Source organism: Columba livia, chromosome 1 (genome assembly GCF_036013475.1).
Source record: "Columba livia isolate bColLiv1 breed racing homer chromosome 1, bColLiv1.pat.W.v2, whole genome shotgun sequence".
Classification (NCBI taxonomy): domain Eukaryota; kingdom Metazoa; phylum Chordata; class Aves; order Columbiformes; family Columbidae; genus Columba; species Columba livia.
The window spans coordinates 749,629-1,218,939 of NC_088602.1; the positions used below are offsets into that span (position 1 = coordinate 749,629).

At 53.3% G+C, this 469,311-nt stretch overlaps 22 protein-coding genes, 5 long non-coding RNA genes and 1 pseudogene across 117 annotated transcripts; 15 read left to right on the forward strand and 13 right to left on the reverse strand.

Annotated features, from left to right (window-relative positions):
* Positions 1–646: 646 nt before the first annotated feature.
* Positions 647–27,066, reverse strand: PGAP2 (post-GPI attachment to proteins 2). Of its 8 annotated transcripts, XM_065063446.1 has the most exons (7): positions 26,665–26,727; positions 25,918–26,057; positions 24,307–24,481; positions 20,995–21,247; positions 16,651–16,757; positions 3,290–3,398; positions 647–2,304 (listed from the first exon to the last, which is right to left on the reverse strand). In XM_065063446.1, exons 3-7 carry the CDS (start codon positions 24,469–24,471, stop codon positions 2,174–2,176), a joined length of 765 nt encoding a protein of 254 aa, XP_064919518.1. In that variant the 5' UTR covers positions 24,472–24,481; positions 25,918–26,057; positions 26,665–26,727; the 3' UTR covers positions 647–2,173. The 8 variants fall into 8 exon arrangements, with proteins under 8 accessions (XP_064919518.1, XP_064919587.1, XP_064919939.1 ...); XM_065063515.1 differs by lacking the exons at positions 25,918–26,057; positions 26,665–26,727 and adding an exon at positions 26,913–27,066; XM_065063867.1 differs by lacking the exon at positions 25,918–26,057 and having other exon boundaries at positions 26,665–26,770.
* Positions 27,067–27,214: 148 nt separating this feature from the next.
* Positions 27,215–73,611, forward strand: NUP98 (nucleoporin 98 and 96 precursor). Of its 3 annotated transcripts, none has more exons than XM_065062095.1 (33): positions 27,215–27,233; positions 30,290–30,393; positions 31,124–31,225; positions 31,389–31,568; positions 32,263–32,402; positions 33,475–33,582; positions 34,197–34,380; positions 35,686–35,849; positions 36,569–36,706; positions 37,269–37,356; positions 38,672–38,764; positions 39,133–39,273; positions 41,189–41,322; positions 44,040–44,227; positions 45,074–45,190; positions 46,305–46,609; positions 49,487–49,600; positions 51,087–51,225; positions 51,487–51,664; positions 53,073–53,237; positions 57,464–57,640; positions 59,216–59,369; positions 60,788–61,208; positions 61,987–62,216; positions 62,945–63,214; positions 63,911–64,068; positions 64,879–65,022; positions 66,655–66,797; positions 67,677–67,898; positions 69,380–69,621; positions 71,102–71,256; positions 71,674–71,785; positions 72,622–73,611. In XM_065062095.1, the coding sequence occupies exons 2-33, from the start codon at positions 30,321–30,323 to the stop codon at positions 72,834–72,836; spliced, it is 5,394 nt and encodes a 1,797-aa protein (XP_064918167.1). In that variant the 5' UTR covers positions 27,215–27,233; positions 30,290–30,320; the 3' UTR covers positions 72,837–73,611. The 3 variants fall into 3 exon arrangements, with proteins under 3 accessions (XP_064918167.1, XP_064918100.1, XP_064918226.1); XM_065062028.1 differs by lacking the exon at positions 27,215–27,233 and adding an exon at positions 27,240–27,390; XM_065062154.1 differs by lacking the exon at positions 27,215–27,233 and adding an exon at positions 27,585–27,703.
* Positions 73,612–75,143: 1,532 nt separating this feature from the next.
* On the forward strand, positions 75,144–78,387 carry CHRNA10 (cholinergic receptor nicotinic alpha 10 subunit). 2 transcript variants are annotated; one of them, XM_065063263.1, is made up of 5 exons: positions 75,144–75,316; positions 75,541–75,686; positions 76,143–76,297; positions 76,925–77,457; positions 77,594–78,387. In XM_065063263.1, the coding sequence occupies exons 1-5, from the start codon at positions 75,256–75,258 to the stop codon at positions 78,076–78,078; spliced, it is 1,380 nt and encodes a 459-aa protein (XP_064919335.1). In that variant the 5' UTR covers positions 75,144–75,255; the 3' UTR covers positions 78,079–78,387. The 2 variants fall into 2 exon arrangements, with proteins under 2 accessions (XP_064919335.1, XP_064919269.1); XM_065063197.1 differs by having other exon boundaries at positions 75,253–75,686.
* A 2,696-nt stretch (positions 78,388–81,083) lies between these two features.
* LOC110362535 (uncharacterized) lies at positions 81,084–84,499 on the reverse strand. Its single transcript, XM_021294385.2, has 4 exons — positions 84,326–84,499; positions 83,344–83,407; positions 83,190–83,247; positions 81,084–83,051 (listed from the first exon to the last, which is right to left on the reverse strand). Exons 1-4 carry the CDS (start codon positions 84,347–84,349, stop codon positions 81,155–81,157), a joined length of 2,043 nt encoding a protein of 680 aa, XP_021150060.2. The 5' UTR covers positions 84,350–84,499; the 3' UTR covers positions 81,084–81,154.
* A 2,387-nt stretch (positions 84,500–86,886) lies between these two features.
* On the forward strand, positions 86,887–129,793 carry LOC102083843 (oocyte zinc finger protein XlCOF6). Of its 9 annotated transcripts, XM_065049657.1 has the most exons (7): positions 86,887–87,344; positions 87,471–87,632; positions 88,162–88,435; positions 89,066–89,173; positions 96,198–96,756; positions 109,929–109,943; positions 120,667–129,793. In XM_065049657.1, exons 3-7 carry the CDS (start codon positions 88,192–88,194, stop codon positions 122,651–122,653), a joined length of 2,913 nt encoding a protein of 970 aa, XP_064905729.1. In that variant the 5' UTR covers positions 86,887–87,344; positions 87,471–87,632; positions 88,162–88,191; the 3' UTR covers positions 122,654–129,793. The 9 variants fall into 9 exon arrangements, with proteins under 9 accessions (XP_064905729.1, XP_064905722.1, XP_064905724.1 ...); XM_065049650.1 differs by lacking the exons at positions 89,066–89,173; positions 96,198–96,756; positions 109,929–109,943 and adding an exon at positions 120,317–120,424 and having other exon boundaries at positions 87,154–87,259; positions 120,594–129,793; XM_065049652.1 differs by lacking the exons at positions 89,066–89,173; positions 96,198–96,756; positions 109,929–109,943 and adding an exon at positions 120,317–120,424 and having other exon boundaries at positions 87,154–87,259; positions 88,309–88,435; positions 120,594–129,793.
* On the forward strand, positions 89,226–90,919 carry LOC102091567 (gastrula zinc finger protein XlCGF8.2DB-like). The gene has a single exon (XM_065049722.1). It carries the CDS (start codon positions 89,425–89,427, stop codon positions 90,469–90,471), a length of 1,047 nt encoding a protein of 348 aa, XP_064905794.1. The 5' UTR covers positions 89,226–89,424; the 3' UTR covers positions 90,472–90,919.
* LOC106145647 (zinc finger protein 436-like) lies at positions 117,917–140,908 on the forward strand (annotated as a pseudogene).
* On the forward strand, positions 135,760–299,395 carry LOC110355742 (gastrula zinc finger protein XlCGF52.1-like). 10 transcript variants are annotated; one of them, XM_065049692.1, is made up of 5 exons: positions 135,760–136,077; positions 136,659–136,820; positions 296,873–296,999; positions 297,631–297,738; positions 297,912–299,395. In XM_065049692.1, exons 1-5 carry the CDS (start codon positions 135,775–135,777, stop codon positions 298,754–298,756), a joined length of 1,545 nt encoding a protein of 514 aa, XP_064905764.1. In that variant the 5' UTR covers positions 135,760–135,774; the 3' UTR covers positions 298,757–299,395. The 10 variants fall into 10 exon arrangements, with proteins under 10 accessions (XP_064905764.1, XP_064905766.1, XP_064905772.1 ...); XM_065049694.1 differs by having other exon boundaries at positions 297,915–299,395; XM_065049700.1 differs by lacking the exons at positions 135,760–136,077; positions 136,659–136,820 and adding exons at positions 295,359–295,459; positions 296,041–296,202.
* LOC102091384 (zinc finger protein 773-like) lies at positions 148,552–184,431 on the reverse strand. 4 transcript variants are annotated; one of them, XM_065049687.1, is made up of 6 exons: positions 184,214–184,431; positions 152,483–152,644; positions 151,686–151,812; positions 150,907–151,014; positions 149,934–150,727; positions 148,552–149,575 (listed from the first exon to the last, which is right to left on the reverse strand). In XM_065049687.1, the coding sequence occupies exons 3-6, from the start codon at positions 151,810–151,812 to the stop codon at positions 149,291–149,293; spliced, it is 1,314 nt and encodes a 437-aa protein (XP_064905759.1). In that variant the 5' UTR covers positions 152,483–152,644; positions 184,214–184,431; the 3' UTR covers positions 148,552–149,290. The 4 variants fall into 4 exon arrangements, with proteins under 4 accessions (XP_064905759.1, XP_064905757.1, XP_064905756.1 ...); XM_065049685.1 differs by lacking the exon at positions 184,214–184,431 and adding an exon at positions 153,224–155,351 and having other exon boundaries at positions 149,934–150,724; XM_065049684.1 differs by lacking the exon at positions 184,214–184,431 and adding an exon at positions 153,224–155,351.
* LOC135575281 (zinc finger protein 850-like) lies at positions 156,726–213,953 on the reverse strand. The gene is given in 7 exon segments (XM_065049741.1): positions 156,726–157,781; positions 157,784–158,603; positions 178,744–182,003; positions 182,174–182,281; positions 212,044–212,170; positions 212,832–212,993; positions 213,561–213,953. Coding segments are annotated over 7 exon segments (5,193 nt in total). The 5' UTR covers positions 213,939–213,953; the 3' UTR covers positions 156,726–157,443.
* On the reverse strand, positions 159,027–161,493 carry LOC110355705 (zinc finger protein 28 homolog). Its single transcript, XM_065049734.1, has 4 exons — positions 161,102–161,493; positions 160,360–160,521; positions 159,571–159,697; positions 159,027–159,457 (listed from the first exon to the last, which is right to left on the reverse strand). Exons 1-4 carry the CDS (start codon positions 161,459–161,461, stop codon positions 159,396–159,398), a joined length of 711 nt encoding a protein of 236 aa, XP_064905806.1. The 5' UTR covers positions 161,462–161,493; the 3' UTR covers positions 159,027–159,395.
* On the forward strand, positions 160,976–176,224 carry LOC135578294 (uncharacterized). Of its 3 annotated transcripts, XR_010469774.1 has the most exons (3): positions 161,668–170,094; positions 170,644–170,897; positions 170,960–176,224. It is a non-coding gene; the product is annotated as an uncharacterized LOC135578294 (long non-coding RNA). The 3 variants fall into 3 exon arrangements; XR_010469772.1 differs by having other exon boundaries at positions 160,976–170,094; positions 170,644–176,224; XR_010469773.1 differs by having other exon boundaries at positions 160,976–170,094; positions 170,659–176,224.
* Positions 224,974–410,833, reverse strand: LOC106145902 (gastrula zinc finger protein XlCGF57.1-like). Of its 50 annotated transcripts, XM_065049608.1 has the most exons (7): positions 246,989–247,118; positions 246,245–246,406; positions 245,438–245,563; positions 244,971–245,021; positions 244,685–244,792; positions 243,823–244,516; positions 224,974–227,295 (listed from the first exon to the last, which is right to left on the reverse strand). In XM_065049608.1, exons 3-7 carry the CDS (start codon positions 245,469–245,471, stop codon positions 225,438–225,440), a joined length of 2,745 nt encoding a protein of 914 aa, XP_064905680.1. In that variant the 5' UTR covers positions 245,472–245,563; positions 246,245–246,406; positions 246,989–247,118; the 3' UTR covers positions 224,974–225,437. The 50 variants fall into 50 exon arrangements, with proteins under 50 accessions (XP_064905680.1, XP_064905677.1, XP_064905715.1 ...); XM_065049605.1 differs by lacking the exons at positions 244,971–245,021; positions 245,438–245,563; positions 246,245–246,406; positions 246,989–247,118 and adding exons at positions 290,304–290,430; positions 304,887–305,048; positions 305,250–305,393; XM_065049643.1 differs by lacking the exons at positions 244,971–245,021; positions 245,438–245,563; positions 246,245–246,406; positions 246,989–247,118 and adding exons at positions 272,869–272,995; positions 273,656–273,817; positions 274,395–274,741 and having other exon boundaries at positions 224,974–228,303; positions 243,235–244,516.
* Positions 273,173–280,039, forward strand: LOC135578300 (uncharacterized). The gene is made up of 2 exons (XR_010469782.1): positions 273,173–273,720; positions 279,046–280,039. It is a non-coding gene; the product is annotated as an uncharacterized LOC135578300 (long non-coding RNA).
* LOC102091523 (histone-lysine N-methyltransferase 2D) lies at positions 281,721–286,337 on the forward strand. Its single transcript, XM_065049550.1, has 10 exons — positions 281,721–281,862; positions 282,403–282,494; positions 282,586–282,687; positions 282,846–282,913; positions 282,994–283,587; positions 283,670–283,829; positions 283,915–284,021; positions 284,239–284,352; positions 284,505–284,623; positions 284,794–286,337. The coding sequence occupies exons 1-10, from the start codon at positions 281,721–281,723 to the stop codon at positions 286,335–286,337; spliced, it is 3,042 nt and encodes a 1,013-aa protein (XP_064905622.1).
* Positions 319,864–378,747, forward strand: LOC110355741 (uncharacterized). Its single transcript, XM_065049551.1, has 11 exons — positions 319,864–319,986; positions 320,136–321,002; positions 337,222–337,383; positions 355,185–355,311; positions 355,570–355,651; positions 355,799–355,906; positions 356,065–357,637; positions 363,814–363,975; positions 364,631–364,757; positions 365,568–365,675; positions 377,213–378,747. Exons 1-11 carry the CDS (start codon positions 319,879–319,881, stop codon positions 378,397–378,399), a joined length of 4,611 nt encoding a protein of 1,536 aa, XP_064905623.1. The 5' UTR covers positions 319,864–319,878; the 3' UTR covers positions 378,400–378,747.
* LOC135578273 (serine/arginine repetitive matrix protein 1-like) lies at positions 338,789–345,008 on the reverse strand. Its single transcript, XM_065049552.1, has 5 exons — positions 344,781–345,008; positions 344,510–344,628; positions 342,537–344,339; positions 340,734–340,867; positions 338,789–338,866 (listed from the first exon to the last, which is right to left on the reverse strand). Exons 1-5 carry the CDS (start codon positions 344,891–344,893, stop codon positions 338,789–338,791), a joined length of 2,247 nt encoding a protein of 748 aa, XP_064905624.1. The 5' UTR covers positions 344,894–345,008.
* LOC135578299 (uncharacterized) lies at positions 349,090–354,782 on the reverse strand. Its single transcript, XR_010469781.1, has 2 exons — positions 354,242–354,782; positions 349,090–350,192 (listed from the first exon to the last, which is right to left on the reverse strand). It is a non-coding gene; the product is annotated as an uncharacterized LOC135578299 (long non-coding RNA).
* On the forward strand, positions 374,803–385,454 carry LOC135578274 (zinc finger protein 28 homolog). The gene is made up of 5 exons (XM_065049553.1): positions 374,803–375,057; positions 375,270–375,431; positions 376,103–376,229; positions 376,931–377,038; positions 383,107–385,454. The coding sequence occupies exons 1-4, from the start codon at positions 374,803–374,805 to the stop codon at positions 376,972–376,974; spliced, it is 588 nt and encodes a 195-aa protein (XP_064905625.1). The 3' UTR covers positions 376,975–377,038; positions 383,107–385,454.
* On the reverse strand, positions 393,294–397,827 carry LOC102092147 (gastrula zinc finger protein XlCGF57.1-like). Of its 2 annotated transcripts, none has more exons than XM_065049667.1 (5): positions 397,731–397,827; positions 397,203–397,303; positions 396,438–396,564; positions 395,662–395,769; positions 393,294–395,479 (listed from the first exon to the last, which is right to left on the reverse strand). In XM_065049667.1, exons 3-5 carry the CDS (start codon positions 396,562–396,564, stop codon positions 393,831–393,833), a joined length of 1,884 nt encoding a protein of 627 aa, XP_064905739.1. In that variant the 5' UTR covers positions 397,203–397,303; positions 397,731–397,827; the 3' UTR covers positions 393,294–393,830. The 2 variants fall into 2 exon arrangements, with proteins under 2 accessions (XP_064905739.1, XP_064905738.1); XM_065049666.1 differs by lacking the exon at positions 397,203–397,303 and adding an exon at positions 397,013–397,152 and having other exon boundaries at positions 397,731–397,759.
* A 1,972-nt stretch (positions 410,834–412,805) lies between the features above and the next one.
* On the reverse strand, positions 412,806–414,809 carry LOC110356690 (gastrula zinc finger protein XlCGF8.2DB-like). The gene is given in 2 exon segments (XM_065049736.1): positions 412,806–414,581; positions 414,765–414,809. A coding segment is annotated over 1 exon segment (642 nt). The 5' UTR covers positions 414,247–414,581; positions 414,765–414,809; the 3' UTR covers positions 412,806–413,604.
* Positions 414,810–417,611: 2,802 nt separating this feature from the next.
* LOC135578298 (uncharacterized) lies at positions 417,612–421,566 on the forward strand. 2 transcript variants are annotated; one of them, XR_010469779.1, is made up of 3 exons: positions 417,612–418,256; positions 420,535–420,702; positions 421,274–421,566. It is a non-coding gene; the product is annotated as an uncharacterized LOC135578298 (long non-coding RNA). The 2 variants fall into 2 exon arrangements; XR_010469780.1 differs by having other exon boundaries at positions 417,615–418,256; positions 420,645–420,702.
* A 971-nt stretch (positions 421,567–422,537) lies between these two features.
* On the forward strand, positions 422,538–424,372 carry ART1 (ADP-ribosyltransferase 1). The gene is made up of 4 exons (XM_065049726.1): positions 422,538–422,648; positions 422,916–423,771; positions 424,093–424,131; positions 424,236–424,372. The coding sequence occupies exons 2-4, from the start codon at positions 422,985–422,987 to the stop codon at positions 424,316–424,318; spliced, it is 909 nt and encodes a 302-aa protein (XP_064905798.1). The 5' UTR covers positions 422,538–422,648; positions 422,916–422,984; the 3' UTR covers positions 424,319–424,372.
* Positions 424,373–425,614: 1,242 nt separating this feature from the next.
* Positions 425,615–427,662, reverse strand: IL18BP (interleukin 18 binding protein). Its single transcript, XM_065049725.1, is given in 6 exon segments — positions 425,615–426,057; positions 426,195–426,214; positions 426,216–426,325; positions 426,671–426,736; positions 426,903–426,971; positions 427,577–427,662. Coding segments are annotated over 6 exon segments (474 nt in total). The 5' UTR covers positions 427,599–427,662; the 3' UTR covers positions 425,615–425,870.
* A 1,582-nt stretch (positions 427,663–429,244) lies between these two features.
* On the reverse strand, positions 429,245–448,566 carry RNF121 (ring finger protein 121). Of its 2 annotated transcripts, none has more exons than XM_065049723.1 (9): positions 448,450–448,566; positions 442,598–442,635; positions 440,022–440,163; positions 439,005–439,159; positions 437,789–437,896; positions 436,875–436,995; positions 435,259–435,392; positions 431,638–431,739; positions 429,245–430,519 (listed from the first exon to the last, which is right to left on the reverse strand). In XM_065049723.1, the coding sequence occupies exons 1-9, from the start codon at positions 448,504–448,506 to the stop codon at positions 430,399–430,401; spliced, it is 978 nt and encodes a 325-aa protein (XP_064905795.1). In that variant the 5' UTR covers positions 448,507–448,566; the 3' UTR covers positions 429,245–430,398. The 2 variants fall into 2 exon arrangements, with proteins under 2 accessions (XP_064905795.1, XP_064905796.1); XM_065049724.1 differs by having other exon boundaries at positions 429,245–430,530.
* LOC110360103 (uncharacterized) lies at positions 436,991–437,924 on the forward strand. The gene is made up of 2 exons (XR_002415752.2): positions 436,991–437,487; positions 437,712–437,924. It is a non-coding gene; the product is annotated as an uncharacterized LOC110360103 (long non-coding RNA).
* A 91-nt stretch (positions 448,567–448,657) lies between the features above and the next one.
* XNDC1N (XRCC1 N-terminal domain containing 1, N-terminal like) lies at positions 448,658–454,815 on the forward strand. Of its 7 annotated transcripts, none has more exons than XM_065049708.1 (10): positions 448,660–448,805; positions 450,590–450,691; positions 450,892–451,030; positions 451,124–451,279; positions 451,961–452,124; positions 452,301–452,377; positions 452,477–452,679; positions 453,078–453,162; positions 453,851–453,981; positions 454,347–454,815. In XM_065049708.1, exons 1-10 carry the CDS (start codon positions 448,755–448,757, stop codon positions 454,544–454,546), a joined length of 1,308 nt encoding a protein of 435 aa, XP_064905780.1. In that variant the 5' UTR covers positions 448,660–448,754; the 3' UTR covers positions 454,547–454,815. The 7 variants fall into 7 exon arrangements, 6 of the variants coding, with proteins under 6 accessions (XP_064905780.1, XP_064905782.1, XP_064905781.1 ...); XM_065049710.1 differs by having other exon boundaries at positions 448,662–449,128; XM_065049709.1 differs by having other exon boundaries at positions 448,662–449,111.
* A 168-nt stretch (positions 454,816–454,983) lies between these two features.
* NUMA1 (nuclear mitotic apparatus protein 1) lies at positions 454,984–468,515 on the reverse strand. Its single transcript, XM_065049568.1, is given in 18 exon segments — positions 454,984–455,366; positions 456,134–456,301; positions 456,376–456,477; positions 456,691–456,861; positions 457,424–457,560; positions 457,640–457,922; positions 458,731–458,947; positions 459,039–459,196; positions 460,179–460,397; positions 460,499–460,597; positions 460,691–460,759; positions 461,514–461,555; positions 462,154–465,339; positions 466,107–466,229; positions 466,401–466,465; positions 466,468–466,540; positions 467,442–467,559; positions 468,346–468,515. Coding segments are annotated over 18 exon segments (5,421 nt in total). The 5' UTR covers positions 468,501–468,515; the 3' UTR covers positions 454,984–455,330.
* Positions 468,516–469,311: the final 796 nt, after the last annotated feature.

Below are 469,311 nucleotides of genomic sequence, written 5' to 3' on the forward strand. Positions count from 1 at the left end.
CCACACTGGGGCGTCCTGCACCGTCGGGGGGACCCTCGGTAGCCCTGGGGTGCCACAGCCGGGATGTCCCCATGCCAGGGGCCGATGTGGACCCTGTCCCCAGGGCTGGCAGGCTGTGCATGGGGCAGCAGCCCCCACATTGGGGTACGGCAGAGCAGTTGGGATGGGGCAGAGACCCCGTGCTGGGTGTGGGGAGAACCGTGGGACGCGGCCCTGCCCTGGCCCTGGAGCCCCGGGATGAGCTCATGGCCAGTTCCTCCCAGCTGCTCCAGTCCCATCCCAGCTGCGATGAGGTCAAGGCCACGCCGCAGTCCCACCGCCCCGGCAGGACCCCCAGCACCGCACAGGGGGACACTGAGGCAGCTCCATTCACCCCAGCACCCTGCCCCGCACCACGGCCAAGCCAAGCCGGCCCCTCCGGCCCCAGCCCCACGGCATCCCCCATCTGCAGCCCCAGGACCGTGCAGGAGCCCCCAGCTGTGGGGTGAGCTCAGCCCAGCTCCCTGCCCCGGCCTCACCCGGCACCCGCGGTCCCGTCCTGCCCCCCCGCCCGGACCCCACCCTGGCCCAGGGGATGGGACCCACTGGCCATGCCGGTGCCGCGCTGGCCGGGCTGGGTGGAAGCGGGACGGAGTTTGCCGGGAGCTCACAAAAATACTCAGTGCTTTATTTCAACCTCAAAGCCGAGGCGCCGCGGCCGCAGCGGGCAGCACGCACACGCAGGCAGGCGGGGCTGGATGGAGCCCGGCACGGCGCGGGGGGGACGCTCACGGATGGACACGGCACGGCAGGACACTCGCAATGGCCGGCGCGGCCCCGGCTCAGCCAGGACACAGCTCACGGTGCGGGAGGCTCTGCCCGAGCCCTGGGAATGCAGGGACAAGCACGGGGACATCCTGGGGACCGTTGTGGCAGCTGCATTCGCACGAAGGGCAGTCGCAGGGACCCGTGTTGGTCCTTGCAGTGAGTACGGTGAGCCCGGGCAAGCACAGAGCCCCCCAAAGTCAAGACGGGCCCCGGTGCTGCCAGGCTCGGCTCCCTCCGCCCGCAGCCCCTGCCCGTTGCTCTGGCAGCGAGCGGGCAGGAGCGAGCCCCGCGCCGCCTCTCCGGCACCGCACCGGCTCCGCCGTCCCTCCCGGCGCAGGACGTGGCTGGTCCCTCCTGGGCCGTGGCCAAGCCCGAGCAGCCCCAGCTCTCTCAGAGCCCGGCCTGGGGACGCTGCCAGCACCCCGCACTGCTGCCACGCCAGCCCCCGCGCCCCGGCAGATGGGGGTCACCCCCCACACCCTTGTTCCAGGTCAGCAGTAGCATCGCTGGGCCCCCAAAGACAAAGGGGCGGCTGCGCCGCTTTGGGGTTCAGCCAGAGAGGCGCAGGGGCCGCGAGCGCTGCTGCTCCCCAGGCTGCCTTCAGCGTCCAGGCCCGAAAGGCCACCAGCCCTTTGGGGGAGCTTGCCCAAGGGCTCCCAGCCTGGCGGGGGAACCGTGAGAGCAGCCAGGGGGAGCAGGGGCAGGGCTGTACAGCTGCTGGGGATCCGCCACACCTTGGAGGAATTACCCCGTGTGTGCCCAGCGCTGAATAAACACACCTTCTCTACAACCTCACAGCTTGTAAAGTCATTTCTGCACCTCGGGGCGAGGCTGGTCCCCGCGCCACGGGAGCAGCACCCAGCTCCGCCAGGACCAGCACCCCGCTCTGCCAGGAGCAGCACCCTGTTCTGCCAGGACCAGCACCCCGCTCTGCCAGGAGCAGCACCCTGTTCTGCCAGGAGCAGCACCCCACTCTGCTGGGAGCAGCGCCCCGCTCCGCCGGGAGCAGCACCCTGTTCTGCCAGGAGCAGTGCCCCGCTCTGCCGGGAGCAGCACCCCGCTCTGCCGGGAGCATCCTCCGCACAACCGGGCAGCAGGAACCTGCCCCCTCCTCTGCGCTCCTGCCCATCCCGCAGTCATCAGGGAGCCAGGGCGGGGGCACCGGCCCTGAGGGTCCCCAGTGAGAGCCCCCAGCCCCTCTGTAAGAGCTCCAGGCACAGCCAGGGACCACGCAGACACCTGTGGGCCCAGGGCCCCGGGGATCCTTGCAGCAGCTCCATGGCAAACACCCCGGCCCTGGGGGCAGTGGGACAGGGAGGGGGTCTCTGCTCCCCCCAGAGGAGCAGCCCCCCGGCAGTGTGGCCGCCTAGAAGTGCTTGTCCTCCAGCAGCGAGCTCACCACCAGCTCCTTGTTGCCGAAGTCCCAGAAGGCAGTCATGTGGAAGGCCATGTTGGAGAGGACCACCAGGTACTCCAGGAAGGCGAAGACGGTGTACACTGGTGGGACACAGTGGGTGAGGGGAACGACCTCCACGTGTGCCCCTGGAGACCAGGATCCCCTGGGGACCTCCCTGGGGGGACGGGGATGGGGCGGGGATGGGATGGGGATGGGGCGGGGATGGGGTGGAATGGGACGGGGATGGGGTGGAATGGGATGGGGCGGGGATGGGATGGCGATGGGGTGGAATGGGATGGGGATGGGGTGGGGATGGGACGGGGATGGGGTGGGGATGGGGTGGAATGGGACGGGGATGGGGTGGAATGGGATGGGGATGGGGCGGGGATGGGATGGGGATGGGGTGGAATGGGATGGGGATGGGATGGGGATAGGACGGGGATGGGGCGGGGATGGGGTGGAATGGGACGGGGATGGGGTGGGGATGGGACGGGGATGGGGTGGAATGGGACGGGGATGGGGTGGAATGGGACGGGGATGGGGCGGGGATGGGGTGGGGATGGGGTGGGGATGGGACGGGGATGGGGTGGAATGGGACGGGGACGGGGCGGGGATGGGGTGGGGATGGGACAGGGATGGGGTGGAATGGGATGGGGATGGGACGGGGATGGGGTGGAATGGGACGGGGATGGGGTGGAATGGGATGGGGATGGGACGGGGATGGGGTGGAATGGGACGGGGATGGGGTGGAATGGGATGGGGATGGGGATGGGATGGGGATGGGGTGGAATGGGACGGGGATGGGGCAGGGATGGGATGGGGATGGGGTGGGGATGGGGCGGGGATGGGACGGGGATGGGGTGGAATGGGACGGGGACGGGGTGGGGATGGGATGGGGATGGGACGGGGGTGGGGAGGGGAGGGTTGTGGAGAAGGGCGGTGGGCACCGTCCCTTTTGGGGGAGCTCCCCTGGCCTCTGCCTGGGATTTGGCAGCCAAGGCATCGCCCCGGTCACTTCCCCGCGTGTGTCCCCCCCAGCACAGCCATGCTGCGGGGGGAACGCAACCCTGCCCCAGCCCTTCTTACCTCCGGGGCCGCAGTACCAGTTGTGGTGGAAGTAAACACACACGGCAAAAGCGAAGGTGATGAAGGTGAAGAAGAAGAGCAGCTGCTTCCACTTGTACGACTTGCGCTCCTGGAAGAGCCCAAGAGTTGGGTCAGAGCCCTGGCTGGACCCTGGTGCCTGCCCTGGCACGGCAGGGACCCCTCGAGGCCACCAGCTCCTCAGCCTTGGTCACTGCGGCCACTGGACCCGCTGGAGCTGCCACCCCCAAGCCCAGGGATGCTCTGCCCTGGGACCCCTGTGCACCCCAGCTCCTTGGGCACAGTCACGCGGGTAAGGACCATGGGCCACACTGGTGGCTTTGGCAGGGCTGTGACTTGGGGACACACGGAGGGATCACACCCACATGGAGATAACCCAAGTGGCCGTGGGGCTCCCCACAGCGGGACAGCAGCTCCCACCCGAGGGGACTCGCTGCCGTAGCCAGTGAGCAGTCGCAGGGCTGTGGGGCCTCCAGCATCGCCTGACACCGACAAAACACACAACCCCAGAGACACCACGAGCCACCAATGTGACCTTGTGGCCGAGAGGCCAATGGGACCTGGGGTGTGTGAGGAAGAGTGTGGGCAGCAGGTCAGGGAGGTTGTTCCTCCCCCTCTGCTCTGCCCTGTGAGGCCCCATCTGCAGAACTGGGGCCAGTGCTGGGCTCCCAGTGTAAGGACAAGGAGTCACTGGAGAGTCCAGGGAGGGACACGAAGATGCTGAGGGGTCTGGAGCATCTTTGTGTGAGGAGACACTGAGAGAGCTGGGGCTGCTGAGCTGGAGAAGAGAAGCTGAGAGGGATGTGATCAATGATCAATATGTCAGGGTGGGTGTCAGGATGGACCAGACTCTGTTCAGTGGTGCCCAACACCAGGGTGAGGGGCAACGGGCACAGACTGAAACACAGGAGGCTCCATGTGAACATGAGCAGAACCTTGTGTGCTGGGAGGTGCCAGAGCCTGGCCCAGGCTGCCCAGAGCGGGTGTGGAGTCTCCTGCTCTGAGACATTCAAACCCCCTGGGATCCTGTGTGATCTGCTCTGTGACCCTGTGTGATCTGCCCTGTGACCCTGTGTGATCTGCTCTGTGACCCTGTGTGATCTGCCCTGTGACCCTGCGTGATCTGCTCTGTGATCCTGTGTGATCTGCTCTGTGACCCTGCGTGATCTGCTCTGTGATCCTGTGTGATCTGCTCTGTGCCCCTGCATGACCAGGGGGGGCTGGGGATGTACAGAGGGCACAACCAGCCCGGGATGCTGTGTGAATGCAGGTGACCGCGGAGGCGGGAGCTGCAGTGCTGCTGGGGTGCACACGGGGCTCTCGCAGCCCCCAAAACGGGGCCAACGGCTCTACCAGACGGTAGATCCTCCGGCTGCAGATGGGGTGGCTGCAGGTGGCCCCGGCTCCCCCGGGCGCTGCCCAACCGCCCCAGCGCGGGGAATTCACCAGTGGGTGCTGCACGCCCTCGCTCGCAACTGTGCTGGGGAGGAGGAAACCACATGAAGGGACGGGTGCCGCGCTGGAGACGTTGCACGAGCCACCGTGGCACTGGGGGGGCCCATCCTGCCCCCAGCACCACCTCCAGCAGCACAATGGGCGGAAGGGCAGCACGGGGCTGCTGCCAGCGCCTCCCCGCACCCCGAGTGTGAGTGGGGACTCCATGGCACAGGAACCCAGAACCGTGCACAGGGGCTGAGGGGCGTGTGGGGCAGACCCTGGTGTCTCCAGTCCAGCGCAGGACGGAGCCCCTGGCCCTGCCCCCAGCACACGAAGCCCCAGGACAGGGGAGGTGGAAAGTGGGATGGGCCCTCATGCAACGGGGCCAAGGGTAGAATCTTAGGATAGATTGTGTTGGAGGGACCTTCCCAGCTCCCCCTGCCATGACAGGGACATCTTCACCAGCTCAGGGTGCTCAGAGCCCCGTCCAGCCTGGCCTGGGATGTCTCCAGGGATGGTTCATCCACCACCTCTCTGGCCAACCTGGGCCAGGCTCTCACCACCCTCAGGGCAACAATTCCTTCCTGATGTATAACCTGAATCTCCCTCCTTTAGTTTAACCCATCACCCCTTGTCCTGCCAAATACCAACCCAGCCACTGGCTGTTATTCCCGTTTCTGGGTGGGAGGGGAATTTCCCCCTCATCTGACGTTTCACGCGTGACAAAAAACTCCCATTTTCAGGGACTGCTGAGAATAAGGAAAATTTAAATTGCCCCATCACACTTTCCATTACCCCCAGAAAGCTGCCGGCAGCACAAACAGGTCACGCAGGGAGGAAAACCCAGAGAGGAAGGACGGCCCGGCCGCCGCCTTCACCATCGGGGACGTGAGGCCAGCGCCGCCCCGTCCCCCAGGCCGGTCCCTTCCTGCTGCGGCTGCCGAGGGCCTCTGTCCTTGTCCCTGGCCTTGTCCCTGTCCTCCCGGACCCCCTGGTTCAGGGCTGGCGCAGGCAGGAGCAGGGAGGCGCGGGGCGCTGGGGCGGGTGGGGCGAGCGGCGGTGCCAACCACGAGCGAAACAACAACGCGCCGGGGCCGAGGCGGCCTGTGGGGTTTCACAGCGGAAACGCGGGTCACAAACAGCCTTGTTTTCATCCCACGGCAACGGCGGAAACGGCGGCGCTGAGAAGCGGCAGCACGGCCCCGCTGCTCGCAGCGAGGAGAGCGGCAGCGGCCCTGCGCCGCACCGTGTGATACAGCACTGCACCACACTGCCCTGCACTGCACCACACTGCCCTGCACTGCACCGTGTGATACAGCACTGCACCGTGTGATACAGCACTGCACCGTGTCATACAGCACTGCACTGTGTCATACAGCACTGCACTGTGTCACACAGCACTGCACCATGTGATACAGCACTGCACTGTGTCACACAGCACTGCACCGTGTCATACAGCACTGCACTGTGTGATACAGCACTGCACCGTGTCATACAGCACTGCACTGTGTGATACAGCACTGCACCGTGTCACACAGCACTGCACTGTGTGATACAGCACTGCACCGTGTCATACAGCACTGCACCGTGTCATACAGCATTGCACCGTGTCATACAGCACTGCACCGTGTCATACAGCACTGCACTGTGTGATACAGCACTGCACCGTGTGATACAGCACTGCACTGTGTCACACAGCACTGCACCGTGTCATACAGCACTGCACCGTGTCATACAGCACTGCACCGTGTCATACAGCACTGCACCGTGTGATACAGCACTGCACCGTGTCATACAGCACTGCACCGTGTCATACAGCACTGCACCGTGTCATACAGCACTGCACCGTGTGATACAGCACTGCACCGTGTGATACAGCACTGCACCGTGTCATACAGCACTGCACCGTGTCATACAGCACTGCACCGTGTCATACAGCACTGCACCGTGTCATACAGCACTGCACCGTGTGATACAGCACTGCACCGTGTGATACAGCACTGCACCGTGTCATACAGCACTGCACTGTGTCATACAGCACTGCACCGTGTGATACAGCACTGCACCGTGTGATACAGCACTGCACCGTGTCATACAGCACTGCACCGTGTGATACAGCACTGCACCGTGTGATACAGCACTGCACCGTGTCATACAGCACTGCACTGTGTGATACAGCACTGCACCGTGTGATACAGCACTGCACCGTGTGATACAGCACTGCACCGTGTCATACAGCACTGCACTATGTGATACAGCACTGCACCGTGTGATACAGCACTGCACCGTGTGATACAGCACTGCACTGTGTCATACAGCACTGCACTGTGTGATACAGCACTGCACCGTGTCACACAGCACTGCACTGTGTGATACAGCACTGCACCGTGTCACACAGCACTGCACCGTGTCACACAGCACTGCACCGTGTCATACAGCATTGCACCGTGTCATACAGCACTGCACCGTGTCATACAGCACTGCACCGTGTGATACAGCACTGCACCGTGTCATACAGCACTGCACCGTGTCATACAGCACTGCACTGTGTCATACAGCACTGCACTGTGTCATACAGCACTGCACTGTGTGATACAGCACTGCACCGTGTCATACAGCACTGCACCATGTGATACAGCACTGCACTGTGTCATACAGCACTGCACCGTGTCATACAGCACTGCACCGTGTCACACAGCACTGCACTGTGTGATACAGCACTGCACCGTGTCATACAGCACTGCACTGTGTGATACAGCACTGCACCGTGTCACACAGCACTGCACCGTGTCACACAGCACTGCACCGTGTCATACAGCATTGCACCGTGTCATACAGCACTGCACCGTGTCATACAGCACTGCACCGTGTGATACAGCACTGCACCGTGTGATACAGCACTGCACCGTGTCATACAGCACTGCACCGTGTCATACAGCACTGCACCGCGTGATACAGCACTGCACCGTGTGATACAGCACTGCACCGTGTCATACAGCACTGCACCGTGTCATACAGCACTGCACCGTGTGATACAGCACTGCACCGTGTGATACAGCACTGCACCGTGTCATACAGCATTGCACCGTGTCATACAGCACTGCACCGTGTCATACAGCACTGCACCGTGTGATACAGCACTGCACCGTGTGATACAGCACTGCACCGTGTCATACAGCACTGCACTGTGTCATACAGCACTGCACCGTGTGATACAGCACTGCACTGTGTGATACAGCACTGCACTGTGTCATACAGCACTGCACCGTGTCATACAGCACTGCACCGTGTGATACAGCACTGCACCGTGTCATACAGCACTGCACCGTGTCATACAGCACTGCACTGTGTCATACAGCACTGCACCGTGTGATACAGCACTGCACCGTGTCACACAGCACTGCACCGTGTCATACAGCACTGCACCGTGTGATACAGCACTGCACCGTGTCATACAGCACTGCACCGTGTCATACAGCACTGCACCACACTGCCCTGCACTGCACTGTGTCATACAGCACTGCACCGTGTCATACAGCACTGCACTGTGTCATACAGCACTGCACCGTGTGATACAGCACTGCACTGTGTGATACAGCACTGCACTGTGTCATACAGCACTGCACCGTGTCATACAGCACTGCACCGTGTCATACAGCACTGCACTGTGTCATACAGCACTGCACCGTGTGATACAGCACTGCACCGTGTCACACAGCACTGCACCGTGTCATACAGCACTGCACCGTGTGATACAGCACTGCACCGTGTGATACAGCACTGCACCGTGTCATACAGCACTGCACCGTGTCATACAGCACTGCACCGTGTCATACAGCACTGCACCGTGTGATACAGCACTGCACCGTGTCATACAGCACTGCACCGTGTGATACAGCACTGCACCGTGTGATACAGCACTGCACCGTGTCATACAGCACTGCACCGTGTCATACAGCACTGCACCGTGTCATACAGCATTGCACCGTGTCATACAGCACTGCACCGTGTCATACAGCACTGCACCGTGTCATACAGCATTGCACCGTGTGATACAGCACTGCACCGTGTGATACAGCACTGCACCGTGTGATACAGCACTGCACCGTGTCATACAGCACTGCACCGTGTCATACAGCACTGCACCGTGTCATACAGCACTGCACCGTGTCATACAGCACTGCACCGTGTGATACAGCACTGCACCGTGTGATACAGCACTGCACCGTGTGATACAGCACTGCACAGTGTGATACAGCACTGCACCGTGTGATACAGCACTGCACAGTGTGATACAGCACTGCACCGTGTCATACAGCACTGCACCGTGTCATACAGCACTGCACCGTGCCATACAGCACTGCACCGTGTGATACAGCACTGCACCGTGTCATACAGCACTGCACCGTGTCATACAGCACTGCACCACACTGTGCTGCACTGCACAGCACTGCACGGTGTCCTACGGCACTGCACCGTGCTTCACTGTGAGGTACTTAAAAGGAGACAATGAGAAAGATGGGGACAGACTTTTGAGCAGGGCCTGTTGTGACAGGACAAGGGGTGATGGGTTAAACTAAAGGAGGGAGATTCAGGCTGGACATGAGGAAGGAATTGTTGCCCTGAGGGTGGTGAGAGCCTGGCCCAGGTTGGGCAGAGAGGTGGTGGATGAACCATCCCTGGAGACATCCCAGGCCAGGCTGGACGGGGCTCTGAGCAACCTGAGCTGGTGAAGATGTCCCTGTCATGGCAGGGGGACTGGGGGGCCGGGAAGGTCCCTCCAACACAAACCTTGGTGACGCTGTGCTCAGCACTGGCAGTGACCAGGGCTCCCATCAGGCTGCCTGAAGCACAGACAGGCCCGTTCCTGTCGCCTCTTCCCACACCAGGGCAAGGAAAACGCTCCAGCTCCATTGTCCCCCCATGGTCCCCCTCCTTGTCGCCGCTGTGGCTGTGTGTCCTGCCCGCGCTGCTGCAGGGACGTTCCCTGAGGAGCAGCCAAAGGCAGCGGATTTCAGAACAGCCGCTGCTGAGAAACCTCCATTCAGCAACACTGGCTTCTGTCACCACACAGGGACCCCGCAGCCCTGGGGACCGGCTGCTGTCAGCAGCCACCCTGCAGGCGTCATCCCCCCGGGCTCTGGGCTGAGCTGGCTGTGCCCTGGCATTAAGGATTAACAGCTAATTATCCACTCCTCTAATTATCCGCTGGGCTCTATAACCCTGGGTCAGGCTGGGCCCAGGGGTCAGGGTGACACGGTGGGAACCCATAGAACCACTGAGTGTCCTGAGCTGGAGGGACCCACAGATCATGGAGCCCAACGTCTGTCCCTGCACAGGACACCCCACAGGTCACCCGTGTGTCTGAGGACAGTGTCCAGTCTCTTGTTGAACACTGTCAGGTTGGGCCGTGACACCTCCCTGGGAGCCTGTTCAGTGTCCAGCACCTCTGGGGAAGAACCTTTGCCTCATGTCCCACTGACCCCCTGGCACATCTCCTGCCGTTCCCTGGGTCTGTCACTGTCACCGAGCAGAGCTCAGCCTGCCCCTCCTGCTCCTGCTGAGGAACCTGCAGCCCATGAGCTCTGCGCTCAGTCTGCTCTGCTCCAGCTGAGCAAACCAGGGACTGCAGCCGCTGCTCACACGGCTTCACTCCAAACCTTCACCAGCTCCATGGCCTCTGCACCCTCTCCAGCAGCTTTATCTCCTTTACCCGTGTCCCCAGCCCTGCACACAGGGAATGCTGCAGGTGAGGCCGCCCAGGCAGAGCAGAGCGGGACAATCCCCTCCTGCCTGGCTGGAAATGCTGTGCTGGATGTACCAGGACATGGGAGTCTCGAGGTGGCCACTCCATGGGGACACCCGCAGGGGTCCCGCAGCAGGACAAGGGGCAGGAGACCCCCCAGTGGGTGTCCTGGGGGTGAGCTGGCAGCTCTAAGCAGGAGGCTCAAGCCTCCATGCTCCCTGCAAGGAAAAAGAGGGATAAGAAAACCCCAAGGAAATGGGACGAGTGACTGTGAAATGCTGAGGACACACTGAAGCGGGGAGGATGGTTTTATATCCTGGCAAACACAGAGGGAGAGCGGAGCAACTCTCCCTCCCCAGGAACCCGGAGCCTGAGCCTAACAAGGCTCTAACAGGGCCAAGTGCAAGGTCCTGCACCTGGGTCGGGGCAATTCCTGGTGTCAGTCCAGGCTGCATGGAGGGGTGGGGGGCAGCACTGAGGAGAAGGACTTCGGGTGCTGGGAGGTCAAAGATGGGACACGAGCTGGCAACGTGCACTGGCAGCCCAGAAACCACCCGTGTCCTGGGCTGCGTCCCCAGCAGCGTGGGCAGCAGGTTTGGGGGATCCTGCCCCTCTGCCCCACTCTGGTGAGACCCCCCTGCAGTGCTGGTCCAGCTCTGGGTCCTCAGCACAGGACACACGTGAAGCTGCTGGAGAGGGGCCAGAGGAGCCCCAGGAGTGACCCGAGGCTGGAACAGCTCTGCTGGGGACAGGTGAGAGAGTTGGGGTGTTCAGCTGGAGAAGAGAAGCTCTGGGAGACCTTAGTGCAGCCTTTCCGGACTGAAAAGGGGCCCATGAGACAGATGGGGACAGACTTTTGAGCAGGGCCTGTTGTGACAGGACAAGGGGTGATGGGTTAAACTAAAGGAGGGAGATTCAGGCTGGACATGAGGAAGGAATTGTTGCCCTGAGGGTGGTGAGAGCCTGGCCCAGGTTGGCCAGAGAGGTGGTGGATGAACCATCCCTGGAGACATCCCAGGCCAGGCTGGACGGGGCTCTGAGCACCCTGAGCTGGTGACGATGTCCCTGCTCATGGCAGGGGAACTGGGGAGCTGGGAAGCTCCTTCAACCTGGACTATTCCATGATTGTTTGATGGGACAGAAGGGACCAGCTGCCCCAGCCCACCCCGGCAGGGACATCCCTGCAGCCCCAGCCCAGGACTCTGCCCACGCAGCTCCCAGCCTGTGGAACACACCCGGTATCACTGCCACCTGTCCCAGGGGAGCCCCCAGCCCCACAAACCCAGCGCCAAGGGCAGGAGGACGCTGCTGAGCGGCACAGAGCTCCTGCTGCCTCCCACCCAGAGAGGAAGAAGAGGGACCCTGTGAGGCTCACCCACCAGTTCCTGATGGGGACACAGACTAGAGTAGCAAAGTGACATTAATTGAAAATGCAAGAGCTACGGTCCCCTGGGACCTCCCCAGCACCAGCGCTGCTCAGGGAGCCGTCCCTTCCTTGGGGACAGTGCACCCTCCGTGCTTCGTGCTGCACATCGCTCCCAGCTCCCCCTCTCGTGCTTCCGGCTGCTCTGTGCTGAACCCCAAGACAAACTCTCCCAGCACCAACGGCTTAGGCTGGGATATTTATAGAGGGTTGTGTGAGCGGCTGCCACCACCCCACAGGCTGCCGGTTTGGCGACGGTGCTGCCGAGGAGTTGGGCTGAAACTTGTTCCCGGTGAGGGTGGCAGAGCCTGGCCCAGGCTGCCCAGGGAGGTTGTGGAGTCTCCTTCTGTGCAGACATTCCAACCCGCCTGGACACCTTCCTGTGTAACCTCATCTGGGTGTTCCTGCTCCATGGGGGGATTGCACTGCATGAGCTTTGAGGTCCCTTCCAATCCCTGACATTCTGGGGTTCTGTGATTCTGTGAAAACACGTGCGTTCACAGCCCGCGTTGGTGGCTCTTCCAGCAGCGGTTGAAGCCCAGCTCGGCTGTGCCGCTGCGGCAGCGCGGGCAGGACGGGCAGGATGGCAGCGGTGGCACAGCCAGACCCGGCCCCACCGATGGGTCTGAAGCAGCTGGGCTGGCAGCTGAAATGGAGCCACGGTGACGCCAGGGGCTGGGACAGGGGGAAATGTGTTTGCAAACAAGAAGTGAAACCGCTCCGCTCGGCTGCACCACGCGGCATCCTCGCCGTGGCCGGGCCAGCTGCGGCAGGACGGTCTGGCAGGGCGAGCAGCGGCCCGGGGCAGGGGTGACGGTGGGGACGGCCACGCAGCCGCGACCGGCCACCAGCACGGAGCTGGACGCTCGTTGGCCCCCATTCCCTTTTCCCCCGAGCTCTCCCTGCTTCGCCCCTTCCCCTCCTCCTCTCGGCCTGCTTGCTGTTTTCTTCCCTCCTGCAGAGCTTTATTTTCCTTTTTCTCACTATTTGCTGCCTTGCAACTGGAAACCGCCCGTACTTCCCCATTACGAAGAAGTTCCCCAGCACCTTCCTGCCCTTGCACAGAGGCCCTTGCAACACCAGCCCCGACCAGCGAGGCTTCTTTTGCAAGACCAATTCCCGTCACTCGGGCGCTGAAACCCCAGTAAACCCAGGGAGCTTTGCCCCCTCGGGCGCTGCTACAAAGCAGCTCCAGACACGGGGCCAGGGGAGGGCTCTGCTGGCCCCGTCCCCCAGTCCAAACTCAGCTGCACGGACCCCCAGGTCCAACCTTCCAGCCCCTCGCATCACATCTGTCCTGGAAATGGTCCCAGCTTTGGAGTGAAAGGACCTGACCCCTCCTGGGAACACTTGGTGGCTTCCTCAGACGAAGACAAGGGAAGGACAAGGCACTGTGGGACCTGATTTATCCCCCTTGCCTGTCCCCTCCTGCCACTGTTGGCTCCAGGGCTGGGGGTAACAAAACCCCCCAAAACTGATAAGAACGGAGCCAGAACGCGGCCCCAAGATGCCATGACCCACAAGAGGAGATAATTTGCGCCCTCCCCTAAAATAGCCCTGCAGCCCCTCCGGGCAGCAGCCGCGGGGTCGCAGGAGCGGGGCCGAGCCCGGCACCCCCGGGAAGCGCGAGCGCAGCCCCAGGAGCCTCAACAGCACCACGAGCCCCCGGAGGAGCCGTGTCCCCGTGGGAGCGATTCACGGCCACATCGCGCATCACGGGACGGAGCGACAAGGCAGATCTGCAGAGTGGTGATAAGGGGGATGCAGAGCTTATCGAAGGATGCGGCTGGTGCCACGCGCCCCGTGGCGTGTCCAGCCCCCGGCCGCTTCGCCCAGACCCCCCCAGCGTGACAGTCACCCCGCAGCTGCTTTGGGAGCAGCTCGCCCGTCGCCCTCACTCCCTGGGCCACAGCTCCATCTGCCGACATGGCCCCGCAGCAGCTGGTGTGAGGACACACGACCCGGGTTGCAGGGCTGGCCCAGAGGGTCCCGACACCAGCTCTGGGGGGCAGGCAGAGCCCTCCGTCTGCAGGGAATGCCCAGGAGGGCAGGGGAGCGGTGCTGGGTGGTGGCACTGTGACAAATGGTGGCACAATGAGCCAGGACATCAGGGCAGTGACCGTCCCTGTGCTGGGACCTGGGGAGGCCAAACTGCCAATCCTGGGGGCAGTTTTGGGCCCCTCATGCCAAGCAAGGCCTTGAGGTGCTGGAGCGAGTGGAGAGAAGGGAACGGAGCTGGTGAGGGGCTGGAGCACAAGTGTGATGGAGCGGCTGAGGGACCTGGGGGTTCAGCTGGAGAACAGGAGCTGAGGGGAGACCTTCTGATCTCTGAACTGCCTGAAAGGAGCTTGGAGCCAGGGGGGTCGGGCTCTGCTCCCCAGGAACAAGCGCCAGGAGCAGAGGAAACGGCCTCAAGTTGCGCCAGGGGAGGTTGAGGTTGGATGTGGGAACAATTTCTTCCCCAAAGGGCTGTGGGGCGTTGGAACAGGCTGCCCAGGGCAGTGCTGGAGTCACCAGCCCTGGAGGGCTGGACAGACGGACAGGAGGTTCTCAGGACATGGGGCAGTGCCGGGGGTGGGTTATGGTTGGACTCCATGATCTTGAGGGGCTTTTCCAACCAAAGCAATTCTGTGCTTCTATCCCTGTCCCTCCCTGCCCATCCAGGGATGTGCCAAGGTTGACACACGCTCAGAGAGGACAGAGGTTCCTTTGCTGGGGGTTTGGGCACGTGCACCAGGACATGTGTGCCCGGCGCGAGCCCTGCAGCACCGGGCAGAGGGTGACGAGGACAAGCTGCCACCTTGCCCACTGTGGCACATGGCCAGAGACACTGCGGCTTAACCACTGCGCCCAGCCCAGGCAAGTCCTGCCCAGCCCTGAGGGTGGTGAGAGCCTGGCCCAGGTTGGCCAGAGAGGTGGTGGATGAACCATCCCTGGAGACATCCCAGGCCAGGCTGGACGGGGCTCTGAGCACCCTGAGCTGCTGAAGATGTCCCTGCTCATGGCAGGGGGGCACTGGGGAGCTGGGAAGGTCCCTCCAACCCAAACCTCGGTGACTCTGTGACAGGCTCTGGCCAGCCCTGCCGGCACCTCCCGTTCGCATCCCGCAGCTCCTTGGCAGCAGGTGACGCCCCAGCCCCAGCGGGTGATGTGGCAGAGGACGGTGACCTGCGGGTCCAAGTGCTGCCAGGTGGCAGCAGGGCACACCGGGGCACACCCTCGCCCATGGGACTTTGCTCATGGTGTTTCCTAATGTGATCTTGGGTGAAAGCCCCTCAGGGGCAATGATTTCTTCCTCGTTTCCAGCCTGAATCTCCCTCCTTTAGTTTAACCCATCACCCCTTGTCCTGTCACAACAGGCCCTGCTCAAAAGTCTGTCCCCATCTTTCTCATGGGCCCCTTTTCAGTCCGGAAAGGCTGCACTAAGGTCTCCCAGAGCTTCTGTTCTCCAGCTGAACACCCCAACTCTCTCACCTGTCCCCAGCAGAGCTGTTCCAGCCTCGGGTCATTCCTGGGGCTCCTCTGGCCCCTCTCCAGCAGCTCCACACCCTCACTGAGGGACAAAGGGCAGCGAGGTCCCGGGAGCCCCGACACCTGGGCACAGCCGAGCGCTCAGGGACTCACACACCCCACCAGCAGATTTCACGTATGGAATTTCAAAGCCAAGCGTCTTGCCCTGCCCGCAGCTGTGCCGGTGCCACGGCCCAGCACTCACCACAAACCAGGACGGCACCAAAGCTGCACCCAGGTGACGGAGCCAGAACCCCGTCCTGATCCTCTGCCTGAGCCACACACGACCAGTGACCCCTGAGCCCAGCAGCCCCTCACGCAACCAGGACCCACAGCCCCAGCGCAGCATTCACAGAGTCCCGGAATGTCAGGGGCTGAAGGGCCCTGGAAAGCTCATGCAGTGCAATCCCCCCATGGAGCAGGAACACCCAGATGAGGTTACACAGGAAGGTGTCCAGGCGGGTTGGAATGTCTGCACAGAAGGAGACTCCACAACCCCCTGGGCAGCCTGGGCCAGGCTCTGCCACCCTCACCCCAAACAAGTTGCTTCTCCTCTTTCAGTGGAACCTCCTGTGTTCCAGTTTGCACCCATTGCCCCTTGTCCTGTCCCTGGTTGTCACCAGAAGAGCCTGGCTCCATCCTCCTGACACTCCCCCTTTCCACATTGATCCCCAGGAATGAGTCCCCCCTCAGTCTCCTCTTGTCCAGCTCCAGAGCCCCAGCTCCCTCAGCCTTTCCTCACACGGGAGATGCTCCACTCCCTCCAGCATCTTGGTGGCTGCGCTGGACTCTCTCCAGCAGTTCCCTGTCCTGCTGGAACTACTTCTTGCTCAAAGGGGTAACAGCATGTTACCCATGCCGTGCCGGCAGCCACCCCAGCCCGTGGGACCAGCAGCTCCCCCATTCCCAGCACAGAAAACCTCATTTCAGCTCAGACACAGGCACCCCGGGGCACGGAGAAGGGGTCAGGAACCCGCCCGCTCCTGTGGGGTTTGTCAAATGTCAGCTCTAAGCGAAAACCAGAAAACAGGAATCTAAAAGATTCCTCCCCACTTTGTTTCGGTAAATCGCGGATTTTGGTAACGATGCTTCCCAGTTTCCCTGGTGGTATTAACTCCCTTACCCCCCGGTGATGGTTATTTCGTGAGCCAGCGACAGCCGAAGCCCCCCAGCACCCCCGAGCCCCCTCCCCAGCCCAGCGCAGAGAAGAAAGGAAAGTGTCTGTACCTCGGGACTTACTGTGTGTTTCTTAGTCATTCTCCAGAGGACGCACGTCAGGAGCATGTGGCCCAGCGCCGACGTGATAAACACGATGAAGGCATTCTCGTGGATTGCTGAATCAACGAGACAACAGGTTTCCTGTTAACCCCGAGCACAGGGGCAGGGAGGGCGCGAGCCTGAGGGTCCCGGCACCCGCGAGATTTTAGGTTTAATTCGATGCTGCGCCCCTCGCGTGGGCAGCAGCGTGGGGACCGGGCTGTTCGCAGGGGACAGCTGCAGGGAAGGGGGTTTAATGACAAAGCCAGTTGCTGGGGGATTTACCCCGGGGTGCCAGGGGGTGTGCGTGTGTTTTGGCACCCGCTGCACAGTCCCCATCGCCCCCCACAGCCATGAACCTCAGGCACCGCCAGAGCAGCTCGGCGTCACCACTGTGGCTCTAGGGACGGGGAAACTGAGGCACAGAGTGGGGTTTGCAGAGAGAGCCAGTCCAGGACCCAGGAAGGACCATCTTCTGGCCTCCTGCACTATCCACCTGCCAATTAGCCATTGTCACCAGGCTCGCCGGCAGCACCGCGGAGCCAGAGCAGCACAGAGCCCAACCAACCGAGCCCGTGCAGCTCCAGCTGAGTTATTCATATCTTCAATCAAACGCTCTGTTTAGAAGAGTTTCACAGCCTCTTCTCCAGGAACTGAACCCCAGCTGAATTCCCAACCACCTGAACAGCAGAAACTGTCTTTTCCCCGCCTGCCCCCTCGATTCCAGGGGACGGGAAACCGCCACAATTCGAGCGAATTATTGAGGCTTTTTTGTATTTTTCTTCTGCGTTTGGGATAAACTTCATTCAGATCCCTTTGCAGCCTGTACATATGAAGAACGTGTCTGTATAGAGAGATGTTAAGGGCTACTGGATTATTGAATGTAAATAACTCCTGGTTGTGGGTTTTGTCTCGCGACCCTCCCAAGCTGCATTTGCTCAGCCTGCCGAACGGGCGGGTTGTGTGCAGGAGCAGCGGGTCGGTTTCGCAGGACAGCGTGTGTTTGCGCGGAGCCGCGGGGAGGAGAAGCCGCGAGCAGCGCCCTGCGAGACGATCAACCCCGGCCCGTCGCAGCCGCCGCTGGGCTGGAACTTCCCCCACGGAGCCGGGATGAGCCTGGCACAGGCGCTGAGGAAGGCGGGTCAGGCTCAGCTCCCAGCGGCTCTCGCCCAGCCGCACCTCGCTCTGCCCACGCAGAGCCCCACGCCATTCGTGTGACCGTGACCTTCGGGGTGTCCGAACCCCAAACGAGCAGCGGGGTGTCTAAGGGGACGCTCCCACTCTGATGTCCCATGGGCAGGCTGCTCTGCGGTCTCCTGCCGTGGTGGGGACAGCTGGGGACACCGGCAGAGGCAGGAGGGGTGTGATGGGGTGGAAGGACAAGTGCCAGGAGGAGATGAGGAAGCTGAGCTGGACAGGAGTGATGCCTGGAGCACACAGCTCTGCCAGGGGCAGGTTCATGTGCGGCCAGCAGGCCCAGGGCAGCGACCGTGCCTGTGCTGGGACCTGAGGCCAATGGTCTGAGGGGCAACAAGGCCGAGTGCCGGGTCCTGCGCTGGGGTCACACCAACCCCATGGACGCTGCAGCTGGGGAACAGCGGCTGGAAAAGGCCCTGGGGGTGTTGGTGGCAGCGGCTGAACATGAGCCAGCGTGTGCCCAGGTGGCCAAGAGGCCACAGGATCATGGCTGGTACCAGCACTGGTGTGGCCAGCAGGCCCAGGGCAGTGACCGTCCCTGTGCTGGGACCTGGGGGGACAAACCGCCAATTCTGAGGCAGTTCTGGGCCCCTCAGCTCATGGCCCAAAATGGTGGCACCAAAATCACCTCAGTGCACAAAATGGCGGCACCGGGGTGGCGGGATCACCTCAGTGAACAAAATGGCAGTGCCACTGGCACCAAAATCACCTGAGGGCTGAAGAAAGGCCTTGAGGTGCTGGAGCGAGTGGAGAGAAGGGAACGGAGCTGGTGAGGGGCTGGAGCACAAGTGTGATGGAGCGGCTGAGGGACCTGGGGGTTCAGCTGGAGAACAGGAGCTGAGGGGAGACCTTCTGATCTCTGAACTGCCTGAAAGGAGCTTGGAGCCAGGGGGGTCGGGCTCTGCTCCCCAGGAACAAGCGCCAGGAGCAGAGGAAACGGCCTCAAGTTGCGCCAGGGGAGGTTGAGGTTGGATGTGGGAACAATTTCTTCCCCAAAGGGCTGTGGGGCATTGAACAGGCTGCCCAGGGCAGTGCTGGAGTCACCAGCCCTGGAGGGCTGGACAGACGGACATGAGGTTCTCAGGACGTGGGGCAGGGACAGGGCTGGGTTATGGTTGGACTTGATCTTGAGGGGCTTTTCCAACCAAAATGATTCTGTGATCCTATGTCCAGCCATCCCAGCTCACTGGGCTCCCCTATGGACCAGGACAGCTCCCTGGATGCTGCTCATGACACCGCAGCCCTGTGTGCACAGAGCCACCAGCTGCCTGAGCACCCCAAGGGCACTGCGCTCACACACTTTTCGGCTGGTTTTCCCGGATATGAGCTGTTTTGGTGTGCGAGATGCAACGTCTCCAAACACCCGCTGCAGCAGCAGGCAGGACAGCACCTGCTCTGCTCTGTGAATAGGAAACCCTGCCCTGATGGCAGCGGGGGCTGGAGGAGCCTCAGAGACCACCCCCCCATCATCTGCACTGGGGCTGGACCCCCAGCCCCACAGGCAGATTGGGGGGTCCCTGTGACCATAACCCGCTTCCAGGCTGCTGCTCCAAGCGGCTACAGCGCTTCCCGACCCCCATGCATCTGCCTTCCCAAAGCTTGTTCTCCTCGCCCATTGCAAGCAGGAAGATACTTGCAGTATAAATTCATAGAATAAGGGAATTCAGTTTGGAAAAGCCCCTCAAGCTCATCGAGTCCAACCATAACCCACCCCGTCCCTGCCCCATGTCCTGAGAACCTCCTGTCCGTCTGTCCAGCCCTCCAGGGCTGGTGACTCCAGCACTGCCCTGGGCAGCCTGTTCAATGCCCCACAGCCCTTTGGGGAAGAAATTGTTCCCACATCCAACCTCAACCTCCCCTGGCGCAACTTGAGGCCGTTTCCTCTGCTCCTGGCGCTTGTTCCTGGGGAGCAGAGCCCGACCCCCCTGGCTCCAAGCTCCTTTCAGGCAGTTCAGAGATCAGAAGGTCTCCCCTCAGCTCCTGTTCTCCAGCTGGTCCCAGCTGCATCCCCACCCCCCACCTCACCTCCCTTGCTGCAAAGAGACAAACCCTCTCGTGCCACTGGGCCGCTCTTTGCAAGACCGTACAACGACATCCTCGAGCGTGGTCCCACAGCCAGACACGATGTGCCTCATCTCCCTCCAGCTGAGGGCAGGGACAGGTGACACAGAATTTCCTCTTGACAAGTCCCAGAACGGCGTTTGTTCTCCATGCCGCAGCACCTCCTTGCTGGCTCCTGGATCCGAGTCCTCCCAAGTCAATCCCCGGAGCCTCCTCCAGATCTCAGGATTAAGCCACGGCTGGATATCACTATCAGCACTTAAATTCATGTCCAATGAGACCAAGAGGGCAAAGGGCATTTCCCAGCCTACTGTGTGTTTGTGTTTTGCACATGTTGATTTAACCTGAAAATTTCTCATTTTGTTTTCATGCCAACACAGGAAACTTTACCCAGACAGTTCTGTAGAGGGTATGAGAGCACTGCTGGAACAGAGCGCGGGCTGGGGGCCAGTGCGGAACTAAAACCAGAGCTCAGCAGCGCAGACAGAGCGGATGGTGGGGACGAGCACAGCTGCCTTTGCTGAGCTGTGGCGGGACACGTTAAACGTGGCCCTCGCATGCACGTGGGAACCGAGCGCTAAAGCCTGATCCGAGGCTGGACATAAAAATTCAGCCTATGGCTTCAAGCAGTTATCAGCAGCCAAGAGTTTGGTGAAAAACATGGGTATTTTCAAAACTTAGTCCCCAAAGGGCTGTGGGGCATTGAACAGGCTGCCCAGGGCAGTGCTGGAGTCACCAGCCCTGGAGGGCTGGACAGACGGACATGAGGTTCTCAGGACATGGGGCAGGGACGGGGTGGGTTATGGTTGGACTTAATCTTGAGGGGCTTTTCCAACCAGAATGATTCTGTGATTCCAAGATTCTATGATTACAGACATAACTTTGCTACCTAAATGCTAACTTTAACAGAACTTCTTTAGCTTTGCTGGCTTTTTTCTCTTCCAAACTGACTAATTCCAAAACGCCGTGGCAAAGCAGAGCTCTGCAAAGCCCCACCAGCCGCCAGCAAGACCACCGGCCCCACAGCAAGCGCAGAGCACGGGAGGAGACACCTACCATAGTTTTCGGAAGAGGAGACGTAGGTGAGGACGAGGAGGGCGAAGTTCTCGAGCAGGCTGAGCAGCAGGTTGCAGTGGCAGAGGCGCAGGTAGCGCGGGTGGGAGCAGTGGCAGCTCTGGTAGTGGTTCCAGTAGGCGATGGCCACCAGGAAGCGGGGGGCGGAGTGGAGGCCGATGCAGAGACGCCAGACGTAGCGCTGGGGGGTCTCGCCCCCGATGGCCGCGCTGATGGAGGGGAGGTAGTTCGGGACCTGGAGGAGAGACAGCGGCTGGTGGGACAGGAGCAGGGAGCATGTTGAGCATCACAGCATCCCAGGCTGGTTGGGATCTCTGTAGATCCCCAGCCCCACCTGGTCACACAGGATCACAGGGCAGATCACACAGGGTCACAGAGCAGATCACACAGGTCACAGAGCAGATCACACAGGGTCACAGAGCAGATCACACAGGGTCACAGGGCAGATCACACAGGGTCACAGAGCAGATCACACAGGTCACAGGGCAGATCACACAGGTCACAGGGCAGATCACACAGGGTCACAGAGCAGATCACACAGGTCACAGAGCAGATCACACAGGTCACAGGGCAGATCACACAGGTCACAGGGCAGATCACACAGGGTCACAGAGCAGATCACGCAGGTCACAGAGCAGATCACACAGGGTCACAGAGCAGATCACACAGGTCACAGGGCAGATCACACAGGGTCACAGGGCAGATCACACAGGTCACAGAGCAGATCACAGAGGATCCCAGGGGGTTTGAATGTCTCAGAGCAGGAGACTCCACACCCGCTCTGGGCAGCCTGGGCCAGGCTCTGGCACCTCCCAGCACACAAGGTTCTGCTCATGTTCACATGGAGCCTCCTGTGTTTCAGTCTGTGCCCGTTGCCCCTCACCCTGGCGTTGGGCACCACTGAACAGAGTCTGGTCCATCCTCTGACACCCACCCTGACATATTGATCATTGATCACATCCCTCTCAGCTTCTCTTCTCCAGCTCAGCAGCCCCAGCTCTCTCAGTGTCTCCTCACACAAAGATGCTCCAGACCCCTCAGCATCTTCGTGTCCCTCCCTGGACTCTCCAGTGACTCCTTGTCCTTACACTGGGAGCCCAGCACTGGCCCCAGTTCTGCAGATGGGGCCTCACGGGGCAGAGTATTCATAGCCCTCCAAGATGCTAAAACTGTTTTTTTATCTGAATAAGTTTATTCCCATTTCAAAAGCCAGGACACACCACAGGGCAGCAACCCTGGTTCACCCCCCAGGACCAGCCGGCCCCCCACGCTGTCCCCAGCCCTGGGACGACAGTCCCCTTGTGCTGGACTGCCCTGCTCAGGGTCCCCTCGGGTTTCTTAGCTGTACATTTATGGCCTTTATTCCTTCCCTTTGCTCAGCTGTGGTCCCTCGTGTCTGCTGTGCCACTTTGGGGACAGAGGAGGGAAGGGCGCAGGGTCTGTTAGCCCCGCTCTAGCGGAGGGAACTGCCAGCAACAGCGGGAAAACACCGCGCAGTGGGGAACAAGGACAACCATCAGTACAGCCCGGAACAAACTCCCAACGTCCAGAGCGTCACAGCCTGGGGACATCCCGAGGCACCACAGTCACTGTAGAGCAGGTGATCCGCTCTGCCCTGGTCCCACTCGTTCTCCCCTGGGCCCCACACAAAACCGTCCACCCCCAGCTCGGCCGCTCTCTGCCAGAGGAACCAGCTCCTTTGTGGGCCTTGAACCTGACACCTCCACACAGTGTCCCCACGTCACGGGTCACACCAACCCCATGGACGCTGCAGCTGGGGAACAGCGGCTGGAAAAGGCCCTGGGGGTGTTGGTGGCAGCGGCTGAACATGAGCCAGCGTGTGCCCAGGTGGCCAAGAGGCCACAGGATCCTGGCTGGTACCAGCACTGGTGTGGCCAGCAGGCCCAGGGCAGTGACCGTCCCTGTGCTGGGACCTGGGGGGACAAACCGCCAATCCTGGGGCAGTTCTGGGACCCTCACGCCAAGAAAGGCCTTGAGGTGCTGGAGCGAGTGGAGAGAAGGGAACGGAGCTGGTGAGGGGCTGGAGCACAAGTGTGATGGAGCGGCTGAGGGACCTGGGGGGTTCAGCTGGAGAACAGGAGCTGAGGGGAGACCTTCTGATCTCTGAACTGCCTGAAAGGAGCTTGGAGCCAGGGGGGTCGGGCTCTGCTCCCCAGGAACAAGCACCAGGAGCAGAGGAAACGGCCTCAAGTTGCGCCAGGGGAGGTTGAGGTTGGATGTGGGAACAATTTCTTCCCCAAAGGGCTGTGGGGCATTGAACAGGCTGCCCAGGGCAGTGCTGGAGTCACCAGCCCTGGAGGGCTGGACAGACGGACAGGAGGTTCTCAGGACATGGGGCAGGGACAGGGTGGGTTATGGTTGGACTCAATGGCCTTAAAGGTCTTTTGCCACCAAAACAATTCTGTGTGCTACTCCTCGCACGGGCAGAGGGTGCAGCGGGTCCCTCCCCAGCCTGAACACAATCCCAGAGGTCCCTGTCTCACCCCTCCCCGTTCCCAGCCCGTTGTCTCTTCCCGTGTGCAGCTGAACACCCCCCAGTTCTGCACCCCAGCAACGGGAGCTGTGTGACTCCCCCAAGCACCCTTTCCATGGCCCATACACCCGTGTCGCAACGAGGGGTCAGAACCGTATGCTGGGTGTACACATCACTTGTATCTCCAAAACAATCTGCCCCGGCACATTATTGCTTCGTCACCCTGGCTCGTCCTCCCCGCTGCGGGACCCTGCCGCCCGCCCATGTCACCCCACGGCGACGGGCACAAGGAATGACGCGGACCCCCCAGGTGCCCGTGGTCACCTCCCGCTGCGGGAGGACGCCCGCCCGCTCCCGCCCCCTCTTCCCACATGTCCCCAGCGGCTCCTCCACACTCGTGCCTGGGCAAAGAACCCAACGCCAGCCCTTGTGGAAATCCAGGGGGTCCCTCTTAACCCGCACTCCCCACGCACGTGTTTGTGCTTCCTCTGACACAAGGGGCAAAAATTCCTCTTCTAGAAGCTGGTTAACTCTTCCACAAGGCAGTATATTCATCCGCAGCTTCACCAGTTTTATTCCTTATCGTAATTACAGACACCAGCCTGACCCATCTGTACCTCCTTAGGTCCCTTCTAAAGAGCCGAAACCTCCGTCCCCCGTCCCAGGACATCACAAATACAATAAAATGAAGCAGCTTGTTCAAGACCCTGTAACAGCTCTGGTGGGAAAGCCCAAAAGAAGAGAGGAGCCCTGCCACCCCGCCGGCCCCGCAGCCACAGCTCTGGGGACACTTGGCTCACCCCGCAGTGAGTCGCCGTCGTCTCCTGGAAATGGAACAGCAGAGACCAGATCACGCAGAAGAGGAAACCAAAGAGCGGGCAGAACACAGTCCCGAGGGCCAGCGTGGTGAAACGGAGCCGGAACAGGATCCCGTCTCGGTCCAGGGGCAGCGGCACCTGTAACATCTTGCTGGACCTGCGAACAAACACAGAGTTTGGTGGGGATTCTCTGTTGTCCTGCGAGGTGCAGCCCTGGGCAGGGACGCACGTTCCCGCAGGCAGAGCAGCGGCCCGCGGGCAGCGCGGCCGATCTGGAACGGCACGTGAGCTCTTCTGGGTGGGACTTGTCCGTCCAGAGCTTTCCTGGGCTCAGAGCCGCACAGGACAAGCTGACAAACCCCGCGGGTGCTGGGGACGGTTCTGGGCCCCTCACGCCAATAAAACCATTGAGGTGCTGGAGCGAGTGGAGAGAAGGGAACGGAGCTGGTGAGGGGCTGGAGCACAAGTGTGATGGAGCGGCTGAGGGACCTGGGGGTTCAGCTGGAGAACAGGAGCTGAGGGGAGACCTTCTGATCTCTGAACTGCCTGAAAGGAGCTTGGAGCCAGGGGGGTCGGGCTCTGCTCCCCAGGAACAAGTGCCAGGAGCAGAGGAAACGGCCTCAAGTTGCCCAGGGGAGGTTGAGGTTGGATGTGGGAACAATTTCTTCCCCAAAGGGCTGTGGGGCATTGGAACAGGCTGCCCAGGGCAGTGCTGGAGTCACCAGCCCTGGAGGGCTGGACAGACGGACATGAGGTTCTCAGGACATGGGGCAGGACAGGGCTGGGGAATGGTTGGACTCCATCTGGAGCGGCTTTTCCAACTGAAGTGACTCCATGCTGCCCGCCGGTGCTGTGACCTGTCCACGCATCCCCCGCCACCCAGGGCACCGTCCCCTCTCCGCTGGCCCCAGCACCATCACGCCGCAGCCGCACCCAGAACCGCCCCTCTGCGCACTCAGCACCTTTACAAACAGGTTTGTTTTACAGCGCCTGGCTGCAGGATCAGGACCCCTGACCTTGCACCGCGATACCACCGTGACTCACCGCGTCGGGCAAGTCAGGACAGGTGGTTTATCGAGCTGCCGCCGGGCTGCGCGCCAGCTCAGCCCCAGCTCTCAGCTCAGCCCCGCTGCTCGTCCTTCACTCCCCTCTCCCTTGGTCCCTTATCCTCTGGCCCCAGGGGTCCCCCAGCGCCCAAACGAGGGGCTGTGCCGTTCTGCTCACAGAACGTCCTCCGCTGGATTGACCCACAGGATCACCGGTCCAGCTCCTGTCCCTGATCTCACCCCACGCCCGCTCGGACAAATCCGATTTACAGACAATCCCCGGGACGCCACAGAGCTGTCTGGGCAGGCGCGTCCCCCCAGCCACGGGAGCCCCCCGGGGCAGGGACCGTCCCCTCCCCAGCACCCAGGGGCTACAGAAAACACCGCTCAGCCCCCCGGGCTGTGCTGCTGCTTTTTGGGGATTTATCGGCAGGATGCGCACAAAGCCAAAGGGCAGATCCACGGGGGAGCGGGGGCTTGGGGACCCCCGCGCTGCCCTCCCCGGGGTCCCCAGGCCCCAGGGGAGCTGAAGGGCCCTGGCACCTGCCTGCGGGCTCAGCTGGGGACACCGGCGGTGTCACGGGACATCCGGGGCACGGCCATCCCCGGGGGCGGCCTCACGGCTGGGGGGACACGGTGTCCCCGCTGTCCCCAAAGAGGAGCCCCCGACTGGCCCCTCATGGGGGTCTTGCCCAAAGCAGGCAAATACAAACCGAAATCTCTTGTGTCACGGGCTGAGTCTGCCCTGCCCCACGGACACCCCAGGGACCCCGCACAGCCCCGAGAGCCCCCGGGCACCCCGGATCCCCCTGAGACCCCCGGGGACCCCAAACCCTCCTGAGAGCCCCCGGGCACCCCGGATCCCCCTGAGACCCCCCCGGGAACCCCAAATCCCCCAGAGACCCCCCCGGGAACCCCAAATCCCCCTGAGAGCCCCTCCCGGGGACCCCAAATCCGCCAGAGATCCCCCGGGGACCCCAAACCCTCCTGAGAGCCTCCCGGGGACCCCGAATCCCCCCTGAGACCCCCCGGGAACCCCAAATCCCCCTGAGACCCCCCCGGGAACCCCAAATCCCCCTGAGAGCGTCCCGGGGACCCCGAATCCTCCTGAGACTCTCCCCACCCCGGGGACCCCGAATCCCCCAGAGACCCCCGGGGGACCCCAAATCCCCCTGAGAGCCCCCGGGGACCACGAATCCCCCTGAGACCCCCTCCCGGGGACCCCAAATCCCCCTGAGACTCCCCCGGGGACCTCACAGCGCCGTGACCCCCCACGCCCGCCCCCGGCCCGCACCGCTCAGCCCCCGCCGCGCTGCTCCATGTCCCGGCCCGGCAGCGCCGCCGCGGCCCCGCCCCCGGCTCCTCCCCCCGCCCGCCCCCTCCTGCCGCCGCGACACCGCGACGCGACGGGGACGCGACGGGGACGCGAAGGGGACGCGAAGGGGACGCGAAGGGGACGCGAAGGGGACGCGAAGGGGACGCGACAGGGACGCGACAGGGACGCGACGGGGCTTTGCCCGCCCCGCCGGGGGCGCCCCCTACCGGCCAAGCCCCCGCAGCGCCCGCGTCTCCTGGCGGTCCCTTTAAGACGCCCCGCCCCGCCCTCTGCGCCTCTCCACGGATTGGGCCGCTCGGGACAAGTCCCGCCCCCCAACGCCCCGGATGTTAGGCGGTGCTAAGGCACGGCTTTCTGGACCCTTCCGCAGCATTAGCTCCGCCCCCGCGCTCGTCGAAGCAATCGTCGCTCAAGGCGCGGCTGACGTCAGGAAACACTTCACCCAATCAGTGAGAAGCGCTCTCAATCCCCCCGAGGAGACGAGGGGGGGAGCTGCCTCGCTTTCAAAGCGCGGCAGCCAATGAGCGGTGGGTGCTGGGGCGGGGCCGGCCAATGGGGCGGGCGGCGGCGCGGCGCGGGGGCGGCTGGGAGGCGCGCGGAGCGGGCTGTGACGCAGCTTCCCGGCCCGTGAGGCGGCGGCACCGCGGGAGCGGCCTGGAGCGGCGCGGCCGCGCTGCCCGCCCGGTGAGCGCCGCGGAACGGCCGCGGGCCGCCCCCGCGCCTCCCGCAGCGCCGCCTTTGTTCCGTAGCGCGGCTCCGGGTGACCGGGCCGGCCTGAGGCGGCGGGCGCGGAGCGGGGGGGCGGGCGGGGGCGGGAGCTCTCGGAGCGGGAGGGAGGGGGGCAGGTTCGGGAGGGGGTGCGCCGGGTCCGCCGGGTCCGCCTGCCCCTTGTGGGGTCCCCGCGGCTGCGGGAGGTGGCGGCGGCTCCGGGGCCTCCGGCCTCTTTCGGTTTCTCTCTGGGGCGGCGGTGCCGTCGAAAAGAGGCCGCGGAGAGCCGGTAACGCGGGGACTCCGGGCGGCGCGGGTGTTTCCCTGGGACTGCGGCTTGTGGGGCCCTGGGGGGGGCTCCCCGGGGCCGGGCCCTGGGGGGGGCTCCCCGGGGCCGGGCCCGGTGCGGGGCTCCCCGGGGCCGGGCCCGGTGCGGGGCTCCCCGGGGCCGGGCCCGGTGCGGGGCTCCCCGGGGCCGGGCTCTGCCCCATGGCGGGTGGTCGCAGGGTCCACCTGTTGTGGGGGTTGCGATTTAAAGCTCTGTTAGCGGGTTGCCCATGTTCAGCTGTGGCTGGAGGTTTATGCGCTGTTGCTGTAAAAGCGGAATTAAAACCCTTCCCTTCAGCAGCGAGGGGATGGGTCCCCATGCGCTGGTGGCCACAAGTGGCGGGGGATCGCTGTATAAGAACCCCAACTTTTATTAACGTTGCTCCGGCTCTCCCGAAGTTCTCGGAGCCTCTGCAGCCGGGGGCTCTGAGCCTGTTTCCCGGGGCAGCTCGGAGCGTGTGTGATTAGGACAGCCCAGCGCGAGCCCCCGTCTGCCCGCGCCCCCTCCCCGGGTCACGGTGCTCAGTGCGCCCGTGGCAGCAGTGACCACACAAAGTGGCGGTTCTTCCGGCAGGGTTCACCACCTGCTCTGCTGAGGGGCGCTGGGTGTCCCAGGAAAACAAGGGGGCTCCAACCCACACGGCGGGGGGTGAAGCCTTTTAATAATTGGTTTGTGTTTTCTACAACTACGCTCCAGGGTTCTTCTGAAATAGAATTTGGCATTTAACAATCCTTGGTGTACCGGCTGTGGAGAAACAGCAGGGGGACAGTGGAAGGAGAGGGGCTTTGTGAACTGTACATAGGAACAAATAAGATTGAACAACCGAAAACTGTGTAGACGCTATACCTGGTCTTCAGTGAGACTTGATTAGGGACTGAGTGATGATTGAAAATAACCTGTAGAAATTGGGAAATAACGAATGTGGCTGAGGTGGGTGTGCGCAGGCCAAGGAGCGCGCTCGCATCGGGGTGGAATTGATCTTAAAAGCATAAAACAAAGAGGTAGGATTTATTTTAAGGCATCCTGGCAGGCGGTGAAGGGTAAGGGGAGCGAATGGTGACGTTTGGTGCGTTGGGTGGTGGATGTTCTGGGGAGCCATGGCCGGTGGTGCTGGGGCACAGCCGGGATTTTGGGGAAGGGGTGAGCTGGATTTTGGGGAGCTGGCTCTGCAAAGCCGGCCCTGCTGGGGCACAGCTGGGGTTTTGGGGAAGGGGGCGGCTCTGCAGCTCTTAATGTGCACAAGCATTGCAGGTGTGAACAAGCGGCTCTTACCACCACCAGACTGGGACTTGCTGCTGGTCGGAGCTGTTGAAGATTCCCCAGAACCTCTTGTTGGTTACTCTTAGATGTGAAGGCATCAGGTGCTGGTTTGCCTTGGCTCTTGTGGTCTGGGGCGTCACCGTGGCCGCTCAGAACCCAGATGAGCTTTGGGGAGGTGGATGTAAATGGAAATGCTTCAAATGTAGCATACTGGGTAGGAGTTTGTTGTTATCCTGGGTGTTGAGCCTCCTGGAAAACCTGAACAGGGTTTAAAAAAAATGCCAGAACGCTGGCAGTGTGTAATTACACAGACCAGAGCTATCCGGACGCAATAGTGAGTAGTGCTTTGTAAATATTCTTGGGATTGGGCATGTCTTGCAGTTTTCTAGATGCAGGAGTTCTGTGCTGCTGTGGATTAACCAACAATGATTCTCATTTTGTTTTCCCCAGTGCTATTGGCGTTTTCACTGGTGGAGCCGACACGTGTTGGGGCCGGGACAGAAAACACTCCAGGTTTCTTGGGCTGGAGTGCGGCTGGGGCTCCGTTCTGGTTTTGGGATAGCTGGGGCGGTGCTGTTGAAAATGAAGCTGTTACGTTGTGTTGGTACTTGGAGGAGGGACTGGGGTGAGGTTGTGTTGCTGAATGTGTCCGTGGATAAAACGAGGGCTGTTGTGAAGGTGACCTGCGCCCCTGCCTCCGTGGGGTAAATGTCCCCTGAATAAGGATTTCAAACCAACAGCTTTGAGGCAGTCGGGAGAACCCCGGCGCAGCACGTGAGCGATAAATGGGAAGCAGATGGGCAGCGTGTCCCGGTAGTTCTTGTGAGCGCGTTTCCACTTCGCGTCTTGTTTGAAGCGGTTGGCAAATAGCGTTTAACACAGAATCACAGAAAACGCCGTGGGTCCCGCGTGTCTTCTCGGGGCTGCCCCTTCTGGCCCTGGGGCGGCCGGGCAGAAATGGGTTTGTGGTGTTTGGTGTGGGTCCCAGGGAGCGGGGACGTGCGGGAAGTGCCGTCAGGTGCTCTCAGGATTCCGTTGGGAACAGGCGGCGGTTTGGTCTATTTGTTCTTTTCAGCCCGGGTGTGATTGGGGTGGAAGGAGCTCACTCGTGGTGGCACCAAAGCGTTAGTGTTGTGGCAGTTCTCAGTTGTTCGGTGTCACCCAAACACGTTGTCATGCGCTTTGTGCCGTGAGTGCTCACATTAGATCACTTACATCAGCAACGAGGAAGATGAACTTCTCCTTTTCAAGATAAAATTGTATTTAAAACTGATTTTTCCCCCCCAGGTTTAAGGGAGAAACCTACTAGAGCTTGAAGATGTTTAACAAATCCTTTGGCACTCCGTTTGGAGGCAGCACCGGCTTTGGGACAACCTCGACTTTCGGACAAAGTGAGTGAATCAACCTTTCAGTCCTTCTGGATGTTTTATCCCAGCGTTGGACCGGAGGGTCGGGTGGAATTGGGGTGGAACCGGGGTGGAATTGGGGTGGAACCGGGATGGAATTGGGGTGGAATTGGGGTGGAACCGGGCGGTGCGAGGCTGTGGGTTGAGTTTGGGAGCCCTGAGCTTCTCCCCTAACCCAGGCTTTAATTTGAGGAGACACCAGGAGTCCGTGTAGAGTTGTTGAAGTGTCCTTTTGAAAAGGCCGCTTAGTGCTCAGGTGAAGCTCACCCTGCCAGGGTGGGGGAGGTTCTTTTACTCGGGACTGGATTTGTTGGGAAGACTTGGGAGGAAAAAGTGAAGCGTGGAATCTGAAGAGTTTCTTCTGGAGATGCACATCATAAACACCACCTTGGGGGGGGGCGTTTAGCCAGTAAATCAGACTATAAGCTGATGTATGTTCCGTTCATATTGCTCCTAAACCAAAGTACCAGAAGAGCGGCTTCCAGGTGCCACAGGGCCCTTGCAGAGCAGTGTCTTTACACCCTGTGGAAATATGACTCGGTTATCATAGCTTGTTCAAGAGCTCCGTGCAACCATTAATTACACCTCTTTGCTTAGCCCGGGCACCTACAGGTAGTCGTGCACTTCTGGTCAGTTAGAAGGTGGTGATGGTGTTTAGTTTCTAGTGTGCGTGTTTAGAACGCGGCTTTGTCTGAGCGGCGGTGCTGGTTTTCAGATGCTGGCTTTGGCACGACGAGCGGAGGAGCGTTCGGGACCTCGGCCTTCGGGTCGAACAACAACACTGGAGGCCTCTTCGGGAGCACGCAGACGAAACCGGGTACGCGCTGGGCTTGTGGTGCAGGACGCGATCCCGAAGGGAGGATGTTGTTAAAAAAGAGGGGGGACGGGGTGAGGAAAAAGAAACAAGAAAACACCAACCGAACAACCAAAAACCCCCATGGGTTGATTGCAAATAATGAGTAGTGTCTCTCTGTCTCCAGGAGGATTGTTTGGTTCGACCACGTTCAACCAGCCAGCCACCTCCTCCACCAGCACCAGCTTTGGGTTTGGCACGTCCACCGGCACGTCCAGCAGCCTGTTTGGCACCACCAGCACGGGCGGCGGGCTCTTCTCGTCCCAGAGCAACGCCTTCGCGCAGAACAAGCCGGCCGGCTTTGGGAGTGAGTCCCGCCGCCCCAGCTCTGCTCGTTTGCTTTGCTCGGGGGGCACGGAGCGCTGGGCAGGCCTGTGGGGTCTGTACAAGTGTCCGGGTGGGCCTTCGGTGGCTTTTGCGTGTGTTTTCCTCTCCTGGAGGATATCAAGACGCTGGTGTGGTTTGCAATAGCCAGAAGTGAGCCTGATACCCTACCCACTCTGTAGCTGTGATCTACTCATAAGTTTTAAAAGGCAGTCAGTTGGCTTTTTCTATTCTGAAATATCCTTTGGTGCTGCTTGATTTTAGCTTTTCCTTCTGCTCTGGCAGGGCAGTTGCGGTTGGTTTTGCTTCTGGCACCAGAGTGCTTGAAATGCCTGTTAAACTCTGCTGTAGGTCCCCGCAGCAGCAGCGGCTGCTCGCAGACCTTTCCTAGAAATGAACCTCCCTGGTTCCCTTTCTGCGCATCGTTTCTCAGCGCTGGCAGCGGCAGAACGGACCTGGTTATTCTGGTGCTTCCAGGGCGGGGAGTTGGCGGCTCCTGCAGCGCGATGTTGCGTTAACAGACTGTTGGTTTCCGTCTCTATTGGAAGTGGCTTTTTTCTAGTCTTTATTTTTTTCTATTTCCAAGCCAGTTTATAATTTGAACAGCGTATTAGTGTTGAAGCGTTAACATTCAGGTTTGGTTCGGTGCTGACCTGTTCATTTTTCACCTGTTTCAGACTTTGGCACCAGTACCAGCAGCGGAGGTCTCTTTGGAACCACCAACACGACTTCCAATCCTTTCGGGAGCACGTCGGGCTCGCTCTTCGGCCCAACCAGTTTTACCGCTGCTCCAACTGGCACCACTATCAAGTTTAACGTGAGTTCTGAGTTTCCTTCTTGAGCCTGGTTTTTGTTGGAAGCTTTATGTTTGGCTGTTGTTTGTCTTGATCACTGAGGTGAAAACAAAATGGATAGTTCGCCTGTGAGCGCACAGTGTTCTGAAGTGACCTGAAAACATCAGTTGTGGGACTGTTGTAGTGGAAAAAGGGTGTTTGACTCTGAAGAACTAGACTTTTATTGTGAATTTGAGGCGCTTCTCAAACCCTGGGGAGCTGCGTGCTCTCTAGACTCGGTTTGCAGCAGTGTTAAAGCCAGACAGGTAAACCAGCTCTTAAAACCGAGCCTTGTCGGGAAGGGGGCAGCGCCGCACAACTGGGGTGCTCAGCGCTAAACGCTGAGGGCAGTGAGGGCTGAAGGGCCGGGGAGCGGGTCAGAAGGAATGGGATTCTCTGGGAAGCCGGCGTGGCCGTGGCAACGCGAGCCGAGCGTGGAGGCCGGTCCCGCACGTTTCCTGGCCGCGTTCCCTTTAAGAACGGGGTCAGTAACGACCGGGTTCCGCGGCCGTTGAGGATGGAGGGCGGCCCGGCCAGGAGGCCACCGCGGCCCTGGGGCAGCCGCTGCCTCCCCAAATCCTCGCTGCCTCCCCAAACCCTTGCGCCGGCGACTCTCGGCCCTCCGCGTTTCTAGACTGAGCCGGTTTGACCGACTGACGCTCTGCGTTGGTGGTTGCGGGGCGCGGGCAGAGCTGCCATGAGCAGCTCGGGCAGCCCGGGCGCCGTTGGTGTTTGCTGTCGCAGTACAATTAAGAAAAAGGGGGATAATGAAATCTGTGCGTAGCTAGAGGACTTGTAACTCAAATTCAGGTAAACCGCCTTTAAAGCCAAGCTGGGAAATGGATTGTGCTGCGTTGTGTTGAGCGTTCGTGGGGTAAATTGCCCCGAGGGCTGCTGAGCGTGCCTGGTCTCGGGGTGAGGCCACAGCTGTGCAGACTACAGCACTCCGCCTTGGCTCCTGGGCTCGATTTGGGTTTGACAGCGTTGCCGCGGGAGCACCGTCAACAGCGGCCTGGCTGGATCCTCGATTTGATGCCGTCACCTCTTCTCTTGCAGCCGCCAACCGGTACCGATACGATGGTGAAATCTGGAGTCAGCACCAGCATCAACACCAAGCACCAGTGTATCACTGCCATGAAGGAATACGAAAGCAAATCTCTTGAGGTCAGTCGCGAGCGTTCAAACACGCTGCTCTTGTCAGGCTGCTCGTTAGTGCGTTCAGCAGAGCTTTTGGCGACGGGAATAAGTATCTTCTGTGCTCATTAAGATGTGTGCAGCCTCTAGCATCTGCATTGCTCACAGAAAAGAGAGTTATCATGTAGTAAAACACTTAGTGCATCGCGGTATTGATTGCGGTTGTTTTTAAACGTGTAACGCTGCAGTTTTTGTGCTGGAATGCCATCTCGCCGTATACCAGAAGGGCGAGAGGTGTTGTTGGGAGCAGCCCAGCGCTGCGGAGATAACAGCGGAGCCCTAGACACAACTCAGCTCTTTGGTAGGAACTGCTGTTCCCAAACAATCTGAAACCTTTCACTGGTGTTGACTTGTCTGGTACTTGAAGCAAATCTTTCAAAAGGTCTGAAAAAGCCCCGAGAGGTAAAACTGAAGCCCAAACATAGCGTAGGTCCTGCTTTTGTTGGCCTCCTGTTTACAGACATAGGAGTTAGAGCTTTTCTTGCTCTCCGCATCCCGGAGCGGGCTGGAACGCCGTGTAAACGTGCTGGTGGCACTGTTGGGACCTGATTGTGTGTGAAGCAAACTGGATTTTGCCTTTCCAGGAGCTCCGTTTAGAAGATTACCAGGCAAACAGGAAAGGGCCCTCGAATCCCGTGGGAGCGGGAGCGGCCGCCGGCCTGTTTGGCTCCTCGACTGCCACGTCCAGCACGGCCACGGGGCTCTTCGGCTCCTCCACCACCAACACGGGCTTTTCCTACGGACAGAATAAAACTGCTTTTGGAACCAGTGAGTACTGCCGTGACCAGATAGGTGATGTTCCCTTAGGCTGTTCAAATTCTGTGATTAAAAAAGATGAAGCGCTGGGGCGAGCTCAGAGTTTTACTGGTTGTATTATCAACGTTCCACAGCGGGGTTCTTTGCCATAGGAATGTCTGTTGAGTGACTCGACAGGGCAAGTAACAGAATTGGGAGTAAAAGCAGCGGGATGTGTCTGATGGTTGGTGGGTGGTGGTCAGTTGGTTCATGGTCAGGTCGAGGTTCTGCTTCTGCTAAGGAGCGAACGTAAACCCCCGGGAAATGGGGAGTTAATTCAGAGCAGCCCAAGGAGGCTTTGCCAGGGGCTTTTCCCCGCAGTAGATCAAGGGTAGGATGTGGATCCACTCTGTGTTGTGCCGTCCTGGTTTTATTCTGTCCGTTTTGGTCAAAAGCTAAAAGGTGGGTATGGAATAACTCATTTACTGCCTGGATGTTGCGGGTTGGTTGTGCTGAGGACTCCGTGTACCTTCCCGAACTCTGTAAAACAAACAGTGCTGGAGAGTTCAAGCACAAATTCTATTTTTGAGTTTCTGCTGCAAAGCTCAAAGCAGGTGTTAGCGTTTGTGGAATTAGATTGTGAACAGGGTGCAGATCCCAGGGTCTGTGGGAAGGGGAGCGATTCTGTGCTGTGCCCCCAGGAACGTGCGGGTCACCGAACCCACGGCTGCCCGGCTTGGGAGCTGCGGGGGCTGCTCATGCCGTGAGTTGTGCAGGAAGCCCCTCGCTCCGCTGAGATAGCGGCAGCGCTTGGGGGAAGGGACACAAGCTCCTGTAGACGTGCTACAATTTTACCGTATGTAAACAGCTCTTCTCCTTGAAGGAGGAGGAGGGAGAAGGTGTTTGGGCTCTGAGGGCCGTGGGTTAGCGGTGGACTTGGCGGGGCTGGGTTAGCCATTGGACTCTGTGATCTCACGGGTCTTTTCCAACCCAAACCATTCGATGGTTCTGTGTTTCTGTGGCTGTGTGGGTTGTAGTGCGAACTGGTGTGTAGGGCCCTGGCTCCCTCTTGTCCGGGGAGCTCTTCTCAGGTACTTGTGGTCAGAGGGTTGGAGAACAAATGGGCCATGGCAAAGCTGGTAAAACAGGGGCCAGATGTGAGGAGAAATTGTTGCCCTGAGGGTGGCGGGAGCCTGGCCCAGGTACCATCCCCGGAGACGCCTCAGGCTGCTCCATTGGATTCAGACATCTTTATTCCTGTTTGAATGTGCTGAGTGTGGACACGCGGTGGGGTTTACACACGCTTGAGGGGGTTTTAAGTGACGTGTTCTGTTGTAGGTACCACTGGCTTCGGGACAGGAACGACAGGGGGTCTCTTCGGTCAGCAGTCTCAGACTACGAGCCTGTTCAACAAGCCGTTTGGTCAGGCCACGACGACGCAGAACACGGGCTTCTCCTTCGTCAATACCAGCACGCTGGGGCAGCCCAACACCAACACCATGGTGAGATGCCGTGTTTGAACCCTGCCGCGTTGGTGCTGCGGTACAGCGCTCCAGGCAGAGCGAGGAGGCGTGACGTAGGGCCTGAGATCTTCCAAAAATCATAGCGCAGCTTTGGAAAGCCGGGCCGCGATGCTCTGATCGCCGCTGTTTGTGCTTGCGACTTCACGCCAAAGCCTTTCATTCCTGATGACCGGACAGCAAAACAGCTTTGAACAAATGATGTGTCTCCTTCCCGTTTTTAGCAGGCTGCTCTATCAGTTCAAGCATTTCTGGCCGTGATCACACGGATCATTCCGCTGTTGATGTTCTCTGTGAATGTGTTAACCGTTCTGTGCTTTCTGGTGGCCCCGAGCAGCGCTCCTGGGCTCGCTCTGGACAGAGATGCTGCATCATTAGTGGCTTTGGTTCCACATAATCCATATTCTGTCTGAATATGCTGTGACTTCTCCCAGAAAACACTGAAAGGTTTCCTTTCCATCTCCCAGCTCAAAGTGATGAGGAAATTTTAAGCCTGGAGCATCAATTCTTTGCTGGTTGTTGTTTTGTTTGGTTCTCTATTTCCCTTTTGTAACTGATTTCTCAGAGAACGGCTAAAGCTTCCGAAGCGCTTTTCACCCATCGTCTTCCCCAGCGAAGGGTGACGTTGTAGCGTCGTTTTATGACCTGTGTGCGTCAGTTGTGCTCACGGCAGCGCTTTCTGACCGCGGTTCCCGTTGCAGGGTCTGTTCGGGGTCACCCAGCCCTCGCAGCCCGGAGGCCTGTTCGGAACAGCCGCCAATACCAACGCCGGCACTGGATTCGGCACCGGAACCGGGCTGTTTGGCCAGGCCAACACAGGCTTTGGCGTTGGCGGATCGGTACGTCTCTATCTTCATAGAAGAAAATAAAGCGAGTTTTTTAAAAAGGAAAACAAAGCGCAAATGGCGTAGTCTGGTTCTTGGGTGCTGACCCCTATGGAAATAGCGTTGTCTTGAGAGTGAAGGTGCCGAAGGTGCAGAACAGCGTGGGTTTGTGTGTGCTGAAGGATGCAACGTAAGCCTGTGGAATAGAACTAGCACTGCAGAAATACATTTATTAGCAAATAGTGTCTTGACTGCTCAAAAGCGACCGAACACCTCGCTGTTTATAGTGCTAGGGATGCCTGGGCGTAGCGGTGCAAACGCTGACATTGAAATTGTGATGACGATATAAAACCAAAAATGAGTTGTATTCTTGGTATTCAGTCCTTTTGCTTCTAAAGGGGCGCAGACAGCGGTTTCCAGAAGGTGTTTGTCACGGGCGAGTGTGTGTGTCTCACAAACAACCCCCGATCGCGGGCCCTGGGCCCCGGCTCCGCGGCCGTGCCCGCGGCCGGATACTAACGTGACTCTTCTAATATCGGTCCCGTCAGTTTCCACAGTTGTGTTTTCTCCCTTTCAGACGCTGTTTGGGAACAAACCGGCTGGATTTGGAACCACCACGACCAGCGCTCCCTCGTTTGGCACCACCACGGGCGGCGGGCTCTTCGGTAACCAACCCACCCTCATTTGGGGACCCGTACAAACTGAGAAAGGGGGATTTCAGTCACTTAAAGCTACAGTGTGTATACCACGCACCAGAGTGTCCCGTCCCAGCTGTGCCGAGTGTTAAAATTGCCGGGCGCACAGCGTGTCCGGTGCGTGTTGCCGCAGGGAGACGCGCCGGCTGCTGTTTCGTGCTTTTGTTCCCTGGCTCGAGCAGGTAGATGCTTTAGTGCTTTAGAGACGGTGGAACCTGTGCTGGAAAATAGTTGCAATCAAAGAATTCGTTCAACGTAGAGGTTTGTTGAGGCGGTAAATGTGCTGTGGTTGTGAGGAGCGCTGAGGGAAATGGGTTAAAACCAGCGGTACCTGTAGCTTGGTGGGATAAGGATGGCGTGCGGGTAACATGAGACGGTCCCGGTTTAACCAGGGTTTTCTTGACTGGGAGAGCAGCAAAACTGCCCTGAAAAGTGAGCAGGAGCAGGTTTAGCTACTGATTTTTTAAAAAACTGTATTGGCAGTGAAGTGTAAAATGTGATTATCCTGCCGGAACGAGACGGGAGGACCTTGGGCCCGGCTTTGCTGGGCCCGGCTTTGCTGGGCCCGGCCTTGCACAAACCGATGGCGGCGCTTGTGAAGCTGCTCCCAAAGCCTCGTTGCGCTGTTCCTCCAGATCCCCACAGCTGCTTTGTTTAGGCTGGTGAACAAGAGTGATTTCAGGGCTTGTTTTTGGTTTGCCCACATTGCTTGCAGTGGCACAACTTAGAGGCTCTGAGGTGTCGCTGACGTTGGTCTGTGACTGCAGCTCTCTAGTTCAATTCCATCTTCACGTATTAACCAACCAGAGGATGCTTTCACAGCCTTCAGTTGAAGAGCCAATTTAATGTTAGGTATGGATTATGCTTAGTTACAGTGAGAGATGCATCTTCGAGCTGTGTGCTCGCACAGATCTGGGTTGTTAGCTGCTGAGAATGGGAAGCGCGTGTGTGGTATGAACAGTATGAAATGGGGTTTGTTGCTTCCAGGCAGCTGAAGGAACTCCATACGTTTTGCTGTTGCCAGATGCAGCAGCATCGTGTCAGTTCTGGCTTTCCGTAAGACGCTGCAGTTCGTAACAAACTGGAAGGCAGGATGCTGTTTTGCTGCGCCGATCGTGTCCACAACTCAAATATGGTTTTACCATTGCAATCCCTTCTTGCCCCTTGTCGGTTTAACTCGCGTTGTTGGAAAGTGGAAATCTGGCCTGAACTGTCTTTGAGCTGACGTTTTTAATGTCATCCCTAACGGTGTTAGATTAACGAGCTCCTGCTTCTGTTCCTGAAGGTTTCGGCGCCAACACTGCTGGAAATAGTTTGTTTGGAAACAAGCCTGCGACGGGGACGCTGGGAAGCGGCCTGGGGACGGGCTTTGGAACGGGTAAGAGCCCAGCGGCGATTGTCAGCCCAGGCACAGCCGCAGCGGAGCCTTGGGCCTGGTGCTGCCTCTGCAGTGAAGGCTGCAAGTGGTTTAGCCTGAAGCCATGAATCTCAGCCCCAGAACCAAGCAGAGCTCGGTAACCAATGCTAAATAACATTTTAGAAGCTGTAGGCACTGCTTACAGTGGCGGTTAACGGCTCAAAAAACCAGAGGCATCCTCTGCATTTGAAGGTTCTGATCACACGAATGTCTGTAGCATTTGTGGGCACGTCAAATGTTTTCTGCCGTTTAATAATAAGTGTTTTAGTTGTTGATGTGGGATAAATTGGCTTGAAGAGCTGTAGTGAACGGGGCATCTCGTGCCGCAGCTCTGGGCGCAGGACAGACCTCGCTGTTCGGGAACACGCAGACCAAGCTCGGCGGGACGCTGGGAACGGGGGCGTTCGGGGCGCCGGGCTTCAACACCTCGACGGCCACGCTGGGCTTCGGAGCCCCCCAGCCTGCTGTGGGTGAGTGTGCGCTAAACCCGGCCTAACCGCCGCTGCCCCCTGCCTGTCGGATGGGCCTGAGCGTGGGAGCAGCTCCCACCCAACTGCTTTGGAGGGGTGAAAGTCTTTGTGTCAATTTGAGGCCAATTCTGTTTGCAGTAGCAGTGCAGACCAGGGTATTGACTTTTAGTGCAAATTATATGTGTGTTTTTAAAGTAACTTGAAGTTGCTTAACGTTACTACTAAATGCAGCTACATTAGAACTTTGTCTTCAAGATGACTAATGTGTTTCCCATTATTGAATTTGGGGCAGCAACAGTAGGTGCTTATGGAAAAAACATCGGGGAATGTGGTGTTAGCTGTGCAGTAACTCCAGGCAGAGCTGGAGGGGCTTAATTAGCGGGTGTGCTGTGCCACCGCTGAAATAAATGGTCTTTAGATTCGGGCACGTTAGAATGTGCATCATTCCCAGCAGCGTTCACTGTGTTTGGAGGATCTAAGCACCTGAAATGCAGCACAATAAGTGATGCTCGGGCTCCTGAGGCGGTGATTTCAGGAGAATGCTGACACACGCAGCTCGTGACGCTGCGGGACGATGGGCTGGCGGAGCTGGTGGGTGTTCAGGGACCGGCTCGCGTGAGCCCGCCGCGGTTCCAGAGGCGCCCGCCGCGGTTCCAGAGGCGCCCGCCGCGGTTCCAGAGGCGCCCGCCGCGGTTCCAGAGGCGCCCGCCGCGGTTCCAGAGGCGCCCGCCGCGGTTCCAGAGGCGCCCGCCGCGGTTCCAGAGGCGCCCGCCGCGGTTCCAGAGGCGCCCGCCGCGGTTCCAGAGGCGCCCGCCGCGGTTCCAGAGGCGCCCGCCGCGGTTCCAGAGGCGCCCGCCGCGGTTCCAGAGGCGCCCGCCGCGCTGGGCGAGCAAAGCTGCCCGCAAAAACACCGCGAGGAGGTGGGACTGACACGGGGAGCCTGGGAAGGAAACAGGGACATCCCCCGGGCTTGCAGGGCTGGGCTTAAGAAAGCCCAACTGGAACTCAGTCGGGGGGGCTCCTATAAGTGTCCGGGTGGCAAAGGGAAGAGTAGGGGGTTTGATTCGGGTGAGGGTTGTGCTGCCATCCAGGTGCACCTGGGTGGGCTGGACAAATGGGGTGACCTTGGTGTAGCTGAACTCGGCAGGTAGCCCGAACAGCAAGCTCAGTGGGCAGCGCAGGAAGGGTCTCGCTGGTTAACGTCTGCGCGGGTAAAGCAGCAGCAGCGGGTGGTGTGGGGAGGAGCTGTGGGCTGTGCTCTCCGGGGCTCCCTCCTCGGGCAGCGGCTGTTGTGTCTCAGAGCAGTGTTCTGCTTGTGTCTCAGAGCAGTGTTCTGCTTGTGTCTCAGAGCAGTGTTCTGCTTGTGTCTCAGAGCAGTGTTCTGCTTCGGGAACGCAGGGTTCAGCCCGGCCTCCTGGGATTAGAACGCTTCGTTATGTCAACATGTAGTATTTTATTGGGAATTAAAATTAGGTGATAAAAGACAGAGAGGTTTGTTGTAGGGAGGACTCGACCTGTTTGATTGCAGTAGCAAGAATATAACAACTTCACATCATGGATTTTGATGTCTTGGGTTGGTTTTTTGTTTGCTTATTCTCCTTGAAAGATGTTTCAGAAGCCAAAAGTATTAGTTAAATACAGGTTTTGTCAGGCCAGGCTTATTCTACCAGCGTGTGGCTCTCTGTGCCCTCAGCTTCCACAGATAAACGTACTGAACGTGGTTGCAAATTCTAATGAAGGAAGAGGGTGTGGATTTTTCCTTGGGGGTGCTGCAGGAACGGTGGCTGCGAGCAGGGAAAGGACGCTGGAGCTGGCGTAGCAATGCGAATTCCCGTCTTGGGAAGGGTGTCTTTTCTGCCCGCCTCGGTTCTGTTAGTGAAACTGTTACAACTACAAAGCGATGTTGTTGTTGTAGCGCTGACGGACCCCAACGCGTCGGCTGCCCAGCAGGCCGTGCTGCAGCAGCACCTCAACAGCCTCACGTACTCGCCCTTCGGAGACTCCCCGCTCTTCAGAAACCCCATGTCAGACCCAAAGAAGAAAGAGGAGGTAAGTGCACCCACAACTAGACCCATTTTGTGGGTAGGGTTTGAGATGACTTCATATTTTGTGCTGGCTCCCTTCACTTAATCATGCAGTGGGCAGCCAGACAAGCAGCTGTGTACCCGTCCTTGTGCAGCGGCTTCTCCTGCTCTCCAGGACACAGACTGCTTGTCCTGGGGCTTCATTCACTGCTCTTGCTGCTCCAGAGCCTTGGCTGCGGAGTTCTTGTGCACACGGCTGCTAACTGAGAATAAGGACGGGTAATTGCCTGCTCTTGAACTATTTTTAGTGCTTAGCGTGAGCTTTGCTTGTGACGTCTCTTACGACAGTCTCCGACAAACCAGCCGCTGGTGGTTTGTTTTAAAAGACAACAAAACAAACACTTTTCAGACTGTGTGTGAAGGTTCCGAACAGCTGCTGCCTCTGGGCAGGTTGCAGGGCTGAGGTGGCTCGTGCCCAGCGCTGGCTCCCAGCACGTTGCTGCAGACACAGGCTCTGTGCCGGCTCCTGCACCTGCCCGGTGCTTCCCGCTCCAGTCCCGCAGCCGAGCGTGTGTCCCCGACACGGACAGCGAGGGCGCTGGCACAGCTGCCTGCACAGCCACAGCCCCCGCGCGGCCTTCCGCAGCTCCTGCGTGACTGCCAGCACTGCCCTAGGACGTGAGCGTGTGCAGCCGCGTCCCCTTCCGCCCCTTAGAATCACAGAGTCATTCTGCTTGGACTCACAGAACCACAGGCTGGTTGGGTTGTGCCCTCTGTAGATCCCCAGTCCAACCCGCTACCGCGGGCTCACCAGAGCAGATCACAGAGGATCCCAGGGGGTTTGAATGTCTCAGAGCAGGAGACTCCACACCCGCTCTGGGCAGCCTGGGCCAGGCTCTGGCACCTCCCAGCACACAAGGTTCTGCTCATGTTCACATGGAGCCTCCTGTGTTTCAGTCTGTGCCCGTTGCCCCTCACCCTGGCGTTGGGCACCACTGAACAGAGTCTGGTCCATCTGACACCACACTGACATATTGATCATTGATCACATCCCTCTCAGCTTCTCTTCTCCAGCTCAGCAGCCCCAGCTCTCTCTCTATTCATAAGAAGGGTGCTCTAGGCCTCTCCAGACCATCGAGTCCAGCCGTTCCCCAGCCCTGTCCCTGCCCCATGTCCTGAGAACCTCCTGTCCGTCTGTCCAGCCCTCCAGGGCTGGTGACTCCAGCACTGCCCTGGGCAGCCTGTTCCAATGCCCCACAGCCCTTTGGGGAAGAAATTGTTCCCACATCCAACCTCAACCTCCCCTGGCGCAACTTGAGGCCGTTTCCTCTGCTCCTGGCGCTTGTTCCTGGGGAGCAGAGCCCGACCCCCCTGGCTCCAAGCTCCTTTCAGGCAGTTCAGAGATCAGAAGGTCTCCCCTCAGCTCCTGTTCTCCAGCTGAACCCCCAGTCCCTCAGCTGCTCCCATCACGCTGTGCTCTGTGCTGATGGGGGTTGCAGTTCCTGCTGAAAGCACGTGTGCTCACACTCTCTAGACTCACCTGCACGTTTGTGGATCCCCAGAGCATTAACGTGGCCCCTCTGCCCATCCCATAGCCCTGCCCATGCATTGAGCATCTTGCTGCCCCACAGAGCAGGCGAGTCCAGCATGCAGCTTGCAGCACATAGACGCAGCGCTCAGACACGCGTTTAGTGGGTACCCTGTGCTCATGGATCCCTCAGCACCAGCTCTCTGACAGCACCCAGGACCTTCTGCACGTAGGCCAGACCATCTTGCAGCTTGCTGGCCTACCTTACACATGAGCTTTGGGGACTCTGCGTGTCCCTCACCGCCAGCTGCTGTCACCCGGGCGCACGGGCTGGAGAGCTGTGCTGCAGTGCCAGAGGATGTTGTGGGGACCTTGCGCTGGTTGAGCCAACGGTGTCCCTGGCACCAAGAGGGACCCGTGTCCTGGTGCAGCCAGCACAGCATTTCCAGCCAGGCAGGGGGGGATTGTCCCGCTCTGCTCTGCCTGGGCGGCCTCACCTGCAGCATTCCCTGTGTGCAGGGCTGGGGACACGGGTAAAGGAGATAAAGCTGCTGGAGAGGGTGCAGAGGCCATGGAGCTGGGGAAGGTTTGGAGTGAAGCCGTGTGAGCAGCGGCTGCAGTCCCTGGTTTGCTCAGCTGGAGCAGAGCAGACTGAGCGCAGAGCTCATGGGCTGCAGGTTCCTCAGCAGGAGCAGGAGGGGCAGGCTGAGCTCTGCTCTGTGACAGTGACAGACCCAGGGAGCGGCAGGAGATGTGCCAGGGGGTCAGTGGGACATGAGGCAAAGGTTCTTCCCCAGAGGTGCTGGACACTGAACAGGCTCCCAGGGAGGTGTCACGGCCCAACCTGACAGTGTTCAACAAGAGACTGGACACCGTCCTCAGACACACGGGTGACCTGTGGGGTGTCCTGTGCAGGGACAGACGTTTGACCCGATGATCCTGTGGGTCCCTCCAGCTCAGGACACTCTGTGGTTCTGGTGTCCTCAGTACCCCTGGGGCACACGCGGCTCCCGTCCCAGCCTGGAGCACAGACCCTTGTTTCCGTTACCTGTTGTCAACCAGCTTTTTGTCTCTCTTTTTGTTTATTACTTCCCCTGTTACTTATTTGCTCACAGTCCTCGAGCGGATGCCTGACCAGCAGCATGTCCTCTCCCTGGCCACAAACCTCACTGTAAATGGTATGAAAACACCAATTCTCCACCTTTTTGTTTCAGAGGCTGAAGCCAACGAACCCAGCGGCTCAGAAGGCCCTGACGACACCCACCCACTACAAACTGACTCCGCGTCCAGCGACCAGAGTGCGGCCGAAAGCTCTGCAGTCGGCCGGATCCGCTAAGTCTCAGCTCTTCGATGGCCTCGACGATGACGAACCGTCCCTGGCCAACGGCGCCTTCATGCCAAAGTTCGTTCTTTTTCCTCTTGGAGGGTTCAGTGAAGTCCTGAATTCTGTGACTGTTTTGTGCCTCAAATATTAGTCGCAATAACAGGTTTTACATGACATTCGAATGGAAATGTTTTCCGTAGAGGAGATTAAAATGTTCAGGTTAAACCATGAAGGCCAAACAAGGTGTAAAATGAGGTCATCCCGAGTCTGAGGCAAAGCTGCTCTGCAGTCAATTAGGAATCATTACAAGGAGCGCTTGCGGTACGTCCTGCCTCTGGAGCGGAAGCATCAGCAGGTTTGCCAACTCACCCAGTCCCAAGGCAGATTTTGGACGTTTTCACAGCGTGGAACTGGTTCTGTTTCGGATACGGTTCCGCTTCTGTGAGAGATGAACAGTGATGCTGTGGATCCGCCCTCAGGAACACTTTGGTTTGAGCCTGCAGGAGCATCGGGGCAGTCAGACTGAGGAGGGGCCTGGGAGGCCTTGGCATCAGTCATCGAAAGCCCATCTGAACACGGGCTTTTTAAAAGCATTTGTGACTTGGGTGACCTTGGTGTCTTTCCTGTGGCCTGAACCAGCCGTGCACTCTCCACAGAGAGAGCAGGGCGTGGAGTTACCTGCTGTTTCAGTGAAAAGCACCAAATGACCAGTTAAAACCAAGCAGATAATACCATGGGTGCTGAACTTGGTGTTGGAAGCTTTCAAAGCAGCTCGGCTGCTGCAGGGGTGTTACTGGAGGTTTCACATCTGGAGTGTGGGAACTGGTCTTATCCAGCTGGTTCCTGAACGCAGGAATTAACCGTAAAATACAGACCTATGCAGTGAATATATCCACGTTTCTCTGTGTTTGTTTTTCTTGCTAGGAAGAGCATCAAGAAACTGGTTCTGAAGAATCTCAACAGCAGCAACCTCTTCTCGCCCGTCAGCCGTGACAACGAGGACCTGGCTTCTCCCTCCGAGTACCCGGAGAACGGCGACCGGTGCGTTGCTTCATCGGGATGGTGTTTGACCTTAGGGAAACGCAAACTGGTTCTGCCTGTCTCTACATTGTTGTTATTATTCAGCGGCGTCTTTTTAGCTGTTTGTTGGAAGCGAGTTGGCCCATTGGGAGGTTAATTTCCTCTTACATGAGCCCTGTGTGCTTCCTGTGTGGTCACACACCAACTCATTCCATCCGGAATCGGGAGTTGGGGGAATGACGTACCCTGGGGGGTGTCTCTCCTCATTCCTGGGGTGAGGAACTAGGGCAGCGATGGACCCAACCCGAGGGGAGAACCTTTCCTTCCCTTGGTCCTCAGGAGCGGGGAACCGCAGGGAGCTCTGCTGACCCAAATGTCTCATCATCATCATCATCATCATCATGTGTTTTCTACGTGGCAAAATGAGTGTTTTCCAAGGCTCTCTGTTCCCCACAAAAACCTGAACATCTACTTCCTCTCAAAATCTGCGACCGTACTGCAGATAAACTTCTGGGTTTTCTTTTTCTTTAGAGGCTGGAAACGTTCCTGACCAGCTCAGCGTTTTCTTTTTATTTGAAGCTATTTGCCCTAGAGCCGCTGGTGGGAGCGAGACCGTGCTTGTCCGAACCTCCGGCTCGCAGCTGCCGTGGGCTCTGGCCTGGTGACTCTCAGAGCCCCGTGGACAGGGGTCCCCAGCCCCTCTGCGTCACTGCTCCAGCGCTGATGTCCTCAGCTGTTCCCCTGGCTTAATGTGACTGTTTCTCCTCCTGCTGCCGTGTCTGTCCATGCAGAGCCTGAGTTTTGTGTTCAGTGCTGTGGCTGCAGCCCCCGCCATCCTTTACTCCAGACTGAGTGACCCATTTCTCTCAGCTCTGCCCGCAGGGCACGTGCTCTAGTCCTCTGACCATTGTGTTGCCCTCTGCTGGGCTGGCCACCAGCGTTTTGGCAGTGGGAGCCCCAGGTTAGATGGAGAACAGCAGAGCTGGTTTGACAAAGGCAGAGTGAAGGGAATAACTGCTGATTTGGCAGTTTGTTCTGGTCCGGTTTGCTCTTTATGTGAAAAAACATCAGAATTCTCATGTTGATGAAAGTCCCTTAGGACTCAATAATTCCATGTTATTCTTCACTTCTTCAGGTTCTTTCTGTCGGTGCCTCCTGACGAAAACCACAGAGCAGACGGCGAGCGAGAGGAGGAGGAGGATCACCACGAAGTGACCAGGTTCTACACCAACCCCATCGCCAAGCCCATCCCGCAGACCCCCGAGAACGCCGCGCACAAGCACCAGAGCAGCGTGGACGACACCATCGTGGCTCTGAACATGCGGGCGGCCCTGCGCAACGGGCTGGAGGGCAGCAGCGAGGACGCCTCGTTCCACGACGATTCCCTCCAGGACGAGCGCGAGGAGGAGCCCGAGCCCCCGCACCACCCGCATCCCGCAGGTCAGGCCGGGCAGCGCACACGGCTCCCAACAGCGCCTCCTGTGCCCTCGAGTTCTCCTGGGCTGCTTTACACCCTCGGCTTTTTCTCTTTTCCTCCTCTTTTCCCTTCAGAATCCAAATCTTGCTTTTCAGCCTCTTACCTAGTGCAAATATTTCTTTTGCTGAGCCAATGAGCTGTTAAATTTCCTCACTCAGTTTTGGATTAGACTGAGGTAGTGGGATGTGCGAGAGGGAGGAAGACCCGGTCTGCAATGGTTCTGCAGCAGCAGGCTGAGTTATCTCCTTCAGGAACGGGGCTGCATCCAGCTGGCGGCCAGGCACTAGTGGTGTCCCCAGGGGTCAGTGTTGGGTCCAGTCCTGTTTAACATCTTTATTGACGATTTAGATGAGGGGATTGAGACCATCATCAGTGAATTTGCTGATGACACCAAGTTGGGAGGGAGTGTGGAGCTGCTGGAAGGCAGGAGGGCTCTGCAGAGGGATCTGGATAGACTGGAAAAATGGGCTGATTCCAATGGGCTGAAGTTCAACAAGGCCAAGTGCAGGGTCCTGCCCTTTGGCCACAACAACCCCCTGCAGCGCTCCAGGCTGGGCACAGAGTGGCTGGAGAGCAGTGAGACAGAAAGGGACCTGGGGGACTAATGGACAGGAAGCTCAACAGGAGCCAACAGTGTGCCCAGGTGGCCAAGAAGGCCAATGGTGTCCTGTCCTGTATCCAAACCAGCGTGGTCAGCAGGACAAGGGCAGTGATCCTTCCCCTGTGCTCTGCATTGGGGAGGCCACACCTGGAGTGTTGTGTTCAGTTCTGGGCCCCTCAGCTCAGGAAAGAGATTGAAGTGCTGGAGCGGGTCCAGAGAAGAGCAACACGACTGGGGAAGGGACTGGAACACAAGACCTATGGGGAGAGGCTGAGGGAGCTGGGCTTGTTTAGTCTGGAGAAGAGGAGGCTTAGAGCTGAGCTCAGCACTCTCTAGAACTACTTGAAGGGCAGTTCTAGCCAGGTGGGGATTGGGCTCTTCTCCCAGGCATCAGCAATAGGACAAGGGGCCATGGGCTTCAACTCTGCCAGGGGAAATTGAGGCTGGATATTAGAAAGCAATTCTGTGCAGAGAGAGTGGTCAGGATTGGAATGGCTGCCCAGGGAGGTGCTGGACTCACCGGCCCTGGAGGTTTTTCAACTGAGATTGGACATGGCACTTAGTGCCATGATCTAGTAAACGGACTGGAGTTGGACCAAGGGTTGGACTGGATGATCTCTGAGGGCTTTTCCAACCCAGTCCATTCTGTGTTATCTGAGAGGTGGAAGTGGAACACTGGGTAGTTATCAACCCCCAAACTGTGTTGTAGTTTGCTGGGAAGGGGATGGAGCACAGGACATGGTTGTGTCTCTCCAGACCCATCGTGCTCCTGTTTTCAGTGCTCTCCATTCCAGTCCTGAGGGTCAGTGAAACAGAACAAGATCTAGAAGCATGAAAAGATCGTAAGAGTTCTTGAGTAACGTTCCCTGAAGTGAGACTCTGTAGCTGGTGGAGAGATGGGCTGTGATAGGTTGGTTGGTTTTTAACTCAAGTCATCTGGAGAAGGTGAGGAGGGAAAGATCAGTTTGGCCTTTCAGGGAATACCCGGCATCTAAGGAAACGAGCGGGTGACGTGGGCAGAGAAAAATTTAATGAAATACAACAATGGAAAGTGTAGGGTCTTGAATCTGGGCAGGAACAACCCCAGGTTCCAGTGTAAGTTGGGGAATGAGCTGTTGGAGAGCAGTGTAGGGGAAAGGGACCTGGGGGTCCTGGGGACATCAGGGTGACCATGAGCCAGCACTGGGCCCTTGTGGCCAGGAAGCCAATGGTACCTGGGGTGGGTTAGAAGGGGGTGGTCAGTAGGTCAGAGAGGTTCTCCTGCCCCTCTGCTCTGCCCTGGGGAGACCACACCTGGAATATTGTGTCCAGTTGTGGCCCCTCAGCTCCAGCAGGACAGGGAACTGCTGGAGAGAGTCCAGCGCAGCCACCAAGATGCTGGAGGGAGTGGAGCATCTCCCGTGTGAGGAAAGGCTGAGGGAGCTGGGGCTCTGGAGCTGGACAAGAGGAGACTGAGGGGGGACTCATTCCTGGGGATCAATATGGAAAGGGGCAGTGTCAGGAGGATGGAGCCAGGCTCTTCTGGTGACAACCAGGGACAGGACAAGGGGCAATGGGTGCAAACTGGAACACAGGAGGTTCCACTGAAAGAGGAGAAGCAACTTGTTCCTGGTGAGGGTGGCAGAGCCTGGCCCAGGCTGCCCAGGGGGTTGTGGAGTCTCCTTCTGTGCAGACATTCCAACCCGCCTGGACACCTTCCTGTGTAACCTCATCTGGGTGTTCCTGCTCCATGGGGGGATTGCACTGGATGAGCTTTCCAGGGCCCTCCAACCCCTGACATCCTGGGATCCTGTGAGTCTGTGTTCAAAAGAAACGTGTTCAGGAGCCCCAGCAGTGGGAAGTTGTAGATGTAAAAAGCTTTTGTGGATTTTAAATATCACTGCACAAATTAAGAGGTGGAAAAGCACTGGAGGCTGTTAAATGTGAAAGGTGCTGTGTCTTGGTGAGCAGGTGCCCGAGCCCCAGGCTGTCAGAGCAGGAGTGTCTCTGGCAGGTGTTGCTGGACGTGTTTGTTTTTCCCTTTCACCCCTGGGACAGGTCTCTGGAGAGCCTGGTGTAGCTGTTGTCCTGAGCGGGTGACGATAGACGTGGAAATCGGGTGTTTCAGTTTCTCTGCATGCGCTGTGGCGCTGATTCCCTGTTTGGGCCCTGTGGTTGTAGAGAACTGGAATGAAACATGTGAAACGCTGAAGCTGGGAACTTGCTGTCCGCTCTGTTCTCAACAACGTTTGTGTTGCAGGGATCGTTCTGACGAGAGCTGGTTATTACACCATCCCATCCATGGAGGAGCTGGCTCGATTCACCAACGACAGAAACGAATGTATTGTGACAGACTTCACCATCGGCCGCAAAGGTGAGCGCAGGCGGCTTTTCTGCTTGTGTACGGTTAACCAGCCACTTTAAATCACAGAGTCACAGGGGGGTTGGGTTGAAGGGACCTCCCCAGTCCCCCTGCCGTGAGCAGGGACATCGTCACCAGCTCAGGGTGCTCAGAGCCCCGTCCAGCCTGGCCTGGGATGTCTCCAGGGATGGGGCATCTCCTTTAAGCTGGAGCCTTGTCTGCGTCCTGTGCCCTCAGCAGGGTTATAAACAGAGCCCTGCTGTTGGGAACAACTCGCATCGAAGGCTCGGGGTCGTCACGCTGGCAGCGCCACCCAGCTGTGTTGTGGGGTGACTTGAGAAGCTCGAATGCGAAAAGAACAAAAGCACCTGTACTTGCAGCTGTCGCAGTGGATAGCAGGGTGACCGTGAGCCAGCACTGGGCCCTTGTGGCCAGGAAGCCAATGGTACCTGGGGTGGGTTAGAAGGGGGTGGTCAGTAGGTCAGAGAGGTTCTCCTGCCCCTCTGCTCTGCCCTGGGGAGACCACACCTGGAATATTGTGTCCAGCTGTGGCCCCTCAGTTCCAGCAGGACAGGGAACTGCTGCAGAGAGTCCAGCGCAGCCACCAAGATGCTGAAGGGAGTGGAGCATCTCCCGTGTGAGGAAAGGCTGAGGGAGCTGGGGCTCTGGAGCTGGACAAGAGGAGACTGAGGGGGGACTCATTTGTGGGGATCAATATGGAAAGGGGCAGTGTCAGGAGGATGGAGCCAGGCTCTTCTGGTGACAACCAGGGACAGGACAAGGGGCAATGGGTACAAACTGGAACACAGGAGGTTCCACTTAAATATGAGAAGCAACTTGTTGGGGTGAGGGTGGCAGAGCCTGGCCCAGGCTGCCCAGGGGGTTGTGGAGTCTCCTTCTGTGCAGACATTCCAACCCGCCTGGACACCTTCCTGTGTAACCTCATCTGGGTGTTCCTGCTCCATGGGGGATTGCACTGGATGAGCTTGCCAGGGCCCTTCAACCCCTGACACTCTGGGATTCTGGGATTCTTTTAAGACACTTGCTGTCCGTAGGTGTTGGAGCATTGGTGTAAAACGTATTGTCACTTCTATCCCTGTTGCTACCTGCACTGGAGCTGACTGAGCTATAGGGAAAGTCTTCAGCCCAAACTCTATTCTTCTTTTATTTTTTTATAAAATCAATCTTACGGTGTATACCATTTTCTAAAATGCTGTTCCTAACTATGCTGTAGTGCTGAGGGTACACTGAGTATTTGTGTTGGCAATATGAACAGCCCAGCCATAACAAAAAGCTTTGTGCGCAAGAGAACGGGCTGTTAAAGAGATTGCCGGCACATTGTCGGTGTTCTCACAGGGAGGAGTTGTCACTTGTCCCCTGCTCTGGAGCCAGGACGGAGCCCGTGGGAAGGTGGGAAAGCAGCAGTGCAGCAGGAACGTGGGTTGTCTGGCATGTGATTTCTCATGGACAAATCATGATGTTTTGGTTTGTGTTGCAGGTTACGGCTCAATTTACTTTGAAGGAGAAGTAAATCTGACTAACTTAAATCTGGACGAGATCGTTCATATCCGTAGAAAAGAAGTTATTGTTTACCCTGACGATGAAAGAAAACCGCCTGTTGGTGAAGGTCTGAACAGGTAATCCTGCCGTCTGTGGGGACGGTGGCTGGTAAGGACGGGTTTTGTGGAGGGGGCAGCGAGCGGGGTTTGCAGGCGGCTAACACGACATGTCCATGTGAGGTGTGCGCTCAGGTCGCAGCGTTGTGCAGGTACTAGAGATGTGCAAGTTCCTGAGCAGGAAATGCTGGTCTGAGGCCGCTGTTCAACTCTCAGCTCCGTGTGCGCCCTTAGCCGCTCGGCCTCGAACCCCGTGCTCGCTCACGCTCCTCTGTTTGCCAGGCGGGCCGAAGTGACCTTAGACGGAGTGTGGCCTACGGACAAAACCTCTCGCTGCCTGATCAAGAGCCCCGAGCGGCTGGCAGAGATGAACTACGAGGGCAGGCTGGAGTCCGTCTCCCGCAAGCAGGGCGCTCGCTTCAAGGAGTATCGCCCCGAGACCGGATCCTGGGTGTTTAAGGTAAAGGCTTGGTTCTGGTCCTCACAGCTCAGTTGAGGAGGTGTGGTCTAGACAATAGAGCAGTGAGGTGGGTTGCAAACTGGCTTAAGGAGAGAAGCCAGAGAGCGGTAGTCAATGGGCAGAGTCCAGTTGGAGGCCAGTATCCAGTGCAGTGCCTCAGGGGCAGTGCTGGAGCCAATATTATTCAATATATTCATTAACGATTTAGATGAGGGAATAGAGTGACTGTCAGCAAGTTTGCTGATGAGACTAAGCTGGGAGGAGTGGCTGACACACCAGAAGGCTGTGCAGCCATCAGAGACCTGGACAGGCTGAAGAGTTGGGCGGGGAATAACCTAATGAAATTTAACAAGGGAAAGTGTAGAGTCCTGCATCTGGGCAGGAACAACCCCAGGTTCCAGTATAGGTTGGGAAATTACATATTAGAGAGCAGTGTAGGGGAAAGGGACCTGGGGGTCCTGGTGGACAACAGGATGACCATGAGCCAGCACTGTGCCCTTGTGGCCAGGAAGGCCAATGGCATCCTGGGGTGGGTTAGAAGGGGAGTGGCTAGTAGATCGAGAGAGGTCCTCCTTCCCCTCTACTCCGCCCTGGTGAGACCACATCTGGAATATTGTGTCCAGTTCTGGTCCCCTCAGTTCCAGCAGGACAGGTAACTGCTGGAGAGGGTCCAGCGTAGGGCAACAAAGATGCTGAAGGGAGTGGAGCACCTCCCTTATGAAGAAAGGCTGAGGGAGCTGGGGCTCTTTAGTCTGGAGAAGAGGAGACTAAGGGGGGACCTCATTAATGTTTATAAATACATAAAGGGTGAGTGCCATGAGGATGGAGCCAGGCTCTTCTCGGTGGCAAACAATGATAGGACAAGGGGTAATGGGATCAAGCTGGAACACAAGAGGTTCCGCTTAAATTTGAGAAAAAACTTCTCAGTGAGGGTGACAGACACTGGAACAGGCTGCCCAGGGGGGTTGTGGAGTCTCCTTCTCTGGAGACATTCAAAACCCGCCTGGACATGTTCCTGTGCGACCTCACCTGGGTGTTCCTGCTCCAGCAGGGGGATTGGACTGGATGATCTTTGGAGGTCCCTTCCAATCCCAAACATACTGTGATACTGTGGTCGTGAACTGACTTACAAGAGTATTGGGAGTAATGTCAAGTTAGAATCTCCTGAGAGCTTATAATTCACAAACTTTGCTAAACTTCTGTCTCAAGCTAAACTGTCCTCACCAAGTTGGTGAAAGCTTCTTTGAAAGGTTAAAGACGTGCATGGAGCGGGTGGTTTTGCTCTGGAAAACGCTGCGTTTATTCCGGGTGTCACTGCTGCTGGTGGACAGCGCTGGCAGCTCCTGCTCCAGAACGGACGCCTGCGACCTCTTCCCGGTCTGACGGGTTTCCCCTTCCTGTTGCGCAGGTGGCGCACTTCTCCAAGTACGGCTTGCAGGATTCGGACGAGGAGGAGGAAGAGCATCCTTTAAAAGTGGACGCCAAGAAGTTAAAAACAGCGCCCGCGGCTCCCCCGGGGCTCGCGCCGCCCCAGCAGATGGCCCTGGACGGCAAACCGACGCCCCCGGCTCAGGTAGAAGGAGGCCCGTGGCTAAGAGGGGCTTTAAACCCAGATGTGACGAGTGGCTGGTGCCTGGGGAGGGGCTGGTGAAGTAACCGGTGGCCTGGAAAGGAGCAGAAGCCACGGCGAGCTCGCGGGACTGCCTGGCTCCTGTGCCTGAGGAGAGCCTGCGTGTGCTCCGAGACCCTTCACGCCGAGGGGTGTGGGCTGGGAAGGCTTCAAACCCTTGTTTCTTGTGCAAATTTGCTTGAGTTTGGTGTGTTTGCACCACTTAAGAAAACTTGGTTTTGTGAATATTGAACATATATAACTATAATTACAAGGCCGTGTGCTGCCTGCCTTGACAACATTGTGCATTAATTTGGCGTGACCACCGTTTAGTGTGTGAGACTGTAAGCTTTATATTTGAAGAATGTGCTCTACTTGATTAAAAATGCCTTTGTGAGGCTTGTTCCCTGCCGGGTCTGTAAGTGTGTTTGCGCAGGATGTGATTGATCCCAAAGCATCGGTAGAGCATCCTCAGCAGTACCCGCCTCGCTCGGGGGGGAGCAGCTTATCCAGCTTACTGGTAACGCCTTCAGATCTAATGGCAATTGCCTTTTAAACCCCCAAACCAGGATTGTTAAAGCTTAGTCCACTTGTATTTTCGGGATGTAATTAGTGTGGATGTTGTCCCCCTGGATGAGGAGCTGCTGCAGGCTGTTTGGAAGGCGGCGGCCTCTGCCGGGCTGGAATATCCTCAGTGGCGGCTGCTCACGGTGAATGTTTGCCAAGCACCGACAGCTTTTCCAAGTCACTTATCATAAGGCAGAAAGCAAGTGCAGAACAGCCTTATTTTTTCCCAGTTTTATTTCTGCATCTCCGAAGGCAAAGCAGGAGAAGCAGCGTAAGGTGCGGGACTGTCACATAGGTCCCGTGCTTGTTTCTTTTGGTGTATTTTAGTTTGGGGTTTGTTTGCTTCACTTTTTGTACTAGATGTAGTCCTTCAGAATCCAGGAGACGTTCCAGCCCCATGTCGTTGTTGGCTTTGGGTGACAGCCCTTCGGACAGGGCTCTGTCCGTAGTGTCAGGAGACGTGACAAATCGCGTTTGGCGCTTGTGCAAAACAACAATTTGTGTGGCAGGAAAACATGAAGCCAACTGGGAATTGCTTTTAATAGCCTGTGATGTAGTTATAACCTCTAGCAACACAAGTCGCCGTCCCTGGAGGGCTTGAACAGATGTGGAGATGAGGTTCTCGGGGCGCGGGGCTGGACTTGGCGGCGTTGGGGTGATGGTTCGACTCCATCATGTTAAAGGTCTTTTCCACCCAGAGCGATGCTCCGGTTCTGGGAGCGGTGTCCTGGGTCTCGACGCAGGGTGGAGCAGCCCCGGCCACAGCTCCGGTGCATCCGTCCCCCTCGGTGCCTTTCAGTTTTCCTTCATTTTCCTTCTTGTTCCCATGAATGGGACCAGGGCTGATGTTTCGGGCAGCCGCCAGTCTTGGGAATACGTGTGGTTCATTCAGGCCTCTCCTACAGATCCTAATGTATTTAGCAAAACCATGTCCAGGTTAATTAACCTCCTTGGCTTGCCTACCATTACCAACGGCTTCGGTTTCTGAAAGCAGGGAGAATACTTAATTTCCCAGCCTTGGAGGAACAACGTAGCACGGCTTAAACTTGCTGAGCTCTTGGGGTGTAAAGCGTCTGAAAATCCTGTTCTTTGGACTGTAGGAAGCATTTAGGATCTAGACTTGAGTTTTGTGGGTTTTTTCCCTTCCCTAGCTTGAATATTAATGAATTTATTAATGTTTCACGGTCCATGGGAGATAGTTACGCAGGGACCTGGCCGCATTAAAGCGCAATGAAGGGAGTAGCGAGACTTTTGCACTTGTGACTATATTTTACTTGTAAATGCGTTGTGGTGCTGCGGGCGCACGCAGAACCCGCTGGCCCAGGCTCCTCCCGGGTCTGCCCTCGCGTTCTGTCTCTACACACCCTGGTCCGGTTTCCTTTGCCCCCTCTGACAACCTTCATCGTGTTTCTTGGCTGATTCTAATGAGCTAAGAAACAGCCGTTGGAACACGATTCACGCGATTCACTGCGGCTCCCGCACACCGAGGACTGCACAGAATCACAGAATCACAGAATCACAGCATGGACTGGGTTGGAAAAGCCCTCAGAGATCATCCAGTCCAAGCCTTGGTCCAACTCCAGTCCATTGACTAGATCATGGCACTAAGTGCCATGTCCAATCCCAGTTTAAAAACCTCCAGGGCCGGTGAGTCCAGCACCTCCCTGGGCAGCCATTCCAATCCTGACCACTCTCTCTGCACAGAATTGCTTTCTCATCTCCAGCCTCAATTTCCCCTGGCAGAGTTGAAGCCCATGGCCCCTTGTCCTATTGCTGATGCCTGGGAGAAGAGCCCAATCCCCACCTGGCTAGAACTGCCCTTCAGGTAGTTCTAGAGAGTGCTGAGCTCAGCTCTAAGCCTCCTCTTCTCCAGACTAAACAAGCCCAGCTCCCTCAGCCTCTCCCCATAGGGCTTGTGTTCCAGTCCCTTCCCCAGTCTTGTTGCTCTTCTCTGCACCCGCTCCAGCACTTCAATCTCTTTCCTGAGCTGAGGGGCCCAGAACTGAACACAACACTCCAGGTGTGGCCTCCCCAATGCAGAGCACAGGGGAAGGATCACTGCCCTTGGCCTGCTGACCACGCTGGTTTGGATACAGGACAGGACACCATTGGCCTTCTTGGCCACCTGGGCACACTGTTGGCTCATGTTGAGCTTCCTGTCCATTAGTCCCCCAGGTCCCTTTCTGCCTGACTGCTCTCCAGCCACTCTGTGCCCAGCCTGGAGCGCTGCAGGGGGTTGTTGTGACCAAAGTGCAGCACCCGGCACTTGGCCTTGTTGAACTTCATCCCATTGGAATCAGCCCATTTTTCCAGTCTATCCAGATCCCTCTGCAGAGCCCTCCTGCCTTCCAGCAGCTCCACACTCCCTCCCAGCTTGGTGTCATCAGCAAATTTGCTGAGGATGGTCTCAATCCCCTCATCTAAATCATCAATAAAGATGTTAAACAGGACTGGACCCAACACTGACCCCTGGGGACACCACTAGTGCCTGGCCGCCAGCTGGATGCAGCCCCATTCACCAGCACTCTCTGGGCCCGGCCCTCCAGCCAGTTCTTAACCCAGCGTAGAGTACACTTGTCCAAGCCATGGGCTACCAGCTTTTGCAGGAGTATATTATGGGAGACTCTGCCCCGGGATGCTCGTACCGGAGCCACGGGGTGGTTAAACCGAGCTAAAGCAGCGCCCTGAGCCCAGGGCTGGGCTTGGAGCCCACGGAGCCTCCGCAGGGCCGTCCAGCTGCCGCGGCGCAGGCTGGTTGATTACTCCTGGATCGTCCCCGTGCCCAGCAGACCAGGCAGGAGAGGTGGGGACGGCGTCAGAGCCCCCACGGCTGCTCCATGTAGGTGCTGCCCAACGTTTTTCTGGCCTCGCTTGAGCTAGAACGTTGTCTTAAGCACTTGGAGACACGTAGAGGTCAGCACAGAGATGGAGCCGTGTCGTTAGCATCAGGAAATTCGTTACATTCATTCTTCCTCCTGCCCGGGACTAGAGGTGGAGATATGTGGCCACAAATGAATTATTGCACGCACACACAGGCTGTGACCCAGCCTTGTGAAGGGGTTCATGTCCACTTCCAGCTTCTACTGAGTTCTTTGTGGAACATGAGCTCGATGTTTTTAGCTTGTACGATGTCCCGGCTGGGGAAGCACAGCGGGTATTAGTGCCGCTGCTCCCGGGGCGGCGGTGACAGCACACGCTGACCGGCGATCGCTGCTGTTAGACTGGCTGCTCAGGCTCCTGCCCTGTCCCCGCTTGGACTCAGACGCAGCAAGTTCACCTTTGGTGGCTTTTGGAGGGAGAAGGTGGGATGCATGTTGGTCACCTGAGAAATGGAGAGCAGAAGAATAGTCTCTCAAACCGAATGGCAGGACGTGGTAACCTTCAGGAGGACACCACGAAACCATGACCGCTCTTTCGCTGGGCCTTGCGCTCCTGCCTTACGCTTCTGAAGAGACCGGGAATAGGTTGTGTATATCCATCCCTAAGCTTAATGTGGAGTCTTGACACAAGCGAGGGAGCGCTCCGCCTCGTTTGCAGGTGATTGCTGAAACCATTGGACACTGTTTGCGCGGTCCGGCTGACGCGCGGTCCGACTGACGCGCGGTGTGTGTGTGTGTCCGCAGAGCCCGGAGGTGGAGCAGCTGGGCCGCGTGGTGGAACTGGACAGCGACATGGCAGACGTGACCCAGGAGCCGCCCCGCGAGGCGCCAGCGGAGGACGGCGCGGCCGAGGAGCCCGACGCCGTGCCCGCGTCCACCCACATCGCCTCCAGCCTCGGCGTCAACCCCCACGTCCTGCAGGTGAGCGCCGGGTCCCCTCCGGACGCCAGGCCTGCCTGGTATCTCTCACCAAGTCCTCCCTCTGCCTCCCCAGGAGTGTTTGTATAGCAGCTTGTAATAAACAACACCTCACACCCCTAGTGAAACGGTGAAATAACAGCAGAGTCAGTTCTGCTGTTCAGCCCATTCTTTGTTCCACCAGCGCTGGAGCTCTGGGATCATCCTCCGTCGGTGCTTCAGCGACTGGACACTCTCACGTTGCTTATATTCACATAATTATTACATATGCGTTACAATTTTTGAAAATTTTGACATGAAATACATCTGTACTAAGAAATAATTGATGATGTTAGTTATAATTGTTTAGTTTCTTACTTAGAATACACCTGTTAATTGCTAGTTGAACACAAGCTGAGCACTCTGCTTCCCAACAGTGTTATTACTTCATCTTCTCCCTCTTGTCACGCAGAAGGATCTAAAACTTGAAAGATACCCCCTGATTTTGCAGATGGTCAGATCATGGCAGTGGGTTAATGATGGGTACGTCCTTTGTAACCTAATCACAGTATACATTAATTTACCAGCTTCTCATCGATAACATGATTAAAACTTGCACGTTAGGCTTCTAATTGTCTGTGGCAAACCTTTATAGACATGAAAAGCTTAATGCAGAGGTGTAAATCATCTTGTCCCAAGCCAGGGTGTGCACACCAACGAGCACACACAGACAAGATGCTGCTCATTAGAGTTGCACCAGCCTGGGTGCTGGAGTCAACCAGCACCCTGCAAGGAGAGTAAAGGGCCTTGTATACAAAATCTTATCCCTGTGTTCACACCCTAAAGAGCCAGTTGGTTACACATCTGTGTATTGCATTACATAGTCATTTTAGCCTGTAACGAGCAACGTTCAGCTGCAGGCCACTTTACCCACAGTCTCCATGTGTTAAAGCCAGACCCAGCAGTCGTGCGGCTTCCCAACGTCTGAAGCTGCAGGGGCAGGTGTGTCTGCAGTTCGTGACCAGGTGTTTCACAAGTCACTCTGATCTTCGTTACACGAGCAGACCGACCTAAAACTGGCAGGATTTATGTATCTTTAGGTTCTTCTCAGTGGTGACAGCGATCCAAAGGCTAGAACTCAGATTTCTAAGTTCTGCAGCATGGGCAATGTGATCAGATAAACTAATCCTGAGCCAGGGCGGCCTCAGGAGCAGCTCAGGGGAACAAGGTAAAGGGATTGCTGGTCCGGGCTTGGAGCTTGGTGTCTGCCTTTATTTTGTGAAAGGGACAGACCTGCAACACTCGTGGTTGAACAAGTAGAGTTAATCTAAGAAAACATCATTATTTTAGGACTCTGCACCCCTCCGAACAAGAGCCATGGTCCTGATTTCAGTAGTGGTTTGTGAAAGTTCATCATGAACTGACCACCTTGCTTTTGGTTCTCCTGAAGGGTGAACTTCACCGGGGTCTGAAATACTTGTAGCACGAGCGTGTTCGGGCACGAGCAGCAGCCTTGCCTTGGCGGGACGGGGCCCGTGGGCTCAGCTCGCTGCTGTGCCAGCGGTCCTAACTCACAGGCTCCGCTTATCCCATTTTTAGATTATGAAGGCCTCTCTGCTTGCTGACGACGATGACCTGGACCTGATCCTGGATCCTTACCCTGTGAAGCCACCTGTGAAAACGGACACGTCGCAGGAGATCTGCTCGCCGAGGCTCCCCATCTCAAAACCGCAGGGGCAGAAGAGATACTCAGGTACTGTGAGGAAGCACATACTGCCCGAAACGAGCTGAATTCTGAGGTGAACGGGGAAAACGGGGCCCCTGGCTGAACGTACGGCGCAGTGGGGGCGGGACAGCTCTGGCCAGCAGCCGGACGCCCACCCGCGCTCCTTCACTGCCCCTCTCAACAGGACAGGGGGAGAAAACTGGGTGAAAAATGGGTTGAGATAAAAGCAGGGAGATTGTTTTGCTTGAGACAGTAATTAGTAAACAGACTTGAGGAAAATTAATGCATCGCCTGTTAAAATAGGTCTGAGTAGGGAGAAAGACAAGCGAAAACAGCAGTTTCCTACGCTGCCCCCCCTTTCCCATGCTCAGCTTCTCTGCGCTCCCGGCGGCGCTGGGCAGCGGGGTTGTGCTCGGTGCAGAGCGGTTCCTGTCCACTCCACCCTTTCTCCTGCTCCAACACGCGTCCTGTCCCCAGCAGCGGAGGGGACGCCTCCTTCCACCTCCTGCCCTCACCTTGCTGCTCCCCTCCTGGCTTCACTCTGTCTCCTTCCTGCCCCTGTGACATTTTCTGCCCATTTTAAGCTCTCACAGAGGTGCCATGAGCTTTGCAGGTTGGTTTGAGGTGCCACCGCTCCCCCAGTGTGCTCAGCTGTCACCTGCAGTGGCGCTGGGGACAGCAGCTGTGTGCAGCGCGGGTGCTGGCCTCTTGTCACAGGGGGCACCCTGCAGCCCCGCTACCCAAACCTGGGCATTGGCATCCAGTACAGCCACCAGCTGCTCTCTGGGAACAAGTGTGGAGCTGCTTCCTGAACTCAGTGGGTAGACCCGAGATAGTAGAATCATTTTGGTTGGAATTAAGCCTCAAGATCAAGTCCAACCATTCCCCAGCCCTGTCCCTGCCCCATGTCCTGAGAACCTCCTGTCCGTCTGTCCAGCCCTCCAGGGCTGGTGACTCCAGCACTGCCCTGGGCAGCCTGTTCAATGCCCCACAGCCCTTTGGGGAAGAAATTGTTCCCACATCCAACCTCAACCTCCCCTGGCGCAACTTGAGGCCGTTTCCTCTGCTCCTGGCGCTTGTTCCTGGGGAGCAGAGCCCGACCCCCCTGGCTCCAAGCTCCTTTCAGGCAGTTCAGAGATCAGAAGGTCTCCCCTCAGCTCCTGTTCTCCAGCTGAACCCCCAGGTCCCTCAGCCTCTCCCCACATTTTGGGGGTGAGACCGTGTCCTGTTCTTGGTGCAACACCACATGCTTTAGCTTGGACGCTGGAGATCAGGCAGCGCACGGTGGGTTCTGCGGTTCTCAGTACCGCGGGTAATCTTGCTTAGCTACACGTTATCATCACAATCCACAAATGTGGCAAATGTTTCCACTGGCTGATCAAGAGCTACTGAAACACCTTTAAATACCAGAAACGCGCTGCTCACTCGCCTGTTTTTCCTCCTAGCCGGCGGGCTGCTGCAATCCAAATTCGCCAACTTAATCCTCCAGCCGCCGAGCGCCGCTGCGCAGGACCCCAAGGGAGCCAGGACAACCAGCAGCCCCGCGTCCGTCCCCCTTTGGCCGGCGACGTCTCCGCTGGCGCCCGCGTTCCCGGTGCGCCCGGCGCTCCCCGAGGTGCCCATGAGGACGGTGGGGGTCCGCAGGCGGCAGGCGCTGGTGCCTCGGGACAGGTCCATCGCCCACGGCAAAGGGAAGCTGCTGATGGACATGGCGCTCTTCATGGGCCGCTCCTTCCGCGTTGGCTGGGGACCCAACTGGACGCTTGTCAACTCTGGAGATCAGTTGAGCAGCTCAAGTGAAAGGGAAGATCCGCAGTGCGAGCCTGTGGAATACGAGTTCCTGCCGACTCCGGTCGCTCCGAAATCGTGAGTAGCCACTTCCTTCAGGGTGATCCTCACATACACTCTCTTCGTGTTTGAAAGAATCCTTGGTGTAGGTTGATATCTCTTTCAAATTCAGCTGAATGTTCCTTTTGATATGTAGAAGTGGCGCGAGATCGTGTTAGCAATGGAGATTTCCTGCAGGTTGCTACTTTACAGCAATCTGTATCTCAAAGGACGGGACTATGGTAGTAAGAGTAGTTATTTAGTTAACAAGTAAATAGTCATCCAGGTAAAGGTTAAAGAGGGTAAGTTCAACATTGTTGTCCAGGGAACTTCCAGTGGGCTCATTGTCCCTGGGGATAACTGCAGCTCCGCAGAGGTTTCTTGGTTAGTCTCAGAATTCCCAGCTGCCTTTGGTTCTGCCTGTATGGAGAGCAGCGTACGGGCCTTTCCTGCGCTGTTAACTCCGTCCCTACGCTGGACTGGAATGCGGCTGGATGTTCTACCACTCAAATCTTCACAAAGCTCATTGGGTGGTTGTTCTGCAGCGTATCTGATCCGTGGGCAGTGAGGCGCTCACGGAACGCGCTGGGGTACGGCTGCCTGTGCTAACGGCCTTCGGAGGCCTGGAAGGACGCAGTTCAATGAGGTTTACTTGCCAAAGTCTGGTTCTGGGCCCCAGACTGTGTCATTAGGTTCTTTGTACCGAGCTGTTGGCCTCGGATCACCCGTCTCATTCTCTTCCTGTTAAAACGAAGCTGCAGCAAACCACGTCAACTCACAGCATCTCTGCCCGGTTTTGTCTCCCTTTTCCCTCCAGGCTCTCAGAATCGTGTTTCAAGGTTCACGTGGAGAAGCTGAGCGTGGAGCAGCGGCCGGCGGACAGAGAGCAGCAGCTGTACCTCATCCCGCTGGAGATCAAGCTGCAGCACAGCACGGTGCACATGGACCAGCGCTGTCCCCTCCTGGCGCCCAACCCGGGGGTGGCCGCCATCCACGACTACGCCCACTGGGTGCGCAAGGCGGTCCAGGACCCTGCGCTGGCCGAAAGTGAGTGCGGGGTGGTGCTTTTCACCGTGCCAACGATGCATCTGGAAAACTGTCCGGCTCGGGTTAATTTCAGGTCTCATCAGGGCAGTGAAATGTGAATAAAACAGAAAAATGGGCTGCAGCTCAGTGTTCTTTGACTCATACACGTGGTGGATTCTATTTGTGGAGCTAGCTGACCTGTTGTAACAGGAAGTAACATATCCTTCAAGATATTATGCTTATAATCCACGAGTCCTCTCTAAGCGTTCTTTGGTGTGTTTTTATACCTGATGACAACACACAAGAAGCGTGGGATGAAATATCCTCCGTCATCCTAAGGACTCGGTACTGCTGCCACCCCTGGGCTCTTTCCTCATGTGGCAATGACCACTTGACCTCAACAGTGGTGGATTTACAGACATACTCCCAAGTAGCAAGTGATGGGACAAGAGAAAACGGCCTCAAGTTGTAACGAGAAGGTTTAGATCGGATATTAGGAAAAAATTCTTCATGGAAAGGGCTGTCGGGCATTGGAACAGGCTGCCCAGGGAACTGGTGGAGTCACCAGCCCTGCAGGGGTTTGAAAGGCGTTTAGATGAGGTTCTCAGGGACACGGGGTAGTGCTGGAGTTGGGTTACGGATGGACTCGATGGTCCTGAGTGTCTCTTCCAACAGAAACAATTCTGTGCTTTCTTTGAAATGTTCTTTGTGTTTTTACTCCCGCTGAGTAAATAACTGTGTCCCGACAGCGGTTGTGAAGCACTGGCTGCTGACGTGGACCCTCTGCGAAGCCATCTGGGGGAACCTGAAGGAGCTGGAGGCCAGTTTGGAGGAGCCCAGCGAGTACGTCCTGGCGCTGGAGCGCAGGAGAGCCTTCTCGCGCTGGCTGGCGGACACGGCCGCCCGCCGCGTGGACGAGGAGGTGTCCCTGGCGCGCCACGGCAGCCCCATCGAGGCCGTGTTCAGCTGCCTGACGGGGAGGAGGATCGGAGAAGCCTGCAGGCTGGCGCAGCTGGCGGGTGAGGCCCCAATCTCGCAGCTTTTTGCAGGGAGGAGGAAGGGAGGCGCAAAAAGAGAATTTCAGCCTCGAGAGGTGGTGGTGACTGGGTGCTCAGAATTTTCCCGTGTCCGCTTGTCCATGTGCTGCTTGCTACCAGGTTACATTAATCCTCTGTCCTTCCCATTCCTTTGTCTTTTCCCCGTGTCCCGGTTTGCTGGTGAGGGGCTGGAGCACAAGTGTGATGGAGCGGCTGAGGGACCTGGGGGGTTCAGCTGGAGAACAGGAGCTGAGGGGAGACCTTCTGATCTCTGAACTGCCTGAAAGGAGCTTGGAGCCAGGGGGGTCGGGCTCTGCTCCCCAGGAACAAGCGCCAGGAGCAGAGGAAACGGCCTCAAGTTGCGCCAGGGGAGGTTGAGGTTGGATGTGGGAACAATTTCTTCCCCAAAGGGCTGTGGGGCATTGGAACAGGCTGCCCAGGGCAGTGCTGGAGTCACCAGCCCTGGAGGGCTGGACAGACGGACAGGAGGTTCTCAGGACATGGGACAGTGCCGGGGTGGGTTATGGTTGGACGCGATGATCTTAGCGGGGTTTCCATCCAAAATGACTCTCTGATCCTATGAAATTGTGCACAAGACCCAGTAGTGCAGCTCCTGGCTGCTCAGCAGGTGGCTGTACCCGGGCAGGCTGTCCCTGAGCTGCTCTTGTCCCCGTCCAGGTGACCACCGGCTGGCGCTGCTCCTGTCGCAGCTGGCGGGCAGCCAGCCCCTGCGCGACCTGCTCACCATGCAGCTGGTGGACTGGCACCGGCTGCAGGCCGACTGCTTCATCCAGGAGGACAGGCTGCGTGTCTTCGCCCTGCTGGCCGGGAAACCCGTGAGTTCTGCTACTCAGCTCTGTTCTCATTGCCTCAGCAGCGGTTTGTTTAGGCTGTGACGCTCAGCCACAGCAGGAGAGGGGAACAAGCTGTTGGGTGTGAGCTGGCAACGTGCACTGGCAGCCCAGAAACCACCCGTGTCCTGGGCTGCGTCCCCAGCAGTGTGAGCAGCAGGTTTGGGGGGATCCTGCCCCTCTGCCCCGCTCTGGTGAGACCCCCCCTGCAGTGCTGGTCCAGCTCTGGGTCCTCAGCACAGGACACACATGGAGCTGCTGGAGAGGGGCCAGAGGAGCCCCAGGAATGACCCGAGGCTGGAACAGCTCTGCTGGGGACAGGTGAGAGAGTTGGGGTGTTCAGCTGGAGAACAGAAGCTCTGGGAGACCTTAGTGCGGCCTTTCTGGACTGAAAAGGGGCTGATGAGAAAGATGGGGACAGACTTTTGAGCAGGGCCTGTTGTGACAGGACAAGGGGTGATGGGTTAAACTAAAGGAGGGAGATTCAGGCTGGACTTGAGGAAGAAATTGTTGCCCTGAGGGTGGTGAGAGCCTGGCCCAGGTTGTCCAGAGAGGTGGTGGATGAACCATACCTGGAGACATCCCAGGCCAGGCTGGACGGGGCTCTGAGCACCCTGAGCTGCTGAAGATGTCCCTGCTCATGGCAGGGGGACTGGGGAGCTGGGGAGGTCCCTCCAACACAAACCAGCTGTGATTCTATGAACTACTTTATTTCCCGGTTTAACCTCGTGCTGCTATGCACCTGCTGTGCACCTGCTGTTGTGCGATGTTTGACCCAGTGATCTCCTCCTTTAGGTGTGGCAATTGTCAGAGAGAACGAGCATCAACGTGTGCTCGCTGCTGGACTGGAAGCGCTGCGTTGCCGTGCACCTCTGGTACCTGCTGCCTCCCACGGCTTCCATTTCCAAGGCTCTGGCCATGTACGAGTCGGCGTTTCAGGTGGGTCTGTGTCCAGTAAAAGGAGATTTTAGGCAGTACCATTGACTGTCCGGTGCTGTTCTCAGACTGTGAGCAGACGAGTATTGTGGAATATTGTGTCCAGCTGTGGCCCCTCGGTTCCAGCAGGACAGGGAACTGCTGGAGAGAGTCCAGCGCAGCCACCAAGATGCTGGAGGGAGTGGAGCATCTCCCGTGTGAGGAAAGGCTGAGGGAGCTGGGGCTCTGGAGCTGGAGAAGAGGAGACTGAGGGGGGACTCATTCCTGGGGATCAATATGGAAAGGGGGAGTGTCAGGAGGATGGAGCCAGGCTCTTCTGGTGACAACCAGGGACAGGACAAGGGGCAATGGGTGCAAACTGCAACACAGGAGGTTCCACTGAAAGAGGAGAAGCAACTTGTTCCTGGTGAGGGTGTCAGAGCCTGGCCCAGGCTGCCCAGGGGGTTGTGGAGTCTCCTTCTGTGCAGACATTCCAACCCGCCTGGACACCTTCCTGTGTAACCTCATCTGGGTGTTCCTGCTCCATGGGGGGATTGCACTGCATGAGCTTTCCAGGGCCCTTCAACCCCTGACATCCTGGGACTCTGTATCTCTGCGGAGCAGCTGAGGATGGACTCACGCCTGGGTTTGCTGTTTCATTTGCCCTTTCCACAGCTTTTGCGATGAGTTTTTGCAGCCGATCTCTTTGGGAATGTTCCTTCCCCCACTGCGGTGGGAGCAAAGTGGCAGGGTTGAACCCCTTGGGAGCTGCAGAAGCTGAGGAGCTGCTCCAGCAGTGATTTATTTGGAGCGTGTCTCGCAGCGATTGTTTCCAGGTGCTCAGAACACATAAGGTGGAAGCCGTGCTGCAGACAGCTGTCCTGCCCACGGCACAGCCACATGCGTTACGCAAAGCCTGCTGGCTGTAGAGCTCTCAGCCACTGCGTGCTGAGGGCAAAATAAGTATTTAATCATTTAACTGAAGGTAGTTGAGCCCTTGATCTTCGTGCCTAAAGAGAGCCCAAGCGCAGCATCAAGTCTCATAGCGAATGGGTGTGTGCTTAATGCTGCAGGAGTGTCCGCTGTTCAATTTGGATGTACTTAAGTGTGTTCATGGTGTCAAACACCAAGCTTTAGTTTGAGCGTGGCTTGAACTTCAGGTAATGCTGCTGGGTTAGGACGTGGGGCTGGTCTTGCTGCAGCCCGATGATGGAGGAGGAGTGGTCACAGCTCATTTCCAGAACTTTGTATGGGAATAACTGGGAACGGGCAGAACGTGGAACGTGCTTCAGACCCCGTGCTGGTGCTCCTGCCAGCACAATGTCGCGGGTTTCGGGTACCCGGGCTGTGAGACAGACCCACTGCGTCTTGTTCCATCAAGTCATACGAGGTTTTCCAGCCATACAAGCGTTCAGGATTGTTATTTTCTGGTGTGAGAGCTGCCTGTACCTCCCCACAGTGGCTTTTGAGAGCTCAGTGTGATATGGAATTGAACTTGCCAAAGCAGTTTGGGTTTAGGTTTTGCTTTTTAGCCTTGTGTAGCTGCGGGGTGGGTTTTACCGGCAGGTGCAGCTCCTGCTCCACAGCAGCTGTTCTGAGTGCGGTTTGGTTCCAGAGCGCGACCTCTAAACTTACTGTTACAACTACTGTTTTTAGAACACGCTGGAGTGTGAAAAGTACGCCTGCTGTCCCCTGCCTCCCTACCTGGAGGATTCCGGCTGTGTCTTTGAAGACGATGATAATGGAGGAAGGCCCCTGCGAGACGTCTGCTTCCATTTGTTAAAGCTCTACAGCGACAGGTGAACGGGCACATAGTTAAAAAGCATTTGGAAGAGTCTTGATGAGTGGGTGACTTGTTGAGTTCCCACCCCAGGGCTGTGAAATCAGCCTCAGTGGTTACTGAACCACTCAGAGGAGTGAAAATCTGCCTTGTGTGTGCGCCCTGGGACGGCGTGACACTGTCATGCCGCAGCTGACGAAATTAAGCTTTGGAGATGATTGTATTGGGGTTTGTAAGTGTTTTCTGGATCTGAAGAGCACAGTAATCTTGCTTCACCATAGTTGCTTGTGAGACTGAGCCACTGAGAAACCTATGGGGGAACATAGAGAGGTGGGGACAGGCCAATGCAGGCTCAAAACAGGAGCAAAAGGATTTTAACAGTTGCTCCTATTTTGTTTTAAGGCAGCCCCAAAACCCACATAAATCACACGTGTAATGCGGGAGAAGAATGAACTCGACAACTCTGAGAGTTATAAACTGAAGCCGTTTAAAGCAAAATTTGATCAGGTTATATAGTTTTAAACCGCTGATTATGTAGTTACATTATTTATACTGGATAACTATAGCCAGATTACACACCGCTTACACTTCTCTAGCTAATACACGATTGGCTTCTGTCCTGGACACTCGTCACCTCACGTGTCTCGCCACAAAGCACTTTAATTCCCCATTCTCCTCTTGCTTCATCAACTCTCTTTCCCATTCTGTGTGGTTGAGGACGTTTCTGTGACCCTTCACGTGTGGCCTAGATCGGCTCGACGCCGTCTTGCTCGCTGCACAGACGTCCGTTTGTCCACATGTAGTGAGTGGAGGTGGCAGAAAGGAAGGAACCAAGCAGGGGTTTGTGTTTCTATGAGGCCACAGCCAGCTGTGTGTTCCAAGCCCTGTTTCCCCGCAGGCACTACGACCTGGAGCAGCTGCTGGACCCGCGCAGCGTGACGTGCGACCCCCTGGACTATCGCCTGAGCTGGCACCTCTGGGAGGTGCTCCGGGCGCTCAACTACACCCACCTGGGCAGGCAGGGCCAGGGCGTGCTCAACGCCAGCTACGCCGCGCAGCTCGAGAGCCGCGGCCTGTGGGAGTGGGCTGTGTTCGTCCTGCTGCACGAGCCCGACGCGCAGTGAGTCCAACTGTCGGTTATTGTGGTTTTCCTCAAAAATACTGTGTTCTGTTTCTAGACTTCCTCTGTATGCTGTCATTACATAGAATCATTGCAGTCGGAAGAGACCCTCAGGGTCACAGAGTCCAACCATAACCCAACTCCAGCACTAACCCGTGTCCCTCAGAACCTTGTCTAGAGTCACAGAGTGTCCTGAGCTGGAGGGACCCGCAGATCACGGAGTCCAGCTCCTGTCCCTGCACAGGACACCCCACAGGTCACCCGTGTGTCTGAGGACGGTGTCCAGTCTCTTGTTGAACACTGTCAGGTTGGGCCGTGACACCTCCCTGGGAGCCTGTTCAGTGTCCAGCACCTCTGGGGAAGAACCTTTGCCTCATGTCCACTGACCCCCTGGCACATCTCCTGCCGTTCCCTGGGTCTGTCCCTGGGTGGGCGCTTTCGAACCGCTCTAGTGACGGTGACTCCAGCACGTCCCTGGGCAGCCTGTTCCATGGCACGTCACCAGGGCTTCTCTCACATTAAACTGGAACAGCACACCTGGAGAACTTTATCCTGCTTCTAAAAACTGTGTCTGCCAGAATAAGAAAGCGGCATCAATAATTCTGTGGAGTTAAATGTCTTGGTAGACGTTAAATCGTGTTGTGTTGCGCTGTCTCCTGAACGCCGCTGTAGGGAATTGTTGCCCTGAGGGTGGTGAGAGCCTGGCCCAGGTTGGCCAGAGAGGTGGTGGATGAACCATCCCTGGAGACATCCCAGGCCAGGCTGGACGGGGCTCTGAGCACCCTGAGCTGGTGACGATGTCCCTGCTCATGGCAGGGGGGACAGATGAGCTTTGACGGTCCCTTCAGCCCAAACCATCTGTGATTCTGTGATCTCGTGGTCATTTTGACGCCCTGTGGCTGCACCTTGTCTCTGGCTCAGCACATTTACTGCGTTCCAGAAGTCGTCCTGAAGACACCATTAATGCAAAATATCATCAGTGTTCCCCTGTGGTGGAACAGAAGTCGATGTTAGGAGGCGTGAGGATCACCGAAATGCAGTTTTGCTTTTGTTGGGAAATAAACCCTGAACAAAAGATTGTCTTAGACTCGTAGAGCAGTAGAACACGCGTCTGTAGTGGGAGGTGTCTCCTGCTGTTCCTGTCCAGCGACCATTCCCACGTTGCTGTAGAATCTTTTTCAAGCCCATCCCCCCAAATCGAGCCTGTGCGTTACTTTTAGGGCCTCGATCACACTTAAACCTTTCTGAGCAAAACACTAGCAATGACTGTCCTCAGCGCCTGGCCTGTGCTGAAGGAATCCAGCTGATTGTAGAACTTTGCACGCCATCCGGTGGTCAGAGCGTTCGGGGCCGGCGGGGTTGGCGTTTGGCTACAGTGACGCCTGTGTCTCCGCTCTCAGCTGCTCGTGTTGAATCGTGTCTTCTGGTGGAGGGAGCGGGAGGGTTCCAGTGGTCAATAACGCCCCGTCCTCTTTCCGCAGCACGCGGGAGAAGTCGGTGCGCGAGCTCCTGCACCGGCACTGCCAGCTCGCCGAGACCCCCGAGTCCTGGGCCAAGGAGACGTTCCTGACGCAGCGGCTCTGCGTCCCGCCCGAGTGGATCCACCAGGCCAAGGCCGTCCGGGCGCGCGTGGAGGGCGACCGGCACAAGGAAGCGCTGTTCCTGTTCAAGGCCGGGCACTGGAACCAGTGCCACAAGCTGGTGGTCCGGCACTTGGCCTCGGGTGAGTCCGCACTCCTCATTTTTCTCCGCTTTTGAACAGCTAACGGAGCAGGAACGGAGGCCGTGGGGTGGTCAGTAATGCGAAGCGGTCGTGTTGCTCCAAAACGGGGCTCTTCACCCAGCGTGTGTACAAGAGAACCAGATTTAGCACCCGGAGATCTTGTGTTCAGTACAGAGTTGCACAAGCCTGGATGCTGGAATCAACCAGCACCCCAGCAAGAACAGTAACAACCGTTATATACAAAATCGTATCGCTGTGTTCACACCATAAAGAGCCAGTCGGGTACGCGTTTGCATATTGCATTGCATAATCATTTTAGCCTGTAACGAGCAACGTTCAGCTGCAGGCCACTTTACCCACAGTCTCCATGTGTTAAAGCCAGACCCAGCAGTCGTGCGGCCTCCAAACGTCTGAAGCTGCAGGGGCAGGTGTGTCTGCAGTTCGTGACCAGGTGTTTCACAAGTCACTCTGATCTTCGTTACACGAGCAGACCGACCTAAAACTGGCAGGATGTCTGCGTTGTTGGGTCGGCAGCTGCCGACAGGGTTGGTTCTCTCTGGTGACACTGCAGCGGGGCTGTTCGTAGCCCCGGGGTCCATGTGGAGCTGCCTGGTTCAGAGCAGCTCCGGCTCACAGCTGCTGTGATGACCCTGCACTGCAAACATGAGAAGGGCAGTGAGGAACCTCCTCCCCGTGCCCGAGGGGAACAGAAGGAACGTTCTGGAGCGCCGATCCTGCGGCTTCGCTGTAGTTGTACGCAAAAAGCTCCACACAAGGGCTGTTCAGCACGGTCTGGTGGAACCAGCTCTGGAAAATCCACCTTGATGTGCTCTGGTCCCCATCTCTGCTGTCCCACCTGTATTCAGTGTTCTCATCCATCCACCTGCATGTGCTGAAACCCAGAAACCTCTGCCCTGGGCTCCCTTCCACAGTAACGGTGTTATTGAGCTGACAGCGCATCACCGAGACCGTGTTTGTTCATAAGTATCTCATCAGCCATGACATCCTTCCTGTACGAGGAAGGCACCATGCTCTACATTCTTCACCCTATTCCTGCATCAGGGCTCTGTAAAAGAGCAGAAAATCAGTTTTATCAACACTTTGATTTTCCAGAGGGTTGTTGCCCTTCCTGTGGTTTTTGTTTGAGGAGGCGGCACGTTCCCATTGGATCGTTTCATTACCTTAATAAGCGGCATGTTTGGTTTCCTGCATTTCTGCTGGGAGCTTGAGCTGGTGCTGATGAGTCTCTATAGACTGACCACGGGCATCTGAATCGGGTGATTTTAAGACCTGTAGCGGCAGAGCAGGTGACAGTGGGAATACTGGACAAATATGAAAATGAATGTTGTTTTGAAGGAGAATTGACCACAGCTGCTTCCCCCAGTGTCAGTCGCCGAGTCAGTCATTGGGGGCGTCAGTCGCCGAGTCAGTCATTGGGGGCGTCAGTCGCCGGGTCCACTAACACGCTTGTTCTCTCCAGACGCGATTATTAATGAGAACTACAAGTACCTGAAGGGGTTTCTGGAGGACCTGGCCCCCCCGGAGCGCAGCGCCCTCATCCAGGACTGGGACACAGCGGGGCTGGTCTACCTGGATTACATCCGCGTCATCGAGATGCTCGACAGGATCCAGCAGGTAACGGATTCAGACTTAAATGTCTTCTTTTTATACAGTTTGGAAGCTCCTCCGGAGTCTCGCTTTTAGAATAGCCTTTTCCTCGCTGTTGGGCGGTAACGTCAGCGTTCCCTTCCGCACACACAGGCTGTGTGTGCTGCATCTCCGAAAATACAGAGGGGTTTGGGAGATGGTGACAAAGATGTGGGCTCTGCCCTGTGGGCACAGAGCATGATAGCGAGGGGAGTGAGGAGAAGGAAAGAAAACAAGTTAGTGGGGGGTCTGCACACCAGCCCCACGTCAGTCCCCACGGGTTCGGTCCCAGAGCTTCCGGTTCCCCCACTGGGCTGTTCACGCAGGTTTTGGTGTCGGTTGTCTGGGACAGAGCAGCTGGGGGTGCAGGCGCCGCTGACACCGACTCTGCTCTTCTGCTTCCAGCTGGATTGTTCCCCCTACGAGCTGGAGCGGTTACACACCAAAGTGATGTCGCTGTGCAACCGGATAGAGCAGATCCAGTGCCACAGCGCCAAGGACCGCCTGGCGCAGTCAGGTACGGGGACGTCGGTGTCCGTCACCCGCGGGGACAGCGGGTTCTGCAGCACCGGCTGTCAGCAGCTGTGACCGTACGGCAGCTTTGGGTTGTCACTTCAGGTGGTTTTCGCTGCCTGGTTGATGTGACATCCAGTGTCTGGTCTGACAGCTGCCCCTTGATCAGCTGTAGTGTCACAGCGCCACGGGGAGCGGGAGGACACTGGGGGAACACAGTCTGGTGTGAGGAGTGAAGGCAAAGGGAGGAGAGCTGGAGCACAAGTGTGATGGAGCGGCTGAGGGACCTGGGGGTTCAGCTGGAGAACAGGAGCTGAGGGGAGACCTTCTGATCTCTGAACTGCCTGAAAGGAGCTTGGAGCCAGGGGGGTCGGGCTCTGCTCCCCAGGAACAAGCGCCAGGAGCAGAGGAAACGGCCTCAAGTTGCGCCAGGGGAGGCTGAGGTTGGATGTGGGAACAATTTCTTCCCCAAAGGGCTGTGGGGCATTGGAACAGGCTGCCCAGGGCAGTGCTGGAGTCACCAGCCCTGGAGGGCTGGACAGACGGACAGGAGGTTCTCAGGACATGGGGCAGGGACAGGGCTGGGGAACAGTTGACTTGATTTTGAGGGTCTTTACCAACCGAACAGGTTCTGTGATCCTGTCGGTGTCGGTCACACCCATGGAGGGCTCTGTGTGGAGAGAGGAGTCTCTGCTGGAGCCGGTCACACCAGGGCCTGGTTCTACCAGCCCAGCCTGAGGCTGTTCCCCCAACCCCCCTCGGCTCGCGGTTCCCCCGTTGCAGCGTGACCTCGGTGCCGCGCTGCCCGCACTGACCCTGCTCTTCCTCCTGTCTCCGCAGACATGGCCAAGCGCGTGGCCAACCTGCTGCGGGCGGTGCTGAGCCTGCAGCCGCCCCCGGAGCCCGGCCCCCCGGCCTCGCCCGACCCCCAGCGCGTCCCCCTGCGCCTGCTGGCCCCCCACGTGGGCCGCCTGCCCATGCCCGAGGACTACGCGCTGGAGGAGCTGCGCGGGCTCACCCAGTCCTACCTGCGCGAGCTGGCGGTCACCCACTGAACAGACGGACGTTCGCTGCCCCCTCCCCTCGCTCTGGCGCCAACCGCCGCTCCGCCGGGCGCGTTTCACCACCCGGGCGTGAAGCGGCTTTGGTGCGTGGGGCTGACATGGGATGGGTGTCACCTGAGCCCGGTGGGACCCGCCCGGCGCCCTCGGCCTCCCCACGTTTTCCTCGAGCCAATAAAGCGCCTGTTGCGAACGTTTGTGCGGGTGCCGTGGTCCCTGGGGTGTTGGGGCTGGAGCTCCCGCCGGTCCCTCGGTCCAGCGAGTTCCAGGCCGTTGCAGTGATCCCTCTCCCCTGCGCCGCGCTCGGTCCGCCGCTGGCACCGCGTGGATGAGCTTCAACCGGGGTCGCGTGGTGCGTTTGTTTTGCGGGGGGCGGGTGGGACAGGAATCCCAGTTCAGAAGTGTCTTTTCCCACGTTCTCCTGCCACGTTGGAGACCTGCGGGCATGTTGATTCTCCCGTTTCTCCATCTCCAAAAGCGAAGCGAGCTCGTTCCCCGCTCGGGAGGAGGGCAGGGGACACCTCTGCGTGTGCCTTACGGCCAGCGCTGCCCGGGGACCGACACTGCGGATGCTCCAGAGCGCGGCAGCACCGGGGAGGCTGGACCGCGGCTCCCGGCCCTCCCGCTGCTGCTCTGCATCGGCTCCTTGAAGGTCTTTATGCATGAGGATTATGTAAAGGTTTTTATTAAAACAACAAAAAAAATATAAATAAATGATCTAGATTATTTTCCTGTCTTTTTGAAAACAATAAATAAAGTGTTTATAGTATTCCCAGGGTTGTGTTTGCTTTTTAAGGTTCTGGTTGCCTGTCTCTGTCCCTTGGCTTGTCCCAACCCGGTGGGCTGGGCTGGGGGAGCCAGGTCTACCAAGGATGGGCGGGAAAGTGACTCCAGTTCTGTCTGTGGTGAGAAACAGGAACGGGGACATGGGCACAAAGACATGGGAAAGGGACTGGGGGTCCAGCTGGAGAACAGGAGCTGAGGGGAGACCTTCTGATCTCTGAACTGCCTGAAAGGAGCTTGGAGCCAGGGGGGTCGGGCTCTGCTCCCCAGGAACAAGCGCCAGGAGCAGAGGAAACGGCCTCAAGTTGCGCCAGGGAAGGTTGAGGTTGGATGTGGGAACAATTTCTTGCCCAAAGGGCTGTGGGGCATTGGAACAGGCTGCCCAGGGCAGTGCTGGAGTCACCAGCCCTGGAGGGCTGGACAGACGGACAGGAGGTTCTCAGGACATGGTGGGTGGGGAACGATTGGACTGGATGATCTTGAGGGGTGTTCCAACCACCATCCTGCCCAGCCCGGGTGTCACTTGTGCAGCGGGGGCTGGGGAGCCCGCTGCCCGGTGCCGGCTCTCAGGTACAAACCCCGTGACGAGCTGTGGCGGTTCGTGTCCCTCGCCCGGGCAGTTCAGCTCTCCTGCTGTCCGGTGAACATGACACCGGCCGCTCGGCGCAGGGAGCCGGGTCGCTCCGGCTTCGCCTCCTTCCATTACCGTAATTGCGTCTCTGCCGCCCCGGCTGCGGCCCGGGGCAGGGGAGCAGAGCAGCCGGGACGTCGGGCTGGGGATGAATAATTCACCGCCTGGAAACCAAACCTCCAGCCTTAAAACCTGCTCGGCATCTGCTGCCGCGGAGCGGTGCCAGGGGGCGGCGGGGGGAGCTGGTGCCCGCCCCACGGGAGATGGGGAGATGCTCCCGCACCCCCAGGGCAGCCACCTCCCTGCCACTTGCTGCTGCAACCCCTGGGTCACGTCCCTTAACCTCCTGGGGTTTTGTTCTCCCCAAATGGGAATGATCTGCCCCTACTCACCCTCTCACCGAGCCCGGAGCCGCGGGAGCTCACGCTGGGCCGGGCAGGGCGGCCCCTTCCCCCGGGGGTCCCTGTCCCCCGCGGCTCCTCCCGCTGCCCCGGCCCACGCTTGGCTGGGACCCGCTGCGCTCGGGGACCCGTCACCCCTTCAGCCCCGGGGTTTCCTTCTCCAGCTCGCTCTGGGCCAGGAATGTGGGGAGCAACCCCCCCGTCCTCCCCGCAGCCCCCAGGGCAGAGGTGATGTGGGGAGAAGCAACTTTGTCCCTGCCGGCTCCAGCCCACCTCACTGTCCTTATCACCGCGGGCCCGGCCCCGAGCGATGGGATCCATGGTTCGGGGTGCTGGGGGGCACAGCCGCCCCCGAGCACGGGCAGCGCGGCACTGCCGGGGGGTTCAGCACCCGGGCCGGCCCGGAGGGGCTCAGCTGCACCCGAACGTGCTTCGGGTCCCCGCCAGGTCCCCTCGGGGGTCCCTCCGGCCCCAGGGCTCCCAGCAGCGGGACTGTCGCTCCCTGGGGGGGCCGTGCCCCCCCGCGTTGTCCCGGCCCTGACGTCACCCGGCGCTCGCAGGCAGCGCGTCCCCCCGTGTCCCCCGGGACTGCGCGGGGATGGAGCCCGGAGCTCGCCCGCTGCTCGCCCTCTGCCTCGCCAGCTGCCTCCTGGCCCCGGGTAAGCGGCCGGGGGGGCGGCGAGGGGCGCTGACCCCCCCCGGTGCAGGGAGATGGTCCCCCGGATTCCCGGGGGGGACAGGGCTGGGGGACTGGGGCTGGTGGGGCGGAGGGACGGGGGTCCCGGGGTGCTCCCCCACCCCGCTCAGCTGCCAGCGGCACCAGGGGGTCCCGGGGGGGTCGGGCCGCCCCCGGCGCTCGCAGCCGCAGCTCCGGGTCCCGCAGGCTGCCGGGCGGCGCAGGGCAGGTTCGCGTACAAGCTGCTCCACGACCTCTTCGCCAACTACTCCAGCGCCCTGCGCCCCGTGGAGGACACGGACCGGGCGCTCAACGTCACCCTGCAGGTCACCCTCTCCCAGATCATCGACATGGTGAGCGGCTTCAGCCCGGGTGACACGGGGTTGTCGCTGTCACACTCCTGGTCACACCTGCTGGACCCAGAGCTGATGCTCAACCCTCAACACCAGCCCAGACCCCTCAAAACCAGCCCAGCTGCCCCGAGTCAGCTCAGACCACTGGAAGACAGCTCAGACCCCCCCAAAACCAGGACACACCCCCCCCAAGTGAGCTTGGTCCATTTGAAGACATCTCAGACCCCTCTAAATGAGTTCAGATGACCTGAAGACAGCTCAGACCCCCCCAAAACCAGCACACACCCCCCTCAAGTGAGCTCAGATCACCCGAAACCAGCTCAGACCTCACCAACCCCCCAAAACCAACAGAACCCTGTCCAAGGCAGCTCAGCCCCTCGGGACACGCGAGAGGCTGCTGGGCTGGGGGGTCTGTCCGGGGTCTGGCCCCCCGCGCCCACCGTCCCCGCTCGGCAGGACGAGAGGAACCAGGTCCTCACCTCGTACCTGTGGGTGCGCCAGGCCTGGCTGGACGCCCACCTCACCTGGGACAAGGACGCCTATGGCGGCATCGACAGCATCCGCATCCCCAGCAGCTACGTCTGGCGGCCGGACATCATCCTCTACAACAAGTGGGTTGTGCTTGCACCCCCCACCCCTAAAACGCTGCTCCCAGAGCAGGAGGGGGCTCAAATTGGGGCTGGGAAGGGGATGGGGGGGGTTGCCAACGTTGGGGCTACACGGCTGCATGTGGGGTGGGAGCAGGGGGTCTGGTGTGGGGTGCAGAGAGGTTGTGACCCGCACTGGGTGACAAGGGGAGGGCAGGGGCGGTGGCAGCAGCCAAGCGTGCCCGGCACCCACCTGCCAGCTGGGACGTTGTCACTCCTCCTGGGGGAGTGACATGGGGAAGGGACACGGACACTCTGCTGGGGGCAGGCACTTGGCACTGGCCCTGCAGACCCTGCCCCATGTGATGGGACAGGAGGAAACAGCCTCAGGTCACACCAGGGGAGGTTGAGGTTGGATGTGGGAACAATTTCTTCCCCAAAGGGCTGTGGGGCATTGGAACAGGCTGCCCAGGGCAGTGCTGGAGTCACCATCCCTGGAGGGCTGGACAGACGGACAGGAGGTTTTCAGGACATGGGGCAGGGAGGGGGTGGATTATGGTTGGACTGGACAATCTTGAGGGGCTTTTCCAACCAAAATGATTCCGTGTGGGACTCGGGGCCACCCCGACCCCGTGGCCATCCCTCTCCCAGCGCCGATGACCGATTCGGCGGCTCAATGGAGACCAACGTGGTGCTGCGCTCCGACGGGCACATCATGTGGGACTCGCCTGCCATCACCAAGAGCTCCTGCAAGGTGGACGTCTCCTACTTCCCCTTCGACGGGCAGCAGTGCCGCCTCACCTTCGGCTCCTGGACTTACAACGGGAACCAGATCGACCTCCGCAACCGGCTGGACACCGGGGACCTGACGGACTTCGTGGAGAACGTGGAGTGGGAGGTGCTGGGCATGCCGGCCACCAGGAACGTCATCACCTACGGCTGCTGCTCCGAGCCCTACCCCGACGTCACCTACACCTTGCTCCTCCGCCGCCGCGCGTCCTTCTACATCTTCAACCTCCTCCTGCCCTGCATCATGGTCTCCTTCCTGGCACCCCTCGGCTTCTACCTGCCGGCCGACTCCGGGGAGAAGGTGTCGCTGGGGGTGACGGTGCTGCTGGCCCTCACCGTCTTCCAGCTGCTGGTGGCAGAGAGCATGCCGCCCTCGGAGAGCGTCCCGCTCATCGGTGAGCCCCGACGGCACCCTGGGCGCTCCCCGGGGACCGGCGTGTGGGCAGCACCCGCAGCGGGGGCTACGGCGCGGGGATGGGGCGCAGGGTCTCTACCGCTCCACCACGGCGTCAATGCCTGTTGCCCACGCAGGGAAGTACTACATCGCCACCATGACCATGATCACGGCTTCCACCGCGCTGACCATCTTCATCATGAACGTCCACCACTGCGGCCCTGGGGCCCGGCCCGTGCCCCCCTGGGCCAGGCGGCTCATCCTCCACCACATGGCCCGGCTCTGCTGCGTCTACGAGGTGGGCGAGAGCTGCAAGAGCCCCCGGCGGGCGCCGGGCAGGCGGGCGGGCAGGGGGGACGCCGGCATGTCAGGGGAGAGCCCTGGGGAGGGGGAGGCGGGCGCTGAGCCGGGGGGCTGCCCCCGCCACCGCTGCCTGTGCCATCACGACGGGCTGCTGAGGAACGTCGGCTACATCGCCGGCTGCTTCCGGCGTCACCGGGCCTCCCAGCGCCGGAACGGCGAGTGGAAGAAGGTGGCCAAGGTGATGGACCGATTCTTCATGTGGGTCTTCTTCCTCATGGTCTTCCTCATGAGCGTGCTGGTCCTGGGCAAAGCTGCCTGATGGCCCCGCAGACCCACCACCCCCTGCACCCCCTGCCCACGAACCCCGGGGGCAGCAGTGGCGGTGGGTGCCCTGTGAGGGTGGCGGGTCCCAGACACCCCCTGGTCCCCCATGGAGCTGCAGGGTGAGGGCTCCACCAGCAATGGGGAAGAAGAACCCGACAGCGGGACCGCCACCCTGGCTGGGGCCGAGGGGTCCCGACCCCACCCCGGGTGGCTGCGCCAAGATGTGCGCCCACATCCCCCCATTGCAGCCTGTGCCCGAGAAATCCAACAAACTGGAAATAAACCCTGGGGAGTGTGTCCTCCCTCTCCGGCCTGGGGGTGTCCTGGGATCTTGCTGCCCCAGGGAGGGGCTGCGGCACCAGAACCGGTGTCATGGGCTGGGGGTGTGCACGGGGTGGGCAGGAAAGCCATGTGGGACCCACGGGGACCCTTCTCTCCACGGGGCCACGATCAGTCCTCACAGCCCCATCTGGAGCTCTGCAGTGGGGTAAGAGAGGCAGAGCCTTTCCCTGGGAGGATGTGGATGTATATATAGATTATATATATATATAGAAAGAGACCTATATTGACTCACATATACATGTGGAAGCTGTTGGCTGGCAGGGCCCTGCTGTCGAGGGTTAAGATTGCGGGGTGACAATAAAACCCTGGCAGATGTATTGTTAACCCCCTCTCCCCCCCACACACTTCCCCCTCCCTCTCCCCCCTTTCCACTAAGGAGAGGCGATTGGGAGGAAAAGAAGCACAGAGTGAAGAGAGTTGGAAAAAATTAAAGATGTTTTACTAATGCTACTAATAAGAATAGAGAAAATAATACAAAATATACAAAACCAATCTTGAAAGTCTCAGCAACTGCAGAGCCGGCAACCAAAGTCCTGGACTGGACTCTGCAGCCAACCGGAGCTGGATTCAGTCTGTCACTAGGCCTCAGTTCGCAGGGACGACTAGCAAGGTCCTCTCCTAATGTCGGACATAAGCAGAAGGGAAAAAGGAAAAGCACACAAGATCCTCGTGATCTCCCACTTTTATATGCAGTATTCACGTGAATGGAATGTTATACACAGTTGGTCAGTTTCTTGCTCACTTGCTTCTCGTCGCCCCTCTCGCGAGATGTCCATCCGTGCTTATCAATAAGTTTGCATTCCATTGCTAGGTTTACCAAAACATGTGTCTGGTTCTCCAGGAAAATGCAGTTAATATGAAGGCTTTAGCTGACAGGCAAATTCACTAAAAGAGAAACTTGTTTTTAGCAAAACCAGGACACCTGCTCACCAAGCCATCCCAGTACTCCGGTTATCATAGAATCATCGAATCATTTTGGTTGGAAAAGCCCCTCAATATCGAGTCCAACCGTTCCCCAGCCCTGTCCCGGCCCCATGTCCTGAGAACCTCCTGTCCGTCTGTCCAGCCCTCCAGGGCTGGTGACTCCAGCACTGCCCTGGGCAGCCTGTTCCAATGCCCCACAGCCCTTTGGGGAAGAAATTGTTCCCACATCCAACCTCAACCTCCCCTGGCGCAACTTGAGGCCGTTTCCTCTGCTCCTGGCGCTTGTTCCTGGGGAGCAGAGCCCGACCCCCCTGGCTCCAAGCTCCTTTCAGGCAGTTCAGAGATCAGAAGGTCTCCCCTCAGCTCCTGTTCTCCAGCTGAACCCCCAGGTCCCTCAGCCGCTCCATCACACTTGTGCTCCAGCCCCTCACCAGCTCCGTTCCCTTCTCTCCACTCGCTCCAGCACCTCAAGGCCTTTCTTGGTATGAGGGTCCCAGAACTGACCCCAGGATTGGCGGTTTGGCCTCCCCAGGTCCCACCACAGGGACGGTCACTGCTCTGGGCCTGCTGGCCACCCCAGTGCTGATACAAACCAGGTGTATCAAGATATTGGTGTAGCTCAAGGGTCTCTTCCATCACCCCAAAACCACACATGAAACGCTGCAGCACCCTGAGCTGCAGCCACTACTCCAGGTGTCGCCGGGGACCTCCTGTCCCCTCCTGTGTCCCCATCTGTGTCTGCCAACCCTCACACACAGGGGCTGGGTCCACTGCAGCCCCCGATATGCTGCTCCAGGGCCTGGCAGTCCCAGGGAGGGTCCTGAGGGAGAGGGAACACCCCGACCCATCCCCTCTGGGCACTGGCTGGGGAGAAGACATGTCTGGGCAGGGGTGGAGGGATCTGTCCCTCGACACCTCCATGACAAACACATGGAGCTCCCTGGGGCAGGGGTTGTGGGGCCCGATGGGAGCCTTGGAGCTGCTGCCCCTCGGGCAGGGCAGGTCAGTCCCAGGGTCCATTGGTGGCTGCACAGCCCAGCCCGTGACAGCTACAGTCCCAGGGGATCCCAGCCCGTTGGGGACCCCTGCCCAGCCCCAGGGGAGCGGAGCCCTGCTCTGTCCTCGCGGTGTGGTGGGACCCCCCGAGACAAGCCCCCCCAGCCCCTCTGGCTGCTGCAGCTCTGCTCCCGATCCTCACGCCACAGTGACTTCAGGTGGTGGCAGGTCCCTCGTGGGGGTCACCACTGGGACAAGACCCAGCACATGAGCGCAGCACAAGCCTGGGGTGGGTGTATCCAGCGTTTTGGGGCTGGGCACCCCCAGCACTGCTTGTGGCCAGGAAGCCAATGGTACCTGGGGTGGGTTAGAAGGGGGTGGTCAGTAGGTCAGAGAGGTTCTCCTGCCCCTCTGCTCTGCCCTGGGGAGACCACACCTGGAATATTGTGTCCAGCTGTGGCCCCTCAGTTCCAGCAGGACAGGGAACTGCTGGAGAGAGTCCAGCGCAGCCACCAAGATGCTGGAGGGAGTGGAGCATCTCCCGTGTGAGGAAAGGCTGAGGGAGCTGGGGCTCTGGCTTTTTGGTCGCCTTAATTTTGCGCTCTGATATCAAGGTAAAAGAACCATCACGAGCCCATCGCCGAACGTACCATGACAGTGCCAGCCCGTCCTGTTGGGTTTGGGCACTGAGGGGGTCAGACCCCGAGCTGTGGGACGGCTAGATGCAGCACAGAAAACATTTAATATTTTAACAAATCAGATGGGAGGGGGGTGTCCTAGGAGTGTTCCCAGCCCCGCACCCCAGTCCCTCAGTAGTAATGGAACCCGTTGCTCTTCTGGGACCAGTGCTGCCACCACAGGGGCTTGCAGAAGCAGACGCGGGGGCGGCAGCGGCGTCTCCACCAGCCCCTCAGCCAGCCCCACAGCCGGGCGCAGCCCTCCCGCAGGAACCGTCCTGCCCTGCGCAGCCCCGGGGCCACCCGGCCGCGTGTCCCGGCCGTGGGCACCCACCAGCGCGGCCTGGGCTCCGCCGGGGTGCTCCTGCCCCGCACCGCGGGGCTGCTCCATTTGAGCCCCACCGAGATGTGACTGTTCACCTCCATGGAGCTGCTCCTGCCTGGGCTTGTGTTGTGGCTTCTTTGCGGTTCCACAGGGCTGCTCCTCTTCCCTTCCATGAGGCTTCTCCTGCTCAGCACCACAGGATTGCTCCTGCCTGACTCCATGCGGCTTCTCCTTTCCAGCTCCATGGAGCTGCTTCTGTCTGGACCTGTGCCCTTATCTTTGTCCTCGTCACCATCCACAGCATCATCCATGTCCACGTCCACCCACGGCAGCTCCTCTCCGAGGTGCTGGGGACACTCTCTGGCCTCCGGCAGCCCCAGCTGGACTTGCTCATCCACCCTGGCAGTGGGGATGGAGGGGTCCCTGGGGGGGGTCCTGCTGCGGGAACACACCACTCCCTGCCACCGGGCCAGCTCTGCCCGCAGCTGCTCGCGGCGCCGCTCGGTCACCGCCTGGAAGGCCCGGACAGTGTGGACGAGCTCCAGGACGAGCTTCCCCTTGTCTGTGGCCATGCCTGGGGGGGTGCGGGGGGGTGGCTCCACATTCACAGGGCTTTGTGCTCTGCTCCTGCTGTCCCTGGGGCTCTGTGCCCTGTCCCTGCTGTCCCCAGGGCTCCATGCCCTGTTGCTGCTGTCCCTGGGGCTCTGTGCCCTGTCCCTGCTGTCCTCAGGGCTCCATGCCCTGTCTCTGCCATCCCTGGGGCTCTGTGCCCTGTCCCTGCTGTCCCCAGGGCTCCATGCCCTGCTGCTGCTGTCCTCAGGGCTCCATGCCCTGTCCTTGCTGTCCCTGGGGCTCTGTGCCCTGTCCCTGTTGTCCCTAGGGCTCCATGCCCTGTTCCTGCTGTCCTCAGGGCTCCATGCCCTGTCCTTGCTGTTCCCAGGGCTCTGTGTCCTGTCCCTGTTGTCCTCAGGGCTCCATGCCCTGTCCCTGCTGTCTCTGGGGCTCTGTGTCCTGTCCCTGCTGTCCCCAGGGCTCCATGCCCTGTTCCTGCCATCCTTGGGGCTCTGTACCCTGTCCCTGCCATCCCTGGGGCTCTGTGTTCTGTCCCTGTTGTCCCCAGGGCTCCATGCCCTGTTCCTGCCATCCTTGGGGCTCTGTACCCTGTCCCTGCCATCCCTGGGGCTCTGTGTCCTGTCCCTGCTGTCTCCAGGGCTCCATGTCCCGTTCTTGCTGTCCCCAGGGCTCCATGCCCTGTCCCTGCTGTCTCTGGGGCTCTGTGTCCTGTCCCTGCCATCCCTGGGGCTCTGTACCCTGTCCCTGCCATCCCTGGGGCTCTGTGTCCTGTCCTTGCTGTCTCCAGGGCTCCATGCCCCGTTCTTGCTGTCCCCAGGGCTCCATGCCCTGTCCCTGCCATCCCTGGGGATCTGATCTTGCTTTGTCCCCACTGTCAGCCCCAGTGCGGTGTCTTGGCCAAGGGCTGGTCCTGGCTCCCCCAATGGTTCCTCCACAGCCTTGGGGGTCCAGGAGGGTCCCAGTTGTTCAAGCACCGCCGGCTCTGCCATTGCACCAGGATAGGGCTCCAGGAAGGAGCAGAGGGAGCCCAGGGAAGAGAAGCTGCTCCTCGACAGGGAGCCCAGGGAGTCCATGGAGGCCAGTGGGGCTCGCGGGGACAGGCGTCCCCTGCACGACACCTCCACTCTCGCCCTGCAGAGGAAGAGAAGAAAGAGACCCCGCTGCACCCTGGCCCCTCCAGCGGGACCCACAGGCAGCACCCCCTCCTTAGGGTGCTGGACAGGGGCTGAGGGTCTGCGGCAGGACCTGGGTGTCTCCCCCAACACTCACCACATCTCCAGGGTTGAAGTGGGCTCCTCCACTCCTCTGTCTGATGGCAAAGCAGGTGCTGAGGGAGCAGACAGAGTGAGTGGCTGCAGCCCCGGGTCAGGGCTGCTGTGGGGTGTTGCTCATTTGTGGGGTGCCCAGTGCCAGGGCCACTCACCGCTCTGCTCCTCAGCATGGGGTCTTGCCAGGCTCGTCTGAGGCTTCGACTTCTTCCACCACCTCTGCAGGAAACCCAGGAGCTGGGTGAGATGGGAGCAGTTCCCAGCCCCACACACCACGTCACCCCATGGTGCAGTGCAGCTCACAGATTCATGGAATCACAGCTGGTTTGTGTTGGAGGGACCTTCCCAGCTCCCAGTCCCCCTGCCATGAGCAGGGACATCTTCAGCAGCTCAGGGTGCTCAGAGCCCCGTCCAGCCTGGCCTGGGATGTCTCCAGGGATGGTTCATCCACCACCTCTCTGCCCAACCTGGGCCAGGCTCTCACCACCCTCAGGGCAACAATTTCTTCCTCATGTCCAGCCTGAATCTCCCTCCTTTAGTTTAACCCATCACCCCTTGTCCTGTCACAACAGGCCCTGCTCAAAAGTCTGTCCCCATCTTTCTCATCAGCCCCTTTTCAGTCCAGAAAGGCCGCACTAAGGTCTCCCTGGAGCTTCTCTTCTCCAGCTGAACACCCCAACTCTCTCACCTGTCCCCAGCAGAGCTGTTCCAGCCTCGGGTCATTCCTGGGGCTCCTCTGGCCCCTCTCCAGCAGGTCCATGTGTGTCCTGTGCTGAGGACCCAGAGCTGGACCAGCACTGCATGGGGGTCTCACCAGAGCCGGGCAGAGGGGCAGGATCCCCCAAACCTGCTGCTCACGCTGCTGGGGACGCAGCCCAGGACACGGGTGGTTTCTGGGCTGCCAGCACACATGGCAGCTCATGGCCAATCTTTCACTCCCTAGTACCCCAAGTCCTTCTCCTGGGGGCTGCTCCCCATCCCTCCATCCAGCCTGGATTGATACCGGGCGTTGCCCTGACCCAGGTGCAGGGTGTTGCACTTGGCCTTGTTGGACCTCATGAGGTTCTCTTGGCCCCACTTCTCCAGCGTGTCCAGGTCCCTCTGTTCAGCGTTGGGTGCGATGCAGCGATCACCCACCTGGAGCGGCTTGGCCCGCAGCATCTTGGAGACCAGCTAGAGCTGCAGAACGAGCACCAGGAGCGGGAGCAGCTCTGCTGGGCTGCGGAGCTCAGAGTGCCCCATGGCACAGACTGCGATGTGGATCCCCAGCGACCTCCTCGGTTCCCCAGTGACAGGACTGCTGTGCCCCTTTGTGACACAGTGGGGCAGGCAGAGCCCCACTTTGTGACACCCAGTGTCCTCCTGTGCCCTTCTCTGGCCATTACAGTGTCATGGATGGCGGGGAAGCCTGAGGCGAGACCCCTCCTCAGGATCCCTCACCCCCGCCGTGATGGACGTGCAGGGGCACCCTTCACCTGCAATTTTAAAAAATTCAGTGTTCTCTGTGCTGCCAGCGCTCTGCACTCACAGAATCCCAGGATGTCAGGGGTTGAAGGGCCCTGGAAAGCTCACCCAGTGCAATCCCCCCATGGAGCAGGAACACCCAGATGAGGTTACACAGGAAGGTGTCCAGGCGGGTTGGAATGTCTGCACAGAAGGAGACTCCACAACCCCCTGGGCAGCCTGGGCCAGGCTCTGCCACCCTCACCGGGAACAGGTTGCTTCTCATCTTTCAGTGGAACCTCCTGTGTTCCAGTTTGCACCCATTGCCCCTTGTCCTGTCCCTGGTTGTCACCAGAAGAGCCTGGCTCCATCCTCCTGACACTCACCCTTTCCATACTGATCCCCAGGAATGAGTCCCCCCTCAGTCTCCTCTTGTCCAGCTCCAGAGCCCCAGCTCCCTCAGCCTTTCCTCACACGGGAGATGCTCCACTCCCTCCAGCATCTTGGTGGCTGCGCTGGACTCTCTCCAGCAGTTCCCTGTCCTGCTGGAACTGAGGGGCCACAGCTGGACACAATATTCCAGGTGTGGTCTCCCCAGGGCAGAGCAGAGGGGCAGGAGAACCTCTCTGACCTACTGACCACCCCCTTCTAACCCACCCCAGGTCTCATTGGCTTCCTGGCCACAAGGGCCCAGTGCTGGCTCATGGTCACCCTGCTGTCCCCAGGACCCCCAGGTCCCTTTCCCCTACACTGCTCTCTAATAGCTCATTCCCCAACTTATACTGGAACCTGGGGTTGTTCCTGCCCACATTCAAGACCCTATGCTTTCCCTTGCTGTATTTCATTAAATTTTTCCCTGCCCAGCTCTCCAGCCTGTCCAGGTCTCGCTGGATGGCAGCACTCTCCAATCTGGACAATTTGAAATTATACGAGGTAATCATAAAGCTGATGAAACTGCAAAGATAGCGTGGAGTGATAATGGGTGCCCTGATTCCACAAAACCCAGATGGGACCAGATGTTGAAAGATATGCAACTGGACCTAAAATGCAAAATTATGCTAATCAAATAATGAAACAAAGTGTGACATCTTATAAAAATGATCCTAAAATAGAGTTAAAGGCTCCACCTGGAGAGGTAAAACCAGGGAATACTCAAGGAGAATATTGGCAAATTGATTTTTCTGGATTACTGAAGTGTGATAGTTGTATCTTGGTATTAGTAGATACCTTTGCTGGATGGCCTAAAGCTTTCCCATGCCGGACTAACAAAGCTAGGGAAGTAGCAAAGAAAACAGGGAATGCAATCACACTGTGGTTTGGGGTTCCAGGCAGGATCTCATCACATTTTATAGCAGAAGTAAAAGCAGGAAAACCTGGTCAAATGCACATTTTGGGGAGCCAGATGCTCACTGAATATATGTTGTTCTTGGAAAAAAGTTTCTCATCACTACATAGGTGTATTCAGGAGAAAGCAGCTGTGCCATGGGAGGTAGTTGTACGTCTTTGGACCTGGAAGGACGAACCTTTGAACGAGTGGTGGAAAGGACCCTGTGTAATATCATTGATAATCAACACAGCTGTGAAACGTAAGCGAGTCGATTCCAGGATCCACTACACTAGAATAAAGGAAACTACAGAGACCGGCACGGAAATCAGAAGGGATCACTCTTTTAATGCTAAAACATAAGACAATGTAAAGAACTGCACTGTTTCAATTATTCCCCCCTCTCCCCCATGATTACTCCCCAGTAATGTATATAACAAGTGTGCTCCTGATCCTCAGCATGATGTCAGAAGGAGGGATCGCTGTCCACCCCACGCTGCAATAAACCCGTGTTGGCTTTCTGAACTCTCCATGCATTTGGAGAGTTTTCTTGGTTACAGTTTTGGTAACAGGATCATGAGTTATTGTTAAAATGTTTAACAAAATGGTCGCTGTGAACCTCTCGTCAATGCCAGGGGAGGGGGTGGGTTCCAGGAGAATCATGGGAAGGGGCAGGAGGAGGAAATGGGTCCTGGGTCCGGGACCCTCCAGGCTGCCCGTACTGGTCCCAGCACAGTGTACCCCAATCCCTGTCCCCTCCCCGAGGACAGGGCCGTGCCAGGGGCACTTCTGCCCAGTTGGTAAGACCCATCCCTGACCCACCACCCGGTCCGCACCTGTCCCTGGTGCACAACACCCCCCATCCCCGACACCCCCTGGGGAGCCACCCCAGCACCCCTGTGACACCTCAGCACCCCACCTGCCCCCCTGCATGTCCCGCCGTGTCTCGGTGCCCCCCGTACCCCGGACTCCATTTCCAGGCATGCCTTGCACCCCCCGGCCCCCAGTCCCGATGGGACCCGGCACCGGCTTCGCGCCCCCCGCAGCTTCGGGCAGCGGCGGCTGCAGCACCGGCGGGGCTGGGGACGAGGGACCCGAGTGGCCAGGGGTGGCGGGCAGGGCCAGGGGCCGCAAGGACGCAGCGGTGCTCCCGGTGCCCGCCCCCCCGAGCCGAGCGGGGCGGAGCGGCAGGACTACACCTCCCGTGCTGCACCGGCGGCGGGCGGCCCTCCCGGGCTGACGCTGCCGGCGGCTCCCGGCGCCGCCTTTGTCCGTGCGGGGCTGGCGGCGCGGCCCCGGCGCAGGTGGGGAAGGTTTGCGTACTCGGGAGCTTCCAAAACTCCTCTTTTTGAGGCTCTTTCTCGCCTTTACCCCGAGGCGGCCGGGTCGGTGGGTGACGCTCTTTGGTGGCTCCTTTTCCCAGTAGCTGTGGAGGCTCGGGGTGCAGGGAAGGCAGTTGTGGGCAGGTGAGTGAACTTGTGCCACTGATTTTTCATGAAAATGTTGTGCTTGCAGGGACCATCTGTCCTGGCTGTGCTGGTGCGGCTGGTGACGGGACAGGCATCTCGAGTGGAATCCGGAGCATCCCGCCTCCCTCTTCCCGGATCAATACCTGCACGGGCCTCCATCTCCGCGCCGAGAGCAGCGACGCGCCGGGCTCCAGGCTGCTGCGGCAAGGTGGGGGTCAGGCACGGCCCCGGCTCTGGGGACACCACGGCCTGGGATTGCTGTGGTTGGTTCCATGGTGCAGCAGTGGCAAAACACCTGTGGGACCCGCTGTGTTGGGAGTCTGGTTGGTACAGGAGGTGTGGGAGAGAAGTGTTTTGAGAGCCGGTGCGGTGCAGGGTGCTCCCGTTCCTGCCCGCTGAGCCGCACCACGGGCAGGGGCAGGCAGGAGCGTGCCTGCTGCCAGGCCTCGGGCCAGCCCTTGTGTCACGGTGCTGTGCCCGGTCCTGGTGGGTGATCTGGCTAGTGGGATGGGTGGGGGACAGGGCACAGTCCCCACTGCTCTGGCGTGGTCCCTAATCTGGCACGAGGATGGGAAACCTGCCTCTAAGCCTGCCAGCCCTGCCCCTCTGCTGGCACAGCTGGTGGGGTGTCCCCAACCCAGGGACCTGCTGAACAAGTCCCCCATGCTGCAGTAACCATGCTGTGTCGCCTGGCTGTGCCAACACCGCCCCTCTGCCTTCGCTCTTCCCTTGCACAGGTTACTCCCAGCTCTCCCAGCGCTGCTCTCATGATGCCAGAGCCGCCGCTGTCAGTGGGGCCCTGCTTGGCAGCGTCTGGATTTCAGCAGAGGTGTTTAGCAACCATGCGGTGGGGTGTGCTGAGCCGGGTGTGCTTCTTACTGCAGATGTCGCTGACGTTTGAGGACGTGGCGCTCTACTTCTCCCCCGAGGAGTGGGCAAAGCTGTCGGGCTGTCAGCGGCAGCTCTACCGGGAGGTGATGCTGGAGAACTACCAGATGGTCGCCTCGCTGGGTGAGGACTCTCTCTGGTGATGCTGGGCTGGGGTCAAGTAAGAATTCATCTCTTTAAGTGAGCTGGAGCCATTGAAAGGGCTGTCCAAGAGTTGACGTGGTGGTTGCAATTGCAAGTTTGACCCTGCCAGGCAGCCTCCTGTGGGGAGTGATCCTGAGAGAAAATGGGATGGGGTGGAATAGCCCATTTGAGATGGAAGTGACTTACAGTGCTCATCTAGTCCAACTGTGTGACCACTTCAGGGCTGATCACAAGCTGCAGCATCTTAAGGGCATTGTCCAAATGCCTCTCAAACAGGGACAGGCTTGGGGCATCGACTGCCTCTCCAGGCAGACTGTTCCAGGGTTTGACCACCCCCTCAGTACAGAAATGCTTCCTCACATCCAGTCTAAACCTCCCAGGCACAGCTTTGAGCTGTTCCCAGGTGCCCTGTGTGCAGGAGAGTGGCCGAGGTGACGGGGGCGAGGCGAGAGGAGGCTGTAGGTGCAGGGATGTGGGGGCTGAAGCCGCAGCCTGGCAGGGACAGGAGAGAGGAGCGGGGTGGGGGGGATGCTGGGGCTGTGGGTGCGGGGGCTGGTGCTGCTGTCCCAGCAGTGCGGGAGAGGGGGCTTCTCTCTGTGCCCCGGACAGGCTGGGCCAATGTCAAACCAGAGATCATCTGCAAGATGGAGCGAGAAGAGACACCGTGTGTGCCAGAGCCCCCCGGGGAGGAGCAGAGGGACCAGAGCCCTGTGCCAGGTGGGTACCGTGGTGTGGGGAGCAGGGGAGTCCAGAGGCATCGTCTCCTTGCCCAAGTGCTCTGTGCCGGGCTGGCAGGGTGCCCTTGCTGCTCCCTGTGTCCTTGTCCCACGTGCCCGTCCCGTCCCTCGCAGTGACCCCAGCTTCTCCCAGTAGCTGTTGGCCCTGGGGTGCAGAGAGATGCCGAGGGGGTTCCTGAGGGGCTGCCAGCATCCACTGCTCTGCTCTTGAAGACGTCCAACCCAGGTGGGATGTGGCAGGGGGTCTCGGCCCCTGACCGCCCCGACAGGAGCCATGTGGGCCAGTTTGGGGCACCCCACTACCCCCTGCTCCCAGACCCTGGGCCACTGGAGACAAGTTCCCCTACGTGCCCTAAGGACGACAAGAGCTTCAAGAGCGAGAAGGCACTGGATGTCTATGTGTGGAGCCGCACAGGTGAGTGTCCCTTCCACTGCACCCAGTGTGGGAAGAGCTTCGACCACAAGGATGAACTACCGAGGCACCAGTGTGTGCACACCAGGGAGAAGCCCTTCGCCTGCAGCCACTGCAGAAAGAGCTTCAGGCAGAAGAGCCACCTGGTCAGCCAGCAGTGCCTCCGCATCAAGGAGAAGCCCTTCACCTGCACTGACTGTGACAAGAGCTATGACCACAGGAGGAACCTGCAGAGGCACCAGCGTATGCACACCAGGGACAAGTCCTTCGCCTGCAGCCACTGTGGCAAGAGCTTCTGTGAGAAGAACATACTCATAAACCATGAGCGCATCCACACCGGGGAGCGTCCCTTCCACTGCACTGACTGCGGCAAGAGCTTCAAGACCAACGTCCTGCTGAGGCACCGGCGTGTGCACACCGGGGAGAAGCCCTTTGCCTGCAGCCACTGTGGCCAGTGCTTCACGCAGAAGAGCCACCTGGTGAGGCACCAGCGCATCCACACAGGGGAACGTCCCTTCACCTGCACCCGCTGCCCCAAGGCCTTCAGGCAGAAAAAGACCCTCTCCATCCATGAGCGCATCCACACCAGGGAGGAGCCCTACAAGTGCAGCGAGTGCGACAAGACCTGCAGGTGGAAGCATCACCTGAAGAGACACCAGCAGGTGCACCGTGGCCCAGCAGCAGTGCCAGAGGGTGTCCAGCAGAAGAGGGAGGGTCCTTCCCCAGCAGGGGGGCAGGCAGAGGCCAAGCCCTTCCAGTGCGGTGTCTGCGAGAAGCGGTTTTGCAAGGAGAGGCTCATGCTGGCTCACCAGCGCACCCACGGCACCCCCAGCCTGCAGCCGCCTCCGCAGCCCGGCACCCCCTGAATCTGCTGCTGAGGGGCCTGTGGGGTGCTGCGGGGGTGGCTGTTGGAGCATGTCCTAGTTTTGATTGAATACAGTTAATTTTCCTCTTAGTAGCTGGTTTATTGCTGTGTTTTGGACTGTGGATGAGAAGAATGTTTCTAATACATGGATGTTTTGAGTTGTTGCTGAGCAGCCAAGGACTTTTCATCTTCTGGTGCCCTGCCAGCTGGGAGGGGACACAGCTGGGACAAGTGCCCCAAAGTGGCCAAAGGGCTGTTCCTTACCATCTGATGTCATGGTCAGTACAGAAACTGGGGGCAGTGGGCCTGGGGCACCACAGCTCAGGGACGCGCTGGGCATCAGTCCACGTGCGGTGAGCAATTGGGTTGTTTGTCCCTTGTTTTGTATATTCTTATAATTGCCATTGTCTTTATTCCTTTCCTCTTCTATTAAACTGTCTTCATCTCAACCCACGAGTTTTACTCAGATCACTGAATGAGCCCAATTGAATTTTTGTATCGGTCATTTAGCTTCAAGAAATACGTTTTAAATAGAATTAATAGCTTAGAAGTATAAGATTGTGATTTTTAGTATGCTGTCCGCTTTGAGTTGGTTAGTAGCTAAATTTGCTCAAATCTTAAACTGTGTGTTGTGAAGTTCTGCTCACATTCACTGAACTTGTGTGTACTTGAGGAAAACAAAGCAGCTACAAACCATCAACATGCACTAAAGGCAGAAAGGTCTCTCACCTGTGGGCAGAGAGCTCAGAGACCTTGGCTCGCAGGAAACAGCAATTAAGAACATTAATTGTGTCCTGGAGTGCTATCTTCTTGTTCTGAAACAGAATTCAAACAATGACCACGCTATGTACGAAAAAGAATGGCTTCGAACTGCAAGAAGAACATTAACTCAATTTCAGTCAAACCAGCACACCAAGCAATATAAAGAATTGGATGTGCAGAGATAATCTTTGGCCGTAAACTCACATAATCCTGTTACAGGCCAGTCTGGGAAGCCTTGAGCCAGACGGATTCGTTAATTCTGCCCAGAGTGAGATTAAGATGCCAGCGAGGTCAAATGTCGCTTAATTAAGGAACTTTATTAAATACTTCTGTAAATGGATGTCTGTATGTGTCACAGAGGCACCCCGAGGTTAGTTTAAGGGACAACAGGGTCCAAAACAACTTTTATTAAACCAGTGAGAAAGAGGGTTTTAGCACTCCCAAAGTGACTTAAATACAGGTTCAGGTATTAGTTGAAGAAAATTATTAAGGGGCAGCAACTAATAATTCAGGAGATCCACAGAGTGCATGCATGTGGCTTCACCAAAAGCAATGCCGGAGCCACCCCTGAATCCGGGAAGAGTCCACACTTGACTGAACACGGCGTGGGGTTATTTTAAAGGGATACATGTACTCGTATTGAGTACAGGATGTGTACACTCGTGATTCTGCGAGGGTAAATTTATAGTACACTTGCAATTCTGTGAGGAGAAATACACGTGCAAATGTGCGCAGAATATTACACGTGCTTATGTGGAAGCACGGAGGAATATACACCTGCAATTCTGCGAGGATTAGTTTATACATGTGCTCGTATTGAGCACGGAAAGTACATGTGCAAATGTGCACGGAAAGTAGATACACTCGCAATCCTGCGAGAGTTCATTTTACTCACACCCGTGGCAGCAAGGCAAGTGGAGGCTCCGTCCCGGGGGGGTCTCAGTGGCAGCATCCGGCTCGTGCTCCAAGAGATCCATGACAAGGGGCGGAGTCTCGACGAGAGTCCTGTGTTTTATAGGCTGATCAGATGTGACTGTGGGCATTCCAGAAGCTTCTCTGCACCCCCACACTGGCTGTGGGTGCCCCTGAAGCCTCCAAACATCCCCCACACTTTCCGCAGGTGCCCAGCGGCTCCCTGGTGCCGCGGCACTCCCTTCTCCTAATGGCCCTGGCCAGGGGCTCTGGGGCCAAACAAAAGCAGCTGTTGGCCTCAAACAGCAGAGAGAGAGGGAGATGTGCCTACTCCTTCCATATCGAAGGAGGGAGGGAGAGTGGGGGGTTTGCATCCTGCCACAGTGTGTTATGGTAAGAAAATAGCAATAGGACAGGGAGAAGCAGACAGGAAAGGAGGAAACCTAACGAGCAGTGAGGATAGATTTGCAAGAGACACTCACCACCATGGATGGATCCAGTGATGTTTTCTCTCTAGTAGCCAGGCGGTGCGTCTAGGAAGGCAGCTCGTCCATCACTCACAAAATGACCACCCAGAGAGGAACACATGTAATACTTGTCAGTGGTGGGGGTCTCTGGATCATGCCAGCCCTATGGCAAGGTCATACAGTCTTTTATGAGGTATTTTGGGGATATTCTGGGATATTGTTTCCCAGACAACGGCACCTACTGTCCGGTCCGCATTTCTACATGTGCTCTCAGTCCCAGCACACATGTCCCGTGTAGTCCTGCGTCTGCCTCAGCAGGGGAAGGCGATTGCTTGTAGCCAGGCAAAGCCCCTATTGCCTGGAGCTGGGCAGGTTCCCTGCAGGCAAGTCTCCGGAAAATGACGTAGTTGGTCACGGCAGAGACGGAAGCAAACACACTTTGACATGTTTTACCTACAATATGGTCCCTGACAAATCCCTTACCTGTTTTCCATTGACCCTCAATGTCTGCTGGACACGAACCATTGACCAAATGTGGGACCAAGTTTGGATCCATCAGGACCTGGACTCCTCTCTCAGAGGGAGTTTAGCGAGCAAGGGATTCCATTCTGAAGCTGGTGAGTCTCTGTATACAGTCCTGTCCCTGTATAAATCACTCTAAAACATCTCTCACCCAGTTCTCCTCGACATATTTCCCCCATGCAGGAACTCCAAGAGTGAACCTTGCCATGAACCACGTTAAGTTGTACTTTTCTTTAAGTGATCTCAGCACCACGCTGTGGCAAACAGTACCTGGAATCAATCATTGGCGACACAGCCCCCGCGGACCCCAAGCCTGCACTTCAGTGACAGCTCAGCACCCTCAGTGCCCCCTCCCGCCCCTTTAACCCCCTGTCCCGCCGTGTCTCGGTGCCCCCGAGGCCAGGACTCCATTTGCAGGGGACCCGAGTGGCCAGGGGTGGCGGGCAGGGCCAGGGGCCGCAAGGACACAGCGGTGCTCCCGGTGCCCGCCCCCCCGAGCCGAGCGGGGCGGAGCGGCAGGACTACACCTCCCGTGCTGCACCGGCGGCGGGCGGCCCTCCCGGGCTGACGCTGCCGGCGGCTCCCGGCGCCGCCTTTGTCCGTGCGGGGCTGGCGGCGCGGCCCCGGCGCAGGTAGGGGCGGCGGGCGGCGGGCCCGCGGCACGGGGATGGGCGCTGCTGGCCCGCGGGGTCCCGGCGGAGGGGACTCGGCCCCGACGGCCTCTCCCGTGCTCTCCCCTCCGCCGGCCGCCCCCCAGCCCTGCCGGACCCCCCCGCACTCCCCTTAGGGCCCGGCTCCCCCCGGCGCTCCGGCCTTTCCCCGGCTCGCCCCGTGGCCGCCGTGCAACGCGGACACGCTGCTCCGTGTCCCAGCCGCCCGGCCCCCCTGCATCCGGCCCTGGCGGCCCCGGCGCTGGGAAGGGCTGGGCTGGGGCCGGGCCGGGTGCTCAGACCCCCGGGACACCCCCGCACATCTTCGTGCTGCCCCTGTGGGGCACCGGAGCAAGATTTGGGCACTCGCGAAATTCCAAAACTCCTCTTTTTGTGGCTCTTTCTCAACATTACCCCGAGCCGGACGGGTCAGTAGGAGACGCTCTATGCGTTGATATTTTCCCGGTAGCTGTGGAGGCTCGGGGTGCAGGGAGGGAAGCTGTGGGCAGGTGAGTGAACTTGTGCCCCTGATTTCTTCATGAAAATGTTGTGCCTGCAGGGACCATCTGTCCTGGCTGTGCTGGTGCGGCTGGTGACGGGACAGGCACCTCGAGTGGAATCCGGAGCATCCTGCCTCCCTCTTCCCGGATCAATACCTGCACGGGCCTCCATCTCCGTGCCGAGAGCAGCAACGCGCCGGGCTCCAGGCTGCTGCGGCAAGGTGGGGGTCAGGCACGGCCCCGGCTCTGGGGACACCACGGGCTGGGATTGCCGTGGTTGTTTCCATGGTGCAGCTGCGGCAAAACACCCGTGGGACCCGCTGCATTGGGAGTCCGGTTGATACAGAAGTGTTTTGAGACCCGGTGTGGTGCAGGGTGCTCCCGTTCCTGCCCGCTGAGCCGCACCACAGGCAGGGGCAGGCAGGAGCGTGCCTGCTGCTAGGCCTCGGGCCAGCCCTTGTGTCACGGTGCTGTGCCTGGTCCTGGTTGTTAATCTGGTTTGTGGGACAGGTGTGGTACAGAGCACAGTCCGAAGTGCTCTGGCGTGGTCCTTAATCTGGTACGGGCAGGGGAAACCTGCCTCTAAGCCTGCCAGCCCTGCCCCTCTGCTGGCACAGCTGGTGGGGTGTTCCCAACCCAGGGACCTGCTGAACAAATCCCCTGTACTGTGGTGACCCTGCTGTGCCTCCTGACTGTGCCAACACTGCTCCTGTGCCCTCACCCTTCCCTTGCACAGGATGCTCCCGGTGTTCCCCGGGGGATGTTGGAGCCCCCAGTGTCAGTGGGGCCCTGCTTGACAGCAGTAGGCTTTTGGCAGAGGTGTTTAGCAACCATGCGGTGGGGTGTGCTGAGCCGGGTGTGCTTCTTGCTGCAGATGTCGGTGACGTTTGAGGACGTGGCGCTCTCCTTCTCCCCCGAGGAGTGGGCAAATCTGTCGGGCTGTCAGCGGCAGCTCTACCGGGAGGTGATGCTGGAGAACTACCAGATGGTCGCCTCGCTGGGTGAGGACTCTCTCTGGTGATGTTGGGCTGGGGTCAAGTAAGAATTCATCTCTTTAAGTGAGCTGGAGCCATTTAAAGGGCTGTCCAAGAGTTGACGTGGTGGTTGCAATTGCAAGTTTGACCCTGCCAGGCAGCCTCCTGTGGGGAGTGCTCCTGAGAGAAAATGGGATGGGGTGGAGTAGCCCATTTGAGATGGAAGTGGCTTACAGTGCTCATCTAGTCCAACTGTGTGACCACTTCAGGGCTGACCACAAGCTGCAGCATCTTCTTAAGGGCTTTGTCCAAATGCCTCTCAAACAGGGACAGGCTTGGGGCATTGTCTACTTTTCCAGGCAGGCTGTTCCAGGGATTGACCACCCCCTCAGTACAGAAATGCTTCCTCACATCCAGTCAAAACCTCCCAGGCACAGCTTTGAGCTGTTCCCAGGTGTCCTGTCTGTAGGAGAGTGGCCGAGGTGACGGGGGCGAGGCGAGAGGAGGCTGTAGGTGCAGGGATGTGGGGGCTGAAGCCGCAGCCTGGCAGGGACAGGAGAGAGGAGCGGGGTGGGGGGGATGCTGGGGCTGTGGGTGCGGGGGCCGGTGCTGCTGTCCTGGCAGTGCGGGAGAGGGGGCTTCTCTCTGTGCCCCGGACAGGCTGGGCCAATGTCAAACCAGAGATCATCTGCAAGATGAAGCGCAAAGAGACACCGGGCTTGCCAGAGCCCCCTCGGGAACGGCAGAGGCACCAGAGCCCTGTGCCAGGTAGGTACCCAGGGTGGGGTGGGGTCAAGGTTGCACTGTCTCCTTGCCCTGTTTGATCCATGCAATGGCAAGGGTGGGGGGCTGGCAGGGTGCCCTTGCTGCTCCCCATGGGGAGGTGTCCAACATGCCCATGATGTCGATGGCAGTGACCCCATTTTCTCCTCCCCAGCAGCTGTTGGCCCCGGGACCCAGAGGGAGGTCAAGGGAGTCAGGAGCTTTGTCCAGAGGCAGCACCTGCTGAGTCACCAGCATGTTCACAGTGGGGAGAAGCCTTTCAGCTGCACTGACTGTGGCAAGAGCTTCAGTGCCAAGAGGTATCTCATCATCCACCAGCGTATCCACATCGGGGAGAAGCCCTTCAGCTGCACGCAGTGTGGTAAGAGCTTCAGGGAGAAGAAGACCCTCATCAACCACCAGCGCATCCACACCGGTGAGAAGCCCTTCACCTGCACTGACTGTGGTAAGAGCTTTAGCTGGAAGAGTAGCCTGTTTGGGCATCAGAGCATCCACACCGGGGTGAAGCCCTTCACCTGCACAGAATGCGGTAAGAGCTTTGGCCATAAAAGAAGCCTGCTTGGGCACCAGCGCATCCACACTGGGGAGAAGCCCTTCACCTGCACCGACTGCGGCAAGAGCTTCAGAGTTAAGTGGAGCCTCATCATCCACCAGCGCATCCACACCGGGGAGGAGCCCTACAAGTGCTGCAAGTGTGGCAAGACCTTCAAGCAGAAGTGTCACCCCATGAGACACCAGTGTGTGCTGAAGGACCCAGATATTGTGCTGGAGGGTGTCCAGCAGAAGAGGGAGGGTCCTTCCCCAGCAGGGGGGCAGGCAGAGGCCAAGCCCTTCCAGTGCGGTGTCTGCGAGAAGCGGTTTTGGAAGGAGAGGCTCATGCTGGCTCACCAGCGCACCCACGGCACCCCCAGCCTGCAGCCGCCTCCGCAGCCCGGCATCCCCTGAATCTGCTGCTGAGGGGCCAATGGGGTCTGGGGGATGCTGTGGGGATGGCTGTGGGGGGATGTCCTGGTTTTGTTTAGCACAGAGTCAATGTTTTTCTGAGTAGCAAGCAGGTTTAGTGCCTTGTTTTGGAATGAAAATGAGAACAATGTTTCTAATACACGAATGTTTTGTTTGATGCTGAGCAGCCAAGGACTTTTCCTCTTCTGGTGCCCTGCCAGCTGGGAGGGGGCACAGCTGGGACAACTGCCCCAAAGTGGGCAAAGGGCTGTTCCTTACCATCTGATGTCATGGTCAGTACAGAAACTGGGGGCAGTGGGCCTGGGGCACCACAGCTCAGGGACGCGCTGGGCATCAGTCCACGTGTGGTGAGCAATTGTGTTGTGTATCACTTGTTTTGTATATTCTTACATCATTTGCATTCTCATTATTCTTTTCCTCTTCTGTACTATTAAACTGTCTTTATTTCAACCCACGGATGTTACTCAGATCACTGGATGAGCCCAATTGAATTTTTGTATCAGTCATTTAGCTTCAAGAAATATGTTCCAAATGGAATGAATCACTTAGAAGTCTAAGACTGTGTGATTTTTAGTATACTGTCTACTTTGCATTAGTTAGTAGCTAAAGTTGCTGAAATCCCTAACTGTGTGTTGTCAAGTTCTGCTCATATTCAACAACCTTGTGCCTACTTGAGGAAAGCAAAGCAGCTACAGAACATCAACGTTCACAAGAGGCTGAAAGGCTCAGAGGCCCCTGCAACACGGCAGGATGGCAAAAGGCTGAACGGCTGACATTCCCAAACAGAACTCCCCGAAACGGAGCAGAACCAGAATGGGTCTCTGTCCCTGTCTGTCCCAACTCTGCCCCAGCTCCATCCTGACTCTGTCACCAGCCGTCAGATCGCGAGTCTCCAAATACGAAGCATGATGCTGATGGCGTGGAAGATCCTTGTTGGTCGGTCTGGATGTCCATTCTATGGGAATATAGCAGAAGAATGGTGAGGAGTTTGGTTAAATATAGATACGCTTAAGTCACTTGCAGCTGGCTGTAGAAAAAGCACATGCATCACAGCAATTGTTTTGCTGAGCTTGTGTGCTTTATGAGCAGAATCTCCACAGTAGAACCTCACATAGGCCTGTGGGAAACTCTAGACAACTTATCACTGTGCCTGAGATTCCTGCGTTGTTGTGAGAAAGAGCGGGAGGCTGCGCCCGCCTGGAACCTTGAAATACAGGCGAGCTCGGCAGGCCCAGTGATCTTCTCCCAGGGCTGAACTGACCAGCGCCTGCGTCCCCGCTTGTGTTACCTCTGCGAGGGAGCTTAGGTGCTACTTCGGAGATCCCCCGGTCGAGAGGGAACTAAGAGAAAACTTGCTCTTTGCAAATGCATTCGTGGCCTTTGGCTCTTCCTGCAACGTGCCTGCACGTGTGCACACACCACACAGAGCTTCTTGATGGATAACGCAACGATACGTTATCAGAGGTGTGTCACAGTTACTTTTTTGCATTTTCTCCTTCGTTAGTCCAACCAAGGCTGTTATTTCTCCACACACTGCAGGTCCGGCATCAGTCGTTAGCCCCAGCAGCTGTTCTCAGGGTCATTTATGATTACTTGTGGACTTCTCCACCACATCAAGTATGTCCTTCCCTGTTGTCTTCCGTGAATGGCAATGACATCCAAGAGCTCCCCGTTACAGACAAGTCTGCCTTGACACCTCTTATACAAACGGATAGATGCGCTGTGTCTGCGTTGTCTGTGCTTTCATCAACGGGTAATGAAAAAGCCAGATCACCGCACGCCTCTTCGTCCAGCTGTGTCGTCAGACTTCCTGCCTGTTCCTTAACACGGTTTGCCATGGTGTTTCTTGACAGACATCTGCAAAAGTGTGTATTTGATGGGGGCACTCCTGCTCACACACCTTTAGCGTGCACTGCTTCAAAAATGCACCCTCTGGAAAGCACTTGGAAGCTCCTGCGATTTCTTCGGCCACAATCAAGCTAGCTATCACTGCTATATCATTTTTGCCTACAGCTCTGCTCATCATATTCTGCCGCAATTGCAGTCTGCCTTGCAATTCTTGCACCAATTGTTGTTGTTGAAAGCTAAATTTAGCATCTTTAGTTCCGTGTTAGGTCTCAAAATGCTGATGTGCATTGCACTCCTTTATCACCAACACTGTCTCATAACACTAAAGACATACTGTTTATTCCCCTTGAAACACAAACACACATTTGCTTTCCCATCTATCATAAAACTGCCTTCCTTCTGCATCGATCTTTCTGTTACTGGATGTTTTGGGATTCAGATTGTTCTACCAAAGATGGTATGGTGCACCACCGAAGTACAAGACCAAGATACGCTTTAGGACCAGGTTAAATAATACTCAGGCCCTCTCCCACGGGCTCAGCTTTCCTTCAAACCTCCTTCCCCATACAGCAGAGATGGCCGTATCCATGGAAGACAATGTAGAATTCAGGAGTGGGACCCTGGTTCTGGTTAATAGAAAAAAGTATCTTTTTACAGGTGCTTTTAAAAAATAGGATGTAATTGCTGAAGTTCATCGATCTGGCTGATTTATTTTAAAATTAAATGTTTGCCCAGTTGAGAGAACGGCTTTCCTGCTACTGCGCCCTCACTCCCCCTGCAGAATTCTTGTCTGTCTTTTCTTTCAATGCCCAAAGGCAGTTACTCGTGTCCCCCATCAGTCTCACCTCTTACTCTTCGTACACTCTCCTGTAGCTGTGGACACAGCTCCCGCCGTTCTGCTCCTGCAGCACAAAGCGTGTCACACGCTGCCCAGGATATGCTACTCACATTGGCAGGAGCCTGGGGGCGAGGAGCTCGGCACTGCTGCCGGGTGGAAAAATGTGCCAGGCCGGATTGTCCTGGTTTGATTTAAAAAAAGACCAGTTTCTCTTTCAGTGAAATTTCCTTTCAGCTCAGCTCTTCTAAGTAACTGCAGTTTTATTAAGTTGACTGCATGTTTTTCCAGACACGGTTTGCTCCGGAGCCAATAACGGTTGCAATGGTATGCAGAAGAGACCCAGGTTTAGACTTATTGCTCTGGCAGCCAAGGTTACTGGTGAACTTTGCATGTCGCATAAGTAAGAAGGGCGTATTTGCAAGAAGGGGCAGACAGAACAGGTGACCAAAACTGACCAACTAAGTATTCCATCCCATACACATCATACATCCAATAGAACTGGGAGATCACGAGGGTCTCGCTCTCTTCCAACCATGGCCGGAATCTGAAGAGGACCCTGCCTGTCGTACCTGCGATCCAAGGCCCGGTTCCAGACGCTGCATCTCTGAATCCAGTTCCGGTTTGCTGCGGAGTCCAGCCCAGGACATCCGGGTGCTGCCCTGCAGCTGCTGGAGCAACGCCAGCTCCGCCGGGCAACGCTGCCCTACCCGGGAAATCAAAGACTGGGTTTGTAGATTTTGTATGGTCTGTTGTGTGTCCATTCATCTTTTCCCCACTTTTGGCCAGTGTCAATTCTTAGAGCAGTATCAAACTTACTAATGGATCTCTTATTTCATGTTAGATCATCACAGAGCTTGACACTCAGATCGTTATCATGGTCTTGGACTTCTCAGTAAAGATCTTTAGCCCCAGTGTGTTCCCTTTTGAGGTGTAATCGTTATAATAACCTTTCCCAATCTTCTGACTCAGGGTCGTTCCATAGGGGAGCAAGTCTGGCCGACTCATCTGCTTTGCTCTTTCATCACCTGGCAGGAGTCTCATTCTTCTGATGGGAAGCAACCCAAGCCACCGCAAAATTTCCCTCTTTCCCGAAGGTTAATATTTCTTGCCATTTTTCTCTCTGCCATACAGGTACCCGATTGACCTCCCTCCCATTTTGCTCCCAGAACGGGAGCCATTCAGTGCACCCCTTAAAGACAGGAACAGAATCAGCAGAGATGTAGACAGGAGAAAGAGATTGCGCCTCATGTTTCATAACATTCCAAGCTGCTACTAACTCTTCCACCTGGGTGCTACCGTCCCCCTCGGATTATTTTTCATTGGTTTCTATTTGTATTTGTATTTCCACGTTTTCCCTCTCATTTGACAGAGGCATCAGTGAACCAAACATTTTGTAGCTCCTCTGAAAACGGGGAGGTGACCTGCACCACAGGGGAGATAGTGTCCCCTGGCATTTTCAGGAATCATTGGAAACCGTACTGCTTGTCTCTCACGACAGGGCAGGAATGATACCAAGTTCCTAGGAACATGAGGAGGTGTGTAGAGTCACGGGAAGTTGGTCTCATACGTCCTCAAATGTTTCTTGAGTGGATCTTTGGTGGTACTGCGGGAAGATGACACTTCATTTTACTCCCCACTGGGAAGACACCTGTGACATTGTTTCATTGGCAATTCCTTCTGCCCTGGCATTTGAACACAGTAATTAAACAGGGCAACAGAAAAAGCTTGGGGTTTTCCTTTGACGACAGAGTTTATCTCGATTCAGTTGGGGTCCCCAGAGGAGTCCCCAGCAAACACAAAGCAAGAAATCAAGGAGCTGCGGGTTTTGAGTCCTTTGTCTTTTGGTTGGTAACTATAAACACAAATGTTGACTGGATAAATTATATTTATTATAACCAACAAGAATCTATAAATTATACTAGACAAGCAGTTGATGGAATTGCTGAACAATTAGATGCTACTAGTAGAATGGCATGGGAAAATAGGACGGTCCGAGATATGATGCTGGCAGACAAAGGTGATGCATGTGTAATGTTAGGAGAGAGGTGTTGTACCTTTATGCCAACCAATACTGCCCCCGACGGCACTGTAACCAGACTCAGGGACTCTACGACTTTAGCAGCAGAATTGGCTGAGAATTGAGGAATAGATAGTTCACTCACGGGATGGTTAGAATCTTGGTTTGGAAAATGGAAAGAAATGATAGTATCTATCTTTACTTCTTTAATCGTAGTAGCAGGAGCACTAATTTCTACAGCATGCTGCGTCATTCCGTGTGTCCAAGGACTTGTTCAACGCCTTATTGAGACAGCTCTATCAAAGCAAATGCCTTTAGGGCCACTGCCGTGCTCTGATAAAATGATGCTGCTAAAAGAACAAGAAGAAAGAAGCAATGCTGAATGTATATCTCCTGGAGAAAAATGTGAAATTACGTTTTCCCAGCTTTAAGCCACCTACTAGACTGTATCATAAGATAATGCAAAACCAACAAAAGTAAAAAGAAGAGCAGGAAAATTGTAGGGAATGTTTAATGCAGAACTGTTGTTTTTACAGAACTGAGTTCCTGGCGCCTGAGCCCAGCAGGGGGGAAGGACCCAGAGATATCGGATCAGGAATCCATAATGTAAAACACAGTCTCTTCCCGGAATATATCCTGATACCTGTATACATACTAATGCCTGTATTTACAAGTTAATTTAGGTGGGAGGACCGAGAGACAAAGGACTATGAAACCTTAATGTAAAATACAGTCTCTTCCCGGAATATATACAGATAGCTGTATTTACAAGTTAATTTAGGGGGAAGGGTATGGTATGTAAATTGAGGCAAGCGTCCAGATAGTCAGTAAACCCTGAAGTTCCCAACTAATGGGGAACAGGGAAGGGAAATTGCGTCTGGGATTTTGGAGGAATATAAGCAGGAGCTTTTTGCCCTATTAGCTGTGTCTGTCTTTATGTAGAACACCCAGCCTTGCAAAATCGTTATTAAAAATGCTGCCTGGGCCTATCATATTTGCAAAAGCGTTGTTTCCTACAGATCTGGGGGCTTGACCGGGAGAGACATCGTCATCTCGGGGGTCCCTATCGCCGAAGGACGGGAAGGGGCGCCCCGTTGATTTCAGCGGTCCTGTGGATCATCAGTGGGGACTCCAGGAGAGACCAACAGAAATCCTGAGGCTGTATTGGAAAAGGCGGATCCCTGCAATCCATAGGAGAAAGGGGAAAGGAAAAAGTGGTAGGCATAATACAAGCAACCATGGAACTCTGTGCACAGACCAAGGTAAGAAAGTAGACTTGGTGTTCAGGGCAATCTGAGAGGGGAGATGAGGTGGAAGGAGAAGCCTCAGGACTCAGAACGGGAAATGTAAAGGAAAAATGATAACATTCCCCCGTACAGTACTTTAGGGAGGGTGTTAAGCTATTGGGGAAACGTATGATGTACAAAAACATAAGGATGAATAAAAAATGATAAAGCATGGTGTTTTCTCTGGACAAAAGAGCCCATAATAGAGCGGAAGGTATTCTGGCCAAAATACAGATCCAAAGATGACTGTCTGTGCCAGGATCTAAATTGGTACATATAAAAACTGTAGGGAGTTTAAATCTTCCTCCATACCAGGGTGGGTTCGTGTTCCTCCCTTGCTGCAGCATGTTTATGAGTGCAAAGTGTGTGGCCTGATCAGTGTAAAGTGCACACAAGAGGGGGTTCAAGTCTCTCTTGAGAATGGGAAAATATCCTTTAGACATAAACCATTGACCAAGTCTGAGACTAGGACTGGATCCAGCCGCACCTAAACTCCTCTCTGAAAGAGTCAAGGTTGTCAAGAAAAGCGTGCAATGACCTTATATTGAGAAGACTGGCAAATTGTAACTAAATATCACCTAGAAAAGAGATGTCCTGGACAAATGAATTACTGGTATATATAGGATAATTGGGAATATGACCACCATAAAGAGGAAGTTCAGAAACAAGATAGAAACCTCGAGAAAGAATTTTAGCTACAGCTGTGAGGAATTTAACTGAGGCGCTTGCAGAGCTGGTCTATGCAACACCCCGCGCTCTGCTCTCTGTATCATTGATAGAGGGAACTAACATTTTAAGGGTTAACTAAACATATAATGGGTGCCTGCTAACGAACTAACACTTTAAGGCTTAGACACACAATAAGTGCTTAGTTTAGAGCTTTGTGTAAACTTATGTTAAGAAAAACAGAACCCCATCGAATGCCGAGGTAAGAACGTTTACTGCACGTAACTGTAAACTTGAGGAGACAAGACAACCAAGATTTACAACAAAAGGGGGCACCAGTCTGGTTTCAATCGACTTGGCAGTTTGGGTTCCAGTCAATTCAACATAATGAGCCAAAGGTACAAAGTTCACTGTGACGAAGCTGAAGGAGCCTTCATCCACAGACCCTCAAAGACCCCTCCTAAAAAGCACCAAGTGACACTGCGCAGGCGCAGCAGGGGAGGGTCAGGGAGGAGACTATGGAAATGGGTATCTGAGACTCATTTTAATAAGAAGCGGGGAAAGGTTATGAATATGTAGAGGCGTTCCTGGGGTCATTATGAATATGTAACACCTTACTGTACTTAAACACACCACATATTGTTAGAAGTTGCACATGAATGGTGGAACGATCCCCCTTGCGCCCGACGTCAAAATAAACATACCTGCTTTATAACTTTGAGTTGTAAACTCTTATGACTTTATAGGTTGTAAAGTTGGGCTTTACCCTGGGATTGCTAAAGTGATTTTGCAGTGCAGCCAGCAGCAGATGTGTGTGTGTATGTGTGTGTAGGGGAAGAAGTGTGGGTGGGGGGCTGTACCTGTGAATGCCCTCCAGTGTTACATGGATGCACCATCACCCCTGGCACCTGGGGATTCGATTATGTGAGGAAATCGAACTCTTAAGTTAAGGGAAGACGGGGATCGATGTGCATCGTTATTTTCTAATTTTCTAATTTTGATTGGGAGGGGTTATAATCCATCCTGAGCCGACGTTATCCTGTAATTGAGAGAGCTGGTCTGTCCAGAAAGATCAATTAAATGAATGTGGAATTCACCCTACGGACAGGGGAAAACGGGACTGCCGGGCCCCAAGGTGATTCTAATTGAGATTATGATAATCAACCAAATGGAGATAATTGCCAAACAGTGGTTAAAAATGTGCTAAGAGCTTTCGATCTTTGAGGAGATAAGAGTAAATGGAACTGAAGTACAGGAACAGAAGCCAGAGGAGCACCCTAGCGCCGACCGGGGAAGATTTTGGGAAGGCTTTGTAATGAACTGGTAGCAAGTGTGTTTGTGGATCTAGGGAAGTATTTCAGAGCGTGTGCCAGGCTGGCAGGAAGAAATTGCAAAAATTCTGCGTGTGGTCGTGTTTGTGTATGATGGTCGGGAAGAGAAGCGAAACGATGAAGGAGATTGATTTGTTAGCAGCAGCTTTAGCTAGGAATTTGCAAGTGAAAGATAAAGATTGGAAGGGAAAAAAACAGGGAGGATTTAGACGGAAGTCTAAGGGTGATGAAAGTGAGAGAATGAGAGACAATGGAATGGTATTGTTGTGGAAATCTGAGATATTTACCCCTAAAACAGCAACTGTTAAAAGTGACTAAAGCAAGAAAACTCAATACACTTTGGAGAATCAGAGGGACTGAAAATGTTTGTGGTGGTGTTTTTTTTTAAGTGGGGAAACTCGTTTAAATCATAGAAGGGTATATAAGTGGTAAAGTAGGAGGTCGTGACATCGAGTTTTTACTAAAAATGGATGTTACCCTATCCCTTTTAAATTTCTCCCTAAAAAGATCTTAGACCGAAGACACACTTGTAACAAATGGAGTAGCAGGGGAAAGGAGAGAGAATTATGAATAAACTCCTGTTTGTGGCAGGAAATTAAACCCTCCTGCTTTCCTGTGGAGAGTTGACAATGGGCTGCACCTTCATAGATGGGTCTTCAAGGGTAGTTCAGGGAAAAGACACAGTGGGTGTGCCACCACTGAAGGTGCCAGTGCTGAGAGAAGGGAAATGGGAATGTTGCCTAATAACGGGTCAGCTTAGACATGCGAGCTGTATGCTTTCCATCAGGCACTGTGAATGTTAAAAGGAAAAGAAGGTACCATCTGTAATGATTCTAGATATGCACTTGGAGTAGTGCACACCTTTGGGAAAATCTGGGAAGGACGGGGTCTAATTAATAGCACAGGGAAAGAATTGGTTCATGAAGAACCAGCGTTTGATCATCTTACCGGGGCGGGAGAAGCTTTACCTCCGAGCGCTGCCACAGCGGCAGTGGTAGCAACAGTGATTCTAGAACAAATTAAATAATGGATGGATGCTAGAAATCAGCAAAGGAAATGACGATGGCTTGTCATAGAGAACTCTCTGCTGAGGGCCACCGAGGCACCTGTTTATTCAGCCCAACAGGGGATTGTGTGACTTTGCTGCCTTCCAGGTGCTGAGGTCTGGGATGTGACTGAGGAGATGCCACAACTTTTTTAAAAACGTGGCCCGTTATTCCTTATTGCTCTTTCACGTGGGCACAAATGTCAGGGCAAGGTGGAACCTGGGCAGAATCAAGCAAGGCTGTGAAACTCTAGGGGTGCAATTGAAAGGGATAGGTGCTCAAAGGATCTATATCTCTGTTTTCCTCAGTCAGAGGAAAGGGTGCAGGCAGGAGCAGTGTTGCCTCTAACAGGGGGGGCAACGGCGACCTGGTTCAGGAACAGCACGGCGACCAACCCCAGGTCGCTCGGTCCATCAGCTCGCAGACACCAATGTGGTGGACGGCAAATGGCATTTATTGGCAGGTAACACAGCATTATATACCTTGAGTTTACAACGTCACTTCCGTCTGCTTACCTCACGGTTCTACCTACCTATGGAGTGGCTACTGCCTTTCCGTACAGTGCAAGATCTTCCAGCCGTCAGACCCTAACTACCTACATTTCGCCCCTCCCTGTGCACAACTAAATTAGCTAAAAAATATAACAGTCTTAGAAAATTTGTGCTTCTACCTTAGTGCAATACTTTGTGAATAAAGTGAATACAGTGAACAATAAGGCACTATAAATTGGTTAAAACTAGGAGGTAATAGTGTGCAATACTGTGTAAGTAATCTCTAGAGGTAGACTTCATAACATTAGCAGCAAGGCACCATAAACTGGTGAAAACTAGAGAGCGACGGTTAGTAATGGAATGTAATTAGGGATAACTAGGGATAACAACGCTGTTGTCTGGAGTCTATCAGTTTGGGACTCTTAGGCTCAGACAGGATGCTTGCCGGCTTGTTGACTTCTCTTGTCACCGGGGTACATGGATTGCGAGGGTGTCCGATGATCCGGTCCTGAAAACAGAAACTCACAGTTTTCATTAGTTTTAGTCTGAAGATGTGGTTTAACGGACTTAAGCAGACATCATCTGACTCTGCCATCTTTTTTGTCTGCAGCATACCCTCGCCCTGTCAGAACTAATTTCCACCCCGGTTCCCATTCTCCTAGCTCATTTCTGACAACAACTGACGGGCCTTCTTCTAGCGCTCGAGTGGCCCAATGTTTTTGGGCAGGGCTATTCACCTCCTCCCCCCTGGGGAATTGATTTAGTGCCAGCAAAGCAGTCACTAGCAAGCGTGCCTGGTCTCCTGAGGGAACGGTGGTGGTAAAACCTTCTGTGTTTGCTAATACTTCTAACTTAGATTTCAGAGTTTGATTTGCTTGTTCAACTATCGCCTGTCCTGTACTATTATACGGGATACCGTGTATTAGAGTAATACCCCATTTCTGAACGAATGCCTGGACTGATTTGGACACAAAATGTGAACCATTGTCTGCTTTGATCTGATTAGGGACGCCAAGCCACGCCATGGCTGTCAACCACTGTTGGATGGTTGCTTTGGAGTTGGCTTTAAGGTGCTGTGTAGTTACAATCACCCCGCTATATGTGTCCACGGTTACTGCTAGCCACACTCGAGGTCCCAGCAACTGACAGAGCGTAAAGTCCGACTGCCACACCTCGGAGGCTTTGAGACCTCTGGGGTTGACTCTACTGGACCACAGTGGTGCTTTTTGACAGTGGGGACACGTAGCTACTATGTGTTTTTGTGGGACATTTGAGTGATTTTCTTGAAGTTAATGGACATTGTATGGAATTGAACTGAACAGGCCTCTGAGGCCTATGTATTCAGCAAGAGAGCAAGAGAGCAAGAGTCGAGCAGCCTACGTGTCTTACGTGACTTTATACAACCTTGGGTAAAACAAAAGAAAGACTGTTCAGTGAAGAAAAGAATCAGCAAGTCAGCTATAATATAGATACATTTTGTTTAATATTAGAGCTTATGTAAGAATTGTATAATCCAATCACCTATTAGTTTGCGGTGCGTGAACAGCAGCTATTGACCAATTACAAGCAGCCTTCTGATGCATGGACAGCACGTGGACAGGCCAAAAAGATATTTAAGGAGAGTTATAACAAGTAATAAACGGCTTTGTTTGAATTCATATTGGATTGTGTGGAGTCCATGATTCGTCGCCATTGCAAGTGGTGACCCCGACGTGATCCCAAAGGAGAATTTACGGCGAGTGGACGACTGCTGTGAGGAGCGAGCCCTGGCTGGAGTCGGCGCGGCTGGACCGTGACCGGGACGCAGTCTGCGGGCTGCGTACCTCCTGAATGATCGCTGCAGAAGCGACGGAGGAGGAATAGAGGATCCGATATCGTTGCGCAACGGACACCCAAAGAGGCGAGCAGCCGGGGGCGAGAGGAGATGGGGCAGAGTATATCAAAAGAAGAAGCAGCAATACTGCGTCTTTTCTCGCATATCCTCTCTAGGAGAGGGGTGAAGTATGAGGAGAGTAACCTCAAAAGACTCTTAATTTGGTGTAGGGACAATGGATTTCCTGCTGATCCGCCAGGAGCTTTTCACAGAATCACAGAATCGACTGGATTGGAAAAGCCCTCAGAGATCATCGAGTCCAACCCTTGGTCCAACTCTAGTCCGTTTACTAGATCATGGCACTAAGTGCCATGTCCAATCTCAGTTTAAAAACCTCTAGGGACGGCGAGTCCACTACCTCCCTGGGCAGGCCATTCCAATGCCTGATCACTCTCTCTGTAAAGAATTTCTTTCTAATATCCAGCCTAAATTTCCCCTGGTAGAGTTTAAGCCCATGCCCCCTTGTCCTATTGCTGACTGCCTGGGAGAAGAGACCAATCCCACCTGGCTATAACTTCCCTTCAGGTAGTTATAGAGAGTGCTGAGCTCAGCTCTAAGCCTCCTCTTCTCCAGACTAAACAAGCCCAGCTCCCTCAGCCTCTCCCCATAGGGCTTGTGCTCAAGTCCCTTCACCAGTCATGTTGCTCTTCTCTGGACCCGCTCCAGCACTTCAATGTCTTCAATGTCTTTTTCAGATAGAGACTTGGGAAAAAGCGGGAACTGCTTTGTGGGAGGCGGTTAGTCGTGGAGAAAAAGATATTCTTGGCGTTGTAACCGCCTGGCAACTGATAATTACTACACTGAAACAGTTAAAAGCTGAAAAGACTGTTACACAAGGTACATTTGCTGCATTCAGTCCTATAAAAGAAGAAAAGACTGTTATGAGCCTTAATGACTCAAAACAGGCATTTCCAGCTCAAATGCCGATTAAGTTGCAAGTTTTTGCTCATGATCCAACACAGTTTTCACTCCCAGAGGAAGTGCTGGCAGAGGAACCATCTGCACCTCCCCTGGAAGAAGAATCATCGAAAAAACAGAGTCAACATATTGAGGACATGGAAATTGATAAAAATACACCGATCGACTCGACGAAGAATAAACTGTTTTATCCTCCTTTGCCGCCGTGTACACCGCCTACTCCTGAACCTCCATTTCATTCTGGGTTTCCTGATAAGCCTAAATGGGCCAAAGAGCTTATTTGGAAACTGGAAAGTTTGGAGAAACAACAACAGATTCAACAAGCCTATTTAGACGACCAACTGAACAGAGAAGACATGATAATACGTAGACTAGAACAGAACATTTCTGATAAGCATTCTGGGGGGGCGGTGGGAGGTACGGGAATTGCGGGAGCTGCGAAGGGTGCTGTGGGTGGTAATCCTACCATGAGGTGGCAGAGTGTTATAAAAAATGCATTGCTTTAAGGGGAAGTTTTACCGTCCGCGTATCCAGTGATATTGGGGGGTACAGGGAATGATGGAAAACAGAAACCTAACTATTGGGCTTCTTTTCCTTGGGAAATAATTAAGGAGGCTACGAAATCGGTAAAAGAACATGGGTTACAGTCACCTTATACTCAAGCATTTATTGACAATATTTTTACTACTAATCTTATGACTCCTTCAGATTCGCGTACGTTGATGCAAATGATACTAACACCAATTCAGCAGTTACTGTGGCGAACGCACTGGTGTGATTTGGTACAGCAAACAGTACTACAAAATCTAGAAAGGGGGATGGAGATCCATTACGAGTGGCGACAGTAGATATGCTCTTAGGTCAGGGAGAATTTGCTGATGTACAAAGACAAGCTAGATTGCTTGCACCGATATTACATCAGTCAATGAACTTAGCCAGAGAAGCATTAAAAACACTGCCTGAAGATGGAAAAGTTATACCTCCCTATACTACTGTTAAACAGGGTCAAAATGAGTCCTACATGGCATTTTTAGAGCGTTTACGTGAAGTACTGGAAAGGTCGCAGTTAACTGATCCGGTTTGTGAATCATTGCTTATGACTTTAGCAGTGGACAATGCTAATCCTTCTTGTAAGCGTATTTTACAGGCGATGCCAAAGAATTCGACTTTAGTTGATATGCTAGAGGCATGTTCAAGGGTGGGTACACCAGAAGAGCACGCTGGTTATTTGGCTAGTGCTTTTGCAGCAGCCATAAAGCCATTAATTCAAAAAGGTAGACAGGAATCAGGACTTTTGTGTTATAATTGTGGAAAATCAGGTCACATAAAAGTGCAGTGTAAAGCAAAGCTGAGACAACTGATAAAGGAATCAAACACTGGTGTCTGTACTCGCTGTCAAAAGTTTGGACACAGGGCTGTGGATTGCAGATCAAGATTTACTAAGGATGGTAGACCTTTAAACGGGTCACTGAGCGCGGGGAGGGGCAGCGCGATGGCACAAAACAGCAACCCTCACAGGCAGGCTATTTGGACAGCATCACCGCCGCCACCGCAGGGAGTGCAGGAGTGGATATCTCAACGGCAGTAGAGGCAACTCTGGTGGATTCAAAGGTTTGCTGCATTCCTACTGAAATGCATGGACCTTTGGGTCGAGGGTTAAGTGCGCTACTGCTGGGGAGATCTTCTACATCCAGAAAAGGAGTTTTTGTTTTACCAGGAATAATAGATGCTGATTTTACTGAAGTGATTTCTATTATGGTATGGACACTTTTTCCTCCAGTTCATATTCCAAAAGGGTCAAAAATAGTCAGTTATATGTTGCTTGGGCATTGGCACCTCTACGTGACAAACACAGAGAATTGATCATATATCATTACATGGATGATATTTTGATTACTGGAAAATCACTTCAAATTGAATTAATAGTCACAGAACTAGAAAAAGAGTTAGGGACCAGAGGTTTAAAAATTGCACCAGAAAAAATTCAACAAACACAGCCTTGGAAATATTTAGGCTGGGAAATTACTAAGGCTACAGTTCATCCGCAAAAATTGACTATCAGGACTAACATTCAGACTTTAAATGACGTTCAAAAAATTATGGGTGATTTGAATTGGATTCGTACCTGTTGTGGTATTACAAATGATGATTTACTGCCAATTGCTAAATTACTACAGGGAGGAGGTGGGGTTGATGCTCCACGTTCAGCAAATGCTGAAGTACAACAAGCATACAACAAGCATTAGTTAACATTATGCAAAAAATTTCCAATCATTATACATACAGATGGGATCCAGAACAAGAATTAGGATTAATGATTATTAATAACTCTGCACATCCTTTTGCTTTGATTATGCAGTGGGCAAAAGAATCTGATCCACTCAGAATTTTGGAGTGGTTGTTTCTTTCAATTCAACCCAAACGATCAGTAGTTACCAGAATAGAAGCATTTGCACAATTGAAAATAAAAGGTCGATCTCGTATAGTAGAAATAAGCGGGAAAGAACCAGATTATGTAGTCATACCTTTGTCAGCTGAATATTTACAATGGGCATTACAGAATTCTATAGCTCTACAGTCTGCAATGTTAGATTACTTAGGACCAATTAGAGTGCATTACCCTCCACATAAGCTTATGGGGTGGTTGCCAACATTTCAAATAGAACGAATGCCTCTTCTATCTCTGAATCCAGTAAGAGGTGTCACTGTTTTTACAGATACAGGAGGTCGTTCACAAAAAGCTGCAATAACGTGGCAGGAAGAGGGAGAATGGAAGGATTTTGAGCTAACTGATTTAGAGGGTTCAGTTCAACTCTTAGAACTACAAGCAGTAATTCAAGTCTTTAAGATGTGGGACAAACAACCTGTGAATGTAGTATGTGATTCACTTTATGTTGTAGGAGTTGTACTGTGATTAGAAAGAGCAGTTTTGAAGAATGTTGACACTTTACTACAGTACAGATTATTTAAAATTTTATGGGATTTACTGAATCAGCGAACACATCGTTACTTTATCACTCATATCAGAAGTCATACAAGCATTGCTAGTAGCTTAGCTGAAGGTAATCAGCGCGCAGATAGATTAGTTGCACCTGCTTGGACGGGTCCTTCTATAGACAGATTTGCTCAAGCTCGTCGCTCACATGATTTTTGCATCAGTCAGCTAACATTTTACAGAAACAGTTTCATATTCCTGAAATTGATGCACGAAACATTGTTTTGTCCTGTGCTGATTGTCAAAATTGCTCTGGTGGGATTTCAGGAGGTGTTAATCCACGAGGTCTTGGACCTTTAGAGGTTTGGCAAATGGATGTCACACACTTTGCAGAATTTGGATGTCTCAAGTATGTTCACGTTTTGGTTGATGCTTTTTCTCATGTTATATGGGCTACTGCTCAGGCAGGAGAGTCTAGCAAATATGTTCAAAAACATTTAAGGGCAGCTTTTGTGGCTCTTGGTATTCCAAAAGAAATTAAACCAGATAATGGTCCTGGCTATATTGCTCGGGCTACCACTCAATTTTTATACTTATGGGGCGTTATCCATACGACAGGGACACCGCATCAACCAACAGGGCAAGCTATTGTGGAACGTACACATCATACCTTAAAACAGCTGTTGCAAAAACAAAAAAAGGGGGAGGTTAACCTAGCACCTCAAGAGCGCTTACAAAAAGCTATATATGTTATGAACTACCTTAGGTTACCCAAGGGAGAAAAGGTTCCTCCTATGGTAACTCATGGTGCAGGTTTAACAGGAGGTTTAGAGCAAGTCAAAAGGGGACAAGCAAAAGTTTGGTTAAAAAATGGAGTTACAGGACAAATGGATGGAAGGTCCATGGAACTTGATAACATGGGGACGGGGATATGCCTGTGTCGTTACAGGATCAGGATCGCGCTGGGTTCCGGCAAAGTGGATCAAACCCTGGCTAGAAAACACTGCTCAGAGCACAGAAGTTAGAAACAGCAACAAGACGCAAGAAGCAGAAGCAGCGCCATCTAGTGGTGAAACTGATTAGATACATAGCATACAATTAATAACACGGGAAAAATTAAGACTGATTAGTTTTAACCTGTTGGGATAATATAATTGCTTCATTTATTCATACAGAGTTCAATGATGTTATGGATTTTGCAATGCATAGTAGGCATTACTCTAATAGTGCTAAACATAAGTGCTGCTTTTTGGCTTCCTTCTCAGCCAAAGACTAACATTTGGATAACTTTAGCCAACATGACAGGTCAAGATTCAATCTGTTTAGCTACTGCATCTCAGAGCAATCCTTTTTCAACATGTTTAGTTGGAGTTCCACTAGATTATTGGCCTATTCCTGGAAATAAGAAACAATTGGTTGATGGTAAAAATGTGACAGATAATTGGGACATCTGGGTTGTAGACCTACCACAAGGAGGTTTGGAACCTCAAGAAATTGAGTTACTAGGATCAATAAAAATGGATTTTTGTCTGTATTTCAATTATTCAGGGAAAAACATCTCTCTTGTTCAAGTGGTAAATGCTTCATCATCTGTATATCACAATCAGACTTTTTGGTGTAATTACACCAGTCCAAATGTATCTAGGGCTACCAATATTCCTTTGAAATTACCCCCAGGAATTTTTCTAATTTGTGGAGATAGAGCTTGGCAAGGAATTCCTTCCTACATAAAAGGAGGACCATGTTCTTTAGGGAGATTGACTCTATTGACTCCAAATACATCAAGCATTTTAATGCATAAGAGAGGAAAAAGAAGCATTCATGCCTATAATAAAGATTGTAAAGATAACATAAAATTTTGGGGAAAAGGTGAAACTATAGCATCTTCTATTTTTGCACCTGGAGTTGCAGCAGCACAGGCTTTGACTACACTTAACAAATTAGGATGCTGGTTAGCAAAACAGACTAACGCTACTTCTTTAGCATTATCTGGACTTTTAGCAGACACAGATTCAATTAGGCATGCTACGCTTCAAAATCGTGCTGCCATAGATTTTTTGTTGTTAGCGCAGGGACATGGTTGTGAAGACTTTGATGGGATGTGTTGCATGAATTTCTCTGATCATTCTGAATCAATTCACAAAGCAATTAGAAGGTTAGATGACATGACCAAGAAGTTAACCTATGAGGACTGGGGTTTAGCCAAGTGGTTGAATGGTTGGGGTATTACAGGATGGATTAAGGATCTGTTGAAAAACGGTCTAATAATATTGATTGTTGTTTTAGTAATGTTAATGTTTATTCCTTGTATCTTAGAATGTGTACAACGTACAGTAGAAAAATCCATGAAAGGTCTATGGTTGGCTCAGAAACAAAAAGGGGGAATTGTGGGACATTTGAGTGATTTTCTTGAAGTTAATGGACATTGTATGGAATTGAACTGAACAGGCCTCTGAGGCCTATGTATTCAGCAAGAGAGCAAGAGTCGAGCAGCCTACGTGTCTTATGTGACTTTATACAACCTTGGGTAAAACAAAAGAAAGACTGTTTAGTGAAGAAAAGAATCAGCAAGTCAGCTATAATATAGATACATTTTGTTTAATATTAGAGCTTATGTAAGAATTGTATAATCCAATCACCTATTAGTTTGCGGCGCGTGAACAGCAGCTATTGACCAATTACAAGCAGCCTTCTGATGCACGGACAGCACGTGGACAGGCCAAAAAGATATTTAAGGAGAGTTATAACAAGTAATAAATGGCCTCACTTGAATTCATATTGGATTGTGTGGAGTCCACGATTTGTTGCCCTCGCATGTTTTGCGTCGGCGGTCGAAATCCCACGTCTCTTTGCTAGAGCCTTAGTTCCAATGTGGAGGGACTCGTGTAGCTGACAGGCATCTCTTAGTGTCCATAACCCTTTTGCAGCGGCGTCTGCTTTATCGTTACCGATATGGTAAAACCCTTTGATTGGGTCATGGCTGTTGACATGGATGACCGATATGGTTCCTTTTCGGGAGGAAAGATCTTCTTCTAGCATTAGAGCAGCTGTGGATGTTGACACGCCAGGCCCTGACACGGCCAAGCAAAGGTTGGCTACAAACATCGAATCGGTCACTATGTTGAGATGCTCCATTGGGAACAGTCCACACGCCAGTACCACGGCCGTCGCTTCTAATAGCTGGACTGAAAGCGTACTGTCGGTCATTTTAATGCGGTGCCATTCTTCTCCCGATTGCCATACCACTGCTGCGGTTGAGGTCACTGAAGATACATCTGTGAAGACCGTTGGTCCCTGCTGGGGTCAGTCCATGATCTTCTGTGGAAGGTCGATGTTGGCAATTTTCAGCATTTGAGCCCAAGGGGGCTTGATAGCGTGATGGACTTCTCCGCGAAATCTGGCAAGGGCCATGGCCAGAGATGCCGACATCGCCACTGATTGCATTAACAGCTGTTTGCGCAAGGGTAAATATATCCTGGCAGGTTCGATACCTAGGTGCCTTAGGGTGAGTTTTCGGCCTTTCATGATGAGGTTGCCAAGGCACTCGACTCCTGGAGAGAATGAGTGTGACCGTTTTCCCAGGACTACCCACTGTATTGGTCGAGCTTTTTCATGGGGGCCCTGGGCTAGTGCCCCTACTCCCCCTCCTTCTGTGAAGTATACATAGAGATCTAGTGGTTCCACCTGGGTCAAACCACCTTGATCTAGGGTTCCACCTGGCAAGCGTGCTTGATGATATTTGATGCTCGATAAAATCGAGAGAGTCCATTGCTTCTGTTGTCAGCGTCTTCTGCTCCCACAGGTTTTTTCCTTTTAAAAGATCATGCAGGGGAACCATGGTCTCGGGAGGAATCAGGACGATGTTACGGAGCCATTGTAAGGATCCCACTAATTGTTGCACATCATGAAGCGTCTTGACACCCCGACGGATTTTTATCTGGGGAGGGGTTATGTAAGAACTTGTGATCCCCACTCCCAAAAAGCTTACACATGGTCCCTTTTTAATTTTTGCACTCGCGATTTCAAACCTGTTAGTTTTTAGGGTTTCCGAGACTGTTGATACCAGCTGGTCCACCTGACTCCCTGACGGCGCGGCGATCAGGATGCCGTCCATGTATTGAATGATTGTCGCGGTCGGGTCACTGCGCCAAACTGGTGCCAGCGCCAGATCCACCGTGATCTGGCAGTTGGTAGGCGAGTTGATCATTCCTTGAGGCAGCACTTTCCACTAGAAGCGTAGGTCAGGACGCTGGCTGTTTGGAAACACGATAGAGAAAGCAAACCGCTCCTGTCTTCTTCATGCAAAGGTATTGAGAAAAAACAGTCTTTAATATCAAGGATGGTGCAAGGTTGTGCCTTTGGTATCATAGAGTTCATGGGCAACAGCTTTGAACAGGACCCGTTGGTTGAATTGTTTTGTTTACTTCACGTAGATCATGGAGGAGACGAAACCCTTCACCAGTTTGCTTGGGTCTTACAAAGACAGGAGTGTTCCAGGGGCTGGTAGAAGGCTCTATGTGACCCCGCTGCAGTTCGTGGTCGACTAACTCGAGAAGAGCATCCATTCGAGGCTTTGACAGGGGCCACTGCTCGACCCACGCTGGGCTGGACGATTTCCACCGCCCCCAAAGCTCAGTCCTCTAGTGTTCACTTCCACACGCTCACTCGCACCTACACGGTCATTCTCCACATTCTCTACCAGCACTGGCTCCCCGTGCCCCCCAAGGACACCCTCGTCCCGTTCCTCCCCTGCGCACTGGGCGCCATCTTCGGGCGCATACGGCAGGGGTCTCGTCCCGACTCCCTCAGACTCTGATTTCTCAGCAGCACGCCTGGCTTCCTCGACTAAACCACCCCAAAAAGATTTCGCTCGCTCGTGTGCCTCATTTTCGCCTTCTCGCTGATCTCTGGGCTCAGCAGGATCGTCCTTCTCTGGAGAGTGCAGGGTCTGTGTGGCTGCCCCGGGGGGGTCGCCCTCTCGCAGACCTTTAGGCTCTGCGGGACCGTCACTTTCTGGGGGGTGCATAGTCTGCGTAGCCGCCCCAACCCCCAGTTGTGGGGAGGCCAACAAACAAGCCTGTGCAGCCTTCCAGGTTTCCTGCGCTCGTCTAGCCTTCTGCAGAGCCTCTACAACCTTCCCCCACGACTTCAGGTTTTTCCCACTACCCGAGGACATCGTTTCCTCAGCAAGCGCTTTAGTGCCTCTAACAGGGGGCAACGGCCACCTGGTTCAGGAACAGCACGGCGACCAACCCCAGGTCGCTCGGTCCATCAGCTCGCAGACACCAATGTGGTGGACGGCAAATGGCATTTATTGGCAGGTAACACAGCACTATATACCTTGAGTTTACAACGTCACTTCCGTCTGCTTACCTCACGGTTCTACCTACCTAGGGAGGGGCTACTACCTTTCCGTACAGCGCGAGATCTTCCAGCCGCCAGACTCTAACTACCTACAGAGCAGACACATGATGTGAGTTAACACTTGGCTTTTTGGCTGGTGCTGCCACCAGGGTTGTGGCTTTCACGATGATGGGACACAGTGATGACTCTGGGAGGGGGAGATGGGACCCGTCTGAGTAGACAAGGCAAAGGAATGTTTGCCAACAGCCACCCGGCCTGTCCCTACCAGCCGGCGTGTCCCGCCGTGTCTCGGTGCCCCCGAGCCCAGGACTCCATTTGCAGGGGACCCGAGTGGCCAGGGGTGGCGGGCAGGGCCAGGGGCCGCAAGGACACAGCGGTGCTCCCGGTGCCCGCCCCCCCGAGCCGAGCGGGGCGGAGCGGCAGGACTACACCTCCCGTGCTGCACCGGCGGCGGGCGGCCCTCCCGGGCTGACGCTGCCGGCGGCTCCCGGCGCCGCCTTTGTCCGTGCGGGGCTGGCGGCGCGGCCCCGGCGCAGGTAGGGGCGGCGGGCGGCGGGCCCGCGGCACGGGGATGGGCGCTGCTGGCCCGCGGGGTCCCGGCGGAGGGGACTCGGCCCTGACGGCCCCTCCCGTGCTCTCCCCTCCGCCGGCCGCCCCCCAGCCCTGCCAGACCCCCCCTCACTCCCCTTAGGGCCCGGCTCCTCCCGGCGCTCCGGCCTTTCCCCGGCTCGCCCCGTGGCCGCCGTGCAACGCGGACACGCTGCTCCGTGTCCCAGCCGCCCGGGCCCCCCTGGATCCGGCCCTGGCGGCCCCGGCGCTGGGAAGGGCTGGGCTGGGGCCGGGCCGGGTGCTCAGACGCCCGGGACACCCCGGACATCTTCGTGCTGCCCTTGTGGGGCACCGGAGCAAGATTTGGGTACTCGGCAGCTTCCAAAACCCCCTTTTTCTCGTGGCTCTTTCTCTGCTTTGCCCCGAGCTGGCCGGGCTAGTGAGCGATGCTCTTTGGGTCGGTCCTTTTCCCAGTAGCTGTGAAGGCTCGGGGTGCAGGGAAGGCAGCTCTGGGCAGGTGAGTGAACTTGTGCCCCTGATTTCTTCATGAAAATGTTGTGCTTGCAGGGACCGTCTGTCCTGGCTGTACTGGTGCGGCTGGTGACGGGACAGGCACCTCGAGTGGAATCCGGAGCATCCTGCCTCCCTCTTCCCGGATCAATACCTGCACGGGCCTCCATCTCCACGCCGAGAGCAGCGACGCGCCGGGCTCCAGGCTGCTGCGGCAAGGTGGGGGTCAGGCACGGCCCCGGCTCTGGGGACAGCACGGGCTGGGATTGCCGTGGGTGGTGCTGTGGTGCAGGAGTGGCAAAACGCCCCTGGGACCTGCTGCTGTGGGGCTGTGTGAGTGCGAAGTGGTTTGAGACCCGGTGCGGTGCAGGGTGCTCCCGTTCCTGCCCGCTGAGCCGCACCACGGGCAGGGGCAGGCAGGAGCGTGCCTGCTGCCAGGCCTCGGGCCAGCCCTTGAGTCACGGTGCTGTGTCCGGTCCTGGAGGGTGATCGCGTTTGTGGCATGGGTGTGGGACAGGGCACAGTCCCTGCTGCTCTGGTGTGGATCCTCGATCTGGCATGAACAGGGGAAACCTGCCTGTAAGCCTGCCAGCCCTGCCCCTCTCCTGGCACAGCTGGTGGAGTGTCCCCCAACCCAGCAACGTGCTGAGAGAGCTCCCCATGCCCCAGTGACCCTACTGTGCCACCTGGCAGTGCCAACACTGCCCCTCTGCCCCCAGCCTTCCCTTGCACAGGATTCTCTGAGCTCTCCTGGTGTTCCCCTTGGAATGCCCAAGCCCCTGGTGCCAGTGAGGCTCTGCCTGACAGTAGTGAGGTTTTGGCAGAGGTGTTTACCAACCATGCGGTGGGGTGTGCTGAGCCGGGTGTGCTTCTTGCTGCAGATGTCGGTGACGTTTGAGGATGTGGCGCTCTCCTTCTCCCCAGATGAGTGGGCAAAGCTGTCGGGCTGTCAGCGGCAGCTCTACCGGGAGGTGATGCTGGAGAACTATGAGATGGTCGCCTCGCTGGGTGAGGACTCTCTCTGGTGATGTTGGGCTGGGGTTAAGTAAGAATTCATCTCTTTAAGTGAGCTGGAGCCATTGAAAGGGCCGTCCAAGAGTTGATGTGGTGGTTGCAATTGCAGATTTGACCCTGCCAGGCAGCCTCCTCTGGAGAGCATTCCTGAGAGAAAATGGGATGGGATGGAATAGCCCATTTGAGATGGAAGAGACTTACAGTGCTCATCTAGTCCAACTGTGTGACCACTTCAGGGCTGACCACAAGCTGCAGCATCTTGTTAAGGGCATTGTCCAAATGCCTCTCAAACAGGGCGAGGCTTGGGGCACCGACTGCCTCTCCAGGCAGCCTGTTCCAGGATTTGACCACCCCGTCAGTACAGAAATGCTTCCTCACATCCAGTCTAAACCTCCCAGGCGCAGCTTTGAGCTGTTCCCAGGTGTCCTGTCTGCAGGAGAGTGGCCGAGGTGACGGGGGCGAGGCGAGAGGAGGCTGTAGGTGCAGGGATGTGGGGGCTGAAGCCGCAGCCTGGCAGGGACAGGAGAGAGGAGCGGGGTGGGGGGGATGCTGGGGCTGTGGGTGCGGGGGCTGGTACTGCTGTCCCGGCAGTGCGGGAGAGGGGGCTTCTCTCTGTGCTCCGGACAGGCTGGGCCAACTTTAAGCCTGAGATCATCTGCAAGATGGAGCGAGAAGAGACACCGTGCGTGCCAGAGCCCCCTCGGGATCGACAGAGGCACGAGACACCTGTGCCAGGTAGGTACCCAGGGTGGGGGGGGGTCAAGTTTGCACTGTCTCCTTGCCCTGTTTGATCCATGCAACTGCAAGGGTGGAGGGCTGGCAGGGTGCCCTTGCTGCTCCCCATGGGGAGGTGTCCAACATGACCATGATGTCAGTGCCAGTGACCCCATTTTCTCCTCCCCAGCAGCTGTTGGCCCCGGGACCCAGAGGGAGGTCAAGGGAGTCAGGAGCTTTGTCCAGAGGCAGCAGCTGATGAGTCACCAGCGCATCCACACCGGGGAGAAGCCCTTCACCTGCACTGACTGTGGCAAGAGCTTCAGAGCCAAGAGGTATCTCATCATCCACCAGCGCGTCCACACCGGGGAGAAGCCCATTGCCTGCACCGACTGTGGCAAGAGGTTCAGCCAGAAGAGCAGCCTGCTGACTCACCAGCGCATCCATACTGGGGAGAAGCCATTCACCTGCACTGAGTGCGGTAAGAGCTTTACCCGCAAGAACAGGCTCCTGATTCACCAGCACATCCACACCAGGGAGAAGCCCTTCACCTGCACTGAGTGCGGTAAGAGCTTTAGCCACAAGAACAGGCTCCTGATTCACCAGCACATCCACACTGGGGAGAAGCCCTTCACCTGCAACAACTGTGGCCAGAGTTTCAGGGCAAAGAAGACCCTCGTCCTCCACCAGCGCATCCACACTGGGGAGAAGCCCTTCACCTGCAGCGAGTGTGGTAAGAGCTTCAGGGAGAAGAAGACCCTCATCAACCACCAGCGCATCCACACCAGGGAGAAGCCCTTCACCTGCACTGACTGTGGCAAGAGCTTCAGTGAGAAGAAGACCCTCATCATCCACCAGCGCATCCACACCGGGGAGAAGCCCTTCGCCTGCAACAACTGTGGCCACAGTTTCAGGGCAAAGAAGACCCTCGTCCTCCACCAGCGCATCCACACTGGGGAGAAGCCCTTCAAATGCACCGAGTGTGGTAAATGCTTCCGGGAGAAGAAGAACCTCATCAACCACCAGCGCATCCACACTGGGGAGAAGCCCTTCACCTGCACCGACTGTGGCAAGAGCTTCAGCGCCAAGAGGCGTCTCATCATCCACCAGCGCATCCACACCGGGGAGAAGCCCTTCAGCTGCAACAACTGTGGGAAGAGCTTCAGGGCAAAGGATACCCTTGTCTTCCACCAGCGTATCCACACCGGGGAGAAGCCCTTTTCCTGCAATGACTGTGGCCAGAGCTTCAGGGAGAAGACGACCCTCATCATCCACCAGCGCATCCACACTGGGGAGAAGCCCTTTGCCTGCAATGACTGTGGCCAGAGCTTCAGGGAGAAGAAGAAACTCATCGTCCACCAGCGCATTCACACCGGGGAGAAGCCCTTTACCTGCACCGAGTGCAGTAAAAGCTTCAGCCGGAAGAGAAGCCTGCTTGTGCACCAGCGCATCCACACCGGGGAGAAGCCCTTCACCTGCACCGACTGTGGCAAGAGCTTCAGGGCAAAGACGACCCTCATCGTCCACCAGCGCATCCACACCGGGGAGAAGCCCTTCACCTGCACCGACTGTGGTAAGAGCTTTAGACAGAAGAGAAGCCTTCTTGGGCACCAGAGCATCCACACCGGGGTGAAGCCCTTCACCTGCACGCACTGCGGTAAGAGTTTCATCCAGAAGAGAAGCCTGCTTGGGCACCAGCGCATCCACACCGGGGAGAAGCCCTTCACCTGCACCGACTGCGGCAAGAGCTTTAACCGGAAGAGTAGCCTGCTTGGGCACCAGCGCATCCACACCGGGGTGAAGCCCTTCACCTGCACGGAATGCGGTAAGAGCTTTGTCCATAAAAGAAGCCTGCTTGGGCACCAGCGCATCCACACTGGTGAGAAGCCCTTCACCTGCACCGACTGCGGCAAGAGCTTCAGAGTTAAGTGGAGCCTCATCATCCACCAGCGCATCCACACCGGGGAGGAGCCCTACAAGTGTTGCAAGTGCGGTAAGACCTTCAAGCAGAAGTGGCACCCGATGAGACACCAGTGTGTGCCGAAGGACCCAGATATTGTGCTGGAGGGTGTCCAGCAGAAGAGGGAGGGTCCTTCCCCAGCAGGGGGGCAGGCAGAGGCCAAGCCCTTCCAGTGCGGTGTCTGCGAGAAGCGGTTTTGGAAGGAGAGGCTCATGCTGGCTCACCAGCGCACCCACGGCACCCCCAGCCTGCAGCCGCCTCCGCAGCCTGGCACTGTGGACAGGTTTTGATAGATAAAGATTTGTTGCTGAATTAGTCAGGCTCAAAGGAATCTCAAGGCCACTTCGAGAAGCTGAGATCAGAGTCTGATGTCAGAAAGAGGGGCGTTCCACAATCAGCGGGGTCCTGGCGTGGCGTGAATCATCGGACGTATCATCAGTGAGACTCCAGTGCATGGACAGCCCACGATCCTCATTTAGCGAATCCATGCTTGGAACGTGGACGCGTGATTAGAATATAGTTACGTATATAAGGAGGCTGGTTTCTGTGATGAATGGCTTAGCGTGATTCACATTGAATCGGCTTGTTTTGCTGAGTCCTTATCTCGTTCCTACAAATGGTGACCCCGACGTGATACTCTGAGCGGCGTACCACCGAGGTCGGGGAAAATCCTGGAGCGGCCCAGCCGGAGGCGGATCATGATCGCTGGACTGAGAACTGGGCGGAGGCGTACGGACGTTCCGCATTTTTTTGAAGAAGTCGCCGTAAAGGGTGAGCGGCTGGGAGCGGGAGGAGGGAAGAGTGAAGTTGTAGGGCAAAATATATCCTCTGAGGAAGGAGCCATAGCTAAACTCCTCCTGCATATTCTCTCTATGAGAGGACTTAAATATGAAGAAAGTAACATCCGTAGACTGTTGGTTTAGTGTAGAACTAACGGCTACCCGATAGAAGCTGAAAAAGCTTTAAAAATTGAACTTTGGGACGATATAGGGCAGAAGTTATGGGATAAGGTTAGCAACGGAGATAAAAAAGCTAAATCACTAGCGACTACTTGGAAGCTTATATTGTCCGCTTTAAAAGAACTTAAGGCCGAACGGGCTGCGGTTACTGGAATTTTTACAGCGTTACAGCCTGATAAGAACTCTAAAAATAACTGTGAAGCTTACCCAGTTCGTGTCTTTGATCCCCTTCCTGACCCAACCCCTGTTGCACCCCCGATGATACAGCAGTCTGGGGCCGGGGGAGGAAAATCACTCCGCAGATGGGCCCCCATACCATCACACGACCCTGAAGAGACTAAGCAGTTCAAGGAACTGGAGTCAGATAATTTGTCAAAAGAACTGGTGAAAGCTGAGAATGCTAAAGTCGTAAGTAAGTCTAAAATCAGTCCTTTTACTGATTCGTGTCCGCCTTTACCGCCTTCTACCCCTCTAACTCCTACGCCGGAGGAGAAGCAGTCGCCGAAAAAAAACTGGACTAAAGAACTGTGTGAAAAATCAGATCAGCTATTAGCGAGTGAATCCAACAGTCAGCAACGCGGTCATGCTGATCGTGACGGGAAAGGGGATTCATTGAAAGGGGCAGGTATCCCACAACTCCTGGAAGAGACACTAATTGACACACCACAACTACAGACACGACAAGTTTCTGAAATCCTGAGCTATGAGAGAGGTGTCTGAAACCAACAAAGCAGCCAAATCATTTGCAACTATTAATCAGGGTCCCAATAAGAATTACACGCAATTTATTGACCATCTTCAAGAGGCCATCAGTAAGCAGGTCGAAAACTTAGAAGCTAAGGAAGCATTGGTGTTGAGATTAGCAGAAGAGAATGCTAATGTTTGCTATCAACATGTTATTTGCAAGTTTTACAGTACATATTATGTGCTCCTGTGTATTGCCTCTCTGATGTTCAAGCAGCTTGTCCGGAATGTGAGTTACTTGTTTCACTAGTTGCGAGCAGCCCTGTGCCTCCTTCCTCCCCGCCCACCCCCCTGCCTCCTCCTCCGTCCCTCCCTCCCTCTTCTCAAGGTTTTTACTTGCAAGATGGGGTCAGGAATAATTGTTTTCAGTTGTGTTCCTAAAAAATCAGTATTGGGAGGTGTTTTAAAACTTAGGAAAGCACTCAGAATTATAAGGAAGGAAGATCTTGTTAAATATTGAAATCGGTGTTGGCTGCTGTATAAGTTAAATGATTGGGAAAAGTGTCCGGAGAATAGAATCTTGTTGCGATTAATGTTGTTTTTGAGGCCAGAAGAGCAGGATGAAACAAATCTCTACAAGAAATCATTAAATCATTTCAGACAGTTTTACAGGTGGGGCGATTTGAACTTCAACAAGCTGAGAGAGTTAACTGATAACACGCAGGTCACAGTAAACTTGCTAAAGTCTGCAGGATGCTTTCCTTATTAACCTGTTTTCTTTGTGGGTATCTGTTTAAGTGTGTTGCAATTTTGGTAGGTCTGTGCTATATGGTACCATAAGTTCCCAGTCTGTTAAATCATGAGAATCCGTTGACTCAAAATGTGCATTTTGTGATAGTACAAAAGATCATGAGTAATTTAGCTCCTTACTGCGTGAACGTGATATTAAGATTTTCTGTGTAGTAGCTGTTATATTTTTTTCTAGCATACTGGCTTTATTCCAGCATTCAGACTTGCGCAACTCTGTTACAGGCTGTGTCTCATCTCGATGTGCTGGATTTGAAAGAATCCTGGTTTTGGAATAACAGTTGTAGTGCACCCAGTAGTGCCTTGCCCAGTCCAGCTCGCTGCGGCGGCGGGGGGGGCGGGTGCTGATGGGGCTCCAGCGCGCACTGACTTTTTTTGTCAGGGAGACCAAGAGGTACCTCCACCTGCTGAGCAGTGAGCGGCCCAAAGGTGCAATGCAAAAATTGAGATATTGTCTTAAATTAGTGTAACTGTGATCCATCTGCACATTTGAACTTGGTATATGGTTTTCATATCTGAGCTACGTATTTTAGTTTGCATATTCATATTTGGTACCAAAAGAATCTTGTTTGGGGAGATAATTACAAAATGGGAACTGGTTCCACTGCTGAAATTCTACCTTGTCTCACCTTAGGATGCATCCTTACACATTAGAATGATTGCTTATATTGTTAGAAAATCATTTAAATTGTTAAAATGCTATGATAGATATGAATTTAGAAGAGGTTGTATTTAAAAGTTGCTAGAATATTAACTGATTTAGATTTAGGAAAATAGAATGATGGATTTATGTTTGTTATACTGGTTTATACTGTTTTTTTGACATCTCTAAATTGTAAAAGGTAAATGGAGCTAAGGAAAGTAACTATTGCTGAGCTACTTGAAATTGCATTATTATTATTGCATTGTATTATGGTTGGAATGAAATGGGAAAACAAAAGAAACAAAAGAGTAAAATATCCCAGGCCTGTGTGCAGCTCATTGTAACTGAGAAGTTTCCCAGAGCCTCCCACTTCGTACCAGCCACTATGCCAGCTGCGTGACCTTGGTTATATCTAAACTGCAGCAGGAAGAGAAAGAAAAAACAACTGGAAAAACCTGGCTGCCCGCTTTTAAAGCAGTGAAAAGGGGGTTCTCTCTCCCCCCACTGCAGCGATGTAATACTGAATGGAGCAGTCCAAGGGTGAAGTTTAAAGGCATCCTTAGCAGACCCATAGTTCTAATGAAACTGGAAAATTAAACCAAAAATTTGTTAATAGACTTATTCTGTGGTAACTAGTTGTAAGAGACTTCTTAGTAAATTCACCATGCTAGTTTTTGAGATCATGGGAGAGAATGAAAGAAAGACCATTTTTTGAGACCAATAGAATGCCAAATTTGGAACAAAATTTTAATACGTGAATTCTTATAGTTGCCAGTAAGTCCTATACCTCTCTTAGGTTAAGATTTGTTAAGTAAATTGTAAGCTCAAATAACGTTTTCTGAGAATTCTGTTTAGTTGGATGTCCTACAAGAAGCTGCTGGGATGGTTCAGATCTGCTTGTGCAAGTGAGAAATCTCCAAGGAAATTTCAAATGCTGAATTTCCACTAGTATTAACAGCCAATGTTTTGATAAAGCAAATACTACACTGATAGATCTGAAACAGGACTTTGATCTGGTAAGGAAAAACAATATACGATAAATATGACAGCCAAAATGGAGTTGGACACTTTGAGGAATCAATTTATGACACCTTTACAGGCTGTCTGCATTCGATTGGACTTGCAGATTTGTCTATGAAACAACCTGTGGCTATTGTGGGACAGTATGATGAGAATGCTAACAGACTGATATACCACTTGTCACTCTGATCAAGAAAATGCAGGGAAGGAATTTAAGTCTTAATAGGCCATGATCCTTTTGTCATATATGTACTATTTGTGAAACTGAATTCTGCTTTTTTTTATTTGTAATCTATGTCTTTATAAATTGCACTAGCTGGTTTTCTTAACAGCACAGCTTTTAGCATGCATAAATGTAAATTGCTGCAGAACCTGCAAGTCTTTAACATCAGGCCATAGGCCATACTTGTATTTGGTCTGATCCTACATACTTGCACAGTTTTGTTGATGGTTCTGGGCAGTCTCATAAAGCTGTAGTGGTTTGGCGTGAAGATAACGATTGGCATCATTCTGTAAAAATTATTGAAGGTTCAACCCAATGAGCAGAACTTGGCTCAGCTTTACATTACTTAGAGCTGTTTAAGGACGAACCTCTAAATTTGATTTGTGATTTTGAGTACATAGTCAAGATCCAACGTATGTATCTGGTTCTGAACTTTTTTTGTTTGTTTGTTTGTTTTTATAAAAAAAGGGGGGAAGTAGGGGAAACACCACAAAACCGATTATCAAAAGCATTGTATGTGATGAAATACTTTGCAAGTATGACCCAAAACCATGCTAAATCAGAAAGAACCTACATTAGTTATGGTCAAATCACTAGTCAATGGAAAAGGCCTCATCAATTGATAACCTGGGGAAAAGGTTATGTTTGTGTCATTACAGGCCGAGGATTGAAGTGGATTCAACAAAGATTCAACGGATGCAGATGGACAGGAGGGAGATAAGTTGTGAGGGCTGTTTCAGATGTAAACCATGGATCCTAATTCAGTGTTACAGATGCTCACAGTCCTGGTGGTCTAGAAGCCTATTAGCAAGCAGGTGGTGTACCTTCTGTGGAGAATGGCAATTTGAACAATCAGCAGGAGATCCAAAAGGGTGATATTATGATCAGATAGTCAATGCATAGATAAGGTAAAACTATGAGATATCTCTTCCATAGTAATCTAAGATTAGCAACTGATAAAGTTTTAGAAGGGATATTAAGGTTAAGCTATTGATCTTTTAAATAGGTTAAGATAACTTTTAAGATATTAATTCAATTATTAGTATATGCTGATGGTATTAAGTATGTTACTCTATAAACTGCGCAGTTATAGATACTTAGGAGGTTAAGAGAAAATATTGTATTCACTTGTCTGGTTATGTTGAATCTATTAAAATAGTGTGTTGATAAGGTTGTTATAACGGAATTAAGGTTTTAAGAATAGGCAGGTAGTTGTTTGATCTTATTAAGTAAGGTTTATTGGCCAATGTTACCCCAGTCCACAAAAAGGGCTGCAGAGCTGACCCTGGCAACTCCAGGCCCGTCAGCCTGACCTCGGTGCCTGGCAGGGTTATGGAGCAGATCATCCTGAATGGAATCACACAGCACCTTCAGGATGGACAAGGGATCAGACCCAGCCAGCATGGGTTTAGGAGGGGCAGGTCCTGTCTGACCAACCTGATCTCCTTTTATGATCAGGTGACTCACCTGGTGGATGAGGGGAAAGCTGTAGATGTGGTCTATCTGGACTTCAGCAAGGCCTTTGACACTGTCTCCCATAATATACTCTTGCAAAAGCTGGTAGCCCATGGCTTGGACAAGTGTACTCTACGCTGGGTTAAGAACTGGCTGGAGGGCCGGGCCCAGAGAGTGCTGGTGAATGGGGCTGCATCCAGCTGGTGGCCAGTCACTAGTGGTGTCCCCAGGGGTCAGTGTTGGGTCCAGTCCTGTTTAACATCTTTATTGATGATTTAGATGAGGGGATTGAGACCATCATCAGCAAATTTGCTGATGACACCAAGCTGGGAGGGAGTGTCAACCTGCTGGAAGGCAGGAGGGCTCTGCAGAGGGATCTGGATAGACTGGAAAAATGGGCTGATTCCAATGGGATGAAGTTCAATAAGGCCAAATGCCGGGTGCTGCACTGTGGTCACAACAAACCCCTGCAGCGCTCCAGGCTGGGCACAGAGTGGCTGGAGAGCAGTCAGACAGAAAGGGACCTGGGGGGACTAATGGACAGGAAGCTCAACATGAGCCAACAGTGTGCCCAAGTGGCCAAGAAGGCCAACGGTATCCTGTCCTGTATCCAAACCAGCGTGGTCAGCAGGAAAAGGGCAGTGATCCTTCCCCTGTGCTCTGCATTGGTGAGGCCACACCTGGAGTGTTGTGTTCAGTTCTGGGCCCCTCAGTTCAGGAAAGACATTGAAGACATTGAAGTGCTGGAGCGGGTCCAGAGAAGAGCAACACGACTGGTGAAGGGACTTGAACATAAGACCTATGAGGAGAGGCTGAGGGAGCTGGGCTTGTTTAGTCTGGAGAAGAGGAGGCTTAGAGGTGAGCTCAGCACTCTCTAGAACTACCTGAAGGGAAGTTATAGCCAGGTGGGGATTGGTCTCTTCTCCCAGGCAGTTAGCAATAAGACAAGGGGGCATGGGCTTAAACTCTACCAGGGGAAATTTAGGCTGGATATTAGAAAGAAATTCTTTACAGAGAGAGTGATCAGGCATTGGAATGGCCTGCCCAGGGAGGTGCTGGACTCACCAGCCCTGGAGGTTTTTAAGCTGAGATTGGACATGGCACTTAGTGCCATGATCTAGTAAACGGACTAGAGTTGGACCAAGGGTTGGACTCGATGATCTCTGAGGTCTTTTCCAACCCAGTCGATTCTGTGATTCTGTGATTCTGTGAACTGCATTATATGTAATTGTAATTATGTTGTTAATCACGTGTTCTGTGTTGCAGTATATTTCAAAAATGATGCACCGTGCGGTTTAAGGGGCCTGACTAATTCAGGAAAAGAAAGGGGGAAGTGTGGAGGGGTTTTGATAGATAAAGATTTGTTGCTGAATTAGTCAGGCTCAAAGGAATCTCAAGGCTGCTTCGAGAAGCTGAGATCAGAGTCTGATGTCAGAAAGAGGGGCGTTCCACAATCAGCGGGGTCCTGGCGTGGCGTGAATCATCGGACGTATCATCAGTGAGACTCCAGTGCATGGACAGCCCACGATCCTCATTTAGCGAATCCATGCTTGGAGCGTGGACGCGTGATTAGAATATAGTTACATATATAAGGAGACTTGTTTCTGTAATAAATGGCTTTAGCGTGATTCACATTGAATCGACTTGTTTTGCTGAGTCCTTATCTCGTTCCTACACATCCATGGAAGACAATGTAGAATTCGCGGAGCTCGGCACTGCTGCCGGGTGGAAAAATGTGCCAGGCCGGATTGTCCTGGTTTGATTAAAAAAAATACCAGTTTCTCTTTCAGTGAAATTTCAGCTCAGCTCTTCTAAGTAACTGCAGTTTTATTAAGTTGACTGCATGTTTTTTCAGACACGGTTTACTCCGGAGCCAATAACGGTTGCAATGGTATGCAGAAGAGACCCAGGTTTAGACTTATTGCTTTGGCAGCCAAGGTTACTGGTGAATTTTGCATGTCCCAGAAGTGAGAGGGGCGTATTTGCAAGGAGGGGCAGACAGAACAGGTAACCAAAACTGACCAACTAAGTATTCCATCCCATACACATCATACACCCACTAGAAGTGGGAGATCACGAGGGTCTCGCTCTCTTCGACCATGGCCGGAATCTGAAGAGGACCCTGCCTGTCGTACCTGCGATCCAAGGCCCGGTTCCAGACGCTGCATCCCTGAATCCAGTTCTGGTTTGCTGCGGAGTCCAGCCCAGGACATCCAGGTGCTGCCCTGCAGCTGCTGGAGCAACGCCAGCTCCGCCGGGCAACGCTGCCCTACCCGGGAAATCAAAGATTGGGTTTGTATATTTTGTATGGTGTGTTGTGTGTCCATTCATCTTTTCCCCACTTTTGGCCAGTGTCAATTCTTAGAGCAGTATCAAACTTATTAAGGGATCTCTTATTTCATGTTAGATCATCACAGAGCTTGACACTCAGATCGTTATCATGGTCTTGGACTTCTCAGTAAAGATCTTTAGCCCCAGTGTGTTCCCTTTTGAGGTGTAATCATTATAATAACCTTTCCCAATCTTCTGACTCAGGGTCGTTCCATAGGGGAGCAAGTCTGGCCGACTCATCTGCTTTGCTCTTTCATCACCTGGCAGGAGTCTCATTCTTCTGATGGGAAGCAACCCAAGCCACCGCAAAATTTCCCTCTTTCCCAATGGTTAATATTTCTTGCCTTTTTTCTCTCTGCCATACAGGTACCCGATTGACCTCCCTCCCATTTTGCTCCCAGAATGGGAGCCATTCAGTGCACCCCTTAAAGACAGGAACAGAATCTCAGGACAGGAACAGGCAATCTCATCATACTGTCCCACAATAGCCACAGGTTGTTTCTATGTTGTAGCTATAAAGAGACAAATCTGCAAGTCCAGTCGAATGCAGTCAGTCTGTAAGGTTGTCATAAATTCATTCCTCAAAGTGTCTAACTCCATTTTTACTGTCATGTTTATCGGATATTGTTTTCCCTTGCCGGATCGAAGTCCTGTTTCAGATCTATCAGTGTAGTATTTCCTTTATCCAAACATTGACTGTTAATACTAGTGGAAATACAGCATTTGAAATTTCCCTGGAGATTTCTCACTTGCACAAGCAGATCTGCACCATCCCAGCAGCTTCTTGTGGGACATGCAACTAAACAGAATTCTCAGAAAACGTTATTTGAGCTTACAATTTACTTAAGAAATCTTAACCTAAGAGAGGTATGGGACTTTCTGGCAACCATAAAAATTCATGTATTAAAACTTTGTTCCAAATTTGGCATTCCATTGGTCTCAAAAAATGGCCTTTCTTTCGTTCTCTCCCATGATCTCAAAAACTAGCATGGTGAATTTACTAAGAAGTCTCTTACAACTAGTTACCACAGAATAAGTCTATTAACAAATTTTTGGTTTAATTTTCCAGTTTCATTAGAACTATGGGTCTGCTAAGGATGCCTTTAAACTTCACCCTTGGACTGCTCCATGCAGTATTACATCGCTGCAGTGGGGGGGAGGGAAAACCCCCCTTTCACTGCTTTAAAAGCGGGCAGCCAGGTTTTTCCAGTTGTTTTTTCTTTCTCTTCCTGCTGCAGTTTAGATATAACCAAGGTCACGCAGCTGGCATAGTGGCTGGTACGAAGTGGGAGGCTCTGGGAAACTTCTCAGTTACAATGAGCTGCACACAGGCCTGGGATATTTTGCTCTTTTGTTTCTTTTGTTTTCCCATTTCATTCCAACCATAATACACTTTATATGCAATTTCAAGTAGCTCAGCAATAGTTACATTCCTTAGCTCCATTTACCTTTTACAATTTAGAGATGTTAAAAAACAGTACAAACCAGTATAACAAACATAAATCCATTGGTCTATTTTCCTAGATCTAAATCAGTTAATATTCTAGCAACTTTTAAATACAACCTCTTCTAAATTCACATCTATCATAGCATTTTAACAATTTAAATGATTTTCTAACAATATAAGCAATTACTCTAATGTATAAGGATCCGTCCTAAGGGGGAGCAAGGTGGAATTTTAGCAGTGGAACCGGTTGCCATTTTGTAATTATCTCCCCAAACAAGATTATTTTGGTACCAAATATGAATATGCAAACTAAAATACTGAGCTCAGATTTGAAAACCAAATACCCAGTTCAAATATGCAGATGGATCACAGTCACACTAATTTAAGACAACATTTCAGTTTTTGCATTGCACATTTGGGCCGCTCACTGCTCAGCCAGGTGGAGGTACCTCTGGGTCTCCTGCCAAAACAGGTCAGTGCGCGCTGGAGCCCCATCAGCACCCGCCCCCCCGCCGCCGCAGTGAGCTGGACTGGGCAAGGCCTTTTTTTTCTGTTTTGTTTTGTTTAGTGTCTCATCTGGTGCATTACCACTGTTATTCCAAAACCAGGATTCTTTACATGGTGTGCATACAGAAAAACCAAATCCAGCACACCGAGATGAGACACAGCCTGTCACAGAGTTGCGCAAGTCTGAATGCCGGAATAAAGGTAGCATGCTAGAAAGAAAAATAACAGCTACTACACACAAAATTTTACCATCACACTCACACAGTAAAGAACTAAATTACTCATGATCTTCTGTATTATCAAAAATGCACATTTTGAGTCAACGGATTCTCATGATTTAACAGACTGGGAACTTATGGTACCATATAGCACAGACCTACCAAAATTGCAACACACTTAAACAGATACCCACAAAGAAAACAGGTTAATAAGGAAAGCATCCTGCAGACTTCAGCAAGTTTACTGTGACCTGCGTGTTATCAGTTAACTCTCTCAGCTTGTTGAAGTTCAAATCGCCCCACCTGTAAAACTGTCTGAAATGATTTAATGATTTCTTGTAAAGATTTATTTTGTCCTGCTCTTCTGGCCTCAAAAACAACATTAATCGCAACAAGATTCTATTCTCCGGACACTTTTCCCAATCATTTAACTTATACAGCAGCCAACACTGATTTCAGTATTTAACAAGATCTTCCTTCCTTATAGTTCCGAGTGCTTTCCTAAGTTTTAAAACACCTCCCAATACTGATTTTTTAGGAACACAACTGAAAACAATTATTCCTGACCCCATCTTGCAAGTAAAAACCTTGAGAAGAGGGAGGGGTGGGAGGGGGAGGAAGGCACAGGGCTGCTTGAAAACAATTAACTCACATTCCTGACAAGGTGCTTGATTTTCAGAGAGGCAATAAACAGGAGCACATAATATGTACTGTAAAACTTGCAAATAACATGTTGATAGCAAACATTAGCATTCTCTTCTGCTAATCTCAACACTAGTGCTTCCTTAGCTTCTAAGTTTTCAACCTGCTTACTGATGGCCTCTTGAAGGTGGTCAATAAATTGCGTGTAATTCTCATTGGGACCCTGATTAATAGTTGCAAATGATTTGGCTGCTTTGTTGGTTTCAGACACCTCTCTCATAGCTTGATATGCAAGATCTGTTGACTGCCTCAGGATTTCAGAAACTTGTCGTGTCTGTAGTTGTGGTGTGTCAATTAGTGTCTCTTCCAGGAGTTGTGGGATACCTGCCCCTTTCAACGAATCCCCATTGTTCCGTCCTAAATGATCTATAGCTGTTACATTGGATAGGTCTAATTTTGCTTGAGTTTTTCATGGTTCTTATCTGATCTCAGGGCAACTCGTACACATGCTTAACTTTTCAAGAAAAATGCTTCAAACCCTCATCCTCTTCCGAGTCATCAGCTAACACGGACTTGAACGGTGCTGGAGAATCATTAATAACAGGGGTGTTTGGAACAGTGCACATTCTTGCCAATACTTTCTAGCATCATAATTATTCGTATAACCTGAGTCCCCAAGCGCATCCCCTTTCCCGTCACGATCAGCGTGACCGCATTGCTGACTGTTGGATCCACTCGCTAATAGCTGATCTGATCTTTCACACAATTCTTTTGCCCAGTTCTTGTCCGGCGACTCCTTCTGCTCTCTTGTAGGAGTTAGAGGGGTAGAAGGCAGTACAAGCAGACACAAATCAGTAAAAGGACTGATATTACACTTATTTACAACTTTAGCATTCTCAGCTTTCACCAGTTCTTTTGACAAATTGTCTGATTCCAGTCCTTTGGACTTCTTGATCTCTCTAGAGTTGGGTAATGGTATAGGAGTCCATCCACTCGGTAATTTTCTTCCCTCCGTCCCAGACTGCTGTATCGTCGGGGGTGCCGACGGCACAACAGGGGATGGAGTGGGAAGGGGGTCAAAAGACACGATCCGGTAAACTTCACAGTTATTTTTAGGTTCATTATCAGGTTGCAACGCTGGAAAAATTCTGGCAACGGCAGCCCGCTCAGCCTTAAAGTCTTTTAAGTGGGAAATTATAAGCTTCCATGTAGTCGCTAATGATTTAGTTTCTTTATCATCTCCATTGCTGACCTTATTCCATAATTTCTGCCCTTTATCGTCCCAAAGTTAACGTTTAAAAGCCTTCTCGTTTTCTCCCGGGTAGCCATTAATTCTATATCGAATTAATAGTCTACATATGTTACTTTCTTCCTATTTAAGTCCTCTCATAGAGAGAATATGCAGGAGGAGTTTAACTATAGCTTCGTCCTCGAGGACATATTTTGCCCCATAACTTCACTTTTCCCTCCTCCTGCTCCCAGCCACTCAACTTTTCCGGTGATTTCTTCAACAAAATTAATGCGGAACGTCCATACGCCTCCTCCCGGTTCTCAGTCCAGCTGATCCGCCTCCGGCTGGGTCGCTCCAGGCTTTTTCCCGATCTTAGTGGTACGCCGTTCAGAGTATCATGTCGGGGTCACCATTTGTTGGAGCAATAAAGGACTCAGCAAAGAATTCGATTCAATGTGAATCACGCTAAAGCCATTTATTACAGAAACCAGCCTCCTTATATATGCAACTATATTCTAATCACGCGTCCACACTCCGAGCATGGATTCCCTAAATCAGTATCGTGGGCTGTCCGTGCGCTGGAGTCTCACTGATGATACGTCCGATGATTCACGCCACGCCAGGACCCCGCTGATTGAGGAACGCCCCTCTTTCTCACAGCAGATTCTGTTCTCAGCGTCTCGAAGCAGCCTTGAGATTCCTTTGAGCCTGACTAATTCAGCAACAGATCTTTATCTATCAAAACCCCTCCACAGATGGACGCTAGAAATCACCAAAGGAAATGATGATGACTTTTTATAGAGAACTCTCTGCTGAGGGCCACCGAGGCACCTGTTTATTCAGCCCAACAGGGGATTGTGTGACTTTGCTGCCTTCCAGGTGCTGACGTCCGGGATGTGACCGAGGAGATGCCACAACTTCTTTAAAATGTGGCCCGTTATTCCTTATTGCTCTTTCACGTGGGCACAAATGTCAGGGCAAGGTGGAACCTGGGCAGAATCAAGCAAGGATGTGAAACTCTAAGGATGCAGTTGAAAGGGATAGGTGTTCAAATATCTGTATCTCTGTTTTCCCCAGTCAGAGGAAAGGGTGCAGGCAGGAGCAGACACATTATGTGAGTCAACACTTCGCTTCTTGGCTGGTGCTGCCACCAGGGTTGTGGCTTTCACGATGATGAGACACACAGTGATGACTCTGACCTGCGAGGGGGAGATGGGACCCGTCCGAGTAGATAAGGCAAAGGAATGTTTGCCAACAGCCACCGGGCCTGTCCCCACCAGCCGGCGTATCCCGCCGTGTCTCGGTGCCCCGAGCCCAGGACTCCATTTGCAGAGGACCCGAGTGGCCAGGGGTGGCGGGCAGGGCCAGGGGCCGCAAGGACACAGCGGTGCTCCCGGTGCCCGCCCCCCCGAGCCGAGCGGGGCGGAGCGGCAGGACTACACCTCCCGTGCTGCACCGGCGGCGGGCGGCCCTCCCGGGCTGACGCTGCCGGCGGCTCCCGGCGCCGCCTTTGTCCGTGCGGGGCTGGCGGCGCGGCCCCGGCGCAGGTAGGGGCGGCGGGCGGCGGGCCCGCGGCACGGGGATGGGCGCTGCTGGCCCCGCGGGGTCCCGGCGGAGGGGACTCGGCCCCGACGGCCTCTCCCGTGCTCTCCCCTCCGCCGGCCGCCCCCCAGCCCTGCCGGACCCCCCCGCACTCCCCTTAGGGCCCGGCTCCCCCCGGCGCTCCGGCCTTTCCCCGGCTCGCCCCGTGGCCCCCGTGCAACGCGGACACGCTGCTCCGTGTCCCAGCCGCCCGGGCCCCCCTGGATCCGGCCCTGGCGGCCCCGGCGCTGGGAAGTGCTGGGCTGGGGCCGGACCGGGTGCTCAGACCCCCGGGACACCCCCGCACATCTTCGTGCTGCCCTTGTGGGGCACTGGAGAAAGATGTGGGTGCTTGGGAGCTTTCAAAACATCTTTATTTTCGTGGCTCTTTCTTACCTTTACTGCAAGATGGCCAGGTCAGTGAGTGACGCTCTTTGGTGGCTCCTTTTCCCAGTACCTGTGAAGGCTCGGGGTGCAGGGAAGGCAGCTGTGGGCAGGTGAGTGAACTTGTGCCCCTGATTTCTTCATGAAAATGTTGTGCCTGCAGGGACCATCTGTCCTGGCTGTGCTGGTGCGGCTGGTGACGGGACAGGCACCTCGAGTGGAATCCGGAGCATCCCGCCTCCCTCTTCCCGGATCAATACCTGCACGGGACTCCATCTCCGCGCCGAGAGCAGCGACGCGCCGGGCTCCAGGCTGCTGCGGCAAGGTTGGGGTCAGGCACGGCCCCGGCTCTGGGGACAGCACGGGCTGGGATTGCCGTGGTTGTTTCCATGGTGCAGCTGCGGCAAAACACCCCTGGGACCCGCTGCATTGGGAGTCCGGTTGGTACAGAAGAGTTTTGAGATCCGGTGCGGTGCAGGGTGCTCCCGTTCCTGCCCGCTGAGCCGCACCACGGGCAGGGGCAGGCAGGAGCGTGCCTGCTGCCAGGCCTCGGGCCAGCCCTTGTGTCACGGTGCTGTGCCCGGTCCTGGTGGGTGATCTGGTTTGTGGGAAGGGTGGGGTACAGGGTACAGTCCAAATTGCTCTGGCGTGGTCCTTAATCTGGCACAAGCAGGGGAAACCTGCCTCTAAGCCTGCCACCCCTGCCCCTCTCCTGGCACAGCTAGTGGGGTGTCCCCAACCTGCTGAACAAATCCCCTGTGCTGTGGTGACCCTGCTGTGCCTCCTGACTGTGCCAACACTGCTCCTGTGCCCTCACCCTTCCCTTGCACAGGATGCTCCCGGTGTTCCCCGGGGGATGTTGGAGCCCCCAGTGTCAGTGGGGCCCTGCTTGACAGCAGTAGGCTTTCGGCAGAGGTGTTTAGCAACCATGTGGTGGGGTGTGCTGAGCCGGGTGTGCTTCTTGCTGCAGATGTCGGTGACGTTTGAGGACGTGGCGCTTTACTTCTCCCCTGAGGAGTGGGCAAAGCTGTCGGGCTGTCAGCGGCAGCTCTACCGGGAGGTGATGCTGGAGAACTACCAGATGGTCGCCTCACTGGGTGAGGACTCTCTCTGGTGATGTTGGGCTGGGGTTGAGCCGGAATTTAGCTCTTTTAGTGAGCTGGTGTTACCGAAAGGGACAATCCAGCTGTTTGCTCTCTGAGTGCTGACATATCAGTTGTGATTGCAAGTTTTACCCTCCAGGCCCACTGTGGAGACTGGTCCTGAGAGAGAAAATAGGATGGGATGGAACAGCCTATTTCGGTTGGAAGGGACTTTACAATGCTCATCTAGTTTAGCTGCGTGACCACTTATGGGCTCACCACAAGCTGCAGCGTGTTGTAACGGGTGTTGTCCAAGTGTCTCTCAAACAGGGACAGGCTAGGGGCATCGACTGCCTCTCCAGGCAGCCTGTTCCAGGATTTGACCAACCCCTCAGTATAGAAATGCTTCCTCACATCCAGTCTAAACCTCCCAGGCGCAGCTTTGAGCTGTTCCCAGGTGTCCTGTGTGCAGGAGAGTGGCCGAGGTGACGAGGCCGGGGCGAGAGGAGGCTGTAGGTGCAGGGATGTGGGGGCTGAAGCCGCAGCCTGGCAGGGACAGGAGAGAGGAGCGGGGTGGGGGGGATGCTGGGGCTGTGGGTGCAGGGGCCGGTGCTGCTGTCCCGGCAGTGCGGGAGAGGGGGCTTCTCTCTGTGTCCCGGACAGGCTGGGCCAACATCAAACCAGAGATCATCTGCAAGATGGAGCGAGAAGAGACACTGTGTGTGCCAGCGCCCCCTCGGGAGTGGCAGAGGGACCAGAGCCCTGTGCCAGGTGAGTACTAGGGGACTGTGTAGGGGGTGGTGTTTGAGTGTCTCTGTCCTCTTGCCCCTGGTGTCTGTGTATCTGGAAGAGTCAGGGCTGGGTGCCATGCCCGTGCTGCTACCCAGGGGAGCCATCCCACATGCCCATTCTGTCCCCAGCACTGACCCCGGTCTCTCCTCCCCTATAGCTGTCGGCCCTTCGGTGCAGAGGGAGGCTGAGGTGGTGCCGGTGGAGCTGCCAGCACCCACCACGCCTCTCCCAGGGATGCTGCATGGCGACTCTGTGTGTGACCAGCCAGGTGGGAGCCGGGGGATCCGGTTGGGGTGCCCCCTCATCCACCATCTCACAGACCCTCAGCCTCTGGAGCTGATCCCCCCCACATGCCCCAGGTGCAACAAGAGCTTCCAGAGCCAGCCTGCGCTGGATGTCCATGTGCGGAGCCACATGTGTGAGCGGCCCTTCCACTGCACTGACTGTGGCAAGAGCTACATCTACAAGCAAAACCTGCTGAAGCACCGGTGTGTGCACAGTGGAGAGAAGCGCTTTGCCTGTGGCCACTGCAGCAAGAGCTTCACACGGAAGACAACCCTCATCATCCACCAGCGTGTCCACACTGGGGAGAAGCCGTTTGCCTGCACTGAGTGTGGAAAGAGCTTCAGGCACAGGGCAACCCTCATCATGCACGAGACCATCCACACCGGGGAGCGTCCCTTCGTCTGCACTGACTGTGGCAAGAGCTTCAGTCACAAGAGTCACCTTGTGAGGCATCGACGTGTGCACACCATGGAGAAGCCCTTCATATGCACCGACTGCGGCAAGAGCCTCAGCTGCAAGAAACGGCTGCTGAGCCATCAGCGTGTGCACAGTGGGGAGAAGCCTTTTGCCTGCACCGACTGCAGGAAGACCTTCACAGAGAAGAAGACTCTTATTGGCCACCAACGCATTCACACTGGGGAGAAGCCCTTCACCTGCACTGTCTGTGGCAAGAGCTTCAGGGAGAAGACGAACCTCATTATCCACCAGCGCATCCACACAGGGGAGAAGCCATTCACCTGCACAGATTGCGGCAGGAGCTTTGCCCACAGTCCAAACCTGCTGAGCCACCAGCGCGTGCACAGTGGTGAGAAGCCCTTTGCCTGTAGCCACTGTGGGAAGAGCTTCAGGCAGAAGAACCAGCTGGTGAGCCATGAGCGTATCCACAGTGGGGAGAGGCCCTTTGGCTGCACCGACTGCGGCAAGGGCTTTGTCCATAGGCAGCACCTGCTGAACCACCAGCGTATCCACACAGGGGAGAAGCCCTTCTCATGCACCGAGTGCAACAAGAGCTTCAGTCACAATCATCACCTTGTGAGCCACCGATGTGTGCATGCCAGGGAGAAGCCCTTCACCTGCACTGACTGAAGCAAGACCTTCAGTGACAAGGAGACCCTCATCATCCATGAGTGCATCCACACTGGAGAGTCACCCTACTTATATGGCAAGTGTAGCAAGACCCGCAGCTATGAGAGGCATCTGCAGAGCCAGCAGTGGTGGTGCTGGTGGGTGGATGGCAGGAGAGAGAGGTGTCCATCCCCATTGAGGGCGGGCAGGCAGAGGCCAAGCCCTTCCAGTGCGGTGTCTGCGAGAAGCGGTTTTGGAAGGAGAGGCTCATGCTGGCTCACCAGCGCACCCACGGCACCCCCAGCCTGCAGCCGCCTCCGCAGCCCGGCACCCCCTGAATCTGCTGCTGAGGGGCCTGTGGGGTCTGGGGTCTGTTGTGGGGGGATGTCCTGGTTTTGTTTGGGACAGAGTTAATTTTCTTCCTAGTAGCTGTTTTAGTGCTGTGATTTGGATTGAAGATGAGAATAATGTTTTTAATACATGGATGTTTTGTTTGTTCCTGAACAGTCAAGGACTTTTCAGCTCTGGTGCCCTGCCAGCTGGGAGGGGACACAGCCGGGACAGCTGAAACAAAGTGACCAAAGGCCTATTCCATATGATGTCACACTCAGTATAGAAACTGAGGGGGTTTGCTGGGGGCACCACAGCTTGGAAACAGTCTGGGCATCGGTCAGCGGGTGGTGAGCAATTGTGTTGTGCTTTGCTTGTTTTGTATATTCTTATATCATTGTCACTGTCATTATTCCTTTCCTCTTCTATCCTATTATCGGTCTTTATCTCAACTTAGGAGCCTTACACATATCACTGGAGGAACCCAATTTAAATTTTATGTTAATAATTTAGCTTAAATAAGTACATTTTTGATAGCATGGATCACTTAGAATTATTTTCTATTTAAGTGATCTGAACACCACTCTGCAACAAGCAGGACCCTAAATCACTGCTCTGTGACAAATTGGCGTAGTTGGCAGGATGGCGGGTGACATCGCTGATTGTGGAGGCATGGGGTGAATCCGAGACCCAGATTATCAGAAAAATGGGCTTGTGATAATTGGCTTGATTGGAAAGCTGGGACCTCTCCAGCATATTTGTGGTGGGTCTGCCTAAGTCACAGTGACCAAATAATGCTGAATGGAAATGAAACAATTGGCTTTTGAAGTCCAGGGGCTCGATTAAATTTAGCAGCTGACCCAGCTGACCCAGCGTTTTCAATTCCGCTACCCGGGAGTCCCCGGCAGCCCTTGCGGAACCGGCTGACGTGGCGCAGCCGTTACCACAGTGACGCGGGAAATTTAAAAGCGGCTGTAACTCGAGACAAGCACTCCGTTCCTCGGATCAGCTGACTGAAGCCAGCTCGGCCGGAGCCGGGAGGGAAATCTCGAAGCTACAGAGTTAAGAGAGGGTAAAGAGAGGGGTTTCTGGTCGCGTTTTCGATTCCGCTACCCGGGAGTCCCCGGCAGCCCTTGCGGAACCGGCTGACGTGGCGCGGCACACCCCTCCCCCTTGCTTTGAAAAAGCCTCCGGGAGCCCACCAGGCACTGGCAGGTGAACGTGCTTGTGAGGCAGGTGAGCACTACCCACATGGTGCTGCAGCAGCGACTGGGGCTGCTTGTGCAGTGGGGCTCAGAGGTTCTGTCACTCCTCGCTGTTAGACCTCTCACTTGTTGCTGGTGACACAGACTGGGGTGTGGCAGGGCAAGTAGACTGGACACAACTAGCTCTTGTAGGTGATTTTGTCCAGGGTTTCATTTTGTTTTCTTGTCCCCAATTTAACTAAGGGTAGTAATGGTTTCTAGGAAAAGGAAAGCTGTTGCTGCCATTAATACAAAGAGTGTGTCTACACAGACACTACCTGCCAAGAAGGATGCAGCCACCCAGGCTTCTGGCTGCGCAGAGTGTCTGTGCCTGGCATTAGTATCAGAGGATGGTATGGGAGGCACCTGTGTACGATGTGACCAGGTCAATGACTTACTGTGCCTAGTGGCAGAGCTTAAGGAGGAGGTGGAGAAGGGAGAATGCAAGAAGCATTAGGGAGAGTGAAGAAGAAATAGACTGGTGGGGTCAGGCTCTTTTGACTCCTAAGGGTGTGCAACAGGAGATGGCAAAGCCTTGTCCCTCCTGCCATAAGGCGGATACAGCAGATCTAATTGATGGGGGGGAATGAGGCTGAGGGAGCTGGGGTTGTTTAGTCTAGAGAAGAGGAGGCTTAGAGGTGACCTCATCACTCTCTAGAACTACCTGAAGGGCAGTTCTAGCCAGGTGGGGATTGGTCTCTTCTCCCAGGCAGTCAGCAATAGGACAAGGGGGCATGGGCTTAAACTCTACCAGGGGAAATTTAGGCTGGATATTAGAAAGCAATTCTTTACAGAGAGAGTGATCAGGCATTGGAATGGCCTGCCCAGGGAGGTAGTGGACTCGCCGTCCCTAGAGGTTTTTAAACTGAGATTGGACATGGCACTTAGTGCCATGATCTAGTAAACGGACTAGAGTTGGACCAAGGGTTGGACTCGATGATCTCTGAGGTCTTTTCCAACCCAGTCGATTTGTGATTCTGTGTGTGATTCTGTGATTCTGTGAATGGAAACAGGTCCCTGATCGGAGAGGTAAAAGAACCCTCTCTCAAACCCCATCACCACCCTTGGTGCCCTTAACAAATAGATATGAGGCCCTGGACCCTGAAAATCAGGCAGAGGACAGCCAAGAAGATCCACCTGGAGAACCCTCTGGATGGACCTCATCAACAAAAAGAATTACAACTGCAGCTGTAAGAAGAAAAAAAAAAAAGAAGAGTGGTAGTAGTCGGCGACTCCCTTCTGAGGGGAACAGAGGGCCCTATATGTCGCCCAGACCCATCCCACAGGGAGGTCTGCTGCCTTCCTGGGGCCAGGGTGAGGGACATTAATAGAAGACTTCCAGAGCTAATTCAGCCCTCAGACTACTATCCCCTGTTAGTAGTCCAAGCTGGCAGCGAGGACATCAACAGAAGAAGTACCAAGATAATTAAAAAAGACTTTAAAGCACTGGGTTGGTCAGTTCATGGGACGGGAGCACAAGTGATATTTGCCTCAGTTCCTGTGCTAGCTGGGATGGATGAGGAGCTAAATAAAGAGAGGAGCAGAAAAGCCCATCTCATCAACAGGTGGCTTAAGGATTGGTGTCACCGTCAAAATTTTGGGTTTTTTGACCATGGGGCAAACTCCGTGGTACCTAGTCTCCTCAAATCAGATGGGCTTCATCCTTCTAGGGAGAGCAAGAGGACTATAGCACATAAATTGGCAGGGCTGATCAGGAGGGCTTTAAACTAGGTTTGAAGGGGGAAGGGCTTGAAACTGGGCTCTCCAAAGATCAGCCTAAGGATGGAAAGCCCGAATTAAGAGTGAAATCAGGAGCCCACTTGAAGTGCATGTACACTGATGCACGCAGTATGGGCAACAAACAAGAGGAGCTGGAAGCCATCGTGCAGCAGGAAAGCTATGACATAGTTGCCATCACAGAAACATGGTGGGATGACTCGTATGACTGGAGTGCTGCTATGTGTGGTTACAAGCTCTTCAGAAAAGATAGGCAGGGTAGGAGAGGTGGAGGGGTGGCTTTATATGTTAGAGAGTCACTCGACTCTGTTAAACTTGAGGTCAGCAGTGACAAGGTTGAGTGTCTGTGGACCAGAATCAGAGGGAAGTTCAACAAGGCTCACATCCTCGTGGGTGTCTGTTATAGGCCGCCCAACCAGGACGATGAAGGAGACTAATTATTCTACAAGCAGCTGGCAGATGTCTCAAAATCGACGGCCCTTGTTCTTGTGGGTGTCTTTAACCTGCCGGATATCTGCTGGGAGCTCAGTACTGCACAGAAGAGGCAGTCTAGGAAGTTCCTAGAGTGTATAGAGGACAATTTCCTTCATCAGCTGGTAAATGAGCCAACCAGGGGCAAGACCCCGCTAGACCTACTGTTTACAAACAGAGAAGGGCAGGTGGGAGATGTAGTGGTTGGAGGCCGCCTGGGGCATAGCGACCATGAAATAATAGAATTTTCAATACTCAGAGATGCAGGGAGAACCATTAACAAAACATCTACGCTGGACTTCCAGAGGGCAGATTTTTGCCTATTCAGAAGTCTAGTTCAGAGCATACCCTGGGAAACAATGCTTAAAAACAAGGGGGCCCAGGAGGGTTAGACATGCTTCAAGCAGGTGGTTTAGAGTGCACAGGAACAGGCTATACCAGTGTGCCGAAAGGCTAGCCGGCGGGGAAGACAACCGGCTTGGCTAAACAGGGAGATTTTGAATGAAATCAGAAATAAAAAGAGACTTTACCGACTGTGGAAAAAAGGGCTGGCTACTTATGAAGAATTTATGGAAATAGCTAGATCATGCAGGAAAAAAATCAGGGAAACAAAAGTGCAATTTGAAGTTAATTTGGCCAATTCTGTCAGGGATAATAAAAAGTCCTTCTTCAAATATGTTAATAACAAAAGGAGGGGCAAGGAAAACCTCCATTCTCTGTTGTACTTTGAGGGAAATGTAGTTAACAAAGATGAGGAGAAAGCTGAGGTACTTAATACCTACTTTGCCTCAGTTTTTACCAGTAAGACAGGTGGCCCTCAGGACAATTCATCTCTGGAGGTGATTGACAGAGATAGGAAGCCAAATAGGCCCCTTGTGTTCCAGGATGAAATAGTTGGTGATTTACTGAGCCATCTGGATCCTTCACAAGTCTACGGGACCAGATGGGATCCATCCTAGGGTGATGAGGGAGCTAGCAGAAGAACTTGCCAAGCCGCTCTCCATCATCTTCCAACAGTCCTGGCTCACTGGGGAGGTCCCATATGATTGGAAATTGGCCAATGTTACCCCAGTCCACAAAAAGGGCTGCAGAGCTGACCCTGGCAACTCCAGGCCTGTCAGCCTGACCTCGGTGCCTGGCAGGGTTATGGAGCAGATCATCCTGAATGGAATCACACAGCACCTTCAGGATGGACAAGGGATCAGACCCAGCCAGCATGGGTTTAGGAGGGGCAGGTCCTGTCTGACCAACCTGATCTCCTTTTATGATCAGGTGACCCAGCTGGTGGATGAGGGGAAAGCCGTGGATGTGGTCTATCTAGACTTCAGCAAGGCCTTTGACACTGTCTCCCATAATATACTCCTGCAAAAGCTGGTAGCCCATGGCTTGGACAAGTGTACTCTACGCTGGGTTAAGAACTGGCTGGAGGGCCGGGCCCAGAGAGTGCTGGTGAATGGGGCTGCATCCAGCTGGCGGCCAGTCACTAGTGGTGTTCTCCAGGGGTCAGTGTTGGGTCCAGTCCTGTTTAACATCTTTATTGACGATTTAGATGAAGGGATTGAGACCATCATCAGCAAATCTGCTGATGACACCAAGTTGGGAGGGAGTGTGGAGCTGCTGGAAGGCAGGAGGGCTCTGCAGAAGGATCTGGATAGACTGGAAAAATGGGCTGATTCCAATGGGATGAAGTTCAACAAGGCCAGGTGCCAGGTGCTGCACTGTGGTCACAACAACCCCCTGCAGCGCTCCAAGCTGGGCACAGAGTGGCTGGAGAGCAGTCAGACAGAAAGGGACCTGGGGGACTAATGGACAGGAAGCTCAACATGAGCCAACAGTGTGCCCAGGTGGCTAAGAAGGCCAATGGTGTCCTGTCCTGTATCCAAAACAGCGTGGTCAGCAGGACAAGGGCAGTGATCCTTCCCCTGTACTCTGCATTGGTGAGGCCACACCTGGAGTATTGTGTTCAGTTCTGGGCCCCTCAGCTCAGGAAAGAGATTGAAGTGCTGGAGCGGGTCCAGAGAAGAGCAACACGACTGGGGAAGGGACTTGAACATAAGACCTATGGGGAGAGGCTGAGGGAGCTGGGCTTGTTTAGTCTGGAGAAGAGGAGGCTTAGAGGTGAGCTCAGCACTCTCTAGAACTACCTGAAGGGCAGTTCTAGCCAGGTGGGGATTGGTCTCTTCTCCCAGGCATCAGCAATAGGACAAGGGGGCATGGGCTTAAACTCTACCAGGGGAAATTTAGGCTGGCTATTAGAAAGCAATTCTTTGCAGAGAGAGTGGTCAGGCATTGGAATGGCTGCCCAGGGAGGTGCTGGACTCACCGTCCCTAGAGGTTTTTAAGCTGAGATTGGACATGGCACTTAGTGCCATGATCTAGTAAACGGACTAGAGTTGGACCAAGGGTTGGACTCGATGATCTCTGAGGTCTTTTCCAACCCAGTCCATTCTGTGATTCTGTGATTTCACTCCAAATTCCTGAAACTTCTTACGCCAACACCAGCAAGTGAGCTGGGGGACACCCGTGGGTATATTTTAGACAGCTCACGGAAAACTAGCAGGGGGATCTGCCGGTAACTTTCCCTCTTGACCTTTTCAAAACCCCGGTCACTTTCCTGGTAGACACAGGAGCCCAAATATCTGCTTTACATTTCAAAACAGCAGACTGGAGTGGGATTGTCCCCCACAAAAAACAGACGTTGGTTACTGATGTGTTTGAATGGTCCAAGCCCCAGCCCAGAGCTCGAGTAAAGTGTTGGCTGCCTGGAGACATCACCCCCACTGAGACCACTGTGATATTGGGAACTGCAAATATTCTGGGCTTGGATTAATTGCCAGGAAAAGCCTGGATGGATTCTGCAGGCAGGGAATTGAAGTTCGGGCCTCTGGCAGTCACTCCATGTTGCTTTTGTGAACTGCTCCTGCCCTTCCCCATCCAAAACCATGGACGTGAAACCCTGTCCCCTGGGGCTGCAAGCAAGAGAAGGGATTACTCCGGCAGGAACAGGGAGTAATAATTCAAACTCACTCTACTTGTAATTCCCCAGTGTGGCCAGTTCACAAGTCAAATGGAAAATGCAGTCGAGTATCGGCATTTAAATGCAGGCACTAGTCCCTTGTCAGCAGCCGTGCCTAACATAGATGAACTGATCTCCACGACACAGGAACAGCCCCATCAAATTCTAGCCACCATTGATGTAAAGGGTATGCTTTTTATGGCACCTATACAGGGAAGGGATCGAAAAATAATTGCATGCATGTGGCATAGTATTTAATACACCTTCACGTGTCTTCCCCAAGGGTATAGGTGTACACCTCCCTTGGCGCATCTCAGTCTAGCCCAGGCTTTAGGAGAAATCACCTCCAAGAGGGGAGTTAAACTGCACCAATACACCAATGATACATTGGTGGGTGGATCTGATGCCAAAGCAGAACCCAAGCCCAAACGAAAATAATCACCCACCTGGAAGATATGGGATTTCAGATTCCTGCAGAAAAGGTACAACTCCTCTATCCTGAGGTAAAGTTTTCAGGTGTATGGTGGAGAGGAGAGGCAGTGTGCATTTCCCCCGAAGCCATGACCGCTTTAGAATGGATAAAGATACCAGACAACAAAAAGGAGCTGCAACATGCCCCAGGCCTACTGGTGTTCTGGAGGAAGGGCATTCCAGATTTCTGTATCATAGCTCATCCTCTGCATGATTTCACACATAAAAGAGCTGCCGGGGACCGGACACCTAAGAAATAATTGATGATGTTAGTTACAATTGTTCAGTTTCTTACTTACAATACACCTATGAATTTCTAGTCAAACATTACCTAAGCACTCTGCTTCTAAACAATATATTACTTAATCTTTTGTCTCTAGCTTGTAATGCAGGAGGATCTACAAGTAGAAAATTGTCTCCTCCTTTGGCAGGTAGTTAGAAAGCATTTATATTTAACTAATAATTATGTAAGTGAGCACTGATTGCGCTTGTGCGAAGAGCTGCCAACATGGAGAGGTCGATCAGCGCACACATGAAAGGACCCCCAGAAGACCCCCCCAAAAGAGACTGTGGTACTTGTAGAGGGAGACTAGATGGCAGCAAAGACCATGAAATAACTAACTCTATGCCAATGATTATGCAATTATTTATTAGTATGGATGTATTGCATGTTAAAAATTCCCCCATATTCCAAAGAATATGCAGTAATTGTATGAATATAAGCAATACAAGAGCACCCACTCGTTGGAACACTTACGGTGGATGATCCCCAGTGTTCCCCAGCACTCTCAATTGAAGAGAAGCTGCCAAATTAATGTGGGTCATGTCAGATGGATTTTAGACTGCCCAGCTGTGACTTAGTACAGTAACTAAGCAGGTGGCTTTTGGATTACAGACCCTGTGTCCTACCTGGAAAAAGAGCCAAATCAAAGCTCAGTATTGGGGGCAAGTTAAAAGAAGAGACCCGGATACATGGTCGTGGCCATCAACCACAGTACAGCTGAGTTGGGAATGTCAAAGTTTGCTTTTACCGCAAATAATGGCTTTGGAAAATCCAGTGTTAATAAAAAATCTAACTTGGCAAGTAGAGGCCTTGTCCAGAGCCACTCAAAAAGGATTTCAGATTATTAATAAAAAGGTCCAAGCTAATGCTAAATTGACTTTACAAAATAGGCGGGCATTAGACTTTCTATGAGTCAAGGAACAAGAGGCATGTGGGTATCTTAAATTAGAAGAAGACTACAGCTGTATCCACATCCCAAACATCACTGCTGATCTCCAAGAACAATGAGACAAGATGAGAAACGTGCCAGAAGGTAGCAAAGGAATTAGAGATACAGCAGAAAGGAATTGGCTCAAGAAGATCCTTCAAGGTTTGGGTGGATGGTCTCTAAAAGAATGATTAGCCACATCGCTAGAAAGAATTATCCTTGTAGTCATGATGATAATTATGATGGGACTCTACATAGGTTGTGTAAAGAAAACTCTTCAGACAGATATACAGCAGCAGAAAGAAAAGATCTGAGTACTTCCAACGGGGGGAATTGATACCAAAGGCTTGAATAATGTTGTTAGAGCAGGCCTGTATTTCTCGGTACCAGCAGCATATATACATCCTGTGCACGACTATAATTTTGCAATAGCTTAGCATATGCGTTAGATTTTTTGGGGTCAGGCAGGTCTTCTCAGAAATAGTATGAATATTCGCTGTTGTAAAGTATAGAAAAGGTGTTTTTCTGATCCTTGGTGAGATGTTAAGGAGAAAAATCCCCAATGCACCCAGCGCTGTCGGCTTTCTGACTAGTCACTGCGTTCGGAGAGTCTTCTGGGTTCCTGGTTGGGTCCCAGCCTGTTCCTCACACAATGATCCAGTCCAATAACAACATTCCTCTCTAGGGTTTTCTTCACATTGGATCCTTTCCCTGTCTTCAGACAGGCCTTTGCAGACATCGTTGACAGTCCGTAGCCAGTTGGTACCGGCCTTGAAGCCGTTATTTGCCTCAACTGGATCCTGTTTCATTCTGTAATGTGCAAAACAGGCCATATCATGCAGGTTGTGTTGATGGTTTGTAGCTGCTTCGTTTTGCTCAAGTACACACAAGTTTGGTTAATATGAGTGGAACTTCACAACACACAGTTTAAGATGTCAGCAAATTTAGCTACTAGGTAACGCGAAGCGGACAGTAGACTAAAAATCACACATTACACATCTAATTGCTTCATTCTACTTAAAATGTATAACTTGAAGCTAAATGACTGATACAAAATTTAAATTGGACTCATCCAGTGATCTGTGTAAAACTCATGGGTTGAGATTAAGACAGTTTAATAGAAGAGGAAAGGAGTAATGACAAAGATGGCAATGTAAGAATATACAAAACAAGTGATACACAACACAGTCGCTCACCACACGTGGACTGATGCCCAGCGCGTCCCTGAGCTGTGGTGCCCCAGGCCCACTGCCCCCAGTTTCTGTACTGACCATGACATCAGATGGTAAGGAACAGCCCTTTGGCCACTTTGGGGCAGCTGTCCCGGCTGTGTCCCCTCCCAGCTGGCAGGGCACCAGAAGATGAAAAGTCCTTGGCTGCTCAGCATCAAACAAAACAGTGGTGTATTAGAAACATTGTTCTCATTTTCATTCCAAAACACAGCACTAAACCAGCTACTCAGAAAAACACTGACTCTGTCCCAAACAAAACCAGGACATCCCCCCACAGCCACCCCTGCAGCAGCCCCCAGACCCCACGGGCCCCTCAGCAGCAGATTCAGGGGGTGCCGGGCTGTGGAGGTGGCTGCAGGCTGGGGGTGCCGTGGGTGCGCTGGTGAGCCAGCATGAGACTCTCCTTCCAAAACCGCTTCTCGCAGACACCGCAATGGAAGGGCTTGGCCTCTGCCGGCCCCACAACCAGGGACAGATCCGCTCTTTCCCACAGATCACCCACCTGCACCTCCCATGGACCCCGGTGCACCCGCTGGTGGGTCTTCAGGTGATGCTTCTGCCTGCAGGTTTTGCCGCACTTGCCGCACTTGTAGGGCTTCTCGCCAGTGTGGATGCGCTCATGGATGGTGAGGGTCCTCTTGTCCCTGAAGGCCTTGGGGCAGCGGGTGCAGGTGTATGGACGCTCCCCAGTGTGGAGGCGCTGGTGGGTTACCAGGTGGCTCTTCTCCCTGAAGCTCTTGCCGCAGTGGCTGCAGCCAAAGGGCTTCTCCCCGGTGTGCACACGCCGGTGGCACACCAGGTGGTTCTTACGGCTGAAGCTCTTGCCGCAGTCGGTGCAGGTGAAGGGCTTCTCCCCGGTGTGGACACGCTGGTGGCTCAGCAGGTTGTTTTTCTCCCTGAAGCACAGACCGCATTGGCTGCAGGCGTAGGGCTTCTCACCACTGTGTGCACGCCGGTGCTTCAGCAAGGCATTCTTGCGTTTGAAGCTCTTGCCGCAGTCGGTGCAGCTGAAGGGCTGCTTGCCCATATGTCTCGACCCATGACCATCAACCACCTTCTGGCTCCTGAAGCTCTTGTCACACGTGGGGGGGCTCTTCTCCAGCAGCTGATGGTCTGGGAAGGAGTGGAGGCGGGGGTGCCCCAACCGGCCCCTCTGGCTCCTGCCCAACCAACCATGGACTGAGTCCCCCTGCCGCCTCCCACCCAGGTTGGGCACTGCTGGGAGAAGGGTGGTAGGTGCCACCGGCTCCTCATGGACCTCCTCGGCCTCCCTCTGTGTCCCGGCGCTGACAGCTACTGGGGAGGAGAGACGGGGGTCACTGCCAGGGCAGGAAGGGCGTGTGGGACCCCTCCCATGGGGAGCAGCATGGGCACCACACAAGCTCCCCACCCATACTGGCACAGGGAGCACATGAGGCAAGGGACGTTGCTTCTGGAAGTCCCATCCGGTCCCCTGCAGACTCCCCAATACCCACCTGGCACAACGGTCTGGTGCATCTGCTGCTCCCAAGGGGGCTCTGGCACGCATGGTGTCTCTTCTCGCTCTATCTTGCAGATGATCTCTGGCTTGTCAGTGGCCCAGCCTGTCTGGGGCACAGAGAGAAGCCCCCTCTCCCGCACTGCCGGGACAGCAGCACCGGCCCCCGCACCCACAGCCCCACAGCCCCAGCATCCCCCCCACCCCGCTCCTCTCTCCTGTCCCTGCCAGGCTGCGGCTTCAGCCCCCACATCCCCTACAGCCTCCTCTCGCCTTGCCCCCGTCACCTCGGCCACTCTCCTGCAGACAGGACACCTGGGAACAGCTCAAAGCTGCGCCTGGGAGGTTTAGACTGGATGTGAGGAAGCATTTCTATACTGATCGGGTGGTCAAATCCTGGAACAGGCTGCCTGGAGAGGCAGTCGATGCCCCAAGCCTGTCCCTGTTTGAAAGGCATTTGGACAAAACCCGTTACAACACGCTGCAGCTTGTGGTGAGCCTTGAAATGACTGCACAATTGGACTAGATGTTCATTGTAGGTCCCTTTCAATTGAAATAGGCCATCCCATCCATTCCCATCCCATCCATCATCTTCTCTCCCAGGACCACGCTCCACTAGAGGCTGCCTGACAGGTTAAAACCTGTGATCACAACTGGTATGTCATCGCTCAGGCAGCACAGGGAACAGCTGGATTGTCACTTTCAGTGGCTCCAGCTCACTAAAAGAGCTAAATTCCGGCTCAACCCCAGCCTGGCAGTGCCAAAGAGAGTCCTCACCCAGCGAGGCAACCATCTGGTAGTTCTCCAGCATCACCTCCCGGTAGAGCTGCCGCTGACAGCCCGACAGCTTTGCCCACTCCTCAGGGGAGAAGTAGAGCGCCACGTCCTCAAACGTCACCGACATCTGCAGCAAGAAGCACACCCGGCTCAGCACACCCCACCATACAGTTGCTAAACACCTCTGCCACAATCCTGCCAATACCGGGTAGGGCCCCGCTGGCACTGGGAGCAACATGAGAGCAGCGCTGGGAGAGCTCGGAGCATCCTGTGCAAGGGAAAGGTGAGGGCAGAGGGGCAGTGTTGGCACAGCCATGTGACACAACAGGGTCACCGCAGCACAAGGGGCTCTCTCAGCAGGTCCCTGGGTTGGGGACGCCCCACCAGCTGTGCCAGCACAGGGGCAGGGCTGGCAGGTTTAGAGGCAGGTTTTCCCTGCTTGTGCAAATTAGGGACACATGCCAGAGCACTGGGGACTGTGCCCTGTCCCCAACCCATCTCACAAGCCAGATCACCCACCAGGACCGGGCACAGCACTGTGACACAAGGGCTGGCCCGAGGCCTGGCAGCAGGCACGCTCCTGCCTGCGCCTGCCCGTGGTGTGGCTCAGCGGGCAGGAACGGGAGCACCCTGCACCGCACCAGGTCTCAAAACACTTCTCTCCCACACCTCCTGTACCAACCGGAGTCCCAACCCAGCAGGTCGCACGGGTGTTTTGCCGCAGCTGCACCACAGCACCACCCATGGCAATCCCAGCCCGTGGTGTCCCCAGAGCCGGGGCTGTGCCTGACCCCCACCTTGCCGCAGCAGCCTGGAGCCCGGCGCGTCGCTGCTCTCGGCGGGGAGATGGAGGCTCGTGCAGGTATTGATCCGGGAAGAGGGAGGCGGGATGCTCCGGATTCCACACGAGGTGCCTGTCCCGTCACCAGCCGCACCAGCACAGCCAGGACAGATGGTCCCTGCAAGCACAGCATTTTCATGAAGAAATCAGGGGCACAAGTTCACTCACCTGCCCACAGCTGCCTTCCCTGCACCCCAAGCCTTCACAGCTATGGGGAAAAGGAACGACCCAAAGACCGTTGCCCAGCGACCTGGCTGGCTCAGGTAATGGTGAGAAAGAGCCACGAGAAAAAGGGGTTTTGGAAGCTCCCGAGTACCCAAATCTTGCTCCGGTGCCCCACAGGGGCAGCACGAAGATGTGTGGGGGTGTCCCGGGGGTCTGAGCACCCGGCCCGGCCCCAGCCCAGCCCTTCCCAGCGCCGGGGCCGCCAGGGCCGGATCCAGGGGGGCCCGAGCGGCTGGGACACGGAGCAGCGTGTCCGCGTTGCACGGGGGCCACGGGGCGAGCCGGGGAAAGGCCGGAGCGCCGGGGGGAGCCGGGCCCTAAGGGGAGTGCGGGGGGGTCCGGCAGGGCTGGGGGGCGGCCGGCGGAGGGGAGAGCACGGGAGAGGCCGTCGGGGCCGAGTCCCCTCCGCCGGGACCCCGCGGGCCAGCAGCGCCCATCCCCGTGCCGCGGGCCCGCCGCCCGCCGCCCCTACCTGCGCCGGGGCCGCGCCGCCAGCGCCGCACGGACAAAGGCGGCGCCGGGAGCCGCCGGCAGCGTCAGCCCGGGAGGGCCGCCCGCCGCCGGTGCAGCACGGGAGGTGTAGTCCTGCCGCTCCGCCCCGCTCGGCTCGGGGGGGCGGGCACCGGGAGCACCACTGTGTCCTTGCGGCCCCTGGCCCTGCCCGCCACCCGTGGCCACACGGGTCCCCTATAAGGGGGATGGGAAGGGGTGCTAGCTGGGCTTGCATCAGTGGGGCATCACTCTAGAGTTCATGAGGGCCAGGATGCCTCCCACACCGCTGAGGTGGAATCGGAGTGCTCAGCTCACTCTCTGACATGCCTGTACACCAATGCGTGCAGCACGGGGAATAAGCAGGAGGAGTTTGAAACCTGTGTTAGGGCAGGAGGTTATGACCTAGTGGCAATTACAGCGACGTGGTGGGACAGCACACATGGCTGGAATGTGGTCAAGGATGGCTATGTCCTTTTCAGGAAAGACATGCCATCCAGGCGTGGTGGTGTTGTTGCTCTTTATGTGAGAGAGCAATTACAATGTATAGAGTATTGTCCAGGCATGGATGAGGAGCGAGTTGAGAGTCTGTGGGTGAAAGTTAAGGGGCAGGCTGGCAAGCATGATACTATTGTGGGTGTCTATTACAGGCCACCAGATCAGGGTGAGGAAGTCAATGAGGCCTCTACAGACAGCTGAGAGCAGCCTCACAATCACAGGCCTGGTTGTGGTAGGGGATTTTAACTTCCCTGATGTCTGTTGGAAGGACGACTCGGCCGGCCAGCCACAGTCCAGAAGGTTCCTCCAGTGCCTTGACCAGAACTTTGTGATGCAAAGGGTGGAGGAGCCGACTAGAAGAGGAGCACTGCTGGACCTCATCCTCACTAACAAGGAGGGTCTGGTTGAAGCGGTAAAGGTTGAGGGCTGCCTGGGCTGCAGCGACCATGAGATGGTGGAGTTCAGGATCTCCTGTGGCAGGAGCAGGATAGCAAGCAGAATTGCAACCCTGGATTTCAGCAGGGCAAACTTTGGCCTTTTCAGGCAATTGGTGGGGGAAATCCCATGGGCAAGGCTGCTTGAAGGTAAAGGGGCCCAAGAGAGTTGGTTAGTGTTCAGGGACTGTTTCTACCGGGCACCAGATCAGAGCATCCCGACACGTAGGAAGTCAAGGAAGGGAGCCAGGAGACCTGCGTGGTTAAACAGGGAACTGCTGGGTGTGCTCAAGTGGAAGAGGAGAGTTTATAGATCATGGAAGGAGGCGCTGGCCACTTGGGGAGAATATAAGGCTGTTGTCAGAGGGTGTAGGGAGGCAACTAGGAAAGCTAAGGCCTCCTTAGAATTAAACCTGGCGAGAGGGGTCAAGGACAACAGGAAGAGCTTTTTCCAATATACGGCAGATAAAACTAACACCAGGGCGATGTAGGCCCACTGATGAACGAGGTGGGTGCCCTGGTGACAGAAGATACAGAGAAGGCAGAGTTACTGAATGCCTTCTTTGTCTCTGTCTACTCTGCCGGGGGCTGTCCTGAGGAGCCCCGTACGGCTGAGGCCCCAGAGGAAGGCAGGACAATGGAGGAGTTTGCTTCAGTTGATGAGGACCGGGTTAGGGAGCAGTTAGGCAATGTGGACATCCATAAATCCATGGGTCCAGATGGGATGCACCCACGGGTGCTGAGGGAACTGGCTGAGGTCATTGCTGGACCACTCTCCATCATCTTTGCCAAGTCTTGGGAGATGGGAGAGGTGCCTGAGTGTGGGTTGTCTGAATGTAGAGTTGATGAGTTAGTTTTCTGTATTTGGAGTTAATAGGCTAGTTTGCTGTATGAATAAAGTTAAGTGTTGCGGTAGTTGTGTGGCGCGACTTGGAGGCGGGGAGCTTGTGGTCGGTGGGGGTGCCTGCGCCCTGGAGCGGGGGACAGCTTGTGACTACGAGATAACGATCTTGTTACCATGGAACACTGCCTGACCAACATTCCCGCCTTAGCTAGCTTAATGTCTGTTAAAGTGATTAGCCAATCAGCATGAAACATGTGTGCCTTAGGCTATATAAATGTATGTTTGCCAAACAATAAAGCGGACACCTTGCTTGCATCAAGCTGCGTCCCTGTCTCTCAATCGCGGCACCTGAGGACTGGAGGAAAGCAAATGTCACTGCAGTCTTCAAAAAGGGCAAGAAGGAAGACCTGGGTAACTCAGCCTCAACTCCATCCCTGGGAAACCGATGGAACAACTAATCCTTGGTGCCAACTCAAGGCATATCAGGGATAAGAGGATCATTAGGGGCAGTGAACATGGCTTCACCAAGGGGAAGTTGTGCTTGACCAACCTCACTGACTTTTATGAGGACATAACAAGATGGATGGATGATGGCAGAGCGGTGGACGTGATCTTCCTTGACTTGAGGAAGGCATTTGACACAGTCTCCCACAGCATCCTCACAACTAAAGTGAGGGAGTGCAGTCTGGATGAGGCCACGAATGCATTTGCAAAGAGCAAGTTTTCTCTTAGTCCCCTCTCGACCGGGGGATCTCCGAAGTAGCACCTAAGCTCCCTCGCAGAGGTAACACAAGCGGGGACGCGGGCGCTGGTCAGTTCAGCCCTGGGAGAAGATCACTGGGCCTGCCGAGCTCGCCTGTATTTCAAGGTTCCAGGCGGGCGCAGCCTCCCGCTCTTTCTCACAACAACGCAGGAATCTCAGGCACAGTGATAAGTTGTCTAGAGTTTCTCACAGGCCTATGTGAGGTTCTACTGTGGAGGTTCTGCTCGTCAAGCATACAAGCTCAGCAAAACAATTGCTGTGATGCATGTGCTTTTTCTACAGACAGCTGCAAGTGACTTGAGCGTATTTATATTTAACCAAACTCCTCGCCATTCTTCTGCTATATTCCCATAGAATGGACATCCAGACCGACCAACAAGGATCTTCCATGCCATCAGCATCATGCTTCGTATTTGGAGACTCACGATCTGACAGCTGGTGACAGAGTCAGGATGAGTTGGGGCAGAGTTGGGACAGACAGGGACAGAGACCCATTCTGGTTCTGCTCCGTTTCGGGGAGTTCTGTTTGGGACTGTCATCCGCTCAGCCTTTTGCCATCCTGCCGTGTTGCAGGGGCCTCTGAGCCTTTCAGCCTTTTGTGAACGTTGATGTTCTGTAGCTGCTTTGCTTTCCTCAAGTAGGAACAAGGTTGTTGAATATGAGCAGAACTTGACAACACACAGTTAGGGATTTCAGCAAATTTAGCTACTAACTAATGCAAAGTAGACAGTATACTAAAAATCACACAGTCTTAGACTTCTAAGTGATGCATTCCATTTGGAACATATTTCTTGAAGCTAAATGACTGATACAAAACACAAACTGGGCTCATCCAGTGATCTGAGTAACACCTGTGAGTTGAAATAAAGACAGTTTAATAGTACAGAAGAGGAAAAGAATAATGAGATGTCGTGGTTGAGACGGACAAACGACATGGACCAAGTTCTTTCAAGATGAAAGTAATAGATGCCATTTATTGCTACAAGTGCATTTTTATACAATTCTACCAGTTCATGTGTCTTTTCACTATTGGTTACAAGTTACAGCACTAACATCTCATTGGCTAATTTTTCTACCATCCATGTTATTCTTCTATTCCCTTCTCTCTCACGGGTACATCTCTCCTCTCTCCGGATACTCTTTTACTCCCATCCTTCTCAAGGGTAAATCTTAATATCTCAAGGCTGATCTCTACTCTCATATTTTCTGCAAGGATTCCACAGACCCGCTGCAGTTTCCCACAATGAGAATGCAAATGATGTAAGAATATACAAAACAAGTGATACACAACACAATTGCTCACCACACGTGGACTGATGCCCAGCGCGTCCCTGAGCTGTGGTGCCCCAGGCCCACTGCCCCCAGTTTCTGTACTGACCATGACATCAGATGGTAAGGAACAGCCCTTTGGCCACTTTGGGGCAGTTGTCCCGGCTGTGCCCCCTCCCAGCTGGCAGGGCACCAGAAGATGAAAAGTCATTGGCTGCTCAGCATCAAACAAAACATTCGTGTATTAGAAACATTGTTCTCATTTTCATTCCAAAACAAGGCACTAAACCAGCTACTCAGAAAAACATTGACTCTGTCCCAAACAAAACCAGGACATCTCCCCACAGCCACCCCCACAGCAGCCCCCAGACCCCACAGGCCCCTCAGCAGCAGATTCAGGGGGTGCCGGGCTGCGGAGGCGGCTGCAGGCTGGGGGTGCCGTGGGTGCGCTGGTGAGCCAGCATGAGCCTCTCCTTCCAAAACCGCTTCTCGCAGACACCGCACTGGAAGGGCTTGGCCTCTGCCTGCCCCCCTGCTGGGGAAGGACCCTCCCTCTTCTGCTGGACACCCTCCAGCACAATATCTGGGTCCTTCGGCACACACTGGTGTCTCATGGGGTGCCACTTCTGCTTGAAGGTCTTACCGCACTTGCAACACTTGTAGGGTTCCTCCCTGGTGTGATTACGCTGGTGGATGATGAGGGTCTTCTTCTCCTGGAAGCTCTTGCCGCACTGCCGCACTTGCAGGTGAAGGGCTTCTCCCCAGTGTGAATGTGCTGGTGAATCAGAAGGCTGTTCTTGTGGCTAAAGCTCTTACCGCACTCAGTGCAGGTGAAGGGCTTCTCCCCAGTGTGGATGCTCTGGTGCCCAAGCAGGCTTCTTTTATGGACAAAGCTCTTACCGCATTCCGTGCAGGTGAAGGGCTTCACCCCAGTGTGGATGTTCTGGTGCCCAAGCAGGCTTATCTTCTGCCTGAAGCTCTTACCGCACTGCGTGCAGGTGAAGGGCTTCTCCCCAGTGTGGATGCGCTGGTGGGTGATGAGGGAACGCTTTCCTGTTAAGCTCTTGCCGCACTCAGTGCAGGTGAAGGGCTTCTCCCCAGTGTGAATGTGCTGGTGAATCAGGAGGTTGTTCTTCTGGCTGAAGCTCTTACCGCACTCGGTGCAGGTGAAGGGCTTCTCCCCAGTGTGGATGCGCTGGTGACTAAGAAGGGAGTCCCTCCGTGTGAAGCTCTTACCACACTCGGTGCAGGTGAAGGGCTTCTCCCCGGTGTGGATGCTATGATGTATAAGCAGGCTTCTCTTCCGGCTGAAGCTTTTACCGCACTCGGTGCAGGTGAAGGGTTTCTCCCCGGTGTGGATGCGCTGGTGGTTGATGAGGGTCTTCTTCTCCCTGAAGCTCTGGCCACAGTCAGTGCAGCTGAAGGGCTTCTCCCCGGTGTGGATGCGCTGGTGTATGGTGAGATACCTCTTGGCGTTGAAGCTCTTGCCACAGTCGGTGCAGGTGAAGGGCTTCTCCCCAGTGTGAACGTGCTGGTGACTCAGCAGGTGCTGCCTCTGGACAAAGCTCCTGACTCGCTTGACCTCCCTCTGGGTCCCGGGGCCAACAGCTGCTGGGGAGGAGAAAACGGGGTCACTGGCACCAACATCATGGGCATGTTGGACACCTCCCCATGGGGAGCAGCAAGGGCACCCTGACAGCCCCCCACCCTTGCAGTTGCATGGATCAAACAGGGCAAGGGGACAGTGCAACCTTGACCCCCCCCCCCCACCCTGGGTACCAACCTGGCATAGGTGTCTCGTGCCTCTGCCGTTCCCAAGGGGACTCTGGCATGCACAGTGTCTCTTCTTGCTCTATCTTGCAGATGATCTCTGGCTTAACGTTGGCCCAGCCTGTCCGGGGCACAGAGAGAAGCCCCCTCTCCCGCACTGCCAGGACAGCAGCACCGGCCCCCGCACCCACAGCCCCAGCATCCCCCCCACCCCGCTCCTCTCTCCTGTCCCTGCCAGGCTGCGGCTTCAGCCCCCACATCCCTGCACCTACAGCCTCCTCTCGCCTCGCCCCCGTCACCTCGGCCACTCTCCTGCACACAGGACACCTGGGAACAGCTCAAAGCTGCGCCTGGGAGGTTTAGACTGGATGTGAGGAAGCATTTCTGTACTGAGGGGGTGGTCAAATCCTGGAACAGGCTGCCTGGAGAGGCAGTCGATGCCCCAAGCCTGTCCCTGTTTGAGAGGCATTTGGACAATGCCCTTAACAAGATGCTGCAGCTTGTGGTCAGCCCTGAAGTGGTCACACAGTTGGACTAGATGAGCACTGTAAGTCTCTTCCATCTCAAATGGGCTATTTCATCCCATCCCATTTTCTCTCAGGAACACTCTCCACAGGACGCTGCCTGGCAGAGTAAAACCTGCAATTGCAACCACCACGTCAACTCTTGGACAGCCCTTTCAATGGCTCCAGCTCACTTGAAGAGATTAATTCTTACTTAACCCCAGCCCAACATCACCAGAGAGTCCTCACCCAGCGAGGCGACCATCTGGTAGTTCTCCAGCATCACCTCCCGGTAGAGCTGCCGCTGACAGCCCGACAGCTTTGCCCACTCCTCAGGGGAGAAGTAGAGCGCCACGTCCTCAAACGTCACCGACATCTGCAGCAAGAAGCACACGCGGCTCAGCACACCCCACCGCATGGTTGCTATACACCTCTGCCAAAACCTCACTACTGTCAGGCAGAGCCCCACTGGGACCAGGGGCTTGGGCATTCCAAGGGGAACACCAGGAGAGCTCAGAGAATCCTGTGAAAGGGAAGGCTGGGGGCAGAGGGGCAGTGTTGGCACAGCCAGGTGGCACAGTAGGGTCACTGGGGCATGGGGGGCTCTCTCAGCACGTTGCTGGGTTGGGGGACACTCCAGTAGCTGTGACAGGAGAGGGGCAGGTCTGGCAGGCTTACAGGCAGGTTTCCCCTGTTCATGCCAGATCGAGGATCCACACCAGAGCAGCAGGGACTGTGCCCTGTCCCACACCCACGCCACAAACGCGATCACCCACCAGGACCGGACACAGCACCGTGACTCAAGGGCTGGCCCGAGGCCTGGCAGCAGGCACGCTCCTGCCTGCCCCTGCCCGTGGTGCGGCTCAGCGGGCAGGAACGGGAGCACCCTGCACCGCACCGGGTCTCAAAACACTTCGCAGGCACACAGACCCACAGCAGCAGGTCCCAGGGGCGTTTTGCCACTGCTGCACCACAGCACCACCCATGGCAATCCCAGCCCGTGGTGTCCCCAGAGCCGGGGCCGTGCCTGACCCCCACCTTGCCGCAGCAGCCTGGAGCCCGGCGCGTCGCTGCTCTCGGCGGGGAGATGGAGGCCCGTGCAAGTATTGACCCGGGAACAGGGAGGCAGGATGCTCCGGATTCCACTCGAAGTGCCTGTCCCGTCACCAGCCGCACCAGCACAGCCAGGACAGATGGTCCCTGCAAGCACAACATTTTCATGAAGAAATCAGGGGCACAAGTTCACTCACCTGCCCACAGCTGCCTTCCCTGCACCCCGAGCCTCCACAGCTACTGGGAAAAGGACCGACCCAAAGAACGTTGTCCACCGACCTGGCCATCTTGCAGTAAAGGGAAGAAAGAGCCACAAGAAAAAGGGGGTTTTGGAAGCTGCCGAGTACCCAAATCTTGCTCCGGTGCCCGACAAGGGCAGCACGAAGATGTGCGGGGTGTCTCGGGGGTCTGAGCACCCGGCCCGGCCCCAGCCCAGCACTTCCCAGCGCCGGGGCCGCCAGGGCCGGATCCAGGGGGCCCCGGGCGGCTGGGACACGGAGCAGCGTGTCCGCGTTGCACGGGGGCCACGGGGCGAGCCGGGGAAAGGCCGGAGCGCCGGGGGGAGCCGGGCCCTAAGGGGAGTGCGGGGGGGTCCGGCAGGGCTGGGGGGCGGCCGGTGGAGGGGAGAGCACGGGAGAGGCCGTCGGGGCCGAGTCCCCTCCGCCGGGACCCCGCGGGCCAGCAGCGCCCATCCCCGTGCCGCGGGCCCGCCGCCCGCCGCCCCTACCTGCGCCGGGGCCGCGCCGCCAGCGCCGCACGGACAAAGGCGGCGCCGGGAGCCGCCGGCAGCGTCAGCCCGGGAGGGCCGCCCGCCGCCGGTGCAGCACGGGAGGTGTAGTCCTGCCGCTCCGCCCCGCTCGGCTCGGGGGGGCGGGCACCGGGAGCACCGCTGTGTCCTTGCGGCCCCTGGCCCTGCCCGCCACCCCTGGCCACTCGGGTCCTCTGCAAATGGAGTCCTGGGCTCGGGGGCACCGAGACACGGCGGGACATGCCGCCTGGTGGCGACAGGCCGGGTGGCTGTTGGCAAACATTCCTTTGCCTTGTCTACTCGGAGGGGTCCCATCTCCCCTTCCCAGGTCAGAGTCATCACTGTGTCCCATCATCGTGAAAGCCACAACCCTGGTGGCAGCACCAGCCAAAAAGCCAAGTGTTGACTCACATCATGTGTCTGCTCTGTAGGTAATTAGAGTCTGGCGGCTGGAAGATCTCGCACTGTAGAAAGTTTCTACTTTCTGTAGAAAGGTAGTAGCCCCTCCCTAGGTAGGTAGAACCGTGAGGTAAGCAGACGGAAGTGACGTTGTAAACTCAAGGTATATAATGCTGTGTTACCTAGCAATAAATGCCATTTGCCGTCCGCCACATTGGTGTCTGCGAGCTGATGGACCGAGCGACCTGGGGTTGGTCGCCGTGCTGTTCCTGAACCAGGTCGCCATTGCCCCCCCTTAGAGGCAACACGTGGTGCCGAAACCCGGGAAGAATCGCCTGGACTCAGGTGAACAGCGGCCGCAGCGGCAGGACCGGCCCGGCGGGGGGGACGCCCCCAGAGCCGCGAGGAGGATGGAAGCCCTCGTGAAGGTCGTATCTCAGTTACATAAACAATGGGGTATTGATTGTAAGGCTAAAGATTTTACTCTCGCAGTTGCGAGGCTTTTACAGATTGGGGTTATTGAACAACCGGTGGAAATTCTTCACCCGGAGGTGTGGGACAAGTGCACTAAAGCGCTTGCTGAGGAAACGATGTCCTCGGGTAGTGGGAAAAACCTGAAGTCGTGGGGGAAAGTTGTAGAGGCTCTGCAGAAGGCTAGACGAGCGCAGGAAACCTGGAAGGCTGCACAGGCTTGTTTGTTGGCCTCCCCACAACTGGGGGTCGGGGCGGCTACGCAGACTATGCACCCCCCAGAAAGTGACGGTCCCGCAGAGCCTAAAGGTCTGCGAGAGGGCGACCCCCCCGGGGCAGCCACGCAGACCCTGCACTCTCCACAGAAGGACGATCCTGCTGAGCCCAGAGATCAGCGAGAGGGCGAAAACGAGGCACAGGAGCGAGCTAAATCTTTTTGGGGTGGTTTAGTCGAGGAAGCCAGGCGTGCTGCTGAGAAATCAGAGTCTGAGGGAGTCGGGACGAGACCCCTGCCGTATGCGCCCCAAGATGGCGTCCAGCGCGCAGGGGAGGAACGGGACGAGGGTGTCCTTGGGGGGCACGGGGAGCCAGTGCTGGTAGCGAATGTGGAGAATGACCGTGCAGGTGCGATCGAACGCGTGGAAGTGAACACTAGAGGACTGAACTTTGGGGGCGGCGGAGGCGCGGACAAGGGGCAGAGAGCCAATCGGGGCGTCTATGTGGAGCGGTGCCACTGGGGGGTGGACGCCTCCCCGAGCAGAAGGCGGGGCGAGCCAAGAGGGAGGGAACAGCCCGCCCACAAGGGTGGTGGGTGGAACTGAAGCAGAGAGCAGCCCACCCACAAGGGTTCCGACTCCGATTCAGATACCGATTCATATTCGGAAGAGGAAATGGGGACAAAGAGAATTAAAAGCAAAAATATCCCCTTCCGAAATAAAGCGGAACCGCGAGGGGGAAAAATTCCTCTTACGGATTGGAGGAAGATTAAGGGGTCCAGCATCGCAGACATAATCAAACATGTCGTGAGAGAAGAGCACCTAGCCCTGATCCAGGCAGCTGTTTGCACCGCAATAGCTAACATGATGGTATGTTTTAAATGTGGCCAGGCAGGCCACATCACAGCAAATTGCCCTCAGCTGGGGGATCCATCAACAGCGCTCCCCCAACACCAGAACTGACCCAAAGGACCGTGCTGGGCCTGTGGAAAGAGAGGGCACTTTGCCAGGGAATGCAGATCTAAGACCCAGGGAAAAGGGAGGGGGAGAGGGCAACCGGGCTGTGCACAGCCCTCTCCCACCTGGGATATGAGGCGGCCCAATTATGCCAACCCCACATGGAGCGCGGCACTCCCGAACTCGGTGCTTCCAAACCCGGTGCCTCAAAAACCAGTTCCCTCAAACCCACTGCCTCCTCAACAGGTGACCAACTTTGCAGCACAACCAGTTGTCCAGCCAAACCTGCCTTCATCTCAGGGACAGCAAGCACCACCCCCTGGGGGCGAGACCCCAGGGTGGCTCTGGCTGTAAAGTGTGATAGCTCGCCAGTGGTGTGGGGGTTCTGCTCCCTTTATAATACCCCAAATAGCACCACCATTAGCGTCCCCTTCTTGATCGATACCGGAGCAGACGTTACAGTTATCCCTGAGATGAACTGGCCTCCGTGTTGGGAACTGGAAGATGCTCCTATGGTGGGCGGAGTTGGGGGACTAACCCAAGCTCGGAAGAGTGTTCAATTGGTTGCAATCACACTTCACACAGAAAAGGGATAGGAAAAAAACATTACTCTCTTCCCGTATGTCGTGCCAGGAGTCCCACCCCTGTTGGGAAGGGACGCTTTAGCCTTGTTGAAAGCCAGGGTGACAAATTTACCGTGAGGGCCACTGCCGCATACCCGCTTCCACCGATCAAACTGACGTGAAAATCATCCAACCCAGCGTGGGTCGAGCAGTGGCCCCTGTCAAAGCCTCGAATGGATGCTCTTCTCGAGTTAGTCGACCGCGAACTGCAGCGGGGTCACATAGAGCCTTCTACCAGCCCCTGGAACACTCCTGTCTTTGTAATACCCAAGCAAACCGGTGAAGGGTTTCGTCTCCTCCATGATCTACGTGAAGTAAACAAAACAATTCAACCAACGGGTCCTGTTCAAACGCTGTTGCCCATGAACTCTATGATACCAAAGGGACAACCTTGCACCATCCTTGATATTAAAGACTATTTTTTTCTCAATACCTTTGCATGAAGAAGACAGGAGCGGTTTGCTTTCTCTATCGTGTTTCCAAACAGCCAACGTCCTAACCTACGCTTCCAGTGGAAAGTGCTGCCTCAAGGAACGATCAACTCGCCTACCATCTGCCAGATCACGGTGGATCTGGCGCTGGCACCGGTTCGGCGCAGTGACCCGACCGTGACAATCATTCAATACATGGACGGCATCCTGATCGCCGCGCCGTCAGGGAGTCAGGTGGACCAGCTGGTATCAACAGTCTCAGAAACCCTAAAAACTAGCAGGTTCGAAATCGCGAGTGCAAAAATTAAAAAGGGACCATGTGTAAGCTTTTTGGGAGTGGGGATCACAAGTTCTTACATAACCCCTCCCCAGATAAAAATCCGTCGGGGTGCCAACACGCTTCATGATGTGCAACAATTAGTGGGATCCTTACAATGGCTCCGTAACATTGTCCTGATTCCTCCCGAGACCATGGTTCCCCTGCATGATCTTTTAAAAGGAAAAAACCTGTGGGAGCAGAAGACCCTGACAACAGAAGCAATGGACTCTCTCGATTTTATCGAGCATCAAATATCATCAAGCACGCTTGCCAGGTGGAACCCACACGAACCACTAGATCTGTATGTATACTTCACAGAAGGAGGGGGAGTAGGGGCACTAGCCCAGGGCCCCCATGAAAAAGCTCGACCAATACAGTGGATAGTCCTGGGAAAACCGTCACACTCATTCTCTCCAGGAGTCGAGTGCCTTGGCAACCTCATCATGAAAGGCCGAAAACTTGCCCTAAGGCACCTAGGTATCGAACCTGCCAGGATATATTTACCCTTGCGCAAACAGTTGTTAACGCAATCAGTGGCGATGTCGGCATCTCTGGCCGTGGCCCTTGCCAGATTTCGCGGAGAAGTCCATCACGCTATCAAGCCCCCTTGGGCTCAAATGCTGAAAATTGCCAACATCGACCTTCCACAGAAGATCATGGACTGACCCCAGCAGGGACCAACGGTCTTCACAGATGCATCTTCAGTGACCTCAACCGCAGCAGTGGTATGGCAATCGGGAGAAGAATGGCACCGCATTAAAATGACCGACAGTACGCTTTCAGTCCAGCTATTAGAAGCGACGGCCGTGGTACTGGCGTGTGGACTGTTCCCAATGGAGCATCTCAACATAGTGACCGATTCGATGTTTGTAGCCAAACTTTGCTTGGCCATGTCAGGGCCTGGCGTGTCAACATCCACAGCTGCTCTAATGCTAGAAGAAGATCTTTCCTCCCGAAAAGGAACCATATCGGTCATCCATGTCAACAGCCATGACCCAATCAAAGGGTTTTACCAAATCAGTAATGATAAAGCAAACGCCGCTGCAAAAGGGTTATGGACACTAAGAGATGCCTGTCAGCTACACGAGTCCCTCCACATTGGAACTAAGGCTCTAGCAAAGAGATGTGGGATTTCGACCGCTGACGCAAAACACATAGTAGCTACGTGTCCCCACTGTCAAAAAGCACCACTGTGGTCCAGTGGAGTCAACCCCAGAGGTCTCAAAGCCTCCGAGGTGTGGCAGTCGGACTTTACGCTCTGTCAGTTGCTGAGACCTCGAGTGTGGCTAGCAGTAACCGTGGACACATATAGCGGGATGATTGTAACTACACAGCACCTTAAGGCCAACTCCAAAGCAACCATCCAACAGTGTTTGACAGCCATGGCGTGGCTTGGTGTCCCTAATCAGATCGAAACAGACAATGGTTTACATTTTGTGTCCAAATCAGTCCAGGCATTCGTTCAGAAATGGGGTATTACTCTAATACACGGTATCCCGTGTAATAGTACAGGACATGCGATGGTCGAATGACCGCGTTCTTCCCAGATTTTCCCAAAGGTGTGCACTACTCCAACTGCATATCTAGAATCGTTACAGATGGTACCATTTCCTTTTAACATTCACAGTGCCTGATGGAGAGCATACAGCTCGCATGTCTAAGCTGACCCGTTATTAGGCAACCTTCCCATTTCCCTTCTCACCACCTTCAGTGGTGGCACACCCATTGTGTCTTTTCCCTGAAGTACCCTTGAAGACCCATCTATGAAGAGGTGCAGCCCATTGTCAGCTCTCCTTAGGAAAGCAGCAGGGTTTAATTTCCTCCCACAAATAGGAGTTTATTCATAATTCTCTCTCCTTTCCCCTGCTACCCCATTTGTTACAAGTGTGTCTTCGGTCTAAGATCTTTTTAGGGAGAAATTTAAAACGGATAGGGTAGCTTCCATTTTTAGTAAAAACTCGACGTCACGACCTCCTACTTTACCACTTACATACCCTTTTACAATTTAAATACATTTCCCACTTAAAAAAAAACACCACCACCACCAAAAATATTTTCAGCCCCTCTAATTCTCCAAAGTGTATTGAGTTTTCTTCCTTTAGTCACTTTTAACAGTTGCTGTTCTAGGGGTAAATATCTCAGATTTCCACAACAATACCATTCCATTGTCTCTCATTCTCTCACTTTTATCACTTTTAGACTTCGGTTTAAATCCTCCCTGTTTTTTTCCCTTTCAATCTTTATCTTTCACTTGCAAATTCCTAGCTAAAGCTGCTGCTAACAAATCAATCTCCTTCATCGTTCCGCTTCTCTTCCCGACCATCATACACAAACACGACCACACGCAGAATTTTTGCAATTTCTTCCTGCCAGCCTGGCACACGCTCTCTGAAACACTTCCCTAGATCCACAAACACACTTGCTACCAGTTCATTACAAAGCCTTCCCAAAATCTTCCCCTGTCGGCACTAGGGTGCTCCTCTGGCTTCTGTTCCTGTACTTCAGTTCTATTTACTCTTATCTCCTCAAACATGGAAAGCTCTTAGCAGATTTTTAACCACTGTTTGGCAATTTTCTCCATTTGGTTGATTATCATAATCTCAACTACAATCACCTTTTGACCCGGCAGTCCAGTTTCCCACTGTCCATAGGGTTAATTCCACATTCATTTAATTGATCTTTCTGGACAGACCAGCTCTCTCAATAACAGGATAACGTCAGCTCAGGATGGATTATAACCCCTCCCAATCAAAATTAGAAAATTAAAAAATAACGATGCACATCGATCCCCGTCTTCCCTTAACTTAAGAGTTCGATTTCCTCACATAATCGAATCCCCAGGTGCCAGGGGTGATGGTGCATCCATGTAACACTGGAGGGCATTCACAGGTACATCCCCCCACCCACACTTCTTCCCCTACACACACATACACACACACATCTGCTGCTGGCTGCGCTGCAAAATCACTTTAGCAATCCCAGAGTAAAGCCCAACTTTACAACCTATAAAGTCATAAAAGTTTACAACTCAAAGTTACAAAGCAGGTATGTTTATTTCGACGTTGGGCGCAAGAGGGATTGTTCCACCATTCATGCGCAACTTCTAACAATATGTGGTGTGTTTAAGTACAGTAAGGTGTTACATATTTATAATGACCCCAGGAACACCTCTACATATTCATAACCTTTCCCGCTTCTTATTAAAATGAGTCTCAGATACCCATTTCCATAGTCTCCTCCCTGACCCTCCCCTGTTGCGCCTGCGCACTGTCACTTGGTGATTTTTAGGAGGGGTCTTTGAGGGTCTGTGGATGAAGGCTCCTTCAGCTTCGTCACAGTGAACTTTGTACCTTTGGCTCATTATGTTGAATTGACTGGAACCCAAGCTGCCAAGTCGACCAAAACAAGACTGGCGCCCCCTTTTGCTGTAAATCTTGGTTGTCTTGTCTCCTCAAGTTTACAGTTAGGTGCAGTAAAACTTATTTTGGCATTCGATTGGGTTCTGTTTTTCTTAACATAAGTTTACATAAAGCTCTAAACTAAGCACTTATTGTGTGGCTAAGCCTTAAAGTGTTAGTTCATTAGTAGGCACCCATTATATGTTTAGTTAACCCTTAAAATGTTAGTTCCCTCTATCAGTGATACAGAGAGCAGAGCGCGGGGTGTTGCAGAGACCAGCTCTGCAAGCACCTCAGTTAAATTCCTCACAGCTGTAGCTAAAATTCTCTCTCGAGGTTTCTATACCTGTTTTTGAACTTCCTCTTTATGGTGGTCATATTCCCAATCATCCTATACATACCAGTAATTCATTTGTCCAGGACATCTCTTTTCTAGGTGATTTTTAGTTACAATTTGCCAGTCTTCTCAATATAAGGTCACTGCAGGCTTTTCTTGACAATCATCTTGCTGTTCCATTAATATTTTCCCAATTTTGCAATGCCTCGGCCAAGGGCGTCCCCTTCTCTATGCCGAGTTTTATTTCCCATCCCGTTGAGTCACGAGGTTCAGAAAGGACCGCCTTGCTTTCCAGACTCTTTCAGAGAGGAGTTTAGGTGCGGCTGGATCCAGTCCTAGTCTCAGACTTGGTCAATGGTTTATGTCTAAAGGATATTTTCCCATTCTCAAGAGAGACTTGAACCCCCTCTTGTGTGCACTTTACACTGATCAGGCCACACACTTTGCACTCATAAACATGCTGCAGCAAGGGAGGAACACGAACCCACCCTGGTATGGAGGAAGATTTAAACTCCCTACAGTTTTTATATGTACCAATTTAGATCCTGGCACAGACAGTCGTCTTCGGATCTGTATTTTGGCCAGAATACCTTCCGCTCTATTATGGGCTCTTTTGTCCAGAGAAAACACCATGCTTTATCATTTTTTATTCATCCTTCCGTTTTTGTATGTCACACGTTTCCCCAATAGCTTAACACCCTCCCTAAAGTACTGTATGGAGGAACGTAATCATTTTTCCTTCACATTTCCCATTCTGAGTCCCGAGGCTTCTCCTTCCGCCTCATCTCCCCTCTCAGATTGCCCCGACCACCAAGTCTACTTTCTTACCTTGCTCTGTGCACAGAGTTCCCTGGTCGCTTGTATTGTGCCTACCACTTTTTCCTTTCCCCTTTCTCCTATGGATTGCAGGGATCCGCCTTTTCCAATACAGCCTCAGGATTTCTGTTGGTCTCTCCTGGAGTCCCCACTGATGATCCACAGGACCGTTGAAATCAATGGGGCACCCCTTCCTGTCCTTCGGCGATAGGGACCCCCGAGATGACGATGTCTCTCCCGGTCGAGCCCCCAGATCTGTAGGAAATAACGCTTTTGCAAATATGATAGGCCCAGGCAGCATTTTTAATAACGATTTTGCAAGGCTGGGTGTTCTACATAAAGACAGACAGAGCTAATAGGGCAAAAAGCTCCTGCTTAAATTCCTCCAAAATCCCAGCCGCAATTTCCCTTCCCTGTTCCCCATTGGTTGGTACTGCAGGGTTTACTGACTATCCGGACGCTTGCCTCAATTTGCATACCATACCCTTCCCCCTAAATTAACTTGTAAATACAGGCATTAGTATGTATACAGGTATCAGTATATATTCCGGGAAGAGACTGTGTTTTACATTATGGATTCCTGCTCCGATGTCTCTCGGTCCTTCCCCCCTGCTGGGCTCAGGCGCCAGGAACTCAGTTCTGTAAAAACAACAGTTCTGCGTTAAACGTTCCCTACAATTTTATTCCTCTTCTTTTTACTTTTGTTGGTTTTGCATTATCTTATGATACAGTGTGGTAGGTGGCTTAAAGCTGGGACAACATAATTTCACATTTTTCTCCAGGAGTTATACATTCAGCATTGCTTCTTTCTTCTTGTTCTTTTAGCAGCATCATTTTATCAGAGCACGGCAGTGGCCCTAAAGGCATACCTTCCCAGTGGGGAGTAAAATGGAATGAAGTGTCATCTTCCCACAGTTCCACCAAAGATCCACTCAAGAAGCATTTGAGAACGTATGAGGACCAACTTCCCGTGACTCTACACACCTCCTCATGTTCCTCGGAACTGGTATCATTCCTGTCCTGTCGTGAGAGACAGGCAGTACGGTTTCCAATGAAAATTTCCTGAAAATGCCAGGGGACACTATCTCCCCTGTGGTGCAGGTCACCTGTCAGGGATTTGCTCAAGGAGCGTGGATATGAGTCCACCGAGCAACTGTACAAGCAGAGCCCATTTTAGTTGACATAAGTAGGCCTTAGTTAGCTTGAATATTATGCCGTGGGGAAGGGGGAAATGGAAAAGTACTGACTAAGGCAGGGTCTGCATATCCTTGAAGAGATAAGGGTCAGAGGAATAGGGACTGTTCTTGAAGAGATAAGGGTCAGGGGAATGGGGTCTGTTCTTGAAGAGATAAGGGTCAGAGGAATGCGGAATGTGCATAGTTAACTAAACCCAAGTAGGTGGAGTAAGTAAATGTAACCTTTTTAGTGCTAAGCCTATTAGATAGAGACAAGTATGCATAATTATTGTATTTGGTATAAATGCGTGCTATTTCGGGCAATAAAGTTGAATCATGCTTTATCACTCACATTGAGTCGGCCTGCATGTTTTCCTCAGCCGCGAACTCGCAAGTGGCGCCCGAACAGGGGCTCTCGAAGGAGCGGCTGAAGCAGAGGGGCACCGGGAAGCAGCGACCGGGGGGTCAAGAGCGACTGAACACTGCGTGCGTCGGTGTGTCGTCTCCGAGGACCTGAACTGAATTTAGGAGTTCGCCGTCTGTGTGGGCTACAAGGCAAGGGCTGCAGGTGGTGCCAGGTTTACAAGGTACCAAGGATTATAGGGTAAGGTGCTTTTTTTTTGCCTAAGGGCAGGTATCAGGACTTTTTTTTTTTGCCTAAGGGCAGGTATCAGGATTTCTTTTGCCTAAGGGCAGGTATCAGTATATGGATAAAGGAACTATGGATTTAGAAGTAGCCCAAGATTTATTACAGCGCTTTGTAGAAAAGCGGGGGTGGGGGGGGGCGGTGAGTGTATCAAGCATCTAGCTGGTCTAGTTGCAGTAGGTCGAGTGAAAGGTTGTTTTTCGAATACTGATTCGCTCTTTGATGTGTCGGAATGGAGAAAATTAGGAGACATACTATGGGATATGGTTATAGATGATGATAAATCAGCGAAGAGCGTCAAAAGACTATTAACTTGGTGCAGAGGCAATGGGTATCCTGCTGACCTGTCAGGAGTTTTTCAAATAGAGACTTGGAAAAAGATGGGAACTGTGTTGTGGAAGGCAATTAGTCACGGTGAAAAATATATTCTCGGCCTTGTAACCATCTGCAAACTGATAAATACTACAGTGAAGTAATTAAAACCTGAAAAGACTGTTAGGAGCATTAGTGACTCAAAACTTAAACTTGAACTTTGGGACAGTATAGAGCAGAAATTATGGGATAAAGTCAGCAATGGAGATAAAGAAGCTAAATCATTAGTAACTACATGGAAGCTTGAACGGTCTGCTGCTGCCGGAATATTTGCAGCGTTGCAGCCTGATAAGTATCCTGAAAGTTGCTGTGAAGTTCACCCAGTTTGTGTCTGCGATACCCTCCCTATTCCATCCCCTGCTGTGCTTTCAGCACCCCCGATGGTTCAGCAGTCTGGGGCGGGGGGAGGAACAATGCCGAACAGGTAGCCTCCTGTACCATCATCTAACCCTGGTGAGAACAGCAAGTCCAGAGGATTGGTGTCAGACAACTTACTCAAAGAACCTGTGAAAGCTGAGAATGCTAAAGTCGTAAACAAGTGTGTTATCAGTCCTTTTACCAGTTTTACCAATCTGCTTTTACTGCCTTTTAACCCTCTAACTTCCACGAGAGAACAGAAGAAGTCACTGGATAAGAACTGGACAACAGAACTGTGTGACAGATTAGATCAGCCAACAGCAAGTCAATCCGACATTCGGCAATGTGGTCATGATAATCGTGATGAGAAAGGGGGTGCTCCTGGGGACTCAGGGTATAAAACTTGGAAGTTAAGGAAGCACAGGTGTTGAAATTAGCAGTAGAGAATGCTAATGTTTGCTATCAACATGTTATTTGCGAGTTTTACAGTACATATAATGTGCTCCTGTTTATTGCCTCTGAAAATCAAGCAGCTTGTCAGGAATGTGAGTTAATTGTTTTACTGGTTGTTGATAGAATTGTTTCTTTGTGGTATAAGTACATCATAAAACTTTCTCTCCACTTTTCCCGCTGACGCTGCAAGCAGCCCTGTGCTTTTCCATGGGGTCAGAAATGACTGTTTTCAGTCGTGTTCATAAAAAATCGGTATTGGGAGGTGTTTCAAAACATAGGGAAGAACTTGGAAATATGAGGAAAGAAGATCTTGTAAAATATTGTAATTAATGGTGGCTGCTGTATAAGTTAAATGATTGGGAAAAGTGTCCGGTGAATAGAATCTTGAAGTATAACACCTTGTTGCAATTAATGTTGTTTTTAGGGCGAGAAGAGTAGGACAAAATAAATCCTTACCAGAGATCATTAAATCATTTCAGACAGCTGAGAGAGAGTTAACTGATAACATGCAGGTCACAGTAAACTTGCCGAAGTCTGCACAATGTTTTCCTTATTAGCCTGTTTTCTTTGTGGGTATCTGTTTAAGCACTTGCAATTTTGGTAGGTCTTTGCTATATGGTATGATAAGTTCACAGACTGTTAAAGCATGAGAATCAGTTGACTCAAAAGGTGCGTTTTGTGATAGTACAAAAGATCATGAGTAATTTAGTTCCTTACTGCGTGAACCTGATGTTAAGATTTTATGTGTAGTAGCTGTTATAGTTTTTTCTAGCGTACCAGCTTTATTCCAATATCCAGACTTGCGCAGATCTGTGACAGACTGTCTCTCATCTCGGTGCACTAAATTTGGCCTTTTTGTATGCACATCAAGTAAAGAACCCTGGTTTTAGAATAACAGTTGTTGCGCACCAGATGAGACACTAAAAAAAGCCTTGCCCAGTCCAGCTCGCTGCAGCGGTGGGGGGGCAGGTGTCGGTTGGGCTCCAGCGCACACTGGCCTATTTTGTCAGGGAGACCCAGCGGCACCGCTACCTGGCTGAGCAGTAAGAGGTTCAAAGGTGCAATGCAAAAATTGAGATATTGTCTTGAATAAGTGTGTGATCCATCTGCATATTGGAACTTGGTATATGGTTTTCACATCTGAGCTCAGTATTTTAGTTTGCATATTCATATTTGGTACCAAAAGAATCTTGTTTGGGGAGATAGTTACAAAATGGGAACCGGTTCCACTGCCAAAATTCCACCTTGCTCCCCCTTAGGATGAATCCTTACACATTAGAGTAATCGCTTATACTGTTAGAAAAGCATTTGAATTCTTAAAATACTATGATAGATGTGAACTGGGGGTATTGTATGAAGTTATGAAGTTGTATTTAAAGGTTGCTGGAATGTGAACTGATTTGGATCTAGGACAATAGAATAATGGATTTATGTTTATCATACTGGTTTTTGACATCTGTAAATTGTAAAAGGTAAATGGAGCTAAGGAATGTAACTATTGATGAGCTACTGAGTGTATTATGGTTGGAATGAAATGGGAAAACAAAAGAGCAAAATATCCCAGGCCTCTGTGTAGGTTGTAACTGAGAAGTTTCCCAGAGCCTCCCACTTCGTACCAGCCACTATGCCAGCTGCGTGACCTTGGTTATATCTAAACTGCAGCAAGAAAGGAAAAGCCTAGCTGCCCGTTTTTAAAGCAGTGACAGGGGGGTTCTCTCCCCCCCCCACTGCAGCGATGTAATACTGAATAGAACAGTCTGAGGGTGAAGTTTAAAGGCATCCTGAGCAGACCTGTAGTTCTAATGAAACTGGAAAAATAAACCAAAAATTTGTTAATAGACTTATTCTATGGTAATTAGTTGTAAGAGACTTCTTAGTAAATTCACCATGCTAGTTTTTGAGGTCATGGGACACAACGAAAGAAAGGCCGTTTTTTGAGACCAATGGAATGCCAGATTTGGAACAAAGTTCCAAACATAAATTCTTGTATTTGCCCAAAAGTCCTATACCTCTCTTGAGTCAGGATTTGTTAAGTAAATTATAAGCTCAAATAACGTTTTCTGAGAATTCTGTTTAGTTGCATGTCTTACAAGAAGCTGCTTGGATGGTTCAGATCTGCTTGTGCAAGTGAGAAATCTCCAAGGAAATTTTGAATGCTGTGTTTCCACTAGTATTAACAGTAAATGTTTCGATAAAGCAAATACTACACTGAGAAATCTGAGACAGGACTCCGATCCGGTAAGGGAAAACAATATCCAATAAATATGACAGCCAAAATGGAGTTGGAAACATTGAGGAATAAATTTATGACAACTTTACAGGCTGTCTGCATTCGATTGGACTTGCAGATTTGTCTATGAAACAATCTGTGGCCATTGTGGGACAGTATGGTGAGAATGCTAACAGACTGATATACCAATTGTTACTCTAATCAAGAAAATGCAGGGAATGAATTTAAGTCTTAATAGGCCATGATCCTTTTGTCATATATGTACCATTTGTGAAATTGAATTCTGATTTTTTTTATTTGTAATCTATGTCTTTGTAAATAGCACTAGCTGGTTTTTTTAACAGCACAGCTTTTGGCATGCCTAAATGTAAATTGCTGCAGAACCTGCAAGTCTTTAACATCAGGCCATAGGCCATACTTGTATCTGGTCTGATCCTACATACTTGCACAGTTTTGGTGGTGGTTCTGGGCAGTCTCATAAAGCTGTAGTGGTTTGGTGTGGAGATAACGATTGGCATCATTCTGTAAAAATTATTGAAGGTTCAACCTAATGAGCAGAACTTGGCTCAGCTTTAAATTACTTAGAGCTTTTTAAGGAGGAACCTCTAAAGTTGATTTGTGACTTCGAGTACGTAGTCAAGATCTGACACACGTATCTGGTTCCGAAACTTTGTTTGTTTGTTTGTTTTAAAAAAGAAGGGGGGAAGTAGGGGAAACACCACAAAACCAATTGTCAAAAGCATTGTATGTGATGAAATACTTTGCAAATATGATCCAAAACCATGCTAAATCAGAAAGAACCTACATTAGTTATGGTCAAATCACTAGTCAATGGAAAAGGCCTCATCAATTGATAACCTGGGGAAAAGGTTATGTTTGTGTCATTACAGGCCAGGCTGAGGATTGAAGTGGATTCAACAAAGATTCAACGGATGTAGATGGACAGGAGGGAGATAAGTTGTGAGGGCTGTTTCAGATGTAAACCATGGATCCTAATTCAGTGTTATCGATGCTCACAGACCTGGTGGTCTAGAAGCCTATTAGCAAGCAGGTGGTGTACCTTCTGTGGAGAATGGCAATTTGAACAATCAGCAGGAGATCCAAAAGGGTGATATTATGATCAGATAGTCAATGCATAGATAAGGTAAAATGATGAGATGTCTCCACCATAGTAATCTAAGTTTAGCAACTGATAAAGTTTTAGAAGGGATATTAAGGTTAAGCTATTGATCTTTTAAATAGGTTAAGATAACTTTTAAGATATTAATTCAGTTATTGGTATATACTGATGGTATTAAGTATGTTACCCTATAAACTGCGCAGTTATAAATGTTTTAGGAATTTAAGAGAATATATTGTATTCACTTGTCTGGTTATGTTGAATCTATTAAAATAGTGTGTTAATAAGGTTGTCATAGTAGAATTAAGGTTTTAAGAATAGGCAGGTAGTAGTTTGATCTTATTAAGTAAGGTTTAACTGCAGTAGATGTAATTGTAATTATGTTGTTAATCACATGTTCTATGTTGCAGTATATTTCAAAAATGATGCACCGTGCGGTTTAAGGGGCCTGACTAATTCAGGAAAAGAAAGGGGGAAGTGTGGAGGGGTTTTGATAGATAAAGATTTGTTGCTGAATTAGTCAGGCTCAAAGGAATCTCAAGGCCGCTTCGAGGAGTTGAGAACAGAATCTGCTGTGAGAAAGAGGGGCGTTCCACAATCACCGGGGTCCTGGCGTGGCGTGAATCATCAGATATATCATCAGTGAGACTACAGCGCATGGACAGCCCATGATCCTCATTTAGCGAATCCATGCTTGGAGCGTGGTCGCGTGATTAGAATATAGTTACGTATATAAGGAGACTTGTTACTGTAATAAATGGCTTTAGCGTGATTCACATTGAATCAACTTGTTTTGCTGAGTCCTTATTTCGCTCCAACATAGGGCCATCTCTGCCATATGGGGAAGGAGGTTTGATGGAAAGCTGAGCCTGTGTGAGAGGGCCTGAGTATTATTTAACCTGGTCCTAAAGCGTATCTTGGTCTTTTACTTCGGTGGTGCACCATACCATCTTTGGTAGAACAATCTGAATCCCAAAACATCCAGTAACAGAAAGATCAATGCAGAAGAAAGGCAACTTTATGATAGATGGGAAAGCAAATGTGTGTTTGTGTTTCAAGGGGAATAAACAGTATGTCTTTTATGTTATGAGACAGTGTTGGTGATAAAGGAGTGCAATGCACGTCAGCATTTTGAGACCTAACACGGAACTAAATATGCTAAATTTAGCCTTCAAAAACAACAACTGGTGCAAGAATTGCAAGGCAGACTGCAGTCACAGCAGAACATGATGAGCAGAGCTGTAGGCAAAAATGATGTAGCAGTGATAGCTAGCTTGATTGTGGCCGAAGAAATTGCAGGAGCTCCCAAGTGCTTTCCAAAGGATGCATTTTTGAAGCAGTGCACGCTAAAGGTGTGTGAGCAGGAGTGCCCCCATCAAATACACACTTTTGCAGATGTCAGTTTGTCAAGAAACACCATGGCTAAACCGTGTTAAGGAACAGGCAGGAAGTCTGACGACACAGCTGGACGAAGAGGCGTGCGGTGATCTGGCTTTTTCATTACCCGTTGATGAAAGCACAGACAACGCAGACACGGTGCATCTATCCGTTTGTATAAGAGGTGTCAAGGCAGACTTGTCTGTCACGGGGAGCTCTTGGATGTCATTGCCATTCACGGAAGACAACAGGGAAGGACATACTTGATGTGGTGGAGAAGTCCACAAGTAATCATAAATTACCCTGAGAAGAGCTGCTTGGGCTAACGACTGATGCTGGACCTGCAATGTCTGGAGAAATAACAGCCTTGGTTGGACTAATGAAAAAGAAAATGCAAAAAAGTAACTGTGACACACCTCTGATAACGTATCGTTGCATTATCCGTCAAGAAGCTCTGTGTGGTGTGTGCACACGTGCAGGCACGTTGCAGGAAGAGCCAGAGGCCACGAATGCATTTGCAAAGAGCAAGTTTTCTCTTAGTCCCCTCTCGACCGGGGGATCTCCGAAGTAGCACCTAAGCTCCCTCGCAGAGGTAACACAAGCGGGGACGCAGGCGCTGGTCAGTTCAGCCCTGGGAGAAGATCACTGGGCCTGCCGAGCTCGCCTGTATTTCAAGGTTCCAGGCGGGCGCAGCCTCCCGCTCTTTCTCACAACAACGCAGGAATCTCAGGCACAGTGATAAGTTGTCTAGAGTTTCCCACAGGCCTATGTGAGGTTCTACTGTGGAGGTTCTGCTCGTCAAGCATACAAGCTCAGCAAAACAATTGCTGTGATGCATGTGCTTTTTCTACAGACAGCTGCAAGTGACTTGAGCGTATTTACATTTAACCAAACTCCTCACCATTCTTCTGCTATATTCCCATAGAATGGACATCCAGACCGATCAACAAGGATCTTCCATGCCATCAGCATCATGCTTCGTATTTGGAGACTCGCGATCTGACGGCTGGTGACAGAGTCAGGATGAGTTGGGGCAGAGTTGGGACAGACAGGGACAGAGACCCATTCTGGTTCTGCTCCGTTTTGGGGAGTTCTGTTTGGGAATGTCATCCGTTCAGCGTTTTGCCGTCCTGCCGTGTTGCAGGGGCCTCTGAGCCCTTCAGCCTTTTGTGAACGTTGATGTCCTGTAGCTGCTTTGCTTTCCTCAAGTAGGAACAAGGTTGTTGAATATGAGACAGTATACTAAAAATCACACAGTCTTAGACTTCTAAGTGATTCATTCCATTTGAAACATATTTCTTGAAGCTAAATGACTGATACAAAACACAAATTGGGCTCATCCAGTGATCTGAGTAACACCCGTGGGTTGAAATAAAGACAGTTTAATAGTACAGAAGAGGAAAAGAATGAGAATGCAAATGATGTAAGAATATACAAAACAAGTGATACACAACACAACTGCTCACCACACGTGGACTGATGCCCAGGGCGTCCCTGAGCTGTGGTGCCCCAGGCCCACTGCCCCCAGTTTCTGTACTGACCATGACATCAGATGGTAAGGAACAGCCCTTTGGCCACTTTGGGGCAGCTGTCCCGGCTGTGTCCCCTCCGAGCTGGCAGGGCACCAGAAGATGAAAAGTCCTTGGCTGCTCAGCATCAAACAAAACATTCGTGTATTAGAAACATTGTTCTCATTTTCATTCCAAAACACAGCACTAAACCAGCTACTCAGAAAAGCATTGACTCTGTCCCAAACAAAACCAGGACATCCCCCCACAGCCACCCCAAAGCAGCCCCCAGACCCCACGGGCCCCTCAGCAGCAGATTCAGGGGGTGCCGGTCTGCGGAGGCGGCTGCAGGCTGGGGGTGCTGTGGGTGCGCTGGTGAGCCAGCATGAGACTCTCCTTCCAAAGCTGGTGGACGACGAGAGTCTTCTTCTCCCTGAAGCTCTGGCCACAGTCATTGCAGGTGAAGAGCTTCTCCCTAGTGTGGAAGCGCTGGTGGATGATGAGGGTCTTCTTCTCCTGGAAGCTCTTGCCACAGTCGTTGCAGGTGAAGGGCTTCTCCCCGGTGTGGATGTGCTGGTGGACGATGAGTTTCCTCTTCTCCCTGAAGCTCTTGCCACAGTCAGTGCAGGTGAAGGGCTTCTCCCAAGTGTGGATGCGCTGGTGGAATATGAGTTTCTTCTTCTCCCTGAAGCTCTGGTCACAGTTGTTTCAGGTGAAGGCCTTCTCCCCAGTGTGGATGCGCTGGTGGATGATGAGGGTCTTCTTCTCAGTGTAGCTCTTGCCACAGTCAGTGCACGTGAAGGGCTTCTCCCCGGTATGGATACGCTGGTGGGTGATGAGAGACTGCTTTCCTGTGAAGCTCTTGCCGCACTCGGTGCAAGTGAAGGGCTTCTCCCTAGTGTGAATGCGCTGGTGGATGATGAGGGCCTTCTTCTCCCTGAAGCTCTTGCCACAGTCAGTGCAGGTGAAGGGCTTCTCCCCGGTGTGGATGCGCTGGTGGGTGATGAGGGCCTGCTTTACTGTGAAGCTCTTGCCGCACTCGGTGCAGGTGAAGGGCTTCTCCCCAGTGTGAATGTGCTGGTGAATCAGGAGGCTGTTCTTGTGGCTAAAGCTCTTACTGCACTCATTGCAGGTGAAGGGCTTCTCCCCAGTGTGGATGCGCTGGTGGATGATGAGTTTGTTCTTCTCCCTGAAGCTCTTGCCACAGTCGGTGCAGGTGAAGGGCTTCTCCCCGGTGTGGATGCGCTGGTGGGTGATGAGGGCATGCTTTAGTGTGAAGCTCTTGCCGCACTCGGTGCAGGTGAAGGGCTTCTCCCCAGTGTGAATGTGCTGGTGAATCAGGAGGCTGTTCTTGTAGCTAAAGCTCTTACCGCACTCAGTGCAGGTGAAGGGCTTCTCCCCGGTGTGGATGTGCTGGTGGGCGATGAGTTTCCTCTTCTCCCTGAAGCTCTGGCCACAGTCAGTGCAAGTGAAGGGCTTCTCCCCAGTGTGGATCCGCTGGTGGATTATGAGTTTCTTCTTCTCCCTGAAGCTCTGGTCACAGTTGTTGCAGGTGAAGGGCTTCTCCCCAGTGTGGATGCGCTGGTGGATGATGAGGGTCTTCTTCTCAGTGTAGCTCTTGCCACAGTCAGTGCAGGTGAAGGGCTTCTCCCCGGTATGGATGCGCTGGTGGATGATGAGGGTCTTCTTCTCAGTGTAGCTCTTGCCACAGTCAGTGCACGTGAAGGGCTTCTCCCCAGTGTGGATGCTCTGGTGCCCAAGCAGGCTTCTTTTATGGCCAAAGCTCTTACCGCATTCCGTGCAGGTGAAGGGCTTCACCCCGGTGTGGATGTTCTGGTGCCCAAGCAGGCTGCTCTTCTGCCTGAAGCTCTTACCGCACTGCGTGCAGGTGAAGGGCTTCTCCCCAGTGTGGATGCGCTGGTGGGTGATGAGGGCCTGCTTTCCTGTTAAACTCTTGCCGCACTCAGTGCAGGTGAAGGGCTTCTCCCCAGTGTGAATGTGCTGGTGAATCAGGAGGTTGTTCTTGTGGCTAAAGCTCTTACCGCACTCAGTGCAGGTGAAGGGCTTCTCCCCAGTGTGGATGCGCTGGTGGGTGATGAGGGCCTGCTTTCCTGTTAAACTCTTGCCGCACTCAGTGCAGGTGAAGGGCTTCTCCCCAGTGTGAATGTGCTGGTGAATCAGGAGGCTGTTCTTGTGGCTAAAGCTCTTACCGCACTCAGTGCAAGTGAACGGCTTCTCCCCAGTGTGGATGCGCTGGTGGATGATGAGTTTGTTCTTCTCCCTGAAGCTCTTGCCACAGTCATTGCAGGTGAAGGGCTTCTCCCCAGTGTGGATGCGCTGGTGGGTGATGAGATACCTCTTGATGCTGAAGCTCTTGCCACAGTTGTTGCAGGTGAAGGGCTTCTCCCCAGTGTGAATATGCTGGTGGGTGATGAGGGCCTTCTTCTCCCTGAAGCTCTTGCCACAGTCAGTGCAGGTGAAGGGCTTCTCCCCGGTGTGGATGCGCTGGTGGGTGATGAGGGTCTTCTTCTCCCTGAAGCTCTTGCCACAGTCAGTGCAGGTGAAGGGCTTCTCCCCGGTGTGGATGCGCTGGTGGGTGATGAGGGCCTGCTTTACTGTGAAGCTCTTGCCGCACTCGGTGCAGGTGAAGGGCTTCTCTCCAGTGTGAATGTGCTGGTGAATCAGGAGGCTGTTCTTGTGGCTAAAGCTCTTACTGCACTCAGTGCAGGTTAAGGGCTTCTCCCCAGTGTGGATGCGCTGGTGGATGATGAATTTGTTCTTCTCCCTGAAGCTCTTGCCACAGTCAGTGCAGGTGAAGGGCTTCTCCCCGGTGTGGACGCGCTGGTGGGTGATGAGGGCCTGCTTTAGTGTGAAGCTCTTGCCGCACTCAGTGCAGGTGAAGGGCTTCTCCCCAGTGTGGATGTGCTGGTGAATCAGGAGGCTGTTCTTGTGGCTAAAGCTCTTACCGCACTCAGTGCAGGGGAAGGGCTTCTCCCCAGTATGGATGCGCTGGTGGATGATGAGTTTGCTCTTCTCCCTGAAGCTCTTGCCACAGTCAGTGCAGGTGAAGGGCTTCTCCCCGGTGTGGATGCGCTGGTGGGTGATGAGGGCCTGCTTTACTGTGAAGCTCTTGCCGCACTCAGTGCAGGTAAAGGGCTTCTCCCCAGTGTGAATCTGCTGGTGAATCGAGAGGCTGTTCTTGTGGCTAAAGGTCTTACCGCACTCAGTGCAGGTGAAGGGCTTCTCCACAGTGTGGATGTGCTGGTGAATCAGGAGGCTGTTCTTGTGGCTAAAGCTCTTACCGCACTCAGTGCAGGTGAAGGGCTTCTCCCCAGTGTGGATGCGCTGGTGGATGACGAGTTTGTTCTTCTCCCTGAAGCTCTTGCCACAGTCGGTGCAGGTGAAGGGCTTCTCCCCAGTGTGGATGCGCTGGTGAATCAGGAGGCTGTTCTTGTGGCTAAAGCTCTTACCGCACTCAGTGCAGGTAAAGGGCTTCTCCCCACTGTGGATGCGCTGGTGTATGGTGAGATAGCTCTTGGCGTTGAAGCTCTTGCCACAGTCGGTGCAGGTGAAGGGCTTCACCCCAGTGTCAATGTGCTGGTGACTCAGCAGGTGCTGCCTCTGGACAAAACTCCTGACTCCCTTGACCTCCCTCTGTCTCCCGGGGCCAACAGCTGCTGGGGAGGAGAAAATGGGGTCACTGGCACCAACATCATGGGCATGTTGGACACTCCCCCATGGGGAGCAGCAAGGGCACCCTGCCAGCCCCCCACCCTTGCAGTTGCATGGACCAAACAGGGCAAGGGGACAGTGCAACCTTGCCCCCCCCCTGACCCCGGGTACCAACCTGGCACAGGTGTCTCGTGCCTCTGCCGATCCCGAGGGGGTTCTGGCACGCACGGTGTCTCTCCTCGCTCTATCTTGCAGATGATCTCTGGCTTAACGTTGGCCCAGCCTGTCCGGAGCACAGAGAGAAGCCCCCTCTCCCGCACTGCCGGAACAGCAGCACTGGCCCCTGCAACCACAGCCCCAGCATCCCCCCCACCCCGCTCCTCTCTCCTGTCCCTGCCGGGCTGCGGCTTCAGCCCCCACATCCCTGCACCTACAGCCTCCTCTCGCCTCGCCCCTGTCACCTCGGCCACTCTCCTGCACACAGGGCACCTGGGAACAGCTCAAAGCTGTGCCTGGGAGGTTTAGACTGGATGTGAGGAAGCATTTCTGTACTGAGGGGGTGGTCAAATCCCGGAACAGGCTGCCTGGAGAGGCAGTCGGTGCCCCAAGCCTGTCCCTGTATGAGAGGCATTTGGACAATGCCCTTAACAAGATGCTGCAGCTTGTGGTCAGGCCTGAAGTGGTCACACAGTTGGACTAGATGAGCACTGTATGTCACTTCCATCTCAAATGGGCTATTCCATCCCATCCCATTTTCTCTCAGGAATGCTCTCCAGAGGAGGCTGCCCGGCAGGGTCAAACTTGCAATTGCAACCACCACATCAGCTCTTGGACAGCCCTTTCAATGGCTCCAGCTCACTTAAAGAGATGAATTCTTACTTGACCCCAGCCCAACATCACCAGAGAGAGTCCTCACCCAGCGAGGCGACCATCTGGTAGTTCTCCAGCATCACCTCCCGGTAGAGCTGCTGCTGACAGCCCGACAGCTTTGCCCACTCCTCGGGGGAGAAGTAGAGCGCCACGTCCTCAAACGTCACCGACATCTGCAGCAAGAAGCACACCCGGCTCAGCACACCCCACCGCATGGTTGCTAAACACCTCTGCCGAAACCTCACTACTGCCAGGCAGAGCCCCACTGGGACCAGGGGCTTGGGCATTCCAAGGGGAACACCGGGAGAGCTCAGAGAATCCTGTGAAAGGGAAGGCTGGGGGCAGAGGGGCAGTGTTGGCACAGCCAGGTGGCACAGTAGGGTCACTGGGGCATGGGGGGCTCTCTCAGCACGTTGCTGGGTTGGGGGACACTCCAGTAGCTGTGACAGGAGAGGGGCAGGTCTGGCAGGCTTACAGGCAGGTTTCCCCTGTTCATGCCAGATCGGGGATCCACGCCATAACAGGAGGGACTGTGCGCTATCCCACACCCATGCCACAAACGCGATCACCCACCAGGACCGGACACAGCACCGTGACTCATGGGCTGGCCCGAGGCCTGGCAGCAGGCACGCTCCTGCCTGCCCCTGCCCGTGGTGCGGCTCAGCGGGCAGGAACGGGAGCACCCTGCACCGCACCGGCTCTCAAAAGACTTTGCAGGCACACAGACACACAGCAGCAGGTCCCAGGGGCGTTTTGCCACTGATGCACCACAGCACCACCCACGGCAATCCCAGCCCGTGGTGTCCCCAGAGCCGGGGCCGTGCCTGACCCCCACCTTGCCGCAGCAGCCTGGAGCCCGGCGCGTCGCTGCTCTCGGCGGGGAGATGGAGGCCCGTGCAGGAACCCGGGAACAGGGAGGCGGGATGCTCCGGATTCCACTCGAGGTGCCTGTCCCGTCACGAGCCGCACCAGCACAGCCAGGACAGATGGTCCCTGCAAGCGCAACATTTTCATGAAGATATCAGGGGCACAAGTTCACTCACCTGCCCACAGCTGCCTTCCCTGCATCCCGAGCCTTCACAGCTACGGGGAGAATGACCCACCAAAGCATCCAAAAAGCTTGGGATAAAAGCGAGAAAGAGCCACGAAAAGAAGGGTGTTTCATAAGCCTCCGAGTACCCAAATCTTCCTCCGGAGCCCCACAAGGGCAGCACGAAGATGTGCGGGCGTGTCCCGGGGGTCTGAGCACCCGGCCCGGCCCCAGCCCAGTCCTTCCCAGCGTCGGGACCCCGCGGGCCAGCAGCGCCCATCCCCGTGCCGCGGGCCCGCCGCCCGCCGCCCCTACCTGCGCCGGGGCCGCGCCGCCAGCCCCGCACGGACAAAGGCGGCGCCGGGAGCCGCCGGCAGCGTCAGCCCGGGAGGGCCGCCCGCCGCCGGTGCAGCACGGGAGGTGTAGTCCTGCCGCTCCGCCCCGCTCGGCTCGGGGGGGCGGGCACCGGGAGCACCGCTGTGTCCTTGCGGCCCCTGGCCCTGCCCGCCACCCCTGGCCACTCGGGTCCCCTGCAAATGGAGTCCTGGGCTCGGGGCACCGAGACACGGCGGGACACGCCGGCTGGTGGGGACAGGCCCGGTGGCTGCCACAAATAGGAGTTTATTCATAATTTTCTCTCCTTTCCCCTGCTACCCCATTTGTTACAACTGTGTCTTCGGTCTAAGATCTTTTTAGGGAGAAATTTAAAACGGATAGGGTAGCATCCATTTTTAGTAAAAAGTCGACGTCACGACCTCCTTCTTTACCACTTACATACCCTTTTAGGATTTAAATGAATTTCCCCACTTAAAAAAAAAAAAAAAAGAAACAAACCACCACCACCACCACAAACATTTCCAGCCCCTCTGATTCTCCAAAGTGTATTGAGTTTTCTTGCTTTAGTCACTTTTAACAGTTGCCGTTCTAGGGGTAAATATCTCAGATTTCCACAACAATAGCATTCCATTGCCTCTCATTCTTTCTCTTTTATCACCTTTAGACTTCGGTTTAAATCCTCCCTGTTTTTTTCCCTTTCAATCTTTATCTTTCACTTGCAAATTCCTAGCTAAAGCTGCTGCTAACAAATCAATCTCCTTCATCGTTTCGCTTCTCTTCCCGACCATCATACACAAACACGACCACATGCAGAATTTTTGCAATTTCTTCCTGCCAGCCTGGCACACGCTCTCTGAAACACTTCCCTAGATCCACAAACACACTTGCTACCAGTTCATTACAAAACCTTCTCAATATAATGTCATTGCATGCTTTTCTTGACAATCATCTTGCTGTTCCATTAATATTTTCCCAATTTTGCAATACCTCGGCCAAGGGCGTCCCCTTCTCTATGCCGAGTTTTATTTCCCATCCCGTTGAGTCACGAGGTTCAGAAAGGACCGCCTTGCTTTCCAGACTCTTTCAGAGAGGAGTTTAGGTGCGGCTGGATCCAGTCCTAGTCTCAGACTTGGTCAATGGTTTATGTCTAAAGGATATTTTCCTTTTCTCAAGAGAGACTTGAACCCCCTCTTGTGTGCACTTTACACTGATCAGGCCACACACTTTGCACTCGTAAACATGCTGCAGCAAGGGAGGAATGCAAAACCACCCCGGTATGGAAGAAGATTTAAACTCCCTACAGTTTTTATATGTACAAATTTAGATCCTGGCACAGACAGTCGTCTTCGAATCTTTAATTTGGCCAGAATACCTTCCGCTCTATTATGGGCTCTTTTGTCCAGACAAAACACCATGCTTTATCTTTTTTTATTCATCTTTCCGTTTTCGTATGTCACACGTTTCCCCAATAGCTTAACACCCTCCTTAAAGTACTGTATGGAGGAATGTTATCATTTTTCCTTTACATTTCCTGTTCTGAGTCCCGAGGCTTCTCCTTCTGCCTCATCTCCCCTCTCAGATTGCCCCGACCACCAAGTCCTTCCCCCCTGCTGGGCTCAGGCGCCAGGTCCTCAGTTCTGTAAAAACAACAGTTCTGCCTTAAACGTTCCCTACAATTTTCCTCCTCTTCTTTTTACTTTTGTTGGTTTTGCATTATCTTATGATACAGTCTAGTAGGTGGCTTAAAGCTGGGACAACGTAATTTCACATTATTCTCCAGGAGTTATACATTCAGCATTGCTTCTTCTTGTTCTTTTATCAGCATCATTTTATCAGGGCATGGCAGTGGCCACAAAGGCATTTGCTTTGATAGAGCTGTCTCAATAAGGCGTTGAACAAGTCCTTGGACACACGGAATGATGCAGCATGCTGTAGAAATTAGTGCTCCTGTTAGCATTCAAGACACATAACCACAGGTGCAGTTATATGCGGTGCTTTATTTCAGCGCTGGGAAACCAGGGGTTCGTACCCAAAGCTGGCTTCAGCCACTGATTCAGTCTACACCATATTTATACAATTTGATCACATACATATGCATTACAATTCTTGACAACCATTAGCATATTCCACACCTATTCTAACACAAATTATCTATCTAAGCAATGCTAAGTAACATTCGCATGTTTATCAGTTATTTCTAAGTTACCTGTTTTTACCTGTTTTAAAGAATATCATAAATCTATATCAATCTTAAGAATAGGGTATGGTTTAAGTTACCTGTTCTAAAGAATATGTCATAAATCTATGTCAATTTCAAGAATAGGGTATGGTTATATAAAATCATGTTTGAATGCACATTCTGAACCTGGATACAGTATCAAAGCTAAGAATCTTGGATACGGTCTACAGAATCAAAACACAGCCCACAAAATTCAATTCAACTATAACATTTCCCCCCTTTGAAAATGCTTTTCTATTCCTAGACAATGCATTTTCACTACATTATATTTTCCTTATAAGCTGGAGGGTTGTCAAAAGTGGATCTGCTAAGGACAGTAAAGATGCGGTCGTTCCTTGCCTTTGATTGACTTATTTGATGCTTAATATAAGCATAAAGCAAAAAGAAAAGAGCAACTATAATGGCAAGCAAAAATAAACTCTCCAATAAGGAATGTACCCATCCCCCCAGGTTCAGGTTCAATTTACCTAGCAAGGCCCCAACCCAGCTCTGCTCTACATCTTGTTTTTCTGCTTGCAGTTCTTCTTCTGTTTGGGTTAATTGGGAAATATCTTTTTCCACTTCAGAGGTTACGTTTGGGATATGAATGCAGCAATGGTCAACCCTATCTTTTAAATATCCACAAACCCCATTTTCTTTTAGCAACATTATATCAAGTGCCATTCTGTTCTGCAAAGTCATTTTGGTCGTAGCTTGTAATTGTATATTGAATTCTCGAAAACCCTTTTTGGTTACCCTTGCCAATAGATCCATCTGTCCAATTAATCTGTCAATCATTTCTCTGTTTCTATAGGCTGCGATTGGTGCAAAGAAAGATTCTAATGCCCAGCCGAATTTAACACTACCCGATGGCTCGTGCCACACATCATCTTCATCTATCTCTCGCTTGTGCCTAACTTGTAGGAGTTCTTGCCTATTCTTCAAGGGTGACCTTTTCCAAATGGGACATAGGGTTGGTAACCCCAAAGTAACCTCCCTTACAGGTCCTGCTATCGGTAAATGTGTTGTCCAGGTTCCATCACTTAAGGCCCAAACCAAATGTCCCACATTACCTATAGTTCCTCTACAATCTATCTTATCTCCATCAATGCCTATTTTGATTGCTTCCTTTGGATCCAATTGTTTCTGACAAATGCAACCTGCGATTACTGCAACTTTAATGATGGACAGAGGTATTTCTTTCACATCTGTCTGGCAGGTCATTACTTGAGAGCAATTCCACCACGGTACTGTTACTCCTCTTATAACATTGGTCCATCGTATACACTATGGAAATGCTTCGCTATATTGATATTGCTGTACTATACTCAACGTCCACATGTTATTCCACGATTCAGTTATGTTCTGATTATCCTGATCTTTACATTCCCAATAGGCTCGCTCAACCTTTTCATATACTGTTTTGGTGGTCCACTTTTCATACGTGCAATACCCAATATTATGAAATCGTCATATCTTTACAAATTCTGCTCCTGGCAACTTTAAGCAGTCACCTCTTTTTATCATGGCATTCTTAACAAGCTCTTTTGTCCGTTGTTCAATTGGTACTTGCTCTATTTTAGTATGGGACTCACACACTATCTTACCAGTCTTATTTACTTCTGGTAAGGTCGTAGATATTATTCCCCACTGTACTGGATCTTCAGCTGATTTCGGGATGGGAAGACAAGCAGTGATGCTACTGACATTTTGGGTTCGTGCAAAATCTCGAATTAGTCCTATCATCAGATTCTCTGCCTGATTCTGTACACTCTGCACTACTTGTGGCATTTGAGTATCGTCACTATCTCCTATAGCCCTTCGTGTTTTACATAATTGTTCTCCAGTGACTTTGCAAATCAGTGTGGCATACAGTCTGGGTACATAAACTACTATAAAAACAAAACGGTAACAAAAGTTAGACATCCTGCGTTGTGATTTTAAGTGTGGTTGGACCCACTAATTGTGATTGCCACAGTTTTGGGACTTTCTTCACTTGGGTGTAATGTATCCAGGAGTCTATTTCAGCAACCTTGATTGCGGTAAATGTAGTTAAAAGTACTTGATAAGGTCCGTCCCAACGTTCTTTTAAAGGATCTTCTCTCCAAGTCTTTATATACACCGTGTCTCCAGGTTCTATATCATGTACCGGATTCTCAAGTGCTAGTGGGCGATTCCACACTAATACGGATCTGAGTCGATTCAATGTCCTGCCGAGAGACAATACGTAATTGTACACATCCTGATTACCTTTTACATGTACACTTGGATTTGGATCAGGTGCTTCGTATGGTTTGCCATACAGAATTTCTTATGGGCTTACGGACATTCCACTCCTGGGTTTAATCCTAATTCGCAATAACGCTATTGGTAAGGCCTGGGGCCACTGAATTTTTGCTTCCTGGCAAATTTTGCTAAGTTGTCGTTTTAACGTCTGATTCATTTTCTCCACCTGGCCACTAGACTGGGGTCTCCATGGGGTATGTAATTCCCATTTAATTCCCAAACATCTACTGACTTCCGTTACCACTTGAGCAACAAAATGCGGTCCCCTATCAGATGATATTCCCAATGGTACTCCAAATCTGGGAATTATTTCCTTCAGTAACCATTTTACAGTTTCTTGTGCCTGGTTGGTGCGACAAGGGAAGGCTTCTGGCCATCCTGAAAAGGTGCATACCCCAACTAGCAGATATCTGAATCCTCGAATTTTGGGGAGTTCCACATAATCTATTTGCCAACAATCCCGTGGTTGTACACCTGTCCTAATTTTTCCCATATCTACTTTTCTTTTAACTAAAGGATTATTTCTCAAGCAAATTTCACACTTAGCTGTGATAGATTTTGCCATTGTTAACATCTGGACCGAGATAATTTGTTTTCTTAGATAAGTTACCAATGCTTCTGCACCCCAATGACACTTCTGGTGCTCCGCTTGAAGTATCCCTCTCATAATTGTGATTGGGACCACAATTTGTCCGTTGGTGGTTACATACCATCCAGAATTATCCTTGACGGCTTTTACTAGTCTTGCCAATTTCTCATCTTCTGTAGAATATTCAGGTGCCTCTGAAGATGTAGGTAATAAATCAATTGCTCTTACCTTTTGGGAGACAAGACCCACCATCATCCAGACTCGTCATGCCACTGATCGGGCTGTCTGATCAGCAAGTCGGTTTCCTTCAATAATTTTCGATGTCCCACTCTGATGAGCTTTACAGTGCATGATGGCAACTAGTGATGGCTTTTGAACAGCATTAATCAAGTTCAATATTTCTTTTTGGTACTTGATGTTTGTTCCTTGGGAGGAGAGTAGTCCACGCTCTTTCCAAAGAGCTCCATGTACATGAACAACCCCGAATGCATATTTTGAGTCGGTCCAAATATTGACCCTTTTGTCCTCACTGAGCTCTAATGCCCTAGTTAGGGCTATCAACTCAGCTTTCTGTGCTGATGTGTTTGGTGGTAGGGATTTAGCTTCAATTACTGTTTTGGCAGTAGTAATCGCGTATCCTGCATACCGCACTCCGCTTTCCACAAAACTACTGCCGTCAGTAAAAAGCTCCCAATCCGTCTTCTCCAATGGGGTATCTTTCAGGTCAGGTCGACTTGCGTGGGTATATTCAATGACCTCCACACAATCATGTTCCAGATTTTCTTCTTCAGTCTCTGTGCTTAAAAACACAGCTGGATTCATTAGGTTAGTTGTTTTTAGGATAACATCATCCTGCTCTGTCAAAATTGCCTGATATTTCATCATTCTACTTGGGGAAAGCCAATGGCCCCCGTTTTGTTCCAATACAGTAGTCACCATATGGGATACAAACACTTCGATCCTTTTCCCCATGGTCAGTTTCCGGACTTCCTGAATTAATGTCACGGTAGCAGCCACCGCCCGCAAGCACGCCGGCCATCCAGCACTTACCGGGTCAAGTTGTTTAGAGAAATAACTGACGGGCCTTTTCCAAGATCCCAGCCGTTGGGTTAATACCCCTAGAGCAAGTCTCTGTCATTCATGTACAAATAACTGAAAGTCTTTACTCAGATCAGGTAGGCCCAAAGCAGGCGCTTGCATTAAGGCCTGTTTCAATTTTTGAAAAGCTTCTTGTTGTGGTCTTTCCCACACCAAGGTCTTATTCTTCTGTGCCTCGTATAAAGGTTTGGCAATAAGTCCATAGTCCATGATCCAGAGCCTGCACCATCCTGCCATTCCTAGAAAAGATCTTAATTCATGTAAGTTACGCGGTTCTGAGATCGCACAGATAGCATGTACACGGTTTATACCTAGTCTTCGCTGTCCTTGAGAAAGCTCGCATCCTAGATAGATCACAGTTGTCGATGCAATCTGAGCTTTATTTTTTTGACACTTTATATCCATTCATTCCTAATTGATTCAATATTTCAATTGTTACCTGAATGCAAAGTTCTTGGGTCTCAGCAGCAATCAGAATATCATCCACATATTGCAGCAACAAATACCATTGTCGAGGAATTCTGATACAGCCTCTTGTAGTCCATTCCTCAAGCTCTTTGGCTAGTTGATTTCCGAAGATAGTTGGACTATTCTTAAATCCTTGTGGAAGGTGTGTCCAGGTTAATTGGGCCTTTCTCCCGTTGTGTGGATTCTCCCATTCAAAAGCGAATAGCTTTTGCTTTCCTGGTCAAGGGGTATGCAGAAGAAGGCATCTTTTAAATCAAGTACTGTAAACCGTTTATATTTCTCTTTCACAGATGTTAACAAGGTATACGGATTTGCAACTACCGGATGTATGTCCTTAGTGATCTGGTTTATTACTCATAAGTCTTGGACTAGACGATAGCTACCATCAGGTTTCTTTACTGGAAAAATTGGAGTATTGTATTCTGATTCACATTCTTCTAGAATTCCAATTTCAAAAATTTCTCTATTATAGATACTATTCCTAATCTGGCTTCCAACTTCAATGGGTACTGTCTTAATCGTACCGGTTCAGCACCTTCCTTCAGCGCTACTTTCACAGGTTTAGCTGCCTTTGACTTCCCAGGTATGTCAGTTTCCCATACCATGGGAATCACTGCATCTTCTATTGCCTGTGGTATTTTTACAATTGGATTTTCCTTTAACAGTAAAATTTGTCCTACCTTTGACTCCGGAACTTTCATTACCAAATTTCCATCCTCAAATGTTATTGTGGCATCTAATTTGGTCAGCAAATCTCGTCCTAAAAGAGAATCTGGACAATCTGGAACATATAAGAACTCGTGGGTTAGCTCCTTTTCTCCAAAACACAAATCCAAAGGTTGCAGGAATGGCCGTACTTCCTCCTTCCCCGTGGCACCAACAATTGTTGTAGCTCTGTGACCTACCGCCCCCTGTAAGGAATTCAGTAGAGACTATAAATAGCCCCTGTGTCTACTAAAAATTTTACATCCCGGTTTTGGCAGCTTCTTTTAATCTTTCTAAAAAGGCCGAGGGAGACTCATTGTTTTCCTGCATCACATCATACAATTTTGACCAATTCATTTGCTTCGGCATAGCAGTTTAAACGCCAATCAATAACCAATCCTGATACCTCCGGAGACGGCTTAACCCGCCTCCTGTATTGTCTGTATCTCCTGTATTATCGGGGATCTTCTTTTGGAAAGTTCTCGTCAACGTTAGCGCCTACTTTCCCATTCCGAATATCTTCTCTCACCTTATCCCTCGCAACCTGTATAACCACATATTTTTCTGTAGAGTCCATTAATGTATCTAAAATGACTTGTAAATCATCCCAATCAGGATTCTGCGTCTTAATTATCATCTTAATCACTTTTGCAACCTTATCTGGGTTTTCCCGATAAGGACCAGCCGACTGCTTCCAGATCACTAAATCCCCCGGCGAAAACGGGACTTTTACATAGACTGGTTCCCCCCCCAACACCTACTGCCTGCCGCAGGGGTGCTATTACGTTTGATGATCCCCCGCGGGCGGCGAGCTTGAAGGAGAGGAGCTGCAGCTTCAGCCTTAGCAGTCGCCGCTCCCCCCCCCCTTTCCCACCGCTTTAGCAGACAGTCAGCTTTTCACCTTTTTTTTTCTCTGCAGCTTATCAAGGAGAAGCTGCTGGGCACGGGTTTGGGCTCCTTTTGCCCTTTTTCTCTCTTCATTTAATTCCTGTGATTATAAACTTTATACGTAATTCCAATTAGCTGAACAATAGTTACATCCCTCAGCTCCTACCCTTTTGTAACTTCTTACAGATGTCAATAAACAGCATATTAAGCATCAATCCCTGACATTAATTTAAGATCCAAATCCAAATCAGTCTATCCACAAAACAACACTAACTGCAATACAGCTAACTCAATTTACTTTCATGTGTACAGATGCATCTGAAGGGGGAGCAAGGTGGCACTTTAGTAACGGAAACGGTTCTTATTTTGTAATTATTTCCCCAAACAAATTCTTTCGGTACCAAATATAAACATACAAACTAAAATACTGAGCTCAGACATGCAAACCGAATACCGAGTTCAAATATGCAAACAGATCACAATCACACTTCTTTTATGCATAAACTGTCCAAACCCAGCCTTCTTCTAATGTTTCAGAAAGCAATTTGACGGCGATACGTTTGAATTGGACATATCAACAGAGAAGGATACAGATAACTAACACAGAAAGATAACACAGTAACTTTACCAGAACAACAGTAAACAGGATCAAATCACCGGTTTCAACAGTAAATACAGATTAAATCACCAGAACTACAGACCAGGTGCTGAGTAGCACAAATAACCAGACCAGGTGCGCACAAATAACCAGACCAGGTGCCGAGCCTGCGGCACAAATAACCAGACCAGATGCCGAACCTGCAGAGGTTTCCCTCTGTCTGACGGACGGCTGCCTAGGCAATACTACGGGAGCTCCCTGCCCAACCGAGCGTGGCTTTCGCCGCGTCTGACCGGCAGGCTACCAGATGCCTGACCAGCAGGCTACCAGACCAGAACCAGACCAAGTGGGTACCCAACAATCCAGATAAAGCACCTTCTTACCAGTCAGAGGTCCGTCGTGAGCAGCAGAGGGTCAGTCGCGTCCGATGCGCTCCCCAAGAATACCTCGGTGCTAGCTGGAGCAGGATCAAGACGCGATCCACCTCAGCAATGCTCGCGAGGTCCCATCTGGGTCGCCAAAAATGTTAGCATTCAAGACACATAACCACAGGTGCAGTTATATGCGGTGCTTTATTTCAGCACTGGGAAACCAGGGGTTCGCACCCAAAGCTGGCTTCAGCCACTGATTCAGTCTACACCATATTTATACAATTTGATCACATACATATGCATTACAATTCCTAAAGGCATTTGCTTTGATAGAGCTGTCTCAATAAGGCGTTGAACAAGTCCTTGGACACACGGAATGACGCAGCATGCTGTAGAAATTAGTGCTCCTGCTACTACGATTAAAGAAGTAAAGATAGATACTATCATTTCTTTCCATTTTCCAAACCAAGATTCTAACCATCCCATGAATGAACTATCTATTCCTCAATTCTCAGCCAATTCTGCTGCTAAATTCGTAGAGTCCTTGAGTCTGGTTACAGTGCCGTCGGGGGCAGTATTGGTTGGCATAAAGGTACAACACCTCTCTCCTAACATTACACATGCATCACCTTTGTCTGCCAGCATCATATCTCGGACCGTCCTATTTTCCCATGCCATTCTACTAGTAGCATCTAATTGTTCAGCAATTCCATCAACTGCTTGTCTAGTATAATTTATAGGTTCTTGTTGGTTATAATAAATATAATTTATCCAGTCAATATTTGTGTTTATAGTTACCAACCAAAAGACAAAGGACTCAAAACCCGCAGCTCCTTGATTTCTTGCTTTGTGTTTGCTGGGGACTCCTCTGGGGACCCCAACTGAATCGAGATAAACTCTGTCATCAAAGGAAAACCCCAAGATTTTTCTGTTGCCCTGGTTAATTACTGTGTTCAAATGCCAGGGCAGAAGGAATTGCCAAGGAAACAATGTCACAGGTACCTTCCCAGTGGGGAGTAAAATGGAATGAAGTGTCATTTTCCTGCAGTAGCACCAAAGATCCACTCAAGAAGCATTTGAGGACGTATGAGGACCAACTTCCCGTGACTCTACCCACCTCCTCATGTTCCTAGGAACTTGGTATCATTCCTGCCCTGTCGTGAGAGACAAGCAGTACGGTTTCCAATGAAAATTTCCTGAAAATGCCAGGGGACACTATCTCCCCTGTGGTGAGGGTCACCTCCCCATTTTCAGAGGAGTTACAAAATGTTTGGTTCACTGGTGCCTTTGTCAAATGAGAGGGAAAATGTGGAAATACAAATACAAATAGAAACCAATGAAAAATAATCAGAGAGGGAGGGTAGCACCCAGGTGGAAGAGTTAGTAGCAGCTTGGAATGTTATGAAACATGAGGCGCAATCTCTTTCTCCTGTCTACATCTCTGCTGATTCTGTTCCTGTCTTTAAGGGGTGCACTGAATGGCTCCCGTTCTGGGAGCAAAATGGGAGGGAGGTCAATCGGGTACCTGTATGGCAGAGAGAAAAAAGGCAAGAAATATTAACCTTCGGGAAAGAGGGAAATTTTGTGGTAGCTTGGGTCGCCTCCCATCAGAGGAATGAGACTCCTGCCAGGTGATGAAAGAGCAAAGCAGATGAGTCGGCCAGACTTGCTCCCCTATGGAACGACCCTGAGTCAGAAGATTGGGAAAGCTTATTATAACGATTATGTTATAGTTGAATTGAATTTTGTGGGCTGTGTTTTGATTCTGTAGACCATATCCAAGATTCCTACCTTATCGTAAAAGCTATGCAGGTTATATACGAGCTCATATTTTAGAGAACTGAAAGCTAGGACTTATCTTATCTTGAAAGTGCTGAGAAGGTACATTTGCTATCATCCAAGAATTTATATAATTTTATGCGAAGTGGGCATGTGCTGTGATGAAAGGTGAAAAGTACACTAGTGATGAAGACTACTTACTTTATCCTGAAGACCCCCTGAACGACCACCAGAGGACACTGCGCATGCTTAGAGTAGTTCCAAGGTGTTGCAACTGATATTGTGAAACAATTGTGTAACCTAATGAATATGCAATATATACATTGTAACTTTAATGAATATGTATGTAACCAAATCATATAAATATAGTGGAGTTTGAATCAGTGGTTGAAGCCAGCTTTGGGTGCGAACCCCTGGTTTCCCAGCGCTGAAATAAAGCACCGCATATAACTACGCCCGTGGTTATGTGTCCTTAATGCTAACATTTTTGGCGACCCAGGTGGGACCTCACGAGCATTGCTGAGGCGGATTGTGTCTTCATCCTGCTCCAGCTAGCACCGAGGTATTCTTGGGGAGCGCATCGGACGCAACCGACCCTCTGCTGCTCACGACGGACCTCTGACTGGTAAGAAGGTGCTTTATCTGGATTGTTGGGTACCCACTTGGTCTGGTTCTGGTCTGGTAGCCTGCCGGTCAGACGCAGCGAAAGCCACGCTAGGTTGGGCATGGAGCTCCCGGGGTATCGCCTAGGCAGCCGTCCGTCAGACAGAGGGAATCCTCTGCATGTTCAGCATCTGGTCTGGTTATTTGTGCTGCTTAGCACCTGGTCTGTAGTTCTGGTGATTTAGTCTGTATTCACTGTTGAAATCGGTGATCTGATCCGTGTTTACTGTTCTGGTAAAGTTACCTGTGTTATCTTTCTGTGTTGATATGTCTGATTCAAAGGTATCGCCGTTGAGTTGCTTACTGAAATATTGGAAAGAGGCTGGGTTTGGACAGTCTATGCATAAAAAGAAGTTAATTGAGTATTGCACTCATTGGTGGCCTGAGTATAAACTACCAAATGAAGTACAGTGGCCGCCGGAGGGCACTTTGAACCGTGAAATTATTGCTGAATTAATGAGGTTTTGTCAGAGAGAGGGCAAATGGGATGAAGTTCCATATGTCGATCTCTTCTTCTATCTCGAGCGAAAGCATGATTGGAGAGAGGGCTGTGGGTTAATGTTAGTGCAAAGTAACAGCAATAATAAGTGTACGGGATGCACAACAGAAAAGAAATGCATGACGTGTTTGGCTGTAGAAAATAGCAGTGGTAATGATTCAAAGACAGATTTACTGTGTCTTGATGTTGCGCCTTCTGAGGAAGGGGTACCAATTAGACCCTCCGCGCCAGTGGTACCAATTAGACCCTCCGCACCTGTCCTTCCCGTTGATAGTGATGATGAATCAAGTGATGAAAAGGAGGCAATAGCCGGTGTAAAAGGAATAACCGTAACCCCGATATCTCACCGAACTAGAAACAGAGAAAAAGAAAAGGAAGCTCAAAAGAGGGGAGGATTATCAAATGTGATAGCACCCCTGTGGCAGGCGGTAGGTGTTGGGGGGGAACCAGTCTATGTAAAAGTCCCGTTTTCGCCGGGGGATTTAGTGATCTGGAAGCAGTCGGCTGGTCCTTATCGGGAAAACCCAGATAAGGTTGCAAAAGTGATTAAGATGATAATTAAGACGCAGAATCCTGATTGGGTTGATTTAGAAGTCATTCTAGATACATTCTAGATAGATTCTACTTCCTCATGCAGATGGTGGAGGAGCCGACCAGGAGAGGTGCACTGCTGGATCTCATCCTCACTAACAAGGAGGGTCTGGTAGAAGCAGTAAAGGTTGAGGGCTGCCTGGGTTGCAGTGACCACGAGATGGTGGAGTTCAGCATCTTGGGTGGCAGGAACAGAACAGCAAGTAGAATTGCAACCCTGGACTTTAGCAGAGCTAACTTTGGCCTTTTCAAGCAATTGCTGGGGGAAATCCCATGGGCAAGACTGCTTGAAGGAAAAGGGGCCCAAGATAGCTGGATTGCATTCAGAGATTGCTTCTTCCACGCTCAGGATCAGAGCATCCCCACACGTAGGAAGTCAAGGAAGGGAGCCAGGAGGCCTGCGTGGTTGAATAGGGACCTGTTTGGTATGCTCAAGCAGAAGAGGAGAGTTTACAGGTCATGGAAGCAGGGGCTGGCCACTTGGGAAGAATATAAGGCTGCTGTTAGAGGATGTAGGAAGGCAGCTGGGATAGCCAAGGCCTCCCTAGAATTACAGCTGGCGAGAGGGGTCAAGGACAGCAAAAAGAACTTTTTCAAATACATAGCAGATAAAACTAATACCAGAGGCAATGTAGGCCCACTGATGAACGTGATGGGTGCCCCGGTGGCAGAAGATACAGAGAAGGCAGAATTACTGAATGCCTTCTTTGTCTCTGTCTACTCTGCCGGAGGCTGTCCTGGGGAGCCCTGTACCCCTGAGACCCCGGATGAAGCCAGGTCAATGGAGGAGTTTGCTTTAGTTGATGAGGACTGGGTTAGGGAGCAATTAAATAGTCTGGACATCCATAGATCCATGGGTCCAGATGGGATGCATCCGCGGGTGCTGAGAGAGCTGGCTGAAGTCATTGCTGGACCACTCTCCATCATCTTTGCCAAGTCTTGGGAAACAGGGGAGGTGCCCGAGGATTGGAGGAAAGCAAATGTCACTCCAGTCTTCAAAAAGGGCAAGAAGGAGGACCTGGGTAATTATAGACCAGTCAGCCTCACCTCTGCCCCTGGGAAAGTAATGGAACAGCTTGTCCTTGGTGCCATCTCAAGGCATATCAAGGATAAGAGGGTTATTAGGGGCAGTCAGCATGGCTTTACCAAGGGTAAGTCATGCTTGACCAACCTCATAGCCTTTTATGAGAATGGAACAAGGTGGATGGATGATGGCAGAGCGGTGGATGTGGTCTACCTTGACTTCAGTAAAGCCTTTGACACAGTTTCCCACAGCATCCTCACAGCTAAGCTGAGGAGGTGTGGTCTGGACAATAGAGTAGTGAGGTGGGTTGCAAACCGGCTTAAGGAGAGAAGCCAGAGAGTGGTAGTCAATGGTGCGGAGTCTAGTTGGAGGCCAGTATCTAGTGCAGTGCCTCAGGGGTCAGTACTGAGGCCAATATTATTCAATATATTCATTAACGATTTAGAAGAGGGAATAGAGTGTACTATCAGCAAGTTTGCTGATGACACTAAGCTGGGAGGAGTGGCTGACACACCAGAAGGCTGTGCTGCCATCCAGCAGGGCCTGGACAGGCTGGAGAGTTGGGTGGGGAATAACCTAATGAAATTTAACAAGGGAAAGTGTAGAGTCCTGCATCTGGGCAGGAACAACCCCAGGTTCCAGTATAGGTTGGGAAATTACATATTAGAGAGCAGTGTAGAGGAAAGGGACCTGGGGGTCCTGGTGGACAACAGGATGACCATGAGCCAGCACTGTGCCCTTGTGGCCAGGAAGGCCAGTGGCATCCTGGGGTGTATTAGAAATGGGGTGGTTAGTAGATCGAGAGAAGTCCGCCTTCCCCTCTACTCCGCCCTGGGGAGACCACATCTGGAATATTGTGTCCAGTTTTGGGCCCCTCAGTTCAAGAAGGACAGGTAACTGCTGGAGAGGGTCCAGCGTAGGGCAACCAAGATGATTAAGGGAGTGGAGCACCTCCCTTATGAAGAAAGGCTGAGAGAGCTGGGTCTCTTTAGTTTGGAGAAGAGGAGACTAAGGGGGGACCTCATTAATGTTTATAAATATATAAAGGGTGAGTGCCATGAGGACGGAGCCAGGCTCTTCTCGGTGGCAAACAATGATAGGACAAGGGGTAATGGGATCAAGCTTGAACACAAGAGGTTCCGCTTAAATTTGAGAAAAAACTTCTTCTCAGTGAGGGTGACAGAGCACTGGAACAGGCTGCCCAGGGAGGTTGTGGAGTCTCCTTCTCTGGAGACATTCAAAACCCGCCTGGACATGTTCCTGTGCGACCTCACGTAGGTGTTCCTGCTCCAGCAGGGGGATTGGACTAGATGATCTTTTGAGGTCCCTTCCAATCCCAAACATACTGTGATACTGTGATACATTAATGGATTCTACAGAAAAGGATATGGTTATACGGGCTGCAAGGGGTAAGGTGAGAGAAGATATCCGGAATGGGAGAGTAGAGGGGAATGTTGATGAGAATTTTCCAAAGGAAGATCCCCGATGGAATTATAATACAGGAGGCGGGTTATGCCGTCTCCGGAGATATCAGGAATGGTTATTGATTGGCGTTCAAACTGCTATGCCGAAGCAAATGAATTGGTCAAAATTGTATAATGTAAGGCAGGAAAAGAATGAGTCTCCCTCAGCCTTTTTAGAAAGATTGAAAGAAGCTGCCAAAAGATATACGGATTTAGACATAGAAACGGAACAAGCGAAAACTCAGTTGGCTCTAATTTTCTTAGGGCAATCTCAAGATGACATTCGAAAGAAGCTGCAGAAATTAGAGGGTGCACAATTAAGGGATCTGGACGTAATGTTAGAAATAGCTTGGAAAGTTTATAATAATAGAGAAAAAGAACAATCGAGACGCCACCAGCAAAATTTGTTGGCTTTGATCCAGGGACAAGGCAGGGGAGTAGGGGTCCGGGGTAGGGGAGCTGGAAATAGTCAAGGAGGAGGTCAGGGACGTGGTTCGTGGAGTGCCCAAGGAACTCCCCTGAGACCCCTCATGAGGCTTGCATAATCAATGTGCTTATTGTAGGCAAGAAGGACACTGGAAAAATGAATGCCCGGCTAGGAGCCCTGTGGGTCAGATGTCCAATGCGACGGGAAATGCGGTACAGACTATGGTGTTAGGGGAATACAGTAACAACAGCTGACTATATGAAGGCACGGAAGCGAAAACCCAGAATAAGGAGCCCTTAGTGACAATACAAGTGGGAGACCGGGATGTAAGATTTTTAGTAGACACGGGGGCTACTTACTCTGTATTAAATTCCTTACAGGGGGCGGTAGGTCACAAAGCTACAATTGTTGGTGCCACAGGGAAGGAGGAAGTACGGCCATTCCTGCAACCTTTGGATTTATGTTTTGTAGAAAAGAAGCTAACCCACGAGTTCTTATATGTTCCAGATTGTCCAGTTTCTCTTTTAGGATGAGATTTGCTGACTAAATTAGATGCCACAATAACGTTTGAGGATGGAAATTTGGTAATGAAAGTTCCAGAGTCAAAGGTAGGACAAATTTTACTATTAAAGGAAAATCCAATTGTAAAAATACCACAGGCAATAGAAGATGCAGTGATTCCCACGGTATGGGAAACTGACATACCTGGGAAGTCAAAAGCAGCTAAACCTGTGAAAGTAGAGCTGAAGGAAGGTGCTGAACCGGTACGATTAAGTCAGTACCCATTGAAATTGGAAGCCAGATTAGGAATAGTATCTTTAATTGAGAAATTTTTGAAATATGGAATTCTAGAAGAATGTGAATCAGAATACAATACTCCAATCTTTCCAGTAAAGAAACCTGATGGTAGCTATCGTCTAGTCCAAGACTTATGAGTAATAAACCAGATCACTAAGGACATACATCCGGTAGTTGCAAATCCGTATACCTTGTTAACATCTGTGAAAGAGAAATATAAATGGTTTATAGTACTTGATTTAAAAGATGCCTTCTTCTGCATACCCCTTGACTAGGAAAGCAAAAAGCTATTCGCTTTCGAATGGGAGAATCCACACAACGGGAGAAAGGCCAAATTAACTTGGACACGCCTTCCACAAGGATTTAAGAATAGTCCGACTGTCTTCGGAAATCAACTAGCCAAAGAACTTGAGGAGTGGACTACGAGAGGCTATATCGGAATTCCTCGACAATGGTATTTGTTGCTGCAATATGTGGATGATATTCTGATTGCTGCTGAGACCCAAGAACTTTGCATTCAGGTAACAATTGAAATATTGAATCAATTAGGAATGAATGGATATAAAGTGTCAAAAAAATAAAGCTCAGATTGCATCCACAACTGTGATCTATCTAGGATGCGAGCTTTCTCAAGGACAGCAAAGACTGGGTATAAACCGTGTACATGCTATCTGTGCGATTTCAGAACAGCGTAACTTACATGAGTTAAGATCTTTTCTAGGAATGGCAGGATGGTGCAGGCTCTGGATCATGGACTATGGACTTATTGCCAAACCTTTATACGAGGCACAGAAGAATAAGACCTTGGTGTGGGAAAGACCACAACAAGAAGCTTTTAAAAAATTGAAACAGGCTTTAATGCAAGCGCCTGCTTTGGGCCTACCTGATCTGAGTAAAGACTTTCAGTTATTTGTACATGAACGACAGAGACTTGCTCTAGGGGTATTAACCCAACGGCTGGGATCTTGGAAAAGGCCCGTCAGTTATTTCTCTAAACAACTTGACCCGGTAAGTGCTGGATGGCCGGCGTGCTTGCGGGCGGTGGCTGCTACCGTGATATTAATTCAGGAAGTCTGGAAACTGACCATGGGGAAAAAGATCGAAGTGTTTGTATCCCACATGGTGACCACTGTATTGGAACAAAAGGGGGGCCATTGGCTTTCCCCAAGTAGAATGATGAAATATCAGGCAATTTTGACAGAGCAGGATGATGTTATCCTAAAAACAACTAACCTAATGAATCCAGCTGTGTTTTTAAGCACAGAGACTGAAGAAGAAAATCTGGAACATGATTGTGTGGAGGTCATTGAATATACCCACGCAAGTCGACCTGACCTGAAAGATACCCCATTGGAGAAGACGGATTGGGAGCTTTTTACTGACGGCAGTAGTTTTGTGGAAAGCGGAGTGCGGTATGCAGGATACGCGATTACTACTGCCAAAACAGTAATTGAAGCTAAATCCCTACCACCAAACACATCAGCACAGAAAGCTGAGTTGATAGCCCTAACTAGGGCATTAGAGCTCAGTGAGGACAAAAGGGTCAATATTTGGACCGACTCAAAATATGCATTCGGGGTTGTTCATGTACATGGAGCTCTTTGGAAAGAGCGTGGACTACTCTCCTCCCAAGGAACAAACATCAAGTACCAAAAAGAAATATTGAACTTGATTAATGCCGTTCAAAAGCCATCACTAGTTGCCATCATGCACTGTAAAGCTCATCAGAGTGGGACATCGAAAATTATTGAAGGAAACCGACTTGCTGATCAGACAGCCCGATCAGTGGCATGACGAGTCTGGATGATGGTGGGTCTTGTCTCCCAAAAGGTAAGAGCAATTGATTTATTACCTACATCTTCAGAGGCACCTGAATATTCTACAGAAGATGAGAAATTGGCAAGACTAGTAAAAGCCGTCAAGGGTAATTCTGGATGGTATGTAACCACCAACGGACAAATTGTGGTCCCAATCACAATTATAAGAGGGATACTTCAGGCGGAGCACCAGAAGTGTCATTGGGGTGCAGAAGCATTGGTAACATACATGAGAAAGTGGATTATCTCAGTCCAGATGTTAACAATGGCAAAATCTATCACAGCCAAGTGTGAAATCTGCTTGAGAAATAATCCTTTAGTAAAAAGAAAAGTAGATATGGGAAAAATTAGGACAGGTGTACAACCAGGAGATTGTTGGCAAATAGATTATGTGGAACTCCCCAAAACTCGAGGATTCAGATATCTATTAGTTGGGGTATGCACTTTTTCAGGATGGCCAGAAGCCTTCCCTTGTCGCACCAACCAGGCACAAGAAACTGGTTACTGAAGGAAATAATTCCTAGATTTGGAGTACCATTGGGAATATAATCTGATAGGGGACCACACTTTGTTGCTCAAGTGGTAAAGGAAGTCAGTAGATGTTTGGGAATTAAATGGGAATTACATACCCCGTGGAGACCCCAGTCTAGTGGCCAGGTGGAGAAAATGAATCAGACGTTAAAACGACAGCTTAGCAAAATTTGCCAGGAAGCAAAAATTCAGTGGCCCCAGGCCTTACCAATAGCGTTATTGCGAATTAGGATTAAACCCAGGAGTGGAATGTCCGTAAGCCCATACGAAATTCTGTATGGCAAACCATACGAAGCACCTGATCCGAATCCAAGTGTACATGTAAAAGGTAATCAGGATGTGTCCAATTATGTGTTGTCTCTCGGCAGGACATTGAATCGACTCAGATCCGTATTAGTGTGGAATCGCCCACTAGCACTTGAGAATCTGGTACATGATATAGAGCCTGGAGACACGGTGTATATAAGGACTTGGAGGGAAGATCCTTTAAAAGAACATTGGGACGGACCTTATCAAGTACTTTTAACTACATTTACCGCAATCAAGGTTGCTGAAATAGATTCCTGGATACATTACACCTGAGTGAAGAAAGTCCCAAAACGGTGGCAATCACAATTAGTGGGTCCAACCACACTTAAAATCACAACGCAGGATGTCTAACTTTTGTTACCGTTTTGTGTTTATAGTAGTTTATGTACCCGGACTGTATGCCACACTGATTTGCAAAGTCACTGGAGAACAATTATGTAAAACACGAAGGGCTATAGGAGATAGTGACGATACTCAAATGCCACAAGTAGTGCAGAGTGTACAGAATCAGGCAGAGAATCTGATGATAGGACTAATTCGAGATTTTGCACGAACCCAAAATGCCAGTAGCATCACTGCTTGCCTTCCCATTCCGAAATCGGCCGAAGACCCAATACAATGGGGAATAATATCTACAACCTTACCGAGAATGAATAAAGCTGGTAAGACAGTGTGTGAATCTCGCACTAGGCTGGAGCAAGTGCCAACCAAACAATGGGTAAAAAGTGGACTTAAAACAAGTATAATGTCAAGGGAAAACTGTATAAGCCGAAAAGGAAAAATAGGGCGTATCATATACGACCTCGGAGGTCCAATAGAATTACAAAAGGAAATGGGAGTAGAGTGCACGTATGAAAAATGGACTACCAAGAGGGCATATGAAAAGGTTAATCGGACCTATTGGGAATGAAAAGATCAGGATAATCAGAACATAACTGAATCGTGGAATAACATGTGGACGTTGAGTATAGTACAGCAATATCAATATAGTGAAGCATTTCCATGGTGTATACGATGGACCAATGTTATAAGAGGAGTAACAGTACCGTGGTGGAATTGCTCTCGAGTAATGACCTGCCAGAGAGATGTGAGAGAAATACCTCTGTCCATCATTAAAGTTGCAGTAATTGCAGGTTGCATTTGTCAGAAACAATTGGATCCAAAGGAAGCAATCAAAATAGGCATTGATGGAGATAAGATAGATTGTAGAGGAACTATAGGTAATGTGGGACATTTGGTTTGGGCCTTAAGTGATGGAACCTGGACAACACATTTACCGATAGCAGGACCTGTAAGGGAGGTTACTTTGGGGTTACCAACCCTATGTCCCACTTGGAAAAGGTCACCCTTGAAGAATAGGCAAGAACTCCTACAAGTTAGGCACAAATGAGAGATAGATGATGTGTGGCACGAACCATCGGGTAGTGTTAAATTCGGCTGGGCATTAGAATCTTTCTTTGCACCAATCGCAGCCTATAGAAACAGAGAAATGATTGACAGATTAATTGGACAGATGGATCGATTGGCAAGGGTAACCAAAAAGGGTTTTCGACATTTCAATATACAATTGCAAGCTACGACCAAAATGACTTTGCAGAACAGAATGGCACTTGACATAATGTTGCTAAAAGAAAATGGGGTTTGTGGGTATTTAAAAGATAGGGTTGATCATTGCTGCATTCATATCCCAAACGTAACCTCTGAAGTGGAGAAAGATATTTCCCAATTAACCCAAACAGAAAAATAACTGCAAGCGGAAAAACAAGATGTAGAGCAGAGCTGGATTGGGGCCCTGCTAGGCAAATTGAACCTGAACCTGGGGGATGGGTACATTCGTTGTTGGAAAGTTTATTTTGGCTTGCTATTATAGTTGCTCTTTTCTTTTTGCTGTATGCTTGTATTAAGCATCAAATAAGTCAATCAAACGCCAGGAACGACCGCACCTTTACTGTTCTTAGCAGACCCACTTTTGACAACCCTCCGGCTTATAAGGAAAACATAATGTAGTGAAAATGCATTGTCTAGGAATAGAAAAGCATTTTCAAAGGGGGGAAATGTTATACTTGAATTGAATTTTGTGGGCTGTGTTTTGATTCTGTAGACCATATCCAAGATTCCTACCTTATCGTAAAAGCTATGCAGGTTATATACGAGCTCATATTTTAGAGAACTGAAAGCTAGGACTTATCTTATCTTGAAAGTGCTGAGAAGGTACATTTGCTATCATCCAAGAATTTATATAATTTTATGCGAAGTGGGCATGTGCTGTGATGAAAGGTGAAAAGTACACTAGTGATGAAGACTACTTACTTCATCCTGAAGACCCCCTGAACGACCACCAGAGGACACTGCGCATGCTTAGAGTAGTTCCAAGGTGTTGCAACTGATATTGTGAAATAATCGTGTAACCTAATGAATATGCAATATACACATTGTAACTTTTATGAATATGTATGTAACCAAATTGTATAAAATACTGGAGTTTGAATCAGTGGTTGAAGCCAGCTTTGGGTGCGAACCCCTGGTTTCCCAGCGCTGAAATAAAGCACCACATATAACTACGCCCGTGGTTATGTGTCCTGAATGCTAACAATTACACCTCAAAAGGGAACACACTGGGGCTAAAGATCTTTACTGAGAAGACCAAGACCATGATAACGGTCTGAGTGTCCAGCTCTGTGATGATCTAACGTGAAATAAGAGATCCATTAGTAAGTTTGATACTGCTCTAAGAATTGACACTGGCCAAAAGTGGGGAAAAGATGAATGGACCCACAACAGACCATACAAAATCTACAAACCCAATCTTTGATTTCCCGGGTAGGGCAGCGTTGTCCGGCGGAGCTGGTGTTGCTCCAGCAGCTGCAGGGCAGCACCCGGATGTCCTGGGCTGGACTCCGCAGCAAACCAGAACTGGATTCAGGGATGCAGCGTCTGGAACTGGGCCTTGGATCGCAGGTACGACAGGCAGGATCCTCTTCAGATTCCGGCCATGGTTGAAGAGAGCGAGACCCTCGTGATCTCCCACTTCTAGTGGATGTATGATGTGTATGGGATGGAATACTTAGTTGGTCAGTTTTGGTCACCCCTTCTGTCTGCCCCTTCTTGCAAATACGCCCTTCTTACTTATGGGACATGCAAAGTTCACCAGTAACCTTGGCTGCCAAAGCAGTAAGTCTAAACCTGGGTCTCTTCTGCATACCATTGCAACCGTTGTTGTCTCCGGAGCAAACCGTGTCTGAAAAAACATGCAGTCAACTTAATAAAACTGCAGTTACTTAGAAGAGCTGAGCTGAAAGGAAATTTCACTGAAAGAGAAACTGGTCTTTTTTTTAATCAAACCAGGACAATCCATCCTGGCACATTTTTCCACCCAGCAGCAGTGCCGAGCTCCTCGCCCCCAGGCTCCTGCCAACATGAGCAGCGTGTCCTGTGCAGCGTGTGACACGCTTTGTGCTGCAGGAGCAGAACAGCGGGAGCTGTGTCCGCAGCTACAGAAGAGTGTACGAAGAGTAAGAGGTGAGACTGATGGGGGACACGAGTAACTGCCTTGGGGCATTGAAAGAAAAGACAGACAAGAATTCTGCAGGGGGAGTGAGGGGGCAGTAGCAGGAAAGCCATTCTCTCAACTGGGCAAACATTTAATTTTAAAATAAATCAGACAGATCGATGAATTTACGCAATTTTTTAAAAGCACCTGTAAAAAGCTACTTTTTTCTATTAACCAGAACCAGGGTCCACTCCTGAATTCTAAATTGTCTTCAATGGATACAGCCTTGGTTGGACAAATGAAGGAGAAAATGCAAAAAAGTAACTGTGACACACCTCTGATAACGTATCGTCGCGTTATCCATCAAGAAGCTCTGTGTGGTGTGTGCACAAGTGCAGGCACGTCGCAGTAAGAGCCAGAGGCCACGAATGCATTTGCAAAGAGCAAGTTTTCTCTTAGTCCCCTCTCGACCGGGGGATCTCCGAAGTAGCACCTAAGCTCCCTCGCAGAGGTAACACAAGCGGGGACGCGGGCGCTGGTCAGTTCAGCCCTGGGAGAAGATCACTGGGCCTGCCGAGCTCGCCCGTATTTCAAGGTTCCAGGTGGGAGCAGCCTCCCGCTCTTTCTCACAACAACGCAGGAATCTCAGGCACAGTGATAAGTTGTCTAGAGTTTCTCACAGGCCTATGTGAGGTTCTACTGTGGAGGTTCTGCTCGTCAAGCATACAAGCTCAGCAAAACAATTGCTGTGATGCATGTGCTTTTTCTACAGACAGCTGCAAGTGACTTGAGCGTATTTACATTTAACCAAACTCCTCGCCATTCTTCTGCTATATTCCCATAGAATGGACATCCAGACCGTCCAACAAGGATCTTCCATGCCATGAGCACCATGCTTCGTATTTGGAGGCTCGCGATCTGACGGCTGGTGACAGAGTCAGGATGGAGCTGGGGCAGAGTTGGGACAGACAGGGACAGAGACCCATTCTGGTTCTGCTCCGTTTCGGGGAGTTCTGTTTGGGACTGTCATTCGTTCAGCCTTTTGCCATCCTGCCGTGTTGCAGGGGCCTCTGAGCCTTTCAGCCTTTTGTGAACGTTGATGTCCTGTAGCTGCTTTGCTTTCCTCAAGTAGGCACAAGGTTGTTGAATATGAGCAGAACTTGACAACACACAGTTAGGGATTTCAGCAAATTTAGCTACTAACTAATGCAAAGTAGACAGTATACTAAAAATCACACAGTCTTAGACTTCTAAGTGATTCATTCAATTTGGAACAAATTTCTTGAAGCTAAATGACTGATACAAAAGACAAACTGGGCTCATCCAGTGATCTGAGTAACATCCGTGGGTTGAAATAAAGACAGTTTATTAGTACAGAAGAGGAAAAGAATAATGAGAATGCAAATGATGTAAGAATATACAAAACAAGTGATACACAACACAGTCGCTCACCACACGTGGACTGATGCCCAGCGCGTCACTGAGCTGTGGTGCCCCAGGCCCACTGCCCCCAGTTTCTGTACTGACCATGACATCAGATGGTAAGGAACAGCCCTTTGGCCACTTTGGGGCAGTTGTCCCAGCTGTGCCCCCTCCCAGCTGGCAGGGCACCAGAAGATGAAAAGTCCTTGGCTGCTCAGCATCAAACAAAACATTCGTGTATTAGAAACATTGTTCTCATTTTCATTCCAAAACACAGCACTAAACCAGCTACTCAGAAAAGCACTGACTCTGTCCCAAACAAAACCAGGACATCCCCCCACAGCCAGCCCCGCAGCATCCCCCAGACCCCACGGGCCCCTGAGCAGCAGATTCAGGGGGTGCCGGGCTGCGGAGGTGGCTGCAGGTTGGGGGTGCCGTGGGTGCGCTGGTGAGCCAGCATGAGCCTCTCCTTCCAAAACCGCTTCTCACAGACACCGCACTGGAAGGGCTTGGCCTCTGCCTGCCCCCCTGCTGGGGAAGGACCCTCCCTCTTCTGCTGGACACCCTCCAGCACAATATCTGGGTCCTTCGGCACACACTGGTGTCTCATCGGGTGCCACTTCTGCTTGAAGGTCTTACCGCACTTGCAACACTTGTAGGGTTCCTCCCCGGTGTGGATGCACTGGTGGATGATGAGGCTCCACTTAACTCTGAAACTCTTGCCGCAGTCGGTGCAGGTGAAGGGCTTCTCACCAGTGTGGATGCTCTGGTGTCCAAGTAGGCTTCTTTTATGGCCAAAGCTCTTACCGCACTCGGTGCAGGTGAAGGGCTTCTCCCCGGTGTGAATGCGCTAGTGGATGATGAGGGTCATCTTTGCCCTCAAGCTCTTGCCGGAGTCGTTGCAGGTGAAGGGTTTCTCCCGCTTGTGGATGTGCTGATGCTGAAGCAGGAGTTTTCTCTGACTGAAGCTCTTACCGCATGTAGCGCAGGTGAAGGGCTTCTCCCCGGTGTGGATGCTCTGGTGCCCAAGCAGGCTTCTCTTCTGGCTGAAGCTCTTACCGCAATGCGATCAGGTGAAGCACTTCTCCCTAGTGTGGATGCGCTGGTGGATGATGAGTTTCTTCTTCTCCCTGAAGCTCTGGCCACAGTCATTGCAGGTAAAGGGCTTCTCCCCAGTGTGGACGCGCTGGTGGAGGACGAGGGTCTTCTTTGCCCTGAAACCCTGGCCACAGTCGTTGCAGGTGAAGGGCTTCTCCCCGGTGTGGATGCGCTGGTGGATGATGAGGGTCTTCTTCTCCCGGAAGCTCTTACCACACTCGGTGCAGGAGAAGGGCTTCTCCCCGGTGTGGATGCGCTGGTGAAGGATGAGGGTCTTCTTCTCCCTGAAACTCTGGCCACAGTCAGTGCAGCTGAAGGGCTTTTCCCCCGTGTGGATGCGCTGGTGGGTGATGAGGGCCTGTTTTAATGTGAAGCTCTTGCCGCACTCATTGCAGGCGAAGGGCTTCTCCCCAGTGTGGATGTGCTGGTGAATCAGGAGGCTGTTCTTGTGGCTAAAGCTCTTACCGCACTCAGTGCAGGTGAAGGGCTTCTCTCCAGTATGGATGCGCTGGTGAGTCAGCAGGCTGCTCTTCTGGCTGAAGCTCTTACCGCACTCGGTGCAGGCAAAGGGCTTCTCCCCAGTGTGGATGCGCTGGTGAGTGTTGAGGGTCCCCTTCTCCGTAAAGCTCTTGCCACAGTCGGTGCAGGCAATGGGCTTCTCCCCAGTGTGGATGCGATGGTGGATGATGAGTTTGTTCTTCTCACTGAAGCTCTCGCCACAGTCAGTGCAGCTGAAGGGCTTCTCCCCGGTGTGGATGCGCTGGTGGGTGATGAGGGCATGCTTTCCTGTGAAGCTCTTGCCGCACTGCGTGCAGGTGAAGGGCTTCTCCCCAGTGTGGATGTGCTGGTGAATAAGGAGGCTGTTCTTGTGGCTAAAGCTCTTACCGCACTCAGTGCAGGTGAAGGGCTTCTCCCCAGTGTGGATGCGCTGATGAGTCAGCAGGCTGCTCTTCTTCCTGAAGCTCTTACCGCACTCCGTGCAGGCAAAGGGCTTCTCCCCCGTGTGGATGCGCTGGTGAGTGATGAGGGTCCACTTCTCCGTAAAGCTCTTACCACAGTCAGTGCAGGTAAAGGGCTTCTCCCCGGTGTGGATGCGCTGGTGGATGATGAGTTTGTTCTTCTCACTGAAGCTTTTGCCACAGTCAGTGCAGCTGAAGGGCTTCTCCCCAGTGTGGATGCGCTGGTGGATGATGAGATACCTCTTGGCTCTGAAGCTCTTGCCACAGTCAGTGCAGGTGAAGGGCTTCTCTCCTGTGTGAATGTGCTGGTGAATCAGGAGGCTGCTCTTGTGGCTAAAGCTCTTACCGCACTCAGTGCAGGTGAAGGGCTTCTCTCCAGTGTGGATGCGCTGGTGGATGATGAGTTTCTTCTTCTCCCTGAAGTTCTTGCCACAGACAGTGCAGCTGAAGGGCTTCTCCCCAGTGTGAATGTGCTGGTGAATCAGGAGGCTGTTCTTGTGGCTAAAGCTCTTACCGCACTCAGTGCAGGTGAAGGGCTTCTCTCCAGTGTGGATGCGCTGGTGGATGATGAGTTTGTTCTTCTCCCTGAAGCTTTTGCCACAGTCAGTGCATGTGAAGGGCTTCTCCCCGGTGTGGATGCGCTGGTGGATGATGAGATACCTCTTGGTGCTGAAGCTCTTCCCACAGTCGGTGCAGCTGAAAGGCTTCTCCCCACTGTGAACGTGCTGGTGACTCAGCAGGTGCTGCCTCTGGACAAAGCTCCTGACTCCATTGACCCCCCTCTGGGTCCCGGGGCCAACAGCTGCTGGGGAGGAGAAAACGGGGTCACTGGCACCAACATCATGGGCATGTTGGACACTCCCCCACGGGGAGCAGCAAGGGCACCCTGCCAGCCCCCCACCCTTGCAGTTGCATGGATCACCCAAGGCAAGGAGACAGTGCAACCTTGACCCACCTGACCCTGGGTACCAACCTGGCACAGGTCTCTCGTGCCTCTGCCACTCCCGAGGGGGCTCTGGCATGCACGGTGTCTCTTCTCGCTCCATCTTGCAGATGATCTCTGGTTTGACGTTGGCCCAGCCTATCCGGAGTATAGAGAGAAGCCCCCTCTCCCGCACTGCCGGGACAGCAGCACCGGCCCCCGCACCCACAGCCCCAGCATCCCCCCCACCCTGCTCCTCTCTCATGTCCCTGCCAGGCTGCGGCTTCAGCCCCCACATCCCTGCACCTACAGCCTCCTCTCGCCTCGCCCCCGTCACCTCGGCCACTCTCCTGCAGACAGGACACCTGGGAACAGCTCAAAGCTGCACCTGGGAGGTTTAGACTAGACACGAGGAAGCATTTATGTACTGAGGGGGTGATCAAACCCTGGAACAGGCTGCCTGGAGAGGCAGTCGATGACCCAAGCCTCGCCCTGTTTGAGAGACATTTGGACAATGCCCTTAACAAGATGCTGCAGTTTGTGGTCAGCCCTAAAGTGGTCACACAGTTGGACTAGATGAGCACTGTAAGTCTCCTTCATCTCAAATGGGCTATTCCATCCCATCCCATCCCAATTCTCTCAGGAACACTCTCCACAGGACGCTGCCTGGCAGGGTAAAACCTGCAATTGCAACCACCATGTCAACTCTTGGACAGCCCTTTCAATGGCTCCAGCTCACTTAAAGAGATGAATTCTTACTTGACCCCAGCCCAACATCACCAGAGAGAGTCCTCACCCAGCGAGGCGACCATCTCATAGTTCTCCAGCATCACCTCCCGGTAGAGCTGCCGCTGACAGCCCGACAGCTTTGCCCACTCCTCGGGGGAGAAGAAGAGCGCCACGTCCTCAAACGTCACCGACATCTGCAGCAAGAAGCACACTCGGCTCAGCACACCCCACCGCAAGGTTGCTAAACACCTCTGCCGAAACCTCACTACTGCCAGGCAGAGCCTCACTGGCACCAGGGGCTTGGGCATTCCAAGGGGAACACCGGGAGACCTCAGAGAATCCTGTGCAAGGGAAGGCTGGGGGCAGAGGGGCAATGTTGGCACAGCCAGGTGGCACAGTATGGTCACTGGGGCATGGGGGGCTCTCTCAGCACGTTGCTGGGTTCAGGGACACTCCACCAGCTGTGCCACGAGAGGGGCAGGTCTGGCAGGCTTACAGGCAAGTTTCCCCTGTTCATTCCAGATCGAGGATCCATACCAGAGCAGCAGGGACTGTGCCCTGTCCCACACTCACGCCACAAACGCGATCACCCACCAGGACCGGACACAGCACCGTGACACAAGGGCTGGCCCGAGGCCTGGCAGCAGGCACGCTCCTGCCTGCCCCTGCCCGTGGTGCGGCTCAGCGGGCAGGAACGGGAGCACCCTGCACCGCACCGGCTCTCAAAACACTTCGCACGCACACAGACCCACAGCAGCAGGTCCCAGGGGCGTTTTGCCACCGCTGCACCACAGCACCAGCCATGGCAATCCCAGCCCGTGGTGTCCCCAGAGCCGGGGCATGCCTGACACCCACCTTGCCGCAGCAGCCTGGAGCCCAGCGCGTCCCTGCTCTCGGCGCGGAGATGGAGGCCCGTGCAGGTATTGATCCGGGAAGAGGGAGGCGGGATGCTCCGGATTCCACTCGAGATGCCTGTCCCGTCACCAGCCGCACCAGCACAGCCAGGACAGATGGTCTCTGCAAGCACAACATTTTCATGAAGAAATCAGGCGCAGAATTTCATTCACCTGCCCACAGCTGCCTTCCCTGCACCCCGAGCCTCCACAGCTACGGGGAGAATGACCCACCAAAGGATCCAAACAGCTTGGGATAAAAGCGAGAAAGAGTCACGAAAAGAAAGGTGTTTCATAAGCCTCCGAGTACCCAAATCTTGCTCCGGTGCCCCACAAGGGCAGCACGAAGATGTGTGGGGGTGTCCCGGGGGTCTGAGCACCCGGTCCGGCCCCAGCCCAGCCCTTCCCAGCGCCGGGGCCGCCAGGGCCGGATCCAGGGGGGCCCGGGCGGCTGGGACACGGAGCAGCGTGTCCGCGTTGCACGGGGGCCACGGGGCGAGCCGGGGAAAGGCCGGAGCGCCGGGGGGAGCCGGGCCCTAAGGGGAGTGCGGGGGGGTCCGGCAGGGCTGGGGGGCGGCCGGCGGAGGGGAGAGCACGGGAGAGGCCGTCGGGGCCGAGTCCCCTCCGCCGGGACCCCGCGGGCCAGCAGCGACCATCCCCGTGCCGCGGGCCCGCCGCCCGCCGCCCCTACCTGCGCCGGGGCCGCGCCGCCAGCCCCGCGCGGACAAAGGCGGCGCCGGGAGCCGCCGGCAGCGTCAGCCCGGGAGGGCCGCCCGCCGCCGGTGCAGCACGGGAGGTGTAGTCCTGCCGCTCCGCCCCGCTCGGCTCGGGGGGGCGGGCACCGGGAGCACCGCTGTGTCCTTGCGGCCCCTGGCCCTGCCCGCCACCCCTGGCCACTCGGGTCCCCTGCAAATGGAGTCCTGGGCTCGGGGGCACCGAGACACGGCGGGACACGCCGGCTGGTGGGGACAGGCCCGGTGGCTGTTGGCAAACATTCCTTTGCCTTGTCTACTCGGACGGGTCCCATCTCCCCCTCGCAGGTCAGAGTCATCACTGTGTGTCTCATCATCGTGAGAGCCACAACCCTGGTGGCAGCACCAGCCAAAAAGCCAAGTGTTGACTCACATCATGTGTCTGCTTCTGCCTGCACCCTTTCCTCTGACTGGGGAAAACAGAGATACAGATATTTGAGCACCTATCCCTTTCAATTGCACCCCTAGAGATTCACAGCCTTGCTTGATTCTGCCCAGGTTCCACCTTGCCCTGACATTTGTGCCCACGTGAAAGAGCAATAAGGAATAACGGGCCACATTTTAAAAAAGTTGTGGCATCTCCTCAGTCACATCCCGGACGTCAGCACCTGGAAGGCAGCAAAGTCACACAATCCCCTGTTGGGCTGAATAAACAGGTGCCTCGGTGGCCCTCAGCAGAGAGTTCTCTATGACAAGCCATCATCATTTCCTTTGCTGATTTCTAGCGTCCATCTGTGGAGGAGTTTTGATAGATAAAGATCTGTTGCTGAATTAGTCAGGCTCAAAGGAATCTCAAGGCTGCTTCGAGAGGCTGAGAACAGAATCTGCTATGAGAAAGAGGGGCGTTCCTCAATCAGCGGGGTCCTGGCGTGGCGTGAATCATCGGACGTATCATCAGTGAGACTCCAGCGCACGGACAGCCCACGATCCTCATTTAGCGAATCCATGCTTGGAGTGTGGACGCGTGATTAGAATATAGTTGCATATATAAGGAGGCTGGTTTCTGTAATAAATGGCTTTAGCGTGATTCACATTGAATCGAATTCTTTGCTGAGTCCTTTATCGCTCCAACAAATGGTGACCCCGACATGATACTCTGAACGGCGTACCACTAAGATCGGGAAAAAGCCTGGAGCGGCCCAGCCGGAGGCGGATCAGCTGGACTGAGAACCGGGAGGAGGCGTATGGACGTTCCGCATTAATTTTGTTGAAGAAATCACTGGAAAAGGTGAGCGGCTGGGAGCAGGAGGAGGGAAAAGTGAAGTTATGGGGCAAAATATGTCCTTGAGGAAGAAGCTATAGTTAAACTTCTCCTGCATATTCTCTCTATGAGAGGACTTAAATAGGAAGAAAGTAACATATGTAGACTATTAATTCGGTATAGAATTAATGGCTACCCGGGAGAAAACAAGGCTTTTAAACGTTAACTTTGGGACGATAAAGGGCAGAAATTATGGAATAAGGTCAGCAATGGAGATGATAAAGAAAGTAAATCACTAGCGACTACATGGAAGCTTATAATTTCCCACTTAAAAGACTTTAAGGCTGAGCGGGCTGCTGTTGCCAGAATTTTTCCAGCGTTGCAGCCTGATAATGATCCTAAAAATAACTGTGAAGTTTACCGGATCGTGTCTTTTGACCCCCTCCCCACTCCATCCCCTGTTGTGCCGTCGGCACCCCCTACGATACAGCAGTCTGGGACGGAGGGAAGAAAATTACCGAGTGGATGGACTCCTATACCATTACCCGACTCTAGAGAGATCAAGAAGTCCAAAGGACTGGAATCAGACAACTTGTCAAAAGAACTGGTGAAAGCTGAGAATGCTAAAGTCGTAAATAAGTGTAATATCAGTCCTTTTACTGATTTGTGTCTGCTTGTACTGCCTTCTACCCCTCTAACTCCTACAAGAGAGCAGAAGGAGTCGCCGGACAAGAACTGGGCAAAAGAATTGTGTGAAAGATCAGATCAGCTATTAGCGAGTGGATCCAACAGTCAGCAATGCGGTCACGCTGATCGTGACGGGAAAGGGGATGCGCTTGGGGACTCAGGTTATACGAATAATTATGATGCTAGAAAGTATTGGCGAGAATGTGCACTGTTCCAAACACCCCTGTTATTAATGATTCTCCAGCACCGTTCAAGTCCGTGTTAGCTGATGACTCGGAAGAGGATGAGGGTTTGAAGCATTTTTCTTGAAAAGTTAAGTATGTGTACGAGTTGCCCTGAGATCAGATAAGAACCATGAAAAACTCAAGCAAAATTAGACCTATCCAATGTAACAGCTATAGATCATTTAGAACGGAACGATGGGGATTCGTTGAAAGGGGCAGGTATCCCACAACTCCTGGAAGAGACACTAATTGACACACCACAACTACAGACACGATAAGTTTCTGAAATCCTGAGGCAGTCAAGAGATCTTGCATATCAAGCTATGAGAGAGGTGTCTGAAACCAACAAAGCAGCCAAATCATTTGCAACTATTAATCAGGGTCCCAATGAGAATTACAGGCAATTTATTGACCATCTTCAAGAGGCCATCAGTAAGCAGGTCGAAAACTTAGAAGCTAAGGAAGCACTAGTTTTGAGATTAGCAGTAGAGAATGCTAATGTTTGCTATCAACATGTTATTTGCGAGTTTTACAGTACATATTATGTGCTCCTGTTTATTGCCTCTCTGAAAATCAAGCAGCTTGTCAGGAATGTGAGTTAATTGTTTTCAAGCAGCCCTGTGCCTTCCTCCCCCTCCCACCCCTCCCTCTTCTCAAGGTTTTTACTTGCAAGATGGGGTCAGGAATAATTGTTTTCAGTTGTGTTCCTAAAAAATCAGTATTGGGAGGTGTTTTAAAACTTAGGAAAGCACTCGGAATTATAAGGAAGGAAGATCTTGTTAAATACTGAAATCAGTGTTGGCTGCTGTATAAGTTAAATGATTGGTAAAAGTGTCCGGAGAATAGAATCTTGTTGCGATTAATGTTGGTTTTGAGGCCAGAAGAGCAGGACAAAATAAATCTTTACAAGAAATCATTAAATCATTTCAGACAGTTTTACAGGTGGGGCGATTTGAACTTCAACAAGATGAGAGAGAATTAGCTGATAACACACAGGTCAGAAAACTTGTTAAAGTCTGCAAGATGCTTCCCTTAGTAACCTGTTTTCTTTGTGGGTATCTGTTTAAGTATGTTGCAATTTTGGTAGGTCTGTGCTATATGGTACCATAAGTTCCCAGTCTGTTAAATCATGAGAATCCGTTGACTCAAAATGTGCATTTTGTGATAATACAGAAGATCATGAGTAATTTAGTTCTTTACTGCGTGAATGTAACGGTAAAATTTTGTGTGTAGTAGCTGTTATTTTTCTTTCTAGCATGCTACCTTTATTCCGGCATTCAGACTTGCGCAACTCTGTGACAGGCTGTGTCTCATCTCGTTGTGCTGGATTTGGTTTTTCCGTATGCACATCATGTAAAGAATCCTGGTTTTGGAATAACAGTTGTAGTGCACCAGATGAGACACTAAACAAAACAAAACAGAAAAAAAAGGCCTTGCCCAGTCCAGCTCGCTGCGGCGGCGGGGGGGCGGGTGCTGATGGGGCTCCAGCGCGCACTGACCTGTTTTGGCAGGAGACCCAGAGGTACCTCCACCTGGCTGAGCAGTGAGCGGCCCAAAGGTGCAATGCAAAAACTGAAATGTTGTCTTAAATTAGTGTGACTGTGATCCATCTGCATATTTGAACTGGGTATTTGGTTTTCAAATCTGAGCTCAGTATTTTAGTTTGCATATTCATATTTGGTACCAAAAGAATCTTGTTTGGGGAGATAATTACAAAATGGCAACCGGTTCCACTGCTAAAATTCCACCTTGCTCCCCCTTAGGATGGATCCTTATACATTAGAGTAATTGCTTATATTGTTAGAAAAGCATTTAAATTGTTAAAATGCTATGATAGATGTGAATTTAGAAGAGGTTGTATTTAAAAATTGCTAGAATATTAACTGATTTGGATCTAGGAAAATAGACTAATGGATTTATGTTTGTTATACTGGTTTATACTGTTTTTTGACATCTCTAAATTGTAAAAGGCAAATGGAGCTAAGGAATGTAACTATTGCTGAGCTACTTGAAATTGCATATAAAGTGTATTATGGCTGGAATGAAATGGGAAAACAAAAGACCAAAACATCCCAGGCCTGTGTGCAGCTCATTGTAACTGAGAAGTTTCCCAGAGCCTCCCACTTCGTACCAGCCATTATGCCAGCTGCGTGGCCTTGGTTATATCTAAAACTGCAAAGAAAAAAACAACTGGAAAAACCTGGCTGCCTGCTTTTAAAGCAGTGAAAGGGGGGTTCTCTCTCCCCCCACACTGCAGCAATGTAATACTCAATGGAGCAGTCTGAGGGTGAAGTTTAAAGGCATCCTTAGCAGACCCATAGTTCTAATGAAACTGGAAAATTAAACCAAAAATTTGTTAATAGACTTATTCTGTGGTAACTAGTTGTAAGAGACTTCTTAGTAAATTCACCATGCTAGTTTTTGAGGTCATGGGACACAACGAAAGAAAGGCCGTTTTTTGAGACAAATGGAATGCCAGATTTGGAACAAAGTTCCAAACATGAATTCTTGTATTTGCCCAAAAGTCCTATACCTCTCTTGAGTCAGGATTTGTTAAGTAAATTGTAAGCTCAAATAACGTTTTCTGAGAATTCTGTTTAGTTGCATGTCCTACAAGAAGCTGCTGGGATGGTGGAGTTCTGCTTGCTGCAAATGAGAAATCTCCAAGGAAATTTCAAATGCTGTATTTCCACTAGTATTAACAGCCAATGTTTTGATAAAGCAAATACTACACTAATAGATCTGAAATAGGACTTTGATTTGGTAAGGGAAAACAATATCCAATAAATATGACAGCCAAAATGGAGTTGGAAACATTGAGGAATAAATTTATGACAACTTTACAGGCTGTCTGCATTCGATTGGACTTGCAGATTTGTCTATGAAACAACCTGTGGCTATTGTGGGGCAGTATGATGAGAATGCTAACAGACTGATATACCACTTGTCACTCTGATCAAGAAAATGCAGGGAATGAATTTAAGTCTTAATAGGCCATGATCCTTTTGTCTTATATGTACCATTTGTGAAATTGAATTCTGATTTTTTTTTTTTTTTTTGTAATCTATGTCTTTATAAATTGCACTAGCTGGTTTTCTTAACAGCACAGCTTTTGGCATGCGTAAACGTAAAATGTAAATTGCTGCAGAACCTGCAAGTCTTTCACATCAGGTCACAGACCATACGTGTATCTGGTCTGATCCTACATACTTGCACGGTTTTTGTTGATGGTTCTGGGCAGTCTCATAAAGCTGTAGTGGTTTGGCGTGAAGACAACAATTGGCATAATTCTGTAAAAATTATTGAAGGTTCAACCCAATGAGCAGAACTTGGCTCAGCTTTACATTACTTGGAGTTTTTAAGGAGGAACCTCTAAATTTGATTTGTGATTCTGAGTACATAGTCAAGATCTAACACACGTATCTGATTCTGAACAGTGTTTTTTGTTTTGGTTTGGTTTTTTCAAAAACAAAAAGGGGGGAGAAGTAGGGAAACCACCACAAAACCAATTGTCAAAAGCATTGTACGTGATGAATCCCTTATATCTAAGTGGTGCAGCCCAAATTTGCCCTGTGATGAAACACTTTGCAAGTGTGACCCAAAAGTATGCTAAATCAGAAAGAACCTACATTAGTTATGGCCAAATCACTAGTTTATGGTCAATGGCCACATCAACTGATAAACTGGGGGAGAGGTTATGCTTGTGTCTTTACAGATCAAGGGCTGCAATGTTTGCTGGCACGAAACGTGAAACCTGTGTTATCTTCCTGACAATGATTGCTGCAGCTGCTGTGTTTTGGATGCCTGCACAGACAAAGACTAACATGTGGATTACTTTAGCCAACATGACTGACCAGGACTCCATATGCCTAATTACGATGCCTCCGGAAAACCCGTTCCACACATGCTTGGTTGGTGTCTTCCTTGATGACTACAGCAGCATCACACGACTGTTTCAAAAGAGTGGTCAGTGCAGGGGCATTGCAACGGACTGTAGTGATACCAACATGGCACTTTGGATTAATTGCCTCCTGGAAGCAGATATTGAACCACAGGAACTGGAATTGCTGGCATCTATGCCCATGGACGCTTGTATCAACCTGGTTTGTGAAAAGTGTCAGAACAATATACGAGAACATGAATGGATAAACTGCAAAATATTAATGCTACCCTTGGTGACTCTGGAAATGAAACTCAATGGTGTAATGCCTCGCAGAAGAATCCAAGGGGTGTAACTGATAATGTGGGAGAGCGACCCCAAACCCTCCTGTATGGTGTATTCTTGATCTGTGGAGACAGAGCCTGGCCAGGAATTCCTTCTAATTCTGTTGGAGGACTGTGTATTTAGGGACTATTAACTCTCTTAACGCCCAATGTATCTGATAATAGATCACAGAAGAGCAAGACAAGAAAAACACTTTTTGCGTGTATATGAATCAAAATGTGATGATAATGTAGATTTTTGGGGATCAAGGTTAAGAGTTTTAGGATCTCTTGTATCTGGTGTTGGCACAGCTAAAGCTTTAAATATTTTAGAAAAATTATGATGCTGGCTGGTTAAGCAAACTAACAGAACTTCTAAGGCTTTAAGTGGACTTTTGTTAGATGTAGATTCTGTAAGACATGCCACACGGCAGAGTAGAGCTGCGATAGAATTTTTGTTATTAGCTCAAGGACATGGGTGTGAAGATTTTGATGGGATTTGTTAAATAAATTGCTTAGTGGTTGGGGGTTTTTAGGATGGTTGTTATCAGTAGCGAAAACAGGACTGATTGTTTTGATGATTGTTGTGGTTGTGTTACTAATGTTGTCATGCATGATTTCTCTGCTGCAAAGGGCCCTGCAGCGGACAACGAGGGCAGCATTTTTAGCACAAATACAAAGAGGGGGAATTGTGAGGGACTACGGTGGGTCCGTGGACTCCCTGATGGAGGGCATGGGAACAGAAATTAGCCTTGAAGGTATGAAGGCCTACCTGTGAAAAAGATGGGAGTAAAGGAGTATCCGGAGATGTTAAGGATATATCTGTGAGAGAGAAGCGAGTAGAAGAGTAACATTGATGATAGCAAAATTAGCCAATGAGATGTTACTGCTGTAACTTGTAACCAATAGTGAACAGACACATGAATAGGTAGAACTGTATAAAAATGCACTTGTGGCAATAAATGGCATCTACTACTTTCATCCTGGAAGAACTTGGTCTATGTCATTTGTCCGTCTCAACCACGACACGTGAGTGAACTATCTATTCCTGAATTCTCAGCCAATTCTGTTGCTAAAGTCGTTGAGTCCTTGAGTCTGGTTACAGTGCTGTCGAGGGCAGTATTGGTTGGCATAAAGGTACAACACCTCTCTCCTAACATTACACAATGCATCACCTTTGTCTGCCAGCATCATATCTAGGACCATCCTATTTTCCCATGCCATTCTACTAGTAGCATCTAATTGTTCAGCAATTCCATCAACTGCTTGTCTAGTATAATTTACAAATTCTTTTTGGTTATAATAAATATAATTTATCCAGTCAACATTTGTGTTTACAGTTACCAACCAAAAGAAAAAGGACTCAAAACCCGCAGCTCCTTGATTTCTTGCTTTGTGTTTGCTGGGGACCCCTCTGGGGACCCCAATTGAATCGAGATAAAATCTGTCATCAAAGGAAAACCGCAAGAGTTTTCTGTTGCCCTGGTTAATTACTGTGTTCAAATGCCAGGGCAGAAGGAATTGCCAAGGAAACAATGTCACAGGTACCTTCCCAGTGGGAAGTAAAATGGAATGAAGTGTCATTTTCCTGCAGTACCACCAAAGATCCACTCAAGAAGCATTTGAGGACGTATGAGGACCAACTTCCCGTGACTCTACACACCTCCTCATGTTCCTAGGAACTTGGTATCATTCCTGTCCTGTCGTGAGAGACAGGCAGTACGGTTTCCAATGAAAATTTCCTGAAAATGCCAGGGGACACTATCTCCCCTGTGGTGCAGGTCACCTCCCCGTTTTCAGAGGAGTTACAAAATGTTTGGTTCACTGGTGCCTCTGTCAAATGAGAGGGAAAAAGTGGAAATACAAATAGAAACCTATGAAAAATAATCAGAGGGGGAGGGTAGCACCCAGGTGGAAGAGTTAGTAGCAGCTTGGAATGTTATGAAACATGAGGCGCAACCTCTTTCTCCTGTCTACATCTCTGCCGATTCTGTTCCTGTCTTTAAGGGGTGCACTGAATGGCTCCCATTCTGGGAGCAAAATGGGAGGGAGGTCAATCGGGTACCTGTATGGCAGAGAGAAAAATGGCAAGAAATATTAACCTTCGGGAAAGAAGGAAATTTTGCGGTGGCTTGGGTTGCCTCCCATCAGAAGAATGAGACTCCTGCCAGGTGATGAAAGAGCCAAGCAGATGAGTCGGCCAGACTTGCTCCCCTATGGAACGACCCTGAGTCAGAAGATTGGGGAAGGTTATTATAACGATTACACCTCAAAAGGGAACACACTGGGGCTAAAGATCTTTACTGAGAAGTCCAAGACCATGATAACGGTCTGAGTGTCCAGCTCTGTGATGATCTAACGTGAAATAAGAGATCCATTAATAAGTTTGATACTGCTCTAAGAATTGACACTGGCCAAAAGTGGGGAAAAGATGAATGGACCCACAACAGACCATACAAAATATAGAAACCCAATCTTTGATTTCCCGGGTAGGGCAGCGTTGACCGGCGGAGCTGGCATTGCTCCAGCAGCTGCAGGGCAACACCAGATTGTCCTGGGCTGGACTCCGCAGCAAACCAGAACTGGATTCAGGGATGCAGCGTCTGGAACCGGGCCTTGGATCGCAGGTACGACAGGCAGGGTCCTCTTCAGATTCCGGCCATGGTCGAAGAGAGCGAGCCCTCGTGATCTCCCACTTCTAGTAGATGTATGATGTGTATGGGATGGAATACTTAGTTGGTCAGTTTTGGTCATCTGTTCGGTCTGCCCCTCCTTGCAAATACACCCCTCTCACTTCTGGGACATGCAAAATTCACCAGTAACCTTGGATGCCATAGCAATAAGTCTAAACCTGGGTCTCTTCTGCATACCATTGCAACCGTTATTGGCTCCGGAGTAAACCGTGTCTGAAAAAACATGCAGTCAACTTAATAAAACTGCAGTTACTTAGAACAACTGAGCTGAAAGGAAATTTCACTGAAAGAGAAACTGGTCTTTTTTTTAATCGAACCAGGACAATCCAGCCTGGCACTTTTATCCACCCGGCAGCAGTGCCGAGCTCCGCGAATTCTACATTGTCTTCCATAGATATGGCCATCTCTGTTGTATGGGGAAGGAGGTTTAAAGGAAAGCTGAGCCTGTGTGAGAGGGCCTGAGTATTATATATCCTGGTCCTTAAGGGCATCTTGGTCTTTTACTTCAGTGGTGACCATACCATCTTTGGTAGAACAATCTGAATCCCAAAACATCCAGTAAAGGAAAGATCGATGCAGAAGGAAGGCAGTTTTATGATAGATGGGAAAGCAAATGTGTGTTTGTGTTTCAAGGGGAATAAAGGAGTGCAATGCACGTCACCATTTGGAGACCTAACACGGAACTAAATATGCTAAATTTAGCCTTCAAAAACAACAACAACTGGTGCAAGAATTGCAAGGCAGACTGCAATCGCAGCAGAATATGATGAGCAGAGCTGTAGGCAAAAATGATGTAGCCGTGACAGCTAGCTTGATTGTGGCTGAAGAAATTGCTGGAGCTCCCAAGTGCTTTCCAGAGGGTGCATTTTTGAAGCAGTGCACACTAAAGGTGTGTGAGCAGGAGTGCCCCCATCAAATACACACTTTTGCAGATGTCTGTTTGTCAAGAAACACCATGGCAAACCGTGTTTAGGAACAGGCAGGAAGTCTGACGACACAGCTGGACGAAGAGGCGTGCGGTGATCTGGCTTTTTCATTACCCGTTGATGAAAGCACAGACAACGCAGACACAGCGCATCTATCCGTTTGTATAAGAGGTGTCAAGGCAGACTTGTCTGTCACCGGGGAGCTCTTGGATGTCATTGCCATTCACGGAAGACAACAGGGAAGGACATAATTGATGTGGTGGAGAAGTCCTCAAGTAATCATAAATGACCCTGAGAACAGCTGCTGGGGCTAACGACTGATGCCGGACCTGCAATGTGTGGAGAAATAACAGCCTTGGTTGGACTAATGAAGGAGAAAATGCAAAAAAGTAACTGTGACACACCTCTGATAACGTATCGTTGCATTATCCATCAAGAAGCTCTGTGTGGTGTGTGCACACGTGCAGGCACGTCGCAGGAAGAGCCAGAGGCCACGAATGCATTTGCAAAGAGCAAGTTTTCTCTTAGTCCCCTCTCGACCGGGGGATCTCCGAAGTAGCACCTAAGCTCCCTCGCAGAGGTAACACAAGCGGGGACGCGGGCGCTGGTCAGTTCAGCCCTGGGAAAAGATCACTGGGCCTGCCGAGCTCGCCCGTATTTCAAGGTTCCAGGCGGGCGCAGCCTCCCGCTCTTTCTCACAACAATGCAGGAATCTCAGGCACAGTGATAAGTTGTCTAGAGTTTCTCACAGGCCTATGTGAGGTTCTACTGTGGAGGTTCTGCTCGTCAAGCATACAAGTTCAGCAAAACTATTGCTGTGATGCATGTGCTTTTTCTACAGACAGCTGCAAGTGACTTGAGCATATTTACATTTAACCAAACTCCTCGCCATTCTTCTGCTATATTCCCATAGAATGGACATCCAGACCGATCAACAAGGATCTTCCATGCCATGAGTATCATGCTTCGTATTTGGAGGCTCGCGATCTGACGGCTGGTGACAGAGTCAGGATGGAGCTGGGGCAGAGTTGGGACAGACAGGGACAGAGACCCATCCTGGTTCTGCTCCGTTTCAGGGAGTTCTGTTTGGGAATGTCATCCGTTCAGCCTTTTGCCATCCTGCCGTGTTGCAGGGGCCTCTGAGCCTTTCAGCCTTGTGTGAACGTTGATGTTCTGTAGCTGCTTTGCTTTCCTCAAGTAGGCACAAGGTTGTTGAATATGAGCAGAACTTGACAATACAGAGTTAGGGATTTCAGCAAATTTAGCTACTAACTAATGCAAAGTAGACAGTATACTAAAAATCACACAGTCTTAGACTTCTAAGTGATTCATTCCATTTGGAACATATTTCTTGAAGCTAAATGACTGATACAAAACACAAACTGGGCTCATCCAGTGATCTGAGTAACATCCGTGGGTTGAAATAAAGACAGTTTAATAGTACAGAAGAGGAAAAGAATAATGAGAATGCAAATGATGTAAGAATATACAAAACAAGTGATACACAACACAGTCGCTCACCACACGTGGACTGATGCCCAGCGCGTCCCTGAGCTGTGGTGCCCCAGGCCCACTGCCCCCAGTTTCTGTACTGACCATGACATCAGATGGTAAGGAACAGCCCTTTGGCCACTTTGGGGCAGCTGTCCCGGCTGTGCCCCCTCCCAGCTGGCAGGGCACCAGAAGATCCAATGTCCTTGACTGCTCAGCATCAAACAAAACATTCGTGTATTAGAAACATTGTTCTCATTTTCATTCCAAAACATAGCACTAAACCAGCTACTCAGAAAAACATTGACTCTGTGCTAAACAAAACCAGGACATCACTCCACAGCCACCCCCGCAGCAGCCACCAGACCTCACGTGCCCCTCAGCAGCAGATTCAGGGTGTGCCGGGCTGCGGAGGCGGCTGCAGGCTGGAGGTGCCGTGGGTGCGCTGGTGAGCCAGCAAGAGATTCTCCTTCCAAAACTGCTTCTCGCAGACACCGCACTGGAAGGGTTTGGCCTCTGCCTGCCCCCCTGCTGGGGAAGGACCCTCCCTCTTCTGCTGGACACCCTCCAGCACAATATCTGGGTCCTTCGGCACACACTGGTGTCTCATTGGGTAACACTTCTGCTTGAAGGTCTTGCCGCACTTGCAGCACTTGTAGGGCTCCTCCCCGGTGTGGATGCGCTGGTGGATGATGAGGCTCCACTTAACTCTGAAGCTCTTGCCGCAGTCGGTGCAGGTGAAGGGCTTCTCACCAGTGTGGATCCGCTGGTGCCCAAGCAGGCTTTTTTTATGGACAAAGCTCTTACCGCATTCCGTGCAGGTGAAGCGCTTCTCCCCAGTGTGGATGCTCTGGTGCCCAAACAGGCTACTCTTCTGGCTAAAGCTCTTGCCGCAGTCGATGCAGGTGAAGGGCTTCTCCCCGGTGTGGATGCTCTGGTGCCCAAGCAGGCTACGCTTCTGGCTAAAGCTCTTGCCGCAGTCGGTGCAGGTGAAGGGCTTCACCCCGGTGTGGATGCTCTGGTGCCCAAACAGGCTACTCTTCTGGCTAAAGCTCTTGCCGCATTCCGTGCAGGTGAAGGGCTTCTCCCCGGTGTGAATGCGCTGGTGAATGATGAGGGTCGTCTTTGCCCTGAACCTCTTGCCACAGTTGGTGCAGGTGAAGGGCTTCTCCCCAGTGTGGATGCGCTGGTGCCCAAGCAGGCTTCTCTTCCGGCTGAAGCTCTTACCGCACTCGGTGCAGGTGAAGGGCTTCTCCCCAGTGTGGATGCGCTGGTGGACGATGAGTTTCTTCTTCTCCCTGAAGCTCTGGCCACAGTCATTGCAGGTAAATGGCTTCTCCCCAGTGTGGATGCGCTGGTGGATTATGAGTTTCTTCTTCTCCCTGAACCTCTGGCCACAGTCATTGCAGATAAAGGGCTTCTCCCCGGTGTGGATACGCTGGTGGAAGACGAGGGTATCCTTTGCCCTGAAGCTCTGGCCGCATTCAGTGCAGGTGAAGGGCTTCTCCCTGGTGTGGATGCGCTGGTGGATGATGAGGGTCTTCTTCTCCCGGAAGCTCTTGCCACAGTCGTTGCAGGTGAAGGGCTTCTCCCCTGTGTGCATGCGCTGGTGCCTAATCAGTCTGTCACTGAAGTCGAAGCTCTTACCACACTCAGTGCATTTGAAGGGCTTCTCCCCAGTGTGGATGCGCTGGTGGAGGACGAGGGTCTTCTTTGCCCTGAAGCTCTGGCCACAGTTGGTACAGGCGAATGGCTTCTCCCCGGTGTGGATGCGCTGGTGGATAATGAGGGTCTTCTTCTCACTGAAGCTCCTGCCACACTCAGTGCAGGTGAAGGGCTTTTCCCCCGTGTGGATGCGCTGGTGAGTGATGAGGGACTGCTTTAATGTGAAGCTCTTGCCACAGTCAGTGCAGGAGAAGGGCTTCTCCCCGGTGTGGATGCGCTGGTGGTTGATGAAGGACTGCTTTCCTGTGAAGCTCTTGCCGCACTCAGTGCAGGTGAAGGGCTTCTCCCCGGTGTGAATGCGCTGGTGAATGATGAGGGTCGTCTTTGCCCTGAACCTCTTGCCACAGTTGGTGCAGGTGAAGGGCTTCTCCCCAGTGTGGATGCGCTGGTGCCCAAGCAGGCTTCTCTTCCGGCTGAAGCTCTTACCGCACTCGGTGCAGGTGAAGGGCTTCTCCCCAGTGTGGATGCGCTGGTGGACGATGAGTTTCTTCTTCTCCCTGAAGCTCTGGCCACAGTCATTGCAGGTAAATGGCTTCTCCCCAGTGTGGATGCGCTGGTGGATTATGAGTTTCTTCTTCTCCCTGAACCTCTGGCCACAGTCATTGCAGATAAAGGGCTTCTCCCCGGTGTGGATACGCTGGTGGAAGACGAGGGTATCCTTTGCCCTGAAGCTCTGGCCGCATTCAGTGCAGGTGAAGGGCTTCTCCCTGGTGTGGATGCGCTGGTGGATGATGAGGGTCTTCTTCTCCCGGAAGCTCTTGCCACAGTCGTTGCAGGTGAAGGGCTTCTCCCCTGTGTGCATGCGCTGGTGCCTAATCAGTCTGTCACTGAAGTCGAAGCTCTTACCACACTCAGTGCATTTGAAGGGCTTCTCCCCAGTGTGGATGCGCTGGTGGAGGACGAGGGTCTTCTTTGCCCTGAAGCTCTGGCCACAGTTGGTACAGGCGAATGGCTTCTCCCCGGTGTGGATGCGCTGGTGGATAATGAGGGTCTTCTTCTCACTGAAGCTCCTGCCACACTCAGTGCAGGTGAAGGGCTTTTCCCCCGTGTGGATGCGCTGGTGAGTGATGAGGGACTGCTTTAATGTGAAGCTCTTGCCACAGTCAGTGCAGGAGAAGGGCTTCTCCCCGGTGTGGATGCGCTGGTGGTTGATGAAGGACTGCTTTCCTGTGAAGCTCTTGCCGCACTCAGTGCAGGTGAAGGGCTTCTCCCCAGTATGGATGTGCTGGTGAATCAGGAGGCTGTTCTTGTGGCTAAAGCTCTTACCGCACTCAGTGCAGGTGAAGGGCTTCTCTCCAGTATGGATACGCTGGTGAGTCAGCAGGCTGCTCTTCTGTCTGAAGCTCCTACCGCACTCAGTGCAGGCAAAGGGCTTCTCTGCAGTGTGGATGCGCTGGTGAGTGATGAGGGTCCCCTTCTCCATAAAGCTCTTGCCACAGTCAGTGCAGGCAAACGGCTTCTCCCCAGTGTGATTGCGCTGGTGGATGATGAGATACCTCTTGGCTCTGAAGCTCTTGCCACAGTCGGTGCAGCTGAAGGGCTTCTCCCCACTGTCAATCTGCTGGTGACTCAGCAGGTGCTGCCTCTGGACAAAGCTCCTGACTCCCTTGGCCTCCCTCTGGGTCCTGAGGTCAACAGCTGCTGAGGAGGAGAAAATGGACGGGGTCACTGGCACCGCTATCATGGGCATGTTGGACACCTCCCCATAGGGAGCAGCAAGGGCATCCTGCCAGCCCCCCACCCTTGCAGTTGCATGGATCAAACAGGACAAGGAGACAGTGCAACCTTGACCCCTCCTGACCCTGGGTACCAACCTGGCACAGGTGTCTGGTACCTCTGCTGTTCCCGAAGGGGCTCTGGCACGCACGGTGTCTCTTCTCGCTCTATCTTGCAGATAATCTCTGGTTTGATGGTGGCCCAGCCTGTCCGGGGCACAGAGAGAAGCCCCCTCTCCCGCACTGCCGGGACAGCAGCACCGGCCCCCGCACCCACAGCCCCAGCATCCCCCCCACCCTGCTCCTCTCTCCTGTCCCTGCCAGGCTGCGGCTTCAGCCCCCACATCCCTGCACCTACAGCCTCCTCTCGCCTCGCCCCCGTCACCTCGGCCACTCTCCTGCACACAGGACACCTGGGAACAGCTCAAAGCTGCGCCTGGGAGGTTTAGACTGGATGTGAGGAAGCATTTATGTACTGAGGGGGTGGTCAAACCCTGGAACAGGCTGCCTAGAGAGGCAGTCGATGCCCCAAGCCTGTCCCTGTTTGAGATGCATTTGGATAATGTCCTTAATAAGATGCTGCAGTTTGTGTTCAGCCCTAAAGTGGTCACACATGTGGACTGGCTGAGCACTTTAAGTCACTTCCATCTCAAATGGGCTACTCCACCCCATCCCATTTTCTCTCAGGAGCACTCCCCACAGGAGGCTGCCTGGCAGAGTCAAACCTGCAATTGCAACCACCACGTCAACTCTTGGACAGCCCTTTCAATGGCTCCAGCTCACTTAAAGAGATGAATTCTTACTTGACCCCAGCCCAACATCACCAGAGAGAATCCTCACCCAGCGAGGCGACCATCTCATAGTTCTCCAGCATCACCTCCCGGTAGAGCTGCCGCTGACAGCCCGACAGCTTTGCCCACTCCTCGGGGGAGAAGCAGAGCGCCACGTCCTCAAACGTCACCGACATCTGCAGCAAAAAGCACACCCGGCTCAGCACACCCCACCGCATGGTTGCTAAACACCTCTGCCGAAACCTCACTACTGCCAGGCAGAGCCCCACTGGGATCAGGGGCTTGGGCATTCCAAGGGGAACACCGGGAGAGCTCAGAAAATCCTGTGCAAGGGAAGGCTGGGGGCAGAGGGGCAGTGTTGGCACAGCCAGGTGGCACAGTATGGTCACTGAGGCATGGGGAGCTCTCTCAGCACGTTGCTGGGTTGGGGGATACTCCACCAGCTGTGCCAGGAGAGGGGCAGGGCTGGCAGGCTTACAGGCAGGTTTCCCCTGTTCATGCCAGATCAAGGATCCACGCCAGAGCAGCAGGGACTGTGCCCTGTCCCACACCCACGCCACAAACGCGATCACCCACCAGGACCGGACACAGCACCGTGACTCAAGGGCTGGCCCGAGGCCTGGCAGCAGGCACGCTCCTGCCTGCCCCTGCCCGTGGTGCGGCTCAGCGGGCAGGAACGGGAGCACCCTGCACCGCACTGGGTCTCAAAACACTTTGCAGGCACACAGCCCCACAGCAGCAGGTCCCAGGGGCGTTTTGCCACTGATGCACCACAGCACCACCCATGGCAATCCCAGCCCGTGCTGTCCCCAGAGCCGGGGCCGTGCCTGACCCCCACCTTGCCGCAGCAGCCTGGAGCCCGGCGCGTCGCTGCTCTCGGCGCGGAGATGGAGGCTCGTGCAGGTATTGATCTGGGAAGAGGGAGGCGGGATGCTCGGGATTCCACTCGAGGTGCCTGTCCCGTCACCAGCCGCACCAGCACAGCCAGGACAGATGGTCCCTACAAGCACAACATTTGCATGAAGAAATCATGGGCACAAGTTCACTCACCTGCCCACAGCTCCCTTCCCTGCACCCCGAGCCTCCACAGCTACTGGGAGAATGACCCACCAAAGGATCCAAACAGCTTGCGATAAAAGCGAGAAAGAGTCACGAAAAGAAAGGTGTTTCATAAGCCTCCGAGTACCCAAACCTTGCTCCGGTGCCCCACAAGGGCAGCACGAAGATGTGCGGGGTGTCCCGGGGGTCTGAGCACCCGGTCCGGCCCCAGCCCAGCCCTTCCCAGCGCTGGGGCCGCCAGGGCCGGATCCAGGAGGACCCGGGCGGCTGGGACACGGAGCAGCGTGTCCGCGTTGCACGGGGGCCACGGGGCGAGCCGGGGAAAGGCCGGAGCGCCGGGGGGAGCCGGGCCCTAAGGGGAGTGCGGGGGGGTCCGGCAGGGCTGGGGGGCGGCCGGCGGAGGGGAGAGCACGGGAGAGGCCGTCGGGGCCGAGTCCCCTCCGCCGGGACCCCGCGGGCCAGCAGCGCCCATCCCCGTGCCGCGGGCCCGCCGCCCGCCGCCCCCACTTGCGCCGGGGCCGCGCCGCCAGCCCCGCACGGACAAAGGCGGCGCCGGGAGCCGCCGGCAGCGTCAGCCCGGGAGGGCCGCCCGCCGCCGGTGCAGCACGGGAGGTGTAGTCCTGCCGCTCCGCCCCGCTCGGCTCGGGGGGGCGGGCACCGGGAGCACCGCTGTGTCCTTGCGGCCCCTGGCCCTGCCCGCCACCCCTGGCCACACGGGTCCCCTGCAATTGGAGTTCTGGGCTCGGGGGCACCGAGACACGGCGGGACACGCCGGCTGGTGGGGACGGGCCGGGTGACTGTTGGCAAACATTCCTTTGCCTTTTCTACTCGGACGGGTCCCATCTCCCCCTTCGCAGGTCAGAGTCATCACTGTGTGTCCCATCATCGTGAAAGCCACAACCCTGGTGGCAGCACCAGCCAAAAAGCCAAGTGTTGACTCACATCATGTGTCTGCTCCTGCCTGCACCCTTTCCTCTGACTGGGAAAAACAGAGATACAGATCCTTTGAGCACCTATCCCTCTCAGTTGCACCCCTAGAGTTTCACAGCCTTACTTGATTCTGCCCAGGTTCCTCCTTGCCCTGACATTTGTGCCCACGTGAAAGAGCAATAAGGAATAACGGTCCACATTTTAAAGAAGTTGTGGCATCTCCTCAGTCACATCCCGGACGTCAGCACCTGGAAGGCAGCAAAGTCACACAATCCCCTGTTGGGCTGAATAAACAGGTGCCTCGGTGGCCCTCAGCAGAGAGTTCTCTATGACAAGACGTCATCATTTCCTTTGCTGATTTCTAGCTTCCAACCATTATTTAATTTGTTCTAGAATCACTGTTGCTACCGCTGCCGCCGTGGCTGCGCTCGAAGGGAAAGCTTCTCCCGCCCCGGTAAGATGATCAAAGGAGGAGATCAAGTACTCGTAAAAACATGGAAGGAATCATCGTTAACCCCTCGCTGGGAGGGACCTTTCCTTGTTTTACTCACCACAGATACTGCAGTCCGCACAGCGGAAAGAGGATGGACACACGCTAGTCGAGTAAAAGGTCCAATCCTACATACAGACTGGGAAGTCACCGGGGAACCGGATGAGTTGAAGCTGACCTTCAAGAGGAAACAGACACGTGACGCATAGCCCTGGATATTAGGCTTTTTATGGACAATTGTAAGGAATTACATAAGTCGCACATTGCATGTCCTGTATGTAAGCAATGCAATCTGTGGGTACGTTGCGTGTGTAACGGGTGCGAGATACAGCAGTGAAAAAAAGTTTCCGTATGTTGAACGATGGTGTAATGAGTGTTGGGGAAAAACCTTAGATACCACTGGGATATTAATAATCACCGATAAGTCCAGACATTTGGGAAATAACCAAGAGGAAGTGTTCCAAACCCTGTGAGGATTCGGGACAGTGGCAAAACCCTTGTATTTGAAAATAGCCCTATTGGGTTGAGTATTGGAAAGTGGGTTGTGACAGAACAAGGAGAGAATTCAGGAGGCAGTCCCTGAAGACTACAACTGCTGCCGAGAAGATAACTTACCCGGCTATTCTGAAGCAACAGAGTAGGCCCAGGGCAAGGCAGAGGGGTATCCTTGTGGGGATTGGCAAGTGCCTCCGAAGACTTCTAAAATAAAGCAGCTCCGTTAAGCAGAACAACCCTCAACAAAATGAACCTCCACTGGCTGATTTTCAGCCAACCAGGGGCCGGGTCGCTCTCCCTAATCCTCCTTACCTTACCGGTAATAATAGCAATAAACCAGGGGAGTTCCCACCAACCTTTTAAATGGACTCTCTATCGATGGGAGGACCAAATGATAATACAACAACAGACCACATCAGGGTCACCTTCTTTTACTACAACCTTATGCCAATTAGTTCAGATTGAGCCATGCCTTAACAAAATAGGGTTTTATATGTGCCCCAGCACAGGGCCCTCGTATTGTAATACCCCAGGACACTATTACTGCGCTTACTGGGGGTGTGAAACGATTGCTTCAAACTGGCCAGTTCCTCGGGCAAATACTGATAAGTTCTTAAGGGTTGGATGGGGACCTGCAGGGTGCACTGCTCCCTCGGGAGAAATGAGTTCCCTACAATTAGCTCCCCACGGGTACACCCCACCCGACAGCAACTGTGAATATATATTCCTTAACGTAACAGATCCTGAACATAGTGGATGGTTTGTTGGAAAAACCTGGGGAATGCGATATTATCAACCGGGTGCTGATAGAGGAGGCATGTTTCTCATAAAGAAAGAAGAAGTTAAACCGACCCCTCGAGCAATAGGTCCCAATCCAGTAGTAAAATCCCCTCCCCCTCTAGGTAGGGAGACAAAGACAGTAGAGAAGGAGAATATAATAGTAATAGAGGAAACTGTCACTGAAGCCTTGAAATCTCTGAATATTGAAGCCCCGGAATCTTTGAATCCTCTATGGGGGATTATCCTGGCTGCTTATCAAACCCTAAACTATACTCAACCCAACTTAACCATGGGTTGCTGGTTGTGTTATAATGTTAATCCACCCTTTTATGAAGCTATAGGGGATAATCGTCGGTATACCATAAACAAGGAGTCTGTGCCTATTCAATGTCCTTGGGAAAAACAGAGAAAAAGGGAAAGAGAAGCTGCAAAAGGGTGGTACGAGTCTTGGTTTATTCAGTCCCCGTGGCTAACTACATTGCTATCCACAATAGCTGGACCCTTGATGATATTATTACTCACCCTAACCTTTGGACCCTGTGTCCTAAATCGACTTATTGGACTAGTTAAAAAACCGTGTAGAGCGGGTACACCTTATGCTGCTACAGAAACATGGAACTGATGAAGAAACTGAAATGACCTTACTAGCCCGAAAAGCGGTAACTCGATTTGATCAACAAATAAATGAGTAAAAAAAAAAAAAAAAGGGGGGGGAATTGTAATAAGTGATGGTCAAAATTGTTAATGTTGAACAAATCGAGTAGGATTCAATTGTATTATGCATATTGTTGTAAGCAGTAACTGCGCTTGTGCAAGTTTGATTATGTTTTGTAGAACCTTGTAGTAGTAGTTAAGCCAATGCCTGGATTGCCCGGATGGTGCCACAGATAACAGGACTCCCGGATGGTGCCACAGATAACAAAGAGCCCGGATGGTGCAACAGATAACAAAGTTCCAGAGACGGAAATTCCCAGCGTGTGAACGAGCGTATAACATATATAAGCACACACGAAAAGTTGAGTGGTGTGCCTGTTGGCGGAACTGAGCTTCCCCCGGTCACTCAGCGCTGTTTTGCCTAATTACCGCTTGCTAAATAAAATCGATTGATTGGCTCAAAATCGATTTATTGGCTCTTATTTATAACAGATGGAGAGCATACAGCTCGCATGTCTAAGCTGACCCGTTATTAGGCCACCTTCCCACTTCCCTTCTCTCAGTACTGGCACCTTCAGTGGTGGCACACCCATTGTGTCTTTTCCCTGAACTACCCTTGAGGACCCATCTATGAAGAGGTGCAGCCCATTGTCAGCTCTCCACAGGAAAGCAGCAGGGTTTAATTTCCTGCCACAAATAGGAGTTTATTCATAATTCTCTCTCCTTTCCCCTGCTACTCCGTTTGTTACAAGTGTGTCTTCGGTCTAAGATCTTTTTAGGGAGAAATTTAAAAGGGATAGGGTAACATCCATTTTTAGTGAAAACTCGACGTCACGACCTCCTACTTTACCACTTATATACCCTTTTACGATTTAAATTAATTTCCCTACTTAAAAAAAAACCACCACCACCACCAAAAACATTTTCAGCCCCTCTGATTCTCCAAAGTGTATTGAGTTTTCTTGCTTTAGTCACTTTTAACAGTTGCCATTCTCGGCGTAAATATCTCAGATTTCCACAACAATACCATTCCATTGTCTCTCATTCTCTCACTTTTATCACCCTTAGACTTCGGTCTAAAACCTCCCTGTTTTTTTCCCTTTCAATCTTTATCTTTCACTTGCAAATTCCTAGCTAAAGCTGCTGCTAACAAATCAATCTCCTTCATCGTTTCGCTTCTCTTCCTGACCATCATACACAAACACGACCACACGCAGAATTTTTGCAATTTCTTCCTGCCAGCCTGTCACACGCTCTCTGAAACACTTCCCTAGATCCACAAACACACTTGCTACCAGTTCATTACAAAGCCTTCCCAAAATCTTCCCCGGTCGGCGCTAGGGTGCTCCTCTGGCTTCTGTTCCTGTACTTCAGTTCTATTTACTCTTATCTCCTCAAAGATCGAAAGCTCTTAGCACATTTTTAACCACTGTTTGGCAATTTTCTCCATTTGGTTGATTATCATAATCTCAATTAGAATCACCTTGGGGCCCGGCACTCCAGTTTCCCCCTGTCCATCGGGTTAATTCCACATTCATTTAATTGATCTTTCTGGACAGACCAGCTCTCTCAATAACAGGATAATATCGGCTCAGGATGGATTATAACCCCTCCCAATCAAAATTAGAAAATTAGAAAATAACGATGCACATCGATCCCCGTCTTCCTTTAACTTAAGAGTTCGATTTCCTCACAGAATCGAATCCCCAGGTGCCAGGGGTGATGGTGCATCCATGTAACACTGGAGGGCATTCACAGGTACATCCCCCCACCCACACTTCTTCCCCTACACACACATACACACACACATCTGCTGCTGGCTGCGCTGCAAAATCACTTTAGCAATCCCAGGGTAAAGCCCAACTTTACAACCTATAAAGTCATAAAAGTTTACAACTCAAAGTTATAAAGCAGGTATGTTTATTTCGACGTTGGGCGCAAGAGGGATCGTTCCACCATTCATGCGCAACTTCTAACAATTGGTCGTGTGTTTAAATACAGTAAGGTGTTACACATCCATAATGACCCCAGGAACGCCTCTACATATTCATAACCTTTCCCCGCTTCTTATTAAAATGAGTCTCAGATACCCATTTCCATAGTCTCCTCCCTGACCCTCCCCTGCTGCGCCTGCGCAGTGTCACTTGGTGAATTTGAGGAGGGGTCTTTGAGGGTCTGTGGATGAAGGCTCCTTCAGCTTCATCACAGTGAACTTTGTACTTTGGCTCATTATGTTGAATTGACTGGAACCCAAACTGCCAAGTCGATTGAAACCAGACTGGTGCCCCCTTTTGTTGTAAATCTTGGTTGTCTTGTCTCCTCAAGTTTACAGTTAGGTGCAGTAAACGTTCTTACCTCGGCATTCGATGGGGTTCTGTTTTTCTTAACATAAGTTTACACAAAGCTCTAAGCTAAGCACTTATTGTGTGTCTAAGCCTTAAAGTGTTAGTTCGTTAGCAGGCACCCATTATGTGTTTAGTTAACCCTTAAAATGTTAGTTCCCTCTATCAGTGATACAGAGAGCAGAGCACTGGGTGTTGCAGAGACCAGCTCTGCAAGCGCCTCAGTTAAATTCCTCACAGCTGTAGCTAAAATTCTTTCTCGAGGTTTCTATCTTGTTTTTGAACTTCCTCTTTATGGTGGTCATATTCCCAATTATCCTATATATACCAGTAATTCATTTGTCCAGGACATCTCTTTTCTAGGTGATTTTTAGTTACAATTTGCCAGTCTTCTCAATATAAGGTCATTGCACGCTTTTCTTGACAACCTTGACTCTTTCAGAGAGGAGTTTAGGTGCGGCTGGATCCAGTCCTAGTCTCAGACTTGGTCAATGGTTTATGTCTAAAGGATATTTTCCCATTCTCAAGAGAGACTTGAACCCCCTCTTGTGTGCACTTTACACTGATCAGGCCACACACTTTGCACTCATAAACATGCTGCAGCAAGGGAGGAACACGAACCCACCCTGGTATGGAGGAAGATTTAAACTCCCTACAGTTTTTATATGTACCAATTTAGATCCTGGCACAGACAGTCGTCTTCAGATCTGTATTTTGGCCAGAATACCTTCCGCTTTATTATGGGCTCTTTTGTCCAGAGAAAACACCATGCTTTATAATTTTTTATTCATCCTTATGTTTTTGTACATCACACGTTTCCCCAATAGCTTAACACTCTCCCTAAAGTACTGTACGGAGGAATGTTATCATTTTTCCTTTACATTTCCCGTTCTGAGTCCTGAGGCTTCACCTTCCACCTCATCTCCCCTCTCAGATTGCCCCGAACACCAAGTCTACTTTCTTACCTTGCTCTGTGCACAGAGTTCCCTGGTCGCTTGTATTGTGCCTACCACTTTTTCCTTTCCCCTTTCTCCTATGGATTGCAGGGATCTGCCTTTTCCAATACAGCCTCAGGATTTCTGTTGGTGTCTCCTGGAGTCCCCACTGATGATCCACAGGACTGTTGAAATCAATGGGGCACCCCTTCCTGTCCTTCGGCGATAGGGACCCCTGAGATGACGATGTCTCTCCCGGTCAAGCCCCCAGATCTGTAGGAAACAACGCTTTTGCAAATATGATAGGCCCAGGCAGCATTTTTAATAACGATTTTGCAAGGCTGGGTGTTCTACATAAAGACAGACACAGCTAATGGGGCAAAAAGCTCCTGCTTATATTCCTCCAAAATCCCAGCCGCAATTTCCCTTCCCTGTTCCCCATTAGTTGGGAACTTCAGGGTTTACTGACTATCTGGACGCTTGCCTCAATTTACATACCATACCCTTCCCCCTAAATTAACTTGTAAATACAGCTATCTGTATATATTCCGGGAAGAGACTGTATTTTACATTAAGGTTTCATAGTCCTATGTTTCTCGGTCCTCCCACCTAAATTAACTTGTAAATACAGGCATTAGTATGTATACAGGTATCAGGATATATTCCGGGAAGAGACTGTGTTTTACATTATGGATTCCTGGTCCGATATCTCTGGGTCCTTCCCCCCTGCTGGGCTCAGGCGCCAGGAACTCAGTTCTGTAAAAACAACAGTTCTGCATTAAACATTCTCTACAATTTTCCTGCTCTTCTTTTTACTTTTGTTGGTTTTGCATTATCTTATGATACAGTCTAGTAGGTGGCTTAAAGCTGGGACAACGTAATTTCACATTTTTCTCCAGGAGATATACATTCAGCATTGCTTCTTTCTTCTTGTTCTTTTAGCAGCATCATTTTATCAGAGCACGGCAGTGGCCACAAAGGCATTTGCTTTGGAGAGCTGCCTCAATAAGGCGTTGAACAAGTCCTTGGACATACGGAATGACGCAGCATGCTGTAGAAACTAGTGCTCCTGCTACAACGATTAAAAAAGTAAAGATAGATACTATCATTTCTTTCCATTTTCCAAACCAAGATTCTAACCATCCCGTGAGTGAACTATCTATTCCTGAATTCTCAGCCAATTCTGCTGCTTAAGTCGTTGAGTCATTGATTCTGGTTACAGTGCTGTTGGGGGCAGTATTGGTTGGCATAAAGGTACAACACCTCTCTCCTAACATTACACATGCATCACCTTTATCTGCCAGCATCACATCTTGGACCATCCTATTTTCCCATGCCATTCTACTAGTAGCATCTAATTGTTCAGCATTTCCATCAACTGCTTGTCTAGTATAATTTATAAATTCTTGTTGGTTATACTAAATATAATTTATCCAGTCAACATTTGTGTTTACAGTTACCAACCAAAAGAAAAATGATTCAAAGCGCGAAGCTCCTTGATTTCTTGCTTTGTGTTTGCTGGGGACCCCTCTGGAGACCCCAACTGAATCGAGATAAACTCTGTCATCAAAGGAAAACCGCAAGAGTTTTCTGTTGCCCTGGTTAATTACTGTGTTCAAATGCCAGGGCAGAAGGAATTGCCAATGAAACAATGTCACAGGTACCTTCCCAGTGGGGAGTAAAATGGAATGAAGTGTCATTTTCCTGCAGTACCACCAAAGATCCACTCAAGAAGCATTTGAGGACGTATGAGGACCAACTTCCCGTGACTCTACACACCTCCTCATGTTCCTAGGAACTTGGTATCATTCCTGCCCTGTCGTGAGAGACAAGCAGTACGGTTTCCAATGAAAATTTCCTGAAAATGCCAGGGGACACTATATCCCCTGTGGTGCATGTCACCTCCCCGTTTTCAGAGGAGCTACAAAATGTTTGGTTCACTGGTGCCTCTGTCAAATGAGAGGGATAACATGGAAATACAAATACAAATAGAAACCAATGAAAAATAATCAGAGGGGGAGGGTAGCACCCAGGTGGAAGACTTAGTAGCAGCTTGGAATGTTATGAAACATGAGGCGCAATCTCTTTCTCCTGTCTACATCTCTGCTGATTCTGTTCCTGTCTTTAAGGGGTGCACTGAATGGCTCCCGTTCTGGGAGCAAAATGGGAGGGAGGTCAATCGGGTACCTGTATGGCAGAGAGAAAAAAGGCAAGAAATATTAACCTTCGGGAAAGAAGGAAATTTTGCGGTGGCTTGAGTCGCCTGCCATCAGAAGAATGAGACTCCTGCCAGGTGATGAAAGAGCAAAGCAGATGAGTCGGCCAGACTTGCTCCCCTACGGAACGACCCTGAGTCAGAAGATTGGGAAAGGTTATTATAACGATTACACCTCAAAAGGGAACACACTGGGGCTAAAGATCTTTACTGAGAAGTCCAAGACCATGATAACGGTCTGAGTGTCCAGCTCTGTGATGATCTAACGTGAAATAAGAGATCCATTAATAAGTTTGATACTGCTCTAAGAATTGACAATGGCCAAAAGTGGGGAAAAGATGAATGGACCCACAACAGACCATACAAAATCTACAAACCCAATCTTTGATTTCCTGGGTAGGGCAGCGTTGACCGGCAGAGCTGGTGTTGCTCCAGCAGCTGCAGGGCAGCACCCGGATGTCCTGGGCTGGACTCTGCAGCAAACCGGAACTGGATTCAGGGATGCAGCGTCTGGAACCGGGCCTTAGATCGCAGGTACGACAGGCAGGGTCCTCTTCAGATTCCGGCCATGGTTGAAGAGAGCGAGACCCTCGTGATCTCCCACTTCTAGTGGATGTATGATGTGTATGGGATGGAATACTTAGTTGGTCAGTTTTGGTCACCCCTTCTGTCTGCCCCTTCTTGCAAATACACCCCTCTCACTTCTGGGACATGCAAAATTCACCAGTAACCTTGGCTGCCAAAGCAATAAGTCTAAACCTGGGTCTCTTCTGCATACCATTGCAACCTTTATTGGCTGTGAAGCAAACCGTGTCTGAAAAAACATGCAGTCAACTTAATAAAACTGCAGTTACTTAGAAAAGTTGAGCTGAAAGGAAATTTCACTGAAAGAAAAACTGGTCTTTTTTTTAATCAAACCAGGACAATCCAGCCTGGCACATTTTTCCACCCGGCAGCAGTGCAGAGCTCCTCGCCCCCAGGCTCCTGCCAACGTGAGTAGCATGTCCTGGGCAGCGTGTGACACGCTTTGTGCTGCAGGAGCAGAACGGCGGGAGCTGTGTCCGCAGCTACAGGAGAGTGTACGAAGAGTAAGAGGTGAGACTGATGGGGGACACGAGTAACTGCCTTTGGGCATTGAAAGAAAAGGCAGACAAGAATTCTGCAGGGGGATTGAGGGGGCAGTAGCAGGAAAGCCATTCTCTCAACTGGGCAAACATTTAATTTTAAAATAAATCAGCCAGATCGATGAACTTCAGCACTTCTTTAAAAGCACCTGTAAAAAGATACTTCATTCTATTAACCAGCAGCCAGGGTCCCACTCCTGAACTCTACACTGTCTTCCATGGATATGGCCACCTCTGCCGTATGGGGAAGGAGGTTTCAAGGAAAGCTGAGCCCGTGGGAGAGGCCAGAGTATTATATAACCTGGTCCTTAAGGGCATCTTGGTCTTTTACTTCAGTGGTGCACCATACCATCTTTGGTAGAACATTCTCAATCCCAAAACATCCAGTAAAAGAAATATTCATGCAGAAGGAAGGCAGCTTAATGATAGATGGGAAAGCAAATGTGTGTTTGTGTTTCAAGGGGAATAAAGAGTATGTCTTTATTGTTATGAGACTGCGTTGGTGATAAAGGAGGGCAATGCACATCAGCATTTTGAGACCTAACACGGAACTAAATATGCTAAATTTAGCCTTCAAAAACAACAACTGGTGCAAGATTTGCAAGGCAGACTGCAATCGCAGCAGAATATGATGACCAGAGCTGTAGGCAAAAATGATGTAGCCGTGACAGCTAGCTTGATTGTGGCCGAATAAATTGCAGGAGCTTCCAAGTGCTTTCCAGAGGGTGCATTTATGAAGCAGTGCACGCTAAAGGTGTGTGAGCAGGAGTGCCCCCATCAAATACACACTTTTGCAAATGTCAGTTTGTCAAGAAACACCATGGCAAACCGTGTTAAGGAACAGGCAGGAAGTCTGACGACACAGCTGGACGAAGAGGCGTGCAGTGATCTGGCTTTTTCATTACCCGTTGATGAAAGCACAGACAACGCAGACACAGTGCATCTATCCGTTTGTATAAGAGGTGTCAAGTCAGACTTGTCTGTCACGGGGAGCTCTTGGATATCATTGCCGTTCATGGAAGACAACAGGGAATGACATACTTGATGTGGTGGAGAAGTCCACAAGGAATCATAAATTACCCTGGGAAAAGCTGCTGGGGCTAACGACTGATGCCGGACCTGCAATGTGTGGAGAAATAACAGCCTTGGTTGGACTAATGAAGGAGAAAATGCAAAAAAGTAACTGTGACACACCTCTGATAATGTATCGTTGCGTTATCCGTCAAGAAGCTCTGTGTGGTGTGTGCACACGTGCAGGCACGTCGCAGGAAGAGCCAGAGGCCACGAATGCATTTGCAAAGAGCAAGTTTTCTCTTAGTCCCCTCTCGACTGGGGGATCTCCGAAGTAGCACCTAAGCTCCCTCGCAGAGGTAACACAAGCGGGGACGCGGGCACTGGTCAGTTCAGCCCTGGGAGAAGATCACTGGGCCTGCCGAGTTCGCCTGTATTTCAAGGTTCCAGGCGGGCGCAGCCTCCCGCTCTTTCTCACAACAACGCAGGAATCTCGGGCACAGTGATAAGTTGTCTTGAGTTTCCCACAGGCCTATGTGAGGTTCTACTGTGGAGGTTCTGCTCGTCAAGCATACAAGCTCAGCAAAACAATTGCTGTGATGCATGTGCTTTTTCTACAGACAGCTGCAAGTGACTTGAGCATAATTACATTTAACCAAACTCCTCAGCAGTCTTCTGCTATATTCCCATAGAATGGACATCCAGACCGACCAACAAGGATCTTCCACGCCATCAGCATCATGCTTCGTATTTGGAGACTCGCGATCTGACGGCTGGTGACAGAGTCAGGATGAGTTGGGGCAGAGTTGGGACAGACAGGGACAGAGACCCATTCTGGTTCTGCTCCGTTTCGGGGAGTTCTGTTTGGGAATGTCATCCGTTCAGCCTTTTGCCATCCTGCCGTGTTGCAGGGGCCTCTGAGCCTTTCAGCCTTTTGTGAACGTTGATGTTCTGTAGCTGCTTTGCTTTCCTCAAGTAGGCACAAGGTTGTTGAATATGAGCAGAACTTGACAACACAAAGTTAGAGATTTCAGCAAATTTAGCTACTAACTAATGCAAAGTAGACAGTATACTAAAAATCACACAGTCTTAGACTTCTAAGTGATTCATTCCATTTGGAACATATTTCTTGAAGCTAAATGACTGATACAAAACACAAATTGGGCTCATCCAGTGATCTGAGTAACATCCATGGGTTGAAATAAAGACAGTTTAATAGTACAGAAGAGGAAAAGAATAATGAGAATGCAAATGATGTAAGAATATACAAAACAAGTGATACACAACACAGTCGCTCACCACACGTGGACTGATGCCCAGCACGTCCCTGAGCTGTGGTGCCCCAGGCCCACTGCCCCCAGTTTCTGTACTGATCATGACATCAGATGGTAAGGAACAGCCCTTTGGCCACTTTGGGGCAGTTGTCCCGGCTGTGTCCCCTCCCAGCTGGCAGGGCACCAGAAGATGAAAAGTCCTTGACTGCTCAGCATCAAACAAAACATTCGTGTATTAGAAACATTGTTCTCATTTTCATTCCAAAACACAGCACTAAACCAGCTACTCAGAAAAACATTGACTCTGTGCTAAACAAAACCAGGACATCCCCCCACAGCCACCCCTGCAGCAGCCCCCAGACCCCACGTGCCCCTCAGCAGCAGATTCAGGGGGTGCCGGGCTGCGGAGGCGGCTGCAGGCTGGGGGTGCCGTGGGTGCGCTGGTGAGCCAGCATGAGACTCTCCTTCCAAAACCGCTTCTCGCAGACACCACACTGGAAGGGCTTGGCCTCTGCCTGCCCCCCTGCTGGGGAAGGACCCTCCCTCTTCTGCTGGACACGCACCAGCACAATATCTGGGTCCTTCAGCACACACTGGTGTCTCATCGGGTGCCACTTCTGCATGAAGGTCTTACCGCACTATCAACACTTGTAGGGCTCCTCCCCGGTGTGGATGCGCTGGTGGCTGATGAGGCTCCACTTAACTCTGAAGCTCTTGCCGCAGTCGGTGCAGGTGAAGGGCTTCTCCCCGGTGTGGATGCTCTGGTGCCCAAGCAGGCTGCTCTTGTGTCTGAAGCTCCTACCGCACTCGGTGCAGGTGAAGGGCTTCTCCCCAGTGTGGATGCTCTGGTGCCCAATCAGGCTTCTCTTCTGTCCGAAACTTTTACCGCACTGCGTGCAGGTGAAGGGCTTGCCCCCGGTGTGGATGCTCTGGTGCCCAATCAGGCTTCTCTTCTGTCTGAAGCTCTTACCGCACTGCATGCAGGTGAAGGGCTTGTCCCCGGTGTGAATGCGCTGGTGGGTGATGAGGGTCGTCTTTGCTCTGAAGCTCTTGCCACAGTTGTTGCAGGTGAAGGGCTTCTCCCCCTTGTGGATGTGCTGGTGCCGAAGCAGGTGTCTTCTCTGACTGAAGCTCTTACCGCACTCACTGCAGGTGAAGGGCTTCTCCCCGGTGTGGATGTTCTGGTGCTGAAGCAGGTGTTTCTTCAGGCTGAAGCTCTTGCCACAGTCATTGCAGGTGAAGGGCTTCTCCCCGGTGTGGATGCGCTGGTGGATTATGAGTTTCTTCTCCCTGAAGCTCTGGCCACAGTCACTGCAGGTAAAGGGCTTCTCCCCGGTGTGGATGTGCTGATGCCTAATCAGTTTGTCACTGAAGTTGAAGCTCTTACCACAATCGGTGCATTTGAAGGGCTTCTCCCCAGTGTGGACACGCTGGTGGAGGACGAGGGTCTTCTTTGCCCTGAAGCTCTGGCCACAGTTGTTGCAGGTGAAGGGCTTCTCCCCGGTGTGGATGCGCTGGTGGATGATGAGGGTCTTCTTCTCACTGAAGCTCCTGCCACACTCGGTGCAGGTGAAGGGCTTTTCCCCCGTGTGGATGCGCTGGTGGGTGATGAAGGACTGCTTTCCTGTGAAGCTCTTGCCGCACTCAGTGCAGGCGAAGGGCTTCTCCCCAGTGTGGATGTGCTGGTGAGTCAGCAGGCTGCTCTTCTGGCTGAAGCTCCTACCGCACTCGGTGCAGGCAAAGGGCTTCTCCCCAGTGTGGATGCGCTGGTGAGTGATGAGTTTGTTCTTGATGCTGAAGCTCTTGCCACAGTCAGTGCAGGTGAAGGGCTTCTCCCCACTGTGAATGTGCTGGTGACTCAGCAGGTGCTGCCTCTGGACAAAGCTCCTGACTCCCTTGACCTCCCTCTGGGTCCCGGGGCCAACAGCTGCTGGGGAGGAGAAAACGGGGACAATGGCACCGACATCATGGTCATGTTGGACACCTCCCCATGGGGAGCAGCAAGGGCACCCTGACAGCCCCCCACCCTTGCAGTTGCATGGATCAAACAGGGCAAGGAGACAGTGCAAACTTGACCCCCCTGACCCTGGGTACCAACCTGGCACAGGTCTCTGGTGCCTCTGCCACTTCTGAAGGGGCTCTGGCACACACGGTGTCTCTTCTTGCTCTATCTTGCAGATGATCTCTGGTTTGACGTTGGCCCAGCCTGTCCGGGGCACAGAGAGAAGCCCCCTCTCCCGCACTGCCGGGACAGCAGTACCAGCCCCCGCACCCACAGCCCCAGCATCCCCCCCACCCCGCTCCTCTCTCCTGTCCCTGCCAGGCTGCGGCTTCAGCCCCCACATCCCTGCACCTACAGCCTCCTCTCGCCTCGCCCCCGTCACCTCGGCCACTCTCCTGCAGACAGGACACCTGGGAACAGTTCAAAGCTGCGCCTGCGAGGTTTAGACTGGATGTGAGGAAGCATTTCTGTACTGAGGGGGTGGTCAATTCCTGGAACAGACTGCCTGGAGAGGCAGTCGATGCCCCAAGCCTCGCCCCGTTTGAGAGGCATTTGGACAATGCCCTTAACAAGATGCTGCAGTTTGTGGTCAGCCCTGAAGTGGTCAAACAGTTGGACTAGATGAGCACTCTAAGTCCCTTCCAACCCAAATGGGCTATTCCATCCCATTTTCTCTCCCAGGAACACTACATTAGAGGCTGCCCGACAGGTTAAACCTGCAATTACAACTGCTATGTCAGCAATCAGGCAGCAAAGTCAACAGCTGGATTTTCCTTTTCAAGGGCTCCAGCTCAGCTGAAGGGCGAATTCCCTCTTGATCCTAGCTCAGAGGTTCCAGAAAGTCCTCACCTAGCGAGGCGACCATCTCATAGTTCTCCAGCATCACCTCCCGGTAGAGTTGCCGCTGACAGCCCGACAGCTTTGCCCACTCCTCTGGGGAGAAGTAGAGCGCCACGTCCTCAAAGATACCGACATCTGCAGCAAGAAGCACACCCGGCTCAGCACACCCCACCGCATGGTTGCTAAACACCTCTGCTGAAACCCTGCCAATACCGGGTAGGGTCCTGCTGGCACCTGGGTCTCTGGCTTCCCAAGGGCAGCGCTAGAAGAGCTCATAGCATCCTGTCCAAAGAAAGGGCAAGGACAGCAGGGCAGTGTTGGCACAGCCAGGTGTCATGGCATGATTAGTGCAGCACTGGGGGTTCTCTCAGCAGGTCCGTGGGTTGGGAACACCCCACCAGCTGTGTCAGGAGAGGGGCAGTGCTGGCAGGCTTACAGGCAGGATTCCCATCCTCGTGCCAGATTAGGGACTCACGCCAGAGCACTGGGGACTGTGCCCTGTCTCCCACCTGTCTCATACGCCAGATCACCCACCAGGACGGGGCACAGCACCGTGACACAAGGGCTGGCCCGAGGCCTGGCAGCAGGCACGCTCCTGCCTGCCCCTGCCCGTGGTGCGGCTCAGCGGGCAGGAACGGGAGCACCCTGCACCGCACCGGGTCTCAAAACACTTCTATCCCACGACATAACACACCAAGTTGACCCCCACCCCACCTGGTCCCATGGGTGTTTTGCAGCCACTGCTGCACCACAGCACCACCCATGGTAATCCCAGCCCGTGGTGTCCCCAGAGCCGGGGCTGTGCCTGACCCCCACCTTGCCGCAGCAGCCTGGAGCCCGGCGCGTCGCTGCTCTTGGCGCGGAGATGGAGGCCCGTGCAGGTATTGATCCGGGAAGAGGGAGGCGGGATGCTCCGGATTCCACACGAGGTGCCTGTCCCGTCACCAGCCGCACCAGCACAGCCAGGACAGATGGTCCCTGCAAGCACAACATTTTCATGAAGAAATCAGGGGCACAAGTTCACTCACCTGCCCACAGCTGCCTTCCCTGCACCCCGAGCCTTCACAGCTACGGGGAAAAGGACCGAAACAAAGAACGTTGCCCACCGACCCGGCCATCTTGCAGTAAAGGCAAGAAAGAGCCACGAGACAAAGGGGGTTTTGGAAGCTCCCGAGTACCCAAATCTTCCTCCGGTGCCCCACAAGGGCAGCACGAAGATTTGCGGGGGTGTCCCGGGGGTCTGAGCAACCGGCCCGGCCCGGCCCCAGCCCTTCCCAGCGCCGGGGCCGCCAGGGCCGGATCCAGGGGGGCCCGGGCGGCTGGGACACGGAGCAGCGTGTCCGCGTTGCACGGGGGCCACGGGGCGAGCCGGGGAATGGCCGGAGCGCCGGGAGGAGCCCGGGCCCTAAGGGGAGTGCGGGGGGGTCCGGCAGGGCTGGGGGGCGGCCGGCGGAGGGGAGAGCACGGGAGAGGCCGTCGGGGCCGAGTCCCCTCCACCGGGACGCCGCGGGCCAGCAGCGCCCATCCCCGTGCCGCGGGCCCGCCGCCCGCCGCCCCTACCTGCGCCGGGGCCGCGCCGCCAGCCCCTCACGGACAAAGGCGGCGCCGGGAGCCGCCGGCAGCGTCAGCCCGGGAGGGCCGCCCGCCGCCGGTGCAGCACGGGAGGTGTAGTCCTGCCGCTCCGCCCCGCTCGGCTCGGGGGGGCGGGCACCGGGAGCACCGCTGTGTCCTTGCGGCCCCTGGCCGTGGAAATGGAGTCCCTGTGGCCCTGGTCCCTGTGGCCCTGTCCCCTGGAAATGGAGTCCTGCACTCGGGGGGCACCGAGACACACGGGACATAGGGGCGGAGGGGGCAGACCGGGTTGCTGATGGCATCTGTGCGGAAATTCGCTTCGCTAGAGGGAAATGTTCAAAGAGGAGACAGGGGAGTAAAACAAAAAAGAAACGTTATTCCAATAAAGGGAGAGTCCATAGGTGTCCCTATGGGTTCTCTCTCCACGTCCAGGTCCTCATCGTTGTGGTCTACAGCTTCCTCACAAGGGGATTAGGAAGGGTAGGTGCTGAACTTTTCTCCTTAGTGACCAATGACACAACACAAGGGAATGGCAGGAAGATGTGCCAGGGGAGGGTCAGGTGGGACATTAGAAAAAGGTTCTTTAACCACAGGGTGCTGGAGCAGTGGAACAAGCTCCTCAGGGAGGAGTCACAGCCCCAAGCTTGACAGTATTCACGGAGAGACTGGACAACATCTTCAGACACACGGTGTGAACTGTGGGGTGTCCTGTGGAGTTGGACTCCATGATCCTTGTGTGTCCCTTCAAGCTCAGGACATTCTGTGATCCTATCATTGGGCACCACTGAAAGGAGTCTGCTCCCATCCTCTTGACATCCACCCTTGAGATATTTGTATACATTGATGAGATCCTCTCTCAGCCTTCTCTTCTCCAGGCTGAACAGCCCCAGCTCTCTCAGTCTCTCCTCATAAGAAAGATGTTCTGGACCCCTAATCAGTTTCATAGCCCTCCACTGAACTCCCTCCAAGTAATTGCTTGTCCATCTTAAACTGGGGAGCCCAGAACTGCACACAGCTACCTACCACTGACGGGCTGAACAACTCACTTCTGGTCACTACTGTGAAATTTCCCCTCGTTTGAAGACCCCAGACTCATTTCCAGAAAAAGTCTTCCTAATTAGCATGAAGAGCAAACAGAGGGAGGAGATGAACTGCCTTCTCCTATTTCACATGTAAATGAACGACCTCACGAGTGACATGAGGTGGTGGCATGTACTGAAATCTTCAATACGTCCACCCCCTCCAGAGGACATTGCGGGACCAATCAACCCATGGAAAGGTGATATCTTTCTCTCTCTCTCTGTTATCTTAGTTTTACTTGTCTCTTTTTCTTTTCCTTCTTCTGAAACATATAAAGGTAATTTCATTGTAAGTTCTGCTGCTAAAGTCTTGTTAAATTTTGTAATAATATGCTTTTGCGAAGTCACTAATCACCGTAATTTGTATTCCACCAAGTGCTTTTAGTAAATTCATAATTGAATTGGACCTCTGGAGAGATTGTCTGTCATTCACTTTGCATTACCGCACAGAAATACCGAGTGAACTCACACCTGATCTCACCTGGTGAGACAGGTCGCACATCACGTTCAGAGTTAACTCATCCCTCATCCCACCTGGTGGGACAGTACATCCCCCTAGGTACCATTTGCCTTCTTGGCCACCAGGGCACATTGTTGACTCATGGTCAACCTATTGTCAACCATAACTCCCAAGCCCTTCTCTGCAGAGCTGCTTTGCAGCAGGTCCAGCCCTAACCTGTACTGGTGTTTTGGTGGGAGTCAGTAAATGTGATTGGATTTTACACGCGAAGATCATTGCATTATTGATGGCAGTATACCTATTGATTGTTCTGAAGTTAACATAAGATCATAAAAAATGCCCAAAGGAAATTCAGGGTATTGTAAAATGTTTGAAACCAACACTAATTCCCTAGTTCTCCGCATGGAGAAATGGGCTTAAGTAAATGCAACTGGACACCCGAGACAATTACCCTGTTATTGGTGCTCAGTCGAGCAGACAGCAAGTGAAAATACAAGATTTAGCATTAAAGGTAAATGGAAATCTGAGATGGGTGCCTGGCTTTGCAAAGCCACAGATTTTGCCCAAACTCAGACCATACCACAATCCACCCCATTAGGAGGGTCCAACTCAACTCACCTGCAGAACCCATTAATCCCCACAGGTCTGTTTGAGAATGGTACCTGAGCCTTAAAAGGTCAGTAGTACATTTGTGGCCAATATGCATACAACTCACTAACAGCAACGTGGACTGGGGAATGTTATGTCAGAGTAATCTGTCCCTTGATTTTCTTGCTCCCTGGAGCTAATTATAACAGTCGGAGTGTCCAGCTCTGTGATGATCTAACATGAAATAAGAGATCCATTAATAAGTTTGATACCACTCTAATGAGTGGCACTGGCCAAAAGTGGGGAAAAGATGAATGGACCCCCCAATGGACCATTGAACATTATGGGCTTGCCACTTGGAAACCAAATTAATTGGTTAGCAGTGCTCAAGAACCTATTTACAATTAAAATCTCATCACCCAACTAGAAGTTGTCTTAGAAAACATTACCAACGATACTGCCTGTGCTCTTGACCTGTTAGCAGATCAAGCCATGCAGATGCGGACAGCAATCTTCCAACACTGCATGGTTCTATATTACCTGTTAGCTGAAGAACGGGAGGGCATTCTAATTCTAATCTAAAAATTGAAGATAATGGTCAAGTTGTTAAGCAAATTACAGCCGGAATGCAGAAGCTAGCCCATGTTCCCATCCAAACCTGGAAGGACTCAGTATTCAATCCCTTTTCCTGGTTTCCAGGTGCTCCATGGCTTACATGTATTCTTTTCTATACGTTATCTGTTGCTGTACTATTGTTATTTCTCCCCTGTTTAATCCCATGTTTTATACACTTAATTCAACACACTGTTTCAAATTTGCAATTAATAGCCACTTCACTTTGCTCAGGGTGATGTTAAACATGTCCCTGCATTCTAACAGGCTGAACCTGAAACCACAGTTATACAGACCGTATAAAATTCCACTCTTTTCCATACTTACCTTTTTTTCACTATTTTCCTGCCACAACGGACAAAGCAGCAACAGTCTTTGAGCCATAGGGTGGTGTCAGGGACCATATCTTAATTTAAATGTCTCAAAGTTCGTTTGCTCCTGTCTACACAGGACCAGCGAGCCAGGACTGAGAGCACACACAGAAATGCGGATCGGGCAGTACATGCCCAGGAAACAACATCCCAGAATATCCTCAAAATGCCTTGTTAAAGACTGTATGACCATGCCATAGGGCGGGCATGATCCAGAGGCACCCACCACTGACAGGTATTACGTGTGTACCTCTCAGGGACATAAGGGGTGGTCATTTTCTGAGTGACGAACAAGCTGCCTTCCTGAGACACACTGTCCCCCTCCTAGAGAGAAAACGCTGCCAGATCGATCCACGGTGGTAAGTTCTTGCAAATCTATCCCCACTGCTCCCCAGGCTTTCTCATTTCCCATCTCCTTCTCCCTGTCCTATTGCTATTTTCTCACCGTAACATACAGACGATCCGTTTACAGAAGTGTTTAATGAAATTCCTTAATTAAGGGGCATTTAACCTCATTTGTGTCTTAACCACACTCTGGGTTTAATTAACGAATCTCTCCAGCTCAAGGCTTCCTGGACCGGGCCATAATAGGATTATATTAGTTTATGGCCAAAGATTATATGTGCAAACCCAGGTCTTTATATTGCTTGCGGTGCTTGTTTGAATGAAAGCGAGTTAATTTTCTTCATGCAGTTAGAAACGTTTCTTTTCCGTAGCTGGCACGGTCATTGTTTGAATTCTGTTTCAGAACAAGAAGATAGCACTCCAGGACACAGTTGATGTTCTTGATTGGTGTTTTCTGCGAGCCAAGGTCTCTGAGCTCTGTGCCCACAGGTGAGAGACCTTTCTGCCTTTAGTGCATGTTGATGGTTTGTGGCTGCTTTGTTTTCCTCAAGTACACAGAAGTTCGTTCATTATGAGCAGAACTCTACAACACACAGTTTAAGATTTCAGCAAATTTAGCTACTAACTAATGCAAAGTGCACAGTATACTAAAAATCACATCATTTTATACTTCTAAGTGATTAATTCTATTTAAAATGTATTTCTTTAAGCTAAATGACTGACACAAAACTTAAATTGGGCGCATCCAGTGATGTGCGTAAAACTCATGGGTTGAGATAAAGAAAGTAGAAGGGGAAAGAAATAATTACAATAATGATGATGTAAGAATACACAAAACAAGAAATGCACAACACAATTGCTCACCACCCACTGACTGATCCCCAGCCTGTTCCTGAGCTGTGATGCCCCAGGCCCACTGCCCCCAGTTTCTATACTGAGCCCTCTGGCCACTTTGGGGCAGCTGTCCCAGCTGTGTCCCCTCCCAGCTGGCAGGGCACCAGAAGATGAAAACTCCTTGACTGCTCAGCAACAACCAAAACAACCATGTATTAGCAACTTTATTCTCATTCTCAATCCAAAACACAGCACTATACCAGCTACCAGGAAGAAAATTAACTCTATCCAAACCAAAACCAGGACATCCACCCGCAGGCACCCTGCAGCAGCCCCCAGTGCCCCACAGGCCCCTCAGCAGCAGATTCAGGGGGTGCCGGGCTGCGGAGGCGGCTGCAGGCTGGGGGTGCCGTGCGTGCGCTGGTGAGCCAGCATGTTCTTCTCCTTTAAAAACCGCTTCTCGCAGACACCGCACTGGAAGGGCTTGGCCTCTGCCTGCCCCCCTGCTGGGGAAGGACCCTCCCTCTTCTGGACACCATCCAGCTCCACTGCCCGGCCCTCGTGCACCCACTGGTGTTTCTTCAGGTGCTGCTTATACCTGAAGGTCTTGTCACACTCCTTGCACTTGTAGGGCTCCTCCCCGGTGTGGATGCGCTGGTGACTCAGCAGGTGCTGTATTTGGACAAAGCTCTTGCCACAGTCATTGCAGGTGAAGGGCTTCTCCCCAGTGTGGATGCGCTGGTGTATGATGAGTTTCTTCTTCTCCACAAAGCTCTTGTGGCAGGTGGTGCATGCAAAGGGCTTCTCCCCGGTGTGGATGCGCTGGTGGATGATGAGGGCCCCCCTGTCCCTGAAGTTCTTGCCACAGTCAGTGCAGGGAAAGGGCTTCTCCCCCGTGTGGATGCGCTTGTGAACGGTAAGGTTCTTCTTCTCCCTGAAGCTCTTGCCACAGTCAGTGCAGGTGAAGGGCTTCTCGCCAGTGTGGATGCGCTGGTGCCTCAGCAGGCTGTGCCTGTAGTTGAAGCTCTTGCCGCACTCCGTGCATGTGAAGGGGATCTTCCCAGTGTGGATGTGCTGGTGCCTCAGCAGGCTGTGCCTGTAGTTGAAGCTCTTGCCACAGTCGGTGCAGGTGAAGGGCTTCTTCCCAGTGTGAGTCCGCTGGTGACTCAGCAGGCTGTGCCTGTAGTTGAAGCTCTTGCTGCATTCGGTGCATGAGAAGGGCTTCTTCCCAGTGTGGATGCGCTGGTGACTCATCAGGTGCTGCCTCTGGACAAAGCTCTTGCCGCAGTCGGGGCAGGTGAAGGGTTTCTCCCCAGTGTGGATGCGCTGGTGGATGGTGAGTTTCTTTTTCTCCCTGAAGCTCTTGCCACAGTCAGTGCAGGTGAAGGGCTTCTCACCAGTGTGGATGCGCTCATGGATAATGAGGGTCTTCTTCTCCCTGAAGCTCTTGCCACACTCAGTGCAGGTGAAGGGCTTCTCCCTGATTTGGATGCGCTGGTCACTCAGCAGGTGCGGCCTCTGGACAAAGCTCTGGCTGCAGTCAGTGAAGAAGGGCTTCTCCTCGGTGTGGATGCGCTGGTGGATAATGAGTGTCCTCTTCGCCCTGAAGCTCTTGCCACAGTCAGTGCAGGCAAAAGGCTTCTCCCCGGTGTGGGTGCGCTGGTGCCTCAGCAGGCTGTGCCTGTGGCTGAAGCTCTTGCCACACTCAGTGCACATGAACGGCTGCTCCCCAGTGTGGATGCGCTGGTGACTCATCAGGTGCTGCCTCTGGACAAAGCTCTTTCCGCAGTCAGTGCAGGTGAAGGGACGCTCCCCAGTGTGGATACGCTGGTGGATGATGAGTGTCTTCTTCTCCCTGAAGCTCTTCCCGCATTCACTGCATGCGAAGGGCTTCTCCCCGGTTTCGATGCGCTGGTGACTTAGCAGGTTCTCCCTTTGGACAAAGCTCTTGCCACAGTTGGTGAAGGAGAAGGGCTTCTCCCCGGTGGGCACACACTGGTGCTTCAGCAGGTTTTGCTTGTAGATGTAGCTCTTGCCACAGTCAGTGCAGTGGAAGGAACGCTCACAAATGTGGCTCCGCATGTAGACATCCAGTGCTGTCTGGCTCTTGCGGCTCTTGTCGGAGCTCGGGGGTGTGGGGGGATTCTTCTCCAATGGGTCTGGGAGGTGAGGTTTACCCAACTGGCTTCCGCCTGGATGGTCGCAGGCCAAACCCCCCTGCAGCCTCCCACCTGGGTTTGGCATCCCTGGGAGCAGGGTGGTGGGTGCCGGCAGTTCCTCGGGGACCCCCTTGGCCTCCCTCTGCATGCCGGGGCTGATGGCTGCTGGGGAGCAATGGCTGGAGTCACTGTCCGTGACAGGATGGACACGTGGGACCCCTTGCCAGGGAGAGCAGCTAGGGCACCCAATCAGCCCCCCACCCTTCTTGGTGCACAGAGTACTTGGGGCAATTGGACAGTGCACGTTAACCCCCTACACCCCTGCCAGACCCCCAGTACTCACCTGGCATAGGGGTCTGGTGCCTCTGCCTTTCCTCAGGGGGGTCCGGCTCGCACAGTGTCCCTTCTCGCTCCATCTCGCAGATGATCTCTGTTTTGATGTTGGCCCAGCCTATCCGGGGCACAGAGAGAAGCCCCCTCTCCCGCACTGCCAGGATAGCAGCACCGGCCCCCGCACCCACAGCCCCAGCATCCCCCCCAACCCGGTCCTCTCTCCTGTCCCTGCCAGGCTGCAGCTTCAGCCCCCACATCCCTGCACCTACAGCCTCCTCTCGCCTCGCCCCCGTCACCTCGGCCACTCTCCTGCAGACAGGACACCTGGGAACAGCTCAAAGCTGCACCTGGGAGGTTTGGACTGGATGTGAGGAAGCATTTCTATACTGAGGGGGTGGTCAATCCCTGGACAGGCTGCCTGGAGAGGCAGTCGATGCCCCAAGCCTGTCCCTGTTTGAGAGACATTTGGACAAAACCCTGAAAAACACATTGCAACTTGTGGTAAGCCCTGAAAGGGTTGAGCAGATGGACTAGACAGGCATTGTAGGTCCCTTCCAACTGAAATGGGCTACTTTCTCTCCCAGGAAAACTCTCCACAAGAGGCTGTCTGGCAAGGCTCTGGCCTCCTGAGGGCAGTGCCAGGAGAGCTCAGAGTATCTTGTGCAAGGGAAGGGTGAAGGCAGAGGGGCAGTGTTGGCACAGCCAGGCAGCACAGCAGGGTCACCACAGCACAGTGGGACTCATTCAGCAGGTCCCAGGGCCGGGGGGTCACCCCACTGGCTGTGCCAGGAGAGGGGCAGGGCTGGGTGGCTCAGAGGCAGGTCTCCCCTGCTCGTGCCAATTAGGGACCCACGCCAGAGGAGCAGGGACTCCACCTGTCCCCCACCCACGCCAAAAGCCAGATCACCCACCAGGACCGGGCACAGCACCGTGACACAAGGCCTGGCCTGAGGCCTGGCAGCAGGCACGCTCCTGCCTGCCCCTGCCCATGGTGCCTGACCCCCACCTTGCCGCAGCAGCCTGGAGCCCGGCGCGTCGCTGCTCTCGGCGTGGAGATGGAGGCCCGTGCAGGTATTGATCCGGGAAGAGGGAGGCGGGATGCTCCAGATTCCACACGAGGTGCCTGTCCCGTCACCAGCCGCACCAGCACAGCCAGGACAGATGGTCCCTGCAAGCACAACATTTTCGTGAAAAATCATGGGCACAAGTTCAGTCACCTGCCCACAGCTGCCTTCCCTGCACCCCGAGCCACCACAGCTACTGGGTAAAGGATCGAAACAAAGAGCATCGCCCACCGACCTGCCTGGCTCAGGTAATGGTGAGAAAGAGCCACGAGAAAAATGGGTTTTGGAAGCTCCCGAGTACCCAAATCTTCCTCCGGTGCCCCACAAGGGCAGCACGAAGATGTGCGGGGGTGTCCTGGGGGTCTGAGCACCCGGCCCGGCCCCAGCCCAGCCCTTCCCAGCGCCGGGGCCGCCAGGGCCGGATGCAGGGGGGCCCGGGCGGCTGGGACACGGAGCAGCGTGTCCGCGTTGCACGGGGGCCACGGGGCGAGCCGGGGAAAGGCCGGAGCGCCGGGGGGAGCCGGGCCCTAAGGGGAGGGCCGGGGGGTCCGGCAGGGCTGGGGGGCGGCCGGCGGAGGGGAGAGCACGGGAGAGGCTGTCGGGGCCGAGTCCCCTCCGCCGGGACCCCGCGGGCCAGCAGCGCCCATCCCCGTGCCGCGGGCCCGCCGCCCCTACCTGCGCCGGGGCCGCGCCGCCAGCCCCGCACGGACAAAGGCGGCGCCGGGAGCCGCCGGCAGCGTCAGCCCGGGAGGGCCGCCCGCCGCCGGTGCAGCACGGGAGGTGTAGTCCTGCCGCTCCGCCCCGCTCGGCTCGGGGGGGCGGGCACCGGGAGCACCACTGTGTCCTTGCGGCCCCTGGCCCTGCCCGCCACCCCATGCCACACGGATCCCCCGTCCTCCTCCCCGCCGGTGCTGCAGCCGCCGTTGTCCGAAGCTGCGGGGGCAAGAGGCCGGTACCGGGTCCCGGCCGTCCTGGTGGGGCTTGGGGCGGGCGGCAGCCGGAACGAGGGGACCCTGTGGGGGACCCCGGCAGAGACCCCAGCGGTGGACGGGAAGGGGGCGCTAGATCTGCCGGGAAATGGATTCCTGGGTACATGGTCGGGCACTGAGGCACATGTGGGAAATGCCCGAGGGGGCGGGCCGGTTGCTGAGGTGTCAGTGGGACTCTGGGTCAATGTCAACAGGGGGTTTCATAGATGAAGGTGGTGTCTGTACAGCAGGGGCAGCTGGTGACTGAGGCTTGAAAGTCCTTAACTACTCAGCAACAACTGAAACATCCCTGCATTAACATGGTGGAGCACGGGGGGTGTAGTCGTGCCACTCCGCCCTGTTAAATTTATCAGCAAAGGCAATTATCCTGTTAAGGGGACATTATTCATTAGTAGCAGTGGGCTTTCACTTGGCATTCTCCACCGTAAGTGCTTCCAACGGCTGGATGGTCTTCCGTTGTTTATATTCATACTATTATTGCATAGTAATTACAGTCTTGGAAATTTTTTATGTACAATGCATCTTTACTTCATGAACACAGTGTTGCTGTGCACGTAGTTATTTCACCGTTTTTGCTGCTATCCAGCGTCCCGAACAGGTACTGTAGTCTCTTGGGTGGGGAGTATTCAAGGTTATTTTCTTGTGTCCCCTGACTGACTTTTCCACGTCTGCAGCTCTTCACGTAGGCACAATTGTACACATTTACCTAAGTAATTTACTTGTAGCTTACTTACAATACATCTATTAATTTCTAGTTAAATATAAGTTAAGCACCCTGTTCCTATACAATGTGTTATTGAATCTTCTGTCTCCATTTTGGTACATCTAAAACTTGAAAAATATCCCCTCATTTTGCAGGTGGTCAATAAACATTTATCTTAAATATTTTCTAATTTTGCAGATGGTTAAGATGCGTTTATCATGTCAATTGTTTTTCAGGCACTGTTTGCTCCAGAGTGGGTAACAGTATCAATGGTGTATAGAAGAGGCCTAGGTTTAGACCTATTGCTATGGTAGCAAAGGCTACTCATAATTTGCACATCCCATAACTGAGAGAGGCATATTTGCAAGGAGGGGCAAACAAAACAGATGACTAAAATTGACCAACTAAGTATTCCATCCCAAACACCCTTTATAGGTGACCCACAAGGGTCTCGCTCTTTTCAACCATGGCTGGCATCTGAAGAAGACCCTGCTTGTCGTACCTGTGATCCGAGGCATAGCTCCACCCTCTGCATCCCTGAATCCAGTTCTGATTTACTGTGGAATCCAGCCCAGGACTTCCGGGTGCTGCCCTGCAGCTGCTGCAGCGATGACAGCTCCACTGAGGCTGTGCTAACCCTGGAAATTCAAGTTTGGTTTTGTATATTCTGTATTATTTTCTCTATTTATTAGTAGCATTGCTAAAGTATTTTTAACTTTTCCAACTTGTAAGTCTTTCTCCCTTTTCCTCCTATTTCGTTTCCTTAGTGGGGAGGGTGGGGGGTTAACAGAGAGCACCTCTTGTCTATTTTTGCCCTACAGTAAACGGTGACACCTGTGCAATAATGTCCATTGTTAAAAAAACAGGACACCACCACACAGTTTAAGATTTCAGCAAATTTAGCTACTAAGTAACACAAAGCAGAGAGTATACTAAAAATAACACAATTTATTTTCTAAGTGATTAGTTTATTTGAAATGTACTTATTTACGCTAAATGATTAATACAAAACTTAAATTTGGCTCATCCAGTGATCTGTGTAATACTCATGGGTTGAGATAAAGGCAGTTTAATAGGATAGAAGAAGAAAGGAATAATGATAATGATGGTGGTGTAAGAATATACAAAACAAGTCACACACAACACAATTGCTCACCACTCACTGACCGATGACCAGCCAGACCCGGAGCTGCAGTGCCCCCAGCCAGTTCCCCCAGTTTCTGTACTGATCATGACGTCAGATGGTAAGGAATAAGCCTTTGGCCACTTTGGGGCAGCTGTCCTGGCTGTGTCACGTCCCAGCTGGCAGGGCACCAGAAGCTGAAAATGTTGTCGAGGTTTTGATTGCAGGGTCACAATAAAACAGTGACAGATGTATTGTTAACCCCCTCTCTCCCCTTCCCCCCTTCAGCCTCTCCCTCTCCCCACTTCCCACTATGGACAGGTGATCTGGAGGGAAAGAAGGACCAAGAGAAGAGAGTTGGAAATGTTAAAAATGTTTAACTAATGCTACTGATAAAAATAGAGAAAATAAAACGAAATATACAAAACCAACCTTGAAAGTCCCGGCAACTGCTTTGGCAGATGTAGGGCTGGCACCCGAAGTCCTGGACTGGATTCTGCAGCCAACCGGAACGGGATTCAGTCTGTCACTAGGCCTCAGTTTGCAGGGATGACTCACTAGGTCCCCTCCTGATGTCAGCCATAAGGAAAAGGGACAAAATCCTCGTGACCTCCCACTTTTATATGGAGTATCACGTGAATGGGATGGAATACTTCAGTTGGTCGGTTTTAGGTCACCTGTTTCTTGTTGCCCCTCTCACGAGATGTGCATCCATCCTCATCAGTGACTTCGCATTCCATTGCTATGTCTACCAAAACATGTATCTGGCTTTTCAGGAAAATGCAGCTAATAAGAAGGCTTTATTCACTAAAATTCACTAAGAAGGCAAATTCACTAAAAGAGAAACTTGTTTTTAACAAAACCAGGACATTCCACCCCTTATAACATGCTATTCACAGTATACTTAAACCTTATCAATACAATCTAATTAATCACTACTAATATATATAAATATATATATATATATATATATATGTATATATATATACAGGAGTAATTAATAATTTTCTTAATCCATGGACCATCCTTTGAAAAGTTTAACTAAGTTCATTTATCACAACAGTCTCCCAGGGCAGGAAAAATGGTACATCTAGTGCATCTCATGACCATTGTTTATGGGTTAAAGACATCAACTTTGAAGAAGTTGTCAGGCACCACTCAAAGAAGCTAGCTCTGGTTTCATCACCACTGTCTTGATCTGAAAGACACTTATTAAACACTCTTAGTACGGCAATTAACATCATGCAGTTCAGTATTGAATATTTTCACCTAAAATCCAATACCCTTGAGGTACACACCGAATTTCTCCATCCTTAAGCATCACCCACCAGGTGCTGCCAGGTCCCTGGGCAAAAACAATCCCATGAATGGGTTTGCCTTTACCTGAGGCAGGAGTAACCCAGTCTGCCTTTCCTAACATATTTTTCATGTGTACTACAGGGACTTTATCTCCTCCTCCAGTACGTAGAATTTCTGATTGGGCAGGCCTAGTGTTGACCAACCAAGTGGCTTTTGCTAAATGTGAATCCCAGTTTTTAAAGGTTCCACCATCCAGTGCCTTTAATGTAGTTTTTAACAAACCATTGTACCTTTCAGTTTTTCCAGAGGTTGGTGCATGATATGGAATATGATGCACCCACTCACTACCATGTTCTTTGGCCCAATTGTCTATAATACCGTTTTTGAAATGAGTACCGTTGTCTGATTCAATTCTTTCTGGCATGCCGTGTCACCAAAGGACTTGCTTTTCAAGGCCCAAGATAGTATTTTGAGCTGTAGCATGGGGTACGGCACGTGTTTCCAACCATCCGCTAGTTGCTTCCACCACTGTAAGTACATAACGCTTACCTTGATGTGGTTGTGGAAGTGTAATGTAATCAATCTGCCAAGCCTCTCCATACTTATACTTTAACCATCGCCCCCCCATACCATACAGGTTTTAATTGTTTAGCTTGTTTGATTTTGGCACAAGTTTCACACTCATGAATAACCTGTGAAATAGTGTCCATAGTTAAGTCCACCCCTTGATCGCAAGCCCATTTATATGTTGCATCTCTACCTTGATGCCCTGAAGCATCATGGGCCCACCGAGCTAGGAAAAGTTCACCTTTATGTTGCCAGTCCAAGTCCACTTCAGCTACTTTAATCTTAGCAGCTTGATCCACTTGTTGGTTGTTTAGATGTTCCTCAGTGGCAGGCAGGCTCTCTAGCCGAGCAGCAATGTCTTGCCACAGTGTGGCAGCCCAAATGGGTTTACCTCTGCGCTGCCAGTTGCTTTTCTTCCATTGCTGTAGGCACCCCCACAAGGCATTTGCTACCATCTGCAGGAAGAAATCCCATCAGAGTTCCAGACCCGAGCGGACGGAGGAAGAAATGCAGCCGACTCAATATGAGTGAAAAAGCATACTTCAACTTTATTGCCCGAGATAGCGTGCATTTATACCAAATACCATAATTATGCATACTTGTCTCTATCTAATAGGCTAAGCACTAAAAGGTTACATTTACTTACTCCACCTACTTGGGTTTAGCTAGCTATGCGCATCCCGCATTCTTCTGACTCTTATCTCTTCAAGGATATCCTGACCCTGCCTTAGTTAGTACTTTTCCGTTCCCCCCTTTCCCACGGCCTAATAGACAAGCTAACTAAGGCCTACTTATGTCAACTAAAATGGGCTCTGCTCGTACAGTTGCTTGGTGGACTCATGTCCGTGCTCCTTGAGCCAATCCCCGACAACCATCCATGAGTCAGTATAGGGATAAAGTACTGGCCACTTTTCTCGTTCAGCAATGTCCAAAGCCAGCTGGATGGCTTTCACTTCTGCAAATTCACTAGATTCACCTTGTCCTTCAGTGGCTTCTGTAACTTGTTGTGTGGGACTCCACACAGCAGCTTTCCACCTTCAATGTTTTCCTACAAGACCAAAGGATCTGTCTGTGAACAGTGTATACTGCTTTTCAGTCTCTGAAAGTATATTATATGGTGGTGCTTCTTCAGCACGCGTTACTTCCTCCTCATCTGGAGACATCCCAAAGTCTTTACTTTCTGGCCAGTCTGTAATCACTTCTAAGATCCATGGGTGATTGGGATATCCAGTTCAAGCTCGTTGCGTGATCAATGCAATCCATTTACTCCACTTAACATCAGTTGCATTATATGTAGAGGGAACCGTCCCTTTGAACATCCAGCTCAGCACTGGCAGTCGAGGTGCTAGGAGGAGCTGTGCTTCAGCACCGATCACTTCTGAAGCAGCTTGGACTCCTTCATATGCTGCCAGTATCTCTTTTTCAGTTGGAGTATAGTTGGCCTCAGATCCTTTGTATCCTCGACTCCAAAAACCTAAGGGTCGACCTCAGGTTTCTCCTGGTGCTTTCTGCCAGAGGCTCCAGGTAAGTCCATTATCTCCAGCTGTGGTGTAGAGCACATTTTTAACATCTGGTCCAGTCCGAACTGATCCAAGGGCCACCGCATGAGTTACTTCACGCTTAATTTGTTCAAAGGCTTGTCGTTGTTCCAGGTCCCACTCAAATTGGTTCTTTTTACGAGTCACTCGACAGAGAGGGCTCATAATCTGGCTGTAGTCAGGAATATGCATTCTCCAAAAACCTACAACACCCAAGAAAGTCTGTGTCTCCTTTTTATTAGCAGGTAGAGACATTGCTGCAGTTTTGTTGATCACATCCACTGGGATCTGACGACGACCATCTTGCCAATTTATTCCTAAAAACTGGATCTCTCGTGCCAGGTCCCTTGACCTTGCTTCGTTTTATGGCAAAACCAGCATCCAAAATAATTTGAATTATTCTCTCACCTTTCTCGAAGACTTCTTTCACTGTGTTGCCCCCATACGATGATCAATATGTTGCAAGTGTTCTGGAGCTTTACCTTGTTCCAGCATGTTCTGGATCAGTCCATGGCAGATGGCAGGACTGTGTTTCCACCCCTGGGGCAAGCAATTCCACGTGTACTGGATGCCACTTCCCCAGTCACAAACACCATGGCTACTCAGGCTCAAGCTTCTTCCTCAAATATGGGGCATTGTTCCTGTTGCAGCAAAAACAAGCCCAGTGATAATGTTAAGCCCATATCGGCATCAGTAGCAGGTTGTAAGAAAGTGACTAGGAAGACTAATCGGGCTGCAGATTATGGCAAGGGGCCACATTCATCCCCAGGGGCATCATCAGGGGAGGAAGTGACCGTTACCCGGTCTTTTTCTCCAAGTGAGCTGAGAGAGTTGCGAAAAGACTGTACTCGTAAAGATGGTGAGAATACGTTAACCTGGATGCTCTGATGCTGGGATAATGGGGCTGACACAAGAGAACTGGAGGGCGGAGAAGCCAAACAGTTGGGATCTCTATCAAGGGATTCCACCCTTGATAGGGCAATTGCCAGTGAGCCCAACTCCATGGCCCTCTGGACCTCTTGACAGCCATGAAAACAAGATTTCGTAACAAGGATAACCATCAATGCACATCAAGGAAATGGAATACTATGGAGCAAGGTATCCAGTTCCTGAGAGAGTTAGCTGTGCGAGAGATTATCTATTTTGGGCCAGATAACCAGGAGGGGGTGAATTCAGATAGAGTTGAGTGTATACGGTCTATGTGGCACAGATTCTCACAAAGTGCACCACCTACGTATGCTAAGATATTAGCAGGAATGTTCGTGTCAACTGGTGGTAGGCAAAGCGTTAAGGACATGACTGAGCATCTCCGGGAATTTGAGGAAAACCTTTCTGATCCCCTAGGGGCTTATGTCTCTAGGGTGGAGAAACTGAGTGAAACAACTGTTGACTGTTTTGAAAAGCTGTTGAGAGAAATGAAAGCACTCAGGGAAGACACACATGACTCACGATTTGTAAGAACCAATGTTTCAGCTATTAGGAGAAAGTGTTTCCAATCCCCAGAGAGAGAACACAGGCAGGCCACCATCAGAGGTTTACTGTGGTCCTTCCTACGTGAGCAGGGAGAAGATATGAGTAAGTGACACAATAAACTTACTGGGGAACTTCAAGAACGAGTGCATGAGTTAACAGGGAAGGCTTCTAGGAAAAGGGCTGCCCCTCTTTACAAAAGAGATTCTGATGCTCGTGAAGGAACCTCTAATTCACACCGAGAGAGCGTGGAAGACCGAGATTAGAGGTGCCCTGCCTCCAGCCAGGCGGAGGAAAGGGATAACAGAGTTTACTGGACTGTACAGATAAGATGGCCTGGTACAACACACCCCCAGGAGTACAAGCCTTTGGTGGACACTGGTGCTCAGTGCACAATAATTCCTTCAGACTGTAAGGGGACACAACCCATCAGTATTTTTGGAGTGACTGGGGAATCCGAAGAGCTGACTGTTGTAGAGGCTGAAATGAGCCTAACTGGAAAAAATTGGCAAAAGCATCCCATTGTGACTGGCCCAGATGCTCTGTGCATCCTTGGCATAGTCTTGGCATAAGAGAGGGTATTTTGAGGACCCAAAAGGTTATAGGTGGGCATTTGGTATAGCAGCTGTGGACACTGAGAGAATTGAACAGCTGTCTGATTTGCCTGGTCTTTCAGATGACCCTTCTGTTGTAGGACTGCTAATGGTTGGTGATCAGCAGGTGCCAGTTGCTACCACGACAGTGCATCGTCATCAGTATCGCACCAATCGGGACTCTTTGATTCCTATTCAGAAATTGATTCGTCGACTGGAAAGCCAGGGTGTGATCAGTAAGACTCGCTCACCTTTCAATAGCCCAATTTGGCCAGTGCATAAGTCTAGCGATGAGTGGAGACTAACTGTAGACTACCGTGGCCTGAATGAAGTTACACCACCGTTGAGTGCTGCTGTGCTAGATATGCTGGAGCTGCAATTTGAACTGGAGTTGAAGGCAGCTAAGTGGTACGCTACCATTGATATTGCTAATGCGTTCTTCTCTATATCTTTAGCAGCAGAATGTAGGCCGCAGTTTGCTTTCACCTGGAGGGGCATCCAATACACCTGGAATCGCTTGCCCCAGGAGTGGAAACACAGTCCTACCATCTGCCATGGACTGATCCAAGCCACGCTAGAAGAACGTAAAGCTCCAGAACATTTGCAGTATATCGACGACATTATTGTATGGGGCGACACCGAGAGAGAAGTCTTTGAAAAGGGTGAGAGAATAATTCATATTCTGTTGGATGCTGGTTTTGCCATAAAATGTAGTAAGGTCAAGGGCCCTGCTCAGGAGATCCAGTTTTTAGGCATAAAATGGCAAGATGGTCGGCGGCAGATCCCAGTGGAGGTGATTAATAAGATTTCAGCCATGTCTCCACCTGCTAATAAGAAGGAGACACAGACTTTCTTGGGGGTTGTAGGTTTCTGGAGGATGCATATCCCTGACTACAGCCAGATATTGAGCCCTCTCTATCAGGTGACTCGTAAGAAAAACCAATTTGAGTGGGGCCCTGAACAACGCCAAGCTTTCGAGCAGATTAAGCGTGAGATAACTCATGCAGTGGCCCTTGGACCAGTTCGGACTGGACCAGATGTTAAGAATGTGCTTTACACCGCAGCCAGAGATAATGGCCCTACCTGGAGCCTTTGGCAAAAGGCACCAGGAGAAACCCGAGGTCGACCCTTAGGTTTTTGGAGTTGAGGATACAAAGGGTCTGAGGCCAATTATACTCCAACTGAAAAGGAAATACTTGCAGCTTATGATGGAGTCCGCGCTGCTTCAGAAGTGATCGGTACTGAAGCACAGCTCCTCCTGGCACCTCGACTGCCGGTGCTGAGCTGGATGTTTAAAGGAAAGGTCTCCTCCACACATCACGCAACTGGTGCTATGTGGAGTAAATGGCTTGTGTTGACCACGCAACATGCTCGAATTGGGAGTCCCAATCGCCCAGGGATTTTGGAAGTAATCACTGACTGGCCAGAAGGTAAAGACTTTGGGATGTCCCCTGAGGAAGAAGAAGTAACGTGTGCTGAAGATGTACCCCCATACAATACCCTTTCAGAGACCGAAAAGCGATACGCCCTGTTCACAGATGGATCCTGCCGCCTTATAGGTAAACATCAAAGGTGGAAAGCTGCTGTGTGCAGTCCCACACAACAAGTCACTGAAGCCACCAAAGGGCAAGGTGAATCCAGTCAGTTTGCCGAAGTGAAAGCCATCCAGCTGGCACTGGACATGGCTGAAAGAGAAAGATGGCCAGTACTGTACCTCTATACTGATTCATGGATGGTGGCAAATGCCTTGTGGGGGTGGCTGCAGCAATGGAAGAAAAACAGCTGGCAACACAGGGGCAAACCCATTTGGGCTGCCACACTGTGGCGAGACATTGCTGCTCGTCTAGAAAAGTTGCCTGTGAGAGTTCGCCATGTAGATGCTCCTGTCCCTAAAAGTCGAGCCACTGAGGAACATCGTAACAACCAGCAAGCAGACCGAGCTGCTAAGATTCATGTTGCTGAAGTAGATTTGGACTGGCAACATAAAGGTGAACTTTTCTTAGCAAAGTGAGCCCATGATGCCTCAGGGCATCAAGGTAGGGATGCAACCTATAAATGGGCTCACGATCAGGGGGTGGATTTGACTATGGACACCATTTCACAGGTTATTAATGAGTGTGGGACTTTCGTGGAAATCAAACAAGCCAAAAGGTTAAAGCCTGTATGGTATGGGGGGTGGTGTTTAAAGTATAAGTATGGAGAGGCTTGGCAAATTGATTACATAACGCTTCCACAAACTCATCAGGGGAAGCGGTATGTACTCACAATGGTGGAAGGAACCACTGACTGGTTAGAGACTTATGCTGTATCCCATGCTACTGCCTGCAATACGATCATGGGCCTTGAAGAGTGAGTTCTCTGGCGACATGGTACACCAGAAAGAATTGAATCAGATGATGGCACTCATTTTAAAAACGGTCTCATAGATAGCTGGGTTAAGAACATGGCATTGACTGGATATATCATATTCCATATCATGCACAAGCATCTGGGAAAATTGAAAGGTACAATGGCTTGCTTAAAACTACACTAAGGGCACTGGGTGGTGGAACCTTTAAAAACTGGGATTCATACCTAGTGAGAGCCACTTGGTTGGTCAACACTAGGGGATCAACCAATCGAGCCGGGCCTGCCCAATCAGTAAATCTGCATACAGTAGAAGGAGATAAAGTCCCGGTGGTACACATGAAAAATATGTTAGGAAAATCAGTTTGGGTCACTCCTGCCTCAGGCAAAGGCCTATTTGTGGGATTGTCTTTGCCCAGGGACCGGGCAGCACCTGGTGGATGATGCTTAGAGATGGAGAGGTCCAGTGTGTACCACAAGGAGATATGATTTTGGGTGAAAATAGTCAAGACTGAATTGCATGATGTTAATTTCCATGTTAAGTCTAATCAGTCTTTCAGATGGAACCAGAGACAGTTTTTCGACTGGCACCTGACAGCTTCTTCAAAGTTGATGTATTTACATCTGTTGTGATCAGTGAACTTAGATGGATTTTTTTTTCCAAGGGATGGTCCAAGGACTAAGAGAATAATAAGCTACACCTGGGGGTATATATGTATATAGTTGTAAGTAATTAGATAGTATTAATAGATTGTATTAGTTAGATTGTATTAGTTAGATTGTATTGGCCGTGAATGGTATGTAATAAGGGGTGGAATATCCTGGTGTTGTGAAACCCCCCCGCCCCATTTTGGGCTGAAGTGGGGGAGAAGCAATGGAACGAACTGGCCCTAGTCATGTGGCCACGAACTGACCAATAGGGGTATTCCATCCCATTCACGATTTCCTGCATATAAAAGCAGAGCACGTGGACTGGCTTGCTCTCTTTTCTGCATCGGCTGCTCAGCGCATCGGTTCTTTTTCATCGGACTGCTTTCCTTCGTTCTGCTGTTCCTGCAAGCTGAGGTCTTGTGCTGTTTCCAGTTCAACTGTGGGATCCTACTGGACTTCAGGACTGTTTTTACAATATTTGTTTCTGTGTTATTTTTCTCTGTGTTGGTTTTCGCAGTCTTAGTAAATGTTTTCAAGTTTCCCAATTCTCTTTTCCTTTACTTTTCTCTTTTCCTGTACTTTTCTCTTTTCCTGTCCTCCCCAAATCCCAGTGAGAAGGAGGGGGAAGGAGGCGGGGGGTTGGCGCTGAAGGGGGAAGGGGGAAAAAGGGTGAAGGGAAAACATCTGCCACGGTTTTGATTGTCTCCCCACGATCAAACCACGACAGCCCCGCATTGGGTGCCAATTATCTGTTGAAGTTTTGATTGCAGGGTGACAATAAAGCCATGGCACTAGTGTATGCTGCCGCTGCAGTTCCTCCCCACAGAGCTCACTCAGAGGTGCCTCTGGCTGTTAAGACATCATGTCTGTTCCTGTTTGATCTGCAGGAGGGTGGAGAACAAGGCAGAGTTCTGCTTGTGTGTGTCCAGGATGAGCACACACCGCTATCTCAAGATGGCCCTGACCAGCCGGGGCTGTGCTGGGGGCTGCTGGCCCTCACTCCGTCTGCTCCCTTGGTACCTTCCCCAGGCAGTGGGAGGAGTGGAGAAACCCACTTTGACCCTGGAGACGTGGTGAGTGCTGGGAGAGACCCCCAGAGCCTGCCGCAGCCCCTCAGCCCCTGCCCTGTCCGCGCTGGGCAGCCCTGCCCGCCGGCTGAGGAGGGGGTGCTGCCCGTGGGTCCCGCCGGAGGGGCCGGGGTGCAGCAACGTGTTTTCCTCCTCCTGCGTAGAGAGAGACTGGAGGTGTCGTACACGTAGCTCCTGTCCCTGTGGGCCCTGCTGGCCCCTCTGGACTCCCTAGGCTCTCTGTCGGGGGGCACCCCCTTTTCCCTGGATTCACTCTGCTCCTTCCCGAAGCCCCGTCTCCGTGTGAGGGTAGAGCTGGTGGCACTTGAACAACTGAGACCTCCCTGTTTTTCCAAGAGTGTTGGGCAGCCAACTGGGCAGCCAGGACCTGCCCATGGCCAGGACCCCCACTGGAGCTCATGGCCAATTCATCCATACTTTGCCCCTCACTTTCTCTCTCCAGGATATCACTGCCAATGGGTTGGTATACGACAACAGTGCACTCTGTAGAAACTTCCGCCATGTGAGATCCAGATCCAGATGATGTTGGTAAATCCTCATTATTTGGATCATTATAAATCACCTCCAGCACAGCTAATTCCATCAAACATTGGATGCTTCTCCATGGTGGTCCACTTGCCTGGGTGACAGGTCACATCTCCCTTGAAGGGCTGTGTTTGCCTCACACCTGACAGAAGTCACCTCCAGAGCCTGAGGGTTTGTGTCTTTCTCAGTCGCCTTGTCAATGCCCCGTCCCTAGACAGGGATCCCAGCTGTTTTGCTTCCCTGCCATCTAATTCCAGGGTACTGGCCCCATCGTCATAGACTCATAGAATGTCCTGAGTTGGAAAGGACCCACAAGGATCATCGAGTCCAACTCCTGTCCCTGCAAAGGACAACACTCAAATTCACACCATGTGCCTGAGAGCATCATCCAAATGCTTCTTGAATACTGCCAGGCTTGGGTCCTGCTTGCCACGGAGCACACTGAGATAACTTAAAACAAGGTGCAACTTAACAGAGTTCAATGTCAAGGTTTACTCCAGTACTTCCTGCATGGGGGAAATATGCCAAGGAGAATTGGGTGAGAGTTGTTTTAGAGTGATTTAGAGAGGGACAGGAGATGTGCAAGGATAGAGGGAGGCCCTCCCGTTGAGTCACCAGGTACAGAATGGAACCCCTTTCTCTCTAAACTCCTTTTCAGAGCGGAGTCCAGGTGTTGATGGATCCAAATTTAGTCACAGACTTCAAAGTTTCACCATCTGGCACCTCAAACTGCTTACCTCCCCAACAGGAGCCTTGTATGAGGTGGCTCCAAAGTTTGGATCCCAGGTCTCTTGAAACAACCTCTCAGGCATCAAAGCTCATAAACAATTGAATGGAGTGGTCCAGCAGCAGGGTCGGCTTGAGCTGGGTGCCTTCGCAGAGCTGCTGAGGCCAGCATAAAAGTCCCTGGGTAATTATACCCTCACAGTATATATAATGATACCTGCCTCGCTTGTGATGATGCAGTCCAATAGTAACATTTGAGTCTGGGGTCTTCTTGCTTCTCATTGGATTAGTTCACTGTCTTCAGGCAGACCCTTATCTTCTTTTGCTGCAGGCTTTTTTATAGTCCGTAGCCACTTCATGCTGGCCTCAAAGACATTATTTGCCTCAAGTGGATCCTGTTTTACTCAATAAGATAAAAAACAGGCCTTATTGTGCAGGTTGATGCTTTGTAGTTGCTTCATTTTACTCAAGTAGACACAAGTTCGGTGAACGTGAGTGGAACTTCACAACACACAGTTTAAGATGTCAGCAAATTTAGCTACCAAGTATCGTGAAGTGGACAGTAGACTACAAATTACACAACCTTATTTTCTAAGTGAATCATTCTGTTTAAAATGTATTTATTTAAGCTAAAAAATAAACATAAAACTTAAACTAGACTCATCCAGTGATGTGTGTAAAACTCCTGGATGTGATAAAGATGCTTTAATAGGATAAGAGATGAAGGGAATAACAAGAAAGGTGATGAGGTAAGAATATACAAAACAAGTGATGCACAACACAATTGCTCACCACCAGCTGACTGATGTCCAGCCCGTCCCTGAGCTGTGGTGCCCCTGGCCAACTTCCCCCAGTTTCTGTACTGACCATGACATCAGATGGTAAGGAACAGCCCTTTGGCCACTTTGTTTCAGCTGTCCCGGCTGTGCCCCCTCCCAGCTGGCAGGGCACCAGAAGAGGAAAAGTCCTTGACCACTCAGCAACAACAAATATCCACATATTAGCAACATTCTTCTCATTCTCAATCCAAAACACAGCACTATATCAGCTACTAAGAGGAAAATTAACTCTATCCAAAGAAAACGCAGGACATCCCCACACAGCCACCCCACAGCAGCTCCCAGCGCCCCACGGGCCCCTCAGCAGCAGATTCAGGGGGTGCCGGGCTGCGGAGGCGGCTGCAGGCTGGGGGTGCCGTGGGTGCGTTGGTGAGCCAGCATGAGACTCTCCTTCCAAAACCACTTCTTGCAGACACCGCACTGGAAGGGCTTGGCCTCTGCCTGCCCCCCTGCTGGGGAAGGCCCCTCCCTCTTCTGCTGGACACCCTCCAGCACAATCCCTGGGTCTTGGTGCACCTGCTGGTGTCTCATCAGGCGTCGCTTCTGCCTGAAGGTCTTGCCGCATTCATTGCACTTGTAGGGCTCCTCCCTGGTGTGGATGCGCTGGTGGATGGTGAGGTACCTCTTTTCCCTGAAGGCCTTGGGGCAGTGGGTGCAGGTGAAGGGCTTCTCCCTGGTGTGGATGCTCTGGTGCCCCAGCAGGTTCTCCCTGTAGCTGAAGCTCTTGCTGCACTTGAGGCACACAAATGGCCTCTCTCCGGTGTGGATGCGCTGGTGGATGATGAGGCTCTTCTTCTGCCAGAAGCTTTTGCTGCAGTTGGTACATACAAAAGGGTTCTCTCCAGCGTGGATGCGCTGGTGGACGATGAGGGCCTTCTTCTCCCTGAAGCTCTTGCTGCAGTTGGTGCACGTGAAGGGTTTCTCTATGCTATGGATGCGCTGGTGCCTCACCAGGTTCTCCCTGTAGCAGAAGCTCTTGCCACACTCAATGCAGACAAAGGGCTTCTCCCCAGTGTGGATGCGCTGGTGACTCAGCAGCTGCTGCTTCTGGACAAAGCTCTTGCCACAGTTGGTGCAGGCAAAGGGTTTCTTCCCAGTGTGGATGTGATGGTGTCTGAGCAGGTTCTCCCTATACCTGAAGCTCTTGCCACACTTGCTGCAGGTGAAGGGTTTCTCTCCAGTGTGGATGCGCTGATGACTCATCAGGTGCTGCCTCTGGACAAAACTCTTGCCACAATCAGTGCAGGCAAAGGGCTTCTCCCCAGTGTGGATGCGCTGGTGCCTCAGCAGGCTCTGGCTGTAGCTGAACCTCTTGCCACATTCGGTACAGGTGAAGGGTTTCTCCCCAGTGTGGATGCGCTGGTGACCCAGCAGCTGTGACCTCTGGACAAAACTCTTGCTGCAGTCGGGGCAGGTGAAGGGCTTCTCCCCAGTGTGGATGCGCTGGTGGACAGTGAGGGTCCTCTTCGACCGGAAGCTCTTGCTGCAGTTGGTGCAGGTGAAGGGTGTCTCTCCACTATGGATGCGCTGGTGACACAGCAGCTGCTGCTTCTGGACAAAGCTCTTGCCACAGTTGGTACAGGCAAAGGGTTTCTCCCCAGTGTGGATGTGATGGTGTCTGAGCAGGTTCTCCTTATACCTGAAGCTCTTGCCACACTCGCTGCAGGCGAAGGGTTTCTCTCCAGTGTGGATGCGCTGATGACTCATTAGGTGCTGCCTCTGGACAAAACTCTTGCCGCAGTCGATGCAGGTGAAGGGCTTCTCCCCGGTGTGGATGCGCTGGTGACCCATCAGCTGTGACCTCTGGACAAAACTCTTGCCGCAGTCGATGCAGGTGAAGGGCTTCTCCCCAGTGTGGATGCGCTGGTGGATGATGAGTGTCTTCTTCGACTGGAAGCTCTTGCTGCAGTTGGTGCAGGTAAAGGGCGTCTCTCCGCTATGGATGCGCTGGTGATTCAGCAGCTGCTGCTTCTGAACAAAGCTCTTGCCACAGTTGGTGCAGGCAAAGGGTTTCTCCCCAGTGTGGGTGCGATGGTGTCTGAGCAGGTTCTCCCTATACCTGAAGCTCTTGCCACACTCGCTGCAGGCAAAGGGTTTCTCTCCAGTGTGGATGCGCTGATGACTCGTCAGGTGCTGCCTTTGGACAAAACTCTTGCCACAGTCGGTGCAGGTGAAGGGCTTCTCCCCAGTGTGGATGCGCTGGTGGATTGTGAGGGTCCTCTTTGACCGGAAGCTCTTGCCACAGTCAGTGCAGGTGAAGGGCTTCTCCCCAGTATGGATGAGCTGGTGTGTCAGCATTCTTGACCTGTAAATGAAGCTCTTGCCACAGTCGGTGCAGTGGAAGGGACGCTCACACATGTTGCTCCACACATGGACATCCAGCACTGACTGGCTCTTGAAGATCTTGTCACATTTGGGGCACGTGGGGGGGCTCTTCTCCAACGACCAGTGGTCTGTGAGGCCGGGGAAGTGGGGATACGGCAACCGGCTCCCCTGGCTCCCACCTTGCTGGTCACAGGCAGAGCTCTCCTGCCACCTCCTGCCCACGTTTGGCACTCCCGGGAGCAGGGTGGTGGGTCTCAGCAGCTCCTTGGGGACCCCCTCGGCCTCCCTCTGAGTCCTGGGGACGATGGCTGCAGGGGAAGAGAGACCAGGTTCACTGCTGGGGACAGGATGGACACATGGGAAACAGCACAGGCACCCCGTCAGTCTCACCTTTTTCCTGGTGCACTGAGCGCCTGGGGCAAGACGACAGTGAAACTTGAACACTCCAGCAGCCCCGCAAATCCCCAATACCCACCTGGCACAGGGCTCTGGTGCATCTGCTGTTCCCTGGGGCGCTCTGGCATGCACGGTGTCTCTTCTCGCTCCATCTTGCAGATGATCTCTGGTTTGATGTTGGCCCAGCCTGTCCGGGGCACAGAGAGAAGCCCCCTCTCCCGCACTGCCGGGACAGCAGCACCGGCCCCCGCACCCACAGCCCCAGCATCCCCCCACCCCGCTCCTCTCTCCTGTCCCTGCCAGACTGCTGCTTCGTCCTCACTGTCCCTGCACCTACAGCCTCCTCTTGCCTTGCCCCCGTCACCTCAGCCACTCTCCTGCAGACAGGACACTTGGGAACAGCTCAAAGCTGCACCTGGGAGGTTTAGACTGGACACGAGGAAGCATTTCTGTACTGCGGGGGTGGTCAAACCCTGGAACAGGCTGCCTGGAGAGGCAGTCGATGCCCCAAGCCTGTCCCTGTTTGAGAGGCATTTGGACAACACACTGCAGCTTGTGGTCAGCCCTGAAGTGGTCACACAGTTGGACTAGATGAGCATTTTAAGTCACTTCCATCTCAAATGGGCTATTTCATCCCATCCCATCCCATCCCATCCCATCCCATCCCATCCCATCCCATCCCATCCCATCCCATCCCATCTTCTCTCAGGAACACTCTCCACAGGAAAAACAGCAATTGCAACCACCACGTCAACTCTTGGACAGCCCTTTCAATGGCTCCAGCTCACTTAAAGAGATGAATTCTGGCTTGACCCCAGCCCAACATCACCAGAGAGAGTCCTCACCCAGCGAGGCGACCATCTGGTAGTTCTCCAGCATCACCTCCCGGTAGAGCTGCCGCTGACAGCCCGACAGCTTTGCCCACTCCTCTGGAGAGAAGTAGAGCGCCACGTCCTCAAACGTCACCGACATCTGCAGCAAGAAGCACACCCGGCTCAGCACACCCCACCGCATGGTTGCTAAACACCTCTGCTGATATCCTGCAGCTGCTGGAGATGGTCCTGCTGGGACCGGGGACCCTGGCATCCGAAGGGAAGCACCAGGAGATCTTGGAAGGGTGAAGACGAGGGGGTGGCAGTGGCACAACCAGGTGGCACAGCAGGGTCACCACGGCACAGAGGGTTCACTCAGCAGGTCCCTGGGTTGAAGGATACCCCAAGGGCTCTGCCAGGAGAGGAGCAGGGCTGGCAGGCTTAGGGGCAGGTTTCCCCTCCTCGTGCAAGATTGTTGACCCACACCAGAGCAGTGGGGACTGTGCCAGGCCCCCACCCATCCCACAGGCCAGATCACCCACCAGGACCGGGCACAGCACCGTGACACAAGGGCTGGCCCGAGGCCTGGCAGCAGGCACGCTCCTGCCTGCCCCTGCCCGTGGTGTGGCTCAGCGGGCAGGAACGGGAGCACCCTGCACCGCACCGGGTCTCAAAACACTTCTCTCCCACACCACCTCTACCAACTGGAATCCCAACCCAGCAGGTCCTATAGGTGTTTTGCTGCTGCTGCACCACGGCACCACTCACGGCAATCCCAGCCCATGGTGTCCCCAGAGCCGGGGCCGTGCCTGACCCCAACCTTTCCGCAGCAGCCTGGAGCCCGGCGCGTCGCTGCTGTCGACGGGGAGATGGAGGCCCGTGCAGGTATTGATCCGGGAAGAGGGAGGCGGGATGTTCCGGATTCCACACAAGGTGCCTGTCCCATCACCAGCCGCACCAGCACAGCCAGGACAGATGGTCCCTACAAACACAGCATTTTCATGAAAAATCAGGGGCACAAGTTCACTAACCTCCCACAACTGCCTTCCCTGCACTCCGAGCCTCCACAGCTACTGGGAAAAGGACTGACCTAAAGAGCATCGCCCACCAAGCCGGCCGGCTCGGGGTAATGGTGAGAAAGAGCCGTGAAAAGAGTAGTTTTGGAAGCTCCTGAATACCCAAATCTTGCTCCGGTGCCCCACAAGGGCAGCAGGAAGATGTGCGGGGGTGTCCCGGAGGTCTGAGCAACCGGCCCGGCCCGGCCCCAGCCCTTCCCAGCGCCGGGGCCGCCAGGGCCGGATCCAGGGGGGCCCGGGCGGCTGGGACACGGAGCAGCGTGTCCGCGTTGCACGGGGGCCACGGGGCGAGCCGGGGAAAGGCCGGAGCGCCGGGGGGAGCCGGGCCCTAAGGGGAGTGCGGGGGGGTCCGGCAGGGCTGGGGGGCGGCCGGCGGAGGGGAGAGCACGGGAGAGGCCGTCGGGGCCGAGTCCCCTCCGCCGGGACCCCGCGGGCCAGCAGCGCCCATCCCCGTGCCGCGGGCCCGCCGCCCGCCGCCCCTACCTGCGCCGGGGCCGCGCCGCCAGCCCCGCACGGACAAAGGCGGCGCCGGGAGCCGCCGGCAGCGTCAGCCCGGGAGGGCCGCCCGCCGCCGGTGCAGCACGGGAGGTGTAGTCCTGCCGCTCCGCCCCGCTCGGCTCGGGGGGGCGGGCACCGGGAGCACCGCTGTGTCCTTGCGGCCCCTGGCCCTGCCCGCCACCCCTGGCCACTCGGGTCCCCTGCAAATGGAGTCCTGGGCTCGGGGGCACCGAGACACGGCGGGACACGCCGGCTGGTGGGGACGGGCCGGGTGGCTGTTGGCAAACATTCCTTTGCCTTTTCTACTCGGACGGGTCCCATCTCCCCCTCGCAGGTCAGCAAAATTAGACCTATGCGATGCAACAGCTATAGATCATTTGGGACAGAAACATGGGGATTTGTTGAAAGGCATCCCCCATGTCTTGGAAGAGACACTAATTGGCACACCACAATTACAGGCATGATTGGTTTCTGAAATCCTGAGGCAGTCAACAGACCTTGTGTATCAAGCTGTGATAAAGGTGCCTGAAACTGACAAATCAGCCAAATCATTTACAAGTATTAATCAGGATCCCAATGAGAATTACATGCAATTTATTGACCATCTTCAAGAAGCCATCAATAAGCAGGTTGAAAACTTAGAAGCTAAGGACGCACTGGCATTGAAATTAGCAGTAGAGAATGCTAATGTTTGCTGTCGACGTGTTATCTGCGGGTGTTGCAGTACATATTACGTGCTTCTGTGTATTGCCTCTCTGAAAATCAAGCCGCTTGTCCAGAGCGTGTCAAGCCCTGTGCTTCCCCCTCCCTCCCTCTTCTCATGGGTTTTACTTACGAGATGAGGTTGGAAATGACTTTTTTCAGTCGTGTTCCTAAGAAATTGGTATTGGGAGGTATTTTAAAACATAGGAAAGCACTTGGAAATATGAGGAAGGAAGATCTTGTGAAATATTATGGTCAATGGTGGCTGCTGTGTGAGTTAGGTGAATGAGAAAAGTGGCTGGAGGATAGAAACTTGAAGTATAACAGTGTTTCAATTAATGTTGCTTTTAAGGCGAGAAGAGCAGGTCAAAATAAATCTCTACAAGAGATTGTTAGATCATTGCAGACAGTTTCACAGGTGGGACAGTTTGAACTTCAACAAGCTGAGAGAGAATTAACTGGTAACACACAGGTCACAGGAAACTTCCTGAAGTCTGCAAGATGCTTTCCTCACTAACCTGTTTTCTTTGTGGGTATCTGTCTAAGCATGTTGCAGTTCTGGTAGGTCTTTGTTGTGTGGTATGGTGATTTCACAGACTGCTAAATAATGAGAATCCATGGACTAAAAAATGTGCATTTTGTGATGATACAGAAGATGATGAGTAATTTAGTTCTTTACTGCGTGAATGTGATGATAAGATTTTGTGTGTAGTAGCTGTTATTTTTCTTTCTAGCTTTATTCCGGCATTCAGCCTTGTGCAGCTCTGTGATAGGCTGTGTCTCATCTCGGTGTACTAAACTTGGCTCTTTTGTGTGCACAGTAGGTAAAGAACCCTGTTTTTGGGATAGCAGTTGCAGCGCCCCAGATGAGACGCTAATCAAAGCCTTGCCCAGACCAGCTTGCTAGGGCAGCGGGGGCGGGTGCCGATGGGGCTCCAGCCGCACTGACCTGTTTTGTCAGAAGACCCAGAGGTGCCTCCACCTGCTGAGCAGTGAGCGGCCCAAATGTGCAATGCTAAAATCGAGATATCGTCTTGAATTAGGGTAACTGTGATCCATCTGCATATTTGAACTTGATGTTTGGTTTGCGTATCTGAGCTCAGTATTTTAGTTTGCATATGTATGTATTTGGTACCAAAAGAATGTTGTTTGGGGTGATAATTACAAAATGGGAACTGGTTCCACTGCTAAAATACCACCTTGCTCCCCCTTAGGATGCATCCTTACACATTAGAATAACTTTTGGGGAAATATTCTGATAAAAGAAAACTTGAAATGATACTGTACACGAATGTGGCGTAGATGTGGAATTCTGGGTTTTAGTGCTGTATTGCAATTAATGTTGTTCTGCAGAACTAAGGAAAAAATCGTACTGTAAGATAATTTGCTAATTTTGAGACCAGAAAAGAATTTAAATTGTTAAACTCTGATTCGCATTGAAAAAAACAAACAAACAAAACCACACGCACACAAAAAATCCCACAAAAAAACCAGAACAAAACAAAACAACAACAACAAAAAGCCAAACCAAACCAAAACAAACAAAACAAAACAGAAACAAATCCTAAATGCTATGATGGATATGAGCTTGGTATTTCGAATGCTGTATTTCCACTAGTATTAACAGCCAAAGTTTCGATAAAGCAAACACTACACTGATAGAAATGAAGCAGAGATTCGATCCGGTAAGGGAAAACAATATTCAATAAACATGTCAGCCAAGATGGAGTTAGAAACTTGGATGAATAAATTTATGACAACCTTACAGGCTGGCTGCATTCGATTGAACTTGCAGATTTGTCTTTTTATAGTTACAACATAGAAACAACCTGTGGCTATTGTGCTAAAATACGACCTTGCACCCCCTTAGGATGCATCTTTATACAACAGAGTTATTGCTCATATTGTTATCTAATAATTTTGAGACCAGAAAATAATTTAAGTTGTTAAACTTTGATTTCCATTGAATTTATGTGCTAGTTGGAGGTATGGGAAAGAAAACTAAATGCTATGATGGATGTGAACTTGGATGAGGTTGTATTTAAAAGCTGCTAGAATATGAACTGATTTGGATTTAGGAAAGTGTAATAATGGATTGACGTTTAATATGCTGGCTTTTGACATCTACAAATTTTAAAAGGTAAATGAAGCTAAGGAATGTAACTATTGCTGAGCTACTTGGAATTGCATATAAAGTGTATTATGGTTGGAATGAAATGGGAAAACAAAAGAGCAAAATATCCCAGGCCTGTGTCGAGCTGCAAGATAAACTCAGCTCATTGTAACTGAGGAGTTTGCCAGAGCCTCCTACTTCATACCAGCAATTACACCGGCTGCGTGGCCTTGGTACATCTGAACTGCAGCAAGAAGAGAAAGAAAAGCAAATGGAAAAACCTGGCTGCCCGCTTTTAAAGCGGTGAAAGGGGGGGGTTTCTCTCCCCCCACTGCAGCGATGCTGTAATACTAAATGGAGAAGCCTGGGGGTGAAATTTAAAGGCATCCCTAGCAGATCCGTAGTTCTAGTGAAAATGGGAAATTAAAGTAAAAATTTATTAATAGACTTATTCTGTGGTAACTGGTTGTAAGAGACTTCTTAGTAAATTCACAGTGACAGTTTTTGAGGTCATGGGAGAGAATGAAAGAAATGCCATTGCTTGAGACCAATGGAATGCCAAATTTGGAACAAAGTTTTACCATATGACTTCTTGTATTTGCCAGAAGGCCCGATACCTCTCTTGGGTCAAGATTTGTTAAGTAAATTGTAAGCTCAAATAACGTTTTCTGAGAATTCTGTTTAGTTGCATGTCCCACAAGAAGCTGCTGGGATGGTTCAGATCTGCTTGCTGCAAGTGAGAAACTTCCAAAGAAATTTCGAATGCTGTATTTCCACTAGTATTAACAGTCAGTGTTTTGATAAAGCGAACACTACACTGATAGAACTGAAACAGGACTTCGGTCCGGTAAGAGAAAACAATACCCAATAAATATGACAGCCAAAATGGAGTTAGAAACTTGGATGAATAAATTTATGACAACCTTACAAGCTAACTGTATTCAATTGGACTTGCAGATTTGTCTTTTTGTAGCTACAACATAGAAACAACCTGTGGCTATTGTGGGACAGTATGATGAGAATGCTAACAGACTGATATACGGATTGTTACTCTGATCAAGAAAATGCAGGGAATGAATTTAAGTCTTAATAGGCCATGATCCTTTTGTCATATATGTACCATTTGTGAAATTGAATTCTGATTTTTTTTTTTTAAATTTACAATCTATGTCCTTGTAAATTGCACTAGCTGGTTTTCTTAACAGCACAGCTTTTGGCATGCCTAAATGTAAATTGATGCAGAACCTGCAAGTCTTTGTCACCAGGTCACAGACCATACGTGTATCTGGTCTGATCCTACATACTTGCACAGTTTTGTTGGTGGTTCTGGGCAGTCTCGTAAAGCCGTAGTGGTCTGGCGTGAAGATAACGATTGGCATAATTCTGTAAAAATTATTGAAGGTTCAACCCAATTAGCAGAACTTGGTGCAGCTTTACGTTACTTAGAGCTGTTTAAGGAGGAACCTCTAAATTTGATTTGTGATTTTGAGTACATAGTCAAGGTCCAACACTCGTATCTGATTCCGAACTTGTTTGTTTGTTTGTTTGTTTTTGTTTATGTTTTTAAAACACCAAACAAACAAAAAAACAACAAAAAACCCAAAACAAAACAAAACAAAAAGGGGGAGAAGTAGGGGAAACACCACAAAGCCAATTGTCAAAAGCACTGTATGTGATGAAAGACTTTGCAAGTATGACCCAAAACCATGCTAAATCAGAAAGAACCTACATTACTTATGGTCAAATCACTAGTTAGTGGTCAATGGAAAAGGCCACATCAATGAATAACTTGTGGAAAAGGTTATGCTCGTGTCATTACAGGCCAAGGATCGAAGTGGATTCCCACGAAACGGGTCAAGCCATGGCTGAATAAAGACAACAAAGATTCAACGGATGCAGATGGACAGGAGGGAGAGAAGTTGTGAGGACTGTTTCAGCTGTAAACCGTGGATCCTAATTCAGTGTTATAGATGCTCACAGACCTGGTGGTCTAGAAGCCTGTTAGCAAGCAGGTGGTGTACCTTCTGTGGAGAATGGCAATTTGAGCAAACATCAGGAGAGCCAAAAGGGCGATATTACACTGAGATAGTCAATGCAAAAATGAGGTAAAATTATGGGACGTTCCTACCATAGTATCTACTGCACTCCTTCTCCCTTGTGTAGCAGCTGTTACAGCAGCAGTTATAGATCTCTTACTTTTAACACTAGGTCATGGCTGTGAAGAATTTGAGAGAATGTGTTGTAGTATTCACTTGTATGATCCTTCGGAATCTATTCATAGTATTTTAGACAAACTAAACCAGCACATTACTAAGATTGTCATAGTAGAAGTAGGGTTTGACAAATGGTTTAAAAGCCTGGAAATAGGTGGGTAGTTGTTTGATCTTATTAGGTAAGGCTCAACTGCATTATATGTAATTGTAATTATGTTGTTAATGATGTGATTGTATGTTGCAGTGTATTTCAAAGATGATTCAGCGTGTTGTAAACAAGGCCTGGCTGGTTCAAGAACAAAAAGGGGGAGCTGTGGGAGATTTGAGGGATTTTCTTGAAGTTAACGCGTGGATGGGTTTCTATTAGATGGAGGTTTGTTATTAAACTAATCAAGCCCAAAAGAATTTCAAGGCCACCTTGGAAAGCTGAAAACACGACGTGAATCAACAGACCTATTAGCAGTGAGACTCGGGCGCGTGGACAGCTCGGGAACACGGAAAATATCCAATCAGCTAATGCACGCGTGGAACGTGGACGTGTGATCAGGAAAGAACTGCATATATAAGGAGGCTTGTTTCTGTAATAAATGGCTTCGCTTGAATTCATATTGGATTGTGTGGAGTCCATGATTTTTCACCCTCGCACAGATCAAACATATTCATTACATATCTGGGAAGTGCTTTACATATGTATTACATTTCTTGGAAACACTAACCATATGCAGATGTCTCTAGCACCTGCACAGAGCAGTGAGTTGGTGGTCTTTCGAGGGTTATGGGAGGAAGTAAGGAGTCTTCATCACATTGTCCTTTCAATGAACTCAAGTCCTGGGAATGCACAGTTCTTTTGTTACTCTACTTGGAACCTCGTCGTCATACTGAACCAATTCCTACACTAGTTGGTCTTTTTTCTTATCTATTCAGAGTGACCGTGTTTCCCTTCAGTTCTTCACTGCTTATCTTAACAATAAACACCATTCTTGTGACCTACCAGCTGTGTAACCTTTTTTCTAACTTTTCTCTTAGGTACCAGCTCTCTCCTCTGAGCAGACCCTGGGGTGGTGGCCACTTGCTGACATGGGCCAGAGCCCCCAGGAAGCTCCGCCACGGTAAAGGCTGAGCTGCCCCGAGGCTGGACCCCAGGGTCTGGACCTCCAGGGATGGCCCATCAAGTGCAGGACCTCCCACCAACACTGTCTGTTGGAAAAGGCGAGTTTTGTCCAGTCTGTCACTTTCCTGTTGGATACCAAAAAGTCGGCAAAAAGACTACTGAGCATTGTTTTGAAAGTGCTAAAAAGCAGGCATTTTTATTGCAGTGTGCCGGATGCTCGGAGGATTGTTCTTCTAATCGAATGTGTACATGCCTGACACTTCTTGGTATTTATTGCACATACCATTTGCATATTCATTGGTTTCTACTGCTTAGTTCATACACTAAGCATGAACTATTTACGTATTCCCTCCCTTAAATCCATCTTTGGTATTTGTGGGTCTTTACTGAAGGTTTCTAGTTGCCCCCAGTAGTCTTTGCAGCCTGGTGTCCCTTACCCTGTGCCGTATTTTTTGACCTAATTTCTTCAGTGTAAGTGTATTGTCGTTTTGTACTACTATACAGCAAAGGTCACGGAGCTCTTTCTTCAATAAGTGAAACATTTGACTTTCCCAGCTTGCAAACCAAGGACATCCTGGTCTGCCTCATTTCCAGTCTCTAGATAGCTATTGTTCCTCTATGAAGTTCCTGTTACATTATGCCTAGTCTTGTTACATTAGGCTTAGTGTGGTTACATTAGGCCTAAGGGTTTCTAAAAGAATTTTGTTCCGCTTATCACCTTCTCCTTTCCACCTTCCCTCAATGTCTTTGATTTCTCCCTCCAGCTGCTGTGCTTCCTCGGCCTGATGTCTGACTCTCTTTGGACTCCTGTTTTGCACAGGAGCTGCGGATTTTGCCATCAAACATTCCTTGGAAAAAGCAAAGGACAAGTCTGGCAGCCAACCCCGCTATTGCTGTATTCTGCACCCCTGAGCAGGAAACACAGGCAAACCGCTCTGAATGTCATGGAGCAAGGCACGTTTTGGGACCATTTATTCCAAGGGCGCGCTCAAGAAGGTTGCCCTGGATTAGGTTGCCGAGTTGGATGTTTTTTATCTCCAAGGCACAGTGGGTGGCAGGTGCACTTGCCGCGGGAGCAGCCACCCCGGTTATGTGGGTGCCAAGGGCTCGGGCTCCAGCTCGGCCCTTCACACCCACCTCTGTGAGGCGGTGGCCGTCTCAGAGTGGGTGACATGTGGCCAAGGGCGACCCCGCCCGTATTCGTGTGCAGGCAGCACAGCAGTGCTGGTGTCACAGTGGCCACTGTGACCCGCGGGCCCAAGCCCATAAAAAGGAGCGCTGGGCTCAGGCCGCGTGTCAGTGCGAACTGGCGAGGTGAGGAGAGGGCAGGGCAGGGCCGGGGTGCCGAGGCAGGAGGGGGCCCCACACCTCGGGGCTCTGGGCTGTGCTGCAAGCCCACCCGTGCCTGGCTTCTCCCGCAGAGGTAGCAGAGGAGCATTTGGAGGAGACAGCTCAGCGCTGCTGGGACAGAGACTCTCCAAACACCCACTGTTGCCGTAGTGGCTTATCAGCAAGGAAGAAGAAACTTCCCTGACTCGATGGAGCGGGGTGAGAGCAAAGCATCCCTCCCGCAGCCCGGCACAGGGGCTGTCGGGGCAGCCGGTGTGGGGCCGAGAGCGGTGGCAGGGGGCAGGAACTCTGAGCCTCTCTGGGACAGGGTGCCTCCTCTCCTCAGCAAGTGGGGCCCAGGTTGGGCTGGGACCTGCTGGGACCCCAGTGCCCACAATGACCCCTTGGTCCCCATGGCCTCCAGCCCTGCCCATCAGCCAGGCAGGGACAGAGCAGCCCCTTGGGGACAACCCCTCAGGGACGCAGAGGTGCCCATGCCTGTGGCATTTGCTCTCTCCCCTGCAGCCTGCCTGCTATGTCGCCGGGCAGACGCTGACCCGAACCTCTGTGGGCTCCTCCTGGAGGCACAAGGGCTCTGTGCCCATTTGTATTGCCTGGTGAGTTATTCTGGGGCTCCCTCCAGCTGCTCCCTCCGGGCAGTTCCGGACACACTCTCCTCATCAGCTCCTCGTCTTTGCTCTTCTGCAGTTGTTTGCCAACGAGCTTTTTCAGCGTCAGCCCAACAATAATGGACTCATGGGATTTCTCCCTGAGGACATTCACCATATAGTGGAGCAGGCAGCACAGAAGGTGAGGACCTGACAGGAACAGGGAGATTTGTGCCAGGAGAGGTTTGCAGGAGCCTGCCCCAGACCCTCAGAAGTAAATCCCAGCCCTTCTGTCATGGAGGCACCCCAAAAAATAATTTAGATAGGTGATCAGCTCCAAACAGTCTATATTCCAACCAGAACTGTTTAGCAGAAACCAATGAGAAACAGGGCTTACCCAAAACTATTCACCACTCTGACAGAGTTATGTGAATCTTTCCACTCATATGAGAGAACTGTCAAGGGAACCCAGAAGATCGCTTGCCAGTGAGGGGTCTCATTCCTAAAGGAATCTTCCTTACATGGTGTCCCAGTCTAAGGAGGAGAGTCTTCAACTGCAGAGCTGCTGCTCTGAGAACACCAACTTAAAGGGGGAAGCCAGGGGGTTCCCTAAGCTGAATCTGAGTTGTGGTCATTTATGGCAGGGATCCAGAAACTTCTCTCAACCAAAGCATTTTTCCTTGGTCAAGGGTGCTGTCTCTCGACCAAGGGGTGTGTGCATAACCATAGTCATCCATCGGTCTAGAAGTTCCTGGTGCTTTTCGGGTGTGGTGTGGGGACATCTGCCACACCTTCCCACCAGCTCTGGGACAACAGTCCCAGCAGCTTCGCAGAGACTCCAGCACAGGAGCCACGTCTGCCAGGCAGAGCTGCGGGGTGTGACAAGCAGCGGCCACGTCCTGGGCCCTGTCGGGAGCTGCGGGGCTGGCGGTGGCACCCTGAGGCTGCAGCTGACAGGGGCTGCTCTGCCCTTTCAGGACTGCTTCGTCTGCAGCGAGAGCGGGGCCACCATCACCTGCCAGGAGAGAGGCTGCAACCGCAGCTTCCATTTCCCCTGTGCCTTGGAGGGTGAATGCGTCACCCAGTTCTTTCCTCAGTACAGGTACCTCCTGTGCCCTCCTCACAAGCCTCGGGGAAGGACCCTGCACTTCTCACCTCGCCCTTCCCTTTCCTCCTGCCCCCAGGTCCTACTGCTGGGAGCACCGTCCCCAGCAGGAACTGCAGGCAGCTCCAGAGAACACCACCTGCCTCATCTGCCTGGAGCCTGTGGAGGACACAACGTCCTACGGCACCATGGTGTGCCCGGAGTGCCAACACGCCTGGTTCCACAGGGGCTGCATCCAGGTGGGAGCCATTCCCTCGGCCCCGGGGCACCGCAGGGCTCAGCAGCACCAGGGCCTCACTCACTCCCCTTGTGTTTCTCCTGCAGGGACAGGCTACGGGCGCTGGCATTTCTTGTTTCCAGTGCCCTCTCTGTCGAGATAAGGATCGTTTTGTCCCAGAAATGTTCAGCCTGGGGATCCGAGTCCCCCTCAGGTCGGTGTCCTTCTGCCTGCCTCACAGGACAGGAGGGTGCAAGCCATGCCATGGAGGGACTTCCCCAGCAGTCCTGGCCCTCTGCTGTCCTGTGGGTCAGGGCTTCAGCCTCATGGAGGAACTGGAAACAGGACAGGGGGAAAAGAAGAGCAGGGACGTCCTGCACTTGCCTTACACAGGGCCAGCAGGGGCTCATCCATTTTCCTTTCTCCATCAGAAGGCCATTGTGGGAGAACAACAATGCATATGCCGACCTCGGTGACAGGCACAGCCGCTGCGATGCCAGGGAGTGCCTTTGTCCCCAAGGCAGGGAGCACAGAGAGGAACGGGGGTAAGTTGCCCAAGCTGCACCCTGGCGCTCTGCGTGGGATCTCTGTCTCGCCAAGGGCTCAAAGCAGAAGGACTGCGAACAAGAGCTCTGTTGGACAAGCCTGTGCTGCGGTCACTTTGTCTACAGAGCCATGAACCCCTTTGCTTCCCCAGGCCCTGGCAACTGCTCCTGTGCCGCTCCTGCGCTGCCGAGGGCACCCACAGAGGCTGCTGTGGCTTGAGGACCAGCGGGGCCCTCTGGGAGTGTGACAGCTGTGCTGGCCTGGGCACTGGTGAGAGGCACACGGGTGCCCCGGGGCTGGGGTTGGGCAGAGCCTGGCAGTGGGGCACCGGCTGGGCTAGGCAGAGCCTCTCTGCTCCAGGAGAGCTGGGGCTCCGCTCCGGCCGATCCTGCCCCAGGGCTGGGGGGCCGTGCCCTTGACCTTCCTTCTTCCCCTTTCAGCCTCCAGTGCCAGCTCAGAGCTCGCTGGCCCCAGCACTGCCAGCCAGGCAGCACCAGGGCCGTCTCTTGGATCTCCAGCACCAGAGACCGGCAGCCTCAGCACCACCAGCCAGGCAGGACCAGGCCCATCCCACAGCTCCCTGGCACTGGAGACCAGCAGTCCCAGCACAGGCAGCCAGGAAGCATCGGGACTCTCCTCTGGAGCCCCAGCACTGGAGACCAGCGGCCCCAGCCCGGACAGCCAGGCAGCATCAGAGCCAACTGATGGCTCCTTGGGACTAGACACTGGCAGCCCCAGCACAGCCATCCAGGTGGAACTGGGGCCATCCCACAGCTCCGTGGAACTGGAAAATGGCAGTCCCAGCACCGCCAGCCAGCTGCCATCAGGGTCTTCCCACGGTTCCCCAGAGCTTGAGAACGGAGGACGTTCCAGATCCACTGGGCCCGTGCGAACACAAGGCCGCTCCCGCTTGCAACGTCAGGCACAAAATCCATACAGCCGGCCCAGACGTCGCCGTGGGACCAGCCGTGGGCCATCCCCACGTGCTGAGAGCAGCACCCCCAGCCACGAGGTGCAGGGGCCATCCGTCTCCCTGGTACCTGAGACCAGCAGCCCCGGCACCACCAGCCAAGAGGCAGCAGGGCCTTCCCCGAGGTCGGTTGAACTGGAAAATGGCAGCCCCAGCACCACCAGCCAGCTGCCATCAGGATCTTGCCACGGTTCCCCAGAGCCTGAGAATGGGGAACGTTCCAGATCCCTTGGGCCCGTGCGAACAAGACACCGCTCCCGGTTGCAACATCGGGCCCAAAATCCATACAGCCGGGCCAGAAGACACCGTGAGAGGAGCGGCTCACCAGCACCAAGTGCTGAGAGCAGCACCCACGGCCAGGTGGTTCTGGGGCCATCACACCTGTCCGCAATACCTGAGTCCAGCAGCCCCAGCCCTGCCAGCCTGGAGGCGCTGGGGCTGTCCCAGAGCTCCCTGGCAGAGGAAACCAGCAGCCCTAGCCCCACCAACCAGCTGCCATTGGGGTCTGCCGGCACCTCCCCAGAGCTTGAGAGCAACGGACGCTCCAGCCCCCCGGGGCCTGTGCGAACACGAGGCCGCTCCCGCTTGCAGCGTCGGGCACAAAATCCTTACAGCCGGCCCAGATGTCACCGTGGGACCAGCCGTGGGCCATCCCCGAGTGCTCAGAGCAGCACCCCCAGCCAGGAAGTGCAGAGGCCATCTGCCTCCCTGGTACCTGAGACCAGCAGCCCCAGCACTGCTAGCCAGGAGGCATTGGGGCCATCCCAGAGCTCCGTGGAAGTGGAAACCAGCAGCCCCAGCACTGACAGCCAGGAGTCTTCGGGGTCTTCCAGTAGCTCCACAGAGCAGGAGAGTGGCCAACGCTCCCAGTCCCCTGGGCCTGTGCGAACACGAGGCCGCTCCCGCTTGCAGCGTCGGGCACAAAATCCTTACAGCCGGCCCCGACGACGCCGTGGGACCAGCCGTGCACGGTCCCGGAGTGCCGACCATGATCCCTCTGCACCGACACTATAAAGTTGCCCTTAATTTCTGCACTGGAAGATTCCACACTTGTTTGTTGGCTTCCTCCTCTTCTTCTCCCTTTCTCGAGGGGCAGCATCAGGGGCCAGGCCCAGAGGTTTGTCCTCTCCCGGAGGGTTGGCAGCACCTTCCCCAGACCCCCTTCCTTGCAGGCTGCCCTTAGCCGGCCGCCCAGCGCCACGGCCGTGTGCTTCGGGCCTCGCTGGCCCTGCAGGCAGGTCAGTTTCCCAGGGGAAGTTCACAGCCACCCCCAGGCACCTGCTCCAGGAGGGCAGCCCGGCCACCTGCCACCCACTCCGCCTTGGAGGTGGGAAAAATTCAACTCAGCAACGTAATCCAGGGCAACCTTCTTGAGCAGGCCCTTGGAATAAATGGTCCCAAGATGTGCCTTCCTCCATGACATTCAGAGTTGTGTGCTTCTGCCTGTGTTTCCTGCTCAGGGGTGCAGAACATAGCAATGCGGGGGTTGGCTGCCAAACTTGTCCTTTGCTTTTTCCAAGGAATGTTAGATGGCAAAATCTGCAGCTCCTGTGCAAAACAGGAGTCCAAAGAGAGTCAGACATCAGGCCAAGGAAGCACAGAAGCCGGCAAGGCAGAAATAAAAGACATTGAGAGAAGGTGGAGATGAGAAGAGGAAAGAGGCAGACTGGACAAAACTTGTATTTTCCAACAGACTGTGCTGGTGGGAGCTCCCGCACTTGATGGGCCATCCCTGGAGGTCCAGACCCTGGGGTCCAGCCTCAGGGCAGCTGTGGGGGACTACGGTGGGTCCTTGGATTCCCTGATGGAGGGTGTGGGAACAGAGATTAGCCTTGAAGATATTCATGCCTACCCATGAGAAAGGTGGGAGCAAAGGAGTATCCAGAGATGTTAAGGATGTACCCGTGAGAGAGAAGGGAGTAAAAGAGTAAGGTTGATGATAACAAAACTACCCAATGAAATGTGACTGCTGTTACTTGTTACCAATAGTGAAGAGACACATGAATTCGTAAAACTGTATAAAAATGCACTTGTGGCAATAAATGGCATCTACTACTTTCATCCTGGAAGAACTTGGTCCATGTTGTTTGTTCATCTCAACCGCAACCCGTTCAGCCTTTTGCCATCCTGCCGTGTTCCAGGGGCCTCTGAGCCTTTCAGCCTTGTGTGAACGTTGATGTTCTGTGGCTGCTTTGCTTTCCTCAAGTAGGTGGAAGTTTGTTGAATATGAGCAGAACTTGACAATACACAGTTAGAGATTTCAGCAAATTTAGCAACTAACTAATGCAAAGTAGACAGTATACTAAAAATCATAGTGTCATATACTTCTAAGTGATTCATTCAAAAAGTCCTCGACTGCCCAGTATCAAACAAAATCTGTATATTAGATGTACATTATTCTCATTCTAGTTCCAAAACACAGCACTAAACCAGCTACTTGGAAGAATATTAACTCTGACCAAAACAAAACCAGGACACCCCCACACAGCCACCCCACAGCAGCCCCCAGTGCCCCTTTGGCTCCTCAGCAGCAGATTCAGGGGGTGCCGCGCTGTGGAGGCGGCTGCAGGCTGGGGGTGCCGTGGGTGCGCTGGTGAGCCAGCATGAGCCTCTCCTTCCAAAACCGCTTCTCGCAGACACCGCACTGGAAGGGCTTGGCCTCTGCCTGCCCCCCTGCTGGGGAAGGACCCTCCCTCTTCTGCTGGACACCCTCCAGCACAATATCTGGGTCCTTCAGCACACACTGGTGTCTCTTCAGGTGACACTTCTGCTTGAAGGTCTTGCCACACTTGCAACACTTGTAGGGCTCCTCCCCAGTGTGGATGCGCTGGTGGATGATGAGGCTCCACTTAACTCTGAAGCTCCTGCCACAGTCAGTGCAGCTGAAGGGCTTCTCCCCAGTGTGAATGTGCTGATGAATCAGGAGGCTCTTCTTGTGGCTGAAGCTCTTACCGCACTCAGTGCAGGTGAAGGGCTTCTCCCCAGTATGTACGCGCTGGTGACTCAGCAGGTTGCCCTTTTGGCTGAAGCTCTTACCGCACTCAGTGCAGGCGAACAGCTTCTCCCCAGTATGGATGCGCTGGTGCATGATGAGTTTGTTCTTCTCCCTGAAGCTCTTGCCACAGTCATTGCAGGTGAAGGGCTTCTCCCCAGTGTGGATGCGCTGGTGGATGATGAGGTTTTTCTTCTCTGAGAAGCTCTTCCCACAGTCATTGCAGGTGAAGGGCTTCTCACCGCTGTGCATGCGCTGGTGCCTCAGCAGGTTCTCACTGAAGCTGAACCTCTTACCGCACTCGGTGCAGGTGTAGGGCTTCTCCCCGGTGTGGATGCGTTGGTGGTTCATGAGGTTCTTCTTTGCTGTGAAGCTCTGGCCACAGTCGTTGCAAGTAAAAGGCTTCTCCCCAGTGTGGATGCGCTGGTGGATGATGAGGGTCTTTTTCTCACGGAAGCTTTTGCCACACTCGGTGCAGGTGAAGGGCTTCTCCCCGGTGTGGATGCTCTGGTGCCCAAGCAGGCTGCTCTTCTGGATGAAGCTCTTACCGCACTCGGTGCAGGTAAAGGGCTTCTCCCCGGTGTGGATGCTCTGGTGCCCAAGCAGGCTGCTCTTCTGGATGAAGCTCTTACCACACTCTTTGCAAGTGAAGGGCTTCTCCCCGGTGTGGATGCTCTGGTGCCCAAGCAGGCTGCTCTTCTGGATGAAGCTCTTACCGCACTCAGTGCAGGTGAAGGGCTTCTCCCCAGTGTGGATGTGCTGGTGGATGATGAGTTTTTTCTTCTCCCTGAAGCTCTTGCCACAGTCAGTGCAGGTGAAGGGCTTCTCTCCAGTATGGATGCGCTGGTGAGTCAGCAGGCTGCTCTTCTGGCTGAAGCTCTTACCACACTCAGTGCAAGTGAAGGGCTTCTCCCCGGTGTGGATGCGCTGGTGGATGATGAGATACCTCTTGGCGCTGAAGCTCTTGCCACAGTCAGTGCAGTTGAAGGGCTTCTCCCCATTGTGAATGTGCTGCTGACTCAGCAGGTGCTGCCTCTGGACAAAGCTCCTGACACCCTTGACCTCCCTCTGTCTCCCGGGGCCAACAGCTGCTGGGGAGGAGAAAACGGGGTCACTGGCACCGACATCATGGGCATGTTGGACACTCCCCCATGGGGAGCAGCAAGGGCACCCTGCCAGCCCCCCACCCTTGCAGTTGCATGGATCAACCAGGGCAAGGAGACAGTGCAACCTTGACCCCCCCCCACCCTGGGTACCAACCTGGCACACGGCTCTGGTGCCGCTGCTGCTCCCCGGGGGGCTCTGGCATGCACGGTGTCCCTTCTCGCTCCATCTTGCAGATGATCTCTGGTTTGACGGTGGCCCAGCCTGTCCGGGGCACAGAGAGAAGCCCCCTCTCCCGCACTGCCAGGATAGCAGCACCGGCCCCTGCACCCACAGCCCCAGCATCCCCCCCACCCCGCTCCTCTCTCCTGTCCCTGCCAGGCTGCGGCTTCAGCCCCCACATCCCTGTACCTACAGCCTCCTCTCGCCTCGCCCCTGTCACCTCGGCCACTCTCCTGCAGACAGGACACCTGGGAACAGCTCAAAGCTGCACCTGGGAGGTTTTGACTGGACACGAGGAAGCATTTCTGTACTGAGAGGGTGGACAAACCCTGGAACAGGCCGCCTGGATAGGCAGTCGATGCCCCAAGCCTGTCCCTGTTTGAGAGGCATTTGACAACACGCTGCAGCTTGTGGTCAGCCCTGAAGTGGTCACACAGTTGGACTAGATGAGCATTGTAAGTCACTTCGATCTCAAATGGGCTATTCCACCCCACCTCATTTTCTCTCAGGAACACTCTCCACAGGAGACTGCCTGGCAGGGTCAAACTTGGAATTGCAACCACCACGTCAACTTTTGGACAGCCCTTTCAATGGCTCCAGCTCACTTAAAGAGATGAATTCTTACTTGACCCCAGCCCAACATCACCAGAGAGAGTCCTCACCCAGCGAGGCGACCATCTGGTAGTTCTCCAGCATCACCTCCCGGTAGAGCTGCCGCTGACAGCCCGACAGCTTTGCCCACTCCTCGGGGGAGAAGTAGAGCGCCACGTCCTCAAACGTCAGCGACATCTGCAGCAAGAAGCACACCCGGCTCAGCACACCCCACCGCAATGTTGCTAAACACCTCTGCCAAAATCCTGCCAACATGGGGTAGGGCCCCGCTGGCAGTGGGGGCTCCAGAAACCCAAGAGCAGAGCTGGGAGAGCTCAGAGGATCCTGTGCAAGGGAAAGGCAAGGACAGAGGGGCGGAGTTCGCACAGCCAGGCATCACAGCATGGTTACTGCAGCACTGGAGGTTCACTGGGCAGGTGAACCTGGGTTGTGGACACCCCACCAGCTGTGCCAGCAGAGGGGCAGAGCTGGCAGGCTTAGAGGCAAGTTTCCCCTGTTTTGCCAAGTAGCAACGCACGGCAGAGCAGTGGGGACTGTGCCCTGTTCCCAACCCGTGCCACATCCCAGATCATCCACCAGGACCGGGCACAGCACCGTGACACAAGGGCTGGCCCGAGGCCTGGCAGCAGGCACGCTCCTGCCTGCCCCTGCCCGTGGTGTGGCTCAGCGGGCAGGAACGGGAGCACCCTGCACCGCACCGGGTCTCAAAACACTTCTCTCCCACACCTCCTGTACCAACCAGACTCCCAACACAGCTGGTCCCACGGCTGTTTTGCCACAGCTGCACCACGGAACCAACCATGGCAATCCCAGCCCGTGCTGTCCCCAGAGCCCGGGCCGTGCCTGACCCCCACCTTGCCGCAGCAGCCTGGAGCCCGGCGCGTCGCTGCTCTCGACGGGGAGATGGAGTCCCGTGCAGGTATTGATCCGGGAAGAGGGAGGCGGGATGCTCCGGATTCCACTCGAGGTGCCTGTCCCGTCACCAGCCGCACCAGCACAGCCAGGACAGATGGTCCCTGCAAGCACAACATTTTCATGAAGAAATCAGGGGCACAAGTTCACTCACCTGCCCACAGCTCCCTTCCCTGCACCCCGAGCCTCCACAGCTACTGGGAAAAGGAGCCACCAAAGAGCTTTTTCCACCGACCCGGCCGCCTCGAAGTAAAGGCAAAAAAGAGCCCCAAAAAGAGGAGTTTTGGAAGCTCCCGAGTACCCAAACCTTCCCTACGTGCGCCGGGGCCGCGCCGCCAGCCCCGCACGGACAAAGGCGGCGCCGGGAGCCGCCGGCAGCGTCAGCCCGGGAGGGCCGCCCGCCGCCGGTGCAGCACGGGAGGTGTAGTCCTGCCGCTCCGCCCCGCTCGGCTCGGGGAGGCGGGCACCGGGAGCACCGCTGTGTCCTTGCGGCCCCTGTCCCTGCCCGCCACCCCTGGTATCTCCTCCATACTCCATGCAGCTTTTTTACTTGCCGCTCCTCATTGTCCTTTCGAGGTTCGATTCAATCCACGTGTAATGAGTCCACCCTTTTTCAGCTGCTCGTGCTGCTGTCTTGGTGATCAGCAGTACTTGAAATGCTCCTTCCCAAACTGCTCAAGCTTAGTTTCTTTCCAGGATTTGAGCAGGGCCCAGTTTCCAGGCTGAAACTCGTCAGCTGCAGATCCTAAAGGCAGTGTTTTTGCTAGAATCCCTTGTTGCCCGAGAGAAGAAAGAAAAGAAGACAACCCGAGTATACAGGTTTTGAGAAAACATCCTTAGTTCCAAACTGAGGAGGTCCATCCGTTATTTAATTTGTTCTAGAATCACTGTTGCTACCACTGCTGCCGTGGCAGCGATCGGAGGGAAAGCTTCTCCCGACCCGGTAAGATGATCAGACGCTAGTAAGTTTTTAATCCACCCAACTGCAGGTAATGCTGTGAAATCAAGTCCAATATTTTGGAAGGGTCATAAACTTGGACTCCGCCCTCCTGCAGGCTGCTTTCTAAGTGCCTTTTTATTTGCTTTTTTACAATCCACACATCATTTACAGACTTGCTTGGCTATGGTGTAAATTCCAGGACATCCGTCTTTTTGTAACAATATGTCACTCATGACTTGTGTTCCCCCCTTAACTCTCCTGATGTAAAATTGCTAACACCTCCCTCATGGTTTGCTTATTTCACATTTCTCTACCATCTGGGAGCACCCATTTCCCATTCTGTTCCCTGGCTCCTAATTCTTGGAGGACTTCTTTTTATTTTTCCTTGAAAACTGGAATTTCTTGCACGGCCAGGACCTGGGGCGCCAGATAACTTATAGATATTGCTTCAGGTTTTAAGGCTGTTTCTCAGGCCATTTCATTTGCTAACCAATTTCCCCTGACACAAAAGGAGTTTCCCCTCTCATGTCCATTAACAGGTACTACAGCCACTTCTATTGGTGACATCAGATTACATAACACTTGTCCAACTGGTTCTTCACGAACCAATTCTTTCCCTGTGCTATTAATTAGACCCCGTCCTTCCGAGATTTCCCCAAAGGTGTGCACTACTCCAAATGCAGATCTAGAATCATTACAGATGGTACCTTCTTTTCCTTTTAACATTCACAGTGCCTGATGGAAAGCATACAGCTCGCATGTCTAAGCTGACCCGTTATTAGGCAACATTCCCATTTCCCTTCTTTCAGCACTGGCACCTTCAGTGGTGGCACACCCACTGTGTCTTTTCCCTGAACTACTGTGGCAGAATGCAAACCCCCCTCTTTCCCTCTCCCTCCTTCAGTAGGCGCCAGTGAGCCACTGGGCACCTGCGGCCAGTGTGGGGGATGTTTGGAGGATTCAGGGGCACCCACAGCCAGTGTGGGGGTGCAGAGAAGCTTCTAGAATGCCTACAGTCAGATCTGATCAGCAAATAAAAACGGGATTCTCGTCGACACTCCGCCCATTGTCACGGGTCTCTCGGAGCACGAGCAAGTTGCTGCCGCCGAGAGCCCCGCTCCCCGAGACTGAGACTCCGCTTGCCTCGCCGCCACGTGTGTAAGTACGTGTATCTCTTTAAAATAATCCCGCACCGTGTTCAGGCAAGTGTGTATGCATCTCGGACTCAGGGCTGGCTCCAGCATTGTTTTGAGTGAAGCCACGTGTATGCACATTGTGGACTGCCTGTTGTATTAGTTGCTGCCCCTTAATAATTTTCCTCAACTGACACCCAAAACTTTATTTAAGTCACTTTGGAGTGCTAAAACCCTGTTTCTCCCCGGTTTAATAAAAGTTGTTTTGGACCCTGTTGTCCCTTAAACTAACCTCGGGGTGCCTCCGTGACAACTACCCTTGAAGACCCATCTATGAAGAGATGCAGCCCATTGTCAGCTATCCATAGGAAAGCAGCAGGGTTTAATTTCCTGCCACAAATAGGAGTTTATTCATAATTCTCTCTCCTTTCCCCTGCTACCCCATTTGTTACAAGTGTGTCTTCGGTCTAAGATCTTTTTAGGGAGAAATTTAAAAGGGATAGGGTAGCTTCCTGTGGGAGACTACGGTGGGTCCATGGATTCCCTGACAGGGGGCATGGGAACAGAAATTAGCCTTGAAGATATTCATGCCTACCCATGAGAAAAATGGTAATAAAGGAGTATCCGGAGAGCGTAAGGATGTACCCGTGAGAGAGAAGGGAGTAAAAGAGTAACACTGATGATAGCAAAAACAGCCAGTGAGATGTTACTGCTGTAACTTGTAACCAATAGTGAAGAGACACATGAATTGGTAAAACTGTATAACAATGCACGTGTGGTAATAAATGGCACCTACTGCTTTAATCCTGGAAGAACCTGGTCTATGTCATTTGTCTCAACCACGACATATGGTGACCCCAACATGATCCTGTACGAAGAGGATCTCGCATGAAGAAGAGACAGCGGTGAAGCTGTGACAGCTGAAGACGAGCTGTGGAGACGGAGCCCGGTACAGCTGATAGAGCAGCAGGGGGGAGCTGCCGAAGATCCGGATCCTTGAAAAGACACCACGCCAAGAGTTGATGAGTTACCGGGAACAGGAGGGGTGGAACTTATCTGAAGAAGAGGGTATTATATTATCTACACAGAAACTGCTTCTGAAGAAGCAGGGTGTTAGCCTTCTGGAATTGAATTTGTGAAGGATGTTACTATGGGGCAAAGCACTACTGAAAGATTCCCCAGCACCGTTCAAGTCCATGTTATCTGATGACTCGGATGAGGGTGAAGGTCCGCAGCGTTTCCTTGAAGAGTTAAAAGGAAAAGGAGTATGTGTACGTGTTGTCCCAAGATGAGATAAAAACCATGAAAGACTCAAGCAAAATTAGACCTATGCAATGCAACAGCTATAGATCATTCAGGACAGAAAGATGGGGATTTGTTAAAAGGCATCCCCTAACTCTTGGAAGAGACACTAATTGGCACACCACAATTACAGGCATGATTGGTTTCTGAAATTCTGAGGCAGTCAAAGGACCTTGTGTATCAAGCTGTGATAAAGGTGCCAGAAACTGACAAAGCAGACAAATCAGGGTCCCAATGAGAATTACATGCAATTTATTGACCATCTTCAAGAAGACATCAATAAGCAGGTTGAAAACTTAAAGGCTAAGGACACACTGGCATTGAAATTAGCATCATAGAATGCTAATGTTTGCTGTCAACGTGTTATCTGCGGGTGTTACAGTACATATTACGTGCTTCTGTGTATTGCCTCTGAAAATCAAGCAGCTTGTCAGGAATGTGAGTTAACTGTTTTACTGGTTGTTGTTAGAATTGTTTCCTTGTGGTGTAAGCACACCATAAAACCTTCTTCCCACTTTTCCCACTCGCGCTGCAAGCAGTCCTGTGCTTCGCTCCCCCCTCCCTCTTCTCATGGTTTTTACTTATGAGATGGGGTCGGAAATGACTGTTTCCAGTCGTGTTCCTAAGAAATCGATATTGGGTGGTGTTTTAAAAAATAGAAAGCACTTGGAAATACGAGGAAGGAAGATCTTATGAAATATTATGATCGATGGTAGCTGCTGTGTCAGTGAGATGAATGGGAAAAGTGGCTGGAAGTATAAAAATTTGTTGACATTAATGCGGAGCCGAGCGGGGCGGAGCGGCAGGACTACACCTCCCGTGCTGCACCGGCGGCGGGCGGCCCTCCCGGGCTGACGCTGCCGGCGGCTCCCGGCGCCGCCTTTGTCCGTGCGGGGCTGGCGGCGCGGCCCCGGCGCAGGTGGGGGCGGCGGGCGGCGGGCCCGCGGCACGGGGATGGGCGCTGCTGGCCCGCGGGGTCCCGGCGGAGGGGACTCGGCCCCGACGGCCTCTCCCGTGCTCTCCCCTCCGCCGGCCGCCCCCCAGCCCTGCCGGACCCCCCCGCACTCCCCTTAGGGCCCGGCTCCCCCCGGCGCTCTGGCCTTTCCCCGGCTCGCCCCGTGGCCCCCGTGCAACGCGGACACGCTGCTCCGTGTCCCAGCCGCCCGGGCCCCCCTGCATCCGGCCCTGGTGGCCCCGGCGCTGGGAAGGGCTGGGCTGGGGCCGGACCGGGTGCTCAGACCCCCTGGACACCCCCGCACATCTTCCTGCTGCCCTTGTGGGGCACCGGAGCAAGATTTGGGTACTCGGGAGCTTCCAAAATGCCCTTTTTCTCGTGGCTCATTCTTCCCTTTACTGCAAGATGGCCGGGTCGGTGGGCAAAGGTCTTTGGGTCGGTACTTTTCCCAGTAGCTGTGGAGGCTCGGGGTGCAGGGAAGGCAGCTGTGGGCAGGTGAGTGAACTTGTGCCCCTGATTTCTTCATGAAAATGTTGTGCTTGCAGGGACCATCTGTCCTGGCTGTGCTGGTGCGGCTGGTGATGGGACAGGCATCTCGAGTGGAATCCGGAGCATCCCGCCTCCCTCTTCCCGGATCAATACCTGCACGGGCCTCCATCTCCACGCGGAGAGCAGAGACGCGCCGGGCTCCAGGCTGCTGTGGCAAGGTGGGGGTCAGGCACGGCCCCGGCTCTGGGGACAGCACGGGCTGGGATTGCTGTGATTGGTTCCGTGGTGCAGCAGCGGCAAAACAGCCGTGGGACCAGCTGTGTTGGGAGTCTGGTTGGAACAGGAGGTGTGGGAGAGAACTGTTTTGAGACCCGGTGCGGTGCAGGGTGCTCCCGTTCCTGCCCGCTGAGCCGCACCACGGGCAGGGGCAGGCAGGAGCGTGCCTGCTGCCAGGCCTCGGGCCAGCCCTTGTGTCACAGTGCTGTGCCCGGTCCTGGTGGGTGATCTGGCTAGTGGGATGGGTGTGGGACAGGGCACAGTTCCCAGTGCTCTGGCGTGGGTCCCTAATTGGCACGGGCAGGGAAAACCTGCCTCTAAGCCTGCCAGCCCTGCCCCTCTGCTGGCACAGCTGGTGGGGTGTCCCCAACCCAGGAACCTGCTGAACATGTCCTGTGTCCTGCGGTGACCCTGTTGTGCCACCTGGCTGTGCCAACACTGCCCCTCTGCCCTCACCCTTCCCTTGCACAGTATGCTCCAAGCTCTCCCCGCGCTGCTCTCACGTTGCTCCCAGTGCCAGCGGGGCCCTACCCAGTATTGGTAGGATTTCAGCAGAGGTGTTTAGCAACCATGCGGTGGGGTGTGCTGAGCCGGGTGTGCTTCTTGCTGCAGATGTCGGTGACGTTTGAGGATGTGGCGCTCTCCTTCTCCCCCGAGGAGTGGGCAAAGCTGTCGGGCTGTCAGCGGCAGCTCTACCGGGAGGTGATGCTGGAGAACTACCAGATGGTTGCCTCGCTGGGTGAGGACTCTCTGGTGATGTTGGGCTGGGGTCAAGTAAGAATTCATCTCTTTAAGTGAGCTGGAGCCATTTAAACGGCTGTCCAAGAGTTGACATGGTGGTTGCAATTGCAGATTTGACTCTGCCAGGCAGCCTCTTGTGGGGAGTGTTCCTGAGAGAAAATGGGATGGGGTGGAATAGCCCATTTGAGATGGAAGTGGCTTACAGTGCTCATCTAGTCCAACTGTGTGACCACTTCAGGGCTGACCACAAGCTGCAGCATCTTCTTAAGGGCATTGTCCAAATGCCTCTCAAACAGGGACAGGCTTGGGGCATCGACTGCCTCTCCAGGCAGTCTGTTCCAGGATTGGACCACCCCCTCAGTACAGAAATGCTTCCTCACATCCAGTCTAAACCTCCCAGGCGCAGCTTTGAGCTGTTCCCAGGTGTCCTGTGTGCAGGAGAGTGGCCGAGGTGACGGGGGCAAGGCGAGAGGAGGCTGTAGGTGCAGGGATGTGGGGGCTGAAGTCGCAGCCTGGCAGGGACAGGAGAGAGGAGCGGGGTGGGGGGGATGCTGGGGCTGTGGGTGCGGGGGCCGGTGCTGCTGTCCCGGCAGTGCGGGAGAGGGGGCTTCTCTCTGTGCCCCGGACAGGCTGGGCCAACGTTAAGCCAGAGATCATCTGCAAGATGGAGCGAGAAGAGACTCCGTGTGTGCCAGAGCCCCCTCGGGAGCAGCAGAGGAACCAGAGCCCTGTGCCAGGTGGGTATCAAGGGTCACGGGGGTTCAAAGTTGCTCCCTACTCTTGCTGAGGATGATCCATGCAACTGCAAGGGTGGGGGGCTGGCAGGGTGCCCTTGCTGCTCCCCATGGGGAGGTGTCCAACATGCCCATGATGTCGGTGCCAGTGACCCCGTCCGTTTTCTCCTCCCCAGCAGCTGTTGGCCCCGGGACCCAGAGGGAGGTCAAGGGAGTCAGGAGCTTTGTCCAGAGGCAGCACCTGCTGAGTCAGCAGCACGTTCACAGTGGGGAGAAGCCCTTCACCTGCACTGACTGTGGCAACAGCTTCAGGGAGAAGAAGACCCTCATCAACCACCAGCGCATCCACACCGGGGAGAAGCCCTTCACCTGCACTGACTGTGGTAAGAGTTTCAGGCAGAGTCACACACTGCTTCGGCACCAGCGCGTCCACACCGGTGAGAAGCCCTTCATCTGCACTGACTGTGGCAAGAGCTTCAGGGAGAAGAAGACCCTCATCAACCACCAGCGCGTCCACACCGGGGAGAAGCCCTTCACCTGCAATGACTGTGGCAAGAGCTTCAGTGAGAAGAATACCCTCATCAACCACCAGCGCATCCACACCGGGGAGAAGCCCTTCAAATGCACTGACTGTAGTAAGAGCTTCAGACGGAGGGACTTCCTTCTTAGCCACCAGCGCATCCACACCGGTGAGAAGCCCTTCACCTGCACTGAGTGCGGCAAGAGCTTCAGCCACAAGAAGAGACTGCTGACTCACCAGCACATCCACACTGGGGAGAAGCCCTTCGCCTGCACTGACTGTGGTAAGAGCTTCAGTGAGAACAACAAACTCATCGTCCACCAACGCATCCACACTGGGGAGAAGCCCTTCACCTGCACCTACTGTGGCAAGAACTTCCGAACAAAGAGGAGCCTCATCAACCACCAGCGCACCCAGACCGGGGAGGAGCCCTACAAGTGCTGGGAGTGCGGCAAGACCTTCAAGCAGAAGTGTCACCTGAAGAGACACCAGTGTGTGTAGAAGGGCCCAGGGATTGTGCTGGAGGGTGTCCAGCAGAAGAGGGAGGGTCCTTCCCCAGCAAGGGGGCAGGCAGAGGCCAAGCCCTTCCAGTGCGGTGTCTGCGAGAAGCGGTTTTGGAAGGAGAGGCTCATGCTGGCTCACCAGCGCACCCACGGCACCCCCAGCCTGCAGCCGCCTCCACAGCCTGGCACCCCCTGAATCTGCTGCTGAGGAGCCAATGGGGTGCTGGGGGCTGCTGTGGGGTGGCTGTGTGGGGGTGTCCTGGTTTTGTTTTGGTCAGAGTTAATATTCTTCCAAGTAGCTGGTTTAGTGCTGTGTTTTGGAACTAGAATGAGAATAATGTACATCTAATATACAGATGTTTTGTTTGATACTGGGCAGTTGAGGACTTTTTGACTGAATTAATGAATCACTTAGAAGTACAAGACACTGTGATTTTTAGTATACTGTCTACTTTGCATTAGTTAGTAGCTAAATTTTCTGAGATCTCTGTGTGTTGTTAAGTTCTGCTCATATTCAACAACCTTGTCCATGGAAGACAATGTAGAATTCAGGAGTGGGACCCTGGCTCCTGGTTAACAAATAAAAATTATCTTTTACAGGTACTTTTTAATAATAAGACGTAATTGCTGAAGTTCATCAATCTGGCTGATTTATTTAAAAATTAAATGTTTGCCCAGTTGAGGGAACGTCTTTCCCGCTACTGCTCCCCCACTCCCTCCGCATAATTCTTGTCTGTCTTTTCTTTCAATGCCCCAAGGCAGTTACTCGTGTCCCCCATCAGTCTCACGTCTTACTCTTCGTACAGTCTCCTGCAGTTGCGGACACAGCCAAGGTTACTGGTGAATTTTGCGTGTCCCGTAAGTGAGAGGGGTGTATTTGCAAAGAGTGACAGACAGAATAGGTGACCAAAACTGACCAACTAAGTATTCCATCCCATACACATCATACATCCAATAGAATTGGGAGATCACGAGGGTCTCGCTCTCTTTGACCATGGCTGGAATCTGAAGAGAACCCTGCCTGTCGTACCTGCGATCCAAGGCCCGGTTCCAGATGCTGCATCCCTGAATCCAGTTCCGGTTTGCTGCAGAGTCCAGCCCAGGACATCCGGGTGCTGCCCTGCAGCTGCTGGAGCAACGCCAGCTCCGCCGGGCAATGCTGCCCTACCCGGGAAATCAAAGATTGGGTTTGTATATTTTGTATGATCCCTTGTCGGGGGTCTGTCACGGAGGCATCCCAAGGTTAGTTTAAGGGACAAGAGGGTCCAAAACAACTTTTATTAAACCGGTGAGAAACAGGGTTTTAGCACTCCAAAAGTGACTTAAATACAGGTTCGGATATCAGTTGAGGAAAATTATTAAGGGGCAGCAACTGATACAACAGGTGGTCCACAGTTTCCATACACATGGCTTCAGCAAAAACAATGCTGGAGCCACCCCTGAGTCCGGGAAGAGTCCACACTTGCCTGAACACGGTGTGGGATTATATCTTGAGTATGGGACGTATACACTCGCAAATCTGCGAGGGTAAATTTATAGTACACTTGCTATTCTGCGAGGAGACATACACGTGCCAATATGCACAGAATAATACACGTGCTTATGTGGAAGCACGGGAGGAAAATACACTCGCGATTCACAGCAGAACATGATGACCAGAGCTGTAGCTAAAAATTATGTAGCAGTGATAGCTAGCTTGGTTGTGGCCAAAGAAATTGCAGGAGCTTCCAAGTGCTTTCCAGAGGGTGCATTTTTGAAGCAGTGCACGCTAAAGGTGTGTGAGCAGGAGTGCCCCCATCAAATACACACTTTTGAAAATGTCAGTTTGTCAAGAAACACCATGGCTAAACCGTGTTAAGGAACAGGCAGGAAGTCTGACGACACAGCTGGACGAAGAGGCGTGCGGTGATCTGGCTTTTTCATTACCCGTTGATGAAAGCACAGACAAAACAGACACAGCGCATCTATCCGTTTGTATAAGAGGTGTCAAGGCAGACTTGTCTGTCACCGGGGAGCTCTTGGATGTCATTGCCGTTCACGGAAGACAACAGGGAAGGACATACTTGATGTGGTGGAGAAGTCCACAAGTAATCATAAATGACCCTGAGAACAGCTGCTGGGGCTAACGACTGATGCCGCACCTGCAATGTGTGGAGAAATAACAGCCTTGGTTGGACTAACGAAGGAGAAAATGCAAAAAGGTAACTGTGACACACCTCTGATAACCTATCGTTGCGTTATCCGTCAAGAAGCTCTGTGTGGTGTGTGCACAAGTGCAGGCACGTCGCAGGAAGAGCCAGAGGCCACGAATGCATTTGCAAAGAGCAAGTTTTCTCTTAGTTCCCTCTCGACCAGGGGATCTCCGAAGTAGCACCTAAGCTCCCTCGCAGAGGTAACACAAGCGGGGACGCAGGCGCTGGTCAGTTCAGCCCTGGGAGAAGATCACTGGGCCTGCCGAGCTCGCCTGTATTTCAAGGTTCCAGGCGGGCGCAGCCTCCCGCTCTTTCTCACAACAACGCAGGAATCTCAGGCACAGTGATAAGTTGTCTAGAGTTTCCCACAGGCCTATGTGAGGTTCCCCATTCTTCTGCTATATTCCCATAGAATGGACATCCAGACCCATCAACAAGGATCTTCCATGCCATCGGCATCATGCTTCATATTTGGAGACTCGCGATCTGACGGCTGGTGACAGAGTCAGGATGGAGCTGGGGCAGAGTTGGGACAGACAGGGACAGAGACCCATTCTGGTTCTGCTCCGTTTCGGGGAGTTCTGTTTGGGAATGTCATCCGTTCAGCCTTTTGCCATCCTGCCGTGTTGCAGGGGCCTCTGAGCCTTTCAGCCTTTTGTGAACGTTGATGTTCTGTAGCTGCTTTGCTTTCCTCAAGTAGGAACAAGGTTGTTGAATATGAGCAGAACTTGACAACACACAGTTAGGGATTTCAGCAAATTTAGCTACTAACTAATGCAAAGTAGACAGTATACTAAAAATCACACAGTCTTAGACTTCTAAGTGATTCATTCAAAAAGTCCTCAACTGCCCAGTATCAAACAAAACATCTGTATATTAGATACATTCTTCTCATTCTAGTTCCAAAACACAGCACTAAGCCATCTACTTGGAAGAATATTAACTCTGACCAAAACAAAACCAGGACATCCCCCCACAGCCACCCCCACAGCAGCCCCCAGACCCCACGGGCCCCTCAGCAGCAGATTCAGGGGGTGCCGGGCTCCGGAGGCGGCTGCAGGCTGGGGGTGCCGTGGGTGCGCTGGTGAGCCAGCATGAGCCTCTCCTTCCAAAACCGCTTCTCGCAGACACCGCACTGGAAGGGCTTGGCCTCTGCCTGCCCCCCTGCTGGGGATGGACCCCCCATCTCCTGCTGGACACCCTCCAGCACAATATCTGGGTCCTTCAGCACACACTGGTGTCTCATCAGGTGACACTTCTGCTTGAAGGTCTTGCCACACTTGCAACACTTATAGGGCTCCTCCCCGGTGTGGATGCGCTGGTGGATGATGAGGCTCCCCTTTAACCTGAAGCTCTTGCCGCAGTCAGTGCAGGTGAAGGGCTTCTCACCAGTGTGGATGCTCTGGTGCTCAAGCAGGCGTCTCCTTCGGCTGAAGCTCTTACCGCACTCGGTGCAGGTGAAGGGCTTCTCCCCAGTGTGGATGCTCTGGTGCTCAAGCAGGCTTGTCCTTCGGCTGAAGCTCTTACCGCATTCCGTGCAGGTGAAGGGCTTCTCCCCAGTGTGGATGCGCTGGTGGGTGATGAGGGAACGCTTTCCTGTGAAGCTCTTGCCACACTCGATGCAGGTGAAGGGCTTCTCCCCAGTGTGAATGTGCTGGTGAATCAGGAGTCTGTTCTTGTTGCTGAAGCTCTTACCGCACTCAGTGCAGGCGAACAGCTTCTCCGCAGTGTGGATGCGCTGGTGCATGGTGAGTTTGTTCTTCTGCCTGAAGCTCTTGCCACAGTCATTGCAGGTGAAGGGCTTCTCCCCAGTGTGGATGCGCTGGTGGATGATGAGGTTTTTCTTCTCTGAGAAGCTCTTCCCACAGTCATTGCAGGTGAAGGGCTTTTCACCGCTGTGCATGCGCTGGTGCCTCAGCAGGTTCTCACTGAAGCTGAACCTCTTACCGCACTCGGTGCAGGTGAAGGGCTTCTCCCCGGTGTGGATGCGTTGGTGGATGATGACTTTGTTCTTCTCCCTGAAGCTCTTGCCACAGTCGGTGCAGCTGAAGGGCTTCTCCCCAGTGTGGATGCGCTGGTGCTTAATAAGGGTCTTCTTCTCACTGAAGCTCTTGCCACAGTCGGTGCAGGTGAAGGGCTTCTCCCCACTGTCAATGAGCTGCTGACTCAGCAGCTGCTGCCTCTGGACAAAGCTCCTGACTCCATTGACCTCCCTCTGTGTCCCGGGGCCAACAGCTGCTGGGGAGGAGAAAACGGGGTCACTGGCACCGACATCATGGGCATGTTAGACACCTCCCCATGGGGAGCAGCAAGGGCACCCTGCCAGCCCCCCACCCTTGCAGTTGCATGGATCACCCTCAGCAAGAGTAGGGTGCAACTTTGAACCCCCGTGACCCACCTGGCACAGGGCTCTGGTGCCTCGGCCTCTCCCCAGGGAGTTCTGGCACGCACGGCGTCTCGTCTCGCTCTATCTTGCAGATGATCTCTGGTTTGATGGTGGCCCAGCCTGTCCAGGGCACAGAGAGAAGCCCCCTCTCCCGCACTGCCGGGACAGCAGCACCGGCCCCTGCACCCACAGCCCCAGCATCCCCCCCACCCCGCTCCTCTCTCCTGTCCCTGCCAGGCTGCGGCTTCAGCCCCCACATCCCTGTACCTACAGCCTCCTCTCGCCTCGCCCCCGTCACCTCGGCCACTCTCCTGCACACAGGACACCTGGGAACAGCTCAAAGCTGCGCCTGGGAGGTTTAGACTGGATGTGAGGAAGCATTTCTGTACTGAGGGGGTGGTCCAATCCTGGAACAGACTGCCTGGAGAGGCAGTCGATGCCGCAAGCCTGTCCCTGTTTGAGAGACATTTGACAACACGCTGCAGCTTGTGGTCAGCCCTGAAGTGGTCACACAGTTGGACTAGATGAGTCCATGCGTGACTTCCATCTCAAATGGGCTATTCCACCCCACCTCATTTTCTCTCAGGAACGCTCTCCACAGGAGGCTGCCTGGCAGGGTCAAACTTGCAATTGCAACCACCACGTCAACTCTTGGACAGCCCTTTCAATGGCTCCAGCTCACTTAAAGAGATGAATTCTTACTTGACCCCAGCCCAACATCACCAGAGAGTGTCCTCACCCAGCGAGGCAACCATCTGGTAGTTCTCCAGCATCACCTCCCGGTAGAGCTGCCGCTGACAGCCCGACAGCTTTGCCCACTCCTCGGGGGAGAAGTAGAGCGCCACGTCCTCAAACGTCACCGACATCTGCAGCAAGAAGCACACCCGGCTCAGCACACCCCACCGCATGGTTGCTAAACACCTCTGCCAAAATCCTACCAATACTGGGTAGGGCCCCGCTGGCACTGGGAGCAACGTGAGAGCAGCGCTGGGAGAGCTTGGAGCATACTGTGCAAGCGAAGGGCGAGGGCAGAGGGGCAGTGTTGGCAAAGCCATGCGGCACAACACGGTCACCCCACTACAGAGGGCTCTCTCAGCAGGTTCTTGGTTTGTGGACACCCCACCAGCTGTGCCAGGAGAGAGGCAGGGCTGGCAGGCTTACAGGCAGGTTTCCCCTGCTCGTACCAATTAGGGACCCACGCCAGAGCAGTGGGGACTGTTCCCTGCCCCCCCACCTATCCCAGAAGCCAGATCACCCACCAGGACTGGGCACAGCACCAGAGAGAGTCACCGTGACACAAGGGCTGGCCCGAGGCCTGGCAGCAGGCACGCTCCTGCCTGCCCCTGCCCGTGGTGCGGCTCAGCGGGCAGGAACGGGAGCACCCTGCACCGCACCGGCTCTCAAAACACTTCTCTCCCACACCTCCTGTACCAACCAGACTCCCAACACAGCTGGTCTCAAGGGTGTTTTGTTGCTGCTGCACCACGGAACCAATCACAGCAATTCCAGCCCATGGTGTCCTCAGAGCCGGGGCCGTGCCTGACCCCCACCTTGCCGCAGCAGCCTGGAGCCCGGCGCGTCGCTGCTCTCGGCGCGGAGATGGAGGCCCGTGCAGGTATTGATCCGGGAAGAGGGAGGCGGGATGCTCCGGATTCCACACGAGGTGCCTGTCCCGTCACCAGCCGCACCAGCACAGCCAGGACAGATGGTCCCTGCAAGCACAACATTTTCATGAAGAAATCAGGGGCACAAGTTCACTCACCTGCCCACAGCTGCCTTCCCTGCACTCCGAGCCTCCACAGCTACTGGGAAAAGGACCGACCCAAAGAGCGTCACTCACCAAGTCGGCCGGCTCGCGGTAATGGTGAGAAAGAGGAGTTTTGGAAGCTCCCGAGTACCCAAACCTTCCCTACCTGCGCCGGGGCCGCGCCGCCAGCCCCGCACGGACAAAGGCGGCGCCGGGAGCCGCCGGCAGCGTCAGCCCGGGAGGGCCGCCCGCCGCCGGTGCAGCACGGGAGGTGTAGTCCTGCCGCTCCGCCCCGCTCGGCTCGGGGGGGCGGGCATCGGGAGCACCGCTGTGTCCTTGCGGCCCCTGGCCCCCTGAAACAAAGAAATAAACTCATCAGCAAAGGCAATTTTACTGTTAACAGGCATTCTTTATTGACGGTGCTGGGGAACACAGGGAATTATTCTCCAGAAGTGCTCCAACAAATGGATAGTCTTGCATTGCTTAATATTCACACAATTACTACATATTCATTACAACTTTTGGAAACTTTTGACGTACAATACATCTCTACGAATAAACAACATTGATTCTTACTTACAATACATCTCTTAATTACTATTCAAACACCAGCGAAGCACTAGCTTCTACACAATATTTTCCTTAATCTTCTGTCTCCCTCTTGTCATGCAGAAGGATCTAAAACTTGAAAAAGATCCCTTTGTTTAGCAGATGATCAGAAAGCATTTACCATGTCTATTGATTAGGGATGGGTGTGCCCTTCGTAACTTATCACAGTATGCATTAATTTAGCAGCTTCTCTTCAGGACAGGACACTTGAATTGAGATCAAAAGTGGGATACTCCGTGAGAAGTGGTAAAGAGGTTTCCTACAAGGGGATATCAGCCAGAGTGCTGAAGAAAAGAGAACTGATTTGCAGATGAAACAGTCATCTCCAGCAGGAGGTCATGGTAACCCAGGGTAAGCCAGATCTTGACTGCTCCCCATTGATGAATTTTCTAAGATATTATAAAGCTTGCCCGACGCCAAAAGGATACAGCTGGGCCTCAGGACATTGGTTGTCCCCAGCCATTGTAGCAGAATGCATAAGGTACTTAGCAAAAGAAAACCCTTTTGAGCTCAGAAAGGGGAAGGCAGTGAGTGGTTTATGGTGTTTTGGGAGCCCCATTAACAGCTACCCAGAAAGACAGACAAACTGAGCAGGAGGAACTTCAACCTCTGCAAGAGTTAATTAAATCACTTCAAATGGAACTGGAAGCAGAATGGTTGAAGCAGTGACAAGCTGAGAAATCGCTAGCTGATGAGAAACTGATGCCAGCAAACTTGGAGGGCAGCCTGCAGGGCGATTTTGCAAGAGAACAGGAGTTGAAGTTGGAACTGGCTGGGTATGTGGAGGATGTGGAGAGCAAACCAGTGTCCCTGACCCAGAGACTGGCAAACTGGGCCACAGGGCTCCAGTCCTTGGAGAGGGGAGACCCCCTCCCCATTCCCACCTCTGGGCTAAGGCAGCTCACCAGGAGTATACAGAAGGCCACCTGCCTCCACCTGAGGAACGACAGGTGTTTGGCTCCTCACCAGCCCTCTCCAATGCTGTTGTTTGCTAACCCAGCTAGGATGACCCCCTTGATTAGAGGATTACCAGACTAATTAAAAATTATAATTACAGCTGGTACATGGGGTTTGTTGGGAATGGGGTGAAGGCTCAAGCAGTGGTCTGCAGAGCAGAGACAGAGGAGAAAATTCCTTGCCCCCAAGACAGAGCAGTGAGAAATGGATTGTGGAAGGGAGGTCTGGATAAAGGTGTTCTTCAGGAATGAATGGATGCCAACCCCTCCCCAACTGACAGCTCCTTGTGAAGATTTGAAACCAGTAGATAAAAGTCAGACAGGAAAGGAAAACACCCCTATGGCCCCTGTACCTCAGAGATGGGCTGTTCCCACAGACTCTAGAGAGGAATTTACCAGCCCTCCAAAGCTGGGAAAGTTCTTACGCTGTCCCCAGGTACTGAGATCTGGGACAGGCAGTGGGTATATCTTAGATGGTTCACTGAAAACTAGCAGGGGGATCTGCTGATAACTTTCCCTCTTGAGCTTTTCAAAACCCTGGTCACTTTCCTGGTAGACACAGGAGCCAAAAAATCTGCTTTAAATTCCAAAACAGCAGACCAGAGTGGGATTGTCCCCCACAAAAACAGACATGGGTTACTGATGTGTTTCAATGGTCCAAGGCCCAGCCTACAGCTCGAGTAAAGTGTTAGCTGCCTGGAGACATCACCCCCACTGAGACCACTGTGATATTGGGAACTCCTGCAAATATTCTGGGCTTGGATTTGTTGCCAGGGAAAGCCTGGATGGATTCTGCAGGCAGGGAATTGAAGCTCGGGTCTCTGGCAGTCACGATAAGGCTTTTGCAAATTGCTCCTGCCATTCCCCCATCCAAAACCATGGATGTGAAACCCTGTCCCCTGGGGCTTCAGGTGAGAGAAGGGATTGCTCCGGTTATAAGGGAACTGCAGGAACAGGGAGTAATAATTCAAACTCACTCTGCTTATAATTCCCCCATGTGGCCAGTTCACAAGTCAAACGGAAAATGCAGTCGAGTATCGGCATTTAAATGCAGGCACTAGTCCCTTGTCAGCAGCCGTGCCTAACATAGATGAACTGATCTCCAAGACACGGGAACAGCCCGGTCAAATTTTAGCCACCACTGATGTAAAGGGTATGCTTTTTATGGCACCTATACAGGAAAGGGATTGAAAAATAACTGCATGCATGTGGCATAGTATTTAATACACCTTCACGTGTCTTCCCCAAGGGTATAGGCGTACACCTCCCTTGGCGCATCTCAGTCTAGCCCAGGCTTTAGGAGAAATCACCTCCAAGGGGAGAGTTAAACTGCACCAATACACCAATGATAAATTGGTGGGTGGATCTGATGCCAAAGCAGAACCCAAGCCCAAATGAAAATAATCACCCACCTGGAAGATGTGGGATTTCAGATTCCTGCAGAAAAGGTACAACTCCTCTATCCTGAGGTAAAGTTTTCAGGTGTATGGTGGAGAGGAGAGGCAGTGTGCATTTCCCCCGAAGCCATGACCTCTTTAGAATGGATAAAGATACCAGACAACAAAAAGGAGCTGCAACATGCCCCAGGCCTACTGGTGTTCTGGAGGAAGGGCATTCCAGATTTCTGTATCATAGCTCATCCCCTGCATGATTTAACACATAAAAGAGCTGCCGGGGACCGGACACCTAAGAAATAATTGATGATGTTAGTTATAATTGTTCAGTTTCTTACTTACAATACATCAATTAATTATCAGTTAAATATAAACTAAGCACTCTGCATCTAAACAATGTTTCACTTAATCTTCCGTCTCTTGTCATGCAGAAGGATGTAAAACTTGAAAAATATCCCCTCGTTTTGCAGGTGGTCAGAAAGCATTGATCATGTCAATTGGTTAATGGTGGGTAGGTCTTTTGGAACTTAATCACAGCATACATTAATTTGGTAGGTTCTCTTCATTACAAATACAAACTAGGAGTATTCATACATATATAAAAACTCCACAGATAATACAAGAAACTACCCATGGCATACAATCTTCACAATATCCACTCGCACTCTCTCCAAAACTTACAATTAACACAAAACAATTCAGGCACAAAGCTCAGATCTATATAACACTCAGCACTACAACTAGGACATTTTACAACATAGCTGGCTTCGCAACACCACACTTCTCACAGCAGCCTCTACTGTGTCTTCAGGCATTAAAGTGCATAACCAAAACCAAGGTGTATCTAAGAATTAAACAGCTCTACAGCTATATACAGAGCTGGCTTTACACCACAACAAAGTAATAGAATAACCAATACCTGAAGATTTCCATGCAATCAAATCCAAAGAATATCAAAACCATCAGATTACAGAAATCCAAGTAACCAAAGTATACCTTTAAATTTCTAGCAACCCAGTATACACTATCCTGCGTAAGAATCCTGTATCACGACTTATGGATAGCCCAACACCAAATGACCCATCCCAAATTTCAGAAAATAGTCTTCTTACCAGAGATCCTTGTAGAGAGAAACTACTAAATTATTGTTTACTGTGATTAAGTTACAAAGGACGTACCCATCTGTCGCGGTTGAGACGGACAAACGACATGGACCAAGTTCTTTCAAGATGAAAGTAATAGGTGCCATTTATTGCTACAAGTGCATTTTTATACAATTCTACCAGTTCATGTGTCTTTTCACTATTGGTTACAAGTTACAGCACTAACATCTCATTGGTTAATTTTGCTATCATCCATGTTATTCTTCTATCCCCTTCTCTCTCATGAGTACATCTCTCCTCTCTCCGGATACTCCTTTACTCCCATCCTTCTCAAGGGTAAATCTTAATATCTTCAAGGCTGATCTCTACTCCCACATTTTCTGTCAAGGACTCCACAGACCCGCTGCAGTTTCCCACAATTCCCCCTTTTTGTATTTGTGCTAAAAAAGCTGCCCTCGTTGTCCGCTGCAGGGCCCTTTGCAGCAGAGAAATCACGCATGGCAACATTAGTAACACAACCACAACAATCATCAAAACGATCAGTCCTGTTTTCACTACTGGTAACAACCATCCTAAAAACCCCCAACCACTAAGCAATTTATTTAACGAATCCCATCAAAATCTTCACACCCACGTCCTTGAGCTAATAACAAAAAGTCTATCGCAGCTCTACTCTGCCGTGTGGCATGTAATACAGAATCTACATCCAACAAAAGTCCGCTTAAAGCCTTAAAAGTTCTGTTAGTTTGCTTAACTAGCCAGCATCCTATTTAAAGCTTTTAGCTGTGCCAACACCAGATACAAGAGATCCTAAAACCCTTAACTCTGATCCCCAAAAATCTACATTATCATCACATTTTGACTCATATACATGCAAAATGTGTTTTTCTCGTCTTGCTCTTCTGTGATCTATTATCATAGATACATTGGGTGTTAAGAGAGTTAATAGTCCCTAAATACACAGTCCTCCAACAGAATTAGAAGGAATTCCCGGCCAGGCTCTGTCTCCACAGATCAAGAATACACCATACAGGAGGGTTTGGGGTCGCTCTCCCACATTATCAGTTACACCCCTTGGATTCTTCTGCGAGGCGTTACACCATTGAGTTTCATTTCCAGAGTCACCAAGGGTAGCATTAATATTTTGCAGTTTATCGATTCATGTTCTCGTATATTGTTCTGACACTTTTCACAAACCAGGTTGATACAAGCGTCCATGGGCATAGGTGCCAGCAATTCCAGTTCCTGTGGTTCGATATCTGCTTCCAGGAGGCAACTAATCCAAAGTGCCATGTTAGTATTATTACAGTCCGTTGCAATGCCCCTGCACCAACCACTCTTTTGAAACAGTCGTGTGATGCTGCTGTAGTCATCAAGGAAGACACCAACCAAGCATGTGTGGAACGGGTTTTCCGGAGGCATCGTAATTAGGCATATGGAGTCCTGGTCAGTCATGTTGGCTAAAGTAATCCACATGTTAGTCTTTGTCTGTGCAGGCATCCAAAACACAGCAGCTGCAGCAATCATTGTCAGGAAGATAACACAGGTTTCACGTTTCGTGCCAGCAACCATTGCGGCCCTTGATCTGTAAAGACACAAGCATAACCTCTCCCCCAGTTTATCAGTTGATGTGGCCATTGACCATTAACTAGTGATTTGGCCATAACTAATGTAGGTTCTTTCTGATTTAGCATGCTTTTGGGTCACACTTGCAAAGTGTTTCATCACAGGGCAAATTTGGGCTGCACCACTTAGATATAAGGGATTCATCACGTACAATGCTTTTGACAATTGGTTTTGTGGTGGTTTCCCTACTTCTCCCCCCTTTTTGTTTTTGAAAAAAACAAACCAAAACAAAAAACACTGTTCAGAATCAGATACGTGTGTTAGATCTTGACTATGTACTCAGAATCACAAATCAAATTTAGAGGTTCCTCCTTAAAAACTCCAAGTAATGTAAAGCTGAGCCAAGTTCTGCTCATTGGGTTGAACCTTCAATAATTTTTACAGAATGATGCCAATTGTTGTCTTCACGCCAAACCACTACAGCTTTATGAGACTGCCCAGAACCATCAACAAAAACCGTGCAAGTATGTAGGATCAGACCAGATACACGTATGGTCTGTGACCTGATGTGAAAGACTTGCAGGTTCTGCAGCAATTTACATTTATGCATGCCAAAAGCTGTGCTGTTAAGAAAACCAGCTAGTGCAATTTATAAAGACATAGATTACAAATAAAAAAAAAATCAGAATTCAATTTCACAAATGGTACATATATGACAAAAGGATCATGGCCTATTAAGACTTAAATTCATTCCCTGCATTTTCTTGATCAGAGTGACAATTGGTATATAACAGTCAGTCTATCAGTTTGCTAGCACTCTCATCATACTGTCCCACAATAGCCACAGGTTTTTTCTTTGTTGTAGCTATAAACAGACAAATCTGCAAGTCCAATCAAATGCAGTCAGCCTGTAAGGTTTTCATAAATTTATTCCTCAAAGTTTCCAACTCCATTTTGGCTGTCATATTTATTGGATTTTTTTCTTTTTTTTTTTTTTTTTCCCCCCAGGATCAAAGTCCTATTTAAGATCTATCAGTGTAGTATTTGCTTTATTGCAGCATTGGCTGTTAACACTAGTGGAAATACAGCATTTGAAATTTCCTTGGAGATTTCCCACTTGCACAAGCAGATCTGAACCATCCCAGCAGATTCTTGCAGGACATTCAACTAAACAGAATTCTCAGAAAACATTATGTGAGCTTACAATTTACTTAACAAATCTTGACCTAAGAGAGGTATAGGACTTTCTGGCAACTACAAGAATTCATGTATTAAAACTTTCTTCCAGATTTGGCATTCTAGTGGTCTCAAAAAACGAACTTTCTTTCATTCTCTCCCATGACCTCAAAAACTAGCATGGTGAATTTACTAAGAAGTCTCTTACAACTAGTTACCACAGAATAAGTCTATTAACAAATTTTTGGTTTAATTTTCCAGTTTCATTAGAACTATGGGTCGCCTAAGGATGCCTTTAAACTTCACCCTCAGGCTGCTCCATTCAGGCTGCTCCTTTCACCGCTTTAAAAGCGGGCAGCCAGGTTTTTCCAGTTGTTTTTTCTTTCTCTTCCTGCTGCAGTTTAGATATAACCAAGGTCACACAGCTGGCATAATGGCTGGTACGAAGTCGGAGGCTCTGGGAAACTTCTCAGTTACAATGAGCTGCACACAGGCCTGGGATGTTTTGGTCTTTTGTTTCCCATTTCATTCCAACCATAATACACTTTATATGCAATTTCAAGTAGCTCAGCAATAGTTACATTCCTTAGCTCCATTTACCTTTTACAATTTACAGATGTCAAAAACCAGTATAATAAACATCAATCCATGATTCTATTTTCCTAGATCCAAATCAGTGAATATTCTAGCAACTTTTAAATACAACCTCTTCCAAATTCACATCTATCATAGCGTTTAGGTGTTTGTTTTGTTTGTGGTTTTTGTTGGTTTGATTTTTTTTATTTTTTTATTTTTTTTCCCTATGCGAATCAGATTTTAACAATTTAAATTCTTTTCTGGCCTCAAAATTGGCAAATTAACTTACAGTACCACACTCCACCAAATTTTTTCCAAAGTTCTGCAAAACAACATTAATTGCAATACAGCACTAAACCCCAGAATTCCACATTTAAGCCACATTTGACTAAAGTATCATTTCAAGTTTTCTTTTTTCAGAATATTTCCCTGAAAGTTACTGTAACGTGTAAGGATGCATCCTAAGGGGGAGCAAGGGGGCATTTTAGCAGTGGAACCGGTTCCCATTTTGTAATTATCTCCCCAAACAAAGTTCTTTTGGTACCAAATATATATGTACGCTACCTAAAATACTGAGCTCAGATATGAAAACCACATACCAAGTTCAAATATGCAGATGGATCACAGTCACACTAATTTAAGACAATATCTCAATTTTAGCATTGCACCTTTGGGCCACTCACTGCTCAGCCAGGTGGAGGCACCACTGGGTCTCCTGCCAAAACAGGTCAGTGCGCACTGGAGCCCAATCGGCACCCGCCCCCACACCGCCGCAGCGAGCTGGACTGGGCAAGGCACTACTGGGTGCACTACAACTGTTATTCCAAAACCAGGATTCTTTCAAATCCAGCACATCGAGATGAGACACAGCCTGTCACAGAGTTGCGCAAGTCTGAATGCCAGAATAAAGGTAGCATGCTAGAAAGAAAAATAACAGCTACTACACACAAAATTTTACCATCACATTCATGCAGTAAAGAACTAAATTACTTATGATCTTCTGTATTATCACAAATTGCACATTTTGAGTCAATGGATTCTCATGGTTTAACAGACTGTGAACTTATTGTACCATATAACAAAGACCTACCAAAATTGCAACATGCTTAAACCGATACCCACAAAGAAAACAGGTTAATGAGGAAAGCATCTTGCAGACTTTAGCAAGTTTACTGTGACCTGTGTGTTATCAGTTAACTCTCTCTCAGCTTGTTGACGTTCAAACCGTTACAGCTGTAAAACTGTCTGTAATGATCTAACGATCTCTTGTAGAGATTTATTTTGTCCTGCTCTTCTCATCTTAAAAACAACATTAATTGCAACAAAATTCTATTCTCCGGACACTTTTCCCAATCATTTAACTTAAACAGCAGCCAACACTGATTTCAATATTTAACAAGATCTTCCTTCCTTATAATTCCGAGTGCTTTCCTAAGTTTTAAAACACCTCCCAATACTGATTTTTCAGGAACACAACTGAAAACAATTATTCCTGACCCCATCTTGCAAGTAAAAACCTTGAGAAGAAGGAGGGAGGGGTGGAAAACACAGGCTGCTTGCAGCACGACTGGGAAAAATGGGAAGGTTTTACGGCACACTTAAAAACAACCAGTAAAACAACTAACTCACATTCCTGACAAGCTGCTTGATTTTCAGAGAGGCAATACACAGAAACACATAATATGCACTGTAAAACTCGCAGATAACATGTTGATAGCAAACATTAGCATTCTCTACTGCTAAATTCAACACCAATGCTTCCTTAGCTTCTAAGTTTTCAACCTGCTTATTGATGGCGTCTTGAAGGCCTCTTGGGACCCGGATTAATAGTTGCAAATGATTTGGTTGCTTTGTCAGCTTCAGGTACCTTTATCATAGCTTGATATGCGAGGTCTGTTGACTGCCTCAGGATTTCAGAAAGTTATCGTGCCTGTAGTTGTGGTGTGTCAATTAGTGTCTCTTCCAGAAACGCACAGGGTCCCGTGGTTTAACTGTAATCGAAGCTGGGGGTAAATCCCAGAGTTTTGGTAAGTTCGGTTTACGCTCTGAAACTCTACCCCCACCCTCAGGAATTTGCTCTGCAGCAGCGTGGGAGGGAGGTGGGGGCAGGCTGGGGGGACCCAAATCTATAGGAATTACGCTATTTGGCTCGGTCTGGCTCACCACGGGGGGGTCCTCCCCACCTATATCTCCAGGCAACGGGGGATAGGAAAAAAAAATGTCAATTTTTTTCTTCCACGACTGATAGTGGCGGGGCAGAGGGTTGAACTGTGATTAATGGCGGTGACGCAGACGGCGGAACCGTGGTCGATGATGGTAGAGGAGAGGTTCGAGCCGTGATTGATGATGGCGGAGCAGTCGGTTGAACGCACCGCTCCGATCAGTGCTCCGGGGGCCCCTCCCGAGATCGTATATAACCCAACACTGTTTTTTCATGTGAGTCTTTCATAGCTTTTATCTGATCTTGGGGCCACACATATGTATACGACTCTTTCATATTTTTTTTCTGATCTCGGGGCCACACATACGTACGCTCCTCCTTTATTCCTTTTAACTTTCCAAGAAAGTGCCGCGGATCCTTATCCGTGTCAGATAATCACAGTATCACAGTATGTTTGGGATTGGAAGGGACCTCAAAAGGTCATCTAGTCCAATCCCCCTGCTGGAGCAGGAACGCCTACGTGAGGTCGCACAGGAACATGTCCAGGCGGGTTTTGAATGTCTCCAGTGAAGGAGACTCCACAACCTCCCTGGGCAGCCTGGGCCAGTGCTCTGTCACGCTTACTGAGAAGTTTTTTCTCAAATTTAAGCGGAACCTCTTGTGTTCCAGCTTGATCCCATTACCCCTTGTCCTATCATTGTTTGCCACCGAGAAGAGCCTGGCTCCATCCTCATGGCACTCACCCTTTATATATTTATAAACATTGATAAGGTCACCCCTCAGTCTCCTCTTCTCCTAACTAAAGAGACCCAGCTCCCTCAGCCTTCCTTCATAAGGGAGGTGCTCCACTCCCTTAATCATCTTCGTTGCCCTACGCTGGACGCTCTCCAGCAGTTCCCTGTCCTGCTGGAACTGAGGGGTCCAGAACTGGAGACAATATTCCAGATGTGGTCTCACCAGGGCGGAGTAGAGGGGAAGGAGAACCTCTCTCGATCTACTAACCAGCCCCCTTCTAATACACCCCAGGATGCCATTGGCCTTTCTGGCCACAAGGGCCCAGTGCTGGCTCATGGTCATCCTGTTGTCCACCAGGACCCCCAGGTCCCTTTCCCCTACACTGCTCTCTAATATGTAATTTCCCAACCTATACTGGAACCTGGGGTTGTTCCTGCCCAGATGCAGGAGTCTACACTTGCCCTTGTCAAAGTTCATTAGGTTATTCCCCACCCAACTCTCCAGCCTGTCCAGGTCCCGCTGGATGGCAGCACAGCCTTCTGGTGTGTCAGCCACACCTCCCAGCTTAGTGTCATCAGCAAACTTGCTGATAGTACACTCTATTCCCTTGTCTAAATCATTAATGAATATATTGGATAATACTGGCTCCAGTACTGACCCCTGAGGCACTCCACTAGATACTGGCCTCCAACTAGACTCCGCACCATTGACTACCACTCTCTGGCTTCTCTTCTTAAGCCAGTTTGCAACCCACCTCACTACTCTATTGGCTAGACCACACCTCCTCAACTTAGCTGTGAGGATGCTGTGGGAGACTGTGTCAAAGGCTTTACTGAAGTCAAGGTAGACCACATCCACCGCTCTGCCATCATCCATCCACCTTGTTACATTCTCATAAAAGGCTATGAGGTTGGTCAAGCATGACTTACCCTTGGTAAAGCCATGCTGACTGCCCCTAATAACCCTCTTGGTCTTGGGAGATGGGAGAGGTGCCTGAGGACTGGAGGAAAGCAAATGTTACTCCAGTCTTCAAAAAGGGCAAGAAGGAGGACCCGGGTAACTATAGACCGGTCAGCCTCACCTCCATCCCTGGGAAACTGACGGAACGACTAATCCTTGGTGCCATCTCAAGGCATATCAGGGATAAGAAGGTCATTAGGGGCAGCAAACACGGCTTCACCAAATGGAGGTCGTGCTTGACCAACCTCATTGACTTTTATGAGGACATAACAAGATGGATGGATCATGGCAGAGTGGTGGACATGATCTACCTTGACTTGAGTGAGGCATTTGATACAGTCTCCCACAGCATCCTCACAGCTGAACTGAGGGAGTGGGTCTGGATGAGCAGGTAGTGAGGTGACTGAACTGGCCAAAGTGAAGAAGCCAGAGAGTCGTGGTCAATGGGGCAGAGTCCAGTTGAGGCCTGGATCTAGTGCAGTGCCTCAGGGGGCAGTGCTGGGGCCGGTGTTATTCAATATATTCATCAATGATTTGGATGAGGGAATAGAGTGACTGTCAGCAAGTTTGCTGGTGACACCAAGCTGGGAGGAGTGGCTGACACGCCAGAGGCTGTGCTGCCATCCAGAGACCTGGACAGGCTGGAGAGTTGGGCAGGGAAAAATTTAATGAAATATAACAAGGGAAAGTGTAGAGTCTTGAATCTGGGCAGGAACAACCCCAGGTTCCAGTGTAAGTTGCGGAACAACCTGTTAGAGAGCAGCATAGGGGAAAGGGACCTGGGGGCCCTGGGGACAGCAGGGTGACCATGAGCCAGCACTGGGCCCTTGTGGCCAGGAAGGCCAATGGTACCTGGGGTGGGTTAGAAGGGGGTGGTCAGTAGGTCAGAGAGGTTCTCCTGCCCCTCTGCTCTGCCCTGGGGAGACCACACCTGGAATATTGTGTCCAGCTGTGGCCCCTCAGTTCCAGCAGGACAGGGAACTGCTGCAGAGAGTCCAGTGCAGCCACCAAGATGCTGGAGGGAGTGGAGCATCTCCCGTGTGAGGAAAGGCTGAGGGAGCTGGGGCTCTGGGCTGGAGAAGAGGAGACTGAGGGGTGACCTCATTAATGTTTACAAATATATTAAGGGTGAGTGTCAGGAGGGTGGAGCCAGGCTCTTCTTGGTGATAACTGACGGTAGGAAAAGGGGTAATGGGTTCAAACTGGAACACAAGATGTTCCACTTAAATTTGAGAAGAAACTTGTTCCTGGTGAGGGTGGCAGAGCCTGGCCCAGGCTGCCCAGGGGGGTTGTGGAGTCTCCTTCTTTGCAGACATTCCAACCCGCCTGGACACCTTCCTGTGTAACCTCATCTGGGTGTTCCTGCTCCATGGGGGGATTGCACTGGATGAGCTTTCCAGGTCCCTTCCAATCCCTGACATTCTGGGATTCTGTGATTCTGTGATAGCGTCATCTTCAGTTTTCAAGGCAGTATGCTCCTCAATAGCCAGAGTCTCGGCTGCACCCTCAGAGACACTCAAAAGATGATAGCAATGTTCAATTTGAGCATACCATTTTTGCACAGAGCCCGTTTGTGCCACCTCGTCAGGGGGTGGTGTCCCAGTTAACACAGACTTTATTACCGTAACAGGAGCTCTGAGCGCTACTGGTTGGCTGTGTATGGTGCGCTTGGCTTCTTGCAGGGCTAGGCTGACCACAGACAACCCCTTTTCCCAGATGGAATACCTCTTCTCAGCATCTTTGAGGCTGTGGGAGTAAAATCCAATAGGCTGAGTAGGTCAGTCCTTCGGGCCCCTTTTGCCAGCAGTGTATCAATAAACCTGATGGGGCAAATGCCCATTTGATTTGGATTGAGTCGGAAGGGTGGATTGGGAGAAGAGCTTGGTGGTTTGCAGTCTCAAACACTAACAACTGCAGGGCCCCTTCACAGAGCGGGGTCCACTCCCATGACGCTCCTTTTTGTAGGAGGTCATACAAAGGCTTTGTAATAGAAAAATTGCACACTTAAACCTTGTCTACCTGACTTCCTCCTATAAGCATGTCATTAACAAATGGGTAAATTTCAACTCCTTCCTCCAAAGCAAATAATTCTAATTCTTGTGCTAAAGCATGATGGGCCAGCGTAGGGGAATGCTTGTGTCTCTGAGGAAGTCAGGTAAACCGTTGACCCTCACAAATGAATGCAAAACATTCTCTGTCCTCAGGTTGCAAGGGGACATAAAAACCACGTCTTTAACATCAATGCTTGCCCTCATAGGGTGAGCTTGTTCCTGGACAGATGCTATAAGCTCAGCAATGTTGGGTGCAGCGGCTGTTAATGGGTCTGGATTAGCGTGAAGCCCGCAATAGTCTATGGTTAATCTCCATTTCCCTTTTGGCTTACAAACAGGCCATACCGGGGAGTTAAAAGGAGAATGGGTTGGCACCACAATCCTCTGTCCTTTTAATTCCTCCAACACCGGAGTTCTCCATTCTTGTGCCCTAGGCATAACAGAGAAGGATTAACGTTTGTTGACTGTGAGGAAGGAAGCAAAGGAGCAGCATGTAACAGCTGTATATTAATAGGTGGGGCAGCAAACATCCCATTCCATCCCTTATCGTGAGTCCACACTTCACCTTTCAGTACATCAAGTCCCAGAAGGTTAAGTGGCAATGATCCCACGACCATGGTCACCGGTGTGGTTGTACCCTCCCCAGGCTGTTGCAGGCTGACGGTGGCCATTGTCTGAGCTTGAACGATACCAAAAGCATCTGCAATAAACATGTGCCACTTGGACAAAGTTATACATCCCTGTACCGCACCCTCCATTTTGAAAGCTGGAATGTGAGTTCCAGTATCTACCAGGAGCGTTATTGACATTAACCCAAGTCTCGGGGGATACCTTTGCTCCACATGATAGTCCTCAGACTATTACACCTGTGTCCTGTATCCCTTCCACCTGGTGGAAGCACAAATGCCTTTCTTTTACTGCTAATTGCATGTGAGGAAGGTTTTGGTTCTGTGAGTCTGAAACCTCTTGAATCTGTTTTGTTAGATGGAATGGTCACAGGGCCGTATTTTCACCCATAATTAATTAGGTCTTGAGTGACCGCTCCCCACGTCCAAACTTTCTTTTCAGGGGATCTGCAATTAGGGTCTCAGTTCCTTCTAATGTGCTGACAGCCATTTCACTCTGGGACATTGCCTGTATTTTTCCTTGCAACAGAATGCCAATAGCTTTCAGGGAGTCTGGGAGGTCCCATATAAGATGTGCCATTCACTCTGGGTCGGCCGGTATCATCATTGGAGATTCTTGTTTAATTTTAAGCAGCCGGCTGTACATCATTTGTATTCTTTTGTTTGAAGAACCTATTTTAGCATGAGTAGCTAAACTTAGCATGAGCAGCCAGGCTCCCTGGAATTCCAGGCTGAATACTGTGAACATATCTTGACCTGGTTGCTTGGTGACAGGGGCGGGGGGAGGGGGCTTGAAGAGCAGTACCAGGGGATAAAGAGGAAACACTGTCAGCAGAGGCTGCAAACCATCTAGATAAGAACAGTGAAAAAGCTGCATGGAGTATGGAGAAGGAGAGCCCAAAAAAAGAAAAAAAGCAGCCCCAGGCTCAGAATTACCATTACAGCAGCAAAAGGCGCGTGGACAGCTCGCCCAGGACGCATGAAAAGAGGGTACGGAGATCGTGAGGCTTTAAAACCCCAAACAACCTTTGTCTCAGGGTCCCTCCCCTTGAGAGGCACCCAGTCCGGACTGTTTCTTTCATGTACATTTCAATTTATTTCTTGTTTTATCTTGTGATTCAACTATTTTTTAAGTGCAGACATTTGAGACTATGCTACAGGAAACCAAGGGTCAAGAACACTTCCTCAACACCACCCAGGTCCCCAGACACCAGTACACCCATTGTGGTACCAGCCAGAGCTGCCCCCGACAGAGAGCCCAGGGAGCCCATGGAGCCCAGCGGGGCCACGGGGACAGGCGTCCCCTGCACGACACCTCCACTCTCGCCCCGTGCAGGAGGAGAAGGGAGAGACGCTGCACCCCGGCCCCTCCGGCGGGACCCACAGGCAGCACCCCCTCCTCGGCTGGCGGGCAGGGCTGCCCAGCACGGACAGGGGCAGGGCAGGGGCTGAGGGGCTGCGGCAGGCCCTGGGGATCTCTCCCAGCACTCACCACGTCTCCAGGGTCAAAATGGGTTTCTCCACTCCTCCTGCTCCTCGGGGAAGCTACTCAGTCAGAGGAAAGGGTGCAGGCACGAGCAGACACATTATGTGAATCAACACTTGGCATCTGGCTGGTTCGACCACCAGGGTTGTGGCTTCACGATGATGGGACACACAGTATGACTCTGACCTGGGAGGGGGAGATGGGACCTGTCCGAGTAGACAAGGCAAAGGAATGTTTGCCGACAGCCACCCGTCCCGTCCCCACCAGCCGGCGTGTCCCGCCGTGTCTCGGTGCCCCCGAGCCCAGGGACCCGTGTGGCCAGGGGTGGCGGGCAGGGCCAGGGGCCGCAAGGACACAGCGGTGCTCCCGGTGCCCGCCCCCCCGAGCCGAGCGGGGCGGAGCGGCAGGACTACACCTCCCGTGCTGCACCGGCGGCGGGCGGCCCTCCCGGGCTGACGCTGCCGGCGGCTCCCGGCGCCGCCTTTGTCCGTGCGGGGCTGGCGGCGCGGCCCCGGCGCAGGTAGGGGCGGCGGGCGGCGGGCCCGCGGCACGGGGATGGGCGCTGCTGGCCCGCGGGGTCCCGGCGGAGGGGACTCGGCCCCGACGGCCTCTCCCGTGCTCTCCCCTCCGCCGGCCGCCCCCCAGCCCTGCCGGACCCCCCCGCACTCCCCTTAGGGCCCGGCTCCCCCCGGCGCTCCGGCCTTTCCCCGGCTCGCCCCGTGGCCCCCGTGCAACGCGGACACGCTGCTCCGTGTCCAGCCGCCCGGGCCCCCCTGGATCCGGCCCTGGCGGCCCCGGCGCTGGGAAGGGCTGGGCTGGGGCCGGGCCGGGTGCTCAGACCCCCAGGACACCCCTCACATCTTCCTGCTGCCATTGTGGGGCACCGGAGGAAGATTTGGGTACACGGGAGCTTCCAAAACCCCCTTTTTCTCGTGCCTCTTTCTTCCCTTTACTGCAAGATGGTGGGGTCGGTGGGCAAAGGTCTTTGTTAGGTCAGTCTTTTTCCCGGTAGCTGTGGAGGCTCAGGGTGCAGGGAAGGCAGCTGTGGGCAGGTGAGTGAACTTGTGCCCCTGATTTCTTCATGAAAATGTTGTGCTTGCAGGGACCATCTGTCCTGGCTGTGCTGGTGCGGCTGGTGACGGGACAGGCACCTCGTGTGGAATCCGGAGCATCCCGCCTCCCTCTTCCCGGATCAATACCTGCACGGGCCTCCATCTCCGCGCTGAGAGCAGCGACGCGCCGGGCTCCAGGCTGCTGCGGCAAGGTGGGGGTCAGGCACGGCCCCGGCTCTGGGGACACCACGGCCTGGGATTGCTGTGGTTGGTTCCATGGTGCAGCAGTGGCAAAACACCTGTGGGACCCACTGTGTTGGGAGTCTGGTTGGAACAGGAGGTGTGGGAGAGAAGTGTTTTGAGACCCGGTGCGGTGCAGGGTGCTCCCGTTCCTGCCCGCTGAGCCGCACCACGGGCAGGGGCAGGCAGGAGCGTGCCTGCTGCCAGGCCTCGGGCCAGCCCTTGTGTCACGGTGCTGTGCCCGGTCCTGGTGGGTGATCTGGCTAGTGGGATGGGTGTGGGACAGGGCACAGTTCCTACTGCTCTGGCGTGGGTCCCTAATTGGTACGGGCAGGGGAAACCTGCCTCTAAGCCTGCCAGCCCTGCCCCTCTGCTGGCACAGCTGGTGGGGCGTCCCCAGCCCAGGGACCTGCTGAACATGTCCTGTGTCCTGCGGTGACCCTGTTGTGCCACCTGGCTGTGCCAACACTGCCCCACTGCCCTCACCCTTCCCTTGCACAGGGTGCTCCGAGCTCTCCCAGTGCTGCCCTCAGGATGCCAGAGCCCCCAGTGCCAGCGGAGCCCTGCTCGGCAGTAGCAGGATTTTGGCAGAGGTGTTGAGCAACCTTGCGGTGGGGTGTGCTGAGCCGGGTGTGCTTCTTGCTGCAGATGTCGCTGACGTTTGAGGACGTGGCGCTCCAATTCTCCCCCAAGGAGTGGGCAAAGCTGTCGGGCTGTCAGCGGCAGCTCTACCGGGAGGTGATGCTGGAGAACTACCAGATGGTCGCCTCGCTGGGTGAGGACTCTCTCTGGTGATGTTGGGCGGGGGTCAAGTAAGAATTCATCTCTTTAAGTGAGCTGGAGCCATTGAAAGGGCTGTCCAAGAGTTGACATGGTGGTTGCAATTGCAGGTTTGACCCTGCCAGGCAGCCTCCTGTGGGGAGTGCTCCTGAGAGAAAATGGGATGGGGTGGAGTAGCCCATTTGAGATGGAAGTGACTTACAGTGCTCATCTAGTCCAACTGTGTGACCACTTCAGGGCTGACCACAAGCTGCAGCATCTTGTTAAGGGCATTGTCCAAATGCCTCTCAAACAGGGACAGGCTTGGGGCATTGTCTACTTTTCCAGGCAGGCTCTTCCAGGGATTGACCACCCCCTCAGTACAGAAATGCTTCCTCACATCCAGTCAAAACCTCCCAGGTGCAGCTCTGAGCTGTTCCCAGGTGTCCTGTCTGCAGGAGAGTGGCCGAGGTGACGGGGGCGCAGCAAGAGGAGGCTGTAGGTGCAGGGATGTGGGGGCTGAAGCCGCAGCCTGGCAGGGACAGGAGAGAGGAGCGGGGTGGGGGGGATGCTGGGGCTGTGGGTGCAGGGGCCGGTGCTGCTGTCTCGGCAGTGCGGGAGAGGGGGCTTCTCTCTGTGCCCCGGACAGGCTGGGCCAATGTCAAACCAAAGATCACCTGCAAGATGGAGCGAGAAGAGACACCGTGCGTGCCAGAGCCCTGTGCCAGGTAGGTACCCAGGGTGGGGGGGGGTCAAGGTTGCACTGTCTCCTTGCCCTGGTTGAACCATGCAATGGCAAGGGTGGGGGGCTGGCAGGGTGCCCTTGCTGCTACCCATGGGGAGGTGTCCAACATGCCCATGATGTCGATGGCAGTGACCCCGTTTTCTCCTCCCCAGCAGCTGTTGGCCCCGGGACACAAAGAGGGGTCAAGGGAGTCAGGAGCTTTGTCCAGAGGCAGCACCTGCTGAGTCACCAGCATGTTCACAGTGCGGAGAAGCCCTTCACCTGCACCGACTGTGGCAAGAGCTTCAGCATCAAGAGGTATCTCATCGTCCACCAGAGCATCCACAGTGGGGAGAAGGCCTTCACCAGCACTGAGTGCGGTAAGAGCTTCAGCCGGAAGAGAAGCGTGCTTGAGCACCAGAGCATGCACACTGGTGAGAAGCCCTTCAGCTGCACTGACTGCGGCAAGAGCTTCAGGAGGAAGGGAGACCTCACCATCCACCAGCGCATCCACACCGGGGAGGAACCCTACAAGTGTTGCAAGTGCGGCAAGACCTTCAAGCAGAAGTGTCACCTGAAGAGACACCAGTGTGTGCTGAAGGACCCAGATATTGTGCTGGAGGGTGTCCAGCAGAAGAGGGAGGGTCCTTCCCCAGCAGGGGGGCAGGCAGAGGCCAAGCCCTTCCAGTGCGGTGTCTGCGAGAAGCGGTTTTGGAAGGAGAGGCTCATGCTGGCTCACCAGCGCACCCACGGCACCCCCAGCCTGCAGCCGCCTCCGCAGCCCGGCACCCCCTGAATCTGCTGCTGAGGGGCCAATGGGGTGGCTATGGGGGGATGTCTTGGTTTTGTTTTGGTCGGAGTTAATATTTTTCGAGTAGCTGGTTTAGTGCTGTGTTTTGGAACTAGAATGAGAAGAATGTATCTAATATACAGATGTTTTGTTTGATACTGGGCAGTTGAGGACTTTTTGAATGAATCACTTAGAAGTCTAAGACTGTGTGATTTTTAGTATACTGTCTACTTTGCATTAGTTAGTAGCTAAATTTGCAGAAATCCCTAACTGTGTGTTGTCAAGTTCTGCTCATATTCAACAACCTTGTGCCTACTTGAGGAAAGCAAAGCAGCTACAGAACATCAACGTTCACAAAAGGCTGAAAGGCTCAGAGGCCCCTGCAACACGGCAGGATGGCAAAAGGCTGAACGGATGACATTCCCAAACAGAACTCCCCGAAACGGAGCAGAACCAGAATGGGTCTCTGTCCCTGTCTGTCCCAACTCTGCCCCAGCTCCATCCTGACTCTGTCACCAGCCGTCAGATCGCGAGTCTCCAAATACGAAGCATGATGCCGATGTCATGGAAGATCCTTGTTGATCGGTCTGGATGTCCATTCTATGGGAATATAGCAGAAGAATGGGGAACCTCACATAGGCCTGTGGGAAACTCTAGACAACTTATCACTGTGCCTGAGATTCCTGCGTTGTTGTGAGAAAGAGCGGGAGGCTGCGTCCGCCTGGAACCTTGAAATACGGGCGAGCTCGGCAGGCCCAGTGATCTTCTCCCAGGGCTGAACTGACCAGCGCCTGCGTCCCCGCTTGTGTTACCTCTGCGAGGGAGCTTAGGTGCTACTTCGGAGATCCCCCGGTCGAGAGGGGACTAAGAGAAAACTTGCTCTTTGCAAATGCATTCGTGGCCTCTGGCTCTTCCTGCGACGTGCCTGCACGTGTGCACACACCACACAGAGCTTCTTGACGGATAACGCAACGATACGTTATCAGAGGTGTGTCACAGTTACTTTTTCGCATTTTCTCCATCATTAGTCCAACCAAGGCTGTTATTTCTCCACGCATTGCAGGTCCGGCATCAGTCGTTAGCCCCAGCAGCTGTTCTCAGGGTAATTTATGATTACTTATGGTCTTCTCCACCACATCAACAGGTGCTGCCAACCCTCCGGGAGAGGACAAACCTCTGGGCCTGGCCCCTGATGCTGCCCCTCGAGAAAGGGAGAAGAAGAGGAGGAAGCCAACAAACAAGTGTGGAATCTTCAGTGCAGAAATTAAGGGCAACTTTATAGTGTCGGTGCAGAGGGATCATGGCCAGCACTCCGGGACCGTGCACGGCTGGTCCCACGGCGTCGTCGGGGCCGGCTGTAAGGATTTTGTGCCCGACGCTGCAAGCGGGAGCGGCCTCGTGTTCGCACAGGCCCAGGGGACTGGGAGCGTTGGCCACTCTCCTGCTCTGTGGAGCTACTGGAAGACCCCGAAGCCTCCTGGCTGTCAGTGCTGGGGCTGCTGGTTTCCACTTCCACAGAGCTCTGGGATGGCCCCAATGCCTCCTGGCTAGCAGTGCTGGGGCTGCTGGTCTCAGGTACCAGGGAGGCAGATGGCCTCTGCACTTCCTGGCTGGGGGTGCTGCTCTGAGCACTCGGGGATGGCCCACGGCTGGTCCCACGGTGTCTTCTGGGCCGGCTGTAAGGGTTTTGTGCCCGACGCTGCAAGCGGGAGCGGCCTCGTGTTCGCACAGGCCCAGGGGACTGGGAGCGTTGGCCACTCTCCTGCTCTGTGGAGCTACTGGAAGACCCCGAAGACTCCTGGCTGTCAATGCTGGGGCTGCTGGTCTCAGGTACCAGGGAGGCAGATGGCCTCTGCACTTCCTGGCTGGGGGTGCTGTTCTGAGCACTGGGGGATGGCCCACGGCTGGTCCCACGGTGACATCTGGGCCGGCTGTAAGGATTTTGTGCCCGACGCTGCAAGCGGGAGCGGCGTCGTGTTCGCACAGGCCCCGGGGGGCTGGAGCGTCCGTTGCTCCCAAGCTCTGGGGAGGTGCCGGCAGACCCCAACGGCAGCTGGCTGGTGGGGCTGGGGCTGCCATTTTCCAGTTCCACCGACCTCGGGGAAGGCCCTGATGCCTCTTGGCTGGTGGTGCTGGGGCTGCTGGTCTCAGGTACCAGGGAGACGGATGGCCCCTGCACCTCGTGGCTGGGGGTGCTGCTCTCAGCACGCGGGGATGGCCCACGGCTGGTCCCACGGCGACGTCTGGGCCGGCTGTATGGATTTTGTGCCTGACGTTGCAAGCGGGAGCGGCCTTGTGTTCGCACGGGCCCAATGGATCTGGAACGTCCTCCGTTCTCAAGCTCTGGGGAACCGTGGGAAGACCTTGATGGCAGCTGGTTGGCGGTGCTGGGACTGCCATTTTCCAGTTCCACGGAGCTGTGGGATGGCCCCAGTTCCACCTGGATGGCTGTGCTGGGGCTGCCGGTGTCTAATCCCAAGGAGCCATCAGTTGGCTCCGATGCTGCCTGGCTGTCCGGGCTGGGGCCGCTGGTCTCCAGTGCTGGGGCTCCAGAGGAGAGTCCCGATGCTTCCTGGCTGCCTGTGCTGGGGCTGCTGGTCTCCAGTGCCAGGGAGCTGTGGGATGGCCCTGGTCCTGCCTGGCTGGTGGTGCTGAGGCTGCCGGTCTCTGGTGCTGGAGATCCAAGAGACGGCCCTGGTGCTGCCTGGCTGGCAGTGCTGGGGCCAGCGAGCTCTGAGCTGGCACTGGAGGCTGAAAGGGGAAGAAGGAAGGTCAAGGGCACGGCCCCCCAGCCCTGGGGCAGGATCGGCCGGAGCGGAGCCCCAGCTCTCCTGGAGCAGAGAGGCTCTGCCTAGCCCAGCCGGTGCCCCACTGCCAGGCTCTGCCCAACCCCAGCCCCGGGGCACCCGTGTGCCTCTCACCAGTGCCCAGGCCAGCACAGCTGTCACACTCCCAGAGGGCCCCGCTGGTCCTCAAGCCACAGCAGCCTCTGTGGGTGCCCTCGGCAGCGCAGGAGCGGCACAGGAGCAGTTGCCAGGGCCTGGGGAAGCAAAGGGGTTCATGGCTCTGTAGACAAAGTGACCGCAGCACAGGCTTGTCCAACAGAGCTCTTGTTCGCAGTCCTTCTGCTTTGAGCCCTTGGCGAGACAGAGATCCCACGCAGAGCCCCAGGGTGCAGCTTGGGCAACTTACCCCCGTTCCTCTCTGTGCTCCCTGCCTTGGGGACAAAGGCACTCCCTGGCATCGCAGCAGCTGTGCCTGTCACCGAGGTCGGCATATGCATTGTTGTTCTCCCACAATGGCATTCTGATGGAGAAAGGAAAATGGATGAGCCCCTGCTGGCCCTGTGTAAGGCAGGTGCAGGACGTCCCTGCTCTTCTTTTCCCCCTGTCCTGTTTCCAGTTCCTCCATGAGGCTGAAGCCCCGACCCACAGGACAGCAGAGGGCCAGGACTGCTGGGGCAGTCCCTCCATGGCACGGCTTGCACCCTCCTGTCCTGTGAGCCAGGCAGAAGGACACCGACCTGAGGGGGACTCGGATCCCCAGGCTGAACATTTCTGGGACAAAACGATCCTTATCTCGACAGAGAGGGCACTGGAAACAAGAAATGCCAGCGCCCGTAGCCTGTCCCTGCAGGAGAAACACAAGGGGAGTGAGTGAGGCCCTGGTGCTGCTGAGCCCTGCGGTGCCCCGGGGCCGAGGGAACGGCTCCCACCTGGATGCAGCCCCTGTGGAACCAGGCGTGTTGGCACTCCGGGCACACCATGGTGCCGTAGGACGTTGTGTCCTCCACAGGCTCCAGGCAGATGAGGCAGGTGGTGTTCTCTGGAGCTGCCTGCAGTTCCTGCTGGGGACGGTGCTCCCAGCAGTAGGACCTGGGGGCAGGAGGAAAGGGAAGGGCGAGGTGAGAAGTGCAGGGTCCTTCCCCGAGGCTGGTGAGGAGGGCACAGGAGGTACCTGTACTGAGGAAAGAACTGGGTGACGCATTCACCCTCCAAGGCACAGGGGAAATGGAAGCTGCGGTTGCAGCCTCTCTCCTGGCAGGTGATGGTGGCCCCCCTCTCGCTGCAGACGAAGCAGTCCTGAAAGGGCAGAGCAGCCCCTGTCAGCTGCAGCCTCAGGGTGCCACCGCCAGCCCCGCAGCTCCCGACAGGGCCCAGGACGTGGCCGCTGCTTGTCACACCCCGCAGCTCTGCCTGGCAGACGTGGCTCCTGTGCTGGAGTCTCTGCGAAGCTGCTGGGACTGTTGTCCCAGAGCTGGTGGGAAGGTGTGGCAGATGTCCCCACACCACACCCGAAAAGCACCAGGAACTTCTAGACCGATGGATGACTATGGTTATGCACACACCCCTTGGTCGAGAGACAGCACCCTTGACCAAGGAAAAATGCTTTGGTTGAGAGAAGTTTCTGGATCCCTGCCATAAATGACCACAACTCAGATTCAGCTTAGGGAACCCCCTGGCTTCCCCCTTTAAGTTGGTGTTCTCAGAGCAGCAGCTCTGCAGTTGAAGACTCTCCTCCTTAGACTGGGACACCATGTAAGGAAGATTCCTTTAGGAATGAGACCCCTCACTGGCAAGCGATCTTCTGGGTTCCCTTGACAGTTCTCTCATATGAGTGGAAAGATTCACATAACTCTGTCAGAGTGGTGAATAGTTTTGGCTAAGCCCTGTTTCTCATTGGTTTCTGCTAAACAGTTCTGGTTGGAATATAGACTGTTTGGAGCTGATCACCTATCTAAATTATTTTTTGGGGTGCCTCCATGACAGAAGGGCTGGGATTTACTTCTGAGGGTCTGGGGCAGGCTCCTGCAAACCTCTCCTGGCACAAATCTCCCTGTTCCTGTCAGGTCCTCACCTTCTGTGCTGCCTGCTCCACTATATGGCGAATGTCCTCAGGGAGAAATCCCATGAGTCCATTATTGTTAGGCTGACGCTGAAAAAGCTCGTTGGCAAACAACTGCAGAAGAGCAAAGACGAGGAGCTGATGAGGAGAGTGTGTCTGGAACTGCCCGGAGGGAGCAGCTGGAGGGAGCCCCAGAATAACTCACCAGGCAATACAAATGGGCACAGAGCCCTTGTGCCTCCAGGAGGAGCCCACAGAGGTTCGGGTCAGCGTCTGCCCGGCGACATAGCAGGCAGGCTGCAGGGGAGAGAGCAAATGCCACAGGCATGGGCACCTCTGCGTCCCTGAGGGGTTGTCCCCAAGGGGCTGCTCTGTCCCTGCCTGGCTGATGGGCAGGGCTGGAGGCCATGGGGACCGAGGGGTCATTGTGGGCACTGGGGTCTCAGCAGGTCCCAGCCCAACCTGGGCCCCACTTGCTGAGGAGAGGAGGCACCCTGGCCCAGAGAGGCTCAGAGTTCCTGCCCCCTGCCACCGCTCTCGGCCCCGCACCGGCTGCCCCGACAGCCCCTGTGCCGGGCTGCGGGAGGGATGCTTTGCTCTCACCCCGCTCCATCGAGTCAGGGAAGTTTCTTCTTCCTTGCTGATAAGCCACTACGGCAACAGTGGGTGTTTGGAGAGTCTCTGTCCCAGCAGCGCTGAGCTGTCTCCTCCAAATGCTCCTCTGCTACCTCTGCGGGAGAAGCCAGGCACGGGTGGGCTTGCAGCACAGCCCAGAGCCCCGAGGTGTGGGGCCCCCTCCTGCCTCAGCACCCCGGCCCTGCCCTGCCCTCTCCTCACCTCGCCAGTTCGCACTGACACGCGGCCTGAGCCCAGCGCTCCTTTTTATGGGCTTGGGCCCGCGGGTCACAGTGGCCACTGTGACACCAGCACTGCTGTCCTGCCTGCACACGAATACGGGCGGGGTCGCCCTTGGCCACATGTCACCCACTCTGAGACGGCCACCGCCTCACAGAGGTGGGTGTGAAGGGCCGAGCTGGAGCCCGAGCCCTTGGCACCCACATAACCGGGGTGGCTGCTCCCGCGGCAAGTGCACCTGCCACCCACTGTGCCTTGGAGATAAAAAACATCCAACTCGGCAACCTAATCCAGGGCAACCTTCTTGAGCGCACCCTTGGAATAAATGGCCCCAAAACGTGCCTTGCTCCATGACATTCAGAGCGGTTTGCCTGTGTTTCCTGCTCAGGGGTGCAGAATACAGCAATAGGGGGGTTGGCTGCCAGACTTGTCCTTTGCTTTTTCCAAGGAATGTTTGATGGCAAAATCCGCAGCTCCTGTGCAAAACAGGAGTCCAAAGAGAGTCAGACATCAGGCCGAGGAAGCACAGCAGCTGGAGAGGGAGAAATCAAAGACATTGAGGGAAGGTGGAAAGGAGAAGGTGATAAGCGGAACAAAATTCTTTTAGAAACCCTTAGGCCTAATGTAACCACACTAAGCCTAATGTAACAAGACTAGGCATAATGTAACAGGAACTTCATAGAGGAACAATAGCTATCTAGAGACTGGAAATGAGGCAAACCAGGATGTCCTTGGTTTGCAAGCTGGGAAAGTCGAATGTTTCACTTATTGAAGAAAGAGCTCCGTGACCTTTGCTGTATAGTAGTACAAAACGACAATACACTTACACTGAAGAAATTAGGTCAAAAAATACGGCACAGGGTAAGGGACACCAGGCTGCAAAGACTACTGGGGGCAACTAGAAACCTTCAGTAAAGACCCACAAATACCAAAGATGGATTTAAGGGAGGGAATATGTAAATAGTTCATGCTTAGTGTATGAACTAAGCAGTAGAAACCAATGAATATGCAATTGGTATGTGCAATAAATACCCAGAAGTGTCAGGCATGTACACATTCGATTAGAAGAACAATCCTCCGAGCATCCGGCACACTGCAATAAAAATGCCTGCTTTTTAGCACTTTCAAAACAATGCTCAGTAGTCTTTTTGCCGACTTTTTGGTATCTAACAGGAAAGTGACAGACTGGACAAAACTCGCCTTTTCCAACAGACAGTGCTGGTGGGAGGTCCTGCACTTGATGGGCCATCCCTGGAGGTCCAGACCCTGGGGTCCAGCCTCGGGGCAGCTCAGCCTTTACCGTGGCGGAGCTTCCTGGGGGCTCTGGCCCATGTCAGCAAGTGGCCACCACCCCAGGGTCTGCCCAGAGGAGAGAGCTGGTACCTAAGAGAAAAGGTAGAAAAAAGGTTACACAGATGGTAGGTCACAAGAATGGTGTTTATTGTTAAGACAAGCAGTGAAGAACTGAAGGGAAACACACTTACTCTGAGTAGATAAGAAAAAAGACCAACTAGTGTAGGAACTGGTTCAGCATGACCACGAGGTTCCAAGTAGAGTAACAAAAGAACTGTGCATGCCCAGGACTTGAGTTCATTGAAAGGACAATGTGATGAAGACTCCTTACTTCCTCCCATAACCCTCGAAAGACCACCAACTCACTGCTCTGTGCAGGTGCTAGAGACATCTGCATATGGTTAGTGTTTCCAAGAAATGTAATACATATGTAAAGCACTTCCCAGATATGTAATGAATATGTTTGATCTGTGCGAGGGTGAAAAATCATGGACTCCACACAATCCAATATGGATTGAAGCGAAGCCATTTATTACAGAAACAAGCCTCCTTATATATGCAGTTCTTTCCTGATCACACGTCCACGCTCCACGCGTGCATTAGCTGATTGGATATTGTCCGTGCTCCCGAGCTGTCCACGCGCCCGAGTCTCACTGCGAATAGGTCTGTTGATTCACATCGTGTTTTCAGCTTTCCAAGGTGGCCTTGAAATTCTTTTGGGCTTGACTAGTTTAACAACAAATCTCCATCTAATACACATACACATACACATCCCATCCACGCGTCAACTTCAAGAAAATCCCTCAAATCTCCCACAGCTCCCCATTTTTGTTCTTGAACCAGACAGGCCTTGTTTACAACACGCTGAATCATCTTTGAAATACACTGCAACATACAATCACATCATTAACAACATAATTACAATTACATATAATGCAGTTGAGCCTTACCTAATAAGATCAAACAACCACCCACCTATTCCCAGGCTTTTAAACCATTTGTCAAACCCTAATTCTACTATGACAATCTTAGTAATGTGCTGGTTTAGTTTGTCTAAAATACTATGAATAGATTCCGAAGGATCAGACAAGTGAATACAACACATTCTCTCAAATTCTTCACAGCCATGACCTAGTGTTAAAAGTAAGAGATCTATAACTGCGTGATTTTGTAGAGTAGTATGCCTAATAGCATCAGCTGCTACTATTAACTGAGTTAGCATCTCAGAAGTTAGATTAGCCTGTTTAAAAGACCAATAGCTTAACTTTGATACGTCTCCTAAAGCCTGACCAGCTGCTACACAAGGGAGAAGGAGTGCAGTAGATACTATGGTAGGAACGTCCCATAATTTTACCTCATTTTTGCATTGACTATCTCAGTGTAATATCGCCCTTTTGGCTCTCCTGATGTTTGCTCAAATTGCCATTCTCCACAGAAGGTACACCACCTGCTTGCTAACAGGCTTCTAGACCACCAGGTCTGTGAGCATCTGTAACACTGAATTAGGATCCACGGTTTACAGCTGAAACAGTCCTCACAACTTCTCTCCCTCCTGTCCGTCTGCATCCGTTGAGTCTTTGTTGTCTTTATTCAGCCATGGCTTGACCCGTTTTGCGGGAATCCACTTCGATCCTTGGCCTGTAATGACACGAGCATAACCTTTTCCACAAGTAATTCATTGATGTGGCCTTTTCCATTGACCACTAACTAGTGATTTGACCATAAGTAATGTAGGTTCTTTCTGATTTAGCATGGTTTTGGGTCATACTTGCAAAGTGTTTCATCACATACAGTGCTTTTGACAATTGGTTTTGTGGTGTTTCCCCTACTTCTCCCCCTTTTTGTTTTGTTTTGTTTTGGGTTTTTTGTTGTTTTTTGTTTGTTTGCTTGCTTGTTTTAAAAACATAAACAAAAACAAACAAACAAACAAACAAGTTCGGAATCAGATACGTGTGTTGGACCTTGACTACGTACTCAAAATCACAAATCAAATTTAGAGGTTCCTCCTTAAACAGCTCTAAGCAATGTAAAGCTGCACCAAGTTCTGCTAATTGGGTTGAACCTTCAATAATTTTTACAGAAGGATTGCAAATTTAAAAAAAAAATCAGAATTCAATTTTACAAGTGGTACATATATGACAAAAGGATCATGGCCTATTAAGACTTAAATTCATTCCCTGCATTTTCTTGATCAGAGTAACAACCGGTATATCAGTCTGTTAGCATTCTCATCATACTGTCCCACAATAGCCACAGGTTGTTTCTATGTTGTAGCTATAAAAAGACAAATCTGCAAGTCCAATTGAATACAGTTAGATTGTAAGGTTGTCATAAATTTATTCATCCAAGTTTCTAACTCCATTTTGGCTGTCATATTTATTGGGTATTGTTTTCTCTTACCGGACCGAAGTCCTGTTTCAGTTCTATCAGTGTAGTGTTCGCTTTATCAAAACACTGACTGTTAACACTAGTGGAAATACAGCATTCGACATTTCCTTGGAAGTTTCTCACTTGCAGCAAGCAGATCTGAACCATCCCAGCAGCTTCTTGTGGGACATGCAACTAAACAGAATTCTCAGAAAACGTTATTTGAGCTTACAATTTACTTAACAAATCTTGACCCAAGAGAGGTATCGGGCTTTCTGGCAAATACAAGAAGTCATATGGTAAAACTTTGTTCCAAATTTGGCATTCCATTGGTCTCAAGCAATGGCATTTCTTTCATTCTCTCCCATGACCTCAAAAACTATCACGGTGAATTTACTAAGAAGTCTCTTACAACCAGTTACCACAGAATAAGTCTATTAATAAATTTTTACTTTAATTTCCCATTTTCATTAGAACTACGGATCTGCTAGGGATGCCTTTAAATTTCACCGCCAGGCTTCTCCATTTAGTATTACAGCATCGCTGCAGTGGGGGGAGAGAAACCCCCCCCTTTCACCGCTTTAAAAGCGGGCAGCCAGGTTTTTCCATTTGCTTTTCTTTCTCTTCTTGCTGCAGTTCAGATGTACCAAGGCCACGCAGCCGGTGTAATTGATGGTATGAAGTAGGAGGCTCTGGCAAACTCCTCAGTTACAATGAGCTGAGTTTATCTTGCAGCTCAACACAGGCCTGGGATATTTTGCTCTTTTGTTTTCCCATTTCATTCCAACCATAATACACTTTATATGCAATTCCAAGTAGCTCAGCAATAGTTACATTCCTTAGCTTCATTTCCCTTTTAAAATTTGTAGATGTCAAAAGCCAGCATATTAAATGTCAATCCATTTTTACACTTTCCTAAATCCAAATCAGTTCATATTCTAGCAGCTTTTAAATACAACCTCATCCAAGTTCACATCCATCATAGCATTTAGTTTTCTTTCCCATACCTCCAACTAGCACATAAATTCAATGGAAATCAAAGTTTAACAACTTAAATTATTTTCTGGTCTCAAAATTATTAGATAACAATATGAGCAATAACTCTGTTGTATAAAGATGCATCCTAAGGGGGTGCAAGGTCGTATTTTAGCACAATAGCCACAGGTTGTTTCTATGTTGTAACTATAAAAAGACAAATCTGCAAGTTCAATCGAATGCAGCCAGCCTGTAAGGTTGTCATAAATTTATTCATCCAAGTTTCTAACTCCATCTTGGCTGACATGTTTATTGAATATTGTTTTCCCTTACCAGATCGAATCTCTGCTTCATTTCTATCAGTGTAGTGTTTGCTTTATCGAAACTTTGGCTGTTAATACTAGTGGAAATACAGCATTCGAAACACCAAGCTCATATCCATCATAGCATTTAGGATTTGTTTCTGTTTTGTTTTGTTTGTTTTGGTTTGGTTTGGCTTTTTGTTGTTGTTGTTTTGTTTTGTTCTGGTTTTTTTGTGGGATTTTTTGTGTGCGTGTGGTTTTGTTTGTTTGTTTTTTTCAATGCGAATCAGAGTTTAACAATTTAAATTCTTTTCTGGTCTCAAAATTAGCAAATTATCTTACAGTACGATTTTTTCCTTAGTTCTGCAGAACAACATTAATTGCAATACAGCACTAAAATCCAGAATTCCACATCTACGCCACATTCGTGTACAGTATCATTTCAAGTTTCCTTTTATCAGAATATTTCCCCAAAAGTTATTCTAATGTGTAAGGATGCATCCTAAGGGGGAGCAAGGTGGTATTTTAGCAGTGGAACAGGTTCCCATTTTGTAATTATCACCCCAAACAACATTCTTTTGGTACCAAATACATACATATGCAAACTAAAATACTGAGCTCAGATACGCAAACCAAACACCAAGTTCAAATATGCAGATGGATCACAGTTACCCTAATTCAAGACGGTATCTCGATTTTAGCATTGCACATTTGGGCCGCTCACTGCTCAGCAGGTGGAGGCACCGCTGGGTCTTCTGACAAAACAGGTCAGTGCGGCTGGAGCCCCATCGGCACCCGCCCCCGCTGCCCTAGCAAGCTGGTCTGGGCAAGGCTTTGATTAGCGTCTCATCTGGGGCGCTGCAACTGCTATCCCAAAAACAGGGTTCTTTACCTACTGTGCACACAAAAGAGCCAAGTTTAGTACACCGAGATGAAACACAGCCTATCACAGAGCTGCACAAGGCTGAATGCCGGAATAAAGCTAGAAAGAAAAATAACAGCTACTACACACAAAATCTTATCATCACATTCACGCAGTAAAGAACTAAATTACTCATCATCTTCTGTATCATCACAAAATGCACATTTTAAGTCCATGGATTCTCATTATTTAGCAGTCTGTGAAATCACCATGCCACACAACAAAGACCTACCAGAACTGCAACATGCTTAGACAGATACCCACAAAGAAAACAGGTTAATGAGGAAAGCATCTTGCAGACTTCAGGAAGTTTCCTGTGACCTGTGTGTTATCACTTAATTCTCTCTCAGCTTGTTGAAGTTCAAACTGTCCCACCTGTGAAACTGTCTGCAATGATCTAACAATCTCTTGTAGAGATTTATTTTGACCTGCTCTTCTCGCCTTAAAAGCAACATTAATTGAAACACTGTTATACTTCAAGTTTCTATCCTCCAGCCACTTTTCTCATTCACCTAACTCACACAGCAGCCACCATTGACCATAATATTTCACAAGATCTTCCTTCCTCATATTTCCAAGTGCTTTCCTATGTTTTAAAATACCTCCCAATACCAATTTCTTAGGAACACGACTGAAAAAAAGTCATTTCCAACCTCATCTCGTAAGTAAAACCCATGAGAAGAGGGAGGGAGGGGGAAGCACAGGGCTTGACACGCTCTGGACAAGCGGCTTGATTTTCAGAGAGGCAATACACAGAAGCACGTAATATGTACTGCAACACCCGCAGATAACACGTCGACAGCAAACATTAGCATTCTCTACTGCTAATTTCAACGCCAGTGCGTCCTTAGCTTCTAAGTTTTCAACCTGCTTATTGATGGCTTCTTGAAGATGGTCAATAAATTGCATGTAATTCTCATTGGGATCCTGATTAATACTTGTAAATGATTTGGCTGATTTGTCAGTTTCAGGCACCTTTATCACAGCTTGATACACAAGGTCCGTTGACTGCCTCAGGATTTCAGAAACCAATCATGCCTGTAATTGTGGTGTGCCAATTAGTGTCTCTTCCAAGACATGGGGGATGCCTTTCAACAAATCCCCATGTTTCTGTCCTAAATGATCTATAGCTGTTGCATCGCATAGGTATAATTTTGCTGACCTGCGAGGGGGAGATGGGACCCGTCCGAGTAGAAAAGGCAAAGGAATGTTTGCGTACAGCCACCCGGCCCGTCCCCACCAGCCGGCGTGTCCCGCCGTGTCTCAGTGCCCCCGAGCCCAGGACTCCATTTGCAGAGGACCCGAGTGGCCAGGGGTGGCGGGCAGGGCCAGGGGCCGCAAGGACACAGCGGTGCTCCCGGTGCCCGCCCCCCCGAGCCGAGCGGGGCGGAGCGGCAGGACACTTGTGGAGCACTGGAGGAGGATTTGGGTGCTTGGAAGCTTCCAAAACCCCCTTTTTCTCGTGGCTCTTTCTCACCTTTGCCCCAAGCTGGATGGGTCGCTTGGTCTGTCCTTTTCCCAGTACCTGTGAGGGCTCGAGGTGCAGGGAAGGCAGCTGTGGGCAGGTGAGTGAACTTGTGCCCGTGATTTCTTAATGGAAATGTTGTGCTTGCAGGGAACATCTGTCCTGGCTGTGCTGGTGCGGCTGGTGACGGGACAGGCATCTCGAGTGGAATCCGGAGCATCCCGCCTCCCTCTTCCCAGATCAATACCTGCACGGGCCTCCATCTCTGCGCCGAGAGCAGCGACGCGCCGGGCTCCAGGCTGCTGCGGCAAGGTGGGGGTCAGGCACGGCCCCGGCTCTGGGGACACCACGGCCTGGGATTGCTGTGGTTGGTTCCATGGTGCAGCAGCGGCAAAACGCCTGTGGGACCCGCTGTGTTGGGAGTCTGGTTGGAACAGGAGGTGTGGGAGAGAAGTGTTTTGAGACCCGGTGCGGTGCAGGGTGCTCCCGTTCCTGCCCGCTGAGCCGCACCACGGGCAGGGGCAGGCAGGAGCGTGCCTGCTGCCAGGCCTCGGGCCAGCCCTTGTGTCACGGTGCTTTGCCTGGTCCTGGTGGGTGATCTGGCTAGTGGAATGGGTGTGGGACAGGGCACAGTTCCTACTGCTCTGGCGTGGGTCCCTAATTGGTACGGGCAGTGGAAACCTGCCTCTATGCCTGCCAGCCCTGCCCCTCTGCTGGCACAGCTGGTGGGGTGTCCCCAACCCAGGGACCTGCTGAGCATGTCCTGTGTCCTGCGGTGACCCTGCGGTAAGAGCTTCAGCCGGAAGAGAAGCGTGCTTGAGCACCAGAGCATCCACACTGGTGAGAAGCCCTTCACCTGCACTGACTGCGGCAAGAGCTTCAGGAGGAAGGGAGACCTCACCATCCACCAGCGCATCCACACCGGGGAGGAACCCTACAAGTGTTGCAAGTGCGGCAAGACCTTCAAGCAGAAGTGGCACCTGAAAAGACACCAGTGTGTGCTGAAGGACCCAGATATTGTGCTGGAGGGTGTCCAGCAGAAGAGGGAGGGTCCTTCCCCAGCAGGGGGGCAGGCAGAGGCCAAGCCCTTCCAGTGCGGTGTCTGCGAGAAGCGGTTTTGGAAGGAGAGGCTCATGCTGGCTCACCAGCGCACCCACGGCACCCCCAGCCTGCAGCCGCCTCCGCAGCCCGGCACCCCCTGAATCTGCTGCTGAGGGGCCAGTGGGGTGGCTATGGGGGGATGTCTTGGTTTTGTTTTGGTCGGAGTTAATATTTTTCGAGTAGCTGGTTTAGTGCTGTGTTTTGGAACTAGAATGAGAAGAATGTATCTAATATACAGATGTTTTGCTTGATACTGGGCAGTTGAGGACTTTTTGAATGAATCACTTAGAAGTCTAAGACTGTGTGATTTTTAGTATACTGTCTACTTTGCATTAGTTAGTAGCTAAATTTGCTGAAATCCCTAACTGTGTGTTGTCAAGTTCTGCTCATATTCAACAACCTTGTGCCTACTTGAGGAAAGCAAAGCAGCTACAGAACATCAACGTTCACACAAGGCTGAAAGGCTCAGAGGCCCCTGCAACACGGCAGGATGGCAAAAGGCTGAACGGATGACATTCCCAAACAGAACTCCCCGAAACGGAGCAGAACCAGAATGGGTCTCTGTCCCTGTCTGTCCAACTCTGCCCCAGCTCCATCCTGACTCTGTCACCAGCCGTCAGATGGCGAGTCTCCAAATACGAAGCATGATGCCGATGGCATGGAAGATCCTTGTTGATCGGTCTGGATGTCCATTCTATGGGAATATAGCAGAAGAATGCGGAACCTCACATAGGCCTGTGGGAAACTCTAGACAACTTATCACTGTGCCTGAGATTCCTGCGTTGTTGTGAGAAAGAGCGGGAGGCTGCGCTCGCCTGGAACCTTGAAATACAGGCGAGCTCGGCAGGCCCAGTGATCTTCTCCCAGGGCTGAACTGACCAGCGCCCGCGTCCCCGCTTGTGTTACCTCTGCGAGGGAGCTTAGGTGCTACTTCGGAGATCCCCCGGTCGAGAGGGGACTAAGAGAAACCTTGCTCTTTGCAAATGCATTCGTGGCCTCTGGCTCTTCCTGCGACGTGTCTGCACGTGTGCACACACCACACAGAGCTCCTTGATGGATAATGCAACGATACGTTATCAGAGGTGTGTCACAGTTACTTTTTTGCATTTTCTCCTTCATTAGTCCAACCAAGGCTGTTATTTCTCCACACATTGCAGGTCCGGCATCAGTCATTAACCCCAGCAGCTGTTCCCAGGTTAATTTATGATTACTTATGGTCTTCTCCACCACATCAAGTATGTCCTTCCCTGTTGTCTTCCGTGAATGGCAATGACATCCAAGAGCTCCCCGTGACAGACAAGTCTGCCTTGACACCTCTTATACAAACGGATAGATGCGCTGTGTCTGCGTTGTCTGTGCTTTCATCAACGGGTAATGAAAAAGCCAGATCACTGCACGCCTCTTCGTCCAGCTGTGTCGTCAGACTTCCTGCCTGTTCCTTAACACGGTTTGCCGTGGTGTTTCTTGACAAACTGACATTTGCAAAAGTGTGTATTTGATGGGGGCACTCCTGCTCACACACCTTTAGCGTGCACTGCTTCAAAAATGCACCCTTTGGAAAGCACTTGGAAGCTCCTGCGATTTCTTCGGCCACAATCAAGCTAGCTATCACTGCTACATCATTTTTGGCTACAGCCCTGGTCATCACATTCTGCCGCAATTGCAGTCTGCCTTGCAATTCTTGCACCAATTGTTGTTGCTGTTGAAGGCTAAATTTAGCATCTTTAGTTCCGTGTTAGGTCTCAAAATGCTGACGTGCATTGCACTCCTTTATCACCAACACAGTCTCATAACACAAAAGACATACTGTTTATTCCCCTTGAAGCACAAACACACATTTGCTTTCCCATCTATCATTAAACTGCCTTCCTTCTGCATCGATTTTTCTCTTATTGGACATTTTGGGATTGAGAATGTTCTACCAAAGATGGTATGGTGCACCACCAAAGTAAAAGACCAAGATACCCTTTAGGACCAGGTTAAATAATACTCAGGCCCTCTCACACAGGCTCAGCTTTCCTTCAAACCTCCTTCCCCATACGGCAGAGATGGCCGTATCCATGGAAGACAATGTAGAATTCAGGAGTGGGACCCTGGCTGCTGATTAAAAAGTAATATTATCTTTTTACAGGTAGTTTTTAAAAATAAGACTTAATTTCTAAAGTTCATCAGTCTGGCTGATTTATTTTAAAATTAAATGTTTGCCCAGTTGAGGGAACGTCTTTCCCGCTACTGCTCCCCCACTCCCTCCGCATAATTCTTGTCTGTCTTTTCTTTCAATGCCCCAAGGCAGTTACTCGTGTCCCCCATGAGTCTCACCTCTTACTCTTCGTACAGTCTCCTGCAGTTGCGGACACAGCCAAGGTTACTGGTGAATTTTGCGTGTCCCGTAAGTGAGAGGGGTGTATTTGCAAAGAGTGGCAGACAGAATAGGTGACCAAAACTGACCAACTAAGTATTCCTTCCCATACACATCATACATCCAATAGAACTGGGAGATCACGAGGGTCTCGCTCTCTTTGACCATGGCTGGAATTTGAAGAGGACCCTGCCTGTCCTACCTGTGATCCAAGGCCCGGTTCCAGACGCTGCATCTCTGAATCCAGTTCTGGTTTGCTGCGGAGTCCAGCCCAGGACATCCGGGTGCTGCCCTGCAGCTGCTGGAGCAACGCCAGCTCCGTCGGGCAACGCTGCCCTACCCGGGAAATCAAAGATTGGGTTTGTATAGGTCTAATTTTGCTTGAGTCTTTCATGATTTTTATCTGATCTCGGGACAACACGTACACATACTCCTTTTCCTTTTAACTCTTCAAGAAAACGCTGTGGACCTTCACCCTCATCCGAGCCATCAGATGACGCGGACTTGAACAGTGCTAGAGAATCTTTCAGTAGTGCTTTGCTCCGTAGTAACATCCTGTGTAAAGTCAATTCCAGAAGGCTAACACCCTGCTTCTTCAGAAGCAATTTCCATGTGGATAATACAATATCCTCTTCTTCAGATAAGTTCCACCCCTCGTGTTCCCGGTAACTCATCAACTCTTGGCGTGGTGTCTTTTCAAGGATCCGGATCTTCAGCAGCTCCCCCCTGCTGCTCTATCAGCTGTACCGGGCTCCGTCTCCACAGCCCGTCTTTGGCTGTCACAGCTTCACCGCTGTCTCTTCTTCATGCAAGATCCTCTTCATACAGGATCATATCAGGGTCACCATATGTTGCGGTTCAGATGGACAAACAACATAGACCAAGTTCTTCCAGGATGAAAGTAGTAGATGCCATTTATTGCCACAAGTGCATTTTTATACAGTTTTACCAATTCATGTGTCTCTTCACTATTGGTTACAAGTTAAAGTAGTCACATTTAATTGGGAAGTTTTGTTATCATCAACCTTACTCTTTTACTCTCTTCTCTCTCACAGGTACATCCTTAACATCTCCGGATACTCCTTTGCTCCCACCTTTCTCATGGGTAGGCATGAATATCTTCAAGGCTAATCTCTGTTCCCACACCCTCCATCAGGAAATCCAAAGACCCACCGTAGTCCCCCACAGCTGCCCTGAGGCCAGACCCCAGGGTCTGGACCTCCAGGGATGGCCCATCAAGTGCGGGAGCTCCCACCAGCACTGTCTGTTGGAAAATACAAGTTTTGTCCAGTCTGCCTCTTTCCTCTTCTCATCTCCACCTTCCCTCAATGTCTTTTATTTCTGCCTTGTCGGCTTCTGTGCTTCCTCGGCCTGATGTCTGACTCTCTTTGGACTCCTGTTTTGCACAGGAGCTGCAGATTTTGCCATCTAACATTCCTTGGAAAAAGCAAAGGACAAGTTTGGCAGCCAACCCCCGCATTGCTATGTTCTGCACCCCTGAGCAGGAAACACAGGCAGAAGCACACAACTCTGAATGTCATGGAGGAAGGCACATCTTGGGACCATGTATTCCAAGGGCCTGCTCAAGAAGGTTGCCCTGGATTACGTTGCTGAGTTGAATTTTTCCCATCTCCAAGGCGGAGTGGGTGGCAGATGGCCGGGCTGCCCTCCTGGAGCAGGTGCCTGGGGGTGGCTGTGAACTTCCCCTGGGAAACTGACCTGCCTGCAGGGCCAGCGAGGCCCGAAGCACACGGCTGTGGTGCTGGGCAGCCGGCTAAGGGCAGCCTGCAAGGAAGGGGGTCTGGGGAAGGTGCTGCCAACCCTCTGGGAGAGGACAAACCTCTGGGCCTGGCCCCTGATGCTGCCCCTCGAGAAAGGGAGAAGAAGAGGAGGAAGCCAACAAACAAGTGTGGAATCTTCCAGTACAGAAATTAAGGGCAACTTTATAGTGTCGGTGCAGAGGGATCATGGCCAGCACTCCGGGACCGTGCACGGCTGGTCCCACGGCGTCGTCGGGGCCGGCTGTAAGGATTTTGTGCCCGACGCTGCAAGCGGGAGCGGCCTCGTGTTCGCACAGGCCCAGGGGACTGGGAGCGTTGGCCACTCTCCTGCTCTGTGGAGCTACTGGAAGACCCCGAAGACTCCTGGCTGTCAGTGCTGGGGCTGCTGGTTTCCACTTCCATGGAGCTCTGGGATGGCCCCAATGCCTCCTGGCTAGCAGTGCTGGGGCTGCTGGTCTCAGGTACCAGGGAGGCAGATGGCCTCTGCACTTCCTGCCTGGGGGTGCTGCTCTGACCACTCGCGGACGGCCCACGGCTGGTCCCACGGTGTCTTCTGGGCCGGCTGTAAGGGTTTTGTGCCCGACGCTGCAAGCGGGAGCGGCCTCGTGTTCGCACAGGCCCCGGGGGGCTGGAGCGTCCGTTGCTCTCAAGCTCTGGGCAGGTGCCGGCAGACCCCAATGGGAGCTGGCTGGTGGGGCTGGGGCTGCCATTTTCCAGTTCCACCGACCTCGGGGAAGGCCCTGATGCCTCTTGGCTGGTGGTGCCGGGGCTGCTGGTCTCAGGTACCAGGGAGACGGATGGCCCCTGCACCTCGTGGCTGGGGGTGCTGCTCTCAGCACTCGGGGATGGCCCACGGCTGGTCCCACGGCGACAACTGGCCCGGTTGTACGGATTTTGTGCCCGACGCTGCAAGCGGCAGCGGCCTCGTGTTCGCACAGGCCCCGGGGGGCTGGAGCGTCCGTTGCTCTCAAGCTCTGGGGAGGTGCCGGCAGACCCCAATGGCAGCTGGCTGGTGGGGCTGGGGCTGCTGGTTTCCTCTGCCAGGGAGCTCTGGGACAGCCCCAGCGCCTCCAGGCTGGCAGGGCTGGGGCTGCTGGACTCAGGTATTGCGGACAGGTGTGATGGCCCCAGAACCACCTGGCCGTGCGTGCTGCTCTCAGCACTTGGTGCTGGTGTGCCGCTCCTCTCACGGTGTCTTCTGGCCCGGCTGTATGGATTTTGGGCCCGATGTTGCAACCGGGAACGGTGTCTTGTTCTCACGGGCCCAATGGATCTGGAACGTTCTCCATTCTCAGGCTCTGGGGAACCGTGGCAAGATCCTGATGGCAGCTGGCTGGTGGTGCTGGGACTGCCATTTTCCAGTTCCACCGACCTCGGGGAAGGCCCTGATGCCTCTTGGCTGGTGGTGCCGGGGCTGCTGGTCTCAGGTACCAGGGAGACGGATGGCCCCTGCACCTCGTGGCTGGGGGTGCTGCTCTCAGCACGCGGGGATGGCCCACGGCTGGTCCCACGGCGACGTCTGGGCCGGCTGTATGGATTTTGTGCCTGACGTTGCAAGCGGGAGCGGCCTTGTGTTCGCACGGGCCCAATGGATCTGGAACGTCCTCCGTTCTCAAGCTCTGGGGAACCGTGGGAAGACCTTAATGGCAGCTGGTTGGCGGTGCTGGGACTGCCATTTTCCAGTTCCACGGAGCTGTGGGATGGCCCCAGTTCCACCTGGATGGCTGTGCTGGGGCTGCCGGTGTCTAGTCCCAAGGAGCCATCAGTTGGCTCCGATGCTGCCTGGCTGTCCGGGCTGGGGCCGCTGGTCTCCAGTGCTGGGGCTCCAGAGGAGAGTCCCGATGCTTCCTGGCTGCCTGTGCTGGGGCTGCTGGTCTCCAGTGCCAGGGAGCTGTGGGATGGGCCTGGTCCTGCCTGGCTGGTGGTGCTGAGGCTGCCGGTCTCTGGTGCTGGAGATCCAAGAGACGGCCCTGGTGCTGCCTGGCTGGCAGTGCTGGGGCCAGCGAGCTCTGAGCTGGCACTGGAGGCTGAAAGGGGAAGAAGGAAGGTCAAGGGCACGGCCCCCCAGCCCTGGGGCAGGATTGGCCGGAGCGGAGCCCCAGCTCTCCTGGAGCAGAGAGGCTCTGCCTAGCCCAGCCGGTGCCCCACTGCCAGGCTCTGCCCAACCCCAGCCCCGGGGCACCCGTGTGCCTCTCACCAGTGCCCAGGCCAGCACAGCTGTCACACTCCCAGAGGGCCCCGCTGGTCCTCAAGCCACAGCAGCCTCTGTGGGTGCCCTCGGCAGCGCAGGAGCGGCACAGGAGCAGTTGCCAGGGCCTGGGGAAGCAAAGGGGTTCATGGCTCTGTAGACAAAGTGACCGCAGCACAGGCTTGTCCAACAGAGCTCTTGTTCGCAGTCCTTCTGCTTTGAGCCCTTGGCGAGACAGAGATCCCACGCAGAGCCCCAGGGTGCAGCTTGGGCAACTTACCCCCGTTCCTCTCTGTGCTCCCTGCCTTGGGGACAAAGGCACTCCCTGGCATCGCAGCGGCTGTGCCTGTCACCGAGGTCGGCATATGCATTGTTGTTCTCCCACAACGGCATTCTGATGGAGAATGTAAAATGGATGAGCCCCTGCTGGCCCTGTGTAAGGCAGGTGCAGGACGTCCCTGCTCTTCTTTTCCCCCTGTCCTGTTTCCAGTTCCTCCATGAGGCTGAAGCCCCGACCCACAGGACAGCAGAGGGCCAGGACTGCTGGGGCAGTCCCTCCATGGCACGGCTTGCACCCTCCTGTCCTGTGAGCCAGGCAGAAGGACACCGACCTGAGGGGGACTCGGATCCCCAGGCTGAACATTTCTGGGACAAAACGATCCTTATCTCGACAGAGAGGGCACTGGAAACAAGAAATGCCAGCGCCCGTAGCCTGTCCCTGCAGGAGAAACACAAGGGGAGTGAGTGAGGCCCTGGTGCTGCTGAGCCCTGCGGTGCCCCGGGGCCGAGGGAACGGCTCCCACCTGGATGCAGCCCCTGTGGAACCAGGCGTGTTGGCACTCCGGGCACACCATGGTGCCGTAGGACGTTGTGTCCTCCACAGGCTCCAGGCAGATGAGGCAGGTGGTGTTCTCTGGAGCTGCCTGCAGTTCCTGCTGGGGACGGTGCTCCCAGCAGTAGGACCTGGGGGCAGGAGGAAAGGGAAGGGCGAGGTGAGAAGTGCAGGGTCCTTCCCCGAGGCTGGTGAGGAGGGCACAGGAGGTACCTGTACTGAGGAAAGAACTGGGTGACGCATTCACCCTCCAAGGCACAGGGGAAATGGAAGCTGCGGTTGCAGCCTCTCTCCTGGCAGGTGATGGTGGCCCCGCTCTCGCTGCAGACGAAGCAGTCCTGAAAGGGCAGAGCAGCCCCTGTCAGCTGCAGCCTCAGGGTGCCACCGCCAGCCCCGCAGCTCCCGACAGGGCCCAGGACGTGGCCGCTGCTTGTCACACCCCGCAGCTCTGCCTGGCAGACGTGGCTCCTGTGCTGGAGTCTCTGCGAAGCTGCTGGGACTGTTGTCCCAGAGCTGGTGGGAAGGTGTGGCAGATGTCCCCACACCACACCCGAAAAGCACCAGGAACTTCTAGACCGATGGATGACTATGGTTATGCACACACCCCTTGGTCGAGAGACAGCACCCTTGACCAAGGAAAAATGCTTTGGTTGAGAGAAGTTTCTGGATCCCTGCCATAAATGACCACAACTCAGATTCAGCTTAGGGAACCCCCTGGCTTCCCCCTTTAAGTTGGTGTTCTCAGAGCAGCAGCTCTGCAGTTGAAGACTCTCCTCCTTAGACTGGGACACCATGTAAGGAAGATTCCTTTAGGAATGAGAGCCCTCACTGGCAAGCGATCTTCTGGGTTCCCTTGACAGTTCTCTCATATGAGTGGAAAGATTCACATAACTCTGTCAGAGTGGTGAATATGTTTGGGTAAGCCCTGTTTCTCATTGGTTTCTGCTAAACAGTTCTGGTTGGAATATAGACTGTTTGGAGCTGATCACCTATCTAAATTATTTTTTGGGGTGCCTCCATGACAGAAGGGCTGGGATTTACTTCTGAGGGTCTGGGGCAGGCTCCTGCAAACCTCTCCTGGCACAAATCTCCCTGTTCCTGTCAGGTCCTCACCTTCTGTGCTGCCTGCTCCACTGTATGGCGAATGTCCTCAGGGAGAAATCCCATGAGTCCATTATTGTTGGGCTGACGCTGAAAAAGCTCGTTGGCAAACAACTGCAGAAGAGCAAAGACGAGGAGCTGATGAGGAGAGTGTGTCCGGAACTGCCCGGAGGGAGCAGCTGGAGGGAGCCCCAGAATAACTCACCAGGCAATACAAATGGGCACAGAGCCCTTGTGCCTCCAGGAGGAGCCCACAGAGGTTCGGGTCAGCGTCTGCCCGGCGACATAGCAGGCAGGCTGCAGGGGAGAGAGCAAATGCCACAGGCATGGGCACCTCTGCGTCCCTGAGGGGTTGTCCCCAAGGGGCTGCTCTGTCCCTGCCTGGCTGATGGGCAGGGCTGGAGGCCATGGGGACCAAAGGGTCATTGTGGGCACTGGGGTCCCAGCAGGTCCCAGCCCAACCTGGGCCCCACTTGCTGAGGAGAGGAGGCACCCTGGCCCAGAGAGGCTCAGAGTTCCTGCCCCCTGCCACCGCTCTCGGCCCCGCACCGGCTGCCCCGACAGCCCCTGTGCCGGGCTGCGGGAGGGATGCTTTGCTCTCACCCCGCTCCATCGAGTCAGGGAAGTTTCTTCTTCCTTGCTGATAAGCCACTACGGCAACAGTGGGGGTTTGGAGAGTCTCTGTCCCAGCAGCGCTGAGCTGTCTCCTCCAAATGCTCCTCTGCTACCTCTGCGGGAGAAGCCAGGCACGGGTGGGCTTGCAGCACAGCCCAGAGCCCCGAGGTGTGGGGCCCCCTCCTGCCTCGGCACCCCGGCCCTGCCCTGCCCTCTCCTCACCTCGCCAGTTCGCACTGACACGCGGCCTGAGCCCAGCGCTCCTTTTTATGGGCTTGGGCCCGCGGGTCACAGTGGCCACTGTGACACCAGCACTGCTGTCCTGCCTGCACACGAATACGGGCGGGGTCGCCCTTGGCCACATGTCACCCACTCTGAGACGGCCACCGCCTCACAGAGGTGGGTGTGAAGGGCCGAGCTGGAGCCCGAGCCCTTGGCACCCACATAACCGGGGTGGCTGCTCCCGCGGCAAGTGCACCTGCCACCCACTGTGCCTTGGAGATAAAAAACATCCAACTCGGCAACCTAATCCAGGGCAACCTTCTTGAGCGCGCCCTTGGAATAAATGGTCCCAAAACGTGCCTTGCTCCATGACATTCAGAGCGGTTTGCCTGTGTTTCCTGCTCAGGGGTGCAGAATACAGCAATAGCGGGGTTGGCTGCCAGACTTGTCCTTTGCTTTTTCCAAGGAATGTTTGATGGCAAAATCCGCAGCTCCTGTGCAAAACAGGAGTCCAAAGAGAGTCAGACATCAGGCCGAGGAAGCACAGCAGCTGGAGAGGGAGAAATCAAAGACATTGAGGGAAGGTGGAAAGGAGAAGGTGATAAGCTGAACAAAATTCTTTTAGAAACCCTTAGGCCTAATGTAACCACACTAAGCCTAATGTAACAAGACTAGGCATAATGTAACAGGAACTTCATAGAGGAACAATAGCTATCTAGAGACTGGAAATGAGGCAAACCAGGATGTCCTTGGTTTGCAAGCTGGGAAAGTCGAATGTTTCACTTATTGAAGAAAGAGCTCCGTGACCTTTGCTGTATAGTAGTACAAAACGACAATACACTTACACTGAAGAAATTAGGTCAAAAAATACGGCACAGGGTAAGGGACACCAGGCTGCAAAGACTACTGGGGGCAACTAGAAACCTTCAGTAAAGACCCACAAATACCAAAGATGGATTTAAGGGAGGGAATATGTAAATAGTTCATGCTTAGTGTATGAACTAAGCAGTAGAAACCAATGAATGTGCAATTGGTATGTGCAATAAATACCAAGAAGTGTCAGGCATGTACACATTCGATTAGAAGAACAATCCTCCGAGCATCCGGCACACTGCAATAAAAATGCCTGCTTTTTAGCACTTTCTAAACAATGCTCGGTAGTCTTTTTGCCGACTTTTTGGTATCCAACAGGAAAGTGACAGACTGGACAAAACTCGCCTTTTCCAACAGACAGTGCTGGTGGGAGGTCCTGCACTTGATGGGCCATCCCTGGAGGTCCAGCCCTGGGGTCCAGCCTCGGGGCAGCTCAGCCTTTACCGTGGCGGAGCTTCCTGGGGGCTCTGGCCCATGTCAGCAAGTGGCCACCACCCCAGGGTCTGCCCAGAGGAGAGAGCTGGTACCTAAGAGAAAAGGTAGAAAAAAGGTTACACAGATGGTAGGTCACAAGAATGGTGTTTATTTTTAAGACAAGCAGTGAAGAACTGAAGGGAAACACACTTACTCTGAGTAGATAGAAAAAAGACCAACTAGTGTAGGAACTGGTTCAGCATGACCACGAGGTTCCAAGTAGAGTAACAAAAGAACTGTGCATGCCCAGGACTTGAGTTCATTGAAAGGACAATGTGATGAAGACTCCTTACTTCCTCCCATAACCCTCGAAAGACCACCAACTCACTGCTCTGTGCAGGTGCTAGAGACATCTGCATATGGTTAGTGTTTCCAAGAAATGTAATACATATGTAAAGCACTTCCCAGATATGTAATGAATATGTTTGATCTATGCGAGGGTGAAAAAACATTGACTCCACACAATCCAATATGAATTGAAGCGAAGCCATTTATTACAGAAACAAGCCTCCTTATATATGCAGTTCTTTCCTGATCACACGTCCACGCTCCACGCGTGCATTAGCTGATTGGATATTGTCCGTGTTCCCGAGCTGTCCACGCGCCCGAGTCTCACTGCTAATAGGTCTGTTGATTCACATCGTGTTTTCAGCTTTCCAAGGTGGCCTTGAAATTCTTTTGCGCTTGACTAGTTTAATAACAAATCTCCATCTAATAGAAACCCACTTCAAGAAAATCCCTCAAATCTCCCACAGCTCCCCCTTTTTGTTCTTGAACCAGCCAGGCCTTGTTTACAACACGCTGAATCATCTTTGAAATACACTGCAACATACAATCACATCATTAACAACATAATTACAATTACATATAATGCAGTTGAGCCTTACCTAATAAGATCAAACAACTACCCACCTATTCCCAGGCTTTTAAACCCTTTGTCAAACCCTACTTCTACTATGACAATCTTAGTAATGTGCTGGTTTAGTTTGTCTAAAATACTATGAATAGATTCCGAAGGATCAGACAAGTGAATACAACACATTCTCTCAAATTCTTCACAACCATGACCTAGTGTTAAAAGTAAGAGATCTATAACTGCGTGATTTTGTAGAGTAGTAAGCCTAATAGCATCAACTGCTACTATTAACTGAGTTAGCATCTCAGAAGTTACATTAGCCTGTTTAAAAGACCAATAGCTTAACTTTGATATGTCTCCTAAAGCCTGACCAGCTGCTACACAAGGGAGAAGGAGTGCAGTACATACTATGGTAGGAACGTCCCATAATTTTACCTCATTTTTGCATTGACTGTCTCAGTGTAATATCACCCTTTTGGCTCTCCTGATGTTTGCTCAAATTGCCATTCTCCACAGAAGGTACACCACCTGCTTGCTAACAGGCTTCTAGACCACCAGGTCTGTGAGCATCTATAACACTGAATTAGGATCCACGGTTTACATCTGAAACAGTCCTCACAACTTCTCTCCCTCCTGTCCATCTGCATCCGTTGAATCTTTGTTGTCTTTATTCAGCCATGGCTTGACCCGTTTCGCGGGAATCCAGTTCGATCCTTGGCCTGTAATGACACGAGCATAACCTTCTCAACAAGTAATTCATTGCTGTGGCCTTTTCCATTGACCACTAACTAGTGATTTGACCATAAGTAATGTAGGTTCTTTCTGATTTAGCATGGTTTTGGGTCATACTTGCAAAGTGTTTCATCACATACAGTGCTTTTGACAATTGGTTTTGTGGTGTTGCCCCTACTTCTCCCCCTTTTTAAAAAAAAAAAAAAAAAACATAAACAAAAACAAACAAACAAACAAGTTCGGAATCAGATACGTGCATTGGACCTTGACTACGTACTCAAAATCACAAATCAAATTTAGAGGTTCCTCCTTAAACAGCTCTAAGTAATGTAAAGCTGCACCAAGTTCTGCTAATTGGGTTGAACCTTCAATAACTTTTACAGAATGATGCCAATCGTTATCTTCATGCCAGACCACTACAGCTTTATGAGACTGCCCAGAACCACCAACAAAACTGTGCAAGTATGTAGGATCAGACCAGATACACGTATGATCTGTGACCTGGTGTTAAAGACTTGCAGGTTCTGCATCAATTTACATTTAGGCATGCCAAAAGCTGTGCTGTTAAGAAAACCAGCTAGTGCAATTTACAAGGACATAGATTGTAAATTTAAAAAAAAAAATCAGAATTCAATTTCACAAATGGTACATATATGACAAAAGGATCATGGCCTATTAAGACTTAAATCCATTCCCTGCATTTTCTTGATCAGAGTAACAACCGGTATATCAGTCTGTTAGCATTCTCTTCATACTGTCCCACAATAGCCACAGGTTGTTTCTATGTTGTAGCTATAAAAAGACAAATCTGCAAGTCCAATTGAATACAGTTAGCTTGTAAGGTTGTCATAAATTTATTCATCCAAGTTTCTAACTCCATTTTGGCTGTCATGTTTATTGGGTATTGTTTTCTCTTACCGGACCGAAGTCCTGTTTCAGTTCTATCAGTGTAGTGTTCGCTTTATCAAAACACTGACTGTTAACACTAGTGGAAATACAGCATTCGACATTTCCTTGGAAGTTTCTCACTTGCAGCAAGCAGATCTGAACCATCCCAGCAGCTTCTTGTGGGACATGCAACTAAACAGAATTCTCAGAAAACGTTATTTGAGCTTACAATTTACTTAACAAATCTTGACCCAAGAGAGGTATCGGGCTTTCTGGCAAATACAAGAAGTCATATGGTAAAACTTTGTTCCAAATTTGGCATTCCATTGGTCTCAAGCAATGGCATTTCTTTCATTCTCTCCCACGACCTCAAAAACTATCACGGTGAATTTACTAAGAAGTCTCTTACAACCAGTTACCACAGAATAAGTCTATTAATAAATTTTTACTTTAATTTCCCAATTTCATTAGAACTACGGATCTGCTAGGGATGCCTTTAAATTTCACCCCCAGGCTTCTCCATTTAGTATTACAGCATCGCTGCAGTGGGGGGAGAGAAACCCCCCCCTTTCACCGCTTTAAAAGCGGGCAGCCAGGTTTTTCCATTTGCTTTTCTTTCTCTTCTTGCTGCAGTTCAGATGTACCAAGGCCACGCAGCCGGTGTAATTGCTGGTATGAAGTAGGAGGCTCTGGCAAACTCCTCAGTTACAATGAGCTGAGTTTATCTTGCAGCTCGACACAGGCCTGGGATATTTTGCTCTTTTGTTTTCCCATTTCATTCCAACCATAATATACTTTATATGCAACTCCAAGTAGCTCAGCAATACTTACATTCCGTAGCTTGATTTCCCTTTTCAAATTTGTAGATGTCAAAAGCCAGCATATTAAACGTCAATCCATTTTTACACTTTCCTAAATCCAAATCAGTTCATATTCTAGCAGCTTTTAAATACAACCTCATCCAAGTTCACATCCATCATAGCATTTAGTTTTCTTTCCCATACCTCCAACTAGCACATAAATTCAATGCAAATCAAAGTTTAACAAATTATTTTCTGGTCTCAAAATTATTAGATAACAATATGAGCAATAACTTTGTTGTATAAGGATGCATCCTAAGGGGGAGCAAGGTGGTATTTTAGCAGTGGAACAGGTTCCCATTTTGTAATTATCACCCCAAACAACATTCTTTTGGTACCAAATACATATATATGCAAACTAAAATACTGAGCTCAGATATGCAAACCAAACATCAAGTTCAAATATGCAGATGGATCACAGTTACACTAATTCAAGACGATATCTCGATTTTAGCATCGGTATCATCACAAAATGCACATTTTAAGTTCATGGATTCTCATTATTTAGCAGTCTGTGAAATCACCATACCACACAACAAAGACCTACCAGAACTGCAACATGCTTAGACAGATACCCACAAAGAAAACAGGTTAATGAGGAAAGCATCTTGCAGACTTCAGGAAGTTTCCTGTGACCTGTGTGTTACCAGTTAAATCTCTCTCAGCTTGTTGAAGTTCAAACCGTCCCACCTGTGAAACTGTCTGTAATGATCTAATGATCTCTTGCAGAGATTTATTTTGTCCTGCTCTTCTCGCCTTAAAACCAACATTAATTGAAACACAGTGTTATACTTCAAGGTTCTATCCTCCAACCACTTTTCCCATTCATCTTACTGACACAGCAGCCACCATCAATCATAACATTTCTCAAGATCTTACTTCCTCATATTTCCAAGTGCTTTCCCATGTTTTAAAACACCTAGCAATACCGCTTTCTTAGGAACATGACTGAAGACAGTCGTTTCCGACCCCATCTCACAAGTAAAAACCATGAGAAGAGGGAGGGAGGGGGGAAGCACAGGACTGCTTGCAGCGCGAGTGGGAAAACTGGGGAGAAAGTTTTGCGGAGTAATTACACCACAAAGAAACAATTCTAACAACAACGAGTAAAACAATTAACTCACATTCCTGACAAGCAGCTTGATTTTCAGAGAGGCAATACACAGAAGCACGTAATGTGTACTGTAACACCCGCAGATAACACATTGACAGCAAACATTAGCATTCCCTACTGCTAATTTCAACGCCAGTGTGCCCTTAGCTTCTAAGTTTTCAGCCTGCTTATTGATGGCTTCTTGAAGATGGTCAATAAATTGCATGTAATTCCCGTTGGGACCCTGTTTAATAGTTGTAAATGATTTGGCTGCTTTGTCGGTTTCTGGCACCTTTATCATAGCTTGAAATGCAAGGTCCGTTTACTTCCTCAGGATTTCAGAAACCAATCGTGCCTGTAATTGTGGTGTGCCAATTAGTGTCTCTTCCAAGAGCTGGGGGATGCCTTTCAACAAATCCCCATGTTTCTGTCCTAAATCATCTATAGCTGTTGCATTGCACAGGTCTAATTTTGCTGCCCTGCGAGGGGGAGATGGGACCCGTTCGAGTAGACAAGGCAAAGGAATGTTTGCCAACAGCCACCCGGCCCGTCCCCACCAGCCGGCGTGTCCCGCCGTGTCTCGGTGCCCCCGAGCCCAGGACTCCATTTGCAGAGGACCCGAGTGGCCAGGGGTGGTGGGCAGGGCCAGGGGCCGCAAGGACACAGCGGTGCTCCCGGTGCCCGCCCCCCCGAGCCGAGCGGGGCGGAGCGGCAGGACTACACCTCCCGTGCTGCACCGGCGGCGGGCGGCCCTCCCGGGCTGACGCTGCCGGCGGTTCCCGCCGCCGCCTTTGTCCGTGCGGGGCTGGCGGCGCGGCCCCGGCGCAGGTAGGGGCGGCGGGCGGCGGCCCCGCGGCACGGGGATGGGCGCTGCTGGCCCGCGGGGTCCCGGCGGAGGGGACTCGGCCCCGACGGCCTCTCCCGTGCTCTCCCCTCCGCCGGCCGCCCCCCAGCCCTGCCGGACCCCCCCGCACTCCCCTTAGGGCCCGGCTCCCCCCGGCGCTCCGGCCTTTCCCCGGCTCGCCCCGTGGCCCCCGTGCAACGCGGACACGCTGCTCCGTGTCCAGCCGCCCGGCCCCCCCTGGATCCGGCCCTGGCGGCCCCGGCGCTGGGAAGGGCACTTGTGGAGCACTGGAGGAAGATTTGGGTGCTTGGGAGCTTCCAAAACCCCCTTTTTCTCGTGGCTCTTTCTCACCTTTGCCCCAAGCTGGATGGGTCCCTTGGTCTGTCCTTTTCCCAGTACCTGTGAAGGCTCGAGGTGCAGGGAAGGCAGCTGTGGGCAGGTGAGTGAACTTGTGCCCGTGATTTCTTAATGGAAATGTTGTGCTTGCAGGGAACATCTGTCCTGGCTGTGCTGGTGCAGCTGGTGACAGGACAGGCACCTCGAGTGGAATCCGGAGCATCCCGCCTCCCTCTTCCCGGATCAATACCTGCACGGGCCTCCATCTCCGTGCTGAGAGCAGTGACGCGCCGGGCTCCAGGCTGCTGCAGCAAGGTTGGGGTCAGGCATGGCCCCGGCTCTGGGGACACCACGGGCTGGGATTGTGAAGGGACTGGCCAAGTTGCAGGTCCATTTGCAGTGGGGCAATGCAGGAGGGAAGTGTTTTGAGACCCGGTGCGGTGCAGGGTGCTCCCGTCCCTGCCCGCTGAGCCGCACCACGGGCAGGGGCAGGCAGGAGCGTGCCTGCTGCCAGGCCTCGGGCCAGCCCTTGAGTCACGGTGCTGTGCCCGGTCCTGGGGGGTGATCTGGCTTGTGGCGTGGGTGTGGGACAGGGCACAGTCCCCAGTGCTCTGGTGTGGGTCCCTAATCTGGCACGAACAGGGGACACCTGCCTCTAAGCCTGCCAGCCCTGCCCCTCTACTCAGCACAGCTGATGGGGTGTCTTGCAACCCAGGGCCCTTCTCAGTGAGTCCCCCATGCCCTAGTGGCCCTTTTGTGCCACCCAGCAGTGCCAAGACTGCCCCTCTGTCCTTGCCCTTCCCTTGCACAGGATGCTCTGAGCTCTCTCAGCACTGCCCTTGGGATGCCAGAGCCCCTGGTACCAGCGGGACCCTGCTTGGCAGCAGCAGGATTTCAGCAGAGGTGTTTAGCAACCATGTGGTGAGGTGTGCTGAGCCGAGTGTGCTTCTTGCTGCAGATGTCGGTGACGTTTGAGGACGTGGCGCTTTACTTCTCCCCTGAGGAGTGGGCAAAGCTGTCGGGCTGTCAGCGGCAGCTCTACCGGGAGGTGATGCTGGAGAACTACCAGATGGTCGCCTCGCTTGGTGAGGACTCTCTCTGGTGATGTTGGGCTGGGGTCGAGCTGGAATTCATCTCTTTAAGTGAGCTGGACTACTTGAATGGGAAAATCCAGCTGTCTCTATTGCTGCCTGAGCAGTTGTGACTGCAAGTTTATACCCTGCCAGGCAGCCTCCTGTGGTCACGGGAGAGAGAATGGGATGGGATGGGGTGAAGCCTCTTCCGGGGTTTGACCACCCTCTTGTTACAGAAGTGCTTCCTCACATCCAGTCTAAACCTTGCAGGCGCAGCTTTGAGCTGTTCCCAGGTGTCCTGTCTGCAGGAGAGTGGCCGAGGTGACGGGGGCGCAGCGAGAGGAGGCTGTAGGTACAGGGATGTGGGGGCTGAAGCCGCAGCCTGGCAGGGACAGGAGAGAGGAGCGGGGTGGGGGGGATGCTGGGGCTGTGGGTATGGGGGCCGGTGCTGCTGTCCCGGCAGTGCGGGAGAGGGGGCTTCTCTCTGTGCCCTGGACAGGCTGGGCCACCGTCAAACCAGAGATCATCTGCAAGATGGAGCGAGAAGAGACACCGTGTGTGCCAGAACTCCCTGGGGAGTGGCAGAGGCACCAGAGCCCTGTGCCAGGTGGGTACCAGGCTTCTGGCAGGGGTGTTTGGGAGTTCAAGGTGCACTGTCCCCTTGCCTCAGGTGATCCATGTCCCTGAGAGGGTGCAAGGCTGACAGGGGTACCCATGCTGTTCCTCATGGAATGGAGTCCCTCCTGCTCATTCTGTCCTTGGCAGTGACCCCTGCATCTCCTCCCCAGCAGCCGTCAGCCCTGGGACACAGAAGGAGACCAAGCATGTCCCTGAGGGGCTGCCAGGACCCACCTCCCTGCTCCCTGGGATGCCAAGCCCTGGCACAAGACATCAGATGGGCTTGGCCTGTGGCCAGTCAGGTGGGGACATATACAAACAGAACCCACTGAATCACCGTGTGCACAGCAGCGAGAAGCCCTTTGCCTGTGGAGACTGCAGCAAGAGTTTCACAAAGAAGTCGAACCTCATCATCCACCAGCGCATCCACACCGGGGAGAAGCCCTTTACCTGCACCGACTGTGGCAAGAGCTTTGTCCAGAGGCAGCAACTGCTGAGTCACCAGCGCATCCACACCGGGGAAAAGCCCTTCACCTGCACCGACTGTGGCAGGAGCTTCAGGGAGAAGTCCAAGCTTATCAGCCACAAGAGCATGCACACTGGGGAGAAGCCCTTCACCTGCCCTGACTGTGGCAAGAGTTTTGGCCGCAGGTACAGCCTACAGAGGCACCAGCGCATCCACACCGGGGAGAAGCCCATTGCCTGCACTGACTGTGGGAGGAGGTTCAGGGAGAAGAACAGCCTCATCATCCACCAGCACACCCACACTGGGGAGAAGCCCATTTCATGCTCTGACTGTGGCAAGAGCTTTAGGGAGAAGAAGAGCCTCATCATCCACCAACGCATCCACACTGGGGAGAAACCCTTTGCCTGCACAAACTGCAGCAAGAGCTTCAGGGAGAAGACGAAACTCATCATCCATGAGCGAATGCATACCGAGCAGAAGCTCTTTACCTGCTCCTACTGCGGCAAGAGCTTTGTCAAAAGGCCCAACAGTCTAGGGCACCACTGCATCCACACTGGGGAGAAACCCTTTGCTTGCACCAACTGCAGCAAGAGCTTCAAGGATAAGAAGAGCCTCATCATCCACCAGCGCATCCACACTGGGGAGAAGCCCTTTGCCTGCACCAACTGCGGCAAGAGCTTCAGGCAGAAGGCGACTCTCATCACCCACCAGCGCATCCACACAGGGGAGAAGCCCTTCACCTGCACTGACTGTGGCAGGAGCTTCAGGGAGAAGAAGAGCCTCATTACCCACCAGCGCATCCACACTGGGGAGAAGCCCTTCACCTGCAATGACTGTGGCAAGAGCTTTAGGGAGAAGGCAAGACTCATGATTCACCAGCGCATCCACACTGGGGAGAAGCCCTTCACCTGTACCAACTGCAGCAAGAGCTTCAGGGAGAAGAAGCTCCTGAAGAGACACCAGCAGGTGCACCATGGCCTGGGTCTTGTGCCAGTGGGTAGCCAGCAGAAGAGGGGAGATCTGTCTGCATTAGGTGGGCAGGCAGAGGCCAAGCCCTTCCAGTGCGGTGTCTGCGAGAAGCGGTTTTGGAAGGAGAGGCTCTTGCTGGCTCACCAGCGCACCCACGGCACCCCCAGCTTGCAGCCGCCTCCGCAGTCCGGCACCCCCGAATCTGCCACCAAGGGGCCTGTTGGTCACCAGGGGCTGCTGTGTGGGTGGCTGTGGGGGAATGTCCATGTTTTCTTTGGGACAGAGTAAATTTTCTTCCTGGTAGCTTCCCATGCATTGCTTGTTTTGTATATTCTTACATCATTATCATTGTCATTATTCCCTTTCTCTTCTATTCAACTGTCTTTATCTCAGCCCACAAGTTTTACACAGATCACTGGACGAGCCCAATTTAAGTTTTTTTGGTATTTGGCTTAAATAAATACGTTTCACATAGAATGTATCACTTAGAATTATAAGCCTGTGTGATTTTTTTTGTATACTGTCCTCTTTGTGTTAGTTAGTAGCTAAATTTCCTGAAATCTTAAGTGGTGTGTTATAAAGTTCTGGCCACATTCACCAAAATTGTGTCTACTTTAGCAAAAGAAACCAGCTCAAACCACCAACATTCACAAAAGTCAAAGAGTCTCAGAGGCCACTGCAACACGGCAGGATGGCAAAAGGCTCAACTGATGACACTCCTGAACAGAACTCCCCGAAACGGAGCAGAACCAGAATGGATCACCATCACTGTCTATCCTGAGTCTGTCCCAACTCCATCCTGATTCTGCTGCCAACCATCAGATCCTGACTCTCCTTAAATCTGAAGCATGATGCTAATGGCATGGAATATTCTTATTGATCAGCCTGATGTCAGTCAAGATCTGTCCCATCCATGCCCTCTGTCCCAGCTGCCTCACACCTGTGGGCAGAGAGCTCGGAGACTGGCTCTCGGAAAACAGCAATTAAGAACATTATCTATGTGCTGGGTTGCTATCTTCTTGTTTTCCAACTAAATTCAAACAATGACTGTACTAGCTACGAAAAAATGATTTCTAGCTGCATGAAGCACATTAACTCACTTTCATTCAAACCAGCACACAACTGATATAAAGAATTGTCTGTGCAGAGATAATATTTGGCCATAAAGTCATATAATTCTGTTACTTTCTGGTCTGGGAAGCTCCGAGCTGGAGAGGTTCATAAATTAGATGCAAGTGCGGTCAAATACCACTTAATTAAGGATCTTTATTAAATACTTCTCTAAATGGATGTCTGTAACAAAATGGTGATAGGACATGGAGAAGGAGATGGAAAATGAGGAAAGCTAGCGAGCAGTGGGGATAGATTTGCAAGAGACACCACCATGGATCGAACCAGTGGCATTTTCTCTCTAGTAAGTGGGGCAGTGTGTCTTGGGAAGGCAGTTTGTTTGTCAATCACAAATTAACCGCCCCTTATATCCCTGAGTTGTACACATGTAATACCTGTCAGTGATGGGTGTCTCTGGATCATTCACACGGTACTACATGGTCATATAGTCTTTTATAAGGTATTTTGGGGCTATTTTGGGATATCATCTTCTGGGCATATACTGCCTGGTCCACATTACGTGCTCTCAGTCCCAGCACGCTGGTACCGCGTGTGCCTCGGCAGGGGAAGGTGATCGCTTGTAGCCAGACAAGTCCCCTGTTGCCTGGAGCTGGGCAGGTTCCTTGTGGCTTGTATCCAGGCAGGTCTCTGAAAAATGATGCAGTTGGTCATGGCAGAGACAGGATCAAGCAAACTTTGAGACATTTAACTTAAAATATGGTCCCTGACAAATCCCTTACTGTTTTCCATTGACCCTCAATGTCTGCTGGACACGAACCATTGACTAAGTCTGGGACTAAGGCTGGATCCATCAGCACCTGGACTCTCTCAGAAGGAATTCAGAGAGCAAGGGGTTTCATTCTGAACCTGGTGAATCAATGGGAGGGCCTCCCTCTACCCTTTCACATCTCCTGTCCCTGTATAAATCACTCCAAACCAACTCGGACCTGATTCTCCTTGGCATATTTTCTGTGGGAATGGTAGGACATGCAGTTCCAGCCACCTGCATGATAAAGGAAAATCAATACTAACATGACCATCCGGACAAATAATACTAACATGATTAAATCACAGCAATTAGTTAAAACAGAAGGGACCTTGGACAGGTTATACAGAAGTGTGTTTTTTATGAGTGTAAGGGGTAATAGCCCAGGCCAGTGAGAATGAAATCCCGGGTCGGGACACCACCCCGTATGTCTGATGTGTGAATGTTGGGCCTGGGCCTGCAGAATAACATTTTTTGAAAAAAACCCATCCTGTCCGATTTTGTCAGGGAGACCCAGCGGTGCCTCCACCTGGCTGAGCAGTGAGGGGCCCAAAGGTGCAATGCTAAAATCAAAATGTTGTCTTGAATAAGTGTAATTGTGATCTATTTGCATACTTGAACTTGGTCTTTGGTTTACATATCTCAGCTCAGTATTTTAATTTGCATATTTCTATTTGGTACCAAAATAATTTTGTTTGGGAAGATAATTACAAAATGGGAACCGGTTCTGCTACTGAAGTACCATCTTGCTCCCCCTTAGGATGCATCCTTACACGTTAGAGTAACTTTGTTGGGGAATCCTCTGATAAAAGAAAGTTTGAAAAAATATTGTATTCACTTGTGGCTTGAATGTGGAATTCCGGGTCATAGCGCTATATTGCAATTAATGTTGTTCTGCAGAACTTTGGAAAAAATGGGATGAAGTACAGTACCATAAGTTCATTTGCTTTTATTGTGATGTAATAATTTTAAGACCAGAGAATAATTGAAGTTGTTAAACTCTGATTCACAGTGAATTTATGTGCTAGTTGGAGATAAGGGATAGAAAACTAAATGCTATGATGGATGCGAAATTGGGAGAGGTTGTATTTAAAAGCTACTGAAGTATGAACTGATTTGGATCTAGGAAAATGAAAATAATGGATTGATGTTTAATATGCTGTTTATCAATATCTGTAAGAAATTGCAACAGGTAAATGGGGCTGAGGAATGTAACTATTGCTCAGCTAATTAGAATTGCATATTAAGTGTATAACAGCAGGAATTAAATGAAAAAAAAAGAGGGCAGAAAGAGCCCAGGCCTGTGCTGTAGAGCTTGAACATAAATTTCAGGCCTGTGTCAAGCTGCAAGATAAGCTCTGCCTGTATCTAAACTGCAGCAAGAAGGAAAAAAACAAGGAAAAGCCTGGCTGCCTGCTGGTAAAACAGTGAAGGTGGGGGAAGAGGGAACAGATCTGCTTGCTGCAAACGAGAAATCTCCAAGGAAATATTAGATGCTGTATTTCCACTAGTATGGGCAACTGAAGCGTCTGGTAAAGCCAACAGTACTCTGATAGAACTGAGAACCGAAACAGGGCTTCCAATAAACATAGACCTGGACATATCCAATAAACACGAAAACCAAAATGGGCTTAGAGACTTTGATAAACAAGGTTATGCCAACCTCACAGGCTGACTATTCGATTACACCTGCAGATTTGTCTGTTTATACGTACAACACAAAGACAACAAAAGGCAAAAGGCTGAACTGATGCAACCCCCAAGCAGAACTCCCCGAAACAGAGGAGAACCAGAAGGGGTCTCCATCCCTGTCTGTCCCAACTCTGCCCCAACTCCATCCTGATTCTGCCGCCTGTCATCAGATTCTGACTCTCCTTTAATATGAACTATGACACTAATAGCATAGAATGTTGTTATTGGTCAGTCTGGGTGTCAGTCAAGGCCTGTCCCATCTATACCCCTTCCCAGCTGCCTCACACCTGCGGGCAGAGAGCTCAGAGTCCTTGGCTCTCAGACAACAGCAATTAAGAACATTAACTCAGTCCACAGTTGCTATCTTCTCGTTCTCAAACAAAACGCAAGTAATTACCATGCTAGCTACGGAAAATAAGGGTTTCTAACTGCATGAAGAAAATTAACTCACTTTCAGTCAAATCAGAACACCAGACACTATAAAGAATTGGGTGTGTGTCTAAACCAACGCGGGCACGTCACAATGAGAGCCAGAGGCCACGAATGCATTTGCAAAGACCAAGTTTTCTCTTAGTTCCCTCTCGACCGGGGGATCTCCGAAGTAGCACCTAAGCTCCCTCGCAGAGGTAACACAAGCGGGGACGCGGGCGCTGGTCAGTTCAGCCCTGGGAGAAGATCACTGGGCCTGCCGAGCTCGCCCGTATTTCAAGGTTCCAGGCGGGCGCAGCCTCCCGCTCTTTCTCACAACAACGCAGGAATCTCAGGCACAGTGATAAGTTGTCTAGAGTTTCCCACAGGCCTATGTTATCTAGCAGAGAGGTTCTACTTGTCAAGCATACAAAGTCAGTAAAACAATTAGTGTGATGTATGTGCTTTTTCTACACCACAGCTGCAGCCACTTGAGTGTATTTACAATTAACGAACCTCCTTGCCAATCTGCTATTTCCGCATACAGTGTCCACATATAATCTTTGGCCATAAACTCATGTGTTCCTGTTACGATCTGGTCGGGGAAGCTCTGAGCTGGAAAAATTTGTGAATTATACCCAGAGTGAGATAAAGACACAAATGAGGTCAAATGCCCCCTAATTACGGAACTTTATTAAATTCTTCTCTAAATGGATGTCTGTATGTTATGGTAAGAAAATAGCGACAGTACAAGGAAAAGGAGATGGGAAATGAGGAAACCTAGTGAGCAGTCAGGATAGATTTGCAAGAGACACTCACCACCATGGATGGATCCAGCGGGGTTTTCTCTCTAGTGGGTGGGGTGGTGCGTCTCAGGAATTAAGCTCGTCCGTCACTCACGAAATGACCACCCCTTACGTCCCTAAAAGGTACACACGTATTACCTGTTGGTGGTGGGGGTCTCCAGATCACGCACACGCTACTGCATGATCATACAGTTGTTTACAATTATTTTATCTTTTGGAGCTATTCCGGGATGTTGTTTCCCAGGCAATGCCGTGTACTGCCTGATCGCCATTACATGCTCTCAGTCCCGGCACACTTTTCCCGTGTGGCACTGCGCGTGTTGAGACATTTAACTTAAAATATGGTCCCTGACACTACCCCATGTCTCAAAGTTTGTTGCTTCTTTGTCCATGGTGGCAGGAAAGTAGCAAAACCAGGTAAGTATGGAAAAGAGCGTAACTTTATGCAGTCTGTAGAGCTGTGGTTTCAGGCTTAGCCTGGTAAAACATCACCCCACAGTGAAGAGGCTATAAATTGCATATTTCAAACAGTGAATCAAACAGGCAAGGAGTAACAACAATACGATACCACATAACATATAAAAAATAATGCATTAAATCCATGGAGCACTTGGAGGCCAACAGAAGGGATTGACTTCCCAACTCTTCAGGCTTTGGATGGGAACGTGGGCTAGCTTTCATAGTCCCATGGTGATTTGCTTAACAACTTGACCATTGTCATTAATCATTAGCAACAATTAGAATAATTTAGTTTACCACAGACCCCCCCTTATTGGGCTAACTGGTAATTGAGTACCATGCCATGTTGGAAAACATCTGGTCACATCTGTGTAGCTTGATTTGCTGACAGATGAAGACACGCAGCTCTCTCGCTGTACACCCTCCACCGCAATCCCCAGGCTCTGGTGCACCAGCTGTTGTCTCTCCAGGTCCTTCTTCTCCCTTCTTCCATGCTAGAAATCACCAAAGGAAATTATAATGGCTTGTCATAGAGAACTCTCTGCTGAAGGCCACCGCGGCACCTGTTTGTCGGTCCAACAGGGAATTGTGTGATGTTTCCTGCCTTCCAGGTCATGAGGTCTGGGATGCCACAACTTGTTAGAAACTTGGGTCATTATCCACTACTGCTTCTTCATGTGGGCACAGACATCATGGCAAGGTGGAACCTGGGCAGAATCAAGCCAGGTTGCGAAACTCTAGGGGTACAGTTCAAAGGGATGGGTGCTCAAATTATGTTTTCCTCTGTTTTCCCCAGTCAGAGGAAAGGGTGCAGGCAGGAGCAGACACATTATGTGAGTCAACACTTGGCTACTTGACTGGTGCTACCACCAGGGTTGTGGCTTTCACGATGATGGGACACACAGTGAAGACTCTGACCTGGAGAGGGAGATGAGACACGATCGACTGGAAAAGGCAAAGGAATGTTTGCCAACAGCAACCCTGGCTGACGCCCCTGTATGTCGCGCCGTGTCTCGGTGCCCCCGCCAAGCCCAGGACTCCATTTCCAGGGGACCAGTGTGGCAAGGGGTGGTGGGCAGGGACAGGAGCCACAAGGACACAGCTCATTGGATTGGTCTATTTCCCAGTAGCTGTGGAGGCTCGGGGTGCAGGGAAGGCAGCTGTGGGCAGGTGAGTGAACTTGTGTCCCCGATACCTTAATGAAAATGTTGTGCTTGCAGGGACCATCTGTCCTGGCTGTGCTGGTGTGGCTGGTGACGGGACAGGCACCTCATGTGGAATCCGGAGCATCCCGCCTCCCTCTTCCCGGATCAATACCTGCACGGGCCTCCATCTCCCCACTGAGAGCAGCGACGCGCCGGGCTCCAGGCTGCTGCGGCAAGGTGGGGGTCAGGCACCGCTATGGCATAATGGACACCATGGGCTGGGATTGCCATGGTTAGTGCCGTGGTGCAGCAACGGAAAAATGCCCATGAGACTGGCCAATTGCATTTCCAGTTGCTGTGGGGTGGTGTGGGACAGAAGTGCTTTGGTTCTCAGTGTGGTGCAGGGTGCTCCCATTTATGCCCACTCAGCTACACCACAAGCATGATCAGGCATGGCCAGGCCTTGTGTCTCAGTGCTGTGCCCGGTCCTGGTGAGTGATCTGGCTTGTGGCACGGGGTGAGGAACAGGGCACAGTCCCGGTTACTCTGGCGTGAGTCCCTAATCTGGCACGAGGATGGGAAACCTGCCTCTAAGCCTGCCAGCCCTGCCTCTCACCCAGCACAGCTGGTGGGTTGTTCCCCTGCCTAGAGACCTGCAGAGAGAGCCCCCTGTGCCCGGATGGCCCTGCCGTGCCACTCCAATGTGCCAAGACTGCCCCTTCTCCCCTGACCTTCCCTTGCACAGGATTCTCTGAGATCTCCTGGCACTGCCCTCGGGATGCCAGAGCCCCAGGTGCCAGCGGGGCCCTACCCAGTATTGACAGTATTTTGTCAGAGGTGTTTAGCAACCATGTGGTGGGGTGTGCTGAGCCGGGTGTGCTTCTTGCTGCAGATGTCGGTGACGTTTGAGGACGTAGCGCTCTACTTCTCCCCCGAGGAGTGGGCAAAGCTGTCGGGCTGTCAGCGGCAGCTCTACCGGGAGGTGATGCTGGAGAACTACCAGATGGTCGCCTCGCTGGGTGAGGACTCTCTCTGGTGATGTTGGGCTGGGATCGTGCCAGAATTCACCTCTTTATCTGAGCTGGAGCCCCTGAACATGCTGCCCAAGCGCTGATGTAGCGGTTGCAATTGCAGGTTTGACCCTGCCAGGCAGCCTCCTGTGGAGAGTGTTCCTGGGAGACAGAATGGGATGGGATGGGATGGGATGGGATGGAATGGGATGGGATGGGATGGGATGGGATGGGATGGGATGGGATGGGATGGGATGGGATGGGATGGGATTGAACAGCCTATTTCAGTTGGAAGCGACCTTCAAGTGTTCCTGCTCCGGCAGCGGGATTGGACTGGATGATCTTTTCAGGTCCCTTCCAATCCCTAACATTCTGCGATTCTGTGATTCAATATCCATCTAGTCCTACTTCCTGACCACTTCAGGGCTGACCACAATTCACAGCATGTTTTGAAGGGCATTGGCGTTGTCCAAGTCTCCCAAACAGGGAGAGGCTTGGGGCGTCGACTGCCTCTCCAGACAGCCTGTTCCAGGATTTGACCACCCCCTCAGTACAGAAATGCTTCCTCACATCCAGTCTAAACCTCCCAGGTGCAGCTTTGAGCTGTTCCCAGGTGTCCTGTGTGCAGGAGAGTGGCCGAGGTGACGGGGGCGAGGCGAGAGGAGGCTGTAGGTGCAGGGATGTGGGGGCTGAAGCCACAGCCTGGCAGGGACAGGGGGGAGGAGCTGGGTGGGGGGGATGCTGGGGCTGTGGGTGCGGGGGCCGGTGCTGCTGTCCCGGCAGTGCGGGAGAGGGGGCTTCTCTCTGTGCCCCGGACAGGCTGGGCCAACATTAAGCCAGAGATCATCTGCAAGACAGAGCGAGAAGAGACACTGTGCATGCCACACACCCCTGGGGAGCAGCAGAGGCACCAGAGCCCTGTGCCAGGTGGGTATTGGGGATTCGTGGGGCTGGTGGGTGTTTATGTTGCACTGTCCTCTTCCTGCAGGTGCCCCATGCACCAGGAAAGGTGTGGGGCTGGCAGGGTGCTCGTGCCGCTCCCCATGGGGATGGGTGCCAGATGCCCGTCCTGTCCCCAGCAGTGACCCCGATCTCTCTTCCCCTGCAGCCGTCAGCCCCAGCATGCAGAGGGAGGCCGAGGGGGTTCCCAAGGAGCTGCTGACACCCACCGCTCTGCTCCTGGGAATGCCAAACCCGGGCAGGAGGCAGCAGGGGAGCTCTGCCTGTGACCAGCCCGGTGGGATCCAGGGAGACCGTTTGGAGCACCCCCACCTCTCCCCACTCCCAGAGCCCCAGTCATTGGAGAAGAGCCCCCTCACGTGCCCTCAAGAGCCAGTCAGCGCTGGATGTCCACGTGCAGAGCAACATGTGTGAGCGTCCCTTCCACTGCACCAACTGTGGCAAGAGCTTCACTTACAGGTCAAAAATGATGATAGACCAGTGGGAAGAAGCCCTTCACATGCACTGAGTGCGGCAAGAGCTTTGTCCTTAGGCAGCACTTGGTGCGCCACCAGCACATCCACTCTGGGGAGAAGCCCTTTCCCTGCACCAAGTGCAGCAAGAGCTTCAGGGATAATACCGACCTCATCATCACCCAGCACATCCACACTGGTGAAAAGCCCTTTCCCTGCACTGACTGCAGCAAGAGCTTTGTCCAAAGGCAGCAACTGCTGAGTCACCAGCACATCCACACTGGGGAGAAACCTACAAGTATGGTGAGAGTGGCAAGACCTTAATGCGGACGGATGACCTGAAGAGACACCAGCAGGTGCACCAGGACCCGGGACGTGTGCTGGAAGGTGTCCAGCAGAAGAGGGAGGGTCCTTCCCCAGCAGGGGGGCAGGCAGAGGCCAAGCCCTTCCAGTGCGGTGTCTGCGAGAAGCGGTTTTGGAAGGAGAGGCTCATGCTGGCTCACCAGCGCACCCACGGCACCCCCAGCCTGCAGCCGCCTCCGCAGCCCGGCACCCCCTGAATCTGCTGCTGAGGGGCTGGTGGGGTGCTGGGGCTGCTCTGGGGTGGATGTTGGGGGATGTCCTGTGGGGTTTGTTTTGATAGGGTAAATTTTCTTCCTAGCAGCTGTTTTAGTGCAGTGGTTTGGATCGAGGATGAGAACAGTGTCGCTAATTCATGGATGTTTTAGTTGTTGCTGAGCAGGATTTTTCGGGTTCTGGTGCCCTGCCAGCTGGGAGGGGGCACAGCTGGGACAGCTGAAACAAAGTGGCCAAAGGGCTGTTCCTTACCATCTAATGTCATGCTCAATATAGAAACGGGGGAGTTTCCCGGGTCACCTTGGCTTGGGACACACTGGCCACCTGTCAGCGGGTGGTGAGCAACTGTGTTGTGAAGGGTTTGTTTTGTATATTCTTACATTATCATCACTCTCATTATTCCCCTCATCTTGTAACCTATGTAACTGTCTTTGTCACATCCCAGGAGTTTTACACACATCACTGGATGAGTCAAATTTAAGTTTTCTGTGTATTATTTAGCTTAAATAAATATGTTTTAAATAGAATGCATCACTTAGAACATAAGGTTGTGTGATTCTTATTATATTGTCTGCGTCACGTTACTTTGTAGCTAAATTTGTTGAAATCTTAAAATGCGTGTTGTAAAGTTCTGCCCACATTCTCTGAACTTGTGTCTACTTGAGCAAAAGGAAGCAGCGACAAACCATCAACCTGCACAGTAAGCCCTGTTTTGTACCTTACCGAGCCAAACAGGACCTACTTGAGCCAAATAACATCTTCAAGGCCAGCACGAAGCAGCTATGGACTATCAACACAGTTTGCAGCAACACAAGAGAAGGATCCAGTCAGAGCCAAGAAGACCCCAGACTCAAATATCACTATTGGACTGAATCATCATGAGAGTCAGGTAAATATTCTATGAGGGTATAATTACCCTGAGACTTCTATGCTGGGCTCGGCAGCTCTGTGAAAGAACCCAGCTCGAGCTGACCCTTCTGATGGACCACTCCCATTGAACTGTTTATTCCTATGAGTTTTGATGCCTGAGAGGTTGCTCCATGAGGCCTGGGATCCAGACTTTGGAGTGACAGGGCTCCAGGCCCTGGAGGGGAGGTAAGCACGTTGAGATGCTGAATGATGAAACTTTGAAACTCGAGGCAAGCGATATAGAGAATCAGGTGAGCATGTATAATCCATTGGCTGTAAATTCATAGAATCCCTTACCTGCTTTCCCTTACCTTCTACATCTTTTAGAGATGAATGGTTGATCAAATCTGGATCTAAGTTTGGATCCATCAGCACCTGGACTCCTCTCTGAGGAGTTTGGAGGGCAAGGGGATCCATTCTGAACCTGGTGACCCAACAGGAGGGCCTCCCTTTACCCGTTCACATCTCCTGTCCCTCTCTAAATCACTCTAAAACAACTCTCACCTGATTCTCCTTGGCATATTTCCCCCATGCAAGAAGTACTAGAGTGAACCTTGCCATCTAACTGTGTTACAGTATCACAGTATGTATCACAGTATGTTTGGGATTGGAAGGGACCTCAAAAGATCATCTAGTCCAATCCCCCTGCTGGAGCAGGAACACCCAGGTGAGGTCGCACAGGAACATGTCCAGGTGAGTTTTGAATGTCTGCAGAGAAGGAGACTCCACAACCTCCCTGGGCAGCCTGTTCCAGTGCTCTGTCACCCTTACTGAGAAGAAGTTTCTTCTCAAATTTAAGCGGAACCTCTTGTGTTCCAGCTTGATCCCATTACCCCTTGTCCTATCATTGTTTACCACCGAGAAGAGCCTGGCTCCATCCTGATGGCACTCACCCTTTATATATTTATAAACATTAATAAGGTCACCCCTCAGTCTTCTCTTCTCCAAACTTAAGAGACCCAGCTCCCTCAGCCTTCCTTCATAAGGGAGATGCTCCACTCCCTTAATCATCTTTGTTGCCCTACGCTGGACCCTCTCCAGTAGATCCCTGTCCTTCTGGAACTGAGGGGCCCAGAACTGGACACAATATTCCAGATGTGGTCTCACCAGGGCGGAGTAGAGGGGAAGGAGGACCTCTCTCGATCTACTAACCACCCCTCTTCTAATACACCCCAGGATGCCATTGGCCTTCCTGGCCACAAGGGCACAGTGCTGGCTCATGGTCATCCTGTTGTCCTCCAGGACCCCCAGGTCCCTTTCCCCTACACTGCTCTCTAATATGTAATTTCCCAACCTATACTGGAACCTGGGGTTGTTCCTGCCCAGATGCAGGACTCTACACTTTCCCTTGTTAAATTTCATCAGGTTATTCCCCGCCCAACTCTCCAGCCTGTCCAGGTCTCTGGATGGCAGCACAGCCTTCTGGCCTGTCAGCCACTCCTCCCAGCTTGGTGTCATCAGCAAACTTGCTGATAGTACACTCTATTCCCTCGTCTAAATCGTTAATGAATATATTGAATAATATTGGCCTCAGTACTGACCCCTGAGGCACTCCACTAGATACTGGCCTCCAACTAGACTCCGCACCATTGACTACCACTCTCTGGCTTCTCTCCTTAAGCCAGTTTGCAACCCACCTCACTACTCTATTGTCCAGACCACACCTCCTCAACTTAGCTGTGAGGATGCTGTGGGAGACTGTGTCAAAGGCTTTACTGAAGTCAAGGTAGACCACATCCACCGCTCTGCCATCATCCATCCACCTTGTTACATTCTCATAAAAGGCTATGAGGTTGGTCAAGCATGACTTACCCTTGGTAAAGCCATGCTGACTGCCCCTAATAACCCTCTTATCCTTGATATGCCTTGAGATGGCACCAAGGACAAGCTGTTCCATTACTTTCCCAGGGACAGAGGTGAGGCTGACTGGTCTGTAATTACCCGGGTCCTCCTTCTTGCCCTTTTTGAAGACTGGAGTGACATTTGCTTTCCTCCAATCCTCGGGCACCTCCCCCGTTTCCCAAGACTTGGCAAAGATGATGGAAAGCGGTCCAGCAATGACCTCAGCCAGCTTCCTCAGCACCTGCGGATGCATCCCATCTGGACCCATGGATTTATGGATGTCCAGACTATTTAATTGCTCCCTAACCCAGTCCTCATCAACTAAAGCAAACTCCTCCATTGACCTGGCTTCATCCGGGGTCTCAGGGATACAGAGCTCCCCAGGACAGCCTCTGGCAGAGTAGACAGAGACAAAGAAGGCATTCAGTAATTCTGCCTTCTCTGTATCTTCTGCCACCAGGGCACCCACCCCATTCATCAGTGGGCCTACATTGCCTCTGGTATTAGTTTTATCTGCTATGTATTTGAAAAAGTTCTTTTTGCTGTCCTTGACCCCTCTCGCCAGCTGTAATTCTAAGGAGGCCTTGGCTATTCTAGCTGCCTTCCTACATCCTCTAACAGCAGCCTTATATTCTTCCCAAGTGGCCAGCCCCTGCTTCCATGACCTGTAAACTCTCCTCTTCTGCTTGAGCATACCCAACAGATCCCTATTCAAACACACAGGCCTCCTGGCTCCCTTCCTTGACTTTCTACGTGTGGGGATGCTCTGATCCTGAGCGTGGAAGAAGCAATCTCTGAATGCAATCCAGCTATCTTGGGCCCCTTTTCCTTCAAGCAGTCTTGCCCATGGGATTTCCCCCAGCAATTGCTTGAAAAGGCCAAAGTCAGCCCTGCTAAAGTCCAGGGTTGCAATTCTACTTGCTATTCTGTTCCTGCCACACAAGATGCTGAACTCCACCATCTCGTGGTCACTGCAACCCAGGCAGCCCTCAACCTTTACTGCTTCGACCAGACCCTCCTTGTTAGTGAGGATGAGATCCAGCAGTGCACCTCTCCTAGTCGGCTCCTCCACCATCTGCATGAGGAAGTTCTCACCAATGCACTGGAGGAACCTCCTGGACTGTGGCTGGCTGGCAGAATGGTCCTTCCAGCAAACATCAGGGAAGTTAAAATCCCCCACAACAACCAGGGCCTGTGACTGTGAGGCCACTCTCAGCTGCCCATAGAAGGCCTCATCAACTTCCTCAGCCTGATCTGGCGGCCTGTAACAGACGCCCACAGCAGTGTCACCCCTGCCAGCCTGCCCCTTGATCCTGACCCATACACTCTCAACTCACTCGTCATCCACTCCTGGGCAGAATTTAGTACATTGTAGTTGCTCTCTCACATAGAGAGCAACTCCACCACCACGCCTGGCTGGCCTGTCTTTCCTGAAAAGGGCATAGCCATCCATGACCACATTCCAGTCATGTGTGCTGTCCCACCATGTTTCTGTAATTGCCACCAGATCATAATCTCCCGACCGAACACAGGATCCTAACTCCTCCTGCTTATTCCCCATGCTGCGTGCATTGGTGTACAGGCATTTCAGGGAGCCAGCAGAGCACACCAATTTCTCCCTAGGGGCGTAGGAGGCCACCCGGTCCTCATCAGTTTTAGAATGCTGCCCCACTGGGACAAGCCCAGCTACAAACCCATCCCCCTTCAAGCCTAGTTTAAAGCTCTCCAAATGAGCCCAGCTAATTCCTGCCCCAGCATCCTTTTGCCCCTGCGAGATAAACCTTTCCCGCTTGACACTGTCCGGACTGGTGTCTTATAAAACCAACCATTATCAAAAAATCCAAAGCCCTTTCTGTAGCACCAGTCTTGGAGCCAACCATTTAGAGACTGAATTTTCCTATTCCATCCCACATCGTCCCTTGAAGATGGAAGGAGTGAAGAGAAGATCACTTGAGCCCCTGAGTCTTTCACCATCCTTCCCAAGACCTTGAAATCGTTCTTCATTCCCCTCAGACTACGGGAAGCAGCTTCCTCCCCATCTGTCTGGAAGACCAGCAGCGGGTAGTAGTCTGTCGGGCACACCAGTCTGGGGAGCTCTCTAGCGATATCCTTGATCCGGGCTCCAGGTAGACTACAAACTTCCCTAAGATGAGGGTCAACCCTGCATATTGGGCCTTCTGTTCCTTTCAGAAGGGAATTTCCTATTACAACCACCCTTCTTTCTTTCTTATCAGAGGCAGTCTTAAGTTGTGAAGTCAACCGCCTCTTCCTATGTGATCTTGTAGGCAGGCTTGGCACCACCTCCTCACCTACCTCTTCTTCGAGATCCAGGGCCTCAAACCTATTACGAAGGGGCACCTGGGGAGACAAAGCAGGCAGGGATTGGGGCTGCCCGTGATGCCAAACCGGAATACGCTTCCAACCCTCGTCATCTTTTAGGTCCCCTACCTCTGCCCAACAGCAACAAGGGCGGGGCCGTCTCAGGACTTCCACCTCTGTCCGAGAGGGCAGGAGGTCGATCTCCTTTTGGGGGATACCTCCCTGGGACCGTTCCGACTGGCACGTCAGGGTGTTGATCCACCAGTCGATCTCCCTTTCACACTCCCTGATGATCCTCAACATCTCAACCTCCTTCTTAAGTTTCACAACCATGTTGAGCAGGTCTTGCACCTGCTCACACCTCACACAGGTGGAGAGCTGGCCTCCCTCCCCCGGCAGCAGCAGGCTCTGGCACTCCCTGCAGCCAGAGACCTGAACAGCCACTGTTCAGGACAGAACCTCAGTCTGCGTTGCCACAGTCTGTTTGAGACAAGCTCTCCTCCTGGAGGCGACCATGGTCGTCAACAGTCTGGGATGCTGGCAATAAGTTAGAGGGGCTGACAAGCGACAAGCGCTCTCTGCGCCCTGCTGCACAAGCTACCACCCCCGCTGCTGCAGCACAGTGTGGGTGGGACTCACCCGCTACACAAGCTGGTTGCTCCTCCCTGCACCTGGTAGGCAGTGACTAGTCCCTGCCCTCCCAAAGGATTTTTCAAGGCAAGGGGAGGGGGTGTGGTCACCGTCACCGTGGGAACGCCCCCCGCCACGTCAGCCGCTCACTCGCAATGGCTGCCGGGGCTGCAAGGATCGGGACTCGACGGGAATCACGCTGTCCCTGTACGTTTCCCTCTGAGCTTCCTAATCTCGGCTGAACCTCGCGGTCGGCTGAACCCCGCCGGCTCCGGCTCTGGCTGGGCTGGCTCCGATCAGCTGACTGAATGCTAGTATTGAGTTTCAGCCGCTTTTAAACCTCCCGCCGTCACCGTGGGAACGCCCCCCGCCACGTCAGCCGCTCTCTCGCAATGGCTGCCGGGGCTGCGGGGATCGGGACCCGTCGGGAATCACGCTGTCCCTGTACGTTTCCCTCTGAGCTTCCTAATCTCGGCTGAACCTCGCAGTCGGCTGAACCCCGACGGCTCCAGCTCTCGCTGGGCTGGCTCCGATCAGCTGACTGAATGAAGTGTTAAGTCACACTTTGCCTTAAGTGACCTTAAGTGACCCTGACAATATTCAAGAAGCATTTGGGCGATGCTCTCAGACACATGGTGTGATTTTTGGGGTTGTCCTGTGCAGGGACAGAAGTCGTACTTGATGGTCCTTGTGGGTCCCTTCCAACCCAGGGCATTCTATGAGTCTATGACAACGGAGCCAGTACCCTGGAATTAGAGGGTAGGGAAGCGGAGCAGCTGGGATCCCTGTCTAGGGACGGGGCATTGACAAGGCGACCGGGAAAAAGACACTAACCCTCAGGCTCTGGAGGTGACTTCTGTCAGGTGTGTGGGACATGTACCCCTTCAAGGGAGATGTTACTTCTCAGCCAGGCACGTGGACCACCTTGGAGACAAGTATCCAGTGCTTTTGGGATTTAGCTGTGTTGGAGGTGATTTATAGTGATTCCAAAAGGTCCAGATGAAGTCCAATGCACGTAAGCCATGTGGCAGAAGTTTCTACAGAGTGCACTGTCATCGTTACCAGTCCATTGGCACTAATGTTCTGGAAAGAAAGTGAGGGTGAAACTGTGGATGAATTGGCTGGCCAACTCCAGCCAGACATAGGAACTCTCTTCTTTCCTACTGGCCTGTGTCTGTCAGAGACTGAAAGGGTAGAGTCTCAGCCACTGTGGCAAAACCAGGTCTGCAACATCCAGCCACAGGGGATGGGACATCCCTAGTAGCAGGAGATGGGACAAATCATGATAAGGTGAGTTGCAATTTACATATCAATGACAAGCTACGGAGCCACAGGCAAAGGCCGGCTGGCTGATGCAGGAGGTGGGGGCCGTGTTGAAGGGGACCCAGAGTGCCAAGACCCTGAGGCCTGAGACCCTTCAGGACTCTTCCATCTTTCACAGTCACACCCTGGTGATGCCTACGCAAAAGACCAAATTTGTCAGCTTCTCTTCAATAAGGATGGTGACATCTCTCTCTCTTCTTTCTTTCCTATGTTCTTTTCCTTACATTTTTATAAGTAATATATTAATGTAAGATTTACAGCCGCACATGTGCTGCAAAGTTTTTATGCTTACTGACTGAACTTAAATCACATAAATCCCTCAGCCATTAAATCATTTTCCAATTGGGCCAAGCTGCAAGATAAAAGCCTTTTGTTTACAGACCTTAAGTATTGTGTATAGTCTTTTCCAAACAAGGTGACCCATGAACTGAGTCACCTCTCCCGCCACCCATACCTCTGGGTGGGATGTGACAATGTCTCCACTGTGGAGAAACTGCCAGACAGGTCAACTGAGAAACTGTCCTGAGATTCCAGCAATTCAAGGATAACCTCTCCTCCTCACCTGTACAGACCAGTATCTCAGCTATTGGGGATGAGCATTTGTCATGGAGGCACCCACAAAATCAATTTCGACGGGCGATAAGCTCCAAACAGAATTTATTCTAGTTGGCACTGTTAGCGCAGAACCAACTAGAAATGGGGCTTATCCAAAATTATTCAGCACTCCAACAACATTATAAAACACAGATTTGGATACCCTTTAGGAGTTCAGTTACTACATGACCGATTCAGACTCAAGCGATCCTGTGCTGGTGCCTGGGCTGGTTCCTCCCCGGGACAGGACTCTGCACTTGTTGGACTTCAGGACGTTCCTGTCAGCCCACGTCTACAGCCCATTGTTGCAGAATAACTTTAATCAAACTTAACATTTTAATTGTATTCTGTTTTTTAAGCTGTATTCTTTTGTTTGAACAAACTATTTCAGCATGAGTGGCCAAGCTTAGCGTGATGACCAGGCTCGCTGCAATTCCAGGCTGCTTACAATGCACTTATCCCGACGTGGCTCAGTGGTGACGAGGGGACCTAGAAGACCAGTGCCAGAGATAAAGAGGAAACACAGTGGCGGAAGGACACAGCGGTGCTCCCGGTGCCCGCCCCCCCGAGCCGAGCGGGGCGGAGCGGCAGGACTACACCTCCCGTGCTGCACCGGCGGCGGGCGGCCCTCCCGGGCTGACGCTGCCGGCGGCTCCCGGCGCCGCCTTTGTCCGTACGGGGCTGGCGGCGCGGCCCCGGCGCAGGTAGGGAAGGTTTGGGTACTCGGGAGCTTCCAAAACTCGTCTTTTCACGGCTACTTCTCGCCTTTACCACGAGGCGGCCGGGTCGGTGGGTGACGCTCTTTGGTGGCTCCTTTTCCCAGTAGCTGTGGAGGCTCGGGGTGCAGGGAAGGCAGCTGTGGGCAGGTGAGTGAACTTATGTCCCCGATATCTTCATGAAAATGTTGTGCTTGCAGGGACCACCTGCCCTTGTTGCACTGGTGCGACTGGTGACGGGACAGGTACCTCGTGTGGAATCCAGAGCATCCTGCCTCCCTCTTCCCGGATCAATACCTGCACGGGCCTCCATCTCTGCGCCGAGAGCAGTGACACGCCGGGCTCCAGGCTGCTGCGGCAAGGTGGGGGTCAGGCACGGCCCCGGCTCTGGGGACACCACGGCCTGGGATTGCCATGGGCGATGCTGTGGTGCAGCAGCAGCAAAACACACGTGCGAGCAGCCGGTCTGGGGGCCCAGCTGATGTGAAGTGATGTGCGAGAGAAGTGTTTTGAGACCCGGTGCAGTGCAGGGTGCTCCCGTTCCTGCCCGCTGAGCCGCACCACGGGCAGGGGCAGGCAGGAGCGTGCCTGCTGCCAGGCCTCGGGCCAGCCCTTGTGTCACGGTGCTGTGCCCAGTCCTGGTGGGTGATCTGGCTTGTGGCGTGGGTGTGGGACAGGCCAAAGTCCCCACTGCTGTAGTGTGGGTTCCTAATCGGGCATGCACAGGGTAAATTGGCCTCTAAGTCTGCCAGCCCTGCTCCTCTTCCAGCACAGCTGGTGGGGTGTCCCCCTGCCCAGGGACATACTGAGTGAGCGCCCCAGTGACCCTGCTGTGCCACATGGCCGTGTCAAGACTGACCCTCTGTCCTATCCCTTCCCTTTCTTGGCATGCTCCAAACTATCTGGGCACTGCCCTCAGGACGCCAGAGCTGCTGGAACCAGTGGGGCGCAGCCTGGCAGCAGCAGGATTTTGGCAGAAGTGTTTAGCAACCATGCGGGGGGCGTGCTGAGCCGGGTGTGCTTCTTGCTGCAGATGTCGCTGACGTTTGAGGACGTGGCGCTCTCCTTCTCCCCCGAGGAGTGGGCAAAGCTGTCGGGCTGGCAGCAGCAGCTCTACCAGGAGGTGATGCTGGAAAACTACCAGATGGTCGCCTCGCTGGGTGAGAACTCTCTCTGGTGATGTTGGGCTGGGATTGTTCCAGAATTCACCTCTTTAACTGAGCTGGAGTCCCTGAACATGCTGCCCAAGCTCTGATGTGGTGGTTGCAATTGCAGGTCTCACCCTGCCAGGCAGCCTCCTGTAGAGAGTGGTCCTGGGAGAGAGGATGGGATGGGATGGGATGGGATGGGATGGGATGGGATGGGATGGGATGGGATGGGATGGGATGGGATGGGATGGGATGGGAAGGGAAGGGAGAGGACGGGACAGCCTGTTTTAGTTGGAGGAATCCTTCAATATCCATCTAGTCAATCAGCCCAGCCCCTTCAGCATGTTGTGAAGGGCATTGTCCAAATGTTTCTCAAACAGCGGCAGGCTTGGGACATTGTCTACTTTCCCAGGCAGCCTGTTCCAAGGTTTGACCACCCTGTCAGTACAGAAATGCTTCCTCACATCCAGTCTAAACCTCCCAGGCGCAGCTTTGAGCTGTTCCCAGGTGTCCTGTCTGCAGGAGAGAGGCCGAGGTGACGGGGGCAAGGCGAGAGGAGGCTGTAGGTGCAGGGATGTGGGGGCTGAAGCCGCAGCCTGGCAGGGACAGGAGAGAGGAGCGGGGTGGGGGGGATGCTGGGGCTGTGGGTGCGGGGGCTGGTGCTGCTGTCCCGGCAGTGCGGGAGAGGGGGCTTCTCTCTGTGCCCCGGACAGGCTGGGCCAACGTTAAGCCAGAGATCATATGCAAGATGGAGTGACAAGAGACACCGTGTGTGTCAGACGACCCTGGGGAGCAGCAGAGGGACCAGAGCCCTGTGCCAGGTGGGTATTTGGTGCGTCATAGGGCTGGCGGGGGGTTCAGCTTGCACTGTCCTCTTACTTGAGGTTCCCCGTGCACCAGGAAGATTGTGGGGCAGGCAGGGTACCCGTGCTGCTCCCCTTGGGGAGGGGTCCCACCTGACCATCCTGTCACTGACCGTGGTGTCTCCTCCCCAGCAGCCGTCAGCCCTGGGACACAGAGGGAGACCGAGCGGGTTCCTGAGGGGCTGCCAGAACCCACCGCCCTGCTCCCGGGGATGCCAAACCCTGACGTGAGGTGTCAGGGGGGCTCAGCCTGCGGACAGCCAGGTGGGAGTCAGGGGGTTCAGCTGGGGCTCCCCCATCCCTCCTCCCTCCCAGAACCCCAGTCATTAGAGAAGAGCAGTCCCAGGTGCCCCAAGTGCAACAAGAACTTCAAAGAACAGTGGTCGCTGGTTGCCCACATGCGGAGCCACATGCGTGAGCGTCCCTTCCACTGCACTGACTGTGGCAAGAGCTTCATCTACAAGCAGCACATGCTGAATCACCAGTGTGTGCACAAAGGTGAGAAGCCCCTTGCCTGTGGTGACTGCGGCAAGAACTTCACAAGGAAGTCGGCGCTCATGATCCACCAGCGCATACACACGGGGAAGAAGCTCTTTGCCTGCACAGACTGCAGCAAGAGCTTTGTTGAGAGGCAGTACCTGCTAAGGCACCAGCGCATCCACACTGGGGAGAAGCCCTTCACCTGCAATGACTGTGGCCAGAGCTGTAGGGAGAAGTGGACCCTCATCATGCACCAGCACATCCACACCGGAGAGAAGCCCTTTGCCTGCACCGACTGTGGCAGGAGCTTCAGGAGGAAGGGAGACCTCACCATCCATCAGCGCATCCACACTGGGGAGAAGCCCTTCACCTGTACCAACTGCAGCAAGAGCTTCAGGGAGAAGCAGAACCCGAGGAGACACCAGCAGGTGCACAAGGGCCCGGGGATTATGCCAGAGAGTGTCCAGCAGAAGAGGGAGGGTCCTTCCCCAGCAGGGGGGCAGGCAGAGGCCAAGCCCTTCCAGTGCGGTGTCTGCGAGAAGCGGTTTTGGAAGGAGAGGCTCATGCTGGCTCACCAGCGCACCCACGGCACCCCCAGCCTGCAGCCGCCTCCGCAGCCCGGCACCCCCGAATCTGCTGCTGAGGGGCCAATGGGGTGCTTGCTGGGGGCTGGTGTGGGATGGCTGTGGGGGCATGTCCTGTTTTTTGCAGGAATAGAGTTAATTTTCTTCCTAGTAGCTGGTTTAGTGCAGTTTGTTTGGATTGAGAATGAGAAGAATGTTGCAAATACATGGATTTTTGAGTTGTTGCTGAGCAGTCAAGAATATTTCAGGTTCTAGTGCCCTGCCAGCTGGGAGGGGGCACAGCCAGGACAGCTGAAACAAAGTGGCCAAAGGGCTGTTCCTTACCATATGGTATCATGCCCAGTATAGAAACTGGTGGGAGAGGAATAAGGGGAACGCGGCTCAGGGACGGGCTGGACATAGGTCAGCGGGTCGTGAGCGGTTTTGTTGCGCATCACTTGCTTTCTTACATCATCATCATCATTCTCATCATTCCTTTCCTCTTCTATCCTATGAAACTGCCTTTATCTCATCCCATGACTTTTACAGGGATCACTGGATCAGCCCAATCGAAGCTTTGTATCAGGTGTTTAGCTTAAATAAATATATTTTAAATAGAATGAATCACTTAGAATTATGAGATTCTGTGACTTTTGAAATTTGCTGAAATCTTCAACTGTGTCTTGTTGAGTTCTGCTCACATTCACTGAACTTGTGTCTATTTTAGCAAAACAAAGCAGCTACAAACCATCAACAGGCACAAAAGGCTGAAAGTCCCAGAGGCCACTGGAACACGGCAGGATGGCAAAAGATGACGCTCCTGATGACGCTTCTGAACAGAATCTCCCAAAATGGAGCAGAACCAGAATGGGTCTCTGTCCCTGTCTTTCCCAACTCTGCCCCAACTCCATCCTGACTCTGCCGCCAGCAATCAGATCCTGATTTTCCTGTAATATGAAGCATGACGCTAATGACATGGAATATCCTTATTGATCACTCTGGACATGAGTCAAGGTCTGTCTTCTCTATGACCCCCTTCCCAGCTGCCTCAAACCTTGCAAATAATAACCTTGATAGCTATGAAAAAGAAAGTTTTCTAACTGCATGAAGAAAGGTAGCTCTCAGTCCAACGAGCACATCAAGCATAAGGAAATAGTGAGGACAGGAAGGAGGAGACAGGAAAGGAGGAAACCTAGCGAGCAGTGGAGATAGATTTGCGAGAGACACTCACCACCATGGATGGATCCAGCAGCGTTTTCTCTGTAGTAGGTGAGGCGCTGCGTCTCAGGAAGGCAGTTCTTTCTCCACACTCAGAATGACCGCCCCTTACATCCCTGAGAGTACGTACATAATACCTGTTGATGGTGGGTGTCTCTGGGTTGCACATGTGCTATTGCATGGTCATACAGATTCTTTAAGGCATTTTGGGGCTATTCTGGGATGTTGTTTCCCAGGCAATGGCATGTACTGGCCTGTCCGCACTTCTGTGCATGCTCTCAGTCCCGGCACGCTGGTCCCATGCAGTACAGCATGTGCCTCGGCAGGGGAAGGTGATCGCTTGTAGCCAGGCAAGTCCCCTATTGCCTGGAGCTGGGCAGGTTCTCTGTGAGTCGTGGCCGTGCAGGTTTGCGGAAAATGATGTGGCTGTTCATGGCAGAGAGAGGATCAAACAAACTTGGAGACATTTAACCCAAAATATGGTCCCTCGTACCACCCCGTGGCTCAAAGCCTGTTGCTTCATTGTTATGGTGGCAGGGGAGTAGCAAAAACAGGTAAGTATGGAAAAGAGCATAATTTTATTCAGTCTGTATAACTGTGGATTCAGGCTCAGCCTGGTATAACATGACCCTGTGGTGAAGTGTCTATAAACGGCATATTTCAATGAATTAAACAGGGAAGGAGTAACAACAATATAACACCACAAAACAGAAGAAAAGGATACATTTTATCCATGGAGCACCTGTGTCATGTACTGATAAGGAAAATGGACAAAACATTGTGGCAAAACTAGTTCCTCCAGCCCCAGGACTGTAAAAGGCTAAAAGGAATCATGCCTCAAACATTGTAGCAGGAGGTGGCACATTCAGTATAGGGTGAACTGTGATTTACATATCAATGACAAGCTAAGGAGCACAGGTGGGGAATGTGCTGGAGGGCACATAGCTCCATCTTCTGATAAGCCCAGCTTGGCACACAAAGGAGGAAAGCTGAGACCCTTCACATGGCCCTAGACTTGTTGAGCCTTGTCAGTCTTTTGCAGTCACCCCTTTCCCCCCAGACTTTCCTCTACTGAGAGGGCTATAAAAAAACTCACCTAACACAGCACTGGCAGGGAACCCACCAGCCTGAGGACTCTTCCACCCACCAGCCTTGCCGTGGAAACCGGGCCACACACCAGAGGAACTACAAACCCCAACAGCCTTGCCTCACTTGTGTCTTAATCGTACTCTGTCTATAATTAGTGACTCTTTCTGGATTTGGGTTTCCCAGACTGAACTGTAACAGGATTATATCCATTTACAGGCAAAGATTTTATGTGGACACACAATTCTTTATATCGCTTGGTGTTCTGGTTTGACTGAAAGTGAGTTAGTGTTCTTCATGCAGTTGGAAACCTTTATTTTTCATAGCTAGCATGGTCATTGTTTAAATTTTCTTTGAGAATGAGAAGATAGCACCCCGGGACACAGTTAATGTTCTTAATTGCTGTTGTCTGAGAGCCAAGGACTCTGAGCTCTCTGCCCACAGGTGTGAGGCAGCTGGGAAGGGGGTATAGATGGGACAGACCTTGACTGACATCCAGACTGACCAATAAGAATATCCCATGTCATTAGCATCATGCTTCAGATTTAAGGAGAGTCCGGATCTGACAGCTGGCGGCAGAGTCAGGATGGAGTTGGGGCGGAGTTGGGATACACAGGGATCCATTCTGGTTCTGCTCTGTTTTGGGAGATTCTGTTCAGGAGTGTCATCAGTTCCACCTTTTGCCATCCTGCCGTGTCCCAGTGGCCTCTGGAACTTTCAGCCTTTTGTGCCTGTTGATGGTTTGTAGCTGCTTTGTTTTGCTAAAATAGACACAAGTTCAGTGAATGTGAGCAGAACTCTACAAGACACAGTTGAAGATTTCAGCAAATTTAGCTACTAGGTAATGCAAATTGGACAGTATAATAAAAGTCACAGAATCTCATAATTCTAAGTGATTCATTCTATTTAAAATGTATTTATTTAAGCTAAACACCTGATACAAAGCTTCAGTTGGGCTGATCCAGTGATCCCTGTAAAACTCATGGGATGAGATAAAGGCGGTTTCATAGGATAGAAGAGGAAAGGATAGATGATGATGATAATGATGTAAGAATATACAAAACAAATTATGCAGACCACAATCACACATCACCCTCTGTCCAGCCATCCCTGATCCACAGTCTCCCCATTGCCCTCCCCCCGGTTTGTATACTAACCATGATACCATATGGTAAGGAACAGCCCTTTGGCCACTTTGGGGCAGCTGTCCCGGCTGTGCCCCCTCCCAGCTGGCAGGGCACCAGAACCTGAAAAATCCTTGACTGCTCAGCAACAACTCAAAACATCCAGGTATTTGCAACATTCTTCTCATTCTCAATCTAAACAAACTGCACTAAACCAGCTACTAGGAAGAAAATTTAATGTATCCCAATTAAACCAGGACATGCCCCCACAGCCACCCCACACCAGCCCCCAGCACCCCACGGGCCCCTCAGCAGCAGATTCAGGGGGTGCCGGGCTGCGGAGGCGGCTGCAGGCTGGGGGTGCCGTGGGTGCGCTGGTGAGCCAGCATGAGCCTCTCCTTCCAAAACCGCTTCTCGCAGACACCGCACTGGAAGGGCTTGGCCTCTGCCTGCCCCCCTGCTGGGGGTGGGCCCCCCCACACTCCTGTTACACACCCTCCAGCACAAGCCTCAGGCCTTGGTCAATGCACTGATGTCTCTTAAGGCTACTCCTATACCTGAAGCTTTTGCTGCAGTCATTGCAGGTGAAGGGCTTCTCCCCAGTGTGGATGCGCTGGTGGGTGATGAGGTTGTTCTTGTCACTGAAGCTCTTGCCACAGTCACTGCAGGTGAAGGGCTTCTCCCCGGTGTGGATACGTTGGTGGATAATGTGCATGCTCTTCTCTCTGAAGCTCCTGCCACAGTCGGTGCAGGCAAAGGGCTTCTCCCCAGTGTGGATGCTCTGGTGCCTCAGCAGGTACTGCCTCCGGACAAAGCTCTGGCCACAGTCGGTACAGGTGAAGGGCTTCTCCCCAGTGTGGATGCGCTGGTGGGTGATGAGGGTCGACTTCTCTTTGAAGCTCTTGCCGCAGTCACCACAGGCAAAGGGCTTCTCACCGTTATGCACATGCTGGTGCTTCAGCAGGTTCTGCTTGTAGATGAAGCTCTTGCCACAGTCAGTGCAGTGGAAGGGATGCTCACACATGTGGCTCCGCACATGGACAGCCAGCGACAACTGGGTTTTGAAGCTCTTGTTGCACTCGGGGCATGTCAGATGACTCTTCTCCAATGGCTGGGGTTCTGGGAGGGAGGAGGGATGGGGGAGGCCCAAACGGACCCCCTGGCTCCCGCCTGGCTGTCCGCAGGCTGAGCCCCCCTGACACCTCACGTCAGGGTTTGGCATCCCCGGGAGCAGGGCGGTGGGTTCTGGCAGCCCCTCAGGAACCTGCTCGGTCTCCCTTTGTGTCCCAGGGCTGACGGCTGCTGGGGAGGAGAGACCACGGTCAGTGACAGGATGGTCAGGTGGGACCCCTCCCCATGGGGAGCAGCACAGGTAGCCTGCCAGCCCCACACTCTTCCTGGTGCACGGGGAACCTTCAGTAACAGGACAGTGCAACCTGAACCCCCCACCAGCCCCATGACCCACCAGTACCCACCTGGCACAGGTGTCTGGTGCCTCTGCTGCTCCAAATGGGGCTCAGGCACATATGGTGTCTCTTCTCGCTCCATCTTGCAGATGATCTCTGGTTTGACAGTGGCCCAGCCTGTCCGGGGCACAGAGAGAAGCCCCCTCTCCCGCACTGCCGGGACAGCAGCACCGGCCCCCGCACCCACAGCCCCTGCATCCCCCCCACCCCGCTCCTCTCTCCTGTCCCTGCCAGGCTGCGGCTTCAGCCCCCACATCCCTGCACCTACAGCCTCCTCTCGCTGCGCCCCCGTCACCTCGGCCACTCTCCTGCACACAGGACACCTGGGAACAGCTCAAAGCTGCACCTGGGAGGTTTAGACTGGATGTGAGGAAGCGTTTCTGTACTGAAGGGGTGGTCAAACCCTGGAACAGGCTGCCTGGAGAGGCATTCGATGCCCCAAGCCTCTCCCTGTTTGAGAGACACTTGGACATTCTCCAGTTTGTGGTCAGCCCTGAAGTGGCCAGGTAGTTGGACTAGATGGATATTGAAAGTCCCTTTCAACTGAAACAGGCTGTCCCATCCCATCCCATCCCATCCCATCCCATCCCATCCCATCCCATCCCATCCCATCCCATCCCATCCCATCCTCTCTCCCAGGAACACTCTCCACAGGAGGCTGCCTGGCAGGGTGAGACCTGCAATTGCAACCACTACATCAGAGCTTGGGCAGCTCCAGCTCAATTAAAGAGGTGAATTCCAGCACGATCCCAGCCCAACATCACCAGAGAGAGTCCTCACCCAGCGAGGCGACCATCTGGTAGTTCTCCAGCATCACCTCCCGGTAGAGCTGCCGCTGACAGCCCGACAGCTTTGCCCACTCCTTGGGGGAGAAGTAGAGCGCCACGTCCTCAAACGTCACCGACATCTGCAGCAAGAAGCACACCCGGCTCAGCACACCCCACCACATGGTTGCTAAACACCTCTCACAAAATCCTGTCAATACTGGATAGGGCCCCGCTGGCACCTGGGGCTCTGGCATCCCAAGGGCAGTGCCAGGAGATCTCAGAGAATCCTGTGCCAGGGAAGGTCAGGGGAGAAGGGGCAGTCTTGGCACATTGGAGTGGCACGGCAGGGCCATCCGGGCACAGGGGGCTCTCTCAGTAGGTCTCTAGGCAGGGGAACAACCCACCAGCTGTGCTGGGTGAGAGGCAGGGCTGGCAGGCTTAATGGCAGGTTTCCCATCCTCGTGCCAGATTAGGCACCCATGCAATATGGACAGTCCCATGGCCATTTTGCTGTTTCTGCACCACGGCACCAGCCAGGGCAATCCCAGCCCGTGGTGGCCATGAAGCCATAATGGTGCCTGACCCCTACCTTGCCACAGCAGCCTGAAGTGGGGAGATGGAAGCCCATGCAGGTATTGATCCGGGAAGAGGGAGGCGGGATGCTCCAGATTCCACTCGAGATGCTTGTCGCATCAGGACTGCACAGGAGCAGCGAGGACAGATGGTCCCTGCAAGCACAACGTTTTCATGAAGAAATCAGGGTCGCTCACCGACCGGTCAAGCTCGAGGCAAAGCCGGAAAAGAGTCATGAAGAGGTTTGGAAGCTCCCGAGTACCCAAACCTTCCCTACCTGCGCCGGGGCCGCGCCGCCAGCCCCGCACGGACAAAGGCGGCGCCGGGAGCCGCCGGCAGCGTCAGCCCGGGAGGGCCGCCCGCCGCCGGTGCAGCACGGGAGGTGTAGTCCTGCCGCTCCGCCCCGCTCGGCTCGGGGGGGCGGGCACCGGGAGCACCGCTGTGTCCTTGCGGCCCCTGGCCCTGCCCGCCACCCCTGGCCACTCGGGTCCCCTGCAAATGGAGTCCTGGGCTCGGGGCACCGAGACACGGCGGGACACGCGGGGGGCAGAGCAGGCAGGGGGCAGGTGGGCTGCTGAGGTGGTCACTATGTTACAGTTGTAACTAAGTTTTGTAAACTATATCCAAGATTCTTACCTTATCTTGAGGCTTTGCAGGTTGTATACAAAAAGAGAACTGAAAGTTAGTCCTCAGTTAGTCCTTATCTTATCTTGAAAGGATAGGATGTGCTGAGAATGCACATCTAAGAAATCCAAGTATTTTACATTATTTCATAATGAATATAGGAATAGTGCACATGTGCAGTGACAAAAGGTGAAAAGTACACGGGTGAAGAAGACTCCTTACTTCATCCTGAAGATCCCCTGAACGACCACCAGAGGACACTGTATATGCTTAGAGTTCCAAGGTGTTGCAACTGGTATTGTGAAATAGTCGTGTAATCTGATGAATATGCAATACATACGTTGTAACCCTAATGAATATGTATGTAACCAAATTGTATAAATGTAGTGGAGTTCGAATCAGTGGTGGAAGCCAGCTCTGGGTGCGAACCCCTGGTTTCCCAGCGCTGAAATAAAAGCACCGCATATAACTATGTCCGTGGTTATGTGTCTCGTTTGCTAACAACTGCACTGCTGGGTCGGGATCCGCAGGGGATGTGTCACGAGAAGTGACTTAGGGCCCTGCTTTCGCAGAGGGCTGTTGAGATCACTGTCGTGGTTTAACCCGAGCTGGCAATACAACCGCATAACCGCTCACTAACTCGCTCCCCTTTGTGAAAAATGCAGTTGTGATTCGTGCTAAGACGTTTAATGTTTACAGATATAACCAAATGAGGCACGGGCTCTGAACTTGGAAAAAGGTGGTTAAGTTCTATGTAAAAAGTTATGAAACTTGCTTATGAAGTTATATTGACAGAGGGAACTAACATTTTAAGGGTTAACTAAACTTATAATGGGTGCCTACTAACAAGCTAACACTTTAAGGCTTAGTCACACAATAAATGCTTAGTTTAGAGCTTTATGTTAAGAAGAACAGAACCCCATCGAATGCCAAGATAAGAAGTTTTACTGCACCTAGCTGTAAACTTGAGGAGACAAGATAACGAAGATTTACAGCAAAAGGGGGCGCCAGTCTGGTTTCATTCAACTTGGCAGCTTGGGTCCCAGTCAATTCAACATAATGAGCCAAAGGTAAAAAGTTCACTGTGACGAAGCTGAAGGAGCCTTCATACAAAGACCCCCAAAGACCCCTCCTCAAATTCACCAAGTGGCACTGCGCAGGCGCAACAGGGGAGGGTCTATGGAAATGGGTATCTGAGACTCATTTTAATCAGAAGCGGGGAAAGGTTATGCATATGTATAGGCGTTCCTGGGGTCATTATGAATATGTAATACTTTACTGTATTTAAGCACACTTTTTATTGTTTAAAGGTGTGCGTGTTGGGCGGAGTGAATCCCCCGTGCACCCAGCGCTGCTTTGCTTATGCTCTAATGAACACGTGTTTAAGGAATACAAGGAATTGGATTAAATGTTTTTTATCCATAGAAAAAGCGTAAGTTATTTATTTCACCTTCCCCTCTAATAGGGGAGAACATAGTAAGGGAAGGGAGAAACTTGGATTGAGATAAGCACAGTTTAATAAAATAACAAAATATTAATATACTACTAGTAAATAAATATATATATGTATAAAATACAAATAAAGGATACTCGTGGCAATTCCTCATGAACACACTGAGCAGCCAGTCCCAAGAAACAGAACCGGGTCCCAAAGCTGATCCCAGAGAGAGAAAAGAGAGGAAAAAGGCAGAAAGGCTCAGAGGCCTCTGCAAAACAGCAAAAGGCCGGACTAAACGTCCTGCACCGAACCCCCATGATTCCAACAAAAGAGCAAAAAAGCAACATTAAGAAACACCTGAGAGAAAAGAGAGAAACCCAGAAGGTCTTGATTCTCCTTAAATATGAAGCATGAGGCTAATGGGACGGAATACTCCTATTGATCAGTCTGGATGTCAGTCAGGCTCTGCCCCATCCATGCCCCCCTTCCTCAATGCCTCACACCTGTGGGCTGAACGCTCAGAATGTCCTTGGCTCTCAGACCATAGCAATTAAAACCACTAAGTCTGTGCTGGGGTGTTACCTGTTGTTCTCAAACTAAGTCCAAATAATGACCTTGCTAGCTATGAAAAAGAAAGGTTTCTAGCCGCATGAAGAAAATTAACCCATTTTCAGTTAGACCAGCACAATCACTTGACAGAGATTAATAGCAAGGTTCACTCTAGTACTTCCTGCATGGGGGAAATATGCCAAGGAGAATCGGGTGAGAGTTGGTTTAGAGTGATTTATACAGGGATGGGAGATGTAAAAGGGTAGAGGGAGGCTCTCCCGTTGGGTCACCAGATTCAGAATGGAACCCCTTGCTCTCTAAACTCCTTCTCAGAGGAGTCCAGGTGCAGCTGAATCCGAACTTAGACCCAGACATGATCAACAGTTCATCTCCAACAGAGATGGAGGGTATAGGGAAAACAGGGAATGGATTATATGACTTTATGGCCAAAGTAGTAAGTTGTTGATAGTCCATAACATCTTTGTGTTGGCCTTGAAAATAGGAATTTGAGTTACTCTCTCACCTTTCTCCAAAAGAGAGGGACCTAGAAAAGTTCGAGAAGTGGGTCCGTGGAAACCTCACGAGGTTCAACAAGGCCAAGCGCAAGGTCCTGCACCTGGGTCAGGGTAACACGCGGTGTCAATCCAGGCTGGATGGAGGGATGGGGGGCAGCCCTGAGGAGAAAGGCTTGGGGGGAATCCTGAGATGAGAGACTTATCAAGAGCCGGCAACGTGCGCTTGCAGCCCAGAAATCCACCTGTGTCCTGGGCTGCATCCCCAGCAGTGTGAGCAGCAGGTTTGGGGGGATTCTGCCCCTCTGCCCCGCTCTGGTGAGACCCCCCTGTAGTGCTGGTCCAGCTCTGGGTCCTCAGCACAGGACACACATGGACCTGCTGGAGAGGGGCCAGAGGAGCCACAGGAATGACACGAGGCTGGAACAGCTCTGCTGGGGACAGGTGAGAGAGTTGGGGTGTTCAGCTGGAGAAGAGAAGCTCCCGGAAGACTTTAGTGTGGCCTTTCCATATGTTATGGAGGCACCCAAAGTCAGTTTTAGGCGGATAAGTTCCAAACCAGACTTTATTCTAACCAGAAAAATGTAGCAAATAAACTGACTAGAAATTGGTTTTATACAGTTATTTAGCACTCTGACAACAAAAAATACAGGTTTGGATATCAGTAGAGGAAATTACTGGGATACAACAACATAAGAATCATGAGGATCCATGGTGTGCATGCACGCACTTACAAGAAACAAAACCAGAGCCGTCTGACTCCAGGGTCTGCACAAGATAGAATCCCTCACCTGGGTTAGGCAAGGGCTTACACTTGCCTGGTTAGGAAAGGACTCACACTTGCCTGGTTTAGGCAAGGACTCATTCAAGGATATACCCAGTAGAGAAAAATAACCACTCACCAAACGAGGAGGTGAGGCGCTCTCAATATCAGGAAGTCTCCTTGGATGCCGTCCCAGTCTAAGGAAAGGGCTCCAGTTTACAGACCCGTTGCTCCCAGAAGACCACTCAAAGGGGGTCTTTGGTGGGGACCCTGTTTTATAGCCTGGTCAGCTCTGGCTGTGGGCATCACAACGTAGTCCAGAAGCTTTGCAGCTACTTTGGGCACCTCCTTTGTTAAGGACCCTGTAAATCGACCAAGGGTCCCACCCCTCCTGCCCCACCAGCAGGTGGAGGTGGAGTCACCCTGCCCCGGGGTAGGGGAGGATGTGATCATCAGCACCTTGGTACCACCCTGGGTGTGTATATGGGGACAGGCACAGTGTTGCACAAAAGGTGTTTAAGAGCCATCAGCTGCCCCATTGAAGGCTCTGGATCTCAGGAGGATGTGCAACTTCCACATTGTACTTAAAAGGGGCTGATAAGAAAGATGGGGACAGACTTTTGAGCAGGGCCTGTTGCAACAGCGTAAGGGGTGATGGTTTAAAACTAAAGGAGGGAGATTCAGATTCAGACATGAGGAATAATTTTTTTTACAATGAGGATGGTAAAGTACTGGAAGAGATTGCCTGGAGAGGTGATGGATGTGGTGTCGCTGGAGACATCCCAGGCCAGGCTGAATGGGGCTCTGAGCAACCTGAGATGGTAAAGATGTCCCTGCTCATGGCAGGGGTTGGACTAGATGATCTTTGGAGGTCCCTTCCAACCCAGACCCTTCTGTGATTCTATGATTCTATGAATAAGATGCTTTTGCCAAATGGAGCTGCAAGGGAGCCCCATGCAGCTGGTGTCCTCAGAGCAGCAGGTCTGCAGTGCAAGACTATCCTCCTTAGACTGGGATAACATCCAAGGAAATCTGCTTGAGGACTGAGACACTTTGCTTTATTGGTGAGTGATTATATCTTCTGGGTACTCTTTAGCGTCCTCACTGCTTATGAGTGGGAAGATGTGCACTTTGAATCATCATTGCAGAGTTTGGGGATCGCTTGAATCTGAATCAGCTGTGTAGTAACTGAACTCCTAACGGGTATCCTAATCTGTGCTTTATAATGTTGTTGGAGTGTTGAATAATTTTGGATAAACCCTATTGCTATTTGGTGCTCAGCTAAGCAGTTCTAGTTAGAATAAAGTCTGTCAGGAACTTATCACCTGCCTACATTAATTTTTGGGGTGCCTCCATGACAAATGCTCATCCCTAGTAGCTGAGATACTGGTCTGTGCAGGTGGGGAGGGGAACTTATCTATGAATTGCTGGAATCTCGGGACAGTTTCTCGGCTGGCCTGTCTGGCAGTTTCTCCACAGTGGAGACACAGGCCTGTAGGATGTTAGGCAGCCTGCCTTTGTCTCACCAGAGTTGGCCAGCCAATTCACCCACTGTTTGTCCTTCACCTTCTATCCAGGACGTTACTGCCGATGGGCTGACATACGACAATGGTGCACTCCGTAGAAACTTCTGCCACAGGGGTTGTGTGCATTGGACCTCATCTGGATCTGTGGGTAAATGGATACTTCTGGATATTTCACTCCAAGGTGGTCCACGTGCCTGGGTGACAGATCACATCTCACCTGAAGGGGTACATGTCCCACACACCTGACAGAAGTCACCTCCAGAGCCTGAGGGTTTATGTCTTTTTCTCAGTTGCCTTGTCAATGCCCCGTCCCTAGACAGGGATCCCAGCTGCTTCGCTTCCCTACCCTCTAATTCCAGGGTGCTGGCCCCATTGTCATAGACTCATAGAATGTCCTGGGTTGGAAGGGACCTGCAAGGATCATTGAGTCCAACTCCTGTCCCTGCATAGGACAACCGCAAAATTCACACCATGTGTTTGAGAGCACTGTCCAAACGCTTCTTCAATATTGTCAGACTTGGATCCTGTTTGCAACAGAGCATTGTCACAAGATCACTTAAAGCAAAATGTGACTTAACAGAGGAGAATTGGGTGAGAGTTGTTTAAGAGTGATTTATATGGGGACAGAAGATATGCAAGGGTAGAGGGAGGCCCTCCTGTTGAGTCACCATGTTCAGAATGGAACCGCTCACTCTAAACTCGTTCTGAGAGAGAAGTCCCTGTGCAGCTGGGTCCCAGCTTAGTCCCAGACATGGTCAACACTTAAAGTCATAATGGGTAAAAAGAGAAAAGCAATGGAGTATATGAGTTTATAGCCAAAGGATTATATGTGCTCACCTGATTCTTTATATCACTTGTCTAGGATTTCCAAGTGTCATTCTGCATCTCAACCTGCTCACCTCCCCTCCAGGAGCCTGGTGCCAGGTCACTCTGAAGTCTGGATCCCAGGTCTCTTGAAGCCAACTGTCAGGCATTAAAGCTCATAGAAATAAAGCTAGCCCATATTGCTGTTCAAACATGGAAAGGTTGGGGAGCAGATCCCTTCCCTTGGCTTCCAGGTGCCCCATGGGTTAAATGCATTCTTTTTTATATGTTATGTGGTATTCTAATGTTGTTGCTCCTTCCCTGTTTAATTCACTGTTTCAAATATGTGATTTGTAGCCACTTCACTTCAGGTCACTTCACTCAGGGTGATGTTATACCAGGCTAAGCCTGAATCCACCATTATACAGATTGTATAAAATTACGCTCTTTTCAATACTCACCTGTTTTTGCTACTTTCCTGCCACCATGGACAAAAAAAAGTAACAACCTTTGAGACACAGGATGGCGTCAGGGACCATATTTTAAGTTAAATGTATAAAAGTTTGTTTGATCCTGTCTCTGCTGTGAACTGTGAACGGCCACAACATTTTCCAGAGGCTGCCTGACTACAAGCCACAGAGAACCTGCCCAGCTCCGGGCAACAGGGGACTTGCCTGGCTACAAGCGATCACCTTCCCCTGCCGAGGCACACGCAGTACCACACGGGACCAGCGTGTCGGGACTGAGAGCATGCACAGAAGTGCAGACTGGGCAGTCCATGCCCCGGAAACAACATCCCAGAATAGCCCCAAAATGACAACGCAGTAGTGCTTGTGAACTGGAGACCCCCACCACTGACAGGTATTATGTGTGTACCTCTCAGGGACGGAAGGGGTGGTCATATTGTAAGTGATGAACGAGCTGCCTTCCCTGAGATGCACCACCCCGCCTACTAGAGAGAAAACACTGCTGGATCCATCCATGGTGGTGAGTGTCTCTTGTAAATCTCTCCTGATTGCTCACTAAGTTTCGTCCTTTCCTGTCTGCTTCTCCCTGTCCTATCGCTATTTTCTTACTGTAACATACAGACATCCATTTACAGAAGTGCTTAATAAAGTTCCATTATTAAGCAGCATTTGACTTCATTTGTGTCTTAATATTACTCTGGGTACAGTTAAAGAATTTCTTCAGCTCACGGCTTCCCAGACAAGACCGCAACAGCATTATATGAGTTTATGGCCAAAGATGTGCACATCCCATTATTTATATCATTTGATGTGCTGGTTTGACTGAAAGTTAGTTAATTTTCTTCATGTAGTTAGAAACTTATTTTTCGTAGCTAGCAGGGTTATTATTTGAATTTAGTTTGAGAACAAGAAGATAGCACCCCGGGACACAGTTAATGTTTTTGATTGCTGTTGTCTGAGAGCCAAGGACTCTGAGCTCTCTGCCCACAGGTATGAGGCAGCTGGGAAGAGGGGCATGGGTGGGACAGACCTTGACTGACACCCAGACTGACCAATAAGAATATTCCATGTCATGAGCGTCATGCTTCAAATTTAAGGAGAGTCAGGATCTGATGACTGGTGGCAGAGTCAGGATGGAGTTGGGGCAGAATCGGGCCAGACAGGGATGGAGACCCATTCTGGTTCTGCTCCATTTTGGGGGAGTGGTGTTTGGGAGTGTCATCAGTTCAGCCTTTTGCATTCCTGCTGTGTTGCAGTGGCCTCTGGGCCTTTTATGGGGGACTATGGCAGGTCCATGGATTCCCTGACAGGGTGTATGGGAACAGAGATTGATCTTGGAGATATGAAGGTATATCCATGGGAAAGAAGGGAGTAAGAGACTAACATTGGCGACAGCAAAATTAGCCAACGATACGTTACTTTTGCAGCCCGTAACCAATAGCAAAAAGACACGCGTTGATAAAACTATATAAAAAAGCGTTTGTGGCAATAGATGGAGACTGCTGTTGGTACATAAGAAGTTTGTGTGTGTCGTTTGTCCATCTCAACCGTGACAGCCTTTCAGCCTTTTGTGAACGTTGATGGTTTGTAGCTGCTTTGTTTTGCTCAAGTAGACACAAGGTTGGTGAATGTGAGCAGAACTTTACAAGACACAGTTTAAGATTTGAGGTGTCATCTGAATATTGTGTCCAGCTGTGGCCCCTCAGTTCCAGCAGGACAGGGAACTGCTGGAGAGAGTCCAGCGCAGCCACCAAGATGCTGGAGGGAGTGGAGCATCTCCCGTGTGAGGAAAGGCTGAGGGAGCTGGGGCTCTGGAGCTGGACAAGAGGACACCGAGGGGGGACTCATTCCTGGGGATCAATATGGAAAGGGGCAGTGTCAGGAGGATGGAGCCAGGCTCTTCTGGTGACAACCAGTGACAGGACAAGGGGCAATGGGTGCAAACTGGAACACAGGAGGTTCCACTTAAATATGAGGAGAAACTTGTTCCTGGTGAGGGTGGCAGAGCCTGGCCCAGGCTGCCCAGGGGGTTGTGGAGTCTCCTTCTGTGCAGACATTCCAACCCGCCTGGACACCTTCCTGTGTAACCTCATCTGGGTGTTCCTGCTCCATGGGGGGATTGCACTGGATGAGCTTCCCAGGGCCCTTCAACCCCTCACATTCTGGGATTCTGTAATTTCAGCAAATTTAGCTACTAAGTGATGCAAAGTGGACAGCACGCTAAAAATCACAAAATCTTACATTTCTAAGTGATACATTCTATTTAAATGTATTTATTTAAGGTAAATACCTGATAGAAGCCTTCAATTGGGCTGATCCAGTGATCTGTGTAAAACTCAGGGGTTGAGATAAAGACGGTTTAATAGGATAGAAGAGGAAAGGAATAATGACAATGATGGTGATGTAAGAATACACAAAACAATCAATGCACAGCGCAATCACTCATCACCCACTGACCTGTCCCTGACCCACAGTCCCCCCATTCTCCTTCCCCCAGTTTCTGTACTGACCATGACATCAGATGGTAACGAACAGCCCTTTGGCCACTTTGGGGCAGCTGTCCCGGCTGTGTCCCCTCCCAGCTGGCAGGGCACCAGAACATGAAAAATCCTTGACTGCTCAGCAACAACTCAAAACATCCATGTATTACAAACATTCTTCTCATTCTCAGTCCAGAACACAGCACTAAATTAGCACAGTTACTTAGAAGAAAATTTACTCTATCGCATACAAAACCAGGACACTCCCCCACAGCAGCCCCCAGACCCCACGGGCCCCTCAGCAGCAGATTCAGGGGGTGCCGGGCTGCGGAGGCGGCTGCAGGCTGGGGGTGCCGTGGGTGCGCTGGTGAGCCAGCATGAGACTCTCCTTCCAAAACCGCTTCTCGCAGACACCGCACTGGAAGGGCTTGGCCTCTGCCTGCCCCCCTGCTGGGGATGGACCTGCGCTTTCCTGCCCACCACTCTCGGGCATAAGCCCTGGATCCTGGTGAACACACTGGTGTCTCTTCAGGTGCTTCTTCTCCCTGAAGCTTTTGCCGCAGTCTGTGCAGGCGAAGGGTTTTTGTCCAGTGTGGATGCGCTGGTGGATGGCGAGGGTCGACTTCTCCCTGAAGTTCTCACCACAGTCCTTGCAGGTGAAGGCCTTCTCCCCAGTGTGGATGCGCTGGTGCCTCAGCAGGCTGTCGCTGCGGACAAAATTCTTGCCACAGTCAGAGCAGGCAAACGGCTTCTCCCCAGTGTGGATACGCTGATGGATGATGAGGGTCGACTTCTCCCTGAAGCTGTTGCCACAGTCACTGCAATGAAAGGGCTTCTCCCCAGTGTGAATGCGCTGGTGGATGCTGAGGGCACTATTATCCCTGAAGCTCTTCCCGCAGTCGGTGCAGGCAAACTGAGTCTCCCTGGTGTGGACGCACTCACGGATGATTCGTGTCACCTTCCCCCTGAAGCTCTTGCTGCACTCGGTGCAGGAAAGGGGCTTCTCCCCAGAGTGGATGCGCTGGTGGCGCACCAAGTGCTGCCTAAGGACAAAGCTCTTGCCACATTCATTGCAGGTGAAGGGCTTCTCACCACTGTGGATTTGCTGGTGGCGTATCAGGTGAGGCCTCTGGATAAACTTCTTGCTGCATTTGTTGCAAACGAAGGGCTTCTCCCCAGTGTGGATGCGCTGGTGGATGATGAGGGTCACCTTATCCCCGAAGCTCTTGCTGCAGTCACTGCAGGTGTAAGGTTTGCCCCTGGTGTGGATGAGCTGGTTGTTGATGAGGCTCTTCCTGTCTCTGAAGCTCTCACCACAATCCCTGTAGGAAAGGGGCTTTTCCCTCGTGTGGTTGCGCTGGTGCCTCAGCAGGCTGTCCCTGCGGACAAACCTCTTGCCACAGTCAGTGCAGGGAAAGGGCTTCTCCCCGGTGTGGATGCGCTGGTGGCTGATGAGGTTCACCTTCTGCCTGAAGCTCTTGCCACACTCAGTGCACATGAAGGGCTTCTCCCCAGTGTGGATGCGCTGGTGCGTCAGGAGGATCGACCTCTGGGAAAAGGTCTTGCTGCAGTCAGAGCAGGGAAAGGGCTTCTCCCCGGTGTGGACGCGCTGATGCATCAACATTTTTGCCTTCTGAGTGAAGCTCTTGCCACAGTCGGTGCAGTGGAAGGGACGCTCACACATGTTGCTCTGCACGTGGCCATCCAGCGCCGACTGGCTCTTGAATAGCTTGTCGCAATTGGAGCACGTGGCGGGGATCTTCTCCAATGACCGGGGCTCTGGGTGCGGGGATAGGTGTGGGCGCTCCAAACGGTCTCCCTGGATCCCACCGGGCTGGTCACAGGCAGAGCTCCCCTGCTGACTCCTGCCCGGGTTTGGCATTCCCAGGAGCAGAGCGGTGGGTGTCAGCAGCTCCTTGGGAACCCCCTCGGACTGCCTCTGCATGCTGGGGCTGACGGCTGCAGGGGAAGAGAGATCGGGGTCACTGCTGGGGACAGGACGGGCATGTGGTACCCATCCCCATGGGGAGCGGCACGAGCACCCTGCCAGCCCCACACCTTTCCTGGTGCATGGGGCACGTGCAGGAAGAGGACAGTGCAACATAAACCCCCCACCAGTCCCACAAATCCCCAATACCCACCTGGCACAGGGCTCTGGTGCCTCTGCTGCTCCCCGGGGGGCTCTGGCACACACGGTGTCTCTTCTCGCTCCATCTTGCAGATGATCTCTGGTTTGACGGTGGCCCAGCCTGTCCGGGGCACAGAGAGAAGCCCCCTCTCCCGCACTGCCGGGACAGCAGCACCGGCCCCCGCACCCACAGCCCCAGCATCCCCCCCACCCCGCTCCTCTCTCCTGTCCCTGCCAGGCTGCGGCTTCAGCCCCCACATCCCTGCACCTACAGCCTCCTCTCGCCTCGCCCCCGTCACCTCGGCCACTCTCCTGCACACAGGACACCTGGGAACAGCTCAAAGCTGCGCCTGGGAGGTTTAGACTGGATGTGAGGAAGCATTTCTGTACTGACGGGGTTGTCAAACCCTGGAACAGGCTGCCTGGAGAGGCAGTCGATGCCCCAAGCCTCTCCCTGCTTGAGACACACTTGGACATTCTCCAGTTTGTGGTCAGCCCTGAAGTGGTCAGGAAGTTGGACTAGATGGATATTGAAGGTCCCTTCCAACTGAAAAGGTGGTCCATCCCATCCCACCCCATCCCATCCCATCCCATCCCATCCCATCCCATCCCATCCCATCCCATTCTCTCTCCCAGGACCGCTCTCCACAGCAGGCTGCCTGGCAGGGTCAAACCTGCAATTGCAACCACTACGTCAGCGCTTGGGCAGCACGTTCAGGGGCTCCAGCTCAGTTAAAGTGGTGAATTCTGGCACAATCCCATCCCAATATCACTAGAGAGAGTTCTCACCCAGTGAGGCGACCATCTCATAGTTCTCCAGCATCACCTCCCGGTAGAGCTGCCGCTGACAGCCCGACAGCTCTGCCCACTCCTTGGGGGAGAAGTAGAGCGCCACGTCCTCAAACGTCACCGACATCTGCAGCAAGAAGCACACCTGGCTCAGCACACCCCACCGCATGGTTGCTAAACAGCTTTGCCAAAATAATCAGGTGCCAAGCAGGGCCCTGCTGGCACCTGGGGCTCTGGCATCCTGAGGGCAGCGATGGGAGAGTTCAGAGAATCCTGTGCAAGGGAAGGTCAGGGGAGAAGGGGCAGTCTTGGCACATTGGAGTGGCACGGCAGGGCCATCCGGGCACAGGGGGCTCTCTCTGCAGGTCTCTAGGCAGGGGAACAACCCACCAGCTGTGCTGAATGAGAAGCGGGACTGGCAGGCTTAGAGGCACGTTTCCCATACTTGTGCCAGATTAGGCACCCATGCAACTTGGACAGTCCCATGGCCATTTTGCCATTGCTGCACCACGGCACTAACCAGGGCAATCCCTGCCCGTGGTGGCCATGAAGCCATAGCAGTGCCTGACCCCTACCTTGCCACAGCAGCCTGAAGTGCAAAGATGGAGGCCCGTGCAGGTATTGATCCGGGAAGAGGGAGGCAGGATGCTCCGGATTCCACTCGAGGTGCCTGTCCCGTCACCAGCCGCACCAGCACAGCCAGGACAGATGGTCCCTGCAAGCACAACATTTTCATGAAGAAATCAGGGGCACAAGTTCACTCACCTGTTCACAGCTGCCTTCCCTGCACCCCGAGCCTTCACAGCTATGGGAACAGGACCGAGTCAAAGAGCATCATTCACCGATCCGGCCAGCTCGGGGCAAGCCTTAGAAGGAGAAAAAGAAAAAGGGGTATTGGAAGCTCTCGTGTACCCAAATCTTCCTCCGTTGCCCCACAAGGGCAGCAGGAAGATGTGCGGGGGTGTCCCGGGGGTCTGAGCACCCGGCCCGGCCCCAGCCCAGCCCTTCCCAGCGCCGGGGCCGCCAGGGCCGGATCCAGGGGGGCCCGGGCGGCTGGGACACGGAGCAGCGTGTCCGCGTTGCACGGCGGCCACGGGGCGAGCCGGGGAAAGGCCAGAGCGCCGGGGGGAGCCGGGCCCTAAGGGGAGTGCGGGGGGGTCCGGCAGGGCTGGGGGGCGGCCGGCGGAGGGGAGAGCACGGGAGAGGCCGTCGGGGCCGAGTCCCCTCCGCCGGGACCCCGCGGGCCAGCAGCGCCCATCCCCGTGCCGCGGGCCCGCCGCCCGCCGCCCCTACCTGCGCCGGGGCCGCGCCGCCAGCCCCGCACGGACAAAGGCGGCGCCGGGAGCCGCCGGCAGCGTCAGCCCGGGAGGGCCGCCCGCCGCCGGTGCAGCACGGGAGGTGTAGTCCTGCCGCTCCGCCCCGCTCGGCTCGGGGGGGCGGGCACCGGGAGCACCGCTGTGTCCTTGCGGCCCCTGTGTTTCCTCTTTATCTCTGGCACTGGTCTTCTAGGTCCCCTCGTCACCACTGAGCCACGTCGGGATAAGTGCACTGTATGCAGCCTGGAATTGCAGCAAGCCTGGTCATCACGCTAAGTTTGGCCACTCATGCTGAAATAGTTTGTTCAAACAAAAGAATACAGCTTAAAAAACAGAATACAATTAAAATGTTAAGTTTGATTAAAGTTATTCTGCAACAATGGGCTGGAGACGTGGGCTGACAGGAACCTCCTGAAGTCCAACAAGTGCAGAGTCCTGTCCCGGGGAGGAACCAGCCCAGGCACCAGCACAGGATCGCTTGAGTCTGAATCGGTCATGTAGTAACTGAACTCCTAAAGGGTATCCAAATCTGTGTTTTATAATGTTGTTGGGGTGCTGAATAATTTTGAATAAACCCCATTTCTAGTTGGTTCTGCACTAACAGTGCCAACTAGAATAAATTCTGTTAGGAGCTTATCGCCCGTCTAAATTGATTTTGTGGGTGCCTCCATGACAAATGCTTAATCCCAATAGCTGAGATACTGGTCTGTACAGGTGAGGTGGAGAGGTTATCCTTGAATTGCTGGAATCTCAGGACAGTTTCTCAGTTGACCTGTCTGGCAGTTTCTCCACAGTGGAGACATTGTCACATCCCACCCAGAGGTATGGGTGGCGGGAGAGGTGACTCAGTTCATGGGTCACCTTGTTTGGAAAAGACTATACACAATATTTAAGGTCCGTAAACAAAAGGCTTTTATTTTGCAGCTTGGACCAATTGGAAAATGATTTAATGGCTGAGGGATTTATGTGATTTAAGTTCAGTCAGTAAGCATAAAAACTTTGCAGCACATGTGCGGCTGTAAATCTTACATTAATATATTACTTATAAAAATGTAAGGAAAAGAACATAGGAAAGAAAGAAGAGAGAGAGAGATGTCACCATCCTTATTGAAGAGAAGCTGCCAAATTAATGAATACTGTGATTAAGTTACAAAGGTTTGTACCCATCATTAAGCAATTGACAGGAGACGAATGCTTTCTGGCCACCTACAAAACCAGGTGATATTTTTGAAGGTTTGGAACCTTCTGCATGACAAGAAGGAGACAGAAGATTAAGTGCTACATTGTTTAGAAGCAGAGTGCTTAGCTTATATTTAATCAATAGTTAATAGATTTATGGTAAGTAAGAAACTAAACAATTATGACTAACATCATCAATTATTTCTTAGTATAGATGTATTGTAGGTCAACATTTTAAAAATTGTAATCCATATGTAATAATTATGTGGATATAAGCAGCACAAGAGCACCAAGTCTCTGGAGCACTTATGGAGGCTGATCCCCAGCAGTGCCCACCGCTGATAAAATAAAGAATGCCACTTGACATGATGATTGACTCTGCTGTCCCGTTTATTTCTCCATTTCATTACCTCTGCTTTGTGTATGATGTGGTTCATATGAACCACATGAACCACATGATGTGGTTCTGTGATCCAGTCACGTGCAGTGTCCTCCGGTGTCTTGTTCAGTTCCTGCCATGAGACTGGTGGTTCATCCTCAGGATGGGGGATGGGCCACCAGTGCTGGCACAGCTGGGCTTTTTACAAACCTGTGCACTGCCTGCTTGCATAATCTTTGGTCTTTTGCGTAGGCATCACCAGGGTGTGACTGTGAAAGATGGAAGAGTCCTGAAGGGTCTCAGGCCTCAGGGTCTTCGCAGTCTGGGTGCCCTTCAACACGGCCCCCACCTCCTGCATCAGCCAGCTGGCCTCTGCCTGTGGCTCCGTAGCTTGTAGTTGATACGTAAATTGCAACTCACCTTATCATGATTTGTCCCATCTCCTGCTACTAGGGATGTCCCATCCCCTGTGGCTGGATGTTGCAGACCTGGTTTTGCCACAGTGGCTGAGACTCTACCCTTTCAGTCTCTGACAGACACAGGCCAGTAGGAAAGAAGACAGAGTTCCTTTGTCTGGCTGGAGTTGGCCAGCCAATTCATCCACAGTTTCACCCTCACTTTCTTTCCAGAACTTTAGTGCCAATGGACTGGTAACGACGATAGTGCGCTCTGTAGAAACTTCTGCCACATGGCTTACGTGCATTGGACTTCATCTGGACCTTTTGGAATCATTATAAATCACCTCCAACACAGCTAATTCCCAAAAGCACTGGATACTTGTCTCCAAGGTGGTCCACGTGCCTGGGTGAGAAGTAACATCTCCCTTGAAGGGGTACATGTCCCACACACCTGACAGAAGTCACCTCCAGAGCCTGAGGGTTTGTGTTTTTTTCCCGGTCGCCTTGTCAATCTCCCGTTCCTAGACAGGGATCCCAGCTGCTCCGCTTCCCTACCCTCCATCTCCAGCGTACTGGCCCCATTGTCATAGACTCATAGAATGTCCTGGGTTGAAAGGACCCACAAGGACCATCGAGTCCAACTCCTGTCCTGGCATAGGACAACCCCAAAAATCACACCATGTGTCTGAGAGCATCATCCAAACGCTTCTTGAATATTGTCAGGGTTGGGCTGTGCTTGCAACAGTGCTTAGATCACTTAAGGCAAAGTGTGACTTAACAGAGTTTGATGGCAAGGTTCACTCTAGTACTTCTTGCATGGGGGAAATATGCCCAGGAGAATCAGGTGAGAGTTGTTTTAGAGTGATTTAGAGAGGGACAGGAGATGTGAAAAGGTAGAGGGAGGCCCTCCTGTTGGGTCACCAGGTTCTGAATGGATCCCCTTGCCCTCCGAACTCCTTCTCAGAGAGGAGTCCAGGTGCTGATGGATCCAAACTTAGATCCAGATTTGATCAACCATTCATCTCTAAAAGATGTAGAAGGTAAGGGAAAGCAGGTAAGGGATTCTATGAATTTACAGCCAATGGATTATACATGCTCACCTGATTCTCTATATCGCTTGCCTTGAGTTTCAAAGTTTCATCATTCAGCATCTCAACGTGCTTACCTCCCCTCCAGGGCCTGGAGCCCGGTCACTCCAAAGTCTGGATCCCAGGTCTCATGGAGCAACCTCTCAGGCATCAAAACTCATAGGAATAAACAATTCAATGGGAGTGGTCCATCAGAAGGGTCAGCTCGAGCTGGGTTCTTTCACAGAGCTGCCGAGCCCAGCATAGAAGTCTCTGGGTAATTATACCCTCATAGAATATTTACCTGACTCTCATGATGATTCAGTCCAATAGTGATATTTGAGTCTGGGGTCTTCTTGGCTCTGACTGGACCCTTCTCTTGTGTTGCTGCAAACTGTGTTGATAGTCCATAGCTGCTTCGTGCTGGCCTTGAAGATGTTATTTGGCTCAAGTAGGTCCTGTTTGGCTCGATAAGGTACAAAACAGGGCTTACTGTGCAGGTTGATGGTTTGTAGCTGCTTCCTTTTGCTCAAGTAGACACAAGTTCAGAGAATGTGGGCAGAACTTTACAACATCCAGTTTAAGATTTCAACAAATTTAGCTACAAAGTAACGTGAAGCAGACAATATAATAAGAATCACACAACCTTATGTTCTAAGTGATGCATTCTATTTAAAACCTATTTATTTAAGCTAAATAATACACAGAAAACTTAAACTTGACTCATCCAGTGATGTGTGTAAAACTCCTGGGATGTGACAAAGACAGTTACATAGGTTACAAGATGAGGGGAATAATGAGAGTGATGATAATGTAAGAATATACAAAACAAACCCTGCACAACACAGTTGCTCACCACCCGCTGACAGGTGGCCAGTGTGTCCCAAGCCATGGTGACCCCAGGCAACTCCCCCCTGTTTCTATACTGAGCATGACATCAGATGGTAAGGAACAGCCATTTGGCCACTTTGTTTCAGCTGTCCCGGCTGTGCCCCCTCCCAGCTGGCAGGGCACCAGAAGATGAAAAATCCTGCTCAGCAACAACTAAAACATCCAGGTATTAGCAACATTGTTCTCATCCTCAATCCAAACCACTGCACTAAAACAGCTACTAGGAAGAAAATTTACCCTATCAAAACAAACCCCACAGGACATCGCCCAACATCCACCCCACACCAGCCCCCAGACCCCACGGGCCCCTCAGCAGCAGATTCAGGGGGTGCCGGGCTGCGGAGGCGGCTGCAGGCTGGGGGTGCCGTGGGTGCGCTGGTGAGCCAGCATGAGCCTCTCCTTCCAAAACCGCTTCTCGCAGACACCGCACTGGAAGGGCTTGGCCTCTGCCTGCCCCCCTGCTGGGGAAGGACCCTCCCTCTTCTGCTGGACACGCTCCAGCACACGTCCCGGGCCCTGGTGCACCTGATGGTGTCTCTTCAGGTGGCCCATCCGCATGAAGGTCTTGCCACTCTTGCCATACTTGTAAGGTTTCTCCCCTGTGTGGATGCGCTCATGGACGATGAGGGTCCTCTTCTTCCTGAAGGTCTTGGGGCAGTGGGAGCAGGTGAAGTCCTTCTCCATGCTGTGGATGCGCTGATGCCTCAGCAGCTGCTGCCTGTGTCTGGATGTGCTGGTGACTCAGCAGTTGCTGCCTTTCGACAAAGCTCTTGCCGCAGTCGGTGCATGAGAAGGGTTTCTCCGCGTCACCTCGGCCACTCTCCTGCACACAGGACACCTGGGAACAGCTCAAACCTGTGCCTGGGAGGTTTGGGCTGGATGTGAGGAAGCATTTCTGTACTGAGGGGGTGGTCAAACCCTGGAACAGGCTGCCTGGAGAGGCAGTCGATGCCCCAAGCCTCTCCCTGTTTGAGAGACACTTGGACAACGCCAATGCCCTTCAAAACATGCTGTGATTTGTGGTCAGCCCTGAAGTGGTCAGGAAGTAGGACTAGATGGATATTGAATCACAGAATCACAGAATGTTAGGGATTGGAAGGGACCTGAAAAGATCATCCAGTCCAATCTCGCTGCCGGAGCAGGAACACTTGAAGGTCCCTTCCAACTGAAATAGGCTGTTCAATCCCATCCCATCCCATCCCATCCCATCCCATCCCATCCCATCCCATCCCACCCCATCCCATCCCATACCATCCCATCCCATCCCATCCCATCCCATCCCATTCTGTCTTCCAGGACCGCTCTCTACAGGAGGCTGCTGGCAGGGTAAGACTTGCAATTGCGACCGCTACATCAGCGCTTGGGCAGCATGTTCAGGGGCTCCAGCTCAGCTAAAGAGGTGGGACAGACCTTGACTGACACCCAGACTGACCAATAACAATATTCTATGCTATTAGTGTCATAGTTCATATTAAAGGAGAGTCAGAATCTGATGACAGGCGGCAGAATCAGGATGGAGTTGGGGCAGAGTTGGGACAGACAGGGATGGAGACCCCTTCTGGTTCTCCTCTGTTTCGGGGAGTTCTGCTTGGGGGTTGCATCAGTTCAGCCTTTTGCCTTTTGTTGTCTTTGTGTTGTACGTATAAACAGACAAATCTGCAGGTGTAATCGAATAGTCAGCCTGTGAGGTTGGCATAACCTTGTTTATCAAAGTCTCTAAGCCCATTTTGGTTTTTGTGTTTATTGGATATGTCCAGGTCTATGTTTATTGGAAGCCCTGTTTCAGTTCTCAGTTCTATCAGAGTACTGTTGGCTTTACCAGACGCTTCAGTTGCCCATACTAGTGGAAATACAGCATCTAATATTTCCTTGGAGATTTCTCGTTTGCAGCAAGCAGATCTGTTCCCTCTTCCCCCACCTTCACTGTTTTACCAGCAGGCAGCCAGGCTTTTCCTTGTTTTTTTCCTTCTTGCTGCAGTTTAGATACAGGCAGAGCTTATCTTGCAGCTTGACACAGGCCTGAAATTTATGTTCAAGCTCTACAGCACAGGCCTGGGCTCTTTCTGCCCTCTTTTTTTTTCATTTAATTCCTGCTGTTATACACTTAATATGCAATTCTAATTAGCTGAGCAATAGTTACATTCCTCAGCCCCATTTACCTGTTGCAATTTCTTACAGATATTGATAAACAGCATATTAAACATCAATCCATTATTTTCATTTTCCTAGATCCAATCAGTTCATACTTCAGTAGCTTTTAAATACAACCTCTCCCAATTTCGCATCCATCATAGCATTTAGTTTTCTATCCCTTATCTCCAACTAGCACATAAATTCACTGTGAATCAGAGTTTAACAACTTCAATTATTCTCTGGTCTTAAAATTATTACATCACAATAAAAGCAAATGAACTTATGGTACTGTACTTCATCCCATTTTTTCCAAAGTTCTGCAGAACAACATTAATTGCAATATAGCGCTATGACCCGGAATTCCACATTCAAGCCACAAGTGAATACAGTATTTTTTCAAACTTTCTTTTATCAGAGGATTCCCCAACAAAGTTACTCTAACGTGTAAGGATGCATCCTAAGGGGGAGCAAGATGGTACTTCAGTAGCAGAACCGGTTCCCATTTTATAACTATGTCCCCAAAGAAAGTTATTTTGATACCAGATATAAATATGCAAACTAAAATACTGATCTCAGATAGGCAAACCAAAGACCAAGTTCAAGTATGCAAATAGATCACAATTACACTTATTCAAGACAACATTTCGATTTTAGCATTGCACCTTTGGGCCCCTCACTGCTCAGCCAGGTGGAGGCACCGCTGGGTCTCCCTAACAAAATCGGACAGGATGGGTTTTTTTCAAAAAATGTTATTCTGCAGGCCCAGGCCCAACATTCACACATCAGACATACGGGGTGGTGTCCCGACCCGGGATTTCATTCTCACTGGCCTGGGCTATTACCCCTTACACTCATAAAAAACACACTTCTGTATAACCTGTCCAAGGTCCTTTCTGTTTTAACTAATTGCTGTGATTTAATCATGTTAGTATTATTTGTCTGGATGGTCATGTTAGTATTGATTTTCCTTTATCATGCAGGTGGCTGGAACTGCATGTCCTACCATTCCCACAGAAAATATGCCAAGGAGAATCAGGTCCAAGTTGGTTTAGAGTGATTTATACAGGGACAGGAGATGTGAAAGGGTAGAGGGAGGCCCTCCAGGTTCAGAATGGAACCAGGTTCAGAATGGAACCCCTTGCTCTCTGAATTCCTTCTGAGAGATGAGTCCAGGTGCTGATGGATCCAGCCTTAGTCCCAGACTTAGTCAATGGTTCGTGTCCAGCAGACATTGAGGGTCAATGGAAAACAGTAAGGGATTTGTCAGGGACCATATTTTAAGTTAAATGTCTCAAAGTTTGCTTGATCCTGTCTCTGCCATGACCAACTACGTCATTTTTCAGAGACCTGCCTGGATACAAGCCACAAGGAACCTGCCCAGCTCCAGGCAACAGGGGACTTGTCTGGCTACAAGCGATCACCTTCCCCTGCCGAGGCACACGCGGTACCAGCATGCTGGGACTGAGAGCACGTAATGTGGACCAGGCAGTATATGCCCAGAAGATGATATCCCAAAATAGCCCCAAAATACCTTATAAAAGACTATATGACCATGTAGTACCGTGTGAATGATCCGGAGACCCCCATCACCGACAGGTATTACATGTGTACGACTCAGGGACATAAGAGGTGGTTAATTTGTGACTGACAAACAAACTGCCTTCCCAAGACACATTGCCCCACCTACTAGAAAGAAAATGCCACTGGTTCGATCCATGGTGGTGTCTCTTGCAAATCTATCCCCACTGCTCACTAGGTTTCCTCATTTTCCATCTCCTTTTCCATGTCCTATCACCATTTTCTTACAGACATCCATTTAGAGAAGTATTTAATAAAGTTCCTTAATTAAGTTGTATTTGACTGCACTTGCATCTAATTTATGAACCTCTCCAGCTCGGAGCTTCCCAGACCAGAAAGTAACAGGATGATATGACTTTATGGCCAAATATTATCTCTGCACAGCCAATTCTTTATATCAGTTGTGTGCTGGTTTGACTGAAAGTGAGTTAATGTGCTTCATGCAGCTAGAAATCATTCTTTTTCGTAGCTAGCACAGTTATTGTTTGAATTTAGTTGGAAAACAAGAAGATAGCATCCCAGCACATAGCTAATGTTCTTAATTGCTGTTTTCCGAGAGCCAAGGTCTCCAAGCTCTCTGCCCACAGGTGTGAGGCAGCTGGGACAGAGGGCATGGATGGGACAGATCTTGACTGACATCAGGCTGATCAATAAGAATATTCCATGCCATTAGCATCATGCTTCAGATTTAAGGAGAGTCAGGATCTGATGGTTGGCAGCAGAATCAGGATGGAGTTGGGACAGACTCAGGATAGACAGTGATGGTGATCCATTCTGGTTCTGCTCCGTTTTGGGGAGTTCTGTTCAGGAGTGTCATCAGTTGAGCCTTTTGCCATCCTGCCGTGTTGCAGTGGCCTCTGAGACTCTTTGACGTTTATGAACGTTGATGGTTTTAGCTGGTTTCTTTTGCTAAAGTAGACACAATTTTGGTGAATGTGACCTGAACTTTATAACACACCACTTAAGATTTCAGGAAATTTAGCTACTAACTAACACAAAGAGGACAGTATACAAAAAAATCACACAGGCTTATAAATCTAGGTGATACATTCTATGTGGAATGTATTTATTTAAGCTAAATACCAAAAAAACTTAAACTGGGCTCGTCCAGTGATCTGTGTAAAACTTGTGGGCTGAGATAAAGACAGTTGAATAGAAGAGAAAGGGAATAATGACAATGATAATGATGTAAGAATATACAAAACAAGCAATGCACAACACAAACACTTACCACCCGCTGACTGATGCTCAGCCTGTCTCTGAGCCATGGTGCCCCAGGTAAACTTCCCCCAGTTTCTATACTGAGCATGATGTCATATAGATAGAATAGCCCTTTGGCCACATTGGGGCAGCTTTCCTGGCTGTGCCCCCTCCCAGCTGGCAGGGCACCAGGGGCTGAAATTGCTGCTCAGCAACAACTAAAACACACACGTGTTAGCAATATTATTCTCATTCTCAATCCAAAACATGGGAAGCTACCAGGAAGAAAATTTACTCTGTCCCAAAGAAAACAAGGACATTCCCCAACAGCCACCCACACAGCAGCCCCTGGTGACCAACAGCCCCCTTGGTGGCAGATTCGGGGGTGCCGGACTGCGCAGGCGGCTGCAAGCTGGGGGTGCCGTGGGAGCGCTGGTGAGCCAGCAAGAGCCTCTCCTTCCAAAACCGCTTCTTGCAGACACCGCACTGGAAGGGCTTGGCCTCTGCCTGCCCCCTTGATGCAGACAGATCTCCCCTCTTCTGCTGGCTACCCACTGGCAGAAGACCCAGGCCATGGTGCACCTGCAGGTGTCTCTTCAGGAGCTTCTTCTCCCTGAAGCTCTTGCTGCAGTTGGTACAGGTGAAGGGCTTCTCCCCAGTGTGGATGCGCTGGTGCATCATGAGTCTTGCCTTCTCCCTAAAGCTCTTGCCACAGTCATTGCAGGTGAAGGGCTTCTCCCCAGTGTGGATGCGCTGGTGGGTGATGAGGCTCTTCTTCTCCCTGAAGCTCCTGCCACAGTCAGTGCAGGTGAAGGGCTTCTCCCCAGTGTGGATGCGCTGGTGGGTGATGAGAGTCGCCTTCTGCCTGAAGCTCTTGCCACAGTTTGTGCAGGCAAAGGGTTTCTCCCCTGTGTGGATGCGCTGGTGGATGATGAGGCTCTTCCTGTCCCTGAAGCTCTTGCTGCACTTGGTGCAGGCAAAGGGTTTCTCCCCAGTGTGGATGCGCTGGTGGATGATGAGGCTCTTCTTATCCTTGAAGCTCTTGCTGCAGTTGGTGCAAGCAAAGGGTTTCTCCCCAGTGTGGATGCAGTGGTGCCCTAGACTGTTAGGCCTTTTGACAAAGCTATTTCCGCAGTAGGAGCAGGTAAAGAGCTTCTGCTCGGTATGCATTCGCTCATGGATGATGAGTTTCATCTTCTCCCTGAAGCTCTTGCTGCAGTTTGTGCAGGCAAAGGGTTTCTCCCCAGTGTGGATGCGCTGGTGGATGATGAGGCTCTTCTTATACCTGAATCTTTTGCTGCAGTCGGTGCAGGTGAAGGGCTTCTCCCCAGTGTGGATGCCTTGGTGGATGATGAGGCTCTTCTTCTCCCTAAAGCTCTTGCCACAGTCAGAGCATGAAATGGGCTTCTCCCCAGTGTGGGTGCGCTGGTGGATGATGAGGCTGTTCTTCTCCCTGAACCTCTTCCCACAGTCAGTGCAGGCAATGGGCTTCTCCCCAGTGTGGATGCGCTGGTGCCTCAGTAGGCTGTCCCTGCGGCCAAAACTCTTGCCACAGTCAGGGCAGGTGAAGGGCTTCTCCCCAGTATGGATGCTCTTGTGGTTTATGAGCTTGGACTTCTCCCTGAAGCTCCTGCCACACTCAGTGCAGGTGAAGGGCTTCTCCCCGGTGTGGATGCGCTGGTGACTCAGCAGTTGCTGCCTCTGGACAAAGCTCTTGCCACAGTCGGTGCAGGTAAAGGGCTTCTCCCCAGTGTGGATGCGCTGGTGGATGATGAGGGTCGACTTCTTTGTGAAACTCTTGCTGCAGTCTCCACAGGCAAAGGGCTTCTCGCTGCTGTGCACACGGTGATTCAGTGGGTTCTGTTTGTATATGTCCCCACCTGACTGGCCACAGGCCAAGCCCATCTGATGTCTTGTGCCAGGGCTTGGCATCCCAGGGAGCAGGGAGGTGGGTCCTGGCAGCCCCTCAGGGACATGCTTGGTCTCCTGTGTCCCAGGGCTGACGGCTGCTGGGGAGGAGATGCAGGGGTCACTGCCAAGGACAGAATGAGCAGGAGGGACTCCATTCCATGAGGAACAGCATGGGTACCCCTGCCAGCCTTGCACCCTCTCAGGGACATGAATCACCTGAGGCAAGGGGACAGTGCACCTTGAACTCCCAAACACCCCTGCCAGAAGCCTGGTACCCACCTGGCACAGGGCTCTGGTGCCTCTGCCACTCCCCAGGGAGTTCTGGCACACACGGTGTCTCTTCTCGCTCCATCTTGCAGATGATCTCTGGTTTGACAGTGGCCCAGCCTGTCCGGGGCACAGAGAGAAGCCCCCTCTCCCGCACTGCCGGGACAGCAGCACCGGCCCCTGCACCCACAGCCCCTGCATCCCCTCCACCCCGCTCCTCTCTCCTGTCCCTGCCAGGCTGCGGCTTCAGCCCCCACATCCCTGTACCTACAGCCTCCTCTCGCCTCGCCCCCGTCACCTCGGCCACTCTCCTGCACACAGGACACCTGGGAACAGCTCAAAGCTGCGCCTGGGAGGTTTAGACTGGATGTGAGGAAGCATTTCTGTACTGAGGGGGTGGTCAAACCCTGGAACAGGCTGTCTGGAAATGTAGACAATGCCCCAAGCCTGCCCCTGTTTGAGAGACATTTGGACAACGCCCTTCACAACATGCGGAAGGGGCTGGGCTGATTGACTAGATGGATATTGAAGGATTCCTCCAACTGAAACAGGCTGTCCTGTCCCATCCCGTCCCATCCCATCCAATCCCATCCCATCCCATCCCATCCCATCCCATCCCATCCCATCCCATCCCATCCCATCCCATCCTCTCTCCCAGGACCACTCTATACAGGAGGCTGCCTGGCAGGGTGAGACCTGCAATTGCAACCACCACATCAGCGCTTGGGCAGCATGTTCAGGGGCTCCAGCTCAGATAAAGAGGTGAATTCCGGAACAATCCCAGCCCAACATCACCAGAGAGAGTCCTCACCCAGCGAGGCGACCATCTGGTAGTTCTCCAGCATCACCTCCCGGTAGAGCTGCCGCTGACAGCCCGACAGCTTTGCCCACTCCTCGGGGGAGAAGTAGAGCGCCACGTCCTCAAACGTCACCGACATCTGCAGCAAGAAGCACACCCGGCTCAGCACACCCCACCGCATGGTTGCTAAACACCTCTGACAAAATCCTGCTGCTGCCAGGCTGCACCCCACTGGTTCCAGCAGCTCTGGCGTCCTGAGGTAGTGCCCAGATAGTTTGGAGCATGCCAAGAAAGGGAAGGGATAGGACAGAGGGTCAGTCTTGGCACAGCCGTGTGGCACAGCAGGGTCACCGGGGTCCCACTCAGTATGTCCCTGGGCAGGGGGACACCCCACCAGCTGTGCTGGAAGAGGAGCAGGGCTGGCAGACTTAGAGGCCAATTTCCCCTGTGCATGCCTGATTCGGAACCCACACTACAGCAGCAGGGACTGTGGCCTGTCCCACACCCACGCCACAAGCCAGATCACCCACCAGGACCGGGCACAGCACCGTGACACAAGGGCTGGCCCGAGGCCTGGCAGCAGGCACGCTCCTGCCTGCCCCTGCCCGTGGTGCGGCTCAGCGGGCAGGAACGGGAGCACCCTGCACCGCACCGGGTCTCAAAACACTTCTCTCGCACATCATTTCACATCAACTGGGCACCCAGACCGGCTGCTCCCACAGGTGTTTTGCTGCTGTTGCACCACAGCACCAACAACGGCAATCCCAGCCCGTGGTGTCCCCAGAGCCGGGGCCGTGCCTGACCCCCACCTTGCCGCAGCAGCCTGGAGCCCGGCGCGTCGCTGCTCTCGGCGCGGAGATGGAGGCCCGTGCAGGTATTGATCCGGGAAGAGGGAGGCGGGATGCTCCGGATTCCACACGAGGTGCCTGTCCCGTCACCAGCCGCACCAGCACAGCCAGGACAGATGGTCCCTGCAAGCACAACATTTTCATGAAGAAATCAGGGGCACAAGTTTACTCAGCTGCCTTCCCTGCACCCCGAGCCTCCACAGCTACTGGGAAAAGGAGCCACCAAAGAGCGTCACTCACCGACCCGGCCGCCTCGGGGTAAAGGCGAGAAAGAGCCGTGAAAAGAGGAGTTTTGGAAGCTCCCGAGTACCCAAACCTTCCCTACGTGCGCCGGGGCCGCGCCGCCAGCCCCGCACGGACAAAGGCGGCGCCGGGAGCCGCCGGCAGCGTCAGCCCGGGAGGGCCGCCCGCCGCCGGTGCAGCACGGGAGGTGTAGTCCTGCCGCTCCGCCCCGCTCGGCTCGGGGGGGCGGGCACCGGGAGCACCGCTGTGTCCTTGCGGCCCCTGTGTTTCCTCTTTATCTCTGGCACTGGTCTTCTGGGTCCCTTCGTCACCATTGAGCCACGTCGGGATAAGTGCACTGTATGCAGCCTGGAATTGCAGCGAGCCTGGTCATCACGCTAAGTTTGGCCACTCATGCTGAAATAGTTTGTTCAAACAAAAGAATACAGCTTAAAAAACAGAATACAATTAAAATGTTAAGTTTGATTAAAGTTATTCTGCAACAGTGGGCTGGAGACGTGGGCTGACAGGAACCTCCTGAAGTCCAACAAGTGCAGAGTCCTGTCCTGGGGAGGAATCAGCCCAGGCACCAGCACAGGCCGGGGCCACCCGGCTGGAAAGCAGCTCAGCAGAGAAGGTCCTGGCGGGCACCACGTTGGCCATGAACAAAGGTGTCCTGGGCTGCATCAGGAGGAGCGTGGCATCACCAGGATGTGATTGTGAAAGATGGAAGAGTCCTGAAGGGTCTCAGGCCTCAGGGTCTTGGCAGTCTGGGTGCCCTTCAACACGGCCTTTTGGAATCACTATAAATCACCTCCAACACAGCTAATTCCCAAAAGCACTGGATACTTGTCTCCAAGGTGGTCCACGTGCCTAGCTGAGAAGTAACATCTCCCTTGAAGGGGTACATGTCCCACACACCTGACAGAAGTCACCTCCAGAGCCTGAGGGTTAGTGTCAATGCCCCGTCCCTAGACAGGGATCCCAGCTGCTCCGCTTCCCTACCCTCCATCTCCAGGGTACTGGCTCCGTTGTCATAGACTCATAGAATGTCCTGGGTTGGAAAGGACCCACAAGGACCATCGAGTCCAACTCCTGTCCTGGCATAGGACAACCCCAAAAATCACACCATGTGTCTGAGAGCATCGTCCAAACGCTTCTTGAATATTGTCAGGGTTGGGTTGTGCTTGCAACAGTGCTTAGATCACTTAAGGCAAAGTGTGACTTAACAGAGTTCGATGGCAAGGTTCACTCTAGTACTTCTTGCATGGGGGAAATATGCCCAGGAGAATCAGGTGAGAGTTGTTTTAGAGTGATTTAGAGAGGGACAGGAGATGTGAAAAGGTAGAGGGAGGCCCTCCTGTTGGGTCACCAGGTTCTGAATGGATCCCCTTGCCCTCCGAACTCCTTCTCAGAGAGGAGTCCAGGTGCTGATAGATCCAAACTTAGATCCAGATTTGATCAACCATTCATCTCTAAAAGATGTACAAGGCAAGGGAAAGCAGGTAAGGGATTCTATGAATTTACAGCCAATGGATTATACATGCTCACCTGATTCTCTATATCGCTTGCCTCGAGTTTCAAAGTTTCATCATTCAGCATCTCAACGTGCTTACCTCCCCTCCAGGGCCTGGAGCCCGGTCACTCCAAAGTCTGGATCCCAGGCCTCATGGAGCAACCTCTCAGGCATCAAAACTCATAGGAATAAACAATTCAATGGGAGTGGTCCATCAGAAGGGTCAGCTCAAGCTGGGTTCTTTCACAGAGCTGCCGAGCCCAGCATAGAAGTCTCCGGGTGATTATACCCTCGCAGAATATTTACCTGACTCTCATGATGATTCAGTCCAATAGTGATATTTGAGTCTGGGGTCTTCTTGGCTCTGACTGGACCCTTCTCTTGTGTTGCTGCAAACTGTGTTGATAGTCCATAGCTGCCACGTGCTGGCCTTGAAGATGTTATTTGGCTCAAGTAGGTCCTGTTTGGCTCGATAAGGTACAAAACAGGGCTTACTGTGCAGGTTGATGGTTTGTAGCTGCTTCCTTTTGCTCAAGTAGACACGAGTTCAGAGAATGTGGGCAGAACTTTACCACACGCAGTTTAAGATTTCAACAAATTTAGCTACAAAGTAACGTGACGCAGACAATATAATAAGAATCACACAACCTTATGTTCTAAGTGATGCATTCTATTTAAAACCTATTTATTTAAGCTAAATAATACACACAAAACTTAAATTTGACTCATCCAGTGATATGTGTAAAACTCCTGGGATGTGACAAAGACAGTTACATAGGTTACAAGATGAGGGGAATAATGAGAGTGATGATAATGTAAGAATATACAAAACAAACCCTGCACAACACAGTTGCTCACCACCCGCTGACGGGTGGCCAGTGTGTCCCAAGCCATGGTGACCCCAGGCAACTCCCCCATTTCTATACTGAGCATGATGTCAGGTGGTAAGGAACAGCCATTTGGCCACTTTGTTTCAGCTGTCCCGGCTGTGCCCCCTCCCAGCTGGCAGGGCACCAGAAGATGAAAAATCCTGCTCAGCAACAACTAAAACATCCAGGTATTAGCAACATTGTTCTCATCCTCAGTCCAAACCACTGCACTAAAACAGCTGCTAGGAAGAAAATTTACCCTATCAAAACAAACCCCACAGGACATGCCCTTACATCCCCCCACAGCAGACCCAGCACCCCACAGGCCCCTCAGCAGCAGATTCAGGGGGTGCCGGGCTGCGGAGGCGGCTGCAGGCTGGGGGTGCCGTGGGTGCGCTGGTGAGCCAGCATGAGCCTCTCCTTCCAAAACCGCTTCTCACAGACACCGCACTGGAAGGGCTTGGCCTCTGCCTGCCCCCCTGCTGGGGAAGGACCCTCCCTCTTCTGCTGAACACCTTCCAGCACAAGTCCCGGGCCCTGGTGCACCTGATGGTGTCTCTTCAGGTGGCCCATCCGCATGAAGGTCTTGCCACTCTAGCCATACTTGTAGGGTTTCTCCCCTGTGTGGATGCGCTCGTGGACGATGAGGGTCCTCTTCTTCCTGAAGGTCTTGGGGCAGTGGGAGCAGGTGAAGTCCTTCTCCATGCTGTGGATGCGCTGACGCCTCAGCAGCTGCTGCCTTTGGCTGAAGCTCTTGCCACACTCGGTGCAGGTGAAGGGCTTCTCCCCAGTCTGGATGTGCTGGTGACTCAGCAGTTGCTGCCTTTCGACAAAGCTCTTGCCGCAGTCGGTGCATGAGAAGGGTTTCTCCCTGGTGTGCATCCACTGGTGAATCAGCAGGTACTGCCTTTGGACAAAGCTCTTGCTTCAGTCAGTGCAGGGAAAAGGCTTTTCACCAGTGTGGATGTGCTGGGTGATGATGAGGTAGGTTTTATCCCTGAAGCTCTTGCTGCACTTGGTGTAGGGAAAGGGCTTCTCCCCAGAGTGGATGTGCTGGTGGCGCACCAAGTGCTGCCTAAGGACAAAGCTCTTGCCACACTCAGTGCACATGAAGGGCTTCTTCCCACTGTGGATTTGCTGGTGGCGCACCAGGTGATGCCTCAGGTAAAAGGTCTTGCTGCAGCTGGTGCAGGGAAACGGCTTCTCCCCAGTGTGGATGCACTGCTGTATCATCATTTTTGACCTCTAAGCGAAGCTCTTGCCACAGTCGGTGCAGTGGAAGGGACGCTCACACATGTTGCTCTGCACGTGGACATCCAGCGCCGACTGGCTCTTGAATAGCTTGTCACAATTGGGGCACGTGAGGGGGCTCTTCTCCAATGACTGGTTCTCTGGGAGTGGGGAGAGGTGGGGGTGCTCCAAACGGTCTCCCTGGATCCCACCGGGCTGGTCACAGGCAGAGCTCCCCTGCTGACTCCTGCCCGGGTTTGGCATTCCCAGGAGCAGAGCGGTGGGTGTCTGCAGCTCCTTGGGAACCCCCTCGGACTGCCTCTGCATGCTGGGGCTGACGGCTGCAGGGGAAGAGAGATCGGGGTCACTGCTGGGGACAGGACGGGCATGTGGCACCCATCCCCATGGGGAGCGGCACGAGCACCCTGCCAGCCCCACACCTTTCCTGGTGAAATGGGGCACGTGCAGCAAGAGGACAGTGCAACATAAACCCCCCACCAGTCCCACAAATCCCCAATACCCACCTGGCACAGGGCTCTGGTGCCTCTGCCACTGCCCAGGGAGTTCTGGCACACACAGTGTCTCTTCTCACTCCATCTTGCAGATGATCTCTGGTTTGATGTTGGCCCAGCCTGTCCAGGGCACAGAGAGAACCCCCCTCTCCCGCACTGCCGGGACAGCAGCACCGGCCCCCGCACCCACAGCCCCAGCATCCCCCCCACCCCGCTCCTCTCTCCTGTCCCTGCCAGGCTGCGGCTTCAGCCCCCACATCCCTGTACCTACAGCCTCCTCTCGCCTCGCCCCCGTCACCTCGGCCACTCTCCTGCACACAGGACACCTGGGAACAGCTCAAAGCTGCGCCTGGGAGGTTTAGATTGGATGTGAGGAAGCATTTCTGTAACAAGAGGGTGGTCAAACCCCAGAAGAGGCTTCACCCCATCCCATCCCATTCTCTCTCCCACAACCGCAGGAGGCTGCCTGGCAGGGTATAAACTTGCAGTCACAACTGCTCAGGCAGCAATAGAGACAGCTGGATTTTCCCATTCAAGTAGTCCAGCTCACTCAAAGAGATGAATTCTGGCTTGACCCCAGCCCAACATCACCAGAGAGAGTCCTCACCCAGCGAGGCGACCATCTGGTAGTTCTCCAGCATCACCTCCCGGTAGAGCTGCCGCTGACAACCCGACAGCTTTGCCCACTCCTCGGGGGAGAAGTAGAGCGCCACGTCCTCAAACGTCACTGACATCTGCAGCAAGAAGCACACCCGGCTCAGCACACCCCACCGCACGGTTGCTAAACACCTCTGCTGAAATCCTGCTGCTGCCAAGCAGGGTTCCGCTGGTACCAGGGGCTCTGGTATCCCAAGGGCAGTGCTGAGAGAGCTCAGAGCATCCTGTGCAAGGGAAGGGCAAGGACACAGGGGCAGTCTTGGCACAGCTGGGTGGCACAAAAGCGCCACTAGGGCATGGGAGACTCACTGAGAAGGGCCCTGGGTTCCAAGACACCCCATCAGCTGTGCTGAGTAGAGGGGCAGGGCTGGCAGGCTTAGAGGCAGGTGTCCCCTGCTCATGCCAGATTAGGGAACCACGCCAGAGCACTGGGGACTGTGCCCTGTCCCACAGCCATCCCACTAGCCAGATCACCCACCAGGACTGGGCACAGCACCGTGACTCAAGGGCTGGCCCGAGGCCTGGCAGCAGGCACGCTCCTGCCTGCCCCTGCCCGTGGTGCGGCTCAGCGGGCAGGAACGGGAGCACCCTGCACCGCACCGGCTCTCAAAACACTTCTCTCCTGCATTGCCCCACTGCAACTGGACCTGCAACTTGGCCAGTCCCTTCACAATCCCAGCCCGTGGTGTCCCCAGAGCCGGGGCCGTTTCTGACCCCCACCTTGCCGCAGCAGCCTGGAGCCCGGCGCGTCGCTGCTCTCGGCACGGAGATGGAGTCCCGTGCAGGTATTGATCCGGGAAGAGGGAGGCGGGATGCTCCGGATTCCACACGAGGTGCCTGTCCCATCACCAGCTGCACCAGCACAGCCAGGACAGATGGTCCCTGCAAGCACAACATTTTCATGAAGAAATCAGGGGCACAAGTTCACTCACCTGCCCACAGCTGCCTTCCCTGCACCTCGAGCCTCCACAGCTACTGGGAAAACACCAACATAAAAAGCATCACCTACTGACCCGTCCGGCTCGGGGTAATGGTGAGAAAGAGCCACAAAAAGAGGAGTTCTGGAATTTTGTGAGTACCCAAATCTTGCTCCAGTGCCCCCCAGGGGCAGCACGAAGATGTGCGGGGTGTTCCGGGGGTCTGAGCACCCGGCCCGGCCCCAGCCCAGCCCTTCCCAGCGCCGGGGCCGCCAGGGCCGGATGCAGGGGGGCCCGGGCGGCTGGGACACGGAGCAGCGTGTCCGCGTTGCACGGGGGCCACGGGGCGAGCCGGGGAAAGGCCGGAGCGCCGGGAGGAGCCGGGCCCTAAGGGGAGTGCGGGGGGGTCCGGCAGGGCTGGGGGGCGGCCGGCGGAGGGGAGAGCACGGGAGAGGCTGTCGGGGCCGAGTCCCCTCCGCCGGGACCCCGCGGGCCAGCAGCGCCCATCCCCGTGCCGCGGGCCCGCCGCCCGCCGCCCCTACCTGCGCCGGGGCCGGTTGGGACACTGCCCCCGTATATATGCTGCGTGAGTGTCACGGAGGTACCCCGAGGTTAGTTTAAGGGACAACAGGGTCCAAGACAACTTTTATTAAACCGGTGAAAAACAGGGTTTTAACACTCCAAAGTGACTTAAATGAAGGTTCGGATATCAGCTGAGGAAAATTATTAAAGGGCAGCAACTAATACAACAGGCGGTCCACAGAGTGCATGCACGTGGCTTCACCCAAAACAATGCTGGAGCCGTCCCTGAGTCCCGGAGAAGTACACTCTTGCCTAAACAAGGTGTGGGATTATTGTTAAAGAGATACACGTATTCGTAGTGAATACGGAAAGTGTAAACTCGCGATTCCGCGAGGGTAAATTTATAGTACACTCGCAATCCTGAGAGGGCTAATTTACGTACACATGCAAATGTGCACAGAATGTTACATGTGCTTATGTGGAAGCACGGGAGGAAAATACACTCATGATTGTGCGAAGAAATAATTTATACACGTGCTTGTATTGAGCATGGAAAGTTACACGTGCAAATGTGCACGGAAGGAAAATACACCCACGATTCTGCGAGGATTAATTTTACACGTGCTCATATTGAGCACAGAAAGTTACATGTGCATATGTGCACGGAGAGTATAAATACACTCGCAATCCTGCGAGAAGTTTTACTCACATCCGTGGCAGCGAGGGAAGCGCAGTCTCCATCCTTGGGATGGGGGCTCTTGTTGGCAGCATCTTGCTCGTGCTCCGGGAGACCCATGACAATGGGCGGAGTCTCGACGAGAATCCCGTTTTTATATTGGCTGATCAGATGTGACTGTAGGCATTCTAGAAGGTTCTCTGCACCCCCACACTGGCTGTAGGTGCCCCTGAAGCCTCCAAACATCCCCCACACTGGTCGCAGGTGCCCAGCGGCTCACTGGTGCCGCGGCACTCCCTTCTCCTAATGGCCCTGGCCAGGGGTTCTGGGGCCAAACAAAAGAAGCTGTTGGCCTCAAACAGCAGAGAGAGAGGGAGATGTGCCTACTCCTTCCATATCGAAGGAGGGAGGGGGAGAGAGTGGGGTTTGCATTCTGCCACAGTGAGTGTTGGGTCTGGGCCTGTGGAATAATATTTTTGGAAAAAATCCACATCCTGTCTAACCTCTTGGTCCAGCCCCATATCTGTAAACCTATAAATGGAGAACTGTTAATAAAACTCAGTTCAGCCTGGCTCAGCTCTGCTCTCGCTGCTGAAAAGAACTGTGTCTGTGCACCTGTTTCTGTCTGTGCGAATCGTTCTCATCGCCGCAAACGGTGCCCCGTGTGCATGTCTGATCCCTGTGGGCTCCTCATTGAGCAGTGTGTGTGGTGGCAACCACACAATCCGGCTGGTGAGTAAATCTTCGTGGCCACGCAATCCCTGGGTGTAACAGGGGCAGCAGCCCGCGTCGAATGAGTGAGTGGCAGGATTGTGTTAGTAATGGGACAAGCTGCTTCCTCTGTACATAAGCTCTCTCTGCGAGTTTTACAGCACGTTATGTGCTTCCGAGTGTTGCCGTTATAAAAATCCAGCAGCTTGTCAGGAATGTGAGTTAATTGTTTTATTGGTTGTTGTTACTGTGAGAAGTGCAGTTGTGATTTATGCTGAGATGTTTAATGTTTGCAGAGATAACCAAATGAGGCACGGGCTCTGAACCTGGAAAAAGGAAAAGGCGGTTAAGTTCTATATAAAAAGTTGTGAAACTTGTTTATGATATTATATTGATAGAGGGAAATAAACATTTAAGGGTTAACCGACCACATAATGAGTGCCTACTAACAAACTAACACTTTAAGCCACATGATGAATGCCTAGTTTAGAGCCCTATGTAACCAAGTATGTTAAGAAAAAACAGAACCTCATCGAATGCCAAGATCAGAAGTTTTACAGCACCAGCTGTAACCTTGAGGAGACAAGACAACCAAGAGTTACAGCAAAAAGGGGGCGCCAGTCTGGTTTCGGTCGACTTGGCAGTTTGGGTTCCAGCCAGTTCATCATAAAGAGCCAAAGGTACAAAGTTCACTGTGACAAAGCTGAAGGAGCCTTCATCCAAAGACCCCCAAAGACCCCTCCTCAAAACCACCAAGTGACACTGTGCAGGCGCAACAGGGGAGGGTCAGGGAGGAGACTATGGAAATGGGTATCTGAGACTCATTTTAATAAGAAGCGGGGAAAGGTTATGAATATGTAGAGGCGTTCCTGGGGTTATTATGAATATGTAACACCTTAATGTATTTAAGCACACTTCTTATTGTTAGAAGGTGTGCGTGTTGGGTGGAGCGAATCCCCCGCGCACCCAGCGCTGTATTGCTTATGCTTTAATGAACACATGTTTAAGGAATACTGTTAAGGAATTGGATTAAATGCTGTTTATTCGTGGAAGAAGCGTGAATTATTCATTTCATTACAGTTGTTTCTTGGTGGTATTGTTTGTGTAAGTGTGCTGTTAGCTTTCTCCCCCCGTCTCCTGCTCTCACTGTGAGCTGTTCCGTGCTTCCTCCTCCCCCGCTCTTCTCGTGGTTTTTACTTATGAGATGGGGTCGGGAACATCTGTTTTCAGTCATGTTCCTAAGGAATCAGTATTAGGATGTGTTTTAAAACACAGGAAAGCACTTGGAAATATGAGGAAAGAGGATCTTGTGAAATATTGTGATCAGTGGTGGCCTCTGTGTAAGTTGGATGATTGGCAAAAGTGGCCGGAGAACAGAACCTTGAAGTATAACACTTTGTTGCAAATAATGTTGTTTTTAAAGTGAGAAGAGCAGGACAAAATAAATCTCTGCAAGAGATCATTAGATCATTACAGACAGTTTCACAGGTGGAACAGTTTGAACTTCAACAAGCTGAGAGAGAATTAACTGATAACACACAGGTCACAGGAAACTTTCAGGACAGTCTGCGAGATGCTTTTCGTTATTAACATATTTTCTCTGTAGGTATCTGTTTAAACATATTACAGTTTCATTAAGTCTTTGCCTATTATATGGTACAGAAAGTTCACAGACTGCTAAATCACAAGAATCCATGGACCGAAAAAGTACATTTTGTGATGATACAGAAGACCATGATGAGCAATTTATTTCTTCACTGCATGAATGTGCTGATAAGATTTTGTGTGTGATAGCTGTTATTTTTCTTTCTAGCATGCTAGCTTTATTCCAGCATTCAGCCTTGTGCAGCTCTGTGATAGGCTGTGTCTCATCTCGGTGTACTAAACTTGGCTCTTTTGTGTGCACAGTAGGTAAAGAACCCTGTTTTTGGGATAGCAGTTGCAGCGCCCCAGATGAGACGCTAATCAAAGCCTTGCCCAGACCAGCTTGCTAGGGCAGCGGGGGCGGGTGCCGATGGGGCTCCAGCCGCACTGACCTGTTTTGTCAGAAGACCCAGCGGTGCCTCCACCTGCTGAGCAGTGAGTGGCTCAAAGGTGCAATGTTAAAGTTGAGATATTGTCTAGAATGAGTGTAACTGTGATCTATTTGCATACTTGAACTTGGTCTTTGGTTTGCCCATCTGAGCTCGGTATTTTAGTTTGCATATTTATATCTGGTATCAAAATAACTTTGTTTGGGGACATAGTTATAAAATGGGAACTGGTTCTGCTACTGAAGTACCACCTTCTTCTCCCTTAGGATGCATCCTTACACATTAGAGTAACTTTGTGGGTGAATCCTCTGATAACAGAAAATTTGAAACGATATTGTATTCAGTTGTGGCTTGAATGTGAGATTCTGGGTTACAGGAGGAGATCATCAAAAGCTCATCCAGTGCAACCTCCACGCCGGAGCAGGAACACCCAGGTGAGGCCACACAGGAATGTGACCAGGCGGGTTTTGAATGTCTCTGGAGAAGGAGACTCCACAACCCCCCTGGGCATCCCATTCCTCTCTCCTGCCCCTGCCAGGCTGTGAATTTGTTGCCCCTGTCCCTGCACCTACAGCCTCCTCTCGCCTCGCCCCCGTCACCTCGGCCACTCTCCTGCAGACAGGACACCTGGGAACAGCTCAAAGCTGCGCCTGGGAGGTTTAGACTGGATGTGAGGAAGCATTTCTGTACTGAGGGGGGGTTCAAACCCTGGAACAGGCTGCCTGGAGAGGCAGTCGATGTCCCAAGCCTGTCCCTGCTTGAGAGATATTTGGACAATGCCCGTAACAACACGCTGCCACTTGTGGTCAGCCCCAAAGTGTCACACAGTTGGACTAGATGGGCATTGTAGGTCCCTTCCCACTGAGAGGGGCTATTCTACCCCATCCCATCGCACCCCATCCCCTCTCCCAGGACCGTTCTCCACAGGAGGCTGCCTGGCAGGGTCAAACCTGTAGTCACAACCACTTGGGCAGCTATGGAGACAGCTGGATTTTCCCATTCAAGGGCTCCAGCTCAGCTAAAGAGGTGAATTCCAGCTCAACCCCAGCCCAACATCACCAGAGAGTCCTCACCCAGCGAGGCGACCATCTGGTAGTTCTCCAGCATCACCTCCTGTAGCAAATGAGACACAGACTCACTTTTTTAGGTGCAAAGGTAACATTTATTATAAATTCAGGCTTGCATTTATACTTGCTATGATGCTTGCTCAAGCATTTGCTTCTTTGCTAAGTCATTACATAAGTGATATATTTTGTGTTCCCACCCAAGTTGCTGCCATAAAACCGTTTTTTGGTCTATCACAAGTTACTCCCCTGTCCTTGATGTATCAATTAGCATCAATCCCTCTGTCCTTGACGTATCGATTAGCATACAGTCCTTGCTGCTTGTAATTTTCCACCACTTGTTCTCACGCTGTCAACTCTTGTAGTTTCTCACAGGCACAATGTCAGAATACTGCCACATCTCCCCCCTCTTTGTTTAATAATTGCACAGCCATGACACGATTAAAGCTTTTTTTCAGTCATTCCTTGTACTCAACATAAGACACAGGGTATACAAATTGGAATAAGTAACACATTGTCCTGTCCCAGACAGCAGCTCATGCTTGAAAGACAATAGCACTGAACTGCACGGCCCCAGAAAACTAAAGAGCGCCCAGTCCCACCATGACTCCCCAGCAGCAAGTGAGCAAGTTCAACCCCCCCAGCCACCCCCCAACTCTAAACTGAGAATGATGCTATATGGTGTTGAATGTCCCTTTGGGTAGTTTTGGGTCATCTGTCCTGGCTGTGTTGTCCCCCCAGCTTCCGGTGGGGATTAACCCTGTCCCGACTGACCCAGAACAGCACCCTTGAGGGAGAGAAGCTTCTCTTTAGAGCATGTGCATGTGGATCATCATTCCTGTGCCATCATATCATAACAACATCCTCAACTGGTACATCGAACCAGCACTTTCTTAAATATGTTCTCGGAGCGCCGACTGATCTTGAATTACACAAACTACTTCAACTTCCAGGGGTTTCTGCCCTTTGGTTTTGGTCTGTCGCTTGGTTTCATTTTCCATTGCAAATTAAAGTTGCTTTAAGCTTATCATTTGCTTGGAGTCATTTTCAGTGGTGCCCAACGCCCGCCGCACTGCGCTGCAAGGTAAGAGGGGGCAGCGGCTGCTCTGTGTGCTCCGGGCGGGGGACAGTAAAAATAACCATGAGGATGGAGGTGGGGGCTGGATCTGGGCCCGAGTGATCCCGGCTGAGGCTGCTATAAAAAGAAAGAGCAGCCGCTTCTCGCCTCTCCTGCCAGCAGCGGGTGGGTGCCGAGGGGCTGGGTGCCGAGGGGCTGGGGAGCAGCACCCCGACCCCACACCCACCGCAGGGCACAGGTAACGCTTCTTGCTGGGGTTCCTGGGGGGGTTCATTTCGTGGGTGGGAGGACACCACAGACCTGCGGGATGCCGGGGCCAGGGACACTTGCGTGTTTTCAGGGTTTAATGCAAGTAACGGGGTTGGGGGTCTTGGCCGGCACCGGGAGCTGTGCTGGGGATGAAACTCCGTGTGCGTTCCCTGAGCCCAGGGTGCTGCTTTTCGAACCCCCCCGGCCCCACCGCCCTCCCTGAACTGACCCTGCTCTCAATCCCCCACCTCCCCAGCCGCTCGCAGAGGAACCAGCAGCTTCCCTGTGGCAGCTGGTGACGTCCCGTGGGGTGGCTCTGCTCACCATGGAGTATCTGGTGCTGGGCTTGGCGCTGCTGGCCGGGACATTGACTGCCGGCAGCCCCCTGCACCGGCGAGACCTCAGCCCTATCAAGGAGGTGGCACTGGACATGGCCCCCAACTCCTTCGACGACCAGTACCGGGGCTGCGGCCGCATGATGGAGGAGGAGCTGCAGGAGCTCAACCGCACCGAGTTCACCAACAACAGCATCTACGCCAATGCCTGGACCATCGCTGCTGCCGAATGGCGGAACCGGCGGGGCCGCGTCCCCCAGACGTCGACGCTGCGGCCGGAGCACGCCATCGCCTTCCTGGCATACACCCAGCAGGGCCCCCTGTACCGGGCGTTCAATGTGGCCGTGCGCGAGGCCGGGCGCTCCCGTGGGGAATACCTGCGCAACTTCCACTTCAAGGTGCTGCATTTCCTGCTGACCGAGGCCCTGCGCTCCCTGCGGGACACCCGGCACCACCAATGCCACCGCGTCTACCGAGGTGTCCAGGGCATCCGCTTCACCGCCCGCAGCTGGCAGTCCATCCGCTTCGGCCACTTCACCTCCGCCTCCCTCAGGTACGAGAGCACCCAGAACTTCGGCCAGGACACCTTCTTCTCCATGGAGACCTGCTATGGCGTCCCCATCAGGGACTTCTCCTCCTTCCCCGAGGAGGAGGAGGTCCTCATCCCACCCTTCGAGAGCTTTGAGGTCACCAGTGTCACCCGCAACGGGAGCAGAGCCCTCATCCAGCTCCGCTCCCAGGCTGCAAACAGCACCTACAACTGCGAGTTCGTGAAAGGTGACGTCCCCGAGGGACGGTCCCTCGCTGCCACTGGAGTGCAGAGGATGGGGAGGCGTGGGGGGCAGCCTCATCCTACCAGCTCTGCCGGGAAAGAGCGATGGTGGGGAGGGCAATGGGGGTGATCTTGGCCTCGGGTGTGCATGCTTGCAATGGGGAGCTTTGGCAGCAAAGCACGGCACAGCACAGCATGGCACAGTATGGTGAGGCTTGGCATGGCACAACATGGCACCGCACTGCCCGGCACAGCACGCACAGCTGCTCGGGGTGAGGAGCTGCACGGTGCAGCAGCCGTGCAGACAGAGCTGGTTTTCTTGGCAGAGAAGAGATGCCGGAGCCGGCCGTGCGTCTTCAGCACAGGTGAGCTGAGAGCCCCCACTGCAGACGGGGAGGGTGACCCCGACCAGGTCCCCCGTTCCTCAGCCCCCCGGCTGTCCCTGACTCCCCCTGTCTTGCACCCTCAGGCTGGAGCATCCCCAGGGACCCCCCACATCTCTGGGGGCTCCTCCTGGCAGCCACGGCCCTGGCAGCTGCTGGGGGTCCCTGAGCCACGACGCCACCGCTGCCACTGCCCCACGGTGAGGACAAGGAGTCAGGAGCCACCAGCTTCATGGACACAGAGGGACAGGACGGGACAGCAGGAGGGGCTGGGGACACGGGAACCTCTGCGGGGTCCAGCGCGGTGGCCGCCCACAGGCAACTCAGCCCTGCCACGGTGCCACCAGCCCCGGGACGCGCCGGCAGCCCCAGGACACGGGCAGGGACTGGATGAGGCATTTGGCAGCACCAAGACGGAGGCTTTGGGATGCAGTTGAGTGGGGGGTCTGTGAGGGGCCGTCCCAGGGCTGGGGGCTGATGGGGACCGGGGGGATACCCCGAAAAGCAGGGCTGCTTTTCGGGGTGTCCCTGTCCAGCACTCCCCTTTCCCTGGCCCCCAGAGGACTAAAGACTCGCTGTGGGAGCGCGGTGTCTCTGGGGGCTTCTATGGCTCCCTCGGCTGGAGGGCTGCAGCTGGGGTCTCCTCCAGCCCCCCTGCACATTGCCAGCCTTCCCACATCCAAAGCATCTTGCAGAGCAATGCCCTTGCCCCAGTCCTGCTTAAAGGGTCTGGGGGGGGTTCTCCTCCTGCCATTTGTTCCCCTGCCTGTCCCATGGCTGCCTGTGGCCTGGGAAGGGGGTCACAGCCCCCCCAGCAGAATCACAGAACCCCAGAATGTCAGGGGCTGGAAGGGCCCTGGCAAGCTCATCCAGTGCAATCCCCCCATGGAGCAGGAACACCCAGATGAGGTTACACAGGAAGGTGTCCAGGCGGGTTGGAATGTCTGCAGAGAAGGAGACTCCACAACCCCCTGGGCAGCCTGGGCCAGGCTCTGCCACCCTCACCGGGAACAAGTTTCTCCTCACATTTAAGTGGAACCTCCTGTGTTCCAGTTTGCACCCGTTGCCCCTTGTCCTACCATTGGTTGCCAAGCACCCCAAGGACAAGCCAAGCAGGGGGCTGCGCCATGGAGCAGCACGTGGGGGTCAGCAGCACTGCACTGGGGTCAGGCCTGACTCCCTCGGTTGCAGAAGAGGACAAGATGGACCCAGCTCTCCAGGGTCCCTGCACCCCAGGGCTCCTCCTCACCCCCCTCCAGGACAGGGCACAACCATGGACCAGGTGTCCCCGGGACAGGACCAGGGCTGCAGTGGCTCTGCCGCCCCTCACCAGACAGGGAGGGGGTCAGGGAGGGATCCTGCCCTCCGTGGGCACCAGAGCCCCCTCCTCTCCCTCCATCCCCACCACACGGGTGCCCTCTGCATCTGGGGGCAGTTCCATCCCCAGGAGGTGGGTGACACCGGGCAGACTTCATGTGCTTTAATAAACCCTGGGGTCCCACAGCCGGCTGGGGGCAGGTCCTGGGGCCAACAGGGGCAGCGCTCCCGGCTCAGCTTGTGGTGTCAGGAGCCCCAAGCACAGCGGGGCCAGCACACATGGGGCCATGCGGACCCCATGGTGAGACACAGAGATGGGCCTCCATGGAGGCATCACGGCCCCACGCCGCAGCGCAGGGCCACACGAGCCGGGACTTGCATGAGTCACGAGTTGCTTCCCGGTCTCAGCCCAGTCCCCCGCTCGTGGCAGAGCTGGGGGCCGGTGCCGGGGGCACCCACCGCACCGCCTTGGTGTCCATGCCGAGGGGGCTGAGCACCACGCAGGTGTAGTTGGTGCGCAGGTACTGGGTGCTGAAGGAGCTGAAGTGCAGGTCGCGGAGCAGGGTCACCCCCGAGCCCCGCGGCTCCTCCCTGCGGACCCAGCGGGGACCCGTCAGTGCCCACCCCCAGCTCCACCACAAGCCCTGGGCTGGGGGACCCGGGGTCCCTGCCCCCGGCGGGGGCTGCCAGCCCCGCTGCACCCTGGAGCCCCCCAACCCTGTACTCACAGCACCGTCCCCTCGCTCACGGGCCCCGTCCCAGTGCAGCTTCTCCACGAAGGAGCCGTTCCCCAGCCAGTAGAGCAGCGTGAACTCGGGGAGGTCGCTCACCGCCTCACACGACACCGTCACCTTCTCGCCTGAAGCCGAGGGGACCAGGGGTCTCAGGGGCTGCCAGAGTCCCCGGTACCACCTCCAGGCCAGGGGATGTTCCCCCATCTCACCAGCACCCCAAAATCTTGGCTTGTGGGTGGAGGATGCACCCTGTACATCCACAAGGGCTGCCAGAGTCCCCGGTGCTGCCCCCAGGCCAAGGGATGTTCCCCCATCTCACCCACACCCCAAAATCTTGGCTTGTGGGTGAAAGATGCACCCCGTACATCTGCAGGTGCTGCCCCCTTCCCGTGCCTCCCCCTGGCTGGGGGTGCCACTGCAGCCCCCCCACATCCCCAGGCCACCTTTGCAATGCCCTGGGGGTCACTCACCCAGGCGGGGGGGCTCTGCTGACAGCCGCAGGACGGTGATGTGGGGGGGCTGCAGGGCCATGGCACCTGGAGCAGCAGAGTGGGGTGAGGTGGGGGGGACAAGTGCTGCCCCCTCCCCTGAGACCCCACATCTCTGGGGTGGGCAGCAGAGCAGGGTCCCACAGAGGTGACGGGGCACAGCTCATCATGGGGAGCTGGTCCTGCCCCACTGCCCCCAGCAGCCCCCACTTACCCGTGTGCGGGGACACCAGAGCCCAGCAGAGCAGGGGCAGGAGGACTCGGGCAGCAGCTCCTGGGTGTCCTGTGGGCAGCGATGGGGCTCAGCGCTGGGCACAGCGGGATGCTCTCCCGAGACTGGAACGGTCCCATCCCCCCAGCATCCCTGGAACCCAGGACTGTCCCCCCCCAGCATCCTCCCAAGCCTGGGACTGGACCCTCAGCATCCCCCAGCCTGGGATGGTCCTGTCCCCCCAGCATCCCCCAAACCTGGGACTGTCCCATTCAACATCCCCCGAGCCCAGGACTGTCCCCTCAGCGTCCTCCCAGCGTCCCCCAAGCCGGGGATGGTCCCATTTCCCCAACATCCACCAAAGCTGAGACTGTCCCCTTCAGCATCCCCTGAATTCAGAACTGTACCCTCCCCGCCCCAGTTTCCCCCAAGCCTGGGATGGTCCTGACCCCCCAGCACCCCCAAGTCCAGGACTTTCCACTCCCCAGCCTGGGATGGTTCTGCCCCCCAGCATCCCCGGACCCAGGACTGTCCCCCCCAGCATCCCCTCCCCAGCATCCCCCGAGCCCCTGCCCAGGGTCCCCCAAAAGTCCCAGCTGGTGCCCCCCAAGGCTGCCCCGACCCCCTCCCTCCCCGGAGAGCCGGGTCCCCCCACCCCGGTCCCTGGGTGACCGTACGGGCGAGACGCGGTGCAGCCATGGTGCGGCGACACTCGGGCCGGCGGCGCTTTATGGGGCGGCCCGAGGGGGCGGGAGCGTCGTGACTCACCGGGCCCCGCCCCCTGGCCCCGCCCCGGCCCCTGAGTGTCTGTGGGTCCCGTGTCCCTTGATCCCCCGGGACGTGCCCAGTGTCCCCGTGTCCCCCCCTGCTCTTTCCCATGTCCCCGTGGCTGTGTCCCACCTTCCCTCGGGTCCCCTGTCCCCATGTCCCCCGTGGCTGGTTGTCCCACAGCCACTCCAGGAGCAGCCTCCATGTCCCACCCACCCGTGGGCACCCCAGGGATACACCCCGTGTCCATGGTGTGGGGCGCTGAGCCAGGTGGTGGCACAGGTCCTGGGGAAAGTCCCCACGGCTGGTGGCAGCAGCAGCGAGCTGGGGGCTTCGGGGCCAGTGGGGGGGGACACAGGGACACGTCAGGGGGGTGAGGTGGGTGAAGGCCCCCTGGGACTGAGTACCCATGTGGGGCAGGGGGAGCCCTGGGTGCCCATGGTGTCCCCAGGGTGTCCCAGCCCTGGGTGCTCAGGGTGTCCCCGGGGTGTCCCAGCTCTCAGTGCTTGGGGGTGTCCCTGGGGTGTCCCAGCCCTGGATGCTCAGGATGTCCCCAGGGTGTCTCAACCCTGGGTGCTCAGGGTGTCCCTGGGGTGTCCCAGCCCTGGATGCTCAGGATGTCCCCAGGGTGTCTCAACCCTGGGTGCTCAGGGTGTCCCTGGGGTGTCCCAGCCCCGGATGCTCAGGATGTCCCCAGGGTGTCTCAACCCCGGGTGCTCAGTGTGTCCCTGGGGTGTCCCAGCCCTGGATGCTCAGGATGTCCCCAGGGTGTCTCAACCCCGGGTGCTCAGGGTGTCCATGGGGTGTCCCAGCCCTGGTTGTTCAGGATGTCCCCAGGGTGTCCCAGCCCTGGGTGCTCAGGGTGTCCCTGAGGTGTCCCAACCTTGGGTGCTCAGGGATGTCCCCAGGGTGTCCCAGCTGGGACAGGACCCCAGCTCATCACTGGCCTCCCCAGCTCCAGGGGATGAAGGTGAGAAACCCCCCCGGGGCCCCTCCAGTGCATCGCTCCAGCGCTTGACCAATGTGGGCAGAGGGAGCCCAGAGACCCCTCCCCATGACACAGTCCCCCCCAAGAGCCAGCCCAGGGCGGCGGGGGCTGAGCAGGAGAGCGAAGGGTCTGGGGGACACAGCGAGGTCAGGCTGCGAAGCCATCGCAAGCCCCTGGGCCACCTCTGTCCCCAGCATGGCCGGGCCAGGAGCAGCCCCCACGCCCCCGCGCTGGCCACGGGCACAGGCCCAAGGCACCACCTGGAAAAAAGCCCCTAAAACCCCGGCGAGGCTCCCGGCGGTTGTTATTGACGCCTCCCAGAAGGGCAGGACCGCGGCGGGGAGAGGGGTTATCGCAGGGACCTCTCCAAGTGCGACACGTTCCCTTCCGCCTGCCGGCACGGGGACAACAGCCGTGTCCTCACCACAGGGCATCACCCGCTCTTCCACATCCCTGAACCCACAAAACCCAACCCAGTTGAGCTCAGGGCACCACAGGGTGAAACAGGTGGGCAGGGAACACAGGGAGGGCGCTTTGTCCCCACCCCAGGACAGGGAAAAGACGATCAAGAAAAACCCTCGGCCACGTCTCCGTTTCCAGGACTCTATTTCTGTGTTTTGGCACGACATCACCACGTGGTTTCACCCGCAAGAAAAGCAGCAGGGCTCGGCAGGGCACGTGGCGCAGCCACGGCGGGTCCCCCCGTGACGCAGCCGCCGCCACTTCCCAAATCCCCCACGCTCCAGGAACGGGGGGACGCGGCCTCGTGTCCCCTCGCCGCGGCCTCTCGCCAGACCCCGGCACCCTCAGGGGACACGGCTGGGAAATGCAAGTCCCTGCCACCCAAAAAACGCCCCGGCCTCTCCCTGGGGTCAGGGACTTTGTCCTCAGATGTTGTCACAGGCTGTGCCCGCCCGCTGCCAAAAACCGAGCTCAAGGCCCCTCGCGCCAGAGGGACGGAGCCTCGGCAATGCTGGCGCGACGCCGGGGCAGGGAAATGCCAGCGCAGCCCGTGCCCTTCGCTCCGTCCCCGTCACTAGTGCCAAAGGAGCAAATCCCGGCGAGGTGTCCCCGAGCTGCGGGACGGGGTTAATGTGCTTTCAGGCTGCTCTTGATGTACCGTCACCAAAAAGGGTGCAGGGAAAGGGCACCCGGCTGGCCGTCGAGCCGCGGCACCGGGCACCGCCGCCATCCGCCGGGGAGGAACGGAGGAAAGACAGGAGGGTACAACAGCGTCACCCGAGGCAGGGCCCCCGTCCCGGCCCAGGAGAGCGCCCGGTGCCCCTGTCCCCTGGCGCTGGGCTCCGGCCCCCCGGGCAGCCCAACCCTGTCCCTGCTGCCCCGTGTCCCCTCCTCGCCTCGGCCCCTCTCCCTGTCACCTTCCCCGGCAGAAGGGGGAGATGGAGACGAGCCCCCAGCCAAAACCTCGGCCGGCCGGGGCCGTGCCAAGGGCCGGGGAGGGAAACGGGACAAGCGTCTCTTGTCATCTGCAATAGAAAGTTTTAAATATGTTCATTAAAATAATTGCTTTTTCATTTTTTTTTTTAAAAAAAAAAAACAAAATAGCCTCCCCCAGCCCTACGGGGAGAGGGGCCCCAGGGCAGGGTCCTCCCTCAGCCCCCCAAATGCCACGGTCCTCGGGGGCGGCCGAGGTCCTGAGAGGTGACGGAAGAAAAGCCAGCGTCCCCTGCTGCTGTCCCCTGCCCGGGGACGTGTCCTCGCGCGGCTCCCCAGCGCCTGCCCTTACTCCAGCCCCAGGATGTAGTTGATGCCCTGGACCAGGCCGACGATCACCGGCTGCCAGGCCACCAGGTACCGCAGCCAGTCCAGCAGCTGCCCGTACATGACGTGAGGCCTCTCCCAGCTGGGCAGGAAAGAGTTAAAGAGCCACGGGGACCACCGAGGAGCCACCCCAAGATGCCACACGGCTGGGGGACGGGGGACTGGGAATCCACTGCCCCTCTGCTCTGCCCTGGGGAGACCACAGCTGGAATATTGTGTCCAGCTGTGGCCCCTCAGTTCCAGCAGGACAGGGAACTGCTGGAGAGAGTCCAGCGCAGCCACCAAGATGCTGGAGGGAGTGGAGCATCTCCCGTGTGAGGAAAGGCTGAGGGAGCTGGGGCTCTGGAGCTGGACAAGAGGACACTGAGGGGGGACTCATTCCTGGGGATCAATATGGAAAGGGGGAGTGTCAGGAGGATGGAGCCAGGCTCTTCTGGTGACAACCAGGGACAGGACAAGGGGCAGTGGGTGCAAACTGGAACACAGGAGGTTCCACTTAGATATGAGAAGCAACTTGTTTGGGGTGAGGGTGGCAGAGCCTGGCCCAGGCTGCCCAGGGGGTTGTGGAGTCTCCTTCTGTGCAGACATTCCAACCCCCTGGACACCTTCCTGTGTAACCTCATCTGGGTGTTCCTGCTCCATGGGGGGATTGCACTGGGTGAGCTTTCCAGGGCCCTTCAACCCCTGACACTCTGGGACTCTGTGACACAGTGCTGGCGCTCTGCAGTGGCTGGCGAGGGATGGTTGCAGCCAGGCTCACCTCGACAAGGGGGGATCTGGGGTGACAACAGGTGTCCCGCAGGACACAAGGTCCCGGTGCCACCATCTCCCCCTCCCACAGGATGGACACGGAGCTGAGACACCCACACACCGCGCGGGCTCTGCAGGGACTCATGATCCCCACGGGAGCATCTCGAGGTGGAAAAGCCAAACCTGGAGCTTGTGTCACCAACCGGAGCAACGAGGGGGGCGGGGGGACAGTGTGGGGGGGCTGAGCCCTCCCATCAGCGCAGGGAACACCTGTGAACATCTGCATCTCTCACCCGGAAGAGGAGCAGCCTCGGTGGAGTCCACGGCCTCCCAGCTTCGTGCCAGGTGACGTGCCCTGCTCGGGGACAGGTCCACAGGGTCTCCGGCAGCTCCCGGGCACGGCCACGTGCTCTAACCCCTGTTCCCCGCTTTGCCGACAAGAAAGGATACGGGTTACTGAACATCCGCTTGAGATCCACCTTCTCCTTGCAGTAGGGACACGTCTGCTTCTTCCCGACGATGCACCAGCCACGGATGCAGAACTCGTGAAACCTGGGGAGCAGCACGTTAAGGGGAAACTGCCTCAGGCTGGACACAACCGAGCATGGAGGAAACCATTGAGCTTAAAAAAAGTCACCCCCATGCCACGGTGCCGGGGACAGAAACCATCCCCGCTGCGCAAGGGTGGCCACGTTGTGCAACGCTTTCCTAGAAGGTGCAGAACCTTCCAGGCATAGAGGAAGGGGCTGGCGGGGCGGCCGAGGCATCACAGGGGCTGTGACCAACGCCCACGGGACACAAACCCTTCACCGACGGTGCCCGGCGCACGCGGTCACACCGCAGCCGGGTTACACCAATGTGGCTTCAGGGAGCTCCTGGATGCGAGCTCAGCTCAGCGCCAGATGGATGTGTCCGGCTGCGAAACGCCGCGGCTTGGAGCACCGGGAAGGTTTGTCCGAGCTCTGCAACCCGCTTGCGTTACCAAAGGCTCCTGCAAGGGCTTCTCAGGGATTAATGACGCGTTTAAGGAGTTTCTCCCAGAGTCTGACTCCTGGGTGGCGACGGACGGCTGACGAGGATTCACCCGCCCCAAGAAGTCACAAGGAAACACGCGGCGGTTTCACCCCACGGCGCAGCCCTGGGGCGGGGGGAGTGACAGGGGATCCCACGCACAAGGGTGTCACGGAGGCAACAGAAACTCCCCCAGGCGACGGCTCTGCTGCGCACAGCGGGTTCATGAGCCACTGATCCCCCTCCCCCGAGTGGCCACAGGGTGGGTGACACACGGGGACAGGCCCGTTGCTGGGGCCAGGCCAGCGGAAACCTTGCCAAAACAGTTTAAATTTAGCCGACGAGTTCTGCCAGTGTGACATTTGCTCAGGCCCGAGTTTGGAAACCACCTCGCGGTGGTAACTCGAGTGGTGCTGGAGGACACCCCAGCTCTGCCGCTGAGGCACCCCTGGAAAATCCCCCCCTCCCACCCCTGGTCCCAGCCCAGCAGCCCCAGGGCTTTCGGTTTCAACACGGAGGGCTCATCCGGCAGCTCATGGGAGGGCTGAGCGGTGCCAGAGCACCAGGAACCACACGGTGTGGTGGGGCAGTTCTGGGGAAGGAGGAAGCTGCCGGGCTGCAGCTGGAGCAGGCAGGACGGGCACAGACACACACACACACAGACACCGTGTCCCACGGCATCCTCACACTGAACTGAGGGAGTGGGTCTGGATGAGCGGGGAGTGAGGTGACTGTGAACTGGCTGAAGGGAAGAAGCCAGAGAGTCGTGGTCAATGGGCAGAGTCCAGTTGAGGCCTGGATCTAGTGCAGTGCCTCAGGGGGCAGTGCTGGGGCCGCTGTTATTCAATATATTCATCAATGATTTGGATGAGGGAATAGAGTGACTGTCAGCAAGTTTGCTGGTGACACCAAGCTGGGAGGAGTGGTGACACTGGAAGCTGTGCTGCCATCAGAGACCTGGACAGGCTGGAGAGCTGGGCAGGGAGAAATGTAATGAAATAGAACAAGGGCAAGTGTAGAGTCTTGAACCTGGGCAGAACAACCCCAGGTTCCAGTGTAAGTTGGGGAATGAGCTGTTGGAGAGCAGTGTAGGGGAAAGGGACCTGGGGGTCCTGGGGACAGCAGGGTGACCATGAGCCAGCACTGGGCCCTTGTGGCCAGGAAGCCAATGGTACCTGGGGTGGGTTAGAAGGGGGTGGTCAGTAGGTCAGAGAGGTTCTCCTGCCCCTCTGCTCTGCCCTGGGGAGACCACACCTGGAATATTGTGTCCAGCTGTGGCCCCTCAGTTCCAGCAGGACAGGGAACTGCTGGAGAGAGTCCAGCGCAGCCACCAAGATGCTGGAGGGAGTGGAGCATCTCCCGTGTGAGGAAAGGCTGAGGGAGCTGGGGCTCTGGAGCTGGACAAGAGGAGACTGAGGGGGGACTCATTCCTGGGGATCAATATGGAAAGGGGGAGTGTCAGGAGGATGGAGCCAGGCTCTTCTGGTGACAACCAGTGACAGGACAAGGGGCAATGGGTGCAAACTGGAACACAGGAGGTTCCACTTAGATTTGAGAAGCAACTTGTTCCCGGTGAGGGTGGCAGAGCCTGGCCCAGGCTGCCCAGGGGGTTGTGGAGTCTCCTTCTGTGCAGACATTCCAACCCGCCTGGACACCTTCCTGTGTAACCTCATCTGGGTGTTCCTGCTCCATGGGGGGATTGCACTGGATGAGCTTTCCAGGGCCTTTCAACCCCTCACATTCTGGGATTCTGTGACACAGGCTGCACGAGAGCAGGGGGCTGGTTTTTGAGGGATGTTCTGTGGGGCTGGTGGGGTTTTCCCTGGCTTTTGGCCAGGACCCACAGCACTGTTGCTGGTGTGACACAGGCAGTGCACCTCAGCTGGACCAGGGACACTTCAGAGAATCACAGAATCATTTGGGTTGGAAAAGCCCCTCAAGATCATCAAGTGCAACCACAACCTATCCCTGGCACTGCCCCATGTCCTGAGAACCTCATGTCCGTCTGTCCAGCCCTCCAGGGCTGGTGACTCCAGCACTGCCCTGGGCAGCCTGTTCCAATGCCCCACAGCCCTTTGGGGAAGAAATTGTTCCCACATCCAACCTCAACCTCCCCTGGCGCAACTTGAGGCCGTTTCCTCTGCTCCTGGCGCTTGTTCCTGGGGAGCAGAGCCCGACCCCCCTGGCTCCAAGCTCCTTTCAGGCAGTTCAGAGATCAGAAGGTCTCCCCTCAGCTCCTGTTCTCCAGCTGAACCCCCCAGGTCCCTCAGCCGCTCCATCACACTTGTGCTCCAGCCCCTCACCAGCTCCGTTCCCTTCTCTCCACTCGCTCCAGCACCTCAAGGCCTTGCTTGGCGTGAGGTGCCCAGAATTCCCCCCAGGATTGGCGGTTTGTCCCCCCAGGTCCCAGCACAGGGACGGTCACTGCCCTGGGCCTGCTGGCCACACCAGTGCTGGTACCAGCCAGGATCCTGTGGCCTCTTGGCCACCTGGGCACACGCTGGCTCATGTTCAGCCGCTGCCACCAACACCCCCAGGGCCTTTTCCAGCCGCTGTTCCCCAGCTGCAGCGTCCATGGGGTTGGTGTGACCCCAGTGCAGGACCAGCACTTGGCCTTATTGACCTTCAGACCATTGGCCTCAGCACAAAGATCCAGCCGGGCCAGATCCCTTTCTTGAGCCTTCCAACCCTCATGCCACACCACATGTCACCAGAGCTGGCACAGCGGCAAACGCCGGGCAGGCAGGTTCCAGCAGATTTGGCAAAGGCAGCCGCAAAGTGCAGCTCTACAGCAGCACGGCCAGAGCCGAGGGGGGAGCTGGGGTGGGGAAGGAAGAGGAAACAACCGCTTGTAACGCACACGGAGGCGGCGAGGAAGTGATTTCAGGGACACGTGGGACATGGCTTCTTTCCGTGCCAGGTCAGCGATGACACAGGCTGGGATCACGCGCGGCATCAGCAGGACAGCCCCGGGACGGGCGTTTTGGGGAAGCTGTGGGGCAGGAGCTCTGGCCGGCAGAGCCAGTAAGGCGAGAGGCTGGCGCCGGAGGAGAAGGATACACGTGGTTGCAGGAGAGGCGGTAGGTGTTCTCGATGATTCCCTCCTCGTTGACATCCACTAAGATCTGCTGGCCGCAGACGGCGCAGACGCTGTCGGAGAGGTGCTTGGTGGGCATCCCCGAGGCGCTGTAGAACTGAGCGAGGGCAGAGCAGAGGGAGAGCAGTGACAGCGGGGGGCACACGCGTCCCGCCCCTGCAGCATCATGGCTAAGCTTTAAGGAGGGCTGGGGTCAGCGCCTGAAGAGTCCAGCCCCAGCCTTTTGGGCTTAAAAACCTCGTTAACAGGTCCGGCTGCGGGAAACAACTACAACAGGACAGGGAGCTGCTCAGTGACGTGGTGGCCCATCAGACCCCAGCCCCACACATCCCCTCCCCACGCTGGGGACCTCCCCTCTCTGCTTCCCTCTGGGGCTGGTGCACTGAGGGCAGAGCCTGGGGACGAGAGCAGGACAAGCTGGAGGTCACAGCTCTGAGCCAAGATGACAATCTGGGGCTGGCAAGGGCAGCAAACACAGCATGAGCCCCCACTCCCTGAGGCTGGGACAGAGCAGCTGTCCCCCCACCATTTCGGAGACAGCTGGCTCAGCACTGGCCCGACGCAGCGCATGGGGGGTGCAGGTGTGCCCGCACGCAGTTCTGGTGCCATATGATCCAGGGACAGCCACAAGCCCCAGGTCACTCCTGCCGTGTCCCAGGTCCCACAGCCAGGCTGGGAGACAGATAATCATCAAATATCTTGAGTTGGAAGGGACCCATTAAGATCGTCGAGTCATAGAATCATGGAATCGCTTTGGTTGGAAAAGCCCCTCAAGCTCATTGAGTCCAAGCATAACCCAGCCCTGTCCCTGCCCCATGTCCTGAGAACCTCATGTCCGTCTGTCCAGCCCTCCAGGGCTGGTGACTCCAGCACTGCCCTGGGCAGCCTGTTCCAATGCCCCACAGCCCTTTGGGGAAGAAATTGTTCCCACATCCAACCTCAACCTCCCCTGGCGCAACTTGAGGCCGTTTCCTCTGCTCCTGGCGCTTGTTCCTGGGGAGCAGAGCCCGACCCCCCTGGCTCCAAGCTCCTTTCAGGCAGTTCAGAGATCAGAAGGTCTCCCCTCAGCTCCTGTTCTCCAGCTGAACCCCCCAGGTCCCTCAGCCGCTCCATCACACTTGTGCTCCAGCCCCTCACCAGCTCCGTTCCCTTCTCTCCACTCGCTCCAGCACCTCAAGGCCTTTCTTGTTGTGAGGGGCCCAAAACTGCCCCCAGGATTCGAGGTGAACACAGTATTTGGCATTTTTAAATGCCCACGTAGAGAACTATTTGTCAAGCAGGTGGAGGGGCTGAACAGATCCTTCCACTCCTCATTTTTTGTGCTTCTGGGGGCGAGGGGGTGCCCAGGGACACTTTGCTCTTAAGGAACAATTTCAGAGCAACTTGTAAGGTCAGAAACCTCCCAGCACAGAGATCACACAGTGAGGGAGGCAGCATTCTGGGGATCCCCCCCTCAAGCGGGGGTTGATGCACCTTTCTATATGGGGTCACAAAAGCTTCTGCTTCAAGTGACACAGTTCAGACCCCCCCAAAAGAGGGGGCAGGACTCTGCCTGGGGGCCGGCACAGAGATAACTCACCCCAATTGTGGAGGCCATGTAATCCGCACACATCTCGGCAAAGTCCCGCTCCAGCACCCCGTAGTAAAGGCCGTAGAAGAGGAGGGAGATGCCAAAATCCATCGCATCTTCTGGCTTGATTCTACAACAGAAGAGCCCAAACGACATCAAGAGGGGTTTATTTTGGGGGGGTGACACAGCACTAACCCTGTCACGGGAGTGGCCGCCGAGGCAGTGGACGCACGTCACCAGGAAGTGCCACGCACAGAGGTTCTTTGGGGTACCTGACCAGCCCAACCCTGTCCCCGCTTCGGGGACACTTCACCTCAGGTGTCGATAAGCAGCGTTTGATGGGAAACATGGGTGTCACACCCCAGGTGTCTAATACTCGGTGCCCATGGCCCCCACCAGCCTCTGGAATGAGCAGCTGCAGTTGGACTGGGTGACCCTTGAAGGTCCCTTCTAACCCAAACTATTCTGTGATCTCTCCAGCTCCCAGTAAGCATCCAGTTAACACTTCCACGTCTCCGCAGGCAGCTGCCAGCTCTGATCATCGTCCTAGAGAAGAAATCAACGTCTCTAACCACGGGTGAGGGTCCTTTGCGGCCACAGCGGTCCCGGCTGCTCAGTGCAGGTAAATCCATTGGGGTAGCAAAGAAAACTACATGGCTGTTCCTTGGCTGGACATGCATGGAGCAGGGGGGCTGCCCACACGGCTGAACTAGAACTGGGGCTCTCCAGCCACCCTGAGCAGTTCAGGGACCAGCATCTCACCCGGGATCCTCGCAGCAGCGAGAGGACACCCCAAGAGTCTCTTTGGCCTCATTAATTAGCTCACTAAGATAATTGTTTTTCCAGAGGGGGAGCCAAGCCGTTATTCCACATGGTGTGTTACATCCCCCGCCCTGTGAGTTGGACCCAAAAGATTCACTCACCTGAATAAGAAGTTAAGACCGAAGAGTGTGAACATCACCGCCACGTACCCCACGATCCCAGTGGCATAGCTGATCTTGTATATTAGTAGAAACCATTTATAAACCAGTCTGGAACGAATTAAAATAATTTAACTACTTTGGACTGAGTGAAACCACACCAAGCACCTCAAGAGTTTTACTTTTCAAACGCGGGTGTTGTTTGCAGACACTTCACCTACCCAAACACATGGGCAACAGTGCTTTCAATTTCGAATCAAGCTATGGATCTGCTGCCACTGTGGGCTGAACATGGTCTCGACTTTCAAACTAGAAACCTCGGGATCTTTGTGCTGAGGCCAGTTGTCTGAGGGGCAACAAGGCCGAGTGCCGGGTCCTGCGCTGGGGTCACACCAACCCCATGGACGCTGCAGCTGGGGAACAGCGGCTGGAAAAGGCCCTGGGGGTGTTGGTGGCAGCGGCTGAACATGAGCCAGCGTGTGCCCAGGTGGCCAAGAGGCCACAGGATCCTGGCTGGTACCAGCACTGGGGTGGCCAGCAGGCCCAGGGCAGTGACCGTCCCTGTGCTGGGACCTGGGGGGACAAACCGCCAATCCTGGGGGTGATTCGGGGACCTGGGGGGTTCAGCTGGAGAACAGGAGCTGAGGGGAGACCTTCTGATCTCTGAACTGCCTGAAAGGAGCTTGGAGCCAGGGGGGTCGGGCTCTGCTCCCCAGGAACAAGCGCCAGGAGCAGAGGAAACGGCCTCAAGTTGCACCAGGGGAGGTTGAGGTTGGATGTGGGAACAATTTCTTCCCCAAAGGGCTGTGGGGCATTGGAACAGGCTGCCCAGGGCAGTGCTGGAGTCACCAGCCCTGGAGGGTTGGACAGACGGACATGAGGTTCTCAGGACACTGGGCAGTGCCGGGGTGGGGAACGGTTGGACTTGATGAGCTTGAGGGTCTCCTCCAACCCAAATGATCAGCTGATCTCCAAAAAGCCGTGTTTCTCAGCACAAACGCTCCCGGTGAGGCCTCCAGCCTACGTGCTCTCTGCCCGTCCACCACCCGCTCGGGTGCCACGTGCACCGTGCTCACACCCTCCCGGAGCGCAGTGCTGCCCCAATTACGTGCTGAAGTACAAAGTTCAAGCCCATGATTCGCGGCAACGAAACTGGAAAGAGCTGCTTGCAATGGTTACCACGGGGCTGAGGAGGTTTCCCAGAAACAGTGGTACGAACCTGGGCGTTGTCTGTACCAGAGGTTTGCGAGTTGCCCTGAAGGTGACAAAAGCTGTGACCGCCGAGAAGAGCACCCAGATCACCAGGAACCGCCACCAGTTCAGCTTGATGGTGAAATACAGAGGCACTACCCACATCTGGAAGAGCGTCACCATCTGCAGGAACAGGCAAACACATTCGGGTTAAAGTTCACTGAGCATTACAGGGATTGCCTGGAAAGGTTCATTAGGAGAAGGAAGCCAGAGGGCGGTTGGTTCGGGTGAAATCACAGGCCCTGACATGCCAGTGGCATCGGCGGGTGGCAGCTCCACTCACTGGGCTGCGGGAACCATGAGTCCCAGGGTCCCGGCAGCAAGAAGCCCCCGTCGCTTCTGACGATTCACCCACGAAATGCAGCTTCCCTGTGACTTTCCTGAGGAAAAGAAGCTGTGGGGAGACCTTAGTGCGGCCTTTCTGGATTTAAAAGGGGCCGAGAAGAAAGATGGGGACAGACTTTTGAGCAGGGCCTGTTGTGACAGGACAAGGGGTGATGGGTTAAACTAAAGGAGGGAGATTCAGGCTGGATATGAGGAAGAAATTGTTGGCCTGAGGGTGGTGAGAGCCTGGCCCAGGTTGGCCAGAGAGGTGGTGGATGAACCATCCCTGGAGACATCCCAGGCCAGGCTGGACGGGGCTCTGAGCAACCTGAGCTGCTGAAGATGTCCCTGCTCATGGCAGGGGGGGCACTGGGGGAGCTGGGAAGGTCCCACCAACACAAACCTGTGATTCCACCCTCAGGACAACACCCGGGAGCTGTGTGTCCCATCCCCCGGTGTCAAAGCACTATGTAAAACCCAGTTATCAGTATCACTTGTAACAAGTGCAAGCCATCCTCATTCCCAAGCACTGTTGGGAAGATGAGGGCATCTCAACATCAGTCGAGAGGAGAAAAACAGCAACACGCTTCTCCCCAGCTAAAAGCCTCCGCTAAATCAGCATCCAGCCTCGGAGAAGAACCGGCCGCAGTGGGACACTTACATTGTAGGAGCGCGGGTGCCGCTGTTTCCACTGGACCAGCAGCAGCTGTGCCACCACCAGCGTGGCGATGAGGATGAGGACCATCTCGGCGTGCATCGCCTCGTGCCCGCGGTGCTTGGCGTGCATCCGCGCGTGCTCCACCCTGCAACGACGGGGACACGGCGGCTGAAGGACGCGCTGGCAAACACCTCGGCGCGGGGGACGCCAGGAGGGAGCATCGTGGAGATGGGGACCGCGTGGCAATCCAGAGGAGAGAAAGGACATAGGTCCATAGATGGATCCTCAGCCATCGAGGTGCCCAGAGAAGCTGAGAAGCTTCTGGACTGTGTCATAGCGACCACAGCCAGATCCAACTGGGCTGTAAAATGGGGTCTCCAGCAAAGCCCCACTTGGAGTGGCCTTCTGGAAGCAGCGGGGCTGTGGACAAAGCCCCCCCTTGGATTGGGACCCTATCTAAGGAGACTTCCCAAGACTGGGAGCCCTCACCTGCTCCTCGGGGAGTGATTGTCCTCCTGGATATACCCTTGGGTGAGCCAAGTGACCAAGTGATTATTTCTCCTGGTTTCTTATTTTTCCTAGTTCTGTTTTTTGCGGGTCAACACGTTGTGGATCCTCATTATTCTTACGTGGTCACATAATCATAATAATATCCTCAACTAGTATCTGAATCTGTGTTTTACAATGTTGTCAGAGCGCTAAATAATTTGGATAAGCCCTGTTTCCAGTTGGTTTCTTGGCTAAAACGTTCTGGCTAGAAAAAAGCCTGTTTGGAGCTTGTTCCCTGTCCGAATTGACTTTGGAGGTGTCTCCATGACACTGAGAGCAGCTCATTTCTCAACCACAAAAGCTGAGGCTACACCAAGCCCATCCTGGCACGAGCGAGGTGGTGACACCTCATGGGCCTGGAGCGGCCAGCGTGGCACACACCTTCACATCGCTCACCCGGCAGCTCCCACGCCATCATCATCACTGGGTGAGGAACTGGACGGATGGTGGCACCTAGCTCAATGGCTCAATGTCTGGATGGACACTGGTAACAAGCAGTGTCCCTCAGGGGTCTGGACTGGGACCAGTACTGTTTAAAACCTTCAGCAGTGACATAGACAGTGGGATGGAGTGCACCCTCAGCAGATTTGTGGGTGACACCAAGCTGAGTGGTGCAGGTGACACACCTGAGGGACGGGATCCATCCAGAGGGACCTGGACACACCGGAGAAGTGGGGCCATGAGAACATCATGAGGTTCAACAAGGGCAAGTGCAAGGTCCTGCACCTGGGTCGGGGTAACACCCGGTGTCAATCCAGCTGGATGGAGAGATGGGGGGCAGCCCTGGGGTGAAGAACTTGGGGGTGCTGGTGGATGAGAGACTGACTGAGAGCCGGCAATGTGCGCTTGCAGCCCAGAAATCCACCCGTGTCCTGGGCTGCATCCCCAGCAGCGTGAGCAGCAGGTGCAGGGAGGGGATTCTGCCCCTCTGCTCCGCTCTGGTGAGACCCCCCTGCAGTGCTGGTCCAGCTCTGGGTCCTCAGCACAGGACACACATGGAGCTGCTGGAGAGGGGCCAGAGGAGCCACAGGAATGACCCGAGGCTGGAACAGCTCTGCTGGGGACAGGTGAGAGAGTTGGGGTGTTCAGCTGGAGAAGAGAAGCTCCGGGGAGACCTTAGTGCAGCCTTTCCAGACTTCAAAGGGGCCCATAAGAAAGATGGGACAGACTTTTGAGCAGGGCCTGTTGTGACAGGACAAAGGGTGACGGTTTTAAACTAAAGGAGGGAGATTCAGGTTGGACATAAGGGAGAAATTGTTGCCCTGAGGGTGGTGAGAGCCTGGCCCAGGTTGGCCAGAGAGGTGGTGGATGAACCATCCCTGGAGACATCCCAGGCCAGGCTGGACGGGGCTCTGAGCACCCTGAGCTGGTGAAGATGTCCCTGCTCATGGCAGGGGTGGGATTAGATGACCTTTGAATGTCTCTCCAACCCAAACCATTCTGTGACTCTATGACCAGATCGAGCACCAACGCTCAACACCAAACCCTCAGCCCATTTCTGGAGCCACCAGCACCAATCCTGCCTCTCGCCCAGCACAGGAGAGGATGGAAGGGGTGGGGGGGCATAGTTTACAGCCAGAAAAACCCACAATTCCCAGGAAAACATTTTGTTCTGCACTGGGCAACCCCATTTACATCCTGGAACGAGGGATTTCCACACCAATGCGCTACAGGCTCCTGGGGTTTCTTTGCAGTTCACGCTGTTTAACCAAAAACTGAGGTAGACTGTTACATCCTTACATCTCGTTCTTAAGCTCGAGTTTGCGGAAAATTTAAGCTAGAGGAACTTAGTTCCTCGTCTTGAGTTGGGGGGGGGTGGAAATCCAAATCTAACAAACACACCAAATTCTCTGATCTTAAGTCATCCTGTATAAATTAATCCTGAGAGAAGACTGGCCTTAGTGTGTTTTTCAACAAGTGTCTGGCTGAAATTGGGTTAGCGAAGGGAAAAGGAGGAATATTTAGTATGTAGTTGAAAAGAAGAAAAGAAATAGCATTGTGTTTTGAGACAGGTGACCCCCCAGACTCACCTCCATCTCTCCTCCGGGGACAAGTGCGAAAGGTCAACCTGAGGAGAAAACAAATAACACTAAAGACATCAACCGCTGAGGTTTGGGAGCAGCAGCGCCAGCCTAAAATGGACCATTTATTTATTTCGCCCTCCCCAACGGGTGCAGATGCTGGTTTACGCCCCACACGAGTGAGGTTGTGCTGCCTGTTAGCACCAAGACGTCACCCGGCTCCTTCATGTCCGGGTGACACCCCATCGGTGCCAAGAGTGGTGGCGGGGCCATCCCGTCAGAGCTTTAAGAAAGGAAATAATGGATTCTGAATCTTTCAATGCCAAACCCCCTTGCGCCGCCAAGGCTCTGCGTGATGTCCACAAGAGGAACTGCTTTAAATCCACGTTCCCAACCCAGCTGGGCATCCCTGGACTCGCAGGGACGATCCCAGCGCACGTCTGGAACGGGACAGAGAGCCCCAAATCCCAACAGGCTGCTGGATGGCGTCTGCACAGCAACAAACCAGCGCCAAAAAGAAATCTGCAGAAGGAATCATGGAAGAAGAAAGATTGAGGGCTTGCTTTGCTGATGTGGGTGGAAGTTTCTGCTGAGTGTTCAGGACGGTCTCCATCTGAGAGGTCCAAGGGACAGAAAGAGGTGGGCGAAGTGATTTCAAAGCTCCTCTGCGAACCTCTGCTCAGCTCAGCTTGCGACCCCCCTGCACAGGCTGAGCTGTGGAGCCACAGAATCATTTTGGGTGGAAAAGGCCCTCAAGATCATCAAGTCCAACCCACCCCGTCCCTGCCCCATGTCCTGAGAACCTCATGTCCGTCTGTCCAGCCCTCCAGGGATGGTGACTCCAGCACTGCCCTGGGCAGCCTGTTCCAATGCCCCACAGCCCTTTGGGGAAGAAATTGTTCCCACATCCAACCTCAACCTCCCCTGGCGCAACTTGAGGCCGTTTCCTCTCGTCCTGCTCATGGCAGGGCTTGGACTAGGTGTGCTTAGAAGGTCCCTAAACCCAAACCATTCTCTGATTCTGCAAGAGAACCTCCAGCATTTCACCTGAGGCTGCGCACACCAACACCAAAACCCCCAAACACCTGCGCCCCGCGTTTGCCAGCAAGCAGGCACTGAGCTGTAAGAAGAAACATCCAAACCAGGTCACAGCAAGGACGTTGTTATCGCAGCAAAGACATTGTTATCACGGTTTCCTGTGCACACCGGAGACACGTACCCGGGAACAGGTCCCACCTCGCCCTGGGTACGGAGCCGCGGGCTCAGCTCCAACCTCCACCCCGGTGACAGTGCAGCAGATCCCTCGGGGCTGTTCCCCAAATTGGCTTCTTGCAGCATCGCACCCTCCACACTGCTTAATTATCCCTCAGTGGTGCTTAATTATCCCCCTGGGTGACGAGGCAGGGAAAGACGTGCGCGGCAGCGAGCCGTCCGCCCGCGGTGACACATCTGCTGCGGTCCCCGAGGCCTTGAGATGCAAAACCCAGAGCTGTGAAAATCCCCGTTGGAGCCGCTGGTTGGTGACGATCCGACACCGGCTCTGAGAAACGTGCTCGGACAGCCTGAGCTCCCGTTTCCAAAGCTTCCACGTCCCGATTCATCGGCTCAGCCGCCGCGCTCCCTTCAAAACCTCAGCCAAACTATTTGTAGGTAGGACGGCAGCTCTGTGAAGCGGTAAAAAATTAAAGGTGTTCTCGAGTCAGCGCTGGTGGATGCTGAGAAATCCCCAGGCACTTCTCAGCCCAGCTCAGCTCCGGCGCCGCTCTGTCCCCCCATGAGCTCCGCGCTGTCACCCAGAGGCTCCCCCTCGTCCCCAGTTTCCATCATGTCCTCGCTGAACGAGGACTCTTTACAGTCCAGCGCCTTCGATTATCACTTATTTTCTCCCCTGTGCTGTGGTTTCTGGTGTCTCCTCCCCCACACCAGCTCGTCACCCGCCGAGGTGACACTTCCCTTCAGCGTCTTCCCAAATCTCCCAGCAAATGCTGAGGAAATCCCGCTGACACGTCACCAAGACGAGCGTGTCCCCACAGCTGCCACCTCGGCCGTGCAAGAATCCACAGCCTCGGGCACGATTTTCCCTCGATCGCAAGGACGGAGCTTCACCGGATTCCCCGGAGCTTCAAGTTCTTGAAATCACTTTATTAAGGGCGGCCGGGAGGCGCCAGGCAGGAGGTCAGAGACGATGTGATGCCTGTTCAGACGCGACTTGGCAGAGCTGGACCTTCCACTTAACCCCCGCCGGATCCCCACGCTCCCTTACCGAAAAACTGAGCTTTGCTTCTAAAACTGAACAGCGGCGGCGAATCCGAGCGCCAGAAGCGACGCCAGGAAGCACCTGCTCTCACCCCCAAGCATCGCCTCTGCTTCTAGTTCGGCTTTTTGAACATTTTAACACTGAGTTTTGGGTGTTTTCTATTCCTGTCAGTGAAACTGAAGAGCTCTGCTTTTAAATCTCCTGTCACCAGCCCTCTGGCTCCTCTGGAATCCATGAACCACTCCAAACCCCAGTTTGCTCCGGGCGATGACCGGGAGAAAGTGGATATTTGTGACTGAAGTTTAATTCTCTCCTCGGACACCATATCACGGCCTTTGGGAGAAAGTCGCGCCGCTCCCCGGTTCTCAGCAGAGGCTGGTGGCCCAAAGCCACCACGAATTCACAATCCCCATCACCGTGATGGTTGAAAGAATCATCTCCCTCTAGGAAAATGCAAAAGCTGCAGTTATATATAATAAAAATCCTGCTAATTGCCCGTTTTGCAGTTCAGAGGAGGACTCATCCCAGCTGTGAGCCGCCTGTAATCTCCTTACACTCTAAATCCGGGAAGGGAGGAAGGAGAACGGGGCGAGGACGGACAATAAGCAGCTCCCAATTATATTTTGTGTCGTGCAGCTCCACGTGTCAAAAACGACATTATCCACCATCTGCTACGCACGGTGCCGGGCATAAAAACTGAGGATCCGGACGCTGGGACCTGATCGCATCTTCCCCGCAGCCCAAACCTCAGGATTTGTTTCATGTTGCTCATGAGGAACAACCTGGAACATTTGGAAGATAAATCTCCAGAGGGCGGAGAGTCCGGCCGCTCACCCGAGGCAGATTTTGAAGAGGTGGGTCCTTTAGTGAACATTTTGCAACCTCAGTTCCTCGTTTCTTCTGCTCGTAAACGAGCGTAGGGAGCAGAGCGACTGATCAACGCTTTGGTAATTGTCAATAAAACCTCCGACGGCCGCCCGAGTTCCACGCAGGCAGAGCTGAAGCTGCGCAATTCTCGGCATTAGTCCAGTGAAACATTAATAAACCGCTTCCAGATCCTTGTCGTTAGCAGCTCGTTAGCGAGGAGGCTGCTGAGATCTCAGGATAACGCAACAATACCGATTTTGTCCCGGCAGATGTGGGTTTTGCGGGGATAAAGCGCACGCCGCCTCATCCGCTGCCTCCTCACGACGCCCCCTCAGCCAACCCACCGAAAACCAGGAGTTTTGCTTTGGAGAAGCCACATCCTCCACATTTTTACAGGGAACAGGTTTCCCACCCGCTGCAGCCCCCAAACGAAGGCGAGTGGAAGAGTTCAAAACCACCACCGAGTATCTTAAAATATAACAAAGTGCCACTCGAGATCGACTGGGTTGTGGTTTAAGATGCCTGGTCGGCGGATTTGAGGCTGAATCCTCCAATTTGAGGCTGAATCCTCCCGTCTGAGGCCGAATCCTCCAATTTGAGGCTCAATCCTCCCGTCTGAGGCTCAATCCTCCCGTCTGAGGCCGAATCCTCCAATTTGAGGCTCAATCCTCCCGTCTGAGGCTCAATCCTCCCGTCTGAGGCCGAATCCTCCAATTTGAGGCCGAATCCTCCCGTCTGAGGCCGAATCCTCCCGTCTGAGGCTGAAACCTCCAATTTGAGGCCGAATCCTCCCATCTGAGGCCGAATCCTCCCGTTTGAGGCTGAATCCTCCCGTCTGAGGCTCAATCCTCCCGTCTGAGGCTCAATCCTCCCGTCTGAGGCTCAATCCTCCCGTCTGAGGCTCAATCCTCCAATTTGAGGCTGAATCCTCCCGTCTGAGGCCGAATCCTCCCGTCTGAGGCCGAATCCTCCCGTCTGAGGCCGAATCCTCCAATTTGAGGCTCAATCCTCCCGTCTGAGGCTCAATCCTCCCGTCTGAGGCTCAATCCTCCCGTCTGAGGCCCAATCCTCCCGTCTGAGGCCCAATCCCCCCGTCTGAGGCCGAATCCTCCCGTCTGAGGCCGAATCCTCCCGTCTGAGGCCGAATCCTCCCATCTGAGGCTCAATCCTCCCGTCTGAGGCTGAAACCTCCAATTTGAGGCCAAATCCTCCCGTCTGAGGCCGAATCCTCCCGTCTGAGGCCGAATCCTCCAATTTGAGGCCGAATCCTCCCGTCTGAGGCCGAATCCTCCAGTTTGAGGCTCAATCCTCCCGTCTGAGGCCGAATCCTCCAATATGAGGCCGAATCCTCCCGTCTGAGGCTCAATCCTCCCGTCTGAGGCCGAATCCTCCCGTCTGAGGCCGAATCCTCCCGTCTGAGGCTGAAACCTCCAATTTGAGGCCCAATCCTCCCGTCTGAGGCTCAATCCTCCCGTCTGAGGCCCAATCCTCCCGTCTGAGGCCGAACCCTCCCGTCACCCCGCTGTACCCGCTCTCCGGGGTGGCCACACGAGGTCTCCCCGGGCGGACGGACCCTCCTCGCTCGGCCACACGCGCAGGACGCTCCGCGGCTCCATCCCGCCGGCAAACTCCCCAAATCCCACCCGTCGCACCTGAGGATTTTTAAGCCAAACCGCTAATTCTGGAGGAAAAGCGCTGAGAAGCGCCAAGCCACTGAGCGTCTCGTTGCTCCCGTGGCGCTGCCAGCTCCGCGAAGCAGAAGCGATTCCCCAAATTCGCCGAGTTTAGGGTATCAGGAGGAGCTCAGGAGCACGCGGCACAGGTGACAGCAAAGCCCAGGACAGCGGTGCCGGTCCGGTGGCACCGGCCACACAGACGCCAGGTCCCTGCTCCCAATTCCAGCTTTCCGAGCGGATTTTTCTTCCGGCTTTATAATTTTTCACCTCCAGGAGCACAGGAACGGCCAGAGCTTCGCTTAAAGCCCTTTACCTCACACAACTTCAGTTCCCCAAGGGCAACAAGCGCCGCTAATTACTAATAATGTCAGCGTGGTGACGGGCACAGCGCAGTGACAGGACGCTCCCTGTGCAGCTCCCGTACCCCCCAAATCCCCCCCAGCTCCTGCGCGGCTTTTCCAGCCACCAGTTTGACAATCAGGGAATTAAAGAAGAGCGGAAATAATTCACAGGACCCTGGGGGTGTATCCAGGACCCCCCCCCCCCCCCGTAGCTGCCCCAGCGTTGGGGACTCGGCAAAGTCCTTCAAGGGGCTTGTCCTCCCCCTGGTGCTCGACACCCCCCACATATGAACCCCCCATTTCCTCAAAGGCTGCTCCGGAGCCCCCCACCATCACCCGCTCTGACCCCAGGCAGTTCCCCTGCCCTTCGCCCCACTGCCCCGCTCTCCCCCCAGCCCCAGGGGACCCCCCAAATCCCTGCACCAAGAGCCCAAACGCCCCCAGACCCCCCACCCCAACACTCCCCACACTCTTTTGCCCCAAACTCCTACAAGACCCAGTGCCCCAGACTCCCACCCGCCAGCCCAGGGACCCCCAGGGCCCCTCAGGGACCCCCAGAGTCCCCCAGAGCCCCAGTGCTCTGAGGGGCCACCCCGGACCCCCCGCCTCTCCCCGGCCCAGCACCCCCCGATCCCCCTAGCAAAACCCCCGACTCCGCTCCGGCGCCCCCCGCCCCACAGCCGCCCGTTCCCTGCCCGTCTCCCCCATGGCCCCCGTTACCTCCTCCACATCGTGTTCGACGGGGCCTCCAACCTCCACTTCCAGCACCGCCGCCATCTTGCCCCCCCCCCCCGGCCCCCGGGCGGCCAACTCCTTCCGCCAGCGTCAACCAATCGCCGGCTACGCCGCCGAGGCCTCGACCAATCGCTAGGCGCGGCGCTTGCTTTAGCACCAATCAGACGAGAGGAGGGGAGGGACAGCCGTCAGGAGCGCCGGTTGAGGCGGGAGGACGGGGCGAGCTGTCACGGCCCAGGGATCATCTGCCGTTTACCAGTTGCGGAGCCGGAAGCACAGTCACGGTTACCATGGCTGCCTTGCACCGCGGGACCGCGAGTGTGAACACTGGAGGGCTGCGGGTGTGAACGCTGGAGGGCCGCGGGTGTGAACGCTGCGGGGCCGCCGCCTCTTTCCCCCCATCCCTTCCTGCAGCCGCTTCACGCTGTTTCAGAGGGAGCGCACAAGGCAGACGCTCCCTTAGCCCAGGCGGTGACGCGGCGCTGCCGGAGGACTACGTGTCCCATCATGCACCGCGGCGGAGCGCCGGGCCGGGGGCTCGAACCGGGGGCTCGAACGGGGGGCGGGGGCAGGACCGGGGACCTGAACCGAGGACCTGGGCCCGAGCCGGGGGTCGGGAACGGGGGCGCTGAAGCGAGGAGGGAGCGGTGAGCAGCCCGCGGAGGTCAGGGGTCAGAGGTCACGCGGTTTGGGCGGGAGATTCAGGCGGCGGCTTCGCGATCGGTGAACGGGGTGAACGGGACTGGGGGGGGGTGGTTGTGGGGCGGACTGGGAGCTGCGGGGTCGAGTGGGACTGGGGTGGTGGGGCAGTTGTGGGGGACACGGGGGGTTCACAGAACCCCAGAATGTCAGGGGTTGAAGGGCCCTGGAAAGCTCATGCAGTGCAATCCCCCCATGGAGCAGGAACACCCAGATGAGGTTACACAGGAAGGTGTCCAGGGGGTTGGAATGTCTGCACAGAAGGAGACTCCACAACCCCCTGGGCAGCCTGGGCCAGGCTCTGCCACCCTCACCAGGAACAAGTTGCTTCCAGTTTGCACCCATTGCCCCTTGTCCTGTCCCTGGTTGTCACCAGAAGAGCCTGGCTCCATCCTCCTGACACTCACCCTTTCCATATTGATCCCCAGCAATGAGTCCCCCCTCAGTGTCCTCTTGTCCAGCTCCAGAGCCCCAGCTCCCTCAGCCTTTCCTCACACGGGAGATGCTCCACTCCCTTCAGCATCTTGGTGGCTGCGCTGGACTCTCTCCAGCAGTTCCCTGTCCTGCTGGAGCTGAGGGGCCACAACTGGACACAATATTCCAGGTGTGGTCTCCCCAGGGCAGAGCAGAGGGGCAGGAGAACCTCTCTGACCTACTGACCACCCCCTTCTAACCCACCCCAGGTACCATTGGCTTCCTGGCCACAAGGGCCCAGTGCTGGCTCATGGTCACCCTGCTGTCCCCAGGACCCCCAGGTCCCTTTCCCCTACACTGCTCTCCAACAGCTCGTTCCCCAACTTACACTGGAACCTGGGGTTGTTCCTGCCCAGATTCAAGACTCTACACTTGCCCTTGTTCTATTTCATTACATTTTCCCCGCCCAGCTCTCCAGCCTGTCCAGGTCTCTGATGGCAGCACAGCTTCCAGTGTCACCACTCCTCCCAGCTTGGTGTCACCAGCAAACTTGCTGACAGTCACTCTATTCCCTCATCCAAGTCACTGATGAATATATTGAATAACAGCGGCCCCAGCACTGCCCCTGAGGCACTGCACTAGATCCAGGCCTCAACTGGACTCTGCCCATTGACCACGACTCTCTGGCTTCTTCCCTTCAGCCAGTTCACAGTCACCTCACCACCCGCTCATCCAGACCCACTCCCTCAGTTCAGTGTGAGGATGCTGTGGGACACGGTGTCAAATGCTTTCCCGAATGCTTTACTGCTTACAATTGTGAGGCAGTTGTGGGGGCTCTTGCTGTGGGAAAACAGGCGGGGAGGGGAATTGCTGCGATGGGGCTGGGGGCTCTGCGGTGACTGGATGGGGCTGCTGAGGTGGGTGGGATGGAGCTGGGGGGCTGCAGAGGGGCTGGGGGGGTGAGTGGGGCTGGGAGGGGCAGAGGCTTCAACCACCCCCTCATTCCCCGCAGGGATCCAGCCCACAGGCTGCTCAGTCCCAGCAAAGGATCGTCCCCGGGGGATCCCCGATGGCCCCGGTTAAAATCAGCTACGTCGTGTCCTTCTCCTCGCAGGTCTCGGGGTGTTTCCTCCAGGGTGGGGGGGTGTTGCAAAGCACAAGTGTCAGGCACAGCCTCATTAGGCAATGCCTAATTACTGCAGATGGGTACAAATTAACCGCAATTTTTGCTATTTCTGGGGGGTCGCTGGCGCAAGATGAAGGTGGTTATGGGGGGAGCCAGTTGTGTGACGACGTCTCTGCTGTCCCACGCAGGACCCCAAGTTCCCGGTGGAGAATTTGCTGCGGGAGGACGAGCCCCGGCCCTGGCTCTGCTGCCCCCGCGACCGCAGCCAGCGGCTGCACGTGGAGCTGCAGCTGGAGCGGGCGAGTCCCATCGGCTACGTGGACATCGGTACGTGCATCCCCTTCCTGTCCCCTGGCCGGGCTGTCCCCTGGACAGGGGTCAACAGCCCCCAAACCTCCTGTCCCTCCTGCTTTACCGCAGGGAACTGCGGCTGCGCCTTCCTGCAGATCGAGGTGGGACGTTCCTCGTGGCCGTGTGACCGGCCCTTCCTCACCCTCCTGCCCAGCGTCGTGCTGATGACGCCGGCCCAGTCCAAACTGGGCCAGAACCGCTGCGGGGTCCGGATGTTCAAGGAAGGTAAAGAGAGGAAGGGAAGAGGCCCAGGGGGCTGATGGAAGGGGATGGGGGGACAGGGATCACGGGTGTCCTGGAGCAGCTCCGCTCAGGACAAGAAAGGCCTTGAGGTGCTGGAGTGAGTTGAGAGAAGGGAATGGAGCTGGTGAGGGGCTGGAGCACAAGTGTGATGGAGCGGCTGAGGGACCTGGGGGGTTCAGCTGGAGAACAGGAGCTGAGGGGAGACCTTCTGATCTCTGAACTGCCTGAAAGGAGCTTGGAGCCAGGGGGGTCGGGCTCTGCTCCCCAGGAACAAGCGCCAGGAGCAGAGGAAACGGCCTCAAGTTGCGCCAGGGGAGGTTGAGGTTGGATGTGGGAACAATTTCTTCCCCAAAGGGCTGTGGGGCATTGGAACAGGCTGCCCAGGGCAGTGCTGGAGTCACCAGCCCTGGAGGGTTGGACAGACAGACAGGAGGTTCTCAGGACATGGGGCAGTGCCGGGGGTGGGGAACGGTCGGACTCGATGGTCTGGAGGGGCTTTTCCACCCAAAATGATTCCGTGATTCTGTGCCCCCTTGTCCTGGCCTCTCCCGTGCACTGAACCCCCCAGTTGTCACCTTGTCCTGCTTCTGGAGGGGGGACGGTGGCACTGGGTGACAAGTGGGGGCAGCGCCACGATGCTGGTCCCCACTCTGCCCCCCCCAGCGGATTTCCTGGCGCCGGCGCTGGGTCAGAAGTGGGACCGGCTGCGACTCATCGGCAGCCAACCCTTCAGCAAGCACGGCCGGTTTGGGCTCTCCTTTATCCGTGTGCGCACACCGCTGGACCCCCCGCATCCCCCACCGCCCCCCCAGCACCCGCCACCCCCGGTAGGTGCCTTGTGTCACCGGGGAACCCGCTGGGCTGCCCGGTGACAGGGTTTCTCCTCTGCCACCACCACTTGTGCCCCAGCAGGGCAGTCACTGGGCAGAATCAGGGCTTGCATGCAGGGTGGGGGACACAGGGAGCTGCTCCCCATTCCCAGGACCCCCCACTTGTCCTACAGGAAGACACTGACCCTGTGGACACTCCCTGGCGCTCCAGCCCTGCTTTTCGTCGGACTTTCGATCCAGAACCGCACTCGTACGTACCCAGGCTGGTCCGTTTCTGTCCCCTCACTGTGCAGCCGGGCCTGGGCCACTTGTCCCTGAGCACAGGGACTGACGGTCTCTCTGTCCCCAGGAGCTGCGGGGAGGAGCAGCAGCTGAGGAGCCGCCTGCAGCAGCTGGAGCCAGCCGCCCGGAGCCCCGTGTGCCTCAGCCGCCCGGCGCAGATGGTGCTGTCGGCGGCGCGGAGCCGGGCACGGAGACCCAGAAACAGCACAGGAGCGCCGGGGGGACACCGGGAGCTGCCGGCTGGGGACCTGGGAGGCCCCGCGGTGCCAGGTGAGCCGGAGCAGCCGGTGTGGGGCACGCTGTGGTGCAAAGAGCCTTCACGTTGTTGGTACGTGTACCCCAAAACCAGCCCAAGGGGTCTCTTCCTGCTGAGGGCTCTGCCCGTGTCTGCAGGGACCCCTGTTCCCCATCCTGGCCCTGTTGATCGTCCTTGGGACACGTCACCCTCCTCACTGGCGTGAGAGACGTGCGATGGTCGGTCCCCCAGCTGCCCGAGTTGCTGTCACCCACTTACTGGTCGCACTGGGGCAGCAGGAGGCGGCAGTCACCAGTTTGTATCACACAGGTGTTTTCCTGCCCACAAATGTCACCAGTTCAGGTGTCACCCGGCCCCTTCCACTGCGAGATCCGGGTGCAGGGAGGAACTGCTCCCTGTCCCTGTTCCCCAGGGTCCGTGCAGGATGACGTCCCCGCAGCCCCGAGAGCCCACGGGCAGCCGGAGCACAGGCAGCGAGCGCACGAACCAGCAAGCAGGTACATCCCGCTGTCCCAGTGCTCTTCTGCCCTCAGCCCGGCCCGTACCAGCACTGGTGTGGCCAGCAGGCCCAGGGCAGTGACCGTCCCTGTGCTGGGACCTGGGGGGACAAACCGCCAATCCTGGGGGCAGTTTTGGGCCCCTCATGCCAAGCAAGGCCTTGAGGAGCTGGAGCGAGTGGAGAGAAGGGAACGGAGCTGGTGAGGGGCTGGAGCACAAGTGTGATGGAGCGGCTGAGGGAGCTGGGGGGTTCAGCTGGAGAACAGGAGCTGAGGGGAGACCTTCTGATCTCTGAACTGCCTGAAAGGAGCTTGGAGCCAGGGGGGTCGGGCTCTGCTCCCCAGGAACAAGCGCCAGGAGCAGAGGAAACGGCCTCAAGTTGCGCCAGGGGAGGTTGAGGTTGGATGTGGGAACAATTTCTTCCCCAAAGGGCTGTGGGGCATTGGAACAGGCTGCCCAGGGCAGTGCTGGAGTCACCAGCCCTGGAGGGCTGGACAGACGGACAGGAGGTTCTCAGGACATAGGGCAGGGATGGGGTGGTTAATGGTTGGACTCAATGGTCTGGAGGGCCTTTTCCAACCCAAATGATTCTGGGATTGCTCCAAGTCCTTCCTGCACGTGGGGCTGGTCCTTCGCTCCTCGGGTGGGACACAGGACACAGCCTCAAGCTCAAATCCTCCTCTCCAGGTCTCCGCTCGCCGGTTCCACATCAGGAGGAAAAGCCAGAACCTGCAGCCCCCGAGAGAGACGGGCTGGGTGGGGTGACAGGGGAGGGGACAGCGGTCCCGGGGACACGGGCATCTGCCCCCTCTGCTCAGGTGGGTGCTCAGCCCTGGGTGTCAACTGCCTGCAGACACAGGGGTGGGCAGGACACGCTGCTTGGGCACAGCATGGGGTGTCTGTCTGTCCATCCATCAGCTCAACGCTGCTCTCTGCCGTGGCTGTGAGGGACAAGGGGACAGTGACAGACAGGGACAGCGGTGGCTCCCGCTGCACGTGTTGAACCCCAGATTTTTTGGGGGAGAAGCAGCGGTGGCCTCGGAGCTGGGCCATTGCTCCTGTGACAAGCAGGGATGTCACAGCACGTCACCGGGTGCCACGCAAACATTCAGGGAGGGTGGGAGCCTAAACCCTGCGCTCCCCGGGGAACCGGGGACACCTGTGTCACCTCCCCTTCCCACAGGTCACTTCAGCCTGGAGCTGCTGCCCACACACGCTGCCGGCTGCGGGGAGGAAGAGCCTGAGGTGGCCCAGCCTTCGTCCCCACCAGGGGGGTCCTGGGTGTCCTGTCCCCTCTGCCAGCTGCTCTTTGCCGCAGCCGAGGTGGAGCAACATGCCAGCACCTGCGGGGAGGGGACACCGGGGACCTACTGGCTGGGGTAGGACTGTGGGGACAGCAGAGGGGACAGGGACGCAAGGGAGCCCGTGCTACTGGCTGGGGTAGGGCTGAGGGGACAAACCCCCATCACAGGACACTGAAACCACAGGTGTCGGTGACACCGGAGCGGAGCCTTGGCTGTGCTGGCAGAGGGACGGTGGCCCCGGTAAAGCCGTGACAAGGCTGATGTGGGGACAGAGGAGCCAGTGCTGTCCCCAGGGCTGTGACACTGGGAGTTGCCGTTGAAGACAAATAAAGGAGAAAAGTAGGAAAATGAGAGAAAAGTCCCCTGGGGCTGCGCAGGGCTGTGCTGAGTCCCCGGTGGGACAGCTGGAGTAACAAGAAGAAGGTGACACTTTTCCTCCCCTCAGGACCCAGTTGCGGTCCCTGGTTGTCACCACAGTGTGTCCCCAGGGTGCAGGATTGAGCCAGGACCCCCAGAGCAGGAGAAAAATACAATTTATTTACAAGTAGAAACACGTTAAAAATGTCACCGTCCCCCCCCCTACGCTGTCCCCAGGGGCTCCCAGGATGTTCCATCCCCCATGTCCCCATCCTGGGGGGCTGCAGGATCGGGACCCCCCCACCCCATGTGCAGATGCTGGAGGTGCCCCCATAGCCCAGGGACAGCAGTGGGACACAGGGCAGTGTCACACGGGGAAGGTGGCGCCATCTGTGTCCCCCCAACCAGGGCTGGTGGACCCTGGGGGGACAGGGAGAGGTGGGGGGACAGGGAGGAGCACAGGCTGGGGACAGGGGACACTTTGCCCTCCCCACGTTGGGGCCACCTCAGACTTTTGTGTCCTTGACTGATCGGCGACTGGGCTGGAAGGGACAGAGCAGAGAGGGGACATCGGTGAGTGTCACCAACCCCCTCCCAAAGCCCTGGGGGGGGAGGTTCCCATGCTGGGACCCCCCCACAGTACTGCTGGGACAAGGCCACCCCCCGTGACAACAGGGGCGTGTCCCCCCCATTCTCCCCAAGATCCCAGGGCAGGGGGTCAGGGCACTGGGGTGACAATGTGCATCCCCTCATGTCCCTCCCACCCATAGGGGGCTCAGGTACCAGGTTTGGGTGCCCTGGGGGAGCTTGGGGGCTGTGGGGCGGGGGGCAGTGACAGGTTTGGGTGCCCTGGGGGTGTCTTGAGGCAGGCGGGGGAGAGGCAGGTGACATCTGTGGGTGTCCTGGGGGGTTTGGGTGCTAAGGGGGAGTCTGGGGGGTGGTGGGTTTGGGTGCTCTGGGGGGGGTTCATGGGCCATGGAGGGGAGAGTAAGCAGGCGACACATTTAGGTGCCCTAGGGGGGTTTGGATGACAAGTTTGGGTGCCCTGGGGTGTCCAGGGGAGACAGGTGACAGGTTTGGGTGTCCTGGGGGGGTTTGGGGGCAGGTGACATGTTTGGGTGCCATGGGGAGGTTTAGGTGCCACGGAGGGTGGGGGGGTGACAGGTTTGGGTGCCCTGTAGCAATATGGGGGTGTGGGGTGCGGGTGACAGGTTTAGGTGCCCTGGGGGGGGGGTTTAGGGGTGCAGGTGACACGTTTGGGTGCCATGGGGGGGCTCTGGGGGTTGCGGGGGGGTGGCAGCATCCCTACCTTGCCCTTGGGCGACTTGGCGCTGGCGATGCGGGGGGAGCGGCGGGCGCCGCTGCGGGGGGTGCCCTTGGGGGTGCTTTTCCGCCCGGCCGCCCGGCGCAGGAGGCTGTTCCCCAGCTTCTTGGGGGTGTTGAGGATGCTGAACGCCAGCGACTGGCGCTTGTCGACCTGCAGGGACAGCGTGAGCTGGGGGGGGGGCAGGACAGGGGGTCCCGACCCCCCAGTTTTTCCCACATCCGCACCTGCTTGGCCGGGGGCTGCACTTGGCTCCTGCGGACGAGCTGGGAGCTGCGCCGCTCCCGCGGGGTCTGCGGCCGCGGGAAGCAGCTGGTTGGCTTCTTGGACTGGAAAAGAGGGACAAAAGGGGACAGTGAGCCCTGCGGTCACCCCCCCCCGGGGGGCTGGGGACACAGAGGGGCTGCATGGAGGGGACAGGAGGCTCAAAGCTTCCCCTCCTGCCAGCTCTGTCCCCAAGGCCCCCCAGCAGCCACCTCAACACCTGGAGAACATCTGCATGTGTCCCCCAGTCCCGTCCCCAGCAGTGTCCCCAGACTCACCTCGGGGGTGTCGGGGCCCTGGTGGGACTCGTCCGAGAGGCGTTTGCGCTGCTGGCGGGTGGTGATGCCGGTGCCAATGGGGCCGGGCTGCATGCTGGCGCGGCGCAGCGTCTCCTCGGGGTCCCCCGTCTTCATCTCCTCGTCCGTGATGGTCCCCAGGATGTTGGAGGGCTGGAGGTGACACAGAGGAGTTGGCACCAACTGAACCAAATGAACCCCAAACCCCAACGCTGGGAGCTGTGGAATCACAGTGTGTCCTGAGCTTGAAGGACCCACAGATCATCGCTTCCAACGTCTGTCCCTGCGCAGGACACCCCACAGGTCACCCGTGTGTCTGAGGACGGTGTCCAGTCTCTTGTTGAACACTGTCAGGTTGGGCCGTGACCCCTCCCTGGGAGCCTGTTCAGTGTCCAGCACCTCTGGGGAAGAACCTTTGCCTCATGTCCCACTGACCCTCCCTGGCGCATCTTCTGCCATAACTACTATTATCTGCCAGCAAACATCATTTTACACACCTGCAGGATCGCTCTATTTTTATAATACAGAAATTAAGACTAATTTTTGAATCAATCTTTCCCCGCAAGCCTTCACTTCCCATGAGAACACAACAGAATCGGTGGCTTCTCCCGGGAGGACAATAAACCCCTGTCCCTCTGCTCAGCAAAGCCACCGAGATGCTTTGAGCAGGATCTATTTGAAGCTCCATTTCGGGTGTTTAATTCGGAGCCCTTACCCGGCTCTCCAGGGGGTAGCAGGTTTTGAGGTGGGGGGGGCAGGCGCGGTTCCGCTGCTGCAGCTCCGCGATGCGGTTCCAGTCGTCCAGCTGCTCCGGCTCGTCCTGGCACGTCCCCAGGTAGAAGCTGCTCCGGCCTAAACCCAAAGGAGAGTTCAGGGGGTGCCCCAGGGGTGGAATTAACCCCCAGACCCCCCCCCAGGCGCCCCCACGCACCGAGGCTGGAGCTGCTGCTGCCCCCCTGCAAGCGCCGCAGGGAGCTGCGGGTGACCGGCCGGTAGCCGGGGAGCCCCAGCAGCGCCGAATTGCTGGGGGGGTCCTGGGGGGAGGAGGTTTCCAGCTTGACCAGGGACTCCTGGGAGGAGAAGCTGGCGAGGGAGCGGGTGGAGGCGGCCGAGCGCAGGCGGCTCCTGCCGGGGTCGGCGTTCGGGGGCGGAGGCGCCGGGAGGCTGCGGAAGGAGATGTCGGCGCTGGAGGGTTCCTCGGTCTTGGCTTGTTTCTGGGGGGGGAATCCAGAGATGGTCAATCACAGATGGTTTGGGTTGGAAGGGACCTTCCCAGCTCCCCCAGTGCCCCCCCCTGCCATGAGCAGGGACATCTTCAGCAGCTCAGGTTGCTCAGAGCCCCGTCCAGCCTGGCCTGGGATGTCTCCAGGGATGGTTCATCCACCACCTCTCTGGCCAACCTGGGCCAGGCTCTCACCACCCTCAGGGCAACAATTCCTTATATCCAGCCTCAATCTCCCTCCTTTAGTTTAAACCATCACCCCTTGTCCTGTCACAACAGGCCCTGCTCAAAAGTCTGTCCCCATCTTTCTTATCGGCCCCTTTTAAGTCTGGAAAGGCCACACTAAGGTCTCCTGGAGCTTCTCTTCTCCAGCTGAACACCCCAACTCTCTCAGCCTGTTCCCAGCAGAGCTGTTCCAGCCTCGCGTCATTCCTGTGGCTCCTCTGGCCCCTCTCCAGCAGGTCCATGTGTGTCCTGTGCTGAGGACCCAGAGCTGGACCAGCACTGCAGGGGGGTCTCACCAGAGCGGAGCAGAGGGGCAGAATCCCCTCCCTGCACCTGCTGCTCACGCTGCTGGGGATGCAGCCCAGGACACGGGTGGTTTCTGGGCTGTGAGCACACATGGCAGCTCATGTCCCATCTTTCACCCCCCAGCACCCCCAAGTCCTTCTCCCCAGCGCTGCTCCCCACCCCTCCATCCAGCTGGATTGATCCCAGGGGTTGCCCCAACCCAGGTGCAGGACCTTGCACTTGCCATTGTGCCCCACAGATCCCTCCCTGCCCCACGGCCGGGCGCTCACTTTGGTCATGGTGATGTTGATGGTGGTGCGGCGCCGCGCCGAGCGGGTTTTGCAGCCGGAATCAAGCGAGACGTCGCCCAGGGAGCCGGCGCTGCTCTCCAGCCGCGACCGCGTCCGGCTGGGGATGGGGGTGAAGTAGAGGCTCTCCAGGGACTCCACCTTGCGCGGCAGCTGCTGCGACGCCACCGACGTCTCCAACCGCGAGCGACCGGCCTTCCTGCAGAGACGGGCGCGAGGGCGGCGTTGACACCGGGGTTCTGCGGCGCCGGCAGCAGGACGCGCTCCGCCGAGCCGCGCGGGGACGGTACCTGGTGGAGTTGAGCGGCTGCGCGTCGTCCATGCTGAGGTCGAGGCTGTCGGCGCTGAGGTCCGCAGGGTTCTGGCTGAAAGTCTCCTGGCCCTTCAGTGTGTCCGGCGTCACCTGGAACTTGCCAAGATCCCGGAGCTGCCGATTGGCAAATTCGACCTGGATGGGAAGCGGGGAGGATGGGAGAGCGTGGCCAGCAGGTTGTCCTGTGCCTCTGCCCTGGTGAGACCCCATCTGCAGAACTGGGGCCAGCTCTGAGCTCCCCAGTTTAAGTTGGTTGGAAAAGCCCCAAAAGATCATCAAGTCCAACCGTTCCCCAGCCCTGTCACTGCCCCATGTCCTGAGAACCTCCTGTCCGTCTGTCCAGCCCTCCAGGGCTGGTGACTCCAGCACTGCCCTGGGCAGCCTGTTCCAATGCCCCACAGCCCTTTGGGGAAGAAATTGTTCCCCACATCCAACCTCAACCTCCCCTGGCGCAACTTGAGGCCGTTTCCTCTGCTCCTGGCGCTTGTTCCTGGGGAGCAGAGCCCGACCCCCCTGGCTCCAAGCTCCTTTCAGGTAGGACAAGGAATCACTGGAGAGAGTCCAGGGAGGGACACAAAGATGCTGAGGGGTCTGGAGCATCTTTGTGATGAGGAGACACTGAGAGAGCTGGGGCTGCTGAGCTGGAGAAGAGAAGCTGAGAGGGATGTGATCAATGATCAATATGTCAGGGTGGGTGTCAGAGGATGGACCAGACTCTGTTCAGTGGTGCCCAACACCAGGGTGAGGGGCAACGGGCACAGACTGAAACACAGGAGGCTCCATGTGAACATGAGCAGAACCTTGTGTGCTGGGAGGTGCCAGAGCCTGGCCCAGGCTGCCCAGAGCGGGTGTGGAGTCTCCTGCTCTGAGACATTCAAACCCCCTGGGATCCTGTGTGATCTGCTCTGTGACCCCGCGTGATCTACTCTGGTGACCCTGTGTGATCTGCTCTGGTGACCCTGTGTGATCTGCTCTGGTGACCCTGCTCTAGGTGGGTTGGACTGAATGATCTCCAGAGGTCCCTTCAACCCCAACCATCCTGTGATTCTGTGATCCTCTCAGCAAGCCAGTGGTGATGAGGAGGAGGAGGAAGAGGCTGAAGCTCCGTCACACCCACCTGAGCCTCCAGGCTGCGGACCTGGCTGCTGAGGTTCCTGCAGCTCAGCTCCGACTCCTTGGCCTGCAGGACGCTCCGCTCCAGCTCCTTGGCCAACCTCTCCGACTCGCTCCGCAGCTCCGCGTTCTCCTTCTGCAGCTGCTCCATGGCCTTCAGCTTCTCCGCCAGGTCCTGGTTCTGCTGCTTCTTTGCGTCATAGTGAGTTTTTGCCTTTTCCATCTGGGACGGCAGAGAGAAAACCCGTCAGGCTTCCCCGTTACACGCTGCCTGGAAGGATGGGGACGTCGGGGACATTGGGGACATGCCAGCCCCCACCATACCTGGCCTTTGTAGTGCTCGGCCGCTTGCTCCTTCTGGGCGAGCTGCGCCTGCAGCTCCGTCACCTTGTCCTGCTGCCGGGTGGCTTCTGCCTGCAGCTCCTGCGGGCAGGGAAGGGACAGGCTCAGGGTCACACACACATCCCCTGGAAGCCACCAAGGGCTCAGCCCTCCCGGTTTTTGGTCCCTATTTACCTTAACTCGCTGCTGCTGGCTGCGCGTGGCTTTCTCGTGCTGGGTCAGCTTTTTATTCAGCTCCTCCACCTGGAAGGACACGGCTGGGTCACCACAAAATCACACAAGCGTTTTGGTTGGAAAAGCCCCTCAAGCTCATTGAGTCCAACCATAACCCACCCTGTCCCTGCCCCATGTCCTGAGAACCTCATGTCCGTCTGTCCAACCCTCCAGGGCTGGTGACTCCAGCACTGCCCTGGGCAGCCTGTTCCAATGCCCCACAGCCCTTTGGGGAAGAAATTGTTCCCCACATCCAACCTCAACCTCCTTCTCCAGCCCCTCACCAGCTCCGTTCCCTTCTCTCCACTCGCTCCAGCACCTCAAGGCCTTTCTTGGTGTGAGGAGCCCAAAACTGCCCCCAGGATTGGCGGTTTGGCCTCCCCAGGTCCCAGCACAGGGACGGTCACTGCCCTGGTCCCACTGGCCACACCAGTGCTGGTACCAGCCAGGATCCTGTGGCCTCTTGGCCACCTGGGCACACGCTGGCTCATGTTCAGCCGCTGTTCAACCAGCTCTGGGTACAAGACTCCCATCTACAACTGTCCCATGGAGGAGCACGTCCCCCCTTGATGATCCTCATGGGCTCCTACAAGCTGGCAGGTTTGGGCCCCAGTTCCCACTTCCCAGGTCAAAGGTCCAAGCCCAGAGACCCAGAGCCACGTGCCCTGCAGCTCGGCCCCCAATGCAAACGGTTCAGGAGACAAGCGTGGCTCCGGTGGCATGGGGCAGCAGACGGGGCTGCACGCTGTCATTGATGAAGCAGCCAGCACGTTGCATGAGTTACCTGCTTGGTTTGCTCCTTCCGAAATACCTCCAGCTGCTCCACCTGCCAACACAAAACACAGAAGTGAACATGTGGATGGTCTGGGAAAGGCTGTTTGGGGAGCGTGTCCCAGACCCCCGTTCCCAGGCTGAGCAGGAGGATGAGGATTCAGGGGTGTGGAGGAGACCAAAAGGGAACGGAGCTGGTGAGGGGCTGGAGCACAAGTGTGATGGAGCGGCTGAGGGACCTGGGGGTTCAGCTGGAGAACAGGAGCTGAGGGGAGACCTTCTGATCTCTGAACTGCCTGAAAGGAGCTTGGAGCCAGGGGGGTCGGGCTCTGCTCCCCAGGAACAAGCGCCAGGAGCAGAGGAAACGGCCTCAAGTTGCACCAGGGGAGGTTGAGGTTGGATGTGGGAACAATTTCTTCCCCAAAGGGCTGTGGGGCATTGGAACAGGCTGCCCAGGGCAGTGCTGGAGTCACCAGCCCTGGAGGGCTGGACAGACGGACATGAGGTTCTCAGGACATGGGGCAGGGACAGGAGCGGGGAACAGTTGGAGTCAATCTTGAGGGGCTTTTCAACCACAATGATTTTGTGATTCTAAGGAATTCCCTTTTCCTGGAGAACCCCCCACCCACCGGGGAGGTCACTGGAGCCCCCACCTGCGCCGTCAGCTTCTGCCTCTCCTCCAGCAGCTTCTTCCTCTCCTCCAGCGCCGCCGCTTTGCTGCTCTCGTGCTCGCTCCTCATCGCCTCCAGCTTCCGCGCCGCCTCCTCGGCCTCTTGCCGGCTGCCGGCCACCAGCTCCTCCGACGCCGCCCGCAGCCGCTCCATCTCCCGCGCGTGTCTCTCCCTGGCCTGGCCCAGCTCCGCTTCCAAGCGCTGCTGCCCGCGGCTGCGGCTCTCGCTGAGCCCCCGGTTCTCCTCCGCCAGCCGCGCGTTGGCTTGCTGCAGCCCCGCCAGCCGCGCCGCCTGCTCCGCCGCCTCCGCCTGCAGCCGCTGCACCGCCTGGTCCTGCTCGGCCGATCGCTCCCGCAGCGCCGGCAGCTCGGCCGCCTCCAGCTTGGCCCGCGCCAGCTCCGCTTGCAGGGCGGCCAGGGTTTTCCCCCGCTGCTCCAGGTCCTGCCGGTGCTGGCTCTCCAGGGAGGCGCGCTCGGCTTGCAGCTGCTGGTAAAGCAGCTTGAGCGCCGGCAGCTCGGCAGCGAGCGCCTGGGCAGCGCCGAGCTCCTGCTGCAGCGCGGCCAGGAGCTGCTCCTTCTGCAGACACTTGTCCTGGCAGACCTTCGCCTCCTGGCGCAGCTCGTCCTCCCGCTGGCTCTGGCAATGCCGGTCCCTTTTCAGAGCCTCGATGGCCAAGCGCTGCTTCTCCATCTCCTCCTGGCACCGCTGCACCTCCACCTTCATCAGCGAGCACCTCTCGGCCGCGCGGGAGGCGGCGGTGGCCATCTCCGTCTGCAGCACCCGCAGCCTCTCCTCCAGCTTCTTGCTCTTCTCCGACTCGGCCAGGATCAGGCGCTTCAGCTCCTTGCTCTCCCCTTCCTTCTCCGTCACCTGCCGGTGCAGGATGGAAACCTCGTGCTCCAGGCTGCCGATCAGGCTGTTCTTCCTCTCCAGCTCCTGGACACACTGGGACACTTGCTCCTTCCAGTTCTCCTCGGAGCGGCCCTTCTCCTGCGCGGCGGAGCGGAGGGACGCCAGCTCTTTCTCGGCGGCGGCCGCGGCGCTTTTGCTCTGGCTCAGCTCCCTGCCCTTCTCCTGCAGCTCCTTCCGCAGGGCGTCCACAGTGGCGTCGTGCAGAGCCTGCGTCGACCTCGAGGCTTCCAGAAGCTTCTGCAGCTCCACCACCTTCTCCTTCTGCTGGGCCGCGTCCCTCCTTGAGCCATCCAGCTCCGCTCGCTCCACCAGCGCCGCCTCGGCCGCCGCTCGCTCGCGGGCGGCCATGACCTCCTGCTGCTCCCTGCACTTCTGCTCCAGCCCTTCCACTCGCAACCGCAGCGCCTGCATCTCCTTCAGCTTCTCCGGGGGAAGGTCCCGGTTCGAGCCGGGTTCCTGCTCCCTGGGATGGGTTTTCTTCTCCGAGCTTTTGACAGACGCATCCTTTGAGCAGGTGGCTTGGACACCGTCCCTTTCCCGCGGCTCGTTGTCCACCTTGGCTGCGGCGAGCTCTCCTTTCAGCTTGCTGACCGTCTTCTGCAGGTCCCTCAGCTCCTCGCCCTGTGAGACGTTTTTCCGCCGCAGCTCCTCCATCTCCCCGTCCTTCTCCTCCAGCAGCTCCCGGGACCGTTCCAGCTCCTCCCGGTGCGCCGACCGCTCCACCCTCTGCTCGTTTAGGGAGTTTTGCAGCTTCACCTCCAGCTCCGCCTTGCGGGTTCGCTCGGCGGCACAATCCGCCTTGGCCCGCTCCACCTCCTGCCGCAAGCGTTCGGCTTCCTCCTCCCAGCGCGCCAGGTCCTGCTGGTGCTCCCGCAGCGTCTCCTCCAGCCGGGCGCCCAGCAGCGTCACCTCCCCGGACAACTTCTTCATTTCCACCTCCACCTCCAGCTCCCGCTGCCGGCCGGTGGCGGCCGCCCGGGAGAGCTCGGCCTCCGCGTTCCGCAGCCGTTCCGCGGCAGCTTCCAGCTCCTTGGATTTGAGCTTTTCCTGGGAGAGCTGCTGGGAGAGCCCCTCCAGCGCCTCGGCAGCTCGCCGGGCATCGGCCTCCAGCCCGGCCACGCGCTGGGCTGCGGCTTGCTCGGTGATGGCCACCCTCTCCCGCAGCGAGGACACCTCGGCCCTCAGCTTCTGCTCCTCGCCCTCCTTCTCCTTCGCCTGCGCCCGGGCGCTGGACAGGTCGGCCTGGAGAGCGGCCAGCTTCTCCCGGTGCTCGGTGGCCAGGCGTTCTGCCCGCGTCTCCAGCACCGCCGCCTTCTCCTGTTCGGCTCGCAGCTGCTGGCAGACCCGGCCGTGCTCCCGGCTCAGCGCCCGCATCTCCTCCTCCAGCCGCGCACATTCGCCGTCCTCCCCTCGGGCGGCGGCGGAGGCTCCGGTTTCTTTCTCCCCGCTCTCCTCCAGCGCCCGGCGCTCGGCCGGCTCCTCACCCCGCTCCCGCTGCAGCTGCTGCCTCTCTGCCTCCAGCTCGGCGATCCTGGCCAGGCTGCTCTCCAGGCTTTCGGCCGCTCGCCTCTTCTCATCCTCCAGGATCCCCTCGGTGTTCCGCAGGGATTCCTCCAGGAAGAGCAGCCGCTCTTGCAGGCGCATGTTCTCCCGTGCCAGCTTCTCCCTGTCGGCCAGCCTCTGCTGGCTGTCGCGCAGCCTGCCCTCCAGCTCCCGCAGCCGCGCTCGCAGCTCCTCCGCCGCTCCCTGCTGCTGCTGCTGGGCCCCCAGCTCCAGGATCCTGCCCTCCAGCTCGCTCACCCTGCGGCTCAGCTCAGCCTTCTCCTCCGCCCAGGCGGCCTGCCCGGCGTCGCGGGCCTGCGCCACGGCCTGCAGCTGGCTGCTCAGGGCGGCGTTGGCCTCCCCGAGCTGCTGGAGCTGCTGCAGGGCTGAATCTCTCTCCCGCAGCGTCTTCTCGTGCTGGGCGTCGAGGGCGGCCAGCCGCTCGGCCTCCGCCGCGTGCCTGGCCGCCGCCTCGGCCTCCCGCGCCCGCAGGTCCTGCTGCAGCTCCTCCTGGGCCCGCTGGCTCTCGGAGAGGGAGCTCTGGAGGTTGGCGATGAGGTTGCCCAGCTGCTGCTTCTCTTCCTCGAAGCGGCCGCGTTCGCATTGCAGGGCTGCCTCTCGCTGCTGCTTCTCCTCCTCCAGCTGCAGGACAGTGGCCTGGAGCTCAGCCCCTTTTGCAGTGAGGCCGGACACCTCCTGCTTCAGCTCCTCCAGCTGCCAGAGAGAAGAATCACAGAATAATTTGTGTTGAAGGGACCTTCCCAGCTCCCCCAGTGCCCCCCCTGCCATGAGCAGTGACATCTTCACCAGCTCAGGTTGCTCAGAGCCCCGTCCAGCCTGGCCTGGGATGTCTCCAGGGATGGTTCATCCACCACCTCTCTGGCCAACCTGGGCCAGGCTCTCACCACCCTCAGGGCAACAATTTCTTCCTCATGTCCAGCCTGAATCTCCCTGCTTTATTTTAAACCATCACCCCTTGTCCTGTCACAACAGGCCCTGAAAAGTCTGTCCCCATCTTCCTTATCAGCCCATTTTAAGTACAGAAAGAATCCCAGAATGTCAGGGATTGGAAGGGACCTCAAAGATCATCCAGCCCAGTCCCCATGTTGGAGCAGGAAAGGATGCAATAAGGTCTCCCTGGAGCCTTCTCTTTGGAAGGGGGGAAAACAAAACACACACCCCCTCAGGTGTTACTTGAGCTGTATCCAACAGCTTCACCTTCCCCCCCAGCACACCCCACTTTCCCCTCAGCCTTGCACCGTCCCACCCCCCGCGACCAAATGCCTTTTCTCACCATGCAGGAGCTGCCCCATGCTGGGGGACCAGTAGCTCCCCGGGAGCTGTATTCCCAAATTTGGCACAAAAGGGGCTCCCACGGAGCGCTCAGCCCCACAACACCCACCCAGCAGCAGAGGGCAGCCGGCTCTGCCCCACACGGCTTTGCCGGCACCCCCAGCGGCTCCCTGCAGACCCAGCCGTACCTTCAGGACGTCCCCCATGACCTCTCCCTTCTCCTGGGCGCTGCTGTCCCCCAGTTTGGCCAGTTGGTCATCCAGCAGAGAAATCTTCCCCCGGAGAATCTCCACCATCTCTTCCGAGCATTTCTAGGGACAGAAATGGGGGACAGAACACGACGTGAGGCGAGGGAACCCCTGGTTTAATCAACGCTGAGCTTTGTTTCGGGGTCTCCCTCCTCGCTGCAGGGACAGCAGCCGACACGTCCCCCAGGCTGTGGGTGCAGCAGAGCAGGGGACACCCCGGCGGGACCCCCTCACCTTCTCGTGCAGGGCAGCACGCAGCTCGCCCTCCAGCTGCCCCTGCTTCTCCTGCGCCTGCGCCAGGCCGCGTTGTGCTCCTCCGACAGCTCGTTCAGGGCCTCCTGCAGCTGCACCAGGTGGCTGCCGATCTCCCGCAGCTGCAGAGGGAACAAAACAACGTTCCTGAGGAGGGACAGAGAGTGCCCTTGCCGGGGCACCGCGCACGGCAGCACCCCCGGACATACAGGCAGCTCCACGCAGCGCCTATTTCTACCACCAGGATTTCCCTTTGGATCAGGATCTGGAGTCCAAAACAGGCTCAGTCAAGGGGTCAAGGTCACACCAGGACAGCAGCAGAGCTGAGTGTTGGTGACAATGGCTGAACGTGAGCCAGCGTGTGCCCAGGTGGCCAAGAGGCCACCAGCATCCTGGCTGGTACCAGCACTGGTGTGGCCAGCGGGCCCAGGGCAGTGACCGTCCCTGTGCTGGGACCTGGGAGGCCAAACCGCCAATCCTGGGGCAGTTCTGGACCCTCACACCAAGAAAGGCCTTGAGGTGCTGGAGCGAGTGGAGAGAAGGGAACGGAGCTGGTGAGGGGCTGGAGCACAAGTGTGATGGAGCGGCTGAGGGACCTGGGGGTTCAGCTGGAGAACAGGAGCTGAGGGGAGACCTTCTGATCTCTGAACTGCCTGAAAGGAGCTTGGAGCCAGGGGGGTCGGGCTCTGCTCCCAGGAACAAGCGCCAGGAGCAGAGGAAACGGCCTCGAGTTGCGCCAGGGGAGGTTGAGGTTGGATGTGGGAACAATTTCTTCCCCAAAGGGCTGTGGGGCATTGGAACAGGCTGCCCAGGGCAGTGCTGGAGTCACCATCCCTGGAGGGCTGGACAGACGGACAGGAGTTCTCAGGACACGGGGCAGGGACAGGGCTCAAGTAACAGGTGGACTTGATGACCTTGAGTGGCTTTTCCAACCAAAATGATTCTGTGATCAAAGTCTCCTCCCTGGCTCCCACCACAAATCACCGGGCTGTGGGGACACGCAGAGGACACAGCGTCCCGTACCTTGAAGGAAAGGTCCCCGTTCTCCTCGGAGAGCTGGTTGATTTTTCGGTCCATTTGGCCTTTCTCGGTCTTCAGGTCCTGGCACTGCCTGAGAGCCTCGTGCAAGCGCAGCATCAGGCTGGGGGAGAGGAGAGGGAGAGAGGGGAGAGGGGAGAGGGGAGAGGGGAGAGGGGAGAGGGGAGAGGAGAGGGGAGAGGGGAGAGGGGAGAGGGGAGAGGGGAGAGGGGAGAGGGAGAGGGGAGAGGGGAGAGGAGAGGGGAGAGGGGAGAGGGGAGGAGGGAGCGGGGAGAGGGGAGAGGGGAGAGGGGAGAGGGGAGCGGGAGAGGGGATCGTTATGTCGTGGCTTAGCAGGGCACAAAGCAATGTGGGCAGGGACATCGCTGGGGACCAATGCTCCTGGATATGGCTGGGGAAATTCAGGTTTCAAGGCATCTCTGCGCCGTGGTGAGAAACCACCATAAGATGGGGACAGACTTAGAGCAGGGCCTGTTGCGATAGGACAAGGGGTGATGGTTTTAAACTAAAGGAGGGAGATTGAGGCTGGATATAAGGAACTGTTGGCCCTGAGGGTGGTGAGAGCCTGGCCCAGGTTGGCCAGAGAGGTGGTGGATGAACCATCCCTGGAGACATCCCAGGCCAGGCTGGACGGGGCTCTGAGCAACCTGAGCTGCTGAAGATGTCCCTGCTCATGGCAGGGGGGCACTGGGGGAGCTGGGAAGGTCCCTTCAACCCAAACCATCCTGCGACTCCCTGGGTGCAGAGGAGATGACACAGAACACGAGAAGGTTTGTCCTCACCCCCGTTTTGTGCTTTGCTGGGGAATAGACAACACAGAGCGCAGGGACGCAGGAGCGAATGGGACCAGCCCAGCAGGAGGGCGCAGACATCCCCCACCATCCATTACCTCTCGTTCTTCTCCCGCAGCTCCTCCATTTCCTTGGGCTCCAGCTGGTCAGCCGCTTGCTTCTCATTGAGCAGAGTCAAGCGCTCAATCCGCTGCTGCATCATGGTGATCTGAGCCTCTGGAGAGGGTGGAACGGAGAAAGGGCCTGTTACCATCTTCTATGTCACCAGAACCCCCCAAAACAGCCCAGCACAGGACATGTCTCCTTCTCCCGAGGAATAGAGTGACTGTCAGCAAGTTTGCTGGTGACACCAAGCTGGGAGCAGTGGTGACACTGGAAGCTGTGCTGCCATCAGAGACCTGGACAGGCTGGAGAGCTGGTGGGGAATAACCTGATGAAATAGAACAAGGGCAAGTGTAGAGTCTTGAATCTGGGCAGGAACAACCCAGGTTCCAGTGTAAGTTGGGAAACGAGCTGTTGGAGAGCAGTGTAGGGGAAAGGGAGCTGGGGGTCCTGGGGACAGCAGGGTGACCATGAGCCAGCACTGGGCCCTTGTGGCCAGGAAGCCAATGGTACCTGGGGTGGGTTAGAAGGGGGTGGTCAGTAGGTCAGAGAGGTTCTCCTGCCCCTCTGCTCTGCCCTGGGGAGACCACAGCTGGAATCTTGTGTCCAGTTGTGGCCCCTCAGTTCCAGCAGGACAGGGAACTGCTGGAGAGAGTCCAGCGCAGCCACCAAGATGCTGAAGGGAGTGGAGCATCTCCCGTGTGAGGAAAGGCTGAGGGAGCTGGGGCTCTGGAGCTGGACAAGAGAGACTGAGGGGGGACTCATTCCTGGGGATCAATATGGAAAGGGGAGTGTCAGGAGGATGGAGCCAGGCTCTTCTGGTGACAACCAGTGACAGGACAAGGGGCAATGGGTGCAAACTGGAACACAGGAGGTTCCACTGCAAGAGGAGAAGCAACTTGTTGGGGTGAGGGTGGCAAAGCCTGGCCCAGGCTGCCCAGGGGGTTGTGGAGTCTCCTTCA

Coding starts and splice junctions, on each gene's coding strand:
- PGAP2 (XM_065063515.1), bottom strand. CDS start 24,471: ATGTTACAGGTGCCGCTGCCCCTGGACCGAGACGGGATCCTGTTCCGG. Junction 16,758..20,994: donor CTCCTCTTCCGAAAACTATG/GTAGGTGTCTCC, acceptor TCGTTGATTCAG/CAATCCACGAGAATGCCTTC. Junction 3,399..16,650: donor AACACACAGTAAGTCCCGAG/GTACAGACACTT, acceptor GGGCTCTTCCAG/GAGCGCAAGTCGTACAAGTG.
- NUP98 (XM_065062095.1), top strand. CDS start 30,321: ATGTTTAACAAATCCTTTGGCACTCCGTTTGGAGGCAGCACCGGCTTT. Junction 35,850..36,568: donor AGCCCAACACCAACACCATG/GTGAGATGCCGT, acceptor TTCCCGTTGCAG/GGTCTGTTCGGGGTCACCCA. Junction 69,622..71,101: donor GGTCCGGCACTTGGCCTCGG/GTGAGTCCGCAC, acceptor TGTTCTCTCCAG/ACGCGATTATTAATGAGAAC.
- CHRNA10 (XM_065063197.1), top strand. CDS start 75,369: ATGGTCCCCCGGATTCCCGGGGGGGACAGGGCTGGGGGACTGGGGCTG. Junction 76,298..76,924: donor GACATCATCCTCTACAACAA/GTGGGTTGTGCT, acceptor TCCCTCTCCCAG/CGCCGATGACCGATTCGGCG. Junction 77,458..77,593: donor GGAGAGCGTCCCGCTCATCG/GTGAGCCCCGAC, acceptor TTGCCCACGCAG/GGAAGTACTACATCGCCACC.
- LOC110362535 (XM_021294385.2), bottom strand. CDS start 84,349: ATGCTGCGGGCCAAGCCGCTCCAG. Junction 83,408..84,325: donor TGCGGGCCAAGCCGCTCCAG/GTGGGTGATCGC, acceptor GGTTTCCTGCAG/AGGTGGTGGAAGAAGTCGAA. Junction 83,248..83,343: donor CCATGCTGAGGAGCAGAGCG/GTGAGTGGCCCT, acceptor CTGCTCCCTCAG/CACCTGCTTTGCCATCAGAC.
- LOC102083843 (XM_065049657.1), top strand. CDS start 88,192: ATGATGCCAGAGCCGCCGCTGTCAGTGGGGCCCTGCTTGGCAGCGTCT. Junction 88,436..89,065: donor CCAGATGGTCGCCTCGCTGG/GTGAGGACTCTC, acceptor TGCCCCGGACAG/GCTGGGCCAATGTCAAACCA. Junction 89,174..96,197: donor GGACCAGAGCCCTGTGCCAG/GTGGGTACCGTG, acceptor CCTCCCCAGCAG/CTGTTGGCCCCGGGACCCAG.
- LOC102091567 (XM_065049722.1), top strand. CDS start 89,425: ATGTGGCAGGGGGTCTCGGCCCCTGACCGCCCCGACAGGAGCCATGTG.
- LOC110355742 (XM_065049692.1), top strand. CDS start 135,775: ATGTTTGCCAACAGCCACCGGGCCTGTCCCCACCAGCCGGCGTATCCC. Junction 136,821..296,872: donor CTCCAGGCTGCTGCGGCAAG/GTTGGGGTCAGG, acceptor TTCTTGCTGCAG/ATGTCGGTGACGTTTGAGGA. Junction 297,000..297,630: donor CCAGATGGTTGCCTCGCTGG/GTGAGGACTCTC, acceptor TGCCCCGGACAG/GCTGGGCCAACGTTAAGCCA.
- LOC102091384 (XM_065049684.1), bottom strand. CDS start 153,478: ATGCAAGCCCAGCTAGCACCCCTTCCCATCCCCCTTATAGGGGACCCG. Junction 152,645..153,223: donor GCGGCGCGGCCCCGGCGCAG/GTAGGGGCGGCG, acceptor CTGTGCTTGCAG/GGACCATCTGTCCTGGCTGT. Junction 150,728..150,906: donor GCACCAGACCGTTGTGCCAG/GTGGGTATTGGG, acceptor TCTCCTCCCCAG/TAGCTGTCAGCGCCGGGACA.
- LOC110355705 (XM_065049734.1), bottom strand. CDS start 161,461: ATGACTCTGACCTGGGAAGGGGAGATGGGACCCCTCCGAGTAGACAAG. Junction 160,522..161,101: donor GCGGCGCGGCCCCGGCGCAG/GTAGGGGCGGCG, acceptor TTGTGCTTGCAG/GGACCATCTGTCCTGGCTGT. Junction 159,698..160,359: donor CTCCAGGCTGCTGCGGCAAG/GTGGGGGTCAGG, acceptor TTCTTGCTGCAG/ATGTCGGTGACGTTTGAGGA.
- LOC106145902 (XM_065049643.1), bottom strand. CDS start 274,730: ATGGGACCCGTCCGAGTAGAAAAGGCAAAGGAATGTTTGCCAACAGCC. Junction 244,793..272,868: donor CCAGATGGTCGCCTCGCTGG/GTGAGGACTCTC, acceptor TGCCCCGGACAG/GCTGGGCCAACGTCAAACCA. Junction 228,304..243,234: donor ACCGGGGAGGAGCCCTACAA/GTGTTGATAGTG, acceptor GAAGCCCTTCAG/CTGCACCGACTGTGGCAAGA.
- LOC102091523 (XM_065049550.1), top strand. CDS start 281,721: ATGTGGCCAAGGGCGACCCCGCCCGTATTCGTGTGCAGGCAGCACAGC. Junction 282,914..282,993: donor CACCACTCTGACAGAGTTAT/GTGAATCTTTCC, acceptor TCATTCCTAAAG/GAATCTTCCTTACATGGTGT. Junction 284,353..284,504: donor GAGCACAGAGAGGAACGGGG/GTAAGTTGCCCA, acceptor TTGCTTCCCCAG/GCCCTGGCAACTGCTCCTGT.
- LOC110355741 (XM_065049551.1), top strand. CDS start 319,879: ATGGAGAAGGAGAGCCCAAAAAAAGAAAAAAAGCAGCCCCAGGCTCAG. Junction 337,384..355,184: donor CTCCAGGCTGCTGCGGCAAG/GTGGGGGTCAGG, acceptor TTCTTGCTGCAG/ATGTCGGTGACGTTTGAGGA. Junction 357,638..363,813: donor ATGTTTTCTTTGGGACAGAG/TAAATTTTCTTC, acceptor TTGTGCTTGCAG/GGACCATCTGTCCTGGCTGT.
- LOC135578273 (XM_065049552.1), bottom strand. CDS start 344,893: ATGCCGTTGTGGGAGAACAACAATGCATATGCCGACCTCGGTGACAGG. Junction 344,340..344,509: donor CTGTGCTGGCCTGGGCACTG/GTGAGAGGCACA, acceptor TTCCCCTTTCAG/CCTCCAGTGCCAGCTCAGAG. Junction 340,868..342,536: donor CAGCCGGCCCCGACGACGCC/GTGGGACCAGCC, acceptor TTTCCCGGGTAG/GGCAGCGTTGCCCGACGGAG.
- LOC135578274 (XM_065049553.1), top strand. CDS start 374,803: ATGCACTTATCCCGACGTGGCTCAGTGGTGACGAGGGGACCTAGAAGA. Junction 375,432..376,102: donor CTCCAGGCTGCTGCGGCAAG/GTGGGGGTCAGG, acceptor TTCTTGCTGCAG/ATGTCGCTGACGTTTGAGGA. Junction 376,230..376,930: donor CCAGATGGTCGCCTCGCTGG/GTGAGAACTCTC, acceptor TGCCCCGGACAG/GCTGGGCCAACGTTAAGCCA.
- LOC102092147 (XM_065049667.1), bottom strand. CDS start 396,564: ATGTCGGTGACGTTTGAGGACGTGGCGCTCTACTTCTCCCCCAAGGAG. Junction 395,770..396,437: donor TGAGATGGTCGCCTCACTGG/GTGAGAACTCTC, acceptor TGCCCCGGACAG/GCTGGGCCACCGTCAAACCA. Junction 395,480..395,661: donor GCACCAGAGCCCTGTGCCAG/GTGGGTATTGGG, acceptor CTTCCCCTGCAG/CCGTCAGCCCCAGCATGCAG.
- ART1 (XM_065049726.1), top strand. CDS start 422,985: ATGGAGTATCTGGTGCTGGGCTTGGCGCTGCTGGCCGGGACATTGACT. Junction 423,772..424,092: donor CAACTGCGAGTTCGTGAAAG/GTGACGTCCCCG, acceptor TTTTCTTGGCAG/AGAAGAGATGCCGGAGCCGG. Junction 424,132..424,235: donor GCCGTGCGTCTTCAGCACAG/GTGAGCTGAGAG, acceptor TTGCACCCTCAG/GCTGGAGCATCCCCAGGGAC.
- RNF121 (XM_065049723.1), bottom strand. CDS start 448,506: ATGGCGGCGGTGCTGGAAGTGGAGGTTGGAGGCCCCGTCGAACACGAT. Junction 440,164..442,597: donor TCCCCGGAGGAGAGATGGAG/GTGAGTCTGGGG, acceptor CCGTCGTTGCAG/GGTGGAGCACGCGCGGATGC. Junction 437,897..439,004: donor CTGGTACAGACAACGCCCAG/GTTCGTACCACT, acceptor AATTCGTTCCAG/ACTGGTTTATAAATGGTTTC.
- XNDC1N (XM_065049708.1), top strand. CDS start 448,755: ATGGCTGCCTTGCACCGCGGGACCGCGAGTGTGAACACTGGAGGGCTG. Junction 450,692..450,891: donor TCGTGTCCTTCTCCTCGCAG/GTCTCGGGGTGT, acceptor TGTCCCACGCAG/GACCCCAAGTTCCCGGTGGA. Junction 453,163..453,850: donor GCGCACGAACCAGCAAGCAG/GTACATCCCGCT, acceptor CCTCCTCTCCAG/GTCTCCGCTCGCCGGTTCCA.